At 37.8% G+C, this 549,314-nt stretch overlaps 4 protein-coding genes and 1 pseudogene across 10 annotated transcripts; 2 read left to right on the forward strand and 3 right to left on the reverse strand.

Annotated features, from left to right (window-relative positions):
• Nucleotides 1-3,327: 3,327 nt before the first annotated feature.
• Nucleotides 3,328-129,270, forward strand: FAR2 (fatty acyl-CoA reductase 2). Of its 3 annotated transcripts, XM_088798643.1 has the most exons (14): nucleotides 3,328-3,601; nucleotides 39,833-39,874; nucleotides 86,676-86,904; nucleotides 100,993-101,168; nucleotides 103,151-103,330; nucleotides 105,206-105,301; nucleotides 112,787-112,964; nucleotides 114,262-114,306; nucleotides 116,247-116,365; nucleotides 117,234-117,301; nucleotides 119,449-119,620; nucleotides 123,618-123,747; nucleotides 126,291-126,418; nucleotides 127,272-129,270. In XM_088798643.1, exons 3-14 carry the CDS (start codon nucleotides 86,716-86,718, stop codon nucleotides 127,432-127,434), a joined length of 1,644 nt encoding a protein of 547 aa, XP_088654769.1. In that variant the 5' UTR covers nucleotides 3,328-3,601; nucleotides 39,833-39,874; nucleotides 86,676-86,715; the 3' UTR covers nucleotides 127,435-129,270. The 3 variants fall into 3 exon arrangements, with proteins under 3 accessions (XP_088654769.1, XP_088654767.1, XP_019592758.2); XM_088798641.1 differs by lacking the exon at nucleotides 39,833-39,874 and having other exon boundaries at nucleotides 3,329-3,601; XM_019737199.3 differs by lacking the exons at nucleotides 39,833-39,874; nucleotides 105,206-105,301 and having other exon boundaries at nucleotides 3,338-3,601.
• On the forward strand, nucleotides 15,772-17,202 carry LOC109449639 (elongation factor 1-alpha 1 pseudogene; annotated as a pseudogene).
• Nucleotides 129,271-137,957: 8,687 nt separating the features above from the next.
• On the reverse strand, nucleotides 137,958-172,441 carry ERGIC2 (ERGIC and golgi 2). 4 transcript variants are annotated; one of them, XM_019737184.3, is made up of 15 exons: nucleotides 172,310-172,395; nucleotides 166,159-166,223; nucleotides 164,462-164,601; nucleotides 162,874-162,982; nucleotides 160,992-161,038; nucleotides 159,660-159,730; nucleotides 154,742-154,782; nucleotides 150,789-150,890; nucleotides 149,731-149,826; nucleotides 147,086-147,141; nucleotides 146,098-146,196; nucleotides 142,703-142,800; nucleotides 139,808-139,970; nucleotides 138,657-138,739; nucleotides 137,958-138,497 (listed from the first exon to the last, which is right to left on the reverse strand). In XM_019737184.3, exons 3-15 carry the CDS (start codon nucleotides 164,565-164,567, stop codon nucleotides 138,435-138,437), a joined length of 1,134 nt encoding a protein of 377 aa, XP_019592743.1. In that variant the 5' UTR covers nucleotides 164,568-164,601; nucleotides 166,159-166,223; nucleotides 172,310-172,395; the 3' UTR covers nucleotides 137,958-138,434. The 4 variants fall into 4 exon arrangements, with proteins under 4 accessions (XP_019592743.1, XP_019592735.1, XP_019592751.1 ...); XM_019737176.3 differs by lacking the exon at nucleotides 166,159-166,223 and having other exon boundaries at nucleotides 172,310-172,441; XM_019737192.3 differs by lacking the exons at nucleotides 166,159-166,223; nucleotides 172,310-172,395 and adding an exon at nucleotides 171,692-171,821.
• Nucleotides 172,442-174,149: 1,708 nt separating this feature from the next.
• OVCH1 (ovochymase 1) lies at nucleotides 174,150-246,369 on the reverse strand. Its single transcript, XM_088791067.1, is given in 34 exon segments — nucleotides 174,150-174,323; nucleotides 174,989-175,122; nucleotides 176,139-176,237; nucleotides 178,919-179,079; nucleotides 181,149-181,416; nucleotides 183,230-183,403; nucleotides 189,588-189,812; nucleotides 191,099-191,128; nucleotides 195,512-195,637; nucleotides 200,027-200,166; nucleotides 200,916-201,051; nucleotides 202,008-202,133; nucleotides 206,098-206,322; nucleotides 209,661-209,756; nucleotides 210,047-210,203; nucleotides 217,168-217,319; nucleotides 219,560-219,755; nucleotides 220,191-220,263; nucleotides 225,318-225,498; nucleotides 226,440-226,514; nucleotides 228,032-228,160; nucleotides 229,274-229,367; nucleotides 230,924-231,054; nucleotides 231,159-231,299; nucleotides 232,525-232,658; nucleotides 238,063-238,150; nucleotides 240,417-240,600; nucleotides 242,024-242,175; nucleotides 242,849-242,880; nucleotides 242,882-242,924; nucleotides 244,136-244,308; nucleotides 245,102-245,199; nucleotides 245,483-245,601; nucleotides 246,234-246,369. Coding segments are annotated over 34 exon segments (4,524 nt in total). The 5' UTR covers nucleotides 246,301-246,369; the 3' UTR covers nucleotides 174,150-174,158.
• An 8,200-nt stretch (nucleotides 246,370-254,569) lies between these two features.
• Nucleotides 254,570-484,764, reverse strand: TMTC1 (transmembrane O-mannosyltransferase targeting cadherins 1). 2 transcript variants are annotated; one of them, XM_074325860.2, is made up of 20 exons: nucleotides 484,278-484,764; nucleotides 466,959-467,136; nucleotides 458,324-458,397; nucleotides 455,707-455,883; nucleotides 451,974-452,180; nucleotides 377,543-377,624; nucleotides 375,534-375,637; nucleotides 360,851-361,040; nucleotides 339,851-339,972; nucleotides 323,462-323,629; nucleotides 315,691-315,804; nucleotides 300,531-300,674; nucleotides 282,947-283,055; nucleotides 269,057-269,159; nucleotides 266,790-266,925; nucleotides 265,881-266,025; nucleotides 264,531-264,668; nucleotides 262,929-263,051; nucleotides 260,383-260,460; nucleotides 254,570-255,609 (listed from the first exon to the last, which is right to left on the reverse strand). In XM_074325860.2, exons 1-20 carry the CDS (start codon nucleotides 484,577-484,579, stop codon nucleotides 255,469-255,471), a joined length of 2,835 nt encoding a protein of 944 aa, XP_074181961.2. In that variant the 5' UTR covers nucleotides 484,580-484,764; the 3' UTR covers nucleotides 254,570-255,468. The 2 variants fall into 2 exon arrangements, with proteins under 2 accessions (XP_074181961.2, XP_074181962.2); XM_074325861.2 differs by lacking the exon at nucleotides 300,531-300,674.
• Nucleotides 484,765-549,314: the final 64,550 nt, after the last annotated feature.

Consider the following 549,314-nt stretch of genomic DNA (forward strand, 5'->3'; position numbering starts at 1 on the left):
AGTCTTCACCATTGTTAAGGAAGATCGTGGGCTCAAAGGACTAGCTTTCTAGTTAGAACACTATATTTTTATGAGTCTACTATAGATCAAAATCAATCCTCTGTTTCCATGATACTATTGGTCAATAGAAACAGTATTTGTTTAAACAGATAGTATTGGGGAATAGCATCCTTTTGGAACACTGGGTTTATTCACAATCTCCAACTTTAGCACGTCATTAAAATGATCTGACATATTATTTTAGGTCTGGCACATTTTGTAAGTATTTTTGCATATTAAGTAAAAACTTCCAGGCCGATTTCCAAAGAAACATTTATTTTATGGGATTAAATAAAATGGTAAGTCATTGAGCAACAGTGAGGGAGGGAAGACTTTGAAAGTAGAGGTCAGTTATTGTAATAATCTATTTCTCAACATTGACTTTGAGCAACGATGACTTTGAGACAAAGCCCTGGAGACTGCCCTCTAATCAAACCTGTGTGGAACTGAATTCATATTAAGAGGAGTTATATGTACACCATGTGCAAAGATCCAGAACAATAGGACCTGTTTCACAGGATCAGAACCCTTTGCAGTTTTAACTGCATTTGTCCCTATTGGAGAATTTACTTTGTAAGATGATGAAATTTTTAGCATGTTCTCTGCCCTTCCTCTCAAAAGCGGATGAGAATTTTGAGCAAACTCTATTAAAATACACACTTGAAATGATCTTCAACCATATAGCTCTCTTTCAAGGAAAAATTTAAAAAGTAAATACATAGAATGCCACCCCAAACAAAGGGCCTGTATTAGTTTCCTAGGTCTGCTGTAATAAATGGCTGGATGCTTTAAACAATTCTCACAGTTCTGGAGGCTAGAAGGCTGAAAGGAAGACGTGGGCCATACTCACTGTGGAGGTTCTAGGGGAAGATCCTGCCTTCTCTCCCCCAGCTTAGGCATTCTTTATCTTTCTTTCTCCTTTTTTTTCTTTTTGTCTTTTTCCTGCCACATTACTCCAATCTCTGCCCTGTCTTCACATCACCTTGTCAAATGCATGTGCCTCAAATCCACCTCTGCCTTTCTCTTATAAAGGCACTTGCTGTTGAATTGAGGTCCCACCTGGATATTCCAAAATGATCTCCTCCCAAGATCTTTAATGTCATTACATTTGCAGAGACCCTTTTATCTGAATGAGGTAACATTCGTAGGTTCCAGAGATTTGCACTAGGACATATTTTTGGGAACCACCGTTCAACCATTGCCTTTTTTGTTGTTATTGTCTACTAGGGGTTGAAGTCTGCCACCCCAACTCCACCACCACCACCAAATTCATGTGTTGAAGTCCTAACACTAAGTATCTCAGAATGTGACCTCATTTGGAAATAAAGTTGTGGCTGACGTAATAAATTCAGATGACATTAGTAGAATCAGCCCTAATCCAATATGACTGGTGTCCTTATAAAAAGGGGAAATTTGGACTTGGACACAGACACTCACAAAGCAAGGACACCATGTGAAGATGCAGGCAAAGATTGGGGTTATGCTTCTACAAGCCAAGAAAAGCCAGAGATTGCCTGCAAACCCACCAGAAGGGAGGCATGAAACAGACTCTCCCTCACAGCCCTCAAAAGGAACGAACCCTGCTGACAATTCAATCTGACTTCTAGGCTTCAGAACTGTGAGAAAATAAATTTCTGTTTAAGCCACCCAGTCTATGTACTTGGATATGGCAGCCCTAGCAAACTAATACATAATCCATACATAAATGTCATTTTTAATGGTAATAATCTAATAAGATTTTATAATCTATAATAATGTTGCATTTTATTTCTTAACATTCCACTGAAAGTATGTGTTTTATTTTCTACTTTATTAATAATGCTGTAATAAACCTGTGACTTTGTCCATGTGGCATTTCTTGTTTTGTGGGCGATTTCCTTTGGATACATTCTAAGAAATGGGAATCCTTTACCAAAAAGTTCAGAACCGTTTTTTGTGTTTTTTTTTTAAATGAGCGACTAAATATTTTATGTCTTTAAAATATGTTGCTAAGTTGCTTTACAAACAGTTGTAACAATTGACCTTCTTTCTACCTGCTGTGTGATGAGTGATTTCAACACTTTCTCACTAACATTTGACAGTATCTTTTCAAGTACTGTCATACATGTTTTGAGAACACATTCAGATGTATTCTTGAGTTGGAGGAGGGGTAACAAAGAGTATATTTATTTGGTCCTAACTTTTCCAATCGCTGTTGCTTTCAGGAAGTCACCAGAGGAAATTAGCCACAGTGTCTTTAGGCTACACTTTCCTTAATACATTTAATTGAAGAGAGTCCAGTAGAAGAGAATTTAAAATGGGTGTCATTTTTTTTAATGCAAGAACTAGCTCATTTCATTAATTCTAACCTTCATGACTTTAATTTTATGTTTTTATCTGTATGTCGATTGTTGTAATGAGGGGAATGAAGACAGTTTATAGGGCAATATTTCTTTCTGGAGTTTTTTAACATAGCATACTTATTTGGGAATTTACCTTCCACCTTGTCCAAGGAATGAGGTTGGGCGTTGGCCGGTTTTCATCACATCCTTGCTAAGGTCTATGGTAGCTCCACTCATCAGACTGTCCATCCCTCTACAAGTTTTCTCTGATGATAGGTCCAGTTTTCCTTTTAAAATGTAACAATGACCAAACCAAATTCCCCCCAAAAGACGTCTTTTTTTTTCCCTCCCAATCTGGAGAATGGCTGCTAAGCAAAAAGCTAGCCCGCATCTGATCTTTTCCAATCTCCCATTCACCTGCCCACTCCTACCTGCACCCTACGCAGACAGTACCTGATTTTTGACCTCCAAACCTGGATATAATTAAACCGCGCCTCCAGCCCGTCCTGGATTTTTAAAAGGGCACTGCGCTGGGGGGTCATTGCGGGGCAACTCGGCAGAGTTTGGAGCAGATATAAGAACCTCCCTCCCACGGGGTGTGCAGAACCAACAAGCCGAATACACTCGGAGTTTTGGCTGCCTTTTCTGCCAGGATGGTTGGGGAAAGATGTGTCCTCCTAGCGTTCCGACCAGACTCTCTGACCCTTTGCGTGTGTGTCTGTCTGTCTCTATCTTCCTCCCTCCGTCCTCTCTCTTTCTCTTTCCAGTCGTGGGAGTTCTTTTCCAGACCAGAGAGGGGCGTCTTTCAAGTTCCCTCTCCCCTCACCCACCGATTAAAAGAATGGGGAAAAAATAAAACAGGAGTAACAGCGTGGATCTGCTCGATGCTGAATGAATGGAGACTTGGGGTGGGCCTGCGCGCGCGGTCTCCCTGCCCTAGACGCTGTCGCCCCGCGGCCTGTAGGGTCTCCGCCAGCCCCTCGCCGTCCTCCCGCCCCGGGTGGAGGCTGCCGCCGGCTCCGCGCCCGACGCCGAGGCCGCGGTGGCAGCGGGGAAGGTCGGGGGGAGGGTGGTTTCCTCCCGCCCCACACCCAGTCTCGGAGCCGGATATATAGAGTGTCACGTTCTGGAGCCGAAAGACGAGAGCAGTTTCCTAGTGGCTGGAGTACTTCCCGTAGCCTCGGGGAAGGACCGGGATTTAGAGCAGCACTAGTTGAACCCCACCCGAGCCGGAGAAGCAGGTATTCCAGGGTCCGCAGCCCAGGCGCTCACAGAGCCCACGCCTCGGAAGGCAGAGTGCGGGCTGGGGTGGCCGGGGAGGGAGGGCTTGGCAGGGGTGGCGGGAGGGGCGGGTCCCCTCTGGGCGCGAGGCAGGGTGGGCGTGAGGCCGGGCGGGAACAGAGAAGCGTTTTACGGGGATCTGCAGGTTGGAGGTGCCCCCGCCGCATCCCGCGGTCAGCCGGCGGTTTGGGCGAGTTGGGCGCCGGCAGAGCCCGCCAAGGTGGCGCGCGCAGAGGCGGGAACCGCTGCGTGTGGGCCCGGCCCGCAAGGGTTAACCTCGGGAACAGCGCCAGGGCAGTGGGGGACCCAGGGAGAGAGGTGCCCGCCCCGGTCTGGGCCAGGACTCCTTGTCCCCTGGGGCTATTCCTAGAGAGAGCGCGTGAACTCCGGGGCCACGTGTGGCGCGGTGCCTTGCTCGGTTGCCCTCCCTGCGCTTCCCGCTTCCCGCTTCCCGCTTCCCGCTTCCCGACCCCGGAATCGCGGCCTCGCATGGCGCTAGCCCCAGCCTGGGATGAGCGCGTCTGGACCCTTGCAATGGGACCTGGCCAGTACCCAGCCCCAGGCTAATGGCCAGGGACGGTAGGGCGGGGTCTGTTCCCGTTGAAAGTTTTCTATCACTTCCTGTGGACTGGGCATAGTGAGAGTAGGGGAGCAAGTACCAGAAGACTCCAATTGGAATAGATGGCTTGCGGGAAGGCGAGTTAGAATCCCCGCAGGTCAATTCCATTCCATTAAAAGAATTAATGACGAACAGAATCCTAGAAACCGTAAGGAGTCCCAACTGCCAGCCTCCTACTCTTTCACCTTTCCGGATGGGTAGAATTATGAACACTTATTCTAACGTGGATGAGTTACCTGCTGTGAGCAACCAAGGTTCTCGCTGGATCCGCAAGAGCTTTGGCAGCAGGTTGAATCATATAGTGCCCCATGGTGCCAGGAGCAAGAACAGAGTGGGCACAGCAGATTGACCGGTAAAAAAGTGAATTGTGCTTTTCTATTTGTGAGAGCCTGCATCAATTGAAGTTTGACACTGTGCAGATGGAAATTTGAGAATTACTCTGGTTTCTTTCTATATCCCCATTTCTGTGAGCTGGAGATTTGGCTGAGGAGCATATTTAGTCTAAAAGGGGACTAAATACAATTTTAACACAAACTTTCAAACTTCAGGAGCAGGCTTTTCAGCAAAATCCACATTTAGGGATATTTGTGTGTGACACTTCTAGATAACCAGAGGCCTTTACAAGCCTGTCTCAAGGGTTGCAACATTTCATCTGTAGTATTTCTCAAGATGCTGGTCTTTGGGGTACTCTTCCTTTTTCTGAGGCCATCTTCTGTGCCTACTTTATTAAATTCCTAACTTACTTCTAACATTGAGTTATAATTATCTATAAAATAGATATAAATTACCATGAGTTGGTAAATCTTACGGTGAGACATTTTCTCCTTTACGCAAAAGAGGGAATGCGGACATCTAATTACAGAAGTGGGAGAACCTCCCTTTAAGGGGGTGAAAATAAAATAGACCATTTTGGTGTATTACTTTGGGGTTTATAAAGAATGCGGTCATCTTGAACAACTCAATGTTTGCTTTCCTATCTTCTGAAGATGTATTCTTGAGTGTATTTCTTTCTGGCAACATCTGCGCAGCCTTAAGCCTTTGTTTTTCTATTCATTCACAACACAGTCTCCTGAAGGATCAGGCACAGTGGACATGAACAGCTGGTCCCTGCCAATCTAGTCTGACATTGTGGGTTCTGTGAGAATACTTACTACTCTTGAAGAGCCATTCTTCTCACATTATTGTGTTAACAGACCACTTTAAGAATCTGACAAAAAGCTATGAAATACGAGAAACAAACACACATTAACCCAGAATTCTGCCTACAATTTCAGGAGTTCACAGTCTCTTTGATATCCAACCACTCAAATGTTAGCCATCCAGAGGTCCCAGGCAGGCCCAGCTTCATGGAAGCACAAACTGTGCAGTCACTCAGGGCTCTATACTTAGAAGGGCCCCATGTTCACTTTAATGTTCTGCTGTCACTTTCAGCTGTTTTAATAACTTTCCAACAAGGAGCTCCCGATTTTCATTGTACACTAGACCCTGCAAATTCTATAGCCAGTTCTGACCCTGTTTAGAACTTATTGAATAACAGTGTTGTCTCATAGTCATTCTGCATTTCAGGTGAATTCACCTGGAGGTTAGCTACTGCGTACTTATGTCATTAAGCCCTCTATGTTCACTTTCCTCATTGATAAAATAAAGACAACAGACAATAACCTCCACTCTGTTTATCTTAAAAGGTTGCAGTGATATAGTAATTGAGGTAGGTAAAAAGAGGTAGTAATTGTGAAAATGTCTGCTTACCCTGAACAGTTCTATGCTAAAAAAGATGGTATTGCTACAGGCTGGACTTTTCTACTCCATTTTCCAGAAGTAGATTGAGGAAAGTTGTTTCAGTACAATAAAAGGGTTGCAAGTCCTTTATAACCCTTAGCTGTTATAGGGATAAAAAGTAGCTAAGGTATCCAATATTTTTAATATTCATTAAAAAATTATTATGTGGACAACATTGAAAGTGACAACTCAAAGTACAAAATAACTTGGAACCCAAAGATACTTCCTGAATTAAGTTGATATTTCAATCTAATAGATTCAAACTTTGAACAATGACAAACAGAGTCAATAATTGAAAAATTTTGAGGAGGCAATCCTGTTTGCTTCATTTATGTTTTAAAAAACCCATATTTTCGAAATCTTGAACAAGTTATTCTTTTATGTATTCTAGCAATATAAAGCACACCTAGTAGTCCCTGACCGAGTTGTCTTCAAGTTCTGTGACACTGAGGGAGGAACTGAGAAACGTCGGGCAAGTCCTCTGTCCCCACACTCCTCCCTTAATTACTTCTCTCTGACCTCGGAACTCATCTTTATACCAGCTTTCATTCCTAGCACGATGGCAACACGCTGAGCAGGGCTGAGGAAGAAAATAGAGCGTAAGAAAATGGATCAAACTCCCACATTAAGGTCTTATCAAATGGGGGCTAAAGGCGATAGATGGATATTCCTTCTTTCATGCAACTACCCTGTTCAGAGTCATGCTGTAGACTTCAGGAAACGATGTACCGGTCCTGCACTTGATAAACTCATGACATCATTGGCAAGACGGCACACATAAAGATAAGGCGTTAGTTAACAATAGCAGATAAGTTGTTGCAAGGTAATATAAGATTCAGCACAAAATGACTGGTACAGAAACTAAGTGCAATGAGTTCCCAAGAAGAGAATAAAATAAACCGAAACGGTTACTGAAGCTTTAGAGGAGAGTTCCATGAGCTAGCCCTTAAAGTTCTACTCCTGATAGAGATGAATGAATGAGTTTTCTGGGTGATCAGTGTGACAAAAATAAAAATCTGGATTTTCTGGGGCTAAAGTTTTATATAAAGAAAAGGCAGGAAATGAAACTAAGAAAACTTTCCTCTGGCTAGCTTCATTCATGTGAAAAATAATTATTAAGCCCATTTTGTGGCCAGACACAGTGCCAATTTTACAGCATTGAGTTTTGAATAAAGCAGATGTGCTCCCTATTCTTTTGGAACTTACAGATGTTAAAAAAAAAAAAGACAAAACATAACACAAGTTGTTGAAAGTAGTATGGAGAAGAACAGGGTGGTGTGAAGGAAAAAAACAGGACTGGCTCCGACTTGGTGCTCTAGGAAGGTCTCTGTGACAAAGAAAGATTTAAATTGATTTTGAAAGAGGCAGAGGGGTCAACTTGGCAAAAAAAGTACCGTGCAAAAAGTAGTCGGGCAAAGGAAATAGCAAATGGGCAGGCTGTAAGGAGATAGAAAGCCTGGAGAGGCTCAAGGGACAGAAAGAAGGCACATGTGCCTGGAGTTTGGTGAGGGATTTGCTGAGAGGTTGGATACGAGTGTGAGGAGGTGGGTAGGAACCTGGTTGTGCAACACTTCACAGTCCTTGATAAACATCTTGAATGTTATTTTAGTGGAAAGCCATTGAAGACTTTGAAGCCAGAGACTATCTGATATATATTTTAAGGAGATCTTTCTGACTCCAATGAGAAAATGGACTAGAAGGATAAAGGACCAAATGTAGGAAACCAGTTAGGAAAGAGTGCCGGTGACTACTGATGTGGAAGATGTAGAGAAGAGGATAGAAGAGATACATTTTGAAAGGAGAATTGATAGAACTTGGTGATCAAGTGGATGTGAGAGGTGGATGAGGTGGAAAGAAGTATGAGAATAAATTCCTTCAATAGATACTGCTGAATGTTTATAATCCCAAATAAAAGGCTTCCATGCATATGATTTAGAATTGCCATAAGAACTGAAAAACGAATGAATACTGCTAACCCTACTTAGTACCTTTGGAAAGTTGATAGGCTGTTGGGTAGAGCTGAGAGAGAGGAGGAAGGAGGCTTTTGCTTTTCATACTGTCATTTGAACTGTTGGAACTATTTTTAAACCATGCATGCATTTTATAATTTTTAAAGATTACCATCACCACAAATATGGCTCCTGTTTTTCTCGCTGGAGCAAATGGATAGAATATGGGCTCTAATTTCCTAAAATGCCAAAAACTAGGAAAGAAAGGCCTGATCCTCACCAAAATGATGGTTCTAAAACATAACTCCCTCCCCTGCACAAAACCTTTCCATTCTTCCCCCTCGACTATATCAGTGTTTCCCAAAATGTAGTATGTGGATCATTAGTTCCTTGGGATATTAATAATAGTTAAGAGAAGGACAAAAAAAAAAAGGGTTTCCTTATCATAGAAGCTTGGGAAACACTTGATTTAATCTAGTTAAGCAGTTTTATTGCAGGAATCCTCAGAGCATTTAATATACTAATGCACATTAAGAATCATCAAGAAAGAAGAGACATTTTATGCTGTATTTCCTAAACTTTTTTGACCTTGAAATGCTTTTTTGGCAGAACAGCTAACAGAGTCAGCATTCAGCATAACACACTTTGGGAAATGCTGCCCTATATTAATAGATTAAACCTTTTAACATCTACCGCTCTCTATTAACCATCATCTCCTCTCGTGTCTTTTTATGCTACTTGGAAGAAAGCAGGAGACCGGAATCAACTCTGTTAATAGGCTTTAGGCTGATGGTGGAAGTAATTCTGCTCTATGGATAAGAGATAAAGAGATATTCACAAGCAAGAGCTGCAGTCTGATTAAAAACATTTCTTTTTTTTAATTGCTACTTTTCTGGCAAGGTTACGCAGGATCTCTGTGAGGTACATCTCGTCAAGTCTAGATTTACACACGAGTAACCTGAAGCATAAACAGTGGGGAAGACTTCACAGACCGTCTTGTGTTCCATGATAGGTCTGGGCTTTATTTGATGTTTGTAATATATCTCCTGCAGAGTAAAACCATGTGAATACCTAGGGCGTGTATAGGAGCAGTGCTATTACAATAAATCTCTTTCCTGGTTCCCAATACATTTGCAGGGTGGTGGGGTGGAGACAGGAATGCAATCTGTGACCAAAGAGCAATGCAACCGAGCAGAACATAAGAAACAAGCTCACACATCTGTGGACTTGGCTGTGGCTGGCGCTTTACAGCCCAGGGATCAGCCAACTGTGGCCTCAGGGCCAATCTGGCCCCAACCTGTTTTTATATATCCTTTGAACTAAGAGTGATTGTTATATGTTTTAATGGTTGCAGGGGGGAAGAAAAAGAAAAACAATGTTCTGTGGCACATGAAAATTATATGAAATGTAAATTTCAGTGTCCATAAATAAAGATTATTTGGAAATCAGCCAATGTCATACATACATCTCATCATATTATCTATGGCTGCTTTAGTGCCTCATCCAATGAGTAGCTTTAGTGCCTCATCCAATGACGAGCAAAGCCTAATATATCAACTATCTGGCCCTTTACAGCAGATGTTTTGCTGACCCCTATTCTAGACTGGTAAACTCACCAGCTATAGATAATTTTAATAGATTTTTTTTTCATGTTTTACATATTAGGGGGTAGCCTTAGTTAGTTCAGGCTGCTATAACCAAGTACCATAGATTAGGTGGCTTATAAATGACAGGAATTTATTTCTAGCAGTTTTAAAGGTTGAGAAAGCCTGATTCATGGATGTCTTTTCATTGTAACCTCACAGGTTGGAAGGGGCAAGGGAGTTCTTTGCAGTCACCTCTATAAGGGCACCAATCCCATTCTGGCGGTTTCCACCCTCATGACCTAATTACCTCCCAGAGGCCCTACTTCCAAACACCATCACATTGAGCACTAGATTTCAACATCTGAATTGGGCAGGAGCGGGCACTCAAATAGTCTATAGCAGTGGAAGACCTACAGATAGGTAAACTGACTTCCTAGAAGCTCCTCACCGTTATTGGCACTGGCGTCATGACAATGCTATTTCTTGTCAATGGCTAGTGTAGCTAATGTTGCATGTTGATGTGAGGAGCGGAAGTGAGTCTTGAAGGTAATAGCTTTTGAGAGCTATTCAAACATTTGAACTCACATATGGAAGATGGGCACCCAGGTAAATATAACCAGAGCCCCAGGAGGTAGAGCAGTTCATTTACTCTAATAAATTAGAAATCTGCCACCTCTGAGCATGAGTAATCACCTCCAATTTTTATTTCAATAATGAGGCAAATCTACTTTTTATTAATGCACGCTTTTTGTGGAGAGTGATGGTTTAAGGGTGACAATCTTAATTTGGGGGTGACAGAAATACACATTTCCTTGTCCCCACCCCACACCTCTTGAATCAGGATTTTTCGTATGAAAATCCCCAGGTGCTTCATATATAACCAGCATAGCTCAGGTATACAAAATGGGAGCACAACTGGTCCATGGGACTTTAAACCAGAAGATGCTTGGTGCTTAGGTCTGTCACTGCTATCACGAAATCTTTCCAGATCGGGGTATTCTGGGGGAATCAAACAGTATGAAATATGGGGTTCCTTGCCAGCCGCATTCATCAGGAGGTTTCCATGCCTAAATAAGAGAACAACCTTTAAAAAAAGAATGGGTTTCAGGTGAGATCACTCAATAAGCATTTTTCCATTTTATGCAGTAGCAGTACCTGTATCAAAGCAAATACCATTGTGTAGGCAACAATGTGATTAAGCGACAATGACAAAATGACTATAATTACCAGACACTATGACTAGCATTTGTTTATTGTTTTATGCATGGTTTATTTTAAAAAGTCTTAATTTTTTATCCCTAATCTTTACAGTCCAGCAAAAACATTTTCAAACTGCAGTTGACAGTATGTGTGCCTTACGGCTTTTGGATATACTATTGTCCTGTTTTTAAGGCATTTTAACTTCCCAGGTTCCTCCAGAGATGGCCCCAAAATATTGAGACACACACTTAAGGGGAGGAAAAGAAAGCAACGCCTGTGAATCTGTGTACAGGAGGCAAAGCCTGTTAATCTGTGTACAGGAGGCAAAAATATGGCCTCTCCTATCTACTTATTTGTCCTTCCACCTCAGCTGAGGAGTTGTTGTGTCAGTAACGTTTGCTGGTGAATAACAGGATAATCACAGGAGGCAAGAATAATATTTCCTGAGCCAAGCAATGAGAAAAAGTCATTGTGAAAATGCTCCACGTTTTAGAAAAAATAGTGCTTTATTTATCATAGGTCAGTGAGAGGACACATTCCACAAAAGTCAGCACAAAACCCAGGTATTCTTAAGGAAAAAAAAGTTGGAAATTAGGAAAACCATTAAACTACGTGTCTGGTCCCAGCATATTTGAAACCACTTTAAGTACTTCACTGGCAGAGTTAGCTATGCCAATGTACAATAGTGTCAAGAAACCGGAGGAATCTTCCCAACTGTGTGTAACTATTCAATGTGTGTGCATGTATTGAAGGTTTTTGCTCATTACTTTCAAGAAAGGATATCTAATACTAAAAGATATGTGGGTAGTAGCAGCATAGTTTTATCTAGTGATAAAAGCATCTTAAAGATAGACAGTATTCATTTAATAAAAATAGAGCCATTTGCCTAAAACAAGAGAAATTGTCCACTTAATTCCACATGAAATATAAATGTAAATGAGTTACCCTGATAAATGCTAATGAAATCAACTTCACATCAGTCTGTTTTTTTGTTTGTTTCTATTACACAGTAACTGTTGTCTCATTCTGAATTGAATCTCATTTCTATTGTGCTTTGTTTATATAAGACCTCCATGATGAGTACATAACCTAAAAGCCAGACATTTGTTCTCTTACCAAAAGGCTTTGAGAGCGTGAAAAGCCACTTGCAAAACTGTTCTCAAGGGTGCAGGAATCTTTGATGGTTTGAAAGAGTTAATTTCTTTCATCCACATGAGCAGTCTCCTTCTTTCTCAGCATGTTGTACTTGTCAAAACTCTCTCCTTCCTAGAATTGCTTCTTCCTTCTTTTCCTCCTATTATTTTGGTCTAGTTCTTCCTGAAGCAGTGGTTATGCAATTGCTGTGGAGTGCATGCTGATCGCAGAATTGCCCTTTAGGTAAATTAGGTCTCAGTTTCTTTTAGGACACAGTGAAACTTGCTCAAATTAGACTTCCCTGAACCCCTAGATGTACTATATGTCAGCACATATCACACCATCTTATCTACTATACATAGTGGTGACTGCAAATAGCTTTGCCTTAATCAGGTATATTCATATTCTAAATTGTAGAACGACTGAGTACCTTATCTATATTTGATCTAGTTTCCTCATTTATAGAAAAGAAAAGCCACTCCCAAAGGTATAAAGTAACTGATCACACATCTATTTAATAGATGAGTGTAGACTAGTATCCAGATCTTATTACTGCAAAGCCCATGACCATTCCATTTGTTCATTCTTTTTTCATTCATTCAGTCATATGATTTATTGAGTGTCTGTCATTTGCCAGACAGGGTGGTTAGCTCCACAAATATAATGGTGAACAAGTTATATAGTACCTGCCCTTAAGCTTTAGTGCCCCCTAATCTTTGAGCAATGTTTAACCAGTCACAACTTAGAAGTTTGTGAATTTTTTTTTAAGATGCTTAGTGTAAAAATCTAAAATACTCCTAAGTTTTTATGTCCCCTTCTTCCCCTTCCTAACCAACCCCAGTCAATGATTTGGCTTCCCAAAGCCCTGAGCAGTTAACACTAATAAAGGTATGATGGGAAATGGAATTAAAATAAATATTAAAATGTCAGCAGGGAAGGGAATGAACATTCTTCACAGGGAAACAATGTTTTCCTTTATTCATCACTAATCTTGAGGATTAATTAGCCTGTGCTCCCATCCTCTCAGTTACTCACTCTTTCCCCAAACCTGGCTATGGAGTGAGTTCCATCCTTAGGTTTCCCCTTTCTTTTCTGGCCCTAAAGATAGACTTGCAATCTCTTTGTGTTTTAAGTAATTAACTGCTAATCACTGGAAAAAGAGATAGGGGAAGAGCAAAAATAACCAATGTGGGAAAGTTACAAAGTGTTCAGGATACCTTTGAGTCTTGCCGTAGGGTCAGTAGTTAATTGCTGACTTCTGAGATGACAAGTGGAAACCCTGTTGTCTTTAGCCATTCATCTTTATTTCTAGAAGAGAAATCAAAAAAACAATCCTCTGCCTTCAAAGACCTTACCTATACTCTTAAATCTGGATGAGTATGGGCATTTGTCTGTTGAGAGGATTTATTGCTTTCAGCAGATTCTCAGAGAGGTCATGGTGGAAACAAGATCAGAACCTTTGGGAACAATCAAGTGGACCATTTTACCTCTTTGAAACACTCCAGGCCCAGGCCACTGCCAGGGCAGGAAAGATCCCTTCTAAAGGTTCTTCACAGAGATCATAGAACTGTTTGGGCTGTTTTCATGTTCCATCTTCAGGATGTCACGTGACTTGGAGCACTACAGTGTTCCAAAACAGGGGCAGCTTAGTGAATGCTAGTTGGGGGTGGAGGTGGGGTCACTGGTGTATAAGAGCCTTTAACATCACCTGCTATCTGGCTGGGTACCCATAAGCAATTAGTTAGCCTTTTGGTTTTCCCAATGTATTAGTTTGCTTGGACTGCTGTAAAAAACCACCACAAACTGAGTGGTTTAAATAACAGAACTTTATTGTTTTACTAATCTGGAGACTAGAAATCCCAAATCAAGATGTCAGCAGGATTGGTTCCTTCTGAAGGCTGTGAGGGAAGGAGCTGTTCCAGGCCTCTCTTCTTGGCTTGTAGATGGTCATCTTCTCCCTGTGTCTTTAAATCTACATGTCTATGTCTGTGTCCAAATTCCCTTTTTTATAAGGACACTAGTCACATTGAATTAAGGGCACCCAACTCCAGCATGACCTCATCTTAACTAGTTACATCTACAACAACTTATTTCCAAATAAGGCCACATTCTAAGATACTGTGCTTTAGGACTTCAATATGAGTTGGGAGGAGGGAGGTGGCACAATTCAATCCCTAACACCCAGGAAACTAATACTTGACCTAATGCTTGACTCCTCCATACCACAATTCAATTTGGTGATGAAACTATGTCTGCAAAGGACTTTCGTGTTACTCAAATAAACAAACAAAAAACAACAACAACAAAAAAGAATGAAACAAACAAAAACACACAGAACTGAAAAAAACATAACAAATGTTATATACATTTTAGGTATGAATTAATAATGAACATAAGTAATGACTATTGCCTTCACCAAGTGTTTCTTCTCCACGTGACTTTTATGACTTTTATGAGGTATAATTTACATGTTGAAAAGTGAATGTATCATGAATGTAATAAGTTAAATACATTCAAGCATCTCTCAAATTCCAGCTTCTAGATTAAATAAATAAATAAATAAATAAATAAATAAATAAATAAACGTTATGGGTACTCCATAAGTCCAGTCCCCTCATGCTCCCATCCAGTCACTACCTATTGCCCCCGTAAGTAACCACTATCGTGACTTCTAAGTCATAGATTAGCTAGATTCAAACATAGATTCGCTTTGCCAGTTTTGGGGAGTTTATATAAAGGAAATCATATAATATGCATTCTTTTGTACCTGGCTTCTTTACTCAACATTATGTTTGTGAGATTGATCCAAATTATGTGAAGTGGTAGATTATTTATTCTCGTTGCTGTATGGTACTCCATACTGTGAATATGCAGCATTTAATTCCTTTTGATTTAAATTCATTCCAATTGATTTAATACAGCATTCAATCAATTGTTGATGAACATGTATAGTTTCCACTATGGGGTTCGTAAGGATAGTGCTATCAAGAACACCCTTATGAATGTGTTTTTGTTGAACATATGTATACATTTCTGTTGTGTAATACCTAGGCATGGAATCGCTTTATAGAGAGAGCATTAATGAAATCCGCCAAAGAGTTTCCAAAGTGGTTGTACAAATTATACTCCCAGGAGCAGTCATCAAGAGATCCCCTTGTCCCATATCCTTATCAGCACTTCTTGCTTCCGGTCCTTATTTTTGCCCCTTTGGTGGGAGAGCAGTTGTACGACATAGTGATTTTGTTTGCATTTCTTTGGCGACTGACAATATTGAGCACCTTTTCACATTTTGTATATTTGGTCATTTGTATAGCTTCTCTTGAGAAGTTCCCAAGCCTTTGTCCATTTGTCTATTGTCTTTTTTATGATTTGTGCATATACTTCATATGATATGATTTCTTTGGTGGATACATGTATTGTGCATATCTTCTCCCAAGCTGTGGCTTTGCTTTTTACTCTCTTAATGGTTTTCTTTTGATGAATATAATCGAGTCTGATTTATTAGTATTATTCTTCTGTGGTGAGTGCTTTTTGCCTATTCACAGATCAAGATGATGTTCTCTTCTAAATTGTTAATTGTTTTGTTTTTCATACTAAGATCTGTCCATCTGGAATTAATTTTTTTATATGTTGTGAGAAATAAAAATGCATTTTTCCATTTGGATATCCAATTGACTCAGCACGATTTATTATAATTCTACATATGAGCGGCCTGGACACCTCAGTTGGAACTCATGAATTTAAGCACAAAGTTATTTAAGACACATCGCACTGTAATGGCTTCTGGAGTCCGTTGTGACTATGAAAACTCGAGAACCATCAATGTTGAGATCAAAGTACTTATTTGACCTGCTTGTTGGAAATTTGAGACTAGCAAGTATTTTGTGACCATCACTGATGCCCCAGGACACAGAGACCTTATCAAAAACATGATTACAGGCATATCTCAGGCTGACTGTACTGCTCTGTATGGTGCTTCTGGTGTTGGTGAATTTGGAGCAGGTATCCCCAAGAATGGGCAGACCCATGAGCATGCCCTGGCTTACACACTGGATGTAAAATACGTTATTGTTGGTGTCAACAAAGTGGATTCCACTGACCCACCCTGAAGGCAGAAGAGAGATGAAGAAATTGTTAAGGGAAGTCAGACCCTACATTAAGGAAACTGGCTACAACTCTGCCACAGTTGCATTTGTGCCAATTTTGGTTGGAATGGTGACAGCATGCTAGAGTCAAGTGCTGACGTGCCTTGGTTCAAGGGATGGAAAGTCACCCATAAAGATGGCAATGCCAGTGCAACCACACTGTTTGAAGCTCTGGATTGCATCCTGCCACCAAGTCATCCAACTGACAAGCCCTTGCATCTGCGCCTCCAGGATGTCTACAAAATTGGTGGTATTAGTACTCTGACTGTGGGCCGAGTGGAGACTAGTGTTATTAAACCCAGCATGGTGGTCATTTTTGCTCCAGTCAATGTGACAACTGAAGTAAAGTCTGTTGAGATGCACTATGAAGCTGTGAGTAAAACTTTTCCTGGGGACAATGTGGGCTTCAATGTCAAGAACATGTCTGTCAAACATGTCCGTTAGGGCAATGTGGCCGCTGACAGCGAAAATGACCCACCAATGGATGTAGCTGGCTTCACTGCTCAGATGATTATCCTGAACTATCCAGGCCAAATCAGTGCCGGAAATGCTCCTGTGCTGGATGTCACACAACTTACATTGCTTACAAATTTACTAAGCTGAAGGAGAAGATTGATCTTCACTCTGGGAAAAAGCTGGAAGATGACCCAAAGATTTTGAAATGTAGTGATGCTGCCATCATTGATATGGTTCCTGGTAAGCCCATGTATGTTGAGAGCTTCTCTGACAATCCTCCTCTGGGCCATTTTGCTGTTCATGACATGAGACAGACATCAAAGCAGTGAACAGGAAGACAGCTGAGCTGGCCAAGTCACCAAGTCTGTGCACAAAGCTCCGAAGGCTAAAAGAATATTACCCCCATGCCTGCCATGCCCTGTCTTAAGCAATGGTGGAAAAATAGTCTCTGAACTGTTTGTGTCAATTGGCCATTTATATTTAATAGTAAAAGTCTGTTCATGATTACAATGCATCAAGAAACTTTCAGAAGGAAAAGAGAATGGACTCTTTGGGCTTTTTTTGTGGAGCAATTATTAAGTTAGTTTTTAAAATCAGTACTTTTTAATGGAAACAACTTGACCAGAAATCTGTCACAGAATTTTGAGACCCATTAAAACAAAGTTTAACGATAAAATAAAAAAGGAAAAATGACTAGATTATCTCTCAAGTTCCTTCCAGCTCTCATGTCCTATGATTCTGCAGCTCCTGCTGAGATAGACTTAATAAATACTATTTGGATTCTGGTAGTAGAGAAATAAAAAGAGAAATCAAATTTGATTTTGAGATTTCCAGCTGAGTGACTGGGTGAGCAGTGGTATCATTTTAAAAGATGTAGGCAAGTCAAGAAGAGATTGGTGTGTGTGGAGACTGGGAATGATGGAGCACAGGTTCGTGGACAGAATTTTTAAATTGGAAGAAACCATTTCTGTCATTTTAATTCAATGTGGTAGACAGGAGGTATATTTCAGTAGTTAATAACGACCATAGAAATGGGAGACTCATTGCCTGGGCACAGGCTTGACACTTTCCAGCAAATTACTTAAGGGCTGTGCATCTAGTTAAGTTTCTTCTGTAAAATTCAGACAGAATGCAGACTGAACCATGCACAGTTACCATTTGTAGGTCAAAATGGTTGAGTTGGCAATTTTACATGGTTCAACCTAGTAACAGACACTTTTTCTTTTCCCTTCCTTTTTTTTTTTTTTTCAGTGAGGGCGGCAACCTTGGTGTTAATAGCAACGCACTCTCACCAACTGAGCTAACTGACCAACCAGACACTTTTTAAGGGGTTGTACTGAGAAGTAAATGAGTTCATATGTGTCACATTCTAAGAACAGTGCTTGACATAAAATAAGGTTTCCCTTATTATTAAGGCTATTTTGACTGTTCATAATCTATTGCACCTAGTTTAATTTGCAAAGAACAATTAGGCATTGCACAGTATATCCATTTAGAGCTCCTTCCCACCCTCACATTCAGGCAGGCATGAGGTGAAGAGGCAATTATTTGGTAAGGGTACAGTTGTGCTGTACTTCCAGTGCTGGCTCCCATTGTCATTTTGCTTATTTCCAGTACTTTCATTGAGATAGGCAGCGGATTTTACTCAGGGAAATTTAACATCAAAGTTTCTGGAATGAAGCTAGCTGCTTCTATCATGTCTTTTCTCCTCAAACCCTCACCCTCCCTCTCCAGACCAGTTCTTGGCATCAGGGGGCCTAATTTTCACCTTCCTCAGAGTGTAACGTTGGTACTGGCCATCTACTATGAGACCTCTCGGCATTCCACACACCAGGCTGGCTGGTCTGAACTTCAGAGAGGGTGAAAGGAGCAGGGGACATCTAAGAGTGGTCCTGGGTGTAGGCCCAGAAAAGGGGAGAACAGAGGAGAGTGAAAGGAGCCCCAGCCAGCCCTAAGCCAAGAGCTGGGGAGTGGGACAGAGACACACGATATTGAGGAACCATGCTCTGACTGCAGAACTTCTGTCACAAATTAGTGTGTTTGTATAAGGATCCAGTTGTGCATGAACCAAGATGGAGAGAGATGTTAGAGAAGCAGCAAAAAGAAGGGAAAACTAAAAACGTGACTTTCCTGAGTAAAAACAGGACTAGTTGCAGTTCCTTGCAAAACTGTTTACTGGGTGTTGCCTAGTGACACCCATATGTTAACCGTGACTCACTTTGTTGGGCTGAATAGTTGGGTGTACATTCTTTTTGGTGTGTTTTGAAGAACCAAAGTTCTTACTACTACTGTTGGTGAATCAGCCAAACGTTGTCTCTTTGTATTGAGATTTTTGTGTCTTGTTTAAAGAGAGCCTTCCCTGTCTGCTTCACTTTTTAAGTAACTAGTTGGGGAACAGCTCCCTCAGTTAGACTATCATTTCAGACTCCAGTTTGCAACGGTTGATTTTCTTTTGTTGGTGGCAACGCAGTGACACAATTCGCACAAAGGAAGGAAATACTCTAATAGTGATATGCAGGGTACTAAATCATGGCTGATTAAAATCACCCTTACTATTTACTGAGTGTTTAACACGTGCAAGGTCCTATGCAGACACTTTAAAAATATATATCACACCAATCCTGAGGATTATACATTTTACAGATAAGAAAACCAAGGCCCATAAATTTCAAAATACGGTCATCAGGCAAGCATCAAAATAAAGATATAATCGTTATTGAAGCATCACTTCAGTTAAGAGAAGTTTTCCAACCAAACAACTTAGTTTGAAGATGCTTTTGATATTGACACACTCCCATTGTTTGGATATAGTAGACACGTTTGGATTAAGTAGCGTCATATTTTTCAGAAAATCAACAACAAGAAAATGATTCTATATTCATGTTTAATGGGCAATGTGACAGGAACAGAATCGTGGGTTTGTTTTTACTACCAAGAGACAGTGTGAAAAATAATTGTACCAATAGGTAAATACTTGAAGCCTATGAATGGAAATTGGCTGTTGAAGATAGTCTCCTTGCAAATTCAGTACCACTGAGCTCCTCAAGTTCTAATATTCTAATAAGCGGAGGTTAAGGGAAAAACAAAAGGAAAACATAGAACAGGGAGTTACGAGGTGTACAGTACATGTGTCCTAGATGTTGTTATGTAGGAAAAGCAGGAAGTAAATGAACTCCTGCTGAAAAGCCTCTTTTTCATTACCTGGAGAAGTTAGGAGACTTCAAATTCTTTTATGAAAAGTTAAGTCTTGGCTCTGTCACTGGGATGGGCCTTGGCCAAATCACTAGCTGTCTGTTCTTCAGTTTCCACATCTGTGGATAATAGCATCTACACTATTTACCTCCCATGACTGTTGTGAGAAAATACTGAAATGTGCACATGAAATGCTTTAAGGACTGTTAACAAAAAGTGTAAGCTATTACAAGAGTTGGTAATGTTAATAGTAAGTAGTATTAATAGCATACGAGACTAATAATTCCGTGTGTGTATAGGCTCTAACATCTATGTATGTATATAATTTTGTACACAAGTAATGATAATAATACTTTCCATTTAAATTATATTTTACACTCCTTGGAGGACATTTGTAGACATTGTTTTATACAAGCCTCAGAAAGACCTGTGAGATGGGCCAGGTGTTGTCCTGCCTTTCCATGTGGCTAACACAGATCTCTGCTTTTTCCCCCAAAGAAAACCTCTCCTTTTTTGCAACTTCTGTCAGTCATTGTTTCTGTAACCTTTCACCTCAAGATCATTCTATGATATTTGTCAACTATGTAACTCACATGTATCCATTCCTTGCCAACTTCTGAGTGTATCCTTAAGTTCAACATTCATCTGAACGAGCACACAGCACTCTGCCTTGACCTCACATATTCATCAGCTTTCAATGCAAGCACTACAGCGCCCTATTTTTAGAATCTACTTCCAAGGCCAATCCTTGGCGTCAGCACTGCTCCAGACTGCAACATCTGAAATCCCTAAATCTAATAGTTTACACTTGGACGGTGACATTCTTTGCTTTCAGATCTCTCATTTTCTTTCTCTCACCAAAACTACTGTTCAATTCAGCAAACCCTCCCGTCATTTGCCTCCTCGTCACCCAACCTACGTCCATTGCTTTAACTAAACTTTTGCCAGCATCCTCTACCCCCTAACTTTTCCATTTGTTTCTCCTAAATCCACTGTTCATACCCCCAAATTTGGGTCTTGCGGACAATCCATAGTCCCTCCTCCAACCACAGGCAGTCAGGTCTTGCTGGAGAACACCAGGTAAGTATTTGTATGAAATAGGGGTCGTACAAATCTATCTTTAACCTTAGCAGGACACTCTGCTATTTTCAGTCTCTTTGCTGGTTTCTGGTCTATTTTTCTTCCTATCTAGAGCAGTGGTTACAAATATTTACATGTTTCCCTGAGTACCTTCCTTTAATTGCAGCTCTTTAATAAAATATGATGTTGCCTCATACTCCTTGTTGAGAAATAACCAAAGATCTATCTCAGGTTCTGTTCCAACCGCAAATTTATCTACCTCCCACCCACTCTTACCTCTTTTCATCCTTTTTAGAGGACTAAAATGACCTTCCTGTGTTCAGGGCTGACCACTTTATCTTTTCTACTAATTTTATTCCCTTTGAAATTCTTCAGAACCTTGGTTCCATTTATTTTCAGTCTATCGTTCTTTTCTAATTCCTCTCACTCTGCATATGCTCAAACATCCCATGTCACCAACAAATGAACTTCGCTCCACTCCCATATTTTTATTATTATTAGTATTAGTATTAGTAGTAGTAGTAGTAGTAGTAGTAGTTTAAGGTATACAAAACAATGTAATAGACATTTATATCCCTCACACTGTGTGAACCCCCCTCCCCCCATCCACTATCCCTCTGACATTGCACACAGCCATTACATTTCCACTGTCTCTATTCCTTATGCTGTACTCCACTTCCTGTTACTATATACATATATACATTTATGTATATCTATGTATATACATAAATGTATATATTATGTATATATATATATTTATATATACATATATATTTATATATACATATATATTTATATTTAATAATAATGAATGTCAACTATAATTTTATATATGACATTCATTATTATTCAGCTTCAGCTTCAGGTGTACAGTGCAATGATCAGGCATCTACACCATCCCTGAAGTGGTCTCCCTTATAAGACAAGTGTCCATCAGATACCTGACAAAATCTTTACAACATTATTGATTATATTCCCCAAACTGTCTTTCGTATCCCCGTGGCAATTTTGTGTTTACCAATTGTGCTGTCTAATCCCCTCACCCTCTCCCTCACCCCCACACCCCTCCCATCTAGCACCCCTCAGTCTTTCTCTATATCTCTGAGACTGTCTGATTAGCCTGTTCTTTTATTCTATTCTTTAGATTCCACATACAGTGAGATCATATGGTATTTGTCTTTCTCTGTCTGACTTATTTCACTTAGCATAATGTTCTCTAGGTCCATCCATATCGTTGCAAATGGTAAGATTTCCTTCTTCTTTATGGCCAAGTGATACTCTATTGTATAAATGTACCACAGTTTCTTGATCATCTACCGATGGGCATTTCGGTTGTTTCCTTGTCTTGGCTATTGTGAATAGCGCTGCAATAAACATAGGGGTGCATAGATTTTTTCAAACTGGTGTTTTGGATTTCTTTGGATAGATACCTAGGAGTGGAATTGCTGGGTCATAAGGTAATTCCATTTCCAGTTTTTTGAGATACCTCCAGACTGATTCCATAGTGGCTGCACCAATCTGCAATGTCACCAGCAATGCACGAGAGATCACCTTTCTCCACATTCTCGTCAGCACTTGTTGTTTGTTGATTTATTGATGATAGCCATTCTGACTGGGGTGAGGTGGTATCTCATTGTGGTTTTTATTTGCATTTCTCTATTAATTACTGAGGTTGAGCATTTTTTGTCATCTGTCTGTTTGCCATCGGTATGTCCTCTTTAGAAAAATGTCTCTTCATGTCCTCTGCCCATTTTTTAATTGAGTTGTTTTGTTTTTTGGTGTCAAGTTGAATGAATTTTTTAATAAATTTTGGATATTAACCCCTTATCAGGTATATCATTAACAAATATCTTCTCCCATTCAGTAGGATGCCTTTTTGCTTTATTGATGGTTTCCTTTGCTGTGAAAAAACTTTTTAGCTTGACGTAATCCACGTTTGTTTTTTCTCTTACTTCCCTTGCCCGAGGGGATATATCAGTAAAAATATTACTATGGGTAATGTCTGCAAACTTTCTTCCTATATTTTCTTCTAGGAGTTTTATGTTTTCAGATCTTACATTTAAGTCTTTAATCCATTTTGAGTTTATTCTTGTATATGGTGTAAGGAGGTGGTCCAGCTTCATTTTTTTGCATGTGTCTGTCCAGGTTTCCCAGCACCGTTTATTGAATAGACTGTCTTTATCCCAATGCAAATTCTTGCTTCCATTGTTATAGATTAAATGACCATATAGGCATGGATTTATTTCTGGGCTCTCTATTCCATTCCATTGACCTATTTGTTTGTTTTTATGCCAGTACCATGCTGTTTTGATTACTGTAGCCTTGTAGTATAATTTGATGCCAGGTATCATGATATCTCCCACGTTGTTCTTTTATCTCAACATTGCCGAGGCTATCCAGGGTCTTTTATGCTTTCACATAAATTTTAGGATTGTATATTCTATTTTTGTGAAAAATGTCCTTGGTAGTTTGATAGGAATTGCACTGAATCTGTATATTGACTTAGGCAATATGGACATTTTAACTATATTAATTCTTCCTTTCCATGAGCATGGTATGTGTTTCCATCTATTTGTATCTTCTTTAATTTCTCTCTTCAGTGTTTATAATTTTCTGAGTACAGGTCTTTTACTTCTTTGGTTAAATTTATTCCTAAGTATTTTATAGTCTTTGAAGCAATTGTAAATGGAACTGTTTTCTTAATTTCTCTTTCTGACAGTTTATTATTGGTATATACAAATGCAACTGATTAATGAATATTAATTTTGTATCCTGCTGCTTTACTAAATTCATTTATCAGTTCTAATAGTTTTTTGGTGGAGTCTTTGGGGTTCTCTATATATAGTATCATGTCATCTGCATATAGTGACATTTATACTCCCTTCTTACTGATTTGGATGCCTTTTATTTCTTTTTCTTGTCTGATTACTATGGCTAGAACTTCCAGAACTATGTTAAATAGAAGTGGAGAAAGTGGGCAACCTTGCTTTGCTCCTGATCTTAAAGGGAATTGTTTTAGCTTTTCCCCATTGAGTATGATGTTAGCTGTGGGTTTATCATATGTGGCCTTTATTATGTTGAGATATGGTCCCTCTAGTCCTACTTTCTTAAGAATTTTTATCATAAATGGCTGCTGGATTTTGTCAAGTGTTTTTGCTGCATCTATTGATACGATCATATGATTTTTATTTTTCATTTTGTTAATGTGGTGTATCACATTATTTGATTTGTGAATGTTGAACCAACCTTGCATACCAGGAATGAATCCCACTTGATCATGGTGCGTAATCTTTTTCATGTATTGCTGAATTCTGTTTGCTAATATTTTGTTGAGGATTTTTGCATCTATGTTATTGGATCAGGATATTGGCCTGTAGTTTTCTTTTTTTGTAATGTCTTTGTCTAATATTGGGGTCAGGGTGATAGTGGCCTTGTAAAGAGTGTTTAGGAGACTTCCCTCCTTCTGGATTTTTTGAAATAGTTTGAGGAGAATAGGTGATGATTCTGTTTAGAACGTTTTGTAAAATTCACCTGTAAAGCCATCTGGTCCAGGGCTTTTGTTTCATGGGAGCTTGTTGATTACTGGTTCAATTTCACTGGTAGTAATTAGTCTATTCAGGTTTTCCATTTCTTCTTGAGTTAGCCTTGGAAGGTTGTATGCTTCTAGAAAATTATCCATTTCTTTCAGATTGTCTAATTTGTTGGCGTATAGTTGCTCATAGTAATTTCTTAAAATTTTTGTATTTCTGTGTGTCTTCTGTGACTTCTCTGCTTTCATTTCTGATTTTATTAATTTGGGTCCTCTCTTTTTTTGATGAGTCTGGCTAATGGTTTGTTGATTTTATCTTCTCGAAAAACCAGCTCTTGGCTTCATTGATCTTTTGTATTGTTTTTTGTGTTTGTTTGTTTCTATTTCATTTATTTCCGCTCTGATCTTTATTATCTCCTTCCTTGTACTCCCTTTGGGCTTATTTTGCTGTTCTTCTTTCATATCCCTTAAGTGTAAGGATAAACTGTTGATTTGTAATTTTTCTTGTTTCTTTAGGTAGGCCAGCACTGCTGTGAATTTCCCTCTTAGGACTGCTTTCGCTGCATCCCATAGATTTTGGGTCATCATGTTTCATTTTCGTTTGTCTTGAGATATCTTTTGATTTCTTCCTTGATCTCATTGATGACCCATTCATTATTTAGTAACATGTTATTCAGCCTCCATGTATTTGTGTGTCTTCCAGTTTTTTTCTTGTAATTGATTTCTAATTTCATAGCACTGTGGTCAGAGAAGACACTAGATATGATTTCAATTTTCTTAAATTTATTGAGACTTGTTTTGTGGCCTAACATGTGATATGTAATATCTTGGAAAATGTTCCATGTGTCCTTGAGAAGAATGTGTATCCTGCAGCTTTGGGGTGAAATGCTCTGAAGATATCGATTAAATCCAACTGGTCCAATGTGTCATTTAAGGCCACTGTCTCCATATTTGTTTTCTGTCCAGAGGATCTGACCCTGTCAGTCGTGTGTTGAAGTCTCCTACTATGATAGTGTTATTGGTGATCTCTGCCTTTATGTCAGTCAATATCTGTTTTATATATTTAGATGCTCCTATGTTGGGTGCATAAATGTTTACTAGGGTTATGTCCACTTGTTGGATCAATCCCTTTATTATTATGTAGTGCCTATCTTTGTCTTTCAATATATTCATTTTAAAGTCTATTTTGTTAGATACAAGTATTGCTACTCCAGATTTTTTCTCATTTCCATTTGCATGAAATATCTTACTCCAACCCTTCACTTTCAGCCTGTGTGTGTCTTTTGATCTGAGGTGAATCACTTGTATACAGCATATGCAAGGGTATTGTTTTCTTATCCACTCAGCCACTCTGTCTTTTGATTGGAGTATTTAATCCATTTAAATTTAAAATGATTATTGATAGGTACATAGTTATTGCCATTTTGTTGTTTGTATTTCTGGTCTTCATTAGTTAGATTGTTTTCATCTTTCGTCTGTTTACAGAAGCACTTTTAACATTTCCTGCATTGCTAGCTTGGTGGTAATGAGTTCCTTTACCTTATTCTTTTCTGGGAAGCTCTTTATCTCTCCTTCAATTTTAAATGATTGCCTTGCTGGATAAAGCAATCTAGGTTGTAGGCCTTTGTTTTTCATCTCTTTGAATACCTCCTGCCACTCTCTTCTAGCCTGCAAAGTTTCTGTAGAAAAGTCATTAGATAGTCTTATAGGAGTTCCCTTGTATGTAACCTGCTGTCTTTCTCTTGCTGGTTTTAGTACTCTCTCTTTCTCTTGAACCTTTTCCATTTTAACTATAATGAGTCTTGGCGTGGGCCTGTTTGGGTTCATCTTGGTTGGAACTCTCTGCACTTCCTGGAATTGTATGTCAATTTCCTTCACCAGGTTAGGGACGTTTTCGGTCATTATTAGTTCAAATATGTTCTCAATCCCTTGCTTCCTCTCTTCATCTCTGGTATTCCTATGATGTTCATGTTGTTGTGCTTGATGTTATCCCACAGGTCTCTTAAACCATTTTCATTGTTTTTTATTCTTTTTTCTTTTTGTTGTTCCACTTGGGTGATCTCTGCTAATTTGTCTTCTAAATTGCTGATTTGATCCTCTGCCTCATCTAATCTGCTGGTAATTCCTTCAAGTGTGTTCTTTATTTCAGCTATTGTATTCTTTAGTTCTAGTTGGTTGTTCTTTATGATTTCTCTATCCTTCTTTATGTCGTCACTAATCTCCTTAAACATCATCAGTGTTCTAAACTCTGTCTCTGATAGGCTGGTTACCTCTATTTCATTTGGTTCCAATTGTGGAGGTTTCTTCTGTTCTTTTATTTGGGATGTGTTTCTTTGTTTCCCCATTCTGGCTGACTCTCTGTGTTTGCTTTGATGTATTAGGTAGATCCCCTAGGGTTCTCAGTCTTTGCTGGGTGGTCGTATGTAGTATGTGTCCTTTGTATTTGACTTGCACCACATCCCTTTTCTCCTGTGTGTGTGCTCCAGAGGAGACCCTTGTGTTGTGTGTATTCTCCTGTTAAAGTTGAGCTTTAATTGCTTTTGGCTTGTCAGTAGGTGGGATTGACTCCTAGGCTGACTAGTTGTGAGAACTGGCTATACTCACAGTGGATGAGCTGCTGTGGGGGTTGACCCGTCAGATGAAGCTTGGCCCCTATGGGCTCTTGTGCCTGTAGAGAATTCCTTCTGGGTGTGTCACTTGTAGGTCATACCTGGTAATACTCTGATTTGATCTGGAGTTGACCTCTGGGTGTGTTGAATCTTGTGCCTCTTGGTCTGGGCCCTGGTGTAGAGTAATTTCAGAGCAAAACAAATCAACAAGCACAACAACAACAACAAAGGAAAATCCAAATACACTCACATGTAGAAACAACCGATAACGAACACTCAACACAGGCAAAACTATCAAAAATACAAAAAAAAAAGAAGAAGACTCAATACAGAAAAATGAAAAGAGGGAGGAAAAGTAGGGCAAGGAAAACAAAAGAGAGAGAAAAGGGAAAATGATAGAATACAAAAAAAAAAAAAAAAAAAAAAGGGATAAGGGGGGGAAAAAAAAGCAGCGCCAGTCTTGGCTTGAGCCCACCAAGCTATCTCCAGGTTGTCTTCTGCTGTACAAAGACTCCTCTGCATCTTGTGGAGGCAAAGCTGGTCACCTGGTGTCCAGAGTGACCCTGGCACTGCAGTTCTAGATGATTGGGGCTGTGGGGTGTGGTTGGTAGTTTTTACAAAGTCAGTGCAGTTTCTGCTCTCACCTGAACAAATGCACGCTGAGAGCGCCATAGTCAGCCACTGGAAGGGGCTTATTCCCTGTGCCCAGGTCTCCTGAGTCTTAGGGCACTTCTTCCATTGGGGTGTGTGTGGAGGGCACGAGATTTCTGAGCTGCTGGAAGCCCAGAACTGCCTCTGCCACCTGCTGCTGACCCCTGGGTGTGTCTCTGCAGCTGTAATTGCCCTGCCACAAGCAGCCCAGAAAAGGTGGGCGCTGGGGAGGGAGGAGTCTTCTGTCTCCCTGCCCGTCTTCTTCCCTAGGTCACAGCTGCAAACCAGGTCTTTCCAGATCCTGAGCGCTATGGCTCCTCTGTAACCTGACACTACTCCTCAGTTCAGGGACCAGCTTGAGACTCTGGAAGGGTGGGGATCGGATTGCTGTGGGAGAGTGGGGAGAGGGGCCCAGGTATGGCATTTGTTTTTTGTCTTTATGTCCGACTTAGGGCCCAGCTGGAGATCTCAGCTGACGTTACTGCCTCAGGCGCTGGATACACTGCTCTTTCAGCAGGAGAGATCAGCTGTGGGACGCAGCTGTGGCTCTTGTGATCTCTGGTCTGTATCCTGAGGCCCCTGCGACCCTACAGCCGCAGATGCGGGCTGTGTCTCTGCACTGCGCTCTTCCCTCTTCCCCTGCTCCCCTGGTTTGCCCACCTTCAAGTAATCCTCTTGGGAGCCCGTTAGCTGTTCTGTATGATGAGCAGAGAGTCCTTTGATGGGTTATAAATGTTCAATTTGTGGTAAGTTCCGGAGAACTCAAAAAGCCCACATCGCTGCCGCCATTCATATAACGTCACTCTGTGTCATCTGCCACTCCCTTATTTTTATATCCTTCTATTCTCCTGTTGGTACCCTGTGACACCACGTCACTTTTCCTTCTATGGTTGAACTTCTCCCAGTGGTAATTTACACTGGGTGTTCTAATTAAGTAATTTGTCCTAACTTGTCATATTAATACTACAAACCAAAAAACAGTTTATGAATTTTTCTAGCATTTAATTTGATACGGTATTAATTACTTTCTTCTTCTATTTTGACATTTTACCTTACTCAATAAGGATGTTTGCTTTCGATGAGTATGTGAACATAATGTGCTGCTTTGACCAACAACTAGAGATGGCATCAGAACACTATCTGTGAAGCTTCATGTTGGAAATGCAAACTTTAAGGATAGTAATAGCAGCTGTGAGGGGAAAAAAAAACACACATTTCTCATTATCAGCTACTGATGTGAAATTCTTGGAGAAATGTTGCATCAAAATAAATGTGCACATCCTCATAGATGAAATACAAGTAATTTCTGTATTCAGGATTCCAGAAAATACCAGAAGGTGAATTCTTGATTATGTATCAGTCAAGAGTGCACGCAGATGTCAACGGAAGCATTTTCTTTACAGTGAATCCTGGCTAGAAACCAGAGACCAATTGGGAGTTCCTGAACTTTGGGTTTTGCTCCTTAAAATAGGAGACAGTGCATTTGGATGAACCCTCACCTCTGTTGACAGAAATAATTGAGATTTATGATACTATGAGCTGACATGGGGGACTTTCTACTGTTTGCAGATGTCATGCTACCCTAATGGTATTACTGGGCTACTCATTTCTGGGGGTAGAGAGTGTGGTATGTCTGCTGATGGACTCAGCCCCTGAGGCATACCGATTTAGTGCATGTCTGGATTCTGCAAAAGCTCATTTCTGAAAAACAAGCTCAGAAAGAAATGAATAGAAAGTAATTCAAACTATAAATGATGATAACTTAGCATTCATCTTATTAAACTGCTAGAGTAAAAATTGAAAAAGAAAACAAAATATCAAAATTTAAAATCAAGGATAAAAACTGGTGACCTTAGTTTATGAAATCTTAAAGAATGGAAAATTTAAATATTGCACTCCTTTAGTTTTATACAATTAAGTACCTGTTACTTGAGTTTTCCAAAGCATTAAACATAGGACCTCATTTTTTGTAATCTTTGTTATCAAATTTTAATTTTAAGCTCCCTAGATTGGTCTTGCCGCATATGAAACTTTTGGGGAAATGCTTAGCAACTTTGTTTAAAGAGAAAAATTAATTTCTAATAGATAAAAGCCTTTCCACCCTCCTCCCCACCCCCCATGATTGCAAAAGGTAATCATTGCTATTGAAGCAAGGTGTACATTTGCTCTTCTTAGCCAATTTATCGACTGGGGAATGCGTCTAAATTCTGTGATACATTAGTAATTGTAATTCCAACTGAGTTCGGATAAGAACAGCAAAAGCAGGCAGGTACTTTGCCACTGGCAGAGACAACAGTTGAACGGTCTTATTTAGTCTGCATTATTTTCTTCATCCTAGAAAAGAAAAAGCTCTTGCAGAAAAACACATACCTACTTTTTATGTAAAGAAAATAACGTTTAAATGAAGCAGTTGAAAGACCATTTAGAGGAAAATAAAATAAAACAAGAACAGTAGCTAAAACTGTCACCTTTATCCTAAAAATATATGATCACTTATGACAAAGGTTGAGGAAATGATGCTATGAGTATAATATGTACAAAATATAGATGTGTTGCCCTTGTCCCAGTTCTTTAATCCAGTGAGTCATTGTGCAGGCTGTTTTGATTCTGCCTTAGCCACTCCGTGTTCACTTGGGCTCTTACTCACGGCAATGTCAGAGAAAATGGTTAAAAAAGGAAATTTTACATAAATCACCTGAACACTTTTTCAGAGAAAAAGTGAGAGCTTTGGTTGCAGAGAACCCAGAAACTGCAGGTTAAGTTAGTATTCTTGAGCAAACTGTCAGTGAATTTCATTTAGCCATACTGATTCCCTGTCCTACATCAATTTAGTTAAGCAAGACACACCTACATCCAGCATTTACCTCACAAGAAGCAATGGCCAACCTTCTTTAGAGCCAAAGAGCATTCTGAAGAACAGTCAATTTAAAATAACCTGGGTAAGAGCCAGAGGAGGTTTATGAATGATGCAATGACGAATGCAGCCAAATTGTAGATGATGTTTGAATGACCTCAGAGGACATCCAGACATTCAGAGATTGACACAAATCTCATCAGTCTTATTCCAATCTTCTCTGGCTGAGTTGGCTCTAGAGTAGCAATACAGGTGAAGACATGCTACATATATTCCAAATACTCTGCAGAACAAATGCCAGAGCTGGCTGTGGCTGTGGTCATGATTAGAGATTTTTAAGAGAGGCTCTTTTTTGCTTCTATTTGTGTTTTTACTAGAACACATTATTGTATAGATGTTTCTGTGGGAAAATATGGATAGAAGAATAATGCCACTGCGAACTATGTCGGTGAATCTGTTCATCGTCCCAGTGTCATTTCCTCAGAAAATAAAATGGGAATGTAACCAATTTTCCTGTGGCTTATATAAGAAGGGCTATCCTAGGGTTTTTCTCCTACAGTTGCATAAGTAACGAGTTACTTACAAATGATTCAAATGAGGATTGGGGTGAAAAAAGAATTGAAATTCCTATGACACAGTAGCTGAACTGGAATGAATTCATACATTTATAAATCTCAGATCTGGACAAACCTCAAGTGGGCATTTTGCTCATGGCTCTAGAAGGTATTGTTGTGCTCATTTTCTAAATATGTCCCATGATTTCCCCAAGATTACATGTAATCATCAACTTTACAATTAAATAGCAATTGTAACAGTTTAAACAGAGCATTTATAGTCTTCCAGTAGTGTTTTAAGGCCCCAAGGAAGACTTTCAAGGGAAAGAGCCTTGGTCTGTGGAATCTTTCCTTTTTCTTCAAACCACGTGTATGTTCCTAAGTTCACGTGTATTATTCAATGAGTCTGTCTGTCTGTCATCTATCTATCATCTATCTATACATCTATCGTCTATCTGTAAAAACCACTCATAAAATACAAAGAGCTGGAAATTTCTGGATTTCCTGAGAGAGTATTTGGTTCTCTCATTTATCAATCCTTCCTGTGAAGAAAACATCAGCTTGTGATGTGTCTTCTCCCTACTTTTTTCGTGCAGGAGAGGGAAGACAACTTTTTCAAGCATACGTGTTTTCACATAATCAAAGTCTATTGTATCTAGTTTTATTACCCTTAAACATTCATTAATCCCCATGTGCTTATCTATAAAATATATAATTACAGTTTTTTACTTCACTGAATGATCAGTGTTTATCTTGTCATTATGCTTAGCAGTTTTCAACTGTATGATGTAATAATTGGCAAACATAGAAGTAGACTTTTATATTAGTTTTCCTGAAATTCATGCACAAAATTACCCACTAATGATTGATTTTTTAATAGTTCACAACATTCAAATTTTATTTGAAAGATGTCTTTGGAATATAGTATATTTTCCTTTTTCTCCAGAAGTTAACGTGAAGAAACAGGATTTTCCCTCCAGGACATTCTCCAGTTAACATTTATCTTGGTGCTCATTAGCACTCTAAGTTACTTTGTTCTCATTCATTAAGCACAAACATGTTTCATTCGTATATTAAGTGGCTATTTTCATTCCAAATGAAAGTTTAAAGGAATCCTTCAGATTTCCAGAGTCTGTACCACATCATTATTTTTTTAGGAAACCTCAAAAAGAAACATACTAAACACACAATGTGATATATAGATGATGTTATCGTCACCCCAATAAACTTTAATTAAAAAACAAGAAATACACTAAAGACTGTCTTAACTGCAAATATCAACACAAATTTAGAACTTGGTAAAGGTGATGGTTGTGTATCATTGTGAATGTATTAAATGTCACTGAATTATACACATTAAAGTAGTTTGTTTTGTTATGTGAATGTCACCTCAATTAAAAAAAATTCAACACAAAGGTAGAAAATCTTTGAGAAGCTCATCTCCTTCTTCTATAAAAGAACCTTATATAACTCCAGCAACATAATTATCTATCCAGACCACAGAAATCAATTTGAATCTGCAGTTCTGAGAAAGATGTCAGACATTACTAAAGAAGTTGTAGGCAAGTTAAATTGTCACTGAATTCTTAAATATCACTCAGAGTCCAAAAACTGTACTTCTTCTGAATTATTTGTTCTCACTGTGATAAATTATATGGCCTGGTTCCCAAGATCCATTGTAGAGGTTGATATATCATCTTTCCTCTTCAAGGTCCCTAAGGAGAAAGTTTTTGTAACCTTTGTTGGCATTTTCTAGTATTTTACTCTGACCCTCAAAGTTTGGGAGGCTCAGTTAAATTTTTCCTTCAGGTTTAAAATCTATTTCTTCTCTTTTAAATTCTCAGTAGGAATAGATAACAGCTGATCTATTCCAGTGATACTACTTTAAAAACTTTAGTAATGCTGATGATCTTTATTCTCCAAATCTTATAAGCTTTTCCTCAAAGTTTTTTTAACAAATTTTAAGCCATCTTTATTATTCACTTCTTGTCTCTTTTCAAGATTTCCATTTCATACATTATTTCGTAGGATTCCAAAGTAGATGTAATTGTTACCCAGATGTAGAATAGAAAAATTAATGTCTTCTTCCAGCATGCTATTCTTTTCTTCTCTAGACTCATAATAATACCATCAAGTACTATTGGTGCAATGAATTAAAATGTGCGTTCACATCCATACTTCATTTGTTCTCTGTCAGTCCTGCGCTCTTTACTTGCAATAATAACACTAATATTGTGTTATTGTGTTAAACTCTGCATTAGGATTCAGTTTGAATTCTACATCTCTGGGAATAACTGATGGCTCTCCTCTCTCTGAAATTTAATTCTGTATGTGTTTGCTGTTAAAATCTATTCGATACACTTCATTCCAGCTCTTCCAACTTTTTTGAATTCTGACGTTATTGTCAAAACATCCATCTCGCTGGGAAGGCGTAGCTGAATAACCTGCAAGGTGTTATTCAAATAGAAACGGGTGTGTTACTCTCTGCTCAAGGCGCAAAAGCAGGAAGCAGGAGAGGACAGTCCCAGTGGTTTGCAGGCCTGAAGTTTAGGAGACTTGACAGGGAGGGTCTATGAGAGCCATGAGTACAGAAAGTGGAACTCAAGTACAACTACTCCAACTTCCTCATTACTTGGAGGGAAAATTCCGAGGCATGGCCTATTTACAACCTGCGTGGCTTAAATGACAGATAGTAATTTTCTCACTGTTCTGGAAACTGAAAGTCCAAGATCAAGGTGTTGGAAGGTATCATTTCTTTGAGGCTTTCCTTCTTGGCTTGCAGATGGCTGCCTTCTTGTTGTGTCCTCACATGGCCTTTCCTCTGTGTGTCCCTTTGTGTGTTTAAATTCCTCTTCTTAGGACACGAGTCAGTTTCGGTGAGGATCTACCTTAATACCTTCATTTGAACTTAATCACCTCTTTAAAGGCCCTAACTCCAAATGCATTCCTGTGTTGTGGTACTGGGGGTTAGGGTGTGAACCCATGAATTTTGAGGGGACATGATTCAGCCCACAACACATGGGTTTTATACCACTTCAGTGTTTCCCTGAGAAATTAAGGTCTATTTACATATAGTGGTAGCTGACTTAGTATGACTTCTTATTGGATACTTTTCTTTCCCTGTATCACAAACCCACTCCCCTTCAGATGTTTTTTGCACCGCCCCAAACTTCCACTCTAATCCTTTTCTCAGGGTCAGGGTCTACGGGAATGCAAACTAGGACACACACAAAGGAAGAGAGTGCTGTAGAGTGACACAGAGACCATCAATCTAGCATCAGACGACCTAAATTCAAGTTCTAGGTTCAAATTCTGGCACTGATGTTGTCAGCTCATTAACCTCTTTAAACATCACTGTCCCCTTAGGTAAAATGGACACGATAACGATGTCTTCTTTGTAGAGTTCCTTCAATTCTTAAATTAGAAAATGTGTATGATATCATAACCATTTTTAAATATTGTTACCACATAAAGACATAGTTTTCTGCCTTCAAAGAATTTAATTTGGATAATCAAATTTAAATCTATGAAATTTTTATAATGCATAAGGCAGCATATGATTTAGTTTCAAATGAATAATATATTCCACCATCATAGTCACTGCTGAAAATATCGAATAGCACCAGATTCTAACTCAGTCCAGAAAGATTTCCTGACCACTGGATCCCTTTACTACACTGGGATCTATCATTCATTTCATTATGGGAGAGAAACTTGGTATAAGAAACTGTTCCTGCCATCAGAGTTTGTGATCCTGCGTGGTTGGTGCGCAAGACATGGATACAAAGGAATTAAATAAAAAGCAGCTGGTGCAAAGAGCTAGAATTCTAGATGAATAAACTTCATACAACTTAGAACATTATGTAGGGTAAACACTAAGAATGGTTTTATAATTCAGCCCTCAAGGAGGCTGTCATTAGGCACTAGATTAATATAGCAATACGAAATAATTTTCATAAAATCAAGGCCAAAAAAGATTTATAAAATCACACTGTAGAATCATAAAAATTCAGCACTGAAAAGGACCTTAGGAACAATCTCATAGCCACTGGTTTTCAAAGTTAGATATCACCCCACCCTAGGGGTATTTGGAACTATATGAAGACTGTTTTTGGCTGTCCTGATGGAGAACATATGTGGGAAGAATCTAGAAATGCTAAACACACTGCATTGCAGGGAACATATCCACCCAATAGCTCAACAAAGAACTGTCCTCTCCCCATCCCACCTACCAAACTCCCAACCTTCCCACCCCTCATTACATAAGAAAAACTGTTGCTCAGGAAAGATAAGAGATTCTCCCACAATCTACTGGGTTTAGCATCAGTCTATACTATAGACAGTGCTATCCAACAGAAATAGCCTGTGAGCCACAAATACAAGCCATCATGTGCAATTTTAAATTTGGTAATAGACACATTACAATATTTTAAAACTGGTAAAATTAATTTAATAATATATTCTATTTATCCTAGTATATACAAAATAGCATTTTAGTATGTAAGCAATATATAATTATTGAGATATTTTACATTTTTTATGCTATTTTCAAACTCTGGTATTTATTTACACTTGACAACACATCTCAAACATTTCAAATGCTTAATAGCCCCATGTAGCTAGTGGTTCCTATGTTATAGTTCTAGGAGATTCAGTGTGCTTTTCTAAACAGCCTTTGCCTTTCTGGCAAGATGCATGTCATAAGCAACTGAATAAAAGACCTCAGTTGACTTCATCTGCGATTCCTGTCACTGTATCATAGAAAAAAATAAGATCGGTCTGCCTAATGTGTTTTTCAGAAAGCCAAAGCTATGTTGATTATTATTCTGTATCTTCTGATCTTTTAAGCATTTGAAAATTGATTTCTAGATGAGTCATTTGAGTGTTTGTTTCTTTTTCAGGTATGAAAGTAAATTAACCATTTTATAATTCAAGGCTTGATTTAAAAAAAAAAAAATGATTTTCTTGACATTTGCCTTAATTGCTTTCATTATTCAGGATATTACCTGAACACAAATTTCCATCCTTTTTGGCAGCATTTTATACATCTTATTTCTGCTATGGCGCTCTCTCTCTCTCTCTCTCTCTCTCTCTCTCTCTCTCTCTCTCTGTTTCTTTTTCTCTCTGTCTTTTATAGTAGTTTACCTGAGTTCCCTTGCTGAAACTTTCATTAATATTCCCACATTTTCTCCATCTAATAAAACTATTTATTTCTTACCCGTGTTTTTCAAGACCAATTTTACATGTTACTAAGTTCCTTTTGACAGTCCTTCATGCTGTTCTGAATATAACCATTTTGTCCATTCTTCCTCATTTCTCTAGAGGTTGGTTAATAAATAATAAACATTTTGCTTGGGGCATTGTTCAATTATCTTTCATAACTATTTCTACTTGACTTTCAATAAAAATACCCCTGAAGTCAAAAACATAAATATAATTTTTAATATTTGGATGTCAAGTACAGGACTTTTGAACTTTAAATAGTTAAATCAATCAAGACATGGATTTTAAAATGTATCAAGCCTGTGTATTAGTGGCTTATATTATGAAAAATAGGAAATCATATCAACTTTTCTGAATATTTTTAGGGGAATGATTTACCCATATTTTAGTGGGGATTTGATAACTTTATGGCCTGAAAGCAGAATAAAATAAGTGGTTATTTCTAGTCCACATGGGGTTTGTTTGTTTGCTTGTTTTACTGTTCACTTTTCTTCAAACAAAATAAAGAGTTGTATATTCCAGTCAATGGATCTATATATCTGATTTCATTTAGGCTTGTTGGCTATATTTTCTGTTAAGATCCAGATTGTAAATATTATAGGCTTTGCCAACACAATGGTCTCTGTCACAACTACTCCATCTGCCTGCCATTGTAACATGAACACAGCCATAAACAATATGTAAAGGTGTCAACCTGGCTGTGTTCCAATAAAACTTTATTTACAAAAACAGACCTCAGGTTATATGTGGTCCATTGGCTGTAGCTTGTTGGCCCTTGTTCTAGATATTCTAGAATCACTCCACTTTAACAGTATAGATTAGCCATCTGATTTCCCATCATGATTCTGGCATAATGTTGAGTTATACTGACATTTGAATACAAAGAAGACAGCTTCAGAGATCACTCATTCTTGTGTGACTATGAAACTGTATTTATTGTCTTTTGAATTTTTCTGCTGCATGTGTTATAAAAATCATTTATATCTCTTCTTTTGAAACAAAATGTATCCAGTGTTTACATTGTTGTTGTTTTATTTTAATAATTTCATGAAACCCCATACTTAGCTTTGAGTTCTTCATTTCTTGGCTTTTGAACCATCATTTTTATTTTTTTACTTTATTGTTTGAAGATTTTTTATTAAAATACAGCTAACGTACAATGTCACATTAGTTTCAGCTGTACTTCATAGTTATTCAACCGCACCCACCTAGCTCTATACAGTTTTATTACCATATTATTGATTTTATTCCCTATGCTAAAGAAGTGATCACCACGAAAAGTTCAGCAACCATCTGACACTGTACCATGCTATCACGATATTATTGATCTTTTCCCCCCTTTTTTAAAATTTTCAGCTAGTGCTGACGTTCAATATTATTTTATATTAGTTTCAAGTGTACAGCATAGTGGTTAGAAATTTATATAATTTAGGAAGAGATCCCCCTAACTAGTACCACGTGGCACTATACATAGTTTTTACCATATTATTGACTATATTCCCTATACTTTACATCCCATGACTATTTTGTAACTACCAATTTGTATTTCTTAATACCTTCACCTTTTACACCCTGCCCCCAACCCCATTCCCATCTATCACCCTGATAAATCTAATACCCATCTGGCACCATACATAGTTATTACAATATTATTGACTCTATTCCTTATGCTATACCCTACATACCCATAACTACTGTGTAATAATCAATTTGTACTTGTTAATCCCTTCTCCTTTTCACCCATCCCTAAACCCCTCCCATCTTAAAGAAATCCTGCTTTGGTGGTGATGAACTCCTTTAGCATTTTCTTGTCTGGGAAGCTCTTTATCTGTCCTTCAATACTAAATGACAGCCTTGCTGGGTAAAGTAATCTTGGTTTTAGGTCCCTGCTTTTCATCACTTTGAATATTTCCTGCCAATCCCTTCTGACCTGCAAAGTTTCTGTTTACAAATCAGCTGACAGTCTTATGGGGGCTCCCTTATAGGTAACTAACTGCTTTTCTCCTGATGCTTTTAAGATTATCTCTTTGTTTTTAACCTTTGGCATTTTAATTATGACGTGTCTTGGTGTTGGCCTCTTTGAGTTCATCTTGTTTGGGACTCTCTGTGCTTTGTGGGCTTGTATAGCTATTTCCTTCACCAGTTTAGGGAAATTTTCTGTCATTATTTCTTCAAATAGGTTTTCAATTTCTTGCTCTCTCTCTCTTCTTCTTCTATTACCCTTATAATGTGAATGTTGGTATTCTTGATGTTCTCCTGGAGGCCCCTTAAACTCTCCTCAGTTTTTTGGATTCTTTTGTCTTTTTGCTGTTCTAGTTGGGTGTTTTCTGCTATATTACTTTCTAAATTGCTGACTCAATCCTCTTCTTCAACTGATCTACTGTTGACCCCTATAATATATTCTTCATTTCCATTACTGTATTCTTTAATTTTGACTGGTTCCTTTTCGTGTTTTCTATCTATATTTTTATGTTTCCTATACCTTTGTTAAAGTTCTCCCTGAGATCATTGAGCATCCTTATAACCAGTGTTTGGAAGTCTGCATCTGATAGATTGCTTGTCTCCATTTTTTTTTTTTTTTTTTTTTTTGAGTTTTGTTCTGTTCTTTTATTTGGGACATGTTTCTTTGTCTTCCCATTTTGGCTGCCTCCCTGTGTTTGTTTCTATGTATTAAGTAGGGCTGCTATGTGGTCTTAGTAGAGTGGCCTTATGTAGTAGGTGTGCTGTGGGGTTCAGTGGCACAGTCTTTCTGGTCACCTGAGCCACATGCTCCAGGTGTGTGCCTTGTGTGGGTTGTGTGTGCCCTCCTCATGTAGTTGACCATTGGTTGATAATTGCATATCAATGGGAGGTACTGACCCTTGGGCTCACTGGTTGTGAGGACTGGCCTTGACTACAGTGGGAGAGCTGTTGTGGAGGGGCTGACCCTACAGAGCAGGATCTGCCTCAGCAGGACTCTGGTGCCTGCCTGATCCACCCCTTGAGTGTGTAGTACTTGGAGGTGGCTGGATAATGCTCCAGCTTGTTTTGAAGCTGGCCACTGGTGGCACCAGCCTCAGGACCACCTTGGAGGGGTGGTCCTGACCTGTAGAGGGGATCCACTATAGGTCAAGTTCAGCCACAGCCCATGCCCTACCTGGTGCCACTTGGCAGAAGCCTCAAAGAAATCCACAGATAGCTGCTGCCCATGCCATGCTTGGATGCAACGTGAGAGGCCAAGCCACAAACCATGGCCAGCTGCCACTAATGTTGGCTTAGGGCTGCTCAGCCAGAGGTACAGGGCATGCTCAAGCCAGATGCTGCTTGTCTGAGTTCCGCAAATCTTTAAGAGACCCTAGGAAAGTCTGCAGCATGAACAAAGGCAGATGGTTTGTATGAAAAAGCTACTGGAAGTGGTTTGGGTATGCCTGGAAATTTGGGTGGAGCTGGATCTCAAATCTCCAGGGTGTGGTGAACGAATGGCGGAAACAGAGACATGATGGGCACCTGTGTCCTGACGCTGGGAAGGAGGAGAACTCAGCAACTAAACAATGGCCTCAGACTGCTCCTCCATCCAGGAGAAAGCTGACTCTCCAGCCCCCATCCCAAGCCATACAGCTCAGTTCCCCACTGTATGTCTCTGTTGTTCCAGGTGCTGCCCCAGCACTGGAGCTCAGAGCGAGTGATTCCATTGGTGAGTAAGTCCACATGCGGTCCCTTTAAGAGGAGCGCCTGGGAGTGCAGCCACCCTCTGCCTCACTCAGTCACAATCTTCGCTGGTTTTCACAACCAGCAATTATGAAGATTTCACTCCTCTGCACTGAAACCCTGGGCTGGGGTGGGGCTGGTATCTTTCACTCCTTTGGAGGATGGAACTATCCCTTCCAACATTTAATGGTCACACACAGGTGTGGGACCAGCCTGTTCAGTGTCTCTGTCCCTCCTACCAGTCTCAAGGTGGCTTCTGCAAGTCTTTAGTGGTAGTGCTTCAGTTCAGGAAGATTTTAGGTGATTCTCAATGATGGTTGTTTTGTAGTTTAGCTGTAATTTTGATGTGGTTGTGAGAAAAGGAAAGCACAGCGTTTACCTACTGTGCCATCTTGGAATTCCCCCGAGCCTTCGTTTTTATATACTTCCCACTTAGAATTCATTTGTTGAGCTGTGAACACTCCTAAATTTTCTGATTTACACCACAGTGTTAAAATAGCCTTCCAGTTCAGCAGGAAGATTTATCATAAATGTTTCTACAGAAAAGTGTATGGGTGCATTTAAAACGCTACTGGCTAAAATGGACAATTGAAAGATACATGTGGCTGCAGTCATCACCATTGAAACAGTGAGGCCAATTTGAAGAGCTTTCAGTAGTAGAAGCTCAATGTGATCCTTTAGAAATACAGATGTGAGTAAACACACAAAAACAGATGCAAATAATAGCCAAAACTTTTCAATAACAGAAAGGCCTAGAATGGTTGCAGAAATGCTTTCTCTGGTTGTGGATATGCTGGGTAGTTACTATTGAAGTGTAAACTGGCCAAGTTACAATTGCTGTGGGAACTGTAACTGAAATTTGACCTTTGATATATTTACATGTTCAACACTAACATTGCATTAATAAGCTTTTGCATTTACCAGGTGTTTGTAAGTGTCTTTGTTTTAAGCTTTGAAGGAGAGTAAGTAACTTGAGAAGATTGTTCAGGAGGAATAAAGCAAAAAGCTTGATGCCATTCACAATCTCATCTACTCCTCACATCTTAGTTTACTTCTGCGGAATCAGTTTGTGACAATACATTTTTGAGGCTAGCTAATGAATTCTCATATAGAGACTACTCCTTTAAAGTAAACAGTGGGCTCTTATTTATCTGAAACTCAGTTGCCTGGCTATTTGTGTTTGTTGATTAGGACGTTGGCTAAGGCCTCCAAGCAGGTAAATTTCCTGTGGTTTGTCAAAAAGCAAGAGGAGAATAGCCATGGCCCAGTGAGTAGCCATGTGTGAAAATAACCGTCATTAATTTTCTCACTTTCTCTAGTGCATCAAATTCCAAAATGGGTGAATGAATGCACCACAGTACTTCTCACCATTGTCCCATTATTGCTCCTCACAAATTAAATCATTTAAACTCTCTTGTATGATTATGCAAATTTGAATATTCTGCATAAATATGAACTATCAGGCACATGAAGTTTTCAGAGTACCAAACCCAAAAGACCTAAAGGGACTAACTTGGAAAAAAAGGGGTTAACATTTTTTAAGAACTTCTTCTGTGCAGGACTATGATGGATGCTATACGTATGCAATCTCATTTAATCCTCACAAGGTTCTCCATGAAACAGATGAGGTTGGCCGAGTTTCCCCATAGTTAGTAACTGGTGGAGCCAGTATTTGGACCTAGTTCTGGATAATTCCAAAACCCCAATGTTCTTTAAAATCCAAGTATGTATTTACAGATTTCTAGTTCAGCAAATAATATGTGTTATATGTTTATCAAATAGTTCAAAGTTTCCATAAAATGTTGCATTTGTGCATGAAATACCCAAGTCAACTAATACATATAAATTTACTTAGAGTGAGGTCCAATAAATGAGCATCAGCTTTTATAACAATTAACAAAGCATAAGGATCTGGTCAACATGAAATTGAAAAATGAAAGTGGAAATTATAAGGCAAGGGAGAGTCAAAATGAAGTCCTTGGTTCCTTCAGTGCCACCCTTTTCCCATTATATACATATCCACAAGTTAGTGCCTATATTGCAGATATCAAGAGGTTTTTGGTTTTTTTGTTTTTTAATTTGATAACAAAGGAGCTAAGATTCTGATATTTCTAGTTATGCAACTTTCAACCTTAGCATTTACAGCAGGGGGTAAAAAGGGGACTGTACATTGCCTTTTAAAGTACATGCCTTTTAAGCAGTAGTGTTTTAATAGACAATACAATAGAGCCAGGTTATTCTGGTTGTAATACAAAAGCTTAGCACATCTATTTTCTCTTGCCTGTTCTATTTAAGTCAATTACTGCCCCCTGTAGGCATTCAAGTTTGCTTCCCTTAAAGTAGAACAGTTTCTTCAAATGGAGTTGTATTATTTCCTAGAGAAATAAAGGTGTGTTTCCATATGATAAATGGAAGCAAAAAGAGAAGGTGTAGTAAGTAGTCTGTTGGGGTTACCAAATTCCAAAGACTAGTCTTCCACTTCCAAGGTTCTGAAATGCAGTCTTGGCATCATGTTAGCATTGACTAGGTTCAATGGAATGGATTGCCAGTATATGAGCTCACAAGAAATTGATGTATAAACTAGAATCCCAGTTTATTAAGTTTCTGTTGGATGCAAATTTCTTCCTAGGTACTAAAGTTATTGTGTTTTCACTGCGAGGGACCCTCTTTCCAGTATGGTGACTGGGTGTTAGGGCCAATCCACAGAGTTGGGATGGATCCCCTTGCAAAATTTGGTTTGGGTTTCCAAATTGATGAAAACACACACACACACACACACACACACACACCCCAAGAGGGTATGAAAATTTTTTTCTTCCCATAATTGAGGCTCTGGGGAGAGCAGGACAAACCTCTTAAGCCGAACTGAAAATGGCTTGAAAGAGCTGTGAAAGGAGGAAAGAAGACTGGGTCTGAGTTTTTATGGTGGTTAGAGGATAGGGCTGGGGTGAGGGTTGTAACACACGATTTGAATTTACTGGTGGTGACCAAGCTCCTGGGTTTCTTATCAGCTTCCCCAGAGGTGGGGCAGAAAGGGCAGTGGGAAGAGTAAGGCTTTTCAGTGATCAAAAAATGGATTCAGACTCTTTATTGTACTGGGTCTTCAGACTTGTAATCCAAAGATTGTTTAGTTAATGTGGAATTATAGCAAAATGCAGTGAATGTATGGTGGAGTCTAAGTGGAACATCTATACTACAGCAGCGTTAGCCTCTTGAGAGTCTAGAACACCAGGATTTTACATTTCCACCTTTTGATAAGTGTTGTTGGGTTTGGGGGTTGGAGGAATACAAATTATTGTTCTTTACTTCTCCTTGTGAGAGTTTTCCCTCAAAACAGTCCTTAATGTTAGAGAATTCAATATGTTTGCTGACCCAGTCTTTCTTACTTTTTAACCTGGGAATCAAAGTGTCTTCTCTGGTGATTTCTTCAGATCAGTAAATCTCATCTTTTGCAGGTATACTTAAACTAATTTAATACATAGTATTCTAAGGAAATTGTACTTTCCACCATCTACAGCCACCTTCAAACATTTTTTTTGTAAACTGGCTGATCGTGAATCTTCCTTCTATTTCTTATGAAGTCTCATTTTGCATGTTATTCCAAAACACTGACCCTATTCTACCATATTATCATTTAAAAGGAAAATAATATGTATATTTTGATATACTGGGGACAGCAGAGAAAATTCCTGTAAACTATTTAACGCATGAAAAGTAAAGTAGCAAAGTGAAGATAAATTCGGAATGACTTTGACCAACTCTTCTATATCTCCCCTGAGGAGAGAACAAGAGAATATACTCAAAGAGAAATGGAAAAGATTCAGAATACAGTTGAAAAACATTTGCAAAAATAAGAAACATTTGGAAAGAAGACCCCCTTCTCTAGAGCTTTTTTTTAAAAAATTTTACAATCTGTTTATAAGAACAAATAGGTTCTGTGATGGAACAGTCTAGATCAGTGGTTCGTAAACCAGTGGTTCGTAAACTAGATCTACAAGAAAATTGGTAAAATCCCTTGGTGGAGAGAAAATTCACATGAAGCAACATTTGTACTTGACCTGTAATGTGTATTATATCATTTATTACTAACTTTATGCTGCATTTCAGATAGTAATCATTCCAAATGGAAAGAATTTGTTTCATAAGTTACTTAGTCCTTACTAAAGCAGTTTCTCATTGTTAGCTGGCTTTGTTCATTTAGAGTCTCCAATTTCCCTCTGAAACTTTGTGTTTTGTAACTTAACTACTACCCCATACTGAAATATAAAATGCATAGTCTTATATTTCTATGAATATGTTGATGATAAAAAAAGAACCCTTAGCCAGACTTACAAGGATCAGATATGCAAATAATCATGGCAGCCTTTGATTGAATGGTTGCCATGTACCAGGCACAGTACAAAGCACTACCTTATTTAATCCTCCAATAGCTTTATGATATGTGTATTAATCCCATTTCATTAATGAGTAAACTGAGGCTTAGAAAGTTAAATAATTTGCCTAAGTATGTATTAAGCACCTCCTACATGTCTGATACTATAGGGGAAGATACAGATGAAACAAAACAGTGGCTCAGTAAACATTTAAAACTAAAAGTTTTTTAAATTGCATTTTTAAATGTCTGTTTGAAATTATGAAATGCAGTTTCCAGCCTTATGGTTTAATTATACCCCAAACTAATGATATGGAGAGTTGACTTCTGAAATTGTATGAGTATTCGTTTACATAAAGATGTATTCCATCACAGGCTTTGTTGATGATGGTTAACAAACAAACAGATATACACCAAGATATTTGGACTCAAGACCAAACAAAATCTCAAACTTAATGCAAGACAATTTTTATGAACCAAAAACTCACGTCTCATGTTTGTACATGTATGAAGTGATTGATATAGCTTAATGGTGACATTAAATTTACTTCCAACAGATGTGATATTGATGCCTCTTGATTTATAGCTGTGAACAGCTGTGTACTTTCAAAATAACAATTTGTTTTTTAAAGAAAAAAGAATAGAAGGAAAAACAAAACTATACTTGGAGAGTTTCTTTTGATACTTACTATTTTGAAATATCTTTGTGTAAAGGCAATTTATATCTTTTCCCATTCTTTTTTACATTTAAATATTATAGCACCTTTCCTTTAAGGTTTATCACTAGTATCCATAGCTTTGTCATAGAGATCAAAGGCTTTGGAGCATAAATGCTTTGAAGTGATATTCCCCTTTTGTAGATTAAAAAACAAAAAACAAAAAACCTGCAGCATAAAAATGTTACGTCTCTGTGAAATAATGATGCAATCAACTCCCCACTTCCACTTCCACCTACAGTGTAGAAAAAGCAGAGTAATTTTTAAATCTAAAGATACTTTCTGCGTCGCTGTTATTATTTTCTTTCCTACTTCATCTCCTCCCCACCTTTCCTGATCTTTCGGAGGTATCTGAAGTTCACTAATTTCCTCCTTTTCCTTTCTCTTTGACCTTTGCATTCATCCATCAACTTGACAAACATTTATAATGAGTAGCAGGTGCTGGGCAGGTGCTAAAGATACAAAGATAAAATCATACTCCTGTTCTCAAGGTTCTTAAAGTCTAAAGAAAAAGATACATTTGGAAAGAATTGCAATGGACCTTGGTAAATACCACTGGATTTCTAGGCAGGGCGACTGACCCAGTCTGAGAAGTCCAGCCGGGCCAGTTCAGGAAGCCAAATGTAATGTGCATGACTAAAGGGTAGGCATATGTTAGGAGAAGTGGTAAAAGTTGAAAATGGAAAAGCATGCAGAGTCCAGCTCACCTGTTCCTTGTTGTATGCTACAACTGGGAATTCAAACTTTACCATAAAATGCACAAGGCATAAAAACAGAAGAAGCTTCAGCAGAAGAGTGACATGATAGTACACGCATTGTCGAAAGATCCCAACGGAAGCCATGTGGAGGCAGCATGGTTCAGAATGATAGAAAAGATGGCAGGCTATTAGGGGGCATTGAGAGGTCCCACGCAGCCTCATAAGAATGCAGCAGGGACAGATATTGGAAGAGGTTGAAGCAGAATCTCCAGGATTTATCGATTGATCTTAAGTGAAGAATGAGTGAGATGAAGATAATTCTCACATTCTGGCTTGAGTTACCAGGTGGAGGGTAGTGGCGGTAGTCAGGATTGGGAATCAATTCATTGTTTTAATATGCTGTGTTTGTGATGCCACTGAATCACCTGAATCAAACTGTGTCAAACCCAGTTAGTATGAATCTAGAGTTCAGGAGAAAACTGAGTTGTAGATAATAGAACAAGTTAAGAGCCATCCGGGTGGTGGTTGAAGCCATATGTATGAACGAGGTTGTTAGTAGCTACATTCAAATGAAAACAGTGAAGGGCCTAGGGTGGCACCCAAGGGGAGTATTGCCGTCCTAGTGGCCAAACTGGGGGACTTCTAGGCCATATGGTATTTTTGTGAGGATTAGAGAACACCTTTGCTGCCATCAGCCAGAAAGTGGTCATAATGAATTGACAAATTATTGAAGTCTACAAAGTGAATGATGCCCCAGAGTTGAGCAGAGTACAGCCTCCCCTAATCATGTCTAGTGGCCAGCGGTAAGAAATCAGCTGGGAAGGAGATCAAGAAGTAGCCAGAAATGAAGAAATCAATTGGTGTAAAAATGACGAGAACCGAGTTTCAGGGCAGAAAGAGTGGTCACCACCACCAAGTGTGACTCGGAAGTCAGATAAATGTGGTCTGAAACTTTTCAATGGATAGTTGGTTGACCTTAGCTCTGGATTAGAATGAAATAATGGTACTGGCCAACTTCAAAAGGTCTCACATAGAATGAGAATACAAAGCATCTGTCAATTCTCAGAAGCTTCAGTCTCTAGAAAATAGCAGCTATGTCACATAGCTGAATGCTCAAGGAGGCTGCAAACAGGGAGTTAGGGTTCCAGAGCTTATTACTTCTTATTTTCCCTTGTCTTTAAAAAAGTTAAAACAACAACAACAACAACTGTATTTTACTTTTCTGACTTGTGGCTACCAGATGCTCATTATAAAGTGCTTTGGAAAAAAATCAATTCTGATTCTTTGATGACAGTATCTCCCAGAAGTAGAGCATAATAAAGATGCAGTTTCTTAAATCATGCTTCCCTTACATTTATTCTCTAATACTTGTCATCACTGAGAAGCTTGTTTCATGAGAGTGCATCCTCACCCAATGACGATGGTCCTAGACAACCTGTTTCCCTGACTTTTCCCCCAAGAATTGGGTGACAATCACCAAAGGATCCAGCAATCCTCATCCATGGGCAGAATTGGATTAAATGCTTATCTTTCATTATGTTTTATGTCATGGGTCACAGTGACATATAGCTTACTTGAACTTTTTCAGATGGTTGCAATATTCCTACAAGGTTCAATACTCAACAGTTAAGACAATTAAGACATTATATTCCAAAAGTGACACTGAAGTTTACCTAACACAAATTCTTGCCTCATCAGAACTAATATTGACTGAGAAACTGTGCTGAATTCCCTAAACTATGGCTTTTATTCAACCTGGCAAAAGGACTCAGACCTGAGAGATGTACCCACAGCACTATGAAGCATGCAGCTTTTCCACAAAGCTCCTTTTTTGGCTGCCATAAATAAAATAATGGGTTGGTGCCTTTGACCCCTTTCAGGCAATCAAAAGTATTTATTGACCCCTAACTAAATGGAAGGCACAATGGGATTCAGCTCTCATTGTTTCCTCCTCTAATTGGGGAATTACCACATATACACATTTAAGGAAGGGAAAGAACAGTGAAAGTGCTAGATAAGAATAAAAGAAGATCATAACATGAAATGACATAAGACAATGATTATATGCTAAAAGGCTGATGTAAACTATAACTGCAGTGGGATGGGTGGAGGGAAGAGACATGTCTGAGTCCCAGAGGAGCCTGGGCTGGTATCATGGATGAAATAGGATACGATGTGGACCTTAGATAGGCCACTGGTTCTCAGCCTTCCCTACACACGGGCACCATCTTGAGAAGTTTCAAAGAAAGCCAAGTTAGATATCGTGGACAGGCATAAAAGAGAAGTGGGGGGAGGGGGTTCTGTGAGAAGGAAAATAAAAAGGTTTAAAGAAACAAAGCCTGTTTGGTTACAGTAAAAATTTAGTGTAGGAGGAGAAAACAAGAGAAGACAGAAAAGTTAGGTTGCATCGGATTTGTAAATAGCCTTGTGTGCCAGGCATTTTGGAAACGTTATTTGGCTCAGTATAATGGGGCATATTTAGCTACAACATCTGATTTTTACAGCTGGAGAACGACATTGGAATTCCTCTATATCTCATGACTCCTCGCTTCCCAATTCCACCCCTTGCTTGGAAGCCTAAGTTTGGCAGAAATTAAGCGTAGACGTAGGCTAGTATTCACCAGATCCTCATTTTCTCAGATACAGGATCCTGACTGTTGCTATGAGGAGATGGTGATTTGTACAGAAGTACAATTGCTGCATAGAAGCCCCCTGAGTAATAGACAGAAGGGGGCTCCACTGAGGCAGCAAAACTAGTGTCCCCAGCAGAGTAACCCGGTCTCCCTGGGTTCATCCTGATTACCTATAATGAGGGAACTCTGCACTGGCATCTCCTGAATTACACCGATGCTTTCATTATGGCTGCGATCTACTTTGGTTTGTTTTGGTGTCTCTGCGTCTTTCTTTTTCATTTCCTTGTTTGGAGAGCAGGCCTGGGTAAAGTTTCAATCATATCATGGCTAATATTGGGCTGACACAAGTTCAATGTATGGGTGGATGGATGGATAGATAGATAGATAATAGATGGAAAGGCAGACAGATAGATTATTCTGAAGAAGGCGACCTAACTAGAAGGAAATGGCATTTATAGCAGGCATTTCATAAGATTCTTTGCAGATAAAATTCTGTTAGATCTTAAAAGAAGATAAATTTTACACCACCACACGAATTCAGGAACTTGGACATAGCACATTAACCATAAGTCTCTGTTTATTCATATACTAACTTATTTCAAGTAAGTCGGTGTTTTAGCATTACACGTACTGCCTCTCAACTGACCAGAAGTTTAGCATTTCCTGACTGAACGAGAGCTTTGATCAGGGTCACAACCTGTATGTGAGAAGAAAAAAAAAATTCTGGAGCAACTAAAATTGTCTTCCTGCACTTCTCCTTTTGACCTGAAATTTAAAGACTGGACACTCTGGTGCCCTCCACAGAATGCCTCAGTTTCTGCCATCTATTTTCACATATCTACTCATCACTGAACAGCTGCAGACAGACAGGGAAGTCTTTTGCCCAAACTTCAGTGATGAGGGAACTTGAGCTGCACTGACTCAGTCCGTTGACATAGGAGAAATAGGCCTTATAGGAAGCCATGAGTCAAAGAATGTTTCCTCTGAGCGTGTGTGTGTGTGTGTGTGTGTGTGTGGCCTTTGTTGATAGGATGTGGCTTGTAGCTATGCAAGTATCATAATTGTTATCTAGTTTACTCTTTATTTACATTTCTACTATCAGAGTTTACTATAATAAAAGGTGTGTACTATGTCAGTTTCTTAAGGAGAAATGCAATCGTCTATTACTCAGGTATTAGGAAACATTTATTGAGAACTCTGGTCTCAAGCTAAATGCTAGAGAGAAGGAAGAAAAAAGCCTGTCTTAGCCAGACAAAATGATAAAATATGAGCCAATTAGAGAGTAAATGAATACTAGAGTGAGAGATTCTTATAACAGCTGCAGGACATGTTCTGAAAATGAAATGATCACATGCTCTGATGTGTTGATCTGAAACATGGGATTGGACTAATTAATGGGATTTAATTTCTGAGTAGTGGGAGAAAAAAAGAACAAAATATGGGAGCATGTTCCAATGAGCAAAACCATGGGAGAATGTTCCAATGGCCAAATGCAACCTTGGTGTGACAAAATAGAGTGTGGGGAAAGCAATCTGCTTTTGGTGGATTAGTCTGGAGATGATTAGGTACTCGGAATGCTCTCGAAGGGAGAAGAGGCTAGCCAGAACACAGGCTTGGAGGCTGCTGCAGAAATTCAGGCAGGAGGTCATTTGGACCTGCCCTGAGGTCAAAGCACTGCCCAAGAAAAAGAGGATCCAAGAGAAATTTCATGGAAGAGTTCAAAGATCATACATTGTTTCTAATTAAAGATAAACATTAGAGATCACGTAGTTTAATGAAACACAAAATTTTTCCTCTGGTGTCAGTGTTTTCAGCAAAGATTTTTGTCTTTAGAAATGCTTTTGACTTTACAAGTGTATTCCTTTTAAGGCTTCTCTCATTTTCTTTTTCCCATCTCTGAGGTAGATTAAGTCAATCGTCAGTGTATCTATTTTGAGGGTAGACTAGCTTGGGCTCCAAGTCATCTAGAATTTATGCAGTGCAGAAAGTGATGCCTTCCTTTAGGACAAAAACCTTTTATTAATAATAGTTTACGAAGGCCATGTTGAATCAGTAGTGAGAGTGGTGATTTCACCACCACAGACACTGGGAAGAAGTCAGTCCTGATGGTAGAAAACTGGAAATTAGTGTGGCTAGGCAGGCTGGGTAGAAGTGAATAATGTAGGCCTGCCTCCTTGCCACTAGTTTCTGATCCCCTGAAGTTCATGTTTAAGTTTTGACCCCAATACCTAAGAATGTGACTGTATTTGGAAACAGGGCCATTACTAGTTAAGAGGAGGTCACTAATTCAACATAACCGGTGTTTTTTGTGAAAAGGGAAAATTTGAACATAGAGATACACACACACAGGGAGAAAACTGTGTGAAGAGTGGAGCTATGCTGTCACAAGCCAAGGTACTACCAGAAGCAAGGAGAGAGGCCTGGAATAGATCTTTCCCTAACATCTTAAGGGGGAACACGGCCTTGCCACCACCTTGATTTTGGACTTCTGTCCTCCAGAACTGGGAGACAATCCATTTCCATTATTCCAAGTTTGCAATACTTGGTTACAACAGCCCTGGGACACTAATACAATGAGTAATAGACCAATGAGTGCAACAAGATAATATAAACTACATTATAACACAAATAAAATAAACTTAAGATCTTTCTCTCAACATCACTGTTGATTAAGACCATTATGAAAGAAAACCTTTTGATAGAATCAAAGATTTCAAAAAGATAAACAAATCCAGTGTTGTCCTGTATCTCTCTAACTCGCATCATTAATTAATAGACTTTCATGTCTGGGAAGAATAATCATGTCATCTGTCTCAGTTGTCCATTGGATATTTGAGTATCTTCAACCATGTCTCAGCAAAGTGGTTTTCCCACCTCTGCTTGGGTATATCTGCTAACTCCTGAGGCAACCTACTCTATCTTTAGTAGCTCTGATGATTAAAATATGATTTCTTATATTAAACTGAACTCTTATCTATCTATAGTTTTCACCCATTTATTGTAGTTCAGTTTCTTAAAGCTAGAAAGAACAAATTTAATTCCCTTTTACACATCAGTCCTTTCAATGTTTGACAGCTATCATGCCCTTCTAAGTTATTTGTTTTCTAAACTAGCCCTTGAGTTCTTTCAACTATTAGTCATATGACACAGTTTTTTAGTTTTTTAACCACTATGATTAGCTCCATGAAATATTTCAGTTTATTGTATCTATTTGAGAGTGGAACATGCAAATTTCGGTTATGGTCACAACAGTACAGATTAGCATAGAATTAAATATAATATTTTTCTAGATACTGGCCTTCAATAAATGCAACCTAAGATTACATTAGCTTTGGGGGGAATCAGTGTTCTGTAATATTGTAAAATGAACTAAAATCTCTTAATCATTTTTCCCACTAGATAAGCTACAAGATGAGAGGCTCTGGCTTGTCTATCAAGTACTATAAGTAGCCTGGCACAAAATAGGAGCTGATAAATCATTTAATGAATGGATGGATATATATATATATCTCCATCCGTTCATTAAATGATATGTATATATGTATATATGTGTGTGTATATATATATGTATATGTATATATGTATATGTGTGTGTGTATATATATATATATATATATATATATATATATATATATATATTCATCCATCCCTCCTGAACTTGCATAGTTTCTTTTTTTTAATTCCAAGGAGAGAATTTTATTTATTGTACTTCATTTTGTTAAATTCAACTAGCTCGTACCTTCAAGACTGTCAAATATCCTACCAGTCATCATATATTTTCCAGGCAGCAAATATCTTCCTTGTGTTTACAAATTGTTTTTTCCCCACACTCCAGTAACTTTAATGAAAATAGTAATTTTAAGACTTGGTTTATATCTCTTCTTCAACGAAGACTTGCTCTATATTCCAGACAAGTACTTAAACCCTCTGCTTTCTCCATCTGTAAAATGGTGTTAATATAATATGTATTGTGTGTGTGAATTTAGCAGATTATATATGCATGTATGGATGTATGCATATTTATAGATGACTACATCATCAGGATTTTGATACTGATAAAACAGCCATATTTAGTCCTTTGTTAGTAGTTATAATGTAGTGATTTATGAGATCAGTTGTGTGCCTATATGTATATAAACCCAAATTATAACTTTATGGAAAGAAAGAAATAATGTGAGCTGTAATCAATTTCCATTTTCCTGATGAACTATTCAATCTCCTAAAATAATTGAGCCGATCTCTTGTGCTAGATTCTCTATATATTAAATTAAGAAAAAATTTTCTTCTTGACTCACAGGGATATTAAAGGACTGATGAGATATGTTTATAAAGCACCATACAAATTACAGGAAAACTCATTTTGACAGTATCTTGATGGAGAGACGAATACTCTATATACTAAGAAAAACCAGTGTTTCAGATTCAATAGTTTTTCACAAGAAATATTTTGAATATCTTGAATTCTCTATTTGACATGCTTTGGCTCTGTTAGTTGCTTTATTGTAAAATTAATTTAATTATACTCATTTTTAATGAGGAAATGTTTTGTTAGTTTTCTCTTTTTAAATGAAACATGAACGAATCTTCAGTTTTCCATTTAAATGTCAATCAAATATTCTAAAACAAAACATAAAAACAGATGGTCCAAAAGGTTTTATTTAGTGGCATATAATGAAACCACATTAATCAACTAAGAGTACGTACAGCCCGTATAATGATAATGAACACTGTTTCATGGGGTTTCCATTTTGCCTTTGTCAGGAGAGCTACTAAGCTTAGTGGTGTAAGAAAGATGCTAGTATGATTTTTTTTTTAATCTCCTAATGGAAAATCCAAATTTTATGTTGGGATATGAAATTCTCTGTAAATTACTCAAAGGACATAGAAATGAAAAGTTACTCATACATAGTCATGTGGTAGCCCATTACTATAGCACATGCTTAAGTGGTTGTATATTTTCGAATACTATAGGACTCCCTGCCCAAAATTATTTAACATGGTGCCTGTGGCCATAGGCTATTTTCAGGCAAATCCAATTTCAAATATTCTGTTCCATTATTTTTATAAGAATATTCTTATTTTATGAACCAGAATAAAGGTCAGACATATTTTTTCACTTAATATATTGACATTTTTTTCATATTATTGATTTTTTAATAATGTCAATTTTTTTAATAACGTCATACTATTTAGCTCCATGGCTAAACTAATTTTGTTCCTCTCCTATTGTCAGATATTTGTTTTCAGGGTTTTCTCCCCCTATTATCAGCAATGCAATGATGAACAAGGATACAATTTTATTCAGGAAAATAGAAAACTATAGAGCATGGAACCAGCCTTCACATGTTCTGGGAAATACAGACAACATAAAAAGCTTAAATGATATTGGGGGAAGCTTAGAGGTATAAAAAATGAAAAAGTGAGCACCAGGAAGGGAGGGAGACTATCAAAGATATAATTTACCTGGAAAATTTCCCAGAAACATCCTTCTATGTATTTGCTCGGACGGTACCCCTGGCTCTAACAGAAATGTGGAGGACCTATCATCAGGACTTCATTTGTTCTCACTAGAAAATATACTTTAACTACAAATCTGTGGTTGACCTATTCTCTGTATTAGTGATATCTTGGTTAACCACATTTTAAATATGTAGTAGTTAGAAATTGCCGAAGTACATTATTGAGAATAAATACATGTACATGCTCATTGAGATGCTACCAATAAAACTATAGGAATCTGAACCTGAAACTATATAAGGCAATTCCTTAAAAATCTGCCTTTTCTTTGCAAAGGTAGTCAATAAAAACTTGTTTATAAAAAGGACAAAAAAAAAATCTGTCTTTTACTTCTCCTCTGCCGTAAAAGCAAAACAAATGTGTTCTTTTGAGAAAAAAAATATTGCTAAATCTAGTGCCCGTTTCCAATCTTTATTCTTGCTGACTTGCCTATCCGTTTGCCACTGATCACTATTATCTTTGGCAGTTCCACTGCATGATTGTGACCTCTTCTATCCCTGGGTTTTATTTCACTTCTCTAGTTGCTCCTTCTCTGACCATTTTTCATCTATTATATGTAGGTTTACTCAGGATGCTATCTTTATCTCCCTTCTCTTCAGTCTTCTTTCACCATCATTTGACAAAGTTATTCATTTATATTCTATTCCATATGCAGATAACCCAAACATTTGTGATCAGCCCTCATCTGTTTCCAGATCTCCAAGAAGGATGAATAAAAAAAAATGACACCTAGGAAATTGTAAAAAAAAAAAAAAAAAATAGAGAGAAAAATCTTAAAAGCAGCTATAAGGGGGGAGAGGTTACATTCAGAAAAACTACAGTAAGAATGATGACTGACTTCTCAGAAACAATGAAAATCAGAAAATATTGGAATGATATTAAAATGCTGAAAATAAAACCTGCCAATTTAGAATTCTATATCCAAAGTAGGTACTACTATTACCTACCTCATATGGCTTATATGAGAATTAAATGTGTTGCTATTATAAGCCACTTAGGACAGTATCTGGTCTATAAATCTAAAGAAGTGTTTGTTACATGAAATAAAAATTGTATGGCAGTTGGGATTGTAAATTGCTACAGTCTCTCTTGGAAAAATTGATGCCTAAATTAAATGGGATGGGGAGAGGTACTTGGTTAGTTATCAAGTGTTACCACGGTAGCCTTTCTAAATTTAAATTTATCCACTAATACGACCCAATTTAGAATGCTAGTGGTACTGTATTAGTTATTTTAGAGCTCTAGACAATAGGCTCCATCATTATACATAAGGCTCATCCATGGATTAGTAATACCAACTGTTTTAGAACAAAATCTTTTAGCAGAACCGCCTGGATACTGACACTTTGTTACAAGTGAAATCTAGGAAATTTGATCAATGTCAGAGGATGATGAAAATGTTTGTAATATTTATACTGTGATGACTATTTGTTAGGCACTTCCTTGATTCATATAAATTAACCCCTTTAATCCTCCCTACAATTTTGCGAGGGAAGTACTATTATTACCCTTATCCCAAGATTGCAGACAAAGAAAATGAAGCACATAGCAGTTATAAAACTTATCTAAAGTTACTAAAGTAAAATATGTCAGGGTTGTGAATGGAGCCTAAGCAACATGGTTTTTGAGATGGTGTTCTTAACCACTGTGCTTTCCTGCATCTATAAAATCTCTTTCCTTTCCTTTCTCCAAGCAGATACATAGAACTGGGTAAAGGAGAAGTAGAAGTATATTTGTGGAAGTCTAAATAGTTTGGGTTATTCTTCACCCTCAAAACTCTTTATATGTACTACCTAGCATAGTGCTTAATACATAGCAGGTCATCAGCAATTTTTGTTGTTGGGTAAATAAATGATTGAATGAATTACAAGATGATACTCAGTTCCTGATCACTAACAAGATAATCAAGTTATGTTTCTCAAACTCTGTGTGTGCCAAGGGCTCCAATGACAACATTTTAAGAGCAGAAGATATTGTCTGTATTTCATAATACACAGGTGATTGCAGCTGTCCACAGGTCCTTCCAATGTCAGCTTGAGGTGAGCTGGCCTCAAGCACATAGATATAATATCATGTTGCCCCGAAAATAAGACCGAGTCTTACATTAAGTTTTGCTCCAAAAGACGCCTTAGGGCTTATGTTCAGGGGATGTCCTCTTGAAAAATCATGCTAGGGCTTATTTTCCAGTCAGGTCTTATTTTCGGGCAAACACAGTAGTGTGACGAACCTTTCTTCCCTAGACAAAAGAGCTCCCCTGATGAAAGGTTGCTGATTGTGGAATTCTGTGGGAGCCGTTCCTATCGCTCTTTCGACCTGAGTTAGATTCTTCTGCCACATTTCCTGTTCAGCTCTTCTTATTCATACGTTCTTGTCCTAGAGAAACCTAAAACCAGAGAAATAAGATGAAAAGGTAAGAGAAAAACAAGCAATCAATGAAGTCCCAGATGTTGCTAAAGCTATTAGTGGGAATGACAAGGTAAATGAGTATTGAGGTGAGAGACTGGTCTTTTTAACTCATTTTCACTTTTCCTTGGTCTTCACCATAGCTCATCAGAACTCATTTATCCTAAGAAATCAATGACTAATTTCCTGTGAAGTGAAATCAATAAATCTGCAATGTTCTACGTTGCTTAAAAATGAGTGCTTAGTTCACCTTGTGCTGTGAAGTACAGGACAAATAATTGTTGCAACTTATTTAAATGTTTGAATGAAGAAAAATTGCTTTTCACTATGACTGCATGATATGAGATGCTGAACTTTTTGTGGAGGTGGGGTATTGGGTGATGAGGAGTGAGGTGGTTGTTGCCAGTCTCTGAAATTTAATTCTGCCTTGAGTTTGTGTGTAACCAAACGTCATTTTCACACATGTGGTACAGATTTATAGTCTAAGTGTTTTCATGTGGGATTCAAATATGATTACAATAAAAGAGAACTTGAGAGCTCCAGGGAAGAATACAATATTTCAATGGCATTTGATCATCTTATTGAATTTGCCTGGAATAATCAATTAAAAATGGAATTTAATTTTCATACTCAGAGGTTATTCATTCCAGCTCATGCCTGACAATAGGGGTGTGTGTGTGTGTTTTCATTAAATAACTCCAAAGTGCTCAGAAGGCTGATTGTTCTATTTTGTTGGGTATGGGAGTATTAGAATGGAATCTTCATCCCATAAATATTTCACCTCTTTTTATTTCAGCTGGCTTCTCCATGAGACACGTTCAAATCCTATACATACCAGAGTAGTGATTTATTAGACTCAAGCAGTAATTTTAAAAGATATCTATGGTATAGTTAAATTGCGAAGTGGAATTAGTGCAATAGCATGAAAGATGTATGATTCTATGGACTAACTGAAGGGTCACCAAGTGAGTACTTAATAGCCTCATGTCCTTTTTTGACGCTAAGGAATATGAAAATAACATTTATTAAGATGTAGTTAGTTAACTTTGCAAATAAAAATCTTTGGGGCAAGTTGCTTAGCCTCTTTAAGCCTCTTTTTTCTCATCCATCATTGTGTCGGCTTCACAGTATTGCTATAAATATTAAATGGATTAGTTTAATACATATGTAGCCCTTAGCAGAAGACCTAGGACAAAAAGCCTTAGCTATCATTGTTATTGTTATTATTGTTGATCAAAGTTTACAGTTACAGGACAGCTATCCAATAAGAGCAGGACAAATGCTGACATGAAAACTGTAGATAACAGCAGAAGTTAATGAAGGCAAACATATTGTTCCTAGAGTGGAGCTGCCAGGGGTTTGCTCATTATCACATTAGTAGTACATCTTCAGGCACCTTAAGACTGCACTTTGTTTTACTTATAAAAATGATGGTAGGTTCCCTTATTTCCAAACTGAATTGCAGCATGTGGAGGTGAAGGAGCGTGCTCTTTACCCGAGAGAATACTTAAACAAGGGCATCTTGTTGTTTCATGTGAAGAAAACAGGCCCTGGAGGTAGAGTTCCTGGGTTTAAATTCCTACTCTTCTTCTGTTATTGGACTTGCACAAGTTACTTTAGCTCCCTGAGTTGAGAGTCCTCGTTGTTACCTCCTGAAATTATTGTAAGGATTATGTGAGAAAATAATTGCGTGGTACTTGGGACATTTGTCTGCAACGTAGTAAGTGCTCAGTAAATATTAGCAACACTTTTCATTTCTTTTGTTGGTCGATAGTTGTACTGAGAAGTATTACAAGGTAAACTAAAGCATATGGAAAATGTTAAGGGTATATTTGAGCAAAAAATGATCAGAGTTGGGCAGTGCCAAACCGGAAGTGGTTAGAAGCCCTCCACAGGCAGGAGCTAAGGGAAAGACTGATAAAGAAGAGGCGGAAATAAAACAAGCAAATTATTTGATTGTCTATAGCTTAAGTAATTGCATTATTTGGGAAAGCCTAGTTGGTTGTTTGTGATTGTTTGTACTTAAGTTTCAATTTCTTAACTTTGAAGTATTCAAGCTTAGATTTTGGTTTGCTTATGTAGGGTACTAAGGCATTAAAGCAATCTTCTCTAATAGCCTCCTTGTTTAACAATTTTAACAGAAGTTAGGTATCATTCTGGTTTTACTATATAGTTTCTTCCATTAGTTAAGTTGACTCAGAGTAAAGGAATTGGGAAAAAGGGAAATTAGAAGTCTTGGTTCCAAAACCTATAGTCAAACCTCTGTACTTGCTTCATTTATTAATTCAGTAGCATAGAATCTGAAAATTGTCTTCAGATTTAAACTGTTGCTCTTTTCACTTCTAGTAGTGCAGGTTCACAAAGTACTGGGACAAGGTCTTTGTTTCTAATATAACTGTCAGAAGTTAATTAACAAAAGTTCATATGCAAATTTTGCTCTGGGAAAAGGTTTAAGCTCTAAATCTATTTTCCAAACTATTTTGGAAACACAAACATATTTATAATGGTGAGTTTCTTCCAAATGAAATTCTAATCCATCCCAAATCATTTTGATTTAGTATTGTGGGGCAGATATATTATCTTTTGTCCCTCTTTCCTGGGCGTTTGGATGTATATCTAATTTTCACACTTTATTCATTCCACTTTGAAATCATTTTAGTCCTAGTCCCATCCTGGTTTAGAGCCAGTGTGTGGAGCCTCTAAGTTCCTCTAAGCATATATTTTAAACAATGAGAACACTATTAAATCTGTCAGAGCAAAATGGTGCCATTTGGGAAGATGTGAAGAAAACTTGGTGGAGCACCATAAAAAAGTATAATGAGGTGGCTTATTTGAAAGAACATACAACATACTTAATATTTTTAAAATGTATTTTACTTAGAATTAAAAAAAAATAAGATTAGAAAATAAAATTCAAAGCAAATGTCATTTTCCCCCTTTATAAGGGGATTTATTTTCTACCTTGGTGAGGAATGAGAGATCACTTAAAGTATGGAGGTGCCTCAATTTCTGCAGGGCACCCCGTGTGCTGTAATTGTTATATTTCTGATGTTTGTCGACAGATTTGGCCCTTTGGTTGCTAAGAGCTAGGAAAACATTTAGTTTAAGGCATTTGATTTGGCAATATTAAAGAATTTACATAAAATTTTTGAGAATGGGTTTTAAATTAAAGAAAATAGAAACATTATAATGAAGATCTCGGAAATAAAACAGTGTCAGTATAAATGGATAATATACAAATAGTTTATCCATTATCCCTGAAACAGTGGTTTCTTATTATCTACTTAACTCCTGACAGTTAACATGCATTCTTCCTTCCATCTTTCTAGGGTTAATGAACAATTTTAAATTGTAATTTTAAATCATGGGTAAGAAATAGGTCCCTTTTCATTATATTTCTTTAAATTATGGGTAAAAAGTAGGCCCCTTTTCTTCTCTGTTGAGCAGCTACTCTATGTACTTTTAAAAGATTTGTATTAAAACATAGCTGACATACAATATTACATTAGTGTCAGGTGTGCACCATAGTTATTCAACATTTAAATACTGTGTTTTCCCGAAAATAAGAACTAGCCGGACAATCAGCTCTAATGCATATTTTGGAGCAAAAATTAATATAAAACCCAGTCTTATATTATATATGTTATGTAAGATCCAGTCTTATATTGCAGTAAAATAAGACCGGCTTTTATTTTAAGAGTTTTCAATTACAGTTGACATTCAATATTAACTTATATTAATTTCAGGTATACAGCATAGTGGTTTGGCATTTATATAATTTACGAAGTTATCCCCCTGACTAGTCTAGAACCCAGCTGGCACTATGCATAGTTATTACCATATTATTGACTATATTCCTTATGCTTTACTTTACATCTGCATGATTATCTATCTTATAACTACCAATTTGTACTTCTTAATTCCTTCACCTTTTTCACCCTGCCCCCAACCTTCTCCTACCTGACAACCACCAGCTTGTTTCCTGCATCTATAAGTCTGTTTCTGTTTTGTTGGTTCATTTATTTTATTTCTTACATTCCACATATAATGCGACCATGTAGTATTTGTCCTTCTCTGCCTGACTTATTTCACTTAGCATAATACGTTCCATTCCCAAGCCGCAGTGCCTCCGTCGGAGCCCAGGGTGAGTGCCTGGGAGGAAGAGACTATGCATGGGTCCTGTAAGAGGAATGCCTGGGTTTTCAGCTTCCTTCCATCTCACCCAGATGGACAGAATCCCCATTGATTTTCAAAGCCAGATGTTATGGGCGCTCCTCTTCCTGGCCCTGGTGCTTCAGGCTGGGGAACCCAGTGTGGGCGTGATACCCCTTGCCCTTCATAGGGGAACTCTGCCTCAGAAATATCCCTCCTGATTCTCGCCTGACACACGCAGGTGGGGGGCTGGCCTGCTTCTCATCTCCGCCCCTCCTACCAGTCTCCACCTGGCTTCTTCTTTATCTTTTCAGTTATAGGACTACTGTGCAGCTAGACTTCAGATGGTTCTCCAAGTTGAATGTTCTATAATTTGGTTGCAATTTTAATGTGGTTATGGGAGGAGCCATGCGTAGCGTTTTCCTACTCCGCCATCTTGACCAGAACCCAGATTCTCTATGTATTTATTATATTTGCCCCAAGGTTTTCTGCCTTACCGTTTTGCCAGTGTGTCTTTCATACAGGGATATTACAACTAATGGTTTCCAGGAAGTTTTATTCAGGAAGATTGCTTTATTAAGCAATCAATTTTTCACAAATGCTATGAAATAAGAAATTTTAGTATCAGTCAAGGAAGCATCTGAAAAAGCACCATCCTCTTGACTGCAGAAAAAATTTCTTTTCCTGAGAATTTTTAAGTGGTGTTTAGTTTCTCAGGGCAGTTAACATATGCCCTGTTCTAGACTTAGCATTAGGACAGAATAATAGCCACAAGCCACGTATATTTCATTGATATACTTTGCTAAGGCTTTCATTTTGATTTTTTTTTAAAATAAAGAGTAGTTTTTAAACTTTGTTATTGTTACTAACCTAATTTACCTTCTCAGCAAAACAGTCTAATAGAACTACATTTCAATCTTTCATATTGGTTGTTTTGTTTCCAAATGAAACAAAAACTAATCAGGATTTTGAATTTTAAAATATTCGGGTGATGTCATTTTTTTTTTGGTTTGTTTGTTTATTTTCTGAAAAATGGTACTGCCTTTCTTAAGATTACATTTACTTTCAAGGTTTAAATTTTAAACAAGCCATTATTTTTAATACTATTATTTTTAAATAGTCATAAAACTTTATTTGAGAAACTTGCTATAAAATTATTTTTGTATTGATTCATTTCATTTTTTCCCATCATACTTTGGTAGAAAACCATAATCTTCCTGAAGTGTGAATATCCTTGACTGGCATCTGCAGCATCTTAGGGTCTTTGAAAGAATGTCTTTATCTTGGGCATAAGAACAACACAGGGACTATTAAGGGATTTTTTTTTTCTTCTTCATTTGCAGAAACTCAGCAATATTCTTTCTGTAGTTACTCAGTTTTGACATTCTTTGCAGTTAGGTCAACAATGATTGCATCTAAAAGCATTTTTACCCATGGTAGACTATATTCTGAAGCCCATCTTCCCCACTGAGTATGGCATGCTGAGCTTCTGTTTGAGCTTTACCTGTTGCATCAGAATTGGTATATTTTCAAGTTGCAGTCTGTTTTTAATTTTTCTAATGAAGACACAAAATAAAATAAGGTGTGAAGTTCCTGAAAGGTAGCTGATACATTTTAATAGGTTCATATGAAAAACTCAGATGTGAGGCTTGGAAATCTGATTTTGAAATAATCTGCCCGGGTGGTCCAGACAGGCATCACTATTCTAGCAATCCCATCTTAAATTCATGATGTACCTGCTGACAGTTTCATCTCTCCATATAAAGAAAATACAGTGAAAACCAAAGGATTCCTGAGCAACAAAAAGAAATTAGTTAGTGAAGTAAAGATGTCAGAAACTTTTTGAAAAGACCATACCCATTTGTTCCGTTGATTCATTCATTCCAAAAAATCTTTATTGAGCGCCTACCAACTGACTTTCAGGCTTATACAACAGAGTGATTTCCTCCAAGAATACAGAAGGGAAAAAAAGCTGGAGTTAGAACCAGTCTTTAGGGAAAAGATCATAAGAGCATGGTGCCTCTGTGATATCCAAGTGGAGTGTCAAGTAAGCAATTATGCACCATGGCCTACAGCTCAAGGGTGAGGCCTAGCCAGGCGAGAGTAACTTGTGGGAGATATTCCAAAGCATAAAGGAAGGATAGTTTTGAGTAGAGTAGGCTGATAATGCAAGAAAAGGAAGGGATAATCAATCATATAGCTCTCAAAGAAGACTGGAGGAGGTGGAATGCAAACACAAGTACTGGGATGAGCCCTAAATACAAAGAGAGGCAGCTTTTCCCTCTATGGAAAAGGATGGGTGCAGATACAAGTAGATTCATTTGTATGCTTCGTTCATTCAACAAAGCCTATCATGTGCCACACATTGCTCAAATTGCTGGGGACTCAGAGATTTAAAAACCCTCCCCATCAAGGATCTCTTGGTCAAGTAGATGAGATTATACAGTTGTAGGAATAGAACAGAGTTCATGACAGCAATGGGAACACTGGGCATGGTTAGATGCACACCCTGAAACTTTGGGAACATAGAATTTCAAAAGTTCAAGAAGAGATGGGTATGATATTATGACCTATGACGCTGAAAAAGAGCATATTTCAGGGGCTGGGAATCTGAATCCAAGAATTTGGATTTTACAATTTATCCCTGGGAAGAGATAAATGCTGTTTTCAATATAAGGTCCTAGGATTGAATTAATTGTTTGCAATTCTAGGCTAAGATTTCTCCAAAGACCTTATATCGCCAACTTTCTCCTTGAAAACTGGAACAAAAGCTTCAGCATGTGCATGTCATCAAGCTTCCAACACTCTCCAGAGATCTGTACTGACCCTGAAGCAGCTTTAGGCTGGTTTCATTCTTTCCACCTTTGGGTAATGTCCAAATTGCAAACCTCTCCAGTCATCTGTCCTCCCCCATACTCTCATCTCCACATTCCTTGGGCTTTCTTCCCTTCTCATGGTTTTTTTCTTCCTATTGCGTCGTTCCCTCCTAATCTTTCTATATTAGTGGAAGCCCTCTACATCTCTTAGCGCCTTACTTTAACTGAAATTTGAATGTCCCACTAAGAGCTATCTCCAATAGTTTGTTCTTTCTTTCCCATGGTCAGGAGGGTGTACAGCATTCGCTTATGACCTAAACATTATAGCTCCAGACATCTTTCTTGTAGGCCACGCAACCTGATTATTATTCTACCTAGTATCACTGCCATCCTACAACATCTTGGTTATTCCTCCATATTTTTTCACAGCTTAGGCATCTACGTCACCATCTTTCTCTTCACTCAAAAATTTTCTACATCAATGTAGATGACCCAAAAAATACACCCATTCCCATCAATCCTCCATGATCTGTTCAATCCCATTGGTCTTCAGGACAGCTCCTCACTGACGACTATTCCAATGGCTACATCATGGACCGTGTCACCCAGAGCTGCTTCACGTCTGGAAGCCTGACTTTCAATAGCTCGCTCTCTGAAAACAACCTGTTATTTAAAAGTTGGAGTCTTCAGTATTGTCATCACTATACTTATTCTTTGACACCAACGAGTGCTCCAAATGACCCTCCTCCATTTTCTCCCAATCTGTCAGTCCTCCCCACCCCTCCCAGATCCATTTCCACCCTTAACTGGCCTAGACTATACAATTTTTAATCATTCTCCTACACCATTTTTTAAACACAAACTCAATTCTTTACCTTTTATACTTTACCTCCAGAATCCAAATCATGGAAAAACTCTAATGTCCAGCTTCTCTGCACTAACTCATGCACTGCCAAGTACAGCAGTGGAAAATTGTGCACATGTGCAGATCGATACCTCCTTCACGCCTTCACCATCCTCCTTAGCCCTCTAAACCCTCAATTTCCCATGCCGTTTTCAGCACCTGATTTCCCTTTCTATTTAAAAGAAAATAGGAGCCTTAAGATAGGAACTCTTTCAATTTATCTTCTCATATATAGATTGTATAATCTGTTAGCTTTCTTATTTCCCCCCTTACCAACCACATATCTGCATGCATTTTTTCTGTATTTACACCAAATTAGTATATATCTCTCCTGTGAAATGCTAATTCATAAACTCGGCTCAGGATGGCATTTGTATTTCTCTCTTCTCTTTTTGGAACTTCTCTCTATCAATGTTCTATTGTATCTAAACAGTAGGAAAGATGTTCTTAGAGAAGCTGGGTAAGATTGATAGACTAGAATGAAAATAAAGATCCTGAGTCAGGACGACAGAATAAGAAGTTATTGGAATTTTTTAAGTGCAAATTAGAAAATCTCACCATATTTGCTTGGTAGTACATGCTGAGAATGCAGTTTTAGCCGCTTTGTGTGTTGTGGAAATGTACCTTATGCCTCTCTCAGTATTTTTCCACAAGTCATTCACTTGAAAGTTGGCTATTATGGAGGCACTTCCTGAAGTGTGTGGTCAAAGAAAAAGTACACTGAGTCCAGTATGGTAAGAAAGTAAGTCTATAGTCAATATACATGTACTAATGTTTGGGCTTTTTTCTCTTAAGATAAACCTGGAAGCCATGCCAGAACATTTCACCACATGGTACCTTTTCCAAGTGTGCCCTGGCCCACGTACCAATCGGTCCCACCAGCATTGCTGGGCATCTACAACACACAAAGCATTGTGCTGCACCACACGCTGTGCCTGGCTCTAGGGAGGGAATGTGGTGGGTGATGGAAACAAATGAGACAAGGGTTGTATTTTTTTTTTTTCATTTCAGGAAATAAAGTGCTGCCTGTCAGTACCAGGCTGCTTTTCCAATAATTTCAGTAAATTCTAGGTTGGGTTAAAAAGATAGGAAATCTTTTGTGGAATCAATCAACTGATTGAGAGACATGGCTAGTAGAGCAGATGTACCTTTGTTACTAAAGCTTTAATGATCAGAAAGAATTGCCCTTAGCCTCTTGAAATACCCAATTATACCCTGAACCAAAGGCTTATAGTCTCCTGATCAGCTCTCATTCTGAATTCTTGCTCCCACTGGATTCTTCACACCTGGGCTAATTTGCTCTCCACCACCCGCCCCCGCCCCCATCATGGCTGCTCTTTCTATACCGCTTCCCTATGGCAGACACTGCTCCCTTTACCAAGAGTACCACTGTCATAAATGTATAGCAGATGCTTCCTCAAGGCGTGGGTATTACAGAGAGGTTCCAGCACAAAATGGGAATTTTGTATTGAATATTTCACTTTACTGTCCTCATCACGTACATCACAGAATTGTGTGTTCACATTCCTTCTTGCTCAATTTCCCACCATTTCATTCAGGTCTCTCTCCTCTGGAATCTCTTCTTCTCCTCCTCCTCCTCCTCCTCCTCCCCCTCCTCCTCCTCCTCCTCCCATCTCCCCCACCCCTTTCCCAGTCATGTAGAGGAGATGACAGGTGGTGGTTCTCAGGAGTAAACATGCCAATACTTTCCTTTCCTGAACAAAAAAGAAATCTCTTTAAGAGGATTTCTGCCTTTCTCCTAGCTCTGAATTGCAATTCTCTATGCGCAATATCATCATTTTACGTTTTATTAGCATTATCTTTTTCTCTTTGTAAGCTTTTATCAAGAAAGGACTATGTCTGTTAAAAGTGCTTCCAAGAACATCTTGGCCAACACCAATTTCAGATACAATTTTTGATGGGGTGGGGGTGGGGGGAAATGAATATAATTGAAAAGGGCAACTGACCTATGTAATTATTCACAGATAAAAGGTATACATTTTTTTTAATGCCAGGATTTTACTCTATATTTAAGGGCTAGTTTTGAAAATGTCATTCTGAATTTGTACTAAAGAAAAATTAAGCTATGTATATACTACATATATAAAGTGTGTGTATTTGTGAATACAGATATAATGTTTAGCGATGTAAGCATATGCTGAAATGCACTTCACTTCCTTTTTTCTTGCTTTAGTATTACTCTTACTTTTTACTTTATATTTGACAGAATTCTAAAAATACTTTCTCAAGAAAATAAAGGAAGAATTTCTGTGGATTTTAGATTTATTTTATCTAGATATGCCACAAGTTGTGGTTTCTATTTTTGTGTGTATATACTACTTAGTTTCTTTTCCTTCTCGTCAGGAGAAGGGAATTTTTTTGTTGTTGTTCCCCACTCCCTCCTCTTGTCTCTCTAGCTCAATTCCTTTCTTAATTTTTTTTTTTTTTTTTACATACTGAGGTGTTTTTTTGCAGACTTCACTGCACCCTGACAATGCTCATAATGTTTCCTTTGATGCTGTATTCTGAGCTACTTTTCAAAAAAAGAAAAATGTGTGAAGTGTAGAATCCTTCCTTTCTTCCCTGTGTCAACATTTGACATGAGAAGCAAACAGTCTCCCATTTCTGGTTGGTATTCCAGCAGCGGGACTGCTGTTGCTTGCTATCTTTCCTGCCTTTCATTCCGCAGAGGCACCTCAGCTGCTCCCAGGCGTGGTTGATTCCTGAGAGAATTGCTGATGGGTGTAGCCAAGTTCCCTAGGGTGTCTGAGTAATGAGGAACACCCCCTCCCTCTCTAGAATCTCTACAGAAAAATCACGCAGACAACACATTTGGTGACAGTGCTACATGGCAAATGTGGGGATCTTGGAGAGCTGAGTCGGAATGCTACGCATGGACCTTGCCTCTGGATATTTTTGTAGATCCATTTAAATGACAGAATGCCATGTTACCCAAAAGGATTCACACAAGTTTTGACACAAAACTCCAGAGTGTCTGTGGACTAGAGAGGAACGTGTGTGTACTTGTGAGTGTGAGGTCTTCACTCCATTTAGAACGCAGTAACCCAAAATGACAAATGAAATGTAGTAACTAAAACAAAAAGCTTCTTTTTTAAAAAATGTTATAAAAAACTTAATTATAAATTAAGTTAATCCACTCCCCTTCGTGACCTCTGAACACCAGTATACTGGTGAATTTACCCATTCTCTAAACGAGTGACTCTACACATGCTAAAATTCTGCATCCTGAAGAATTTTGCATGTTATTTTTAAATCCTCTTAAAGTCCATAGAGGCCCACAACCTGTAAGTAAAATGCCCTAAATAAGGCATTGGGATGTGGTGCACGTGGGCAGTACTGTGTCCCATGAATCAGTGACAACAGAGAACTGCGTCCCCACGAGCAACTCAAGTCTCACCACCCACTGGGCTCTGGACTTGTTCATACAGTCAGTTCACAGTTAAGAAATATGGAATTTTTCTTTATAGTGCATCTGAATTGTACGTTTTTGCTAAACTAGTGTATAGACTGATAGTATTATACTTTGAGTAACTGCCTTTTAAGGATAAAAGTACTCCAAAAATTAAAAATTAGGTTTAGCAGAGGACAGAAAAGCCTCTTTGGTCATTCTACATTTGGGTAATGTTTAATGGGATAAATTTGGAATTAGTGAGATCAGATTGAAAACCTTGCTGTGCCACTTGTGTGGCCCCATTCAAAAGTTAATCTCTATAAATTCCCTTATCTGTAAAATGACTGTAATAGTTGTGTGGAAATGAATGAAGATCAACCAAATGAGAACAGGCGAAGGCTATTTATTCAGACCTTGTTACAGCAAGGCAGTCAGCCCCCATCTCTTGCGTTTTGGCAGAAACTCAGAAAGAGGCAACGGAGCAGGAAAGCTTTATGGTGGAAAAGGGAAGACTTCTGGTATTCCCTGGTTAGTGATTATTGATTGGTATGAGGAAGCTGTAACTAAGCTAACTAGAAGCGGGGTATTTTGTGGGATTGGTTGGGGGTAGATATTTGGCTTTCTCTGATTGGTGCTAAGATGGAAAGGAATAAAAATTAGGGCAGCTGTCAGTTATTAATCAAGTCCTGGCTATTTGGGGCCAACTGTTACAGAAGTTATTGTTTACCTTCCTGGACTGTTACTAGAAGTATAATTTGACTTCCTGCAAATCTGATTTATAACTGGCTGGCTTCCTGGCCTGTTTATTGTAAAAAAAAAAAAAAAAAAAAAAAAAAAGGTGGTTGGGTTCCTGGACAGGTAACTGCAGGTTGTGGGTCAAAGTTCTATTTTTATATACAGTCTAGCCATTTTTCATTTGTATATTCAGTCTCTCATGAAAAGCGTTCATCACAGTGCTATGGTGTAGCAGGTGTGCAATAAACACACCTGGAAGTACAGTTTCTGCAAGTGTTTGGAACCACTGATATTCAGTACATTTTTCTTGATGTCAGTGTTGGAGTTTGGATCAGAACTGGGTGGATGTGGGAAAGCCAGATTATGTTGGTATAACTACCGTGTTTCCCCAAAAATAAGACGTCGCCGGACAATCAGCTCTAATGCGTCTTTTGGAGCAAAAATTGTCTTACATATTATATTTTGTTAGATTAAGACCTGGTCTTATATTAATTTTTGCTCCAAAAGACGCATTATAGCTGATTGTCTGGCTAGGTCTTATTTTCGGGGAAACACCATAGATCCTTTTCTGCTGGAATGGTATATCAGTTGTAAGCAAAACACCTGTGAATTCCCTAGGAGAGTCTAAAATTGCCCATCTCATTCATTTCACAACTACGAACTATTCAAGCCCAAAAGAAACTCCAGGGTCCTAATAGGTATCTAAATTCATCCTGAATTTAGGATTCTGGGGATACCAATGAGCTTAACACCACTTGCAGTTGTTAGAAGTCCTATAATAAGAACTCACACGATGAAAGAGAAAGCACCTTATCCTGAACAGGTAGATGTCTTGTTTATCACTGTATCCCTAGCACCTTGTACGATGCTTGGCACATATTTTAGGTATATATTAAGTATATACTTAATCAGCAGGTGAATGAATGAATGCATGGATAAATGAATGAATGGATTTTCCAACTTAGATAAAGTAGCTATTGTGAAGAAAGTAGATGTCACCTTGACTACTATTAGCTGTGTAATTAGATATTCCTGTATGTTCTATTTCTCACCAGCTCCTAAAATCTAACAGAGCTAAAAAATAACCAAATGCTTGAACACAGAAGCTATAATGATATGCAAAATCAGGAATAATGACTATTTTGGTCATTTCCTCTCCCCAAATGCTAAATTCTGAAAAGAAAGTGCCAATGTACACATTAAATGAACTTTTTAAGCCCTGCTCAATGAACAGAAAAGAAAGATGACTTGAAGTATCTTATCTTATTAGCATCCATGTGAACTGGTGCAGAATTTGAACTTTAAATGCTAAACTTATTCCAATGATTTCACAGCAATATGTTCCAAGCTAGTTGGTTCACATGGCGTCTCAGGGACTGTACATCTCATTGTGACAGGCAGAGCCTCTTGCATTTTGTATGGCAGAGTCCCTGGAGACCAGGATTTCAAAGACAAGAGACCTGGCTTAGCACTCAGCCATTACTAGTGTGCACTTCATCCTCCATACATCCATTTATCCATGTGTTTGTCCGTTTATTCATTCACTTAAATAACATTGATTGAGCACCTAGAGTTTACCAGGCACTAGGTATAAAAATTGAATCCACTGTCCCTGCCCTCAAAGAACTCAAGGGTATGATATAAAATAGATGCTGAACACAAATGCAGCTAGAGACAAGATTGGACAGAATTTATTCATTCAATCATAATATCTGGAGGATGTAATGATGGCAAAGTTTCTCTGGCCTTGAAGAACTGCAGCTCCTGTACAACAGAAAACTCATGTACACAAATATATAAGATAGAATGTAGGAAGTAAGAGAAAAAACTAAATGTCCTTCCAATGTTCTACCACCCATCGCTTCCCTTCCAGCCTCATTGACCCAACTATAAAATGTGCCAGGATCTGTTCAGCCTTTTTTTAAATTAAATCCTCCCAATAATATTGTTCCCATTTTATAAATGAGGAAACCATCTGGTGAAGGCTAAGTCACTTGCTTAAGATCATAGCTAGTAAATAGTAGAGCTAAAGTACAAACCGACATCTGCCTTGTCTAGGTGGAATCACACACACAGTTCAAACCCATTAACAGTTGTTAAAGGGTCAACTGTATTTACATTTATTCAGATGTTTCCTGAGAGACTGTTGATTTATTGGCACAAGTTATGATCGGTAACTTCCATTAGGAAATAAGGATTTCCAATTTACCGTATTATATGGATTTAGGTCTAATTAACTAACCTCTGCATTAACCTTTTAAAAATATAATTTCCTACATGGTTCAAGAATAATTAGTTGGTACATGGCCATGACTAAGTTCCTGGAATCTCAATACATGAAGTGATTAACATTGTGCTTTTTCTTTGGATGGATATAGTTTTTAAATACCGTGTCTAATTATTGACAGTAACAAATTCTGGTAACCCACAATGCTGCAAAAGAAGTATGTGTTTTTAAGTATAAACATTGTAGTCTTTTGGTGCAAACAACAATTTGTACTATGATTTTGTAGCAAGTTTTCAGTGTTATTCTATGAATCAATTGTCTTTTTTGGTGGACTGAGTTCATGAAGTTAAGTCAATCTCCTTTAATCAGGCCTTGTTGTTAAATATTCCAACTATTTTGTTTCCACGAAATTTCCTTGGTTGAATCAAAGGTTGAGATACAGTGTTACGGACTGGGAATCAGAAATCTTCAACTTTTTTTCTAAGCTTTACTTGAATGAATCTGAATAAATTCTTTAACCCATACGAGTGGAAGAAAAAATGACTGTAGCTTATAAAAATAAAAAAAATTAGGACACTTTGATATATAACCCTCTGTGGGGGCAGAGCCCCAAAAAGTAGTTTCCAGGCTCTCGGCCTCACATAGAAAGGTGTTGGCTCAGGTAGTAAATGGCCAACTGTGATTGCATGGCCATCAGCTGTGGCTAGTTGGCCGTCAGCTGTAACCAGTGAGCCATTGGCCACTAATATAACTGCTGTGGCTGTGCTAGCAAAGAGGGAGAGAGAGGAAGAGAGGAAGAATGGGGGCTAGCAAGAAGATGGCAGCTGGGCTGGCAAGCGTGGATGGCGGTTTGCGGACAGTGTGGATCCAGCCTCCAGTGAGAGTATAGTGCCGCCAGAGAGAATATAGTGGTATGACTCCCCTACCTATGGCTCCGTGGGTGTTCCTTTTTGGCCTCACCATATCCTGCGTTATGAGGGGAGTGGGACCAGAGACCCTGCAGGCCTCCCTGCATGACAAATGGCGCAGCGAGCAGGGTCTCCCACATGACACCCTCTTTTGCCAGAGTAATACTGTATATTTATTAATCATTGGTATGCTATTCTCCTGTGCATAAATTTGCACTATACTTTTAAAAATCCTTTATATAGCCATTTGTTTTAACTTTCAGTATTGGGAAGCAGGAACACAGAGAAAACTAATTTTTAAAAGCTTTAGTTATTTATTTGAAAAGATGTGTCTCCATTCCACTTCTGCCAATGCATGTGTTGTGATGGGTGACACCTGTGAGCACTAATGCTCGTAGTAAATAGGTAGAAAGTCTTTCAGTCAAAATAACCTTAGTGTAAGCTTGGAGACCACAGAAGCACAGGCTTAGGTTATGAGTGGAAGGAAACCACGCTCTGCTGTTTCCCAACTGTGTTATCCACATTCTACTATTATTGGAAATGAGAATTCTGAAGCAAGCAGATTATGTTTTGTATCAGTTTAAGAAATTAAAACAAACCGTAGGGACAACACAAGCTTATGTTAAAGATATACGCTAAGGTACAAAGTGTGACCTGGGATCAGAACACAATCAAATTCCCTGCGCCAGCATTTCTCTTACCACTTAGATCAGAATCAATTGGAGGTGCACCTGGGCCCTACCTCAGGCTTTCTAAATCAGAATCTCAGAGAATGAGGTATGATAAAGAACCCTTTTAACAAACGCTTCACATGCCCACTAGGGTTTGTGAACCACCCCCTGACTTCTTATTCATTGATTAAATGAACCAATCCCTCAGTCCTGACTCATTCATCCCTTGATTGAACACTATTATTGAGTGTGGGGACAGAGTCCCAGAGAGCAGTTTCCAGGCTCTCAGCCTCACATGGAAAGGTGCTGGCTCGGTTATTAGATAACCATCAACTGTAATCAGATGGCCATCCTCTGTGGCTGGGTGGCCATCAGCTGTTACTGGTTAGCCATTAGCCACTAATATAACTGCCGTGGCTATGCTAGGGGGTTGGTTGGTTGGTTGGCAGAAAAGCAGATGGCGGATTGTGGCTAGCAAGTGGGGTTAGCAAGAATGGATTGTGGATTGTGTGGATCCTACTTCCTGTGTCTCACCCAGCCACCAGCGAGACTGGGGTATAGAAAGACCCCATGTTGGGGTACTGGTGGATGTTTACTTTTGTGTCTTGACCAGCCGCCATTGAGAATATAGTGGTATGACTCCCCTATCTGTGGCTCCGTTGTTGTTCCTTTTTGGCCTCACCATATCCTGCGTTCTTGTGAGGGGAGGGGGACCAGAGACCCTGAATGACATTGAGCCACTTTTCATTGCATAATAGTGTGCTAGTTCAAATGTGAGGAATAATACAGTATAAAAGACATTAGCTGCGTCAGGTGTTTTACTACCTAATTAAGGTGACAAAACGTATCCGCAATATATATGTCGTGCGGGAGACCCTGCTCGCTGTGCCATTTGTCATGCGGGGTACCCTGCTCTCTGCACCATGTGTCAGGCAAGGCGTCCGGCGGGGTCTCAGCTCCCGCTCCCCACACAAGAACACAGGATATGGTGAGGCCAAAAGGGAACACCCACGGAGCTATAGGTAGGGAAGTCATACCACTATATTCTCGCTGGTGGCTGGGATGGAGACACAGGAAGCAGGAGCCACACTGTTCGCAACCCTCACTGCACCGCTTGCAAGCTCAGCCCCCCTCTTCTTGCTAGGCCCCGTTTTTTCTGCTAGCATACCCACGGCAGTTATATTAGTGGCCAATGGCTCACTGGTTACAGCTGACGGCCAACTAGCCACAGCTGATGGCCATCCAATCACAGTTCATGGCCATTTACTACCTGAGCCAGCACCTTTCCATGTGAGGCCAGGAGCCTGGAAACTGCACTCCTGGCTCTGTCCCCACAATATATTAATAAATAAGCATAGTATTTGGATTCAAGGTCAAGGTAGCATCAATAGTATCACATGTAACATCCCAAACAAGAGAGACGTCATTCTGTTCTGGTCAGAGGACAACTGGAGCAACAATCTCTCTTATCCATTACTTCACTTGATTACTAAAACCATTCTGTGAAATAGATACTATATTATTTAGCAGAAAGAAAATTGAGACTGAAAATTGTCAAGATTTGACATTCAGTTACGCGACCAGTAGGAAGCAGAGAAATGTTCATGACTAGATTTTATAATTCCTAGACTAGTGTTCTTCTCATTATCATACCCCACGTGATTTTTTTTCTTACTTAAGCAGTCTAGAGAGAGAAGCATTCAGATAAAATGAAATTACTTCAGCATTGGATACTTTGGTTGAAAAACAAACGAAAGGAATTATTCCAAATCAAATAAATGAATAAAACTTCCTTCCTGTCAATAAGTATTTTATGTTCCGCTACCAAGCCATCAAGCAAGGATTCTGTTCCAAAAAGAAAAACGTGGGAGAAATCCAGCATGTGGTGAATGTGTTAGGAGAAAATAGAATACCTGTGATGGTTTATTTTACGTGTGAACTTGGCTGGGCCACAGAAATAAATGTGTGAAGGGAGCCCCAGCATCCTTAAAGAGCTCTGTGATCACTCTTCTCTGTAGCCCAGAACTTAACAGTGGAAATTGCTATCACTGATTTGGCAAACATAAATGCAATGGGGATCCTGGGGTGACAGGGTCCGAGTGGTGACCCTCAATTGCCAAAGTCACAGTGGTCATGGTTGCTGTAACAAACAGCAATCAAAGCAACAACCAGAATACACTGACTTGTACAGACAGACCTATGGTATTGACTGGTTGATTGTGGGGTTCCCAGAAGTGGAATAGATGGTATGCCTACTAAATTCTCACTCGATCTGTGTAAGCAGAAAAGTTCTAGGTCAACTGAACAAAAGTCTACCTTGAATCATAAAACAGAGTCATGACCCCTTAATCAATTCCCAGACTTGAGCCAGTACCTCTTGAATGAAAGAAAGACTTTGTCTCCTTGAGAAAGGACCCTGGTATGTTGCTAAAAATGTATACTTTTCATCTTTCTCCCCACCTTCCCGAGAGGGCTATACAGCCTTTTGCCAGAGTAACTGTACACTGGGGGCGAGGAAATAATGAGAGATTTTTGGGACTACTGGACGATTGGTCTGAACTGACATGTATTCCAGGAAACCCCAAACATCACTGTGGTCCACCAGTCAGAATTGGGGCTTATGGAGATCAGGTGATCAATAAAGTTTTACCTCGGTTCCTTCTCAAGGTGGGCCCAGTGAGTCCTCAGACCCACTCTATGGTTCTTTCCCCAATCCCGGAATGCGTATTTGGAATAGACATGCTCAGCAGCTGGCAGAATTGGTTTCCTGACCTGTGGAGGGAGGGCTGTTATGGTGGAAAAGGCCAAGTGGAAGTCACAAGAACTGCCTCTACATTGAAAAGTAACAAACCAAAATAAATACATTATTCTTGGAGGAATTTCAGGGATCAGTGCCACCATCAAGGACTTGAAAGATTCAAGGGTGATGATTCCCACCACATCCCCATTCAACTGGCCTATTTAGCCTGTGCAGAAGATAAGTTTATTTTTTTAGAATGACAGTGGACTGTTGTAAGCTTAACCTTGGTGATGACGCCAATTACAGCTGTTACATCAGATGTCATTTCATTGTCTGAGAAAATTAACACATTCCCAGGTACCTGGTATGTGGCTGTTGGTCTGGCAAATGCTGGACAGCAGCTATGGAAAAAAGTGTGGAGGATCCTTAAAAAATTAAAAATAGAATTCCCATATGATCCAGCAGTCCTACTTCTGGGAACATATCCAAAGGAAACAATAGAACCAACTCAAAAAGATATCCGCACCCTATTGTTTATAGCAGCATTATTTATAATAGCCAAGACATGGAAACAACCTCAATGTCCATCTTGCCATTTGCAAAACCATGGGTAGACCTTCAGGGTAGTAAGCTAAGTGAAACAAGTCAGTAACAGAAAGACAAATGCTGTATGATCTCACTTATATGTGGATTCTAAAACAACAACAATAAAAACTGATAGGAAAAGAGATCAGATTTGTAGTTACTAGAGGTGGAGAGTGTGGGAAAGGGGAATTGGAGAAAGGTGGTCAAAAGGTACAAACTTCCAGTTACAAGATAAATAAGTACTAGTGATGTAATGTACAACATGATAACTATAGCTAACACTGCTGTAGAAAGTTGTTGAGAGAATACATCCTAAGAGTTCTCATTACAAGGAGATTTGTTTTCTTATTTTCTCCATTTCTTTTTATTGTATTTATATAAGATGATAGGTGTTAACTAAACTTATTGTGGTAATCATTTCATAAAATAGGTAATTTAAGCCTTTATGCTTAAATTGAAACTCATACATAAATTGAAACTTGGCTGTATACTTGAAACTCATACAGTGATGTATGTCAATTGTGTCTCAATAAACTGGAAAAAATAAAGTATAAAATATTGGTGATCTTATTTTATGAAAGAGAGAAACAGAGAGAGAGAGAGAGATCAGAAAGTGTTTGCTTTCACCTAGTAAGGCGAGCAATATACCTTCACTGTCCCACCTCAAGGGTATATCGATTAACTCTCTACCTCTGTGTCATAGTTTAGTTTGCAGAAACCTTGATCACCTTCCCCTTCCACAAGATATTACATTGGTTCATTACATTGATGATATTATGCTGATTGGACCTACTGATCAAGAGTAGCAACTACTCTAGACTTATTGGTAAGACTTTTGCATACTAGAGGGTGATAAATAAATCCAACAAAAAATTAGGGGCCTTTTATCTCATTGAAATGTTAGAGGTCCAATGGTTTGGGGCATGTCAAGATATCCCCTCTAATGTGAAGGCTAAATTGTTGCCTCTAAGGTTGTAGATTTTTCCTACAACCAAAATTGAAGGCATGATGCCTAATGAACCTCTGGATTTTAGAGGCAACATATTCCTCATTTGGGTGTTACTCTGGCCTACTTAGTGAGTAACACCAAAAGTTTCTAGTTTTGAGTGGGACCCAGAACAGGAGGAGAGTGCCACAGGTCCAACATGCTGTGTGTCACATGATCCAGCAGACCTAATAGTACTTGAAGTGGCAATGGGAGACAGGGATGCTCTTTGGGTTCTTCATCAGGTTTCTATTGGTGAATCACAACACAAGTTCTTAGAATTTTAAAGCAAAGCCCTGCCATTGTCTATGGATAAATAGTCTCCTTTTAAGAAACAGCTGTAAGCCAGCTACTGGGCCTTCATAGAGACTGAACACTTAACCTTGAAGCACCAACTTACCATGAAGCCTGAGCTGCCCATTGTAAAGTAGATGTTGTCGGACCCACCAAGCCATAAAGCGGTGCATGCACAGCAGCCCTCCATCAAGTGGAAGTTGTAAATATGTCTGATCAGTCCCAAGCGAGCCCTGAAGACTCATATAAGTTACAGGAAAAAGTGGCCCAAATGCCCATGGTCCCCACTCCTGCTGTATGACCATCTCTCTCCCCGGCTGCACCTGTGACTTCATGGGTAATTCACTACAATTCAGTTAACAGAAGAAGAGAAATCTCAAGCCTGGCTTACAGATGGTTCTGCACAATATGCAGGCTCCACCCAAAGTGCACAGCTACAGCACTATAGCCCTTTTCTGGAACATTCCTGAAGGATAATGGTGAAGGGAAATTTCCCCAGTGACCAGAACTTCAAGCAGTGCACCTGGTCAGATGTGGGTTATATATTGATTCATGGCTTGTGCCCAGTGGTTTAGATGGGTGGTCAGGGACTTCGAAGGAACATTACTGGAAAATTGATTACAAGGAAGTCTGAGGAAGATGTGTGTGGAGTGAGAAAAATACTTGAATCCTATATAAATGCTCACCAAACAATGACATCAACAGAGGAAGATTTCAATAATCAAGTAGATAGGATGACCTATTCCGTAAATACAAGTCAGCCTCCTTCCCCAGCCACCCCTGTCATCACCCAATGGACTCATGAACAAAGTGGCAATGGTGGCAGGGATGGAGGTTATTCATAGTCTCAGGAACAGGGACTTCTGATGCCCAAGGCCAGCTTGGCTGCAGCCACCACTGAGTGCCCAATCTGCCAGCAGCAGAGACAAACACAGAGTCCCCAACATGGAACCCTTCCTCAGGGTGACCAACCTGCTCCTTAGTGACAGACTGATTACCTTGGACTACTTCCATCAGGGAAGGGTCAGTGTTTTGCTCTTACTGGAGTAGTCACATATTCAGGATATGGATTTGCCTTCCCCACACACAATGCTTCTGCAAAACTGTCATGTGTGGGCTTCCAGAATGCCTCATCCACCATCATGGTATTCCACACAGCACTGCTTCTGACCAAGGAACTCACTTCATAGTAAATGAAGTGTGTGATGGGCCCATGCTCATGAATTCACTAGTCTTATCATGTTCCCTGCCATCCTGAAGCTGCTGACTTGATAGAATGGTGACATGGCCTTTTAAAGACTCATTTACATTGCCAGCTAGGTGGCAATACCCTACAGGGCTGAGACAAGGTTCTCCAGAAAGCTGTATATGCTCTGAATCAGCCTCCAACATGTGGTGCTGTTTCTCCTATAGCCATGATTCATGGATCCAGAAATGATGGGGTGGAAATGAGAGTGTTACTGCTAACTATTACCACTAGTGGCCCAAAAGCAAAATGTTTTGCTTCCTGCCCCTACAACATTGTGCTCTGCTGGGCTAGAGGTCTTAGTTCCAAAGGGAAGAATGCTTCCATCATGATACACAACACTGATTCCACTGAACTGGAAGTTCAGACTGTTGCCCAGCCACTTCGAACTTCTGATGCCTGTGAACCAACAGATACGGAAGAGAGATACATACTAGGCTGGCTGGGGTGATTGATCCTGACTACCAAGAGGAAATTGGACTGCCACTCCACAGGAAGAGTATGTCTGAAATACGGGAGCTCCCTTAGGGCATCTCTTAGCGTTTCCATGCCCTGTGATTATGGTCAGTGCGAAACTACAACCCCATTCAGGGAGGACTACTGATAGCTCAGACCCTTCAGGAATGAAGGTTTGGGTCATCTCATCAGGTAAAGAACCATGACCAACTCAAGTCCCTGTTGAGGGCAAAGGGAATACAGAATAAGTAGTGAAAGAAGGTAGCCATAAATACCAGCTGTGACCATGTGATCAGTTATAGAAATGAGGACTGTAATTGTCATGAGTGTTTCTTCCTTATTTTGTTATGAATACATTTGTGTGTGTGTAAAGCAAATATGTTTACTATCTAATCCTTTTATCGTGTAACATAAAATGCACTGATTTTATATCATAGTATTTACATATTGTTAACTTTACAACATAGTACCGTGTTTTCCCAAAAATAAGACCGGGTCTTATATTAATTTTTGCTCCAAAAAACGCATTAGGGCTTATATTCAGGGGATGTCATTCTAAAAAATCATGCTAGGGCTTATTTTCCGGTTAGGTCTTATTTTCAGGGAAAGACAGTATTTTAGTTATGGGATATCAAGAAGAAGAATAAACATCACTCAAAGACTTTGCATTCTCTCATGGAGAAAGGTTTGTAGGTTTTCAGTTGTATGCGGTATTGTTGTATCATGTCAGGCAGTACGGCTTTGTAATTGCCTTTATTTTGAGATTAAGTATGGTTTAAGGAGATGGGTATGAGTGCCAAATTGATGAGGGGTGGACTTATGATGGTTAATTTTATGTGTCACCTTGGCTGAGCCATGGTGCCCAGACATTTGGTTAAACATTATTCAAGATGTTTCTGTGAAGGTGTTATTTGGATTAGATAACATTGAAACCACTGGACTTTGAGTAAAGTAGATTACCCGCTGTATTATGAATGGGCCTCATCCAGTTAGTTGAAGGCCTTAATGGAGCAAATTCTGACCTCCCCCAAGAAAGAGTTCTGCCAACAGACCACCTCTGGACTCAAACTGCAACTCTTCCTTGAGTCTCCAGCCTACAGATTTTGGATTTACCAAGCTTCCAGTCTCATTAGCCAATTCCTTAAAATTCACTCCCCTCTTCTCTCTCTCTCTCTCTCTCTCTCTCTCTCTCTCTCTCTCTCTCTCTCTCTCTCTCTCTCTCCCCATCTCTCTCCCTCTCCTTCTCCCTACACACACACACACACACACACACACACACACACACTCACAGAGGGTGCCCCCAAAAATGTATACACATTTTAAGAAAGGAAAAAACAGTATTAAAACTATAATACTCAATGGTATATACCTATACCAAAGATGAATACAAGTAGTATGCATACATTTTTTTTGGTTCCCCCATATATATACAAATTTTGACAATTAAGTTTGCGAACTCATCCTAGAAAAAATGCATACCTCATTTCTGAATATCACTATGGTTACCTTCAAAGTATTCTCCTTGGGAAGCTATGCACTAACGCCAGCACCTAGTCCACACTTCAAAGCAATTTTGGAACTCTTTTTCTGGAATGGCCATCAGAACTTCTTGTTGTCATATTACCCTTGATGTCCTGAATTTCATCCAAATGTCTTCCTTTCACTATTTCCTTTATCTTTGGGTAAAGAAAGAAGTCCTTGGGGGCCAGCTCAGGTGATTAGGGAGGGTGTTCCAATATAGTTGTTTGTTTACTGGCTAAAAATTCTCTCACAGACAGTGCCGTGTGAGCTGGTGCATTGTCGTGATGCAAGGGCCATGAATTGTTGGTGAAAAGTTCAGGTCATCAAACTTTTTCATGCAGCCTTTTCAACACTTCCAAATAGTGAACTTGGTTAACTGCTTGTCCAGTTGGTACAAATTCATAATGAATAATCCCTTTGATATCAAGAAAGGTTAGCAACATCGTTGCAACAAGTTCGTGAACTTAATTGTCAGACCTCGTGTGTATGTGTGTATACACACACACACACATACAGACACACGGTGCCAAAAAAATGTATACAAATTTTAAGAAAGGATAAAACTGAAATTTCACTGATGGTAACCACTTTGAGCACCTCTTGTAATTGCAGAAGTCAAACATGACTTGTATTCATCTTTTGTTTTCAATATATCTTGAATATTAATATTTTAATACATTTTTTTTCTTAAAATGTGTATACATTTTTTGGCACCGTGCGTGTGTGTGTGTGTGTGTGTGTGTGTGTGTGTGTTTGTGTAGGTGTGTAGTATACGGCATGTCATGTCATCTGCAAAATAAAAATAGTCTTCAATTCTAAGGAAAGCATGAAAATGTGTGTACTGACTTACAATCCATTCAGTATGGTTCATTTTGTCATTGTGTTGATCAACTATTCTTTTATTTATAACCTGACCAATTTATAATTCACCAAGAGGAAATACGGAGCATCAAGATTTACATTTGATTGTAACATTCTTGATACCATTTCAGATTCTTCACATGTTGACTGATATTTGACTTATCTACAAATAACAATAATAATAGCATGCATTTTTAAACTCTTCATCATTTAGCAAGAATGTTTACACATTAATTATTCACACCTAACACAATGTGTAGCACACAGTAAGCACTCAATACACCTGTTTAATCAAGTATGATGAAATGATGAATTTAGGTTATATCTTTTTCCTTTTTCATTTTTGTGAAATTTGGAGGTTTTTGTTTTGTTTGGATTTGTTTTGAAGACTTAATAATAAGCTAAGCAGAAGCAAACTTGGAAGAAGACGTTGAGGTGATTGCTAAATTTTGTATTCTTAAAGCCAGGCTGAACTATTGCCCAGAGGTGGGGCTTTTCAAATTGTTTTTTTCTTGAATATGGAGCACTGCTAATCCAATTAGTGAGGCCTGAGCCCAACAGCTGCTGGCAAGACCCCTGGGGGTTTATATTCCTCCATCAAGAACTTAAAAGTTCTCTCAGAAAAACTTTATGTAAGAAGCCCACAGTGAAAGTTACCTAAGTTCATTGCTGAATTGTATAATTTGGGATATACTCAGAAAACTAAAGCAATAAAAATAAAGAACTTTTTCCCACTAAGTACTTGACAAAGAAATATGTTATATATATATATATACACAAGTTTTATGATAAAAGACCTTTCCAAACCTGTGAAAACCAAGAACCAATATCCTACCTCTATGCCACACAGAGGGGAAAATGAGGCAGATACATTTGCTTCATAAAAAGGTTTACTCCAGAATTGCAAAGGTTGATACGAATTATTGTCAAGAGTTGTTTTACTCACTTATCCCAAAATACACATACCTCTGTTCAAGTGTGTTTGTGTGTGTATTAGCATGCTCAAGTTACCATGACAATGTACGACAGACTAGGTGGCTTAAACAACAGACATTTATTTCTCACAGTTCTGGAGGCTGGAAGTCCATGATCAAGGTGCCAGCAAATTCAGTTTCTGGTGAGAGTGCTCTTGGCTTATAGAGAACTGCCTTCTCACTGTGTCCTCACATGACCTTTCCTTGGCGTCTGTTCAAGGAGAGACTGTTCCTCTTCTTATTAGGACACTAGTCCTATTATCTTAGGGCCTCACCCTTATGACCTCATTTAACCTGAATCACTTTCCAAAGGCCTTATTGCCAAGTACCATCACATTAGGGGTTAGAGCTTTGACATATCAATTTGGAGGGAACACAATTTAGTCTAAAACATGTGTAAAGTCAGCTGAGCCACACTTTTAAAAATAAGGAAGTTTGTTTTGCAAATTTCTTTATGTTTCTAGTACCCACAGCAAAAGAAGTGACTATAAACGTACCAGTTATCATTGCTTTCTAAGAAATTGTTTTTTAAACTATGTATTATTAAATTACCTTTTAAAGTGGAAAGAAATTACTGCCATGAAGGAAGACGTTTTACCTTTAATTCCGTGTCAGTGTTTTAAAACTACTGTCATTTATTTCATTTGCCTCTAATCTTCCACAGGGACTTGTAATGGACATTATGATGTTTTACAAGTTTGCATTCTCCTTTTTTTCATTGAATATTATTTTGTAAATACGTTATCTTAATTCATCATACTTATTGAAAGAATTCTAGTGTTTAATTTTAATGAAGCAGAACAACTTCCACTTACTGAATTTTATAAAACACCATTGATTTTTTTCAATTTACCTGCCCATATTACTGTGGACGTTGCCAAGCAAAACTCCATTGTCTACGTGAGATATCTCTTAACACACAACATACTTTGAATTTTCAAAAAAGGCAAAAGAATTACGTATAGATGAGATTGATTTGATTATCCATAGAATTATTGATATACAGCAACCAATAATAATTTTTCAGCTGATCTCATGCTGGTCCAATTGCCAGTCTTTCTTAAGTTTGCTCATAATAAGTTTAGATGAATAAAATTGAGAGGCTCAATCTAAACGAAAGGTGGGGTTAGTAGTCTAACTTATAGCACAGAGACGGAAAAAAAAATTGGTTAAATAAAAAGTGAAAAACTTTTCTCTGGAGAAATCTTCCTTTATCTCTACTTGGAATACTATCAAGATTTGCCACATGTATAATTTACTGGGGTAACTGTAATTAGTTATGAATGATTCAATATAGACAAAATATTGTATGGCCGTGGATCATATTTATACTTAGCTTCACAATCAGACATCTCATCTTTGAAGCTTCACTTTTTAATAGAATGTGCTGAATATTATAAAATGAGAAATTAAGAAGGTCCTAGAGCAATGGTTCTCTGAAGGGGACAAGTTTTCCCCCAGAGCACATTTAGCAACATCTAGAGACGTTGTGGATTGTAATATCTGGCAAGGGGAAAGAGGGACGTTATTACCACATTGTGAGTGGAGGCCACGGATGCTGCTAAACACTCTCTATTGCACTGAACAGTGCCCCCCACCACCACCACAAATTTATCTGTCCCAAAACGTTAATAATTCCAAGACCAAGACCTTGGTCAAGAGTAAGATTCCTGAGAGGCAAAGCACCTTGTTTCTTTTAAAAAAAATGTTTTTCTCTTAAGGACTACCAAGAAATTTGGATAAACTTGTCTACCTTAGATGTTTTCATCTTATTTTTTTTTCCCCTAGAGGAACTACCCAAACAATAAAATCCCCATATGCTGCAAACTGCAAAAAATGTATCACTTGGCACAACTATTGTGACTCAGTATTGTAACATCTGTTCTTTAGAAATGAGAATAGCCTCATTTTACTGTCAAGTGGAGAGTAAAAAACTCTCTATTTTCACTAACAACCATGGGAAAACTGGTGATCTTAAGGAGAAAAAATTCTCCAGAATAGAAAGGAAGAATCTAAGCTACATACAGCCTGTTCACTGCCACTCCCGGCATCTACCCAGTAAGTGGCACATTGTTTACATTCCATAAAAATACGCTGGATGACCCTCAGAGGTCTCTTACTTTTTCATTCAAGCATCAGATATCTTGCATTATACAGGATGATTCTGGTGATGGGCAAAGAGAGTTACGCTTCTTATGAGCATGAAGGAGAGGAAATTGTTCTTTGCTCTCTGCACTGGTAATTTGAGAAGATATGAAAGGCAAGCCATGACCTGGTCAGCTGTTCTGAACATATTCCTCCTTCTGGAGTTGCATATCCTCTATTACTGACTATAAAAATATTTTAATTTTAAAATAATTAATTATTTAATGAAGTATATCAGCAGTTAAAAAACTCTTGGACCTTGCAAAGCAATAACATACAGATGGGTTGCAGGGGTCTACAACCAAGCCTTATCTTGAAAGTAGAAACAAGAAACACACAAAATATTTCCAATGCAGCTGTGATCTGAGGATGAGGAATTCTCTTTGACGTTTTTCAGTATCGCGTGCCTTGATTAGAGTCATGGCACGACTCCTCTGCCACCTGGTCTTCATGATCGGGTGATGAGTGCCAGAAGACACTGGTTTATGTTTTCTTTCCTCCTCAGAGCACTCAATGTACTCCACCATAGTGTTTGTTGTGTTTGAGAAGCATTTGGACTGAGGACAGAGCAGGAAAATTCCGTTCTTTGGGAACATTATGTAACATGACAAAAATTAGCATTAATTGTTGTTTGCACAAAGTTCAGATGTGGTCTTCAAAATAATATTTCTCACATCAGCCCTCATAAAAGGGGCTTACATAGTAGTTCAAGGAATATAACTAATGTGCTTTGAAATCCAGGTGTCCTAAAGTGAGTAGTGTTGATGATTTATCCTTGATTCCTGTTATATTTACATTTTTAACAATCTGTAATTATCTTGCTTATTTATTTACTTATCTTTGTATCACTGGCTTCCTCTGCTAGAGGGATAGCAAGGATCTGTTTGCCTTATTTATCTGTTTACCTTTAGATTTAGCACAGAGCCTGGCAAGGCAGGTGCCCAAAATTATAGGTTGAGTCAATTCATGAATGAATGAATCTTCCAAAGGCAGAGTTCTGCCCAAGAACATAACCCCCAAATCCTCAGAATATCAATTATGACTACAGATTATACCATGTCCATTACGACTGTGGAAAGGCATTGTTCCTTAAGGAGTTACTGGCAGATTGATCGTGTCTGGAGTTCAAGAGGCAGGAGGGTGTTGACTCTTTGACTTGTTTTCCTTCTTATTTATAAACCCTGATATCAGGGTTGGTCCCAGGAGCTGTGTATGTGTAACATACACCCAAATCCTTCCCGGGCAGAGAGCCCAGGACTCGCTGTAGTCAGAACAGTCAGTGGACAGAAAGGAAAGTCGGCTCCTGCACCACCAGCACTGTTTCGTTCAGACCTCTCAGCGGCTGCTTCCAATCAACAGTCTTTAACCTGGGGCCTAAAGACAAAACGTTTCATGTTGCATTTCTACAGCCTGTCGTGCTTTTTGTCAGGGGCCATGGCATCGAAGCGCTGCAGCTGGCTTCCCACGAGTGCTTCACCTATTCTCCTTGGAATAGGGCCTCAGTGAACGGCGCACTATTGCACCTGGTGCTATTTCAGGACTTAACAGGCTTCTGGGTTGTGGCTTCTCCATTCAACCTTCTCCACCCTTTGTCATTTGCAATGTTTCAACCCCATCAGCATCCTATGAAGGAAAGGATGGCACCCGACCCATTTTCAGCTCAAGGAAGAGAAAAACATAATTAATAAGAAATGACTAGGTAGTCTAGGGCCAGTGAGGTCAAGTGAAACTAAAAGTTATTTGCTCCAGTACTGTCTCTAAATAAAACTGTAACTGAAATACTAAATACATCATTGTTGTGTGGGGTGACAGGCGGGGTCTCTGCTCCCGCTCCCCGCACAGGAACGCAGGATAGGGTGAGGCCAAAAAGGAACACCCACGGAGCCATAGATACGGGAGTCATGCCACTATATTATCGCTGGCGGCTGGGTTGGAGACACAGGAAGCAGGAGCCACACAATTCTCAACCCTCACTGCTCTGCTTGCAGGCTTAGCCACCATCTTCTTGCTAGCCCCCATTTTCTGCTAGCGTAGCCACAGCAGTTGTATTAGTGGCCAATGGCTCACTGGTTACAGCTGACGGCCAACTAGCCACAGCTGATGGCCATCCAATCACAGTTCATGGCCATTTACTACCTGAGCCAGCACCTTTCCATGTGAGGCCGAGAGCCTGGAAACTGCACTCTGGGGCTCTGTCCCCACAATCATAATTTCAAAAAAATGGAAAGCTATTCTAAGCTTTGGTTTCACAGGTTATAGGGCCACTCCTAGCCTTATTTACATTCTTGTAACCCTGAATTGCTTTCATTTCCCCAATAGAGGTGCTACACCACAACTCAGACCTTTGTTCTTCCTCTTTATTTAGCCTGAAACACCCTTACCACAGCCCTTCTCTGCCTTCAAGTTTCACCTCAGATGTCACCATCTGTACAGGCCTTCCCGAAATGTCCAGATCCTGCTGTGCACCTCTCCTCTGTGCCCCCTTTGTTTTAGCACTTCCCATATTGTATGTGTATATGTAGTGATCTCTTTATGTGTTTGTCACCTTCATTAGGAATCGCCAAGCTATTCCTTGTGAGCAGGAACCATGTTTTACTCATTTCTGGCCCACAGATCCTGGCATAAAATCTGGCGCGTATAGTGTGCTAAATAAATATTGATTGAAGTAAATCATTGCCAATAAACCATGATGCTAGGTATCACTCTCTCTGAATTTTTCCCACATTCAAAACTCTGCAAGCACCAGAAACACTGTAAATGATTGCATCTTAGAACTTCAAAGAATGTAATCTTTTGTTATTTCTCTTCCTTTTCAGGAATCTCTTTCTGGAGCCCTAAAAGACAACGGGAAGAATCATGTCCATGATTGCAGCTTTCTATAGTGGCAAGTCCATTCTCATTACTGGGGCCACAGGATTCTTGGGCAAAGTGTTGATGGAGAAGCTATTTCGTACCAGCCCTGACCTGAAAGTCATTTACATCCTTGTGAGGCCCAAGTCTGGCCAGACACTGCAGCAGAGAGTTTTCCAAATCCTAAATAGTAAGGTATGACTTATGGAAAGAACCTTAAGGCAAAGTGACTCACTATGTTGTTCCCTTATAGCCTCAACTATCCTGCAAACAACTGCAAACAAGACAGCAAACAACTGTTGGTGGAAATAAAGAGAGAAAAGAGTGCTTAGGCTCTGTCCAGGGCAGGTGAACACATCATCTATGTTCTGGAAATTACTGAGTAAGAATCAAAATGCTAAAACTCCCAGGGTGGCCTCTCCAGGCTTGACAAGTTCATCTGAACTCTTCCCTAATTTTCTTCTAAATTTAAGACAGTCTTCCCCCCACTTTTTGGATATTCTATATTATATTACATTACATTATATCACATCACATCACATCACATCATATCATATTATATTATGTTATGTTATATATGGGACAGATACGATTACTAAGTAGCCATGCAGTAACATTTTCAATTGTTTAAACTCCACAAGGTTTAACTGTTAAAACTTTATCTGTGGTAAATTGATATTTCTATTACCCCCATTGTATTTCTATTATACCATAAGTTCTTCTAAGGAAAAAACATTGAAGTGAAATATTCTATGTGTGAATGAGCATTTGTGTATCAAACTCTCTCATTCCTCCAAAATAGTATTATGCCTGTTCTCTCATGTTTTAATTTATAAATTTGAAAGCAGTATAGGCTTTGGTCTCAAACATACATTGGCTCAAATTCTGGCTTATCAATTTGTTATCACTTCACCTCTTCAGCCCCAGTGTGCAGTATTTAAAATAGAAACAATGATGATGACTTTCCAGGATTGCTTTAGAAATTAAAAGAAAAGGAAGAAACGCACGTATCTCGTTCATAGTTTTCTTTCGAATATACAGGGTCACTTAAGGTTGGTAAAAAGACAATTTAACTAAGGTATTTTTATTTACAAAGTCTCTTTTCCAGTGTGTAGGAATACCAACATCTAATGTGTATCTGATAGCCCAGCACATTATAGATGCCCAGGAACCCTCATGACCACATTCATCTGCTGGCATCAGGATGAGATTTGGGTACAAACCATCGTCAAGAGCATCAGAAAAGCCCTAGCTCATAGCCTGACTCAGCAGTGGACAGACCATCATAACTGACAGTTACTGGGCACTTACTACATGGCAGACAGTATTCAAAGGGTTTTTCATGCCTTACCTCTGATTTTCATAACAACCTTGGGAAGTAAGAGCTATTGATAACCTCATTTTATAGATGGCAAAACTGAGATCTAAAGTGTTAACTTACCAAAGGTCACCCAGCTAGTGAACAGGAGAGTCAAACTTCAGACCCCCAAGTCTGGCTCCAGGGCCAACATGCTTATTCCTACTCCTCTACTGCCTGCATCATAACTAATGGTTCTTAAGAATAAGACCCAGAGGCTGATGTGGCATAAAATTGAAATCTAGAAGAAACTCTCAGGCCCCTCTTCAGACAGCTGTGCTCAGTGCTATACCCCTAATGGACTTTGTGTTCCTCACCTAGTAGACATGGCTCTTTAGCTTTGTAGCCAGTTTGTAGATTTCTAACCAACCTTAATTAATATAGTGTTCTTAAAGGTAGATGAATAATATCAGGTATGCGAGGCTTGGATATTTTTCTTTAAAACATAGTAAGTAAAAGTGTTACCACTTTGCCTTTGATTCCCACTGTGTCTTCAGGAAATATAGTCAAGAGAATATCTGTTCTACCTACCAAAATTCATGTATGTGCTTCATTCCTTTCTTTTTCATGGTTTGGATAGCTACCACCTCTCACTTCCTGATCCCATGCTTACAGAGGGAGACAATTGAGTTGGAAATGCTTTGGAAAGAAGGATTTTTTTAATCCATTAGCCACATAAACTGGGACTCAAGAATCAGAAGGGAGGATTCGTTTCATCACATATGACTAAGTTTCTTAAGAATTTTCAGAGCATTTAAAGGAATATATCAATGAAAGGAAAGGGATATGAATTGATTACAGATTCTTGAGGACTTTCTCTCAAAGATAATTAAGGTAGCACTCTAAGTAAACAAGCAGAGACACATACAACTACTGTACAAATATATTTATTATAGTAGTATAGTAGCAAAAACTGGAACCAATTTAAATGTTCCACAGGGAAGGTTATATCATTACAGGCCTATCTCAAGAAACAAGAAAAATCCCCAAAAAACAACCTAACATTCCATATTAAAGAACTAGAAAAAGAATAACAAATGAAGCCCAAAGTCAGCAGAAGGAAGGAAATAATAAAAATTACAGCAGAGCTAAATGAAATGGAAAACAAAAAGACAATAGAAAAAATTAATGCAACAAAAAACTGGTTCTTTGAAAAGGCGAATAAAATTGGCAAACCCCTGGCTAAAATCACTAAGGAAAAAAAGAGAAAAGGTGAAAATAAGCAGAATCAGAAATGAAAGAAGAGAAGAAAATGGATACCACAGAAATACAGAGGATCATACAATAATACTATGAAGGACTATATGCCACCAAATTCAATAACCTAGAAGAAATGGACAAGTTCATGGAAATATGTAACCTTTGTAAACAGAATCATGAAGAACTAGAAAATCTAAATAGACCGATCAACAGTAATGAAATTGAAACAATCATCCAAAACCTCCCCAAAAGCAAAAGTCCAGTACCAAATGGCATCACTAGTGAATTCTACCAAACATTCAAAAATGATTTAATGCCATCCTTCTCAAATTCTCCCAGAAAACTGAAGAAGAGGCAATACATCCTAACTCATTTTGCGAGGGCAGCATTACCCAAATACCAAAACCTGGTAAGGATAACACAAGAAAAGAAAAATACAGACCAATATTTCTGATGAATACAGATGCAAAAATTCTAAGCAAAATATTAGCAGAAGACAACAATACATTGAAAAGATTATACATTATGAAAAAAATGGCTCAAGGATGGTTCAACATATGCAAATCAATCAGTGTGATAGATCACATAAACAAAATAAAGGATAAAAATCATATGATCATATTAATAGATGCAGAAAAAGCATTTGAAAAGATACAATTTATGATTAAAACACTTAATAAAATGGGTATAGAAGGAAAGTACCTCAACATAATAAAGGCCATATATGACAAACCCTCAGCTAATATCAGATTCAGTGATGAAAACTGAAAGCTTTTCCTCTAAGATCAGAAACAAGACAGGAATTACTCCCTCTCACAGCTGTTGTTCATCATAGTAGTGGAAGTCCTTGCCAGAGCAATCAGGCAAGAGAAAGAAATAAAAGGCATCCAAATTGGGAATGAAGAAGTCAAATTGTCACTTTTTGCAGATGACATAATTCTTTATATAAAAAAACCCTAAACTACTAGAAATAATAAGCAAATACAGTAAAGTTGCAGGATACAAAATCAATGTACAAAAATCCATGCATTCCTATATACTAACAATGAAATTTCAGAAATAGAAATGAAAAACAAACAAACAATTCTTTCTCTAATTGCAACAAAAAGAATAAAATACCTAGGCATAAACTTAACAAAGGATGTGAAGGACCTATACACTTAAAACTACAAGATATTATTAAAAGAAATTGAAGAAGACACAAAGAAATGGAAAGATATTCTATGTCTATGGATTGGGAGAATCAACATAGTTAAAATGACCATTTACCCCAAAGCAGTATAAAGATTTAATGCAATCCCCATCAAATTCCTAATGGCATTTTTTAAAAGAAATAGAGCAAAAAAAATCATCAGATTTGTATGGAATCACAAAAGACCCCTTATGGTCAAAACAATCCTGAGAAATAAAGAACAAGGCCAGAGGTATCACTCCCCCAGACTTCAAATTGTACTACAAAGCAACAATAATCAAAACAGCATGGTATTGGCAAGAAAAAAAGACACAGAGACCAATGGAACAGAAATGATAACACAGAAATAAACCCACATATATGTGGGCAAATAATTTTCGACAAAGGAGACAAAAACATACAATGGAGAAAAGAAAGCCTCTTCAATAAGTGGTGCTGGGAAAATTGGAAAGCCACATGCAAAAGAATGAGACTAGACTGCTGTATGAGTATATATGTACCACATGTACAAAAATTAACTCAAAATGGATCAAAAACCTAAATATAAGACCAGAAACAATAAATTACATAGAAGAAAACATAGTAATAACCTAATGGGCCTTGGTCTTAGAGAGGGTTTTTTTTGTGTTTTTTTTTTGTTTTTTTAATTTGACCTCAAAAGCAAGGAAAGTAAAAGCAAAAATAAATGAATGGGACTATAGCAATCTATAAAGCTTCTGCATAGCAAAAGAAACCGTTAACAAAACAAAAACACAGCCAACTGAATGGAAGAAGATATTTGCAAACAACACCTCTGATAAGGAGCTAATATCCAAAATATATAAAGAATTTATACACCTCAACAACAAAAGAAAAACAAAGACTCCAGTTAAAAAGTGGGCAGAGGACCTGAAAAGACACTTTCCTCAAGAAAATAAACAAATGGCCAACAGCTATTAGGGAAATGCAAATCAAAACCACAATGAGATACCACCTCACACCTTTTGGAATGACTATTATCAACAAGAAAAATAACAAGTGTTGGAGAGGTTGTGGGGAAAAACGAATCCTCATACACTGCTGGTGGGAATGTAAATTGGTACAGCCACTATGGAAAACAGTATGGAGGTTCCTCAAAAAATTAAAAATAGAATTACCATATGACCCAACGATCCCTCTTCTGGGTATCCACCAAAAAAAAAAAAAAATCCTAAAATATTTCTCTGTAAAGATATATGTATACCTATGTTCATTGTAGCATTATTCACAGTGGCCAAGACATGGGAACAACCAAAGTGTCCTTCAATGGATGATTGAATAAAGAAGATGTGGTACATGTATAATCATACAATGGAATATTGCACAACCATAAAAAAGATTAAATATTGCCGTTAGCAACAACTTGGATGGATCTTGAGATGATCATTCTAAGCAAAATAAGTCAGGCAGAAAAAGTCAACAACCATATGATTTTACTCATATGCGGGATATAAAATTGAAACCAACAACCAAACAAGACAAATAAGCCAACAAACAAAAACTCATAGACACAAAATAGTTTAGTGGTTACCAGAGGGTAAGAGGGGAGAAGCGGAGATAGAAGAGGGTAAAGATGGGACAACTATATGGTGATGAAGGAGATTTGACTTTGAATGGTGAACACACAATGCAATATACAAAAGATATATTATAGAATTGTACACTTGGAACCTGTATAATTTTATTAACCAATGTCACCCCAATAAATTTTTTTAAAAAAAAGAATGATTGTGAGGTCAGAATCTAAAAAATTGTTTATGGAGAGAGTACCAAAACTGGTTGGGCTTTTCCTATTAAGCTATAGTAATCAGATAAGAAAAGTGTTATAAAAATGTTGTGCTGGGTTTAGAATTCATCCTCTGAGAAGACCAGGCACAATTCATGATTTCCAACAAGGGCCTATCCTGTATGATGTCCCATAAAGTGGATTTATAAACAAAGGCAGAGCTTGGCAGGTTGAACTGGATATTTCAAGTCAACATTTCTGGGGAAATGTGAATTACTCAATAAGCCCTTAGTTGGCCCTGAGATCAATCAACCTTGAAATACCCTGGAGAGTTTTCTGTAATGAAACATGCAGGAACCCTGGACCCTCAATTCACAGAATTGATTTGGTTTAAGACAATAGAAGATAGTAACATTTTATGAAATAGTTTATTGAATCCTTTTGTAAGACTGTCACTGTTTGGTAGTTTCTAGAAGACGTTAGATAAATTAATCCTTAAGAGGAAAAATAATACATTTAAACAAATTAACTTGGAACCAAAAATAAAATAACTGAACCAAATAACACCTGCAAAGAAAAGGCCAACTATCTGATCTTGTTGAGTATTAAAAAACACACAACAGAAATATTAATTTCATTTTACATAAAAGTTCCTTGTTAATTTGTAGACTCCTTTATAAGAAAAAAAGAAAGAAAAGAAAAAGCATTGGTCTGTGCTACCCTGTGTCCCCAACATCTAAAAATGAATTTCCGATTAACATCAATGATTCTGTTAAATCTCTATATAAAGCAGAGGCAACTGGAAACAGAAGTTTGTATTTTAAATCCCCAAAGCCAGTTTTGTTCCATTACTATTTCTCATTTTTCCTAAGAAACTATCCCACAAAAAGCAAGAGGCTTCTATATACCTGGCACAATTAGTGAAAATATAATTTTGCCAAGAATTCAAATTTCCCATGATTAACAAACATACTGGGTTTTAGTTTGACAGTTACTCAAGTCAGATTAGTTGAAACATGTTCAACCTCTCCCCTATGGGCCATTTTGTTTCTTTCAAGAAAAAGGGAAAGGAAAGAAGAGGAGGGGAGGGGAGGGGAGGGGAGGGGAGGGGAGGGGAGGGGAGGGGAGGGGAGGGGAGGGGAGGGGAGGGGAGGGGAGAAAGAAGGAAGGAAAGAAGGAAGAAAAAAAGAAAAAGAAAAGGAAAATTGATTTAGTTCTGGGGATTTACTAAAAGTCACAGAAACAGAGACAATTTATTTTCTCAATCTCTTATTTTTCTTTGACAATACCATTCACTAGATAATTCAATCACTGGCATGATTTCACTTATCCAATTTCTTTCCTTCTTTTTAAATTGCTTCCAATCACATCGGTGTTTGTTTGTTTGTTTGTTTGTTTGTTTGTTTGTTAAAGCTTCAAATAGCCTTTACTGATTTCACTCAAAACTTCACCAAGCCACAGGATTCAACATGACTCTGGTACACATTCAGTTTTCAGTGTCTGGATCACACAGTATAATCAGAAACCTTGGGATGACCCAACACATACAAACACATACACATACACACCTAGCTGTCTGATTAGCAGCTTTTGAAAGTAGAGTATTGTAGCAGCAGAAAGGGTTTTTTTCTGGTGTTAGGAACCTACTGAGTGGCAGGCACATGCTAGGCATTTGACTTTCACTACCCTATTTAATCCTTACAAAACTGTGCTATGCCTTATTGCTACCTCACAATTGAGAAATGCATCCAAAAACGTTGATACCTAGCCAAGGAAGTGACAAAGCACAATTTCAATGCAGTTCTCTAATCCCCAAAGCCGGTGCTTTTCCCCACTGCCCTGCATTGCCTCACCTAGGATATTGCTGCTTCTAACCAAGGTGCTTATGCTCGCAGAACTCTGAAACTGGCCTTTGGTGTGGGAAGAAAGCATTGACAAGATGAAGAACTGAACATTCTGTCACCTCTAGCATTTATTACAGATCCTTATGTAAAATGAACTAAAATTTTGTTAAATGCAAAATTATTTTTAAGAATAGAATATCTGCGGAATCATTAGTGCTCTGAGCTCACAGAATGAGATAGTCACGTGATTAGCATTTTAGATAAATATGCAAACAGAGGCACTGAGGCCCCAAGAGATGAGTAACTTGCCCCAGTTACCCAGCTAGTAAATGGTAGAACGTGGATTCAAACTCTTACCTTTCTGACTCCAAAGAGCCTGCCTGAGAGCTTCCCAATTCACCAATGGTTTTCAGTCTGTGTGTATCCGACTCACTAGAGAGCTTGTACAAAGTACAGATGCGCAGCTTCAACTCAATACTACTGAGTCAGGATTTCCACAGTCAGGACATTTGGGTTTTATTTTTTGTTTTTGTAAACAACTTTCTATATGGCAGAGTTTGATAACCATGCTACTATACTATACTGCCTTATGGTCCTATAGAAATGGTCCTCACTAAGCAGTCAAAACGTCTAGGTTCATCCTTTATATTTTATTAACAAACTAGACAAATCCTAACATTTTGTAAATTTGTATGAATCTTTACATTGGGTATGATAGTTTTCTTTTCCCCTTTAATTTACATGCATTTATTTGTGTTGAATTGTCCTCAGATTACATCCTTTCTTAATAAGTCTTTCTTTTTTTGAGAGCTACCTTACACAACCCATTGATTTGCTTTCACTCAGCACTGTCAAATTCTGGTAAATGTGACAGGCTCTCTTTTGCTTTAGGACACCAGATATTTCACAAAGATTGCCCTTTAGTGTAAGGGACATTACCGTTTTGTTTTGTTTTTTTCTTTAACTTCAATAAAAATATTAAGCAAATTTTGGTGTGCTATTGGGACTAAATAACAGAGTTATATTTGAAGAGGAAAACTCAGTAAACTGCATGAAGATCAAAGGCTCTCCTGATTGTAACAGATACGATTACGTAACTTCAATGGTCCCCAGGAAATGGTGACCGAACCTCTTGTGGATACCTCCAAAGTGAGGTCATGTCATAGCAAGCTGATTGTAGTCCAAGGTCAGGACTCTACATTGTTTCAAAAACACAATGTAAATGTCACACCCCCAGCCCTTGCCCAATTCCTGCTAATAAAAATGCAGTCTTAGTGTCTGCCTACAGAAGTCATACCCAAGGAGTTTATTGAATCCAAAAAAAATTTTCTCTTTCTGGTTTTCTCATTCTGCTGAATTTTCTTACTTAGGATTTCTTGCCTCTGAGCTATAAGTAACTGTTGCCATAAACAGGATAGTCACTCATGTTGAAAAAAATTAAGAGAGAGAAATACTTGCCTGTGTAATGTCAAATCAGGGCTACACTCCCAAACTTCCCAAGGAAGATGTATAGTTTTGTTATGAGTTTGAAATGCTTAGATCACCTCCCAGCTGTTATCTTTCAGTAACCACAGAAATGTGTCCTGCTCCTGTCAAGAAAACCGTTTCATAAAATGGAAAAGCAGCAGCCCGTTTCCATAAAATGGAAAAACTCAGCGTGAGTTTTCATAAATGGCAAATAGTTATTCAACTCTTTACCTTCTCAGTGTTATGCCATGAAATAAAACATGTGAGAAGGCATAAGATAAACTCTCAGAATCCAAAATCATTTTGCTATGTTCTTTATGGGTGGGGCTTCAACGGCATTTTTGAAATTATAGTTTTTCTTCACTCATTTTTATTCCATCTATTTTTTCTTACTTATAATTAATGTCTCACATTAGCAAAAGAAACTTTCCGGAAAGCTGGTGTGTATTGAGCGGCTACATTTGCATCATTTCATTTGTCCTTAGGTCTTGTCACTATGACAAAGGACGAGGGCCTGCTCTGTGACATTCCAGTTCCCACTGGCAGCTAATACACAAGACCCAAGGGAACCCTCTGTGTATTCCTTTAGTAGCAGTTTTTGGCTGTCTTTCATCCTAATAATACAAAAGAGCTGGTAACCAAACAATTTCAGGAAACAAACTCCCATTTATGATTCTATTACTGTTCTTACAGTAATTAATTTCAACGTAATAAGCACAATTTGAGTCTTTTCAATGAACTGAGTGGTGTCACACATAAAGAGATGAACAAGAATAAAACTTTACAAACCAAAGGGGGAAATTTAAGGCCTGGCTTTCAAAATGGACATACATTTGCAGAGTCAGTGTTTCTCCAAGTATGGTAACTGAACTATTAGACCTATCTGTGGATTTTATTAAGAAATACAACTTCCTGGGTTACATACCAAAACTACCAAGTCAAGATCTCTGAGGGTGGAACTAGAAAATTATTTTTAACCAGTCCACAGATTATTCTGATGTCTACAGTTGGAAAACCACTGATATCCTTTATCTCCCTGGCAGGTATAAAGGGAAATGAATCATACAGATTTGATCATTAGCAACTATCTGTGTTAACCCTCCAACTAGAGACGTTCTCCTCTTCGGATCAGTTAAAATCAACTAGGGAACTTGATGTGAAATGCAAACTCCTGATTATGCCCCAGTAATTTCTTATTTTGTGAGTATGGGGTGGAGCCCAGAAATGTAGTGTGTGTGTGTGTGTGTGTGTGTGTGTGTGTGTGTGTGTGTGTGTACAGAAGGGACATAGCTGCCTCCTCTCTCTGGTAAGTAGCCCAAGGAGCTGGTCTAGATGTCACTGAGGTCAAGAACATAGGCTTAAGAATACAAACACCTCAGGATTAATTTATTTTATGCCCCTATTGGTGATGAAATCTTGTGCAAGAACCTAAATTCTGTGTGCCTCTGCTATCTAAACTTTAAAATAAAAATAACACCCAGCTCACAGGACTGGTAATTTGATTGATTGACTTTTAATAATATACACCCTCCCCCCATTTCTCCCACCCTCCAGCCCCCACCTATGGCAACGGCCAATCTGTTCTTTGTATCTATGAGGTTTTTTGTTTTGGGGTCTTTTTTTAGATTCCACATATAAGAAATCATAGCACCTCTTTCTCTGTCTGACTTATTTCACTGAGCATAATGTCCTTGAGGTCCATACATGTTGTCACAAATGCCAAGATTTCATTTGGTTTTTTTTTGGCTCCATAATATATATATCCCACAATTTCCTTATCCATTCATCTAATGGATGGATGCCTAGGTTGTTTCTATGTCACGGCTAGTATAAATAATGCTGCAGTGAACATGGGGGTGCATATATCTTTTTGAGTTTGCATTTTGTTTTCTTCAGATAAATACCCAAAAGCAGAATTGCTGAATCATATGGTAGTTCTATTTTTTTATTTTTGAGGAACCTCAATATTGTTTCCCATAGTTGCTGCACCAATTTACAATCTCACCAGCAGGCTCTAGGATCGGCTTTTTCCCATACCCTCGCCAACACATGTTAGTTCTTGTCTTTTTGATAATAGCTATTTTAACAGCTGTGAGGTATATGGTATCTGTGGTTTTGATTTGCATTTCCCTGATGATTAGTGAGGTTGAGTATCTTTTCATGTGCCCATTGGCCATTAATATGTATGTCATCTTTCAAAAATGTCTATTCAGATCTCCTATCCAATTTTTAATCAGATTTATTATTATTATTATTATTTTATTATTGAGTTGTATGAGTTCTTTATATATTTCGGATATTAGCCTCTTTTCAAATATGTGATTTGCAAACATTTTTTCCTATTCAGTATGTTGCCTTTTCATTTTGTTGATGGTTTCCTTTGCTAGTATGCAGAAGCTTTTTAGTATGATGTAGTCACACTTATTTATTTTTTCCTTTGTTGCTTTTGCTTTTGGTGTCAGATTCAAAAATCACTGCCAAGATCTCTGTCAAAGAGTTTACAACCTATGTTTCCTTCTAGTAGTTTTATGGTTTCCGATCTAACATTCAAGTCTTTAATCCATTTTGACTTAATTTTTGAGTATGATGTCAGATGGTGTTCCAGTTTCATTATTTACATGTGGCTGTCCAATTTTCCCAGCACAATTTACTGAACAGACTGTCCTTTCTCCATTGTATATTCCTGGCACCTTAGTTGTACATTAATTGACCATATATGCATGGATTTATTTCTAGGCTCTCTATTCTGTTCCATTGATTGATGTGTCTGGTATTTTATGCCAGTATGGGATTTTATGCCAATACCATACTGTTTAACTACTATAGTTCTGTAATATAGTTTAAAATCAGGGGCATGATGCCTCCAGCTTTGTTCTTCTTTCTCAAGATTGCTTTGGCTATTCAGGGTTGTTTTGTGGTTTCATACAAATTTTAGGATTATTTGTTCTAGTTCTTTGAAAATTACTGTTGTAATTTTGATAGGGTTTGGATTGGATCTGTAGATTGCATTAGGTAGTATGGACATTTTAACAATATTTATTCTTCCAATCCATGAGCATGGAATTTCTTTTCGTTTATTTGTGTCCTCTTCAATTTCTTTCATGGGGTCCAGGAATATACATTTTTAATATGCATACTAGTGTTTCCAATGCAGTTCACTTGGTGTATAACACCTTGAAAAGCACCGATCTACTAGATGGCAGTTGGCTGTAATCTCTAGCACTCTATTTAGGATGCAGCAATATTTAAAGAGTGTTATTTTATTAACAATTGTAGCAGTGTGGTGAGATTCAGACAAGGCAAGTCATATGACTAGGCATGGTTAATTATAAAATGAGACCCACATTTAACACTGTGGTTTGAACTGATGCAGCCAATTCATTGATTAGTTTTGACTGACCATAATCAACTACTATCTTGATCAGAAAATTCAATTGGATTATTTTAAATTGCACTATGTTTCAACAAATATACCCTCTTATTTGAAATCATAAATCAATATACAGGCTATCAATTGACATTATTTCCTGAATTAGTAATTATCTCCTAAAATAGCATTACTGTAAATTGGTATCTTGGTGCTGTTCAATATTGCGCTGGTTGCCTAAAAGTACAATATAGCAGAACAGTATCTTCTGTCTTTTAAAGTCACAAAAAATGCAGAGGAAAAAGAAAATCCATATACGGCAGCGTACATCATATGTGAAGAACCCCATTGCTAGAAGGGAGGACTCTGAAATCATCTTCTACTTCTAGCTCTCGAGTAGCCAAAAGTCAGCACAGGCCAAAGTCAGTCTCCACAGAACCTTACATAATGTTGTTGTTTTTTTAAGTGAAATCTATCATGCAGATTCTTTTAAGGGTCTTCTACAACTTTAGTTATTTAAAAGGGGACAAATTGCACAAATTTTAGATAAATTTATCAAAAAATATCCAACATATGTTTGTTGTGCAAGTAACATGAACTACAAGAAGAAGACATTTGACTGTGAGAGCACATATTGAGCATGCTATGATCCATCAAGATTAGAAGAGCTGTTTTTATGTTTCTGGAAGAGCTAGAATGACCTTTGTTGAAAACGCCCCTCAGACACTTTCACAACCTCATCAATCCCAGATGTCAAAAAAGCGTTGAGGATTGACCTAACTTCCAAATTACTTTTAGAATTGTAGTTAACACCCCACGGAAAAGGCTGGCCCTACAGTGCAGAAAAGTGGTAGCTCAGAGACAGAATGTATTACCTTGCCAAGAAAATATGTGAATTTAATTCCTTTCCCTAGCAACCTTCATCGAGTTCCCAGGATGGCCTCTGAACATGGTCTTGCTTGATACAAATGGGACATGATTTCTCTGATTACCTAAGATAACTTCTTATTACCCAATAAAAACCCTGGGGTAGGTAGGCCTCTAACGGAGAGTAGAAGCCCGCTACTACATAAGGATCAAGGAATAGATGAATACATTCTTTTGGGTTAAAAGGAAGAAGAGAACTGACTCTGCTACTATATTATGATTGAAACCCCAGATGAATTCTCTCTGCTCTTAACTTTTCTAAACATTTAAACTTACTCTCCTTTTCCTCACCGTTAGCATATCATACCAATATTAGAGTAAAATTCCATTTTATCAAAATAGGTTGGAACCACGATTATTTTATTAAAACTGTATTGCCTGAGAAAATGGAAAATGCTAATTTAATCTAAGAACTTCTATGTGGAAGCGAAAGTAGAGACTCTGGTCCAACTGAATAATTGTAATAAAAGCTAAAGTTGCCAGCGATCTTTCCTTTATCCATTATAAATTAGGATATTAAAAATGTCAATTAAAATTCCATAAAAAGTACATGAGCTACATGTAATTCTCTTACTAGACAATAACTTCCATTTACATTAGAATGAGATTATATAAAATTTGTATTTGTTGTACCCATTACAAATTTACTTAATTTGTTTCTAACTACATGTGTACTGCTAGGTCATTGTGTTAATCTGGGCCAGTTAAACAAATCGTTACAAATTTGTGCTGATGAGACATCCTTTGTAAAGGCTGGTAATTTTGCTGGTAATTTATAAAGGATGGTAATTTTACAGTGAAAACAGTATTTCTCAGCACAAAATGGAAACAATCACCACGTGTAAACATGAAGCCACCTTGTAGGGAAAAACTGGATAGGGCAGAATATGGTTAACTTACTATCACTCTTTCACTGTGCAGGAAAAGTTCAGAATACACTTTTTACTGGTTATTGGAACTGACTTTTTCAAATGTTTATCAAACTAAGAGGAGCAGGGATTATACTAAACTGACTTTGAACTACATGAAATAAAGCAAATGGCTCTTGAGTAGATAGACGCCTCCTTCGAGTGACACTGCCGCTACAACTTGTTTTTGAGATGTATAATAAAACAAATCAGTGAGAAGACAAACGATGTGATGGTGACGGTGATCTTTGTATATTGATTTATATTTATGTTTTAGCTGTTTGAAAAAGTCAAAGACGTTTGTCCAAACGTGCATGAGAAGATCAGAGCTATTTATGCGGATCTCAATCAGAATGACTTAGCCATCAGCAAGGAGGACATGCAGGAGCTTCTCTCCTGCACAAACATTGTCTTCCACTGTGCCGCCACTGTACGCTTTGATGACCATCTGAGGTACAGTCCCATTTCCCTCTCGTGGCTTGTAGATATACATGTGTGTGCAAATTTCTTAATGGTTTCTGTATTCTTTTTATTTTAAAGATATACTGTCAATGAAAAAAAAAAAAACAAATGAGTAAAACTTCTCCAACATCTCACCATCCAGAAATACTATTTAATACTGTGGCGAACATACATTCCAACTTTCCTTTCTGCATCCATCATAAATGTGCTTCCAATTTAAAAAACAAACAAAAAGACAAACAATAATAGGCATCCTATTAAGAATGATATTTTACAACCTACTCAATTTTATTTTTGGTATCTTCCATTGTCAGGCTATTTTATTATAATTTGTAATGACTGCATGACATTCCATTGTACATGTATATAATATATTCAAGCAGTTCAGTATTGGTGAGCATTTTGGGGATTTTTCTAATTTTTCACTCTTATAAACAACACTGCAATGAACATCTCTGTGCATACATTTTTTTTTCAAATACCTTTGGGTGCTTTCCATTGGGTAAATTCCCAGATGTGTAACTAAGATGTATCAGATGTACCCAAGTTATGACCAGTTTAAATTTTGTCACATAATGCTAAATAGCTTTCCAAAAAGATGCTATCAATTTATACTGTCTCTGTGCACATGAATCTCATTTCTGACACCCACAACAATACTGTATTATAATTCTTTAATTCTGTTTAACATTGTCAGTATGATAATGGAAATGGCATTGCATGTTTTGATTTTATTATTTTGATAATTAGCAAGGTTGAAGATGTTTACATATTGATTGGCATTTTATTTTTTTGTGAAATACCTATTCATGGTCTTTGACTTTTTTTCTCTTGAAATGTTTTTTTTATTATAAATGTTAAGATCTCTTGAAAGATTTAGCAATTCTTTGTTTTTTTATAAGGCTCCAAATATTTTAACAGTTTGTCATTTGTCCTCAACTCTGTTTTTATTATTTATGCAGTTATTCATAACTTCTTTTAGTATTTTTATTGTTCATTTTTATATTTAAATCTTTGACCCATTTAAAATTTATTTAGCTATAAAGAAGAATAGTCAGGAACATTCTATAAAAAGAGTGATGTAGGTGTAAATATAGAGTAACTTTTCTTTTATTTCTAACAGATGGTTATTTCTTAAACATTTATTAAATTACTTATTTTCACGCTTTATTTGAAAGGAAATTCTTGTAATATATTAAATTTCCATTTTTGAACTCTTTATTTTCATCCATTAACTAGGCTTTCTCTTTCAGTACCATAGGATTTTCATTACTGTAATTTTTATTTTATTAGGCAGGTATACACATATCATTCTCTTTTTATAGAATTTTCTTGACTATTCTCACCTGCTTATACTTCTTTCTTAAACTTAGAATAATTTTGCCAAGTTTTTAAAAGTGTTGGACATTTGATTAGATATGTATATTCCTTTAGAAAACTTAACATATTTAAAACATTAGTTCTTCATATGCAAGAACAATCTATGTCTTTTTATTTATTCAATTTTTTCTGTTATGATACTTAATGAAGTTTTATCAATTCTTAATATAGAACCTATTCATTTATTATTAATTTGATATATTTTTTAAATGCTCAGTTTTGAATGTGTGCCTTTCTTCCATTGTGTTCCCTAACTGTTGTTTCTGTACAGGAAAGCTAATGACTCACATAACTTTTATAAGTGGATGTCTTACTGAATTATCGTCCATCCCAGATTTTTCAGCTGCTTCCGTTTGTTTTCCAGATATACAATTATATAATCTGATACTGATTTTTGTGCCTGCCTTTACAATATTTATATCTGTTAATTTTATTTTTCTTTCTAATTACAAGACTGGAACTTCAGAGCAATGTTAAGTAGCAGTAGTGATGGTAGAAATCTTTCTTGGCCCTGACTTTAAAAGCAGTGCTCCTAACTCTTCACCATGAAGCATGGTACAAGCTACCTGCATTTCCTTCTTAATTTTCTCTAGACATGCCGTGCAACTGAACGTCACTGCCACCCAGCAGCTCTTGCTCATGGCCAGTCAGATGCCAAAGCTGGAAGCCTTCATACATATTTCTACTGCCTTTTCAAATTGTAACTTGAAGCACATCGATGAAGTCATCTATCCATGCCCTGTGGAGCCCAAAAAAATCATCGACTCCATGGAGTAAGTGGGGTTAAATGAGGGGGTGAAGGAATGAGCACATTGTTGTTCTCTTTGATTCTGTGTATTCATTCACTAATGAGGTAACAAAGTGGAACACTCTTGAAACAAAGGGCTTCGAATGGTGCTCACTTTAGCTACCCTGTCCCTGCAATTCCCTCCATCCCCAAGTGGGGTATACAGTGCTTGAGGACAGGAGAGGACAGGGATAGAAAAATCCCACAGAAACGTCCACGACTGCATGAGGTCCATGGGGATATTTTACATAGAAGTGGTTTCCCACTGAATGAACTCAGCATTATCACTAAAGGAAGTATAACATGTCGTGTAAAATGCTCAGAAGAAAGCTTTTGGAGTCAGACTGACAAGGGTTCAAGTTTACTTAGGCTCTGCAGTTTACTTGCTTTGTGACCTTGAACAAGTTCCTCGGCTTCTCTGAGTTTCAGTTCCTTCCCTTGTAAAATGAGACTAATAGTAGTGCCCATCTTATAGTTGTGATGATAAATTGAGTTATATAAAGCAATTATTACAGTGCTAAGGAGAGCTTAATAGCAGTTAATCAAAAGGTTAGTAAAGAAGAACTAACAGAGAAGAAGAAGACCTGTTTGGCTGAGATACACTCTCCTTTCTGTCCTATTGTGCAGGAAAAAAGCGTCTAGCATTTTTTTCTTCTCGCCAACTGACAGGAACCACTTTCATCTTAGGACATGGCCCAAGTCTCAGAATATATATGTTTCTGTTTTTCGGTTCTTTGTTCTTCTGTTCCATTTACCAAATGTACCTTGTTTACTTGTTTTTAATAAACTATGCATTAAAATTATTACAACAGCGGAAGGAGACTACTTCACAGTGAATTTGTTAGATTTGAATGTCATATAATCCGTATTTCCATTTAAGATATACTCTTCAAAATGAAACTTTCGCTACATCAAGAGTTCATTCCCTTCAGGGCAGACATTTTTATCTCATACAGCTTTGAGAATAGATATTTTTACCTGTCATTAAAAAATATCCAGGACAAAGAAGAATGAAAGTCATCTAAAGGACCTGGAGGTTATACTTAAAATTGCTAATAAAGCATGATTTGCTTAACTGGTAAAAGGAGACTTTCAGAGTCCAGAGTTTGTCAGGATAGATGGAGAAAAGAAAAGGACTCTGATGCCCAAAGTCAGAGAAGGAAAGTCAATATCTAAAGCCTCGGAGCATTTTCAGGATGGAATTGATTTGTTTGTCAGTTAGCTGCCCCTGAAACGTATTGTCTCTCAGTAAACATGGTGTTTTTGTGTTGATATACCCAGGAAAGGGACAGACTTCCTTTGATTCCAGAGCCTGCCGCTGAGATTCCTTACACTCACTCCACTACTGACCCCTCTGACACCTGACAGATCACAGCACGATTTGAGGGAGGACAGGAGTCTCTGAGAATTCACCAGAAAAAAGAGGTAGAAAATACAGATTCACTTCACCCATAGTGAGAGGTGTCTGAGGTACTCCATACCACTTCCTCCATCCCAAACTGTCCAGACCCTCCATACCCTGAGATTTCAAAGAAGAATGGACACATCTTCCAGAGGAGGAGTTGATTTATCTTTAAGTATTTAGCACTTTCCATACTCCCCATTATATAAAGGCAAGTAATTGCTACATGGTTTATGACCTAACTGTCATTGACACTTGTATAAAATTTGTGTCTGTCATTTATTGCTCTCCAAGGAGAATAGTTACTTTAAAAAATGTAAAGCCAAACAGAAGGAGGGATGACATTATACTTTGTCTCAACAGAATACATTTTGAATGCAATTAAGGAACTTAAGTGTTTTTTTTTAAAGCAGGGAGACGTCATAACCACCATTTATTAATTCAGAATTTTATATTCAGGACCACCTATAAATTCAGAATTAATTCAGAATTTTACATGGAGAGACCTCATCTCTCTCAGCCGTCCCCTTACGTTGGTGCTGCTGTCACACTGAGGTAATTACTCCTCTCTCTCCTGTGGTCTGCCTTTGATTATCATGGTTGTGTTCCTAAAGACAACTTCCACCTCTGCTTCGCACAGCAAAGCTCTCCCCTGGAATCCCTCAGGCGCAGGTGGGCCATAGTACCCGATGCTCATTCTAAAATCTGGTTTGCTTATCTCTAGTCTCCATTAGACAATGAGCTTCTCAAAGGAAGGGAACGTGTCTTGCTCCTTCTTGCTCTCTCGTGCCAGCACATAGTAGGGACTCAAATATTTGCTGATTGAATGAAAAGTCATTGATAGCACTAGGTGATCATTGTTCATACTGTTCTGGCTGGGCAGGGGAGGGAGTGTTGTTTGTTTTGACAAAAGCAAGGATAGATGACAGACTTCCATAGCAAGCTGATATTATGGGATATTAAGTCTTAACGCATAAAATAGCTTATGCTGATATATCATTCCTGTTTCATTGCCCATTTTTTCTTCTTGAACTTCAAATAAAACCTATGTGCTTGGTTTTGAATAACACTTTGAATAGAGTCCAGCAACCTATTACCAACAACACCATTGTTCAAAAGTGTTTCAATGACTCCTCTATTAGATGAGATTTTCTGAAGTTGTAGAATCACAAATCACATTAAAGTTCTTCTGAATAAATATTAATTCACCTAAATCCAGGTTTAGTTGCTTTGTTTTAAGATATATTTATTGTCTGACTTCTCTGTTGTAATTGGCCTAAGATTAAAATAAAATTATTTTCCAAGATTTTTAGGCTTCTATTTCCTTGGAAATTTTTATTAACAAAAACCCCACATGTTCTAGTAGCTATCCCTGTTCTTAGCATTCCAGTGGCCCTCATTTTTTAAAAGGAGCCAGAAATTAGACAACAAGATGATCTTAAAGCTGTATTCTGGGCTTTGTGACCTCATGAAAATCACCCATGTGGAGATGTTCATTAACTGGATGGGGGAATCATTTCACAATATATACGTATACCAAATCGTCACACTATTCACTTTAAATAGCTTACAATTTTATCTTAGTAAATATACCTGAAATAAAAAATATACCTGAAAGCAAATATACCTAAAAAAAGAAGAAGAAAATAAAAAAAGAATATCACCCATTTTACCAAGAAAAGTAAAATGAACTTTTCTTTTTCCAGAAAACAAGTTTAATTTGAATTCCAGTTCTGGGAAATGAAAGAGAATTTGCACTTTTTGCCAGGAACTTTCCCAATTGCAGAGGCCCAAGTGTTGTTAAGAAAGGGAAAGGGACTGTGAACTTAAACCAGACACCCACCATCCCTGCCCCATCCTTTCAGCCCACCTCATTTTCTGTCCATCCCACAGCCCAAGACTGCCAGGCCTCAGCTCACTTTCCTTCAGCCCATATTTAAAAACGTCCAGAATTATGATGGTCCGGAACCCAAGCAATAAAATTTGATTGTGTTAGTATAAAAACTGTAGCATAAACACATTTTAATAACTTAAATTAGGAGTTAATGCTTTTAATTGGTATGACAAGAGTGGCCATTAATCGATGTTAAGCAACTAATTTTCCTAGCTCTTATACCTGCAGTTGTCTTTTGCCCCCCCATCCCAACTATCACAGACATTTTACCATGTAATTGTGTCAGAATACTTACTCATCTCTGCCTTTAAATTTCTAGCTTGTACATAGTTGGTGATATTTACCTTTAGAAACTCATGTGCATAAATGGATCAGGGATTGCCAGTAAAATTCCGCATTTTCAGAATAACAGTTTAAGTGTATTTATTTTTTTAAATGCATCTAACTGACCAGGAAAGATAGGGTTTCAGGGCTGGTGCTTTCCATATTTTTCAGGCCAAGGTAACTTCTCTTAGGGAAGCCAGTGTAGAAGGAAAGGGGTTATGCATGTGTCTAAAAATCTGAAATAACAAGAGTTAGGAACTAGAAAAGTGTTACATAGTCGCTGCTTTAACATACTCAATCTAGTAAATATGCATTAAGAAGGGAAAGATGACTATGAATCACTATTGAGCAACTACTGTGAGCAAAGACACGTTCAGACATTTAATTCCTTAACATAGTATTGTAGGGCTGATATTATCACGGCTCTATAATATTAAAGTAACAAAAGCTTGGAGAGGCTAAGGAACTCTTTGGAAGTCTCTCAGCTAGTAAGTCACAGAAACACAATTTCCTCCATGGCCACATGATCTGGGCGCATGGTCACGGTTTTTCCAATTTACCACATACTTGACAGTACCAGAGATTAAAAGATGTTTCTTTAAGATATAGATTGTGCTCTCACGGAGGTCACAATCTAACATGAGTGGAGCAGGGTAGAATAATATGTGTAGTGTGGTGGAGGAAATGGGAAGTATTGTTAGATGGAATTGGAGGGAGTAGGAAGACTACAGCGACAGGCAATCATAGATTAATTTGGCATAAAGACAGGCGTGGGAGATCTGCTTGGACGAGCAGGCACTGTGGATAGGTGAAATAGGTGCACATGCTACGCAGAGCTAGTGAAGCAAGAATACCTGGGGCATGTTTGGGATACAGCTGTGAAGTCCATTTTGGCAGCACATATGCTGTGCAGAGGGAAGTTATTAGAGATCAAGCTGGGAAGATGGGCTGGAGCCATACTGTGGCGGTTGTGAGCACCATACAGAGGGTTGTACTTAAGTCTGCAGGCAGTACACATCCACTGAAGGAGGGTTTTGTGTAGGGGGGTTGGCGGGGGAAGCAGGGGCTGCTTTAGTCAGTTGTTTGCTTTATTTTGTTTCAATAAAGGAAAAACTTTGATAAAAGTGAGTTTTAGGGACATTACTATGGAGGGGGGATGTAGATTAACATGGGGAGTAGCCAGAGACAGAAGAGCCACTAGGAGGAAAAAACCAACAGGACATAGCCACTGCTTTGCATATGGGCCTTGCACATATCTAATCAGTTACCAGATTAGAATATGCGTATTGTCACAATACACTTTTCCAATACCAGGGATTTAATTCCTTTAAAGTTCAATTCTACTGAGACTTTCCTCCAAGGAGAGCAATGCCTTCTTGGGAGCTAATCCCAATTTATTCAAGTCTTAATAACTTATATTTGTGAAGTGGAGTTCTTCTAAATTAGTAATTCCCCCATTTGAATCACTAGGGCTTGTTAAAAATACAGATTATCAGGCTATCAACCTAAAAACTGAATTAGTAGTTCTGAAATGGTACCTTACACCCATCCAGGAATAAAACTCCAGAGAGGGCTCAGACATCTTATTTACGAACTGGCAAACTTGGAAACTAGTGTTTTAAAGTGCTTTTTCATTTAGCAGTTTTCATTTGAAGTGGGGTGCATTTGTATTCCAATAATCAGCCTCTTAGCCTCTTTCCCCATTCTCCTCACCTTCTGTTGTCTTTCAATTTCTAGATGCTTTAATTGAATAAAAAGTTCCTGATAGATTTGTACCTACTAAAATTCACACTTTTGAAGCTACCAAGTCAGAAGAAGACACAGCTAATCTGCCATGTGAAAAGGTGTTTCTTTTTTTCTCGCTCATCATTTGATTTGATTTCATTTTTTTATTAGTTTCAGGTGTACAAAACAACATAATGATTAGACATTTACACCCCTCACAAAGTGATAATACCCGCAAGTTTCCTACCCCTCTGACACCATCTATAGCTGCTACAGTACCATTGACTATATTCCCTATGCTGTACTTTACATCCCATGACTAGATATATTTTTTAAATTATAGTTGACAGTATTATTTTATATTAGTTTCAGGTGTACAGCATAGTGGTTAGGCATTTATATAATTTATGTCGTGATCCCCCTGATAAGTCTAGTACCCATCTGACACTATACGTAGTTTTTCTTGATCACGAGCAATCTGCTGTGGCCAGAGAGCCGCCGGTAGAGAATGAGACGCAGGCAAGATGAAAGCTGCCCGCAGCTGACAATGGCATCCTAATAACGGCCCTTTGGAAAATATGAAAGGAGGTCGAATGTGGGAAAGTAGTTTTCTTGGTGCTGAAAATGACATTGTTAACACTAAGACAGTTTACCCATTCTAGGGGAAAGCAAAAAGCTAACTTTAGCATTTGTGCTTTTACTTTCAAGATTGTATAGTCTCAAGGTGGCATCTAAGTAGTTGACAATTTAAAATTCTATGTACTTTTAATATTACCAGGCTTTAAATACAAATCAGAATAGGGATAGATTGTTTCTTAAACAAACGGAATAATTTTCATGTTGTCAGGCCATTGGAGGCCAGAATAAGTGCCCAATAAAAGTCTGGAGGAAAATACAGAGGTCAGTTCCCCACAAGCATTAGGCTCAGGTACACATTTCTTCTCCCTAATAAAAGTTTAAATTTACTCTGAAGCCAGTTAAGTTTACTCGGAAGCCAACCCTGCCAAATTGAAGTGGGTCAACATACACCCTTTCAGCTGCTCAACACGTTTCACCACAGCCACGGGATACTTGAACTTCCAATTTTGTTTCTTCCTTTCTTCCTTTCACACAGTCTCCCTGCAGCCTCACCTCTTGCTGACTTCACCCATTCCTTCCTGTCATTGTCCAGTTCAGCTTCTCAAAACCCGATACAGAATATAAATTGGCCAATCAAGACTGTCATATGGGAAAGTACCCACTGACTGAATAAAATAAAAATAGCTGGTTCCTGCGAGAGGAAAAGTGACTGGACACCGAGATAAAAAACAAAGAACCATAATCACTGCTCTCCTGGACTCATGGTAAAGTGGAGAAACAGACACATGAGCAAGTACCTATGGCATGATAATTGCAATAATCAAGGGATGGACGTGATCCAGATGAGAGAAGGAGAGAGCTAATGTTACCATGAGGCAGTGCATCCAGCACTTACTCTCCAGAAAGCTTTTCCTGATACACCAGTAGACTTGCCCTGCTTGTTGAATAAGAAAATTAGGAGGAAAATTCCTCGTTATTTCATTTGGTAAACACGTAAATTATGAAATTATTAATGATATTAGGAGGTTGATTCAATAAGTTTAAAACCAAAATGCGAGTAATATTTAGAGGAAATTGTAGGTGTGTGTGCCACCCCACACCCCCCCAGCACATGCATACACACTCTTTTATTTTCTGAATCCTTTAATAACTGTTTGCTTCTTTTGAATCAGTTTAAGTAGACGTTTAGAATTTGGGAACTAGGGGATCAAAACATCTTGAGTACACGCAAGGCCATTGGGTTAATTTGAGAAATGTACTTTGGTTTATATGGTATCTTTTTTCACGCTAACTTATTTACTGTTCTAAAAACAAACTGAGAACAAACCCCAGCAGCAAATCAAAGTTTGGTAAAGAAGAGCATGAACTGATTACAGATCCTAAAAAGGGCATCACTGTAACGAATGAGTGTGCATGCGTGTCAGACTCATCTCTGAGAACTCAGGAGGTGGCTGCACGTCACAGGCGATGGTCTCTTTGGCTGTATTAGAAAAGATATTTTAAAACCACCTATTACCTGTGTACATATATGTTCCCTGGTTGTTTTAGTGTGCCTTAGGTTTACTGGTTTATTTTGTTTTATCAAATAATTTTAAGTGCAGTTGTGAATATTCCTGTGTGTCCTCGTGGTAACCTGAACATTTAGATGTTCATAGAATTATAATAATTACAAAGATGTCATTATTGCCATTTTGCACAGGTAAAAATGGAGGCAACGAGAAGCCAATACACTAGAATACAAGTGGAGCTCTGAATAGTGGCGGCAAACCATCTACAGAATATTACAACTTCTTTTGCATATGTGTTCTTAGAAACCTATGAAACCAATATTTTTAAGACGCTAACTCTTCCAACCTGATAAAGCCTCTAAGTATCACGCTTTCCATGCTCACCAACGAGTCAGCGACAGCAACTGGTACCAGCCATGTGACATATAATCCTAGTGCATTACTAGGGTCTGATGTTCACTTAGATTTTTTTTCTCTACAGCCTTATTGAAATTAGGCTGTATGTCTTCTGACCAGGTTGTTGTAACCTGCATGTTTTTGCAAGTGAAAGAAAATGGTCTTATGTTAATTAATCTACTGTTGACCCACAAATAAGATGAGGTAAAGGTAATGTTATTCTAAAGACAGAGAGGTGCCTGCAGCATCCCACTCTCCTCCCAAATCTCAAGTGGCCATATACCACTACTTGGAGTAGCTTGTATTTTTCTAAGTACTTGGGATTGTTTTTAATTCTAGGAACTTCTCCATCTTTCCCTATTCAATTTAAATCAAAAGGCATTTGGCTATCTAGAAAACACACAGCACTAGTGGCAGCAAAGAGAAAACTCAAATTATAGACAGTGCTCAGGTTGCACGTTAAAATCAAAGGAGAGTTATTAAAATGGAGAGTGATTAAAATTGTGCTGCTGAATTAGTCGTGGCATGAGCACATCTTAAATGCTTAACAATTTGTCATGGGAGCAAAGTGGTCACAACTAAGATTTTTCTACCCTCAGAATAGTATGACTGAGCTCTGTCCTATAAGAAAGGAATACAGATATCAACTCTATTGATTATAAAGTCACTCTAACCCATATAGGTAGCCTAATTTTTTTCAAACTATATTATATCAAAACTGTAACCAACTAGATCTGCCAGATAAGAGAAACACTAAATATTTAATTGACAGTAATTGTATTTATTGCTCTCTTCAAAAGTACAGATAGACTTTGGGATTTTCAAAATGGTTCTGACATCTCTAATGAAAAGATGGTCTGTCAGTTGTTAATAATACATGTGTTCTTGTAAGTAGAGGTATTCAATAATAATTCTATTAAAACAGCTTCAGAGTATTATAATGACGCCGCTTGACACACTATTAATAGTTATGAGAGCACATCAGACTTCCCTAGAAATAATTACCAAGTTATTAGCATAGACTCAAAACAGACCTTCAAAACACATTTCATATGTGATTTGCTAAAGCAGATTGTAAGCTGTCAGATGTAGTTCTTTTGTTTGTTGATGGAGTTTTCAAAATTAAAAGCTGAAATTTGCAAGATTGGTGCATTAGGTTTTAACTGGACAACATGGAATGAGTGGCACTGCCACAGAAGCACCTTGGATGAGAGACTCTAAACTACAAGCACACAGCACCTAACATGCTCCTGGGCTCACGAATGTGTGCAATGAATGTGTACTTATGACCTTTTGGAGAGCAAGTAATTTAAGATAATTAGCGACTATATGTAATAAAGTAGTAGACTGAAAAGCTGTTACATTTATCTGGGTGGGAAGAAGTAGGATTCTACTGGTAAGATTCGGCTAACAATGGAGAGCGAAGAGCTCATCCAACATGTGTGATTTGGCCAGGTACACACTCATCCCTAGCATCCCGTCACTACTCTGAATTCCAGAACTCAAGCTAGAAAAAGTGGGAGTTTTGTCTGATTATCTGTATCTCACAGTTTTTCTTTGGTCTATTGTCTAACATACGCTGCTAGAATTCTATTTTACATTGACTACTTTCAGGTGGTTAGACGATGCTATCATTGATGAGATCACACCCAAACTGATCGGGGATCGGCCCAACACTTACACCTACACCAAGGCCTTGGGAGAGATGGTGGTGCAGCAGGAGAGCAGGAACCTAAACATTGCCATCGTAAGGCCCTCCATTGTTGGAGCAACCTGGCAGGAGCCTTTCCCAGTAAGCACATTCACATGAATTCTTTGCTTCCAAGTTGCGTCCTTCTAGTCCAATTACTTTCTGATGTCTTTTCTCACTCGCTGTCTCTCTCTTCTCAGGATGTATAGCTGAGTGCAGGAAATCAAACACGAACCCATTATATTAGGGCAAATTCCACGTTTGGTTCAGGATTTATCCATCATAAGTCTCCTCTGGGATTTACACCAGCTGTTCTAGAGTTGGGTGGAGATCTTAAACTAGCTTCTCATTAACTGTGGTCTTAAAACATACATGGGAGATAGTTTAATGTCTTGCCTTTCCCATTATAGTTTAAATATACCAAAATGCTCTTGATGGCAACTGCCAGGGTAAACAGGAATCATAAAGTTCACAGAAGGGTCTCAGTTTAGGAATACGTAATAATTTTTGTCTCTATATACTCCTTTATCCTTTTCAAAGTATTTGGAATTACACCATCTTCTTTGAAGCAATTCTGTGAAGTTTTAGGACCAGATAAATTCAAGCTCCATCACTTACTGAAAGTGCAGCCTTTTGACTTGCCGCATCTGTAAACCTGGGTTATTACCACCCACTTTGGAGAATCGACCAAATGAGACAATGTACGAGGAGTACGTAGCACAGTACCTGGTCCCTAGTAAAAGTTTCAACATATAATCCTTTCATCTTCTCCCTCCTCTCCCATGTTACACTCACATGTTCACGTTTACAGATTAAAAAAAATAAAAGACATAATAAAGTCAGCTGACTTGCTTAGGGTGTAGGAGAAAAACTCAAAAAGACATTTTCCTGTAACTGCTCCTAAACATAATCTTTCCTCTAACATACCTAAGCAAGCTAATACAAATATATAGAGAGATAGTATTGGTGCTATGACTCCTAAAATTCTCAAGAACTGGATAATTCCCGGAAATCATGTTTCAAATGTTCCCCTGAGGAGACAAAATCAGGCCCCAGGTGGAGAAAAATAATGGTTGATGAATTGTTAAGCAGATTATGATAGTAATACAAGGTCTAATTTAGCCCCTAAGATGTCATTAAACCAACTCGAAACCATCCATGACTCCTGCTGGCAGAATTTTAATTTTTGCACAAATAAAGTGCAGAAAATATCCAGTACTTTGCCATTGACCTTTGTTTGTGATCTGAAATACTGCATTAGACAGTTGTATTGACTGGTGTCTCAGTGCCCTTGTTTGAAATTTATTAATATTAGACTGCAGATGTTCCAGTTGTAAGGTACTACAATTTTCTGACGTGTAATCAATATAGATCTCCTCTTTCTCTTCTTTTTTTTTAGGGTTGGGTTGACAACCTAAATGGACCTAGTGGGCTCATTATTGCGGTATGTATGATAATGTGGAAATAACTCCTTGAAATGTAGTGGAGGGATAGTAAGAAAATGCTTAGTGTTGTCTCAGCTTCATTGATCCAAAACCATAAATGTTAGTTTACTAACTACAATTGAAGCAACTTTTCTTAATTTTGCTGATTGGAAAATAGAGGCAGGATGAAACTACTTTTATTTGTGGGTTTTATTATCAGAAAAACAGAGGTACTGTGATATCAATTACTATTTAGGAATTTTATTTTTGGAAAATCTTTGAGCATGGAGGAAAATGTCTGCACTTCCCTATAGTTACCACAAGATGGGGGTGTTTCCTACTTCTTGCTGCGAGTTGAGGGATGCAATAAAAATCATACTAAATTCTTGATTCTAAAACACATACAAGAGTTTATGTGTGTATGTATAGAGACTTTATATATACACATATATAAAACACATAAATAACTAGTTATTAACATATACCAGGGGTACCAAAAATGTATACATATTTTAAGATGACATCTCTTAAAATGGGTATACATATTTTTGGCAGCCTCTGTATATATGAAAGAGAACTACCAATTGGAATAAATTTTTCAAATATAGAAGTTGATATAGGAAATGCTTTTCAACAATAAACCTCTCACAGAGGAGGAGAAACGTCAATGATTCCTCTAGGTAAGAGGCCCTTTGCGCGCATCTCCCTGCAGTCAAGATCTATCCGGTCTGAGCTGTGGTGCTTCACAGGTCACACTAAAGCGTTTTAGGACCAGACCACAGCTCTACTCTTTAGGACAATGAAAAGGAATTCAATTTTCTAACTGAGCTGAACTCTTACTAGAAATCTTGTGCTTCAAACTCTGCCTCTGCTCTTATCAGAGCTAGGTCCGACATGAACTAAAATACAAATATAAGACAGTGAATTATGACTACTTGTCAAAGATAGTAAAAATGAACTTCTTTCTGATTTCTTTTTCTTTTTTCTAGCAGCTTCTCTTTTTGTTCTCTATCGGCCTTCAGCTCTTGCTTCTATAAGGCTTAGCTGAGGGTGAGCATTTGGTAATTTAGAACATAATTATTTTAACATGACACTAGAGTGTGTTTCATCACATTGTTTACAAAGCTGCACACTTATTCAAATTTTCTAAAATTTTCCAAAATTGTATAAAATTTTCTTATGTCCAAAGGAAAGGGAATCAGTTACAAGAAAACAGAAATCAGGAACATACAAAAGTGCTAAATGCTGCAAACCAATGTTGGAAGTATGGAGGGTATAAATAATCAATTGCTTCATAAAATCAATAAACAACTTTTTATTTATTAACTGACATTTATCTGTTGGCATGACTTATTTATTAATGTGAATAACTCCCGATTCTTGCATCTACGTAACATCAGTGATCTGTGAGGTGAAATAAGATACTGAACGAAAAGTAAATAATGGTGGCCTTTTCCCAAGTAATAACAAAGTTGTTAAATAGTAGAATTTTATTAATTTTTTAAAATAAATATTTCTTAAACTTTTAGTGTCTGCTGTTGTTGGCAAGTTAGTAAGCACTAGCAGAAAATAATATCATTTAAGAACTGGTAAAGTTAAATTTTTAAAAAAAAGTATTAATAGGAAATTTGGAAAACCTTAGTTCTTAAAGTGTCTTATGAATTTTTAAGATGTGAAAAAGTATTCTTGGTGTTTGTTAATTAACTAAATATATTAGCTTCTCACAAATTTGAGGAATTTCACTCCCTAAAGGAACCTAAGGACCACTAGCTGTTCATGGAAATGTTGGCATTTGAGGTGAACTTGGCTGGGAGATTGAATAGGCTGAGAGAAGTCAGCTTAGCACAATAGCCTAGTAAGCAGTGAATCAATCTTTGCAGTTATTACTGAAAGCATTAGTATTAGCCCCAGCTGTCACTGAAGACCTGGTTCAGTATTTTATGTTCTCCCTCCTGTGCAGGCTGGGAAAGGGTTTCTCCGAGCCATAAGAGGTACTCCAAAGGCTGTGGCAGATTTAATTCCAGTTGATACAGTCGCCAATCTCACCTTGGCTGTCGGATGGTACACTGCTGTTAACAGGTATGCTTAAACTGGCTTCCAAAAGATTTGATGCTGGGGGGTGGGGAATATTTTAGGCTTATTTTCAAAGTATATGCATTTTTATCATAGAAGACCACAAATATGAGAAGATATCCGTTTCACTATTTTACATAGTTCCAAATATGCTATCACATATGTATTGAGTTGTTTTATAAATAGTGCTTAATACTTCTTTGATCATAAAGTACAAACTCTTTTAATCATTTAACCATAAAATTGTTGATATCTAAAAAGCTTCTCTTTCTAGTCAGTAATCTAAAATACGCTTCTTTTTTTAAGGCAAAGGAGATAAAAGTGGATGAAATAAGAGCGTATTTTATATTTCATTGAACTGCTCAATTCCTGATAAATGCCAAAGATCACCATGTGTGGGAGTACTTCCTCGTTCAAAAAAAAAAAATAGGTTGTTTTTATATTTTATATTTGGCTCTGTTAGTAAATGGTAAACAGAATTATTTTTTTCTTATTTAAAGTAAGACATTTAGATGTTTTCCAAACCAGCAGGGCTTAACTGGACTTAGGAGAAAACACAGACTATATTTTTTGCCCAATAAACATGTCCATAAGTTAGAAATATGATCTGCTTTCTCATTGTCATGGTACTTCCATTTGTTCCACAAATATATTGATCTATATGAGATCCCTTTCATACATGCACACACTGTTCCTAGACTTCTTCCATTTTGCTTATTAACCCAAAGAAGGAACAAAAGATTGAAGTGTTGCTTCATTTGCCTTTCTGCTGGGAATTATTGAAACAACCTTGTCTAAATATTATTTTTCCTTATCTTTTTTTCATTCGTGCTCCACTTTGTTGCATTTATCTAAGTTTTATTTCTCTTTCTAGACCTAAATCAACGTTAATCTACCACTGTACATCTGGCAACTTCAACCCCTGTTACTGGGGCAAAATGGGTAAGTGCCTATAGGGACATAACTACATAACTACTAGCTTCTGCCACATGGCGGGGGGGGGGGGGGGGGGGTGTTACAAAGTGTCATGGAGCTTAGAGTGTAATGGGGGAAAAAGACAAAAAATAAGTAAAGAGTTAAAATAATTATAAACTGTAGCTGTGTAAGAGTTAACCAGAATGTGCTGTGTTGTACCAAAGAAGGGTCAGTTGGAACATCTGCATGATTGTAAGCAATAAGGGGTCCATTGCTATAGAGATTTTTAAAAATAAATAAAACCAACTAGAAGTCAGCAATTATAAGCAACGTTAGTGATAAAATGCTCCTGTTGAGGCAGCTGCTCCCCCACACACACACCCTCGGCCTCCTTGCTACATCACTGAGAATGTGAAATGGCCAAGTAGATTTAGAAGCGTCTAATAACATAAACTTTTGTTATTAAGTCAGTGATACTCTTTGTTAATTATGCAGTTAGCCATAAGAGTAACCTTGAAAGTAGCTTGTTGAAGTAATTAATCCTACATATAAATAGAAAATTAGCTAACCAATCTTGTACTCCTTTGTGAATTTAGGAGTTGATTTTCTTGTGAATATATGAAACTTCAGATCATCTAGCTATTTGGGGTGGGGGGGTACTAAATGGAGGAGGAAAAAAATCACATGTGCTTAATTTATTAGAATGTGATTTCCAATTCAGAACACTCAGCTGTGCTATTCTATTTGCAAAGCTATTACTTCCATGAAAAGTCAATGAAATTATCTACCATAAAAGATCTTTACATCATAGATCATATATTGTTATTTACATCATATATCAAAAATAATTCTGAAAACATTTGGAAGCAAAAATAAATGTCCTCTACCTCAGTAACAGAATTGATGTCACTCATAAAAAGGCATTAATAGAAGCAAACAAGATATCTTAAGCCCTTAAATAAAAAGATATTGCATGTAAATTTCATTTCTGAGATTCAAAGTAGCTCTCTTCCATGCCAAAAATTCTTACTTTCTGTTTGATGTAACTATAGAATCTCATAGTTGAAAATGATCTTAAGAATAATCTAGGGGGGGGTCACTTTATTTTACATATGAGACCCAGAGAGAGTAAATGGTCCATCTATTCAAATCGATATGGGGAGCTGGTGCCTGAAATGGAAGACAGGTCTCTTGCCTGTTGAATGTGCATTAACCACTCCATTAGATCCTTAAAAGTGAATATAAATCCCTCTGGGAGGAAAAGAGTCCAGATTCCTGGGTCAGATATGTCTTGAGAATCTTTTCTGTACAGAGTAAATATTTTTCATATAGATTTCCAAGTAGTATCTTTTAAGGAGGACAATAATCATATTACGATAATAATTGACATCATCATAATTGAATAATGAATTTAAGCATATTCAATGCAAATTCTACATAAATAAAATCAACGTTGAATTCAAATGAGTATCTTTTAAAAAGAATTATTGAATTTGCAAATGTACATTAAAAGTTTTTAACAAGGTGTTATCTAAGTAATAATATTTAAAAAGTTATTATGAAAAAAAATCCTCTGGAGACAAGAGTGGACAATTGAGTCTGACATATTCTCTAAGAAGCAGAAATCCCAAAGAAGTAAAAGACTATGGCACTAAAGTGAACAAGCACAAAGAAATGTGCCTTTATATTCTCTCTCTTACTTAAACCTTTAAAGGATTAAGGTTTAAGTAGCCCTTTATAAAGGTTTAAGTAAAATGTTAAAGAACTTTCCAGATGGTTCTGCAAGTAATGACCCAAACAAGGAAATAAGGCCTCTAGGCTCTATCTTGGCACTTCCAGACTAGGCCAATAACCTTGGAATTAAATGATGAATTTAAGTTTTTCTAAGCAATACTTCACAGTACTGACTAAAACTATTTCTCCAAGAAATTATTTTATAGTAAAGGTTTGAAGAAAAGGACCCAATTCCTAACTCATTCACATTTGATTTTGCAGGTGACCACTAGTCTGGGATAAAAATCTTAACATTGTTCTCAGAAATTTATTCTTGACTCTACACAGCAAATCCTGATTCTTTATTGTTTTGACCCATTACAAATGCCATCCACCACAATGGGCTTATAGGCTTTAGACTTAGCACTGGTTTTTTTTTTTTGTTGTTGTTGTTTTTCCAGGATTCCAAGTCTTGGCAGCCTTTGAAAAAATCCCATTTGAGAGAGCTTTTAGGAGGCCATATGCTGACTTCACAACCAACACCATCACAACCCAGTACTGGAATGCAGTCAGCCACCGGGCCCCTGCCATCATCTATGACTTCTATCTCCGGCTCACAGGAAGGAAACCCAGGTGAGAAGCTGGGTCAACAGCTTTAAGAGTGTCGCTGAATGGAACATTAGGGCCCCAAGTCCTTAGTCCTCCCTTCGGCTGGGGACCAAAGTTGACAACTGAATCTAACATATATATGTACATGGACAACCAAAGGAATAGCAGTGAAAAGCCCTAAGGTACCCCTACCTTAACAATCTTCCATCATAGTAATGGAAGTTAAGTGTTAAGGATCTTGCTTGCTGAATTCAGCAAGTAATCATCCACCCAAAAGGAAAAGCAACTGAGACTGGTGTGAGGTTTTCTAAATCATTAGATGATCTTAAGATATCTGATAATGATAACAGCCTCACTTACATACACATGGGAAGATGCATGAGGATCTCACTTTCATTCTCACCACCACTCAAGGAGGATATCTTCATCATCCCAATTATACAAATAAGGAAACAGAAGCCAAGGGTAGAATTTAAAGTAGCCTCTAAAGAAGTGACAGGCGAAAGATTTGGAGAAATCTGAACTAGATTACTGCCACCTAAAGATGAGTGAAGACATTAAAGGTAACAAGGTAGAGTAAAATGTATGCTGATGCTGAGGCAGCTCTGTCACCCTGTAGCTGTGTGACATAAGACATATCCTTTTCGCTCTGTCTCACTTGAATATTAGAGGTGTCTGAGGAGCCATCATTATTATAATTACCAAAGGCAATTTCTGCAATCCAAAGGACGAATATTCTTGCCTCTGTGCGAGCCCCTTTATAAAGGAGGAAGTCTTTCCCAGCACGTCTAATTTCCATCCTTATTAGTAGAGCAAATGACTAAAACTTAGGCAATGTAGATTTTATCCAAATTTGGCAGAGACCTTATTAAGAGCTCATAACTCAGTAACTGTCAGTTTCTCCTTGTGCAAAGTGAAAAGGGGACACTGTGGCAATAGGGAAGATATTTGTATGGGGCGTATTAAATAAAGATGGGTAAAAAAAGGAAAAAAGAAACATTGTAGGCAGAAATGCTAAAGACTTTAAAATATATCAGGGTGGAAGAAGACCTGGGTAAAGAGCGAAGTTCAGTAAGTAGAAAAAAACACAGGAGGAAGGGACTCAATAAAAATCTTGATGAATTTTGTTTGTGAGAAATTAAATTATAATATTTGTGGGAAATGGGTAAGTTTGTTTTTTGATAGGAGTTTTAAGAATAATCTTTACGGCAGAAAATGCTAGAATCCTTCTAGACCCTTTCTCTCCCTAGGTGTGTTTGTGTGTAATCTATGCATTTACAGCCATATATGAACATATATACAGTTTTGCTTTGACGTAAGGGTTTGTGTATACATCAATCCTATATATTTTCCAGTGCTTTTCACTAATGTTCCATGAAAATCTAAGTCATTCTGCCTAGTGTTGTCTTTGTTTCCCTATTACAAACGATGGGGCAACGAATACCAGTGCACACACATTTTTGTAGAGTCTGCCCTTGGCCTTGGGGAAGATGCTGAGGGCTGCTAGTGCTGCGTTGGAAGGTATGTGGATATTGGGCTACTGCCAGGTTGCCCTAGAGGAAGGCTCTGTCGATTTGCACTACCACATCAGCACACGAAGGCACAAATCTGGGGGGAGAGGGGATAATTTCCACTCTCATAAATACTTGGCAAAAATCAATCTTTTGAATTGCCAAACTGAAGACAAGAAATGGCATCTCTTTGTTACTTTGATTTGCATTCCCCTGACTGCTGAAGGGGCTGGGCTCTCATTTGTTCATTGGACATTCACATTTTTCTCCTCTGTGAGTTGCCTGTTTCTGTTTCTTATCTATTTTTCGACTGAGTTGGCCTTATTAATTTATGGACGTGTGTGTGTGTGTGTGTGTGTGTGTGTGTGTGTGTGTGTGTGTGTAAATACATATTTAATGTGTTTTCTCCAAGTCTGTTTCTTATCTTGTAGCTTTGAGTATGAAGCTTTTTATAATATAATGCAAGGAAAGCTAATATAATGCCGTTCTTAAGAGCATGGAATTTAGAGTCAGACTTAAAGATTTAAATCCTGACTTTACCAATTTAGCCATATGAGCCCTAAATTATTTAACCTCTCTAAATCATAGCTTCCTCACCTGTAAAAAAAAGATAGTAATCATACCTATTTTATAGAGTTTTACGTGAGAATGTGTAGAATATAGTAATCACTATTATTATTAAAGAAGTTTTATAACAATTGTCACTCCAATAAATTTAAAAAATAAATTAAAAAAAAAAAAAGAAGTTTTAGATTTTTATGTGATAAAACGAATCAATTCTTTCCTTTATGGCTTTTGCATTTTATGTATTAAGCAGACCTTCTCTACCTAAGAGTAATAAATGTATTCTTTCTTTCAGAAAAGAAATACTATTATGCTGATATAGTCCTACACATATAATGATATCATTATACAAAGATTATTTTTAAAAATTAAAATAAATCTATTGAAATCATATCAATTACATCAGAGTCATAGAATGGATAAAGATTGTCCATTTAGGCTGCTATAACAAAATATCATGGACTGGGTGGCTTATTAACAACAGAAACTGATTTCTCACTGTTACAGAGACTAGGAATGCTAAGATCCAAGGTACCGGTAGATTCAGCATCTGCTGAGAACCCGCTTCCTGGTTCCTAGACGGCCATCTTCTCTCTGTGCCCTCACAAGCTGAAAGAGCTTCTCGGGTATCTTTTTTTAAGGACACTAATCACCTCCCAAAATCTCCTCCTCCAAATATAATCCCTTTGAGGGGAATAGGTTTCAACATATGAAGTTTGAGGGGGACACACACATTCAGTCTATAGCAAAGATGTTCAATAATAATAGCCAAATGGGACCCTATTATGATGCTTGTATCAGAAAATATTGATGCTACCCTCTGCCTATGAATTTCCCATGATACCATGATTATTAGGTATGTGGGCATTAGGATTGACCAGAAGTAAGACCAAATTCCCAAACAGTGTCATTACTGGGTCAACTGCAGTAATCACTACTACCAAGATTGGCCTAACTGATTAAGATAAAAATCAAATGTTCTATAGGCCAAAGGTGACTTGTAGCTGCAAGACCTAGGTTTGAGCATTAGCTATATGACCATGCACCTATGAATCCTTTTGTAAGATGAAGATAAATAATGTAGGTCCTGACTAACTTACAGCCATGTTGTGAGGATCATATAAGATCGCATATGGAAGTTTGTTGTCAATTGTCGTTAAGGTGGGAAGTTCATATAGCAGAGCTGGTCCCAGTCCTCACCACAGTATTGTAAGATGTGGTCCATGTTAAGTAATGGGACACAGAGGGGTGAGATTACAAAAGCAGAGGCTTTTTGAGGTCGTTCAAAGCTGGGTTACAATTTTGGCTTTAACACCTATTATATCATTGTGACCGTTTTTGTCTTAAGCTCACTTTACCCATTCATAGAAATACAGCTTCATACCTACGTAAGAGGGATGCTATGAGAATTAGAGGAGATATTTTTTACACGTATTAGCACTGTGCCTACCAAAGTAGGTTATCAACAAATAAGTTCTTTTCCCCTTAAATCTGCATTACAATTGACAACTGCTTTCAGTTCACCAGATGCTAATACAGTCAACACTTCTGCCCAGAATTTAGATACTAAGACTTTGGATCAATCCATTTTTTAAAAAATCCAAGAACATACCATAAAGAAGACAAATAAGTTTTCTAATTGTGTACTTCAGAATTCAAAGAAAGAACAGTATGCTCTAAAATGTTTGCTACTCTTGAGAAACAGATGGTAGAAAAGAGGAAAAAAGGGAGTTTGGTGGTATTAAAAGGCCTGATAGAACAATCTCCCTTAGATTCATTCCCTTCCCTTCATTCAACATGAGTTTTAATGAAGAATTGGGGAAAAGAGGAGTGGGATATTTTTTCTATTTTTCTCAAAAACAATTTCTCATGGATTTCTACAGAGTAACAGGGAAGCAGCCACCTGAGCTGCGCTGATCTTTGCTTCTATGTGATCTTTACCTCAGGATGACAAAGCTCATGAACCGGCTTTTAAGAACCGTCTCCATGCTGGAGTATTTCCTTAACCGGAGTTGGGAATGGAGCACATACAATACAGAGATGCTGATGTCTGAGCTGAGTCCCGAGGACCAGAGAGTAAGTACAGCATGGACTTAACCAACAGCAAAATCTTACTCATTTGGAATTTAGAATTATTTTCCCCGGAAAGCCAATGAATAAAGTTTTAGTTATATACACAGAATTTTTTTCACTAAGAAAATCAGTCAGAGTTATCAACACAGCAAGAAACGAGTTTAATGTAAGTAAGAGATCTCGCTCTTGGACTTCAGTTAGATCCTCACTGCTTTTCTGCAGTCACATTCCATATACTTTCACAGCTGTTACTTTTTCAACAAGCTCTCCATACTTCTATCTTTCCCCTACTTGCCACAGCATATGACTTGGATGAAAAATAATAACTTTATTGCTCATAAACTCTCTCAACCACTGTTTTTGTCAAGTCAAAATTGTTCAGCATCTCTAAAGCTATAATTTCTTCCTTCTTATCTTTTTAAGCTGACCCCTATTCCTATGTATTCTATCTCATCTAAGACCTTCCTCCATCAGTATTGCCCTCTCTCCAGCACTGTCAGTCTTTCTCCCTATAATGATTTCCTTTAACAATTCAGACTTTTATTTCTCAAGACAGGTCTTTAATTGCTTAGCATCAGTGCCATTTATTTCTTTATATTAGCTTCTTGGCCGTCGCAAACAATAAGCCCTGAAATCTTTGCATATTCTGAAATTCACAAGCATAGAAATCTTTTGTACTTTGTACATGCTCCTAGCTTTCTTTTCCCTTCAGAGTCATGAGTTCCCTGAACATATCATTAGTTTTCCATTAAACCTGAAAGTTTTCACTCTCTTGATTGACATTTTCCACCAAAAATGTTTTTTAAAAGGTCAAACCATTTCTTGATTTAACTTCTACTTGACAGCATGTAGAGGAAATCAAGTCATACTGAGAAATAAATGTTAGATGGCTAGTTAAGGATTTTACTCTTATATACTAGCCTCATAGAGCATGATTCAAATCCGAGTCCTAGAATTACTTTATGTCAGGGAACCTAAGGATTACTTGCAAAGTTAAACACCATCAATATTATATTAATAAATCAAATGAGATTTAGAGAGATATTAACTAAAATCATCACTGAGTACCTGTAAAACTGACATGAATAGAGCTATTTCCAGAAATGTTTACATACCCTGCATAGATAAAATTCTTCTAAGTACCTGTTTGAAATACACGAATGATGCTCCAACCAGGTATTAAAAAAACTCAAGCTATTGTACATTATTTTTTAAAAGCTTCAAATTTTATGTGAGCTTTTCTTTTCTCCATGGAATTTACCCATCTACATAATTCAAAAGGTAATGAGCTTCGAATTTCCCTTTTGACATTTTACTATTTTTACCTAAAATAACTTAAAAATTCATGAAAAGAAATAAAAAAGAATCAAGGCTGCAGTTGATTTACTGTATGCAAAGGTAATAGTCCTGAATACTTGGATTTAATTGCCAAACTGGTGTGTCTCACACTCCAGTTTGATTTGCCATATGGAATCAGGTTTCTAAACTAGGGCTTCATTGACCTCTAACTTAGAAATGTGAAATAGTGTAAAAGTAAAAGCCTCTGTTTGTATAGATGAATAAATAAAATGTAGCGATAGTATGGAAAACAAACATATCCAAATAAAGTAATACAGAATTACTTTTGGAAAACAATTCAGCTTTTGGACAAGTCTATGAAGCACTCTGTAACTTGTTAATCTCATATACTCTCTGTTAATACTCAAAATTATCTCAAAGATTTCAGATATATTACAATAAATACATATAAGAAAAAATAGGAATAAAATATCAAACTAGGGAATATATGAATTAAAATACAAAGTCAGGGATAAGAATGAAATAATAGAATGTCCATATGTAGTCTACAAGATCCTGCTAGGTCACTGTAGTTAGACAGGGAATTTGTTCTTGAGCTTTTTAGTGGCAAAGTGAAAAGGAAAATATAGTTTCACGGTATCCTTTGTCCCAGAGGAGAAATTATACTAGTGTTCCAGGAGAAGTAAAATTTTCCTTACCACGTAATTCTAAAAGAAACCTGACATAATACATAATAGCTCTAAAGCAAATACAAAATATAAATTACTCATATGTCAAGCTATTCCTCAAGGCTTTGCTCCCCCAAATTTACCTGAATCTGCATAATGAATTGGCGACATTGTAGGAAACAATGGTAGGCAAAGGGGACACCACCAAAATTTATGAAAAACAAAAAGGAAAAGACACACAATGTGTTTTGGCCCCTAACATATTATTCCATCACTTTAAAAAATAATTAATCCACATCTAGTAGAAATGAAATTAGCTTTCCCCAGATTAATACCAGTTCCTTAAATTTCCCTCACACGACTTCCTAAAAGTCAAATGTTTGTGCTTGATCCATGTTTAAATATTGCTATGCAAATGGTAATCCATTTTGTCAGGGCCTTTGAAATAACAGCTCAAATGAGGTCCAACCTAAGTCTTTTAAACTGAATGTCACTCATTTGTGTAAAAGAAACTTCCTTAAGTGGATAGAGTGCTTGTCCACCAGTGCAGTCTGGCAATCCATTCTCTCTGCCTTTCAGGTATTCAACTTTGACGTGCGCCAGTTGAACTGGTTGGAATACATTGAAAATTATGTTTTAGGCGTTAAGAAGTATTTATTGAAAGAGGATATGGCTGGGGTTCCAAAAGCAAAGCAACACTTAAAAAGGTAAGCATAATCAGTCAGTTAATATTTACTGAGCACTTTTTATACCAGATATGAAATTAGACCAAGGGAGGGGAGGAATTAACATCTTTTGAGTATTTACATAACAGGTGCTTCCCTGTAACAGACTGTTTCATTTACATGTCACCACACTCCTCTGAGGAAGGTATTATGTCTGTTATCCCATTTTTGTCAAAGAGATAGTTAGGCTCAAAGAAGGTAACTTGTTCATGGTAACACACGGTGAACTATGAGAGCCAAATGTGAATGAAATGTTCTGATTCTCCTACCACAACCTATCACAATGTGATACAGAAAATGAATACCAAATAGGCAGGAGACCTGATAATACTATTTAACACGGGCAAATCACTGAACCACTCTTCACGTCCTTCACCTGCCTTAAAATCCCCTCAGGGGCAAAGAATTGTAGCAGGATGGAAGAATTCTGGTAGAAGCAAAGGATTTTTAATGCAGTGATGGTAAGGATAGAAAAGTAAATTGGAAACAGAGAGGAACCGTGAGTCGTAGGCTAAGAACTTTAGGACTTGCCCTCCAGGGAACAGGAACCAGTGAAGGTTTGTGATATGGTAACATGGTCAAAGTACATTTCAGGAAGGTTTTGTTAGTCATGTTTGCAAGGTAGTGAGAGGTATGAGAAAGAGAAACTAGTCGGGGACTATTGTGGAAATCTGATGACTGAGCAGGGATGTTGTGGAAATGAAAGATATAAAACCCAAAGTGCTTCCTTATAATTTGCTGGTCACAGGCAGAAAAAAGACATGTTTATGCTTCAGATACCACAGTTGGGTGTTTGGTACTGTTTTAACTTCGGTTATCTGTGTCTGCTCCCCAGGCTCCGAAATATTCACTACCTCTTTAACACGGCCCTCTTGCTCATCGCCTGGCGCCTTCTCATCGCAAGATCTCAGATGGCTCGGAACGTCTGGCTCTTCATTGTGAGCTTCTGTTATAAATTCCTCTCCTACTTTAGGGCATCCGGCACCCTCAAGGGTTAAGAACACTTGGCAATCTCCTTTTACCTGGAACCTCTCAGATACCTCTAAAACAGCAAACTGTGGTTCTCAAGATCAGGACGTTCACAAAGAACATGTCCAGCCTCATTACTCATCCAATGTGCTGTCATGTATTCATCCCTATTTCTTAACTATGCTATATTCTTTCTACTGCAACGAGAGAAGGCAAGTCATAGCCTAGCCTATAATTACACACATTTTAGGAAAAAAAGTATTTTCAGATCGTTTCTTAACACTATTCTATGTCCTTGAATATAAAACACCAGAGTACACCTTTCTTTCCATATTTAGCATTTTTCTCCTTGAACAGACTAATTTCAACTCAATAAACATGGAAGGACTCATAGTAGAAGCTGAAATATGCTAAAGCAAGGCAGTTCTATCCTTGGAACCATTCTGGGGCACCCAGTACAAAGGTTTAAAATCAAGATAACCCGAAGAACGGTCTCCACATCCTCACAAATGCTGTAAGAGAAACAATTATCCACTGAAAAGTCTCTGCTTCCTTTTTATGTTATACCGTGGCGTCCTGGTTGAGGGTTAGGGATATTTGAAAAGTGGACTTACACTTAACATTTTTCTTAACTATACCCACTTCTGAAGCCTAAAATTAACCCAGAGGTGGAAATAATTGTATATTGATTGAGGGCTCAAGCATATTTGCATTGAGACTCAATTTGTTGTGTTTTTAAGTAAAAATTAATCCTCGTAATTTCAATTTGACAACTACTATTTCTAAATCTTTTCAATCACCAATTTTTCTGATCACCTTCTCTCAAGAGTTCCCTTTTTGTTCATTAAAGTCACCAAACCCCTTATATTTAAGCTTAGTTTGCTCAGGCCTCAATTAGAGTGGCTAAAATGGAGAGAAAGGTCCTAGGCTAGAATCATATAAAAACCCAATCCCCTGATCTTTGCCATGGAGGAAAGCAAAATTTCAAATAAAATTTTAAATGCTAGCTTTAGGCTTTTTCTACCAAGTGGGGAAGGTTACTCTTGTGTGATCACCCAGATTTGCTAGTATCTCGATCACGCCAATGGCATAGCATTAACTGTCCGATATACAACAGAAGAGGATAGACTTCATTAAGTGACTCTGAATTTAGAGAATAAGTGTTGTTTTGTTTGTTTAAAATTATTTTATGTATAAGGCAAATGAATTAGTAAAAACTAATTTATTCTCAAATTTCTATAATAATGTAATTTATCCCAACTTTCCTATTTGAGAGATCAGTGCATGTTGGATTGCAGTATTTCATGTTAAAAACCTGGAATATTATTCAAATATAGTATCTGGGGCATAAGCAACTAAAAATAATCACAACTACTAGAAAATTACATGAGTATAAATGTCAACAACAGCAGTTATAGTTATGCTCACTTTCTGGAATAACTGGTAAAACTCAGAAAGGCACATTCAGGTAGCTGGAATGTACAAGGCCTTGATGGTGGCCTTCTAGTATTTCTTGAGATTTTTCTGAACCCATAAAGGGCATTTTGGGGGAACTCTTCTGGACAATGTCTTTCCCAACCTCATCTAAGTTCTGGGAACTACTTTCCAGGACAGACAACTCAGCTCTGAAACAAAACACCTGGTGATCTTTAGTTATACAATATTTTTGAGTCATTTTAAGATACAAACTATAGATACAGTAAAAATGAAATGAAGATATAATTCAATGATTGGATAAAACATAATAGTTCTAAAAGTTTACTATCTTTTGATTATTGTTTCACTAATTCAATAAATTCCACTGAGCAAGTATTTGACTTTTGGTTAAATGAGAATTTGAATTAAAAATGTTTTTCTCTCTTCTAGTGTTGTGTCTTTAACTGCTGATGACTGCAGATCTCCTCCCTCTCCCTCAGAAAAAAAATGATATCATCTTCCAAAGAACTTATCAGACTAATATAAATTAACATATAGGTATATCATGCTTCACTTTTTCTGACACCATTCATAGGGTTACATTTATATGCTGAAGCATGTACTGTCTGTGGCATTAGAGAAATGACAGGAATAAAGTCCTCTTGTGGAGGATTAAGCAGTATAAAAGTAGGTAGGTATCTGTATGAAAGAAAATCCCTAGTTATTTTAATCAAGACCAATTAACAATTATTTGAGTGCCAAATATATACAATGTAATGAGAAAAAGCCTTCTACTTTTGGGGGCAAGGGGATGGTAAGTACAAAGAAAAGATATCTATGTTTAAAAAGAATTTTTGGTAATCCCTATATTCTACACCCACTAGATACCTGATTCAGTAATGAATATCATCACAAAGTTGAAGACAGTCACCACCTGAGGCAATTAATACTAGAGAAAGTTGAGGGAGATGGGCACACAACTCAGAAAATCATTCCTCACAATTTCAAAGTACCCTACCCTAACATTATCTCCAGTTAACACTTTATTTAAATAACTAATTTAGAATCTCAAGGTAAATAGACTGATCGGAGGGAGTACTAATAACCAAATAGTGTGTTATCTGACAATGAACTTAATAATTAAAGTAGGTCAGCCTAAAGATTCCAAAAACATCAATAATTTTCAAAGCTCAAAGGAATTACAAGCAAATGTCCACATGGCTGTTTTTCTAGAACTGCAAGCCTAATCATTATGTTTTGGGAACCTAAGTACCTATAATAAAAAGTAACAGTTGTCCCATATGCCCACAAAAAGGTAGGGAAAAATACTCACTGCCTAGGTTACTTTTTTAAAAATATATTTTTTAAAAATTAACAAAATAAAACTAGCAGTTGCTATTTTTAAGAAGTAGCTAATTTGACAGGTGATAATGCCCTGTAAAGTATAGATACAGTTAATGGGAAAGGGTGCGTAACTGAAATTGAGTTGCAATAGCTAGAAACAGTTATTCTAATACACAAACATTTTAGGTGTGCACTTAATTTATTTGAAATACTTATTCCTACCTATAATTGTAGAGAAATTAAAAGTAAGTGTAGTAGCAGGGAGATCCAAGATGGTGGAGCAGATAAACACGGTGCCTGCTTCCTTTCATGAACAAATTAAAATTACTACTAAATTACAGAGCAATCAACCTGGAGAACCATCTAAAGTCTGGCTGAACAGAAGTTTTATAATTAAGGATATAAAGCACCACGTCGAAAGTGGTAGGAGGATTGAGGACGCGGAACTGGCTAACCCCAAACCTCAGTGTGATGGTTGAGAACCTGGAGGGATATCTTGGCTGCGGGGGTTTCCCCACGAGGAGTTAGGGACCCCAGCCCCACACCGGCCTCCCCAACCCAGAATACTGGTGTGGGGAACAGGAGCCCCGACAACAACTGGCTGTGAAAAACAGTGGGGATTCCAACCATCCGGGTGGGAAGGAAAGTGGCAGTAAAACTAGGCATTCTCTTAAAGGGCCATGCACAGACTCTCACTCCCAGGCACTCACCTTGGGCTCCAACGGAGGGACAGTAACTCGGGGGGTGTCAAAGACACAGGGAGCAGACTCAGTTGTGTAGCTTCAAGACAAGGGCTGAAAGACAGTTGGCATTTTCCTGCTTAGGAGTACTTCTCCTGTGCAGCTAGCAGGCACCATTTTTCCTGTGTTGAACCCTCCCCCTACACTTACAACCAAATCTGAATCTGATTCGTCTAATGAGCTCTGAAGCTCTGCCCTGATGACTCACTGGGGATTTACCCCACCCAATGATGGAAGCACTTTTTCCAAGAGCAGCCAGCCCTGCTTGCATTGCACTCTTTCTTAGAAAACTATCAGAGTCCGGCAGATCCCAGGTGGGCGGTGACCGGACTCAGCGTGCTCTGAGGCTTTTGCTGAGTAGCTAGTACTGGCACCAAACCAGAATTTACTTTAAACTGGTGACCACAACTCTTCCCACTCCAGTGATTCCCAGACACGCAGCCTCACCCAACTTGTATACCACACAAGGTTTTATCAGTGGCTGAACCGTAAGGGAGCTGGCAGGTGGCAGCAGGCCTCGGGGTGTCCTGGCATTTTGTGGAGCTATGGCAGGCCTGGTACTGGCTTCTCCCACACACCTCCAGGGTTAGCACAGGCAGTGAAAAACCACAAATTGCTCTATAGCTTTTACCAGGTAGTCCCTGGCACGCACAGTCAGTGGGTGACCTGGGCCTACACCGGAGCCCCTCCCAAGAGGTCCCAGAACAAACAAACTTGAACGTTGGCTTCAGACCGCAGCAGAGCACCAGCCAATTAGCCCCACATGCAGCACACACAAAGGGCAGTCCCAACAGGCACCAGAGCTTGCTGGAACAAATCCCACTCAGTAGAATAACGCCCTGCAAAGCAGCCTTTAAGTGTGGATGTGGCAAAAACCCACAGCCAATCAGCCTGAGGGTCAATCCCACCCACTGAAATGCCAATAGAAACCAAGTCTCAACTACAACAGGAGGGCACACACAACCCATACAAGGGACACGCCTGGAGCACCCATCATAGGTTACCAGGAAGATTGTCACTGGGTCCCACAGGGCACCTCCTACATAAAGCCACCTGGCCAAGACTGAGGGATATAGCAGATCTACCCAATACATAGAAACAAACACAGAGAGTTAGTCAAAATGACAAAACAAAGAACTATATCTCAAATGAAAGAACAGGAGAAAACTAAAAAAAAAAAAAAATCCTAAACAAAATGGAGGCAAGCAACCTACCAGATAGAGTTCAAAACAATGGTTATAAGGATGCTCAAGGAACTTAGTGAGAACTTCAGGAAAAAGATAAAGCTTAAAAAAAGGACATAGGAACCATAAAAAATAACCAGCCATAAGTGAAGAATGTAGTAACTGAAATGAAGAACGCACTAGAAGGAATCACCAGCAGACTAGATGAAGCACAGAATCAAATCCATGATTTGGAAGATGAGGTAGCAGTAAATATTGAATCAGAACAGCAAAAAGAAAAACATAATTTTAAGAAATGAGGATAGTTTAAGAGACCTCTGGAACAACATCAAGCATAACAACATTCGCATCATAGGGATACCAGAAGGAGAAGAGAGAAAGCAAAAGATTAAGAACCTATTTGAAGAAATAATGACTGAAAACTTTCCTAACCTGGTGAAGGAAATAGACATACAAGTCCAGGAAGCAGAGTCCCAAACAAGATGAACCCAATCAGCCCCACACCAAGTCACATTATAATGAAAATGGCAAAGGTTAAAGACAAAGAGAGAATCCTAAAAGCAGCAAGAGAAAGGCAACTAGTAACTTATATGGGAGCTCCCATAAGACTGTCAGCTGATTTCTCAATAGAAATTTTGCATGCCAGAAGGGATTGGCCCAAAATATTAAATGTGATGAAAAGCAAGGACCTACAACCAAGATTACTCTACCCAGAAATCTATCATTTAGAATTGAAGGACAAATAAGCTCTTCCAAGACAAGAAAAAGCTAAAGGAGTTCATCATCACCAATCCAGTATTATAAGGAATGCTTGAGGGACTTCTTTAAGATGGAAAAATAAAAGTAAAAATTATGAATAACAAACTAGCAATAGCCATATATCTATCAACAATTACTTTCAATGTAAATAGGTTAAATGCTCTGCTCAAAATACATAGCATGGCTGAATGGATAAGAAAACAAGACGCTTACATATAATGCCTACAAGAGACTCACTTCAGAGTGAAAGACAAACACAAATGGAGTGTAAAGGGATGGAAAAAGATATTTCATGGGGAAAAAAAACAAAACGCTGAGGTAGCAATACTTATACCAGATAAACAAAAGATATAACAAGAAAAAAAGGACCCAGTAATCCCACTTCAGAGTATGTATCTGAAGAAACCCAAAATGCTACTTGGAGGGGATGTGTGCATCCATATGTTAATTACAACATTGTTTACTATGGTCAAGATGTGAAGCAGGCTGGGTCTCTGTCAATGGAAGACTAGTTAAAGGGGAGGTGGTACATACATATTGCTCATCCAGGGAAGGGAATGGGTTCTTGCCATCTGCAGTGGCATGGATGGACCCGAAGGGTACTGTGCTGAGTGGAGTGTCAGACAGAGAAAGACAGGTGCGATGAGATTTTGCTTATATGTGGACTCTGAAGAACAAAATAAACAAAATAAACTCACAGAGAACATTTTGATGGTTGCCAGATGGGAGGGGGTTTGGGAATGAGTGAAAAAGAGGAAGGGATTAAGAAGTACAAATTAGTTGTTACACAGTAATCATGGGCATATAGGGTATAAGGAATATAGTCAATACTGCAATAACTAGGTATATAGTGCCAAGATGGGTACTAGATTTAGATAGATGGGAGGTGGTTGGGGGCAGGGTGTGAAAGATGAAGGGAGTAAGAAGTACAAACTGATATTTACAAAACAGTCATGGGGATGTAAAGCACAGGGAATGGGGTCAATAATATGGTAATAACTATGTATAGTGCCAGGTGAGTACTATTCAGGGGGATCAATTCTTAAATTATACAGATGTCTAACTACTATGCTGTACACCTGAAATTAATATAAAATAATATTGAACGGCAAATGTAGTTGAAAACTTAAAGGTGGGGTAAAGGTGAAGGGAAATAAGAGGTCCAAATCTCCAAGTATAAAACAAATAAGTCATGGGGATGTAATGTGCAGCATAGGGAATACAGTCAATATTGCGATAATGTGGTACAGTGTCAGATGGTTGCTGGATTTATTGTGATCACTTTGTTACGTATATAAATGTTGAATAACTATGGTGTATACCTGAAATTAATATAATATTGTACATTAGCTATATTTTAATAAAAATCTTTTCAAAAAAGTGTAGTACAAGAATTCACCAAATTGATTAGCCTAACTGCTTAAAAACAGCATAGAATTCATACTTATTACAGTTGTACGAGTTGTTGCTGAAGGTCTGCTTTAATATGCAGCTTTCATTAGTGAATAATTTCCCCATACCTTCTCATTCTAAGCTTTACTTTAAAGTTACACAAAATAGCACAAATGAGTTATCTTTGGAATTGTTAATCTAATCATTTTCAGTAAACATTCATTTGCAAAAATTGACACTTTTATTTCTTCATTTCCAGTTTGGATGCCTTTTCTTTCTTTCTCTTGCCTGACTGCCCTGGCCAGGACTTCCAGTACTGTACTGAATAACAGAGGTGAGAATGAACATCCTTGTCTTGTTCTTGATCTTAAGAGGAAAAGCTTTCAGTTTTCCACCGAGTATTTTAGCTAAGGGACGATAAACATTCAATATAATTTGGAGTTGCTAAAAAAAAATTATTTAAATGTTTTGCTAATTACTTGTTTTCCCGAAAATTAGACTGGGTCTTATTAATTTTTGCTCCAAAAGATGCATCAGGGCGTGTTTTCAGGGGATGTCTCATTTTTGTCACGTACAACAATCTACATTTATTCAAATACAATCATGTCATCTTCTTCTGGAACATCGTCATAATGTACTAAATGTGTCCATCTGGCAATGATCTTAACTGGGGCTTATTTTCAGGGTAGGTCTTATTTTGGGGGAAACAGGGTATAACCTTCAACTGTTTACAGGTTTATAGACTTGAACCAACTGCTCAATCTTCACCACTCACTCATTTTTAATATGAAAAATATAAAATAAACCCAATCTCATAGTTATTTAGCTCCATCTGGAACAAAAGCAAATGTAACCGAGTGATATTTAAAGATAGCTATAACTTTCCTATAAAGAAGGAAAGCTTAAGTAGAAGGAACTGAGGCTTATTTGGGGGTACATGATTGTAAAAGGACAAAGAATGTGTTCTATAATGTGTCATTTTATTTAGAGTCCATGTGTTCAGGATTGAGAGTGTTTTTTGTTCTCTGTTCTCTTAAAACAAAACCAAAAAAAACCTGCAAGTCACCAAAAAAAATCCAAGCCAGTTGTTCATTTCCTACTCTTAATGCAAAGTAATTGCATTACTAAAGAAATACTTCAAAAGGGGTAAAAAAACTACATTAAGGAAATACTTGGATATTAAATCCAGGCATTGTTCTGTAAAGTAGTGCACAACTGGTAATCGCTATTTGGACACTGCTGACAAAGGGTGACTCCCTTTGGCTGGCTGAAAGTTGGCTAGAGCTCGAAACAGAAGGGGAAGCACTTAAGTACAGGGGGCATGGAGAGATATTTAAAGGTCTTAAGGCTCAGGTTTAAGTCATTTTAAAAAAATCAAAACTATGCATCTTGAACTCAAGCTCAAGATTCAAAATTTTAAATTTTGAAGTAGAAGAGTTGCATATAAATTCACTTTCTTGGTAACTGAATTACAAACCCAAGATAGAAAAAAGACAAAATGTATAACACAGACATCCTTACACCGTTAAAAATTAGGTCTTAGTCATTCCTTTATAAAATCCAAAGTTTGTATTAAAGATTGTAAATTTTGTGTGCATTCATAAATTATTTATTATAAAAAGTCAGTGCCTTCTATCATAAAATGTATAAGTGTGATATTAATCATCTAAGTTGAAAATCATCTAAGTTAGAATTTTGTAATTATCACTAATATGGAGTTAAGCTTTTCCCAAGAGGTAGTCTGAAGTGTATAAATACTGCAGCAGGGAATTCACCTAAATATGTCATCTTTTCTTAAAGGACAATGTATGCAAACAGTTTTAAAAAACTCATTTCACATAATTTGAGATCTCAACTTTTAAAATATTTAGGCTGAAATATGCGTGCAGATATTATGAATACCCTAATAAAACGAGAAGGACTGCATAATAAAGTTAGACATCCTACTGGAGGCACCCCAGGCACAAGCTGAAGTGCATCATAGGTAGGTCAGGGCAGTGTTCTCTGCAATGGAAAAGCAACAATTGACGAGATCAAAACTCTTAACAAATCTCAATATGCTTCATTGTCTATCATCCAAAGGGTGGGTCGGAATTTTAATGCTTTGATTGAGAAAATCCGACTGTGCGACTCAAGGAGTTTCAGCTGGAAACCTTTCTATTTAAAATGAAAATCAATGGCAAAGCAGGATTTTGCTTTGAAGAAATTCCTTTCATAGTTTTAATGGGACAGATTAAGTCCATTAAAATTTTTAATGTGGTATTTAATAAACACGGAAACAATTAAAATCATATGTAAGTAATTTTTTAAATTATTTTTAAAGATACGTTACTGTTATAATCCTGAGAAAATAATTCTAAATTATTTCTTCCCATTAAAAAAAACCAAACATACAAAAAACCTGAAATTTGATTGAACTGCCTAACATGCAGATTCAAAGAACCAATATTCAATCTAAAATATTTAAAATTCTAATTCTCTTCAGTTAAAATTCCTTTTGAGAGATGTTCCATTAGTTCCTAGCCTATCTTCATTGAAAATAATATCTGAAGAAATCAAAACCATAGAGAAGGCTCATTCATTATTTAGAATTTTCTGGATTCAAAAAAATCTTTCAAGGTATGTTATGTCCCCTGTATAATCAGTTAATTTCACGGCTCTTAATGATAAACTGTGTATTTTAAACATTGATGCTTCTGTTATTTTCTGCAAAATACCATTCGACATAAGATTTACTGCCAAGTAGTTTTATTCGTATTTTTCCTCTCCATTCCATTACTGTCTCACCTGCTTTCCAGAAAACTTTTTTTTTCCTTTAAAAAAATATCCAGTTGAAAAACTGTAACTTGTGACAGCCTATTCTCTAAAAGCCATGATTTTATATCTAGTCTTTTATTCTTAGTCTTTCTTGCTTACCTGAAATTTTTGTTTCCCCATTTCCCTAAATGATTTAAAGCATGGGAATTGGTTGATGATTCTTCTACTATAATTAAGTATTAGAAAAGGAAAACTGATGTTGGCACACATATTCCAAATATAGTTTTTAATGGCACCTGAGTGATAGCTCCCTCTCATTATTTTTAATCTTTTATAGCTGAAAATTTTGTATCAACCCTTAAATAGTAAGAAAGTCAGAACAACACACTCTAATACAGAATCAATCATATTCAGGACATCTGAATGCAGATACTACTTTCATCCAGTTTTACAGGTTAACGGACATTGTTTAATATGATAATCTCTCAGATATGACATTATCTTGTTTTAATTACATAGCTGCCTCACACTTCTATTAAAGTTACCCTGTTGCCCAATCACCACATGTATAAAATATTCTACTTTTCTTTTTAATATTTTACAAACTTGTAATTTTCATCATCAGTAGTGGATCTTTTTATTACTCAGCCCCCGCTCCCAAAGCATACCAATATTATAATGATCGTATTAGGAAATTTAGCATCTTTAAAAAAAAATGTGCTTTCCTCTTCCTGTGTTAAGTGCCCACTCTACAGTTTGTGAATACCTCTGTAATATATTATAGCACCTATGTACCTGCCTCTGTAAGAATTCACCTTAGTCTTCCAAGACACTTCCTTGAACAGTTACAACAGTCCATACCCAGAGTTTAAAGAAAAGCAGTTATCTTCATAAGACCAAATTATTGGATAAATGGTCTTGTCATTATGGCTTAACATTAATATGGCTATAGCATGGGAATCCATCTGTTTTCCTTTATTAACAATGTGACCTGATCACAATTTTTTAAAGTCTAGACTAGTTTTCCATATGTTTTCCGTATTTTATTCTGACATCATATATGTTAAAAACAAAAAAAACGCAAACATTTGCACTTATCAATGCCTTTCTCTTTAGCTGTGGTTTGACTTCTTTCCTTCAGTCTCTTCAATGTCTGATTTCGATGTTGCCCATTGCTGTGAAACATCAGAACGGATCATCTTCAAAGCAATACTCCAGTTGGGCTTATTCACTGATTAGCTGCATAATTTCTTCTAGGACATTTGTAACAAACACAACATATATAGGATTTCAGTTTGGGGGTTTTGTTCTTTTTTTTTCTAAGTATGATTCCTGCTCTCATTCATATTTTCTTTTCTTTGAATATATTGCACAATACTTTATTAAAAAAGGTTTTATGTCTCAGGCAAAAAGTTTTTGTCCTTCACTCCGGAGGTGCTAATGCGTATTGTTTTCTAAAAGAGGTAAGTGGTTGTCTGTGTGGCCATCCTCAAAGGGGATCTAGGGAGAAAAAGACCAAAGCATTAGTTTTATTCCTTACACTATTTCCTCTAAACACAATGCTTTACTTTGGGCAATTTCTTTCTGGATACCAAAATATATATTTAAACAATGACACTAGGACTTAGAGAACAGTACCACTCATACTATGCCACTTACAGAACTGATGGGTTTGTAGGATCCAATTCTGAAACGACAGTAAATTATTTCAACTATAAATTTTCCAATTCCATGTAACATGCCTACAATAAAAAAAATTTAATTAAATTATGCTTTTAATGAAATTATTTCCTAATTGGCTATATAAGAATATAAAACTAAACTAATTACAATAGAATAGATTAAGGAAGGAAAGAAAGCAATTTGCTTTACTCACTTCCACAGTTAAAAAAAAAAAAAAAGACAGTTTAATTTTCAAACAAACGGATTTCTTTTCAAAATCATGGTCACACAATTCATGACCTTGACATAGCAATCTTTTCAAGAGTCCTGAATACATCTCACACCATTTAAAAAAATAAATAATACCAGCATGGCAAATTTAAATCCATTTAAATGAAGCAGTGACAAAGACTTTCATTTAAAAAAGTCATTCAAAAAAAAGTCATTCATCTAAAAAATATAATTCAAAATACATGAACTACCGAGGTCCATGTAATAATGAATAGGGGTTGGGGATAAAGAATGAACTATTTCCTTTATCTATTGTACTTAACTCTCAAATTTTCATGATTACAGTTCTGCAAGTTATTTATGAGAGAACCCCATAATCTCAGGGCAAAACAGGCCAAAACCATAAATACACTTACTGAAAAATATAGTTTTGCATACCACATAGTTCAAAGTAGCATGATTTTACATATTGTAGAGTTAAAAATACATTCAAGAAAAAAGAAAACCTACATTCAAATGTCTACTATTTCTAGGCATGTTCTCATCTAACCCTATAACACATTTGCAAGTTAAATATTAGTCCCATTTTTATAGATGAGAAAATTTCAGAAAAGGTGGATGACCTGTATACAAGATTATTATTCCATAAATGACAGAACTTGGATTCACTTCTAGGATCTTTCTAGCTCACAAAGTAATCTCCCTTAAATAGCTGAATGCAGTGAACTTAGTTATGCTTAATGTTTAATCAACATAATTTTGGAGGTTTGGAATTAAGTCTAAAGAAAAAGTTCTTTATATATCAAAACATGAAAATGTTTATATTTCTTACTCTTTTTTAAGTAAAAACATCTTAATTTCAGTGTCAGCAACACTTTGAGAAGTTATACAAAAAATAAAAAGAAATGAATCTTAACCTGTTGTTGAAAAGATTCCTCCAACGATACCACAGAGTCTTACAAAAAACTGCCAGAATGGCATGTGCTCCTCAGTAACTGTCACCATAAGAGAACTGAGATCATATTTCATAAATATCCCAGAGACTCCATGGCTGCCTGCAGCATGGTTAATGACACGTTCCTATAGGAAGGCAAAAGGAAAGGGAGAGACAGAAAGAGAAAAATAGTGTTCTTGTCATCTGGTTAGTTACATACAGTCAATATGAAGCCCTACAGCCCTACCCTATGAGAGGGACATGCAAATCTCTTTATGAATTGTGCTACTATATCAAGCTCTTATGAGACAATCAGATTATTCTGCATTCTTTGTGTGATTTAGCTTTTAAAGCAATCAAGAGAACAGAATTGTTTTTTCCTATTTTCTCAAAAAGATCACTTTACCTACAGTTTTCTATTGAACTCAAGAGCTTACAAATGCATGGCACATTCTTCATTGATCAAATCAATAAAAACTAAGTTCACATTTTGACATACTTTTTATGATATTTCTTTGCTAAGAAATTACAAAATAATCTTATTTACTTCCTGTCATTTCAAATAACCAGATTTAAAACAATTTCACTTTCTGTTTTTCATTTTAAACTAGATGAGCTACAATACAGGAAGAAAACATAATGCATTAACTTGAAAGATCAAATTGGCAGTTACAAAATAGTCAAGGGGATGTAAAGTACAGCATAGGGAATATAGCCTGTAATATTGTAGTAACTATGTGTGGTGCCAGATGGGTGCTAGAATAATCGGGGAATCACTTCATAAATTATATAAATGTCTAACCACTATGCTGTACACCTGAATCTAATATAAAATAATATTGAATGTCAACTGTTAACCGGAAAATGAAAAAAAAAAAAAGATCAATATGTGAACTACTGGTTCAGTTTTTAAAGAATTTTTTTTTCTTGTAAGGAATGTAACTAAAATTATTAACCCACACAGTGTGCACACTGAGAAAACATTCTATTTCATTCAATCCTGTTTACATTTCAAAATTCAAGTTTCCAAACTTTCTAATAAACTTCTGTTATAGCTCCAAACAACTATGTTACCACAGTGCTTTGTTAGGACTTTCATGTCAGGTCCTACCTATTTTTACTAAGCTATAGCAAACTTCAAACTTTAGGAATACAAATTACAAGGAAAATCAAAACAATTTTACGTGGGGCATTACAAAACCCGTCTCTATTAGCACAACAGAGCCTTATAAACCCATTATTCAAGTTTCCAATAAAGTGACTTCATCATAAAGCTCTGGTATGTTCAATCATGCCAAAATTATAAATATACTGTCACAACCTACGTGGGTGAAAGCTGTTTCAGGGATCAGGGTGTTTACATCACAAAAGACAAATAATGATTCCCTTTGGGTTCCAGGACCAATGAAGGTAGCCCTTCCCATCCCTGCCCCCTTCATCCTCCACTTTACCAACTCATTACTCCATTTTTATTTTAAGTAAAACACAACTATTTAGCCACCCCATAAGCACAAACACACCCCAAAATGGTCAAATGCTCTGGGATTCTATTTAATTATTATTTTTATTTAAAATGTATCCTGGAGATAATTTCATCAATAAACTAATATCTTTCTCTCTTTCAAAGTTGCATGTTCCTCCATTGTGTGGATGTACCACTTGGGTTGTTTCTAGTCTTCTACTATTACAAATAACAATACAATGAGTAACCTCATACACACAACATTTTTGTATTTTTTCACTGAATCTTTGGATGCAACTTCTAGAAGTGGCATTTCTGGGTCAAAGGGTAAATGCTTATGTCATTTGGCAGATATTGCCAAACTCCCTTCCATAGAGACTACCATTTTGCAATTCCATAGGAATTTGCCTGTGTTCCCCAAAACCTGGCCACTGTGTAGACTCTGAGGTTCAGGTGGTGCCTATCTTACTGAGAAATGGTATCTCCCCACCCCTACAGAAATGCAAAACAGCACAATATATACTTGTATACACTTTACCTAGCCTCTCTCTCTTTCTGTATGTGAAAATACATCACACATACACACCCACAGTTACACATACTTGATTTTTCCCCTTAATCATCTGAAAAGTTATAAACACATGACACTTCACCCCTAATACCTTCAGTATTTAATTTCCTACGAACAAGGAAAATTCTACAATTTCCTAAGTAAGACATAGTCATTATAAGTCATAAGACTATCAAAAGAAAACTCCATATGGAGAAAAGCAAAATTTTAAAAGCACTTAAATTTTGCCTTAGAATTCTTCTGGATACTAGTATTTGAATATTCACCATTCCTAAACAATAATAAGAAAACACGACCTTAGAGTAGATGAGAAATCTGTTAAACTGTTCAATTCCCAAACTCTGATCCTCGATTTGTTTATGAGGCCACAAAACTTTTGTCCCCTCAGTCAGATGAATACAAAGCAAAATAGGAAGGCAAACCCTCAAAATCTGTTCTGTGAGTCAATATACATGCATGCCCCAGGGTAGGTACATTAATTAAAAAATAAATAGCAACACAGAAATCAGAAAAATCTGCTGGCAGGTAAGAACTGCTTATACCAATACATGAGAAAACATATTACAAAATTAAGATATTAAGAATAATACCATCATAATTTAATAATTCTGATTTAATTAAATATAAAACCTTCGAGATTTAAAAAAATTTACTTCTTTTCCTGCCCTGGAACATACTAATACCTGTTTCTGATATTTTATTGGCTTAAAATAAAATGTTAATGCATTTGAAAACTTGTACAAATTTTAAATGGGGAAGGGAACCAACTGAAACTACAAATTTATTTTGTAGCAGGATTACAAAATGCTAAAAACAATCATTTTATCAGTTAGATTCAAACTTACCCTTTCTGTCACAGAAAACTGATGGGTGTCTGCTGAAATTTTATATGTATGTAGTTTTGTTGGCACAACTGTAATAAAATACTGAAACATCTGGTTGTCTAAAATAAAAACAAAATGTGTTTGTTTTTTTAATCCACTAGCAATAAAACTACTGCCAAATAGATACTCCTTCTATTAAATACACTTATGAAGTATATTCATACTTGGTAAAACAAGTTCTCAGTAAGCATAAAATAGTAACACACACACACACACACATATACATAAACGCCTCTTTTATAAGATGTTAAAAAAGGTTAACTAGTGACTCAGATACTTTTATAATCACTATCATCTTTTTATCAGATATGGAAAAGTAGCATTTCTTTATAATACAAAAACGAATATGACTAAAATTATACTACATATTAACTACCACAAGACACATTTTCAGAGCCTACTAATATCTTAAGATATGTAAATAAACCAAAATTGAATTAGCCAACTTTGAATAAATATAAGGCAGTCATAACACAGCAGAAAGATTATCGAAAAAACTAATTAATGATGGCTAGGATTACTGTGTAATCAAAAGGATCATATTTATATAGTCAGGAATTTCTAAATTTAATACAAGTCATAAATACCAGTATATTACCAATTATTACTTAATTTTAAACAATTAACAGTTCACATAATACAAAATGCTAATTATCTAAGTCTATATTCTAAAAAATTTAGAATGAGATATATCTATCTATAGTTACAACTAGATAAGTATTAGGGCCCTCATTATGTTTCGCCTGAAAACAGATGTACTTCACACCATATGGTAATAATTATCTTTGAAAGCTGTGTACATGAATCAATGCATCAATTTTAAATGTATGGTTCGATACATTTTCACAAATGTATTCATCCACATGATCACCACGATAATCAAAACATAGAGCATTTTCATCACCTCAAAAGGTTCCTTTGTACCCCTCTGCAGTCAATCCCCTCTATCTCTTGCCCTGGGCCAACCACTAATCTACCTTCTATTGTCATAAATTAGAATTTCATACATATGGAAGCATACAGTGTATCTAGCTTTTATTGCTCAGCATGAATGACTTTTTATTTCTGTCAATCCGATATCTCTGTCTCTTGTCTCTGTAATTCAGACAAGGGGAGGGAAGAGTAAAACTGTAGATAAGAGGAAGAGAGGTATGAGTAAGAGTTTCTTCTAACACTAACATTAAATGAGTTTCTAATACAATAAAGCAAAGCCTGTTTCAACTTCACCACTTCTTATTGTTCCTACTATTTGTACCACTTATAAATTTCAAACAGTTTTTGCCAAGTGCTTCCATTATTAATTTCAACTTAATATCCTAAATATTATCACAGACAATATTAGGGTGAAAGGGAATAAACTTTGTCCACAACCAACAGATGGCCCATCAGTTGTGGATGGCCTTCAGTTGTATGTTGTTTGTTCTCTGATGTAAGGGGAACTGTTCTATTTGTGCTTAGTTTTGAGATGCTTTACAAATAAACTCTATAATGTCACTGCGAGGTGAAAGTGCTAGGAGAAAAAAGGTGTTCAGGTATTGTTTACGAAAAAAAGATGAAACAGAGTCGTAAGGCAACAATAATGCTGTACACATGGGTAGGATAATCAGACTTGGGGGCAAAATGAAGGATGAAGGGACTCTCATCACACATGAGGAGAGACGTGCCAATGCAATGAATAATAACCACCAAGGGTCAAAGAAACATGACAGGAAAAACTGGAAGCCATTTAAGCTGTGGCCAGAGAATTACTGAAAACCTATTTGTCTAATGTTAATTCAAGAAAGGGCTATAAATTTGTTAAATAATCTAATTAGCAGGCAGGGGGTGGGGGTGGGGAATGGAGTTGAAATTTTGTTGCAAGCCACAAATTGCTCCAAAGGCTGTAGGTCAGTCAAATCTGCAAGTATTAAAGATGCAACTGCTAGTCCCCTCAAACTTCTGGAGAACATCAAGGAGGTGGTAGTTACCAAACACACCAGGTTTATGGGTTTTTTTTTTCCCTTTGTTTTTGGAAAAGAGGTCCAATAAAAATAGAAAGGAGATGAGTACATCTGTTTTAAAGCTTTGAATGACCTACTGACACTCATCTGGTGGCATTTTATAATATAATTCTAAAGGACCTTTAGTCTTTTTGCATTTAGGAATAAGTAGATTTAAAAAGAGCCTTAATCTGTTTATATTTGGATCCACTTCTATACAGAAATTTATAGTTCATTTTAGCATCTTGAAACTAAGTATTAACCAACATGCTTTCAAGTGAACATCTCTTAAGTAATATTTAATGCATTTTGGTATAGAATGAACACATACTTAGATTAAAGATGAAATTATAATGAACAGAGCTTACAATTCTCAGAATGTTTCTATTTACACATTTCCAAATTCAGTACACTCAAATGTCCTTAAGTGAAAACATTCCCATGCAAACACAAAATACTCATGAATATAAGTCAGTATTCTATATAAAGCATCTTTAATGTACCTGATTACAGCAGTATGCTAAAAGAGTAGAATACTGACATGAATATTAATAAATCTATTTGAACTAATAAAAAATGAAATCCTTAATTGCAGTTTTGCAATGGCTAGAATTCCTAGGAGCACAAGAAGATGTCCTTAAAATGTCGTATAGGTAGGACATATGATAGAATATGACTATTTAACAAGAAGAAAAGCAACCAAAAACCATCAGGAAACTCAAGAATAACTTATTTGCTACAAAAGTAAAATAATCATTATCATCATCATCATCATCAACATCATTCATCCATATTTGGATAAACTCAAATTTTAAATGGAATAGAAGGTTAAAACAAACAGCAATAAAAGGTATCTGTGCTATATTGTACTACTTGTATCTGTGTGAATAACCAAACCATTCTAGAGTAACTCTAGGTTTCTGATGTTTGTACAATTCTCCAGAGAGGTTTCTAAAATGGCATATTAGAACTTTAAACCTATATACAAAGAAAATTCTTCTTAGAGTGTTGAAATTTTCTTTTGTTCTTAGTCTTTCTTTGGTGAATATGGGAAAGCAGTTATGCCCTATTAACTCATTAACCTTTCATATATTCAGAGACCTTTTAAATTCTATTCCTTCTCTAGCCTACATTTAACTCTAATTTCTTATTCTGTTCTATGGCTCATTTTTTAATATTTAAATTTTATCCATTCCTAGGACAAAGTCTTTCCACACACATTTTCACTTAAAGATTATCAACCACTTAAACCACTTAAAGATGTATCTGTTTATCTGTTACAAGGGGTTAGGAAGAGGATTATTAAAATTTTTAATATTACAGATATAAGAACAATTGCCTACATGCAAATTCCAATAGTAACTATTAAGTACTTACGATCTACAGCAATTTTTTCAGTTCCATCTAAAGGATTAATGATTCCTGGAACAACCTCTCCAAAAGACAAATGATCTATTCTGTGAGAAAAGTTGTATGCTAAGAGGCAAAAAATAAAACCAATTAAGTAGAAAAATTATATTACTAAAAACACGTATTACAGATTGGTTCACATTCTTACCCTCTCTCAAATTAAAACATCTAAAATCTGCAGGTATAATAATATAGTATTTAAAATGACAATAATTTTGAGAAAAATGCATATAAATATGTGGAAATTAAATGTATAAGGGTAAGTCACCTTCAATAAAACACTATATCTCAAATTTCATGATTACATACAAATTAACATCTAAGAAATAACATTACATCTAATCCTGATAACCCAAAAAATAAGTCTGTCCTTGTCCAAATCATCACATAGTAATAGGATTGTGTTATCAGAATAACTAGGATGATGCCCATGAAGCCAAATAATGAATCTGATCAGATATGTTTTTAACACACTGCTCAATGTGACCAAACTGACTTTTTATGGCATTTATTATCTGTTTTTGTTCTCTAAAGCAAACTTTAAAAATTAAGTTTTATAACAATCATTACAAGAAACTAACTTGCATACTTTATATGAACATGCATATATGTCCATATTTAGATTTACATATTGAAATAAACTTCAAATATATTTCCTTCCGTATCTATAAAAATCAGCAGAAATGTGTACCAAGCGATATAAAGCACACCAAGGATCTCCTCCCTAACTTGGGCAACTTCTGAGCCATGACTAACTAGAAATACAGGCTCCTTAAAGACAAGAGAAAATGCATTAAGGTCAATAAATTTAATCACTTATTTTCTCTTTTGGATATCTGTTTTTAAAACAGCCTACTTTCAAAATCCCACCTTGCACCTGCACTAAAAATTAAAACCACATACACATTTTTTTTCAAGGACATTTTCATGGAAAACAATTTCAGAAACGGCTTACAGTCATGGTTAACAAGTGCTGCCAAATGTGCATGACCTCGGGGATGGGGAATTGCCCTGAAAGGAGGAAAAAAAAATTAAAGTAATAATATTTAAATATATAACTAATTAAAATAAGAAAAAGGATCTTAAGGTATATAATTTTCTTAATATAATAAAAATAATACAAGAGCATACTTGGCCTATGATTTAAGTATGTATGTCTATTCATCGTAGCAATATAGTCAACTGGGGGTTGGCAAACTTTTTCTGTCAAGAGCCAGACAGTAAGTATTTTAGGCTTTGTGGCCCAACACGCAAAACTGAAGATAGTATATAGTTAGGTACATAACAGGAAAGAAAACAAATTTTCACAAACTTCAAATAAGCATGACTATGTTCCAGTAAAACTTTCATTTTTGGATACTGAAATTTGAATTTCATGTATTTTTCATGTGCTATGATATATCATTCCATGTAATTTTCCGCAAAGGAAAGGTTGTTTGAAGGGCACTTGGGGGAGGCATTTTTGCTTGTCACAAATACCCGGGAGGAGTGGCTGTTGGCATTTAGTGGATAGCAGCCAGGGAAGCACGGCATCCTACAACGCAATGACAGTTTCACACAGAAAAATATCATCCCACATCTTGCATGACTTCCAAACACTCTTAAGTGGCATCTGTGTAGGTGAAAAACCTATGTAGAAATGATCTGAGTCTAGAACTTAACTCCATTTGGCCATACAAAGTACTTTGGTATAGCTGCAATATACACTGAAGTTCCCAGGAAACAGAGGGAATGTTATATTTTGTGTTGTTCACAGTATTACAAAGAGTTGTTCACTATTTCAGAATACCACTTCCTCAACAGAAATATCATTCAGGAGATCTGAGTGGCCAATACATCTGTTTCAGTCTGCATTTACAACTGTTGGATACCTAATGAGTCTACATGTAAGTGGCAAGCATCTGACTTCTTCATTACCTTATCTCATGTACTCATGCTCAAGGATTTGCATATTGAAATGGATATTATGAGGTTATAAATCAAGTTCTTTTAATTTCGACAGTTGAGAATGATGTTGTGCCTGAGAGGTAATGTGAGATCTTCAAAAAGATCAATAGTGAACTTGACAAACCTAGTAACAAAAAATGAGGAGTGGGTTTATAGGCTATCTGAGCGATAAGGACAAGATACAAACCAAATGCTTTTCCATCTGGCCTCTCTGATTGCTGGTATGAGTTCTCACATGAAGAGAGAAGTGAAACTGGGAACAAAGGCCATACTATGGAGGCTCATACAGTATATGTCAAAGTTTCCCTCCTTCCGTTGGTTTTGGAGTAGAATATTGTTTTGTATCCAAAGGTGCAATAACATCTTCTAAATTTCTTTGAGCTTTGAGCCAACTATTATTTGCTTGTATGATACCAAGATATTCTAAAGATCCCAGGTTAAGGATGGGGAAAATGGGTGCTGGCAACAGTAACAAAACAACAAATAATGAATGTTAAGAAGAGTGGGGCAATGAAGACAAATAAATGTTTGATCTGATCACTGTAGACACTGAAGTAATTTTGCATAAAAGTCTAATTCCCTCTCTCTCTCTACACACCTATACATACACACACACACAATCTCCAGCCATTGTCTTTCATGCTCTGTACCTTTCCCTCAGCCTAGATGTGCCTTTCTCCTTTATATATAAAATTCCTAATCATTCACTAGTTTCAACACAATTGAGGTTTTCCGCAATAAAGCCTCTGCTGACTTGCAGAGTAGGTCAAGTACCTTGTTATATAGTTTCTTATCAGCCATACATCTCCTTTATAGCTTCAATACTACTATAATTAAATAATCATTAGTGTAATTCACTGTTTAAAGTTCAGATTCTCTCATGGAATGTAAGACCATAAGGACCAAAAACACTTTCTTTTTTCATTTCACCCTTTTAGTATCTAGCATGGTACTCTGCGCATAGCAGTACTCAAAAAAATGTCTTTTACAATAAAGAATTGTTCAGCTCTGCAACTCAAGATGGATGAAAGGAAAGAAGAGAGTCAAGGAGAGGGGGAAGGTGGATCAGAGAATCTATTCATTCACACAGAAATTTACCAAGTGTTTACTGTATAACAGTTTCTGCATTGGGTACGGTTTGTGAAGGTAGGTGGTCTAACATTTTTTCTTAACGTTTACCTAATTTAACTTTATCCCAGATACTACGAATATCTAACTACATCAAAATACTTGTCTGAAATTAGCTAGGGATTACATTTTGATGATGACTGCCAAATGGAAAAACGAAACAAAAACCTAATACCATCCGACAAAATGCGTAAATTAATGAAATGTCTAGGTAAGAGCTGTATGGCTACTAAAACTTGGCAAGTAGAATTTAATTCATATCTACCTATAGCTCATTTACTTTAATATACAAAATATGGCATGACTGTTTAACTTTTGTTTTGAAGTAGTTTTTAAAGTTAGTAGTCTTGTCTATTCTGAGATTAAAGCCCCGAACATGAGTCTCAAGACATCAAAAATACAGATACACAACACTTTAAGCAGTCCTTTAGTAGTTAGTAATATATTATCTGATCAGCAAAGAATTTACTTTTAACCAAGCTCCCAACTTGTCTAAAGTATTTTCAGTAGGTGAAAAGAACATACTTGCCCACAGTTATGTGAAAATTTCCTGCTACTTTATTGACATAGAGATGACCATGAATTCTGCAAGCATCTGGAGGCTGTGATGAATCGTCTTCCCTATTACAATAAGATATGTTAGAATTGTTTACCGCACATTCAATGTAGTCACCATTTCATGGTGAAAACATTTAGTAGAGGGAAACAAAAGCCCTACAAATCAATTTTTAGGTAAGGTTATAAATGTCATATGTAGAAGCACAGTTTTTTGAAGTCTATACATTTATAAAAAAGCAAACATCTACAAAATGAAAAAAGTTACATAATTATGTATTATATTTACACGAATCTAAAATTCCATGATTCTTCAAATCTAACTAGAGGACTAAGTCCAATAATAGAAAAAAGATTAAAAATAAAGCATTAGTCCAACAAAGACATGCTTTCCTTATCTGTTTTTTGGAACTTTAGAGGGCAAGGGAGGATGGGAATAAGAATGAGGAAAGGGAAGGGCATGCCATCTAAGTTCAAATAGCAATGACATTTTCTTCCTAAGCAAATGTAAAACCTCTCTAAAGTTTTAAATTTAAATGATCGTTTTTCATGATTACAGCATTTCCAAATATCAGCGATTCTAATCTATAAAAAGAGAAAAACAAATAAAAACACAAAATTCCTAATCAAAATTTATACATAATTATAAGTCCAATTAATTTGTTCTTAAAACCTAATACAATTTTATATACAAAATGGTGTAGATCAATGCATACAATCAGCCCTCGTCATCTGTGGACTCCCAACCACAGATAGAAAACAGTACAAGGAGTTACTGAAAATAATCTGCGTTTAAGTAGACCTGCATAGTTCAAATCCACGTTGTTCAATGATCAGCTGTAATATTTATTTGTGCTAATCTTGATCAATATCACAGGTTATAAATTTAAGAGTAAGAAGACATCTTTATCATAAAGAATGATTACATTTTCTCTAAGAAATATGAGATTCGAGAACTAAATCAGTAACAAAATTAAGTCAAAGTAAATTCATACTAAATAGTTGGGCATATAAAATATAAATCTCACCTTGGTGGAAGTGCTGTTGATGAACTTTTAAAAGCACTTTTAAATATCACATCTTGAAGTGAATGTTCTTCTTGCAGTCTACTCTGAATCAGCTGCAGCATCCTAAATATAACACAAACAAACAATAGTTTAAACACAGTAAAGTATACAATGAAAGCCAATTCTCTTTTTAAAATAACAATGGTTAGCTGACTTAGCTAAGCCATACATTTATTATAAAAGGAATTTTTTTCTAAAATAAAGTACCAAGTTTTCTTTGGTCATTTTCCTTGAAAGCAGGAAAAGTGAGGTAGGGTGCCATAGGTCTCACAACTGGGCTCCATAATAAGCCTGTCTGATTCCATCAATAACGGATGTGCACCCTCAGTCACCGTAAGCAGCTTTTGCTCATCTGAATGTCTAAATTCATCTTTCATGCACACATGCAACATTTACAAAATTCTTACTTTTTGTCAGGCATTGAATAAAGTGTTATAGACACACAAAAAATAAGACATATAAGGGGTCACATAATAGATCTCATAGACTTAAAGTGGGGGACTACTGGGGTACAAACCCACAGTACAAGTACCCAGTTCTCATGACAAACCAACCACAGTGCCATTTAATATTACCTGGTGTTTACTTTTCCAAAAAAAACCTGAACTTCATTCTATGACAAGACTATTCTAAATAAAATATTCTACTCTACCTATAATTTTTAAAAAGAATATCATCATTTAAGACATTGCATTATAAAGAACAAAGTAGACATTTGAGAACCCATGTTTAAATACTTTTTAAAAATATCTAGACACAAAGATGAGTTGCTCAAATATTTTTTTAACAAAATTCTTATGTTCACAATAACTTACGAAATTAGTTATTCCAAACAACAAAGCCAAGAATAAAAGCTTTTCCTCTAGCACTTCTATCATTGGGCCATATTATCTCTTACCATTTTTAGCAATAACTTTGTACCTTTAGATATAATCCTATTTTACCTCCTTTAATTCTGTCTCTTTAACTAATAATCAAAATCATCTTTATTAAAGTTCAAACTCAGACAGTACAAAAATTATACACAGAGAGGAAGGAGGAATGAACAGACTAAACAGAGGACTTTTAGGACAGCAAAACTATTCTATAGGTACTATAATGGATACTATAGTACTACATGTACTTAAATGTACATGTCATTATACATCATTAGTCAAAACTCATTGACTGTTTAGAGCCAACCCTAATGTAAACGATGCACTTTGGGTGATAATGACATGTCAATGTAGGTTCAAAGACTGTATGAAATGTACCACTCCACTGTCAGATGTTGATACCAGTAGGGGCTGTGCATGTGTGGGGAAGAGGGTATTTGGGAACTCTACTTTTCGTTCAATTTTGCTGTGAACCAAAAACTACTCTAAAAAATAAAGTCTTTAAATAGATATTTAAATAACTTGGAAAAGACTATAAACAAATACAGGCACTTACAAAAGGAAGCAAATGTAAATCTGATTAACACTTCACATCCCACAATAATGATACAAACATTTTCTAGAAGTGCAAGTGAGATAAAACGTATGTACCATCCACTAAAAACACCGGTAAAACAGGTCTATTTAAAATAACAAGTCATTTTTTAGACTCTAAATTTAGTTTAAAATAAATCTAGAAATAAAAAGCAGAAACCAGAAAGGCTTGAGATTTACTACTACTGGCGAGAGATTAATTAGGATGTCAAATATTTTAAGAAAGCAAAACATCAATTGAGAGAAAACTTAAATCTCTTTAAACAAATTCTAAAGGTAAAGAGCATGGCAAGTACATTATTCTGGAATGTTAGGCCTTGGATATGTCTAGTCCATTCAAGAATATGTGTTTAGAAGGACAACCCATTCTCTAGAGCGTCAAGACGCCAGGTACCTACCATGTTCAGATTTACACATCTAAAGACTTAAAATTTTTGTATATAATGCTAGCAGAACTCGAAAACTTCATATTTTTGTATGTCTTATATTTCCAGAGTTCAACCTTTGCTGCTAGGCAGTGGGAAAAAGAGGTTGATGACATCAAACTGTACGTAGGGGAGTGAGAGTGAGTGAATGAGTGTGTGTGTGTGTGTGTGTGTGTGTGTGTGTTTAACTTCTACCTCAAAATACCAATAAATATCCAAGCTTATATTCTATATATGAAGGTACATAGAGAACTCTACTATGATGGAAAAAGTCTAACATTTTAATAGTAAAAACACAATCTCTCTCCCACTTATTACTAGCCTTGAACACAGAATAAAATTCCAGATGAAAGGTGACTTCTCACTTTAATATGTGTAGATTAAAGTAACTCATTTCGCCTCCAGATGGCTTTCTACTAAAAACACTAAAAACCCAGACATCTAACACTCAGTTCTTTCGTGTGATTACATTAGATTTCAACTTTAATTTCAACATCTTCCCAAATGGTAAAACTGGAATTTAAAAATATACTTTGAAACATACTTTTGGACTAGAAAGAAAATTGTTTTAAAAGATGGGTAAAAAATATTTTTTTGTAATAATCTTAAATTAGGTCAAGCCTTTCTAAACATAAGGCACAGCCTAGAACCAAAAAAAAAAATCTATGGTAGCGGGGGGTGGGGGAATCACATGAAACACAGGACGAATTTCTTTAATATACAAAGGATTCTTTACAGTTATTAAGAAAATATCAATAACCACACAAAACAGATAAATAGTATGAACAAGCAATTTCATAAAAAATGTACAAATGGAAAAAAAAACCATAAAGACATTCAACTGATTCATAAAGAAATACTAATTAAAACATTTTTCACCCAACAAATTGGCAAAAAAAAAAAAAAAAAAATCTTGTTATACCCACTGGTGGAGAGGTTGTATAGAAACAAGTACTCTCATATAGTTTTGAAGCATAAATGAAACTATTTTGGTAATATATTTAGCATTATCTACCAAAATTGTTTCCAGTTTATTGAGATATAATTGACATATAACACTGTATCAGTTTAAAGGTGCACAACATATGATTTGACAAATGTATCTATTGCAAAATGATTACCACAATAAGTTTAGTAAACAATCATCACTTCTCATAGTTAAAATTTGTTTCCTTGTGATGAAGAACTTATCAAAAAGTGAATTAAATATCCTCTGGAAGAGAAATTCTATTTCTAGAAACTACACACACACACACACACACACACACACACACACACACACAAAGTATATAAGAAATCAGGTTCAAGAATTTTCATTAAGCCTTACTTTTAATATTAGAATCTTACAAGTAATCTAAATACCCATCAATAACAATCCAATAAACTATAGTTTATACATAAAATGGCCAATACTATATGTACTGAAATGGGAAGATGAACAAAATATCACATTAGATGAAAAAAAGCCAACTATAGAACAAATGTATGGAATGATTCTTTTTGTATTAGGAAAAAATGACAAACAAATATACAAAAGTACAGAAAATTATATATGAACTGAAAACTCCTAGAAGGCTACACAAGAAATTTAACTGGTTATTATTACCACTAGTCAGAAGTACTAGGTTTATGGAACGATGAGAGGGCATTTACTTTTACTTTTACTTTTACTTTATAGCCTTTCTGTATCCTTACTTTATAGCCTTCAAAATTCAAACTGAATTTTAAACAATGATCATATGTTGGTTTTTAAAATTTTTAAATAGTTAATAAAATTTTAAATGAAAACTAAGTGTGTTCATGATTCAAAGTATACTAGAGATAATATTATACATGACTTTCCTAAGATCTGATAACATTTTTGAAAGTATAAGGATTATACTATATACTATATTCTGCTAATATTTCATCCAAAAAATGCCTCAAGAAATATGCTAATCTATGAATAATTCACAATAGACAAAATAGACAAAATGTGATCTAGATTTCTATGGACCACAATACTCTGTTTACTTATTACCTCTGCCACTCTTTTTGCCGTGGTGAAAGATCAAATATTACCTGAAATAAAGAAAAACATAATCACTAGCATTATCAACTTGTCTTGGCTTTTGTCTCATAATTTTTTTTTTAATTATCTTTGAACAAGAAACAAATTTATAGTGTTATTAAAAACAAGTATTCATGATTTACATTTAATTATCCATAAGTCAACCTAAAAAATTTTAAATATACATTTTTACTCGAAAATAATATAAAAAACTTTACTAATCACAAATATTTTCCTATTACAGTCATCTACACTTAAGGGAATGGATACAAGTTGGTAATCTATTATATGTACAAAATGGTATGTTAGGACTTAAAAAAAATCATTTAAATAACGCCAGCATGACATTTACAAGTATTTTTTTTTAAAAAAATGATCCCCAGCTTAAGTATAACGTTCAAGCTTCCAAGTCTATATTCCAGCCAAGATAATACCATGGTGAAATCCACAATTTTTAAAAACAAGCTGAACAATGGCACTGTAATTCTTAAATGTATTAATCAATAAAGAATAATTCAAAAAATTTTATCTGGGCACTATCTTCAATTCAAAATGAGACTTGGCTAAAGAATCAGAGGGAAATATGCAAGTTTCTCATGGTTTGCGGCAATGCTCACAATTTAATTTTGCAACAAAAAGTCCACTTTTGATGTTCATAAAGGCAATTCATAACAAAGCACATTAATTCTACTTTTTAATTCATTAATATTAATTATAATTCTATAATCAGGCCCTAAGCTACTACTCTGTCTTGATAAATCCTTGCTCTTTCATCAAAATGGAAGGATTCCTCCTTCTATCAAACAGTTCTAACTCTGTGCCTTTGGTAATGTAATTATACCAATATGGAAACTTTCTCTCCTGTAATTTTGACCCTCATGTCTATGTAAATTCTATAAACAATATGCTTCAGGTTAAATTGACCCCATCTTTTTTATTACAATGAAATTACTCTGTTACTCCTCTGCTTTACTTGTCTATAGCATGCTTCCCAAACTTTTTCACACCACAGCACACAAGGAAAATGCTAATATCTGTAAACTGCACCATGGCACACAGATGAGACTGAATGTAACAGCTCACGTTACCTTCTGAATAAAATGATTGGCAGTAGGTACTAGTATGTGATTTTTCCTTTGACTTCCTCAAATTGCTTAGAATGCTTAGCACAAGGGCGTAAAAGAACTACTGAGTAGTCTACTTTGTGTTAGGCACTACGCTAAATTCATTGTCTCACTTAACTTTCATAACAACCTTATGAGTTTGTTGTTATTATTTTCCTTTTGCATATAAGGAAGACGCTCAAAAAGTTAAAGAACTTTTTTCAAAATCATGGATGGTACGGGTCAGTATACAAACCCAGCTCTGCCAGATTCCTCACTTTCCTATATTCTTAAAAATAATTCTTTTACTTAAATAAATAAATAAATAGCAATGTAATATAATAGCATATAGCAAAATAGTGACTATCACAAAATATTGTAAGATCATGGTTTGGAAACAAAGTTATTAGGGTTGTTTTAATATTCAGAGTGCATATTAAAGCAATAAGAGTGAGAATGTGAAAACAAGTAAAATTATCTTTTAATTAATTTTATACTACTAATAATATATTTATTATATTAAATATACTTACTTAATACTTTATATTACTTAAATATTTTTATATAAATAAGGACAAGGGAACGAACACTTATCAGAAACATTGTTAAACATTTTAAAAATTATTGATAAAAAGTATAAAATTAAGTATTTTTAAGTTCCTAACTTTCTAGCTAAGACATGACTTTTAATTACATAACAGTTAAATTTAAATAAAACTTTCCTATTCCACAAATGATTGATAGAGATGGCAGAAACCGTTTACAATGGAATAATCAACGATCTTGTCAATTACATAATTCTAACATATTCATTAATGCCTAATCCCTTCAAGACAGCATGCTTTACATTTTGTGAACGTTAAAGAAGAAAGAAGAAAGTTAATGCTTCTCAGGAACTTAAAAATCTAGCTAGAGACACAAGCCATCCAGAAAAAATATACATAAACAAAATCGGGGACTTAACACACGTAAAGAAAAGAGTGGAAAGACAGACACTCAGAATATGAAGAGAATGCTAGAGAAAGAGCATAAATAAATTTTAAAGATAAGTTCAAGACAATTAAATCTCCACATAACCAAATTCTCACAATGTCTCAAGAAATATAAAAATTAGGACACAATCTATAACATCATTTTAAATCATTCTAAATTAGCATCCACTTGCTGGAAATTTTTAAGAACTTATACGAGACAAGGGAGACTAAACTTAGAAAAGAACCCAACACATAATTTATTTCATGGAACAAAAAAGTCCACGTAGGCAGTAAGTAAAATCCCCAATTCAGAGGAACAGAGCAAACAGGTGATAAAAGATAGGGAGACGTGTGACAATGAGGCAGTCTCCATCCCAGGGACACTTTTAGGAGCTCAGCCAAGTGCCACAGACCACATGGTGAGGGCATTCCACAGCAATGTTATTTCCTAGCTTATATATGGCCCACACAGTACTCTAAATTAAGCAACAATATTGCCACAGCTGGCTGCTAATGAAGAGTCATACCAGTTAAAGAGTTACGCTAGCTAAATTTATCCTCTCAAAACAAATAAAGAAAAGGAAATTTGGGGTACCCCAGTGAACCACTCAGCCATCCTGGACCCATTTGTGACTTCCTCCTTCCTTTTCAAAACCATGGGATGCTCTGATTTGACTTAGAAACATCGTATATCTTAACTATATAGCCTTTTCTGATCTAGGTCTGAAAAAAAAAAGAATGGAGATAGGAACTGACATAATACTCTATTTTAACTCCCAATCATTTAATAGGCCACTCATTTCCCCATTCTAAAGATAAATAAGAAAATCAATCAATCAATCAATGGATACATTAAAAGATTCATTAATTTAAGGAACTGGTCAATATGCGGTACTATGGCTAATTTTCCTCTACGATACCATTTCTAAAGAGAAGAACAAAAATGTTAAGTTTTTCTAATTATTTCCCAATGAGATTTAGCATTATGAAGACAGAAAAAAAAAGGGAATCATCTGTGATATATATTGGAGGTGGAAAATATAATTACTGAATTTTTAAAACATAATGAAGGCACTGAAAAGAAGATTGAGCCTGCTGGATCAAGCCAATCTACCAGCATTCAGAGGCAAAGTTCAAAATACGTATCTAATGTAAGAACTGCGAAAGATATTGAGAACCACTCCCCAAAATTCAACATCATGTGATAATTTCAAAAAGCAGAGGTAAAAGCATTGCTTTGAACATCATTACAGCCAACAATCTAAAAAGATTTGAAAAATTAAGATCACCAAAGACCAAAAAAACTAAAGTGGATATACAGGATAAATGTTTGAATTTGAAAAGTAAAAGAAAAAAAAGCATTCAAGTAGATAAAGTAAATATGTTAACTACGAAGGAAAAAAATAATTGCGCCAGAAGACAATGAAGGAATGTCTACAAAGATTTGAGTGGAAAACACCATAAAGCAAGAATTCTATTCTCAGCCAAGCTTAATGTATAAAGAACAGAATGACATAGGCAATCATGCTACAGTTCATAAACATAAGCCACATATTCTTGCCGGTAAGACTCAAAAAGACAAAAATAAAGAACCTAGGAATGTTAGAGAACGGAAACAATAACACACAGAGGTAAAGTTGAATAAGTATTCTTAAAATAGTATGAAATGTAATACAAATGTTAAAGTGTCTAATAATAATCGTCTAGATCTAAATTTCCCCATAACAGTTTAATACGCAGTAACATGGTACCTGACTTTGTAAGGTACCTAACCTCATAAAAAATTACATTGAGAAATCAATTTTTTGAGTGGGAATACAGGAGTTAGAAGTAGAGAAGAGAGGCAATAACAAAGTTACTCTTTCTTTAGAAATTTCTATCTAAAAAGTATGTATCAAAAGGGATGTAGTATTTTGTTAATGTAAGCTAAAAATAATTTTGTATCAAAACTGACTTAAGAGTTTCCTTTTTTACCTCCACACATTCAGTTACTTCTAATTCTCCTCCATCATCTTTAGTCTTCATTTTGCAATTTTGCTTACAGAAGGGTTTGCAACGGTCACTGGCAAACAAAAGAACTCAAGAATGCATGGTAAACGTAAGTACCACAATGCCAACAGAGCAGCCAGCAACTCCAAGCAGCTGGGAGTTCCATGCTTTATTCTTTATAACTTCTTTTGGGCTAGTTCTCTGGTCATGACTTGTTATCATCAGCCCTTGTAATGTCATATCTGCCCCTGTAATGTGATGCCGTTTTCTGATAAATCAATTATATTAAATGCAATTTGTGCTATGAAAACAATAAGAGAATCAGTATTTCACTATTTTTGGGAAATGGAAGGTATAAGAGAGAGAAGGAAGCAGATGTATATGAAATTTCTCCCCTTAGATACTGCTTCATTCTTCAGTATAAGAGAAATTCAACTCAAACATTTTTAAAGACTTAAATATGGTAAAAATAGAATACAAACAGAACACAAAATTTCCAAATCATTAGAGGAAAGAAAAAATTTGAATCACTATAGCAACTAAAGGAGGAAAAAAGAAACTATTAGAAAGCATTAGCAAAAAGTATAAAGTAAGAACAAGGTTATAAAACAGACAGCAAGCCTTATTCAAAGTGCTAACAATGGTTATCTTAAGGATTTGTATTAGATACAAACTTTTACAAAGAATGTAGATTACTATTCAATTAAGAAAATATATTTTAAAAGCTAGCTGAGACAAAACTGAAAGCTAGTATCAAAACTATCTTCAAGGGGACCATTTTTCAAACCATTATTATTAAAAAAACATATAAATAAAACTTACTGGTTCATAAACTAGACCATCTGCAGATGCAACCATTGTTTCTGCTAAATCCAATACATCTGCTCCCACATCTACATAAAAAAATTGGAAGTTTAAAAAAAAAGATTAAAAAATATTAGAAGTTTTACATTCTATGCTGAGTCAAACTATAGCTGATATAAACTAACAAATTATGATGACTAACAGAAAACTCACTTTTTTATATTACTTACTTGTTCAAAAGTTTAAAAAGTAGCATTATATTTTGGTAGCAATTATTACAAAAATTAATAATGCTTTTTCTACTTCTTGCTCAGTAAAAAGATGACTCAGAATCTCATGGTAAAAAGCATAAACTCTAGTGAACTGAAGAGCTTTACAAAAATTGTCAAGAACCTAATCACAAGTACTAACTGTCTGCTAACCAAAATATTAATTACAACAATTATTTTTAGAGATTAAAAGAAATCTTAAGGCAAAGCTACTGACAACGTTTTAAAAATTAACACATGGAAAAAGCTTATTCCAAAAAGACTATAAGTTTAATGGTATTGAAACATCTAAAACAAGGTAAAATATGGCATATTCAGTGTTAACACTAGCTCATAATTTAGATACAAAGTATTCCTTTTCTCTTAAAACCATTGACATAAGGAAAAGGAAATGGAAAAGGAAAAGAGATGTAACGTTGTTCTGAGACTAAATCTCCCAGAAATTAATTTCCATAATTGAATACTACTACTTCACACTTTACAAAATATTGTCTGAACTACTGAATTCTTGGTCTCTACTTTTCAGGCAGTAATTTAAAATATAACTTTCATGCAAAGGCATCCTTATTTTTGAGAACAATACTAATTCAAACACTATCTGGCATATTACATTTTTTTCACTTCTACCAAAATAGTCAAGTGAAGCTAGTGAAGAAAATAGAAAAGGGTAACATCACTATTAACTTAAAAGACTTGGATCTGCATTTTAATATGCAAGAGTAAGAGTAGAGGGTGGTAAACTGAGAGAATGAAACAGGATAAATTTGTGGAAAATGGGTATAAAAACTAGTACTCCAGACAAGAAAGAAATAAAGGGCATACCTAACCTAAAACGCTGATTCACAAAAATTCTTTCAATTTCTTTTACTTTAATTATACTAATGTGAAAGTTAAATCTCTTTATGGAGAAGAAATTTAAAGAATATAACAAGCTGGGGAGAAAAACAACTTCTATTATTAAATAACACTGCAATACCATCAAAAATGAAAAATAAAGTTGAAGCACAACTTTTTTACTTTTCACTAGCAATTGTTTAAACTATAACTACATATGGATTCATCAAGTTAAAGGTGTACTCACACTGACACTTCATGGCAACAGTGATATCTATATTGATTCTCAATTTGCTAAAAGACAAAAAGGAAACATTAGTACCTACCCATTAATCAACAAAAATGAGAAATATAATTCAATCGATCTATGAAAAGCTTGGATTTCAAGAAGAATAAAATATGTCAATTAGATCGTGGAAAGCATTTCTTACGACCAAAACAAAGGCATATTAAAATTCTATTTTGCAATCATTCCAAAGCCTTTTTGATTTCATAGGATTTTAATACAGTATGCTTTAATTTAATAATGGCAACTCTACAATTAATAACGCTAAGCAACTCAGCAAAAAATTCTTAAACTTTGTTTACATAAACCTTATAAAGAATATTCCTTTAAAACTTCCAAAATCAAGAGTTAGGAATTGCAAGTCTATTGCCTCTATTTATCAAATAAATACCATACAGCAAACATTATGCCTGATTCCCTATGAATACTATCTTCTTTATTTTTTACCATGGACCTATATAGGCGACTGCTTCACAGTTTTGTAGATAAGCCAGTGGTGATCAGGGCAGTATAAATGCCTGGCTTAAGATGGCATAACCATTGAAATGGCATACTGGAAACTAGACCTGTGTGACTCAGAATAATGCAACCGAATTGCCAGAAAAAAAAACCCTCTGGTGTTTAAAGTTTTGAAGGCCTTTTGAAAAGGCTCATCCAATGCTTTATTTTCTAGTGATGAGTTCAAATAGAATTAACTTTGAAATATTAGAATTAATTAAGCACCATGAGTAACAATGAGTAAAATCAGTGTTGTCCTGTGCTTCCTATCAAAACTTTTTTTACTCTAATAATTTGCATCTGATTTCAATAGGAATTGTAGATTTTTAGAGCTTTGCGGAGTTTTAGAGTTAGTTGTCTAGAGTTCAAGCTGTGCTCCAAATAACTGGAGTTTAGGCCCAGGAACCAGAGGATAAGACCAAGTAGACAGGCATCCATCCCCACTACGCCTACATGGTGAACTACATAAGACTGCATTTGGAAAAAATAAAAAGTACTTCATTGGTGCTAAAAGCAAACAAAATAAGAAAAACAATATATTCCTTGAAAATTAATGTCATCAGGAATTCTCAAGTTATAATGGAGAAACTGAAGCCCCGAAGAAGTCAGTTGTGTGACTTACTGAAAGTTACACAGCAATTTATAAATATTGACTTACTTCTTATTAACAACATGAAGGAATATAATTATTATCCCCATTTAACAGAAAAGGAAACTGAAGCACATACAGATATAGATTTAGTAACTTCCCTAGTGTCACACAGCTAGTAAATGGCAGAGCTGGAACTGGAATGGAGAAATAAATGTCTCCCCTATCTAGTACAATCTTAACATTATAAACCTGTTATTTTCAATCAATTAAAAAATCCAAATAATAAAAATAAAGTATAATTTGTGTCCTAATTAAAGTACGTCTTCAAAGTTTTAAGTGATGTTATTTACATTGCAATTTAATTTAGATACAATCTATAAAAATCAAGCTATAAGCATATATAATGTATCTTTAGACAATTTATTTTCCAACTCACACAGTAAGCTATTTCAAAATCTAAAGAGTGAACAGTTTCAAAACATGAACCAATTTCCACCATTTCAACATCTAAGAAAAAACATATTATGTTTTCCTAACCTTTTTAAACTAGGGTATATTAAGTCAGAGAATCTCCCTTTTAGAATTTAACCAGTATTCAAAAGATTCTAAAATGTTTCACCCCAGGCATGCAATTGATAAGAACTTATCAGAACTATTTCTTCAAAACTAAATATAAAAGGTTAGACTTTTTTATAAAAGGTATATTATCTTTATAACAATATCTAAAGGTATTTCAAGAAGAAAAACAGTTACCTAGAAAAATCCTTATCTACTTCATATTCATACTTCATCCATGTATCTTGATACACTGAAAATTCCATTATGGTTAATAAAGCCATAGTGGTAAAGGCTATTAGAGAAACTAAGAAATGAAACAGAAAAGAAAAACATAATTAAAACAATTTTTAAAAGGTGAGCAATAGGAAACTATTTTACATGCGATTAAAATTATCAGAGTGCCTTAATATGATTGCCACGTAAATGAATACTATAAAAGGTTTTCCTTAAAATGTTCATTATAGACTTTTCCCCCCTAAAACAGCTCAAAACAGGAGATAAACACAAAAATGAACACAAACATTTATACTATTGACAAAGCACTTTATTTTTCAATGTTAATGACATCTTTCATTAAAAAGATTTGCCAAAATTTTAGACGCCTCAAAACTTTTACTTTCATATATATAATAATGTCACATATAATAATCAAAGTAAGCATAAGTTTTACAATACAAATTTGAAAGTAGTCCCCTCATAATTTAAAATGCATCCAGGCCTGCAACCCCCTCCCCCCAAAAAAGCTTCTTTTCTTAGATACTGGGAAGTAAGAAGCCACAACAGTCTGTGCCAGAAACTCAAATAACATCTCCAAATTGCTAATAAAACTCTCATCTCTCATCTACTTTGAATCCCCTAAACATATCATTTCATTTATAAAAGCAAGTCAAAGATCTGACAAAAATGACTATCATGTACTATGTAAAACACACTTATAATGGCTTCTGCACAAGAACTTGCACTATTTTTGTTAACAAAATTTAAGCACAAGAGATCAGAAATAGGAAGCAACTTCGTACATATTTTACCAAATGAAATGTCAATCTTATGTGAAACATTTTATTAGCTCTTAATGGGGAGAGATATAATAGTAAATATTGTTATAGTTGCATAATATTCTTATATATTTCATTATTAATTATTCTATTTAACAAATACTTCTATCTCTACCAAGTACTGCTCTAAACACTATAAATATTAACTTACTTAATCACTACAGCATCCCTACTAGGTAAATACTGATATCATCCCCATTTCATGGAAGAAGAAACTAAAGCAGAGACAGATTGATTTACTTCCTCAAAGTCAAGTAGTTAGGAAGTGGAAGAGGTGGGACTTAAATCCAGACAGTCCGCTTCCAAAGCCTCCAGTAATGTGAAACTTAATTTTTACTGTAATGTCTAAATTGATTTATTCTTAACCAAATAGGACTGAAGCAGTTTCACATCATTAAATAACTTCTTCCAAGTTTCATTCTATTTATATATAATGATCTTATTAATATAATTATACATAACAGCACCAAAACAGTAAAATTGGATTTTTTTTTCAGGAATGTTTTAATAAACACTGCTAAATGCACAGACTGCACTGAATTAGATGCCAAAGAGAATATATATAATAAAATTAGGACAAACAGTGTAAAATAAGGACAGACCGGTTACAAATTCACTGCACAATTCATTGATGAGTTCTTCCTCATGGCTACATTTCTGCATGCTGTTGATTGGAGCATTCAGAAGATGAACTTAGTGAAGGAGTTTTCATTTGAATTGATACTCACCTGTACCCCCACTGGCTGAAGTCTCTACATAGCTGTCAGGAACTTTTGGAAAGGCATCCAACTCTTTAACCAAACTTAAGGTTTTTTTCCGATTCAGTCGCCTCATCTTCAGGAAAACCTTATTTTTTCATATAGTCATGCTACAAAATAAACAATAAATAAATGAATCCTCTAAAAAGAGAATAGCTTTTTCTTTTATTTTTAGATAACTGACACATATCCTTGAAACAACATATTCATTCTTCTTTAAGAAAAAAAAGAGCTTAACACTTATTCACACCTCTCCTTTCTCCACTCCCACCCTGACAAAAAGTACTAATGAAAGGCAATTTACACAAATAAATATTAATACATTAAATAGCAAAAAAAAAGTGAAAAGAAAGTCAATCACATTCATAATATTTAAATATACAAATTAAAATAAGAAATAATTTTTCTCCTATTAAATTTACAAATATATAAAAATAATACATTCCCACTAATAAATGACAATGAAGTATATAACCATGCTCATACATTGCTAATAAGAATATAAATATTCACCATTCCACTTTTGACTAAGTAAATTCCTATTTTAGGAATGTATCTTAAGGCAATAATCAGGGTTGTGCACAAAAATCCGATTAAAGGGATATTTTTCATATTGCTATTTTAAAATAGTAAAGATAGAAAAGACTTCTGGTATCCAATATACAAATACATTGAATTAAAAGCTCTAATCTATGTAAACACTGAAAATCTTACAAAGGAAAACACTGAATGACCTAAGAAAATACTACTACTAAAATACATTAAGAGATGACTAGAAGGCCATATGGGTCCAGAGGAAAAGATATTCAAAGGAACAAATTGAAAGCCTACACACAAAAGTGTTCAAAGTAGACCATGGGGAGATTTTAATTGTCTTCTTTGCAAAAGGCTAGACTTAACAAATTATTTTTACAGTAAAATCATATTTAAAAATTGCTTGCTATTCTTTTTGATCAGCATGCCAACTACATCTAAAATGCATTACAAGCCATAAAAATAACTGAATTTTCAAATATTTATATAATTTTTATGACTCATTTCTATAAATGCGATAGGTGATATTATAAAGCATTACCAGAAATCAGTTGTATTAATAAAATCAATACCTAATAGCAGAATAAATCAAATGGTTGCAGAAGCCATGAAAAGACAAAGAATGTTTCTAGAAAAAAAGCTGAAAGACTCCTCTAAAATCCAATGGTAGGATTAAATTAATACAGAAAGAAGAGGCCGAAAAAGGGCATTCCTAGAGGAAAAAGGAGAGTCGGAGAAGTAAAACTGGCAGCCATCATGCACAGGCCAATAGAAAGCAGACCCAACCAGGGGCACACCGATTGGTCCATGAGGGAGCAACTGCCCTCAAGTGAAGTTGGATGCAGTAACAGGTGGGTTTCACTTGCCATTATAAACATCCAACTAACCCCCTTTGCTGACTCCATGCTCACAAAGTGACGTTCAGATTATAATTTTGCTTCTCATGTATATGGTTTTCCTAAGGAAAGAAAAGAACATGTAGACAAAACATAGGCCATTTTCTAATCCCCAGGACAGTTATGAAATTGGCATTCTCATTGGTAAATTAAGCTTCTGAGCGTTTGTTAGGCCTTAGCCATGCTCCTGCTCCTTAAATGTGTTCAGTTGAGAGAATAATCATTTATTTTCTGTACCTGCTTAGTCGTAACTGCACCAAGATTGATCCTTCTTCAATCTTTCAATTTCTATCCATTCTTTCCTATTGGAGTTAAATATTAAATATGTTCAATCCTCTTATATTTAAAACAGAACTCTCCACTAAAGGTCAAGTCCAACTCCAACTATAGATCTCCGGCTGAGTACCTATAGGCAAACTTCAAAGAATAAGTTGTCCCCATGCAATCACTGGGACTGCTTCCTCACTTCTTAACCACATTTCTCTCAGCGAGGTCATTAACAACTTCCTCAGTCCTAAATCCAATGGACACTTTCAGTCCTTATCTCATTTTGCCTCTGAAAAAAGTTTATCACTTCTTTTTCTTCTTGAAACAGTCTCTTGAAACAGGCTATTCCTGCTGTATAGTATAGTATACTCCTGCTTTTCGTCCTCCCTCTAAGACCTTTTCGGCTTACTTGGCAGATTCTTCCTCTCAGATTCTGCAGTAAGCCTTCCTCCCAACTTCCACATTTGCCCAAAGTGATCTCCCATCCCTTCCATTTCCATCTACATGTTGATTTCTCCCAAATCTTTATCCCCAGTCCAAAGTTCTCTGCAGACACGTGTTATCTTCTTGCCTTCTATTACATTACAATTCGGACTCAACAAGTCCAAAAATGAATACTCCACCCTACTGAAATTATTTCTCCTGAGTCCCTATCTTAGTTAATGATGACACCATGTACCCAAAGGCACAAGCCAGAAACACCGGGTACATTCTTAGACTTAAGCTCTTCCTAAATTTCTCTCAAATCTGTCTTCTCTCTTCCAGGCCCACTGAGAAGTTCCTTACAAGGACCCTGGTCCCAACTGCTACCATCTATGTCTGCACTGCTTTCACAACCTCCAATCTTTAGTCTTTCAATTCACTCTCTAGACTACAACCAGTAATCTTTCTAATACATCAAACTGATCACATACATTTTCTTTTAAAATCTTTGTATAGGTTCCCATTACATTTGAAGAGTTTGGACTCTATCCTAACACGGTTTACAAAAGCCTCAAAACCAGGTCCTGCTTCTCTTCAAACCCAATCCCTCAAAGTCTATAAACTCCAGCCACCCTAAACAACTTTCTAGTCCTTAAACATGCTGTTCTCTCTGCCAGAAATATCCTTTCTCCCCCTGCCCCACCTCTATATTTGGCTAACTCCTACTTACTCTTCAAGTCTCAGTCTGCACATCTCTCTCAATTAAACAATAAAATAAAATAAAATAACTTCTATGACCTCAAAGATACTAGTTATAGTGTGTGCTCCTAGAACACTGTTTCCGATTGCTTGCTTCATTCTCTGTTTTCTCCACTGTAACGTCACAGCAGGAAGCATGTCTAACTTGATCTCTGTATCTCCAGTGGCTGGCATGGCAGGCATTTGGTAAATATTTGTTGAAGGGGAAAAAAGAAGGAAGGTGAGAAATTTCCCCAAAGAAGGAAAGAAGGGAATTTCCGCAGAAGCACCCATGGTTGCACAGCTTTCCAATCAAAACAACCTGTTACACTTAGATAAGTAAATACATAAAAATATGAGAACCACAAAGAAGATTCTTCTATTTTGTTCACCACAGTATCTCTAGCACCTAGAACAGTGGTTGGCACATAGTAGGTATAGCATTGTTGAGCAAATGAATAAAACTGTGAATTTTACTTCCTAAATTTTCTATATTTTTATAAGCTTCATAAATGCTTTTTAAAAAATTATGTAAGTATAAGGATATAGCAAGCAGCTAGTTAGTTTTCCAAACCCTCTAACAATCCATACAGCCAGTTCAGCACTCCTCCCTTACGTCTAGCTAGTCTATCCCACTTGGCTACCCCTTTGCTGTAGCTTCTTCCATTCCTATTTTCCATGATTACTGTTCTAGGATGGAGTACCTTGCCACTCTGCTGCTACTCCTGTCCTGTCCCTGTTAGTTCAACAGTAACCTACACCGAAAAAAACTCATTCTATGTCCAATATTTACCACTCTATTCCATAAAGCCAGCATTCTGATAGGAACAAGTTACCCAACAACTCCTAGCTTTTCTAAAAGAAATCCTCTTACTGGTTTTCTCTATGAAACTTGACTTTCTACTGACGGTAATCAGTAATTCCCTTTAAATCCTTACTTCATCTCTGAGACCCACAAGGTAACAAAGTAGCATAGTTTTATCATATGATTTCTCAGCCATCTCTCCCCCATTCAAGGCTATCTAATCACCATCATCACCATCATCACCACCATCACCACATGTACTCCATAGAATTATAGCCTAACTTTCATATTATGTGGTAGGTATTATTTAAAAGTAGATAACAGGTTTGTGGTTTGTTTTGTTTTTAGATATCCTTCCTTAATAAAATTAAAAACTGCAATTCTATGTCAGTCCTTAAATCCTGCCCTGTTCCTCTTTTTTTCTATACATGTTTTGTACTGGTGCACAAAAATCTAAAATTTAGAAGCCACTGCACTAGATTCTTTTGCCCACTGGTTGGTGCTGCTCTTCATACTTTAACAAGCTCCAATACCGTACCTGTTTCCTCCAATTTCTAGCCTAAACTGCCACGTATAGTAAAAAAATCAAACAAACGAAAAAACTCCAGAAAGTCATTGATAATAGGTGAGAGTAAGACAATGCACTGAAAAACTGCATTAAGAAATAAGAAATCATCTTTCTTGCTAGAACACAGACGTGCACTATCAAGACTCAATCTACGTAATGTTATACAGCCCATATTTCATCACTGTGTGATGAAATACAATCCGAATACAATGAGATTATTAGATGTTGTGCCAAAATTAAAATATAGAATTCATGACATGTTTTACAATCTGTCCGCTCAATTAAATTTAATTACTTCTCCAAACAGAAATGAAGACACAATTTATCTCCTGCTACCCACATTTTATGAGCTAACTTCTATTTTTAAAATACATTTGGCAATATGAGAAATATTTAATTGGTTAATACATATGGCCATGTGTGGGTTGAACTGTGTCCCCCAAAAGGATACATTGAAGTTCTAACCCCTGATACCTGTGAATGGGCCTTATTTGGAAATACTTGGGTCTTTGAAGATGTAACTTAACTATTGATGAGATCATACTGGATTAGAGTGGCCCAAAAATTCAATGACTGGTGTCCTTATTAAGAAAGCCATGTGAAGACACACTGACACACAGGGAAGAATGTTATGTGAAGACAGAGGCAGAGATTAGAGTGATGCACCCACAAGCCAAGGAGTGCCCAAGACTGCTCAGATGCTAGAAGAGGCAAAGAAGAATTCTTTCCCAGAGCCATCAGAGGGGGCATGGCCCTACCTAAACCTTGATTTCAGTCTGCAAGCCTCCAGAACTGAGAGAGAATAAATTTCTATTTTCTAAGCCACCAGTTTACTGTCATTTGTTACGTTAGCCCTATAAAATTAATACAAGCCTTTAATAAGAATGAGAAAAGGATACAGAAAAAATGTTATCCCGGATATCACTGAACTTAAACAAAAAGCAAAACTACAACTTATCTGTAATTTTAAATTACTTAATTGTATTAGAATATTTTATAATAAAAATGTTTTTATGAAAGGTACCTAAGTTTCAGTTTACAAACACTAGCTATCCAAAAAAATTACTTATTCTTTTTATTTTACAACTTAGACTTTTCACAAGTTAAATGTTATATATTTTAAATTGTTTGCCATAATATAATTCAAATAAATGTAATAACCTTCTGAGTGATTAAAAAGGTATACTTGAAAGTCGAGTAAGACAATATAAATGTAAATTTTGTGATCAGAAAAATTTGGGTTACTATCTAGGCACTTATTAGCTGTGGAACAACGTCCGAAAGATCCCCAACCTCTCAGAATCCCCTATTATTGTTTTGTTTCAAAAGATGGAGAGGATCATAATGGCTACCTCACAGCTTTTATTCAAGATAGAAGTGAATCATTTGATAAATGCCTGTTTCTAATTCTCAAGAGAACTGTAAAGATTTGTAGGATATTTGAGAATTACGTTAAAGTCTTTGAAGAAAGTGGGAGAGTACGTGAGATTAGTTAGTAATATCATGAAAAGACTGAAGATAGTATAAAACGATAAAATAAAAGTTAAGAGCACAGACTATTGAGTGACGACATTACAATTTGGAAATGCCTAGTGGCAATGTGAAGCAAGGGCAAGTATAATCCTCCTCAAAGAATGGGTTGACTATAATAACTACTCAATGAACATGTACAAAATTGAAGACGCATAAGGAACATGTAGGAAAAGGTCAGGGAGACATGAAATATATTTATAATAAATGAATGCCCCCAAAAGCAAGGAGAATGAGTTAACAAGGCACCTAGAGCAGTAGAACTGACCTAGAATGCAATAAGACAGTATGGAGTAGTAGAAAGGAGAAATTTGTACCTTACAGAGGATGACAATTTAAGAAAGCAAACAAATGGAAGATGGAGTTTAAAGCCATATTAACCATATAAAATAGTGTTTAATTAATTTAGGGGCCAGAAAAAAAAAAAAGTTTTTAAAAAGCGTCTTTTTCAGTCTGTATTTTGACTAAGTACCAAGGCAACATCTTGTGAGTAACCACAGAAGTTAGAAAACAAACATTAAAAAATAACAAGAGTTAGCACAGTGCTAACTGCATGCCAGGCATCGCTCTAAGCGCATTGCATGTTTTAACTCATTTAATCCTCACCAATCACCTTATGAGTTAGGCATTATTATTATTCTCACTTTGAAAATAAGGAAACTAAGGCACAAAGTGGTGAATTTGCTCATCATGGAATTTACGAGACAGAATCAGAATATTGAAAAACTGTTAAATAGGATTAATAGTAGGAATAGACTGCCTAAAAGTAACTTCTATTAAAAATAAGTTTCACTATTTCTTCCAATTAACTCACTAAACCCCAAAGTAAATAAATTTGTTTTTTTTCTAATTCTTTTTGGCTGTTCTTGTTCCAGACTGGGTCTAATTTCCTTTGCAATCTTTCAAGCTTGATATATTTTTCTGATTAGTACCCTCAAACCATCACAATACTCAGTTGTGCAGCAAAGTTTATTCTCAAAAAGAAAAATTCCTCCGCGCCCTGCCAAAAAAGTGGAATTTTTCTCATGTTTTCCCTTCAAGAGAACTGGAATAATTGCATCACTTTAAACATATCAATAAATTAAGTAAACAAGCACAGTCCTGAATTATTCAGGGAACAAGCCTGACTCGTTTCTTTATAATGGCTGGATACTAGAGTTCAATGTATCAGGCTAGGCAATTACTTAGGAAAGAGGAAATACTTAAGTACAACCTCAAACAAATAAATCAATTGTTTTAAACTGTATCTTTAATTGCTTCTGAAAGCCACCAGTCTTGCAACATTTTGACAGATACGTATGTAACTTTGCGTTAACTCTCGAGGGCACCAAATTCTGAATGTAAAAGTTACTTAAACGTGTTTTCTCCCACCGATGACCTTTCAACTCAATATACTACATCTACCCAAGGCTACTGTCTACCACGAGTTGACAAGTTACCTTCCAAGGATGTCTTAACCCTCGAAGGTTTAAGAAAAGTAGTGACACTCGGACCTGTCTCTCCGGTACCATCTCGCCCTGTCCTGCCCCTCTCCCATTTTCCCAAGCGGCGTCTGCAACTCTCCTTCCAGACCAGGCCGAGACCTCAGTCTTTCTTAAAAAGAGAAAGCAACTTGCTGCCAAGAATTTGGTATTTGTCTGAATGGTGGTGGGGAGCCAGACACCCAGGAGGATCGGAACACGATCGGACGGTCTTCACAACACCGGACCCTCCACGCCTGCGGACGGGAGGAGCCGCCGGGGCACCGGGCACTGCGAGAAGCAACGGGTCAGGGTCAGCAGCTACAGGGGGAAGCACCTCAACTCCAAGCTGCGAGACAGCGCCGGGAAACCAGACAGGACAGAGGGGAGCGCCCAGAGCAGCGCTGCCCAGGGTCCTGCCAGCAACGCCCCCGGGGGAGGTGGAGCGGCTCCCCCGCCCGGCCCGCTCTCCCCAGAAAAGCGATAAGCAGGGAGCCAACCCCATGGCAGGTTCTCAGCCCCCTCGACCACATTCACGCCCTGAACAGCCCTGGAACCACCGAGGCAACAGCACCCGACGCGCTCTCCGCATTTTACCTTCTGCTTCGGTCCCAGCCGACCGCCATGTTTCACAGAAGCCCGGCTCGCCGAGGGTCCCGTTTACCCGGAAACATCGCGAGAACAGAGAGAGGGCGAGAGACTACCACCGCGGAAAACGTCAGAATTAAGGTCGTTCTCGCGATAGGCCCTGTGCTGACGAAGTGCTTTGTGAATCAAGAGGCGTGGTCAAGAGGAGAGGGGCGGGACTAAAGCGAAGGTTGAAACTTATTTTAGGGGAAATAACCACATGGCCGGGAAGGAATCAGCTCCTCCGGGAAGGGATACATTACCTGCTGACTAACGCCGACCACCGAACGAATCTCAGCTCCTCACCCCGTGCTGCATTACTGATGAGAGACTGGAGCGCTGGGATTCTCATTTGCAGCCCAAATGCGTATCACTCCTCCAAACTCTGCGCCACGTTGTGTGCCTTCTCTGATTTGCCTCCTTATTTTCTCCCGTTGAGAATATTTAAACTTCCTTTTCCAGCCATAGGTAAAGCTCTCCATTATTAATTCAATGTTTTTCTTGTCTTCCAGATAGTAAACTCCATAAGAAAGCACATCTGTCATACTGCCAATACTTACTATGCCCTCAAATATTTATTGAGGACTAAAACTTCATTTTTTCCTAACACTTCATAGTTGAAGAGGTAATAGAGGGGCCTTTGGAAAGTTTAAGTGGGAACTACTTGAGAGTAAGCACATCTGTTACCAGATTTTCCAATCAAACACTGAGTTTTAATTTTCTGATTAACCAAAAAAAAATCTCAGAATGACGACTAATGCTTATACAGGAGCAGCTTGTTTTTTGTTTTTGTTTTCCAGTAAGCACTGTTTCCTGTGCTTTAGTTGCCTTATCTCATTTAATTCTTACAGCCTTGTAAGGTAATACCATTTTTTACATGTTTAGAAACAAGGAAATTGAGTCAAGAGGGAGTTAAGTGATTTTCCAACAGTCAGATAGCTGGGAGAGGCAGGAAATCTTGGCCACAACACTAAACTGCCCTTTAAAGGAGCACATCACATCGTTTTATTTAGCAAATTAATGTTTATTGAAAATGAAATTTCACTAAATTGAAACTATCCTAGATTATAAGGGCAGGTAAAGAGTTTCCACTGATGCAATTTTATTTCCACACTTTCATGTCAGGGTTAGTCCCAAAACTTTAAATCAATTTTAAGGTGATTTCTCTCTCTCTCCCTCACATTTTTAATAAGAGGCATAGTGTAGTGGTTAACGTCACAGACTTAGTTACTTGCTCCCTAATGACTGGTTACAGTTTAGAGAGAGGGTATTGGACAACTGAGAAGTAAATTAACTGTTTTGTAAGCAATTGAAATATCCTAAAATTTTATCTAAAACATTAAAATTCAAGTGAGAAGCCTGATAAATAATGTCTTACATGTCCATTGCTCATTGAAATTGTGAAATGTACAGGGATCTTTCGAATCTAACTGGGCTCTATTCAGTGTGAGTAAAATTTAGAATTGTTTGGACTGAATAACATTTTCCCTTCATATCTTCCAATGTTTACCAAACTAGAAAAAAATAGTAAAGGTATATAGTAAAGGTAATTTGACATACACATGATATAGTAGGCATGACCTTAAAGATATTTGAGAATGTAAGTTCCCAGGAGGCATGAAGCAACATTAACTTTCTGTGACTGATGTTTAATACTGAACGTATATAACACACCAAATCCAAGCTCCCCAATACAAGAGTTGAGCGAAGTGACACTGAGTTTTTTTCAGCACAGACGAGAGACTTATTTTTCATGTATACTGTTATGCATTTCCTTTCCCATTTATAACACAATTCCACCCTGCTGCTGTCTCAGTGATCATGCTTCTCCTCCAGTGACAGATGTGATCCAGTCCCTGTAAGCAGAAATTCTGGTGAAGACCGTTGGTGCGTTGGGATGGCAGTTACTGCTTCCCCAGCTCACGATACCGACGAGCTTGTACTGCTCAGACTGGGTGCACTGCAGTGGTCCTCCAGAATCCCCCTGCAACCAGCAAAAAGAGAAGTTCTCCGGGTTGTTATGATTCATGGTGGAAGCTAACTCCAAGTGCACAGAATGATCAGACAATGCCTGAGTCACTCTCATCTCTGATTTCTGCTCACAACAACATAGAGAAACAACAACCCAGGTAGTTGGCTCATGTCACAGATACCTGAATCGGATTAAAATCTATATTTTCAAGGAGAGGCTAAAAGATACATTGAGCATAAATTCATTGAATGCTGACAATACACTGTGCCATGCAGAAAGTTTCAAGCATCTGCTACATAGAATGACTGTATAATGGTTTTAAGTTACATGAAAACATCTTTATATTTTCAGTGCTACTAAAAGTAGGTACTGTGAGCTATCGAATTCAGCTAAGAAGTCAAACCATAAGAAATCATTTTGTGTAGGTCAAAAACAGTTGAATATCATCAATTTCATAGTTTAACCAAGCAAATGAATGAGGAATTCTTTCTGAGGCTAAGTCTATTTCAAGTACCACATTAACAATCTCTGTACCTCAGCTTAGCAATGTACTTATTCTTTACACTTTTCATTTTAAAACTACCATACATTTATCCCTGTTATGGTCAGCAAACACCCATTCATGAGACACACTGAAAAGAAAACTCCTATACTCATCAATGCTATCCTTGAAGTACCATGCATGAGGAAGATCCTGCAGCCCCTCCACATATATTGGTGTTTTCAATATCCAGTCCCCAGTAGCTTCGACAAGATGCACTACTGATCAGTGGTACCTTTGTCTGCTGCACAGTTTTAGAAAATTCATCTTCTAGTAGAAAAAGGAATAAACACACACATAACCTAAGCAAATGCTTTTGAGGGATAAAAATAGCCTTATATTATAGACAGACTCCTAGGATTCCATCCCACTCATTCTCCCCTTTCAGCACTGTAATGATGCTATTAGGTGATTTGTCAAAAATGGATTACTCCACAGTGGCTTGTACAACAAAAAACAAAACATTTTACACGGGGTCTTTTGTCTTTACCACAGTGCTAAGTAGAAAACTAATTTCACTTTATAGAAGGAAAAAGACAACATTTACACCCAAATCAGTTGTTGATAAAGCAAACTATATGATTAATTTTCTATATGTTAAGTTTATACTTTACACCATTGTGTGCTCTCATTCTTTGAACTTGGCTTTTGCTGAACAGACATTTTTATGTGCTGACACTGTGTGTAAGCTGACAATTGAAATTGCATTCTGCATCCTGACTTACTCTTTAGTTTCTTGGACATTTGTAACTTGTTAATTCAGTTGTAAGAATACAGTGAAAGTGAGACCACAGACATGGGTTTGATCTTTATATGGACTAGTTATTTTCACATAATTTTTCCACCCATTTACCATTTGTACTAGCCTATCATTTCAAAGGAAAAAAAAGTCATGTCTTTGAGAATATGCTCATATCTTCAAGTATGGATTTTCACAGTAGTGCCATCTATACTGTTGTGATAACAAATGTGTGTGCAAGCGTATGTGTTCACAGTGCAGTTGGGGAGTAATTACATATAAATGGGACACACAAATATTTATTAGGCAATAAAATCACTAGACATTCTCCAACGCAACGTTTTTTACAAGTATTATTGAACTAACATCAATAAATATGATGGCCTAAAACCCAAGCAGTCACTTTTAGATCCACTATGAAAAAGACTTTTTCTACTAGTATTCCTATTAAAACTACAGAAAAATCGAAAATGAGTAGACAGTCTCCTCGGACTTCACATGTACGTGTCTGGATTCTAACCCTGGAAGAGGCAGTGAATATACTCACGATGTGGTTCAGTGAGTCCCCATCCAGCAGTCATACATTTGGAAAGTAAGTTTATTTTATCGTCTTTCCCTGGCAAACAGATTGGAGATACAAACTCTCCTAATTAAAAGGATGAGAAAGAAAAAGGCAAATACCACTTAGTTCATAGGATTGTTATTAACATTGTTCACTTTTCAGGGATGACTCTAGAAATACCTACTTTGACCTGACAGTACCCCTTTTTAACCTTGTAATTTAATAAATAAGTCTTCCAAAAGATGACATCTATTAATTATTCAGAAGGGATCATCCAAATTTACATGTTACCACCTTGCTCCAGGTATTTCCATATAGAAACACATGCCCTACAGTGATATGTGGGCCCCTGGTTTCTGTTCCACAACCATTTTTAAAAATGCATCCGCTTTTTGTCCATGTGCCTCCAAGACCTCACCTCGTTGTGTTTGAGATGACAGTGGAGAAAAATATAATTAGTCTTCAACTCTATCACATGAAGAGTGGGGAAAACCATATTTATAGCAATTTGAGCATTTTAAGTATTTTTATATATAATTCATTTTCACAAGTGTATTGCAAACTATATTGATACATTATACATTGAAATATTCACATTCTTTATTACTAAAGTTTCTGTGTGTGTGTATATATACACACACATATAAATACACACACATATATATAGTGATTTTATATGTGTCTGTGTATATACGCTACACACACACACATACACTGAATGCAGTGCTCCTCTGAGTGTCTTCCCACGCGATTTCACTTCACTCTTATCCAGACTTTTACAAACTTAAATGATTTGCCATATCTGCTACCTAGACCACCTTTTAAATGATTTTTTTTTACTGCTATCTCTTAATAAAATCATACAAAACTCTTTGTAACTTGTCTATTCTTTTCCTACTCATCTCTCTATACATGTACCAACTGGTTCCATGTTTTATGTTATGCTACCTTTACAGATCATCATTGCTCTATCATACCATTTCCTGCCAATTTCCTTGAGATTAAAAAAAAAAAATTCCCTCACCAACTTTTTTTTTTTTTTTTTTTGAGAAGGGGAACAGGACTTTACTGGGGAACAGTGTGTACTTCCAGGACTTTTTTTTCCTAAGTCAAGTTGTTGTCCCTTCAATCTTAGTTGTGGAGGGTGCAGCTCAGCTCCAGGTCCAGTTGCCATTACTAGTTGCAGGGGGCACAGCCCACCATCCCTTGCGGGAGTCGAACCGGCAACCTTGTGGTTGAGAGGACGTGCTCCAACCAACTGAGCCATCCGGGAGGCAGCTCAGCTCAAGATGCCATGTTCACTCTTAGTTGCAGGGGGCAGAGCCCACCATCCCTTGTGGGACTCGAGGAATTGAACCTGCAATCTTGTGGTTGAGAGCCCACTGGCCCATGTGGGAATTGAACCGGCAGCCTTCGGAGTTAGGAGCATGGAGCTCCAACCGCCTGAGCCACCAGGCCGGCCCCCACCAACATATTTTTTTAATTGGTCATTTTGTTCTGATTTTCTTCATTTATTGCATTATGTGTATATCATTCACATTATTACATATAGATCTACCACATCATTCTTTATAATAGCACACAGTATTCAGATGATGAATGTACCACAATTTATTAAATATAGAAGGGCAACAGTACAGATCCTTATGGTGATAGAAATGTTCTGTATATTTACTGCATCAATGTCAATATCCCACAAGATGTTACCAGGGTTGAAAACTGGGCAAAAAGTACATTGGCATCTCTGTAGTATTTCTTTCAACTGCATGTGAATTTACAATGATCTCAACATATAATGTCTAACTAAAATAAATTTGAAAAGCAGGATAAGGAGGAAAAAAAAATGTCAGGTCTCCACTCCTGGAACTGTGATTAATTGGTTCAAAATGTATCCTGGCCTACAGTTTTGTTTTGTTTTAAAGCAACTCAAGGGATTCTAATGCGCAGCCACAGTTAAGATGCACTGTTTTAGATGTTCTCACTGACTCAGTTAGAAAAGCACAAAAAGCAAGAGTGGATGGAACCATAATTGGGGGTTTGCAGGTAGATGCATTAACAAGACATAAAAAGGGAGGTGAAGCTATTGGCAGAGGAACAGTTGAAGAATGCAGAAACACAGGAGAGAGTTGGAATAAAGGCATGGTGTGAAAGTGGGGATGATCCACAGGCCTTAGTTATATTCCCCCCAATATAGTTTGCCACTGAATGTTCATTTGTGCTACCGGTATGCAGATAGGTGGGTTGTTGTTATTCCCATTCTACAGATGATAAAGCTGAGGCTCAGAACAGTTACACAACCTACCCAAGACTGCATGGCTACTACGTGACAGAGCCAGACTACAATTCCTCATTACACATTCACAATAGCTTTGGTTTCAATGGACATGAAAAAAAGAACAAGATTTACTAAGTCATGAAGGTCCAGGAAATCAAACACCTGATGGATCAAACTCCTAAGTATTTGGGTTTACCTCACAGGATACAAAAGTCTCAGAAGAATAAATAAGAAAAAATTAAAAACGTGTTTCTTTGACACCTTTTCTCTATTTCCATTAATTACAAACACATAAAAGTAAAATGTTTATGCAGGCACTTCAGCTTTAAGAGGAAATAGAATATAAGAAAGTTTTAAATAATTATTTAACTTCAAAAGCACATACAGCACTTCTAAGCACAATATATATAAACTATATAAACTAAGCTATATGGCAACTTAAACTATATGGCAAATGTTCAAAATATGGAAAAGAGTGATGCAGACTGACCTAGTTCAACAGGCTTTTCCAGATGCAACAAGGCTAGATCATCCTTAGGAGGAAATTGTGTGAAGCCAGGGTGAGTGTATACAGCTTTCACTGGTGTCAAATCACCATTTCCTGTGTTCGAGAGGTAACTTCTTCCTATTACCACATTGTCTGTGACAGTACTTGTCAAAAGGGGGTGGGAAAGAGATACCACTTTTAATGCCATAATTTTTCAAAATTACTGAAAATACATTCTCTAATATTTCTAGACTACATTAAAATCTTTATTATCTTGAATTCTTAGAGAAAGTGTTTCTCATTAATCAAATCCTCAAGAAAAATGTTAAAGTATCTACTTCCTTGCCTTCATAACATCAAATAGAATGATTTAGTATTTCTTTGAAAATTAAGGTTCATGATGCCTCAAGGTAATGATTCTACATATTATTACACTCATAATATTATACATATTATATATTTATATAATGGTCACTGAAAACTCTTCTGAAAGTTATCATTACTCTACTCCTTAATACACTGTTTCTCAAAGAAATGTCTAGGGACTACATGCATTAAATCTGGCATGTGCATTAAAAATGCAGAATCTCAGACATAACTCATCAAATCAAAATTCAGAATTAAGATTCTAAGATTCCATTTATAGCAAACTCCCTAGGTAATTTTCAGCACATGAAAGTCTGAAAACTGCCTTAATAAGGATGCCTTCTTGTGATTTAAGAGTAGGAGTTGGGTATGGTAAAAAAAAAAAAAAAAAGAGTGTTTGATTAGTTGAAGGTTCCTGCTCACCAATTTATTTAAGCAGATACTTTTATTATAAAGCCAATTTTAGAGACACTGAAAACATTGTATCTACTCACTTAGCTACGGAATATTGTGTGATTGTGTCAACTGTCTCACTACTTCTGGGAGACCAGTATTTAAAACATCAAGCTAACATTTCGGAGGAAAGTGTTTTCAGGTATCTCTATATTACTTTGAGACAAAGATTCAGATAAATCAAAGAAAAAATGTTCCTTTTAAAGGACATTCTTTAAAAATTAAAAATAGAACCACCATATGATCCAGCAATCCCACTTCTGGGTATATATCTGCATAAAATAAAAACATTAATTTGAAAAGATATCTGCACCCCTGTGTTTACTGTAGCATTATTCCAAATAGCCAAGATATGGAAATAAACTGAGTGCCCATTAATAGATGAATGGATAAAGAAAAGAAGATATATACACACATACACACACGTGTGTGTAATGGAATATTAATCAGCCATAAGAAAAAGAAAATCTTGCCATTTGTGACAACATGGATGGAGCTTGAGGGCACTATGCTAAGTGAAATAAATCAGAGAAAGATAAATGCCATGTAATCTCATATGTGGAATCTAGGTAAAAAGTGCACATAAACATAGTATATTTAAAAAACAAACAAACAAGTTTATAGATACAAAGAACAGTTGGTGGCTGCCAGAGGCAAGGGTTAGGGGGTAGGAGATATGGGTAAACTGGGTTTTTTCAGTTAAAAAAAATTTTTTTAAAGGCCATTCTTTAAAATTCTTTAAACTGAAATCTCAAAGAATTTTAAAGAATGTCCTTTTTAACTTGGTGATCAGACAAGATAGAATCAGAGACCAAGGAAAGGACTCCACATTTCAGCAACCCATGTGCTCTAAATATGGTGTCAAAGAGACTCACGAGAAAATGTTAGGAAGATATCATTTCCATTTTATAGAGGAGGAAAGAGAAGGGAATATTGTTAGTTACTTGTAAACTAAATTATACCTAGAATCAGGAAGTGGCTTTTAAAATTAAAAGCTATTAGTAGTAAGTATTTTTTTTTTAAATTTATTGGGGTGACAATTGTTAGTAAAATTACATAGATTTCAGGTGTACAATTCTGTATTACATCATCTATAAATCCCATTGTGTGTTCACCACCCAGAGTCAGTTCTTCCATCACCATATATTTGATCCCCCTTACCCTCATCTCCCACCCCCCACCCCCCTTACCCTCTGGTAACCACTAAACTATTGTCTGTGTCTATAAGTATATTTTTGAAGTCCAGAAAGTTTCATCCACCTAATACAATACGTCCATTCATTTGCAAGATGGTGACTGTATCAGTGGGAGCTTGACACTTAGTGTTTCTTGTGACATGGGGAAAACAGAAGGAGTACACCCCCTGGGGGCCTTCACACAGCTCCAGCACCACCTGCACCACACAGACACACACCTAAAGTTACAGTGTGCTGCTGTCAAGACCCATCGTTTCGCAATCAGAGCACCTCCACAGTAATGCTGTCCTTGGTGCTGCAGACTGACCAGCCAGGGCCACGACATTGCAGGTGCAGCATGGCCACCAACCACCCTGGGCTCCCCTAGCTCAGCTGGCAACACATTTGTATTTCTCTCAGACTCTTCCGTTATGAATGGGTCAACAACTGGAATTCCACATTTCTCTTGGGTTGGCCATCTTTCGGTATTGTTTTCTACTTTTCTTCCTTAGAAAAGTAACAGTAAGACATTAGATAAAAAATACTTATAGAAGTCGATTAAAATCTCAGAATGGAGGTGTTTATTTCTTTTGTAGTTTCAAAACTAGGATTCTTAATAAGAGATGAGACTCATCTTTTCTTCCACTACTTTTAAAATGAGCAAAGGCCAATAAAGTTAACTGATGCATTCATGTACACATCATTTGACAAATCAGAACATAAATTGATTTTTTAAAAAATAAACAAAAATATTGCACTTAGTTATGAAATTATTGGACATTGTTCTTTCTGTGGCATTATTTATGTTATCCCTGTATAACATACCTAAACATATCAAAATATTTTGTACTACACATATTCAAAATACAATGTATATATAAAGGAAAAGCATAAGGAAAATTTCTCATCATGTGTTCATTCCATTCTCAGAGTTTTTTAAAAAAAATCCACCAGAAAATTAAAAAACAGAGACTTATTTAAGTATTTCCTCAAATATGAAGAAAATTAAGTTTTCTCCATGGCCATACAATTTGAGAATTATAAAATATGCTCATTTGTTATAAATTCTTTGCTTGAAATTTCTTTTTTACACCCGAAATCTATTTAAAACTAAGAGTTTCTAATACAGTGGATTTGTTTGTTTATCCAATACTTATCAAACTCATTTCTACTTTCTCTTCAGATATATATAAAACATAGATTCCCTCCTTTTAAATACATGTTCCAAAAAATATGCAAACTCCTCAAAATTAAGTCTACCCTAGTCTTAGAAAAAAACCATAAAAGGTATTTATTCAAACATGCTTCTGGTGCACTAACGTTTACTACCTTACTGTATGTTTTCCTGCATTTGTAGTTCACATTTTATGTGGTAATATGTGGTAAGTCTTACAACTTTGGGCTGTTTGTACACATGTATAACAGCAGTATTTTATTAGTATTCAACTTACTTCCAAAAGAAAAGTACTTAAAAAATGAAATGAGGCAGCCTAAATATTTTTACTGTGAAAATGGTCAGTTTAGAGATGCAGAGAGGAAAGATAAAAGCAACAAGACAGAAAGGTCAATTAGGTGAGCATCCTTAAACAATTAAAAATCACACCTATTGGATGATGTGGTTCACTAGTTTATGGCTCAAATCAAGGTCAAGGACTTTCACAGAGCCCATTCATTCCCCATCATAAAAAAAGACAAAGTGACATCAAGGAAAAAAAAAAAAAAACAAAGAAAGAAATAAGAAACAACTTTGCATTGCAAATTTATTATTAGAATTCTTCCCAGAATTACACTCCAATCAAGAGAATCTTCTAATAATACATTCATGAGGCTTTTAAATCTTAAGCACAACTAATGAAATTCTGGCTTAAAAATAGGTTGCATAAGTAGAAACACCATAAAATTTCTTCTCTTTTATTTGGGGAAGTTAGTACATGTTCAGCTAAAATATTCTCTTCGGGGGCCTTTATAGGGTTGGGGGTGGTTATTTAATAAAAGAGACGTGGTGACAGACATGGAAACACACAGAACTCTACGTTTGTTTCACTTTGAATGTTCCCACCTGATCTTTTTAAATAGCAACTGATTTGTATGTATCATTATTTCTTAAATAAAAATAACACACACACATTAACTATTACCTCAGGTGATGCATTTGAAGTACCAAAGTCTCGTGAACTAAGGAAAGGTTTGAAATGAAGTTGTTCTGTTTTTAGTATTAGAGCAGGGTGACTACCAGTGACCCTTAAATCAGTGTCCCCAGGTTCTACTTCAAGACCTATGTGGTACCTGCTTTAATAAACATTTTAAAACAATTACTTACCATTGATAGGCAATTTGGTGCCAATATTGCTTTTCTGTGATTGCTTCTGAATCATATCTTCTAAAATAAGTTTAAAACCTCTTTCTCCCACAGACTCATCAGTCTTAAAATGCACAGTCAGATAAGCACCACTGGATATCAAGACAAATTCTTTCTTGGAGCCACATAAGTGAGCTGCAATGTAAAACATAAAAATAATTAAAATACTTCTCTTGTTCAATAACATAGGGAAAAGGAGATAAAGAGGGGACATTAAATCCTAAATAGTTGATATTGACAAATGAGTGGTTATCAATATGTAAGATCAAGATTTGTAGGATGGAATTCATGATTTGATGGCAATAATGGAAGAGGATAGATTTTGAAAGATCAAAGGAAATGGCTGGGTTAGCAATTAATATAAAAATGATATACAATTGTATGCCAAATCTGTGATTGTAAGGATGAGAAAAGAGGCATTTTACTGAAGAGAAGTGGACAGAGAAACAGACAGTGTCATGGACCAAATGTTTGTATCCCCCCCACAAATTCCTATGTTGAAATCCTAACCCCCAATGTGATTGGATTAGGAGGTTAGGCCTCTGGGAAGTAATTAGGTCATGAGAGTAGTGCCCTCATGAATGGGATTAGCACCCTTATAAAGAGACCCCAAAGAGGTATCTTGCCCCTTTTTTGCCATGTGAGGACATAACGAAAAGACAGCTATCTGTGAACCAGGAAGTTAGTTCTCACTTAACACCAAATCTTGGACCTCGCAACCTCCAGAACTAAGAAATACATGTTTGTTGTTTAAGCCACCCAGACTATGGTATTTTTGTTATAGCAGCCCAAACTAAGACATGTGGGTTGCCCAAATATAGAAGTTTCCTAATTCAGAAACACAAAAGTTGACACAAAAGTCCTGACAGGACAGGCCATTTGCTGTAATTTATCTGTACATGCTATAATTTAAATTCTCCTAAATTAAAGCAATGATACACTATTGATTTGTCTTAAAGATAATATTATCTCAGAAATCTAAGAAAGATAGAGACTAAGGGAACAGTTATTTTCTACATCATTTTTATCCTCAATGAAACTGTTTCTGTTCTGGAAGTGATGGGGAACTTTTGGGATATACCCTGTCAAGTAAAGGGATTCTGGGTAGAAACAACAAACTCCGAGAAGTTTTAAAATAATAGAAATCGGAAAATGTTACTCTGTCTAAAATGGAGATTTGGGGTTAGGGGGATGGGTAGGAGACAGAAAACAAAGCGTTGTAGGGGATTTCCAAGGTCATACATATATCAATGAAGTAATGTAGTTTAGTGCTTACAGGCAGGTTCTAGCCCCAAACTGCTAGTTTGAACCAGCTCTGCAGTTTATTAACTATGTGGCCCTGGGCCACATAACCCCTCTCTGTGCTTCAAATTTCTCATGTGCATAATGGAGATAAAAATAATAATACTCACATGGGATTAGATGAATCGGTATTTATAAAGTATGGTGTTTGTTAAATAAAAATAAACCTCAGCAAAATTTTACAGCTAATTATTAGGCAAATGGTTTCTGAACACTTGGAGAAGGACTCAGTGGTCACGTGAAGCCAGCATGGGATCCTTAACAAGCCACATTAAATTAACCTAATTTAATTTTTTGAAAGAGATAATTAGACAGTAGTGGCTAGGGGAAATGAGATCAACTTCATGAAACTTGGTTTCAGTGAAGCACTTCATAAAGTATCTTATGATGTCCCTGTGAACAGATATAAAATGTAAGTGGATAATTATGCAGCTAGGAAGTTTCACAGCTGATTAAATAACCATACAATGTTAACCTGGAGGGAAGGTCTTAATGATATGGAAATGGTTCTATCCTTGGTTCTGCCAAGTACAGTATTTCAATTAAAGACTTAGACAGAAATACAGATAACATGTTTACAAGATCTGTACGATTACGGTGGGGGATGGCTAGATGAGAACTAAGGGACTGGTTTAAATATAGAATTGAGAGATGACTTAGTTTAACCTGTCTTCTAATGCTGAGTTCATTCGAAAATAACCCTGGACATATGATTACTAGCCTTGAAAATATGACAGGGCCCTTATCAGCATTTTCTCTCTCTTTGAACAGTTCTAATTGCTAGACTATTCTTTCTCATGTTGAATGAAAAAGCATCAAAGTAATGATTGCCACATGGCCAAAAGTGTAAGTGTTAGAATCAGAGTGCTTGGGTTGCATCCTGCTTTTTCTATGTATAATGTTACTGGGGACAAGTTACTCAGTCTTTTTGTGACTTGCTTTCTTTATATTTAAGACGAGGCTAATGTAACTTTCTTCTGTAGGATTGTTAAGAAGATTTAGAAAGCTGTAAGTTCTTACGACTATGCCTGAATGAGAAATACTAAATAACTAGTATTAGACGCTATTAGGCAGAACAAGTTCCATACATGGCCTAAGAGCCTCTATGAGAATTCCATAATTATTTGAAAAGAGCAATTATGATCCTTCTGTCGTCGCTCTTCTCCAAGGTAAATATGCCCAGGTGTCCACGCCCTTCAGCATTCTGGTCATTATGCTCTATGGATGGGTTCCAGTTTGTCAGTGACCTTTAAAATTGTTGCTTGACCAAGGATGATATTTAATAACCAATAAGGCAGGGCAACAGCCAACCAGATTGGACACTGACTGTGATGATTTGGGAGACTGAGCCGGTGCATGCCAGCTAAGTGCAAATGCTAAATTTGACTATACAATGGAACTACCGTTCCCTTTATTTTTTATTTCTTTACTAACACTGCTCTGAAAAATTGCAATCATTCGACACCTCTAAAATTTTTATGTCAAACATCCCACTTTCTGCATCACCACCTCCTATCTATTCAACACTATTAATATTTCCCTGCTGTAATTGTTTGATCTCACCATGTTGGACCTTCTAGCCATTGAGCCCATTAACTTCCTAAATCCATCAACTTCTACGTGAGAGATTCTCCTGTAAAGGGAAGAAGAAAACATGGGGCACTAACTAAATTTCTTGTTTGACTTTGTTTTAAATGATGTTTGAAACTGATGAGAATGATAGAAGCGATTGATGGTGAGGAAAAAAGGATAACTAAAGGAAACTGGTGAGAAGCTAGTAACTCTCAAATTTATACTTCTAGCCCAAACTTTTCAAGAATTCTACCTCTAGCTACCTATTTCCAACTCCATCTGGATGTAGCATAGCATTAAAAACTTAACATGGCCAATCAGTTCTCTCCCACATGGTCTATTTCTCTCTCTAGCATTTCCCATCTCTCTAAATGCCACCTCCCCCATAAGCATGCCATCTCACACCACAAACCTCAGAGTCATCCTTGATTTGCATATTTAATTCCATATTCAATCTATCAAGAAACCCCATGAGTTTTATCTCCAGATCTGCCAGCTTCACATGCACACTACTGTTGCTATCCACCCGTAAGGCAGGATAGTATATTGTCTAAAACTACAAAAAAACTTCCTGAGGGATGAAACGTTCTCTATCAGTGCTGTCCAGTATGATAGTCATGGCATGTAGCAACTGAGCACCTGAAATATGGTTAATGCCACATTTTATTTCATTTTAATTTAAATTTAAATAGCAACGTGATTGGACTGTGCAGGTCTAGAATACCACAACAGCTTCATAATTATCAATATAATTCATCCTGTCACCCTAAAATCCACTCCCAACACAGCAGCCAGAGCAACCCTCCTATTACTCCTTTGGTAAAAATCTCTAATGACCTCCTCTTAGATTGGAATAAAATTCAAACTCATTACCACACCCTGAGCTGCACAATTGGGCAAAGCCTCCATCTTCCACAACCTCAACTCATTCCAGTCTGTCCTCGTTCAATCTCCAGCCACTGTGACCTCTGACAGTTTATCAAGTTACCAAGATCTCCCCACATCCGAGGCCATTTTTTTCCATCATATATTTACTAAATGTCAGGCAGTGCTCTAAACACTGCTAAAAGAGAATAAGACCTGCTCTCATGAAATTTTTCACTCTGGTGGAGTGAGAAAGATTGTAAACAAATATATATCTGCCAGGTCATGATAAATGCCAAGAAGAAAAGATGGAGGGGGGCTGTTTAGATGATGTGATAGAGGAGGCGTCTGATATCTGTTGTTAAGTAGTAGTATTTTTTTTTCTTCTTTATTGTCTGTCTTCCCAAGAGAAGGTGGCAGTGGTCATCTGGCTTGTTCACCATTGTGTCTCCAATGTGCCTAACATATTAGGGAATTCTCAGCAATGGATGCATTTAGCCTGTACATTGAACATGGTGTTTACTATTTACTGACATCTTCCTTTCACAGAGTAAATGGAGGAAGGATGAGTTTTGCTAATTTCTTTTCATTAAAATAGTATGAAAGCATTGCAATGGAAACTATGTGGTGGCTATCTATCACTCCATTTACATTGACATCAATGATTAAACACTAGCTAATCATAGGTGAATTCTACTTAGATGAACAAAAAGATTTAGGAAGAAAAGATAACTAAGGTGATGTAGACAGTATGGTTCTATACAGGGGCTAGCCCTTCTAGCTAGTTGAGGGAGTAGCAGTGGGGCTCTAAGTTCCATAGTTTAAAAGAATAAATCCTTATAGAAATTACATGTTTCATTGAAATAAAATTGTATGAGTATATAAAATTGCATAAACTACTAAACAAATGGTGGTTTCCTCACTTTTACATGGAATCATATAAGCTAATTGTAGAAATACCAGTCTCATCCGTAATCATTTGACACCTCTAAATTTCTGATTAATCAGAACTTTTAAAGAATAATGTCACCAGATTGAAGAGTACTAAAGAGAGAGAAACAGAAAAGCAGTCCCTGACATCCAGAAACCAGTCTGAGGCTTGCAGCTAGACCATGTTGTTCTCCTGTTGGACATAAACAATCTCACAGAACACCAACATCAGACAGGACTCTCTGAGTCTGTAACAAGATGAGACAAAAACAAGGTCATGCACAACTACCAAAATACCCAACATTTCTCTCTCTCTCTCTCTCTCTCTCTCTCTCTCTCTCTCTCTCTCTCTCTCTCTCTCTCCCCCCCTCTCCCTCCCCCTTCTCTCTCTCTCTCTCTCTCTCTCTCTCTCGCTCTCGCTCTCGCTCTCGCTCTCGCTCTCTCGCTCGCTCTCGCTCTCGCTCTCGCTCTCGCTCTCCCTCTCTCTCTCTCAATTAAAATGCGGAATTGCTACTTCTTTACCAATTTCAGTTTTATCCTTACTCCAGTCAGGCCTCCAAGTGATTGAAATATCCAATCATAAAATTGCCCCACTTCCTGAGAGCAACCAACCTAGACCAAAGTCTGCCTTAGACCCTCTCCAAAATTACCCAACCAAAGCTGAAATCCTATAGGTTCTTCCAAACACCCTGAGACTCCATGGCTTCTCATGATGTGTGTTCCCCCTCTTCGCAGTGAGTAATAAATTCAACTTGTTCAACTACAAATGTGTTCCAGGGGTCTTTGGCTGAAGGACTTTGATGAGAATTAGAGTTGCAGGGTGTGATGCTATAGATGCCTCAAATTAATCTTAAGAAGAACTAATAACTTGGAATTTTGCATCTTCCCCTCCCCCATATTCTAATTGCTTTAGAATCCCTGATAGGAACCAAATTTACCAATAATAAAAAGTTAGATAACTGTGGAATTTCAAAGCAAATTGCTGAACTTATTGGTGTTATAAATCTGAGAATATCACAGAAGAGGTCAAGGTCTCTGGAAAAAGACAGTATCAAAAATTCTCCTCTTACCCTTTGCAACAGGTAGATTGTAGTGGGAGGAGACTGGAGAAGGTGATGCAATATTGGCTTGCAAAATCTTTGGAAAAGTTTCCCTCCATGAGTCAGTCTGAGAATAGGATATTGCCTGACATCAAGCATGATAGATATCATGTGGTCAATAAATCTCTACAGATTATTCAATCTAATTGGCCTTTTCCTCTTTAATTTACCCTGGGTCTAAAATGGCTACCTTTACTGTGAGGATGAAACCTGAGTAAACAAATTTTCAAATGCAGTTTAGGGAATAAAACCTTGTAAACCATATGATCTCTTGACAAAAAAAAAAATTAGAGTGCTCCCTGATGGTAAAAGGAGATAGGAAACACTGGACTAAGATCAAGAAGAGCTAGGATTAAAGGTCAAGATCCAGTGAATGTGGTCTCATGCTCATACCATTATGCTCCAGGATTCTGATGAAGGATTAGATGAAATATCACTGACAACAAATTACATTGTTCTCAAAGTACTCATAGGTCATGTTTTCCACACATATGGAGTTTATAAATACTTAGCACCACTTAAAGTAGTCCATTTAAGAAAGAGCAATTTACCAAGTAATCTTGACTGCTGATCTGGTCCATCATAAATATTGAAGTAATCCCATTCACAGTTCCAAGAGTCTTCTGTTACCAAGTCTTTAATCACTGTCTTAATTTTATTTCCTGACATGGAATAAAAAGTCCAAGTACAGTTCAGCATGTTTGGGTAAATATCGGGATAATTGGGAGATGTGATTTCAATAGAACTAACTGGAATTAAATCCAATACAGGACATCCTTGAGGCAAAAAGAAAAAAAAAATATTTAACACAATAATCAAAAAGCTAAGTTACTTCTTGAGTCTAGCTTTATTGTCTGTAAGTAGATAAGTAGGTCATTAAAACTTAAACTATAGTGTGCATTTATTAATTTTTGTCACTTTTTCTTTGCATCCATAGTTCCTTACGTATAACGAGACACAGTTTAAATGACTTTTGTTTTACAAAACTACTCCCCGCAAAAGAAAACAGACTGAAGATTTTTGACTTTCAATTCACAAACTGTGAACCAATAAATCACCAGCTTCTACATTTCAATGTTTTGTTGTTTACGTGTCATCCATAATCTTACCTAAGGTTCCCAACCATAAGAAATAGATTTTATCATCTTTAATCTAGAGATGAGTGAAACCACGCTTGATATTCAACAGATGTGCCCTAAGACTTTTAGGACTTCTCTAAATTTGCAAATATCACAGTAATATTTCATTTCCCCCACAAATACAGTAAAAAATTGACTTTGATATCACGGAATGTGAGTCATGAACAAGGCAAGCAGGCTGAGAAGTGTATGTGGGAACTTGGTTAGACAAAGTCCGTGAGTAAATTATGTGCTCCTAAAATTCAGCCTCACAGCACATAAAATTCAAATTATAAACATTTATTAGGTAGGGAAATTGGATCACTCTCAGACAGTTAAAGGTAGGATATTAAGGTTTACAAGGGCCAAGGAGCTACTATACTAGAAAACAGCATTGAGGAATTCAGTCACATTTGGGGCCTGTCCAAATGATCTAGATATTATACAACCTGAAATTAATGCCACCCCAAAATTTATTTCATCAATAATCTTAGCTCTTTCATTTCATTATGCAATGGTCCAGCAGAGAGAGGGGGGTGGGAGAGAGGGAAACAGGGAGGGAGGGAGAGAGAGAGAATCCAAAAGACATGAAATATATGGAAATAATATCAATAAATAGACTTAAAATAGCCAGGGGGAATTCCACAAACAAAGCAATTGTGTTTCTTCTCAATTAATTGGATAAGGTGCTATTTCCTTACTTACTCTCCCCTTCCCTTATCTGTCACAAGTCTCCATTACCCCCAAAGTGTAACACTAAGAAAATTAATACAAATCCATATTTCACTATAAAGCATTAGAATCAGGTCATGAACACTGGAAAGTATTTGACAGAAGTCAGAGTACACTTCTTACTAAACGGTGTTTAGCAACAAAGATATTTCCATAATATCACATAACCAAAGCCAAGCCAGCTGGACTCCTTACCTCCTTTATGGTCTTACCTTTAACATTAACTTTTCCTCTCATGGAATCTAGGATAAGAGAATATTCAGGGTCAATACATTCAAATAAATACTTTATATTTTTATCCTTCTGATTATAAAAGTGATATAAGCACATGGTGGAAAATTTTGAAAATACAGAGTTCACAGAAGAAAATAAAAAGTCTCCCAGAGTTCTGTAGTTACATCCTATAAGTAACCAATCCTCATGTTTTAGCGTAAATTCTGCCAGGCCTTTTTCTATGCCATACATACATTTTATTAAAAACTGTATGCAACTTTATAGTATTATAACCATTTTTATCCCCCTTAATTTACTGCGATTGCTGTTCCATATTACTAAATATTCCACATAAATTTTAATGGCTGTATATTTTTAATTTACATTTCCGTTAACATATTTTAATTTGTAATTTCAAGACTATGAATGATGAGTCATATCTTTTAAAAGCCTCACACATAGGGTATAAATCTATTAATTTCTGGTGTCATTAGAAAAATGTCTGCACTAAAGATTTTCTGTGTTGATCTGAAAAACAGTATTGCATATGTATAATAACAGTCTCCTGAGTTAACTCTCACTCATAATTTAGGTCTCAGGCAGGGGGATTATCATAAATAAGACATACATACATTTCTTACCCATTCACTGGATGAAAAGCTATGTCCTTACTCTTTCTTATTGCTTTTATTTTATTTTATTTATTTATTTATGTATTTATTTATTTATTAGTTTCAGGTACGTAAAACAACATAGTGATTAGACATTTATAGACCTCACAAAGTGAAAACCCAATAAGTCTATTACCCATCTGACACTGTACATAGTTATTACAATATTATTGACTATGTTCCCTATGCTCTACTTTATATCCCCATGACTATTTTTTTTATGGTTGACATTCAATGCTACCTCTTTACTCTTTACTCCCTAATCTGCTCTGGCTGAAATGTCATCTCCTTCATTTAAACAGTTATTGAGCACCAACTATTTACTAGGCATGGTTCACATTTTCGGAGATAACAGTAGTGGGACATGCTTGGTGTGACAAGGAACAGCAAGAAGGTTGGCATGGCTGGTGTGTAGTGAGTATTGGGGGAAATGGTAGAAGTTAAGAATGTAGCCAAGAGATTATATACGGTGGTTCCCCAAAAATAAGACTTAACCCAACAACCAGATCTAATGCATCTTTTGGAGCAAAAATTAATATAAGACCCGGTATTATATTATATTATATTATATTATATTATATTATATTATATTATATTATATTTACTATATTTACTATATATGTTATGGTTATGGTTATGGTTATGGTTATGGTTATGTTATGTTATGTTATGTTATGTTATGTTATGTTATGTTATGTTATATAGACCTGGTCTTATAGTAAAATAAGACCAGGTCTTATAGTAAAATAAGACCAGGTCTTATATTAATTTTGGCTTCAAAATACACATCATAGGTGATTGTCTGGCTAGGTCTTATTTTTGGGAAAACACAGCAGCATCTTGTAGGTCACTGTAAGGACTTTTACTATGAGTTGGGAAAACATTGGAAGATTATAAGCAGAAGAGTAACATGATCTGAATTATTTATTTTTAAATGATCACTCTAGCTGTTATAAGGAAAATAGGCTAAAGGAAGATTCGTATCAGAATGTTATGCTGAATTTGTTGAGCAGTAGTTCAATTCCAGGTCTATTTTACTGAAAGGCCCACATATTAACTATATTCAATGTGAGAAGAAAAGTCAAGGATAACCAAAATTAATGGCTTGAGCAATTAATTAGTAAAATGTAGTTGCCATCTACTGAAATAGGAAAGATTGGTGTAGGAAGAATTTGGAGGCAGGGGTAGCTATGAAATCAAGAATTGAATTTTGGTTAACTTTGAGATGCTGACTATACGTCCAAGTGGGGAGGGAGGCAATTGCATATACAATATTGGAGTTCAGTAAAAAATAGTTGGGACTGAAGGTAAATATTTGGCAGTTATCTGTGCATATGATAATCTCAGGATTGCACACTCACTCACTTAAAAGTGAGTATAGGTAAGAAAGAAAAGAGTCAACCTTCTGGGTCCTGGGACACCTCAACCTTCAGTAGTAGAGAAAATGAGGATCAACCTGTCAAGAGACTCTGAAGGAGATCAGGGAGGTGAGAGGAGAGCCAAGGGAAAGTCATGTCCTGGAGGCCAAGACAAGTGAGATTCCAGAAGGAAAGAGAGCTCATCTTCGCCAAATTCTGTTGTTAGGAATGGGAAGTGACTACTGGATCTAGACTTACGAAAATCATTGGTAGCTTTGGTAAGAACAATGTTTGTAGAATGGTAAGAAAGAAAGCCCTATGGGAAGGGATTCAAGACAAAATGAGAGGGCAAAAGGGGAGACAGTGACTAGAAATAAGTTTCATGGAGTTTTACTATAACAGAGCTGAGAAATTATTTTCCTAGAATTCCATCCCTATCTTTTTCCAAACTTGGCAAGATCCCTCTGATATACGAGTTATGATCAAACAATACGATGTATGTTTAAATTAAAAAAAAAATGTTATAGTAAAAGACAAATTGCCATTAATCCCCCTCAAAATACACCCCCTCACTTTGAACACACTTATCCCATTGTTCTTGCCATTTTCTGATGCAGTTCTGGAAGTCTTCTTTTGTGAGTGTCTTTAGTTGCGCTGTCATGGCTGCCTCAATGTCCTGAATCATTTTGACTTTGGGGAAGAGCCAGGAATTATACAGTGCCACAGCCAGTGAATAAGGTGGATGAGGATACATCATAATGTTTTTATTTGACAGAAATTGCTGTATACTAGAAGTAATGTGTGACAGAGCATTATCAAGATGGAGGATGATTTAAGGCCCATTTTAAAATACACCTTCTCTCAACTGTAGCTCACACCTGACTGACTGCACTGAACAAGTTGAAACTTGTCACACACTGTTACTATGTTCCATGCACCACTTACCATATTAAAGATCCCTGCCTTTCTGTTGTTGGCATTTGGCAGCAGCATTCACCACATTTTGTGATCACAACAGAAAGGCTCTAGTCACACATTGCTTCTGGTATGGCAATTTCTGTCAAATAAAAACCTTACAGTGTGTCCTCATCCATCTTATTCCCTGTGAGACTTCAGACTCTTTCCCAAAGTCAAAATGACCATGAAAATAAACATTTTGAATCGATTTAGGACATTAAGGCAGCCACAACAGCGCAACTAAAGACACTCACAAAAGAGGACTTCAGAACCGCTCCAGAAAGTGGCAAGAATGATGGGATAAGTGTGTTCAAAGCAAGGGGGGTATTTTGAGAGGGATTAATGGCAATGTGTCTTTTACTGTAATAATGTTTTTTATTTAAACATTCACCATATATTTTGATCACACCTCGATCATATATTTTCATTGTACTCCATATTTTTCTTCCAAACTTAAAACAGCTGTTTTTTCACTCTATATTTTTCTATATGATTATTTGATGGATGACTAACTCCCCTACTAGACGGTAAATTCTACTAGAGCAGGGACTGTCTTGTTCATTGCTGAATCCTTAGTGCCTTAAACACTGCCTGGCATAAGTTTAAAAACATTTGTTGATAGTCAATAATTAAAGATTTAAATGTGATATTTGATTTTGCTTTGTTTAGAATTCTGTTGTGAGTCCCTTAAGTTATACTTTGACAATATAATTTGAACCTGATCCAAGTCTTAGTTATCTCCTACCAACACTTCTCACATTACCAAACTAAACTATTGTAAGTAGAAATGCCTCGCCAAATTGTATTTCAATTAACATTTTTAATGAGTATGAGTTGATTAATCTTAAGGACTGAAACAATTCTAATAATTGTTCAGAATTAAATGTAGCGGCAAATGTTTTCTCCATCACACCCAATTTCTATAATTTGCAATAGTTCTGTTTTCACAATGCTATCAGTACCTTTGCCCAAACCACAGGAATGTTAGGTAAAGCATATTTTTTAACAATTTTGTTGCAACTAATGTATACGAACTATCCACCAAACAATTAAAAAAGAACTAATTACTCTTGATATTAGCACATTAAGAAAAATAATTTCAAAAAACTACTTGAAACTTTTATGTTAGGGATAAAATATTCCTACTGTATTGTTATAATATTCCAAGTATCTAGAAAAATAAGCAAAATTCTTAGGTGCTGTAAGAAAAACTGAAAAATCTGATCAATCTTATTCTTTATAGACGTTTAGCTTGAGGCCTCTACAGGTTAAGGAAGTTATAACTTTAAATATTATCTTTGTCTTCTCCCCTAAAGATGACAAATTAAATAAATAGTTCCAATCTATTTGTTTGGTGGCATATTCCTCATAACAAGCACAATAAAACAAATACATAAAAAAATATGAAAAAACACAACAGACTTACCAGAAATATGAAAAGAATACCTCAAAGAAAATTCTTGCATAGCCAAACTGACATTGTATGTGAAAATCAACATCATAATAGGACCATGAGATTTTAATGAAGGTGAATCCCCTTCACATAATTTTCCTAGCCAAAAGAGTAAAAAAAGTTTACTAGTCATCAAGGCAAAGGTTATTGAGCAAAGTAAGAGAAAAAAAGAATCCTATTTTAAAATTTACAAATTTAAACTGTATCTATTCCCAACAATATCAAAATGGGGAAATAAGCAGAATAAAATCCAATTAGTTCCAGATTCCTGAGTCTAAGCACTTCGAAGGAAGGGGTTCTAAACCAACTAGGACACAATACCCAGTTCTTAAAATGTCTTCAATAACCTTGGTACATCTTTTTAAAACTATATATTATAAGAGTAGGTGACACGGTCTAGTTAGTTCCTCAGGGAACTAAAAAATTATCCTTGCCACCAGACTTAAGTAAAAATAACCATACACAGGAAGTGTATTTGAGACTTAGCTACACACAACACTTGTTTATTCACAGTATAGCCAAATGAATAAGAGGCACGTAGCAGTAATTGGCACGAAAATCAAAACCAATAGCTGGTCTAAATGAAATTTCTTAGGCTATAGTTCTTAGAGATCTCCTGAGATTCAGAATCCTAGGATTAGTTAGGAATGGTGCAACCTCCCATTACCCCAGAATTTCTAAAGCATCCTTCAGAAGATGATGGACTCTGAGCCCCTGCAGCAATGGTTCTCTTGTGAGGGAGACTGCTCACAGCCAGAATGCTCACATGACGTTCTCCCCATGAGGCTAATTCAACTCCAGAACAAAACATTTTCCCTTCCTCTTTTGCTTCTGATAGTTTTTTAAAGATTAGAATGCTCATTCACTGGAGAAAATTTAGAGAATTTCAAAAATAATTACTCATAATCTGGCACTCTAGAAATATCCACTTAAACATATTGGTGTGTTTTCCTTTAGACCTTTATTTCAGTCATATGCAGCACTTTAAAAATTTTTAATTTCACTGTGTAGTTTTTCTTCCTAATCTTCTCATTCATTAGTACATATAGGATTTTCCAGTTTTATAAAAGAGTTATGTGAAAACATTTTATTTTAGAACTCTTATTTCTTGCACTTCCTTTTTAAATTTTTTATGTTAGGGATCCTCTTAATTCTAAAAGAATAAACTTGTGCTTTATACTTGCTGAGTCAAGTGGTAGTACATTAGAAAGGTCATAGTCAAGGGTTAATTATCATAACGTTGATGATTCAGATCTGCTTCCTATGACAAACCGTTTCAATTTTGATCATACACAGTATTTTCTGAAACAAATATTCTAAGAAAGGTAGTTTGCTGTAACACAGTTTCAAGGTTTCAAGAAGACAATCCTAGGAATTATTAAGCTTTTTACTATTACAGGAAAACTGCCTTTTTAGTAAACAGATGGCTAGAGGATCAACTTCATTGTGACAAGATATAAAATGAGAAAAGATTTAATTTAGAGTAGAGTAACTGATAGTAAACATTCACTAACCTTTCTTATCTGTTAACAGAGGCTAATGGTTAATCCAGTGCTTTAGTCTCTCAAAAATCACTTGGGTCAATAGTTTGTCATTTTCTTGGGAAATGAACAAAAAGTCAAAAGCTTTAGGGACTCCGATTTTAACTTGAAATTTAATTAACGCCGAGTCAAAGATATTGGGACCTATGAATTTATTTTTACAGAGTTGAACTTTTCAAATACTGAATTATGAACATTCCCTATGTTAATTACCTTAACCCCTTCTCAGAGTTGTTGAAAATCCCATTTGATATTAGCTTTTTAAATTTTGTTTTGGTTAGAGCAGAAAAGTTTTTAATTATACAGGAATTTATTGATAATTTCCTGTTTTCTTTCATTGCTTTTATGAGAAGGTCCTGCTCTAACCATAGCTAAAATAACTATTTTTTCTACTTTTAATGGCTTAAGAAAAATGTATAACTCTTTAATCAGCTGTTTAATGATATGATGAAGAACATGATTTATTTTTCTCTCTGATTTGTAATCCCAAATTTATCATATATACATGCCTTATATTTCTGATTTCCCTTCTGGCCTATTTATTTCCATTCCTATGTGTCCTTTCTTGTACTAGTACTACTCTATTTTAATTATCATCGCTTTAAAGTATGTTTTAATATCTGATAATTTGTTTCATCAACTGATCAGTTTTTCCCCAAAACATTTTCACCTAGTGTTATTTATCTTAAGGATAAACGTTAGAGTTATTATCAACTTCTTCCTTACTCCCCACCCCAAAAAAAAAATTCCCATTGAAATTTTGTTGGGAAATATACTATATTTGTAAATTAATTTGAGATGACTGTTAATTATGTCTTCCAGTATTAGAACATGATAGCTTTCTCTATTAAGATCCGTGTGTGTGTGTGTGTGTGTGTGTGTGTGTGTGTAAAGTTTTACATTTGATGACAAATGTCACATTTCATTTTAAGGTTATTCCTAGCTTTATGGTTTTTGTTGCTAATTATAATTGGAATATTTTTTCCATTATATATTTTAACTAATTTTTACAGGTATGGTTTTAAAAATATAACTGCTGTATAATGAATTTATATCTATTTTTCCTAATTTGACTTAGTTATGTGATATATAATACATTTTTTAATGTTAAAAGAAAACTGTCCTTGTATTCTAGGAATAAATCATAGTACCTGGTTATGTTGAATATTCATTGAATAACCTATTGACCTCAAGCATTGAGTTAGCCCCTGGAATTTATAAACTTTACTTGCAAAAATTGAAATAGAGTCAAAAAAGCTTTTGGGGGAGGAGATAGAAGTAGTACATACATCTTAAGAACTAATTCTAAGTAGAAAACAATAGGTATGTAGTTCATTAACATTATAAATTATAACTGATATAGTTAATGTACCATTTCCCGTTTCTGTATTTCTGTGTGTATTTCTGTGTGTATTCTGACACCCCATCAATGGAGAGACATTAGAGAAACAACAGTCTATTTTAAGAATAGGAATGGAAATGTATATTTCTAATTCAAACACCGCGTAAGTTGGGTGTGTTTTTTTTACAATAATTAACATGCATTGTCACTAAAGTCTGAAAACCAGCTTACGAAGCAGTACCAGTAACTGGTATTCTGTAAGGCAGGACAGGAAGAAGCAAAGATAATTTCCATGGATACCAGGCTCAGATTCTGCATTCTCCCCAAAAGAAGCCATGACCCTTTTGATGCTAAATTGGCTCAGGAACCAGGACAGCTCCGTGTTTATTAACTTTCCCTTAAGTAGAAACACGAAGATTGTCAGTGTGTCTACTTCTGGGATGGCAATGTAAGACCAAAGAATAAAAGACAGTGGTTTAACGATTGGCTGTTTCATCAGTTCTGTCAGGAGCTTACTGACATGTGGGGTTTTTCGTTTGTTTTGTTTTTAGGAAGTCAAAGGCCAGTGAAAGGCCCTGCATCCTCTCCCTCTGGGCAGTCACCTGTTTCAGTGGGCATCTGCTTCTTTGACTCAGTAAACTGGGAATTAGTGCACACGTGTGAGTGTGTGGTGGTGCTGCCTGCTCTCATAAATCACATGAGAAGCCGCAAGTAGATATTATTATCCTTATATCACAAATGAGGAAACTGAATCGTAGAAAGCTTTGGGAAAAATTTGAAGTCACTGAACTACTGTGTGGCAGAACCGAGATTGGAACCTGGGATCATCAAATTCCAGGACTCTGGACTGCTATATCCCATCACACCTGGTACTATTGGTCCACCAGCCCAAACCCCACTTCCATTTCCCTTCTCCCGAGTCATCTATCAGTCAGCTATGGCCATGTGACAAATCTGGCCAAAGAGACTTATATCTGCCACAAAATTCTGGGAAATGCGTTTGCTTTCTCAATGGCAATAATCCTTCACCATACTCCTTCTTCCTTTTGCCTCCAGTGTAAGGGTGAGAACTGAAATAGCCAGTATGGAAACATTAGAAAATTGCAGTAACTTCAATTTTGACACAGTTGAACTGTTGCATTAGTGGTGTATCTGCATACCTCTAGATTTCTCTCTCTCTCTCTTTTTTTTTTCCAGAATAATACATTTAAATTACTGTAATCAGGCTTCTGGTTACCATCTAATTGATAAACCCATTTAATGTCTTTCCTATAAATATTACTTTGTCTAATACTATAGCCTCAATTTTCTTGTGTTATGTTTGTCTAAAACTGCTTTATTTTTCGTATCTCTGGGCAATTTTAGTCTAGGTATGACCCAAGTAAGCAGCATATAGTTGGATTTTGTTTTCAACTTAATTTGAGAGAGAATTAGGTTAATTTCAAGAATAAATCTAAAAACAATCGTAATAGTAAGGCTATTTCAACATCATCTAAGAGGCTAATTTACAACACCTGTAAGTCACACACAGAATATAAAACAATCAAAGAAGATTTCATTAAAAAAATCAATAGCATAGTTCTCCATAGGACATTTATTAGTTACCTATTAATTTTTTGCCCCATCCAAATCCTTCAAAAACCTGCAGGTGACCCTGACAGGCCAAAAGTGTCGGCTTCATCTGGAAGTTGATAATATCCAGGCGAATTATGTGATTCAAAGGGGCTAGTAATCTCCAGTGGCAGCTATGGAACAGACGGAAGAACGTCAGAAATGATTTCTAAACAGCATATACCATTATTTACTCTGTTTAGAAGTTAATGTATCACTGTTATTGATTCTTAGAGGGCCTTAGTTTTTATATCTGCTTCTTTGTGTTTGGCTGAAAGATTTCTACTTTAAATTATAATAATTAAAAATATTCTCTAATATTTAATTTGTCAAAAGGTTTAAGTAAATTTACCCATCTTGGTGAATGGTTGGTCAATCATGCGAAGTACTCTAAATTCTGATCGGCCATCTGTAAGAGTTAAGGATCTTCTCTTGCCTGATTTGCCCCAAACTTCCCCAAACCGTATAAATTTACTTAAGGTTGACATTACATAAATCTTAATTTTTCATTTCTCCTTTTAAATTTAGTCTATTGTTTAATTCAAAGAAAGCTCTCTTTCCATTATGGCAATTTAAGAACCATTTATTGAGTACCTACTTATTGCCAAAATATTCTACGTGCATTATTTCAATCTCCAAAACTCTGATGGAAATGTGACTTTCCACTTTGCCTGATAAATTATCTCTTTTGTGGAAAAAGTACCATTTGTAAATGGGGATAATCTTATCTTTTGTATATTGAAGGCCTCAGACCAGGGATTATCTCAGTCTATCATTTAAGGAGAAGAGGCAAAAACAATGCTTTAGGCAAATGTCAAGTGTTACTGTGTGTCAAGTAATCATTCATATACTTCTTTCATCATAATAAACATTCCTTTCTCACCTCATAGTGGCTTTCTGAAAATATCTTGGTATCTGTATGATTCCTACTGGTTTGGTTAGAATAACATCCTTACAAGTGGCCACCTGCTCTTGGTTTGACCTCTGAAGAAGTCTGGTTATTTTACTGTCCTTTGGACCTAGAAGTAAAGAAAGAAAAGGGAATGAGAATAAAACTAATTTTTAAGAGGCCTGCTATATGCTTGTCAAATCAAAGCAGTCAATCTTCACTACTTGTTATAGGAAAAAAGTTAACAGAGGGTGGTTAGGGTCACTGAAAAGTCTGTATCTGAAACATTCAAAGATATAGAAAACCAACAACTCTAAGAATTATCTTTGGCATAGCCCAGGGTCTACGGAAGATAAGGTTGGATGGCTGTAGATAATGCTGATGCCAGGAACAATTCCATCAGAAAGCAACATTCTTAATAAGTTCTTCAGGAAAAAACTTTTATATGATATGCATGCTTTACTTTATTAGTCACTTAACTTTTTCCGAAATATGTTTTTGCAGTGCTTTTTGGTGCCAAGGAGAGAAACAAGCTTTCAGTTACCTATGCTCATCAAGAGTCGAAAAGATTTACTAATTATATATTCTAAAACACAATCTGATAACTCCGAATTGCATACAGTTTACATTTATAATCCTGGCATCTAATACTTGTGCCTTGTTTTCAAAACTCATTCTAACCTTTTAGTATTATAATAGCACAATAAAGAAAATAGATATAACAAAGTCTCCAGAACTAATCAGCCAGCTAAGATAGAGAACCCAGATCTTCTCATCCAAGAGAATTACAGCTGCAGAAAAAGCTCTCCGTGGTGTAAAATCCCAATCACACTCAAAACTGTTATTTTGCAACCAACGTATCTTAGCCATGTCCAAAAATCACCATTCTAAATGATTTACAAATCAATCAAGTTATCCACCGAGCAGTTTCTCTTTTGGACCTAGCCAATCACACAGATCACCTGAAACAAACTCATTCTACACAGAAACACAATTTATTACAAAACAATGTATAAGTTTTGAATGTTCCTAAAAGGAAAATCATTAACTTTTAACTTTATAAGTTTATAAAATGACCAAACATACCTTGGACTCTAAAGACAATATAACTTACGCCAAAAGCACCTTGCACAAGGGAACGAAATGTTACCCTCACCAGTGGTCCAGAGCTGATGAAAATCATTGGGTAAAGCCGTCTTCCACATAATTCACCTAGGTTATAAAAAATCAAATCTAGTAGAAAACAGGAACTCAAATTTTTGAGCAGTTTCTCTATTTTAGAGATAGCAGTTACTTATTTATTTTTATTGAAACATATTTGACATATACCATGGTGTAAATTTACGGTATATAACATTGATTTGATACATTAAATATTGTAACATTATTGCAATTGTAGCAATAGTTAGCACCTCTACCATATCACATATTTCTTTTTTGTGGTGGCAATAACTCAGATTTAGTCCCTTACCAAGTTTGATGATAATACAATATTATTGTCTATATTCACTATACTGTGGGTTGCTCAATTTCAAGGACTTACCTGTCTATTAGTTGCAAGTTTGTACCCATGAGATAGGAATTTATTCCACTCCCCAATGAGGAAACAGAGTTCCAGAACTCAAGTGATTTACCCAAAATTAGACTGGTAGGCTGAGGAGTCAGGATCTGAAGCCAGGTCCATGAATCCAATACCCATCCCAGTCTAGTATGGGTATTGCTTCTTGAAGGACAGTAGGTAGTAAACTATTTTATCTTTAAAACGATGCTGATACGTCATTTTTCTCCTAGAAAATTAACTTACTTACTAAAAATATCTCACCATGAAGATCCATGATGGAAAACTTTTTCTATCTGAAAATGTATTCTTTCCTCAGTGTCAGTCTTTTTTTCTTTTCTTTTTTTTTTTTTTTTTTGGATTGCTTTACTTTGAGAAACTTAAGTCAAAGATGCAAGAAAAAAAATTACAACCATAATTGTAAACAATTTAGAGGGCTAAGAAGGTATGGAAAGAACCTGTGAATTTCTTAGAATCAAACTCATCTAGTATTAAGAATAATTGAGTATCATTCTGTAACATTTATTTAAACATCACCTACTCAAAAAGACATTTGCTGCTTATACTACATACCACTATATGGTACCTACATCCTAGATACTATTTCTCTCCTTCCCAATTCATTTCCCCCCTGGCTTGTCGACCAATTCAGTTTTGTTCGCTCCTGGATTCCCACGACCAAGAAGAGTCAGTCTCTGGCCTGTCATAGGCGCTCCACAAATACTTGTGGGAGGACGAAAGGGAGATCATACCCAAGCAGGGAAAAAAAATTAGCTGGCATAATGTATTTGGGTAAATAATGTTGAAATACTACTTGAAGAATAATCAAGTATTTATTTGTAACAAGCAGAGATGAATGCAGCTCTTAAATGAATTGCTGGCTCCCACAGAGCAAAAGATAGCTTTTTACAGTATAGGATGTTATCTGACTTGAGTAAGAGGTAATGTTTCCATTAGAGTCTTGCAGTTCTGCTAGTTATCATCTGAAGAGATGGAACAATTCTACAAGGTTCAAGATGACAACTTCAAATCAAAGAAATTCCAGGTTGGAAAATTACAGTGGATTCCCAATTAGTCCACAACAAAGTCAAGCGTGGTTTGCAATAGGTTATAATGACAAAGGAAAGTTTTCTCAGAAAATGTTTCTATATGAGAATCTAGTGTACAATAGAATGCTATAAATTAGAAATAAAAGAACTTATTTTTTAAAGAAGCAGGTGTAGCATCACTTTACAATGTAGGACAAAACATTTAGCAGGATTAAAGAAGTAATTTTTAATTAAATTTTTTTCCTGAATTCAGAATGAATGAATTTTTAAATATAAAAGCAATGAGATAAATCAAAGGTCAGAGATATGTATGGATAAATTTAAACAAATTTTAAAATGTTACATCAACATATAATAAAATTTAAAGCTAAATTACAACCTATGAATGAGCACTTGCAACTTATGACAAAGGAAAATATCTTTATATATATAAGATTTTATAAACCAATAAAAAGAATACTAAAAAAAAATGGATGGTAATGACAAGAAATAAACAAACACAAATAGCTAACCAATATGTGAAAAAAAATATTTATCCCCATTAATGATTTTAAAAAAGTAAAAATGCCTATTAAAATTGATATATTAGGTGATGGGCATGGTGAAAGAGGCCCCCATGTGTTCCTAATGGCAACGAAAACTCCTTTAGCCTTTCTGAAGAGTAATTTGGCAGCATACATTCATGCAAAAAAATGTTGAGTCTCTAGGCATTATCCTAATTTGGGGAGATTTCAGAGGGAGAAAAACAGCAAGATCCCTGTTTTCATGAAGCTTTCATTTCAGTCGGGTAAATGAAGAAGATGATTTCAAATAGAGACCAAAGCTACAAATGAAATAATGAGTGTAATATGATAGAAAATGATTGTGGGATGGAATAAATGATGCTACTTTAGACTGACAAGGCCTCTTTGAGAAAGTGACCATTCATTCATTCATTCATTCATTCATTCATTCAAGGCATTCTATGTGTCAGGTGCTAGTCTTAGCACTGGGAATTCTGGAGTGAGGAAACAAAAGTTTCACCCCTCAGGAAACTCACATTCAAAAGGGAAGACACAGACGAATCACAAACATAAAAAACAAAATCAAACCATGTTAAAAGACAGTAAGTACTAAGGGCACGATGAAGTACACAGGTAGGAGATGATGCAATTTACATCAATTAAGGTAGGACTCATTAAACTGGTGACATTCTAGTCAAGACTTGTGGGAGGTGGGGGACAAGGATGAGAAGGAGCTCTTTGAAGAGCTGGGAGTAGACGGACAAGGGTCTTCAGGTGAGAATGAAAGTTCCTGGAGCATGGGGAGCTGGGCGAGAGAGACAAGAAAGGTCATGCTAGGGTTTGGATTTTACCCGGCTACAAGGAGAAGACCAAGGAGGGTGGATGGCGAAGGTGATCCTGATTATAGGGGAAAATGTGCAAAGTGGACAGGCAGTTACCCTGTTTCCCTGAAAACAAGACCTAGCCGGACAATCAGCTCTAATGCGTCTTTTGGAACAAAAATTAAGACCCAGTATTATATTATATAATATCATATGACCAGGTTTTACATTATAGTAAAATAAGACCGGGTCTTATATTAGTTATTGCTCCAAAAGATGCATTAGAACTGATTGTCCAGCTAGGTCTTATTTTTGGGGAAACACAATAATAGTATTTTCAGAACTCTAAATGAGATAGTATTTTCAAAGAAAGATTCTTTACACAAATGTTGGTGCCTTTTAAATCAATGATTAATCTCTCATCTTAATGTAATCCTAAAAAAACAATCTCACCTCTGAAGCAATTTTCCTGGCCTCTATGGAGGCCTGGATCAAGCATGTGCTATGTATGTGTACCATACACACAATAATATACACATGTACCATACACAAAATAATATGCACCATACATGTATACATACACATATATGTACATATATGTACACAAAATATGTGCCATATATGTATACATACATATATGTACCATACACACAATAATATACACAAACTTATTTTCCTTCCAGGCTTCCCCATCAACCAAATTATTTCCAACACCTTCTTACTTCCCTCTTTATTGAGAGACAAAAAGCCTGTATTACACCTATACAAACAAGAGGTGCAAGGTTTGTTTTGTTGAACAAAAACAGATTTGCCTGTACAAGAAATGAAATGATAGCTGGCATACTGTTAGCAAATCTTTTTAATTCTGTTATTTTTAAAAGACTTTAATGTATTTTGCTTTATTTTAAAATTCAGCATCTCTAGCCCCTCCCCGATTTGTAACCATCTTAACTCCTTTATCATATACACATTTCTGGCATTGTGCCACGGTTTTAGTATGTTTGAAGAAGTTGGGCAGTCTGGTTTTTTTGTTGTTTTTGTTTTTGTCTCCTGAATACACATACACACAAACACACACACTTGACCTTTAGTATACCTGTTTTGCAAATTAAAATTTTGAAAACATTAGGTTTGTCTATAAAAAATAGTCATGCTTATTACACGAACCAACATTTTGGTGCTATTATTATCAAGCCTCTACAAAAATGGCTCCCAGAACAAAGTTTAAATGCCAGTAAGGATTACCTGACATCCTTCTTTCACTGTGACTTTCTTCATAAATAGTCAGAAATGAATCTCGACACATATGAGACCCCGGGAGTGACAGGTACTCAACCGTAAATTTTGCCATACTGCTTGGTGAAACTCTGAGCACCCAAGAACATTCCAGTTTTCCTCTGTAATCCAGTGGATATCTTGGAGTTGAAAAGAAGCCTCTGGGCTCCTCTAGCTCCCTTTCAGAGGGACAGCCTGCAATTCAGAATACACAGACCCAGGAACCAACATAAACAAAGCAAAGTAAAATAAAGCTCTATCACAAACTTGAAAAGTGTAGGGTTACAAGAAGAAAATTAAAACTTTATTACTATTCAGTTTCAAGTTCTTGGGTAAAAAAGATCATCCCATTTAATACATCATATTTTCTTGAAATAAGATTGTAACATAGAATTTCAATCATAATTATTTAAAATTACTTTTAACAGAATGTCTAAAATTTCCTAGAAAATGCACAGTGGATTGCATTCTCTACTCCCAGCATGTTTTCATTTCTTTCCTCCTTTGAGATACAACTAAAGATCTGTTCCTAAAATCTTCACTCATTTCACTGAGCATTTATCCTGCTGGGACAAATGATTATATTCATGGAGTTTGTGACTGAGGTCAAGAGAAGAATTTGCTGAATGCACTTAAATGCCTCTCACTTCTTAGACTTGCTCTTAAGTCAAAGGGCACCTTTGGACCTGCTGGGATACCTGCAGAGCTTCACATGCCAGTAGCTCCCTGGTCCACTGACCCCACAATCAGCTTCTCCTTTTTCAAGTTATATCCTTGACTCTTCCTACTTCCCCTGTGTTTATCCCCTTGACAAAAACTTTCTGAGCAACTACTTACTGAAATACTCTGCATTCAAATTAACACATTTTAATGTATAAATTTTAGTTAATTAATGTATTTATTATTATATATGCTCTGCCATAGAGAAATTAATAATCTAATCAAGGAGACACAAACATACATATATTTTATGAACACTAGAGATGAAGAATGGAAGAAGGGAAGTGAAATGCTACACGAATTCAGGATTCTACTCCATTGCCTAGTCCTCTGTTATTTCTTTGCAAATCCTCCTTTTCATTTATACAGCTACTGTGATCTAATTTCAATATTCATTAGGTCTACTTTAATTTAATGTAACCTAACTGATTTCTCAGTCCCTAGTCTGCACCCAACATGCCCTCTAATCTGGGAATAGTGTATGAAACAAAATTAAATTACTTCCTTGCTCAAAGCAACTCAAGTAATGCACCTTGCAAGGTCTTTCAGAGTCTGGCCCCAACATGTCTTTCCAATCTTTTTTTCCTCTCCACATGAATCCCCTATGACAAATCTGCCTGAAAAAGGAGCCAAATCATATCAAGCCATGGATTTCCAACCAGTCACTGCTTTTTATAAATGGGGCAACAATCTCAAAAAACAACAAAGAAAACATAGCTAAGATTTGTTAATTCCCTTTGTGTAAAAAGCGAGTAGTGGGAGTCGGTGGGTGTTAAACATGACATAGACCTAACATTTCATTTCATAGAATAGCCGTAGAACTACAACAAAGCAATGACCTTTCACACATACAACTTTCAAAGTTCTCTGGCATGTATAACTATTCCTGAACATACACAAATGAGATGCATCTTCTCTACATTTTAACAATGTTCATTTTGTAATAGCCTGAATGGGACAGTTCAAAGAATACATTAGATAGTCACTATCACCACCATTTATTGACCCTTCTCACTGGTCATGTCATCCCTGTTCCAAGTGCTTTACATGCATTAACTTACTTAGGCACTCATTGAAATTATTAATTTAACTCAAACCATTGAAATTATTAGGTTTTACCATCTCAGACCTAACTTTGCTGTCCATCTCAATCCCAATTCCAGATTTCCTTTTAACTTAAATATGACTCTTTGATTCTTGTTTTGACTCTGACTCTTGTGTTGTCAGACCATACCACCCACAACTGGTTTCTGACTTACTTCTCGTTTCTAGATGTTAGCAGACCTTCTCTCCAACATTATTCCTCCCTTAAATCTTGCTGATTTCAGTAGCCATATAGATGATGATTCCAGCATTGAAACTTCTCAATTTCTCAACTTTCCCTCACATAACCTCAACCACTCAACCCAATGGTCAGCCCCTAACGACCTGGTCATTAGCAGACACCCCAAGCCTTCCATAAGTTCAGGTTCAAGCACCACTGCCTTCAACCACAACCCTCTGTCTTCCGAGCTTCCTCTGACACTACTTCCACCTTTTGAGTCTGGTAATTCATCTATCTTATCACCTTTCCCTTGTCTGTAACTCATCTCTCATTCTTGTTTACTCTTTTCCTAGTTTAAATTCCAATAATCCATCATTTTAATCCCTTCCTCACACACACTCTCAATTCCTTTATACTCTCTCATACTTGGGAAAAACCACTCTGATTGAATCTATTCTCCACCTGCTCTGCATCTATGTGGTATCCCTCAGAGGAAAACACACAGTTAAGCTAACTGGTCGGTCTCCATCTAAATTTATGATCATTAATCTCAGAGGCTCTTGTGCTGCCCAGTAATCCTACTATATATTTTTTTAGTCCATGCCCTTTGTGATTTTTTAGAGAACTATTTCATATTTGTCTCTTAAAACTCATAAACCCTCTTCCACAACCTCATTTCATCTACTGAGAAAAAGGAAGCAATTAAAAGAGAACTGCTAGAAGCTCCCACCCCACTCCCAGCTACACACCTGCATCAGTGCCTAATATTCTGCCCTTCATCCAGCAATTATGGATGAATTGTGCTTTGCTCCTACCCACAACTAAACCCTCCATCTGGGCACTAGATCTCATCCCTTTCTTCTACTGAAGTCACTCTTAACAGTTCCCCACCCCTTCACTCTTACATCGTTTTAGATTTTCCTCCAACTCATCCTAGTTGTCTACGGGGTTGAGTGTATGTAGGAGGAGAGATGGGTGAAAAGGGAGAGACCCTGACCATTTGGAAACCAAGAATGATGATATCATAGAAATTTCATGTCCCTGTAAGTCTATTACAAACTTCAAGTTCTCCATCTGCTGTTTAATTTTAACTAAAAATCAAAATCCTATTAGGAAACATACGAACAATTGCAGGAGAATTAAGAGAGACACTAACTCTGATGCTGATCTTAGTTAGCTCACATCCAGTCTTTACCTAGAAAGATGCCTGAAAGTATAAGGACCTTTGTTCATGTAGGAATAAATAGCTCAAAGGTCAGAATAATTCTATGCACTTCTCCACAATTCAGGCGATTGTTCACAACCACAAGACACTTTTCTTTTTTTTTCTTTCTTTCTTTTTTTTTTTTTCATCTATAACCACTGTATCTATGGGACAGAAAAGATCCCCAATCATAGTAACAACTCTCCTCTCTTTTACCTTAAACTACCAACCAGAATAAAAACAGAATTTATGGTGTTATGAAGAAAATAAGAAAACCCAGACATGCACTGCTTTTTGCTAAATTCTTACTATTTGTATTAATGGGATAACATGAGTATCTATTACCTGGCCCAGAGGCACTGTCTGTTGAAGGTGTGGGTAGTGACAATTGTTTCCTTGCTAAGGTTTTCCTTTCATTATTTATCTGAAGTGAAGCAGCATCTGTGTCTGGAGAGAACATGTTAAAAATAGAGATGAAAGCCTGAGGACAAAATGCAGTCTGTTCCAAAGAAGCCTTTGTTAAACGAGAATGCAAATCTAGGATTTAAACAGCCTCAGAAAAAGTCAGTTTCACCATAAGTCTGTCCAAGGAAGAACTTATTCTTAAGAGAATTTTAATGTCCATTTTAATGTGTTTAAAAATTAAAATAAACAAACTACTACTTTATGATCTTTTTCATAATGTTCTAAAGAAAGAGGCATTGTTTCCATAGTATCTGTAAAGTATTTACCTTTGATTTTGGATTGGATCCAGTCCAAGAAGACACTCACTCTGGCAAATACACCCGGCTTCTTTGGCTGGGCACAGCCAGCTCCCCAGCTGACGATGCCATAGAGGACAAAGGGATCTTTCTCATGTCTACACACTAATGGCCCACCAGAGTCTCCCTGAAACACCATGGAAATGTGTTCTAACAATTTGCTTTAATCAGGGCCCCTGTTTTCAATTTTGGAACAGAAATAACCAATACCTTATTCATAAGACATTTCTTTAATTCTAAAAGGTTATTCTATGTCAATTTGTATAACTTAGAATACTTAGACTCAAATAGATAAAACTACAAATGAATGAGGAGAATTTACAACTGATACCACAGAACTACAAAAGGTTATAAGAGGCTATTATGAACAATTATACACCAAAAATTGAGTAACCTAGATGAAATATAGTTGTGCACCCTGACGTGATGACATTTCAGTCAATGACGAACCACATATACGATGGTGGCCCCATAAGATTACCAAGCAATTGAAAAATTCTTATCACATAATGACTGTAGCCATCCTAATATTGTAGCATTATCTTTGTGTTTCTGGTGATTCTGGTGTGAACAAATCCATTGTGCTGCCAGTCCTATAAAAGTATAGCACATAAAATTACAGTAGTAGGCCATACCATCTAGGTTTGTATAAGTACAGTCTAAGATGTTTGCAAAAAGGCAAAATCACTTAATGATGCCTCAGAATGTAGCCTTGTCATTAAGCAGAGCATGTGACCTTAGAAGCATATAACTTACCAAGACTGAATCATGAGGCAACAGAAAATCAGAACAGACCAATATAAGTCAGGAGATTGAATCAATAATCAAAAACATCCCAACAAAGAAAAGCCCAGAACCAGATCACTTCACTGATGAATCTACTAAACATTTAAAGAATTAACTCCAATCCTTCTCAAATGCTTTCAAAAAAATTGAAACTCATTTTATAAGGCCATCATTACCCCGATATCACAGACAGATAAAAACACCAAAAGAAAACCACAAGAAAAGAAAATCACAGGCCAGTATTTCTGATGAACATAGATGCAAAAATCCTCAACGAAATGCCAATGGTCCCTGACTTAGGATGGTTTCACTTATGATTTTTCAACTTTATGATGGCTCAAAAGTAATATTCATTTAGTAGAAACTGTTCTTTGAACTTGGATCTTTTCCTGGGCTAGCAATATGAATACGATACTCTCTCTAGTGAGGCTGGGGAGTAGCAGTGAGATAATTTGCCCAACTGTAGGCTGAAGTAAGTGTCCTGAGCACACTTATGGTAATGTAGGCTAAGCTATGGTATTTAGTACGTTAAGTGTATTAAATGCATTTTTGACTTGATTATATTTTCAGCTTACCATGGTTTATCAGGATGTAATTCCATTATAAGTCAAGGAGTATCTTATTAGCAAACTGAATTCAACAGCACATTAAAAGAATCATACACCATGATTAAGTGAGATTTATTCCAGTGATGCCAGAATGGTTCAACATATGCAAACTAATGTGATATATTACATTCATAAAATGAAAGTTAAAAATCAGATTATCACTAATACAGACAAAGGTTTGACAAAATGCAACATCCTTTCTTAATAGAAACTCTCAACAAATTAGAAATAGACAGACCATACCTCAACAAAATAAAAGGCATATATAACAAACCCACAGCTAACATCGTACTTAACAGTGAAAGGTTGAAAGATTCTTGTCTAAGATCAGGAACAAGACAAGGGTGCCCACTTTCACCATTGCTATTCAATATAGTGCTGGGAGTCCTGGTGAAAGCAATCAGATGAGAAAAAAAAAAATGACATCCAAATCAGAAAGGTCTTTATTTGCAGATGACATGATCTTATATATAGAAAATCCCAAAAACTCCACTGAAAAAAAAAAACACAAAACTTCAGAACTAATAAAAAAATACAGTAAAGTATCAGGATACAAAATGAACATATGAAAATCAGTTGGTCTCTATACACTAACAACAAAACATATAAAAAAAAGAAATAAAGAAAATGATCCTATGTACAACAGCATCAAAAATAATAAAATACTTAGGAATAAATTTAACAAAGGATGAAAGATCTCTACTGAAAACTATAAGACTTTGATGAAACAAATTGAAAAAGAGACGTAATAGGAAAGATATCCCACGTTCAAAGATCAGAAGAATTTGTATTGGTAAAGCATCCACATTTCTCAAAGCCATCTATAGACTCAATACAGTTTATATCAAAATTCCAGTGGTATTTTTCACAGAAATAGAAAAAACAATCATAAAATTCATATGGAACTACATGAGACCCCAAATAGCCAAAATAATCCTGAGAAAGAACAAAGATAACATCATCACATTTTCTGATTTCAAAATATATTATAAATCCATAGTAATCAACACAGTATGACACTGGCATAAAAATAAACACACAGATCAATGGGACAGAATCATGGGCCCAGGAAAAAACCTTCATAAATATTAGTCAACTAATATTTGGCAAGGGAGCAGAGTACTCAATGGGGAAAGGAATAGTCTCTTTAATAAATGGTGCTGGGAAAACTGGATAACAACATGCAGAAAAAGTATATTGGACCCCAATTTTATACCACTCACAAATATTAACTTGAAATGGATTAAAGACTTAAACATAAGACCTCAAACTGTATAACTCCTAGAAGAAAACACAGGGGGAAAAGCTCCTTGACATTGGTCTTGGCCAACAAGTTCTTTTTTTTTTTTTTAAATGTGCAACCAAAAGCACAAGCAACAAAAGCAAGAATCAGTAAGGGGGACTACAACAAACTAAAATGCTCTGCCCATCAAACTGAAAAAACAATCAACAAAATGAAAAGGCAACCTACGAAATGGGAGAAAATATTTAAAACCATATACCTGTTAAAGGATTAATATCCAAAATATATAAAGAACTCATACAAATCAATAATAAAAAAATGCAATTTACAAATGGGCAGAGAATCTGAATACAGATTTTTCCAGAGAATACACACAGTTGGTCAACAGGTACATGAAAAGGTTCTCAAGTCATTAATCATGAGGGAAATGAAAATCAAAACCACAATGAGCTATTATCTCATACCTATTAGAATGGCTACCATCTAAAGGACAAGAGATAAAAAAGTGTATCAAAGATGTGGAGAACAGGAAACCTTTGTGCACTGTTGGTGGGAATGTAACTTGGTGCAGCCATTATACAAAACAGTATGAACGTTCCTCAAAAACTTAAAAGTAGAACTACCATGTGATTCAGCAACCTGACTTCTAGGTATGAATCCAAAGGAAGTGAGAATAGCATATCAAAGAAATATCTGCACTCCAGTGTTCATTGAAGCATTATTCACACAGTCAATATATGGAAATAATCTATTTTTCTGCCAGAGGATGAATGGATAAAGATGTGGTATATATACAACAAAACATTACTCAGCCATAAGAAAGAAGGGAATTCTGCTGTTTGAGACAACATGGATGGTCTTTGAGGACACGATGCTAAGTGAAAAGTCAGACAGCAAAAGACAAATATTGTATGATATCACTTATATGTGAGATCTGAAAGCTGAACTCACAGAAACAGAGTGTAGAATGATTGTTACCAGGGGTTGGGGGTGGGGAAATAGGGAGATGTTGGTCAAACCTCTAGTCAAAAAAATTAACAAGTTCTGGGAATCTAATATATAACATGGTGACTATAGTTAAAAATGTTATATTATACACTTGAATATTTTAAAAGATAAGCTCTTAAATATTCTCAGCACAAGAAATGGTAATTATGTGAGGTGATGGAGGTGTTATGTAACTTTACTGTGGTGAGCATTTCACAATATCTAAGTGTATTAAATCATTAATTGTGCATCTTGAACTTACACAATGTTACATATGTCAATTATATCTCAATAAAGCTAAAAAAAAACAACCCTTAAGCATTAAAACACAGGATTTGCATTCTTTAAGAAAGACTTTCTGATTTTTAATCAGCCCGCCTTTTTGATACAAATGTATTTAGGACTAAACTAAATTTTTAATATGTCTTCTTATAAAATAAACTGAGCTGATGACACAGTTGATATGCCTATTTAGATTATATGAAGAATGTCACAGAATAAATCCTAAATTGGGGATAAGAAGATAGATTCCCTAGTCTGTAATGTAAAACAATTAGCATTTATTCTGGGTCTATTTTTTTCCCACATAAAATAAGATTATACTTAAGACCCCCTTCCAGTTTGAAAATGGTCTTATGAGGCAAGTCAGATTTGTTTTCTTTTAAATCTCTCATTCATTCAGTATTAACACAAACCCAATCTAGAATATTTTTAGGTAATTACAAACATCCCATGATACAGAAAACGCCTGTCTAATTTATCTTTTATTGCTAGGCCTTTTATCATAAGGTCTACCATATGGTACTCAATAAACAAATGGTATTTCTTAATTATTTAAAAAATTATTCAGTGTCTATTGTGAGCTAGGCATTCTGAGAAAGACAGACGAAAAACAAATTAGAAGGTGATAATAGCTGTAAAGGAAATATTCAGTGAAATGTAGATTATATGGGTAGATATGTGTATGTGTACTCACAGGTACATGTATGTGTATGCAGTTTCAATAACATTTGAGCTGACACGTGAAGGATGAGAAGGAGCCATATTTTTCAAAAACCTGGAGGAACAGCATTTTATGCAGCATTGATATCTGGGCTAAGTCTCCAAGTTGGGCAAATATGTGGCAGGTTGGGAGGTCAGAAGACAATCCATATGGCTGAAACACAGTAAGCAAGAGGAGAGAACCACGCAATCGACTGGAAAAGTCAGCAGGAACGGGACCTATATCACTCTGTTATGACAGAGATCACTTTGTAGGTCAAAGAACTTGACATTTTTAAAAAATCTAAATTCTTTGTGAGCAAAGAACCATAAGATTCTACATCGCATATCTGAAACTCCCATGTCTCTGCATTCTGACATTCTTATTTTCACTTTCCTGGATGAATGAGAAATGACATTAGCAGGTCCATTACCTCTGAGCATACACAGGAGGGTAGAAATCAATTACCAGATAGAAATATTAGAGTCCATTTTATTAAAGCAAGTTTCTGAAGTCACCCTTTTGGTAATTTGTAAAAGAAAGCTAGCCACGTTTCTTCGTCAGAGTCTCAACTCCCTATTTTTCTACTGTCATGATGGCTGTAAATTTGGTTGCTCTGCCGTCAAAGTGACTGTTGGATGGAGCTGAAGTAAGCCAATGGAGATCACAATATTTGTGTCACTGCTAACATGAAACTAATTCCCCTCCCTACTTCTTTATTCTCTTGATACAGATTAAGGTCTTCCCTTAATGTTAGATGCTGTCAAATATGACAGTGACAGCAGAGCCATTTGTGAGTTCCTTGACTCAAAGCAGAGAGAAAAACCATCCCTCAAAAGGGGGAGAATGAATACATTAATTCAGAGTACTTTTCCATTTGATTTTTATAACATTTATGTCTTCTAGCAGTTGTAAAAGTGCCCATCTTATATTCTTTACATCTTTCAATCTACAGCCTGGCTCTGTGCCTGAGAGCTTCCTTCCATCCCTCCACCCAACCCAGGAAGCAGGCCAGAAGTAGGACGTGCTCCCTCTGAACTATGACCTCGGGGAAATAGTGTATAAACATCCCAGCTCCTTCACGCCTCACAGGGTATAAATATTCTCAGTGTGTTTTGCGTCACTGCCAGAGTTTTGCTGCAGGATTAAGCTCAGTCCCTCCCTGTGTAGCTGGCTTAATGGTACATCCTAGATTGGCAGCCTTCCCTTCCCTATACTTCCTCTTCATTTTCCCACTGGTGATATTTGTACTTCCTAAACAGGCCATTGCAATTAAGTCCTTGTCATTGGCTCTAGTTCTAGGGAATGCAAACTAAGACATGCAACATATAACAGAATTTGAGTAGTGCTTGGGGTTTCAATGCAATATATTTATATTCAGTGTTAAGAAGTGACCTCCTTCCTTCTCTCCCTGTGTTTTCACATGGAAGGACTTATACCAGGTGAATGCCCAGTTTTCTCCCCATAGAGGTGACATCCGTTGGTTCATGTTTCTTGATTGAGTGGGGTGGGGGAACTATCAAGAAGCAGTGAAAAGTAGAGATTCACCCTTCCTTCCCTCTACTCTAGGCCTGTATGAAATGCCAAATCTGGAGAAGTATGTCTGCCCTGAAGACCACAACTTTCCTTTAGGTGGGCTGCTCAAATCCAGACTAGGTATTGAAGGTGGGCTGCAGAGTGTTAGCAACCCTTTTTGGTTGTATATCTAAAGTCACATTCCTCAGATGGCTTAGTGAATATTAAAACTGGAGTTTGCAATCCATTCGTCCATATTCTATCTTTTTCTTAGGTGATTCTGAACTTGTTAGTAATATGCTTGCCCAACGCGAATACATCTATACAGCTCTGTGCCTCTATAAGATAAGATCACTGAAATTAAACTATTGCTTCGTGGTTTGTTTTCCACTGCATATAAAAATAAATTTTCCAAAAGTTCTCATTTTCCTCATGATTATTTTCATCTGTGGTGGAAAAGTAGGTGTGAACACACTGGAGATTAGCAACAGTTTAAAACAATAAAACTCAATAAAAGTCATAAATAGGATATACAATAAAAGTCATACACAGGACACACTAACTTAAAATCCTTATTTCTTCTTCCTCTTTTCCCAAAGCCTTTAATATATCTGAACACATCTTCCCATCTGCAGGCCAGTTTAGTGGTGCTTTCATCTCCTACTTCCATGTTTCCTCTATGTACCCACCTGCTCTTTCGGTTGTCGGCGGCTGCCACCCATTGCCTGCCATCTCAGCAATTCTGGATAAAATAACTCACTCTTCATGCTGTCCTACTGGCCTTTGGATGAGGGGATGTGGCCTGATGCTATGAGGCTCAGGCTAAGATGGCTGTCTGTGGTTTTGAGGGTGGTCTCCCCATCTGTGGAGACTCTGTAGCAGTGACGACTTTCTACCCTCCTCAGCAAAATCATAAATGTCTCACCTGATGGAAATTGTCTCACCTGATGGAAAATCATAATTGTCTTACCTGATGGAAATTCCCTCCAGTCACTGCAAAGCCAGCACAAATCATCTTCTCTGTGATCCCTCCTGGGTGAGCAGAGTAGTAAGTGTGTTCACAGATCTCTCTTTCTAACACAGGCACTTGAATTTGCTGCAAGCGACGTGCCAGGCCACCGCCTAATTAAGAAACAGATTCAGAAAGAGAGTTTAATAATGAAGCAAGAAGTTATGTTAACAATAGATATTTAAGTACAGACTTGCTCTGCACCAACATTTATAGTATTTATAAATCCCTTCGCTCCAACCTAACAAATTCCCAACATTGTAAGGTGGGCTACCAGTGACCGCACATGAAAAAACCAGCGCTGTGAACATTTGATCTCAGAGCACTTATGGGACAAAACTAGGACTCCAGACTTGATCTGACTCTAAATCTTATACTCTTTTTAATGTATTAATCTAATACATAAGTTATTTAATGTATTTAAACACTTCTTTTCAGGGACCATCCCCATCAGTGTTGCTTACCATGATGTCTCAAAATCAAGTCTGAGGTTAAAAGAAAGGATTCATCTTTCCTAAGACTGCAACCACCTCTTAGTTGTCTGGTGGTTATGGAGTTGGGGGAGGTTGAAGGTGTTAGGGAATGGGCACATTTAGTCAAGGGCTTTGCAGCCACTCAGTCAATAATTAGTTACTGAATGTTTCCTCTATGCTACGAACACTTCCAGCCCTGGGGACAGACTGGTCAATTAGACAGAGATCTGCCTCCAAGAGGTTCATCCATTCTAACGGGTGAGATGTAGAAAATGATGGTATAAAATAATGTCAAGAATGTTTATGTACAATGAGATGATGAAGTGTGTAGCGCAGAAAGTGATGGAAGGACAGTCCCGCTGCAGCAAAGTGGCCTGAGAAGGGGAGTGACCTTCGCGTTGAGAATGGAATGATGAGGAGGCAGCTGTGAGACTAGAATGAGAGGGTCCCAAGTAGAAGAAAACAAAGTGCAGAGCTTCAGAAAGCAGAACAAGTTTGGTGTTTCAGAGAAAGAAAGAAGGCCATGGTGCCTGAAAGGGACGAGAGGAGGAAATGAAGTCGGAGAGTTAAGTGGATGCGAACTCACATATAGGTTGGTGCAAAAGTAATTGCGGTTTCAACGGTTGAAAATAATTGCAAAACCGCAATTACTTTTCACCAACCTAATAGATACGAAGCCAGGCTCGGAGTTCCAGTTGTCTTCTAGGTATAAGAAAAAGCCATTCAAGGGTTATCAGCTGAGACACGGCTGATTTTAAATCCTAGCTCTGATATTTATTAGTCATGGGATATTAATAAGTTACTTTAAGCTTGGGGCCATAACCTCTTCATTTGCAAAACCGGGAGGATAAAATATCCTCAAATGGTGGTTACGAAATGCAATTTGGCTGCAGGTGGTACAGTAAGTTGTAAGCATGAGCACTCTGTGCAGAGATAAATCCCCTCTCCTTCAAGCTCACGGATTCCAAATAAGTGGCATAGAAACAGAAGGAAAATGTAAAAGAAAATGATCTTGAAAAGAAGTAAAACACAAACATCAACCCATTCAGCTCTTTCAATATTTCACTATGGCAAACACACAATGTGATATATCGATGATGTATTATAGAATTGTACACCTGAAAGCTCTATAACTTTACTAACAATTGTCACCCGATAAACTTTAATGAAAAAAAAAAAGAAAGAAAGCATATTTTTAAAACTCCTGAAAAAATATATATATGTGTGTGTTTCGCGATGGCTTTAAAGGCTCTATAACTGAGCCAAAGAGTTAGCATATCACAGCCAGCAGGGGTGCCAGCACACCCCTACCCCCCCAACTCCTGGTCTGTACTGTAGTACAATCCAGGAACTAATAAAGGTTTGTACATTTTTAAATGGTTGAAAAAAATCCAAAGAATAATATTTTGTGACACATGAATATTACATGAAATTTAAATTTCATGAAGGAAGTTGTACTGGAACACACCTACATCCATTCTGTTACACGTTGTCTATGGTTGCTTTGTGCTACAATGGCAGAATTGAGAAGTTGTGACAGAGACCATATGGCCTGCAAAGCCTAAAATCTTATTACCCGGCCCTTTACCAATCTAACCTACTTATAATTGGTCACACTAAAAGAAAAATATAAAACAGCCCATTCGCTAATTTGATCACCTATTACAACTAAACTAAACATGGTTTCTATTCGGTTGGTGCAAAAGTAATTGCAGTTTTTGCAATTATTTTTAACCTTTTAAACCGCAATTACTTTTGCACCAATCTAATATCTTTTGGCAGGAAGAAAGGCTAAAATAAACAATACCGCTATCCTTTCCATGACAAAATTTTTAAATGAACAACCCGCAGTAGTGTTTTTGCCAAGGTAGAATGTTTACCTTCACTAATGCTTCCCCATCCAGTCACAACACAGATCTCAGAGGAAAACAGAGGGTCCGTGCCGTGTGGGAGACACACTGGCCTCACCGCAGAGTTGAACTCCAGAGGAGAGCTCAGCTGCATTAGGGCGATGTCAGAGTCGTAGCTCAGGCTATCAAAGTCTTCATGCACCACGATACGCTTTGTCCTTCTCACCTGTACCAGTGGCAAGCAAGAGAATTACAAGATTAAGTCAATGAGTCAAACTACTTCCTTGCATAATAGTCCAAAAACAAAGCTTCAATCGCTGCATTTCCATATGTCAGCAATGAAGATGACTGTGTATTAAATTCCAAAGGGTCATCCGTGTCCATAATTTCCAGTCCACTTTCTGAGGCCTGGCAGCCCTGGAGAAACCAGCCTATCTGTACCTGTGCACATGGACCTGAATTTGTAGTTCCTCATTATCTTCACCTAATTCTCCGATGAAAAATGTAATCTCCAATTGTGCCTTTAAATAGTGGTATAAATTATAAATGCAAAGGGGCACTAGCAGTTGAAGATCTAATTACATAGTTTAGCTAAAGGAATTCTCTGGCATGTGACAACACTTAACGTAGAGGTACAATGACCTTTAAAGACATTTCTCACCTGCTCGCTTGATTCTTTTAGGGTTCTGTCATGATCCCCAGCAACCACAGTCCAGAAGAGTGGATTATTTTTCCTAAGTAAAGAACAAAAGTTGGACATGCAGTGACATCGTTCACCATTTGGCTAACCCCCTCTGGCCCTACCAACATGCACTGCTCAGTCAGCCAAATGCCACCCAGTCCCTTGTGTGGCACCTTTGTGTGATCTCCCACCAGAGAAGGCATACTGTGCTTCCTGATCTACCTGAGTTCTTACATGTGTATCTTGCCCCCGTCTTTTGGCCATAAAATGACTTTGGAGCCCTTTCCAAATATCACCAAAGTCTATTTGTATGATGAGAAGGAAAAAAGAAAAAAGTACGGCTTATTTTAATCTCACAGTGATATTAAGAAATACCTGAAACAAAAAGTACATTCAAAATGAGGTAGCTTCTGGTCTGTTTTACTGTTAAAAGCATCCAAGCATTATCTTACAGGAATGTATCTCAAATTGGCTTTGATCAAATCATGATAATTGATGACATTGAGGTTAAAAAGAGATTAGCAATTCGAAATTAGGCAAAACTCACGTATGGTGTTAGAAATCAGGACACTGATCACTTTTTTCGGGGTTGATGATTGAAAGAGGCATGAAAGGGGGCTGTTGGGTGTTTGCAATATTTTGTTTCTTAATCTGGGTGCTCATTTTGTGAAAAATTCTTCTAACTATAAGTTTAAAATTTGCACACTTTTGATATACTTCAAAAAGATGTAAAAATAGCTTGAATCAATATTCATTAATTGGCCACATCAAGGTCTCCAGTTGAAAATAATATCTGAGGAAACAGTCCCTTAATTGCTGCAAATATTCTCTCACTTCAATGTAGAGAGTCTTTCATTTTTCAAAAGTGTTTCTTCAGGAAGAATAAAGGTAATGAAATTATTTTTCAATACACATTTTTCAAAGGAGAAGTTTCTTAATACATGTAGGCATCTTCTTTCAAGTCATAACCATGCTCATTTCAATTCCTTGCATGATGAGTCTGATTTATTCATGTGTTTCAATATGCCTTTATTAAGGGAGCTAACTCAGGTAAAGTGCTTGGCAAGTACCTTGCAGATGGTAATGACTCCATAATGGTCGGCATTATCATTGTTATTCTCTGCCATGCACTCTAATGGAAGGATTAAACTTTATTTTCAAAGTCACCCTCTAAATTATTACTTGATAGTAAAGACATTTACGTCTTACAGTCACTCTACTTCTTTATATAGAGGCTAGTGTGCACAAAACAATTAAATGGTAAAAATCATGGCAGAGTTGATAACGTAGAATAATTTCTAGCGATATTTTATGTGTATAGCCATCAAATGTCCTTTAAATTGGTAGAGAACAATGTATAAAAAGCTTACGGCAGAGCAACATACATTTTATGAAGAAACATAGTCTGAGATTTTTCCAATAGTGGGATAATAACTCAAGATATCACTTGATTAATTTTCCCATCCTTTATTCACACTTGTCCACAATCAAATCTCATTTGTTATGTTTTCAGGGTCTTACCCCCAACCCAACAGTGGAACATGTGTCACTGCTATGGGCAAAGAAATAGTCACTACTGAATTACAGAAAAAAAGTGGCTGAAATAGAAAAAAACCTGCTGACCAATGTGTAATTGCAAAGTGAGTTTGGTCCCCTAAAGTATGTTTAAAACTTCTTATGAGCACAAAGACCAATGTGGAGTTAGCAAGAGGAGAACACCAGGTTTTCCCAAAGTGTGGAACAACTTTACCAGGGGACTTAATAGAAATACAAATTCTCTTTAAGAATATTCTTAAAGAATCAGAAACTCTCCAGGTGATCCTGCTGTATGCTCAAGTATAAGCACTAATACGAAGGGTAACCAGTGTGAGGGAAGCTATGTGGGAGGTGGTACACCGTTGCTGCCAGTTGGCCTTATTGTCTTTGAAGCCCTACCCAACCATGTCAGCCAGCCTGGCCCCTGATGACCTTCAGCAAAAATGATGTCTATTTCAGCTCTCAGATTTTGTATAGCTCCCTAACTGGCTCATTCCACATAGCAAATTTCCCTTTTCAATTCATCTGGATATTCACAAGTTCTCTTCAATGGAGGGTAGAGTCCCGGATGTTTAAAGGGTTGATGAAGATAAGGTGGGGAGAAACAAGTCCCTGAAGGAATCAGCTGAAGAGTTCTCACAAAGGCAGGAATGGGTGGAACATACCACTTTTGTTATACCAGCATATCAAACACTTCTGGGGTTAAGATCTATACACTTCAAGGAACAGCTTCAAAAAGACATTTCTCTGGTCAAATAAGCTAGGCAACTATGATGAGTTAAAGAAAGAATGAAGCACACAAACATTTTTCATATCAGTATAAATATAAGGCACAATGTTATGTGCAAAAAGTTATGAAATAATAGATGTGATACATACAAATACTATTAAATATATGCATGTGCATAAATATTAATGGAAAATCAGATCATTAAAACAATCTTAATATTAATTATTTAACATAGAAGAAGGACGGATTAGTGAAATGGATAGGGTAGTTTAGATTTGATACCTGGTAACTTTCTTTACTTGATAACTTTCTTTAACTGTCTTTTTTCACAATAATAATTTTTTAAGAAAGAAATCAAGAACAGTCACTAACAGAATGGCATACAAATTATTTTTGTGGTTAACCGGAATAGTTCACAAACATTTACAGTGATTGTGTTTATTAATCTCAACTGACTCACCAAGTTGAATATTCACCTTGGGAATAATAGTTTTGCTATGGTCTACATCTTGCTGTAAGGTGTCATGATCCATCATATACATTCAAGAAAAGACTATACTATTTGACAAGTGAGTCTGTCAAAGTTTCTTCTGTCCCTCTGGCATCAAGGCTAATATTTGTCTTTTCTAATACATCAATTTTCACTAATTAAACACTACTATTAAGGCTTCTTTTCCATAATACATAAAAATGCACTTTGATAAAATTCTTATAAAATAGGCTTCTCCAAGGGGAGGGTGGAGGCCTAGAATGTAGTACTGGATTGAGTTGGAAACATCTATGTGAACGCATGTTTAGCTCATCAATTAGTATGTATTCCTATATTTTCTAGTTCTGCCAGTTGAGAGAGCCTAGAAGTTTACTAGACTAAAATCCTAGTTGCAACTAGTATACCCAGTGTCCAGATCTTGATTTCTCATACTATTCTCCAACAAAATAAATCAGGGTTCATTGGGGAAATGGCTGATTCTGGGACTGAGGAGGGAATATATTAGTATAAGTTGAGCCTGGAATGTCTTGTAGTGTCACACAAATGATGGGGGGAATGTCAAACAGACAAGAAACAGCCCTGAAAAAGCTCACAATGGTGAAACCTAAAATAATTTGAGCAACAATACATAGCATTATATAATAAATATTCCTAAGTCCATACTGACATAAAGAAATAATTTAATAAATAAGCAAATTGAGGAGAAAAGACAAATCTCCCATACAGGAGAATTTCAAAGAATTGACATAGATACTCCCCACTCAAGAAGGCAGAGCTTCACATTCAACACCTTGACTGTGGGCTCCCCTTAGTGACTTACTTCCAAAGAGTTAAGAATGGAAAAAGGGAAAATGTAACTTTCCAGTGGAGAAACCTAGCAAATGCTACCTTGGCCAGTAATCAAGGTTAACATCATCAGTGATAAGTTATGTTGATAACATGTATCTTTGATATGATGTGATAAGAATGGAATGTTGCCTCTGTGGTCTTCCTCCTCCAAATCCATAATCCCAGTATAACCATGAGGAAAATATCAGACCAAATCAAATTGAGGGTCACTCTACAAAATACCAGATGAGTATTCCTCAAAACTGTCAAGGTTATCAAAAACAAGGAAAGTCTGTGAAACTTAAAGCTAAAAGGAGCTTAAGGAGGCAAGACAACGGAATGTAATATGGTATCCTGAAAGGCTGTGGGAACAGTGTCTACAAAGACCTTGAGCCAGGAACAAGCTCAGCATGTCTGGGGAACAGGACTGGCCCACTGTGAGCAGGCAGTGGAGCGGTCAAGATTGGTCAGAGATGGGGAGTGGTTCTTGACCTTGACTGTACATTGGAATCATCTGGGGAATATTTAAAACTACAGTGTCCAGAACCTACCCACAAGTGATGGACTTAACTACTTAGGAGTGAAAATGAATTAATTATAGTTATATACATCCCATGGCTTAATCTACAGAACATGTTGTGAGGATGAAAGCAAATCAGAAGAATTTAAACTATAATTATTTTATGTTAATCTCAAAACCAAGACAACCCAAAACAATATACTGGTTTTAAGGATTTATAGATATTAAAACCAAATTTTTTTTAGAAAGCAAAGGAATTATGAATGCAAAATTCAGCATAGTGTTTACTTCTTGGGAGGGGCACAAAGGGGTCTTGAAAAGTAAGTAAAAAGATCCTTCCTAAACTGGTGGTAGGAGCACAAATGTATAGTCACTGTTCTTTAAATTGCATATATGTTATATACATTCTTTCATATTGTGACATCATCCACAATTGAAAAAATGACAACCCACAATTGGAACAGGTAACCAAAATGTTTTAGTTCCCTAGGTCCAGTGGTCAAGGTGGTGGATTAACTATTGTGCTCTCTACTGTTGTGAACTATATTTTAAGAGGAACAACAATAAACCAGTCCAGAGGAAGGTACATTGCATGGGGAGGCATCTTGAATTACTGACAAACAATAGAACAATGAACCTTTATCTTAAAGATGAAATTAAGAGGCAATGTCAGAGGGATCTTCAAGAATAGGAAGTACTGTTACGTGAAAGAAGAAACAGACTTACTTCTTTTATGGAACGACAGTTAATTTTGACCAATAACTTTCTGCTACAGATAAGCATACTTGGGCCCAATATAATCATCAGATTCCCACAAAGGGGAGGACTAATTTCAGGACTTGAATAACTTTCCTTACTGACACTTTTAAATAGAAGCTAAATGGCTATGTAGATGAAACACTGAAAGGAATGAATGTGGATGGTTTTTGAAGTTATACAATGATATTATGTCCTAGTTATGGTCTATAAACACATTAGTAAAATACCATCAGTTTCACTCACGCTTGCACACAATGGGCTGCAGTCACAATCCAGTTTGCGTTGATGATGGCACCTCCACACTGGTGATGGCCTAGAAACCTCAAACCCACTTGCCATGGCCAACAGTGGGGGCAGGCTTCTTCCCCTCCTGCAATTCTTCTGGAAAGCCACTGGTGACTAAACGGAGGGATGCCACAGACACCTACAGTAAAGATGAAACTAATGACTTATTCAACTGAAATAATTCAGAACACACTTCTCCCCTAATGGCTTGCCATAGTGGACAATCGTAACTCCCAAACATCAGATGAGCTTTATAAAGATAAAACTTCCCAAGACCCACCTCTGGGGAATCTGATTTTAAAAGCTTGCTCGGGTGACCCTGCTAAGCAATTATATTGGAATTTATATTATATGGAACTTATATTCTTATAGGAAAATTTTGTTAGTAGAGCATAAAAGGTTGTTCATTATATGTCCTTGTTTCATTTCTTTCTCACTGCATGAATCTATTCACAAATCCTCAAACATGCCGAATTCGCTCAGACATTCAAATGCTATTCTCTTGTCTGGAATACTGCTGGGACTCAGCTCAGGTCTATCTTCTCCATGGAGCCTCCTCTGGCTCCCAAAAGGCAGGTTTTTTTTGCCTCTTCAAGCTCCCTGTACAATTTTCTATAATATTAGAGCCCATCAACCAGAGCGTATTTAGTAAATGCACACAGAACAATGAAAGATCATGATATTTAACAAAATACTGCAGAGTATAAATAAAAGTTGCCAGTTTGTGTTAAAAGACAAAAACAAAACACTTTTCCCCCTCCCCCCAAAAATGCATGATCATATTAAATACAGAGTCTAGGAAGATATTTTAAACATTACATTTGCCCAGGAATAGATGAGGATAAAGGATTGCCCTCTGTTCCCCCTTTCTTTGTATCATAAAGCTTATTTCTTTTCTCTCTACTTGTTGGTTTATATGCAAACCCAAACAGGATTCTGAAAGTTTCACGGTCCTAATCATAAAACTAATTCTTCTTCACTGTGGAGTTATATCAGTGTAAAATGAGACTTTCAAAACAGACACCTAGTTAAAGAAGAAAGGAGATTAAATAGATAGTAAACACATGGCCATCAACTCACCATAGGGAACAGCTTTTGAAGAAGATACAGGATTGGTTTTGGGAGGTGATGTTGATCCAATTTTGTTTAAAGAGTCTATGAATAAAAATTTTCATTAAAGATAATTTAGAGTAGCTTACACTAGCTGTCCCTACTTGCTTAACCTGGTCAATTAGAAAACCACTCTAAGGTTGATCTCACTAATTCGACCTTTCAAATGCTAAATGCCAGATCCCATGGATATGATCTGTTGTATATCTCTTAATATCCCTGTTGTATCTGACTCCTTCAAGCATTGCTTTCTTCCTTGGCTCCATGAAATTATTCTCTTAGTTTTCTTGATGTATCTAAGGATAACTTGTCTCAATCTGTCTTTTTTTCAGGATCCTATTCTTCAGCCTGAAAGATATTCCACAAGGTATTGTTTATAAACCTATTTTTATTCATTTGCATATATATATGACTTCCAAAATTTTCTCCTCAATCTAAATCTCTTTCTTTCCTGAATTCTAAGATCTAGCACTGCTAGATATCTCCATCTAGATCTCCCACAAGTTGATAAAAAAAAAGCCACATGTCTCAGGTGAAACCAGTTGATTTTAACAGTCAACATGGTGTCATTATGTTTCTCTGTGTCATTTAGTAGCTCCACCATCCATCTAGCCACACAAGCTAGAATTCTGAAAATCATGCTAGAACATTTCTCCTTCATATACCCCTCCCCCCAACATATCTAATGAAGCAATGTATCTAGAATAAATTCTTAAATACAATGACCTCCTCACCACTCTCCTTGCATGTAAGTTCACCCCTATCCTCCCTATCCATCTTCCACATTCCCACCAAGGATGGAATTCTGGCTCTCTAATTCTCTGCCAGCTCTGCATCTTCGGGAAACGTACCTCTCTAAACCTCTGTTCCTCACCTGTGAAAAGTGGAGTTGTGTACAAATCACTTAGGTTTTTAAGGAGGATTAAATGTGATAATACATGTCAAGTTCTTAGTCTATACCTGGTACAGAGCAAGTAATCAATAAATGCTAGCTAGGCATCCTGTCACTCTGATATTTAAAGTGTAATGCCCGACATTCGTTTTCATCTAACTCTTGCCTTTTCCATCATCCCCCCAAAAGTCAAACGATGTTGAATTATATGTAGTTTTTGTACATCATCCATTCTCTTTTCACATTGGGGTCTTGGTAGATGATGTTCTCTTTGACTGAGTAAAGCCGACTTTATCTTCTAGAATGCCTAGAAAACTATTCATCTTTCAAAACCTTCAAACATCCCAAAACAGAGGCTGTCAATCTCATTTCTGAATCACATTCTCTAATCTGGATTATCTACTTTTAACATAAGGTGCTCAGAATATTTTTTGATCATCTAGATGTAGTTTCTTGGCTTCATCTGAGGTGCTTGTGAAAGCGCAGATTCCTGGGCCCCATTCCATATCTACAGAATCTAAATCTTTCGGTGTAGGCCCAGGAACTTGAATTTTTATTTTGCCACTGAGGTGATTCAAGCACCCTACATTTAGGTAAACATGGCTAAATTATCTTCTCCAGAACTGTTTTCATATGCAAAAATCACTATTGCACAAGTGTTTATGCTGACCTGAGGGCAGAAAGGTAAATCTAGCCTTGAAGCCTCGCAAGTTATTTTCACCATCAGTTTTAAAATGAATCACCATCATGTTATCAGGACTGAATATTGGAGCAGGATTAAAGATTCCACAAAGTTTAGCTGCAAAAGTTTTAGGAAAGTTTGATTTATGGTTATAAAAATGTTTAAAAATAAGAAAACAGAGGTAAAACATCATCCGATTAATTATTTTCCAGCAACTTTGTTTTTCTTTACCTTTGGTTTGTAGTCACACCCTTTTACTTCATATGGGAAGGAAACACTATTTTCAAGATAATAATTTATAAGTTTTCACAGGAAAAAAAACAATGTATAGGGTAAAGACATCTGATTTTTAGTATGAAAAGAAACCTCAATGGCTTGTTAATTTGGAGACAACGAGAAGAGGCAAGTTACAGAAAATATCCCAAAGTTGGTATTCCTTCCAAACAGAATGTGGTTACACCATATGTGAATAGGGACCCCTGAAATCTGCTTGGCCTAACCCCCTCTCTATACAGGTCCAGTTCTGCTGGATCCGGGGACTGTGCTTCCACTCACCTGCCCTAAACATCCAAATAAACATTCTGAACCTACCTACATTTCTGGTCTCCAACTCACACTAACCCCTAGCTAAGGGACAGATAGTACTAGGTGTTAAAAGTGGCTATATGGCTAGAAGGGAAAATTTTTTATACTTAGTAAATTGATAGGTCCAAATTTGAAAGGATATTTGAAGATTCAGTTCAAAATATTAATTTTTAAGACTCAATTAGAAATTATAGCTTTTGATTACCCTTTTTGCTCATTACTTTTCTTGGGCATAAAAATAAAAAGATCAGCAATGGATTAACACAGAAAAGGGATTAATACGGAAAAGAAGGAAGTTTAAAAATGTACTTTAAATAACTGCCAAAAATGTACTTATTGTTACCATTTTCCTTTTTCCCTGGGATTTCCTTTTCATCTTCTAAATATTCTGAAAAATTCTTCAAATTTTGCATGTTTCTACTAAAAACTTTACTGGAAGGGTAAAATCAGGGTAAGTGGAAGAGTGAATCCTCTGTTGGCTGATGGGTTTTAAAGCTAAAGTTTTATGGCATCGTGAATTTCCAACATAAGAAATTCATATTCCCACTTTACCTCTGGGAACCCAAGGAACCCAGCCAATGCCGCAACTACTCCAGTTAGTCTCACGCTTTTCAGATTAAGTTTAAAGAACAGAATGTGACCCACCTAATTCATGTGCCTCTTCGGAGTCACCATAAATCACAACAGCATCATTAACACAGTTTTGGTTAAATTCCGTAGTGAAGTCCTCAAATGCCAGCTGTACAATTATAAACATGAAACCGGAGGAGTGGTGAAGGAAGAGATAAACTTTAAAAGTTTCCCTCTACAAATTAAAAGGTTCTCAGTAACTCCCTCATATTCCATTGGCAGAAGTGTAAATAATTGCAGCCTCTTTGGGGGCCATTTGGCAACTGACTATGAGGTTTAAAGGCATAAACCCTTTGACCCAGAAGCAAGTCGACTTCTGGTCATTCTATTCATCCACGTGTGTCCAAAAGCAGTGGTACCAGCATTGCTGGTATGGGCAGACTGGAAACTAACCAACTGTCTGTTAATCGGAAATTGGTTTAAGAAATTATGGGACATCACACAATATAGTTTTATGTAGCTGTTAAAAAGAGTTCTGTACGAGTGATTTTATATATTCTGTTGTTGCTTGATTTTCCCCTGTATTTTCTCTTTTACATTTTCTGTATATTTTCTTTAAATTTTATTAATGACATTCGCAGTGCTGTGCAACCATCACACTATTTGAAGCCTGTCCATCACTCTAAGGAGAAACTCAGTGCCCAATAAGCAATAATTCTTTTTCTTAATTATTTAAAAAATTGTTTCCATTACAGTTGACATTCAATATTATATTAGGTCAGATGTACAGCACAGTGTACGGACATTTATATAACTTACAAAGTGATCCCCCCATAAGTCTTGCACCCACCTGACACTGTATCATTATTACAGTATCATTGACTCTATTCCCTATGCTGTACTTTACATCCCCGTGATTATTTCCTAACTGCCAATTTGTACTTAATCCCTTCACCTTTGTCCCCCAATTCCCAATTCCCCCCCCCCAATCTGGCAACCATCAGCTTGTTCTCTGTATCTATGAGTTTGCAGTAAGTCTTTATTCCCCTCTCCCCGAACCATTGGTAACCTCTGATCTGCTTTCTCTGTGAATTTGCATATTCTAGATAGTTCATACAGGTGGAATCATACAATATTTGTCCCTTTGTATTGGCTTATTTTACTTCATGTTTTCGGGATCTATCCGTGTTGCAGTGTGCATCAGAATTTCGTTCTTTTTTGTGGTTGAATAATATTTTTTATATGCATGCATTTTATTTATCCATTCATCTGCTGATGGTTTCCACATTTTGTCTATTGTGGATAATATTGCAATAAACATTGGCAAACAACTAAAAAAAAAAGAAGAGTTCTGTGCACTCATCTGGGAAAATCTTTGACATATTTTTAAGTAGGAAATGCATTGCTATACAATATAAATGCATACTCGTACATTTTTGTAAATGCTCAGAATATCTCTCGAGGGATGATCTAGAAAGTTATCAGTGTTGGTCACCAGGAAGTAGGATGGGAGTTGGATGAGAACGAAGCACACTTTTCATTGTGTTCTCTTTTAAATTGCTGAACCTTTTCAAAACCACATTCATAGATCCCCTTTAAGGTTAAAAAAAGAAGGCAAATAGAATTCCCAGTCACATGGCAATTTCACAGTCCAGGTGAAGTAAGTTCTGCTTAACTAACACAGCTAAGTTCTCAATGAAGTAAAGAGCTTCCTTTGTTGCTTACCTTTATAATGTGTTTCTCTGGAGCATGAATGAACCAACGACACCTTACATTCCTGGGATACAAGTCAGGGTAACTGGCAGAGTGAATCGTCCCTTCTTCCACTAACACAGCCACACTCCCACAACCTGAACCTATGGAAGTGTTGGGGAAATCCCAAGTGAATGGCCAAAGGCATTCTCCCTTCTTCACTCCCAAATCAAAGAAAAACAGCATGGAATTAATGTATCTGAACTACCTGCTTCTGAGTTCTTCTGTACAGCAGTAAAGGTAAGGTCAAAGCCGCTGCCACTATTTTCTGTGTCAGAAACAAATGTAACTGTCGCCTCATTGGTGTTTGTCAGCAATGGCGAGGACAATGTATCTCCACAGAATTTACCTTAAAAGAAAAAGAAATTGGAATAATATTACTAAAAAATTATGGAAGTAAACATATATATGTTTGTTTTTCTAATATTATCTTCCATGAATTCTGTTCTAAACACCCCAAACTATTTAGTGGCCCCTTTAATCATTCCCCACTTTCTGCTTCCATGATTTTATATTCCATTCACTTTCTCATACCTAATCTCCCGTATCCAAATTCTACTCATCCTTCAAGGCCTAACTCAATGTCCAGTTCTCCCATAAGCCTTCCCAGATACCCAACAGAAATTAGAGCTACCTTTTCTGAATTGCCACGGCACATTTTCTATCCTACATCATTTCCTACTTTGTGGTACATCTTTCGTTACCTCAGCAAACTGCAAAATTCATTAAAGCACAGACTGCTTTTACTCTATATGTGTCCAGGACCTGATATGATTTCTGGTACACAGTTGATTTTTAACAAATGATTGGTTGAAGAAATGATCATTGGGTAAATAGCAGGCCTGAAGCATGAAATCACTTAGTCAATAAATAATATAACCCTTAGCATAATATTTTGTCTATGACATCTGGTCGAACATTTGTGAAGAGAGATTTGTCCTAACCACTGACCTGTAGAGACCTAGAGACCAAGGTCTATACCAGCTCTAGAGATATTCTATCATGCTTAACACATAATATTTCAAATAAATACATATATCAGTATGCGTATATGGCTCATGAGGTAGTCAATAAAAGAAATTTAATGACATGAAATAATTGTGTCATGAGAAGAAAAAATATAATACAAAGTATAGTAAAGTTCAATACAGTTAGTACGAATAAATAAGTATACTACATCAAAACGTTAACAGTGACTATAGGTGGTAGCGTTATGATTGGTTTACATTTTCTTGCATTCGTTCATCTGTCTTTACCAAATTTGGCTAACAGGTACCTGCTTTTGTGGAAAAAATAAAAAATAAAATAAACATTGCTTTGAAAAGAAATTTTCTGACAACTGCGACATCAATTTTGTTCAATACTGTTAATTAAACTTGAGAAAGGAATAGAGAAAACTCAGTCAATATGCTGGTCATTGGTTCCACTCTTACTGTACACAACCCCTCCCCTTCAAGAAGGGCACAGTATATAAGATTAAATAATTGTCCTGTGTGCAGAAACCTAATTTCAGGTCCTCCTTGGTCTCTTGGGAACTATGGAATGCCCAATGAAAATAAATGTAACATACTTACTAACAAGCACTCCATTGCTTGGTTGCAAAGATACATAGTCATGATCACATCCAACTTGATTTTCTATGTCTAAGCTTGTAAATTTCACCAGGATAATTTTATCTTCTGGTACCATTATTTTCCAAATACATAAGCTAGGCAGGGGAAGGTGGACAATGTATAATAAATGGCAGAGTCAAATGTGACATGTAAGATCTATTATCTAGGCTTTAGCTCATAACTCACCAATAATATAATATTCTACAGGATAGAAGATAAAAAGCAGTGGAAATCCCGTATGTGAGAGTAAGTTGTTTATGCTTGGATTTCTGACATCTAATCAATAGAAATTAATTAGAGAATGGCCAGAAACCACCTTTACATTTTCATTTAGTTATAAAATGCTAGAATTATGATCTACATTGAAAAAAAAACGAAGATTCATCTCTCTGTTCTAAGTCTAATTGAAAATTCATAATGTTCATCCAGAAGTTGAATTATGAATTATGAATTACGGACTGATCATGCAGCGTATGTGAACCCTAACCAGCCACATCCTCCAAGGTAGTCCTAACTCACAGTCCCTGCGGTTGCAATGTCATCCCTCCTGCTCCCAGGAAGGTCAGCGGGGTGACCTTTCACTAACATCTTTAGACGCGTGTCTAAACATTTTGAAAGTAGTCTTACATAATTTCATGCGTAATCCTTTACACCTTTATTTTCCTACATGAACCCATATTATTATTCAAGTAAAGAAACCCCAGTGGGCCATAAATCGTAAGCGTCTTCCGTGTCTCACATTCCTCTAAGTGCAGAGCAATCTCCTCTGGAATCTAACTGTCAGAATGAACTTCTTTCTAAAACTCTGTCATAATCATCAACCACCTTAGTCCTGTGAACTGCCCTCTGCCCTCTCAGCAATAGATGTTCAGGGCTGTAGCCATTATCCAACTCTTTTATGCCCAGTTTCCAAAAACCAAGCGCAATGTTTCGTCTTACTACTATACATCTCCTCCTTAAGCAGAAACTGTCTAACATATCCTTGCTTTATTCTTTTTCTGTTCAAGTCCATCATCCTGAACATAGATGTAAAAAATAGGCTAAAATATTATTAAAATCACTTTTAAGCACTTCAATTTAAAAAGCAATAAGACACCTAAAATATTATAAAGCTCAGTTTTTCAAGCACTCCAACTAAAAAAGCACCCTGCATCTATCATCCTTCCCAAGATTCATTACGCCCCTCCGAAGCAGACAGGAGAGAAATTGCTCCCCTTCTCCAAATGGGAAAACTGGCATTGATATTAAAGGACTCATCACATCTCATATAATAGGAAATACAGTGTAGGCTTTATGATTTCAAAGGCCAGTACTTTCTCCTGTTCTCATCAAATTATTTTCTGCCTCAAAATCTCTAACTCAGAGATGGAAAACAGATTGCAAATTATATGCCAACTTTGATGTATTGTTATTGATTGCCATATTAAAAAGGATTCTGAGGTCTAGTCAAGCTAAGTGACAGAGAGGAGGCAAAATTAATTATTGATTTATTCATTCAAATTTCTACTGAGTATTAATTATATCCAGGTACTCTTCCAGGCTCTGAGAAATACAGTGTTTCCCATGGGCATGAAATGAAGAGACCTCCTGAGTGCCCTGTGTCTGCCATCTCTGACAGTCTAGCTACCACCTGCCAGAATAAAGATGGACTTGGAGGGACTCTATGACTCCCTGCTCCTCTTCACATTATCTTTCTCCCTTACCATTAGCGAACTGACTCTACTAGGAATTTATAAAGCCCTTACCCCATTCAGGGCTGCTTTAGTGTGCTGGAGAAGTCACTAAGGCTGCAGATTGGCTCCATGTCTTATTACATTTCTAAAGCACATGTTTTTGCACATTCGAACATTCTAAAATCAGAAGGCTCTGACATTGTAATTTTACAATTATGTTAGACTTGACTTGAAAGAGTTTTTCCAGAATGGACTTGTATTAGCTTCAACCAGTCACCTGGGGGACACCCTCAACTGCATACTATATTTTTCTGCTTGAGGTAATTTGGACTATACTGGTGAAAAGGATTTAGACTGTAGACCTACATGAGTGTTAGCATGTCATTCAAATTCTCCGGTAAGATTTTTCTACTCCCTACGTCCAGTGCCAAAGTTGAGGTATGTAACTTCCCATGTGGGTGGGTTTCTGCCTCGATTAGCCTAACACAGAAGGCCTGCAGTGTCCCAGCTTTATATGGAGATCTCCCAAGCTTGCGCATTTTGTTTTCTTTATTGGTGGTACATAAAATGATACATTTTACCAGAAGTTTGTTCTAGAGTTGTTGAAATAGAGTACAAATTCATCCGAATACTAAAGAGGTTGTGATGTTGCTGAAAGTTGTCTTATTCTCTCGTTGACATCTTACTTTAGTCCCTACAAGCTATTTAACGTCTTAAAAATTTACTCTCAACTTTATCCCCTAAACTTGAAGCAATTAAAACTGTACAGTTACTAAGACGACATCAAGTTTAAATTTCTTCAACTTTCCTACAGATTACCTTAACATTTTTTGTTTTCCCAGAAAATAAATTATTTCTTTCCAAAGCTAAACATTCTCATTTGGTATGCATGCTCTCATGAAAATTTCTTCATCATACATATGTATTTCTGTTGATTTATCACTCTTATTTTCTCTTTGCCCATAAGGACAGCTAAACCTACTCTTCCAAAAAAACAAAAAACACAAACAAACCAACAACAAAAGAAATCCCTGCTTTTTTTGACCCTATTGTCCTGTTACCCAAAAGCTACCATTCCATTTTCCTCTTTATCTTCACTGCTTAACTGTTTTCCTCATTTCAAACAATGGCAGCTCCATCCTTCCCATAAGTCAAAAACCCTCAAGTCAATCATAAGGCCCTCTCTCTCTTAAAATTCAAACTTTCAACTCATTAGCAAATCCTGTGGCTTCTCACCACCAACCTGGTCAAAGCCAGCATCGCCCTTACCTGGATTATTGTAGCAGCTGGTCTCTCAGTTCTTGGTCTTATCTGTCTACATTCTAGTTTCAATACAACAGCCAAAGTGATCCTTTAAAATGTATCAGGTCATGTTCCTCCTCTGCTCAAAATCCTCCAATGGCTGCCACCACTGATTACAACCACTCCTCCCCTCTGGCATTTAGCTCATGCTCTCTGATCTTGCTGTTCCCCAAATATACCAAGAGTTTTCCTGCCTCGTACATGCCATTCCTTCTGCCAAGAATGTTCCTTCCCAAGAGGCTCATATAATTCCCTCTTTTCATCTAATTCAAGTCTCTGTTCAAATATCTTTGCAGTGCAGTCTTCCCTGACCACCCTCTATTTTTCTGCACAGCATTTACTACCTTCTACTATTATATGCAACATTATTTGTATTATCCCTACTCTCTCCACCTTCCAACTTGCCCCCCAAAGGAAAATATTTTTGTCTGTTTCATTCATGCTGCATTACTTGCACCTTAAATAGTGCCTGACACATCTTAGGCCTTAAGTAAAAAAAATATTATTATTATATTAACTAGTGAAGGAGAGATACCAAGTCTTAAACAATCACTTATCCCATTATGAATATAGCTTCCGAGCCTACAAATCTGCTGAATCAGCTCCCAAACTCTGAATTGCCACATCCACTGTATTTTATCTGAACTCATTTTGACTTTTGCAATAACCACCTTTGTTTTGAAAGTCATTCTTGCAGATTTCTTTAATTCTTCATTGTTGACGCTGAATCACAGGTTCTCTGTGTTTGAGAGTAAATGGACTGTCATCTGCATCTCTCTTACCTAATATATATAAATGCTTTCTCTCATCTCACCCATAGCCACCCATACCTCAAATACCCACTTATAAGGAAATTCATTATGTTCTGAGGCAGAAATCTCTCAAATTAGAAACTGTACTGGATTGAAATCTGCCTACTCCTAACATCCACCTTTTGCTCCTGTTCTCGGCTCTGTAATTAATCAGAACAAGTCCCATTCTGCTTTTGTAATAGCCTTTCACATAAATGAAGACAGTTCCTTCCTCTCAAGTTTTCTTTGAACCAAAAAATAGTCCTAGTTCCTTCCACCATATCTCCCAAGACACTGTTTTGAATTTCTTTCCATTTTAGTCATTGTCCTTCAGATAATTTCCAGCTTATCAATGTCCCTTTCTAAAGATTGTAACTGGAGACCTCCTCCCTACTCATCCCACCCAGGACTCTAATAAAACAGGACTGTTACTCTTGGTTCTGGATGATTCTTCTTTTAAAAGTTTAAGCAAAGATGGCAAAGGCTTTACTGGTATTATATTATTACTATGTTGACTCATAGAAAGTCAACTTAGACTTCTGAGCCTTTTAAATATGGGTTGCAATTAAGCCACATCATTTCTATCCTATACTTGTAAAACATACTTACATTCATTTTCCATTTATTTTGTAAATTATAATCTTGCCACCATTTTAGCTTCCCATGGCCTATGGCATAAAGTCTAAGCTTCTTCTCGTGGAATTCAAGGTCCTCTACAATTAAGGCCTTACCACCCTTTTTATCTTCATTGCCTACTACCATCCCAGTTTCTATTTACATTCACATTGCTCTCCCGCTGCACTGGGACACACATTGTCCAAACAATCTAATATTCTTCACCTCCCTAACATTTCTTAAACACAATTCTCTATGCCTGGAATGACAGGTAGAAATCGCTGAGATATTAGAGCTACAAAAGACTTCATGAGCTATAAAATCATAACTATCTTTCAATGCCTAGTTTCAACACCATCCCCTTCATTCAGCATTTTGATCCCCCACCTCTCCCAACCACAGTATACACTACACGCACAGCTCACAAATCGCTGCAATGAGAATTAGCTTTCCATTTTCTATAGTACCAACACATGTGGGCAATGTGGATTATAAAGCTTATTTCATCTTGTTTTCTAGTATAGTTATTTTTGTCCAGCTCTCTTCTCCTACCAGATTATAAACTCACAGAACTGTCATCTACCTTTGAATACCTTTCAATGCTCAGTACAATTTTAAAAAGCAATGTAAAATACTTAAGGAAATGAGATACTTGCAAAACTAATTTCTAAAGCTTAAAAAATATCTTTAGCCATATGGAGGACAGGGTATGTCGAAAAAATATTTAAAGATACTGAAGCTTATAGATGAGGTAGTTTCCATCTTCTAGGCAACAGTTAACAAAACATTACCATTATTACAGAAATAAGTAAAAGGATTAACCACTAAATTCCCATAATAATCTCACTACCATATGCTGTTAATATTAGACATTTGAATACATCAATTCATGTAAGCACCAGTCTTAGTCACTTGTGCTGATAATTTGTATTAACGGATATCAGAAACACCAAATTAGCAAATATTTGCCAACCATAAAATATCAGATGAAATATATAGACTTCATGTAAACCAGATAAATAAATTGAGATACTAGATGAAATTGCCAAAACATAGCCTCTTAAATGGCATGATTTTTTGGGAAAAACCCAGGAATCACTCCTATCTGGGGTACATACCAATTATGAGAATAGTTGCCCTCTTTTGAATGGGGGTAACGAATCTTCCCATTTTCCCCAAATAACACTGTTCCCTGAGGTCTACAAGCTTAAAAAACATAGGGAAAAAGTTGATTATTTACTTCAGCTATGGACGATATTTCAAGACCTATAGTACAAAGTCAGTGTGAAGATGTACAATTTACATTATGTAACTCATGTTTATGGAAATGAACATATTTTTAGGGGCTATGATCTAGACATTGTAAATGCAGACTTCATTAGGAAAATTTCTAAATCATGTTTTATTTTTTAAAATATAATAGTTTTATTAATTAACCATCTGATATACTTCTTCAATACGTTTTTCCTACTTTTTTATTGAAGGATAATTGACATGTAACATATTAGTTTTAGACATACACCATAATGATTCAATATTCATATATACTGCAAAATGATCAAAATAAATCTAGTTAACATCCACTGCTACACAGTTACATATTTTGCTGTGTGATGAAGACTTTTAAGATCTACTCTCTTAGCAACTTTGAAATACGCAGTACAGTATTATTAACTATAGTTGCCATGCTGTACATTAGAACCTCATGACTTATTTTATAACTGGAAGTCTGTACCTTTACCATTTTGCCCACCCTTATCCCCCATCTCTGTCAACCACCAACCTGTTCTCTGTATCTATGAGCTTTTTCTTTAATTCCACATACCAGTGAGCGCATATGGTACTTATCTTTCTCTGTCTGACTTACTTTATTCAGCATAATGCCCTCAAGGTCCAGCCAAGTTGTTGCAAATGGCAGGATTTCATTCTGTTTTATGGCTGAATAGTATTCATAATGTTCTTTTCTTTGAGTTCTTCAGATTTAACATTTATCGTTTTCTCAAAACGTTAGTCATACTGAAGCTACTACAGCATATGGAATTAATATGTTGTTTTCCCATTGCTAATTAGAATGTCTAGGGGTTAGAATAAAATACTTTTGTATAAAGATACCAAAGTACACAAATTTTAGCAATGATATGGCAAGTTCCTATCATTTACTCAGAAATTTCAGATACCAGTTTTACATTTAAATTGCTGGAAGCTAGAAGAAACAGGCAACTAAGGGATCAGAAACTTAGAAAGTTGATCTTAAGGAAGTGTTATTTTTTAAAAAAATGACTAGTCACATTCTGATATTCATTTGACTGTGGAATTAATGGTTATTGCCTGATTTCATTGCCATTTAGAAATATTATCATCAACCTTTGTTTAGGGCGTGTTAACCTTTTTAACCTTCTCTTCCAGGTGAGAAAAGTTGACTAAAATTGCCACCAATTTCTCCTTGCAGTAATGGCAATGATAGAACGTTTACTCTTAAGACCAATGAAAATGAGCTGAGAGCCTGCTCTATCTAGTCTGAGGGAGTGCTGGCGTTCAGCTGGACCAACAGCAGCCATGCTGGGCAAACCACCAGCTAGGTGGCTGACCTTGGACTATAATGAGGGAGGGATGGAGGGACGGAGAGAACACTACATTCTGCTGCTGGGGTCTGGACTGTCCTTTAATACATTTGGTTCTTATACTAAACTACTCATTCTGTGAATTGTATTTCCTCATGTCTCTTTATCCTGCAGAGGCTGCCCCTTGTGCCATTTTCTTTTGAAAATGCTGCCCCTTTGCATGGCAAATCTTCTGGTCCCTCAGGGCTAAGCCCCTCAGACTCCTCAGCGATCTGATGGCTCTCCAGGCTTCCCTGCACTTCACCTCTTATCACAACTCTCCATTCACTTCCTTGCCTTCCCCAATAGTTGGAAAGTTGGGTTGGCTTCTCCAGACCCATATTTATTTTCCTAATCTAGATTTTAGCGCCACAGAACAAAAATATGTCTCCAAACATTTTATAATTTCACCACTGTTGCCAAGTAAAATGAACAAGGGTGAATGGGAGAAGTGGAAGAGGAGTGTTTTATTTTTAGTATTCTTAAGTACTTTAGAGAGAAAAAAAAACGCCAACTGGATAAATGAAGAAAGAATCCTCTGAGGAGTCTATTCTCAAAGGCTATTTTTAAATCTCATAAAAAAGTTTAAAAAGAACTCATGAAAATCTGCATGAATATAAACCATACACTTGAAGATCCAGTTGCTGTTCAAGTCAGTAAGTTCAAGTTCACTTGCTAGATATCAATGTTCATGAATTCAGAGACAGATGTTTATATACATTGGATTAGGAATTGAAAACCAGCTATATTCTTGCTTTGTTTAATTCTGATTGTATCTGCAACATATCAGAATGACTACCCTTGAAATAAGAATGGTCAATTTTGAGTTGCAATAAAATGAGGAAGAAAAAATTCACACATATTACACCCACCTGTGATCATGTGCTCAGTGATAAAATCCATCAACTCAAACACCTTAGAGAAAATGCCAATTGATGCTCTTCTGTTTCTCAAAGGATCCCAACCTCCAGCACAACCAGCTCCCCAGGAAGTTATCCCAGCAAGAATCCAGATCCCATTGTCTCTTCTACAAACAAGTGGACCCCCAGAATCCCCCTTTGTAGTAGAGAGAGAGAGAAAATTTGAAAATATTCACAAGTTAAAAATATTTTATCAGGTGCACAAATATCACCACTCATCTCAAAGAGAGAAGTAGAGGCATGTAAGACCAAAGGTCATTGTCCATCAATATTTTTTGTCCACCTTTTTGTTTCTTCACCACTGATTTCAAGATACTCTTTTTTCACCCAGATGTAACATCCTTCCACCTATTGCCTGCATTCTTGTCAAGCTAGCATTTAAATCTTCCTCCTACTATTTTTGGGAACAAAGATATACATTCCAAAATCAATGAAAAGAAGAGGTGGAATTTACAGATATATGCTTCCTCTATAGCTCATCACCTGGAATAAGGCTATAACACGAGTGACTAGGGCTCCCAAGGTCACGCAATGGCTCAAGATCTTGAAAACAGAATGCCTGGGAAGCCTAAGTTTGTTCCAAGGACTAGATGTAAAGGACCACCGGCTCTCAGACTACAGGATAAGGAACACAGAATTTCAGGATCCTATCTTTAATAATTCTCCAGAATAATATGCTTCTTTGAGAATGTGTCAATTTTGTGTCAGATTAAGCCCTCCTCAAAAGGAACAGAATTGTTTGAGGGTTTCCTCCAAAACAGGATTGCCTATAAAGAATGCAGACAGGACAAAGCACCCTTAGTCTACCAGTGTTCCAATTTAGAAAGTGGCATGATTGTAACTTTCTAGCTCCCCTGTCCTAAACTCCTCCTGGTCTTTGTTCTGTCATCCGCTAGAAGAAAAATTAAACATTTTTCCAACAGATAATTTCAGGGAGCTCACCACAGCGGTTTCAAGCTGCTTGCTGGCAAAAAATCAAAACTCCTTACTCTTCCACTTGGAAAAAAAAAATGCTTTCCAAGTAAATCATCTTCATCCAAAACAAAATGCATATCTTTTACAAATCAGTCTTCCCTTTTCTCGCATTTTAGCTTGTAAAGATTGGTGTTCTTTGTAATGTTGTGTAGGCCTTGGGAGGTCGCTGTCATTCACAATATCTTTTACCCAAAGTAACTATAGGTATGCTACCTTTGGTCAGACTTTGTGCAAGCATTGCATTCTGCACTAACGGCTTGAAAAAAACAATCACAATGTTTCACAAAAGGTGGAATGAAAACTAATTCACAGTGAACCTAATTATTATGCCAAAGTGCTCATCCTGCTTGATTCTTTAGGTTGGAAATGTTGAAACCACCTTCTCTACCCTCCCTCACCTCCCCAAAAAGAATTGTGGGGGTAAGAATGGGCATGGGACAAGAAATAACTCTCTCAGCCCAGGTCAAGTAAATTTTTTCATTTTTCAATGGAAAGATGAGGGAAAAGGGACTTTTGAAACAGATACCCTCCAAAACAGCTCATAGGGAAAGGTAGAATAACTGGGCTGGGTTTCTGCTTTTTACCTGGCAAGCATCTTTTTCCCCATCAGGAAAGCTGGCACACAACATGGTCCTTCCGGGGGGAAGAAGGTTCATACCCCAGAGCACAGTATTACATGTTCTGCCATCCATGACAGGAAGTTCCACTTCTTGCAGGACATTTGAATATTCGGATGCTATGGAGAAGGGACTGGTAAATTATTCAATTGTCCTCACTGAAACAATAAGAAACCTACAAGTTTTAACCTATTTTAAATAGATGTTTAACCAAAACGCAGAAATTCCTTTTGTGTGTGTGTATGTGTGTGTGTGTGTGTGTGTGTCATGAATTATATTCTTTCTTAAAATCACATATGTGATAAAGAATGTTTTTTAAAAATTCTGCAGATATTTAAGGTAACATATGCAATTGTAGCTTCTTTCAATTTATGCTTGAATATTTTCCCAAGAAGGAAAACTTTAGTCAATAATGCAATATTTTGTAAAATTCTTTATTTTAAAAAAAACCACACAACACCAATATTAAAAACAAGGAAGCTGAACTATTGTTATTATTTCCTAATTGTCACTTTACTTATTCTTCTTCATCTATTTATAGTTACATAGCTATCCTTTATCTTACATATTTAACCAAATGGCAGCAGGAGGAGTTTTATGTAGAACCATTAAGAAGAGACTTTTTTATGGTGAAGACAACTAGAAATCTTCACTCGGTCAAAACTTAGGGAGAAAACCAAAACAAAACAAGACAGGATAAATGCATTATGATGGCCAACAAAATTGTAGCTTCCACTGGGCCCACAAAAGGGCCTGGAAACAATATTATTACATTCTTTTGATTCCTCTTACACTCTGAAATCTTGCCCCATCCACTGGCCAAATTTGTCATCTCTTTGGGGAAGACAGATTGGCTGAATATCAGTTCCTGAAAAAACAACAATAAGAAAAAATAATAAAGTTCACAGATGAGTGATGCTGAATATATTTTGATAGTGATATCTGGTTGACTTCATAGCTGCAACACTTTCTTCCTAAATATAATATTGATATATATTTTTAGTTTTCCTCTCATAAAACAGTATTTCATATGCATATCTATAGAAATTTAGAAAAATGCAGGAATAGTAAAATAAGGAAAAACATAATCCATTGTATCAGACACCACAATATCCCCCCCCCCCCCAACTACTAACATTTTAGTGTGTGCTAACGTTCATTAAAACTTTATGGGAATACGTTGAAGCTGAGATTTAAAGTTCATCTCTTCAGAGAGCATTTACTTTTGCTTCTACCAGAGGCTCTGGTTACTCACCTGGAACAACTTTCAAGTCTTCGCTTGGAGTTTTTGGTCACAGATAATGTAAATTCCAGCATCAAACCTGAATGAAGGCTTGCTCATGACTACAAATTCTTCTGAGAACCCTCCATCCAGGCCGAAGTTCAAGCAAGCCAGTTGCCTTATTCTCTTCCTCCATGTGGCGTATTTCCCTCTTTCCCCCTATCTTCCAAAGCATGACCTTTCAGGAAGTCCTAGGTTACCCCGGAGGCTCCAATCAGACGTGACCATCTCCCATCCCTGCTCCTATGTAGCCTCTTACACAGCCATTTAAAGCTCTAGGTCCTAAAAGATCAATTAGATGCCTCAAGGGCAATCACTTATTTCAGTGCCTGGCTAACTCCTCTAGATTTGCTCTAGTCGTTGTTTTTGGCCACTGGAACATTTCTATTTCTAATGTTTTTAAAAAACACATTTTTAATATTTTATCCAGATTGTTTAGATTACCTGTGCTGAGACAGTGTCACATTTCTAGTCTGCATTAATGACAAAAAGGAGAAGTCTCTGAGAATTTTTTCCAATGTCCCCAACTCCTTGGCTGAGTATAGGTAGATGGTCTGTATTATAACCCAGCCAGGACACTGGAGTATTTAAAATGCTGAGTAAGTTAAGCAGACATAATTTGTGGCTGGGACTTACAGCCTGTACAGTGATTTTTATACATTAAGTAAAATTATCTTAAAAAGAAACAAAACTTAGCTATTCTTATATTATTATATACACAGAAATTAACTAGAACAGAATTAATAAACATAGTTTCCTCCATTACATTTTTTTGTATTCTAACTCTCCTTACTTACCAAACTTGACTTTGTGTTTTAGATACAGCAGTGCAATATCAGAACTCATATATCCAAGTCTGCTGTATTCAGGATGAATAATAATTTTTGAGACAGGAATATTTTGTTCTTGCTTATCCTTCTGAAAGAGGTTGTACTCCCCAGCAATCACAGTCAGACTCTTAATTTGCTTCCTAAAACCAAAGAAAAATGTTTCAATAAGTAGTTGTTCCCCCAGGAAGACTGTCTTGGTTCCATGTAATTAAATGAAAAGTGATTAATGTACTCGTAAGTATTTCTAAATCTTAAAAAGGACTTAATCACTTTATTAGTGATTATTACCAATTGTCATACTTCCCTATAAGTTATAAGGATCTGTAAAAAGTCATGGTTTTCAGTCACAGAGTGTTTACATTCAGTGAACTCCCTGCCACCCACCACCACCAATTCTCTTTCTGGGTAATATACTTAAGTGTGGCACCCTTTTCTTCTTTTATGCATAAACCAGACTATACATGCTCTATAATTTTTTTTAACGAGATATGAAAGTTGTTCCTAATCCTTCTTTTCTTCTTATTAGTACCCTCTTTGAATCTAACTGAGTATCTGTTATTTCCACAGAATTTTTTCCCCTTCTAATGACTGAAACTCAGATTATTACTACTCTGGAACATCCATATAACATTTGATGTTGATATTTAATTAGAATAGATAATTATCCTTTTCCCCTTATCCCAACTACACAAACTATAGATGAGGTTGTCTGGGATCTGTGGGTTCTCTGGTTAGGAAACGGAGAAGCATGGGAAATCTTGGAACAGACCCTGGAAGTTTCTGGGGATCAGGAAGGTCGGTGGGTGACTATACCAGGTAGCAAAATTAAAAAAGGGATTGAGATTTAACCTTGGAAGGTAAGTAGAGTATCAAATCTCCCAGTTCGATCACCATGAATCAAAGTTTGACAAGTATGGGAAACCCACAACTTACTCATGGAGGTTCATCAGGCAGTGTGCTGCTGTGACCACCAGGTCATCCTGAATCAAGCTTCCTCCACAGAAATGGCGCCCCGCTAGTGTTAGGGAGACCTGCTCAAGGAGAAAGTTATGAACACAACTAACACACATCTCCCCATGAATGTTGTGTCCTTCAGAAATATGTAAAATCAACTCTTCTAATATGATATAACATTCTTAGGATGCTGATATTAATTGGTTAGTAAGATATTACCTATGAAAGAAAACTTTTTGGCATAGAGGTCGATGGGGGTCAAGAGAAAAACTATGTGTTAGCCTGCAGCTTTTATATTTGAAACAAAGGAAATAAGTTATCATTCTCTCATTAAGAAATTAATGCCTTTGTTATACTGACCTGCCACGGATGTCCACCAACGGTTGAATTTCTCCAACTAATAATTCTAGAGAAGAACTTGGATTCCAAGACAGTTTCCATGCTTTTCGAATCAGCGGCTCGAATTCCACACTTCAGTCCTATGTGGGAGAGCATTTGTGTGCACGCACTCACACAGAGCCCCTCATTTAAAGGGTCACTTTATCAAGATTTCACATTCATATTTTCCTGGCCTGGCACAGGTGTTCTGATGTCACTCAGTCGCAGACTATCCCCTTGCTGTTCTCAAGATATTCCTGGGCCAACGCCCCAGTCACCCCGAGTTGACCAGAACTTGCCTCATGACTCCCCTGCCCCTTTTCAGCCTGCGCTGCCTGCCATAACAAGAAAAGACCTGGGGGCAGGATGCACCAGCTCTCCCTGTGGTGACTGATTGGGGGCCTTACTCTGGGAGGGTGAGCGTTACCTAGTTTAGGTTCTATTAAAGATACGGAGAACAACAAATGCCACCCCGGAAGACAGACATTTGGCTAGAAGTAACTTTGGTTATTTTTCCTTGGAGGAGGCTGCTTAGCACAGGGTTCGCAGATGTGCCTAAAAACTTGAACTCCGGAATTCGAGAATTTCAAAAGGAAACTCTGGCCCAGGCGCTTCTTCGGGACCACCTGGGCCTGCACTGCCCCCTCCCCTTTCTTCTTCTGGCCTGGGGAGCATGCAGTCTCTCTCCCAGCTTTCACCCTCCTGCAGCCTGGGTGCCCAGGCCCGGGCTCACCTGGGCAGGTGGGAAGGCCCAGGGCGAGCAGCAGCAGCAGCACACCTGCCCTGGCCATCGCCCACATGGCGTCCACGCGTGGCGACTTTGTCCGTCCTCCTCTGTCGCACGTGGAGAAAACCGAGCGAGGCAGGCAGTCCACGCGCCGCAGGCCCCCTCCCTGCCTCAGGCTCCGACCGCCGGCCTGCAGCGCTTTTATTGCCGCGGGCTGCGCGATGGACCGCACCTGCCACGCTGCGCCTCGCGGCTTGTCTTTTTCAGGATCTTCCCGAGACGCTACCGCCCTCTGGCCGCCCGGAGTTTCACAGGGCCGCCGCCATCAGCCCTACAGACAGGTGTGAGGTGTTCCCGCGACTGGTGGGACGCTCCCACGGGATGAGAGGCAGATGCGGGAGCAAGGTGATCAGTGACCTAGATGGCTCAGCGCAGGTGAATTCTGTCTCACACCAGAGTGTGCCCCAAGCCTCAAAGCCCTCGGGTCAAGAAAGCTGGTCGCCCATACAAGACAACACAGGGAGGCTTCTCCGCTTGACTTCTGCAAGGAGGGAGACTCCCGAAAGCTTAATGAAGACTTAATGGTATTGGCCCTGCTTCTAGGGAGCTTGTTGAAGACACTCAAGAGCCTTCAGAGTAGATATGAAAGATTGGGTTCATGCTGGCATTCCTTTACCGGATGACAGTGTTCGCAGCTTCAGCAGAATGGGCCAAAAGCTGTGCAAGCTATCATTTAACATTATTTAAATGAATTCGTTGCTAAGATAATCATGCCAACATTTTTTCCAGAAATATTATTTTGTAATAATTTAGCTTGAAGTTGGAAGAGGAATAAAGGCAGAATTTGCAATGGATTTATATTTTATCAAAAAATGAGGGCAAGACTAAGTGGACAGTCTACATACCAGGTCTGACAATTAAGTTCGCAACTTAATTGTTGCAATGCTGTTGTTAACCTTTTTTTTTTTGTTTGTTTGATATCAGAGGGATTATTCGTTACGAATTTGGACCAACTGGACAGTTAACCAAGTTTACTATTTGGAAGGGCTGAAAAGCCTGTGTGAAAAAGTTAGACGACCTGAACTTTTCGCCAACAATTCATGGCTCTTGCATCACGACAATGCACTAGCTCACACGGCACTGTCTGTGAGGGAGTTTTTAGCCAGTAAACAAATAACTGTATTGGAACACCCTCCCTACTCACCTGATCTGGCCCCCAATGACTTCTTTCTTTACCCAAAGATAAAGGAAATATTGAAAGGAAGACATTTTGATGACATTCAGGACATCAAGGGTAATACAATGACAGCTCTGATGGCCAGTCCAGAAAAAGAGCTCCAAAATTGCTTTGAAGAGTGGACTTGGCACTGGTATCAGTCCATAGCTTCCCAAGGGGAGTACTTCGAAAGTGACCATAGTGATATTCAGCAATGAGGCATGTAGCACTTTTTCTAGGATGAGTTCACCAACTTAATTGTCAGACTTCACATATCAAATAACCTAGACACCAATCCCCCAGGCCCAGCTGTCTCACTCTTGTATAAAATAGAAAAAAAAGCTCCTTTAGGTAGGAGCATAAACAAACCATGGGAGGTAGGCAGGTGGTAGACAGACAGATAGGAAAAGAGCAGACAGTCAAGGTGGAGGGAATGCAGGTACAGGATCAGACAGGTGACAATCAGCTGGAGACAATGACCACTATAACTGCAGAAAAGAGCAGAAGGTGAATAGGCACCTTTTGGTGAAAAGCTTACAGCATGTGATTGGCACCCAGACGTGGAACACACTTGTCAAACTTTCTTGTCTCATGAACCTAAAAAGAGTTTCTGTGATTTTTGTGTGCAAGTCTTATTACACTGAAATCTCTAGAGCTACACTGTCCAATATGGTGGACACTAGCCATATGTGGTTATGTAAATTAAAATTAACATTAAATTTTAAAATTCAGTTTCTCAGTCACACTAGCTACATTTCAAGGGTTCAGTAGTCACCTGTGACCAGTGGCTACCATACTGAATAGTGCAGGTATAGAATAACACCACCATCGGAGATAGTTCTATTGGACAGCACCGTTCTTGGGAGTAAGATTTTATTTCAAATGTTTATTTCAAATAAAGATAGCTTGGATGACAGTTTCACTGAGTAGATGACTCCTGGGTTTCAAGCTTGGGTGTTCAGGGGACACTGGAAGGGGACTTGGTAAACAGCTCTTCTGTGAAAATAAAGCAGTGCACATCCAGGCTTGAGCACTGTACAGGCAATCTCTAGATATGGTGGCTGCTGGACCAATGGCCCTCACTACTCTTATCCTTGAGTTTTGCTTTCACTGTAGTGATCTCACAAAGATTAGCATAGCCATCCCTGGCCCCAGGGGCACATTACTCTTCAATTAAAGATCAGACTCTCCAAATGAACTCAAACTTCTCTTTCTTCTTAGCAAAAGGTTGTCAGATTCAAACTACTACAAAGCTTTTACAAAATAAAATGGGAGAAGGAAAGGAAAAATGAACATGTGCTGTGCAAGCACAGTTGGACCCCCAATGTTGAAGTTCATGGCTAACCTACTCATGAGGCTCACAGAGCTGTCCCTTTGCACTCTGCTGCATGTGGTGCCCACAGCTTTGTAGGATGTTCACTGGTTTGTTTTATACCTGGAAGTTTCCGGGGGTTGGGCACTGTCTTGTTTCCTGTTACAGCACAATTCCATTTGCTTCCTGAGTTCAAAACTCACAGCCTCAAGTGAGACCTCCTCCTTTTATGTAGAGGACCCATCTCTTGCAGACATAACAAAACAATGCCTTTTCATTAAATAGGAAAAGAGCCATTCAATGTAAATTGCATAGTAACTAATAGCCAGGTTGCTAGATTTAGTTTTAAATTTGCTAGTAAGATGACGGTTTAAGTATAAGTTAAGATTATGGAGATGATAAAGTATCCGAAAAGAAGTATTCTCTTATTTATAAAAGCAAGTACCTTTAGAAGAGGAAGGGCATCAGGAAAGGGCTGACTACCCTGCCCTGGACTACCCTAGATTAGACTTGTGATATACGGGGAACCTGTCTTTATCATGTCTTCATTAGGACAGGATAATAATGATCTGGTTTTAGAGGCCTTCCAAGACTCGTGATGGAAGCTCCAACTCTAGGATAGTTGTACAATTAGGAGAGTTAGGTGACTAACCCATGAGCAATGAGCAAATTATGGGCAAATAATGTTTTTTCCATCCTAGTTAAACTACTGGTCTAAACTATCAAACTTACTCCAAATTCCAACAAGGCCTAAGATTCAGCACTAAGGGGATAACTGGTGGCTTTAGAAAGAGCGGTTTCATTTGAATATTTGTTGCAGGGAGGGATATCATTGTGATGAAAAGGGAATATGAATGATGGAAGTGAAAAGACTGGTGAAGGCAATTCATTCAAACAGTTTGGCTATGAAGGACAGAAATAGACGTGGTAGCAGCTAGTGATGAAAAAAAATAGAGGAAGTGTATTTCTTTCAAATGATTTTGATGGTGGTTACCTGTATATGTTTTAAAACAGAAGAGAATTGACAAGAGCCAGCAAAAGAAACAAGTTAAAGATGAAAAAGAGGTTAAGGAATGGCATGAGGAACTTCATTCTACAAGAACTTCATTGCAGGAATAAGAGACAGGCAAAAATTGGACGCAGGTGAGTTTGTCGAGTGCAGGATATTGAGTGAGTACCTGTTTTCTACCTTCTATTTACTTTGTGAAGAAGAGGTGAAGGCATCCACTCAGCACAATGGGGGGAGGAATTCTGGAGTAAGTACTGAAATAGTTATTTTGGGGTATGGGAAAAAGAACAGACTTGTAGCACACAGAACAAGGCAATGCAATGAATGAATGAATAAATGAGGGGAGGAAGGAAGATGGTCTTTTTTATTCTTAAATCTGACACCTACTAGTGACAGGGATTTCAATGGGTACTAATCACGAAGCACTTGAAAGATTGAAACAAGACACAATTACTTTCATCATATTTTATATAAAATAGACATTTACATAAATTTTATTTTGGAGAGACTTAGGCAAAGTATACATACTCAGACTTACATGGGAGAAATACTTTATGGGAGATATATTTCTGACTGGCACAGCAAAAGCAACAAAAATGTACATTTATATACAACTGATCAAAGTAGGAAATAAAAGCATTATGAACAAAGAACATGATGTGAGCCATTTCCCCTGACACAGGGAGGGATTGGTGTGTGAGTTACAGCAAGTCAAATGATTTCCACATTAGAAAAGCAAGCCATGGCTTCTACAGATAGTTTAATTCCTTAGGAGGAAATTTTTTAAAAATATTTTTTCCCCCAGAAACAGAATAAAATCACTCATTTTTATATGCACAGTCTGTAAAATAAGAGTAGTTACCTCTGCCATGTTAAAGCACTCAGGCAGTTCGGTATGTGTGTTGTTGTGGATTATCTTAAGCATTTCTAAAAAACAAAGGGGAACATTTATCGGTTATGTCTTCAGATGCAGAGGGCTTTCAGTCTGGATTCAGGAGAACCATACAGCATGATATTTCCATAAAACTAACCAATCCTTTAACGAGCGATAAATATGACTGAGACATTTGGTAACTTGCCCAGGGTGAGGCAGCTCCTCAATGGCAGAAGAAAGACTGAGAACCCAGATCTCCTGATACCCAAACTGGTACACCCCCCCTATGGACCAGCAACATGACCTTCCAAACGTGACACACATACACAACACGTGCACCACTGAGAATGAGAAGGAACTCCTGTATTTCTGGGTATGGACATCTCTTTCCAGTTTGGGGTAAATGGTGAGCTAAACTCACAAACTAATAATGACTGTATATAGTGAAGGGTGCTAATTTTATGAGTTCCATACCCTAAAGTTTTTAACTGAAAGGATCCTTGGTGATAAAAGTAGAACATTTTTACATGAGCCAATTGATAGATATGAATATCATCAATTCTGTTGTGCCATTTTATTTTACTGATAATAAACCATGCTTTTGATTGCAGTTACTTTATTTCTTCTCAAGTTACATGGCTACTAAACACAAAAAAAATAATGAGGAAGTGCTATTTTTGGAAGAATTGTTCAACATATTTTTCTTTTACACCCAAAACTTCAAGACGACTCATAAAAAGTTGTAATATTTCCCTATGTATTTTTGGTGTTGTAAGCTTTTATCTTAATTGCAACCTAAACATAAAATCTGAAAGGTATTTTAAAATGTCAACAGATGCTATTTAGATTAGTTTTATTATTATTGGGAAATATCAACATACAATTTAATCAAAGTAAATGTGATGTGGAAATGATGGAAAAATTAAAAACAAACCCTCTATAACTTTATTGGCTTTGAATGTTGTTACTAATGTCCTATAAATTTATTAATCTAAGGTGCAAATCCATCACAAATCAGAGCAAAAAATTTTTTTAAACTGATTCTAAAGAGGACAATTAAGAAATAACTAACAAAAGCTGATGTGCACATAACCCAAAGAAAGAGAGACACGGGTCGAAGCATAAACTCTATGTCATGGACACCTTCTCTGAGTCATAGAAAAATATGAGTTTTATATACTGGCACCTTGTCTGGGTTGATGTAAATGGCAAGGCTATTCCTCTCCATCTTGAGAACAAAGAATTCTGTAAATATAAGGTCAGCTCATAATCCAATTGCCACAAGTGCAAAACTACCCCACCCAACCCACCTGTTTGTCAATCTTGGAACGATAGCCTCAACCAACCAACTGTGCCATAAATCATTCTTTAGAATTCTGTGACTCGTTTTCATCTAGATTTAAAAGTAAAAAAATGTAAAAGATTATAAACATCTCTTGTAAAAGTCATAAACTCCCATTAAAATTGTTGGCCTGCAGTGGATCTTCAGCCTAGCTGCACATTGAAATAGGGATTCACGTAAATAAAACTTCTTTTCCTCCAGGGTATTTGAATCTTTGGTTTAGTTCACCTGTGTTACATCACAGAACCAAGTTGTATGAATGCCATTAACAAATTGAAAACATCTGAATCGTTTTTAAAATCCTGACTAATTCTTAAGGTTGAAATAAGCTTGTAAAGCCATTCTCGTGGCCCCTATGTCCAAGGACATATTAAAGGCCTGCCACTCACGGGGATTTTGAAGGCAAAAAGAACTGGTTCTAGGGAGGACGGAAGGATGGGTTAGACAGATTGGCAGTAGGCGGGGGCAGATATGTGCACGTGGAACTCTAATGTAACTGAGAAAAAGTAGCACACGTTGCTCAGGGGAAAAGTCACCAATGAAACTCTGCTCACTGGATCAAGTATCCAGCCAGACGGAAGCAACTCCTGTCTTGTCTACAGCCACCTTCCTTCCTACTGGGGACCTGCTACATATTTAAGGACCCAGAGCAATATGACATGGCACGACAAGAATTTCAAGCAGAGTATTCAACCAAACATAAAGTGCATCTCAGTGCAAGACCCCGATGGACTGTATAGAATGCACGTCCATGAAGCTAGCTCTGTGATTCCATCTCACAGGCTATCAACTCACAGGCCAGTCATGCTTGCTTTCTTACGGGCAACCTGGTGCGTCTCTAGGACTAGCCAGGGCACTCAGTTTTTATTTCGTTAAGCATGAAAACCACATATTATTTCCTGTTACAAAGATCGAATAAAAACAGTACAAAATACACTTAATATCTCTGAAAAATACTATGTGATTTATTTTCTTATAGGCACCATTTCATCTATGAAAATTATTTCATTGGCCACATCTCAGGGAAGGTATTAACTCAGGACAGAAATATCTGATGCAACAGTGTTATCTTCTAATGTTCAAAGACATACCAGGGTATGCAGACAGAATAAGCGAGAGAGAGAGAGAGAGAGAGAGAGAGAGAGAGAGAGAGAGAGAGAGAGAGAGGAAGTGGGGGGAGGAGAAGAGCACCCAAAAGAAGGCAGAAAAAGTCTCCTAAACACCATGTGACCCTTTCCTTTTGGAGACTTTTAAGCTGTAATTGCCATTCAATTATTCCAACAAATGTACTGTCATCCCTTTAAAAGAAGCACTTCAAGTAAGGCATAATTGCTTTCACAATTTGGGGCTCAGTCTTTTGCACCAACTTTCTAAGTGTGTGTTTTAGTTACAGATCATTCTAAAAAGTGGTGATTAAAGTCCTACATACTGGTTTTAGCTAGAGCTTCATATTATTTTGGGAGTAGAATGTAATACAGTATATTATTCAAATGTACTGTGGTAGGTTTCTTGGCCTTAGGATTATAGAAGTATATTTTTTGGGGAAGAAAAGTATTTTAAATAAAGTTTTAGATAAATGTATGATATACAGCATTAAAAGGCTATTAGAAACAGAAGATCATAGTGGTACTATAAACCCTGGATTATTGATGCACACACACAGATGTATTGCAATGCAAATTCTGTAATCCATTGCATTTAAAATATTCCTCATATCATCTCTTTCTAAAGTTTGTTCTTCTTTTATCTAGATTTACTTTGAGAAAAATAAAAACAAGTCGAGGCAGTGTTTCCTGATATTGGTTTGAAAAGAAACAGAAGGTTTTCCTATCGCGCCCTGGCGAAGCATGGAAAGACGTGTGCTTTCAGACGACGTTTCTCCCTGGAACCTGCCTCAGCACCATGAGCAGCACCGCCCAGAGTGGGCTTTCCTTTTTTAAAATGATTATAATGATGACCAAATGAAAATCAGGTGCTCCAATTTCAAACTCTACACCAAAATACAATACCACCCAATCACTGAAGGCTAATCCCCAATTTCTTTAACTTAGGCAGGTGAATAATCAATACAACTTTTTAAAGGAGCTGTTAAAATGAAACGACTTTGTAATTTAGATATATAATTTTTATATGATCGGGTTTGAAAGCTGCTATTCAAACCACTATGTACAAAGAAAAAAACTGTGTGTGTATATATACATATATATTAAATATTTCATAAGTTATAAAATAAATAACACTAAAAAGCAAATGTCAAATTGTAAGCTGAACTTTGCCTTCCTTATTATTAAATATAAATATATATATTTTTAAATTATGAATTTAGACTTTGTTCCTAGATTTTTTGAGCATTCTCCATGAAATCTCCAAAATGACATATACAGAACCAAGAGTTCTGGGTTTCCCATCAGTCATATTCTAAGCACAAAATTCTCATTAAGCCTAGGAAGACAGATCAATAAAGCTTTCCATTTAGAGTCTATGAACATTTCTGTAACATGTTGTAAAGATTCCTTCATGGTTAAATATATTTTTCAAAAAAATAATAAATCTCATGATGTCTAAATGTTAAGATAATAAAGTAGAACATTTCTCTCAGTTAATATCTTTAATAATTCTCATGTAGAATATACTATGTTTTTCACCACCAAAATAACAATATATGTAGAAGCGGAAACATTTATGATTTTGAAAGCACTTCTGAAAACTTAGAGCAGAACCACTACTCTAGTAATACTTGTAATAAAATTTAAATAATTTTAAATTTTCCATCAAGAATTAGAGGTACCAAAATCCTTGGTTTCCCCCTAGGGATAAGAATATCCACCCACAAGTCCAGAAGCTTCCTTTTTGATATGTGATGCAATGGGAAAAGCTTACATCACAGTGGGATTTAATTTATTACTCAATAGGGCTCGAGCAATATATTTAGGGGAATATTAGATCAAGCTCACTTAACAATAGCCCTTTTCGCCACACATTCTGGAAGGTTCTACAAAAACTATTACATACTCTTTTCTGGTTCTAGAGCATTCAATGAGCCACTTCTTGGTAAAATTTCTCAAATGGCTTATCTCAGACGATTTATCATCTTTGAAATATCTCATCTCATTAAGAAGCAATGCTCTCTCTGCCTTCATAGCATTTCCAACTTCTGTACTTCTGGGACATAAAAGTCTAAACTAGATCTCTGGGTTGCAAAAGCAGAGAAATATATGAAGGGAAATCTGGAGTTAAAGCCAAAAGAAATCTGTAAAATGTGTAGTATTTCTTTTTTTTTCCTTCCCGCTTAAACCTCCTTGCTCTTGCTTGCTCTTTTGTCTTTTTTCATGGAAATGCAAGTCCCTCATGCACAGAGTTACCAGCATGTGTCCCCGAATGTGCACCCCTGAACTGGGAAAGCGTCACTGATTGTGAAAGCAACGGCTGCATCACTTCTTCCTCTTGTAGAGGCACCAGCACCATCCTCGAGTTTAGCTCAACAGCTGCTACGTTTGATCCTTTTCTCGAACTTCTTGTAATCGTTTTTCTAGGCGATCCAACTTGGCGAGATTTTCCTGCAGCAGTTTGCTGTCTGGTACCAGCTGTAAGGCTCTCTCATAATAAGCTCTTGCAGACACATAGTTTCCCTATGGAGAAAAAGGAACAGAATAATTATATTCTGATCCATCAGAACACACTGTTGGAGAATGGGGCGACTAGGAAACAGACTATCTCATCCAGTTTAACATTAATATCCTCATAAGGAAACCCTGCCTGCATGTGTAATTCTATCCTTATCTGTTTTCTACTTTTGGAGAACCCATTAAAGGACCAGACCAGCTGGAGAGTGTAAAGGGTAAGAGTTATACTATAAGGTGAAATGGCAGAAAGCAGATTTTCAATTCTACTAAAGCAGGGTGTGAGGCTATCATTTCATAGTGTTTTCACAGGGTTAGCACTATTCCTTTGTAATCAAATAGAGCCATGGTAGGGGAGAGGGACAAAGAGAGAGAAAGAGAAAGAGAGAGAGAGAGAGAGAGAGAGAGAGAGAGAGAGAGAGAGAGAGAGAGAGAGAGAGAGAGGTGTAGGGAAATGTTTTTGAAACTCTAAGAGTAATGATTAAAAAGTAAATAGTTTAGGAATCCACAATACCTCCTTAGTGGTAGGAGTTATTTTCATCTTCATCTTGAAATAGAAAAGTAATATTTGCCTAATACAGACCATTAATGCAAATGTAAGTTTTTATAAAATGAAAAGAATAAGAATATGGAGTCAAATTTATCCATTCCTCAAGGTATCTGACAATATGTACCTGCTGGATACTTTTAAAGCGCAAGGCAGCACTCCTGGCCTGCTAAAAACACCTGTCTCTATCCTCTGTTGTCCCCCATCTGTTTTTTTCAATACCTCCCTAACTGGCAACCACAAACACCTGGTCCCAGACGGTCTCTGGCAAATTAGTCACAATTATTAACTTTTTCTGGCCCCTTTCTGATACTGAAAGTCTTATGTTCCTTATGTGGTCTACCCTCTTTCAGATCTGTATACTGCCAAGTCTCCGAAATAAGATTGTCAGAGATCTCCATCCCAAAAATAGGTGACTTCACTCTACTTTATTCTTAGTTGCAGTTCCAAGTGCATGAAAACTGGTTACTTTCTAAATTTCCATCACAATTTCTAACAGAATCTTTTGGAATAACAGTACTATGTAGCAATAGCAACTAATAGAAACTATTTTCCAAATGAGTTATAATAATATGTGTCAAGAGCTTAGACACTACCTGACACATAGTGAAACTCAGTCTGATACTATCATTATCGTTAGTATTAAGTGACTATCCAGGCTCTGTGTAAACGCTGTCTGTTTCTTATAGCATTCACCTGTCATATCAGCATTTCACTTGTCCTATAGGTGCAAAGGAGAGTGGAAATGACAGAACAGGAAATTGTTCATTGGGAATCCAGGCTCTGGCATGTGCACAAATTAAGATGTTTCTCATTATTAACCCTGGCTCTGATAAGAGGCTACACATACTTCTGAACAAGTGAGAACCTGGATTTGCTACATTCAATTCTTATTAGTTTCAACTCAAGCATTTATCTTCCAAGTGTCTTCTGATGTTTATTAAGCTGAGCACACACAGGCAGACAACTGAATACTGTGGCTCTTAAAGTGCTCTCAAAATATGTTTCCACTGCAGTTGATTTTGAAATTGTTCTTCCAAGAGGTTTCTCTCAATTTAGGCTTCAGCCTGGTGCTTAGCATCTCTCTAATCACCAGCTTTCTGTCTCCTTTCATACAAAGTTTAACTAGCGAGTTATTTTCTCTCTCTCAAATTGTCCTTTCTTTGATTAAACCGGAAGCTTTATTTTAAGAAACAAGTTATATCATTTAATTCAATGTACGCTATTTGTAGATGCTAGGTAGGGAATTTGAATTATCCAATTTCTAGAAATGTTCTGTCAAGTGTGACAGCCACTGGTTATATGTGGCTATTCAAGTTTAAATTAATTATGATGAATTAAGGATTCAGTCGCTCAGTTGCACCTACCACATTTCAAATACTCAGCAGTCACATGTGGCTAGCTAGTGTGTAGTGCCTTGGACAGTACAGACATAGAACATTTCCAGCATCACAGAAAGTTCTATTGGACAGTGCCATTCTAGAAAATGCACCAATGTCATAAGGCAGTATTAAAAATAGCACTTTGTGATATGGCCCAGTTGATGCAACTCTTTGATTCTAAAGAATGTATTGCTGTGTTTTTGGTCCATCCATTTTATCCTATATACAACTCTATAAAAAATACCATCTTTTATTACCAAACAGTATGAGTAAGAGACAACTCCCTTCTACCATCTCTCTGTGTCACCTCCTTGCGAAGCCTTAATCCAACTCTCACCCTTACCATAGCCCTCAGTCCTTCCGAAGCTTCACCCAGCCTCAGGTAAGGAGTGAGGCTCAGGAATAGGGTAACACTGCCTGATGCACACACTACCTGGCAATGAAAAAGACACAGAAAGTAGATGACTTGTCTTGAAGGCCTCATAATGATAATCTTGTACCCTAATGGTGACATCAGAATGACCACATCCACAGGGAACGTCGTCAATAATATTGTGATAACTTTGTATAGTGACAGATAGTTACCAGACATGACGATCACATTGTAAGGTACATAAATGTCACATCAGTATATCGTACACTTGAAACTAATATAATGCTGTATGCCAACTATACCTAAATAAAATAAAATAAATAAATAAAAAAGGAACACATCCAAGCCATATGCCTCGTCTATATATGTATATTGGTTACATCATACGATTCATTGATATTAGACCATTCTAAAACTACAAACGTGACAATTTTATATTGTTTAACTTAATATGTGATGTCAACAAAGATAAAAAAACAATATACACTGATTGTTTTTATCAGTGTGTTTGTTACGCTTTAAAATAAAACACTCAATAGATCCTTCTTTACCTTCCAGCCATCGTGTCAAGGGGAAGTACCACTGAATTTAAAGTAATGTGCTCACTTGTTAATCTCAAATAGTACAATAAATGCACTATTTCTCTGTAGTTACAGACTTTTTGGACACTCTTGAGTATATTTAGTTTACTTTTCCTAATTAACAATTGCACTCATGGCTTTAAATGCAGGTTCACTCCATCTAAAAACATATTGAGTATATTGTTTGAAAATATAACCATTTAATATACTATTAAATTATTTCAAATTATAATGTTACTATTTTAAGAGTAAACTCCTTCTTTGACACCCTAGAATATCTTTAGGATCAGAGCTCTGGTTATTCGGTTCTGACAGATGTCATACTTGGATTCACCATCTATGGTCCTTTATTAGATTAAGGGCAATGGTTTCAAAGTAACTCTCCCATTGTCCCCTCCCTTCTCTACAGTCAAGGATCACCTTTTTGTTTTTTTGTGTTTATGAAAGTGACCAGTTTCCTCTTAATAGTAAACCCTATTAGGCCTCTGTTTAAATTCTAATCACCATGTTGCATTTTATCAGGGTAAAGACTGATATGGGTCTGAAAATAAGTTCACTAAAGAAGAGTGTTCCTTTAAAAACATGTCATACCATGGCATTTCTCTGCTCAAAGGCCTCCAAGGACCCCAACTCATTTGGCATAAAAGTCAAAGGCCCCACAGTCCCCTTCAAGACCCTCATGATCGAGCTGGCCCTGTGACATCTCTAACCCCAACTTCTACCATTTTTCTCTCACTTGCCTCCACCCTAGTCTCCAAACACAGCAAGCGCACTTGCACCTCAGGACTTTTGCACGTACTCATTCCCTATTTTGCCACACGGCTTCCTCTCTTCAGATCTCTGCTCAAATATCACTCATTAACTGAGGCTTTCCCTAACCACCTTAATTTAAAATTTTAGCCCTTACTCCGACACTCCTATTTTCTTTCTCCCATTTTTTTTCTCCATAGCTCTTATTACCATCTGATGTATTTTACGTGTGTATATATGCATGTATGTATGTGCTTGTTTGTTTGTTTGTTTGTTTATTGCCTGTCTCCCCCTACGAGAATGTTAGCTCTATGAGGACAGGAATTTTGGGCTTATTTATTCACTGCTATATTCCCAGTGCCTAGAGGAGTACCTGGCACATAGGATAGCCTCTATAAACGCTTGTCAAATGAATGGGTGAAGGAATGAATGACAATGAATCTCTGACTTCATTAGTTGTAGATAATAGTCCCCCCAAGGGTCATTTTCAATAATTCACCTAAAGTTAGCTTTTTCTTTTGAAAAAACAAAACAAACCAGACACAAACAAGCAAACGTGTTTTTCAGTAAAAGGTTAGGGAACAAAAGATACATTAGGTGTAAGAAATAGTAAAGTAATATTTAAAGTAACACTTTCTCTTGACAGCAAGTTAAACTGCAGGAAATAAGCTACACTAAACTCCAACAAGGCTTTAGTTCACATAAGCAGATTTTATCTGCTCTGTGATGATATTTCTCTTGAGTACACATGATTTTCTTTATGACAAATACAATCATGGAATCTAATTTATATAGATTTATTTGTTTGTTTATTTATTCTTGTTCATTTTTTTCTTTTTTTTCACCCTGTCCCTCAACCCCCTCCTACTACCCCCCAAAAATCTAGCACCCATTTGACACCATACATAGTTATTACAATATTTATATGGATTTATTTTTAAATGGCTTCATGATATTAAATGTCTAGATAATACAAAGTGAACATAAATGGTGCTAATTTTGCTTTTAAACAACTATGTGTTTCGTATTCAAATAATTCAAAGAGGAACATAATAATAGATTCTCAATCTTTTAAGAGAGAAGAAAAATAGAAAAGACAAAACACAAAGGGAAAAACCCAGTTCGACTGGAAGTGAATTATTCTCCTACCTTGATGTGTTCGATTCCACCCATATTCATCCAGGCCTGCGCTTGATCTGGATTTAGTTCCACGGCTGCTTTATAACTCTAAATACATAAGAAATATCTTCAGGTCAGGAAACAAGAACCCGTCTTTAACACTACATAATTGTAGAAACCACTTTCTTCATTATGCGAAAATTTAAATGGTTCAGAAAATGAATGCCACTTCTAGTCCACTATTATTTTATAAAGTTGATCATCGTAAGGTGGAGGAAACTGAAATGTGTAATTTTCTTGCAGAGCTAACGTTTGGACTCAAAGAGACTGTAGATGCCTGCAGGGAATCCGGGTAATTTCTATTATAGTGCATCATTTCCCACGGCCCTTGATCTGCAAGAAAATGGTGCTTTTTGGCCTTTTTCACTATAAATGGAGTTTGTAAGAAAAATTTTTTATAATCACAGAATCTTACAGTAGTTTCCTGAATAGCTTAAGTCCACTGCAGTAGCCCCTTTCACAATGTCACTGAGTTGGTTATTCAGCCTATGCTTAAAGTTGTGCAGTGACAGGGTGCTCATTACTTGTTTAAAGACACCTATTTGATTAGGGGATGGTTTTAATCATTAGAAAGCTTTTCTTTTTCTTCTGCCATAGGAAAGATTTTCAGTGTTTGAAGAAAATTACCTAACCCTCAAATACTTTTTTTTCCTGAATAACATGCATTCCATTAAAAATAATATCTGTGAGGTATATTGTTCATATTTTGCATGCTGTTTTGCATCAAAGGCAAGCTCACCACTGAGTCTTGGTTTTAAGAGCGGTCACCTTAAATAAAACTAAAGGCTCCCGGTCTTGCCTTTACAAAGCATTCAACTACAAAACTAAGTATAAGTATGTGTGTGTCTAGTTTAATGCTCCTTGCTATCTTCACTAGCAAGAATTCCACGGAACAGATCTATAAAGTAATGAGAATCTGTTCATTCCTCCTCTTATTTCAGTTTTAGAAGAAAGAGCATGTTAAAAAAAAAAAAAAAACTGTATGATTTTAAAAAGCTGCTAAAATAAAGCTGAGGAGTGTGTCTTCATTTTTATCAGCAGAGACGAGATGCAGTGTAGGTGGGATGTAGAGTCAATTCCTCATTCCGTTTCTTATCCTCTGTGTGACCTTGAGCAAGTTACACAACCTTTGAGTCTCACTTTATTCAACTGTAAATGGAGACAATGACCATGTCTTTCTTATATGAGTGTTATTTCGATCACATTACTTAATACACGGGAATAAAATAAAGGTGCTAACACGTTTTAGCTGCTCTTACTAGTCAGTGGCCCTACATCTACTCTTCACCAATCTGGCTACTCTATGATGATTATTTGATCCACTGGCCAAGCAACTAGAACATACTTTTGTTTTCTGTACAATGTGTAAGATACAGATAGATATAGATCCCATATAAATATTCATATTTAAATGATTACTTAATCATTAAACTGTCATGTTAGTTATAAATTACTTAAGAATAATAGCATTGAAAATGTGCACAACGCAGAGAAAAATGCACAATTTTTGCCTCAAATATGCCACCACTACTGTTTTAAGGGTTCACATCAGATTAGGTTTTCTGAATACCTTTACATGGGTTTTCTTATAATATTTTAAAGGCCACTCACTATTTATTTTCAAAAACAATTACATCATTTGAAATTTGACTTTCCCATGATATATTTAGTGTAATTTTTTTTTACTTCATTAAGTCTAACTTGTGGCTTTACCAGGCACAAAGAAAATGTATGGTATTTCTGTAGTATTTCTATCTACGTTTGTAAATGTCTTTTTTATTTCAAATCGTGTATCAATTGTATTCCAAAGCAGTAGATATTGGACACCTAAAAGATGCAACATACTATGTTTTAGAACATAGAATTGCCCTCTCTACAAGAAAAAGTCCAATCTAACTGGAGAGCTAAACTACATGCACACATGTGTGGGGGGTGGGTAAGAGTACGTTATAATATGTAATACTTTCAAATGACTGTTAGAGACAGTGTTTGAAGAGTTCAGAGGAAACAAAGTCACCGGGGAAAAGGACGGTACAGAGGGCTTCCTGAGAGAGGAAGACACAGGCTACGTGTTGGTAGATGAGCGGGAATCTGCAGAGGGTTTGGGGTGGGGGTGGAGAGGGTGTAACAAAGGGAGGGTGTAGAAACGCCCAAAGCTATTCAGGCACTAGAGCAGCTGGTATAGAAGCTTACTGAAGACACAGAGAGAAAGAAAGCAAGAGAGGGAGAGAAGAGAAAGTAGTTTGCAGCAGGCAAAATATGGAATGCTTCAAAGATCAAGTTAAAGGTGATAATTCAGAAAATGATGCGGAAATACTGCAGAACTCCGAACAGTCAAAAACCAGAGGCTGAATTATAAAAAATAAAAATATAACATCATGTCAATTAATTAGAAAATTCACAAACATGCTAATGAGTTTAGATTTTACAGTATATGCTTCATTAAAGATTGAGGGAATGTTAATTTTAATCTATTGATTTAATAACATACGGATTTAATTTTATTGTGTTTGTACCTCAAAAGCTTTGTCCAGAAGGTTCTGCTCCCTTAATTGGTTGCCTTTTGTGAAAAAAAGCTCAGATATGACTTTTGGGTCCTTTGGCTTCAGCTGGAGAGCCTTGTCTATCGCATCAAGTGCCTGCACAGGTTGGAAATTAAAACAATAAATACAGACTAAAAAAAAAAAAACTAATTTAAATGATAAAATTTATACTTTTTGTTCTTATGTATTAGCTGGTGTGGTGAGTGACAATCAAAACACATTCTTCATTCTCTCTGATGTTTTCATTGAGAAATAATGTAGCTTTAACAAAATAATTTCCCTTTACTCCAGGTTTCCCATTTATATTGACACTGAAATCTCCCTGATCACTTTAAAGGAAAGTTTTATAACCCAGTGGAAAGAAAACAAAATCTAGGGCTGACTGTCTTGCCCTGAGCACATCTTAGTCTGGCCCCTCCAACAGCCTCCTCTTAGGTCCCGGTGCCCACTCTGCCTGCAGCACCCACTGCCCCACCCGTGCAGCCCAAGATCCCGTCAAAGCACAAATCTGATAATATTGCCCTTCTCCTTAAAACCCCAAAGCTTCTCCCAGGATAAGGAGAGACTCTGTCCTGGTCCCAAGTCTTGGGGGTTAGTCCCCAGCAACCTTTGCGGCTGCATCCCATAGTGCAGCCTGCTCCATCACGCCCATCCTTCAGAAAGGCCACTCACTGTTGCCACAGGGCCTTTGCACGTGCTGTCTCTTGCCTGGCACTCTCTTCACTGTCCCTGTTTGCCTAATAACTCCTATTCATCACTCTGTCCTCACTGTCACGTCACTCTGTAGGCCACTCAAGTCTCACGATTATATCCTTGTTGGAGAGAATGTTCCTCTTCAGGATATCACTGAGCACAGATATAATCTACATTGGTTTCGTGATGACTTGTTTAATCTCTGTCTCCTCTTCTCCTGTCAGCTCTGTGGACAAGGGCAATGACTTTTTGGGGGTGTCTTGTACCATTTTATTCCTGGTGCCTATCACAGTGTCTGGCATATAGCCAGCCTCTAACCAATACAGAGGGTGCCCAAAATATATATACACATTTTAAGAAAGGAAATAACTGTATTAGAATTGCAATACTCAGTATATACCAATAACAAAAGATGAATACAAGTCATGTGTATATGTTTTTTTGGCACCCCCAGTATTTTGTTGAGCCAGTTCATGAATTTACTGGTTATGTGACTTTTCAAATGGGGAGAAGCAATAACAGTTGCCACACAGGTCACTGACCTGCCTTACAGGCTTGTTATGGGGATTCTATAAACAATATATTTGGAGGAACACGAAAAATGATAACACATACAAATGTCAGTCTTTATAGAGTTATCTGAAAACAAACTGAGATAATACCACATAAAATCTTCAAACCAAGGATGAGCCAAGAAAATATTATTTCAAGGGGACCACTAGGAGTTAAGGGGGTATCTTATCTTAAGGTACCCATAAGATAACATATGCAAACTGACGATATTTAAGACTGCCAGCCTTGTAACTGGGCAGACTGGAGAGCCACTTAGGCACAGCCCATTTTCTGCCCACGAATCTAAACTCCATACAGTGTCCTCTCTACCTTGTCATGGAGCTCTTGCTTGCTGTAGATGGCTGACAACAGGCGATAGCATTCAAGGCATCCAGTCTCCTCTGACACAATGTGACTGGTCATCTTTTCAGCTTCTTTTGTCTGACCCATCATGGCCAAAACCTGAGCCTGCAAAACCACACAGACTTAGCTCAGAAGACACTTTGTTATTTCTCTGTCAAATAAAGCATCCCTGAGGAGAGGCATTCAGGAAACACCCCAGATGAAAGTGCTCAGCATCTATTTGTGACTCACAGAGAGGGCTGAATTACCACAGCTTATATGCTTTCATTTTTTTTTTTTTCCTTTTGTTTCTTGCTTTCTTTATTTAGGTACGTGCATGCATTTCTGCATGAATGGCAGGAGCATCAAAGATATCCAATGAAATGACTGCCTTTTCTAAAAAATTTACTAAATATGTCAAAAGAGAAATGGTTTCCCATGAAACCATTTATTTGCAATAAATCAAACTTATTACAAACAGCATTTGAACAGAATACTGTTTGTAATAAGTTTTATTTATTGCAACTCTAAGGAAAAAGAAGAGTAATAACCCAGCAATTAAAATAAAAAAATATTATTATTAATTGTCTTGCATTTGATAACTATACTGTGGTTATGTTACAGAATGTCCTTGTTTGTAGGAACTATCGCTGAAGTATTTGGAAATAAGAGGTATGAGACCTATAATTCTCACATGGCTCAGGAAAAAGCAACATGTATTAAAATGTATATGCGCACCCATTGATGCCTAAACATGCACATAACAGGGGTGCCAAAAAAATGAACTCAACACTTTGGTCACTGTTGCTCAGACAGTAGTTCACTGTAATGAAGTGTCTGGATGCTGATGGTAACCACTTTGTGCACCTCTTGTAATTGCACAAGTCAAACGTGACTTGTATTCATCTTTTGTTACCAGTATATTGAATACTACAATTTTAATACAGTTTTCCTTTCTTTAAATGTGTATACATTTTTTTGGCACCCTCTTTATATACATATATGTACATACACACAAACATACATACATGACGGGGTGATAAACAAATGCATCAAAATGCTAAAAACTGATCCATATGGATGAAAAGGTATATATGGGAGTTATTTAAAAAATCTCGCAAATTTTTGTGAGCTTGAAATTATTTCAAAACAAACTCTTAAAAGTATTTTTAGCACCCATGTCTTTTGTGAAGAGCTCTAACATTGGTTATATGAATATTCGTAAATGGATATATTATCTCATTCCAGTTCCCGTTCTGAGGCTTCCCGCCTACGGCTCCCTGTACTGCATGTTGTGCGTTTGTTTCCAGCTTCATTTTCTTTAGTCCACCTACTCACCAGTGCCAGGCGGAGTTCCCTTTGAGAAGGCTGAAGTGCCGCCGCTTCCCGGTAAATCTGCAGAGCCTCATCATAGCGGCCAGTGTTGTAATACAGTGCTCCCAAGGGTGATAATATCTCAGCTTTGCGTGTCACCTGCAGGGCACTGAGTGTTGAGAAACACGAGTTAAAACTTTTCTTCTAAGAAGTACATTTCCAAAGGTTAAGACGTAGAGGAAGGGATGCCTGTGTCCAGGTTTGATACTTTGCTGCAATGTGGTCTTTGTTTTTATATCAAGAAGAATGTTGACAAAAAAAAAAAAAAAAGATCATGGTGTCACCCTCTGACCATAAGAATTCTCTAGTGACCAACCAATATGGAAACTGAGCCCTAAGGATCTTTTCCGTGAATGGCGATAGACTCGTTTTGATGTATGTACAGTATTTCATCTATATCCGTTTTGGAAACTGCTATTTGTGGTTTGGGTTGTAGTCCATAACTTCAGAAAACAGTGGACTAGTTCAAGTGGGAATAAATTCCAACCTTGGTTTAGCACCATGTTCTAACCTCCAGGCAAAAAACGTCATTAATGGGGACACCATTTAGAGTGTTACATTGTTATCTTTGGAGATGAGAATCTGTACTGCCTGTATTGGCAACATTTACTAGTGTTCTGAGAGTATGTCTGTTCCAAGTAACTAAAAATTGGATGATATAGTCAATAATAGCATAATAACTGAGCAGTGATAGATGTTACTAGACATCATGGTGATCACATTGTAAGGTATATCAATGTAGAATCACTATGTTGCACACCTGAAACTAATATAATATTGTACGTCAACTATATTTAAAAAAAAAAAATTTTAAATGATGGGGGATTGCAGAGGGCTCTGGGCAACTTACAAAGTAAAGAAAAACAACTTTACCGTTTATACCATTCTTCAGCCGCACTATTGTCTCCCAGAGATCTGTAGAGTCTCCCCAGGTTCACCATGGCTACGTGATGACTTGGGCTAAGTTTGATGGCCTGTTGGTAATGGGCCACTGCCTTTTCTGGAGAGCCTGTAACCAGTGGTGGGTTGGGAAGAGCAGAACACGCCTTACTCATAAAATACACACGGTCTTTCCTTTCTCTTCTGACGTATATCCTTCGTCTTACAGAGTCATGCCATCAATTATTCAGTTTATAAGTTACCTTGCATTTTGGCTTCTTCTTGTCACTGCCTAACTTTGCACCATTTCTCTGTTCATTCCCATTTCCAAAAACATTAATGAAAACAAGCAATAGCAACTAAAGCCTATTTCTTTTAATATATATATATATATATATATATATATATATATATATATATATACATATTATTTCAGTAAAAGTGTTTTCTGGCTGTTGCACTAGCTGATATGATATTTTGAGATTATCAGTGAGTTTTACTTACACAAAATATTGTTGCTTCTCATTATACAAAAAATAAAAAACAGAATAGGATATGATACAAAGAAAAGTAATTTCTGAGGGTCTGTCTTAGTTACTATACTGCAACGTAGTAAGTGAGGCACTGCTTTAAATAAGTATGTGTCAGCTGTATCTTGAAAATCTTTTTGAGCCATACACATTTATTTAAATGGAATTTACTTAATGGGACTTTAATAATAATAATTAATAATAATAATAATAATACCACCTTGCATTTATGCAATGCATTGTATATTTAGAAACACTTTAATGAAGTGATATTACATGATTCTTGCAGGTATTTTTTATTTTAAATTTCAAGCTGCCTCTTGGAATTTAAGAAATATTTTAAAACAAACAAAATTATCACTTTACAGATAGAGACACTAAAATGCAAAGACATGAAGAGATGTGACAAAAATTCTAGGGCAGGTAAGGGTCAAGGCCTAAACAGGAATCAAGTCTCTTTAGTCTGATAAGGTTCCCCAAAGAAGTTGCCTGGTGAAATTCTAGCTAAGTGACTAAACTTCAGAAGAGTCTGAACTCCTATATGGAATGGAATGTTTTTCCCTACACAGACCTCTTTGCGAGTGCACCTTCTTTGAATGCAAGTTTGACTAGGAGGGGCCAAAAACGACTAGGTACGTACAGATCTGGGAATAGGTTAGGGGTGATGGGGAGAATTTCACCAGTATGAACACACGAATGCAAAGGAAGTGGTGGGCAGATATATATCGTGGTCAGCGAGGTTTATGAGGGGTGGGGATCAGGGTGTTACTTTTTTGTTGTTGAAGTAGAAGGAAGAGGATTAGACCAGGCCACAGGAGGTCTCTTCTGGTTTTTACATCTGTGATACCGAATTTATCATTACATTGCTAATGAACCAGCAGGTGGCACTGCAAAACAATTTTACATGCCAAAATAAGCGATGTTTCTTAAATGAATCAGAATATAAATGTATGTTCTATAAAACAGAAGAACTTCCAATTTCCCGGAAAATAAGGACCCTTGCAAGTATTTCATATTGACAGAATAATTGAAATTAAATTTTACTGCAGAGCAGGTAGTGTAATAGTCAACGAGAACAAAGTGGTGCTTTTTGCATTAAATTCAAATATCTTTTTATTCTTTGTAAGTGTTCATAACATGCCAACGGCACATGGGGCACAAGTCATAAAGAAGACGGAATCCCCACTAGGTAAAGTTTTGCATTAAATAAGATGGAGTAAATGTAATTTACATAGCATTGTTGTATAAGAATACTGTAACAATTATAATACAGTTTCTGTAATGTATATCATGTAAGGAACAATAAAACAATTCTGAAGCCTTTTTTTTTTTATCAGTTGTAGAAAGTACTTGCCATCTGCCAGTTAACTAGAGGCAGGTTGTGCATCCTTGCAGAGGAACATTTCATTACCATAGATTTATAAGCTTGAATAAATGATACTCAGAGAAGACTGCTACTCATTAAATCATCAATGCAACTTCCTGCCACCTGGGGAGTTTTCCTAAGAGATATCCTTATAAGAACTGGGTAGATTTTACTGAACTGAGCCTCAAGATTTAAAGAAATGACAGCCCCATGGTCTAATGTGACTGTCAACAGTGTGAGGGTCCTGCCAAGCCCGGTGAATTCTGAGGAATTATTTGGGTGGTTGCCATGCTGCTTGAGAGTGAAAGAGAGAGAGGAAGTATTATCTAATCTCAACAGAACAGGTTCTCTTCCATTTCACTTACCAGTATCAACTAAGAAAACTCCATAGTTGTTATGTAAGTCTGAGCTGTCTGGACAATTCTTTATTCCAGCCTGGTATATTTCCTCAGCTTCCTTAAATCTCTCCTTTAAAAGAAAATAAAGAAAAGTAAATGAGAAAGTTTTAAAAATTAACAGTAAACTGAATGGTACAAATGGGAAAAGCAGAAAATAATTTACTGAGCATCTACTATGAAATAGGCACTGACATCAAACTCTACATACTCCGTCTGAATGAAAGTCAGTGCTAACTGCACACATGCCTACAATTCATCAGTGTTTATTTCCTTCAGGGCAAACAGTTGATGTTTACTAAGAAGTTATGTCTGGAAGGATTTGTCCTCTAGTTGGGGAAACAAGCTCAAAATGGTTGTCTGAATGATGCTTTCCACCCAGTAATTCTCTGGATGAAAATGGGTGATGCATCTATATAGGAATATCTTCCCAGGTGATGGTCTGCCTGGGAGACAGGGTGGCCTGGGATACTTGTACAGCTGCATGTGCAGAACCAGCATTCTCTTTTACCTACACTGCATGGTTTAGTTGGGGAGCTTTTGGGGACAAGGAAGGGAGGCTGATGCAGATTACGGGAGGGCTTTGCCTTATTCTTTCCTACTTGAAATATTTGTATAGCCCTCCAAACTTTTTGCCACTTCCCATATCCAACCTGAGCTTTCCATCTCTGATGTGTTCCCTGCAACAGGAATATATGTCTCCTCAAAGGCACACCTCCAGCTCCTAGCTCTGTGGGAAGGCCCAGATCAACCGCCACATCTTCAATGGATCATTTTCTAATTGCCCTGGTCTTCTACTCCTCTAAATATTCACATGAACACACCTTTAATAGTTCTGAATTCGCTTTTAGGTACGTTTTTCATAACCATCTGAGACTGTTGAGTCCCATATACTTTACAATATGGAGAGTAACACCTAATTAATGAATCAAAGCTACCCAGGTTCTAACAATTACTCACAAGTAAACAATTTCACAGTTTTTCCTAGGACTGCTGTGAAGGTCAGGTGAATGGAAATTATCTTGCATAAAACACATTACAACTTTTCCTTTAATATGCTCGGAGCATGGACATTGCCCATAATTTTATCACAAGTTACTTGTACTAAGCATTCAACCAGACAAATGAAAGGGGAATTCACAGCATCGGTTTTCTCAGACCTGACACCTTAGCTTGTGAATAAAAATGTTCTGAGTGCTGAGCAATAAGCCAAGAAGCCTACATCTGATCTCACCCAGAAAAGCAAAGTAGATTTTACCCTCTGTAGAATGACCAATGCCATCTCTTTCAATCCACACATTAAATACCACTTTGGGGATAAAATGTGGTTTGAATTTGACAAATTTCACTTATTTGAACAATAAATCCATAGTCCAGCAAGCATGGAGATCCATGTTTCTAAAAATATGCATTTTCTAATGGCCAAATTCAACAAATGGTCAAACTCAAAAAAAGATAAAGATGAATGAATATCTCCAAATATCTCCTTTCAATCTACTGAAGAAAAACTTTATGAAGATACCATCTATTGAAGGACTAGTAAATTTGTGAGTGTGCGAGTGTGTTGTCAAATGGGGACAGGCAGAACACAAATTATATCAAACTTCTTTTTTTTTTGATAAAAGCTCTAGCACATTGTAGGTGTTCAAGAGACTAAGATCTCTCAACTTCAAATCATTCAGTGCAGTCCAGCGTTGGAGAAATGCTTCAAGCTTACAGTCAGCTGGGGAGGAACGTTCCCAGGCCATACAAGCTAGCGAGAGAGCACAGGCTTTTTGAGTCACTCAGATCTGGATGAATCCTGGCTTTCCTACCTAATGATAAAGCAGGATCTTGTGACATGCCTGTGCCAAAACAGTCAAATTGAAATACAAGTCACTGCTCTTTGTTATCAAGTATTATTTAAACAGTGTCCTCCTCAAGTACTCAAAGAGGACCACTGGGTACTTATGAGCAGCATATGAAAGAGGTGAGTACAGATGCTCTGAGCTCAGGTGAGTTGTTACTGCAGCCACATCAGACATCAGGACCCTGTCCAAGGGGCATTTGAGCCAACAGTTTCAAGTTCCTCTCCCAGCAAACCTCTTTAAGTAGCTCTAAGTGAGAAATAAGTAACTAATCTGGATGTTTTATTCTTTTAATTTTCCTTAATCAACCTTCTGATACAGAGATCAATAAACAATATCTCAGCAGCAACCAGAGAAAGGATACCCTGGCTAATCCAAAACTGGGTAATCGTTCCTGAAAAATCTTGAGTTTCCAGTGTTACCATCTGACCAGTGTTGTGTTAGACACTATCTTTATTTTTATAGGATCAAGTTTGCTACTTTACATGACACTTTTAACACACACTAACATAGTCATGGTAAGATAAAATAAAATAAACAATTATTAAAAATACAATGATGAGATTTTCAGCACTGGAAATAAAAGAATATTAGAGCTGGAAAGAACATTAATAGAACCTAATTAACCACCATTTTTAACAAATGAAGAAACTTGAGTACCAATTGATTAAGAAACTTGCCCAAGATCTCATAGATACAAGGGGACAAAGACAAACCTACCATGTTTATTTCCCTGAAAATAAGACCTAGCTGGACAATCAGCTCTAATGCATCTTTTGAAGCAAAAATTAATATAAGACCTGGTATGTTATGTTATGTTATGTTATGTTATGTTATGTTATGTTATGTTATGTTATGTTATGTTATGTTATACTATACTATACTATACTATACTATACTATACTATATTATATTATATTATATTATATTATATTATATTATATTATATTATATTATATTAGCCGGTCTTATATTATAGTAAAATAAGACTGGGTCTTATATTAATGTTTGCTCCAAAAGACACATTAGAGCTGATTGTCCGGCTAGGTCTCATTTTTGGGGAAACACGGTAGGTTTTCGGTGGACATACAGGGAACTGGTAAACCCTGAATAAAAGCAATATTTCTGGAAATAAACAAGGGTGTATCTGGCACCAAAGGAAACAATTGGGATATCCACCCATCCATCTATCCATCCTCTCAACACATATTTTGTGAGCATTATCCATAAGCCAAGTGCATAGTTGAGACAGACGAGCGAATGAGACAGACACATCCCGCCCTCAGAGACAACTGAGTAAGATTCAGACAAGAAGGAGATACTGCAATGTATGGTGACAGTGTCACGGGAGGAGAAGCATCAGGGACTTGGGAGGCAACCAGAAGTGACATCCAGACTTATGGTTGGAAAGATATTCTACACCTGTCAAATGTCCAAGGATGCTGATGACCACTAACTCCAGTAGCTGTGTAACATACAGATGTGCTTGGAAAAGATCCGTGGGTACTTGAGATCTTAAAAACATCTTCATAACTAAACTGCAGAAGAGGTAAAAGGTGTTTTTCCTGAAAAGGAGTAAACTTGATGTCTTTACATTCTAACTTCCTGAAGTCACATACAACAGTAACAACACTTCAAATGCAACTACTGTTTTATCGGATGTAATGTTACTTTTCTATATTCTTGCTGACTCCAAAATAGACAAAGAGATCACCTTTTCATCTAAAACTTCTCTTACTTTTGGCTTTACAAGCGGGGTTTCCATTAGAAATTCAATTTCCAAAGTCCGAAGACGTAATGGGATTTACTTGCATATCAGTAGCAGGTAATCACTCCTCTATACCCCTGGGAACCCCCAAGGGCTGTCTCAAGATTCTGGCTCTATGAAAAATGTCTTCAATATCTGCCTTCCTCTTCCTTTCGCTTGACTGTAAATTTCATGGAATGACTAACTTCATTTATTAAAAAGTGAAAGGGAACGGCCACTGCAGAAGAAAAATACCTTCCAGGTTTATTTAAAATAAATCCCACGTTCTCTGGAAGGGCAGTGCATTTATCTTGAAAAGTAGCAGGAGTTAATCCCAGAAGCTCAACTTCACACACACACTTTCATTTACCTCTCCTGGATAGATGTCTTGACCTAAGTGTGACCATTCCTAGTCTCTACTGATTTGTGAGATCTAGGGAAAATGAACATAGCTATTTATAGAACCACTTCAATTAAAAATGCTTGGGACCCAGAGAACGGTTCTGACAAAAACTACTTTCTGCTGCACATCAGAGTCTTCAACCAAGCGCTGCCTCAGCATGAAATCAGCCTTCGAGGGCAGTGGTTAAAAACGGGCGGCATGCAACCTCGGGCTTCTCTCCAAGGCTCAAAAGCATTTTCAGTGGGGCTGAAATAAAAATAGGCCTTCAGGGAAAGATAAAATATAGTCAACATCTCTACTTTTTACAAGCTGTAATTACCCAACATGGTATGTTTTTTACCTCAAAAAAGGAAAGTAAAAAGTAGATCTTCTGAAAAAGGGACCCTGACTGTAATTTACTCTCTTGGACCAAACTGATATGTTTGGAAAAATTTCTTATAGTTGAAGTTGCAGCAACCAGGAGGACAAACGGACATGGGCTTGATGTAGCAACCCCAAACTTCTAGGTTTTAGGACTCTTGTACTCTAAAATTCACTGAGAGAGCTTTGTTTATGTGGGCTATATGTCCTTAGCCATAATAGAAACGAAGCTGAGAAATTTTTAAAGTATTTCAATGATAATAAACTCAAACATTATCATTAAAATGATAACATATCATTAAAATGATAATACACTCAAACATAACACATTTATATAAAAAATATATTCCTAAAGCAAAAAAAAAGTTAGTCAGAAGAGTGGCATTATTTTAAATTTTTGTAAATCTCTTTCATAGAAGACAGTTGGATTCTCATATCTACTCTTGGGCTCAATCTGTTTTTATATGTTTTTTAGTTGGAGTATATGAAGAAAACTAAATGTAGACGTTTAGTTGGAAAAGAAGAGAATATTTTTACAGCTTTTTCATAATTGTGCACACATCATATAGCCTATAAAGAACTACTGTATGCTCATGAGAAAACGGGAATGAAAAAGGCAAATTGCTTGTTGGTACTATTATGAAAATTGCATAGACCTCAGGGATCCCCAGTCAACACTTTGTGAACAGCCAGCTTAATAAGTGGCCTGTCACAAAGGGTACTTACTGCATGGAAGGTATAGGATACAATAGTCCAAAGTGGTGAAGGACCTGTAGAGATGTGGGTTGGAAAGCTGTCCTCATGCCCTGACACTAAGGTCATGCATCTGAAACTGTTTTCTAGAAATACTTTCACTCTAGTCAATGATGTGAGCACACAGAGTCGTAAGGTACCTCCCCATCCACCAAATTACTTTATTTTATTTATTTAAATCCAGATCGCTTGAGAACAAGTCCCAGTGTACTTACTAGCAAACACTGGTTACTCAACAATATATGGAGAAAAAGCAGTAGGAAGTATTGGTTACAGATTTGCTATACCCTCATCAGATGTTGCTGAAATCTTGGACAGAGATCTGAATTCTTGAAGAGACTAGAGATCTAGTAACTACAAAATTAAACGTGGGAAAGATTACACTAAACATCTGCCATCTTTCAGAAAATACGTAACTTTATTATGACTAACAAATGACTTTATTTACTATTCCAAACCTAGGAAGTTTAGGACCAATGGATGTGTTTAAACTCATGTCAATGACTTCTCTCAGAAACTCTTCAAAACACAGCAGTTCAAAACATAAAGCTGAAATCAACAAACGAACGATATAAACAAACAAACAAAAACTCATAGATGCAGACACTTTGGTGGTTACCAGAGGGTAAGGGGGAAGTGGGGATGGTAGAAGAGGGCAAAGGGGGTCAAATATATGGTGATGAAAGGAGAACTGGCTCTGGATGGGGAACCTACATTTAAAACACACACACACACACACACACACACACACACACACACACACACCACGCATAAAGCAGAGATATCTGCTTTCTTGGCTTCTTCTTGGCATTTATTTATTTATTTATTTATTACTTAATTTTACAAAACAGTTTTTCCACCCATCAGTCATTATGTACTCAACATGGATGTTTATGAGAAATGTGCTCTCAATATTTGATGTCTAATTCTCTTTCACATTCAACTGAAATGAATTAATTAACTTGGCATTCCTTTTCACGAAGGAAATGTTAGATATTTCTGATCCTGAATTTTCTTATCACACAGCAGACTATGATCAACACCACCCTGTGACAATTTCAGTAAGAGAGACACATTTTAAAGAGGAAATGCCAAGAATCATAAAAGAAGCGAAAGAGAAAGAATGACAAGAATGAGTAACCACAGGGGTATAGCATTGTCAGGAGACTGGGAACAGGGAGAAAACCCGCACTTGCCTAGAATTGCAGCTTCCTTCTCACGCCATTTCATCTTCATTCTCGGCATTTCTAATCCCATGACTTTCTTTCTATTAGAGGAAGGCACCTCCAGTGTCTCCACCTCAGAGCCCTCAGGTTGTCTATGCCCTCTGGCCAGAAAGCTTATCCAATTAATTTTTACCGAGTTAGTATCTATAAGTTCTTCAAGCATCAGATTAAATGTCACTCGTTGGCCACTGCTGCCACTGCCCATACACCCCTTCTGACATTAGGTCAGGTCCCCTTAACATTCTCACTGGTACTTTCCCTTTGCACATTTGTCACAATTGTGTTAGATATCGGGGAGGGAGGCCAAGAATGTAATTCTTTGTTTAGGGGTAGCCTTCCCTTCCAGACTCTAAGTTCCACGAGGGTAAGTCCCATACCTTGCTACTTCAACAATCTCTAATGCTTGGTGGTACCTAGATGTTCTATAAATGTGTGCTGAATAACTAAATCAATGAATTCCTAAGGTAGGGTCCAGTTCAAGCTGTGTTGGCCACATATGCAGTGCTATACATGGCTGAATCTACCCAAAAGGTGGCATGTGTAGGACAGAAACTGACCCTGAACCTCATACTTTTAATCTATACTTCTAAATTATATTTAATTGTTCCAATTTTCTTTTCATTCTTGTATCAGGTGAAGTCATATCCCAAAATACATGAAAGGAAAATATTTTATTTTAAGTGTTATCAAACTAATTAAATGAGTTTTTCAATAGACTATAAACTTGGGGCTAGCCATAATTTGCAGTGGGTCAGAGTCATAAACAATGTTAATTTTACTTCCATTACGGCTAATGTAATGCAAGCTCTATAATCTAGGGAAAGAGTAAGCTGGTTAAAAATGATGGTGGGCTTGTAAATGTTTACGATTCTATCTGTGAAGTTGGAGTACGGCCAGTTCTGAATGCTAATGGAGAACCAGAAGAGAGGAGCAAGCCACAGACCACCCTGACTTTGAATCTAAGAGTTTATTTTCTGTGCTCAGTTTTCTTCTTTGCTGCAATAGACACAGAGGGACGTCAGCTCTCATCTGGATACTTTCATGTCTCTAACTTCTATGACAATTCACCCTCCTGGGTTTCCTCTATCACTTCTTTACTCCCTTCTGGCCCCTTGCACACACAGCCTCATTTACAGTGGCCCATTACCATAGTCCAATCATGGGAACCCAGCATCATACAGTGAAAGAGCCGTGGGGAAGGTGTTGAGAGACCAGGCCCTAGTCTGGGTCCTGACACTGGTTATTTGTGTGACCTTCAGCAGCACTTAATTCTGTACACGTCATATTTTTATCTATAAAATGAAAAGCCTAAAAAAGAAAATCTTTAAAGATTTTTACCCTCTATACTATTCTTCATTTTCCCCTCAGAAAAATTACCTACTCAGACTATGTTTTCATTTATAAAATCCAAAATATATCTTTCCAGCCCTGATCTCTCTCACTGTCATCTGTCTATGTGGTTTTTTTTTTCATTTAACTGTTCCACTAACATTTAAGATGCAAAGGTTGTACACGGCTGGTGACAGAGCATATTGGTACCACTCTTTTGGAAAGCAATTTAGTAATGTACCCCAAGAGCAATTTAGTCAAGTAGGTCCATGAAACATGCTGATGCTCTTTGATATGGGAATTCTACTTCTAGGAATCCATCATTAGGAAATGATTCAAAACATTGTTTTTTAAAAAGCCATAAGAAAAGAAAAGTTCACACACACACACACACACACACACACACACCCCAAATGACCAACAGTTGAGATATTATTATGTAAGTTATAATGCATCATTTTGATAAATTGGTACGTAGCCATTAAAATGGTTTTTATGAAGGCCATTTAGTACCATGAAAATATGTACAATATTATGCATAATTTAATGGTAAGTGAAAAGAACAGGATACAAACTATATGTGAATCTAAGTATGAAAACAAATAAGTCAATTTTAAAACCTGCGGATATTTAAAAAAAAGATAATATTTGTTACTTCCAGATATTATATTATCGTGAAAGCTATATTTTATTTTTTCTGATTTTTCCTCACTTTCCATTATATTTATATAATTTATGCAATTGGGGAAAAAATGTTGAAGCTGATCTCAGTTCCTCCTTTCCTAATATCCTGCCTCTGCCTGGCTTCCCCATAGCTATTAGTGGTTAGAATAGCTATCTCAATCCTTCAAGTGCTCTGACCTGGAGTTCTTCATTTTCTATTTTTCTTTACCTTTCAGTCTTCACATGCAGACAGTCTCTAAGTACAAAGGGAATCTTTTCCGACAACACAGTTCATCCATTCTCGCACTTCCTCCCTGAAACAAATCTCTCAACTACTCACACCAGAATGCAGTAAAAGCCTCCTCCAAAATACCCTATATATTTCCACAGGATTTTCTTCTTCCTCACATGTTTTAAAACCCATTCCTCAGATACTTAACCTTTGCTTTCTATTATCTATCAATTTCAAATTTGGGCTCCACTCTGGGCCTTAATATGTTCCACTATAATGTTGTCAAACTTATTAACCTATTTATCCAATGTCCCCTTCTCAGATTCTCTATTGTGTTCAGACTTACTTGTTACCCTCAGGTTCCAACAGTAATGAACACAAGATAAGTCCCAGATAAATCCTAGAAAAGATTATTAAACTCATGGTTTCATTGGGAGTGAGGATGGGAAATGGTATCTGCAGACAGCAGTATGCTGTCAGTAAGAGCAAAGCACGCCAAATGAACCTGTTTTCTTTTTTTGATAGAATCACAAACTTAGATCAGGGGAAGGCTTTCAGAAAGTGTCTGACAAGTCTCTGACAACATCCTTGTAGACAAATCTGACAGAGGTGAGCCAGACGATAATGTATTTTCATAAATTAACCAAAAGTTGAATAACTGCACCTAGAGCCTCTTGGGTAAACTAGAGGTCAATCTGGACAGAAGATTCTACAGACACAATGTGGGATCTTGGCAACACTTTTTGCTATGGATCTTGGCAACATTTTTAAATCAAAAATGTAAATAAGTAACTAGAAGTTATTCTTATTCGATTTGCCAATTGAAATAGCTGGAAAGAGTAATTAATACAATGAATGGTAGAAGAAAGGATTTAAAAAATCCTAGAACACCTGAAATTTCAGGCTGATATAAAGAAGTTGAATTTAAATACACATAACAATGAATCCGTTTATACAGTTCATAAAAACTTGCCTGCAAAATGGGTGAGAACTGGAGTAATGGACCGTTAAATTTTTCAGGGATTTCATTTGACTGGCTCTCCACCCTGAGCCAGAGCATCATGTGGATGCTAAACAACTTACATTATTCCTTTTAGGATATCATATCGTTGAGACACAGGATCTCAAGACAAGAAAGTAAGTATTTCTATTTCCACCCTGAATTTATGAATTACAGATTAGAAAGCCAGTTCAATTTGGGAGCCATATTGTCACAGAGAACATGGAAACTTCAGAGGCCATGCAAAGCAACATGACCAGAAGGAAAGTATTTGGAAATCAGGGTAAAAGAGGAACAAGTTATGACAAATGGGGTTAGCTTAGAAAAGAGATGATTAGAGAAGTGTCAAGACAGCTGTGCTTATAACCTGTGACCAACAAGCTCTCTGTTGGGCTGGGCCCACAAGGAGCAAATTACAGGACTGGAGGTTTCAGCGCAGTGTAGTAAAGACTTTCCCACTATGACATGGCCCACCGCCACAGTAAGCATGCACTGGGCATATGCACAGGTGGCACTGGAAGGTGACCTGTGAGGGAAGAGTTTCTCAAGAGTGTCACAGCTTGACTAAGGTTTGTAAACATTACTTTCGTATATTAATACCTCAGGTGCCTGAAACTGTGGAATGCTGTTAAATAAGGTTGTGTCACCAAGAAATGAGTTCCTTTGATGCCAAAGAATGTGAAGCTAGGTGCATTTTTTTTCCAGTAGTTTCTCTGTGCCTTGCCCGTGTATCTGAAGCATTGTCTTTATTACTAAAGAATTCAAAACACGAAGAAGACAAGATGTTGAAAGAGAGGGCAGGCAGGCCTGCGTTGTGCCCAATGGCTGCTCTGCCTCTTTGATGTTAAAATCACTTGCCCAAAGGAGCAGAAGAGAGAACCTTTCCATCCTTCAATTACATTCTTAGATCTCATAGCATTTTACATTCAACGCTACAGTAGGAGAGACTGGCAAAAACTGCGACCTTTGTAGGTAAGAAAAGATCATGGTGGCAGTCACAATTTTCTTAAAAAAAATTCCTGACTTCAACTAGGAGACATGCAGTAATAACTTTATATCAACTTGCCATTGTGGTTCACAGAAAATTAAATTTATCACGTACTTGATTTTAAATAAGGCATTTCACACTTTTTAGACACAACTGAGGAACAAGTATATATGTTGCCCTTTTTAGTCTTTACGTTCTATAACATTTATTAATAATAAGATACTGCAGAATGGAGTTAAAAAATTTCAAGGTCACTAAACATCTCAATCATTTTTAAAATAGTAATTGTTCATGAACTTAGAGTTCATTAATTTAAGAAAGGAATACAATCAAAACATTTGAATATTTATCAAAGCAAATCTCTTTTCACAATATTAACATATTAATACTTTATTTGTATAGAAACAATAGCACTAATTAGAGTGGAGCCTTAAGTGATTCGTTTAAATATTCATTAGCACTTAGTTGATGTTAAATGGGACGGTTTTAGACACCTTAAAATGACAGAGGCATAAGATACAGTGAAGAAAATATAGAATATTTATCAATGTTCAAATTTGGAAACTGAGGCCCAGAGAGGTAAAGTACTCTTCATCCAAGTCTGTGCCGTTGGTTACTATGAAGTGAGATCTAGAACCTGGTGTCCATTTCTCTGTCAAATGCTCATAATAGCACAGCACGGGGTAAGTGAGTCCCAAGGTAACTGAAGGTAAGACATCCTGTGTGAAGATCTACAGTACACAGTGAACTATCCTAAACCCCAGAGGCGGAATGGGTATACAAAGAAGATGCTGCTTTTCTTAAAGAAACTTGCAGTCTTGCGAGAAAAATAAACCTGATAAAATGTTTAAATTATAGTTCAAGATATTAATTCAAGAAATAAAAATATATATGATTAGCTTGAGAGTTGATGCATGTTCCCAAAAATGGTATAGCAGCTCCAAGGAAATACAACTCGCCATGAGATGGGGAGGTGGAAGAATGGTGGGGAAGGAAGTGGAAAGTGCACTGGATCTGAAAAATAGGCAGGATTTAGAGGGTGAGAAAGAAAAGATGGCATTACAGAAACTGTGTGAATATCTGTAAAGAGCTCCCCCAAAACAACATATGTGTGAGTATTACTGGTAAGTGAATTGTCATTTACTTTAAGGGGCAATTTTCATCTAGAAGAGCAATTTAATGTTTATTATCTGCCCTGCTGAGTTGTGAAAAAAGATATGAATGGGAACTATTAATGCAATTAATGCAACTATTAATGCTTTATTTATTTACTTGTTATACCTCATTGTTCCACAAAGAAACTGAGGCAGCTTCCAAAAATGTGGAACATAAATTGAATAAAATCAATTACTGAGGAAAGTAATAAACTCAGGAGTCACAGCAGCACACACAGAAAAGACTCTAGACTGGTTGTTAGGCGAGAAGGGGTGGAAATGGAGTTAACCTTACTAGCATTTGCAAGATTTTTCCTGCATTATATTAAGAATAAAACAAAAAGCTTGTAGTTCAGAAGCTTAACCTTTCCTAACCCTGAGACATGAGAGAAATTCCTCCCTCGAGTCCTCATGAAGGAGCCACTGAATGATGTAGGGGTGCTGGTCTCAACCCCATCCCAGACCCTACTGTGACACAGCGATCATTTCAAATCGCTGTCCCTCATGTGGTCCCTCGGTGGAGGGCAAGAGCATTGGGCTCAGGCACAATTTCATCACAACACAGTGTGGCCCACAGGCCCAGCCCTCCTTGTAATATAAGAGTAAATTTAGAATCAGTGATGGATTGGAGGGACGACATGTTCTTCAGTTCGTATTGATTCACTTAGTCACTCAAAATTTACTGATTGCATACAACGTGAGAGGCATGGGAATATGGCCATGACTAGAACAGACAGCCATTCTCACGGAGTTAAGAATTCTAGTAGTGGCAGAAGGATCACGGACAAACCAATACATGTTAAATGGTGATAAATGTTATGGGGAAAAGTAAGGCCGGGCTAGGTGAGAGAGAACGTGGTGGGCAGTGTGTGGTTGCTATTTAGAAAGCGTCATCACAGACAAGCCCTCTAAGATGGTAATATTTGGGCTGAAATCAGCATGACACAAGGAAGGAAACTCTAAGATACCAGGGAGAAAAGCGGTGCATGCCAAGGGAAGACAGTGCCAAGGCCCTGAGAGCGGCAGGCTTGGCAGTCTGAGCAGCTGTAAGACAACCAGCCAGGCAGACGCAGGGCGAGGGTCTTAGGAGCCAGAATGAGGTGAGCAAAGGAAAGAGTGAGGGAGTCAATATCTTTGGAAAACTTCTACTGTGTCTGCTTCAGCACAAGCCAAAGGCAGCTGCAGACTGCCAGTGTACACCCTAGTACATGACCATCATCATTTTAGCTTAAATATTGTGCTAAAACCGGCATTAAAATTACCCACTATTGACATGGGTTTTTTGCTAAAGCCCACCTACACTAAATGGAGACTATGAGAGAGACAACTAAGCTTATCATTTCTGACACTTAAATATCCATAGACTGTCCTAATTTTGTTTCCTGCTGAAACCTCCAAAGTTTTTCAAATGCAAATTGCACCCCTATGTATCTGACATGCAATATCTAAATCACTACATTCAAGCCAACTGAATATTGCAGGGTATCTTTCAAAGGTTGAGTTTGATTTTAAGACAATCTGGCAGTTGTGGGTTAGCAGAATTATTGAGGGCACTTACGCGTGTCAACAAAACAATATCATCAACTTAAAGAAGACAACTTACATTTGTTTCCCCATAGCTGGGGGCATGTATCCAGGTCAGTGAAAAGCAGTATCAAATCATTTAGACACAAAGAAATAAGGGAATCAAAATACTCCTCTATTTTATGTCCTGAGAAATGTTATCTCTTAGGAGCCCGTCCTATAAGCCTCTGTGATCTTCTAATAGGTATTAAGACATAGGATCTATAAGATGATTGGTAATCGGTTCCACACTGAGTTTAGAGATCTTAGTACATTGATAATTCCCCAGAAAAACTATGATAAATAGTAAGAAAACCAGCAAATACCATGTATTGTTCTTGACAGATTTTTGTCCCAAAGTGATAGAGACTATATCAATGGCCTATAATCGACCATCTTTGTCTCAAGAGCACCTACACTACACAGAGAATCCTGGAGTGAGAATACTAGGCTCATAATTTCTGTCAAGAAAAAAACTGACATAGAAATTAGTTGTCCATAAACCATCCGTACCAAAAATCTAATATGTAATATTAATTCATACATTCAACAGTAAATTTTTTTTAAATATGTAAAATTAAATGGAAATAATCACCTGCTCAGCCAATAATGAAGCTAAGCTTGAATATGCATCTGCAAACTCTGGACCATATTTAATGGAATCCTTCAGTAAGGTGATGGCCTCTTCTTTTTTCTCCTGGGATCTACAGATTATAAGGGTGGAAAAAGAATACGTTTTAATACAACTTTGTTTAAATCCTCTGATTAGACTTTAAGATCTTACTTCTTTTAGTGAAGATTAACCAATTCACTCTAGATTTTATTGTAAATAAATTGACAATACTGCCCCAAGTTGTTAACAGTTTTTGTCTGAATTCTCAGTGGAAAGAGATGTTAAGATGTAAAGGATGCTGCAAGATATTCACTGATTTTTCTACCTTCTATTTCCTGCTATGCACTTTTTGAGAGTTTTATATAATATTTTACAAGTTTGTTAACCAGCAAGTTAGACCCTCAGAGGAGCAATTTGGGGGCACTACCCAGTGGCAAGGGAGACAGTTTGCAACGAAGTGAAAGATGGTTTGAGCCCCTGCAGTATTAGTTGTACCACTGCAGGCTGGCCTCCTTTTGGTGGCTGAGCTACCCACCAGGGACAAGCCAGCCAAATGGCCCCTGTTAGTCTTTGTTTATATAAGGCAGAGAGATACATTGTATACATAATTTACGAAATTAGAAAATACTGTGACTACTGTCTGGCAAAGAATGATCAGCTATTTTATCCTATTTTTATTGAGAATTGAGGCTGGGTCCGTGTCCTTCATTACAGTCTTCTCCCAGTGATTACACTTCTAGTTTCAAAAAGGACTCAAGGTCCAAAAGTTATTGCCATTATTTTGGGTGATGGTTCTCTTTCCTGTTCGTGCCACGGAGAAACACTGGGCCACCATCCTGGTATCAGTTATCTTTGAAGCCAAAAATGTACACTGGCAACCACACTACGAGGACAATTCCACAAACACTGATCACCTACTAAGTGTTAGACATTGTAACTGGCAAAAGAAGAGGAATGAAGAATAGAACCCCGGAAACAATAAAAAGCACACCGCTGAAGGGTACCCCCATCTTTACCAGTTACCAATGCGGAATTGTGTGCTTATATTTATACGCTTTAGGATCAGCAACCATTTATTCAGCAATGAATAGCTACCATATGCTCTGGTAAATTTTCGCATAACATTATTAGTTTCATTCTCACAACGATCCATGCAGCAGGTACTATTGTGCTATTACACTCATTTTTTTTTTTTAATTTAGTAAATTTTTTTTAATTAAATTTATTAGGGTGACAATTGTTAGTAAAATTACATAGATTTCAGGTGTACAATTCTGTATTACATCATCTATAAATCCCATTGTGTGTTCATCACCCAGAGTCAGTTCTCCTTCCATCACCATATATTCGATCCCCCTTACCCTCATCTCCCACCCCCCACCCCCCACCCCCCTTACCCTCTGGCAACCACTAAACTATTGTCTGTGTCTATGAGTTTCTGTTTCTCATTTGTCAGACAGAAAAAGCAGAGAACCATGTGATTTCACTGATATGTGGTATATAAACCAAAAACAACAAAAGAACAAGACATACACTCATTTCTTGAATGAGAAAATTTGGATTTGGAAAAGTCAAGTGACTCGTCGTATTCCCATCATCCGTCTTCTGAGTCAAGATCCAGTGCTCTGCCATCTCATCACATCTCTTTATTCTAACTGCTTAGAAATCCATCTCTTTCTTCTGACCTTGCTGCTCAAAGTGTGATTCATGGACCAGTATCATCAACATCACCTAGGAGCTTGTTAAAAATGCAGAGGCTCAGACCCCAGCCAGACCCAATGAATCAGACCCTGCATTTAAAAAAAGACGCTCAGGTAATTTGTATACACACTGAGATTTCAGCATAACTGCTCCATGAATTATCAAAGGCAGCTGAGAGCAGCTTGTGCCATAAATACCCTATGGCTTTACGTCTCTGTAGGATAAAGATCTATAGAAGGAAAACTAATATTGACTCCACATGTTTGAGGTCCAAGGGCTAGAAGCAGCATATCATAAGGTGACTTTACCTAGGAAGATAGTCTTTTATCACAGACCTTGGGGAAAAAATTTTAAAAAAGTTATGTTTCCAGCATAGACCTTGCATTTAACTATACCATTTAGCAAACATTTATCACTGTCTATTATGTGTTAGCTATTTCCCAAGGGAGCTGGCTGTCTAGGCAATCCTCTCATTATTGGGCCTAGCTAATTCCTACTGAACCCCTTCGATGTACATTCCTGCCCTTGGTATCAAGGTGTAAGACCTGTGTCCTTAAGTAAATTGTCCTTGGGATGTTTCTTTAAAGTTTCATGGTTATAAGAAATTTGCATTACTGCTTTCTTGCTGATTTTAGTGCTCTTAATGCTGCTTTCGTGTTGATTTATTCAGTCAACAAATATTTAAAGAGTGCCTGTTAGACTCTATGGAAGCCCTCTATGTTTACATACTCTTGGGTTTCTATTCTAAAATATAACTTGACATATTTCTTCCATTGGCATATGTTTTTAAGTAAAAACTTATTTTTTAATCCTGGTAATTTGACCATTGATTTCATGGTTAGCAGAACTCTTTCTCCAAGGATTTCGTAAATCTTTTTAACAGTAATTTGGAAATCCTCCCAAAAATCCAAAGGAAGATACTGACTTAGGAAATAAAAGCTGAAAATTAAGTCCCTCAGGACATAATTTAGCTTGGATATTCTTCAAAATCAGCAGAAAAAACCCACAACAATTTGATAGTAAAATTTAATGATTTTCATTTGTCATGGTTCCCATCAAGATAGAATGGCAATTTAAACCTTTTATATATGAACTCGGTGAGACTACTTACCAATTAATACAGTCTAGGAATCTAAATACTTGAGGTCACCCATTGACATTGATGTGACACAATGGAAAAGTTAGCATCAATGTTATTCATAGGGAACTTGGATTCTTTGTGAAAAACTGTGTTTCTATTAATCTCTTGAGGGACTGACACATGCTCATAAAAATATCGTGTCTTGTAATTTCATTTAGTATATAAGTTTCACAAGATGCAAATACCAGCAGACAGGACATTCCCTGTTGGCTCAGCACACTTGGATGACTCTGCTTTTCCAGGGAGGCTTTCAGAGTCAGTTATTAGACTCCGACAGGGTTCAGGCAGGTGCCACCTTAACAGATATTTTAAAATGCTTTTCACAAAAGCCAAAGAAATTGATGAGTGTCAATTTTATTGTTGTTTTGTTTCTGAAAGGTAGAGGAATAGTCGGAAAGATATATTTCTTCTGTCATCTCTTTTTTGCTCACCCTCGGTGGAAGTTTATGAAACTGGGGTGACTTGGACACAATAACTAATAGCAGATAATTCATCTAAATGGAACCTTCCCTGGTCATATAGTAACGCAATTACCAGGTGAGAACTGACCTTCATTTCATCCTGTTTTTGAATTCAATAGCATCCCTTTTCATTTCTACATCACGGCCCATGTTTCTCTGATAATTATCCCAGATGAAACAAACAAACAGACAAATAAACAAACAAAAAACCAGGAGCAATATTCCTACACTGCTATTGGGTTATTTCAGTCCAGAGAGCACCTTACTCAGTTTTGCTTGCTAACAGCTGAGTTCATACCCTTAGTTTACAATCAGTTTCTAGTTCCCTCTCTCTTCTCCTTTTACTACATACAGACACTTGAAAGATACATTTTTTTTAGAGCATTGCTTTCAATACATTCTTCTATATAAAAATTTTCATTAATGCCCTACTACCTACAGATAGACTCTTAGTTTAAAACCCTCTATGATGTGGCTGACCAAGGTTTAAACATACCCAGGGACATACTGGTCCAGACAGACTGGACCTTCGGCATCTATTTTACAGAACCTAAGAGACCATCTACTTCACTGCTTCTCTAACCTCACTATACCTTAAAATCACTTGGGGTGCTTTTCAAAGGACCTTAGTGTTCTCAGGTTGGCCATCTTAATAGGAAGTTCTCCATAGGAATATGACAGTCATCCAGATTTGAGAATTAGGGGTGTAATCCAATATGCTTGGTTGACAGTAGTGGAAACTGAGACTCGGGGGGCCTCAGTGATTTGCCCTGGTGCCAAGCAAAAAGGAAGGTCTTCTCCTGGTCTTGTACCTCTCAGCCTGGCACTCTGGCCATGCTACTTCACAGATGGCTTTCCCCTCCTCCTCACCTAACTTCTGCCCCTCTGTGAAGCCTTCCTGGACTGACCCAGCTCAGAGCATGATCCCCTCACCAGAGCTTGTAAACATGTAACAAAATCAGAAACCACCTATATGATATTTTTCACATATTTTGGGTTTCTTTTTGTATCTCCATAACCAAAAAGGTGGTAGGGGAATCCGCTTTACAAGCCCTGTTCTGCCCTCCCCAGAGGAGCTGCTTGTTGCTCTTCCACTCAAAATTCTCAGGAGTAACTGGGCCCCAGCATACTTTGCTTCTCCGAGGCCCTGGCACAGCACATGAGGGGCTCCCGCCATGGTCTCCTGCAGGAGGGTGCCAGCCTGTCCATCAGTGCCAAGGAGGCACGTTTCTAAAGCTTCATATTTCCTAATAGTTGTTTGCTGAACATTTATTCTCTGCTAAGAACAGAGTTTTCCTTTGCATCATTTATTTTAATTCTTGTTAAGCAGTATGAATTAGGCATAATTATCTCTAATTTAAAGATTTAGAAAACAAACAATACTAGCAACCACCACCCCAACAACAATAAGAGAACCTGAGATTTGGAGAGCCCAAGTGATTTGCCCACTGCACACAGCTGCTATTCCACCAGGATTCTAATGTACAGCCTGGCCCCTCCACAGGCCATGCCCACTCCTGCATCCACCCTACTAAGTGTTATATGCACTCCATCTGTGACCAGTACTAGGTTTTAAGTTCTTCCATAGGTAGAACCCTTGTCTTATTTATCTGACTTACTTCTTTTATCCCAGTGATCTGTACATAGTAGAAATCCAATAATTTTAGTACAGTGATCTGCACATAGTAGAAACTCAATAATTGCTAAATTAATTTTAAAAAACCCATGGTTTTATTATTTTCTTTATTCCTAGATCTTTGTAAATCTCTCGAAATAAGCTTTTAAATGTTCTAATAAAATTTGGAAGAGGACAATAACATAATTATTATCTACTTTACATCTGTTTCAATACCTCTGTCAATATTACAGAAGCATCCCTAAGGAAGCAAGCACCCAAGCCTTAGACTCAAAAGAAAATTACAAGTATAGTTTCCATTGACTGCGCACTTCTTACATACCAGGCGCAGCTGTACAGCTTCTTGACCATAAAAAACCACAGACTCAAAACCTAGAAGGACTGGATTCAGGCTCTACTTCTACCATTTACTAGTTGTGTTTCCTTAGATGAATTATCTGTCCTCTTCATGTCTCAGACTCACAGTAGGTACCATATATGGTTTGGCTTTTATCAGCTCATTTAATGTTTCTAAAATCACCCATGAAAATCTATCTCCTCCTTCTTTTTTAAATTAATTTTTAAAATAAAGGAGAACGTGGTGGTTTCGAAATTCCCTCAAAAGTAATATATTTTCACATGTTAAGCTAGTCACAAAAATTTTAGATGGGCATCAGAGTGATTTTTCTTGTACCTGACATCACAATAGTTTATCATCACTAAATACACAGATACATAGCATCGTAGTAAATATAAAATAACACCACTAACAAACAGAGGTATTACCCCAGAAGCCTCACTGTAAAGCAAACACCAAGCTGAGGAGGCCTAAATGGCAGACCGATAATTCAGAATCCACACAGCTAATGCTGGAGCCCCACAAAGGAGTGGGTCTGCATTTTGTAGGGGTGGTTGCTGAAGGTGAATATTCAGGCAAGAAAGAATCAGGAGCAACTCTGAGCCTCTTTTTCAGCCAACCCAGGAGAGCTTCTTGAAAAGAAAGATGTGCGCAGTTATTTCTGTGTGTAACAGGTATAACGAGAGGCAGATGATTTCAAATAGATATTAGGACATTCCTTAATAATAGGAATTACCTATGTATTCTAACATTACAGATCACCCTTGGGCCAGCATTAGACAGTATTAAAATTTCCAAACACATTCACTTTGGCTCTATAATAAACTATTTAGGGAATTCAGAAGCCCTTTATCAATGTAAACTCCGTCTACAAAGGGCTACTCTGTTAGCCATTGAGATGAACTGATAGGTCAGTTAGAAAGGGGGAAATAATAAAATAACATTTGCCTCTGATTTGATCAAAGATGTGATTCAGGTAACCAAATCCACAGGTTGTTTCTCTGCATTACATAGAAAAATCTTAAATTAAGTAGCCCATAACTGGTGAACAAATTGATAAAAAATCAACTTTAATACATACGCTATCTGATGACCCATGGGCACACTTTCAGTTTGGAGTCACACAAAGGAATACAGAGTCCCTTGGGAAACTCATGCCCCACTAAGGACACTGAGGATTGTCAGAGCTTCTGTTAGGGAGTTCAACTATCACTGATGGAACTATTAGGAATTCCTGGGTAGGTGAGAGAAGCAGGTAAGAGTAAAACAGCTCCACGGTTAGGTAATATTTTTTTTGCCTCTCGGCATCCTGTATTTCTTTATCTGCCAAACAAGTCACTAGTGGATGACTGATAATCAATCCTCCATGACTTAAAATATTCTGTTTTCACTTTTCCCTTAGATCAATAGTCTCAAATGTTAGTACTTAAGAATCATTAAGTGGTAAAATGCAGGGCCCCAGACCTCCTAAGATTCAGTAGGTCTGGGGTAGGGCCCAGGAATCATTATTCTTAATAAGCCCCTCAGGCAATTCTATTGAGGGTGGTCCTCTGTCAATGCGTTAAGAAACTCTGCCCTGATATCTACGTGGGATTTGTCTGATCAATGGATCCTTGATGTGAGGCTAAATGTTAACAGGAGGAGGAAAGCTACAAAAAAGAGAAAGAAGATTTCTTGGGACAATCTGAACAAAGAGAAAGGTCACAGTGGCCAGCCGATGGGCCTGGCTGATCAATACCTTTGGATTCCAGGTCATGTGGGAGGCTGGAGTGGGGGTGCATGGAAGGTGACACGGGGGATTCCTGCAAGTGGAAGGGGCCGTTTTCACAGAAGCTCTGTTGTGAGGGTCCGCTGTTGTGCATCCAAGTCTTAGCTCCTGTGTTATCCATACAGGCATCATAACATCAATTAAAATTTCCTAACATTCAATAAGCAAAATTCCACTCTCTTTAGTTTCCCCCAGGAACTTCCAAAAGGCTAAAATTCCTGGGAAGGGGTTCCTGGAACCAATACCATTCTCATCATTCATTTCAAGAGAAACATCAAGCAGAAATTAGATCTTGTTCACAACGTGCAAATCTTGCCATTAAACATTTGTAGTTTCAAAGGGAATTTCCCCTGTGGTTATATAGCAGTGAGACTGCTTTTCTCGTGTGTTAAGTAAAAACATTTGCATTATCTCACTTTCCTGGCTCTGTCTCAACGCAGATATTTAGCAAAAGCAAATAAAGCTTCACCACATTTTCTTTTAGTAATTAAGGGCCTGTTAAGTGTCAATTTAGAAATCTTTTTGGACTCCTGTCTAAAATCTTATGACACATTCATTTAAACTGAAAGCAGATGCTTTCTTTGAAAAAGTATTGACATTTTGGGAGAATTTAGGAAATGCCAGGAACAGAAATAAATGGATTTGGCAACCCACTTGGCAGCAATGAAATTTCCCATTAAACTACAGTGTGAACTTGGAGTGTTGGGTAGCTCTCTTCATTTCTATTTCTTTGTTGGGGTGCTTTGTTGTTGTTGGACCCCAAAAGAATGTCTCTCACAAAGGAAAAAGAATATGACTTTTTTATGCATTGTGTGTGTGTGTGGGGGGGGGGTGGCTGAAAGACTTCACCAGCTCACATGAAAAACTGAATCGTGACAGACAAATTGTAAGCGAGATGATCTTTTCAGGGCATACTTTTTTCTGTGTGTCTACCATCTTTCCTATACAGCCAAAGAAAAACATTGGATCCTCCTCTATGTAGCTTCTTTTACGTTCAAGTTTACTGAGTACATTTCTGCTCAATGCAATAGAAATATATAATAGTATCTGGTTAACTGGCGATCACCTTAGTTCTTGTGCTTGACTCTTTACAGAAGCCAAGCAGGAAAACTATCTGGAGGACCCATTCACATTATGTGGTGGTGAAGAATGAATCTTTGCTTCAACCCCCAAACCACACTCACTACAGTTCGCATTAAGAGAGTAGGTCACCTGCCCTCCCTCCACAGTGGGTTTGCAACATCAGATTCAGGTCACTGCGGCAAAAATGGGAGGCAGCTGGGGTGCCCACGTGGTGTGGTGTGAGTGGTCAAGCTTTGGTTGTCTTGAACACCTCTCTCCCCAGCTGAAAACTGAGGAAGTGAATAATGGAAAGTTCTGAGACTGTCTAATCACAGAGCAGCAGGGATGGAGACACAGTTCACATAAAGACCTCATACAGGGGCTGGCACAGAGTAGGCCCTGAGGAAATGTTCTTTCTGAGTCTCCTCTGCCTTCACTCCTTTGAATGGCTCTTGATGTCTGTATCATCAGCTCAGTGAGATCACTGTCCTGAACCCTGCCAACAGGATGCTTGCCCCACAATGGCCTTGCTCCTGCACGTAAGGAACCAGTTCTGTACCACAAGTGTATGAAGGTGGGCTGGAGGACAATGTCCCTAGCCAGCATCACTTCAAAGCACATGCAAACATTTATGCTAAGCCCTTCTCTGATTTGATGGAAAAGCATGGAAACAGTGGTCCCATGTTGGGACCTGGAGGAGAAGGCAGCTGAGATTAGCCTGATTTAGCCAGGATTGATTTAACCCATAGATAAAGGACCACTTTGGTGATGCAGTTGAATGCATGTCCCTGGTTTCAGGCTCAGGCTGAGTGCTGTCTAAATCCTGGCCCTGCCTGCAGCAGCTGTAGGCTTGGGTTCGATGCTGCAGCTCCATGAGCCTCAGTGGCTGGATCTGTGAAATGTGTGCATAATCTCTACCTGTCCGGGTAACTGCAAGGGTGGAATAAGCACACCCGGGCAGTGTGCTTAGTAGCGTCTGGCACAGGGGATGGATGATGAAGTAAATGTCAGCTCCACCAGCTCCTACCTCTCTCCACTACATTCCCACCTGCAATTTCTACCACAAGCCTCACTGACTGATTTCTCAGCAAAGGCAGGATGCTGTTCAACTCAAGTATTGCCTTTGAAGAGAAAAGGGACTTTGAAGTTCCTTTCTGGTCTTCCACTTCCACTTCAGTTAAGTGATGAGAAACTTAGAGTCTGAGTTAACACCACAGATTCTTGCAGCTCCAGAGCTTTATAGGGTCACCCGGTCCCATTCCTTATTTCGAACAGGAGCAAACAGAGTCTTAAGGAGGTTGAGTATTGCCTGAAGCTGTTTCTCTGCAGGGGTAGGAAATGTATTATCTACTTCTGATTCATTATTAATTTGATACTAAGAAGTTGAGCTTCAGATTGGAAGTGAGAAATTATGTCCCTGGGCTGGTAATAATTAATAATTGCTAACACTTATTTCATCTTTCTTGAGGGTGAGGTCGTTTGTCAAGTACTTACATGCACTCTCGTATTTAGTACTCATGAAGGATGTAGTTACGAGTACTATCTTTACTTTACAAATGAGTAACTGGAGGCACTGCGAGATCAAATCATTTCCCGCAGGTCACACACTACTACATGGCAGAGCTAATATGTAAACTTACTAAGCTCCAGAGTTCCTGGTCCTGAGGAGAGCACCGGGAGGTTAGTGCGGCAGCGTAATGGAGCCCACAGCGCGGCTCTAGATGACCCCATTCACAGCTTCCTCCTGGTGACCCTCCCTTGCGGGTTTCCCTGTCTGTATGGGGGAGTGATGGTGCTTCAGTCTGCAAACCCTGAGTGGGCAGGTTCAGGAGACATGAGCATGAGCTTTGTCATTTGTTATTCAAGTGTCAGTTACTATTGTTTTTTTCACTGGGAAGAGAGATGGCAGGAAGGTTAAGTGCAGAGAGCTCTGCAATGCTGTCCAGCAGCCGTGAAAGCACCACGCTGGGACTGCTGGAGGGAGAGGAGCAGGGGAGGGAGGCTGCCAGTACTGGTAAGGAATCACCAAGAAGGAAAAGAGACTTAAAGGCAGGTGTGGGCCAGAGGAAACACAGGGAATATGCATTTACCCTTTCTGTCCTTCTCTGCTTGCCTTACATCGAGCATTTTCAGATTTTTCCAATGATCTAAATACTGATGCTCTCTAACAACTTATATTGCAAATGTAGCCTCTGTGTCAGGGCAAAGCTGATCTCCTATAAGATTTAAGATAAAAAGTTGAGGTGTCTGGCCCCCTAAAGTCAGATAATATGTGCAAGAAAAAATTTCCAATGATTACCCTCATTTTTCTTATTCTTTTAATTCAATGGTACCTTCTTTCAGCTACAGCTCTGGTCAAGAGTTGCTCCTAGTCATTCCCAGCACAGGAGCGTAAAGGGACTAGATTGCAAATGAAGTCAGGAAAGATTGAGGGTTAAGGGGGTGGAGAAATGCTTTTCGGAACGCAGGAGACTCCTCCTGAAAACTCCTGTACTTGACAAAGCAGTCCAGCCTGTTTAATTATCATCTGTCAGAAATATTTATGCAAGGAAAGAAAATGATGACATTCCAATTACTTCAAGGGAATGTAAACACAACCAGAGGTCCCTTAAAGCTTACTCTCCCCCACAGAGCTTCCTGTGCAGAGATGTCTGCCCGCCTTAGCAATGTTTGTTGCAGCCATCCAGGCAAAAGAAAGATTGAGAAAAGGGACCTACCATGCAAACCACACTATAGATTTAAAAAACTCACCCCTGACCAATTCATTAGTAACCACAGCATGAATGTGGAGTTTTGGAGGGGAAGGGATACTTACAAAAATATTTTCAGTCAGCAATCTGCTTATATACAAATAACTCCCAAATCTTGAGGAAGTAGGTAAACATTCTCATCTTTTCCCAGATAATTCAGTTTTGTAAGACACTGAGTATAAGATTATAAAAATACAAATAAAACATATTTCAAATGAACTGGAAGAGTGCTCACTTTAAAACATTCATAATATTTTTCTCAAATGCAGTGTGCAGGTTTGTGTTTCTCAGACATTGACAAGGATTCAGTTTGGCCGAGCGTCTGGGTGTATACAGTGTGGGAGAGTACTAGAAAGGGTAGAAGAGGAAAGTGGCAGGATTATGGAAAGTCCTTAATGCTATGATATTTGGACTATATGTGTGCTGGTAATGGATAATCAATTAATTTCTCAGGTGCTCCTAAATTTAGAGGGAGGGTGGAAGAAGAGTAGATGTTGGAAACAGAAGAGAAAAATGTGTGATAGCAATAAAATAAAGAGCTTCCAAAGCAGTGAGGGTGGTCAACAGTGTCATGTTCTTCTCCAGAGACATCAAGAGGAATGAGAGCTGAGAGATTCATAGCTGATGTTCAAGACAGCAGCTCCAATGGAACGCTCAATGAACATCAAGGATAAAGCACGGAATGCTAACCATTTTTCTTGCCAATTTGATCAGAGAAAGGAAGGAGTCAGGGGAGTAATTTGAAAGAGTAGCTGAACTGAGAAAGATTCCTTAGGGGATCAGAAGTCTATGGAATGGGAAGAACCTGACAACTGAAGAAAGAGCCTATGATATGGATGGGAGAAGAGGAAAGAAATAGAATCAAGAACACGTGTAGATTTTACAGTAATGAATACTGAGAGCTAAAATAAAAAAGATTGACAACACCAAATGTAAGGATGTGAAGCAAAGGGATCTGTCACATTGTGGACAGAGTAGAAAGTGGTACAATTAGTTTGAAGAACTGTTTGGCAGTTTCTTAAAACATTAAAGATTCAGATACCCACAATTCTACTCTTAAATATTTACCCCCCCAAAAAATGAACATATAAAGACTGAGACGTGAATATTCACAACATGAGTATTCATAATAACTCAAACCTGTAAACAAACCAAATATCCACCCATAGGAAAATGGATAAATAAATTACAGCATATTTGCACAATGGAATACTATTCAGCACAAAAAAATAAATAAAATGTAACATGCAACAACACGGATAAGACTCAAAAATTATACTAAGCCAAAATAGCCAGACACCAAAAAAAAGTACATAGAAATTGATCATGTGTAAATAAAGTTCTAAAACAGGCTAAAATAAGCTGCAATGGTGAAAAAAAATATATCAGAACAATGACTGCCTCAGGAGAGGGAGAAATTTACTGAACAGAAGCACAAGGGGTCTTTCTAGGGTGATGGAAATATTCTCTATGTTATTTTGGGGGTAATTACAAGAGTATGCAAAATTGTCAAAACTCATTGCACCGAACACTTAAGGTATGTTAATTATGCCTCAGTTTTAAAAAACACATAAACACTATATGTGTGTCTGTAATGGATAAACAATTTCTCAATTTAGAGGGAGGCTGGAAGAGTAGAGTGTTCATGCAGGTGTGAGTACTAGTCTTATGAATGAGGCAAGACAATTATTCCTCCCATGAAAGAGTAAAAGAAGAGAGAGTCTGTGAACATGCAGGAAATTTTGAGGTAGGCACAAGGGACCCTGCAAAAATTCACCTTGAATAACTAGAACAGTCTCAGTAAACGTAAGGGATGATGTCATCTTCTGGGTATGTATATGAGCACCGAGGAGGAGGGGAACAAAGGATTCATGTGTTAGGAAAACAGGAAATATTTGGAAGATGTTGTAATAAAATAAAGGATGAATCTCTAATAGTTCTAACCCCCGATCCCGTTATTTCCTACAATGCTGTCTTCAGAGTTTTGTAAGGGTCCTAGTCAACTTAGATTTGTGCTCTTCACCTCCACTGCTTGATAGGATGAAGTTCTATGGCATATATTCCCAACAGAGGTGAAAATTGCTTCTTGGAGGACAGGTGGTGCAGTGAAAAATCATCTTAGATATTACAATGATTTGCGGTATCTCAATGCTCAACCCTACCTAAGAAATCTTATTCTTGAGTATTTAATTAGGGCGGGGAGGGGTGATTAGGAAAAAAATAAAAGGCATCTGGGATGGCAGGGGTGGTGTGATAATGAAAAAGGTTGAGAAATACAGGTCTAGGGAAAGCAAAATGCAGGCAGTGGAGGTACCTTTGGTTGGGGGGTCTGCTCAGGCAAGTAAATAACAGTCAAGTGTGAAGAAATCTAAGTTGATGTCACATACATCACTGACATAGATCAGATAAATTAGAGATAGAATTATAAATTATGAACATGACAGAGAGAACAGAGGTTCTAACAACAGTAAAGAGCAGGGCCAGCAGGAATGAGAAGAAACTCGCCATGAAAGGCATGTCAACATGAAGGTCTTAAAAGAAGACAACTGAGCACAGAGAAGATCTAGGAGGTGGCAGGTCATAATCTTGATCCTGTCAATAGGTCAGTAGGAGTGACAGAGGGGGGAATGGGAAAGGTGGGCAGAGGTTAAGAGGTTAAGATCAAATGAGGAACATTTCAGAATTCAGGTACTAAAGGATGAAAAGGTCTGCATAATTAAAAACCCCATGGCGGGTGACTGGGTGGCTCAGTTGGTTAGAGCGCGAGCTCTGAACAACAGGGTTCCCGGTTCGATTCCCACATGGGCAAGTGAGCTGTGCCCTCCACAACTAGACTGAAGGCAATGAGCTGCAGTTGAGCCTCCGGAGGGCCAGCTCAGTTGGTTAGAGTGTGAGCTCTCAACAACAAGGCTGCCTGTTCAATTCCTGCATGGGATGGTGGGCTGTGTTCCTTGCAACTAAAGATTGAAAACGACAACTGGACTTGGAGCTGAGCTGCACCCTCTACTACTAGATTGAAGGACAATGACTTGGAGCTGATGGGCCCTGGAGAAACACACTGTTGCCCAATAAAATTAATATATATATATATATATATATATATTTTTTTTTTTTTTTTAAATAAAAGCCCATGGCATGGCCATGTTGATGAATGCCCAAGGCAGAGGAGAACTGGAGGATCCTGGAGTGAAGATGGCAGAGGAATTGGGTGATTGATGTAATTCCTGAATTCACCTAAGATGGCAGCACAGGTTGGCAGAAAGGGTAAGTCATTGCTCTGCTCGAGTCGCTGAGGATGATGTGAAAATGTGCAAAAGACTAAGATACCAGTGAGGAGGATGGAGTTGGTGTTAATGAGATGCTGGAAGCGGCTTCTAAAAATTCGGAGGAGACCTGGAGAGAGATGGGCATGAGTTTGATAAAGGTAAGGGGGAGAAACTGTAATAGGGTTGAGACTCAGGTAAGTAAATTTGGAGGTAACCTGGAGTAATAGGTCACCATAGTGGTGCGGAGTGGGATTTCACTCCAAGGGGAGGATGCAGAACTTGCCCACTCAAAGTTGACATCCTAATGTGGTGGGAGGAAACTCAAAACATTTTTCTTTATCCGGTGGGCTGGCATTCTGGAACCTCTGGGGCTTCAGTTAAAAAGTAGAGAAGGGGAAACCTGTCGTGAGTGTATAAACTTCCTTTTTATGAAATAAAAGGGGGTGTGGCTAGTGCCAAAGCTATAAGAAAATTTATCGCTAACATTTAAATTTGTTTCAAAGATAATGGTTACCCTTCTTTCTGTGTTCTTTTATTCTCTAGATATTCAATTTTGTATAAGACAATCAAATGTATGCTCTTACCAAATTCATCTTCTATATAGTTCAATTATTGGACATTCTATCTTCTTCTGAGCTTTAATTACAAGATTTATTGTAACACTCATATAACATCTCTATCCTATCATGAGTGGAAGATAGTTTTGGCAATTAGGGAAGTATATGATTCTTTAAGAAGTTCTTTTCATATTTTGTTTTAGTAACAAACACCAGCAACTATTTTAGCCAAGCAGTCACAGAAATATTTTCTGATGCCCTGAATATAAATATTCTATTATATTCTTTTGAGCCATTAGGACTCATGCTCTTTTCATCCATGAAAAGTTTATGCTAATCTTGCTTATTTTCTTTTACATTTTAGGTTACAGCAAGGCCAACAATAATTAATATGAATTAAGAATGCTGGCATAGAAAGCTGTTCCTTATCAATCTGTCACACTGTAAATGTGCTGTACAGAATCATAATTGATTAGCTTTGAAATCCAGTGAAATGGTCTTGAAAGAGGCCAAATATATTTGGGTAACACTCAGTGAAGTCTACTGCTATGAACAAGTCTAAAGCTGTCTGTCATATAATTCCAAGAATGCAAATGAAATTTGTCCTCAGTGCTGTAAGATTTCTGAGACGGTCTGACAGAATCACATCTCATTTAGAGCTTCTGGACTGGACAAAGACTCACATTTCTCTCAAAGTCAAGGTCATTAATAAAGGTCTGTGCTATATAATAGCAGCGACTAACCACATGTGGTTATTGAGCCCTTGAAATATGACTAGTCTGAGATGTCCTGTAAGTGGAAAACATACACTGGATTTCAAAGATTAATTATAAAAAAGAATGCACACTATCTCATTAATATTTCTACATGTTTATTTTAAAGCTAATTTTTTAATATTAATTATGTGTTAAAAGGATAATATTTTGGATATAGTGGTGTTAAATAAAATATTTTATTAAAGTTAATTTCACCTTTTTAATGTTTTGACAGATTGCCACCTGAAAATTTTAAATTACAGATGCTGGCTCTCATATTTCCACAGGACAGCACTGCCCTAGGCTGTACCCCAGTTTTGAGGTGAGCCACAAGAGGGCAGTCGAGTGTGGTGATGAAGGGCCTGGGTACTAGGTTAGATCTAGGTTCAATTCCGTCTTCTATTTCCTCACTAAGGAACCTTGGCACATTATTTCTCCAGTCTAAACTGTTCATCTCTAAAGAGATAATTTGGGTTCTTAGAATGAGCATTAAGTTCTAGATTATTGAAAAAGGCACAATTTAAAAAAGTTTGCTGCCTAATGAGAAACAAATAGGGTATACATCTTAAAGAGTAAAATGGATCAAAGAAAACCAAATTAAAAATATTATCTTCTTTTAGCCTTTGACTCATTGCTACTTAGTAGAAGAAATAAACTCAGAGTAAAATAAAAGCACCCTATTGAACTGTAAGTGTAATAGTTATCTACAATAATTCGATTTCATTCTCCCTACAACTTTTGATTTGTTCTTATTTTTAAAGGGAGCTCACTCATACTAAAAAGGCTTTTCGTCCCAGTGTTTAATTCTTCTTCATTCTTACTGTTTTTCATCATTCTCAATTTTTATCAAGTTTTAACAATAAATTATCTAATTTGAAAAATTGAGTTTATTTAGCTTTTGCTGATTTATACTTTTAGTTTTTCCATTTTAATTGTACTTTCCTTGCTTTTATTTACTTGTGTGTAGTAGTTGTTTGATTTTGTGTTCCAGTGTATGAATAAAGCCATTCCTAAACTTAAAACTCCAACCAGGATGGCATCTTATACAATATTAGATCTTTCTGTGATTAACTCACCTCAACGCTCTGTTCAAATGGAATTAGATAAAATCATGCATTAACACACACATTAGGACAAAGGACTTATATGTATACGTAAAATTCAAGGGCAAACAGGAAGAAGGTGCATCATGTGTTACCGAGGCCGTTGAAACAATCCTATTAGTGCTAATACTATTAGCCTTACAGGTTCCAAAAGTGTTCTCTAGTAGGGTAGATTCAGTGTGTGAATTGTCAGCATCTTAACAAGTACAGATAAGTATATCACAACTGATTGTAACCATTTTCACCTTTTAATTTCCATTTCTAATGTTCAACCTTTTTTTTTTTTTAAGTTTAGAAGTTAAATTCCATAACTACCAACATTTTCACCTCTATTATTGCCACTGCTATCATTACCAGCACCATTACCAATGTGCTTAGAATTTACATTAATGAAAAAGTACGATGCAAAAGTACCCCCTTTGTTTTAGGCTTCTGTGACACTAATAGCACTATTAACCTTTTATAGGGCAGTGAGGGAAAAGCCAACACCAGTGATTATGCCGGGGAGGTCTTCCTAAGAGCAAGAGTTACTCTAATCATTATTCCTCTCTTTGTTTCTTGTGGTTATGTCATTTGGTTACACCTTTAAGAGCAGACAGCTTTTCCTAGACCAGCGTGTTCCACAAAGTAGATTCATGAAATAGTTGGGAAATAACCTACCAAAAAAGATTGATTAGGGAAATGCTGTATTTTATTCCCTTCTTGAGGATGTGCAGGGCATTTAGCATGCAATAAAGGAACTATTAATATCTTCTCAGCATTGCCTGCTTATTTGAACCATGTAAATCATTCCCCCATTCCTACAATCTATGAACATCTCCCAGGACTAACACTTACATAAAGACACTCTGGAAAATACTTATTTTGACTTATAAGGGATAGAATTAATTCAGATGAATATTACACCCCTCCAAAGCTTGAAATCCCTAATTATTCCACTTTTGGAAGAGGAGACAACAGCACAACCAAGTAAGGGAAGGATTTCTGGGAATCACAGGCTGCCTGATCAAAGGTACATGTTCTACTCACTTAAGGAGATTCCCAAGATTGAAAAGAGCGCGGTTGTGCTGTGGGTTTAGCTGGAGAGCCTTCTGATAGTACATCTTTGCCTCTGCTGTGTCTCTCATCAGCGTTGCAAGGTTGTTCAGGGCACTTGCATGGCGCGGATACAGCCTGAAAAATGAGAAATACTAAGCCATTGGTTGTTCTAAAACTTCTAAGCTGGGCACAGTTTGCTTGTTCTTCACCGCCCTCCCCCAGGCATGCCACGACCAAAATGACACATTGAATCTTCCTTTATTGTAATGAGATGTGTATGCCAAATCTTTTTTATCCAGTTATATTGAGATATAATTGACATAAGTCATCTGTCACTGTGTAAGTTTACGGTATGCAGCATAAGGATTTGACTTCTACATATTGTGAAATGATTGCCACAAGAAGTTTAGTTAATATCTATCATCTCATATAGATTTTAAAAAAGAAAAAAAATGTTTTTTTCCCTTGTGATAGGAGTTCTTCTGTTTCCCCGAAAATAAGACCTAGACAGACCATCAGCTCTACTGCGTCTTTTGGAGCAAAAATTAATATAAGACCTGGTATTATATTATATTGTATTACATTATACCCAGTATTATATTGTATTGTATTGTATTGTATTATATTATATTATATTATATTATATTATATTATATTATATTATATTATACCTGGTATTATATTATATTTATTATATTATATTGTAATATAGTATACCTGGTCTTCTATTATAGTAAAATAAGACCAGGTCTTATATTAATTTTTGCTCCAAAAGTCGCATTAGAACTGATTGTTCATTTAGGTCTTATTTTCAGGAAAACATGGTACTTTCTTAACGTTCATGTATACTGTACAGCAGTGTTAACTATAGTCATCACATTGTACATTACATCCCCAGTATTCATTTATCTTACAACTGGGAGCTTGTATCTTTTGACCACTTTTATCCAATTCCCAAACTTTGGTAACCATCAATCTGATCTTGTTTTCCATGAGTTTGGGATTTTTTTAGATTCCACATGTAGGGGAGATCATACAGTACAGTAAATCCTCACACAGTGTTGCCAATAGATTCTGTGACTTTAAGTGAAATGACAATTTTACCATAAGCTAACTGCTATAAACAAGAGCTAAAAGACATCGAGGACCTGCTGTATGTCTTTCTCTGTCTGACTTATTTCACTTAGCATAATGCCCTCAAGGTCCACCCAAGTTGTTGTAAATGGCGGGATTTCCTTCTTTCTTATGGCTGAATAATATATCATTTTGTGTTTGTGTGTGTGTGTGTGTGTGTGTGTGTGTGTGTATAAAATGTATACATATATACATACATATATATACACATTCATATACACTGGGGGTGCCAAAAAATGTACACATTTTAAGAGATGTTATCTATCTATTATTTTTTGAAGTTGAATTGAATTGCAGTAGCAATGTGTAATATGACAATGTCCATTCAAAAGATCGCATTAATCAAATGAATGCTAGTGTCATTCACTGTATTACAATTTTAATAGTTTTTTTCTTTCTTAAAATGTGTATACATTTTTTTGGCACCCTCAGTATATTTATACCACAGCTTCTTTACACGTCTTCTGTTTCCATGTCTTGGCTTTGTAAATAACGCTGCTATGAAAATTGGGTTGCAGATACCACTCTGACATAGTGTTTTCATTTCCTTTGGATATATTCCAAGAATTGAAAATGCTGGATCATATGACAGCTTTATTTTTATTTTATTTTTTTTGAGGAACCTCCATACTGTTTTCCATAGTGGCTGTACCAATTTACATTCCAACAGTGCACAAGGGTTCACTTTTATATCCACATCCTCACCAGCACTTGCTGCTTCTTGTTGTTCTATTTTAATATTAGTCATTCTAATAGGTGCGAGATGATATCTCATTGTGTTTTTAATTTTCTCTGATGATTAATGATGTTGAACATCTTTTCACGTACCTGTTGACAATCTATATGTCTTCTTTGAAAAAATGTCTATTCAGATCTTCTGCCCATTTTTTAATTGGATTTTTTTTGTTGAGTTCTATGAGTTCTTATATATTTTGGATATTAACCCTTTATCAGATATATGATTTGCAAATATTTTTTCCCATTCCGTAGGTTTCCTTTCCATTTTGTCAATGGTTTCCTTTGCTTTTCCATTTGATGTAGTCCCACTTGTTTACTTTTCCTATTATTGCCTTTGCTTTTGGTGTCAAATCCAAGACATCATTGCCAAGACTGATGTCAAGGAGCTGACAGCCTATGTTTTCTTCTAGGAGTTTTATGGTTTCAGGTCTTATATTGAAATTTTTAATCCATTTGGAGTTAATGTTTTGTGCCTGGTATAAGATAATGGTCCAGTTTCATTCTTTTGCATGTGGCCATCCAGTTTTCCCAGTACCATTTATTGAACAGATTGTCTTTTCTTCATTCTTGGCTCCTTTGTAGTAAATTAATTTATCATATACATGTGGGTTTATTTCTGGGCTCTCTATGCTGTTCAGTTGACCAATATGTCCTCTTTAATAACAATACCATACTGCTTTGACTACTATAACTTGGTAATATAGTTTTAAATCAGGGTGCACGATGTCTCCAGCTTTGCTCTTCTTTCTTATGTCAAATCTTTGGTCAATTATTTTTGCAGCTATACACATATAAATAAAGCCAGGATGCACATAGGCCACTTAATGGTAAAAGTAAATAACTCCCAAATAGTACAAAAATAAATAGTATGTGAATCTACCAGAGTTAAATAAATTTTAGTCCTTTGGAGCCTATAATTACTTTCAACTTCCTTTGACAGAAAATCCTCATGGCCTCAGGTGCTGAGTTTCTGTCCTGGTGGGACTGCTGACCAGCTGCCTCTACAGTCCTCACTACTTACACCAGATGCTGGGAGTACCTTGGATGAGGCATCTTCATAAACACATTTGGACTGAAGCATCAGTTAGACCACCATTATTGAGAAAAGGTGACACATAATATCTCCCCATAAAAATAAACTTTATCCCACAAGTGGCTGTCCATCTTGACTTTCTTTCTCCATTTTATCTGATCGCCCCCTCCGACTGTAATTTGGTACTACTGGGCCTGATACAGTTCTCAGAATGAAAAGTCTGACAGACACTTAAAAATCAAAAATTAAATAATGTACAATCAATGAAAATAACATTCCTAACGTTCAAAAGCAAATATGGAGGTTTGCTATATATCAGTAAACCAAATTTGTGCTGATTAAGAAAGGAAATGAATCAATTTACTTCCTTAAGGCGGAACTGTGAAGGCCAATCAGCACAGCTACACAGTTTAGCTGTTTCTGCTCCATTTCGAGCGGACATATTTCACAGTCTAAGAGGCTCTCTCCATCTCTGTCACCCAGAGTACTCTGTCTGAATAAGCCTGTGAAGCTGGCTTTTAATATAGAAAAGCCAAGCTAATGCCCAAGTAATAAAAATAGGATCTGTACTTGTCAAGTCTCTTGACAAACAGATGCCATGTTTGCCCGCTCCTACCCTGTTCTACACCTTCTAAGAAAATCAATTTAAGTTTGGGACAGCAGGGGTTGCTATTAAAAGGCCAAAAAGACAAGTTGCGTAACTTTTTTTTTTTTTTTAAATATTTGTGTCACCAGAGCTTCCTAAGTTTATTTGCCCCTGAAAACCTCCCTCCCCTACTTCCTTACCGAACAGTTATGAACATCCCTCACAACTGGTATTTTTAAGACATTCTGGCCAATGCTCCTCTTGACTGACAAGGAATAGCATCAATTCAGGTGCATGTTATATTCTCCCACAGCTTAAAAATCCTAAATTTTCACAATGGCTTTGGAGGCTGTAGGGAAAGATATATTATGAGAGGAAGTTGTAGAAAAGAAAACACACCAGCCCAGACACTCTTGTTTGCTTCTCTCTCATCCTTAATTAGCAAAGACAATTAGAGGGTCCCTGGTACTACCCCTTAAAACCCAATCTCACAGTTCCTGAGGGATAGCAAGTTCTGGGTGCTCTGAGATGCCACTGCAGGATATCAAAGCTATGATGACAGACCAAAAGAAAAAAACAAACAAACAAATATTCTTCTACCTGTACATTCACTCCATGCCTGGAAAACTTGTGTCTAAGAATTAGTTGGGAAGTGGTTACGGAGAGCACATCACAGCTAGGGCTCAAATTCTTCTAAAAAAAAAAAAAATTGTTTTTCTTTGATGTTGAACAAAGCTCTCTCTGATTTCCAAATGATTTAAGGGGTGTCCAGTGAACATGGTGAGAGCAATTCTCATTGTTTCCCAGAATACAAATAGTAATAAAAAGCATCCTGAGACACCTGCTTCTCAGAAGAGGCAATTTCTTAAAACTTGATCTTTTCCTTATTTCTTTAGGCTTTGGAGTCCTCAAAATAAATGTCTGAGGTGAAAGCACAAACCATGGAAAAGGGAAGTCTAAATTCAATACGAGCTTCCACAATGGGCTGGCTCCCCATGTGTAAAAGCTCTTGTCCGCACTGGCAAGCAGCTGGCCCTCTCTGGCTGGCGCTCAGCCCATCTTTTCGGACTTTATATTCACTCACGATCCCACTGCCATTTAAATGAATGGCATGTACTTTCAAAGTTCACTGACTATAAGGGGCTTCCCCTCTCTCTCTCTTTTAAATCAGAAACAGAATATAAATCCACACTGAAGTCCCCAAAACAAAAATAAGTACTGAGAAGGAAAAGAAAGAGAAACACACATAAGCACTATGAGGGAAAGGCCTTTCGTATGTATGCCTTGTGCTCCAAGGCTACAGAACCATGAAGCTTAGGAGAAGGCTTCTTGGCCAGCTACAGTCAGAAAAGAGGCTCTGTGTTAATTAAACAGAGTCCCAACCCTTCCAAGAAGGAGATTACTGGCATTTACAATGATTTGCTGAATCTATTACCATGCACAACCCTCCACCTGGAAACTGAATAGATGTTGTTTATTCCTAGTAATAGTAAGGGTCTGCTAGCAACGTCCTCTCTCACTGGTTATCTGATTAGGTTCACCTAATCGCAAGTGAGCACTGCATTATTTATGAAACTAAGTTGACTTTCATTAAAAGGATCCTTTAACAACCAGGTCAGAAAAAAAACAACACTTTTTTAAAAGTTTTTTTATTTTGATTTTTCTATACGTTTTCTTAAAACAGATCCTTTGATGTACTGAAGACCTACACAAGGACAAAATTTATTTTGTGTGTTTACTTTTTAAATAAACTTGTGTTTGAATTGGCTTGGCTCTAAGTCAATCCTGAGGTCTCCAGGAGAGGAATTTTCTTTTGGAAAGATGAATAATTTAAGAGATGTCTATGTTGCCACATGAATTGTCAGAATAAATAAAGGCCATCTTGACTTTGAATTCTACAGGTATGTTTTACAAAAGCTCTTTTCCCCATCTCAAAAAACTTCAACAAAAGCTTCACTGAGCTGGAGCAGAGTGGTGATTGTCGGGCCTACTTTTTTAAGACCAATGTGAACAGTCATTGGATTTTCTTTCTCACAGTTTTATTCAACATTTGCATTGTCTACGAGTGCTCCTCAGACATTATTATTTTGGTGAATTAAACTCTTAAAATTTATTACAGAGAAAATGTGTTATATTGTCAAATAGCTCTGGGGTATAAGGAAGTCTATTTTTTTTCTCCTTAAAAAAGAAATCTAGGTACACAGATATAGTTCTCTGAGCAGAAGAGAATTTTTCTGATGTATTCGGTAATTTACATTCTTGATAAACATATCTATTTGAGCATGTAAGGGGTTCTTACATTTTATCTATCAGCTCTTCCTTAAGCAGAATTAATACAGTAGGTAGTTAAGAACATTATTATCCCTCTCCATTCCCAGTTATCTTCTCTGGGAAGAATCAACATCAATAACATATCAACAGGAAGTAGTCAGTGGGAGAAACAGTAGCCTAAGTGAAAAACAGAAGACAGGAGCGAAAGAAAATGGGTCCCAAAGGACCTGGGATGTATTCATGATACCTTGACATTTTAGAGAGCTTTTTCATACCTTATCTCACTTAGCCTCCCTAAGTTTAAAAGTAGAATTATTGTACTATTTTACAATTGAGGAAAGCGAGGCTGGGAGAAATTAATAATAGATTATTTAAAATCAAACAAGTTTTTCAGAAGTACTTGTGTTTTTAAGGCAGATGGTTCCTGTCAATCTATTTATTTTCCCAAACAACACCAGTCATTCCATCTTCGGAAAATAAATACAAATTAGAGCTTCCAGTTGGAGTAATTTCTCCTTTTTTCCTTTAACCAATCCATTCAACTATGATCTTATAGAAACTGGTCCTCAGTGACCAAAGTGAAATAAACTCAGGAAGCATGGTCACTGAGATTCTTATTCACTGAAAAAAAATTGTCTCCTGTCAGATAAAATAATTATGGTATCTCTGGAAAGCACAGTATTACGGAAAGTAATCTAGAATCAACAACACTCAGTAAGTGTAAAAGATGTATATATATATATATATATATATATATATATATATATATATATGCTCTCTTATACATGGTTCTTAAGCTTTAACTACAATTAAAGATCTAAAGACATAAGATATACATATACGACTAAAGTTTGGTTTTATATTTTCTTTCAGTCATTTACTTTAAATTTTGTACAATCTGTCCAAACTTAAGGACGCTGATATTTTTTCATTTGAGTACTTTGAAAGGCATTTCATTGTTTTAAGTAACATTGTATCACATGTTCCAGTTTGCAATTTCCTTTCAGAATATACACACCCTGATTTATTTGTCTGATTCTCATTCCACACATTAATTTATTTGAGGTTAATGTTAAGGTCACATGTTTATTTTCTATTTCCTGTTGAGGAAAAAACACTCCAAAAGAAAAGCATGACTGGGTAAAAAACAAACTATAAAACCTGCATCTCGCTGGACTAAAAAATACCCAACATAAACTTCACTTCAGGAGTCAACAGCATATTTTCAAACATAATTAGTCTCTGGCATTCTTAAGTGCCTGGTTCCTTTGTGTTATAAAATTTGAATCATCACATCACTAAATTACACCCAGGTGACATTGATTACTGGTCTGCTTCTTTAATTATTTAAAATCGCCATTAACACCCAGCAAATGTCTTGGCAATTCCTTTTTGCAATGTACTCCTTCCCATCCATTACAGACAGCCTTGGGAAAAAAACTCAAACACAATTTAGGGAAATGTGACACACTCTCCGAAGAGGGACCAACTAAATAATTTGACCTCTCACAATGGATGACCTCCAGCAGTAATCCAGAAGGACTCCACCCAACTGATTTGATTTTCTAAGACAATTTAAAGTAAAACCAGGGCTTTCTGATGCCCTCAGGAAATGGCTGAATTTTCCTGATTCCTGAGAATTTACCTCTAGAGTTTGGGGAATGTATTGAATTAAACACTTCTCTGATCTTCTAATTATAGAAAATGATGAACATAATTTAACCTTTCCCAGAGGCTTCGGTGATCGTGACGAACTTTAGTTTTTGTGGCAGATGAATGGGAATTGCTTTGGTGGAGTGGAAAAATAACTATGTGGAGCCAGAAGTCATGGGTGACTTTCTAGCTCTGTGATTTTGAATGTATGTCTGTGCTTTAGTTTGCCTTCTCTATAACAATATGATTATTAACATATTGACCTCTGAGAACAAGTTGGCTTGGATGTAAACAAATGAGATCATACCATCCTACCTGTTACACTGCATACCTTTAATGTTTTGGGGCCAGCTGCAGGACGTCTGGGTGGTTTTACTAAGCTCCCTCCATAGCCATAATGAAGCCATGACAGGCTGAATCTGCCAGCTCGCCTTCTCTCATATGGGTTGCTATCCTCCAAAAAAAATAATTTTCTTCACTGCGGTTCATGGCCTTTGACTGCCCTTATCAGTCAAAACAACATCCATTATTTCTTCATGGCTAACCCAGTGAACATTGAAGTCTTCCTGTATCCGTCTGTTTCTCCCATACTGTGGGTTCTCAGATGTGAAGGACACATGACCCTCTCCATTTTAACAATGTAGGAATGTTCTTTGTCAAGCACTCACTCCAAAGCCTGTCAATCCTTCATCATCTGAAGCAAATGATCCCCACAGGCTCCAGAGCAATTTCCTCCAAGCTTTTTTGATATGCTCAACACCAAATGGAATTCCAGACACGAACAATTTTAAAAGCCACATCCAAGGTTATAAGGAGATTCAAAGTCCTGTGTGACAGATCGATGAGCTTGTGGAAAACTTATGGTAAAAACAGTTCGTAGCATGAAGGACACTCTGGTTGTTGGATCAACTTAGATAAAACAGTCGTGGGCAGGAAAAATGTGTCCATTTCCTAATCAATAACTACCAACCAAGGAGATCATGACAAGTGGGGAAGGAAGGAAGTGCATTTCCCCGGTAGGCACCTCGGGCATCACCCCAGACATGATGGGCAGCAGCTAGGGATGTCAAACATCTTGCAATGCATCAAACAGTCCTGCATAATGAAGAATTGTTACACCTAAACTGTCGACCACTCTCCCAGTGAGAAACACTGCTTGTCCTTATGGAGTTGTCCTCTGAATCTAAGGGGGCCTGTGTTGTAGATTTTATGCTTATATTAATTCAGTCTTTCTTTCAACAAACATTTATTGAGCACCTACAATGTGCCAGGCCCTCTGCTAAGGGCCCACAGCAGACGGTGATCAATGCAGTGGAGAAAAATGAAGCAAAGAAGGGGAATAGGGTATGTTGGGGGTGGCTGGACTTTTAAGTAGGGTGATCAGGTAGGCCTCAGGGACAAGATGCCATTATGTGAGGAGTCCTGAAGGAAGGGAGGGAGGCAGCCATTTAGAGAAGAAAAGCATTCTGGGAAGAGAGAATGACAAATGTGGAGTCTCCGAAATAGGAATGTGACGTGACTGGTGTATGCCTGAGGTCTACATGGCTGGAGTTGAGTGAAGAAGAACAGTAGTAGGAGGGGAGGCTGGGAAGCAAGGGGGGCAGGCTGTACAGGGAGTAAAGACTGCTACAGGGGCTTTGAGTTTCACCATGAACGAGATGGGAGCCAGCGGCGTGTTCTGAGCACAGATTGCTAGGAGTGGAATATCTCTGTGCTGCTGTGTTGAGCACAGATTGAAGGGGAGCAGGGAGAGGTGAAAACGGGGAGACCAGAGACCGGAACATACTGCAATAATCTAGGTGAGAGATGATGGGTACTGGAGGTGGAGAGAAGGGGTTCGATTTTGGATACATTAACATTTACTGAGTTTATCATTGCCAGACATTTAGACACTGCTTTAAGCCTTTTGTGTGAATTATCTTGTAATATTCCACCCCAAAGAAGTAAGTAATGCCACTATTTTCATTTTAACAGAAAACCTAAATGATATTTACTTATATAAGAAATCATAAACTAAGCTGATGCAGTGGATGCTGTACAGCTTAAACCACCCAGATAAGTCTAAGACACTTGGTCCCCCAGCTGCTGAGAGCTCAAAGCCCAGTTCTCTGGGCATTGCTCTCAGCCTCAAAGAATTGCCTCACTCAAGGGTACCCTCTCTGCCCCGGGGGCAGTGTGTAGTTGCTAAGAGGGTATAAAGGTTCCGTCTCGTGCCTCCATTCAGGACAACTCTGAGGGCCCATCCAGAGCTCCCTATAGAATCAGCTGAAGTCTCCTAGGAAATGTTCTGCATCTCAGTGTGTCCCTCTGCACACCTTCCTTCCCTGGCTTCCTTCCCTGGTGTTCCGGAGAGCACTTTTGAATAAATTTCCTGCACGCAAATCTCTGCCTCCGATTCTGTTTCCTGGGGAACCACAGCGAGGTTGTGAAGTGAAACAATGGTATAAAGCGGAAAAAAAGACAGAAAGTGAAATATTTTTAAATATAAATTATGAAACTTTTATTTGGAAATTTAGTCTATAAGTATTTCCACAATGTCACTAAAATTCTTTTTTCTAAATGAAATAATGTTTAGTTTCTTAAATTTAATGAAGAAAACTGTGAGATAATTAACAAAACTAATATATAGTGAAAATATAATTTCATCAACAAGAGAAACAAAAATAATTTCAAGTGTCTGCTTGTAATACTGGAAAGCACATTTGGACTTTTACAAACGAAAGTACCACACCAGTGGAAGGACCCATCTCCACTTGTAAAAGCGGCTAACGAATAGTATTGGAATTTTAATTATTTCCAGAAATACATAGCAGCTGGTATCCAAGGACACCCGAACTCATGAGAGTTATTTTAAATGCTTATTCAAAATTGACTGTGTAAAGGACTTTCTAAGTAAACCCTGATTTAAAAAAAAAAAAGTTCAAACTCCACCAGTTTTATAGATAGCATTTTTCAAAGGAATTATAATAAAGTAATCTTACTGATATACTCAGGACATCAATGAACAGTGGGTTAATTAGACATGGTTAGATTTCTTTAGAATCTAATAATATGGGATTTCTTCCATTTTTATTACTTCCCTTTTCCCCACATGTACTTATTGTAGTCTAATGGAATCTCCTTGCAGCATTCCAGTTATCCACATAGGAGGGAACATAAAGAATGATATCAAGGGATGCTACAATCATAACAAGTCTCTATTTTATGAATTAAAAAATTCCAATCAGAAAGCTTTTCTCATGTGTTAGTCAATTAAATAACAAGTGGAGAATTTTTTGCACAGGGGCATTAAAAGCACATTCTTTCCCTTGTAGTTATGCCCATAGAAAAGAGCCTAGTCAGGGACTTCAATTCCTTTTGAATAGTTTTCTCTCCCTTCATATCTTCCATTTAAAATATCAATAACAGATATATTAGGAGTGGGCAAGGCCTCTCTAAGGCTCCCATGGCTGCCCAAACACACTTGAGTACCCACAGGGCAAAGTATTCCATCTCCTGCACAATAGGATTATGGGAAGGGATAAATCTTAGATGATTTACTGTGTATTTCATGTTGAAACCACACTTGTGAAAAGAAAATAGTCGTCGGGGTGACTGAGAATCACAGCCCTTTTACAGGATGGAATCCTGCACCTGGTATCCGAGAACCTGGGACACATCAGCAAATCTGGGTGTGGGGAGGGATTATTATAGAAGGGTGGGAGGAAGAGGGCACCTAAGTGAACAAATGTTCAGGGAACATGGGACAATTTGCTTCTTACAGTGGAGAGACCTTCCTGACCTACCTGGACAAAGGCAAACTCTATTCTCATTCCCAAGTGCAGGGTTCTTGATGACTAGCCCATTAAGCCATCCAGTAATTGAGTCTTGCAAGGAATTTAAATATAAGATTAAAAATAGATTCCGTGACTTTATTATCTATTGTGAAAACTGTATTACAAACAGACTCTAATTTTGTTGTCAGATTTTCAGATGTTCTCTATTCTCTGTAAAACATATTGGTAGATACCCAGAACTTAACAAACTTTCTCTGTAAGCCTGGGTGGGCTCTTTTGCTCCCTTGGGTTGAGTTGCATGACTGACTGCTAAGAGTCTATTGTGTTTTTTTAACAAATTTACTCCAGTTGCAGTTTAATATAGTGAAATATCTTTCAAACTGATCAAATATAAATGCAAAAATGTGCGTTGTTATTTCTATGAAAATCAAGCAAATACTTTGGAAATACTTTAAAAAGGGAAGTTGCTCAAAAATTGCTGTTGAATTAGATGTGAGTGAGGTCTGGAAAAAACTGGAGGAGAAAAATCTCAAATAATCTTTAAAATTTTATTCTTTTTAAAGTATCAAAACTGATCATTATACAAATGAATTATGGGATGTGGTTTTGCAGATTCTAATCTGAAGTCTCTAACTCAAAGGAAAGGATTTGGTTTGGTATTAGAAGATTGGTGAACGGATGTACCTGTGACATTTTAAGGTATAATCAAACATTCAAGAGTGTGCATAATTTGTTTTATAACTCTCCATTTGTAACTGACTTTTTATGCTAATCAACAAACCATGGGTCAATCAAGTACACATTCAATGTCTTCTGCACTTCATCCAGGCAGGACAACTGTCCTTTTGGATTTATGGGATGAGGCATTTCGTGGGAGAGCTTGTGCAGGAAGGACTGAGATATTGGGAAGGCTCTAGACTTTCTACTCCCACCACGTGAGGTGGAATGGTAGAAACCTTCCTCAGGGTAACTGTGTGGTCAGGAAGCTTTGGAGGCATCTGGCAGATCTACCAGTGGTCTTCTGATTCTCTAGTGTATAGAATCTCAAGCTTTATAGAACCCAGAATAAACACAAGAGGTGTAAACATGAGAGCTGCCTTTCACAGCAAAGCAAACACTTGTGTTTGTTGACAAAGATAATATCCCTTTTAACCCTGTTGTCCCTAATCACTCTCTTTCTTCTTTATGCAAATAAAGGAAACATAAGATACACTAAAGTTGAAATAAGGGTGGAGCAATTGGGAGGGGGAGGAATGCCTGTCTCAGCAACTTCCACAAAGAAATAGCAATATCAAAATAAGGGCAATCTTTCAGTCACCTAGGAAAAATAATCATCAAAATGATGAACAGTCCTGGTATTTTCCTTTTCTCTCTAACACAGGGTGACAATTTATTTAAATAAAAACAACACCCACATCTATTGAAAATTCACCACGGAAGTATCCACACAAAAATGATGATACTTTAAATCAGAAGTATTTTGAGCCTGGTCTGAGAGGGTGAACTATTTCACTAATTGCTGTGCAGTATATTTATAGCTTTAATTGTTTTTCCCCATTTCTCAAGGGATATGTTTCTTCCAGAAGCACAGTGGCTGAACCAAACATTTATTTTTGTTTCAAGGGAAAGAAGCAGAAGTACCCAACCAGCTACTATATATAATTCAGTAAAATCAGCTGCCAGAGAATTTTGCTTAATTTATACCTTTGCCCCAAGCTGTACCTTAGGGTCTGCCATAATTTTCTTTCTGAACTGGAGAAAAAATAGTCTGTTAGAATAAAACAAATTTAAGAAGATACTGATACACTTCCTTCCAACCAATGTTTCATGCAAACTTACTGCTCTTTTACTCCTTTCAAGAATGCCACCTAAAATCGTTGAAACATTAATGGTTAAAGCCAAATCACACTTTATGTGTATCCTTGAAGGAATATGCCCTTTAAAAAATGATACTTCCTCATTGCAAAAGTAATACATGTTCATTGTGAAACATCTGAAGCACAAAAGAAAATATAAAGAAAAAACCATTCAACCATAATCTCACCAACCAGAGATAAGCATTATAAACGTTTGGGTAAGCTGTCTTCCAGTAAAAAGAATATACTTGTTTAAAATCTTAAAACTATCTTTTATTTCTTAATAAATATTTTAATTCCTCAATAAAAAAACTTTGTTACAAGTATTCTTCCAGGACTTACATTTCTTATAATGTTTGGAAAAGTATTTGATAGCAAACTTGATATGACAGTTGAAAGTTTTTGCCATCCTGAATATTAAGTAACAGGTTCTAAAGTCTAAAAGGTTTTGACTGATGACAATACAGTCATGTAGTACATTGTTCGAAAGGACAATTTTTCAAATCAGGTCAGTTGCTTTAAGAATGACAATTTCAGGGCCGTCCTGGTGGCTCAGGTGGTTAGAGCTCTATGCTCCTAACTTCAAAGGCTGCTGGTTTGATTCCCACATGGGCCATGGGCTCTCAACCACAAGGTTGCTGTTGCTGGTTCAACTCCTTGAGTCCCACAAGGGATGGTGGGATCCGCCCCCTGCAACTAAGATTGAACAGGGCACCTTGAGCTGAGCTGCCTCCCAGATGGCTCAGTTGGTTGGAGCATGGGCTCTCAACCACAAGGTTGCCAGTTCAATTCCTCGTGTCCCTCAAGGGATGGTGGGCAGCACCCCCTGCAAATAAGATTGAACATGGCACCTTGAGCTGAGCTGCCGCTGAGCTCCCGGATGGCTCAGTTGGTTGGAGTGCGTCCTCTCAACCACAAGGTTGCCGGTTCGACTCCCACAAGGGATGGTGGGCTGCGCCCCCTGCAACTAGAAAACGGCAACTGGACCCGGAGCTGAGCTGTGCCCGCCACAACTAAGACTGAAAGGACAACAACTTGGAAAAAAGGCCGGGAAGTACACACTGTTCCCAATAAAGTCCTGTTCCCCTTCCTCAATAAAATCTTAAGAAAAAAAAAAAAAAAGAATGACAATTTCAAACTAAGCTTTGAAACAATCCTAGTTGGCGGTTCAGTGAAATACATGATTTGTTTGGTTTATATATTTTTAAGCAGGTCCGTAAGTGGAACAGTACCAGAAAGTTCAAACAAATGTAGGCGAATCATTGGGCGCATGAAAAGCTCTTCAGAAACTTGTGAGCCTCATAGTATTCAACAAAAGAGAGGATTCACCTTGCTTTATTTTGCCCACATGTGGAGATTCCAAGGATGTGTTTAGTGATCATGTCTTCATGTGTTCCAGGTTAAATATGTTTGTTACCTGGGACCTCTTAGTAAAAAACATCTGAACGTTAGAGTTACAATTTAAATGAGTACCTAAGAGCAATAAAGACTGCCACTAGTAATGCAGAACTTAAATTTTTAGTTCCTCTTGAAGTCATATCTAAAGCCATGTGTGGTATACTCTCTTCTAGTGGATGCGTACAAGGAGAGTGTCAGGGCAGCTTATAGGTAAAAATATTTGTGATACACACCCCCTCTTTAGCATATTCTCAACATGGCAATCAGTATCTTCTCATTTTCTTTCTATTTAATATAACCATCAGGACATTTCATTTCTACACCCAAATGTCTTCATATGAATCCTTTCAGACAGTGGAAAGGCTAGAGTGGGAACAATTCACTGGAGCAAATATTCTGAGAACTTACGAGTATATTTTTAACAACCAACTCCTATTTGCCGGCATATATGTATTCAACTGAGCATCACTTCATTGCATAAAGTGTAGCAGGGAAATTTTACAGGAAAACACCAAGAGTTATAAGTAAAGTAGGGCAACCACACTTATAACAGACTTGAACACTGAGCCATAAGACTCAGAGTCCAAAATCAATATCACCTCCAAAGAGAGGTTCATTATTAAGAGAAACAAACAACGCCCCCCAACCCCTAATACTGGGACCTGACAAGCAGGACAGTGACACCCTTATGATGTATGGTGCTTACTTGAGGGCCGTTCTGTAGTGGTAGATCGCTTCCCTGTTCCGACCTTGATCCTTCAGGAAATTGGCGTAGTTGTAGTGAACCTTGGCATTATGGGGCAGAGTTTGAACTCCAGACCTAAAATTAATAATAATAAAAATTAATAATAAGACAATGAGCCACCAAGAGTATTGAATGTTATCAGTCTCTTTCACGTTTCACTCAGTTTCGTGACCCTGCCTTTGAAATGTCCATTGCATCCATCTAAGCTGAGTCTTTGAAAATTTGTTAAGTTACATGAGTTGCTAAACATTCTTTGAAAAACAATGAAGGTTGTGTACAATTAAACAAACATGTTAACTGCACGTGAAGCAGAGGTGGCAGGTCGTGGTGATAGATGATTCTTTGGAGGACAACCCTGCATGCTCAGGTTAATTCAATTTTTCCTTCATTCCCTTACAGCCTGCCTTAAAAAAAAAAAAAAATGAAATAGTCTACAAAAATTAAGCATTACTGGAGGGATGATTGTAGACTGGTTTCCCTACTATGTTTTATTAGAAATTAACATTTTCCATGGATTAAGTCTGGGCTAATTGTTTTTAAAAAATATATGTGGGTATAATTATTCTATGGGTTGCAGATAGGACATGAGGTTTTGCTCAGAAAGGTTAAAAACCTTGCTAATATGGTCACTTTTATCCTGCTTCGGGTGCTATAACAAAATACCTGGGGAACCCCTACAGGGTAACACCAAAGCTCAGAAGATGATACAAAGAGTGAGTCGGGACAGGAGGGCATCAGTTTGTCATTTGTATCTGCCTCACAAGCTTAACCTGCTCAATATAATACAGCTGAGAAGTGGCACATTTGGGCTTCCGAACCAAGGAGTTTGGCTCTAGAGTTCCTGTTCGCTCACCTGCCAAGATGTAATGGCAGGGGGAATGATGAAAGTAGATGGGTTTAAGGGTTACTTAGAAAGAAAATTCCTGGAACTTATACGGATTGAATGCAGGAGGGCAGCTGATAACAGAGAGGAAAGAGAAAGAATGATAATTCTGGACAATTACACTTCAATGCACCATGTCTTCCATCTAACATGTTTTTGTTTATTTTTTAATTGAAAGGTAAGATTAATAGGGGAACTTCATACAAAGTGTTAAAACCTGTTGGGGGAATTCGTTAGGGCATTGTAACTTTTGAGGAACTTTTATTGAAATAATAGCCTCTAGGACCAGCAAATATTGCCCCACTTAAAGTCCACTGGCTGGACACTTGAGGAACTCTCCAGAGGAGAGAATTTACAGGGAGTGCAGGAAGCTAGAGACCAACCCAAGGACAACAGATCATCCAGAAGCAGCAGATTCCAAACTTACGTACAGCTGCTTGGGTGATTTCCAAGGTACGGCAGGTAGCTAGGATCCTTCCTTCCTTCCTTCCTTCCTTCCTTCCTTCCTTCCTTCCTTCCTTCCTTCCTTCCTTCCTTCCTCCCTCCCTCCCTCCCTCCCTCCCTCCCTCCCTTTCTCTCTCTCCATCTCTCTCTCTCATAGGGTGTGGCTGAAAACAGATTGACCATAAATTTCTAGCAGGAGCAGTTAGAGCCCTGCCTGACCTTCTTCCCTCCCCTGCACAGCCAGGTGACTTTTTCAACTATTCATTGTTCCCTATCCCAGCAGACGGCAGGGGGTTTGCTTTCTAGAAAAGCCGAATGAGACAGATCCTGCTCTCAGGAACAAATACAGTTGAAGTCAGGGGGAAGAACTGTTACCTCAAAGATAGATTAAGTGAAAATCGTGTATTCTAAACATGGGGAGCCCCCCAGTTTTTTGCCTGTGTAAAGCTCTCTGAATAATGGGAGCCAGGATTAGACTCCCCCAGGGAGGAGACTGGAAGAATCCTCTCCTCTCAGTGGAAACTGACCCAAGACAAAGAGTTATGAATGCTGACATTTGGGTGCTCAGTGAAATCATCAGTTTCCTTCAGTCACGCTGTGATGAGACCCACCGGCTGACACACAGAGCTAGGATTTTGATGTAATATTTAAAATGGCCATTGCCCAAAGTGAATTTAGTCACAGGGGCAGTATCTGGGTCAATGGGATAATAATGACTTTAAAACAATCTAACTTCTATCCAGGGAAATTTCTGATTTTTTTCTATCTAGAAATAAATAGTGAATGATAACAGGTAGGTTTTTAAAGACAACTTTGATTTCAGCATGGATATAACTGGCATATTTATTGGACTTGGTCCTTCCCTCTCTATTACCGTGTTTCCCCGAAAATAAGACATAGCCAGCCAATCAAATCTAATGTGTCTTTTGGAGCAAAAATTAATATAAGACCCAGTCTAATTTTACTATAATATAAGACTGGGTCTTTAATATAATATAATATAATATAATATAATATAATATAATATAATATAATATAATATAATACCAGGTTTTATATTAATTTTTGCTCCAAAAGACGCATTTGAGCTGATTGTCCGGCTAGGTCTTATTTTCGGGGAAATACAGTAGCATAGCTGCTCTAAGTTATATTTCACTGAGGAAAAGACAATTAGGCCTGTGGAAACACGGCCTTGCTGAGATCAGGGCATTGTCCTGTGATGGCAAGAGGAAGTAATGATATTCATAATAGGCAAGCAGAAGTGGGTGGAGTAACCTAAGTCCTAAGAACACACTGCTTCTCCCATTGTTGTTTATGTTCTCTCTGGTTTTTTTCTGCTGTGTTTTTCCAGGCTCCCATTTTACAATGAACAGTTTGTTTAAAAAAAAAAAAAAAAAAAAAAAAGGCAAAGAAACAGCCGGCCAAAGGCAAAAGTTTCCATGTAGCTGCAACTGGCCAGGTTGCTCTTCCCCTAGGGCCAGGCCATTCTCCTTAGTTTGCTCTCTTGGTGCTATGATTTAGTACTCCCAACTGTTTTAATGGAAACATGCAGCCCTACACATATTTACTCCACAAGGAAATGTAGTAGTCATAAATTATATGGCTGGATCCCAAACCCTATTAATAATTACAATGATTATGAAAAAAAGCTCCCTTTCAACTCAAGATGAAGTTAATTCATGCACTTTGTATTTTTCCTTCACACCCTGCATTTGCAGGAGACTGAAAAGTAACAGAAGTCACACAAAAAAGCCACTTCTGTAGGGTATATCTCCAAGTTTGTAGAACATCAATTTGTTTTGTTGGCATTAGTGGACAACAGGTCAGGAGCACCACCCCCAAATTCCTGATTAGAAAACAAACATTAAAAAAAAAAAAAAAAGTGCAGTGTTCAGCCAGAGGTTAACAGGAAAAGAAAAGTAAGAAGAACGTGTGGTTCTGTTTTGACCGGCTTTAACCCGAGGTTCCACAATGCCACACTTAGAATTTGCTCATTCTGAATCAAGCACTGGGCTAAGCGCCCATTTCCATGGAGTATTTCATTTCATCCCTTCAACAATCTATCAGAGGGGTAATCTTAATGTACCTCCCATATTATAGATAAGAATATTGAAGCTTACAGAGATGAAGACCTCTCTCTAAGGTTACAGATCTAGTAAGTAGTTGAGCAGAGATTGCAACCAAGGCTAGTACATGGTCAGAATCATTGCTAACGTTGACTGAGAACTGATGCTAAACCACAACGGTACCACAGGACACAAGGAACATTAGAATTTTACTTCCACGACGTTTATATCATTGGAAGCAGATTCCAGCCCTGTGGGCCACAGATGCACCAATGTGTTTACCAATTGTTTCTGGCCTCCTTCCCAAGACAACAGTAGAAGGTACGTAGTAGTTGCGAAAGAGATTGAATGGCCCACAAAGCCTAAAATGTCTACTATCTGGCCCTTTACAAAAGAATTTGCCACTCCCTGGTTTATATTTTCTCCCTGGTTTATATTCTCTCCCCTGGAAGGTCTGCTGATATCTCTGGCTCAGCAATTCAGAGAGGAGGAAAGAGAAATGTGTTTTCTACAGAGGGGAAAGATGATGTAGGCTATAAATTTTTAATCCATGGTCCATGGATCACTTAAACAATTCATGGATGGGGTTCACAGAGACCCTTAACTGAATGCAAAAGAAAATATGCTGTCTCTTTGTTTCCAGGTATTTGAAAGTTTGGGGGTATGGAGTGTGGTGACTTTATCAGATTTTGGTGATACAGTATTATTTGTTACTAGGCCTATCTGGAGCTATGCATTTGGCCTCTTCTCAGGTTAGGATATCAGTGTAGTTTCTTTATTTAAGAATTAAAGAAAACACACCATGCAGCTATGATTATGAAAATATCTCTTTCTCCCTCTCCCTCTCCCTCTCCCTCTCCCTCTTCCTCCCCCCCCCCCCCTTCATGGGCTTAGCTTAAGTTAGAAAATGTAAAGTAAAAAATAAGTACAACAAAGTTTATGTATCCTTTGGCTTTTACACCAGATTTGGGTTCAAATCCTGATTCCTCCTCTTAACAGGTATTTCAGCTTGGACAAATGCTCTGATGAGACATAAGTTCTGGGTTCTTGTGCTTTGGCGTGTAAGATTTTTGCCAATAGAAGCGTAAAGCTGTGAGGGTACCCTCCATCTGTATCTCCTAAAACTACATCACACAGTGGAATCTTTTGTGTTAAGTCCTCAGCTTAGTTGGGAAGGATGGAACTTGACTAACATTTGGATTTTCTCTAACACAAAGGTCTATGTTAAGATCTTCTGTAAGACTGTTCATGGTATTGACAAGCAAAACCAGCCCACATAACTAGAAAGGCCTCAGAGAGACCACATGTGCTGGGGATAACCAAGGGGATTATTGTTTGGAACAGAGGGGAGAACCGAAACAGGGCCTCTGCCAAGGACTTCAGCTTATGAGTATGTAGAACTTGCACCTTTTCCTGACTCAATTTGGCCAACTCTTGGTTTGGGCCATCAAAGCTAATTTAGGTTTCCTCCTCATTCCATCTTCAGCTCTGGCCTACAAGAGAACAGCCCTGATGGTCTGGGTTGGCCTTAGTCACCTGCCTGCATTTATACCGTGTCCTGCATCTACGCCAGTTTACCACTTGCTACATTATATTAAAATGTGTTCATGTGTCTGACTGCCATGCAGACTCCCAGCTCCTCCAAAGACAATCAGTGTCTCTATCTTGTCCCCTCCTTCCCTCTTATCCTCCCTCCTTCATATCCTAGAACACAGTGCATAGCAGTAATTTGAAAACCTTATCGTGTTCACCATATGCCAGACACCGTCCTACGCATCTTTCACGTAGTCTTCTCTTTTTATACTACATCCAGGAGCTAAAGACTAGTATTATTCCAAATTTGTAAATGAAGAAACTCAGGCATGGGCTGGTTAAGTAGCTCGTCCAAGACCACACAGCTATGACGTGGGGGAACTCGGTGTACAGCCGAGAAGTCTAACCCCAGACCCCACACTCAATCACTAACCCCATCTTGCCTCATACATTCTTGGTAAATCTTTACTCCACTGATTTGAACGTTACTCAGCACAGATGAATACCTATAAACATCCAGTCTTGAAGGTAAAAGAATATTCTTAAAGTGTCAGATTCTTAAAAGTTTCCTCAGGAAACAGATAAATTAAAATTGGCAAAGTTTTCTAGAAAAACTATCAATAGCTTTGATTGGCACATTCTACAAAATTCTACTTGATCACCAAAGGCCTCTCAAGGCACAATGTCTCTTTAAACACACATGTGGAATGGCAGTGTTTTTGTAATAAACTGTTGACTTACTACATACTTCCATCTAAAAGAACAGAAGCTTCTGGATGTAAGGTCAATGAGCTTTTTGTTTTTCTTTTCTTAAATGGCTGGCGTCCGTTGTGGAGGGTTTGAACACTAACTTGTTATCCTTGAAATAAACTGCTGCCTGCCAAAATCCATTCCCCAAGTTGCTCTGATGAAGCAGTAAAAATCATTAGATGATACAACCACTGCTAGTACCTTTATTCAAGGAAAGGGTTTAACACAGGGCAGAACCATTTTAAAGTTTCTCATTCAAGCATTGACTATTGGAAGCAAAAGCAAAAAATAAAAAAATAAAAAAAATAAAACAAACAACAACAGAGTCTAGAAGTTATATTACTGAACTTCAATGCTCTGTATTTGTAGAATGACCTCAGTCCTGGGGAGTAGGAGGGAATGAGTCCGTGGTGCTGTGTGAGAACTGCACTGAAGGTGGAGGGATGTGACAGAGATGGCAAAGAATCTGAAGCCAAAAATTGAAAACAGAAAAATTCATAAAAACATCCACACAGAAAACCTTACGTAGCAGCGGGTCCCTAGAGTACCTATTGAAATAATGATGATGACAATGATAATGATGACGATGACATAGTAATAATAAATCAACTAATGAGACATGCATGCCAGAATATTTTTTTCCTATTAAAAAAAGGTAAATGGCCAAGTCACAGAATCAAATACATTATTTGAAAATAGCAGAAAAATGCAGTGAACATTTGCTTTATTTGTGCGTTTGTTCACTTGTTTATTGATTCATTCACTCATTTGTGGCAGCCCAGAGTCTCTGCCCCTCTTACAATACTTGGATTGCCTGCGGGGAATGCCCTCTTGCCTCCCTGTGTGACGTCTCAGTGGAACCTGCCCTAACTTGACCATGGAAGTCAGAGGAGCTTCTTCGACCAGATCAGTCATCTCAGTGTCCCGGTGGGGACCAGGGGCAGGCACTTGACCTAAGTTCAAGCTCAACCAGAGGACTTTATTTCCCAGGACTTTGATGTAAAAATAGAAGGAAAAAAACAAACAAACCACAAATAGTGTAAGTTTATCCATTTGTTCCTGTGAGAGTGCTCAAGCAAGAGCTCAAGACAGACTATCCAGATTCCTGCTTCCTGTCCGCTGCGTGCCAGGTTCTCCACCTGTCCTTCAATTCTGTGCACTTTCTTATATTCTTACAATAGTTTCCCTTTTTTTTCCCCAAGGGATCCTAATTCTGTTTAGTTGTTCGCCTCCGAAGAATAAATGTTGGGTACCCGCTGAGCAGGGAACCAAGTAAAAGCAGTGTTGATTGAATCGGGCAATTGCATCCTAAGTGAGAACAAAAGCTGAAAGGGGGCAGGGACTGGAGAATGGGAAAACACTACAGAATGCCAGGTGCGGTACTGCCAGGGGAGCCCAGGTGAAGGTCGCCAGGGCTGTGGCATTAGTGACACAGACTAAGCCCCAGAAACACAGTACGCTGAGCGGCAGTCCCAAAGAATGTTTATACTTTATGACAAGTTCAGGTCTCTAGGTTGACATTGTTATATTCAGAAACAGCTTCTAGCCCACAGGAAAACCAACCAGGATGTGAAAAAGTCTTCCACTGCCTCATTCACAATTAATGTGTAAAATAAAGCTACGAGAGCACAGATCACAACTTCCTGTCCTGAAATATTCCAAAGAAAATGTATCGCGTTTCTCTTCCTTCTTGCTGTGTGCTCCTCTTTACCATTCACTTGTCTGAACAATGAAATTAGGCGACCTTACGTTTATAGCTGACTTGACAGCTCAGCTCATCATTTTCCATCTCAATTCAGACCCCAAAACCTTCCCACGAGCCTTATTTTCATAAATTCATTGAGCACGAGCTCCCGTAAGACTTTATATAATACCATTTTAAAAATCAAAGTTAAAACTGAAAATAAAATTACATCTTCCATTTAAAATTTCACTTTTTTTTTTTTTCTGGATTAATAAATAGTGCCCGACCCACGTTACCTCATGTGTTTGGAAACCAATATGCAAGTCAAAAAAACAAATGGCAAGAGATTCCCTTTCATGCGTCTCGTCATACCTGAACAGGGACTCTCTCGACAGCCAAATTTCATTCTGTTTTACGGTTTTCCACGAGAAAAGCAATAGCAGCAGCACAGTGGACACGGTCAGGGTGGTGGCCCCACATCGATGCAGACAAGCGCAGAGCTTGCTCAGTCCGTGCACAAACAGGATGCAGTAGCCCATGCTGGAAAACAGGGTGGGAGAAGCAGGATTACTGTGAGGGTGCTATGGAGACCCCCTGAGCGTTCTGCCCCATGGAACTCATTTTCGAATAACGCTTGCCCCTGACAGAGCAACAAATACAAACTCACTATCTTATACAACATCCACATGTTAGTTCTTTAGCAGCTACACCAGCGCACTGGCTGGTCCTTTGGTGTCCATGTGGAGAGTAACAGGCTCATCCTATAGGCTCAAACTGCCCTGGATTTCAGCGGCCCAGGCACTGTGAGAAGTCCCTCACGGACACTCTTGGGTCCTGAATGGGCCCTCTGACGCTTGCTTCATCATTACTGGCACTGTATCACACTACTGGCACCCTACGTCCAAATTTGGACTCTGTGCTACAGCAGGTCCCATCACAGCTTTGTGGGAAGCTCCTTATTGGGTCCTGGGAAGGATACTGGTCACTAAGGGCCATTGGTCTCTGTCCCTAGGGATGTGCCATCTCATATGTCCCTGTGCTGGCTAGTCAAAGTCCTTAACCTGAACGAAAATCTACCCCCAGGCCAACTCCTGGGCCATGCAGCTTGGAGTTTATCACAGACAAGCTGTATTGACACAATTCTCTTGCTGACGCTGGCTTGGCTTCCCAAACAGACACCAAAAAAAACCCTCATGTAATCAGATTGCAACCTTGGCACATTGATATCATGTCTCTAAAAGCCTTTGGCTTGGTGGACGGAATGCGGTCCTTCACTTTATCTGCACACCCATGGGGGTGCTTCTTGTCTGCCAACTGGCCTCAGAAAAACACAAACATTTAGTTGTACCTATTACTGTAGTGAGCATTTTAGTCAAGACCTGTGTGGGGGCAGAGCCCCAAAAAGCAGTTTCCAGGCTCTCGGCCTCACATAGAAAGGTGTTGGCTCAGGTAGTAAATGGCCAACTGTGATTGCATGGCCATCAGCTGTGGCTAGTTGGCCGTCAGCTGTAACCAGTGAGCCATTGGCCACTAATATAACTGCTGTGGCTGTGCTAGCAGAGAGAGAGGAGAGAGGAAGAATGGGGGCTAGCAAGAAGATGGCGGCTGGGCTGGCAAGCGTGGATGGCGGTTTGCGGACAGTGTGGATCCAGCCTCCAGTGAGAGTATAGTGCCGCCAGAGAGAATATAGTGGTATGACTCCCCTACCTATGGCTCCGTGGGTGTTCCTTTTTGGGCTCACCATATCCTGCGTTCTTGTATGGGGAGCGGGAGCAGAGACCTCGCAGGTCTCCCTGCACGACAAATGGCGCAGCGAGCACGGTCTCCCGCACGACAAATGGCGCAGCGAGCAGGGTATGGTGCCAGCCAAAGCTCTCCAAAGGACGGTGGAGCAGTTTGTGCGTGTGAACACCCAGTCTGAGGAAGACCAGGGGGAGCAGCTGCCGGAGAGCTGGACCCCCGTGGAGGGGTGGGAGGACGTGGACGGTTCTCCCACCAGCACAGGAAAAGCTATGCAGCTGCTGCAGAGATGGAGCCCCGTGGAGAGGTGGAAAGATGTGGACGGTTCCCCAACCAGTGCAGGCCAGAGAAAGCAAAGGACGTCGCAGCCCTGTGGGCCGGGGAAGTTCCTGCTCAGGCAGCCCGGATGCAGGACTTATAGTCCCAGGAGGTAACGCTTGCTGAGTCCTCCGTGGGAGATAAGGGTGAGGTCAAGGTCGTCCTTCACCCCAGGACAGCCCTGGAGGAATGACTATGGACTATGGGGAATTGCCTTCCATCCCTAATTTAATGGACCGCTTGACTGTTTGTTTGGGAACTGTTGTTAGTGGAACTGGGGGATATTTGCTTTTGTCTCTTGACTGGCCACCATTGAGAATATGTAAGCACCTTGATTGTGAGTCGCTGTTGTTCCAGCAGGGTACCCTGAGAGGCACAGAGAGAGTGGCAGTGCCCTGAGAGCCCTGGCTGAGTCCAGGAAGTCTGGCTGAGCCCTGAAGATACCCTGGCTGTGCCCAGGAAGTCGGGCTGTTCCCAGAGAGAGTGGCAGTGCCCTGAGAGCCCTGGCTGTGTCCAGGAAGTCTGGCTGTGCCCACAGAGAGTGGCAGTGCCCTGAAAGCCCTGGCTGTGTCCAGGAAGTGTGGCTGTGCCCACAGAGAGTGGCAGTGCCCTGAGAAATCCTAGCTGTGCCCGGGGAAACTAGTGGTACCCTAAGAAGTCCAGGAAGTCTGGCTGTGCCCAGGAGTACTGGTGGTGCCCTGAGAAACCCTGGCTGTGTCCGGGAAGACAGGTGGTACCCTAAGAAGTCCAGGAAGTCTGGCAGTGCCCAGGAGTACTGGTGGTGCCCTGAGAAACCCTGGCTGTGTCCGGGAAGACAGGTGGTACCCTAAGAAGTCCAGGAAGTCTGGCAGTGCCCAGGAGTACTAGTGGTGCCCTGAGAAACCCTGGCTGTGTCCGGGAAGACAGGTGGTACCCTAAGAAGTCCAGGAAGTCTGGCCGTGCCCAGAAGCACTGGTGGTGCCCTGAGAAACCCTGGCTGTGCCCAGAGAGCCTAGTTGTGTCCAGGATATTGCATTCACCCCCAGGCTCCTTGCACAGGTCCCCTCGCGGAAGACGCTTGTCATGTAGATTGTGAGGCGAGAGCCTGTAGGGGTGGAGTGTGGGGGCAGAGCCCCAAAAAGCAGTTTCCAGGCTCTCGGCCTCACATAGAAAGGTGTTGGCTCAGGTAGTAAATGGCCAACTGTGATTGCATGGCCATCAGCTGTGGCTAGTTGGCCGTCAGCTGTAACCAGTGAGCCATTGGCCACTAATATAACTGCTGTGGCTGTGCTAGCAGAGAGAGAGGAGAGAGGAAGAATGGGGGCTAGCAAGAAGATGGCGGCTGGGCTGGCAAGCGTGGATGGCGGTTTGCGGACAGTGTGGATCCAGCCTCCAGTGAGAGTATAGTGCCGCCAGAGAGAATACAGTGGTATGACTCCCCTACCTATGGCTCCGTGGGTGTTCCTTTTTGGGCTCACCATATCCTGCGTTCTTGTATGGGGAGCGGGAGCAGAGACCTCGCAGGTCTCCCTGCACGACAACCTGCTTCATTCCAAAGATGACAGCTACAAATTATTCCAGAATATTTTAAGACTAAAGCAAGCTTGTGTAAAGAAATCCTGTATTAGTCAATATTGCTATAAGAAGCCCCCAATTAATATAGCCCACTTACTTATTCAATTATTTATTCATTCTCTCGCTATTATGTACTGGCAATATGCCAGGTACTAAAAATAGAATAATGAATAAAACAGAAGCCATCCTTCAAAGAACTCCAGTCTAGTGAAGCAGGTTGATTTTACAAAAGAAACACCTGAGTATTCTCATGTCTAAACATTCCTCCTTTAAAAGAAACATCTCTACACGTTCCTTCTGTTCTCATTTCTAAATGTCTGTGCTTTGGTATCAAGGGTAGAAAAACGAGAGAGAAACATTTGAGGTTTCTGACTTGGAGACCCTGAGAATCAAGTTAAAGTTCTAACTGCCTACTTCAAGTTCCATGAGTTGGTTGGTCTTAAAACTCTCAAAGTTTTAGGGCTTCCTGTTTGGCCAAAGGGAAGCCCCACCCTACTCATCACTGAGGAATGGTGGTTTGAGTCAAGGAGGGCTTGGCCCCAATTCCATCACTGAATTTGGTTGCCACAAGCACCTTGCAAAGCCTTGCACCTGCCAGAAGAGAGAGTCACTAGTGAAAACAAAACAAAACAAAACGAAACAAAAAGACCTTTCTCTACTTCTACAGCTCCCTATGTTTGGCCTTAAAAGCATCAAGATTTTCTAAAAATCTCCCATATTGCACAATCGACCATGCTGATGGCATTACTGGCCACCATGGCGACTCAAGTCCGTGAAAAAAAATCAAGCAGGGAAGCAAAAGAGGAAGTCCAGGGTGGGGAGGAAGTTGAGGTTTAATATGGGTGGTCAGAGAAAGCCTCACTGAAAAGGTGACGTATGAACAAAGCTCTGAAATGCACGGGTGGGGGTGCACCAGGCAGACCCCCCACATCTCCAGTGGCAGATGTCTTTTCACCCCTGCCTTCATAAAGCAGCACCACGGATTGCTAAAGTCTACTGAGCACATCTTATGAGCCAAGCACGTTTTATATGAGCTCAGTTCACCCTTATATCCCTGTGGGTCACTGTTGTTAGTGTTTAACCTGTGAAGACACTAAAGAAGAGAAAGGTGAACTGAGTTGCTGAATTAGGTCATTAAGCTTGTATACAACAGAGCAAAAATGTAAAGCCAGGAATCTCAGATTCCAGAGCCCAGGCTCCATATGCTATCCTGTTGTTGGGGTTTTGACTTGACTGGCTCATTCCTGTGTTCTTCACACCTTATCACACAGCGTCACCTACTTCCTTCCCAACCACGCCATTCATGAAATCTCAGTTTTGTTTTCTGCCTCCTTGTAGGAAACAGAGCTGCCATCTGGCACAGCAGTGGGGAAGGAAAACACTAAGATCCCACAAGCTCCTCAGCAATGGCTGCAAAGTGGCAGAAGACGATAAGGAACAAAAAAGCTATGTGATATGCTGACTGTTTCCTATGTGCCAGGCACTGTGCTAAGTGCTTTAGATGGGACTGTGCACAATATTTGTAGGGCCTGGGACAAAGGCAGTCCTGGCATGAAATATATTATCTAATTTGAAAACAATCCTCAGTATGTTCCATTCATAGATAAGGAAACTAAAGCTTGTAGGATTTAAATAACTTGCCAGTAATAGAGTCAGATCAGAAGACCCAGGGCCTCACACTGCTATCATCAGAGTTGGCATACTTGTTCTACAAGGGGCCAGGGAATACACACATCAGGTTTTTCGGGCCGTAAGGCCTCCTATTCAATTCTAATTTTGTAGCAGGAAAACAGCCATCAATACTGCGTAAAAGAAGGGCATGGCTGTATTCCAATAAAATGTTTATAAAAACAGGTGGTGGGCCAGATTCCACTCATGGGCCACAGCTATAACCAAAATGAAGGGGAATACTATTCATTGCCACTCAGTACAAGTATCACTATAAGTAACATGATAATTTTTCGCAAAAGTCCTTGTATCAACATATGGTTTAAAGAAATGTTAAACTATAAAAAATAATCTCCACTTAGGTTTGCAAATTTCTTAGAGAGGATCACATTCTTAAAAACTTGAACACAATACCACAGAGGCTAAGATTCTTCTCTATTATGGCATTTCATCTGTAAATATCTCAGCAACAGGAGCGAGAATCGTTCTCTCTCCATTGCTAAGGACAGGGTAAGTCCTCATTTTGAAAGTGGAAAATCAAGCAAATGAGAAACTACATGCTTTTCTGGCCTCCAGGGAGATGAAACCAGACTACATTTAGCTCTGGTTTATCTAGTTAAGGAAAATCTGGGCTTTGACAAGACACTTCCACACAGAGCAAAAAGGAGTCTGTGCAAATCACTGACAGTTGGCAAAATCATAACCTTGCAAGCTAGGAGCCAAACTCTGGCTCCTGGCTGGTTCAGCTCAATACCGAGACACATTTTCAAAGCAAAACTGAGAAGCACCACTGCTGTCTCAGAGAACGAAGTCAATCACTGATGCACAGAGATGCTCTCTCATTCACAAGCAGATGCCATCTCCAAATTTGAACATGATTTGACAAGCTGCAGTGCAGACAATAACTAAAGACACTTGCATGTCTCCCCTCTACTTTTATGATGCACGTCCAAAGGGAAATGAACAGGAAATGCAAATAAACAATGTTTGTCCTTTCACATTAGAATAAAAAATATCTGCAACCTGCTGTTTGAGAACTTTGTGAGCAGTTAATCATTGCGTAAATAGTATACAAGTACTTTCTCGTCCAGAAGCTCTTAAGGGATTAACAGAACAACACTTCCCATTCCCATTGCCATCAACCTGAAAAGATGACCGTTTCCTTCTTCTGGGCCCAACATTGTATGGTGATTGCTAAGGCTTCCCTTTTTGTTTCATTGTATTCAGCAAAGGGAATCCTTTTGCTATTAAGTGGAACTGAAATTCTACCTTTTAACTTAAGCTCTAACAACTGATTTGAGAGTTTATCTATAACATTAATGATATAAGATAGACACAACCTTCCCATTTTATGACTTTAAAGAATTCCTGATTTTAGATTGTTTAAAAGAACCATATCCCTAGTTAACTTCATTCTGATCAGCTGAATCCCCACGTGGCAAATTATCTGATAGTAAGATCTTACTCCAGTCTTATGGATGTTGACCCAAAATGATGAAACAGCAAAACCCTGTCACTGAGCCCAGGACAGGTGTTTGGTGCTGGAGATTGAAGCACCAGGACATGCTCAGGGACTTCTCAGATCAGATTTAACCTGCCAGTTGCCAGCTTCTGGAAACTAAGACTCATTAGGGTCCCCATTCCTGCCTTGTTCTTGTTTTATCTCAAATATCCGAAGTGTGGGAAAATTTCTCAGAAGACTGAATGTATTTGGATGTGAGAGTGTATTCATAGTCCAAGAAAGTGACCCCCAAGGCATCTCTTGTGCATTTTCCTAGCACCCCATCCTAAGGGTGTACGGTCGGTAGGAAAGTTTCTTTACATTTACTTCTCCATGAAATCGATTTCTTCTGTTCTTTTCTCAGCATATCTAAGGAACTACTGGGAGAACAATGCCATTGCTTTCACCTTCTGAGATCTACCTAATTCTCTTTTCCCTCTTTGAAGAGGAGATGCTTCCTCAACTTCCCAGTTCACCTACCAGCTTGAAAATGGATGAGACCGCGACTGGTACAGAATGCAGGGCTCTGGACTCAGGAAAATACCCGTTTGCATCTCAGTTCTGATACTATTGCTTGATCTTGGACAAATTATTCAAGTTCTCTACTTCTTCATGTTCTTATCTTGCAAAAGGAAGCAATAATTTTACACTGTGCACAATATCTGATACACATTAAATAAAAATGATATTATATGATTATGCCATACTATTATTTTTAGGGAATTATTGGCTGCTAACTAGAGTATGAAGAAGGAAATGTGTAAAGTGTGTTTTCCAAGTAGAAAGAGATGTCGATACCAGCATCTTGTAAGTGTACTAACTCCTAAGGTGCCTAGGACACACTTAGCTGCAGTGAAACAAAAGTGTCCTAGTACAGACTTTAAGTTTGGGGGTCACAGTGAGGGAAAGGAATTCATTGGGGAAGAAAGAATCTGGAACTGGATCTTCTATGCCACTCACTAGTTCCATGGCCACAGAAGATTTTCTCAGCCTCGGGAAGCCTTATTTGTTTATATTACCAAGGCTTAACATTGCCTGCCTTAAAGGCAACTTAAAATACAGCGCCCTTAAATGATTGTTGTTTGGAATAAGTGAAATAACGTATGTGGATGTGTTCTGTGAACTGATTACAAGGTATCAGTGCTTTCATGGGCAGTGTTTGTGTGTTCATACGTATATTTAGTATGCTAGTCTCTAATACTTCAATAAAAAGCACTGTAAACATCAATAAAATGTGATTAGGTCTGTAAATACACCTCAAAAATCTAAAATCTGCTTTATCAAAGTCCAGACTGACCCAAACTATCCAATTTATAAGGCAATTATAAATCTTTTGAGAGTATTCACCAAAAACGTCCTTCAAACTGCAAACTTCCTTGTATAATATTGTTTGCTTCAGAAAGGTTTGATTTACACATCAGTTTTACAGAACTAAATATGGCAGGAAGTAAGATACATTTGTAGGATGTGAAATATACGTAGCCATGCATTTATGTTAGTGTGAATTCACAGACCTCGAACACAAAAAGCACTAAGTAAATCTTCCTTTATCCCCATTTCAAATTTTTCACCATCTTTGTGAAAGGGAAGAAAATGTAAAGTGTAATCTTTTAAGTGACATAATGCACAAGGAAGCTTTTGTATCCGACTTTGATAAGAGATAAAGCATTAACTGTTTGAAGTTCAGGCCGGTTGGTGGATTCATTTTTGCACCCTGAGCACCTAGCATAGGACAGGGGCTGCCTCCGAGGTGGGGGTGAACACTGCAGTTGAAGGTATCAGAAGCTCACATTGAAATAAAGTGAACTTAAAAAATGAATCAATCCAAGTTGGGCCTGAAGATCCTAAGACCCACAATTCCTTATCACCCAGAGAACTGTCCATTCTCAGGGCAGGGAGGTGCCCCCTTGGAGTCCTTCACCCCAGGCCTGGCTTCCTTCCCTCGCTACCTGGTGCAAGGAGTCACAGCCACATTTTCCATCTGGGCCTAAAAGGCCTTTTGGCCAAAGGCAAACACCTCTCACGAACTCGAAAGCTCCTTCTAAAAAGGCAGAAAGACTACTTTCTCTACCCACCTATAGAATATTCATCTCTAGGCCTGAATTCTGTCATTTCTCCTTCCATAAAGCACCGCATTCTAGAGGCCGCTTCTTCACTTCTGAAGCAAATGCCTAATGGACAATCCATTAGTTGTTGCCATCCCCTCGTCCAGTCCCTGTATTAACACAGACCTGAGCACACAGGCCCATGCTGTGTTATCTGTGTCCAGTGTTCTTTAATTCTCGACAATCCTCTTTTATGGAGCATCTATTGTGTCAGGTACTATGAGAAAACAGACATACAAAACGGTGGTCCCAACGGATACTAGAGCAAGACAATCCAGGGTTCTAAAAGAGTATACAGGATATTTTCAGGTGACTAAAATTTGTATAAGTTACAGGTTTGAGAGAGAGTTCCCTGTGCAGAATACAACAGAAAAAGAAATATATTCACTAATAACAGCAAGGGGTCTTGAGGGGTGGGAGGCTGAAATGACAACACTTCAATCCACCTACACCGTCCAGGCAAAGCCACAGCCAACGGCAGGACTCTGGGTGTGTGGTGTCTCCACTTCAGTCTGTCTCCTCCACGCACAGAGGCGTATTTCATAGCCTCCTTCAGTACTGTGTTTTAGAACGCTAACCTGCTAAGCTAGGCTTGTTCTCTTTTGCGCACCTGAGGATAGAAAATAAATGAAGAGCTTTGTAGAACCAAAGAAGGAGGAAGAAAGAGGCTGGGGAAGAAGGAGAAGACCACAGTTCTTTTGCTTTCTTTTCCTTTGACTTCAAATGACCCGATCTCCTCATTTGCACAGGGCAGATTGAAATAATGACTGGCAAGGACCTAGCACAGCTTACGATATGTTTCACAAGTATTATTCCATTTAGTCTCATCTGAATCCAAATTATGCTCTCCAAATTTTACTTTCAAACCCTGGTTTCTAAGACCTTTGTTGTTCACCACTTAGGACTTCACAGACATACACACTCGTCCTTTCTAACAGGGCCACAAGCCATGACTGCAGTCCAGTAAATGACGGCTCAAACTTATCCTCACCTCACACCCTGGGCCCAGCGGTACTTACTGAGCACATCAGATTGGCCAACTGGTCTTCAGCCCACGAGCACCTCAACCTCCTTTCCTCTCACTTCATTCTCACCACTGCTCTGTTGTGTGTTTTCTTTGTCTGTGATTGATAATCTCTAGTTTTATAACACATTCCGTTGAGTCCCACAGCAAAGTCCTCCTGCTTTCATTCCTGCTCATGACCTTCACACGGCACTCACCCCATTATGTCTTGGTGACCGACCCCCAGTCGGGTGCAGCCCCAGGACCATCGCTGCCTGGGCACTGCCCCGGAGAGGACCCCTCACTGGATGAGGTCGAGCTCCCAGATCACACACCTCCACCTGAGTCCAGGTCTTGAAGGGCTGGATGCAACAGTCCACGCTCCCACAGCAAGAGCAAAGAGGTAAACACACTGAAGCCCAATATTCCCATCCTTACTCTACGGTATTCTGAAAAATAACTTGAATCTACTTTTGAAAGCCCAATGTAGGTGATTCACCAGAAGAAAGCCTCTGACTCTAACACTGGAGGTCTGTCCTTCCGACAAGTGGAGACATGGGGAAGGGTGGGAAAGCTTGACAGACTCAGTTTTCTTTTAAAACAGAATCTGCGACATAGAAGACACCATATTTAAAAACATTGGAATACTTCTCTAAGGTAAAAAAAACTTTAATTTTGAGAAATATTTTCAAATCATCCCTTTCTCTAAGGTAAAAAAACTTTACTTTTCTTCTTACCCAAATTTTGCATTCCTCTCCAACAGCATCATGGATCTTTACTTCCCTCTTTTTCTTCTGATCATGTGACCTCACTTTATTGTCCCCTAGTGTAACAATGCACAGCATTTCTCCTTTCCTTTTGTCATTGTCATTATGACAAAAGAACATTGTGTTCTTTTAAGATGACCACAATAGAAATGCATATAAATGAATTCAGAGCTAAAAGTAAATAATAATTATGTGTACTTAGGTAATTTGACTGACTCTCTCTCTCTCTCTTTCTCTCTCTCTCTTTCTCTCTCTCTCTCTTTCTCTCTCTCTCTCTCTCTCTCTCACACACACACATGTACACACATTCACACACATTCTCAGAGCGCTGGTGCACTTGACCTCGTAACCATGAAAACTGCCAATTAATCTATCTCCTAGCTTTTTAGTTGAGTGGCTCTGTGACAAGCCCCAGTTGCTTTTCCCCTCCCTCTAATGGGAATTTCAAACAAAGGATCAAACTAAGAAGCAAACAAACTGAGTAGCTGGCTCTGCCTGGTTCCTGGGCTTTCTATTATTTCTGTGACTTGGCGCACTCAAAACCACTTGTGTCCTCCTAGGGGCTCCCTTGCCGCAGTCCTATTAGCCATGGCCTTAGAGAGACTAAATGCTGAACTCAGTACCAGTCTGCCTTGTGGGCGTCCTTACCCATGCTTTGAGCCGCTCTTTAGATATTAGGCTTCAGTTCAGTTCCTGAGTATCTCCCCATGGAGGTTTGTCCTTTGGTGTGGACAAACTTCTGACCTGTTCTCCTGGACTGCAGCCTCTCTTAATCAGCTGCCTGTACTATCACGCCCTGAAAGAGGGAGACCTGGCTTTCCTCTTGTCACCCCACCTCAGTGGCCGGGGCCCCACCTCCTGCTGACACACATCCCTTGTTGATGCTGGCCCCCATGAATTTCTAAGCCTCACTTGTGCCTGCTGCTCCTGCGGACACCCTAGGTATTATGTCACAGTACAGATCCCACATCAATGCCTCTCGTCCACTTTCAGGCCCTTCAGGGAGCCTGTCCTCGTGGCAGTAGTCCTTCCTTCCCTGCCTTTCCCCAGGGAACTGTCTGCCTTTCCCCACTGAGCCCATCCTGCAGACACTGAGCAGACATCGGTTGTCCCATTCCAATGTGTGACAAAATCTTTAAGATCTTAGGGGGGAAAAGACCCATGCTTTCATCAAGGTTATTCTGAATCACAAAACAGTTGAACTTGGGAGTGGAAAGGGACCTTAGAAATTATGTAGCAGTGTGTACTGGAGTTTTAGATTTCCCAAAGCAGTAAAATTTCCAAAAAAGGACAGTTGGGGGGGGGAGAGAAACTGACAGAGGGTTGTGTGTCCCGATAGTTCAGGGAACTATCGAGCAAAGTCAACCCTCTGGTTTTACAGACAGGAAATGATTTCCCCAAGACTGCCAGCCAGTGGGGGACAGATTGGGCTATGCTGTTCCGGGTTCAGTCTTTTTCTTACTGGATTTGCTAAAGAAAATTATTGTTGATATATAAAAAAAAATTCTCTGATTTTAATATTTGGTAAAACTTTTGATTCAATCTTAAATAATCGTCACTCTCCTCTAGCAACTCTGAAGAAGCATATGCACAGATGGTTAATAGGAAGGTATCCCCAATATCAGAAAACAGAGGTAGTGTTACTTCCGAGGTAATATTTCTCATTTTGCATCCTGAGAATACTGCCGCATTGGTTCAGTAGCAACCTGTGTAAGATTAAAAATTTCATTTCAAATTGATAGGTATGATTTAAAGATATTTCTCAAAATTAAAAATGAATAAGAGGCATCTTTTCCCCAGTTTTCCATGTCTGACCTGTTCATAGGATTAGGGACTATGCAATTCAAATGGCATTTCTTTCTAAGGGTAGGGCAACTTTTTATTTTTCTTTCATCCCTCAAATACATGTTATCTAACTTCTCCCTCTGTGGTCCCAATTATTCTGGATCAGTTCTAGCCGAAATATTGTCTCTGCCTATTCTTTTCTCCTCTCCATTCATTCATGCTTTCTTAAAGTAGCCTAGGAATTTGTTCTTTGGCACTTAACTAAATATATCACCCTTAATCTGGCATGTGAATGAATATCTAAACACATTCTGTGAATTTATTTGAGCGGTCTCAACAACTATTTCTGCTTCATTGATTCTTAAGAAATTTTAGTTCTTTGAAACATTGTCGTGTGTTTTTTATAAAATACAAAAAAGGTAGCCATAAAATTATATGCTTCTCTTAAAATAAGAATAAGAGATCAAAATTTCTGTGAAAGAATGATTTAAGCCCCAAACTCTCCTGCCTGTTCAAAAAGGACATCGACAAAATCGGCATTTATCACCAGAAAAAATGACTATTACAATTTCTTTGTAAATTGGTGGTAAAACTCTGACCCTACAGCCATGCAGTGCTAAATAGAAGCCTCGTTCTGTTCCTTTTATCCACAGATTTCAAAGCACAAGTGAGAGGAGGGTGATATTTTCAGTCTTCATTAGGCATAAAGGTGCAGGATGAAAGAGCACTGTTGGTCTGACTCGCTCTGCACTTCTCTTATAAAATGGCCAAATCAGCCCCCTGGGACTGACGGGGTTCACCCCGGCTGCAGTGAGCGTGCCATGACCTCTGTGGTGTTCATGAATGAGATTCTACAGCCAGAAGTTGGCTCCATAATAACTTGAAACATTGGATGAGTAGGAAGGTAGCCTTCCTTAGGGGTATTACATATAAAACTCTTACACTTCCCCATTGTTTGCTCAAGTTTGTGAGACAACACGGAACTTCTGCATAAAGATCATAACCTGCATTTCCAGGAATGCCGTTGAGTACACTGTATGCATGTTTTCCTCAAAGCACTAGGTACTGATGCTGTAGAAAACGGCTGTTTCTTGTCAAGGTCAATAATGGACAGTGAGTCATGCAGAGAAGGTTCTTATGTATATAAAAGGCTGGGACAGGTTCTTCACGGTCATCAAAGCCAGTGTGTAGGTTTATTCAATGCAAGGCATAATCCAGTGCTCTGACACCTTCCAAGGGAAACCTACAACATCTGCAAAATTCTCTGTAGCCCTCAGGAAGATTTCGGCAGCTCTTTGCCTGTCTACCACTCTCCACTGAGATGGGTGGCTGGTCACTGCTGGGTAAAATCGTTTCTGGAAAATGTCCCCATTTTCATAGAAAACTCTCAATATTTATGAACTGTGTCTGGTGAAGTCATTAGAAACTCCCTACATCTACAGCATAGAAGTTTCCCCACATTGGTTTGAATTTCTGACTCACCCTGGGCCACCTCAGTTGCAATTTTAGATAACAATGGAATCTAGTGCAGTAAGTAAAACAGCTCCCCTATGAAGTTAGTTATAATGACTGTCAAGAAATATTAGGATTCACTAGAGGTACAATGTCTCACTCAGAAATTCCTAGGTGTCTTCCAACCCCAGCCTACCAAACTCTGTGTTAATTCTCAGGTTTGTGCTCAGAGTTGTGCAACTGCTCTGGCGATCTGACCTCTTCATCAGCCCTCAGGATCATCTCTAAGGGGCAGGAGAGCACCTCCACCTCCCTTCACACGGCTTTGGCATCTGCAGAGACTACAACTCTGGAGGGGGAAGTGGCCTGGTTGGGCACAGGGATGATATTGATATATTAATCCAGGAGAGGCTGGCACGAAAGAGAAATCCTTGGAAAAGGATGACAGCACCAACGCCGCAATGCATAGATGCAGGGACTTGAAGGGAAAAGGACAGTCATCTTTGATGAAGACCAGCTTACTGAAATTGATTTTGGATGACTCTGCACCAAGTATGTCAAATGCAGCAAAATTCAAATTGCTTCTGAGAGGCAGCCAATTGCTCTTGGTAATATTGATGTTTTCTTCATATTCAGATCTTTTACTTTAATCCCAAGCAGCTTATCCCAAGAAAACAAGGGCAGGAACAAAGCATTGTCTATTTTAGAGAAAATGAAGTCAGAAAAAGATCTATTAAAGGTATAGCGGCATGGGAAGAGCCAGAGCTGGCATGATTGTGTGGGTGTTTGGAGGACACGACTCCCTGGATGAGAGGAATCCCTTACTAAGATACCCCACAAACAGTTGATGACAATATTATGGACTCCTGTGTTTACCTAAGGGTCTCTCCCAGAAAAACAAAAAAATTAACCCCTTGTTTAAACAAAGTATTCTCTTGTATCTGGATTAGAAAAGCATGTTGCACATGAAATTCTTTGTCACCCAGAACCCCAGACTCATGAGGATTTAGACTGCAGGACTCTGGGAAGTATCAAGTCCTGATTACCGGATGGAACTGAGCTTAAAGTACTTTACTAAGTTCGCGTTTTCTCCGCCTTCTTTTTCAATTGAGAAGAAGACTAAGATGTTACTATCAGAGAAGCAATCAATTCTAGTAGGTAAGTGATTTGTTAGTAGACAGGGATCTGCATTCCATCTCTGCCACTTACCAACGACGTAAACTGGGACAGGGTACTCAACTTCTCAGAGCCCAGGCTTTATTTTTGTAAAATAGGGATAATGATATCAGCTACCTCAGGAAGCTGATATCAATAATAAGAATACTTGATATTTATTGAGCATGTACAATGCAAAACACTTTCTAATTTTTTTATTAATGATCATCTTATTTAATGTTCGCAATATCTCACTGAGTTTGGTGCTAGTACATTCATTTAATACAGATGAGGAAACTGAGGCTTAGGGACATCACGCTCATATTTAAGCCAGAATTCCAACACAAAGGTGGCCTGCAAAGGTGCTCTATCAATATCTGTTGATGAAATGAAGACTGAATTTGGAATTAACAGTATTGCAAAGAAAACCTAACTGAAGACACTTTCAACTGGTTTAAGCAAAAACAAATCTAGAACAGACTTTGATGTCCCCTGTAGCCCTTCGTATTCCTTATTATTGACAAGGCTTCATAGGCCTGGTATCTTAAGGCAACACAGAATACAAAGAATGTGTGTTGTACTTTTGTCCTTATCAAACAGTATTTACCAAGAAATAATCTCCTTCCCAAATTGTGGTGAAGACACATACAGAAAATTCAGGGCTGCTCTCCCTTAACTAAGTCAAAACAGGATGTTGTATTGTCTTAAGAAAGTTGTTAGGTACTTGGTTTGGGGGGAATTAAAAGGTTAAGAATTCATTTCTAATTATATGTATTTTTAAAAGTTCTAACTCAATGTCAATTCATAAAACTAAATTTTATGAATTGATATTTAAATGAATGTTTAAATTAAAAATTAACTTAAAATTTTAACTCAATCACCATAAATAAAAAACAATGATTTCCTTATAATATTTTGGTTTATGATGCTGCCTTTACAAAAGTTCAGTCTTATATACCACTCATAAAATTACTTAATCTTAGCAAGTTTACTAAAATCCTTATTAAAAATGAGAAAACATGGGTGCAAAATGTTTCATGTCTTGCTCAAAATCATACAATGAATAAATGGCAGAACCATTTCAGGGACATATGCAGGCACTTGAAAGGAAATGTGGTCTTGGAATGAGGATATTTGAATAAGAGACCAGACAAGCTTTAGCCCAGTTCCAATCTTCAGCATTAGGTGCCATTATGTAATCACACACATCTGAGTGTCCTTTATAGTTTTAAACCAATTTTCCTTTTCCTCAAGGGCAAATTTTCTTAAGATTGTTCCTAACTAAGAAAGAGATGAAGAGAGAAAGGAAGAAGATAAAAGTTAATTACAATCATGCTACTTAACATAATTGATAATTTAAGCAAATCCACAAATATTTCTAGAGAATTACTATAACTATGTTTAATAAAACTTAGCTATTTGGAAAAGAATGCTGTGGCAAACGATTGCTGCTAAAATCCTGAATATAGTCCAGTCAGTGTTTCCCATGGAACTGTCAATCTTTGGACTGGAGCTAAGCCACTGTAAACTAGAATGAATGAGTGCCAACGTGAGCTCATCCAACCTTCTCTGTGGCTGTTTTCAAAGCTGAGGTAATAAGCACCTTAGCTGCACAAGGATCTAATCGTTATACACTAAAGGACCGTCTCTGGAACTGTCAGTTTGGTGACAGAGGGCAGGTCTCATAAAGAGGAAATCATGAGCAGAAATTACCTCGGCATGTAAAGGACTCTCTCGGCCACCACAAAGCCCACCCTGAAGAAGAGATTGCTGGCTGGGATGAACGGGAAAATCAGGAACAACAAGCCCACTAACACTTCCTTGTGCTCCAGTCTCTGAAACACACAATAGTGAAGGACAAATTAATTTGGGTTTAATTCCACTTCAGTCAGCATTTAACCATCTCTTTACTTGTCAAGTTCTCACTGAAGGAATGAATAAATTAGACCAATGAAAACCTTTTGATCAGGGTGCTGAATTCATCAGAGAAAGCCTTCAGGCTAAAACCTCTGGCATGTCAAAATATTCACACATTTGCCACCCAGAAACATCTGATATTTGCATGGATCAGTGACCATGACTCTTTGTTCTGGGCTAGCCCTACAGCAACCTGGCTTCCTGGTCTGGCCCCTTTCAGCATCCCTGTCACCCCAGGTGACCCATTTTCAGGGAGCAAAGCAACTGACAGACTCAGGCTCACTAAGGCATCATGGAGAATCACTGTCCTCTCAGAAATGGAATGCGTAAACACATACACACACCACTACCACCACCATCAGCAGGAGTAGCAGATCTTCGCATAAGGAAATGAAATGCAAATGGTAAAATTTAGGGCATCAATAAGGGAAATCATTTGAGCTGAGGAGTTTTTAGCACCTTTCAAATTTAGCCAGTAAGCAAGTATTTACTCCGTGAAATTTTGGGGGATCAAAATTAATTACAATAATAACTCATTAAATTAACAAAGCACCTTTCTGTAATATTGTACATATTAATTTGTAAAGATATTTCTGTCATTTAGAGTTCACAGAAAAAAAATCTGTTTACCACTACTAATATGTTGTAATGGACACTGTAAAAAGTAGTTCATCTTTCCATGAGTGTACATAATATGAACAAACTTGAAGAGAGGCATATTTAAAACAAACCCTAATGTACTGGAGGGTATTTTTTTTTCCTTTTCAAAAAGTTTAAGAAAACAAAGTAGAACTTTCCATATTACACTTTTAAATGTTTCTTATGAACATTTTAAAGTCTACTACTTTTAATTGTAAAAGACTAAATAAAACAATTTCAAAAATATAAATAAGACTCCTTATACAAACTACTAATACTTTAAGTATACAAAGTAAACATCTTGAGATACCTGTCACTTGGATTTTAATAAAATATTTGTGTGTGTTTTTTGACGACAACATATATAGCAATAAAATTTCTGAGAGCAAGTCGATATGAACAAATGTGATTTGGACAATTTCCCTTAAATAGTTACAGGTCTGTAAGTAATGATTTCATTTTTTTATGTAAAGGAACCATATACTTTAGAATAAAAGATGAAAGAAAAGTTTTCATAACAAGCTTCAACTGCAATGAATGCAATAATGTTACATTTTCTATGAATAAATCAATAAATGAATAACTATACCAGGCAAGAGAAAAAAAATGGTGTGAGAAAGGGAACAGGGTAGAGAAAGCTTTCTGGTAGAGGTGACAATCTGGGTTTGAAAAATGAGCGAATGCTTACAGGGCAAATTTGGCGGTGATTGTGGGGGGAGGTGGTCACAGCGAGGCAAATTCCGGAATGTACAAAGCAGGGAATAAAACTATACATGTTGGTGGGTAACAAATCATGAAGGTCTTACATACTCTGTGTGGAGTTGACCTTCACCTAGAGGCAACAGGGAGCTACTAAAGGGCCCCACACATATAGAAGAAAGAAAAGCAAGTTAGCATCCAAGAGTTAATGTCTAGATTCAAGTTGTGGCCCTGCCACCAACACATCATTAGTCACCTTGAGTGGACACATAATCAGCCTTTCCATGCCTTAGCTACAAAGTGAGACAAGTGAGACTTGGGGCTCAGTGAGGCTGGATCATCAAAGATTTTGTGATCAATGGAAGTCCCATTGTTGTAGTTGTGGGCTTAGAGGCCATCACTCCTTACTGCTCCCAGAGGGGCTGGTCTTGGTGTGTTTTTCTTTGTTTTCAAAATGTTCAATTGAAGGCAGTGGCACTGCGCCCAAAGTCAAGGAAGTTTTGTTATTTTATTTTGAGAAAGACAGTATTCATGAAAAAGTTACTTATTCTCAGATTAAGTTGATCACATCCTTTGTCTTCCCTCCTCCCCATTCAGTCAAGAGAGATAGAAAATATCCAAAAATATATTGCTTTAAGCTGTGAGTTGATCAGCCAAGCAGAAAGTTAGGAAAAAATATGTCACGGACGTGACTGAATTTCCTAGAATGAGAAAGATTGGGAGGGAATCCAAGTTTGTATCCTGTGGATCACAGATGTGACAAAATTGCCTAAATAATTTGCAGCTTATTTCAGCCTAATAGAGTCAAATGAAATGCCAGCAAAGTATGAGTGAGGGGAAAAAGAAAATGTGTGGCATTTTCCAAAGTACACAAAGTGCATTTATTTCTAGGAAAAGAAGCAAATGGAAATTTACTTATTCCAAATTACACTGGGGGTGTGTGTGAAAAGACATGAGAATTAAAAGAGTTAATAACATGGCCATTAATAATACGTGCTATTTGATTAGCTGTGCAACTTCAGACAATTAATTTACTTTTCTAAGCTTTAATTTGATGATCAGCTAAACAAAATAAAGGGTATTGATACCTATTGTACCTGTAGGAAAAATGTGTGAGAGATTCATTGTAATAGGTGTTAGGTTTGATTATCTTTCTGGCTTCGAAGGATACAAAGCAGCAGCCCCCTAGGATGAGAGGAGGTAAAAATCTCTTAACACCCCTCTTAGGGTGCCCAGAGAGTCGCTCAGCTGCTCAGCTGTGACAGGCACAGCTACGTATCTGACCAAGCAAATGGTTTTCTCACAACCAACCATCACCTCTGAGGAAATCCAGCTCCAGAATTCAAGTCTAGCCTCGTAGCTTGTGGTTTATCCCCTCCCTTTCGTACTCCCAGTTCACCTTTCAAAGCACTGGTCACAGATGAGGACACACGCACTCAGAGACATCATGTGCACTGTGCCTGCCAGCAGCGTGTGGGTGAGTGTGCATGAGGCGAGGACTCCTCTCTGCCCCACTCAACACAGACCAATGACATCCACTGCAGCCTGCTGCCTTCCAGAAAGCCAGAGAATAGGCTTCATCACAGTAATTATTATCATTACTGTTATTGTATTTTCTCTCACCTCTAAACAGGTTTCAGGTAAATAGTACAGTGCATTGCCGGGGTGAGCAGGTGGTTATAGTTCTACGTGCAGCCCAGCTTTATTTCAACCTCAGAGATTCATCTGGCAGCCCTAGGCCCTTGCTGTCTGCATCTCATTCATCGATCTTCAGGGAAGCTGATGACAGTAAAGCTCTTCAGCCCTGGGAGTAAGGTACTTGCCAGGCTGACAACTGGATGGCTACATACTTATTAGGCTCTCTTTTTCGCATCTGTTTATGGGTCTACTTCCTCCATTAGACTCTAGATTCCTCGATGGGAATCGCCACTGAGCTGGGTAGTGAGCTAGGCTCACTCTCTGGTTAACTGACTCCCAAACGGCAACCCTACAATTTGGGCAAGTTTAAATAAATTCTAGTTTACTCTTCACAGCCCTTCTGTGGAGCTATTATCCTTGTTGTAAACTCTCATACATCTTAGACCTTTGGGTCCTTCACAAACAGCTGAAATTACAATCAGCAAAAATGCCAGAGGATTATTGCATTATTTCCCTAAGAAATATTCCTCCAGGCAACACAGGTCTTCAGGTTCCTTCCTGCAAATGTTGGCAATCTGGGCTCTCGCTGTGCCGCTTTTGTGCATTTTAAGAAATCTTTTTGCGCCCCAACATTCCTGTTGCTGGCCATAGGAAATGCATCAGTGAGTCTCCACTTGAGCAAATAGGAGGCTGAGGTTTATTTAAAATGGCATGAACTGTGACTCTGCAAAACCCTTAGATACTCTCAGGGGTAATAATAAAGACTCCATCAAATGGATGGAGAACTGGTCTCAAACCACAAACTCAGAGGCCAAGGAGGATGGTTTCAATACCAGAATAAGAAGGGACAAACTAGAGGACGAAGGACAGAAAGAGCTTGGCTTGTTTGGGACAATAGGATTGTCTGAGCTCTGCCTAAATGTACCTTGAACTTACTCCCTCTGGGCTGCTCGGTTGTCCACCTGATCTTCACTATTGTCTGTGTTTTCTTTTGAATTTTACAGCCCCTCCCTCCTCTACCTGTCGGGTGTTGCTCAGTTTGCCTCTCTACAGGCTCAACTCCTCTCTGGGGCTCTGTTCCATCGCGACAGTTCTCACCTGGTGCTGGTGATAGTCCCCTCCTTTGGCCCATCAGGCCATGGCGTAGGTGTCACTTTGCATGTTGACTCCTCTAACCCCGCCCACATCACTGTACACGGTCTCTTTATAAACTCTTCAATCATCCGATTGGCTGTGCCACGTGCTTCCTGTCAGGATACTGACGGGTAAGTCAGCTCAGAGTAAATGAGTATGAGGATGGAAGCAGAGATGTGAACTCCAAAGAAGGGGCACAACTCTGGCTCCGGGGAGCCGACAGGAGCCAGACGTGGTCCCATCCTTACATTGTTGTATGTCCATTCTGTTTCAGCCCTTGGGTGAACCACCCTTTCTAAGGCCATTGCAGTTATAGAAAAGTTTTAATGTTGTATCAAAATAGTAAAGCCAAATAAAATCTGAGAGAGTTTTTCATCTGGTAAATGAGACTGAGATCAATCAAACGCTGGAGAAGAGGAAGTTTTGAAATTTTACTGCTGTTGGGATATCAAATGCAATAGACTGACTACTTGTGACTCACACAAGATCTCGAATCTAAACCCCATCGCAGCAGTGCAGGAGGCAAGAGGAATTTTGGGGAAGTCTTAAGGGTAGAGAGAAGAAGAAAAATTGAAAGCTGATTCTCAGAGCCTCTGTTACAGCTGCCAAATTCCTTGGTGATTATATATTCAACTGGGGCCCTGCGTTAGTCCCACTGGACTCAATGCCAGACTGCAAGAGGTTTAAGGACAGTCCTCCCGTGACATGAACACCATTCACATCTCAAATGGAAGCATGGAAAGGTACCCTTGCCATTTCTCTCTCCCTCATCTGAAACCAACTGGACAAACTGAGCTGGGACAGAACATGGCTTAGGTTCAAGGTCACAATAGCATAGCTGCCAACCCACACTTTACTTGGCTCAAGCCGGTGATATCATTTCCTCACTTTCATGTGCTCTAAAATTTACTTATAAATGCATGGGGAGAAAAATTTTAAAAAAGGGAAATGAATGAAGAAATTATACCCCCTCAGAGACAAAAGTAGATTTGTACACTCCATGTCTTCTCTGAGCCAATCTAAACACAGCTCTTTCTCATGCCAAACTTTCTTCACCAAGAAGCGCTGCCAGATGCACTAATGAACAGATAGCCGAAGGCAGATTAAAATCAGAGCATTCATAAACTGACATTTTCAATTGCTGGACTTTGGTTCTGGACTTCATTTTTTTGTTATTTGTTTGGTTTGTTTTCAACCAACAGTCTGAATCCTCTTGCCAGCACAAGTTCCTGAGATTGGAACTTCTTATCTCACAAGAGCACACAATTGTGTGTCAGGGTTAAATCAGGTGGAAGAGTGAAACTCTCAGATTGCTTTACTCTCATTGAGAATAAACTAATTCCTAACTTTATTTGGAAATGTGTGTTACATTATGCATATGTGTGTTTTAAATGTTTAAAGAAAAATAAAAGCAGAAATCTTTTAAAAGTCTTTTTAGAAGTGACATGATTGGAAAATATCCATCTAATACAAAAATGCCATTCACTTAATCAAGCACTAGTAAGGAGTTACAAAAATTAAGTAAATCAGAAGAATCTTGCTCCAGAAACACTTTTCTGATTAGAAATAAAAAGATTACAGGACTTTATGGAGATAGGAGAGAAGTCCGAGAAATTAATTTTCTTGATCTCTATGTTTCTAAACAAAAATGGAAAAAGCCCAGAAAGCTACCACGTTTCCCGGAAAATAAGACCTAACTGGAAAATAAGCCCTAGCATTTTTCAGGATGACATCCCCTGAATATAAGCCCTAATGCGTCTTTTTGGAGCAAAACTTAACATAAGATCCGGTCTTATTTTCAGAGAAACACGGTATGTATTCATAAAAGAGTGAGGAAGACTACAGATGGAAGGAAAGGACAAGACAAGATCTCTTTCTAAAATCGTGTTCAACTTATAAATTATTTTACGTCTACTATGGGAGGGCGACCTGCAGAGGGGGCAATAAAAGTGGCAAATGGTAGAGGATGTAGAAAAAACGAGTATTTCCTACACTTATACCATATGCCACACTTTGACTTAAATTGTCTCACTGGAATGTCATGATAATACTATAATGTAGGTAATTATCCCCAGTTTTATAGATAAGGAAATTGAGGCTCAGAGGACTTAAGATACTTATCTAAGTTGATCCAATTAGTGAGAAACAAGGGTTTCAAACTGGTTCATTCCAAGCCTGTCCTTTTCCCACAGCCCATGTGGCTTTGGAATACAAAGCTAATGTCAAGTGTGTGGGGGAGGGGGATAGAGAGTGCGGGGGTGTGGGGTGGATTTCAGCCCTTCGCTGTTTTCTGGTCTTGTCCTAGAAACACAGACAGCAGATAAGACCCAGTAATTAAGTGTTGCCAAGCAAAGCATTGCTGCGATAATCTAGAAAATCTCACCTCCGAGACCTGTGACACAGGGCACCATTGTTTCACTTTGCCAGATAAATGCAGGTACATGTATGCTACAGTCTACAGGGATCGGCAGGATGTACGGCACACCATATATGTTTCTTGTCAAGTATTCTCTTCGCATGAGTGGTTTCAGATGGTCCACCTACTTATTCTGACCATCAGCCTCTGAAAGAAAGGACATACCCATGTCCACGAGAGACAATAGTGTAAAATACAGTCATTTATTTGACTGATCTTAGTAATTGAATTGTAAGTCAAAATTATGTTTGAGAAGCCTTGAGAGGCAGATAATGGTTATTCTTGATATATGAAATTAAATACTACAGTGAAACTGCCCTTCTCAGTATAGAAAATAAGAGAACATTCATATTCTAGTGACTGCATAGGCACAAAGAATAAGCTAAGTGGACAGCTAAATGAGACAGAGGCCTTCTAAATTTCAGTCTACACATGCGCTGTAACTTGTTAGTGCTCTAAGCTTCCATTTCTAATACCAACTGTTTATGTATAAATCTTTCAGGAGTGTGAAACTATGAAAACCAATCTTGAGACGTATCTCATGAATTCACTCAGGAGGGTGGATCTGTAAAATCAGAACAGTGGTGTTTGTTGCTCTAAGAGATATGTGTTCATATGTGTTGACATCAAAGCTAGCTGGGTGGACTCAGGAGAAAGGAAGAGCTGGGGGAAGGTCCCAGGAAACCCATTAGACACCCCTAGATTCAGGGGTGGCCTTGTCCAGAGGAGGGTAAGTGGTGCACTATACAGGGTGCCTGTGAGAACCAAAGAGAGAACGTATCAGCAGCAGCTCAATCTTGTGCCTAGAGCCCTGTCCAAAGCAGAAGGTGGGAGAGAGAGAGAGAGAGAGAGAGAGCACTGCTTACTTAGGGCCCAAGTCTTATATCACATTCACCTTATCCAGCTCAGGATGACAAAATGGAGGTGACCCAAGTAATGCCACAGAATTCTAGGTCAAGAGCTATAACTTAATAAGGTGACTTAGTGCAGGAAGGAGGCAGAAACGATTAAACAATTTTTTCCCTGTGTAAGAATTCAATTAGAAACTAGGATAGATTTAGCCATGCAAGTAAAGTTGAGTGAATTGAGCTTTGATGAAGAGGAAAGAGGCAGAGGAAAATTAGATGCATTTTCATACATAGTTTTGTCCCTATGGAAATACAGTAGTACCTCAGTTTTCAAACGTCTCCGTTGATGAACATTTTGGTTTATGAACGTCATAAACCTGGAAGCAAATGCTTCGGTTTTCGAACATGCCTCGGAAGTTGAACATGTCACGTGGCTTCTGCTGAGTGCAAGATCCTGAGGCCTAGCTGTCAGCTGTTTTAAATATTTCAGAACTCAAACGGTCTTCTGGAATGGATTACATTAGAAAACCGAGGTACCACTGTATACATGCCTGGCAGAAGTCAATTGCTCAAATATATGTGTTAAGGAGATGCTCCTCTGTCAAAACCTTCCAAAGCAGGACACTATAGAGTTATTTTTGTAAGAGACAAGATATTTTACTTTTTCACAGTGAGTCACACTCACTAAAAGTATGATTCACTTGGGATTCTCACATAGAAGACAGTCTTTTCCCCCTGTAATCTAAAATGAATAAAGAAAAGGGGCCATAAAAATCCCACAGTTCCACACAGTAAAGGTCCAAATATTTTAGAGCAGCCTTTCCTTAAAGACTATAATTCACCACACTTTATCAAACAAATTGAAGAGAAATGTTTAGCTGACTTCAATATTATGATCTATAAGTATGACAGCAAAAAGAAATTTAGTAAGCTTCTCTCTTAACAGCTAAAAAAAGTGAGATTTACTTGTACACTTGAGTTTCTGGAGGCACTACTAATAGTGGATTGGATTCCTGTTATCTGTCAATATACCCATCCAAAATCAAAGTATCTTCCATAATCAAAATATGTTGCATCTCATTGGATACGACCCACTTTCATGCTTCTGAACATAGGGTTTTAAAAGTCAGATGGATCATTTTGTTTCATTAGACGTTGTTAAAAGCTCTTTTTACAAATAACTGACTTGATTAAATAATGCTTTTCCCCTCACCTTTAACTGTGTATCCAAACAGCCTACCTAACAGGGCAAATTGAATGAACTAATGAATGTAGCAAAGGATAGAAACAAAGGCCCTGCGTTTTAAAATAGTATCAAATACTAGTAATTTTCTGAGTTAAGGTATTTAAAAACTTATTGTCATTGTTTCATTAGGACTGTTTTCCACTAAATAGTAACAACTTGAATAAAATGTATGTAAGAGAGAAGCTGCTAAACATGATCTGTATGAGGTTTGACATAAAGATAAAAGTAAGAATTTGACCACATAATTCCTCATTGGGAGTCATTTTACCCTTGGGAAATACTTACAAGGTTAAAAAAAAAAAGTTTTAGAGAGAAAAACAAAGGGCAAAAGTGTTTCTCTAATGAGCCTTGGCATTGAATTATCCCCAAATGAAGACATTGTCACAGCGAGCACCTAAATTTAATTGGCAGAAAACTAGAGATCACTGGCCAGAATCACCCAAATCAAAAGGGACTGGGCTTACCTTGAAATGGAAAGAATTTTCAAGGCAATGCTAGGGAGGCTGACATTAATAAATGTTCTTCCCAATTAATCACTTTTTAATACCAAATGCCAGAGTCCTGGGTCACAAACTGACTGGCCAATTTGGCCATTTAAAGTTGCAAGGTCCTTTTGTACAAACGGGTGGCCTCTGGAAATTAGAGCCAGATGGATTACAAAAAATGAAAGCAAGTTTTAGATTAAATTCTGCCAAAAGTTCAACCATTTATTAGCAAACAGTCACACACTGGCTAATCACGGAAGCTCAAGGAAGTTCGTTCTCTGTCCTCCAGCTTTCCTACAGGGACTGTCCATGAAAGGAACTCTATTCTGAGGCAAGAACAGCTCACTTTCTACTATGGTAACACAAAGTACTCTGTCAAGTGCCTTCTTTTGAAATCAACAGCTAAGCAGGTGAAGATACAATTTTTAACTTTCTCCAGTCACACGGAAAACTGCATGTGGACAGATATATGCAGTATCACTTTGGTTTTAACTTTGGAAACTGTCACTTCATATACCTATGATATTCTAGGTGACATTCACTCCCTCAAACTGCAGCATTTTACGGATGGCCATATAGTGTCCTCATACCATCGTGAGTCTCAGCACTCACAGTCATTATATCAAACACCCACCTGCACATTTCTAATTACAGCCTTAATACAAAGGAAAACATGATTCTATGAGTCTGTTTCAAGGTTGTACCTTGCTCTTGCCATTGACTGGTTGGAAATGCTAACTCTAAAATAAATGATTTAAAAGGAATGTGTTTTCAGAGGGTATTGCTGAAGGGATAATAATATGAAAATTATTTTGCTCATGTTGTGGTGGTGGCTATTGCTTCTGAAGGTACAAATAAGGCAGCAAGAATGGACTTCAAAGTTCTTATCCACCATCCTCATATATCTATGTCAACACTTTCGAAAGCATGTATCAAAAACACTGATTCTGAAAGAAGCCCGTGAAAAGGGTTCCAAATTCAAATAAATTTGAGAAATGCCATTTACTATGCACCCCATTTGGAAACTCACAGGCTGCTTAGAGCACAGTAATGGCTTTGTGAAATTCTCCAGTGCAAAAAAAAAAAAAAAAAAAGAGAAAGAAAGAAAGAAAGAAAGAAAGAAAGAAAGAAAGAAAGAAAGAAAGAAAGAAAAAGTTTAACTTTTTAAAACCTAGTGCTTCTAAAATGCAGACTCTTTATTTAGAGTAACCTTACTTCATGACCTGTGTAATGCTAGAACATGTTTTGAGAAGAGCTGGTATAAATTGCTCAGGCAGAATGAATTTAAAGTTTCTACCTTAGGAGTTTCAATAACCCCCAAAAATCATCTTGCTGTCTAGAAATAGGAAATTGTCCCTGCATCTCAGCTACAGCCTTCCTGCTACAGTTGAAACACATTTTCTGTTGTTCACCCGTGATAGATGTAGAATAGCTGGTCACAATTTTCCATGTGTTAAAAAAGAAAAAAAATCACTATGCATTTAGAGAACTTCATTAAGCCACCCATTGGCATCATCTTGGCTCCGGGCAGGGTAAGTCCTGAAATCAGGAAGGTTTCTTGGCAGGTCAGAGGCATGTTTAGATCATATCTGTGTGCAGAAGGCTAATACTCCCAGAGGTAGGGCGTGGGAAGAATGGAATGGAAGTGGAGAAAACCAAGCTCTTCAAGGCAGCTACTGGGTTTTATTTATGCTTATTTTCCATAGTCAGTATATTGTTTGGAACCAGTGAGTGGGCAATAAATTAAATAGCTAATAATTTATCTTACTGTTTTCCATTAGGCTTTTCCTCTCCAAGTGCACCATTCTGCACCTGCATATACCCTACAAAGTTATTCTGCTGGTCTCTAAATATTTTGCCAGCTTTTAAGACCAGATTCTATTTCCATCACACAACTACATATGTGGCTGCTAACTGTGACTGTTCATGCTAATCAGGCCCCTCCTGCCTGTGAGAGACACAGAAAGTACAGGAGCCCCAAGGGTATCTGGGCCACTCCCCGCAAGTCACTCGCCTTGTCAGAGTGCTCTTGAAAACTTCACCATTCTTAGCAACGGTTCTCTTGGTATGACATGGTCACAGATTATTTATTCATTCAACAAATACATATTGTTGCCATCTCTTCATAGTCTCTTTGGGCATTTTGCTTATAGGCAAGCACTTAAATAATTTAGCAATCGATCACTTCTATCTCCTTTGTATTTTCCAGGCAGTAGTATTCTAGGTTCTTTGGAAGATGTCAGTTAGCAAAACACACACACACACAAACCCACACCCTCTGCTCTGTGTGAGAGAGAGAGGGAGCCTAGCAAGGGGTATCTGCCATCTAAAGTGGGTAAGAAGTGGATTGCAGTGCTAAACATGATGATCTGGATAGATTTCATTGAGAAGGTGGTAAATAAGCAAAAACTCGCAGGAGATGAAAGAGTCAGCCACAACACTCATTTCATAGTAGGCAATGATTTCAGGAAACAACAAGAAGCCAATTCTTATATTTCAGGTGAAAAAGAAGTTTGAAGACCTTGTCGTCAACATTTTGATGTGTAATAATGTAGATATCGCAACATTAAAGTTCATAGTACAAACTTGTTTTCTTTCTAATACCCCATTGCTGCCTCTTTAGGCACAGCATATGTAAAAATAAGGAATTTCAGGGGTTTTATGGGAGGGGGTTGATTCTCTCCAGGTTGTATTTATCACAATTGCCATCCTTTTATAAGCTCATTGAGTATTGTCTTAGGTTGGTGCAAAAGTAATTGCAGTTTAAAAGATTAAAAATAATTGCAAACACCGCAATTACTTTTGCACCAACCTAATACAACAAACCACTTAAAAAATCTGGCAATCAATCACTTCAGTCTCCTTTATATTTCCCAATACAAAAAGTAATTTCCAACCGGCTTACTCTTTATAGGGACTTGTTTTAGCTGCTTTTATCTTTGGGAGTCCTAATTACATATTTCCTTTGTTCTTTTTTTTTTAGATGGAAAAAGGTGTGCTCCTTTAAACAGAAATTTTATGTTCTAAATGGAAATAGTAAAGACAGAATGGCCCCAGGGGTTACAAAATTGTCTTTTGACTTATTTAGGACTTTAAAAAAAAATCAGAAGTATTGTAAGGCTAAGTGGTAATGAGCTGCCTTTATGAGAATATGAATCATTAAGTTAAAAGAAATAAAAAGTTAAAAATTAAGATTATCACTCAAAAGGTAGCAATTACTGTGAGTAAAAGCAAGTAATAATATAGACTATTAAATCTTGCTGAGAATCATAAAGGACACAATCAAGAAAAAGAAATACGGTCTGAAAACTCCCTTTTTCCATTATGCAACTAATTTTTCCATGAATAAATTCAGTGAGTCTTCCAACTAAGGTATAAACATCAGAGGGGTAGGTAAATCATTGTATTAAAGAATGTGACTTGTGAAAATGTAATTGCAAAGAATAAAACAAACATTTAATGATGAGAAAAACTCCTGCCTGGCCTAGATCAAAAGCCAAGCAGCATGCCCCAGGTACAAGTGAACTTCACACTCCACAGAAGACGAGGCAGAAGGCTTTGTACAAGGTTCAGATGCCGCCCAAGGAGAATGGCTTCACAGGTGACATATTAATAATGGACAAAAAGGGATGCCTTGGGAAGACTGCTTACCGGCCTCTGACTTTCAGGTAGCCACTGAATAAAAAGTTGCATTTCTGGTGTCTATTTTGCTCAAATACTAACCATGGAGTGGGATGGAGAAATCCAGAAATGACAGCAAGTTTTAGGTACAAAAACAACAAAAGAAAGTGGTTCCTTTCTTATATCCTGCCTAGTGTTGCGAAACTTTCAAATCCCTTTAAAGATGTCTATAATATTTTTATAGTTTGGAGTTTTAGGTGATAATTTCCATGTTCGTTTGTAAATAAGTCAGTGCCACTATTTTCTTTCTCTTGATAAACATTCATTTTTTTAACTAACAGAGTTTTATGTTAGGATTCTGCCCTTCTGTTACATTTGAATGTACCTACTTCCATTATTCCAAAATATGCTACAACATTAAAAACTTGAAAATATGTTACTACCATTACCTCTTAGGTCAAGAATTTAACATCTGTTACTTAGGATGGGGAATAAAAGGAGGGTTGGGCTGGGGGTCAGGATTAATCTTCAGGAGCATTACAAACATTTTTGATCATGTAAAGCATGATTAAATATTAAAATATATGGAATCAAAAAAGGCAGTCAACTGAATTATGTTTTTTCAAGTCTAGTTTTTCCTACACAATGAAAACAGGGATGCTTATTGTGCTCCAGGCTTTAAGCTGTGCCCATGTCATGACGATGGTGACGATGACGATGACAACAAAGACTCTAGACAGCTGACAGGTCTCAGTGCTTCCCACACTCTGGCTACTGTGCCGAGTGTCCTATGGGGCTCGCCCTGGTCAGCCTCCCAGCGACCCTACGCTGTGAGCAGGAGCAAGGCTGAAGGAGGTGAGCTCACAGCGGGTCAGAGGCAGAGCCTGGCCTCAGACTCAGCTCAGGCTGGTCACCCCACTCCTCAGCCTCCCCTCCTCCCAGCCCCAGGACTCTTGATCTGGGGGCGCTCCTCCACGTGCACAACTGAGCTGCCTCTACTTGAGGTTTGTGCTTGTTTATTTAACGAGGACAACCAAGTGAAATTAGGGGGACAGACCTAAGCCATAATTTGTATTCATACAGCAAAACAATGATATAAACGTATGTGGGAAAAGGCAATCACAACGAATCCTTTAATATGTTCCATTTTACACGGCGGTGCAAATCCAACGTCTGTTTTCCAACACTGCCTCTGATGAAGTGGTAAGCTCATTTCAAAATTATCAGCAGAAAAACTCTCAGCTTTAACGCATGTCTGAAGGGCCAAAGTTGACTACAGCTACTAACTGAAAAACTGTGATCCAAGCAGCAGGACATTATTACGACTGGGAAAGAGGTGGCAGGTGGAGAAGCCAGCAGAGTGCAGTGATAAGAGTCTTGGTCTGTGGTCTGGCCAGCTCTGAAACAGAGAGACATCACAGACAACGGCACTCGTGGTCATGCACAGGTGAATGTCAGGATATCATTAGGACCGCTTCCATCAGTAACTGCAGTGGTCCCAAAGGAGGATAAACTGGGTGGGTTGTAAATGGGCTTGAAAAATTGGATCTATAATTAATACGAGGTTGGTGTAAAAGTAATTGCGATTTAAAAGGTTAAAAATAATTGCAAAAACCGCAATTACTTTTGCACCAACCTAATAGTATGAGGAGGATTTTCATGGATTGAAGTTAGAAAAAGGATGGACTACATGGAGTGAGCAGAGAATGAGACCTGAAAAGAGAAATATAGGTCAGAAAGAAAAAAACAAAACAAAACAAAACAAAACAAAAAAAAACACCTTGGCACAGAGCCATTTACCATTGAAGACAATCTTTATTCCTCAAGTTCAATTTTATTTTACCACTTGGTGTATTAAAACAACATGCTTATTTTACCAGGTTTTATAATGGCTATTCTGGAATTTAAAAGAGTTATTCCACAGTAATCAGGATGCCACCATAATAACTTAACCTAATATTTGGCTAAACAAAATGCACAATAATTTCCAGAAATCTGAAAGCATGTTCAGTTCAACTGTGTGGGTCTGTGGTAGTTCGGTGTTCTATACTAGGGGTCAGCTAATTTATGCTACAACGGCAAAGCTGAAGAGTTGTGAGAGACTATATGACCATCAAAGCTCTCCAAAAAAGAAGAAGAGAGAGAAGAGGAAGAAGGAGGAGAGGCAGAGGCAGAGACAGAAGCTTTCCTATGTATTTGTCTAACCCACTGTACTATATTTACCCGCATAAGCTATTCCAAGTCCTTTTTGGAATGAGGTAAGAAAGCCTATGACCAAATAATCACTTTCCAATAGTGGCTCTTATTTTAATCTTACCTCCTTGTTGAGATGTGTGGGGGTTTTAATGCAAGACATCTACAGCTGACCATCTCTGTCCACCAAATAGCTGTCCTTCTATTCAGTACGTTGATGGGGTTATGGTTTGGACTAGCTGGAGGTAAATCAAGGCAAGGCTGGGACAAGCATGAAAGCAGAATCCCGGATGAAGGCATCGCCCCTGTGAGGAGACGCATTGGTTCTACCCCATCCGGCCTCTCTACTTCCACCAGGTTTGTCACTGGTGGTCACCTGCAGTTCTCAGGCTACAGAGCTGTCCCCATGCAGACCTGAGAATTTGATTCGCTTTTCCAGGGCCCAGCATGTGGCCTATGATTTGTGTTGGTTTCAAGGGTATGATGTGGAAGATTGTGAATAGATAGATAGATTGGGACAAAATTGTGACTTCCCCTAAAAATAAATAAAGAAATAAAGAAATAAGAAGTAAAACAGCGACCCTGAAAGACCCATATTTGGGGAAGGGCACCTCCCCTGACATTCATTCTCAAAAGACATCTCATTGTTGAGTTCAGTATTAGGAAAGTTATTAACTGCCCTCCTTTCCCCTCAAGTTTTACTTTCACACGTATGCCACAAGATTATAAAAGCTATAAAAATGCCTTTTTGCATTCACGGTGTGAACGTCATAGAGAATCAATAACAAATAAATTACTCTTCTATATAATTTAGTGGTTTTTCCCTATGTGATGCAGGAAAATCACATTGGAAGACATGGGAGAAAGGTCATTATAAAGAGTAGGACTGATTGTATTAACTCCTCTAAACAATCCTAATTAGACTGGCTACTTCCCTGTCTGACACACAGTCTCTGTAAGAGTCATAAAGAAAAATCTGAGAGCACCTTCAGCTGATGGTTCTCCAGGTGTAAAAACATTCCCTATTCCTAGAGGAGAATGGAGTAATCAGACTTCATGGCTTCAATACTATTTATCTCTACTGTACATACATTCCAACAGAGTGATTATCCTCATCATAAAGAGTGAGAAAAAATTAATTCACTTTAAAATTCATGGTTAAAAAGAATTCGATCCAATAACAAATTTCTAGATTGTTCTCTACATTATACGTTGCTGTGTTTCCCCGAAAATAAGACCTAGCCAGACAATCAGCTCTAATGCGTCTTTTGGACGCATTAGATAAGACCCGGTCTTTCATTAATTTTTTGCTCCAAAAGACACGCTAGAGCTGATTGTCCGGCTAGGTCTTATTTTCGGGGAAACACAGTATATACACTCAGATATATTCTCAGTGAATAAAGGGTATGACCAGAAGGAGGAGATGAAGTGGAGGCATACAAAAATAAGACAAAAAAATAAGACAAATTCTACATTTAAATACTCAAGGATGCCAAGTGAGCTCTTCTATGATAAATAATAAACTACTCCTTGAGGTCTTAAATTTCTTTTGCCATGAAAACAGGACAAACCAGAATTAATCTGAATTAATCCTGCAGCAATTTCTAGAGAAAGAAAACTCTTAGATGCTGTGTCCTAGTTCTCCCACTCAGTCGTGGACGAGAGCTTGACAAAAGTCAAACATCTACTCTTTGAGTTGCTTATGTCCAGGGATACTCCAACTGGACACGTAATACAAGTGGCCTGGAAGAGGCTGCAGTGTGTAATGGGATCGAACTTAACTTACTTCTGTAAAGAATGAATTTGTTTTTGTTTTCAGTAAGTGTAAACAAATATAAGAACAAATGTTCAAAGTAGGCCTGTGGTATGGAGGGTAGGATTGAGTGGGGTCGCGGGCTGGGAAATAACACACCTGCTGTTTTATTTATGACGTATTAATTTGTAGCTTTGTAAAGTCACTTATTGAAATAATAATTAAAGAGTCACATAAGACTAAACAATTGTAGCAGGGCAGATGAGGAGCCCCTCCTCCAGAGCTCTGGTTGATAACACGGAAGGATGACAGAAGAAGATTTTCGTAAATTGGAGAAGAAACAAAGACTGCGAGTATATATGACCATATCATGCCTCCCAAAACATATAGTTAATATTAGCAAAAGAAAGATTCATATGTCTATAGATCCTTATCGACTCTAAGCTGCCCCTATCCTTCAATCCCCACCTCCTACCCTCCACCAACACATAGAGAAGCATCTAAGTTCTTTAAAGACCCTGAATTCTTTCTCCAGGCTCTTTCCCTTCCATGGCCTGGTCTTACCAATAAGAAAACCATACAAAACCACCTGAGTGTCAACATAACCAGAGGCCGAGTAGAAGAATCCTAGCAGGAGAGGGAAAGTAGGCAGAGGTTTAAAAGATCAAGGCTTAATCCTCTCTCTCTCTCTCTCTCTCTCTCTCTCTCTCTCTCTCTCTCTCTCTCTCTCCATTATCTCTTTGACGTCATTTCTTTTGGCTCTACCCTTGGTCCACTCTGCTCCAGCCATGGCAGCTTCCCTGCCATTCTGTGAACACTCCAGTGCTTTCCTGATTCAGGGCTTTGAGACTTGCTTTCCTTCTACTTGAAGTGCTCTTCCCCCAATAGCCTCATGGCTCACTCCTTCACTGCCTTCATGTCTCTGTTCTAATGTCATTTCATTTGTGAGACCAGACATCTTCAAAACCCTTATTAACACTTGGCATATAACAACATATTTTAAGTGTAAGCTCCACGCATACAAGACCTTCATTTTGTCACTGCTCTAATCCCAGCGAGGAGTAAATGCTCCATCAGTATCAGGAGAATTAAAGAGGAAGAAGTAGCGAGGCTAAAGAGAATATACTCTCCCCTGGATACAAACCAGGGTGGCTTTTATATGATTGAAAATCAATCAAAGGTGAAAATAAAAGAAATATTTCCATGATTCCCTGGACTCGATGTATACGCTTGTTTATTCAATAGTTGTTGTTTTTTTTTTCTGGGTAATGTAGTGTATGGCCTCACTATCTCAACATTTAAGAACATAGCCAGGGATTATAAAACAATTTCAATCCAATACTTCTCGAAGCAGTAACATATCATTTGGAAATATCCTAGATGGACAGAATTGTGTTTATTTTGCTGACATTATTACAAACCTTTCATCCATTTTCCTTTTTAGCTGAGAAGATGTCTATAAAGCAGGCACTCTATTTTCATAAAAGTTTAATCCTACTTTTTATTATCCTGGAGTCAGAGCCCTTAAGATCACGCCCTTCGTAACTATCATCACATAGAAAAAACAGGATTATCCCCATTTTGAGAGGTTACTAACTGGTAGGAGTACCTATCTGACTTTTAATACCTGATTCCTACCGTGTTTCCCCAAAAATAAGACCTAGCCAGACCATCAGCTCTAATGCATCTTTTGGAGCAAAAATTAATATAAGACCTGGTCTTATTTTAATATAATAGGAGACCGGGTATAATATAATATAATATAATATAATATAATATAATATAATATAATATAATATAATATAATATAATATAATATAATATAATATAATAGCAGGTATAATATAATATAATATAATATAATATAATATAATATAATATAATAATAGTGGGTATAATATAATATAATATATATATATAATACCGGATCTTATATAAGACCGGGTCTTATCTAAATTTTTGCTCCAAAAGATGCACTAGAGCAGATGGTCTGGGTAGGTCTTATTTTCGAAGAAATACGGTATCTCCCATCTAGTGTAGAAACAGATCAAGAACAGACAAGCCAAGCAATAAAAAAATGAGCTAGACACCAAACCGCTGTTTCCAAACTCTGAAAGAAGAAAATGTAGAAAGTGCAATGGCCTCCAAGTATTGCCAAAGGCTTTAGTTAATGTTTGCAAAGAATTCTCAGGATGAAAGCCACCACAGAAGAGCTAAATCTTACTATCACCATAGCTGGAATGCTTTGCTCATTTTTTTTTTTTTTTTTCATTCTAGTGGCTGTGATATCACTTTGTGATTTTAATTTCAATTTCTCTAAGGATTAATGATGCTGAGTATCTTTTTCATGTGTTATTAATCTTTGTATATTTTCTTTTGTAAAGAGTCTATTTGAGTACTTTGACCATTTCTAAAGAGTTATTTGTCTTATTATTGACTTTTAAGAGATTTTTATCCCACATACAAGCTCTTTTAGATATATATTTTGCAAATATTTTCTCCCAATTTGTGGCTGGCCTCTGATTTAATTAACATTATCTTTTGATGAGCAAAATTTTCAATTCTGATGATGTCTAATTTATCAACTTTTTTGTAGTTTGCACTTTATGTGTTACCTTTACTTAACACAAATTCACAAAAAGTTTCTCTTAGAATTTTTGGTGTTACTTAATTCTTTTGTTTAGGACTATGATCCACTTAGAATTAATTTCTAAGTGTACAGTTTGAGATAAGGGTTAACATTCACATATTTTCCTTACAGATATTCCACTATTTCAGTAGCTTCTTTTAGAGACTATCCTTTCCCCATTGAATTAGCTCAGTAACTTTGTCAAAAGTCAATTGATCATATAAAGGTGAGTTCAGATCCAGAATCTCGATTATATTCCATTTTCTATCAACTATTTTCCCCCTGAGTTTGGGTCACACTCTCCTGTTTCTTTATGTCCAGTAATCTGATTAAAAACTTAGTACTGTATGTCATACATTCTGATGACTCTTTATCCTATTTTGTTCTTTGGAAATTTGCTGGTTTTCCCATTTCATTATCTGATAAACTTGCCTGAACGCAAACTGAAAAACCTGTTTCTCTGTAGAGAGCTGAAATTTTTTCTCCTTTTTTTTTTTCCCTTTTACTTGGATCTCTGGGAAAATCTCTCTTGTGCCCGCATAGCTGTGTGATCAGCCAACAATTTCAACAGAGGTTATACACACAAGTCAAGCCAGTGGAACTTCTACACTCTGCCACCCAAACTGTGCATGGAATCAAGACTTCATGTAAATTTGCAGCAAATAAGCAAGTCTCCCCAAGTGTTCAGGTTTGCCTGTGCTCCCCAAGGAGTACCATGTGCACACACGCTGTTTAGCAATCAGCCACGAATGTGTGGAGATCATTTTATCTCAGCCCTTCTAGTGCTTTCTGCTTCCAAAATCTCCCCCTTAAATTTCTGGCTGCTTTGATATCCTCCCAAACTAAACCAGCCACCTCTAGCTAGTAAACCTGGGGGTTCTTAACACCAGACAGGTGGGGGTGTGGGGATGGGGATGGGACTACCCTCAGGCAGGAAGCAGCTCACACACGGCAGTAGCTGTTTTTTATAAGAAAACATTTTCAGGTTCTTTGATCATTTGTGAAATGGTTGCTTGCAATGGTTTTTCCAGTTTCATACCTTTTTTTTTTTGAAGTGAGACTCACCCAACTAACTGAGGCAGGCGGTCATAGTGGAAATAGGATCTTAACCATATTTTAAGCACTTATGAATACATTATCATTATCTCATTTATCATTACATGAAATCAAACAAATTACTTCAAGAATTAGCCAACCACAGCAGGAAAAAAATTTCTCGGTTACAAACATTAAATTTCAGATCCAATTTCTACAGGGTTTTGGTAGAAACAGTAAAAGAAAATCATATAATTAAGGTGACCATGATCTGTTAATCCCACTAAGGTCTTTAAATTATACATTACCTACTAGGAAAATACGAAATACATCAAGTTCTTTTAGACAAAAGTGTAGATTCAATTTAGACCCAGACCCCCTGATGGGAAACAAAAAGCAATATTGAGTACAGAGTATCTCTCTTCAAAAGCAGAGTTCACTTTAATTTTAAGAAAATTACCTTGAAGGCTGCTAAACAATGAAGGCTCAGTAAGGTCATCACAACTGCCAGGAGGATGGTGGCTAAGTTCCGCGTGTCCCATATGGTCTCTACCAGGGGAATACTGCCGACCTGCCAGTCATAGCACAGGGTGACAGGTGCAAGCAGAAGCCACACGTTGAAGGCCAAGAGGTAGGAATAGGTAAGGAATCTACGAAGAGAAGAAGAATCGCTGAAACATAACTCAAGGTCCATGACATTTCGCAAGCATTCATTTGCTCTGTTTGTATTCAATAGCATTTTTATACTGCCAACATTGTCTTACAGAAAAAGACAAGGTAATATGGAACATCAGTCATTCTTTTACGCATTAAATTGATCATTTTGGAATATATCTAATAGGTTCTAGTCATTGTGGTATATGCTGGCCTTTCAACAAGAACTAGTTTTCATGACACATACTTAAAAATTATCCTACAAATAAATGCATTATAATCCGAGATAAATGCTATGAAGGAAAAGTGTGATGAAAGTATACTCATGTAATAGAAATACTGCATTGTAGGGTATGATTTCCTGGGTAAAATATATCTGAATTGTTCCTTTTTAATATTGCTCTGAATCCTGTAGTAGATATGAAAGTATTTATTCATTTTTATAACAGACTGATTAACATTTTATAGCAGATTTATCCATATTGAATTATTTCCAAAAAATCAAAATATCTGGGGTAGGGAGATAAAGTCTCTTATTCATAACTGAAGGGACTAGCCTTCAAGAGAAGGCAATTATAGCTAGTTGTCCTTGCTAACAGGAATAGCCTGCTGGTCCTAAGGAAGGAAAATGATGAAAATAAGGAAAATAGTATCCTGTTTCCTGGCTGTGTCTAGGCACTAAGGTAAAATGGAAAGCATTCTAACTGACCCTCTTCCTTTCGGAGTAGAAAAATTGAATTTATTAAAATTTGTTCAGTCAACACAAATTCATGACCCTGGAGAATTTCAGAACTCTCAGCACATGACAAACTCCATCCAAACCTCTGCACAAGGAGATGACCAAACTCTAGCATGGCTGGTTCCCAGAAGCATAAGGCCATATCCTAGGATGACACCATTCCCCTCCCCCCACCCCCACCCCCCTGCATTCTTCCACCCCCACCATTAAAATGCCTGGAGAAAGCTCATCCTTGCCTGGAGAATTTACCGTTTGTTCTAGCTAATACCTGATGACAGGCCCCTGACCTCCCTTTCTTAGAGTGTTTACTTCATAGGGCTTACAATTGTGAATATGTATCTCTTACAACTCAGAAATGTCTTTCAAAAGGACCTGAGAGCCACTGCATTAAAATGTACTCACACAGGGGCTGTCTTCCAGTCTCTGCGGGAGGATAGATCCTAACTTCAAATACTGTCAACCGGCAGCCTTAGCCAGCCTAAGCACATTTACACTGACCAACCCTTTGTCATTTTTCACTTCTCTGACTCTGTTGAGCCCAAGCTTAACCCCCTCTCTCATTCTCCTTTAAAAATGCCCAATCACCTCTGCTCAAATCAGAAGGGTGCTCAGCTCTTTCCCCTACTGTCAGCAGTTCCTGAATAAAATCAATTTTCACTGCTTTCACAATGTCCAGCTGTGTTTATCTTGGACATCCTATATGGGGTTAAACAGAATAATTAGATACACTCCTGGTCCTCAAGGAATGTACAAACCAACGGGGAAAAGAAGATGTACAGAATTACAGAGGCAGAATGAGATGAGCACCATAAGAGTGCAGAATGGGATTTTAAAAAATCCTCACCCATTGGTCAGATTCTTTGGGAGGGATCCTTGGATTGGCAAAGAGGTTACATGAGAGAATTTGTAAGTTACCTTCCAGTGTGATGAGTCAAACCACCTTGAATTCCTCTCAGCAGGTAGTTACTGGTTTGGAACATCCTTCCCAGACCTTTCCAACTGATCTCCTTCCCTTTCCTCCTAACCCTCCAAAGTTGGCAGAGAAAACCATGAACAGTGATCAGGTGAGGCTGTGATGGGGATTATTCATTATTCACCGGAACGGAGAAATGGGTTGAAGGAGTGGAGATATTTCAATGGTGTTTCTCAACCCTCTGCTCTCTGTTGTTATTTGTAATAAGATGTTAATGTACCGGTAGTATAGTACTGTGTTTCCCCGAAAACAAGACCGGGTCTTATGCTAATTTTTGCTCCAAAAGACACATTAGGGCTTATGCTCAGGGGATGTCATCCTGAAAAATCATGGTAGGGCTTATTTTCCAGGGAGGTCTTACTTTCGGGGAAATACAGTACATACTGAAATTTTGATAAAATCCAAGCTTTGTTATTTAACAAAACTGAAAACAAAACAATTGCCATATCTCTTTTAGGCTTGGGCCAGAGGACTGCCTCAGGAGAGCGCTACCTCATTGGGTCACTTTGGGTTTCTTTTTCTCACAGAGCTTCTAAGCTGAAGCTACCGACTTTTTTCTTTTCTTCTTTTCTTTCTTACATTTCTTGTTTAAGCTCAGAAGGATTCTCTGTGACAGCTTTAAAGAAGAATGCTGAACCATCAAACTTAGCATTCTTCTGAATATCATGCAGCTTTGTCTCTCAATTACACTCCAGGTCTTAAAAACTACTTTAAGAAAGAGGGTCTCGACTTCTTGATATAATAGTTATAAGCAATGATTACATATGGCTGCAAAAGTTATTAGGTGAAAAGCTGTAGGAGTACTTTATAATCAATGAACCAGGCTAAATCAGGTGCCTAGAACTTACTAATCAATTTTAACATTACAGAAAGGGAAACTAACAGTCAGATATCCTCCTGATGGATAGACACACTACCACCTATGAAGGAGTCTTGTCAAAAAAATAAATAAATAAACTTGAATCTGCTCAAGCTCGTTATTACCAGTCTGCATCAAACAGAAAACACTGGAACATGCTAAATGACACCACAGGGATGCAATGTGCAAAATCCAGGATGTTGCAAATCCCAAAGAACAAATGATGGCAGTTTCTTCAACAAGTAATGGGGGGGCGGGCGGGGAACAGAGGCAGGGAGGGTGGCAGAAAGAAAAAGGTACCTATGCATTAAAAGAGACTTAGAGACATAGCAAACAACGGGCAGATTTTGTTTAGATGCTAATTCAGACAAACAGCTATTAAAAATAACTACTTATGAGACAGAGAAATGGAAACACTGATTGAATATATCATACTAGAGAATCAATGTTAACTTTTAAAGTGTGGTAATAGTATTGTGGTTATATTTTTAATGGTCTTTGTCTTTTAGAAATATATTCTATAATATATGCAAATGAAATGAGATGATGTCTGGGAGTTGCTTCACAATGATGGACTGGAAGCAAAGGGGAAGAAGTGTGTGAGGATATGAATGAAACAAGATTGGCCATGAGTTGTGGAAACTGGATAATAAGCATGGAGAGGGTCTTTATGCCATTTTCTCTACTTTTGTACATATTTGATATTGCGTATAATAAAAATTTGTTTTAGTGGAAAATATTGGAAAAGGCAACAGCATTGCAATAAGAACAGTTTCTTATGTCTTGCTGCCTCTTAACCATGGAACAACAGCGAACTCTATGCAGAAATTTTTATTTTAATGTTAAGTTTACATTTTATTCTTGCCAGGCAAGTTGTTCTCAGTTTCTCATATTTTCTAGACTTGCTATACCATACTGACAAAAAGCAAATGTAAAAAATCATATTTTTTAAAAGTTACAATCTCAATGTAATTATTGAGGTATTTCTTTTTAAATGCTCATTGTGACTTTTAATACAGACTGTAACCCAAATAGGTTAAAAAAGTAAAGTAAACCACAGACTGACAGCAACTTCCCTTCCTAGAACACTAGGAAGGTCGAGACTATTAACTTACCCCAAGACTATTAATTTACCCCTTTTATGAGTTATCCACAGAAACCCAGAGATATCACCTACCTTCTAGTGCATATGAATTCAGGTTAATGTTGCTTAGAAACTACTTGAAATACTGAAACAGCATTGGAAAAGTTTTGCAATTTAAACATAAAGAAGCCACTTGGAATCACGCCAAAAGCTAATTACATTTTAGAGGGCTAGACGAGCTAGCTGTAATCAGCAAGTAAAGTGTTTCTTTTTAACTCATTGACTATGAATTACATTTCAAACTCATCATCTTGTTTATTTCTGCTAAAATTTCAGAAATGAAATATGTTGAATATCTCTGCCCTGCTGGGTTCTCTTTTTTTTTTTAAAGCAGCAGCAAAACCAAAATGAATTATTTACTAATTTTCTGCCATGAATTCTGCTAACAGGAGGAAAGCTTTTAGAATTATCTTGTCAACAAAATGGAATATACAGGAAGCCAGGAATTCAGCTTAAACAATTTAGTCATGTATTTTCATTGATACACCAGGAAATACATGAAAGGGAAAGGAAAGAAGAGGCTGTGGGGGAATTGGCACGCATCAAATAGCACCTAATGAAAGCAGGTGGCTCTTTAAATCTTCATTCTTATCAAAAAAGGAAGGAAGGAAGGAAGGAAGGAAGGAAGGAAGGAAGGAAGGAAGGAAGGAAGGAAGGAAAAGAAAAATTAGAGTGCTTTAAGTGCAAAAATATACATAGATTTTTGTCCTTTGCCTTTGAAAAAAATCTTTTTGGCTAAGAAATAAGGTAAGCCTAAAATATTTCCTTGTCCTAGAAAGATGTCTATGATAGTCACATATGGAAAAATCACATACTGCAAGCAGAACAACACAGCACTTGCTTGTTTTATATAAAGCTGTTACTGTTCAAAGGATCCTTCTTTTTCATTCACCAAAAGATGCTTCATTATTTCATATATAGGACATTGGGTTGACTATACCCACATTGCGTCCTGTAGGGAAGGGCACGGGCTAAACTGTCAATAACCAGCCTTGATGTAAACCCCCTTCGCCACCACAGTGGAGCACCCCACCCGGCCCTGACTCTTCCTCTCCCCACTAGTTTCAGTGATCTGTCCTGCCCCTGCCTAGGCTGTCCCCTATTTTCAGCTCCTGAATTACCACTGATGCTTCAAAAGGGTCTCCACCGTCTCACTTGGCTGAGCAGTAATGAAAAGCCCTTTCCAGGCATAACCTGCTTATATCACCATTAACATCTTCTCCTGCCTTTCACCTTCCCCAGGACCAGCCAAAGAAAGCTACTTCCTACACTACCCTTCTCCACACACAGGAGAGCCTCGCTGGAATTCAGTAAATGTTGAATAATTGCTCTTTGCAGTTTTCCAGGTGCTAAAGGGTAATAAGATCTAGTCCCCTATCTTCCAAAAGGGCATTTTCATAGCATTAGTGATGAGAATACATACACTTATTATATGGTTGGGTAACAGTGAAATATAAACATCAAATTTCAATGGCGTTCTAAGAAATGATAGATTAAGGAAAAATGAAGGATTAAGGGATGACGTCCTAGAATCTATGCAGAATTTAAATAGGTGGAAAGATGGGAGATGGAGTGTTCAGGCAGGGCTACCAAATAAAACTGGCTTCAAATTGTAAATGAACATGATTTTCTCTGAGGACAGTGAATAATAGGGGTCATATGAGAGTACAGGATTTAAAATGTGTCATGTAACTTTTTTTTACATGACTCCTACTAAAATGTCTAAAATGAAAAATATGACGTCAAATGTTGGTGAGGATGTGAAGAAAGTGGAACTTTGAAACACTACTGTAAATTGATTAAACCACTTTGGAGAACTGTAGGCAGTTTCATGAAGGCATAAGAAGTGCATACTTCATGATCTAGCAATCCTAATCAAAGCAGCTCCATTAAAGGCAGGGTTATTTCTAAAACTTCCCATAAGACTCTGAAGACAGGAAAGCAAGAGCAAAACCAGGCTTCTTAGGAACCAAAACAAGAAAAGAAGGCAGCACCCTCTCTTTGGGCCACAGGCGTTCTTCACAGCTGCCCTGCTTCTGTTAGAATTTGCTCCATCTCCTCTCTGCTCATGGACTTCTCATTCAGGATTTTCAGAACTGAGGCTGAAAGATGGCCATCAGGGCGGCTCCAGCCTCTCCCTTTCTCTTGCCTTCACACACCTGTCACTGCCAAATGCCTCACTCTCAGGTTTCAAATTCCTGAGAGCAAGCACCTCATTGGCTCAGCTCATCCTTCGGCATCAAGTCCCACAGGTCACTGAACTCTAACTGCTCCTGACTCTTCAGCTCCCAGCATGGGTGTCACTTCCTCTGACAATGTCCCTGTCACAGCCCCCTCCCTAGACCAGGCAGGTGTCCTCCTATGAGCTCCCCCAGTCCATGGCTTACACACTGCCCTGTAACTGCTTCTTAATGGGCCTGTCTTCCCGCCGAAACAGAGGCTCCGTGGGGACAGGGCTGTGCCTTGCGTATAATTATTTCCCCAGCACTCAGCTCTTTACATGGGTGGGTTCTGTGCTTTTTAAGAGATGAACCTGATATTAAAGTCATGACTACAAATCTGGAAATATTTGAATTTTATACTTTTATTACGGCTTGAGGCAACCATATTATTTTCCTGCAGTCCCGTGAAAGACAGCTGCTAGGTTTCCAGTTGTCCAGGCACGTAGCAGAAGGGTGCAGACTGAAGACTGTTTTTGTGGAGCCCCTCTCAGCACCCAGTGCTGTGCCAGCTTGTGGCACACCATTACGTAGTGAGGAACGTATGAGTAAGGGCACTGCCCCTCATACGTCACAGAAGCATCATTATAAAGCGAGGCCAGGCAAATTTTTTTCTTATTTTGCATTAAACTTCAATGAATATAGTTTAAATGAGAACTCTTGTTGCCATGAACTATAAAGTGAATCTGAAATCTCTCTGACCTTTTTAATGCACCATTAATACAGTTAACTTTTTTAACTGAGACAGCATCGTCAGAGCAGAAAAAATGAATTTCAACATCTAAGACTATCAGCAACAACTTCTTATCCATGTATCTTTACCAAAGCAAATAAACTCTTCTGCAAAACTAATGACTTGGTTCGTTTCTTATCTAAGGACTGTATCTCTCTGTAAAGTATTTAACATCTTTATTTCAAACCAGTATACTCTGTCTCATGGAGCACAGGTTTAGCGTCCATTGAAAAACCATGTACGGACTGTTTACTATGCATCAGGCACAGGTTTCCAGATTTCCATGCAAGAATCCTGCAGCTATCCTAACGAACTACATCCAGTAACGTGAAAAACTCTTTAAACATGTGCAGCATTTTCTAGCTTACAAAATATTTGCATATAAGGATAATCTGATCCCAGCACAATCTCTATGAAGTGGATATTGCCCTCATTTTTGCAGTAAGGGAAATAGCCTAAGGAGTCTGTCACCTGTTCAATGTTCCCCACCACAAGCCCATAGCAGAGCCTGCACACAGCACACGGTTTTCTGGCTCCACATATGATTTCTCCACTGCCACTTCGTTATTAACGTAGAGAACTGAAAGGAAATCTGATGGATCAAATATTGATATTCCGTGGAGAAGAACCTGCCCGAAACCCCGACTGCTTATTCCTTGAACAGCCCAGATGAACCTGAGCTTTTATTTTAAAAAACCAAACAACAACAACAACAAAACAACTTTAGCTTTTAGTTAAGGCAGGGCTGACATAAATTTAACACCAGTGTGTAATCTCCTATACAGCACAATAAACAGAGGATTGCATTGATTAAAATGTTTGTTAGAGTACCACATAGCAAGAAATAGAATCCTGAAAGAAAAACATGGGCTTGGTATTTTATTCACTATGAAAAGCAATTTTTGCTTTTCTGTTCTAATGTTAGCAAAAAATTAAAGATTTCTTTCATTGTTATCTGCTTCTCAGGGATTTACAATTGTAATAAAAACACAATATGTAGACTTAAAGAATTACACAGTTTTCTTCAAGCAGTAAAGTGTCAACAAGTGATCCAGACCAGCATTTTCTAAGAACTGGCCCTTAGGCCAGAGATATAATTTGCTACCTCTACAAGCTCCCTCTTCTGACTCCCTTCTCTTTCCTCTTCCTTGTATTTCTCCCCTTCATTCCCAGGGTCCAAGACAAATTAGATAAATTACTATTACATAGTGTCATTTCAGTTGGGAAAACTACACTCATCGACCTTGATAATCCCTTTCATCATTTTCTGCTTTTCTATGAACAGAATAGAAAATACATGATGGGGACAACAGCCCCTTTGTAGAGAGCTCTTTAGCCACAGAGGACACAGTTTATACTTGAAGATTACTAAAAGGGTAACATACGCTGCCCTCCAGACACACTTAGGTTGCTGGTCAAATTAAGATTCTCTTACCCAACCTTGCGCCCTATTCAATCAGAATGTCTACAACATGAACCAGGAAATCTTTATTTTTTTACACGCTTCCTGGGTGACTCTATTCACTCAGTTTGGTAATCACTGCTTCAAAAATCAGAGTAACTTCAGTTTCATTTCAAAAAACACATGTACGGAGGGCCTCCTAACACAAGGTCCCGCTTGTTGCTAAAGCAAGAACAGAGCAGCTCATTTTGCCCAGATCTCTTTAAACACACAGTGCATTTAAAAAAAATAATACTAATTTAAATTTAAGTCAATTTGTTCAGAGTTTATTATGAGATAGGCCGATATTTGCGGCTTTAAGAGCTATAAATATTAGGAAGACAAAGTGCCCCCTGGCTGTAACAACCTAAGGCTTTTGTGGTTTGAAACTATCAACTGAAAATGGAAATTAAAAAAAAAAGCTTCTTTAATGTAGAGTATAACATAAGGAATATAGTCAATAATATTGAAATAACTATGTATGGTGTCAGGTGGGTACTAGATTTATTGGGGTGATAGATGGGAGGGATTAAGAGTCACAAAATAGTCATGGGGATGTAAAGTAAAGCACAGGGACTACAGTCAATAATATGGTAATAACTATGCATAGCGCCAGGTGGGTACCAGACTAGTCAGGGGGATCAATTTTTAAATTACATAAATGTCTAACCACTATGCTGTGAAACTGAAATTAATATAAAATAATATTGAATGTCAACTGTATCTGAAAAATTGACAACGGGAAAAAGGTGAAGGAAAATAAGAGGTCCAAATTTACAGGTATAAAACAGCTAAATCATGGGGATGTAATGTGCAGCATAGGGAATGTAGCAGTTGATTACATTGTGATAGTGTGACACAGGATCAGATGGTTGCGGGACATCATGGAGATCACTTCTTTAGGTATATAAATGTTGAATAACTATGGTGTATACCTGAAACTAATATAATGTTGTTTGTTAGCTATATTATAATAAAAATCTTTAAAAAAAAGAACTGTAAAAAAAAGAAGCTTCTTTAAAGACGGATGTTGAGTTCCATCTTAACATCATTTCATATTTTGATGTTTTCCTATAAAGTAATACAAGCCTTTGCCTATATTATTGAGTATGAGAAACAGATCTACTCACTTAAGCAAATACATTCTACCTGCTTATCCAAGACCGCATCTCAGGAAAAAAACATGATGCTAATAGAACTCTATATTCTTTAACCGTAAATCCTATTTTATCTATTTCCTGGATTTGAAGACAACCATTTTCAATATTATAACAGCGACACTTCTTCCAGCACATATATACTGCTTTCCATTCTGCCCCCTTCAAATCTGGTAAGAAAGAAAACCAATTACTACACAGGCTAGAGAGTGGAAACATGGTGGAAACAGGTTATCTCTTCTGCAGGCTTCTGCCCTATGCACAAGCCATACTTAACAGGGGCTTTTGTTTTTATTTTTAATTCAAGATTGGCAAGATTGAATTTTGAAGTATCACATTTCTAAAGAGACATATAAACAGATGAGTAAATCCTGGGCTAAATGACAATTCTCTGACAGGACAAGTTGCACATAAATCTATTCTATCACTTCTCAAATGAAATTCCACCGAAACCAAAGAAGCACAGTCTTTGGGCATCAGAATCCAGAATTGGGTTTGGTTTAGACTATTGGGCCTGGGGAACTTCTTATTAAGGAAAGTTGTGCACTTAAAATACAGTATCTCCTCTGTTCTTTAACTTTCAGTTATGCTCTTCTTTTCAAGTCAAAAGTGAAACATTTATAATTCAAAGTCATGTCATTCAATTGATCCACACAATCCTAATTACAGGTTGAAAAGGTTATTGATTGATCATATGGAATTACTGACAGCTAATACAACCTAAATGTTTGGATTAAAATAAAAGGTAAAAGATTAAGGGTACCGTTACAAGCATATCCTGAATAATGCTCACCCCCCAAAATCTGTATTGATCTTCTTTGTGATTTGACATACCCAATGGTCAAGAATTAAAAAGTCAAATTCTAAATGGCACCCAAACTACTAAGACGAACTGTATCAAAATACAATTTAAAAAATATTGAAAACATAATCTTCATAAAAATACACAGTGAAAACTAAAGTTTTATATAACTTGTTAATAAGGGAACCAGAAACTTGACAAAGCCAGTTAAACTGCAAGAAAGTCTGAATTAGGCAAAGGTTTCTTAGCTATAACACCAAAAGCATAAGCAACAGCAATTAAAAAGTAGATAAATTGGAATTTACCGAAATGGAAAACCTTTGTGCTTCAAAGGACACCACTGAGAAAGTGAAACAACCCATAGCAAGGTAGAAAATGTTTATAAATCATGTATCTAATAAGGGACTTATAACTGGAATATATGAGGTTTTCTACTCAATAATAAAATGACAAATAACCCAATTAAAACCTGGACAATGGAGCTAAATAGACATTTCTCCAAAGAAAATATAGAAATGACCAATATGCACATGAAAAGATGCTCAACATCATTAGCCATCAGGGAAAAGCAAATGAAAATCACAATGATACCATTTCACATCCACTCACATGGCCATGATTGAAAAAAAAAAAAAAAAGATTGTCAAAAAGACAATCTTTTGTGGAGAAACGGAACGCTCAGTACTGCTGGTAGAAATGTAAAATGGTGCAGCTGCTTTGGTGAACAGTCTGGCAGCTCCTCAAAAAGTTACATACAGAATTGGCAATTCCAGTCCTAAGTAACCATGCAAAAGAAATGAAAACATACACTCAAACAAAACTTTGTACATGAATGTTCATAGCAGCATTATTGATAATAGCCAAAAAGTGAAATAACCCAAATGTTCATCAACAAATGAATGGAAAAATAAAAAGTGGTATAAGCATACAACAGCATACTCCTGGGGAATAAAAAAGAATGAAGTACTGACATATACTACAACATGAATGAATCTTGAGCACATGAAAGATGGCAGTCACAAAAGACTACATATTATATGATTCCATTTGTATGACATATCCAGAATAGGTAACTTTATAGAGACAAAAAGTTGATCACTAGTTGCCTAGGGCTGGGGGATGGGGGACGGGGGTAAAATGGGGAGTGATTGCTAATGAATATAAAGTTTCTTTTGGTTGTGATGAAAATGTCCTATAATTGACTGTGGTGATGGTTGCACAACTCCATGAGTATACTAAAAACCGTAAAATTGTACACACTAAGTAGGTGAACTGTATGGCATGCAAATGATATCTCAATAAACCTGTTATTAAATACATATGCATTGAATATACATAACAAAAATAAATATACACATATATAAAAATATACATTGAATATGGAAAAACAGGGTTTTTCGTAGTTATTAAAAACAGAATGAGATTGGTAAATTAGATATAAATTTGCTCAATGTCTTGCAAGGCAACAAAGCTATAACATTTTAGGTTTTATCTTCTACTAGAGAAAAAAGAAATAGTGACACTTACCTGATTTCTATATGTTAAATTCTAAGTTGTAAAATATAGTAAATGTAAATTGTAAGTCAACCACAGTTGCATTCCTCTAGGCTTGTTAGATAACATCCGACATTACAGAGACTGTCACACAATCAGTCATCTTTTGCCTTAGTCCCTTATCTCAGACAATTTTTCTCAACAAAGGTTTCTCAGGAGCATACCACAATGATTTTGTGCCTCAGTTTTGTTAAGCAGAAAAAAGTGGGTATTTCATCCTAGCTAAACACATGGAGGTAGATAATCTAAAAGAGAAGGAATTTCAGAACTAAAGTCACAAGAAATCACATGAAGCAAAGGAAAACTTGACCAAGATACTCTTAAAAGCTCTTTGGACTTTTTAAACTACATGTAATTAAAATTAAAAACTACAGCAATTATTAAAGGGAGAGGATGCTAATCTGAAAATTCTCACCTAATAATACAGTAATTTATTACACACACTTTAACAGAAGATACAGTACTTGCAAGAGAGAAGCAAAGATTCTCTAAATGTTGTTCAGAGTTTATAAATCCAGCAAAAGAGATAAAGCATTAATGAGACAGGGTGACAGCTGAATGACACATCTATGATTAGTAAAGACAGACTCACAGATCCAGCCAAATCACAGCTAAATTGCACAGCTGAAGAGAAAGAAAGAAAAACCAACAGAACTAGGAAACAAACCAAGCTAATCCAATTTAAGAACCATCATCGTACCAGGGGTCAAACAATTATGCACACAGAATAGAAACTTTACTTGGGAAAGGAATTAAAGACAATTTTCTGGATGCTCAAAAGAGTCAATTATGATGCAGGTATCTTAGAGGAATGTGAAAAGCCATTTACAACAACTGTCACTGAAATGTCTCTGCATATCGGTGTATTTTAAGTATGAAATACAGGAATAAAGAGATTTTTTTCTTAAAGAAACGAGAGAAAGAATATAAAGGTGTCATGGAATATTCTATTCTATCACTTTATACTGATGGAACAGCCTGAGCATAGTCACTTAGATGGATTTAGAGACAGAAAGTCCTGGACTTTATTTGTGTCAGACCCCTCTGAAAAAGTACATAGATGTCTTGGAAGTGAAAGGCAGAACCTGGCAAATGACTGGTCCTAATTTTGCCTGAGGTTCCATCAGAGAATTTTCTTCCGCCACCAGCAGGGATAAAAATGCAACCTAACCCCCTTGGTAACTAAGAAGATACAGATAGGAGGGCAGTGAGTCCTGACACCAGGGACTTTGGGGCAGGTACTTGTTTACTGATGACACAAGATATGAATGAAATAATTGGTAGGGGATTTGAGAGTAGTCTCTTCTTGTTCTTGCCCACCTGTCTCTTTTGGCTGTGCATCTTGGATTTTGGAGACTGGCAGCTCAGGGAACAGGCTGCACCTAACTATAAAGATAAGAATGAATGCTCAAATTTAGGAGACAAGAAGGCTTGGAGGGAAACCAACTCAAAACTAAAGGAAATGCAGCCATTAAGCAAGAACAGGATCTGGCAAAGTTGGTTTTGCTCTTAAAAGCAGAAAGTAGCTATTTAAAGAGCTACAGAAACTAAACAATTTATCAATGAGCTAAAAATGTCCAGACAACGAGCCCTGGAGATTTTGAAAGCCAATGAGAGATACCTAAAAAGGACAAACAGATTGCAACATTAACAAAAAGCTGACATGTCAAGCTTAATTAAAGATTTAATTAAACAACATTTTGAAAAATATAGCCTATAAACAACAATTTATAAGGCTCTAGACTGCCTCAAAGGGATAAAAGCCAACACTAGAGGTTGGATACTATATGATGTCTGAAGCCATATTCAAGATTTTTAAAATACATATATATGTTGTAAGTAATGAAAACAATTGTGACATAATATCTATTATAAAAATGGGTTAATCAAATGGGAAGGTCTCCTTTTTGGGTGGAATATAGTCTTTAAAGAAAAGAAGAAAAGGCTAGGAACTAAAGAAAAATATACAACGCAAAGAGAAGTAGAAATGTATCAAGTAAAACATAACATAAATAAATGAAACAAAGCAAAGATCACTGCCTGGCATAAAAACAAAATCCAACAATTTGTTGCTCCTGAGATTGAGAGATACAAGTAAACCAAAATGTACATGGGCTGTAAGTCAAGGTTTAGTTTAAGATTTATAGGTCTTTGTAAACTTAAAAAAGTGAAGGTTACTGTTATGAAAATGATATTAGATGTTAAGTATATAAAATTATGAAAATTTAAGAACAGTGAATGTTAATGTTTAAACATTATAGCAACAATATATTGTGAAGAAAAGATATAAAATTGTCAAATATAATTATATTTGAAAGCCTTAGCAGTACAGCACAATAGATTCAATAGGTAAGGAATTAAAAACCTTCTCAATGAGCCCATCCACTGATCAACATTACTTCTTGATTCACTATCTCTAAATCTCTTAAGGGCAAATGGTAAGATATAATTAGCTGTATCTTAGTAAAAATTGTTGTTCATTTTTGTTTGTGACTTTAAACCTCCCCACTGATTTTAATCATACTAACAGATATGATGTCCAATTAACCTCTATACACCTCTCTGTGCATTGTTCTGTGACATGTGCCATATGGGCCACTCAATAGATATTTATTACTGATGATAAGTGCTCAGTAAAATAAACAAATATATACCCATATGAGAACAATAGCAATAATACTGACCAAACAGCACCATTAGTTGAAAAGAATTCCAAATGTATGAATAATAGTAGTTTCCTTTCTCTCCTTACTCTGAATAGAACATAACCCTCCTTTCTTTAAAATACAAAGTCAAACTATCATTTAGGATTACTTAAAACAATCTAATAAATACCAGATAAAGTTTAAACAACGTATTTCTACTGACCTTGTAAGAATGTAAGGCGAAAATGAAGCTGGATTATCCTGCTCTGAAAAGAGGGGCATAGAGCCTCCCATTATCCATAGACGGAAGTACAAAACAACAATCACCTTCGGGGAAAAGAAGATTTGGTAAGAAAATCATCGCTTGTTGGGGGAAAGCCCCACCGTTCTGGAGGATACTTCAGATGCTTTATAAGTATTTGGTTTCGCAAACACGTTTTCTAGTGAGCATTTCTATACAATTCTAATACAGTGGTACCTCAGTTTTCAAACGTTTCCATTGATGAAAATTTTGGTTTATGAATGCCGTAAACCCAGAAGTAAACGCTTCGGTTTTCGAACACGACTCAGAAGTCGAACATGTCACACGGCTTCCGCTGAGTGCTAGATCCTGAGGCCTACCTGTCGGCTGTTTTTGAACGTTTCATAACTCGTGGATTACATTCAAAAACCGAGGTACCACTGTATTCAAGATGAGTAGGAAAGATGGAAATAGCTGGGAGGGAGAAGAGTAAACAGTGAAAGTGATGAGGGAGCAGCAAGCAAATTCTTAAAAACACAACTGTCATCCATTGTGCTAAAGGCTTTCCAGCTCACCTGAGGCCTCACAATCCTAGAAGTAAATGAGAAAACTGAGGCTGAGAGGTAATTTGCCCAGAATCCCACACTTAGTAAATTGCAAGAGCCAGGAGTTGAATCCACGTCATTGGTCTCCAACACCCAATTTCTTAACCATTCCACTCACACAGCCCCATGAAAGTTAATTTAAAATACAATAGATAATACTGCTGTGTCTTGATTGAATACCTTCAGAAATGTTCCAACCCTTGAATGCCCTAAAAGCAGAACACTCATGAACGATCATTTCAACAACCCCAGAGAACATTCTTTTTGTGCCACCTGATGGAATTTTATCACTAACTGATACTATCATGTTGCAAAGATACTGGGGAATTCTTTAGAGAAATGTCTTGCCCCTTCTGCTGAAATTGTCAAGACTCCCTACCTGATTCAGTTTTTTCATACTCATCTTCTATAAATATGTTTTAGTGTTGAGGGACAAAATCATATTAATTGATTGTGAACATTACAATTCAAAGATATTTTTGTAAGTTTCCTATCAAAACTTATTATGGATTTTGACAGGGAATTTATTAGAAACAGAAACAGCATAAGAGATTGGTCTCCTAATGTCCTTGAATAGAAACATCCAACAACATAAAAGGATGATTGATATGATAGGAGCCAAAGATGGCCACCAAGAATCCCTACCCTTTTTGTACGTACATTCTGCTTTTCCTATCAAGAAATGAAGTCAATTGCCCTACTCCTTAGATCTGGGTTGGTGTTCTGGCTTGCATCAACCAACAGAATGTAGTAGAAGCTACAGTGTGTCAGTTCTGTGCTTAATCCTTCAGAAGTCCTGCAACTTTTGGGTTGTTCTTTTAGAACCTGCTGCCATTTTGTAAAGAGGTCGTGGCTTTCCTGCTAGAGACAGCAGCCACAAGGAGATGCCCTAGAGGAGGAGATATCACAGACAGACCACCTAGCCCAGCTGAGCATTGCATGCACCTGCTTGAGTAACCCCCTGAAAATCATAATGAGCAGAAGAACCATAGGGCTGGATGCTGCCCAAACTAAAGCATTTAGGGCAGATAGATGGCAGTGGTTGTTTTAAGGCCCTACATTTTAGAGTGGACTGTTATGCAGCAATAGATAACAGAAAGAGTCAGGTTTGTGCTGCTGAGACAACTCCACATCAGGCATTTCGAAAGAAACTGGTAAAATATTATAGTTCACACTGTCTGTGTCACTGAGTTCACATATCACTAGAATGCTTTCACACGTACCTTCTAAGGCTTTGTCACATTTACGGTATGTTAACTCTTTGATCCTAAGATCAAGCTGTTGGAATCTATTGCCGATTCTTTTAAACAATCTGGATCATGACTCTGAGCCAAGTTAAAATGAAACATCCCTTATCAGATATTTCAAAAACATGTATGTACTTACATAACTTATGACCAAAATGGCCCTTTTGAAGAATGGCCTCATGGTAAGCAGGAAATTTCTATTACTGCTTGCGGTCAGACACCTGAAATAGGAAAAAAAAATCTTAAGTGTCAGAGTCCACCACACATTAACTTCTCCTTTCAGTGTGAATATGCTGCAGCTCTGAAAAAGGCTGGAAAAGACCAAAGCTAGGAGTGTGGCTTCAGGAGCCAGACCTCCTGGGCTTCAATCCCTCACCTCTACTGATTACTGTCTGAAAGACTTTGGGGCAACTTTCTTAACATCTTTGTGCATCTGTTTTTCTCACATTAATAATTAAGTTCTAAGGAATAAATGAGATAATCCATGGAAAGGACTAGCACTATTAGCTACAAATATTACTGTCCCATCGAATCCCAAATAATCCGGGCATTCTGGCAACTACATGGTTACACTGGTCACAGGGATGACCTTAAACAAAACAGTTTATTTAGCTACTTAATTTGAGAGGCACAGTGTGTCCCACCTACAAAACATCTCACCAATGTCTCACCCATAAAACCAGAGGACACCAAGGCTGTGTGAGGTTAAATAATTTATCCAAGGTAACAAAGTTAGTAGGCACCAGTGATGGGATCAGAGCTCACGCATAAGCAGTGGACACTTTTCTCACCTGCCTGTGGCCTTTGGAACCAAACTAGGTTTATACGAATGCCAACTTTTAGTGGGGCAGGAACTTATGTGGACCCAGTATGTGGCATAGAACACTCAGTTGTACAAAGTGGGAGCTCCATATACCCACATATAAGACATGTGATTGGCTGGCTTTAAAAAAAAAACGACAATGAAAGGGAAGCAAGAAGGGGCTATTAATGAACAACCCCCAAGCAAAAACCTAAACAAAGCACTTTCACCTACATGCGAACTTTTCTATTTTAAAATACAGAATGGAGGGGAAAAAGTCAAATTGAATCATATAATCCAGCAAGCATGTCCCACCTCATCTTTATTTCCCCTACCCTTTTTTCTTTTTTCTTTTACCCTTTTTAATCCAATTTCTCCTCAAAGGATTTCTCCCCAGAATCTCTTAAAATTTGCATTTGAATGGGCTCTCCTTACACAATGGGAATATTCTCTAGAACAGAGATCCTTTAGAAAGACTTGAGTGGGTAAGTATCACAAAGAAATGTCCACCTTGACAATTGCTTACAAAATATACGTGGTTCTCCTGTTTTGTTAACAGTTACAGATCTCCAAACGGCACTGTAGGGAGGTGAGAGTGTCACTCCGGGGCGGGTCTTTTCCTTCTCGCTTCCCTTTTCCTCTTCCTGGTTCATAAACAGCTGAAGATCTGACCTTGTCAGTATTTAATGAGTGCAGAAAAGGGGTGAGTCCCAAAAGACACTACAGAGAGCCAGCGTTTAGCAAGCTCTGGACTGGCTCCATCCCCAAGCACTACTTTTACATTCTTTTTTTTTTTTTCTCCCTTAGCTCTCAAAAGAGAGCTTGGCAAGGAGGAAGGCCAGGGAGACTGTCAACTCGCACAATACAGGTGCATCGTTCATGTTCCAAGATCGGCTTAAGGCAGTCCAGCCCATCCTGAAGCGGCACACACAATTTTACATATGTTTCCATCTGTGTATTTCTCTGAGGCAAAGTCCTTGGCTGTGATCTTCAGTGCTAACTGGGTCTGTGAATCCAAAAGGCTTAACCTAAGCATGTTCTCTCAGCTCTGCCTTGACTTTGACTATCCTTTTTAGAATAACTTAACAAAGACCAACCCTGGGTATTTCTGCTATTCCTTGATGTAAGACAAATAGCTGCAAAAAGGGGATGACCATGAGGGAAGGGAAGGTGCTGGAGTCAAAATATACATCTGAATAAAAACGTGCTTCTTGGGTTGGTCTGCTTTTGGAAGCTTAATTTTTTCAGGTTACTTCTGTTGCCGGTTTATTTTAACACAGTAGAAAAATTAGAAGTGGTTTCCTTTCTGTGAAACCACCATAGGGTTTATGATTTTTTTCAATGTTAAACTTTGGTAAGTTCTTGTTTTCATTTCACTGCAAGCTCACGCTAATGGTTAGTTCAGTGAGTTATATGTATAAAGTGTCACTTTATAGAAATTCTTCCTCCATGAGAAATTCCATTTCCTTAAGAAGGTAAGCTCCTGGAGGTGCCGAATAATTTACCCTTAAATGTAGCGTCCGAAAGCAAAGAAAGCCTAGAATGACATAGAGAGCAGTGGCTGAAAAAAATGACCCCTTTTCAAGACTTGTATTTTCAGGTGTTTACCAATAGTAAATCAGAATATAAGCCAAAATGTCATGGCCCCCTTTTTTTGGTAAACACGAGGTCAGAACTCCCTAAACTCACACAGAGAGCCTCCCAAGGGCTGAATTCTCTGTATCCCTTCCTCTTCCCTCACTCACAACAAAATTGGACAATGCAATCTTCTGTTAACATCCACCCTTTCAGCAGATCATGTTTAAAACGTCAGCGCTAAATGTAACTTCTTCCTGAAGTTCACCCTCCATAGCTACTCAGGCCTCAAATCCCATTGAGAAGTGTCAGTTGAGACCAGGACAACAAGTCACCCTGAATCATCCACCCATAATCCCGAGGGCTCAATAAATGCTTATTATTTTAAGTCACTGAACTTTGTTAACACAGAATTATTGTGTCCATAGATAATTGATATAGTAAGACGATCAGTAAATGCATAGGGGACCCAAATAGAATTAAAAAAATATTTACCTTTCTCCAATCAACTCCTTTTCTTTTTCTATGTTTTCCTTACCCTCCAGTGTTAGACCAGGGTCCAAAATAAGAATGCCACTTGGATGGTACTGTTTCCCTTACCTTAAATTCTGGTGGTTTAAATGAAGATGTATATTTCCCTGCCCTTTTTAGAATCTATTAATCTATCAACACCTGATCATTTTTGCCTTAAGACTAGCTCCAGTTGCAAACAATTCAGAGACAATGAGTTGTTACTATTTAACATATACCAATAAATTATAAAAAGCTATATACGAAATTCCTTCTAGAACACCAGTCATACTAATTTCTCCTGCTTTTTCAAGGTAATTAAAGGAGATTAATAGAGTCATATTCTGTGGCAAAAAAAAGAAAAAACTCAAATTTGGAGCTTTTTAGAATAAGAATTCAGAAATTTACTTCTCTTTGAAACACAAGAAAAAAGATGTTTCAGTTGACCAAAGTAGCAAAGATATAGCTCACATCAGAAAAGATTATAAGCTTAACCAAAACAACAAAAGAAATCTGAGTGGGGTTGGGTTCTCTCTTTAATGCACTCTCCTTGAACCCATAAAGTGCTTCATCTAAATCTTAATAACCAATGGCATGCTACAAAGGAGCAGAACAACCTTTGATGTCCCCTTTGATATTCAAAAGCAGATTCTGAAGGGAAGGAACTAACTATTCTAAGAAGACAATGATGCATTTCTCAGTTCTATCCACTCAGAAACCAAAATTGACTTTCAATACCCTATTCTGTGGCTGTGGTAAAATTTTCTCCCAGAAATATTAAACTCTTAACACACACAAAGGAATATTTACTTAGATTATCACACATAGAAAGGTAAAGACAGAAGACATTGGGGAATGTAATTTCAGTTCTCTTAACCATTCTGAAAATCAAAGTTGGAACTGGAAGGGCTCAAAACAGCTAGGTAGTTTTACAGGTGAAGGAAAAAAAAAAAAATGAAGCACAGAAATGTTAACTGACCTGCAAAAGGTCCGTGTCAAAGGTCAATGAGTTTAGATTTCATTAACTGAGTCACAGGGTTTAATTTATATTCCATCTACAATGAATTTAGTCATAGGCCCCAAGTTTTATGCCTTCCACATGTAGCAAAAATTCAGTTTTGGTAATATCACCCTTTCTGTCATTAACAGTCCCAGGTAAGTTTCAATTTATTAATAATAGTGAATACTTAACACATTTATACGTGCCAGTCCCTGTGCTAAGCACACAACCTTTTTAATTTCATTTAATCCTCATGCCTCCCTGTGAGTCCACACTTGTCCCCATTCTGTGAATGAGGCTGAAGGAAGTACTTATTCAGGACCTGGCAAGTGGCAGAGGTAAGACCCGGATCCCAAGCCAAAGCATCCACTACTCTGTACAGCATCAAAGTAAAATGGAGCTAGTTTACTCAGCATACTTTCAACATCGATTATTAATTAAATGGCATTTCTGCACGTAAACAACACCACGACTTCTACGTAATTAGAAATAATATCGCTCATCTTCACTACCTTCATCAGTCCGTAGAGATCTAGAATAACAACTATAATAAAAGTTTTCGATACAAATGAATGAACTGGGGCAGTGCACAATTCTTAAAGAGTCTGTTAAGATGCATCCTTTTAAAGGTTAATGTATATACTGGTTGTGATGTAGGTGATGTTGGATCTGCCAGCAGTTTCTGAGTGTGGGCTGGGATCACGTCTCGTGAAGCCGAAGAATGGAAACACAGACCAGCAGAGGAAAAAAGTTTTAAAAACAGGATAGTTTATTAGAGGCAGGAGAAGAGGTTGCAACTCCCGAGTGGGAGCGGGTGCCGAATGGGGGGTGCCCATGACTGAGGCAAAAGCTCTTACTTGTATACCTTCCCTTGTCTGCTTGGGGAAGGGGAGCTGTTTGGAGAAGGGAACTTGTTTGAAGAAGGGAACTGGCGCCTTCTAATGAAATCCGTCTACCAGGTTTGTTCTGCTTGCTCATCTTAAAGGAGTTAGCAAAGTAACCCACTCTTATCTATCAGATCAGCTCCATTTGTCAGGCCAAAATGATTAACCTCAGGCCTTGTTACATTATGTCCTGGAGCAAAAGAGTGATTTTAAAACCTGAAGTTTTAGGATATGGCCATCTTTTCTTTATTCCACCAGGGAACCCCCTGTTTACCTAGGGACATGCTAACTCCCCTGTATCAGTTGCTGCCGGTTAAAAGCAAGCTCCAAAAGCAAGCTCCGCGTACAGTGGGCTCATTCAAAACCTTTAAGTGAGAAAAGATGGCTAGGAGAGTGTGACCAGAGCTCAGCGGATGTCACTGCACTGTGAGACAACCAACTAGCCAGCCCCACAGAGAGGAGCAGAAACAGAGAGTAGGAGATAAGGGTGCCCAAGATAGTGACATGAAGATGACACCTGAGGAAGATGAGACGTGAATTAGCTATGAAGGAAGTGAAAAAAGTTCATTCTAGCTGCAGGATCTAATGCTGGCAGAATTAAGCAGGGAGGCTGGAGAGGCAGGCAGAGGCCACTCCACCAAGAGCCCTCACATCCCATTGTGGAGTTTGGACATTATTCTGATGGTAATGGGCAGCCACTAAAGGGTTTTATGCAAAGACAACCCAATCCGATCTTCCGCACAGTGGCATGTGCAATGTATGACACTGGTACAGTGCCTACCCTGAGGTCCGTGACAAAGGGCAAAGGGCCCAGCAGCCCCAGGGGAGAAATAGCGGGCAGCAGTTATTCTGGAAGTTTCTGTGATAATCAGTTTTAGAAGTAGATGAGAGATTTTAGTCTACATGGATGAAGAGACCTTATCATAAGGATAAATAAATGCATGTGTTGTTACATTTATTTAGCAGTATGATTTAGGTGTGGAGCTTTTCTTACTGTCCCTTAATTTTGTGTTAGTTAGTCATCCATTTGGTGTATGCATAAAAACATTTTACTAACCAGAGTATTAATTTACCAAAATAAGATGCATATTATGTGTTTGTCTGGCATTTTCTTGTCAAAGGCCTTTTCAGTCCAGTCAGAGAGCACTGACCCCATAGTATAGATCCAGACCTATCAGTGAATCCCAAACCAGGACTGAGCCTTCTGCTGGCCGGTCCCAGGCCTTGGGCTGCATGGTGTGGCCTCCTCTCCAACCACACCATAAGGCAGCATTTGCTGTGAGTTTTCCCTACTTACCAGCCCAAACTGACTGCACACCAGAGACTCTAAGGAACCCTGCCAATTGAATCACTACTACTTGCAATATACATTTGTACAGGTACGCAAGTAAACTTTTACACTAAGAAAAAGATTTAAATCAGCCAATAATAATATAATCGTATTTTCTGAACCTCTTATTGGGATACATTGGGATATATAATTGTAATTAATTGTAAATTTAATTACAATTAAGCCACTGAAAAAGAATCTTTAATATTGGGACTGTCCTGGTAAACTGGAAAACACACTTTGTTAAAACAACATCAACAACAACAATAACAATAAAAAAATAATAATAATAGCTACCGTTTAGTAAATGCCTACTGTGTGCTAGGCACAGTTCTTCTGTGTATAATCCTTTGCACATTCCTATAAGATGTGCACTAGTCACATCTTCATTTTACAAATGGGGAAACTGAGGCTTTCATGGTCACGTAACTTGTCCCAAGGTCCCAAAAATAGTAAGTGAGGGAAGTCAGAATATAAATCCAGACTGTGCCTTAACCACCAATGCTCAGCTACCTCTCACATCATTACAAACTAATCTTTGTCCTTATCTTCCTAAGAGAGTGCCTGTTTTCAAGTACTACTCTCAGAAGTACAAACATATCACTAAAAAGGATGTTTAAAAGGATGATAATTCGGGATACCACGATATAGCTCATCAATTTAGGAAATTAACAAAAAGGCCGCTACAACTTTATCACTATGAAAAATGACAAGCTAATCTAACAGCAATATTCAATTTAACAAGCAAAACATTGGACACTGAGTTAAGTCCTAGAAGCAATATATAAAAGGGATAAAGGCATACATGTAATTTAAATATCAGCTAACGATTATTGAGTGTGAAGGGGTTCAAAACAGGCCTCCCCAAGATGTGCCACCCTGGCATGTGGAGTACTTGCAGCCCAAGGCAGCTGAGACCCTGAGGATTCAAAAGAAACTTTCACCTTTCCATTAAAGAATGTAAATTTTGAGCCTTGTCCATAATAAGATTTTATCACCAGAAATAACTTTTTAAGACCTATCTATAGTGCAGGGCAAACTTCTAATTACTGAACTTCTGCAGCTCTTATCGTCCTTCCAATGACCTTCCTCCCCTCTGAAGCCCCAGGTGCCTTACCTCACCCTTGGCTCAGAATGTCATCTATACCTCATTGTCCCTTTCTGTCTGTGAACTTCTCATGTATGTGGGGCTCCTATACATATGTATGTAACCAAATTTGCTTCCTTTCTCTTGTTAATCTGTCTCACGTCGATTTGATTATTAGATCAGTTGGAAGAACCTAGGAGGATAGATGAAAATTTGTTCCTCTTCAACGAGTACAAACTGGGGCCCAGAAATCATTCTAAGCACATGTATTAATTCTTTAAACACACACAAGAACAGCAACAACAAAAAACAACTATAAAGCAGGTGTTATTTCTATTGGCATTTTAGGGGAAACTGAGGCACAGTGACGTGAACAAAGCTGCCTGGGATCATAAAGCCCGTCATCAGCAGAACTGGGGCTTGAACCTACGCCCCTGGTTCCTGAGCCGACACTCAGCACTACACAAAGACTTTCTGGCTTTCTGCACAGCCACAAGGAGGGGAGCACATGATAAAGGATGGAGGGACTTCAGAGAAGGAAGCAATCAACGTGGGCTGGAAAGGGAAGGGAAGCTGCAGGGAACACGGGAGACCTGACCTGGACCAGGAGGACAGAGAAGGTAGGAGAGAAGGAGAAGACGAGAGGGGCTCAGGCAGCTGCACAGGGATTAGAGTGAGCACTGCCCACCTCGGGCAAGGAGGGCGCCAGACAAACCCCACCGGGAGCCCCCATCCCTGCACTCTCCTCACAGAGTTTCAGTCAAGTGTCTGAAATCTAAATAAAGGAAGTTAAACTGGAGCTTCAAAACCCTGAAAGTTTGAACAGCGTAGACTATCCCTAAATACGATTGATGTTGATTCCATCTCCTGTTTGCTCAGCCACATATGAGCAAAGTGACTTCCCCGGGGCAGCTCCCTCTGTACTAAGCCTGCCCAGTCCTCACCTGGTATCACCTTGTCACAGGACTCTTCAGGTACTGTGGGGGAGGGGAAAATGCCCCTTTCTCCCCCCTTGAGTTCTCATGACTGGACTAATAATAAACTTGACACGAGACCAGATTAACAGGAGAAAAACCAATTTAATATGTGCACACGGGAGATCATAAATGATGCTCAGGGAAATGATTGAAGCAGGCAGCTTTTTATACTGTTTAGACAAAGAAATAATAAATTTGTGAGGATTTGACAGAGCAAAAGGAACAGGTTTGGGTGCTCATCAGTGAGACATCTAAGTAAAATTTGGGCTTGAGCACTAAATTAGTAAAGCAGTAACAAGGTTTGTTTATATAAGCTTTTCAGCCTTGAATTCCTTAACTCTGGCTATACGGAGGTCTCCTTCAGCTCCGCCACCCCACCCCTCAACCCTTGGAACAAGGAGACATTTATTTCCTGCACTCAAGGACATGAAGGAGGGTCAATGTACCCTTCTTGCAGCAGCTGCTTTTCAAGTAGCTTTAATTCGAAATAACCAATATACTATAGTGGGATATATGGGGGCTGCTTGCCCTGAGCCTCAGCAGTACCTGGAAGCAGGGCTACCTCTCCCCAGCATCCCAACTATGACCTGCTCCCTAGGATTTTCAAACCTTATGGTCAGAACCCAGGACACAGATGAGATCACCACTGCTAGTAGGAGACATCACCTTCTACTACAAGTCAGCACCCTTTCTCCTCCACGTGCTGCATCCATGCGGAATGTAGGCCAGGCTGGCCCTGCTGGATCTCTCTCTATCCCACGTTTATGCTTGGCACTGGGTAACTTAGGCTGGGCAGATCCGGGCAGCTTCGATTTAGGGCCTGGAGAGGAGGAAGTCTCACGTAAACGTTTGCAAAGCCACTTCCTCCACACCAGCTTTCAACCTCGGGCGCTGCATAGCCCGCTCCCTGTGTCCTCATGTGCGTGCTCTGAAGCTGCTCATAACAACAGACCATGAATCGAGAAGCTCTCAAACACACATGGTTTTTGTGCAGAGTTCACGCAGAGGCCAAGGAGGACATTTGGCAGCCTGGGCTTCCTGCGGACCACGGCTTCTCCCGAAACAGATCACCTCCCTGTAGCGCTGGATGTGCTATGGTCAAAAGCCTGCAACAGAGTAGTTGGCCCAAGAAAACAACACCATTCACAGGGATGTAAGCACTGTCAATGCTGGAGAAGAGAAACCTTTTTTTGGTCCAAACAAATGCATCCAGAGAGCAGCCCATTTCCTGGGCACCCAGTCCCTAATAGCCTTTATGTGTAAAAGGTAGAGTGGGGAGCACCGACTGTCAAAGCTGCAAGGACCAGAAAGTGGGGATGGGTCATTCCTGCACAATCTTGGCAAACACCTTTAAAATTCACGTTTCCTACAAGAATGTTACTATGAGGGGACTCCACTTTTATTCACTTGAACTCCATTTTTTACATGAAGGACAAATATGCTCTTTTTTTAAAAACGGTGAGATTTTAAGGCTTCGAGTCTAGGCAATTTAGTTTTATTCTAAATTCCAATGTTCAGGCACACTGAGAGCTCCTGGGGAGAAAGCTATGACTAATATTTCAGAGGAGAAACAAGAATTACAGTGAGTGGGTCTTAGCACCGGGTATACGAACATAAAAACAATAATTATTCAGGTAATTGGCAGGGTTTTAATATTTGTGTAAAATATCTATCAGTATTGCAAAAGTCAGGAATCCATACTAGTTAAGTCTATATACTTTTATTCAAATGCATACACTACATGGTTATATAATTTTTGGCTATATAATTTTTAAAACTTCTTCCTAATTTCCTTCTAGACCTGAGTCTCCTTTTGAAATATAATATAAAAAAGTCTAAGTAGGGAGGTTGCCAAAGGAAGTCCCAATATTCTAGTCCCAGTCATATTCATATATGGCGGTGGGGGGAGGGGGGAAGGTGCCAAAAAATATGTATACACGACTTGTATTCATATTTTGTTATCTGTATATATTGAGTATTACAATTTTAATACAGTCTTTCCTTTCTTAAAATGTATATACATTTTTTTTGGCACCCTCTGTATATTCACGTATTTAATTGTATTTATTTATATTTTGCTTATATCTTTCAAAGTGACATTCAGAAAATATTACCATAAGTTGCTAAGTTTTAATTATCTCTGTGTACAATGCCTTGGTTGCCAGAGGGATCGCTAAGGGTCCCTCGTGCTAAATTCTTAACAGATGGTACCCTTGATGTTACAGGGACAGCCAGGTATGGTGAAACAACCACAGGCCACGGAAATGCACAGAATCCTGGCTTATTCCGGTTCAAACTGGGACACTGGGCATGCCCTTTAGTCTCCCTGGGTCACAGGTGCCTCAGCTATAAATTGGGCATCAGGATTTCTATCGTATAAGGTTGATGAAAGGATTTCAATGAGATAAGGTAAGTAAATGACTCAAACACAGTGGCCAGCCCATCAAGGAACCCAAAGAAGCCATTATTGGAACAGCGACAAGAACTCCACTGAAAACACCAGAACCCTATGGCTTATATCCTTCGTGGCATGTACATGTGTACACACACACACACACACACACACACACACACACACGAGTAAAGGAATGCAGGTAAGATAAGGATAGAAAAAAGACTTCATTTCTTTCAAGTTTTATCAAGCTCCCTCCTTCATGGAAGGAGAAGAAAGAGAGGACAAAATATTTCCTTAGAAGACAAAGATTTAATTTGGCTTTCAACATTCTTGTTCACTGGACTCCTTGAATTCAGCTAGAATACTGCAGTCAGATCTCAGATGTGTTGTGCAGGTTGTGCCTGCGCAAGGGAGCTGGCTGAGGAGGTGGAATTGTGGTGACCTGTAAGGGATGAACTCTAACCCACGCTCTGTTCAACAACCCCTGACCTTGAGGCTGGCTGCGTCTGCCCTGAGGAATGGGGGCTTTTTCCTAATTCATCCAAAAGAGCAAAAGGTGCCCTGACTCAAATATCACGCACCCACGATGCCCACACTTGTTCCTACTTCATATGATAAATATCCACCATTGGTCAGCAGCAGCCCTGATCCATTAATACCAGTCATGCATCACATAATATTTAGATCAACAAGGGACAACATATACAATGGTGATCCCATGAGAGTCCAATGAAACTGAAAAATTCCTATTGTCTAGTGACGTCATCGTCATCCTCATGTTATTATGCAACGCATTACTCACGTGTTCGTGGGCATGCTGGTGTAAACAAACCTACTGCACTGCCAGTCGTATAAACGTGTAACATACAAATATGTACTGTACATAACACTCGATAAACATAAACGACGACGTTACTGGTTTATGTATTTGCTAGCCTATACGAGTACTTTTTATTGTTGTTTTACAGTGTACTCTTTCTTTACAGTAAAAAAAAGTTGGCTGTAAAACAGTATGCCATGTTACACCGGCAGCAGCCTCATACATCTCGTGTTTACCGCGTCTCTTGGTTGTATCATTTTCTCTTGTGCTTGATTTAATTTCGTGTTGTTTTGTACAGTAACATGCTTGTAGCCAAGGAGCGATGGGCACTACCACACAGCCGAGGTGTGCAGCAGGCTAGACTGCCTTGGTTGGTGGAAGTGCACTCTGCAATGTTTGCCGAATGATGAGCTCACCTAACAACGCACTTGGCAGAACGGATCCCTGTGGTTACGGTACACAGATGTATCTAATCCCCACCGAACAGCTTCACTGTCCTAATAACTTTCACAGCAACTTGTTTCGTCTAACATTTCCATTTTCTTTGCAGCCAATTTCATTTTCTCACTGACTTATTATCACGGTGTTGCTTTATTCCCAGTCACCAAACCATGTGCACAGCAACTTCATGTTTAAATGAGGAATAGCATTTGTTTCTGTCTTAACTGAGTCTTTCCTGGGAGGTTCAGAATCGTGTTTTGCATAGTAGGCATTGAATTCATCGAACTGATTTTTAAAAAACCCTAATCATGGATGTCTTAACACTACCTTTACAAACCCCACTGGCACGAGGGCCCAATTTGAGACTCTGATTTTAACAAACGCATTTTCCTGTCCTAAACTGAACTCAAGCACTATTATTAATAAAAGTCTTCTGAAAATTTTCCAGTGTAAAGTTTCCAGATCCAAGCAATGTTCATGTATGACACTGAATTGTCATCAAGGGAGACCAGCCAGTCCCGTCTGCTAGCACTGAGGGGCTTGCTGGGACTTGGGACTTTCGCTGTTAACCCTGGGAAAGTCCTAGGAAAAGTAGAAGGATGTGGCCACCCTGCTGGGCTGCTGAGTACCCTCCAGCAGGTTCATGAGGCACCGTAGAATAAGCTCCTATCAACCAAACCTTACATTCTATAAAATTCAAAGACAAAATTAGTTTCCTTTTCTTGCCCTGGACACACACACACACACACACACACACACACACACACACACACACACACACACCCCACGCCCCTCTTGACCTATGACTTGCTATTCCTTATACATAAGAATTTAATCAAAAACAGGGTTTCTCTGGTGGAAGATATCTAGTAATTGGCTGAGCATGTTAATTCAGAAAACATGAGAATTAGATTTTTCTCCCCCACACTGTCCAGCTGTCAGACAAATCTTTTCTATTTGGATAGGCCAGTACAAGGTATTCTTTATAGCATAATTTTATTAAAGTAACAGAAAAGAAAGGAAAGCAGGACGAAACCAGGGTTTAACCATTACAGTATTTAACCACTAATATTGCACAGCGTATCCTATGTGCTGCTACTGACCAAGGATGAACACTGAACGTCAACAGGCATAAAACTGGCAAATAAAGTGAAAGAATCAAGCATTTGTCCTGTGTTGCCTATGTAAACTGTACCCCCCGGGTAACCAAATATTTCATGAAGGAATGTTTCCCTTGATAGATGTTCTATCTAATAAACGAAGAGAGAATGATAGAGTTAGAATAGCACAATTTTTCAATCCCTACTGAAATAATGAATCTAGGCATATGGCAACTCACTTCACAAAAAGAAAAATAACCAGAATTATTTACTTTCTCCTGGAAGTACAAAACACCATCTGTGAACTATTCTTGCCTAAAACAGAAAACCTGAATGCAATCAAACCTCTAGATCTAGCTATCAATTTACAGGAAATACAGTGGATCGAAGAACACATCAATTGACATAGATATGCAGTCACCAAAATAAAGACTGTGGGAAGCATCACAGGACAAAAAACAAACAAACAAACAAAAAAACCCCAAGGCAATAGTGAGAACGGCAAAAATTCTCAGCACGAACACTGCATTCCAACTAAGAGACCTGACCAAATATTAACACGGCTTCTAGCAGCCTACAGCCTAGTTCCTGGAATGATTCAGACCCCTTTTGAGTTCTTGCCTAGAAAAGCTCAGGGCTGTCAAAAGGATTTACTGTTTTGTTCTAGTCAATACCTGAAGACAGGCCCCTGTTTCCCTTTCTTGGAGCATTTACCAGAAAGGGTTTGTAACTGTGAATCCTTCCTCAGTCCTTTTGAGATGTATATGTATCTCTTAGAGCCCAGGAGTGTCTTTTTCAAACATCTGAAAGCCATTCCTTTGAAATGTAATTATCAGAAATGATAGGGCCTCTGTCTCCCAGTCTCTGTGGGAGAATAAAATCCTCCCTTCAGTAATTACCAGCTTGGAGACACAACCAGCCTAATCACATTTAAACTGACCAACCCTTTGTCATTTTCCACTTGAGTCTCCACGTTCTCTCCCTCCCTCCCTCACTTTCCCTTCAAAACACCCAATCACCTTTGTACACATTGCAATGGATTCCCCTACCATCAGCAGTTACTGAATAAAATCTGTTTTTACTGCTTTAACTAATGTCTGGCTGTATTTATTTTTGACAAGAGCCAAAAAAAAAAAAAAAAAAAAAAAAAGCTGTACAAGAAGAGAGAAGAACCCATGGAGTAATAGGGGCTTTAAAGGTATATCAACAAACTGCAACATCCAGATATTATTTGCATTCTGTTTAGAACAAACTAGTGAGAAAACATGAAAACAGGGGAAATGTAATGACTAATTTAGGTACTTGTAGTGTTCTTTTAGATATGGCAGTGCTATTATAGTTGTGTTTAAAAGAATAGTCTTTTTATTGTAGCATCCTACTGACATATGTACACCTGAAATGATATGGTGTCTGGGACTTGCAGCCAAATAATTTGAGGGTGGAGAAGGGGCTGAGAACTGCTGAAGCTGAAAAATGGATACATGAGGGTTCATTATGCTGTTTTATCTAACTTTGTATATATTTGGAATTTTCCATTATATATATGTATGTATATATATATATATATATATATATATATATATATATATATAAACACACACACATATATATATATTTTTTTAATTAGGATGGTTATTTGACAGAGCACTAGTATCTATATTAAATGAAAAACTCTCCAAACTCAATAGAACAAAAAAAAAATTAAAGAAAACAAGCAATCTAATTAGAAAATGAGCAAAGGATATGAAATGACATTACACGATAGGATATATATAGATGGCCAATAAACACGAAGAAATGTTCAATGTCATTAGCCATTAGGGAAACGAAAAGAAGACCGCAATGAGATAACACTGATTTCACCATAAATCTATTGGAAAAGCTGAAATAAAACATAGTGACACTACCAAATGCTGGGGAGGGTCCAGAGAAAGTGGATCTCTCTTCCATGCCTGGAGGGACTATAAAATGGTACAGCCAGTCTGGAAAACAGTTTGGCAGTTTCTTAAAAATCTAAACATACTTACCTTATGACCCAGCAATTGCACTCTTGGATATTTATCACCAAAAAATGAAAATTTATGTCCACACAAAAGTTGTATATGAATGCTCATATCAGCTTTATTTGTAATAGCCCAACACTGAAAAAAAACAATTGCACTGTAATTAAAAAGAACAAGTGTGATACACACACCAACCTGGATGGATCTCAAATATTATGTTGGGGGGGGGGGGGGAAAGGCCAGGCTCAAAAGGCCACATATTGTATGATTCGATTCACATAATGTTCCCAAAGTGGCAAAATTATAGAGATGGAAAACAGATTAGTGGTTGCCAAGATTTAGTGTTGGTGGCAGGGTAAATGGTAGGTATAACTACAAAGAGACAGTATACGGACATGCTTGTTTTGACAGAAGAAGTCAGTGTCTTGATTGTGATGGTGCTTAAATGGATCTAGAGGTATGATAAAATGGCTTAGAGCTACATACATACCAATGTCAATTTTCTGGGATTGATATTGCACTATAGCCATATGTACAATGTAATCTTTCAGGGTAACTGGGTGTAGGGTGAAGGGGACCTTCTGTACTATCTTTGCATCTTCCTGTGAATTTCTATGCATTCTTAAATAAAAAGTTTTTTAAAAAATCAACCTAATCTAATTCTAAAGCCCATGTCTTTCTCCCTGTACCACGCCACCCCATAATTGAAGAAAATTAAGTTCAAAGCATGAACAGGTGTTAAAAACTCATATATCCAGCATCTGCAATTACCTTATTTTGAAAAGAAGTTTAGTATAGGCTGAGTTTGTTTACTGCTGTCAACAAGTGAATTATCAGAACTCCTGGCTTTCTTCCTTTAATATACCAAGTTTGGGATTCAGTTGCCCAAGGGGGTTTAAACTGCAGAGGGCTGACAACTGAAGTCAGTGGATGCTGACTTTTAAGAAGAAAAGTTAAATTGTTACTTCATTGTTCCCACAAAGAAGCATCCAGAAACTTAATATAAGTTCCCCCAAAATAGAAGAGAGAAGTGTAAAATTGGGATAAACACTGTTATACTAAACCAGAGAGAAGTAGTTTAAAGAAAACCCTCAAACATATGAACTTAAATTATACTCATCAAAACTCCAAATAAACTTAAACAGCTAAAAATCTCTCTCTCTCTCTCTCTCTCTCTCTCTCTCTCTCTATATATATATATATATATATATATATATATATATATATATATATATATATATATATGAGTATATATAACCTGTAGTCAATTGCATGTAACATAAATAAATACTAAATCATGATGTCTCTTGCCAGGTTGTTTCTGAAAACTCCTGCTAACTGTAACTGTACAATTTTCTCTTTTGGACAATTCAAAAGTTCATGGAAAGCAGAAAGTCCAACAAAAGAAAGAAAATAAAAAGAACGTAACATACCTGAAAGAAGCAAAGCTTGCAACAGCCCCCTCCTTATCATTAAAGTGTTGACATATTCTCACTGATAGGATAGCTTATAGGTAAATTGAAAATAATTTATGTCTTATCACTTTGAAAAGGAAAAACAATTTGGTGGAACCAAGTGTTTAAAAAATAAACACCAGTCGATTTTCCATTTGTATTCTTCTTCTGGATAAAACCCTAGAATTCCAGAGAAGTTTTACTGATATTGATTAATTAAAAAGAAAAAGACTAAAAAGAAAATTTGAACCTCAAATATTTATGAACTCCTAACAGATTGAGCAAAACTAATAGTAAGTAATTTCAGACAAATTTTTCTCACATGAGAGGAAAATATATATAGGCTATCTAATTTGACTATACACATCACATCCAAAGATGACAAGTATAACAACAAAAAGATGGCTTTCTCTTTCTTTTTAATCCTAAATTAGTCTTAAATTGCTTTAAACAAATTTACATCTGACTCATTTCCTAATGTTAAGAAATACCAGAACTAGGGTCATTGGGAAATGTTCCTCATGTTTATTTATTTTTTTGACCCTCTTTCTCACTCTTCTGAAGATACACTGATCAGACCTTGGTGTGAATGGTGTATAAGATCTCTGGTTCTAGAGTCAGATAGACCTGAAGCCAAAGATTGACTCTGTTATTTCCTAGCTGTGAGCTGTAACTTGTAGTGAGGATTAAAGGAGAGAATACAGTGAAAGCACATAGCACAAGGCCTGGGAGACACACACACACACACACACACACACACACACACTAAGAGTGCTTAGCACAAGGCATTGGATAGATATTCACACACACACAGAGTTGGTTATCATCATTATTTTCTAGCACTATTATTGCAAAAGATTGGTTATAGGGAACGTACAAATTTCTCCAACTCAACAGTTATGTAGAAAACGTGTTAACAAGTCCCTTGTTATTCAGATATGCCATGCTATTTTTAATAAAACTCCAAGAACTTTTTTCCTTTCTGTTACAAACAGTGCTTTCTATCACCAATCTAAGAAACTATTTTTTAAAGAGTAATTGGGCATAGGATGATAAGATCATAATCTTCCCAATACACATTTTTAGTTTTACAACTAAAATGCATTCACAGGCATTGTAAATTAAACTTAGTTTAACTCGAAGATATTCTTAACTAGATATCAAGTATATCATTTAGCAGCAGCGAGGGAAATCAACTAGTACCATACTGTCGGTACAAAGTTCAGAAAACAAATTCCCAGTAACAGTGCAAAACAGCCCACAGTCCAGAATTTTAAAACACCCTATTTATTTTTTATGTATTTTTCATGTGTTTCTCTGTTCAAATGCAATGGTATAGCATTCATTGTTTCCAAGTTTATTTCAAAAAGAAGAAAAACAACTTTCCAGGAAGGCATATAATTACAAATAAACTAATATTGAATGTAATACATGAAGATTTTTGTGCTTAAAGGTTCATTTTTGCTTTGTTACTTTAATATTCATTTCTTTTTTAAAAAATAAGGAGAATAAAGAAACAAACTAATTTTATAAACTTATGGTTCTAAAAAAATTTACGATTTTTAAAGAGCAAATCCCTCTTTTAAGAAGGATTATTTCCTACTGAAAATATAACTGTTAACCAGAAAAGACGAAGAGGACTGGTACGTAATACAGCAAGTAATATTATTGAGAAGCTTAGTAAATGAGTACAATTATTTACTGAAAATTGTTTCTAAGTGTTATGCTATGTATTCTGACAAAACTGACAGGCAGCCACAACACCAAAGTTAAATCAAGCAAATTTAAACTTTCTAAATGGGTTTCCTCCATTATAAGCAAAGTAGGCTACAGTACCTAAGAAGGTAAACATTCTATTCATTGGCCTCGTGTTTATTATGATCTAAAACTGTTGACTATTATGTAGTAGGGTTGTTTAAAAAAAACAAAACGTGAGCCTGGGATGTTCATTTTCCTTGGCTTTAAAAGCTCCATTATCATCCATTCACCACTCAACCAATAATGAATTTTTATTAACCTCAATCCAGCATCTGCTCAAGTCACTAAACTAAAACTTCTACTAAGGTCTCTAAACAATCTAACACCCTAACCCACATTTAGTCTGTATCTTACTGGACATCTTGACTACATGTCATGTTGTTTATCAAAGCTTATTTCTTGAAAATCACTACTCTCTTAGATTCTTTGAAAACCTTCATCTCTAGTTCCCTTTTAATATTTTTCCTCCTTTATGAAACTCTTCTGTGGCTTTTTTCTTCCACCCACCCCAATATGACATTATTTTCATTAACGTATTTTATTTTCATATTAAACATTATCACTAAATTATCTCATTCACTTTCAGGAATTTAATTTTGATTCCTCCTGTTCATCACCCAGAAAATCCATTCCCATTATGACGATCTCATCTCTATATAAATTAATTGAAGTTTTTGTTGTTGTTGTTTTTCCTTATTGCTCATGAAACAAAGGGATATATTTTCACCAAATTTGGAGAGTTTATGTGGTATGATCAGAATTTAAATATGGATTAGAGCATATTTAAATAAATATTAGTCTATTTTGTATAAATAAATAAATGGGGGAAAAGGGAAAGCTCTTCCTAACAGTTGAAAACCAACAAATAAATGTACAGGTATGATAGAATTAGAAATTCACCATTTAGCAACTATGACAATAATAAGTGAATCAAGCGAGAAAACATTTGTGGATTCTAAAACTGGGGAGTGGTAGCATATTTATAGTCTCAGAATTTATCCCCACAATATACTTATTAAGTACGAAAGGGGAAAAGGTAGCTTCACAGTGGTAAATCTGGTAGATACTACTTTAATTAAATAATCAGCATTAACATCACCAGTAATGGAGACAAATTGACACCATATGCCTTTTGATATAATGCACTGAGAAGGACACGTCATTTCTGTTGTATTCCTGCCAAAAATACATAACCTGACTCTGATCACAAAATATTAGACAAACCCAAACTAAGGAACATTTTACAGAATAACTGCTCTTACACTTATAAAAAGTGTTAATGTCATGAAGAGAAAGAAAGACTGGTGAACTATTCTAAAGAAACACGGCAAGTGAATGCAACCCACGATCTAGGGATAAAAGACATTTGGACAATTGATAACACTTGAATTAGGTCTATAGCCAGAGAATAGTATTGCTTTAATATTAATTTACTGATTTTGATAATCGTACTGTGGTATGGAAAAGAATGACCTTATGTTTTAGTCAGCTAGGGCTGCTCTAACAAAATACCACTGACTGGGTGACTTAAACAATAGAAATTTATTTTCTCACAGTTCTTGAGGCTTGAAGTCCATGATCAAAGTGCCAAAAGGGTTGGTGTCTGGAGAGGCCTCTATTTCTGACTTGCGGGCAGCGGCCTTCTCACTGGGTGCTCCCATGACCTTTCCTGTGTGCACTTGGTTCCTGTGTGTCTCTCGTGTTTCTTCCTGTTCTTATAAGAACAGTCCTAGCAGATTAAGGTCTCATACTTATGACCTCATTTCATCTTAATTATTTCCTTAACGGACTTATCTGCAAATATTATCACATTGGGGGAGGTAGGACTTCAATGTATGAATTGGGGGGTAGGGAGGAGTGGGACACAGTTCAGTTCATAACGCCTTGCTTTCAGGAAAGATAAACTGAAACATCTGGGGGTGGGGGGAAGGCATCAGATCTTCAACTAACTTTCCACTGGCTCAGAAGAACAAACAAACAAACAATAACAAAAAACCAGATAGATAGGTAGGTAGGTAGGTAGGTAGATAGATATAAAGTGATAAAGCAAATGTGGTAAAATATTAACATTTGTTTGAGAAATGTGGATGAAGTGTATATGGAGTGTACTGTTTTTGAATATTTGAAGTTTGTCAAAATAAAACATTTTAAAATCTGAGTTATAAAGCATACAAACAATGCACTTTGGGATTTTTTTCAGAGAAACTGGAATATAAGGAGAAAACTGCCAACTAAGAACATATGCCAGGAACAAAGAAGATAAACTGTCAACTATGAGCCCCTAGTCAAACATTACCAGATAGGGTACCCCAAATTACAGGTGCTTATTTGAGATGATGTTGCTTGTCACTTGGACAACTCTCCGCGATGTGCTTCATAGTGTGTAACAATGGGGACTGGATTATTTAATGATGGTTAGTTTTTTCTAATGAAGTCAAGGTTGACCGGCACATTTATAAAGGTGTCACATTGCTTCCCTCCTCTCTGCATAAACATCTCAAAGACTAAGTCATGACCTATACCTTATTTATCAAAATACATAAGAACTGGAAGTTCCATATCACACTCTTGAAACTCCCTCTGCCTTTCTGATTTTACCAAGAAACTTGAATCTTAGGTAACCAAAAAAATGGGTTGCTGGACATTTGCTCCCTGCTAGGAAAGAGTCTGGCAACATGCCAGGCCCTAACGCTGGCTGTGCCACTATGGGGGCAGTTAGGTGAGGTACAGGTGCTTCATCAGACCAGCCAGGTCTCAGATATGCATGTTCCTGCCCAGGCAGTGTGGTCCCTTAGCGTCAGGAAGCTCCAAGTCTGGGCCTTTGCAGAGTCTAATACCCCAGTTAAGGGATATAGCAGCTACCTGTCGGTGTTTTGTATGTATTATCTCTTTTATTACTTATTCATAACAGCCCTTTGAGGTTAGGAGCACCCCCACTTCATAGATGAGAACACTAACACTCAATAATTTGACTAAACTGCTAAGTTAAAAAAACAGGAAAACAATAGTTATATTTTATGACAGAGTCTGCCTTTCCCTCCAGTATCCATTCTTCCCATTTTCTTAGTAACAGACACACAGTTTTTAGCTGAACTCATTGCTGACCAGCTAAAAGATAACGTTTCCCATCCTCCCTATGACTATATGTGGCCTGTGACTAATGAGATATAAGCAAAAATGTCAGGTGAGCCTACTAAGAAATCTTAAAGACTGGAGAACCCTATTTGTGTCCTGTCTCCTTGAACTTGGATATAATGGCCAGAGTGCTACCAACTATTTTAGACTGTAAAGGTGAGGGCCAAAACCTAGCGGTGGAAGAACCTAGGGGTTGAAAAAATTTCACAAAACAAAGAGAATTAGACAAGTCTATACAGCCATCATACCAACCTTAGGCTGTCTACCTCTAGAATTCATTTAAATAGCGAAAAATAAGCTACCATCTTGCTTAATCCACTACTTTTTGTTTCATTTCTTTTAATATAGTAGCTGAACTTTTACCTTTCTTTCTAGTAAAATATATACAATATGGCTGGTTCTGAATTCTGAACTTTATCTCGACTCTCTCAATTTTATAGCTTTTATAAGGCACATAGATGAGAAGACTGAGGCACAGAGATTTTTAATACTTCCCCGAACATTCAAAACTTTACATTTAAAATGCAAGTCTGGATTTTTTTAAATTAATACTAATTACCGTCAGAACTGTTATGATGAATGAGTGAGCAAATGTGCCCTCTTCTGTGTTCCTATGATTTGTCTCCTCCTGTCCTTTGTGGAAGATCCCTGTTCTCCTGAATCCACTCATTCACCCATGTCTTGCTTAATTGTCACAGTAAGGGGGATTATCCTGCTTGGATTCACATCTCTATTGCATGGTAACAACTGAGTGTTCTTGAAAATGATGTTGATTATATGGGACAGACGGCTGCATGTTTAACCAAATCGTCCACCTGAACCACACCGCATGCCTCAGCAGTCATATCCATATTACATCACTGTCGTCCCTGTTTGGTAAGCCAATCGAGGATGGAATGAATGGATATCTTTTGAATCCACTCCTTCCCATAGACAATTGGCCAAAGTGACTTTCATCACAATGCAAACTGACTCATCTCACAGCCTCTTAGAGAAAAAAATTTTTTGGCAATAGGTGGTAAAGGGCTTTGTGTGAAATCCTAGTGAAGAGAGTAATGGACTCAGAGGAATGGCTGCAATCAGTGCATTCTTTATTTTAAACATATTGCTTTTCTTATGAGATGAGATAAAAGGAAAATGTGTTCGCATCTCAAAGCAGGCTAAACCAAGCACTAGGCAATATATGAGATAGGAATCGCAATTTATTTATAATCTCAATTACTAAGGCATATTGCTTTTGCATCTTATATATGAGGTGTGACAATAAAGTAATGAGATCAGTTTTTTTTATTTGGTTCATAAAATGGCACTGATGAAAATTCCAAAATAAGACTGGGGGATTGCAAAATGGATGTAATAAGTTTAGAGCCAAGATCATTCATTTTAAAATATATAACACTCATTTATATATGTAATCTCTGATCTATATAGTAAAATTCTAGTCATAGAAAACCAATAAAACCCAGCTAAGCCATCAAAATAAACAAATAAACAAAAACAAACAAACATTAACACTCTAGTCAGAATACTTCATCTTCACAGCTCATTTATACACACATTAATTTGGTGATAAACAGAATTAAACATTTAGGAGAATGTGGGTTTTCCTATTTGAGTTTTTCAAGAAAGTCTTTCAAATGTGAATATACATTTTATTTTACTACGTTTTGGGAAAATCTTTATGCTGCCCCTTGAGACCTGGATTAAATAACTGGCTTAAGATAAAAACTTTGTTTTGGGTTCTTTACCATGACTATCCAACTGACAAAACCTAAAGACAAACTGAGGAAATATTCTCAATCATTCAGGTATTGGCATTCACACAGGAAATGTCTCAGAAGGTTTCATAAGACATTATGATTATGTGTTAAGTTATATATTAACAACTCATGAGCCCAAAAGTACAAAAAAACAATTAACCTACTCCCCTGAAATGGGTCTATAACGAAGAAGGGAGAGGCAGGAAAAGTGCAAGAGTGAGCGGGCCACAGAGATGAAACTGTGTTACGTAGTAGAAAGAAAAGACATGAAATCTGGGATTATTCAGACTCAATGCCACACGGTTCAGATGGATACTAGTGACCATAGAAGACCTGATGTAATGTCCAGAAGACAGCAGATCACTAAAGAAAAGAGCATAACACAAAGACCTTAATAAATCAAAGAAAGAAGCTATGAATATATGAGAATGTGCTACGTTTTGCAGAGATTAGACAAGTGTAATGGGTAATAACTCAAAAGTACTCTCAGTTCATGAGTACATTTTGATCTAAATGAATGACCTCAGTGTACACGGTCATTACCCTCGACAGAGAATATTCAAATTGTTACCAATGGTCTTAATGTGCTCTTTTTTATCTTCAGTGATATCATTACAGTATGATTTGGCTTTCCAAACGACACATTTTTTTCTTTTTCTTTCTCATAAGCTCTTCCTTCTCCTCTCTTTCCCATAATCATGCATCCACATTATTCTCATATCTTTCCCTCACCATCCTCTGGGTTTCATTTTTCTCCCTAATTCCTCTTATCACCGTTTCCTCTCCCTATTGTGTGTTCTATACCAGTCTTGGAGACCAATGGCAGGAGTTGAGAGCCAAAGTGCACCTCAATTACCTTAAACAATACAGTCAACTGCATTTGTCATTAATCAAAATGAGATACCACTTCACACCAACTAGGCTGCCCATAAGCAAAAGACAGACAGTAAGAGATATTAGCGAAGTTGTGGACTAACTGGAACCTGAAAGCATTACTGGTGGAAAATGGAAACTGGCATAGTCAGTGTGGAAAACGGTTGTGCAAAAATGAAAACATGAACTTACTACAAAACCCAGCAATTTCTCTCCTAGGTGTTTATCCACTCCTCTAAAAAAATTAAAACCAGATAGCCATACAAACATTTGCATGCAAATGTATATAGCAGGATTATTCATAATCGCCCTAAATGAAACCATCCAAAAGTCTAATAACTGGTAAATGGATAAACAAAATAGAATGAATACTACAGTATATGGCAATAACATTAAATGAAATAACGATATATGCTATTACATGGGTAAACCTGAAAAACATTATGCTAAGTTAAAGAAGTCCAATATAAAAGATTACTTATGTTATTATTACATTTAAATGAAATGTCTAGAAAGGGTAAATCTACAAAGAGAGAAAGTGGGTGAGTGGTTCCCTGGGGCTGGGATTGGGGGCTAGAACTGATTGCAAATAAGTGTGAGGGGTCTTTTTGGGGTGGTGAGAATGTTCTAAAATTGAATTGTAATGTTTACACAACTCTATAAATTTATTTAAAAGCATTGTAATGTATGCTTAAAATGGGTAAATTTTACAATATGTAAATTATACCTCGAGAAAGCCTTGAAAATACTCTGAGTATACCATTTATATATAGTAGTGGTAAATATTAGTATGACAAGTATCTATTCAGTGGATTCCATTGTAAAACTAGACATATATATTCAGGAAAGAAAAATCTGACAGCCTGGATTGAAAAAGGTATAAAATTGCCCAGGCAGATTCACAGCATGTTAGATGTTATACTTCAGCTTTCTTAGTATTTACAGAACAGACGGAAATATCCCCTTCATGTAAATATTCTAGCTTAAAAATTCATCAAATTCAAGCCTTTAGGCTATTGATTGCATCCTTTTTAATATTATAGTCATGTGCCACAAAATATTTCAGTCAATGACAGACTGCATGCATATATGATAGTGGTCCCATAAGACTGTAATGGAGCTGAAAAACTCTCACTGTCTAGTGTCATCACAGCTGTCCTGATGTCGTAGCAAAAGGCATTACCCACCTGTTGGTGGTGACACTGGTGTAAACAAACCTGCTGTGATGCCAGTCAAATAAAAGTATAGCACATACAATTACATAAGGTACATAATACTTGATAATAATACTATATGACTGTTACTGGTTTATGTATTTACTATACTATACTTTTTATCATTATTCTAGAGTCTACTCTTTCTACTTAAAAAAGAACTTTGCTGTAAAATACTATGCCTTGTTACGCCACAGCCTCATACATCTTATGTTTACCCCATCCCTTGATTGCACCATTTTCTCTCATGCTTGATTTAATCTCGTGTTGTTTTGCAGCACAGCACCGTAACATGCAGCACAGGCTTGTAGCCTAGGAGCAACAGGCTGTAGCACCGTAACATGCAGCACAGGCTTGTAGCCTAGGAGCAACAGGCTGTGCTGGGTAGCCTAGTGTGTAGTGGGCTACGCCACCTCGGTTTGTGTAAGTAAATTCTGTGATCGCCTAATGACGCATTTCTCAGAACGTATCTCCATTGTTAAGCAGTACATAACTGTAGTAATAAATGTATCAAACAACCGTATTAAAATAGTGTATTAAAATAGCTTATTTTACAAAACTGCTTTCATTTATAAAGCAAGTATTGCTTGCAGCTGACCTAACTTTGGCATTTTTCAGAAAAATGTTTGTATTCTCTCCATGTTGCCACTGTTTATATACATCTCTATACCTTTGTAGTAATCAATCTTTTCACATTGTACTGTAATGTTCCACCCCATACCTGACTCACTGTACATGTGTGAGCTTCCTATAGGCAGAAGCGATATCCCCAATGACTTGTATCATAACTAACATGTAAGACTCAATTGGATTTTGGTTGAACCCTACATGTGTCAGTTTACTGTGGCTGCCATAACAAATTGCCACAAGTTTGCTGGCTCAATCACAGAAATTTATTCTCTCACACCTCTGGAGACCAAGGCCTGAAATCAATGGGGAGAATCCTGCCTTGCATCTTCCGGCTTCTGGGGACTATGGACATTCCTTATCTTCCTCGGCTGGTGACCACATCACTCCAAGCTCTGTCACTCCAATCTCATCATCACCTTTTCCTCTTCTGTCTCTTATAAGGACACTTGTCATTGGATTTGGGGCCTACCTGGGTAATCCAGGATGATGTCATCTCCAGGTCCTTAACTCAGTTATATCTGCAAAGATGACTTTTGCAAATAAAGTCATATTCACAGGTGCTAGACATTTGAATGAGATCATATCTTTTGCAGAGCCACCAAACTCACAATATACTACATAAGATTAATTCAAAAATATTTTAAAGAGCTTGACAATAACCACATTAAAATAAAGCAGGTTTGCCACCTACTTGATTTACTTTTGTCCAGGAAAATGGTTTCTTTTATTTACCTGTGTCTTCAAACTAAATTCTGGTGGTAGATTTCGTGATGGGCTTGACTATAGCCTCATGGGAAAAGAGGAAGCAACCTTTTCCATGACTGAATAAACACAGTTCCCTGAAGCGTGAGCCAGCTAGCTGCATGTTATTCCCCCACGCTTTTACATTTTTCCAAATTTTTTCCTTTTGATGGATAGCAGTTATTTTCCATGCTTCCTGTAACTTTCCAATTGTGTTTTTCCAAAGGAGGTATATTTGAATACATCTTGAATTGGAATAAAGTATTTTAACTAACTTTGAAACAATAGAAAAAGACATTTTGCTCTTTACCTAGATATTTTATCACAGCCTTCGGTATCAGAAGCACTATTACCTCAGTCTGTTCCGTGTGTATTAGTTTGTGTTTGGGGAAAGGATGTGACCAGTCTCAAACAACTAGATCTGAATCACAGCAGTTCACGAGTACAGAGTTCTACTGCTTTCATTGGGAAGAAGGGAGAGAACAAAAGAATAATGTGTTATTAAATGTTTTTAAAATGAGAATACATGGAAGTGGCCAACAGACTTTTCAGCCTCACTTCTGGATGTGACTGGAATACAAAAACAGTCAACCTTGACTACTTCAACTTTGAACTAGGAAATCATACCAATACCGAAATCCATTTCTATACTTTTTCATCTAAACTTCAAAAGGTAAACTAAGAAACTCCAAATAAAATTAAAAGAAATCTTTTGGTCTGCAAAGACTTGAAGCAACCCCAGCAGCCCAAGGCTCTCCCCTTCTCCCCCAATTATTCCACACCATGTCACTACTTGCAAATGATCTTGGATCTTCCTACTATACACATTTTCCTATGATACACATATAAATGAAAAGGCAGTGAATATTAAATTTCTTTTAGACCTTCTGCCTCATTTTTTTTCAAAGGTGAGCATGTGGCCTCTTCAGAATTTGCATGATCCAAATATTGTAACATACATTAAGATGGAAGATTTAAATAAACCTAAGAATTAACAACCATTGGCGTTAAAGCCTACAATTTTGGCTTCTCTGTTTTCTTTTCTTATTAAAAAAGGTGAGCACTTCAGGTTTACCAGTGTTTTATCAACCTATAGCTTTAATTTTTACAGCTTTACAAATACATATGCTAATATTTTTCTAGGATTACTAACATGCCTGCTTAGATAAAGTTTTGCTGAGGTAGGGTAGGATAATAAAAAGAAAAGCAGCAAAATTTAATACATGGATAAGGTATTTTGTGCAAATGAACATTATCTATTTGTAAATATTTATTTTTTTCATTTTCTTATTTCTAATTTGCATTAAAACAAACTTAAAGAACTTAACAACTTATTAAACTGACATAGAAGAAATATTATTCTTATTTAAAGAAAAATGAAATGAGAGGATACAAAAGGGTTTTTGACAACCATGAATACATACAGAGTATACTTAAAGTTTTCATCTTAGTTCACTGTAAAAACTAGAGCTGTAAGTTACACTAGAGCAGGAGACTTTACTAGTTTTTTTCTTTCTTTCTTTTTTTAATAACCAATTTATTCCCTGAACTTCACACAGTGCCTGGTAGATTCTCAAGAGCACAGTCAGGTAGCCCCAAGTCTGAGTACAGGTTCCACTTCCTGCAATGTCCTATTAATAATTGGGTTCCACTTCGTCCCACAGTCACTTAGCATTTGACACAGCACCTGCCTAGTGTCCACCATGGCACACTCTCACAGCTAGAGTGTCTGAGGATGAGGATGATGATGATGATGGGGGACTGTAAAGCCTTCTCTAATATTTAAGGGGTACAATGTCTAAAGTGACCACCTTTACAAACAATCTAGCATGTGTCCCACCACATCTCCTCGATGTACCTGTTTGTTCTCCTGTTTCTAAGTTAGAACTTGAGAGAACACCAGAAAGAGGCCTTTGTTCTGCAGGGGCTCCAGAGTCTCACTTGATTAATCATCCACTTCAAAAAAAAAAAAAGTCATACTTCCACTCTTGCCAGAAACACAGACTTCTGATATTAACTGTCAGTGTATCATCAAACCTAAGTCAATAGCTCATAGTCTTGCCAGAGTATGGAACAGATCTCTGCTCTCCTGAAAATCTGAATATTTCTGTTACCCATACTTGTAGCCCAGCTCCTCTCTGTAAAGTCAAGAGAGAAATGGGGAGGGAGAGGGTTAAAAATCTCATCCCTGGAACCAACCCTACACTCTCCAACTGTGAACAATTAGGCTTGTCAGCACTCCCTCCAGGAAACTCCTGCTGCTTTATTAGGATGAATGGGAAACAGAATTTTGACTTTTTGATAGGTGGGGTTATAAATCTGCTATCAAGACTGGGAGGGGATCCGCTGGGTTTTTGTGCACAGGTTGAATCTTTAATTACGGACCCCACAAGATGTTCAAATTAGGAATGCCCTATTGTGTTTAAAACAGAAGGGAGGGGAGATGAAACTAGGTTTGTGACTAAGGAAACTCTTTGTTTTAATGGAATTATACAGAAGGGCAGGTAACAGCTGTGCAGAGCAAGGTCCCTGCATAGCCATTGTGCGATAGCTAGAAAGTATTTGCTCACATACAATTCTGTCTTTTTCATCGTTAGTCATGATTTTATGACTTTCTCTGAATTTCCAATTTAATTTTTAACTAATCTTTGACATAAAAATGAGTAATCCATGTCTGAGGAAACAAGAAAAGGTGAAAGCAAGTTAATTTGAGTTTTCAAAGGAGAAAGACGTGCCAAGAACCCAGCCAGATACAACAACAGATTAATAAATAAACTTTTGCTATTTCTACTTCCATGAGAGAGACTCTTCCTATTTTTCTAAGATGAAGTATAATTTTTCTAGTATGATAATTGCCTATGCACCATTTTTTTGGCATCTAAGCCTTGGGCATCTGATGACAGTAATATCCAGAACACAGGCATGCACAATCCACTAAACAATTTGCGTTTGTTATCGATTTGTGTCTAGAACCAATTAATTCAAAACCGAGCAGTGGACACTAAACATTGACTATCTCACAGCTGCTGTGGGTCAGAAACCTGGGTATGGCACAGCGGGTGCCTGTGGCTGCAGGGCTCTCGTGAGGCTGCAGGCAGGCTGCCGGTAGGGGCTGCAGTCTACCTGATGGGTTGGATGGGGAGGATGCCCCGACCTCGCTCCTGTGGGTGTTGGCCAAATTCAGTTCCTCCTGGGCTGCTGGACTTGGGCCCCACATCCTCACAGGCTATTCCCTGGAGGCTTCCCTCATTCCCTGCCACCAGCGCCACTCTGTAAGGTGGATGGCATCCCTCAGAGCAAGCGAACCAGAGAGTGAGAGAGAACACCCAAGATGGAAGGTACGGCTTTTGTAAACTAATCTCAGAAGTGATATCCCATCACCTCTTTTCCACAAAAATGAGTCACTAAATCCAGCCCACACCTAGGAGAAGGGATTACACAAGTTCATGAATACTAAGAAGGAAGGACCATTGGGTAGTTGTTTGCGTGTGTCTCCCACACCCTACTGTAAACACTCATTTAAGAGTTATTTTCCTCCAATGCTTAAAGATTGGTTCATTGAAATCAACACCAACAAAAATCATACCAAGCTGCTAAGATCTGTGGCCCTTTTTAAATAAACAAACAAAGAAACTGAACAAATAGTCAGTGCTCTGGAATGTATGAGGATGAATACGTGGGAGGAGCAAAACAAAATAAGGAAAACCGCCTTTTGAAAGCATGAAAGAGTCATATGAGGTGCTCAGAAGAACAGTGTTTTAGTTTAAGGTTTCTACCTAGAAAACCGTCTTTCACCAGGGAAGAATGTTTGCTTCCTTGATTAAGCCCAAAATAAAGCCTGAGGTTTATCATTATCAAGAGAGGGTTACTACTATTGTTTTTTAAAGCAACTTATTTCACTGCCAAGTTCCATGATTGGTTTAAAGATTCTTATAGCAGTTTAGCGTTAGCAGCATCGAATTTAGGGTCAGAAACCTGGGTATGGTTTAGACTGCAAAATAGGGTAAACTCTTCTCTTTATTGATTTAAAATAATTTTATGGAGAACCTGGTTGGTTTTTTTAAAGGTGTCGCTAACGTGCATTAGATTTTGCTCAATTTCTAAGCTGTGTTCTTTGCTCTCAAAAACCACAATGAGGCGATGAGAGCTACAAAATTACAGGAACTTATTCTGACAAGGACTAGAAATGATCCAGTCCAGCCCCTTCCTGCCATTGTTGTCTTAAGCTCCTGGCTGTCAATCTTAAAGGTTACCTTTAGTAGAGCTTCTCTTTAAACTTTCATGGTTTAGTCACTCATAAATTTGCACATATTCTCTGAAACCCTTTTATACTTCCTGCCACTAACACCTCTTGGGAAACATTAAATTTGAGGTTGCAATTACTTTTTCCCAAGACTTATGACTTTACTTCGGTTGAGTTAATAATGTAATTTGTATCTGATATCAACTAAAAATGATAATTTTATAGATTTTACTGATCTATAAAAACCAATTTTATATTTGTTAATTCATTCTTGCTTTTCATAATAGAATACCAGGACACTTTGATGAGAAAATATTGATATGTTTTATTAAAATATAATAGAAAGTTATACCAAGTTCAGTTTTGCGGCATCAGAAGCCAAAGTAGCTCAATTTCAAACCCGGCACCTAGAAAGTCCAATAAATAAATGAATAAGGCAATTAATGATAGAAAGTCATAATGAAAAGGAATGACTCTCAGGCACATGGGTACATGAAATCTTTTCACAAGGAAATAGCCTACCTGGGTAATTTCAACATCCCCAGCTCTTCGAGATGGTACAACTTTGCTAGTTGGGGGTAAGGTACAGTAATAATTACTATGATGACTGACAGAATCAAAACTCAAAGAGCTTTCAAACAGACAAGAACAAGAGGCCAAATCTAATACAATGAAATTTAATTGGATGATTTTTTTTTTTTTTTAGTATCTGAATTTAAGACTATAACTTCATAGGTGGAGGGCAGAAGTGGAGAAAAATGAAGTTTAACAGGAATATAAGATCTTGGGTTGGGGTGTTGCTAACAGTACATTTACTATGATCCAAGAGTGATCTGTCTGCCATGCCAGACTTGACACTAGGCCATGGTGGCATGAGGATTATTTTGAGCTGAAGACAAGTGAGAAGAAGCAGATGCAAGGAAAGCTCCCTGACCTCCCATAATTTGCCTAAAAGCAGGACATAAATTTTCAAAGGTGTCCTTCGTCCCCTCTCTACCAGGAAGGACAAAGGTTTAATCACCGGAGACAGCTTTAGACCCAATCACCCTGGAGAAGCACCAGTGGAATCCAAATAACAAACTTTACTCACTGGCTTTTATCTATCATTAGTTTCCTCTCATATATTGCCTTCTCATGGTTTGCCACCCGTGAAAGCCTAAAACTGCTTTTCTTTGTACTATAAATTTACTGTTCTTTGTTGAAGATGCTATATAAACGAGAGTTCTAAGCAACCACCTGACCTACTCATTTTCCCCTGGGTATCTCCCATGAACACATGACATGTACATATTAATAAACTTCCTTTGTTTTTTTCTTGTTAGTCTGTCTTTTATTACAAGGGTCTCAACCAAGAACTCAGAAGAGTAAAGGAAAATTATTTTTACTACCCTATAGCTGCATAAACAGACCCCTAATCCACAAGGAGGGAAGAACAATTTCTACTCCTTTTGGAGTAGAATTCAACTCTGGGCATCTCACTTTCATAGAGACTGATTAATTACAGCCTATCTAAGGAAGAGCAGCCAGAATAATTAGAAATCTTAAAACTGTGGCATATATAGAGAAAAGCTAAAGAATGTGAAGGTGTTTATTCTGGAAGAGAAAAGACTTAGGAGGAGAAAATGCTGCCTGCGAATTCCTGCAGGACTATTGGTGGAAGAAGCGTCAGAAGAGTTTTCCTCACCCAGACAGAGGAATGTGCAACCTCAGGAAGCACTGAACACATGGTTGCTTGGCACTCAGAGCAGAGGCCAAACACAGGTAAGCAGTACCCTGCTGGAGAGATTGCTGTGAGAGGGGTCAACTCCATTATTACCAAGGTGTCTTCAAATCCCAAAAGTCTACAGCTGGTCCACTGGTCAAGATCAGGGAACTCTTCTCTAGTCATTGGTTGCTAGGTCTAGCCTGCTCTAGAGAAACCTCAGGACGTGCAGGGTGATCTCAAAGATTAATGGGCTTTCCATCTTACATGACTGATGCATCTAATTCCCAATATTTGTCTTCTTTGGGCCAGGGCAAAAGCACCTTATTAGCTATAAAAAGCTACATATAGGAAAGCTGTAATACTGATTGTAATGTATCTCATCTTCCATCTTCACTGGTTTCCCTGGGGCCTAGGGTCTGTTTCCCACAATTCTCCCTGTGCTTCCAAGAAAGAATATCAATCTACTAGGGATGTTGAGCTCAAAGAGGGGTACAGAATTTTATAACACCCCACATTACGTCAGTATATGGTGCCCAAACAATAACGCTACCAGCACTCAGAGAAAGAAGCAATGAGGTACACAGCAGAGCTTTATAGAGATGGTGAAATCTGACCTGGGCCCTGCAGAAAGAGAAAGGTTTAGATGGAGAGCGAGGTGTGCATTTCCCAAGACCTCGAGCAGACAGGAACATTAAAGGAAGAGACAAGAGCAAAAGTAATACAATCCCCTTCTCTACTCCCTGTATATTGAGACATAAAGAAATTGTGTTTTCCTTCTGCCCAACCACTGCATACTCACTTGATCTCTGCTCTAAAGTAATGAAAAGTATATGTTGGCTCCTGAATGAGTCACAATGCTAATGAGGTGGCACCATTAGCATCAGGGTTTAGTCTGAAGTAATTACTTCTGTCTACACGTTGGCTTCCTCATTGAAATGTGATGATGTGAAGAGGAGATTCTGGAAATACTTAAATGGAGTTTGGAGCAGATGCTTTCATCTGGAACATCAGCTCCAAGAATGTCAAACCACTTGGGAACAGACATCCATAACAATAATGTTTTTTACACTGTATGGCTAGTCAAAGACATTCCCTGTGGCTATTTTCGGTAAACTTTAGTTTCCATGCTGAGATTTCTCTTTCTACGCCATGTTGTTGATGACGACGCATGTGTATGCATCCAAAAAACAGCTGTCATGAGGAGGAAACAGTGGAGAAAGAGGATTGAAAAAAGCCAATGAAAAACGATATTTCACTGTATGTGGAAAATATGGGAGTTAGAGTGATACAAGAAGAAGTCAACAGTATTCAGATCCTAATGAAGAGAAATAGTTCAGCCTGCAGGCCTTGGGTCCTATGGGAACAAACAGACCTGGGAGCAAACAATTACTAGGCAGATTAACTCCCCACAGAATCCGTTACTCTTTACTTTGTGGATATTGAGAGGTGGCTTGGGAATATGTTAGGGATTGTCTTGGTTTTAGAACCACACTGCAGGACCCTCTTCATCTGCAGGCCACCCAACCCCTGTGTACATGTCTGTGGTAATGCTTCTGCCCCAGCAAATACTACTGTGGTCCTCATGAAGTGCCTGACAGATATTCTGCATTTCCTTCTAGAAAAGAACTTTCTTAGCTACTATGTACAATTTCTTTCAGAATCTTGCCTTGTACTATCTTCATCCCCCTTCTCCCCATTCCCAGTGACACACACACACACGTACACACACATACACACACGTACACACACACACACACACACACACACACACATACACATACATCATCTCTTCCTTCTCTACTGTCTAGCTCCCGGCATCCTGTGCTCAGAGGGCTACTATTCTTCCCAGCACTTCCCTTTCTCTTTCTTGAAAACCTCTTCCCCAACACAAATCACCAAGAGCCACTCACTAGCCCATCTTCACACAAGCCCTGATTTTAAGAGAGGTGATGGAAGGAAGACAACACTGCAACTCAGAAAACTGCGGACTCTTACGTTATCCCTACGTTGGCCTCTGTACCAAATGGCCTTTCCACCGGTCTTGCTGAACCAATTCTTCATCTGGCCCTGAAGTGTTCTCTCTGTAACTGTCCTGTGCCTCACATCCTCCATGAGTCTCATTTCCACGGACAAACCTTCCTTGTTTGCTGCATACTCCCCTCCCTATTTTTCACCCCACTTAAAACCTGAATGGTTTCAGATCAGGTCCTCTCTCCTCCTCTGCCGTACTATGATCTCCCTGAGGTTGGGGATCATGATGTATTTTCTGTTTCTAGCTCCACAGCACACAAAACCAAGTCAAGCACTCACATGCCTGGTGATTACTTATTCACGACAGGTATGAAATGAATTCCTGTTAAGATATGGGCACTCTGAGGACACACAAAGATGTCTTCATTCAACAAACATTGCTCCAGATTCTTTATCTGTCAGACAGTGCCCAGCACTGTGGCATATATCAGAGAGGAAAACAGATATAGATCCTGACCTCCTGACCCCAGTTTCCTGAGGAAAACATCACACAAATACATAACCATAAAATGGGATAGCAGTTAAAATGTATTGTATAATGACTATATAATGAGGTGACCTCATTTACTCTGAGGAGACCTGGCTTTTGCTTTCCTATCATGCTTACACTTAAGGATTTCATAAATGAGAGGATGAATTAATACAGTTAAGGAGTGAGAAATTAAAATGAAGACAGCTATCAAAAACTTAGTGCACTTTATTTACTAAATAAATGATTATGAAAGGCACAGAGAAAATCCAGTTATGATAAGCAGTGAAAGTCATAGGAACAAAGACTTTGATTGGAAGATACTTCAGAGATCACCAAAAACCACCAAAAGTTGTTCCTAACCGCTGAGTCCCTCTAAAAATCTGAAAACAAACCAATGTTGCAGACAGTTGCAGTGGGACCCTCTAAAGCCCTGAATAAGGAACCTGAATAAGGAGAAATGTAAATGTATTTTACCCATAATGCCCACTTCAGGACAGCACCACATTGCACATTTCCAAACAGAGCTCTAGTGTACTCAGACTGGTAGGTCCTTTGGAAAACTTGGGTTTGCGAATACATTCTGAAGACAAGATATTTTCCATGTTAGAAACTCACACAATACAAGCCCGAACATAAATCTAGAATCCATGTAAAAGAGCTTTAATGCAATACCTAGCATGTGAAAAAAGAAAATAATGTAGGCATGAGAATGAAAAGGAAAAAAGGAGAAAATATTCCTACATTAGACACAGAGAAGAAAGAAAAGAATCAAAAATGTCCATGTTCTCCTTTTTAAAATACAAGTACATTCAAAGGAAAAACTGTGAATGAAAAATGTCACCGATTTTCAAAAGAAAGATAGAAAACTGCAAGAGAAATCAGAGAAAATCCCCACTTCCCTGAGCCTGCCCACCCTTTCTCTGCCCTTCTTTCCTTTGAAGGAATTAATTGCCATTTCGTAACAGAGCCAATTACAACTGGCTAACTCTTTGCCAGATACACATCTGCCTTCCAAAATATGTTTAAAAATTTCACAATGCCTTTATATTTACATGTTGTAAAAAATATCTTTACTAATGTGTCTTCTTCTTCTTTACTGAGTGGAGACAAAGCACACTAGAACCCTAAAGGGCTCCCTCACTGTAGAATGAGTCTCCTTGTCATTACAGAGAAGGGACAATCTACAGCAGGAGGGCAAAACACCTTGAACCACTGCTAAGAGAGGAGCTGACAAAGGGATTTGATCAGCCAAAGACAGGCTGTTGCCACACTGCTGCACCTCATTACACTCATTGGCGTGATATGTCTCTCTAGCTCTACTCAAACAAACAGCAGTTAGAGTCTTTTTCTGTGTTCTCATTTGTTTCCCTCGGTTCTACTGAACAGTGTCCTTTAATCAAGCCGCTGCCGCTGCTAACTGGCTTCCCATCTGAGCTCCTCCAAACGCAGCTGCACCACCTTACTGGGCTTCTACAGAAAATCATTAGGTCTGTTAGGACACAGCAGATCCCTTGTAAGTCACTGTGGCAGCTCTGCTCCCCACTGCATGTCAATTAATCTGCGGCTGCTCTTTCCCTGTAGCCATCGGAACCACACTCCTATTTCAGGGATGTCTCAGGAACCACATGGCTGAGAAACCAAATGATGCTGATGGCCAATGTGTGCCATCAACCTGGACTTCACGTGCCCTTGGCAGAACCTACCTGAATCCTTCAAAGACCATTTTTAGAGAAGAAAACATAAAAGTTAAAAATTATACACGGTAAGAAGAGAAAGCATGTACACAGGGACTAGTTTTACCCAATGATTTGGAAAGGGAGGACATAAGAATTATTAAAATAAAATGGGTTTCTATGGGTTCCAAATATGCATGAGCACTGTGATTTCCTTCCCTCCTAAACATATTGATACATTATCCTCTATGTTCTAATCCCAAAAGTTAAGGACACTGAACTAGGATATTGGTGTCACTGGTTTAATGCACGCTGTAAACCGCAAATGGCACCATATTTCTAATATTGCTATAATGAAGTGAGGAGGATTGAATAGTTGCAGCAGCCAAGGGAGATATTCAATGATCCAGGGCCTGGAAGCAGAACTTTAAAGAGCTGCTGGAGTTGTGCATGCGCTCGGCCAAATGCTCTCAGAGGCACTTTACAAAGCAGCCCTGTTTCAGCTGGCTTGTGTCTGGGAGGCTTTTTCATGAGAGGTCACTACTCTCCAACAGAACAGGGATTTCCTCTCACACAAATCCTACATGGAAGAGAATCCTCCAATTCACCAGCCTGCTCACTTCAACCATTCATCTTACAGCAGGTGGACCACCGCCAACACTCTGTGGGGTATGCGTGCCACTTTTACATAAATACACATCACTACCGTGTTTCCCCAAAAATAAGACCTAGCCAGACCATCAGCTCTAATGCATCTTTTGGAGCAAAAATTAATATAAGACCTGGTCTTATATTACATTAAAATAAGACTGGATATAATATAATATAACATAATATAATATAACATAATACCAGGTCTTATATTAATTTTTGCTCCAAAAGACATATTAGAATAAGGTTCAGTTAGGTCTTATTTTCAGGGAAACACGGTATATGTGGTATATGTGTTGTTTTAATAAGAATTATTCTTTTCTCAACCTATTGCCTCCTTTTTGTTAAAAGTAGCAATTATCAAACAATTTTCTTGTATAAGGACTCCATTCATTCAAAAAATTACTGAAGAAATCAAAAAAGTTTCATGAGTACTATGTCTAAAAAAGAGAAAGATTTTATTTAATTCATTAGAAATAACAATAGACTCATTGCCTATTAATATAATTTATTTAAAATTGTATATTTTCTAACCCCCCCAAAAAATTAGTGAAAATAATTTTTAAAAACATTTTTGCAAATCTCTTTAAATATCTGCCTCAATAGAAGAGAATAGAAACTAAATTCCCATATCTCCTTCTACATTTAACCTGCTGCTATGTGTTGTTTTGGTGAAAGTATGGGAAGAAAATCTGCGCTTGCTAAGATGTAGTGGGAAAAAGCGGGAGTGTTTTAATATTTTTTCAGATAATTATGGATATCCTTCTTTGATAATACATCACTCAACAACTGATAGTTTCTTAAAGCTTAGTTGCAATGTGGAATCCACAGGCCTATCTTAAACTTTGAATAAATCTTTTACCTATTGTTATGGTTATTTTTATGTGTCAACTTGGTGAGGCCACAATTTCCAGTTACTTGGTCCAACTTCAGTCTAATTGTTGCTATAAAGGTATTTTTTTAGGTGTGATTAATACTTAACGCAGTAGATGTTGAGTAAAGCAGATTATCCTCCATAAGGTGGGTTGGCCTCATCCAATCAGTTAAAGGCCTTAAATATATGTATCTCCTAATGTTCAGTTCTCTGGAGTAGGGTTTCCAAGCGGGAATTCCCCCCCGTTCTCAGGAATTTTTTCCACTTTCCCGTTCCCGAATCCCTAGAAAAGTAGGTCGGGAAATCAGGAAAATAGCCTCCTTGGACCCAGGTGATTGGTAGTATTGGCCGTCACTTTGTGGAAACGATTCATTGTGGAGAACAGAAAACAATTTATATCTCAGGATTCGGGAAAGGGAAAGTGGAAAAAATGCCTGAGAACGGGCGGGAATTCCCGCCTGGAAACCCTATTCTGGAGAAACTTGACTAATCCATCAATGCATGGTTTTGTAACATCATACATTGGTCATATGAAAAATATTAGGTCACTACATTACACAAAATTTCAAAATGTCCACACATTTCATTACACAATATTTTGAAAACCATATTTGCTAATATTATCACCAATCTCACCAAAAGTCTTTTGGTGTTGGGAAGTCATCAAGCTCACAATAGTAGTTAAGAGACTTCCAGAATTCTAATATCTGCTTGAGAACTTGAATTTTAGCTCTAGTAATAAATACTGTCAGTTGTTTCCCTTGAAGTATCGGGCTCATTGGTCATTCTGGAGAAAACACCTATTAAAAACACAAGTCTGAATAAATCTTCATCAATAAATCTACTAATGGTGATGTTTCATTAAAAAAAAATGTGGCTAGTATGACTTGCCAGTCAAATAATCATACTAGTATTTCTCAAGACGTTCTTTGGTGTGCAAGACTTCTGGTAGAAGTGCTTTGTGCATATTGCCAATTTCATCACATAGCATATTTAAAAGAGATATACTCAACTATTGGGGTTTAATACAAAAATATTTTTTTTACTACTTCAACAAGGACATTCTTAAGTAAACATGGAATTTTTTTAGAACTGCAGGTGTGTGGCAGGATATACACTGACTATTAATATGGTTTGGTGCCACTGCCTTTGCATTGTCAGCGCAAATTCAACACAGTAAAAAGGGTAAATAATGTGTTTGTATTATTATAAGAATAGTTTTGTAAAAGGGTCTGGAGCCTCCCATGATCTGTGGAGCGCAGTCTAAGAACTGACCTGCTCTCTCCCAAGCTCATATACCATCCAGGGCCAGAAGAGAAAATGCGAGCTGGCAGATGCTGGGCATATGTTCCTGATTCATACTGCCCAGGGAAAAAGGATGGGCCTGAGAACCATGATCTTTAAACTGGGATACATGTACCTGGGTACACAAAGACTTCAGAAGGAGTGCAATGCAGATGCCACTTCTAGTTCCGTTTCCACCTTCCCTTTCATATTAGTCCTGACTCCCTCTTTGTAAAGAAATATTTCGTATCCCTATCTTGTTTACAATAGTGCACTGTTTGAATGGTATATTTTCTCAGGGCACACAACTAAAATATAATTAGAAATGTTGGTATCTGTGTTGTAAAAAACAAACAAACAGGAAGACTGGAGAAAAAGCATTTTGCAAGTGAAAGGGGGGGTTTCCAATCAAATGCTTTCTATAAAATTGAGTCTAATGGAGTCATCCACTGAAAGATCATTTAAAATGATACTTGATGGAAGATCAGTAAGTGATTTTTTGGCCTATAATCCGAAAGAAGTTCAAAGAATTAAGAAACTTTATTATACTAAGACTACTTTCATTTTCATGGATGCATTTATATAAAAAGTTTTCTCATTCTCAGCATATAAATGAAAAATTGGGATAGCTATGATGCTGAACCCAGATTCATTCCAGCAAAAAATAATATTCATCATTTAAACATGAATTAATTGTAAAAAAATTAAAAAGATAACTCTATCTCATTAAGAGATGCATTTCCAATAACGCTTTACTTTTCATGTTTAATAACTATGAACAGCATAATAAAGCATTTATTATATAGCATTTATTATGGGTTAGAAACTATTCTAAGCACTCAATATGTATTAACTCACTTAACCCTCATAAGATTCATATTAGATTAATAGTATTCTTAACCCCCATTTTACAGATAAGGCAACTGAAGCTACAGAACACGAGAATTACAACTAGGATTGGAATTCAGGCATTCAGGCTCCAGAGTCTGTGCTGCTTCAATACATATTTAAAATAGTAATACTATTTTGATAAATGGCACATTAATAATAATTATATTCATAACTAATCCAGAAGAAAGTTTAATACTTAGAGCCTAAGGACATGGGAAATTTAAAACTCATATTAATTTATTTGCAGTTTTCATTGAAAAGAAATGATAAAGTGATTAATAAAAACATAAAACTGTATTACATAGAATGAGATTCTATAATATAAGCCAAATGAAATGGAACTAGAAGTTCAAAGTGGAAAAGAATAATGTACAACTCCGAGTGATAAGAGAGAAGCTTAAAGATATATTTTTAAAATGGGTGATAGTAGGTAACAAATCATTTTTTTCATTTATATTCCATTGGACGTGTATAAAACAGGGATATGACAATTTTGTTTTAAACTGTTAACATATATAATATATGGGAGATCACGGTCTTTGTAACTACTGCAAACTTACGATGCAATTTTTAGCTGCCAACCTAAATATAGAGGCATCCCCAGGTTTTTTTCAAAAATCAATTGAGAGGGCATGTTAACCAAAATGTTTAAAGAGAACTGTCCTAGACCAGGGAAAAGTTTCAAAAACTATCTCCTTGGCCTAACGAATTTTCTGAGGATGGCTTGAGATCTACCAGGTCTGAAACAAGTAGGGCCTGTGGAACTCGCCTAGAATAATGAGTTAGTGGCCAGCCCTGTCACGGTTTGTTTACCAATGGTCAGTCCATTGAAAATATATATTTTCTCCATATTTACTAACAGGAATAGCTTTATTTATGTCCAAGTTTAACACGCCTGTGTTCTTGCATAAAAATTAAGTAAATTTACAATTTCTAAGTGTTTAAAGAGTCAACAATTATGTTATTTACTTTACATGCTTCATATTAGATATGAAATAGTAATATCCTTCAATGCTCACTTCCAACTTGATAGCAGCATAATCATCCAGTAATTGTTATGGGATTCTTCAAGTTTTGTCATATTGGGATTTATAATTCCTTCCACAAATGGAAGGCTGTACACTTCATTATAAACTAATGGCCCAATAATTACTCATCAGTTAGGCAACTTGTATGTTGAACTTGCAAGTGATTTATGATTAAGCAAAGACAGGCACTTAACACACAAAAATACTCTATAATACAATGCAGATCACTGCAATAAATTAAAGCACTCAAAATAAACACGGCTTTCTTAGTTATTATGCATGCTGTAAGTAAAAATGTCAAAACAACAAGTACAGGAAGGTTCTGGTTGTAATAATGGTGGAGTATAGTGTATTGAACCTAACTTCCCACAAAAAATACTTTGTATGAAATATCAAAAATACATAGCTCCCTGAAGGCACTAGAGAGAAATCAAAAGTAGGCAGAAAGCGAAGGGGATATTCTGAAAAAGGGAAGAGTACTATTTTTTTATGTTTTATGTTTTTCCCATTGTTTTATGGCTATTCATCTGAGGGGAGGGCAAAGTCAGCTCCACTCTGCAGGGCAGCTAAGACTCTGATAGAAACTCTTAGTCTTACTAGCCTGAGAATCTGAATAATAGAATCTAGGGCAACCATGGTAGCTACAAAGTGAGGGAGAATCCCATAAAGAAGAGACCCACAAAAAACGGTCCCAAATTCTCCATATAACCTCTCCCCAAGTCTCTGGCTGATTGCCAGTATCCATGTGAAAAGCAGACCTCCAAATAGCCCCATTATGGCTTTAAGATCTGAACAGAGATTTCAGTTGCTATCCTAGCAGAATAGACAGTGTGGAAGTTTGACTTCAGCCAAGTTAACTAAAATGAAAAAAAAAAAAAAATCAACACTCCTCAGAGGAATATAAAATAATTCAGAATCTCTATAACATAAGACTAACAATGTCCAAGATACATTCCAAAATCACTGGACATGTGAAGAACAGGAAAATGTGACCCAAACTCAAGACAAAAGGTCATCTTTGAACACCTAGGTGTTTTTTGGAGACAAGAATTTTGAAGCAATTATTGCAACTATGCTAGGAAAATATGTTCATAATGAATGAACAAACAGGAAATCTCAGCATAAAACAGAAATTACATTAAAAAGTACTAAATGGAAATTCTACAACTAAAAATACATCTAAAATAAAAATTCACTGGATGAACTTAACAGCATATTGGAGAGTGTGGGTAAACTTGAAGATAAATCAAAAGAAATTATCTAATCCAAAGAAGCAAGAACAATATTTGTGAAATGAACAATATCTCAGTGATAACATGGAAAAATCAAACATTCTAACATACATATAATTGAAATACCGGAGGAAGAAGAGAAAGAATAGAAATAATACGTATATTTCTATTCTTTCTCTTCTTCCTCTGGAATATTACATAGATATATATATCTTAAGATAGATAGATATATATATCTTAAAGAAATAATGACCAAAATATTCCCAAATTTTGTAAAAAGACATAAATCTAAGATTAAAGGAATTCTCAGCAAACTCAGTATAGTATGATGCAAAGAAAACTACACCTGGAAGAAAATAACACATTAAATACAGGGCAACGACAATACAGGTCTGATTATCTGTTATTGAAAACAAAGGACACCATAAGGCAGTGGACTATGACCATTAAAATGCTGAAACAGAACAAAAAAGGGGCAATCATTTAAAAGCAACTGAGTCTAAGAAACAGAGTATGACAAAATGATTTCATGAATATTTAAATCTGTCCCACAACCCATGACATGATAACAGTGGTCAATTCTATAGAAATAAATGGGTAGAATAAGAACAGGTAGACTCATTTTTCACTGAATGCACTGTTGTACCTTTCATATCAACTTCTGAATACCCTTTAGCTATTCAAAAAAGCTAAATATTTTTAAAGCCTAAAGAGTGAAAGAAACATATCTTTTATCTGTTATAAAACTCATTTCATTATTAATTTGCTATTTCATTCCTAATGCTAAAGTTATTAAACTATACATTAATAAATTAAGAAGAAATGAAAATGAGCAGCCAACAGAGAAGTAACTGGTCAGTAAATATAATAACATCAGAAAAAACCTAGATTCAGCATAGGGAGAGAAGAGCTTCCATCTGTTATAAAAAACTACATTCCTCATGAATTTGTTTTTTCCTTTCTAATTAAATGGCCCCAAAATTAAACTAGTAAATCTTAATAAATCTAGATGTAATTAAAAAAACTCACCCCACAGATAAATAGAGTCAGCAAAACTAAGGGCAAAAATAATATGAGTAAAAACCAAAGCAAAGCTTCATGATAGTGAGAGGTGGTCTGGAATTTGGGAGAAAACTAAATTTTCATTTAATCTTTACAGGAACTTCCATTTATAGAGTGTATGACAGACTCAGAAACTTTTCTCAAACATACATAAACACAATGTATTTAAAAAAAGGAAAATTAAAAATTAAAAGTGGAATTGCATAATATGTGAATTGACGTATATCCCAATAAAGCTATTTAAAAAGCACCCAAACAAGCTCTCCTTTAACAGTTGGAAACTTTGCAATTCATTTTTTTCTACTCATAGTCTCATTCTACTTTTCCCTACAGAATTCTAGCTTGATACTGTATACTTTATTGATCAAGCTGTCATTCTTATCTTAAACAAAAATATGTATGTAATCTAAAATTAATTTTTAAAAGACAATGTTTCCTGTGGGTCAGTTACCTTATTCCAAAAATAAAAAAGTTTCACTGGCAAAGAGATATTTACTCTGTGTGGCCTAGACATCTTTACATCACCACCGTCATTTAACAACCTGTAGGAAGGTGAATATGGAAACAAGGAATGTGTTAAATGGCAACAGGACAGACGTGACCCTGAAGTTCCTGTGACCCACTAGAGCATGTGGTGCAGATTCGTTTCCTGACTGCAAGTGGGATTTCCAAGATGATATTGTTAAGACATGAAACTGAGGTTCAAAAGCCACTAAGTTGTCATATAAAGCAGCACAGGGCTCGGTCCACATTATATCTGTACTTAGGGATAGATAGAGGTGAATTTTTTGTTCTGTAGTGTTGCAATTGGAGCTTCCCATGGAAAAACAAAATTGCTAGATACAATAGTTTTAAAATCCAGTTTGCAAATACATTGAGGAGCTGAGTAAGAACTTCTCAGAGACCAAATTTCTGATGAAAGTGGGACACCAAAGAGGTAAGAGGACTACAAAAGCATTTGCTAAGCAAGGCAGCAGTAGAACTTTCTAGAGAATTTAAAAAAAGGGTCTAGTGACCACCCAAGATGGGGGGGGGGGGGTCAGTATGAGACCCTCCCGTTGCATAAAGCTAGGTTCTAAAGGGTTATTTATGCCCTCACTGTAAGTCACTGTAAGGAAATTTAACAGACTTAGACTTTGGCATTGTGTAAGGGGAAATAAATCTCCCTTGAGAATTTATAATCGCAAATAGCTAGCAAAAGGTTTTGTAGCTTTAATTCATACCACTACTTCTTGAAAAAAAAAAAAAAAACTTTGAGTTGAAACTTAAAGTTCTCCTTGCTTTTACATTGTCCCTCAAGCAAATGAAGCAAATGCAGATTATGCCACCCAGGCATCCAAGTATTCACACAGAAAAGTTCCAAGCAGTACGAGCTCAGAGTTCATCATCAAAAAATATACAAGTAAACAAAGCGCCATGAGAGAGCCCACAGTGGGAAAAAAAAGATGCCAAAATTAGATGCACAAAGACTTCATAAATAGGAATTACCTGAAACACAATATAAACTCCAGTACTTTATCAAATCTAAAAAGCCATCAATTTTAAAATGCACCATTATTTTATTTAACACAAAGAAGAAGAAAAAAAAAACAATACTGACAATTACAAACATAAGGCTGCGTTCAGAGATGCCGCCATGTGGGAGAAAAAATGTTTATCTTAGGAAGAATGATATGCAGTTAGTATGTTAAAATGACTGAAAAATAAGAAATCCTCTTGTCTAGGATTGATTACCTGAAGGCTGGCTTTCTGCAAAGCTCCATGGATTCCTTCTACAGCTGAGAGCTTTTCGGAAGCAATCCTAGAGTACTGACGCAACAAATCAAGCCAATGGTCTGCTAGTGAGCTGCAACCACAAGACTAGGACATCAGGATTCTGGTCATGCTAAGGGAGTTGCTGGTTCCCCCCCACAATCCAGAAGAGTGAGGTGGAAGAACAGAGGTGGGGGCCAAGGTTTTATTACATCATAGTGCTATAACAAAGGTTTGAGCTCCATTCGTTTATTATGTTAGAAAAGGAATGCTATTACCCCAATCTTGCAGCTTAAACATTCTATAGCTGTAGATCCATACTCTTCCTCCAGGTGCCTTACAACCTTCCATTTTGGATCCCTGAGCATATCTCGTAATACAATGGTCAAGAAGGGGGGCTGAGCACATCTATATGGAATCCTGTTTCTGTGAGCTTCCCCCAATAAATATGGCGCCAGATGGCCTAATGTGTGTGCTCCTGGGTATTTTACATTTTCTTGCTCTCTTATGTCTAAAGAATCTGTAAATATGAATAAGAAAGAAAAGAATATCAAAGAGTAAGGAGATTTGAATAAAAACCAAAGAGAACTTCTAGAAATAAAAAACATAAACGAACACTGTATCGTATACTTAAAACTTGCAAAGACGATAGATCTTATATTAAGTGTTCTTAGCATACACACACATACACACACACACAGAAATTATAATAAAGGGGACAGGAGGAAACTTTGGTAGGTGATGGATGATATGTTTGTAGCCTTCACGATGGTGATGATATCATGGGTACATACGTACTTATCCCAAACCCATCAAGTTGTATATATTAAATACATACCACTTTGTATATGTCAATTATACCTTAATTTAAAAAAAATTAAGTATACATGAAATGTAAAACTCCATGGATGGGTTTACCAAACACAGCAAGTCAAAATGAGAAAAGAATCGGTGAAGTAGAAGTAAACCTAATTAAATTATCCAGAATACAATACAAAGAGATAAAAAGAATATGAAAGCAGTGTTTAAATAGACATGGGGGAGTGAGAAAGCTTAATGAACTTCAATAGGCTATGGAGAAGAAAAGAAATAATGAAGTAGAGGCAATTTTAAAACAGATAATGGCTACAAATCTTCCAGATTTGGTGAAAAGCCCAATCCACAGGTTCAGGACTCTAACATACTCCAAGCAGGGTAAATAAAAAGAAATCCACATCTCAACTACCAAGATGAAAATACTGATGGCCAAAGAAAAAAATTTTAAAAGTAGACAAAATGAAAACAGATTATATTACAAAAAAGAAATAGACTGACTTGTGACCTGTTGATAGAAGTTAGAACATTATTTTCAATATGGTGATTAAAAAAATAACAGTCAGTCCAGAAATATAGATGTATAGATAAATATAGATTAAAAATATCTTTGAAACATTTAAAGTGAAATGATAGTTTAAACATACGAAACTAAAGGGGTATGACACCATCATACACTTACTTCAGAAAATCCTAAGAAATATTTCCGGGTGGAAAAGTGATTATAGACAGTTTATTCAATAAGAAATGAACTGACATTGAATACTGGATGTGTGTGTGTGTGTGTGTGTGTGTGTGTGTGTGTGAGTGTAGACAGAAATTTATAAAAACAAGATGAGGGGCCGGTCCAGTGGCTCAGGCGGTTGGCGCTCCATGCTCCTAACGCCGAACGAAGGCTGCCGGTTCGATTCCCACATGGGCCAGTGGGCTCTCAACCACAAGGTTGCCAGTTCCTCTCCTCCCACAAGGGATGGTGGGCTCCGTCCCTACAACTAAGATTGAACACAGCACCTTGAGCTGAGCTGCCGCTGAGCTCCCAGTTGGCTCAGTTGGTTGGAGCATGTCCTCTCAACCTTGACAAGGTTGCCGGTTTGACTCCCACAAGGGATGGTCCCCTGCAACTAACAACGGCAACTGGACCTGGAGCTGAACTGTGCCCTCCACAACTATGATTGAAAGGACAAGTTGACTTGCAAAAAATCCTGGAAGTACACACTATTCCCCAATAAAATCTTAAAAAAAAAAAAAAATGAAAAGAAAATACATGACAATAATAGAATACATGTCATGAGAAGGCAGTCACCTTCTCTATGTACTTTTTGCATATTGAATAACTTTTAAATTTGTTTATAAGAGTCATACCTGAGCTATAAGGACAAAAAGTTTAGAGAGAAAAATATATCAAACAAACACTAACCCCCCAAAAGCTAGTGTAGCTATAACAATGTAGACATAATATAGTTTTTTTAAAAAATCATTACTACATGACAATAAAAGAGTCATATCATTAAGAAGATCTTACATTTCTAAACTTGTTTATTCCCAATAATATAGATTTAAAATATATAGAGCAAAATTGGTAAAATACCAAGGAGAATCAAACAAATTCACATTAACGGGAGAAATTCTAACACACTTCTTTAAGTAATTGATAAGTCAAAAAGACCAAAAGAAAAATTAATTATAACATAAAAGACTTGAATAACACGGTAAGAAATTTGATCCCATAAACTAGTGCTTCTCAAAATTTTGATCTCAGGACTCCTTTACATTCTGAAAAATTACTGACAATCCTAAAAAGCTTCTGTTTATATGGGTTGATATTTCTGTTGATATTTCCTGTATAAGAAATTAAAACTGAGAAATTAAGAATATATTAATTATTTTAAAATTACAATAAGCCCATTACATGTTATCCCAAATAACATAATTTTTATGAGAAGCAACTCTATTTTCTAAAACTAAAAAGAAATTAGTGATAAAGGGGCTTTGTTTTTTAATTTTTGCAAATCTCTTTAACACCTGGCTTACTACGTAACTGTTGTATTCTCCTATCTGCTCCTGCATTCATTTTGTTGCAATATCACATGTCATGCAGCCTCTGGAAAATCTCCACTGTACTGTACGCAGGAGCAAATGAGAGAGAAGAAAGCAAATAATGTCTTATAATAATTCTAAAAATAGTTTTGACCTGTGAGCCCCTTGAAAGGGTGTTGGGGAACACCCCCAGGGTCCCTAGATGATACTTTGACAACTGGTAGAATATAATATGTAGTAATTTGTACCCACAAATGAAGACAGTACATAAAGCTTTTATAAATGCTGATTGCATATTGGGCCATGAAGTAAATCTAAAGAAATGTTAAAGAATTTACATGTTACAGACCATGCTCTATGACCACAATTAAGCTGATATTCAATAACACAGTCTCTTAAAGATCAGGAAATGCATCAGACACGTAAAGAATGTTCACAATAGCAGTATTTGCAGTAGAAAAAAAAAATGGAAACCCAAATTTCTTTCCGTTGTATTCTAGATAAATAATGGTAGAGCCATTACACAGTTTATACAGTATTCACAGAGTATTATACAGCTGTCAAAAAGAATGTAATACAGCTATTAGCAACAAGAAAGATAAATCTCAGGAACATAATGTTGAGTGAAAGAAGTAAGTGGCCAAATAATATACATTGTATGATTCAATTAACACTAATTTATCGTTTAGGGACACAAACATACGTGGTAAAATGATTTTAAAAAATTGGGAAAAATAGACACAAAGTTCAGGATAATGTTACCTCTGAGGAGGTCGGGAGATAATGGGTTGAGGAAAAAATACCCAATTCACAGAAATTACTGTATTATTAATTCTCTAAACTTTATGTAAATTTTAATAAAATTCTTTATCTCATAAGCATTTAACTTTTAAAGTAAAACAAAGAAAAAGACTATATAAAAGTGAGGCAACAAACATAAGCTAACGTGACATATAGTTCACATTTTTTTCTCACAAAGACAGACTAAAATTCATTATAAAACTCAGCTATATCTGTGCCAAATTCTTAGTATAGTAATTTCTCATTTTGAATTATTAGATCATCATATAATAAAGGCAGAATTGAAAGACTACCAGTGAATGATAGTGTTTATAAAACACAGAACCCAGATAAATGACAAAAGTACTATAAAATATATTATTCATGCCTGGTTCATAATTAATTATATGCCCTAAAGAGAAAAGATGTTCTAGTAATAAAGTTTTTGTCATTTTAGGAGACATATTTATTTGATGTGCTATTTCATGATAGTCTATCATTTGCTAGAGCATTCAATCTTCCATAAATAGCATTTCAAAGTCATCACTGGAGCTGACTTTGAGGGGGAAAATGATATTTAAGACCTCCAACTGTTAAAACCCAATCTTCAAATTCAAGACTTTATTTTTTTTCCCTTCTGCCAATGATAGTTCAAAGGAGAGCACGTGAATCTGAAAAACAGGCTGCCTACTGGAAGAATTCCATTTCTGGCCTCTGAGCTTTTTTAAGACCTAAGCCTTTATATACAGACCCACCTACGCTCAGAATTCCACAGCCTGACTGAGTTGGTTGCCAAGTATTTGGCCTGAGCAGAATTAAAAAAAACATACACCGTGTTCTAGTTCGTCTAATGCTGCTCTGGGAAACAACAGTTCCATCCCAGAGGACACCACCCAACCCCACATACAAGCCTGGGAGAGCTGCAGCCTACACGTAGGTGACTGGGCCAGAGATGCAGAGGTAAGGCAGGGGGAGGGGATGCAGAGGTAAGGCCTGAAGAGGAGAAGCAGCAGCTGGGCACATTAAAACATCCCAGATTTGCGCCCTCATTTCTGACTGTTCAACATCTCAAACCAGCTCACTAGCTGTATTTGATATCTTCCTATAAGATACAAGCAAATTACATGAAAACTGCTCTTTATAGACATCAGGGACATTTAAACACAGTGTTTATGTTCTTAGTAATAGAGAATCCATGCCATCTCCCAACCTGAATATAATTCCAGAGAAGCTCTCCTTAGATTTTTAATAAAGCCCTCTTCCACCTACATCTCAATCTGTGAGTTTAAGAGGAAATAGGCCTATGGCCAACAACCACATAAACAGAGGTACAGACCTCTGTGTTCCCCCAGGAGGGCAGCCAGCCCTAGCCTCTCTTCAATTGTATTTGGAATCCTACTTTCTTCTCTCCACACTCATCAAAAGCTTTGTAACAGTATCTGACCACTACTGCACCTCTTATCCTTTAACAAACCAAAAATTCCATCCATGGTTAAGAGCTGGCCATACCAACACGATATTATCAAACCACGATAGAAATGATCTCTGGGTATCAGCAGCACATAATAAAAACATTTCTGAAAACACACCGGAAAAAAAATAAAAAATCAGAAAGCAAGGTAAGGCAATACTGTCAATATAGAGATTATTCTGCAGTTATGAGGATTTGGTTATATCAAGAAATTAAATGGACACATAAAAAATTATCCTTTTCAAATACCTACATGATTGATACATGTTTCCCCGAAAATAAGACCTGGCCGGACAATCAGCTCTAATACATCTTTTGGAGCAAAAATTAATACAAGACCCGGTCTTATTTTACTATAATATAAGACCGCTTCTCATAGAATAGAATAGAACAGAACAGAACAGAACAGAACAGAATAGATACAATATAATAAATATAATACAAAATATAATATAATATAATATAATATAATATAATATAATATAATATAATATATAACATAACATAATATAATATAATACCAGGTCTCATAATTAATTTTTGCTCCAAAAGACGCATTAGAGCTGATTGTCCAGCTAGGTCTTATTCTCGGGGAAACACGGTAAGTAGATGTACTTAAGAGATCACGAATCGTGTAAACATGGTAACAGGACAGCAAACAGCCCTCTCCACGACATCCAGAAGTCACTGCTGAGTACTGCAAGGGGATAACACTGCTGCTCTGGCCTGATTAGGCTGAGAGCATCATCAGATGCAATTGAATCACCCAAAATGTCAAAATATGGCAAAGAAACCATACATATAATGTTGCAGGAGCTCTGCATCTGGAAAAATTTGATGTGTGATTTATGGAGCGTGTGCTTTAGCACTGCATGATTAAAGCAAAAGGAAGGAAAAGAAAAAGGCTCTGTATTGTGGTCCCAGATTGACTTTCTGAAACATGAAGTCTGTTATTTTGCATGTTGTATATACAGCTGTGGAAATAGGAGCTCCAAATCAAGGTAGATAGCTTGGGAACCTAGGGGACTAAAATACTTACATTTGTTTTGAATGTTTAGTAATAAGAGGGTTTATCCCTTTCCATTTGCAGGTGCTCATGGTAGCAGTGTTATTCTCCAGTTATTGCAAAAGGAAAGAGAATTTGAAAATTGTAAGTTTTAAGCAAAACACTCATTCCACTCAAAACTTATACCATACAGTGTTAAGCATCTTCTGCGTGTCTAATAGTAGGAAACCTTTTAAAAGAAAAAAGGCGCTTTAAGATGCTTGAGGCTTCATCACAGGAATATTACACTTTGGGGCTGAGGCTACACGGAGCAACATAAATGACACAATGTGGTACCTTGAATATCAGACTCCATTTTTGAGATCCAGCTCCTAATTAGCTGTGACAGAGAATGAGACTTCATGAGGCAAAAGGGAGCAGTGCCAGATGCTGGGAGACTTCTCAGATTTGGAAGGAGACAGCTGATAACGGAGCAGCCCCTGTCCATCCAGAAACTCAAACATTGTCATTTGAACTCAGCCCCTGGGGATAAGGAGGATGCTGCTCTCTAGAGCCTCTGAGACAGTCCTGAGCAGGAGAACTGCACCAATGACAGCTGAAAGGAGCCTCCCACATCTGAAATCAGGGGGTACAAGGTTTCCCACGCTTGGCTGGGCCTTGGAAATCACCTGACCTGTTCATTTCACACATCAGGAAAAGGGACAGCAAAGAGACTAATTGACTGAGCTCCCAGAGTCTTGGCCTCCACTTTTCTAACTCCAGGTCCTCGATCCCTCACTACATAAAGCAGGGCATCAGTATTTGGTAGGAATGCAGACTGTCAGGCCCCATCTCAAGCCAACTGAACCAGGATCTATTTTTAAACAAGAACCCCAGAAGATTCCCACCCACATTAAAGTTTGAAAAGTACAGTTCTACCCACACTGCTTAACTCTTCCAAGCCAGCAAAGCAGATCTAGAGACAAACTTCCTGGGTTCCAATCTCTACTCCTTCACTTACTAGCTGTGTGCCCCTACATAAATTCTTTAAACTCTCTTTCTCTGCTTTCATCTGTAAAATTCATCACAATTACCTATCTCATAAGGTTCTTATGAAGGCACTCCATAATTTTTCGTTATTACTCTATGTTAAAACGTCTGCTTACTCTACTGTCTGTCGGATGGACTGGGAGCCCCTCAGTGGCAGGGAATTTCATCTGTGTATTCCCAATCTCTCCTTTGTCCTCTAGCCCCCAGGCCGACCCATATGGTCTATCAGTGAGCTGCCCTATCCTCTAGTTCACAGGGGGAGCCCTGGATTAAGAGGAAAGGGAGATCAGAGTATTTATTGCCCAGACTCCCTCCCAGCTGGGTCATCTCAGGCAGGCTGGTGCCTCCACCAAAGTCTCCTATCAAGGTGACCTTTCCTGCAGGGGTCTCTCTCTTCTTAGGCTCTGGGTGTTAACAGCCCCTCTGCTTTTACTGCCCTCCCCTGTGCAAACAATCCTTTTGTAAATAATCCTCATCCTATTATCCTAATTTGATTGTGACATCTCTTTGCTGGTGTGACTCTGACCAATACACCATACTCCATTCACCCCAAAAATATTCCTGCACATCAATGAGGCCAAACGTGATGCCAATTGTGGAAGAGACAGAGGTAAAATAAAAATGAAAAGTGCCTGAGTTAGAGGAATTGAGATTCTGGACCTGACACTGTATCTGGCACAGAGCAGATATCCTTCAAAATGGATAAATATAATTTCCTGTTCTCATTAAAACTTTTCCTCAATCCTGTATCAAAAGTGTTTGCCATGGGGTACCCCAAGCACCTGCTGGCTACCTACAGCCGACATGTCAACAAGGATTGAGAGAGGGTGGGGAACAGCCACACAAGTGAATTGGAGCCTCATGGAAGGACACAGATAAGACAAGCGCTTTATGGATTGAATCCAAATCTACTTATTTTTATTTAATAAAAATCAAAGACTGGAAATACTTTACCTGAGAGAGTCGGATTTTAAAAATAAACACGGGAAGGTGAGTTTTGCAGCTTTTCTGTCAGATCAAACCATGGCATGCAGCAAAATTCACATCATCTGCCAAAGAATGGTCCCCCACACAAATATCTTGGCTGCTGCTTTTTTAAAAAACATAATTTGTGGAAAACAGGCACATTTCTTAGGAGGCGGATGGATTAAGCTAAATGTCGTATTAGCAATATGTGTCATTTAAAACTCTGAGCTTGAGGCTTTGCAAAATCATCTGCTTGAAAGTTCATCAAATTAATACCCACGCTTTAGAGACTGGGAGATGTCATCAATTTTCTCCCACTTCTTCCTTTCCAAAAAGGTGAGACTCTACCTTTAGAATCACCTCTGAGAAGGATCACCAGGGGATGACAGCTTTAGAGGATGGTGGGTATTAGCACTAAGATGACACAATTATCTCCTGATGTTAACAAAGGCTTTCATCTGCTCTGCCTTCAGCTATCACCAGTTTGAATAAAGGCTGGGAAATCTATAATAATGGTTCTTAGGTTCCAAAATCTGAAAGGTCAACTTGGTCCTGATTCATTTGGAATATACGAAGGGGAAGGGTCACAGTGAGAAATTCCACTTAGTATCTGTTCGAAAAAGGGGGAAGGTTCTTACTTTATTGGTATTTTTGTTAGAATCTGTTAATATGAAGCATGAGTTTTTAAGTCCCCTGCTTTATGCAGGGGATTTATGCAATAACTACAGTACTTCTTCTTGCAAGGACCATCTCTATTAACACTGAAGGAAACAGTAGTGGATTTTAAATATTCTTGAGGAATGTCATGAATTACAATTTAGAGGTGGGAGTAACTACTAAGTAGTAAAGTCACATTAATGAAAATCCATTTTCTGACATTTTCTGACAAGGAACTCCAGTTCTTATTAAAAGAGAATTTAATTCATCAAAGAAATGGGCTTAATAATAGCCTAAAAATCTAGTGAATTTCTTAAAGACATAAAAGCAAAGCAGTGGAGAGTAAAGTTTATGTTCTTGGAACAAAAGTAGTAAGAAAAAGAAAGAAAAGACTGTTTAGAAACTCCTCCTTTTAAAGCAAGCACTATAAGAAAATATAAAAAAAGTCTCTGAATCTAACATTAATTTTATTTTCTCCTCTCATTTACTTGAAAGAAGATAACCAAATAATATCATATAAAAATGTTCATGCTTTGAATCCATTAAAACACAAAAACCAAAAAAAATCAAATTAAATGTTGCTATATAGCTATACAACTGTACACATCTTTCCAATTACTTTAGTTAATGCTTTTTCTTATGCATTTAAAGATTTTTGGCACAGTTGACCCAATTCTTCTAAACTGAATATCAATTCCCATGTGGTTCCAGTATATTCCTTCCATTATTATACAGTTTTTCTTGGCTACTATTTTCTTTTGCTCATTCTTTTTTCCCTACTACAACATTCAAGCAACTTTATTCTAATTCCCTATAAGCTATGCCATGTATTATGATTATTCCATTTGATCGTAATATCTTTTCCTGGAATTAGTCAACTGACGACTATGTGTATGATATGGTATTAAACACTGCTGGGACTTAAAAAAAAAAAAGACTCACACCACAAGGGTGTTAAAATCTTTTTGAAAAGGGAACACATAATAAACATTACAAATACAAGGTAGTACGTGATCATTGCAGAATCAGTAAAGCAATACCAGGGCAATGGTCCTTGGGATAAGAGACAACCAGACTGGGCTGCATGCTCAGGAAAGAGTATCAAAGGCAAGAAGAAATTATTGAGTGAGTAGAAAAGAAGGTACAAAGGTGAATGACAAAGGGAAATAATGGCAACCAGAAACACAGAGTGTATTCCAGTGAAAGTGAGGAAAGCCATTTGCCGGGAGTCAAAGCTTCCAGTAGAAAGGCATTGGGAGATGAAGATAAACAGATGGGCTTGAAGCCAATGAGTCAATGAATGTCCAGAAAAAGGCACTGTGGGAGGGTCAGAGATTGCCTAAAAGGCCAGATAAATCCAGTCCTCTACACCCAGTTCTCCTACCTACCACCGTGGGTTTCCACATCCATGAAATGTTGATAATAATAGTACCCATCTCAAAGAGATTCCCTAAGCAATAAATAATAAAACTCTACCACAGTGCTCAGCACATACAAGGGATCAAATTTTTGTGTTTTAATTTTCTTCCTATTATTAGCCACACTAAGGAGTCTGGACATTATGTCACCATTAAAGAGGTCTTGGTGTAGACTGATGTGATGACTCACTCATCTGGCAGAAAACCGCCCTTCGTCCTGACCAGAGGAAGAAGGTCATTCTTCCCACATGCCCTTTATGCAGCTTTCTCAGTGCAGTTTAAAGTCAATCCAATAACACGAATCTGAACTGAGTTCTTACCCAGACACGCCATTCCATTATACCCAAGGGCCTCCAGAACCAAACTCCTAGCTCTGTACTCAGCTGAAGTTTCCCAATAATGCTCCAGTACCTGCTCTTACAGATGCTAAGCTTCACAGTACAGTGGACATGGACATGGGTAGGGAAAGACCTGAATTCAAATGCTGACTACATGTGTCCCTCTTGACAAGCTATGTTCTCTAAGCTCAATTTTCTCACATGTAAACCATGGCAATAATAAAACTAATCCGGGTACGTTTGGATGAGATTTAAATGAGATAAAGAAAACACAATTGGCACATCATTTAAAATAGAAGGCTAGGCACTGACTATTATCTAATTAACCCTAAAAACAACTCTGTGAGGCACATGATTGTTATTCACATTTTACAGATAAAACTGAGGCTTAAAGAATTAACTACTTTGCAAAGTCCCAAACATCACGGGTGGCAGAGCTGCATCAGAACCAGGCAGTCTGACTCCAGCACTAACTACCGCACTCTCTCCTTCCCATCCCCTCAGAACCCCAAGAGGGTAATTATGTGGACTAGTGTCAGTTTCACCAGGCCCAGGGCCACACTGACCTCACTGAATCACGTGTGAGAATGTCTCTGGTTGACGTAAAAGCACTAACCAAAGAGAAATCCTTAATATCCTTCAGGAAGTTGTTAACTTATTATCACAATTTTTTATTCCTAATGATAAAAACTAACAGCCATTTTGATGACATAGACAGGTCTTCAGAGTTAGGTTAAGGTCCCGGATGTTACCACACTCATGTCTCTTTTCATTACAGAATTAACACATTTTGATAAAAACTTCCATCTTCTAAACACATTCAACCGTCTCCCTCTCCCAGCTCTAACCTGACAAAATTTGCAATCAGGTTGGCTTTATGCTTTAATGTGGGCTTGAATTTTTTATGAGCTACTTCTCTGTTACTCCTTATCAGTCTTCCTGTCAGTTTCTGTACCTTCAATAATTTTTCTCAATATATCATGTTCTTTTCTTCACCTGTTTCAATATTGCTCTTCTCACTCTTGTTTTGCTTGGGAGGCTTCCCATTTCTTTGTTTTGACAACCCGAGGCCTTTTTTTTGCCTTTCAGTGCAGTTTCCATAGAACATTAACGTATGTGAAGCTGCTTACTTATTTTTCTTTGAAGACATATACTCAACAGTTTACTGGGGAAAATAACTTGCTTCTGATACTATTTCTGGAGGCTTTGTATGTTTTTGTAATGCAATGATCCTGTTCTCTTTCACTCCACCCAGGAATTTAATGTGCCCTAAAATATATGTTGGTACATCTGCTTTCTCACTGAGCAGACAAAAGGTATCTATTTAAACGATGATTCATTCTTGCCAAATCCAATATTGCCCTTGTATTCTTACATTTTCACATTAAACTTCAGGAAAGTTCAAGTGTGATATCCACAGGGATGATTTACTTCTTCTGAGCATACTGTTGAGTTTGCCTGCCTCTAATAAGGCCACATGCCTTTTCTAACTTAAAGAATAGCTGACATGCTCTGAATTTTTCAAGTGGGTTCTAGGAGATGCAAGACTTTTTTATATGGATGACCCTCTGACCCCTTCCCAGAATATCAGTATTTCTTGCATTTCCTCCCATTTGGCATGTTCTTCCTTTGTTCTGTCACAGATTAGTACCTGTGCCTATAAACCAGGAGATCGTAAGTTATCTTAACAATTCTACAAACCAAACAGGGAATGAATATATAGAGAGAAATATCTGAGCAAAAGATTTTAAGCATATACAGTATTTCCCATGCTTTTCATATTGAACTGCCACTAGCAGTATTTCACAAAGCTCATTTTTTTTCAATAATACAACTTAATTTTACATTAACTGCAATAATTAGTTATTTGGAGTTTTTATTTTCTTCTTTTGCTTTTTACAACAAATGCCATTATGGTAGATATATTTAGGAGGGATAAATCCTTCTGCCTCAAGATTTCTATTGTCACTTTCAACTACCATGTTTCCCCAAAAATAAGACCAAGTCAGACCATCAGCTCTAATGCGTCTTTTGGAGCAAAAATTAATATAAGACCCAGTCTTATTTTAATATAAGACCGGGTATAATATAATATAATATAATATAATATAATATAATATAATATAAGGTACAATATAATATAATACTGGGTCTTATATAATATAATATATAATAAATATAATATAATATAATATAATATAATATAATATAATATAATACCGGGTCTTATATTAATTTTTGCTACAAAAGACGCATTATAGCTGATTGTCTGGCTAGGTCTCATTTTTGGGGAAACATGTATTATGATTAAGGGGATTACCTGGAATCTCCAGGGCTATTTCAACTCTGTGTAAACATAGTGAGAACATAATTTGGTAGATCTGTTTATATGAACTCTGCTTCTCGACAATATTTCACTTCTGTCATAAGAATTAGCCTATTCCAGGCTAATTAAAAATATCTACTAGGTAAACAACCTATCGTATCCCCACTGAGTTTTCATGAAATCCTAGACCCAAGATGAGACTGGATTAGGTGAGCAGAAGTAACGATGATGACAGAAGAAACACCAACACCCCCTCAGAGGGCTGGACCCTCATGAAAGTATATAACCCTCACTGTTCTGAAAGGAGGAGCCGTTCTTAGACTGACAACCTGATCACGTTTTTTTGTTTGTTTGTTTGTTTTTTAACAGGATTTTATTGGGGAACAGTGTCTACTTCCAGGATTTATTTCCAAGTCGTTTGTTGTCCTTTCAATCTTAGTTGTGGAGGGTGCCGTTCAGCTTCAAGTTGTTGTCCTTTCAGTCTTAGTTGTGGGGGGCGCAGCTCAGATCCAGGTCCCGTTGCCATTGCTAGTTGCAGGGGACGCAGTCCACCATCCCTTGTGGGAGTCAAACTGGCAACCTTGTGGTTGAGAGGATGCACTCCAACCAACTGAGCCATCCAGGAGCTCAGTGGCAACTCAGCTCAAGGTGCCGTGTTCAATTTTAGTTGCAGGGGGCAGAGCTCACTATCCCTTGCGGGACTCGAGGAATTGAACTGGCAATCTTGTGGTTGCGAGCCCACTGGCCCATGTGGACATTGAACTGGCAGCCTTCGGAGTTAGGAGCATGGAGTTCTAACCGCCTGAGCCACTGGGCTGGCCCCTGATCACGTTTTGAAGTGATGAGATTTCCCACAAAAACAAGCTTTCTCATTGTAGAATATATAGTGAGTTGGTTTTAAGAGCAAAGACTCAAGAGTCAAGCTGTAGGGGTGTGATTTCCAGGTTCTCCACTTATTAGCTGCTTATTTGGGGCAAGTTACTTATCCTCCCTGGGCCTCCATGATTGCATCTGTATAATGTGAATAATAATGGCATCTAACTATAGAGTTGTTTGAAGATTAAGTTAATATATGTAAAGTTCTTAAAACAGTGTTTTAAATACTCAATGAATGTTAGCTATTATTATTAATTATACGTAATATACTCTAGAGGACTAGTTATTAGAATTCAGTATTATATCCAATAAGAGAACTGTTACTTCATCATTTAGCAGGTGTTTGATCAACATTTGTGAAATACACCATCATTGAAGTGATGACATTTCATAAACACTCCATCACAAAAGTTAATGAGTATAGAAGAAAGTTGACTGCACTTGTTATTCAGGTGCAAATCCTCAGAAGGTAAGGTAAGCGTTGCTAAGAGTCACTGCTGGCTCAGATGGACCAGGGAATCAGGAGGGTTTTGGGTCAAGGGAGCCAGAAGAGCCATATCCACCTATGCTAGGCTGAGCATCAACTGTACAGCAGATGTTCTTCAAGGTGACAAGAAACACGAGAAAAAAAGACAAATCTCTGAGTCAGTCTCATGCAATTTAGGACTTTCTCAGATTAGATCTCTTTGGGTTATTCCAAATCCAAAGATGCTCCACAGGTGTCTTATAGATATAGGTTAAGGAGATCAAGATAAAGTGAAACCTAGAGATCACTCTGGGTACATTTTCTTCCCAGCCACATAGGTCTTTCAGTCCATTTTCTGTGTGGAAATTGACTGTATCATGAGCTTAACCAGAGGTTGAATCATAATTAGACAAGAAAAATATAGTAACAAAAAGTAACCTATATATAGAAAACAAAGCAAACAACAAAGGGAATGACACAATGTTAACGTAGACTTCAGCTATACCAACACTGTTTTACTCCTTAGGAAAAGCAAAAACCCATGAAGGACTGGAAATAAATATGACCAAACATATAATATGGGTGTTTGTTATATTATTTTTCATACTCACCAGAATACTTTAAATTTCTCAGACCAGGAAAAAAAAGAAAAAAAGAAAAGCAGCCTTTTCATTACTTAAATTGTCTCTCCTAAAAAAATTATCATCTATGTAGAAAATCCAAAGGAATAAAAAACAAACAAACAAACAAACAACAACAACAAAAACCCTTTGGGAACAAATAAGCAATTAGAGCAAGGTTGCAGGATACCAGGTTAATATACAAAAGTCAATTGCTTTCCTATGTCAGCAATGAACAAGTGGAATTTTATACTAAAAACACATCCCCCAAAATGAAATACTTTGGTATAAATCTAACAAAATATGTACAAGATCTATATGAGGAAAACTCTGATGAAGGAAATCAAAGAACAACTAAATAAATGGAGAGATACTCCATATTCATGTACAGGAAGACTATATATATTATCAAGATGTCAGTTCTTCCCAACTTAACCTATAGATTCAATGCAATCCCAACCTAAACCCCAGCAAGCTATTTTTTGGATACTGATTCTAAAGTTTATATGGCGAGGCAAAAGATCCAGAACAGCCAACACAATATTGAATAAGAATAGTTAGAGGACTAATACTACCCACATTCAAGACTTACTACTGTTCTTTGACAAAAAAACAAAGGTAATACGATGAAGCAAAGATAGTCTTTTCAACACATGGTGTTGGACCATATGAAAAAACAATCTAGACACAGATCGTAAACCCTTCATGAAAATTAACTCACAGTGGATCATAGACTTAAATGTAAAATAAAAAACTAAAAAATTCCTAGAAGATAACATAAATAAACACCTAGATGACCTTGGGAATGGCTATGACTTTTTAGACAAAACACCAAAGGCATGATCCATAAAAGAAATAATTGATAAGCTTGATTTCACTAAAATTAAAAACTTCTGCCTTGTGAAAAATAATATCAACAGAAAGAGAAGACAAGTTACAGACTGGGAAAAAATATTTGCAAAAACAAGTCTGACAGAGGATTGTTACCAAAAAATACAAAGAACTCTCAAAACGCAACAATAAGGAAAAAAAAGAAAAAAGAAAAAAAAACGATCCAATTAAAAAATGGGCCAAAGACCTTAAGAGATAGCTGACCAAATAAAATATATAGATAACAATTAAGCATATGAAAAGATACTTCACATCATTTGTTACCAGGGAAATGAAAATTAACACAACAATGAGGTACCACTACACACCTACTGGAATGGCCAAAATCCAAAACACTGATAACATCAAATGCTGAGATGATGTGGAGCAACAGAAACTGTCATTCATTGCTGATGGCAATGCAAAATGATTCAGCCATTTTGGAAGAGAGTTTGGTGATTTCTTACAAAACGAAATATATTCCTACCATATGATCCAGCAACTGAACTTCTTGGCATTTATCCAAAGGAATTAAAGAACCTATGTCCACAAGAAAACCTGGACATAGATATTTATAGCTGCTTTATTCGCAATTTCCAAAACCTAGAAGCAGTAGGTGAATGGATAAATAAACTGTAGGTGAATGGATAAATGAACTGTACTACATCCAGACAATGGAATATTATTCAGTTCTAAAAAATGAGCTATCAAGACAAGAAAAAAAAAGGAGGAAACTTACATGCATAAAGACCAACAATTGTCAGGAGTTGGGGAGAGGGAGAGGGATGGGATGAATAGGCAGAGCACAGAGGACTTTTAGGGCAGTGAAAACACCCTGTATGATATTACAGTGATGGGCACATGTCATTATACATTTTGTCTAAACCCACAGAACGTACAACACCAACAACGACCTGATGTAAACTATAAACTGTGAGAGCTATGATGTATCCATGTAGGCTCATCCTTGGTAACAAATGTACCATTCTGGTGATGGATGTTCATAATAAGGGAAGCTATGCATGTGTTGGGATAAAGCTATGCATATGGGAAATCTCTGTACCTTCCTCTCAACTTTGCTGTGAACCTAAAACTTCTCTAAAAAATAGTTTTTTTTAAAAAAGCACAACTAATGACTTACTAGTGTACCACCATGACCACAACAAAACATTGCTTGGGCACGCCTGCAGTGAATGTTTTCCCCAGCTATGCAATGACTTTAAAAAGTCACAATCAAAAGTCCACAAAGCATTATTATCTCAATACACACACACACACACACACACACACACACACACACACACAATTCATCTTTCAGAAATATCACATAAAAGAGTTTCACTTTGCCGCCACACAACCATCCAACGTAAAATTCAGCAGACACAATAATCGGGGGCCTAGGAATGCATCTATCACTGACCAGCTAGCTCACTGTCACTTCCGAGAACTTCTGAAAAATGGTATCTAATGACTGCTTACAAATGAAATGTGCCACATCCCACCCAGTATTTCACTTTAAGGTAAAGAATATCCTTCTACAAAGTACTGAGCTGGGTTCTCTAAACAGAGAACTCCCCTTATCCTCAGTGCGATGCTGACATGGCCAGGAGCCACGCAGAGCATCAGCACTCAACATGTAATATGGGGGAAATGAAAAGAGGAACAGAATAATGCTCCCAGCATACTTCTGCTTTCACCACAATAGTCCTTTCTAGAAGTTTCTGGTAATTCTTTCCAGGAAACATTGTAAAGGGCTTGACCCCCTACACCCTGGGGCACCCGATATAGTAGTCAAATGGAGGTAGTGGATTCAAATCCTGTATCTTCCACTTTCCAGCAGTGTAATGCTTTGCACATTATGCAACTGCCTTTCACATATGTAAATGTGGTGGGAAGACTTACTTCCCAAAAACATGGTGACAACATTAAGTGAGACACCATGTTTGTCTCCTGGCTTGTAACAGTCACTTCATATTGGTTCACTTCTATCTCCCAATGGGAAAGAGCAAATGAATTATTAAACCCAAACTCTACAGACATTGGAAAGTACCATCACAGATGTATTAGACAGACAGCTTATCTCTCCCATGCTCCCTGCAGAAAGACTGGACATTTCAGACTAGTACAAATAATAAGTGCAATTGGGTGCTTGTGTTGTACTGGGCCCCGTGCTAAACTCCTTACATACTTCATGCTATTTATAACAATTATTACTAATAATTAGTTCTATTGTATAGATGTGGTAATCCCTTAATCCAAGTTTATACTGGTACTAAGTAAGAAATCTGTACTTAAATCCACTTTGTGTGAGTCCAGGATCCATGCACCTAACCACGGAGCATGCCATTGTCCATCATTATTAAAGGTAAACAAGGGGAAAAAATCTAAAATTTCATTTGGGGAAAACTGCGTCAATAGAGGCCTTCAAGTCAACATCTTATTTCCCTTCTGTGAAAATGAAACTGTTTCTTATATTCAAGCTCTAAAGCTAAGAGTCTGATACACAGGCTTGGTCAGAATTTACCTTGGCCAAAGTGAATTCTTGGCAGTTAATAGCTGCGGTCTGATGTTGGACAGCACTAGCTACATCACTTTTAAAAACTCAATCAACATTAGGTTGCAGAGCTCCCAATCAATCATGCCAGAAAAAGGTATTTATTTTACATCTGCTCGTTTTCTTTGCCAAGTAGAAAAGCAGTTATGTGCACCAATATGAAATACAACAGTTGCTTGGACACAACACACATAAGAATACACACTTTATGTTTTAGCATCTGAATGCATAATAGGAAGGGATGATCACTTCCATGAAGTTTCCATTAATTTATGTTCTTTGGGAGAAAATCATAAATTGAAAAGGCTTAAATCCATTAGCAGGCATGGATAATAGCATAGCTTCTCCCTATCCTGGGCAAATGTACTTTGAAGGCTCCCGTTAACTTTTATAAAACATGAGAATTCTTCCCAAAGTGACAAAACTGTGTAAAGAAAAATTTGTATAAAATTTTTCTTAAAAATCAAAGAAAATCCTGAGCATTCACAAATAGGCAGGATTAATTATGGTGGGGAAAACATCTCAGAACTACTGCTTTTTCATTCTCAAAAATATAATACTATCAAATGGTTTGAATTTTTTAATCTTCACACTTAAATAATATGCCCCATCTGGGTTTATGATCGGACTGTTCGTACACATGAATCTAAAAGATACGCATGCCACCGCACTTGCTGTCCTTCAACTACAGGAATCAGGGTCCCTTGTCATCTCTCCCAAGTGTTTCCATGACCGGGCTCCTGACAAGCTTCCCAGCCTCATCTCCTGCTACTCATACCCTGAGCTGCTGGCAGACACACACACACACACACACACACACACACACACACACACACGCACACGCACGCACGCCTCTGTGTCCTCCTTCATGCCTGGAAAGACGGCCCTGCCTTGCGTCAGCTCATTGTCCCATCTGTTAAGACTCAGCTCGATCCGAACTTCCCTGCCTGGCTGAGATATCCTATCCTGTGTATCCCATAGTTCAGTGTACGTACACCTGTCATTGTACTTGCCACCCTCAGTGACATTATCTTCTTATTTGTATGACTTCCCCACTGGGATGTAAGCTAATCCACACTGGGCCAATCAGAGTCTCCTTTGTGGGAATCTGGAGTCAGGACATAGTACATCTCTTAAAGAGATTTGAAATGAGAGGCTATATGAAGCTAGGATTGAGGTAGCCCTGAACTGACCAAATTAAGAAAAGTCAGTCTTTATTTATTTGTTTATTTATTTATTTATTTTTCATACTGAAAGCATCATTTCACGAACAGTTAAACAAATGATATATATTTCATAAAAATTTTTTTAACATATTCATTACTATTTTCCCTCTGTAACACAAATTAAACAAGGATCTTAAAAATTGATAGCAATGAATTCAATTTTTCCTTATGAAAAATCAGTCTCTAAAAAGAAGAAAAAAGGAAAACAAAATGGATTTTTTTAAAAAGCAAGAGACCATGAAGCCCTAAAGAGACAAAAAATATAAATGTTTTGACTTTGCCAGTTCCTGTGTCCAAAAAACAGGCTCAATACCCACGGTGGGGTGCTGTTAGAGTCTAGTGTATCTTTCTAATAAACACCCCAATTTGCTTAAATAACTTCTTAAAAAGTTTTACTCTCTGCAAGAAATGATCCCCAAGGCATAGGTATATAGTAAGTGTTTAATAAATGTTTATTAATCAAAAGAATCAATAAACTATGAAGAGTCAACAGGAGTCAGTTTACAAATGTACCACATTCATTATATCTATGATTGGTTGAAGGTAAAATATGTATAAGGCAAAATGTAATCTCTTCTTTAAATATTGACATTTCCAATCAATGCATTTGACTTACGTTCCAAAGACTTAGCTAGTCAAGAATCCAGAATTAAAAAGGAAAAGAAAAAAATAACACAATGCACATTAGTCTGCTTAGTCACTGTGCGAGCCTCTCATTTTTGTATCTCATTTTAGGCTCAATCTTCAACTCCTGCACAACTTCCAACTGCACACATGCCAATGGAGGAGAGTAATTCAAAGAGACGGGGAAAAGTGACAGTGCAGTTTCATAAGATTTTGACCCAAATAGACCTTAAAACAAGTATCAAATGACATGAGAGTACCCCATCCTGTCTCCCTTCCATCATTTCATAGATACGGAAAATAGAAATCCAGGGAAGTAAACTAACTGGCCCAAGGACCACAGCAAATCAGAATCCAAATTGAACCCAGTTTTCCCACCAACCACGCCATGGCTCCCCACACTACCCCGCGCCACCTCTTGTTTCTTTACATCTGCACAACCCGAAAAACAGCTCCCCTCTTAAATAAACAAACAAACAAACAACACTACACTGCTCAGATATTTTATACACAGCAATGAGGGGCACTGATGAGAGTTTTAATATTCAAGACATCATGTTCTCTTGGTCATCAACTATTATCACACTTGTATTTTCTGCTTAAAAATATCTGGAGATTGCCACCCAATCTTGACTTATTGGAAAAGATTTCTCTCTCCATATAGCTGTAAATTAGGTGCTGTAAAGAAGAGAAAAACAAACTGCAATGAGGATATATGCAGTCCCTCACCCGCTTTGCATGGAAACCAAAAGTACAGTTTTATAATTAAATAGACAACTCTTTTTAATCAAAACTTTTTTTTAATCATAAAAGCAGTATGGAACATAAATCCTTTCATAAAGTCACATTCTTTTCACAGTCACAAAGAAAAATTACTTAAGGGAGCAAAATGCAAAGTGAAAAAAAAAAGTCTATGATAAAGACTAAACAGTCAGGAACTAAAAGCTCTACCACTCAAAAGCTGAAATGTATTGGTTATTCATTAGGTACTGAGGGCATGTCTAGCTCTTAACGTAAGATACAAACATTATTCCTTCCCTCTGTCCAACTATGGCTGGTTTGGGGGGGGTTGGTTGTTTTTCCCAAATTATGATATATTAATTCCCTCCATCCACTAAAAAATCCATACCTCTGCTCCCTTTAAAGACTTTACCAATATTCTTGGAGGTTAAGTCATTAAGAGCAAATCTTTAATGCCAGGCTTCTCATGGAGACTGCTGCTTAGGGTGATTTCAAAATCAATATGCATTTTCTAGATTATATGTAAAGTAATAAAGATCATGGTTTGGATAATGTGAATAGCATTCAATATTAATAAATGTATAACATGAAACACATCTTCCTATATGGTGATAAGGTTATCTAGCTACAAAACTAGTAAGTTAAGTTTCTATTTGATTTTCAACCTAATAATTTATTTGTTCAATAGTAATTCTAAATATAGCAACAATTTTTAATTTAAAAAAGTCAACTGTTATTCTCAAAAACTAAGCATATTGTTTGACACAACTTATAATGAGGATGGCATTCATCACTTAAGAATAAGAGTTAACACTGGCGTCCTATTATCCTCTAAACCTCGCTGAAATTTCCATCATTGCTACCAGAATGTTTTTCTTTTACAATCATTTCCTTGTAAAATATTGTAAACTTGTGAAAAGAGAGAAAACAACTAAATATCATAAGTCAAATCAAGACTAAACCACTATCATAAATACAGCAAAGAAACGGCAAATGGTATGAAAAGATTTCTAAACCATAATTGTTCCACATTGACTTTGGCATAAAATAAGCATGACGGTGGGGGAAGCTAAATCCTAGCACTCCCATTTATAAAACACCACAATTAAAAGCTATATTAAGCTGCTTTCATGTAGTAACTCATTTATTCCTCAGAATAGCTCATGGCATAGGTGTTAGTTTTACTGCCGTCTATACATGAAGAAACTGAGTCACAGAGAATTGAAGTAATTTGCCAAAGGTCATATATACCTGATAAGCAGTCGAGCAGAATCAGAAGCCAGGTAGTCAGGTATGAGTCCATGATCTTTACTGCTATGTAAACATCTACCTCCTAGGTCTTTGTAAGGATTAAAATTGTAAGCTGTACGTAAAACCTGTCACATGATTCCTGGATTCCTGTCCAGTGGTAAGTGCCCACTCCACGGGAGCTACACAAGTACCCAAAATGTTGATTACTGATGCATAATCATGGTGCTTGCTTCTGAATTATAAGAGAATTGTCAAATCATTTGTATTTCCACAGGTCTTTTTTCCTTATGCTGGACAAAAGGTCCCTCTAAACTCTCCTTGAAATAAAAAATAATTTTTTCAAGCATGTGTATTTTTAAGATTCAAGCTACAAAACACAGGACAAGATCAAAACATGTGGCAGACAATTTTCAGAGCAGCAAACTGGAAATCCCACCAAATTGTCTGAAACTGCCATGACCTATTTATTGCCTGCTGTAGAATAATATTCTCATGAAAGAATTATTTATATATACCCTGAGTGTTTACAATGTTAAGATGAACTGATACTGCTTTTATTCACAATCTCTCCACAACCTTTCAGCATGCTATATTAAAAAAGAGAAAGAGAAAAAAATATTAATCTGGATGACAGTAGCATAAACAAAAAGAACAAATAAATCAGCAGCAAACTCCCTACAACACCCGAAGAGCCCTAATTACGTTCATCAAAAGAAGGAAGAAATGCTTGGTGGTCTTGAGATCACGCAGCCTCTTAACCACAAAGGACAGAGGTTGAATATTCCAGATGGTGACTGTTGAGCTGATGAAAAAGTATGGACCTGGATCCTCTTCTAAGGAACCTACTCTAGCAGTGACAAAATTGCATGCCAACCAGAAATGCCTATATTCTGATAGTTTTCTCTTTCAACATATGTCCCTGTGCATCCGGTTGGAAAGCAGATAGATGCCTAAGCTTGACGGCTCTACACTGAGAAAGGAAAGAACTTATCATCCACTGAATGAAATTCACAGGGGATCGAAGATTGCCAAGAACTGGTACCCAATCAAGATTAAGCAGAATGAACCAAGGGTTGTCAGCAGTTAGGAGCTCTACCAACTGCTATCCATAAATTAAAAGAAATTTTGCCTCCTTAGCATGTGATTTATTTGGAAGAAGCTTTTAGTGCTAAATTCTGAAAGAAGCCAAGGAACACTTTATTGAAATGATCCATTTTAGTGCTGAGTTCAGTTCAAGAACCAAGCAGATTTGAATTAGCTTTCAGATGAACTCATCAAGGTAACTCTTGCTTTACCACATACTCTGGTCAGTGAAGGCCAAAATACTTGTATATATAAGCCTTCCTAAGTCCCCTGACTTTAATTACCTCACACTTTCACTTTACTGCCAAACTGGTTTGGGAGGAATAACACTACTCTCAACTAATGGTTGGAAAATAGTAAGAGAAAAAAAACCCTCTTATTCTTTATCCACAAAAGGGAATACTTTTCTGGTAACCTCTGTATTTGACAGGAGCTACTATGAATGAATCTGGGAGCCTCGCTTGGGTACATCAACCCACCAAAGAACATTCAAGGCACATTAATGACACTATTCCAATAAACACAGTTCGTAATTAAGAAGCCTGATAACTCCGACACAGTTTAGACTTGAAAATAACCTTTTAAGTTAATTTAAGGTGGTTGGTGTTCTTAACATGGATTCATCACTGAGGTTTACACTTGCATTAAATTTTAAGTAGGGGAGGGGATTTATTAATATGCATGCACTCACAAACTTCACTTTTAATGTTGGATACATTTTCTGTATAGACTTATGTTAACTCTACACGTTTTCCCTTTGGTCACTTCATTCTTTTTTATTTTTATTTTATTTAATTAATTAACTTATTTGTTTATTAGTTTCAGGGTGCACAAAATGGTCACTTCACTCTTGAAAGCAGCAGCTAAGTGAGATTAAAAATGGTTCATCTGAGATTAGTTAATGGGAATGGTGTATAAAATGGTGGTGGGGGGGTGGGGGGGTAGACACAAGAGAACCTACGTCTTCATCAGTAATACAGGCTTTCCTCATAGATTTTTTTTTTCTGTCACCTGAAAATCTCACTTCACTATTTCACTTTCTCTCAATGCAGCAATGAGGTTGTTAGTAATGATCTGAAACACATTTGCCCTACTCATAGGATCACGTGTGGAACAAAGTTCAAAATCCCACCTCAGGAGTTTAATCTGCACAGTATTTCTTATCTGGGGGAAAAGGAGTGTAACGCAAAGTCTACAGAACTTAAGTACGAAAGCGACATTTAAAAGATCAGTTACCCATTCCATCAGTGAAGCTCATAATATTTAAATGCCTCCCTAAGTCCCCTGACTTTAATTACCTCACAAATTCCTTTAGTGCCAAACTATTCTCTAATCCTAAACCTTAGTTTCTTGGTTGGCATGCCTATGTACAAGGTATTTACAAGAAAAACTTTTAAGGCCTCGTGGAAAACCTAACCATTCTCTCACCCACAAAGATAGAAAATGAGTGCCTTTTGATAGAAAAGGCGCTCATGATAGAAAACTACCATGAGCCTCATCCAGCTAAGTTCCATGAGGGCAGGGCTTTGTTTACTTCACTGCCAAAAATGGCGCCTGGGACACAGTAGGTGCTCAGTAAATATTGTTGAATGAATGATCCATGACAGACCCTGCAGAGTAGCAGAAAAAAAGAGGAAATGAAGAAGAATTTGAAGCAAGAACTGTCGTCTTCAATGCCTTTTGTGATCACTGTTATTTGCATATTAAATCAATCAAATATATATATATATATATGTGTGTATATATATATATAAAATGACTATAATATATAGGCATATCTATATACATACATATATATGTATATATATATATATATATATATATATATATATATATATACACATATGAGTTCTGAAGATAAGATTTCATGTAGAATTTGCTGAGCTTTCTAATGTGGAAAGGAAAATGTTTCCATGTGTGAATGAATTTGATATAATGAAGAGGGCAAAGGGAAGGAATGCTTATATACAAAATATTTCTCATTTCACATGAAGTGAGTAAAAGGTAGTAGCAACTGAAATTTCATCTAATTCCAGAATGCATACCCTAAGTCCGAGGTTTTCCATAGCACTTCTGACCTATCAGACAATCACTAAGTCATCCCAAAAAAACAGGTAACTAAATAAATGACTAGCAGTAGGATTTTTCCCTGGGTTGGGATTTCCCCCATGTTTAGTATTATAATTTCTGAAAACATTTTACCTGATGGTACTTAGCCAATTCCTTTGTCAGCCTAATGCCATGCATGCAAAGCAAATACATACTAGCTAAACGGTCTTGAAGTTCGACCAAAAGAAAAAAAGAAAAAAATTCCACACAGACTCATTCCCTTGCTGATAGGTCCACCATTTTCATGATGCATCCTGGTGTTCAGAAACTGGAATAATAATATCCATAACACTGAACTACTGCTAATGATGCAGCTGGCTGCCATGCACTGAATGGCCACTGCATACCAGGCACCTAATATATGCTTATTAATGTCCTATAGCTTTCAGTCCTCACAACCAATCTGAGAATAAGGGGCTACTATTACATCCCCCTTTTGGAGATGAGAAAACTGGGGCTCCCAGAGACAAAATAACTTGTCCAGGATCAAGTAAGCAAAGGAGCCATGATTTAAATGCTGTCTGCAGAGGTCTTAAGAACTAAGATAACATTGTCTCTTTGGACTTTGATTTGCTTTACCTGATCACCTTCTAACAAAATTATAGACATTGTTTTCAAAACTAATTTTAATACAATACAATATATGACACGTTTCTTTTCCAAAAAGGGAAAATATATGCTGACTTTTCTCTCCAAGAAGGAATAATGGTCCTTCCTGCCCACAAAGAGGTTCACTTAGTGAGACTTTGACCCAGTTCTATCTGCACTGTGTACTGCTCTCTAGGAATCACTCCTTTTAAAGTAGCCTGGTGCCCAGGGTTAAAAAAGGACAAAACATAACCCACAAAAGCATGTCATCTAATTAAATGTATTAGCACCAAAACCTGATATCAAAGCCAACAGGTGCCTCAATTGTGGACTCAAGGATGGCAGCAAGAAGCGTTCAACCCCTGAGAGTTCAACAGGGAGGCCAGCTCCACAGAGAATGGTACAAGTACTGCCTCGTCCCCAAAGCTAAGTCCTTGCCCAGGACTCTGGACTGTAGGGCAAAGCACAAGTTTAGGGGTCAAACAGCTTGAGTTCCAATCCTCACCTTCCCACTTACTAGCTACATAGATGTGGAGAAGCGTTTTTAACCTCTAAGATCTTCCATTTCCTCCTGGTAATGGGAACTATAATATCTACTCTAAACGGATACTGTGATGGTTGCATAGGATAAAGCATGGGAAGTGCTAGCCCACTTCCTGATACATAGCAGATAGGTAACAGATATAAAATCATCTTCCCCCTCCTGAAAGACCTTCTTCATTGGTCTGCGGGACCTGACTCATACTGGCTTGCGAGAGATGACTACTGAGTTTTCAGGAATTTTGCAAGCTAGTTATTAAATACAGCCATTATTAAAAAAATAAATTATATAAGCTTAAAATTAATCATGTCAGAAACAAGGTAATAAATACTCAAAGCTCATCATTTCCTAATGAGTTTACATCATTTAACTGCTATCTATGCTCTTGAGGTTATTTACATCTATTGCCTATTAGGTAGTGGAAATAGTGCATAATGGTGGGCTACGGCACTTCTCTCCCAACTCCACATTCAGTAGTGACATCACATTTGTAGCTTGACATCAGCCACAGTAGGAGTATTTACACCCAAACTGGCAAACACTACAACCCAGGATTTCCTTTCCTGGGAAGCCAGTTTACCACATTTACCACCACACCACTGGTATTCATATTTGCACATAGCCCTTTCTGCTTCAGCATCTTTCATCTCTACTCTCCACAAGTTATCTATGTACATACACAAGTCCATCAAATTTAAAATAAAAATGAAAACAAAAACCTAACACCCTCCAGTTAGCATCGTTTCCCCCCATTCCTTCACTATCCAATTTACTGAAAATGTTCCCACACTGTCTTACCATCCTATCATTAATTTATTCATTTCACAAATATTTGAACAACTGCTATGAGCCAGACGCTACGAAAGGAATCGGGGATACAAATGGGAGCAAAACCTGACATGGCCCCTGCCCCTGTGGAATTCAGTCACACTACTGTCTGACTTCTGTCACAGCTTAAACGTCGATAATGCTCTAGCAACACCTTTTTTTCCCCTCCTCCTCTGCCTCCTTAAAAACAATTTACAATTTCTCCAAATGTTTTGTCTTCTTTTCTTCCATGACCCTCCACAAAAAAGTCAAGATTCCCTCAGTGTTTTGACTGTTTCTTTCTTCCTTAGGAATTTCATGCATTACTATGTTTTTGTCCTCCTCCCAACCCTCAGAAAACCTGTCTCCCCTCACCTTTCCATCTCAGTAATTGATGCCGCCATCCACTCAGCTGTTTAAGCCAGAAACCCCAAAATACTTGTTTCCTTCCTTTCCCTCAGCTCCCACCCCAAACATGAGCAAGCCCTGTTGGATCTGTAGCCAAAAGATATCCCAAATATACCACATCTCTTCATCCCAGTCTCTAGCACTCTCGGCCAAGACCCTTTCTTTTTTCTCAGTCTGAATAAAACCCTCCTAGCCCGTCTCTCTGCTATACTTTTGCCCCCCAACATCATGCACCACAAAGAAGCCAGAATAAACATTTTAATGTAATCATTTCTCTCCAAAATCAGAGAAAGAGAAATAGAGACAGAGAGACAGAGCGAGAGAGAGAGACAGAGAGAGAGAGAGAGAGAGAGAGAGAGAGAGAGATCCAAAATTTCCCTATTCCACTTGAATAAGATAGAAACGTGCTTCCACGGCAAACAGAGCCCTTCATTATCTGGGCCCTACCCACCCCCTTACCTTACCCCTTCCATCCCCACTTGCTCGTTACCCCAAGTTGGAACCCTCTGCCCAGATCTTCAACAATAGTTGCAGGGCTAGCTTATCCTCTCATTCAGGAGGATTCAGGAGGCCTTCCCTGACCAGCCAATGCAAATTGCCCTGGCCAGGTCCCTCTATCACTCTCTATCACACTGTCTACTCATTGTCGGTTATGCAGTATTTGTCTTCCTGTACTAGCAACGAAGCTATGCAAGAGCAAAGACCTCGTGTTTCTTACTCACCAGAATCTCTCTAGTACCTAGAACAGTGCCTGGCACACGGTCAACACTCAACTGATAAATATCAGTTGATGAATGAATGAAAGGATGAATGAAGCAAGACTAAAAGAAAAGAACAAAAGTTAAAGGTAGGAATAATGGAAAACACAGACCTTGAAAAGAGAGAATTTTCTGGAACTGCATAGAAAAATAAGACAGCAATCTGAAGTGGTAAAGTGCTAAGAGTATGAATCAAATTTCCATCTTTATTAAATTCTGACTTGCCCACGGCGTGAGCTGTTTTAGAGGCAACCTAATTTAGTGAAAACCTGTTCTGATAAATTTATGTTAATGTTCATGGCTAGGTCAAAATATCAAAAAAAGAAAGAAAACTCCATGCTTTAAAGAAGATTTTTCTTGCATCCTCAAAAACACTGCTGAGAGGCAGCGTCCCCTGGGCCTCCTCCAATACTTGTGCTGTAATAAATTCCTATCACACACACAGAGCAGAGAGAGAGCAGAGGGAGGTAGGCCACTCTCTTCCCCAAGAAAACCAAGGGCACAGGTCATCATCCAATGCAAGGTTCTTCCACCAGGAAGCAAGAAAATGTTTGCTCTTCTTGACTGAGGCTTCACAGACCCATAAGTCACCCATACTGCTTCCAAATAACAGCAGATAGCAGGGCCTTTTCTAGCTACTCCTTTCTTATCTAATCTAATACAGAGAAGGAAAGGAAGGAGAGGAGAGAGGGAAACAGAGACAGGGGAGATCACAAAGCACAGACTCAGTGCTTTACTTCCCATCATTCCACACAGGTGATGCTGGATGGCGATAACACTCAACACTCATGGTCAAGAAGCCCAGTACCCAGCCCAGTACCTCATCATGGACCACACAGCTCGAGGCGACACCGGAAATCCACTGCTCTTGGGTTCTGGAGGCAATGAGGAATGGCAGCCGCTCCAAGATCCCTTGTGGGGAAACCGCTGTTGCTTCCCGTTCTCCCGCAGAGGGTGCGCTGGCAGTGAGGAGGGCTGGGGGCTCCCAGGCTGCTGCATGCTGTGCTGATGCGTGACCCCATTGCTCCTACACAAAGCCCAACAGAATGACAAGGCTTGCAACGAGAAATAGCAGTGCCCTGGCCACCCCCAACGTCCTGTTCCTAGAAATAACCATTCTTAAGCCTGTTAGCTCTTTTGTTTCTGGTATGAACCGCAGTATTTAAAAAATAACATAACTATAATATTATTTCATTTTTTTCCATTTATAACTTATATTGATTTCCTAATATAGTAAACTAGGACTCAGTACCTCTTATTTGGTCATCAACACACACACCTTCTTATTCACCCCTCATTCTCCAAATATACATGTCTCTCATAATATGGGATTGAAGTGGTATGCAGGATTTACATAATTATGATCTTGTAAAATGCTGTTCATAGCTGATCCATCCAATGTGCTCTGATTACATGTTTCTTTCATGAATACTCAGAGATAGAATTCACAGCCACTGGATAGGCAAAACTTAAAATGTCTGCTACTACCATGTGAAGATGAGAATGTGGAGCCAAGGGACTTGGAGGCACCGCTACAATCATTTCAAGAGCCATGTGTCAGCATGTGACCCAGTGAACACGCACCAATCTGTGGTCCCAGCAACCCCCTTCCTATGGTTATGCCCCAGAGAAACCCTCATGTATTTCCACAAGAAAATCCATGGCAGCACAGTTTATAGTAACGCAAACTGTGAAACCAACCTAAATTCAAAATCCAGAAAAGTGAATAAATTGTGATGACTAACTACTATACAACAGTTAAAATGAGTGAACTATAGCTACCTGTATCCACAATGATGGCTCTCAAAAGCTCAATGTTAAATGAAAAGAAAAGCAAGTGATACCATGTATATAACGTTTGAAAATATGTTAAATAACACTCTTTGGTATTCACAGGTAGCTACATATGAAGAAACAGCATAAAAATAATCATAGAAATGAAGGTGCCTAATTCAGGGTTGTGGTTACTTCTAGAGAGAGTGGTCAGGACGTGGGGTCGGGGAATGTTATTCTCTGCATGTTGGAAATTAATTCCTAATTTTAAAAAATGAAAGAAAAGAAAAAAGAAATTTAACTTTTAGGTGCTCATCTTTCACTAAAAATGTTTCTTCCTAAAGGTGATGCCAAATAAAAGCCACTCCATTTGTGAGGCCCAACCTGAAAACTTAGGAATAAACAAACTGCTCTTTATGTGGGAAAGTGCTTCCAACATTTGTTTCTGTTCTTTCCTGCTGCCTGAATAATACAAGGAAAGACCTCAAGAACAACCTAATGCCAAGATGTTTATTCTAAATGAGCAGATAAAGCAGGGGGTAGATCCCTAAGAGCATGTGTAAAACTGTGTGTGTACATTATTCTAGGAAAAAGGGATGCCATGGTGTGAGATTCCCAAAGGGGTCATGACTTCCCATACACTCAGAACTTCTGAGCTGGCTTCACGGTACAAATTGAGCCACGTCCCTGAGCAGCAGATATTCTGGGAGGTCTCCAGGTTCCTGTCCTGTGTTCCTTCCATAGAGGCAGGGGCGCTCAGAGGTAATCCTATGACACTGAAGTCACAGAGACTCGGCTCCTAATCCCGGCTCCACTCTGGGTTGGGTGACTCTGGAGAGGTTACTTTCTGTGTCTCTGTTTTCTCCTCTTTGAAATGAGGGTAATAGTTGTTGTGAGCATTAAGTGACTTCATACATGTAAATGGCCTGGCATACACAGTGCCTGGTACAGGGCCAGAACTCAAGAGACATGAACCATCCTGGGCCAGGTCTCTCTGTTACATGCCCTGGGCTTCTTCTTACCATGTTCACAGCTTAATCAGTGACTCATGTAATGACTTATACAATGTCTGTCTCCCCCAGTACTGTACACGCTCTTGGAGGGAAGGGATCTTATCTCTCGTTCTTGGCCAGGTACAGAATGAGTATGTGTTGAATGGGAGGATGGAAGGATAAAGGAGAGAATGAGTGTCTTATACAGAGCTGCTGATTGTGAGAACTAATAGTTACTAACAACAAATTACAGATTATGAGCTGTGCAACGTCTAAGCTACATATCAGCAGTATTATTCCTTCCTTAGAACTTTTAGCAGTGTAGTATAATGAAGGTCCAGAAAGATCATTAAAGAAATAAAAGAGACTGTTATCCTCCTTGAAAAAATCCTGGCTCAACAGTAACCGGAAAAAGGAGAAAGGACTATAGGCAATGGTGGCCTGGAGAGTCCCAAGACCAGAGGACACATAACTTTAATGATGAGGTTAAAATGGCCGGCACTGGACAAAAGGGGTGGACCTGCAGTCAGTTGTCCCATCCTTCTGCTGTCAATGAGGCAAAACAGAAAAAAGCTAGTAGGCAGACAAAGAGGATGCATGAAGAAAGTGGGAAGCAAGAGGGTTGATAGACTGTTCTTTAAAACAAAGGTGAGCAATTACTCCCATTGGTTGAGAGGACGTAGAGGAAAGACCTTCTCATATAAGCCAAGGGGAAGTCCTCTGGCTCACGACTTTCTTGGCATGAGCTTGGGTCAAAATGACAATTGGATTCCTTCCTTTCACATGCCTCTGAGATTTACAGAGAGCCAACAGAGCACAAAACTCTATTTAAATGATCTCTAAGGACACCCAGGCAGGAAGGTGATCAGAATTTAATGATTAATCTCAGCTTGTTGCCACTCAATGACCCTGCTCTTATCTTTATGTCAAGAAGTATAAAGAGGTAGGGAATAGAATAAAAAGGCAGGATTATTTTTTTAAAGATAAAATCTTTCCTCAGACAAGGAAAATAAATCAAACACATTTTTAAAAGTTCAAAAGTAAGGGCCTTGTAATTACTGAATAATGGGATCTGCCTGTCAAATTGTTAGAAATTACAGATTCAATAGAAGAAGAAAATGATGGCATAGTATAGTGGTTGAACTTTTAATATACCTTGGTCATTCTTATCATCTATAGTCCACAGGATAAAATGAATGAGCCTTAAATTTTCTAAATGAAAATGGGCTACTCAATAAGCTTGTTCTTTAATTTGAATATGACATGTGAGTATCTCTGTCTGGGAGACTGGCCCACTGTGGAATTCCAAAACAAGACCCCCCAAACTCTTAGATAACAGTATCACCTCTAGAGCAAGTAGCAGACTCCAATTTAGCAGTGCTCTTTGATGAATAATACTCATTTGAATGCAGAGATTCAAGGCAAGCTTTTAACAAACTGTTACCATTCGCAACCACTTCTCTGTGTGAATCAAGATTTCTCAGTAGTTTGCAACTAGAAAATATTGCGAATATAAATTTGTAAACAGCATGGATACTTTCCAGTTCCAAATCTGGGGCTCACAAAAACTTTAATCCCCACTGATTTTCACAGAAGTGTGAAGAGTTTGAACATATATAATAGCGTTATCTTAATAAAAGAAATCTTGTTTATGAGATCACGTTCTAAGGTGAAGTTACACTTAACAAAATGTAATCCTTTTATCTAATGAAAGTTTGAAAACTATTGACTTAAATAATTCTTCTCTGCACATAAACTGCTTGATATCAAAATATTCAAATGACTTACGATTTCTCCGGCTTGTGGGATAGGGAAAAGAAGTCATAAACCAAGCATACTCCAAACACTGTGACTCCTGTCTCTTTCACCAGCATTGCGCATGTCCCCAGAAACAAACTGAGTAGCAAAAAGAAGGGAGAGGCCGTGCGAGGGAAACACTCCCCAACACAACACTGGTCCACACTCCTGAAAAACAAGGTCGAGAGACTTTTAATCTAAGAAGAAAGGTGGGTCACTAAGAAATACCACCCTTTAACAATAAGATGTAACGTCAATTCCATTATATTCTAAGTGAGTAGCTGAGCAAAGATTTCTGCAAGAATAGAATTATTAATATTTAAAATTGCAGACATTTTTCTAAGTAAATGGAAAAAAGTAAATGTCTAATATTAAAAAAAGAAGTAAATGTCTAATACTGAATTTGATACTTAAATTAAGGTATATATAAACTATAGCAAAATATGGCACATAACATATGAACACTAAAAGCCATTTACAATGCTACTACAGAGAGATAGTTGGTGACATGGAAAGATGTTTAAGTGAATGTATTTTAAGTAACACAGGTTCCTAAGCCATATGCATGAACTCTGGAGCCAGGTTTCCTGGGTTCAAATCATAGCTCTGCAGTTAACTAGCAGGGTAACATGGGGCAGGTTATTTTGCCTCTCTGTGCCTCAGTTCCCTTATCTGTGAAATGTGAACACAGTGGTGGAGGGAGGATTCAATAAGTGACTTATTACATGTCAAGTGTTTATCATCATTATTATTGTTTTAGTGAAGGTGTATGATATGCTTTTGTACACAAAACAAATAAATCAGTGGAGATAGTTGTATGTACACACCAAACACCATCATCGTTTCTCACAGTAATGAAAATACAAATGTTTTACCTTTTTTCTTTTCTTCTGGCTTATCTGGGTTTTTAAATTTATTTTCCATGAGGACGTATTAGGTAGTTTTTGTTTGTTTATTTGTTTTCTCAGTATAATTTCCAGAAGGGCTTTCCAAGAACCCTCCAACATCATACTTCTTTTTACCTTACAAAATAGAACCAGCTCCACACCAAGAAACATCACTGTTCCTTCAGCAGGTGCTACACCCATGTGTTCCTACTCCTCTGAAATAAAGGCCCACAGGTCTGTACTCGTGACATCTTACCCTACTGTTCTATGTCAGAACAATCATACAAAATTATATGCCAAATTTGAAGGAGATATGCGTTCTTCTCCAAAGCTGGTTTATAGCTTAAATTGCTAAAAGTGAGAATGGCACGCACAACAGAAACCTGTAATACTCACTATCACATAGGTATGGATACGCTGCGGGTCTAATCACATTCCCAAATGTATCAACCACACAGAGAAAGCCAGAGCGAACTAGTTCAAACTACATGCAATTACTAGTCTTGTTCTAACACCAAAGTAAACAGAACACAGTTGTTGAATCTGGGTTGATGTTTTTAAGATTTTTCACAACACCATTTTACAAGACTAGCAATGCAGTGGGAGGTCACAAAGCCAGCACTGGAAGACTGGTACTACACCAAGGAGAGGCTCTATTCTTTAAACCAAAATTTCATAAGACTTAATTAATTTTATTCTTGATCCAAGGCCTAAAATTGGTTTATAACAGGGTTTCTCAATTTAGGTATTATTGGCATTTTGGGGAAGATGATCCTTTGTTGTAAGGGCTGTGCTATACATTGTAGGATCCTTGACCTATCCAGTTGTGATCAGCAAAGATGTCTCAAGAAATTGTTAGACATTCCCTGGGCAGTGGTGGGGAGAAGGGGACAAATTTGCCCCATATTGAGAACCACCCGTTTAGAACAGTGTTCTTCAAAGTCACCGGGCTTTGTAAGATTACAGGTCAATGAACTGATCCAAAGATCAAGGTTCACAAATCCTTAACCACAAAGGAGGGCAACATGGTTCACTGGCCCCCTTTTTCTGGGTCATGTTCTGAGTCATCTTCCCCCATTTACATTCTTTTTTCAACCTGCTCCTTTCCCAAGTGGATATGTCACAGCTCAGGTAAGAGGCTGGTCACACTGAGGGGAGAGGACCAATATAATGGGAAACTGTTTCATTGCTTTCTAGTCTCCGAAAGCAAGGAGCTTCTGTATTTTGATGAAAGGATGTGTAAATTGGAAAACCACTATTTAGAAACACTACTTTCATTTCAGCCTTATTGTTTTAAGCTCTGAGCTACTTTAATGAGGCTAAAAAGGAAGAAAAAAATTAAGATCAAAATGAAAAGGAAAAATTAAACAAACCATAGGCAAGTAAAAGGACTATACCCAACATATTTTGGCTCAGAGCTAAGGTTCCAAATTCCATTCGCAGTAAGAAATTAAAAGTAATAGGAATAAAGAAGCAAGAGCTTGCCTTCCTGGTACTGGGAGGGCAGTTCCTATAAAACGCTATGACAAGGTTCAGAATGCAGAAGAGAGAGTAGCCTAGCACTTGGTAAGGACAACGTTTCCTGTCCCAGATCCCCAGGAAGTACAGTGAGCGTTTCTCTGAGTACACACACACACACACACACACACACACAGAGCAGAAATTCCCAGGGGACTGCATGACTGTAAACACACAGACGGGCATTCATAGTTAATACATACCTATTGTAGGAGAGAAAGGCCAACAGAAAGAGCAGGCACGCTAATACATCAGCTCTGCCAACAATTCCGGCCACCTAGGATGTTTGAAAAAAATGAAAATAAAAACCTCAGAAAATTACTTTCAAAAAACCATTACAAAAATGTATTTGATTTTACATAAATGTAAAGTATAATAAAATAGAAAAGTCTGATATATGACTAACCACCTCTGGTTATCAAATATATTTAATAATAAATTTATAAAAGGAGAAAAAGAAGAAATAAGGGGCAATATTTTCATGCTTAATTTCATTTTAAACTTCCTTCTAGAAGGTGAATTCACAGAATCAAAGTTTATTCATTTATTAGTTTATTGAAAAATATTTTTTGAGCAATGACTGAGTGTACAGGATATTTGCAGGGTTTCAAAGCATTTTTCCACCAATTACTTATTAGCTGGAAAAATAAAAAGAATAATTATACCATGGAGAAAACGTATTACACTGCCTTATACTTTGACTGGGAAACCAAATTTAACCTCACCAATAAAAGGCAAATGGACATGGCATGCCTCTGCACATGATACCCTGAGAAAGACACAACATCACTGGAATAGTATTCCAGCCAAGGATACGTAAGCTGAATATAATCATGTGAAAATACAGGACAAACCCAAGATCAGAACATTATATTAAAATATATAAATAAAAGATGTTTTATAAATAATAAAGTATAAAATATAATAATTCTGTATGATTTTATAACATTAAAATTGTATTATGTTTTAATACCTTCTAATTTATATTATATCATGATGTACTAATTATATCACAACTCATAATCTATCATAATATTGCACATGTTACATATTACACGTATATTATACTTGTATTATACTATGTATGTATATATTATGTATTTATATTTTATATATATTTTATATTTACACATTTCTGTTATGTATTTACATATTTACATATTTTATTTATATATTATAAAATTTAATATACTATGCATGGAAATCACTTATGGTATAAATAATATAATATGTAATATGTATATATTATTTTATAATTATATAATATAACATATACTATATAACATCAATTGAAATATTATAAACATCATATTAATAACATTTTACATACATTCTAATATGAAATTTAAATTATATTTAAAGCTACATGTTATATTATAGAAAGACAGGCAGACTGATAACTGTTCCAAACTCAAAGATATTAAAGAGAAACGATGACTAATGACCTTAGTTTTAGAATATAAAACTAAATTATTAAGCTGTAAGGGGCATGAATCATGCAACCTGCTCTCAAGTGCTTCAGAAAACAAATAATATTTTTATATATTGAGGGAGAATGAGAGGAAGAATGATAAAACAAATGTGGCAAAATTGTAAAAATTGGTGAATCGGGATAAAGAGAATATGGTCACTATACTTTTTAAGTTTGATGTATTTTTAAGTGCGTTATTCAGAAAGGGGCCAAAACGGAAGTGGCGTGTGGGACAAAGGGCTATTTATAAATCTTTGTATTATTTTGCTACTTAAAATGTGTGTGCATTTCTCTTAATTTTTTTAATCCAAGAAATAAAACCATAAAGGAATAAAATGGGATACGGCTCAAAGAATGCTTCAAAGAGAAGGTCACATATGAGCTGGTTCTTAAAGATGAGAAGGAATTCACAAGGGAAATGAACAAGGTGAACATTTCAGGCACAAAATATAGCATCACCCAAATCAAACAGGACCTGAAGTCCACAGTGTATTAGAGAATCAATCAATGATTAATAGCAGAAAATAGTTTTCTGGGAAATACACCTATAAATATCCTCACATAATGAGCACACTTTGCAGTCATAAAGGAGAGACAATGGTGAAGGCATTAAGAAATACAAATTGGTAATTACAAAATAGCCACGAAAATGTAAAGTATAAGGAATATAATCAATGACAGGGTAATAACTATGTATAGTGCCAGGTGGTACTAGTCAGGGGGATTACTGCCTAAATTATATAAATGTCTAATCACTGTGCTATATACCTGAAATTAGTATAAAATAATACTGACTGTCAACTCAAAGTGAAAAGTTTTAAAAAGTAGGGAGAGATCAGTAATACTGTGATAGAGTGGCACAGTGTCAGATGGTTACTGGGCTTGTCATGGTGATCACCTCTGTAGCATAAGGAATACGTGTATAATCAATAACGTGGCAATAACACTGTATAGTGCCAGGTGGGAACGGTTGAATAACTATGCTATACACCTGAAACTAACATAACATTGTTTGTTAGCTATATTGTAATAAAAATCTTAAAAAAATAAAATAAAAGAGAGACAATGACACACGCTTAGAGCTAGACCATCCCAGGCTTGAAGATAGGCTCCTCTTGCCATGTGACTGAGACTCGTTTTGTTATCTTCAATTTCTGAGATTCGATTTTGTTATCTTTCAAATGAGTATAACACCCCCTACCAGATGTTACTGTTGTGATTAATGAGATGATACATATAAAGTGCCTACTCAGAGCTGGTGCCCTTCTTTCTTCCTTTTCCCTGCAGAGAAAGCGGGTCAGACTCTCAGCACTGAGACAGGTTGTTGTGTGTGGCTTATGGAAGCCATCTTTTTATTTTAAGGATTACATATATATGATGTTTCCACTTAACTTTATTAGCTAATCTAGTATATCTATTAGTTAAGACAGAAATACAAAGTAATTCAATTACATACCTGCATATAGATAGCAAGTCACTTACTGAGAAAAATTCTAGTCCAATCTGCACCAAGAGGAGCATGGACATGGCCAAATAATTTCATTAGCAGCACAGAATTAAAAGCTATTATTTCACGTGGCTGCTTGGACCACATACAGTTCATTGGTCAGTTAGTCTATGAGGAGCCTGAGTGCCAAGTCAGCATGATTCCAGGGAGGTGGGCACAGTGACAATGCGGATCTCACTTGGGTGTCAAGGCCCAGCTCAGACTCGCCACCTGGAAACAATTGTGCATGGTTCACCTGTGAAGCCCAAATCGGCTCAGTCTACAACACTGTCTCTATGAGCACTGAGCTCAACATCAACTGCAAGGCTTCCTGAGGGTTAAACCCGGAGACCAGCCAGCCAGCCCCCAAGTCTTGGGATAAGGCCAGGCATCTGGGCCCAGAGGGACACCCATCATAGCGCACCTGATGCGGCCAACTCGGACAAAGCAAAACTTGCAAGCTGCTTTGGGGTGCAGCAAGCTGGAATGAGGCAATCACAAGCTAGGTGAGCATAACTAATGCATTGAAGGTGGCTGAAGCCCTGCGTCTCGTAGTGCAGCCAGTTAGTGCCGCTGGGAAACAGCAGCAGCAGCGGACTGTGCCAGCTGGATGTGCCCATATGTAAAGAATGAAGTGTCCCTTCAGCAGAAGTTCAGAGGGGGTGTTAAAATGTTAGTGCTAACACTGATAGACTCTGCTGTCAATTTCAAACCACCAAGCCTTCATTGAAGGGGTATCTACTCTATAGCCCTGTTGAGTTGGGGTCTCTTGGTCACGGGGGTTAGATGTCTGAAAACAAGGTGCTTGTCAGCAACTACTCTGTGTCTAGACCAGCCATTTGCTGTGATTCCATTAGTCAATAGCATCATGTTTAGTATTTGCATCTTTTATTCCAGTCAACAGACATTTCCTAGGTGCCTCCTATTTGCCAGGTACTGTGCCAGCTGGAGGGATATAACCTGCCTGAAGGAGTTTAACACCTGGTAAGGAGTCAAAAGAACATATCAGTATGATACAGGGACCCTGCATGTGGCATAAAGAGGAGAAATCGTTGCCATGGGATAACTAAAGGGATTAATTTTGACTGTAGGATCTGGGAAGACTTCATGGAAAGGCTGGCCTTAATACCCTGAAACTTAAAGGACAGCAAGTAGGACTTCAGGAAGCTCAAGACAGGGAATTGTGAATCCTGGAGGCCCAGAGGGAAGGCAGAAGCACTGCAGGCAGAGGAAAGAGAGGTCTGAAAACATGGGGTGTCTGGAAAGAAAGGCATAAAACGATGACAGCATGGAATAAATGAAAAGGGGGCAGGACTGGGCAATGGGAAGCAAAGAGAGAATGTTATATTGGAGCCCCTTGGGTTGATTCTGTGGCAATGTCAGCTGAACTGTAGGATACTGGGAAATACAAAAGGAGTTGCTCAGAAATACGTGCAGATGGACAGACAGCATGTATTTCTGCCTCACGCTGCAGGTTTCCATTTCAAGGGGGTGGTTGGTTGTAACCTGAGAACTGTATCCTTTAAATATTCAAACAGTGGAAAAACATCAGTGAATTAGGTAAAATTTAAATAATGTAATATTCAGATCTCTGAGCAAGCTTAAAAGAATCACATGTGGAAATTGCCAATTAAGGACTTAGTTTGCTCCCAAACTTGTTACTTTTTGGAATACCACTCATGGGATTTATATAAAGTCTAATACATGTATGTGTGTGTGTGTGTGTGTGTGTGTGTGTGTGTGTGTGTGTGTGTGTGTATATATATATATATATATATTTGCATTAATCATTTTATCTGCAAGAATGAGTTTCATTAGTGTCAGACAGAGCCAGGAACACACATTTAACACATGACAACAGCTGTAGGCCGGACTGACTGATTAAATCATAACCATTCTCTCCTATGTGCTCTTCTCCCAGTTCTGGAAACGTTGACCTTAACCTTCAACTCTATGTGTCAGCATTTCCTGCTCTTGCTTTTGACTTAAGTGCATTCCTTCAAACCCATAATGTCTGTATGATGATGTTTTAATTCTCATAGGAAAACTACAATAATGTTCCCCATTTTCTCAATTTCTCTACTGATCTTTCTCATGATTCAGATTCAGAAAAACATAAATTTCCCAAGAAATATATACACTGTCAGGAAACCCTTCTAAGAATCACAAGCCCTTCAATGAAGAAAGGTCTGGTTCTTATTCTTTGCTGTTTTCCTGCACTGAGGACTACATTACAGTCTCTCAAATACTTGTTGGAAAAATTGAGTAAATAAATGAATTTGTTCTTGTCTACTTAAATTGGAAATAATTTTACCTCCATTGGGAGTCTTATTTTATTACAACATATCACTTTGTCTTCTAAGTATTTATGTGCATGTGCTTTGACTTTTCTAAGAGAGTGAACAAATTGTAGGGACCCTGCTATCCACCCACATGTCCCCTGAACACCCAGCAGAATGCCCGCACCAAACAAGTATTCACTGACTATTTGTTGATTATATAATTAATAAAGCAACTCCTTACTCATATCAACATGTTTAAACTAAACCCTTCCCCCCCTAAAATTCAAATCTCCCATTCTTCTTGAGATAATGTATGGTCTCATTTTTATTTTTGTTTAATAAAGGGGAGATATCTCCTCACTAACTCCCCTTCCTGCCCACTATGGTCCATTTTTGTTTTCTTAAATAATTTGTCACTATGTCTTCTATAAAGCACGTCTCTTTTTTCTATAATATTTCTCTGTCCTCCTCCTTAGACACTTGAATATCTATAATTAAATAATAGTCTCTAGATTTCACTACCTAGTGTAGATTATTGTGTTGGTCAAATTTCTCTGCCTCCTTCTTTCACCTCCCTCTTCTCTTGTGAATGCAAATATTTTCTCTAACACTTTTCCCTAAATAAATGCCCACCCCTTAGACTCCTTTGCCCCTATAATTGTGTTACCATGGATTTTTTTTCAATTAGTACAAAAGCTCATTGAAACCCTTCCTTAAAGGTCATTTTGCTAACAGGATTTTCCTTTTTTATTTAGAATTCAACCTAACTTTATCAGCTCTTGGTCACAACGCCAAAGATTACCCGCGTTTTATGTTCTCCTGTTCTGCAAGCATAGAATTATGACTGTTTTGACCTATGCATTTGTTCTTCCCTACAAAAATTTCCCCAATACATTCTAAGCACAGATTTTCAACTATACTTTAAAAATTATTTGTCTATGGACTTAGATTTAAAAATTGCCTTTCAGCCAGCATCATATATTCTACATGGCCAGGAGTAGTAAACGTACGTATCTCTCTCATCTCTTAACATTCATATCTAAAATTTTTCATTGTTATTTTAAATACTTGAAAGACTATAATTTCCCATTCATTGTATATAATGACATTTTAAAATAAGGCTATAATGTTATTGTTTTAAATGTACCAAATGGAATCTGAAATGTACCATAACAATTTGAAGCTCATCATTTTCTATTTATACAACACGAACAGGCTCTTCTTTATATGATAGACATTTACACCCTTCCCCTTCAACTCATATTTCCATTTCACTTCCCCCTCAATATTTTTGCTTAATGTGTTATATACAGAGGGTGCCAAAAAATTGTATACACATTTTAAGAAAGGAAAAAACTATTAAAATTGTAATACTCGATATATACTGATAACAAAAGATGAATACAAGCCATGTTTGACTTCTGCAATTACAACAGGTGCTCATAGTGGTTACCATCAGTGTCCAGACACTTTTGATTATGGCGAACTACTGCTTAAGCAACGTTGACCAAAGTGTCCACTTGTATACATTTTTTTGGCACCCTGTTAGTTATGCTCAAAAATATTTTATTATCTCCCTCTGTAATAAAATGCATACACAATTAAATTTATTCTAAAAATTTCCTGTGACCATAAGCTTCTAAGTATTAAATTTTTAATTTTGCATTATTATACTAATTAGTATTGATATGCAATTGTTCAATGCATCAGAAATAAATTAGGAAAAAAGGATGATTATTAAATATAAAACCATCGCTAAGCAAAAGATTTAACAGCTTTGTTTTCAATAAATGCAGTGGTCTATATGGCTCAATATTACCGTTTGTCAGAATAAGAGAGCATGTAGCATCAGTTCCAGTCCTAGCTTTCATCTTCATAGATTGTTCACAGAAATAAGAACAGAACTAGCCATGTTAGAGCAGTGACTTAATTCTTTGAACACCAAAGTCATGTGCAAAATCATAGGGCTCTATCATCCTACATATCATTTAATGATCTGCCAACTGACAATTCAATCATGCCCTCCTTTAATTTGGTTGAAAGCAAATAATTTAAGCACACCTATCACTGGCGTTACCTGTCATTAGAGTCATTCCTGTTCACAGTTTCTCAGAAGTAGAGCAAAAAGGTTTTAGCAAAACTTCCCAAAGGACTGTTACTTATACCTCATAGTCTTCCATTTAGAGGCAACTTGTTCAGCCTGAGATACTCAGAAAGGGCTGGGAAAATCACCTTTAATAATGTAATTTTTTAATAAAGTGATTCTTTTTCTTAATCATTCACTCTAAATCCATTTTTATCAAAACTTAGGCTTACAAATTTAGAAGTTTGTTTGTGGAAAATGTCCATATTACAGCCTTACTGGCAGAACCAGTCCTCATTATCAAAACAACTGACCAAATCAGACTTCTTGTGACAGTTCAAATGGACATATCATTACGCATCCGCGTGACAATCATCTCACTTCTGAATTCAGAACTGCAGCGCAGAGCACCGTGGCCTACTCCCAATGCCGTGCTCTATTCTCCACAGAAATACATATAAGACAGAAAGAGATGAAACCCTACTTTGGGGTTATGATGCCTAAATTGAAGGAGGCTTTGCTGACACCAATATATCAAATTATTTTTTTGTAAGGTGCCTGGGAGATTTGTACTCCTAGGGCATAGTAAGTTTCTGATGTATAAGAGACCTCCCTCCCTCCCTCCCTCCCTCCCTCCCTCCCTCCCTCCCTCCCTCCCTCCCTCCCTCCCTCCCTCCCTTTTAATGAGAGGAGGGCACTTGAAAGGGGATGAGGGAGGATTACCCTAGGTGTGTTCTCAGGCAGATCAACTTCAGGAAAGTGTCCAGGGACAAGCTGAGGCTATGGAAACAATCCTTTTAAAACTGTGATACCGCTTGGAAAGTCTTCATCTACTTTAACAGTACACATAAAATAAGCCAACTGCGGTTACTGAGATGTGAAACAAGGTAACCTGATAATGCCATCTCAGGTTATGATTAAGTCAGTATTTTAAAGAGGGCCAGATAGCTAAACTAACTATACTTTCTTAATAAATTTCTTATCCACAAAATAACTACACTTAATACCAGGTAACTTGGAAAACTATTTGTTACTCTCTTAAGTCTGTCTTTCTAACATGAAGAATTTCAGTCTAACTTTTTATAGTCTTCCTCCTAGCACTTAATCATAAATATTATAAATATTTATATTATAAATGTCATAAATATAAAGCAGAGCGAGAAAAGGTAATAATTAAATATAGAGCAGGAACAATGACCCAGAATGATAAGTATCTCAAAATGCCCCTTGCTGTTTAAAAAACATTAGGACTTAAATTTTCTGCAAATAAAGAACTGTGGTCATTTATTACTATCTGTAATAATAACAATGGTTATATAGAAAAGCAGTTAAATCCTGGAGGTGTAATAAAGGCCATTTGAACATTCAAAAAGAGAAGTTGTCAAGTAGAATGATTTACATAAAAGATAACCACGTTAGTAGAGCTTTGAATTAACATGGTTTTGAAAGGGGGGAAAAAAGATCAGTTTAGTTTTTTTTTTGGTTTATTATTTCATTGAATTCCAATGACACTCACCGCCTCAGTGTGAACAGGATGCACAGCAAAAAGCAACGCCGTAACAAAAGCAAGTCCACGATTCTTGAAGACAGTTTTGTCACAGGTGTACATCAGCACTAGAGTCACGAGGCAGTGCAAAATCACATTTACTGCATGAAAGTAGAAGGGGTTCATGCCAGTCAGAAATATGTTTAGCCTGTAAAAAAGCACAAAAAGAAAAATAACTAGCTACGTGCAGAACATAAGCATAAGAAAAGCAGAGGAACGTCATCATTTGTAAAAAGCAAACTATTTAAGTAATTATTTTGAAATGACTTCCAACATCAAATTACGCTACATACTGGAGTATCGTTTTATCCTACCTCAGAATTTTCCTGTCTGCAGAAATCATTGCAAATGCAATACAATACTGTTTCAGAAAACATTGTGGTCTCACTGAGAAGGCGGCAGATAGGTGCTGAACCTGTTTTCCTCTCTCCCTGGTTAATGCCAACACCCCATAATGCTCTTGCTCTACTGCTACCTCTTCCCAAGCAGCAGAGTGTCCAAAGGCTGTGGATCAGTCACAGACACTGGAGATGAGAAAGAAGCCATGACACTGTGACTGTGGTCACAGTTGGGACAAACCAGGCATGAACGTGTTCTCTCACCCCTGGTGCCACCAGGACACAAATTTCCAGATTATGTACCACAAATCATCATTAATTACCACCCCCAAGGGAGCTTCAGGGGAACGATGTGCTATTACCAGCTGCAGCTGAAATTAAAAGGATGAGCATAAGCATAGTATTTCATAATTTGTATTAAATGTTTCCTAACAAATTCCCATAGATCTCAGAATCAGAATTCTAAGATCATGACAAAGAAACCATGAGGAGAAATTTATTGTTCAACATCAAAAAAGAACACTTTCCTGAGACAGAAATGCAGAACATAGAGACTTCTGAAGGTTGCCTTAAATTTAATAATAGGACATAATGTGCCCAATTAAGGCTGTGGGGTTATTAAAAAAAAAACAAAAAACTACAGTTGTATACGGTATGGTTCTTTGGGGGGCGGAGCATATACGCCCTAGGTGGTATTATCTACAGTTGTCCATACTCCAGCCAATTTCTTCAAAACAGCAACCCCACGTCTTTATGTTCATGCCCTTGACCTCCTTCTTACAGAAACATGTCCTCTTTGCCAAAACAATTGAGAATGTAAAAGTCAACTTTAGTGATGACATATGCATATTCTAAATACTTGACTTGATTCATGCACAGCTTTAATTTACAGAATTTTACACACCACAAGTTTTATTTGGACACATGACTCTAAATGGCATAGTTACTAATCAACTCCATTTTCATTCCCACTGAAGTAATCACGGTTCTAACTAAGTTGAGAAAACTGAATTGTTGTGTGGGATCCAATGATAGGGTTCTGACGCCAGCTTTGTGGGCAGACCCATGAGTCTGTGCACACCTCAGCATCCTTACGACAGGAACCTGGTGTGAAGTAACTCCCCCAAAGGGAAAGAGGAACCTGGTGTGAAATAACTTGTCCAAAGGAAAAGAGGAACTGGCAATGAACTAGGCGACTGGCAGATCCAACTAAAGAAGGGAGGACAGCATCCCACTCCAGTATGAGGACCCATGTATGGTAAGAGAGCTGCTGGAAATTAGAATGGGGATGGTGGCGCTGTGAGAAGGGCAGGGCCAAGTGCCCATCTCGGAGAATTTGGGTGCAATTCCCTAAGAGCCCATCACCCTGAGGTTGGTTTTACACTGTTTTCCACCTCATCAGGCTGAGCTTTCCAGACCAACTAACCATTCATTTAAAACTCATTCAGACCCCTCACGATGAGAGAAAATAGATAATCGCACATCTGGTTGGTGGGTGTCCAAATTGGAAGGTATGAAGGTTGTCACCATGTATCAAAAGCTTTACAAAGTGGATATCCACTGACCAAAAACCCCATTTCTAGAAATTTTCCATAAGGAAATAACTAGGAAAATGTTCAAATATGAGAACATACATGTGATATTGTGATATAATACGAAATATATATGTTTTGGTCTTCATCCTGACTCCTGGTCTGAGATTCTAAAATCTTTATAATTTCCTAAGTAATAAAGGTGCTAGGAGTATGTGTTGTTCTAATATTTGGTCTTTGGCCCTGGTTCTTGACACAGAGTTCCTAAATTACTTGAAATTTCCTGGGTGATAGAAGTGTCTTTTGTTCTAATGAGGTGACTCTTGGTGGGTTCCTGGATAGCTTCAAGATGGGGACTGGTCACCAAAAAGACCAAGCCATGATTAGAAGCTTGGAAATTTCAGCCCTACCTCCTATCATCCAGGATGGGATGAGTGGTTGGAGATTCAGTTAATAATCGATCATGGCTACATGATGAAGCCTCCATAAAAATCCCTGCCCTACGGGGTCCAGAGAGCTTCCAGGTTGGCCAACATATTCATGTGACAGGAGGATGGTGCACCCCTACTTCATAGGGACAGAAGCACCTGTGCTCGGGCCCCTCTTCTTTGAAAACTAGCCCTGGGTTAGAAAAACTAAAACAAGCTGTGTCTCTGGAAGAGACTTCTGCTAGGGACTGCATTAGGGTCCACCCTCAAGGGAACTTCAACTCCACCTCAGTCAGAACTCTACCTCAAGGTACTGGCAAAGGTCTGATGTTTTAACAAGTTATGTACGGATCACGAGAATCTTCACGAGGGATTTAAACCCCGCCGTACGCAACATGTTAAGTGAATTTAATTAGATCTCCAAATATAAAAATAAATTGCTGAATGGAGAACCACTGCGGTGTAAGGTAACAGTATGAAAGCCCTTTACCAGGTACCTAACATGCGTGAATCTAAGCTTTGAGAAATCACCTAGCATCCGGTTTGGACAGTTCCCCAAATGTCTAAAAAGATGCAGAGTGAACTCTACAAAGTATAGATAAGGGAGTTTGAGACAAATGATAACAAAATTTTAGAACTTATCCTATTTGTGAGCACTGGTAAAAAAATCTCTGATTCTGGGAGTTAATATGGGTTCACAAAAGGGAGGTTTAACTCATTGACCTCACATTTTAATAGAAAAGGGGGTGTGATAGACATATCACATCTTTAGTTTAACAAAGGCATTTATCAAAATATCTCAGGATCTCCTTGCATACAAGATAGAATAAGATAGATTGGTAGTAAACACAAAGAGCAGTGAATAATAAATCAATGTCTCCTTGGATAGAGACTTCCAGTGTGTGTCACAGGATTTTGATATTATCTTTGGTCTGTCCAATATTTGTGTCAAAGTCTTAAATGAATCTATAGTGTATGCTAATCAAGTTTGCAGAGGCCTGTATCTGGAAAGGAGAGTTACTTACCAGGAGACTGGTTGAGAGTCAGTTTAAATGCCTGAAATTGTTAGGTATCATAATGTAGAATATGGGCAAGAGTAAAGACACCCATTTGGACATAAAAGATAACAAAGTACTTGCAATCAGATTAAAACGGTACACATCAAAACTTGTCCAACGGCCGTTATTTTTCCCAAACTCAAAGAGTAATTATGTCCTGGCTTTCTAAACAGACCAACCACCAACAGACAGACAAACAGGGAACTGCGTAAGTCAAAATATTTTTCATTTCAATTCACTCCAATAGATATTTATCGAGTACCTAATACTACATGTCAGATACGATGTAGGACCCAGAGATACAAAGAGAGGACATGTCATCTGCTACTAAAGAGTTAACAACATAGTAGGAGAAAGAGACGCACTAAACAGAGAATTAGTAGTTGGTGAAGTAATTCTAGCAATGGGAGAACCTACAGATGCAGAGATAGAGAAGAAGGAGTTATTCTACCTTAGGGTGGAGGAGGGAAGGTGCGGTGCCTTCATGGTGCCAATTAAATGCTGAAGCACCTTCACAGGAGAGCCCCAGGACACTAAAGGGGTTGGGGACCTCAAAGTAATGTCTCAGGAATGTAGGTTTGAGGATATTGAGACGCTCAGCCTAGAGAAAGATGACAGATAGAAATGATACCAAGTTCTCCAGGGGAAAGAATCTTACGGCTATATCCCCACTGTCTAGCATAATGCGTGGTTCATGGCTGTCACACAATAAATGGATGAATGGATGAACATATTGAATGAAAGTATGGACGTATTGAATGAATATATAGATGTATTGAATAAATGAATGGATGAATGAATGAATGGATGAATGAATGAAGCAATGCACTTATTCTAACTACTCCCAAGGTGGAAACTAAAATCCGAACACACTGCCCAAGGGCTAAGTTTAGCCTGCAAATTGTTTTGTTTCACCTATATACCTTCTTTTTCCTTTTTAATTTGCCAACATTTTTAAAACAGGTGATTTCATATAAAATTTTCCAGCTTCTCTTGAAATATTAGAAGAACTGGCAACTCTGGGCCTCCATGGCGGCATGGAAATACTTGGGTGCCCATTTGGATTGTGCAAGTACTCACAATATGCCACAGTGCTTGCCAACTACTAGGAGGGAGACTTAAGCTCAAAGAAAGAAGTAAATATTTAAAACTAGGTATTTGGATAAGCAGAAATGACCATGCAGAAGTGTGATAACAGCCCACCTCAAATACCATCAAAACAACAACAATAACAAAAAAAAACAGTCTCTCAGATTCCACATCACCCTCAGTGTTCCTCCATTATAGCATTTAATCAATTTTCTTAAATGGTTTTACTATATTCTTCAAATATTATAAGGATTTTTCATACTTGCATTCAATTAATTTAGAAAAGAAATTAATTTATTTTCACCATTGTATCCATCTCACTTAGCACCCAGTCAATTCTAAATGGAAGTTTATTGAATGAAATAAAACTTACAATAACACAGAGGTTGGAAAAAATCATCCTTCAACTCTAAGAATCTCTAATTTTATTTGACTTAGCCTTCAATTCTCATTTAAAGCTACATGAAGCAATAGGAAATAAAACAATTTTTTCTGAAATAAAAATCTTGATATTCATGTCTGACTTGTTGAAAGCCTTCCAGAACTTGGCAAATATGAACACAAAAAGCCCCTTCTCTGTCTGAACTTCTCTGCCTCCTTGTAAAGCTGCCTGGAAAGGTGGGACCATAATGAGCTCACAGCAATTAGAGGGCACCAATCCCCAGGAAAGGTCACAGGGTCACACAGTTTGGCACCAGAAAGTCCCAGGAGGAGGGTTGGGCAAGGGAGAAGAAAGAGCCGTTGGCTGCCCCTCTTGTCTCCTCACACTCAAGGGCCACAACTCTTGATAAAGCCTATTCCTCTCATTTAACTTTCTTCTTTGAAAACTAGCCCTGGGTTAGAAAAACCAAAACAAGCTGTATCTCTGGAAGAGACTTCTACTAGGGACTGCATTAGGGTCCAGAAACTTCAACTCCACCTCAGTCATCAGACCTCTACCTCAAGGAACTGGCAAAGGTCTGGAAAAGGCACGAGAGGTCATGACTCTCCGTTGTGGTGACTCAAGTCTGTTTTTTGGCCCTGAACCTGAAATTTTCCTGGTATATAGCTCCAGCAACATTTAAGAGGGCTGACCATCTACTTCATTCCTAGTGACAATGTGATTAACTGGCTACCACCAATGATAACTGCGGGTCAAAACATTCTGATCACCACTGCATCCCTGCTGCTTTCATGGTGAATGCACTCACCTTGTCTTTGACAGCCAAGCTATGCGACTTGGCCTCTGGTACTCTAGGAACCCATCACCCCCAATGAAATCAGAAAGCCCACCTCACACTTGGCCTACAGAAAAGAGCCAACACAGAGATTCTCAAAGTTGCAGGTGCTCCGTCACCAATGTATTTCTCAGTGAAGGCAAAAACATCTGGCCCTCTCAGGGAATGTAGTAGAGTGGTGGGTGGGAGGTATATGCAGGCAGCATGTGATAACATTCCTATCCCAACATTCCTATCTCAATGGGCTTTTAGATTCCTTTCCCTACCATATGTAGGGAGATTTTGGCATCTCAACCTTATTAAACATAGGTTCCCATTGAATCCCAATGGTATCCAGGATTCTGAATCACCTGGCGTGCTAGCTACAAATTGCTGATTCTCTGATATTCTTAGTCAGTAGATCTGAAATGGGACCTAGAGATCTGTCCCAAGCAACTCAGTGATTCAAGACAGGTGATACGCAGAACAATGAGAAACATGGGTCTCTGCATACGGTTGCCACGCTTACCAGAAAAATCAAGACTTCTCAGCAATGACACAACATACATTCTTTTCCAATAAGAACTAAAAATCAGGGAAAAGAAAATAATTGAATGTACCCCTTATCATCTGTTTCCAGTTTATTAAATAATGGGTTCTCTGATACCACCCTGGTTAGTTTCCCTTGCCCAACACTAAACACATGGTATATCCTCCTGCCTTCCTCTATCACCACTGGGTTTTCTTCTTCCCATCTCTTGCCATCATCACAGCTCTCCAATATTTGCAAGTGGTTTCCATAATCGTCTTAGATCATTCAACCAATAAATAACATCTGGTTCTTCTCATTTTTCCTCTAAGGTGATGCCCTTTGGCCTTTAATCATTTTGAATGCTCTTCTGCATTCCCTTCATACCAGGAACAAATGAGCAAATCATCATCACTTAATGTATCTAAAGAACCAAAGGATGTGATTCGCAGGCACCAATGCAAACAACAGTGCAGAGAAGAGACTGGTCCTCTGAGGCAAAAGCAAAATTCATGGTTCTAGTTTGAGCTCAAGACATCACATCCTCACCTGGCTGTGAGGAAGCTATAGGGAGGGAACAGAGGAAGGAGAGCTAGCTGGTCAGGAGGAGAATATGCTCCATGCAATGGGCAGTTATTGTCACTACTAGTAAGTACTCAGAGTAACTACTGCACCAAAGACAGGATGAAGAAATGGAGGACAGGAAAATCAGTAACCATATCTAGAAGGCAGCGCATCCCAGCAGCAAATATTCAAAAAGAGAATGAGCAAATAATAAAAATTAACAGATCAACAATACAGTTAGTTAATCAATATAGTTAAACAATATAGTTATTAGATTAATAGTATAGTTAGTTATATAAGTGAGTGGTCAATTTTTAGCATTTTTTTTTTCTTTTAAAGGTATGTATTTAGTGGAGTTCCTGGATGCAATGTGATTCTGACATTGACTACCTGAAGTTTATGCAAATTTCACAGCTGGAGGACAGAGTCCTGAGCAAGACTCCCCTCACTTCCGCCATCAGCTGCAAGTTCAACGGTTCCCAGGCCACCTGCATGTTTGACAAAGGTGGCCACAAATTTAGGGCTCCCACAACTCCCTCCGATTCAGTAATTTTCAAGGACAACTCACAGAATTAAAGAAAGACTTATGATTATAGTTTTATTACAAAAAACTACATATCAAAAGCAGTCAAAAGAAAAGGCTCATGGGGCGAATTGTGGGAGGGTCTTCAACAGGAACCTTCCATGTCTTCAGGACACATCACCTTCTGGGCACATCGATGTATAATTACCAACCAGGGACACTCAACCAAGCTTCAGGATTGAGTTTTTATTTGGGTTTCATTATGTAGGCTGATTGATTCAATCACTGGCCATGTGAGAGAACTGGGTCTCCAGCACCCCTTTCCCTTCCAGAAGATTGGAAGGGAGGGTTGCTATCACATGGCTCAAAGTCCCCACTCTCTAATCATATGATTTGTCTTTCCATCATGGCCAGTCCCCCTTCTGAAACTATCTGCAGACCCACTATGAGTCACCTCTTCAGCAGAAACTCAGGTGTGGTCCGAGGGGCCCACCGTAAACAACAAAGACACTGCTATCAATCAGGACATTTTGAGGTTTAGAAGCTCCCTCCCAGGAACCTGGGGCAAAGACCAGACAAAGCCTCTACTATACAACACTCAGCAGAGGAAGTCAGTCAACATAGTCCCTTTGAGAAAATATTTTCAGGTCCTTATACTCCATTTAATCCAACCAGAAATGATATTTCATGTCTACTGGGGAAAAAAATGACCATCCTTACAAACAATAGGACACTGGAATGGACGAACTTTAATCCATTGAGTCAACTGTGGAAAAAACCCCGCGTAATTTTGGGGTTTGCCTCAGAAGGTACGGCTGCCGTGTCCAGCCTTAAAGCTTAGAGCAAGCAGCCACCAGCCATCACACTTCAATATGCCCCACGAGAGGAGTTTGAGCCAAAAGTGCTAAAAATCCCCATTCTCTATAGCCACAGTCCCAGCAAGTCACAACAGAGAGCCACGACTGCCCCTTTCAGAATCAAAGCTGCCTCTTCACCTCCCATTAAGCAGAACCCACTGCAACCACCTGTATATGTCCAGGAAATTCCTTTTCTGCCTCCACTTTTCTCTTTGACAGAGGAAGAAAAAAAAGTAAATAAGCCAAGGAATAAGCCAAGCAGACTTTTTCCTCTACACGGTAAAGGTGTAGCCCTACCTAAATATTTACCTGAAAAAGTCGAGTATTCACAAAACTGATTGATTCGTTCATTCTTTCAACAGTAATTTATTGAGTCTCTACTCTGCACGCCAGGCACTGTTCTAGGAGCTAAAGCTATACCTCGTGGAGCTCACATGGTAGTGAGAAGAGATAAAAACTAACAATAAACATATGATGGCAGGTAGCAGTGACGGTTACTGAAGCAAAGAGGGTAAGAGAGTAGGAATGAAACATGGAGGAGTGACTGCTATTTTAGATCGGGTAGCCAGGCAAGGGCTCTGTGATGAAACTAAAGGTGGTGAGAGAGCAAGCAGTGCACAGATCTGTGGAAGAGCATCCCAGGAAGAAGAAACAAGTGCAAAGGCCTGGTAGCAGCACATGGGGCCTGTACAGGAAGAGGAACGCTGTTCATGGAATGCTGACGTAGAGAGAATGAGGTGGAGATTGGCAAACTAAAGGTCAGAGAAGTGGCCAGGGGTCAGATCAAACAGGGCTTGGTAGAACAGAAACCATGTCTTATCATTTGGAAAAGGAACACTGCCATTGTTTTGGCATAATCAAGCATTCCTCACAGTCCTTTTGAAGTGGAATAACCACATATTCAAAGTTAGGAAAAATATGAATGTAGCTCCAAAGGTAGGTAGAGAAGACATTTGTTGATTTAAAAAAAAAAAAAAAAAGACTATTTCAGAAGATGATCTCTAAGCCTTCATTCAGAGACTTACCTTTAAAAACCCTCATGATCCAAAACATATTCCTCTCATTTTACATCCCTCCTACACTACCAGACTATAGTCTAAAGCCTATCTTCCATCTAAAGCATACTCAACAGGCAGCAATCAACTTCCTCCTCCTGGGGTTTTTATAATAACCTTAGTTCAGCATGAAATTTTCAGGAGCCATTTTTAAATATTTTCTCTAGAAAATCTTTCTTGTCTCCAATCATATTTTTCCTTGGCTATTTTATTTATCATTGAACATCTTAGACAATCTAGTCAAATATCCTAAACAATCTTCACTTGTTTCCTATCGCAGACTTAGAAAATAAACTTATCAGTCTTGTAGCAATAGATTATCTCAAAATGAATTCAAAGACAGGTCAAGTCAAAAGGAACAGAACCAGAAAGATGATGCCACCATTTCTCTTTGGTTTTGGGAAGAGCGACTAGAGCTGATTTTCATAGTTGGCATATCATTTGTGACTAAAAGATACAAACTGCTGCAAAAATCTCTCAAGATCCAAACATCAAAAGGCTGCAAATCCTCACAGCTGCACATATTAAGATATTCTATTTTTTAACTCTGACATTTTAAACCACCCACTTCCACTCCTATGGTTTATATTCCCATCAGAAGCCTTCCATAAAATAAAACTTTATAGCAAACTAGTAGAATACTATAATCTAACAGCCTAACCACAGAGAAAATGAATTGAAGGTCCTTCAATGTGCCTTAGTTTCCCCATCTTTAACATGGAAAAACCAATGGTTCTTTCTTATTGAAGGAAACTTTGAATTGCTTCCTGATATGGAATGGCACAGCTAACAATCCAATAGGAGCTTGTTCTCAAGACGAAGGGCATAGCGAGGAAATAAAATAAAAATGCTAAGCACCTTTCAAATCAATCAAGGCCATTCATTGTTCAAGATGGGGGTTATGGGCATCCTGGGTTTGGATTCTCTGTCAATTCAGTGTCTACAGAGTGACTTAATGTGTTTCTCCTGATTCCAAAATTAAAAACAGGTCATGGCCAGTGAAGGATAAAGAAGCAAAATAAAAAAAGATTACTGCTGCAGATTAAGTTTTCACAGATGTTTTGATTCCACTACAATGGTCCAAAAATATTCCTGTGTGTCCTTGGAAATGATCATATGAAAAGACTGAATATAAAATTTGACTAGAAACAGAAATTCATTAGAATTCTCAATTCACTTCCAGGAGCACAAAATTCCATTTGTATCCGTTAAGGTTTGACCAGATAAGCGGAACCACCAAGAATGATATAGCAAAGGGGATTTACTATACAGATTTGACCTTTCACAACTGTGGGAGCTGGTTATATAGCCTCTGTAAGGCTGCTGCTTCTGTGTCCATAACAGAAGTCGAAAGCGAGCAGGGCAGGCAATTGGGAAGGGAGGAAAGATGGACTAGAAGCAGGGGAAAGGAAAGATGACCTGGAACCCGAAAGATGAACTACAATATACCTTTGCTTCTCATAACCTCTAAGATTCCAACTTTAATGATATGAGTGACTTGCACAAACAGGCTGGCACTCTTCCCCACAAAGCTGCACACATACACCTGCACCCTGATTCCAAGTAGTGAAAGGAGATCTGGAGAGTTCTTGAGGAGCTGCAGACCTAGCTGCGATGGCAGGTTAGCCAGTGTCTGTGACAACAACGTACGAGGCTGCAACAGCACCAAAACCTACAGCAACCTTCTGAGTTCTAGCAATACGGCCACTTCACTTTCACTTTCCAAATCTCAAAGAAATATCCCGTGTCCAACTCTAACCCAGTACAATACAGGAAAGGAATTTCCAAGAAACACAGTTCCAGTTTAACTAAATTGACATAGTACAAAGCCACCACATCTTGGTAAGCTACCTTCATTTTCCATTGCACCTTGCCTCCCAAATTGGAAAAGTAGACAAGCTAATCTATTTCTTCATTGCAACTTCATTTAGCCCATTTCTTGTTTGAGAAGAAGTGTGAATAATATCTTTCTATACAAGTAACACCTTTATAGTAACAACCACTATGCATTTCTACTTATCTATCTATTTATTTAGGGAATTTCTAGCTCTCAGTATGAGTGACATTCATTCAATGAATCAAATATACAAGTAATAAACTATTTTTAATAAAAAATAGGTTTGAATTTTACACTGGGAAAGACCCTGTGAAGAGGATGAAAAGACAAGATATAAAGTAGAAGAAAATGTTTGCCAACCACATATCTAACTAAGGATTTGTACCTATATTATGTATAGAAAACTCAAAGCTCAACATTAACAAAATAAAAATCCACTTAGAAAATGAACAAAAGATATGAAGAGACATTTTAACAAAGAGGATATACAGAGGCCAAATAAATACATGAAAAGATATTCAACACAATCATTAGGAAAATGCAAATTAAAATCACAGTGAGATGACACTACATACCTATTAGAATGACTAAAATAAATAATAGTGACAGTACCAAATGCTGGTAAGGAAGTAGTGAAACTGGATTACTCATACACTGCTGACAGGAAGGTCTGGAAAAGAGTTTGTCAGTTTCTGAAAAAACTAAACATGCAACCACGTATGTCCCAGCAATTACACTTTTGGGCATTTATCCCCAGAAAAATAAAAACTTATGTTCACATAAAAATTTATAAATGAATGTTTATAGTGCCTATATTTATAATAGCCAAAAACTAGAAACTACCCAGCTGTCCTTCAACAGGTTAATGACTAGCAAATGGTGGTACATCCATACAATGGAATATTACTCAGCAATAAAAAGGAATAAACTATTGATATATGCAACAATCTCAATAAACTCCAGAAAATTATGCTGAGAGCAAAAAAAAAAAAAAAACAAAACTCATAGATCATAGATTATGATTCCAAATACAACATTTTGAAATAATAAAATTATAGAGGTGGAGAACAGATTAGTGGTTGTTACGGATTACAAGTCTATAGCTATGATAGGGAAGCACAAAGGATCTTTGTGATGAAAGTGTTCTATATCTTGACTGTGGCAGTAGTCTCAGGAATCTACACAGATGATAAAACTGCGTAGAACTAAATATACACTTAACAAAAATAAAAATATAAGGAGCATATGTAAAACTGCTGAAATCTGAATAAAAGCTATCGGTTGTATCAACATCAATTTCCTGGTTATGAAATTGTACTATGGTTACACAAGATGTCATCACTGGTGGAAATGAATGAAGGATATAAGGGATCTCTATATTATTACTTACAACTGCATGGGAATATATAATAGTCTTAAAATTAAAAGTGTGTTGTTTTTAAATGAGTTTGCAAAGCCAGACAAAGACACTACAAGAAAAGAAAAGTACAGGCCAACACCTCTGATGAGCATAGATGTAAAAATCCTCAACAAAATACCAGCACACCAAATTCAACAGCACATTAAAATGATCATATGCCATGAACAAGTGGGTTTTATCGCTGGGATGTGAAGCTGGTTTAGCAAACACAAATCAAGTAATGTGATACATCACATTTAACAAAATGAAGGATAAAAATCACGTAATTATCATAAATAGATGCAGAAAAAACATTTGATGAAATTCAACACCCTTTCATGGTAAAAGACTCCAACAAACTAGGTTTCAAGAGAATTTACCTCGACATAATAAAGAACACTTATGAAAAGCTTATAGCTAACATCATACTCAATAGTAAAAACCTGAAAGCTTTTCCTCTAAGTTCAGGAACAAGGCAAGAATGCCCACTTGAGTCAATTCTATTCATCTTATTATTGGAAGTCCCAGCCTGAGCAATTAGGCAAGAAAAAGAAAAAGAAAAAAGGCATCTCAATCAGAAAGGAAGAAGTAAAATTATCTCCATTTACAGATGGCATAATCTTATATGTAGAAAACTCTAAAGAGTCCACCAAAAAACTATTAAAACTGATACATGAATTTAGTAAAGCTGCAAGATACAAAATCAACATTAAAAAACCAGCTGCATTTCTATATACTAATAACAAACTATCCAAAACTAAGAAAACAATTCCATTTACTATGACATCAAAAAATAATAAAATACTTAGGAATAAGCTTAGCCAAAGAGGTGAAAAATTGTACACTTAAAACCACAAATCATTGAGAGAGAAAGAAAGAAAGAAAGAAAGAAAGAAAGAAAGAAAGAAAGAAAGAAAGAAAGAAAGAAAGATAGATAGAAAGAAAGAGAGAGAGAGAGAGAGAAAGAAAGAAAGAAATAGAAAGACATCCCATGTTCACTGATGGAAAAAAATAATATTGTTAAAATGTCCATACTACCCAAAGCCATCTACAGATTAAATGCAATCCCTATCAAAATCCCAAGTGCATTTTTTATAGAAATAGAAAAAAATAATAAATTTCATATTGAACCACAAAAGACCCTGAATATACAAAGAACAAAGTTCGAGACATCACAATTCCTGATTTCAAAATATATTCCAAAGCAATGGTAATTAAAACAGTATGACACTGGTATAAAAATAGACATATAGGCCAATGGAAAAGAAAAGAGAGCCCAGAAATCAACCCATGTATATAGATGCTCAAATGATCTTTGACAAGGGTACCAGGAATACACAAAGAAGAAAGGACAGTCTCTTCAATAAATGGGATTGGGAAAAACTTACTCTCCACACACAAAAGAAAGAAACTGGACCCATATCTTATACATACCATACATAAAATTCAATTCAAAATGTATTAGAAATTTAAATGTAAAGCCTGAAACTGTAAAATTCCTATGAGGAAAAAAAATAGGGAACAAAACATGATATTAGGCTTGGCAATAGTTTCTTAGATAAAGCACAAGCAATAAAAGCAAAATTTAACAAGTGAGCGTACATCAATCTAAAAAGCCTCTGCATAGCAAAGAAAACAATCAACAGAGTGAAAAGGCAACCTATGGAATAGGAGAAAATATTCCAAGCCACATATCTGATATGTTATTGATACCTAAAATATATAAGGAACTTCTACAACTCAAAGCAAAAAAGAAAGAAAGAAAAAAAAAACCAAATAACCAATGATTTAAAAACGGGTGAGGGACTTGAATGGATATTTCTCCAAAGAAGACATATAAATGGCAACTATCACTAATCATCAAAACCCAATCATGCAAATAAATCATATACTAATCATGCAAATCAAAATCACAATGAGATATCACCTTATACTTGTTAGGACAGCTTTTATGAAAAAAGCAAAAGACAGCAAGTGTTGGCAAGGATATGGAGAAACTGGAAACCTTGTACTCTACTGGTAGGTAGGCAAAATGGTGCAGTCCCTACGGAAAATAAGATAGAGGTTCCTTAAAACACTAAAAGTATAATTATGATATGATCCACCAATCCTACTTCTGAGAATATATCCAAAAGAACTGAAATCAGGATCTTGAAGAGATATGTGCATTCCCCTGTTCATTGCAGCATTATTCACAGTAACCAAGATAAGGAAACAACCAAACGTCCATTGTCGGATGAATGGATACAGAAAGGTGGTATAATACATACAATGAAATATTATTCAGACTTAAAAAAAGAAGGAAATCCTGACATATGTGGCAACATAGATGAACCTGGAGGACAATATGTTAAGTGAAACATGCCAGTCCCAGAAGTCCCCTCATGTGATGCATCTAAAATAGTCAAGCTCATAGAAGCAGATCCTAATACTGTGGTTGCCAAGAGCGGGGTTGGGTGGCGGGGAGGAGTTGCTCTTCAACAGGTAAATAGTTTCAATTACTCAAGAGGCGTTAAGTGCTAGACATCTACTGTACAACACTGTGCCTATAGTTAACCATACTGGGTTGTGCACTTAAAATTTTGTTAAGATGGTAGATCTCATATTGTGATAAGTTCTTACCACAATATAAATAAATAAATAAAGGTTTTGAATTCTCAAAGATTTTTGCTCAAACAGTCCTAACTTCAGTTAAAATCGTTTGCATATATTTACAAGACAGCTTTGTGTTTTCACCAACTATGTAATATAAAAAATCATAAAGACATAATTAAGCTATACAAAGTGCCTAGGCCAATGCTTGGTTCACACTGAATAGTTAATAAGTGGGATTTCCTGCCCTTCCTTGCAACAATCTTTGGGGTTGTGTGGGTCTAGCACCCTCGACGTCGCCCCTTACACATGTCCAGCTTTGCTCCACAGCACCAGGGTGCAGTTTCACCTCCGGTGACTGTACAGAAAGCTTCCAGGTCTTATGAAAATCGACTCCTGTGAGTACAGAACGATTAGCTCATTTCTGATTCTGAAGAAGCACCCATCCCTCTCCAATTAGTGCTCTGCTGCACACTAGATGTGCAACTCAATCTTCTCAAAATAATTTTTTTAATTATACCTTACATAGCCAGTGAGATACACTATACCAAAAACAATGCAACTTAGACACCAAGCTGCTTTTTATAATCAGTGATTACCACAAGAGTTGCCCCCTGCCCCTAACTCTCCTTCTCCTGTGCCCTGTTCTGCCAAATGCCTGCTAATTTTCCTTTTCATTAATGGCCTTGCCGCATTGTCTACTCCTTCCCTCCACACCCCTCTCTTCTGCAATCTCCTGCATGAATTTAAAAAAAAAAAAAAAAAGAAGTGAAAACAGCTCTCACCCTCCACCAGGTGGGCAGAAGTCTTTGACCTTGACCTTTGAAAATGGAAAACGCTCAGAACAGGGACCCAGATGGTCTCCAGGGCTGTCCTAAGTCCAGCACACCTCATGCTATGGGATTCCACACCTTAAATTAACCAATAACCCTCACTGTAGTAAAAGAAAAAGCAGGTCAATTAGAAGTTAAATATTTATATTTGTACCATCTAAGGAAATTTTAAGAAATATTTGGAAAACTGAAAGTATGAGCAACTCACTCAATAGCTGCAGTTATCTGTCAGCTGAAAATCAAAACCACTTTCCAAGAGGACAAATGTTTATAAAATATTCTCTTCTGAGTCAAATGTGCAGTTTCCTCACCCACCCTCCTTAAGACATTAAACTTTCAATGGAAGAATTAAGTCAGAAGCCCAGGAATTGTTGCCAATTGCTGTGGTTTCCTTTTCGAAGTCATCAGAGCCACCTGTCAGGAGACCTTGGCCTCCTAGCCAGTGCAGGCTTTGTGAGCCGCCTACCCTGTCTCCAATGATAATTACCATAAAGACGGGTTTCATATTACATCCATTAGAAAAGGTTTAAAACGCTGATGATCCTGAACCCACGTTATTTCAACTGTTTTGTCCGAGATATTATAAGCTTCAATATTGAGCCAAATTAGAAGGGGTTGACTCAAGCTCCTGACAAATGAGAAAGCACTTCCCCCAAGTCAGCCCTTCTCCCTTTCCATTTAAAGCTCGCCTTCTTTTAAATTCAACAAAATTCTCCACCCTACAAAAACCTGGCGTTCTCTTGGGTCCCTTTACTCTTTATCCACCCCAGAAACGCTGAATCATGACTCCGAGGTTGTAAAAGAAAAACTATTTCGACTGGGACGCCAGGATCCCCAGAGGGTCCCACGCTTCTGCATTCCCTTGTCTGTCACCTTTTTCTCCCAGAGCAGCCGATGTTGCAGGTCGGGAGAGATCCTCTGTGGACTCTCCTGCTCTTCCCCAAAACCCAAGCAGCCCTGGCAGCTCATGGCTCCCGCCTCGTCTCCTCGGAACGCGACCCCTAAAGAACTGATCCACTCCCCATCTTCAAAGCCGCACAACCACCTCTGAGAAAGTCCCAACTTGGAAGCATCACTACCACAGCCACCCGTCTGGAACGCCTCTGACCACCGATCTCCCTTGACCAAGGTCCGGCAGGGGTGGGGTGTGCGGGGGCAGCTCTTCCAACACCCCCTCCCAGCCCTGGTGCGAGAGACGAGCCCGCCGAGAGTGCAGACTCTTGAGAAACTCGATCCCAACTCCCCAGCCCGCACCTCCAGAACCGCGCCTGCAGTCCAGAGAAGAGGGGCCGAGGTCCACGGAGCACTGGCGTGGACAGCCTGGAGAGGAGGGAAACGTGGAGGGGAAGGGGCAGCAAGAAAAGAAACGCCGCTCAAGCCAGTCCCGCAACTTCTCTCAGCCCTGCTCGGAGGGTACGGAGAAACAGCGGCGGCTGCGAGCGCGAGAGGAGGGACTCACTTGAAGGTGAGGACGCAGAGCGGCCGGTAGGACTTGTGGCTGGTGTTCTCGGCCATGCCCTTGCCCCAGAAGTCGTTGGTGAAGATGCCCCAACGGAGCGGGGCGCCGGGCCGCACGTCGGGGTTGTTCACGATCGCCCACACGTCGTCGTGCACGAACTCGCCCTGCAGGGAGCGGCCGTAGCACAGGCAGCTCGCACTGGCCAGCAGCGCCGCAGCCCCGGCCGGCGCGAGTCCGCAGCCCCGCCGCCGGGAGGGCGCACGGTCCCCGCTGCCGCCTCGGGCAGAGCTTGTCACCACCATCGTGCCGCCACCGCCACAGCTGCCCTGGCCTCTCCCGGGTGTCTGGCATCCTCCCCAGCCGGGGCCCCGGCGGCGCACAGCAGCTGCCCGAAGGTGGGCTCGGGCATGGTGCGGCGGCCGCTGGACCTGCCGCTGGCGCCCCGCGCTCTGCCGCCTCCTGCGCCGCGGAGTTGGCCCAGCTGCAAATAAACAGCAGTCCCCCCGCCTCCCCCGGCCATCGCCACCTCCTCCGCCCCACTGCGCATGCCCCGCTCCCGCTGGCCTCCACCCCCCCCAAACCCCCCTCCCGCTTTCCCAATCCCGGGACTAGGGCAGCTCGCGCCACACACACCCCAGCAGCCCCCTCTCGCTCCTCTCTAGCTGCGGGTCTCTGCCCGCAGGAGCTGCGTCCCCCAGCGACAAGAGTTCGAGCGCAGGTGGAGCAGGGGTCACGGCACGGGATTGTCGGGAGATGTGGGGACGGGCACCTGAGGTCCCGCCTGCTGTCTGGCGATGCTCACCTCCCTTTCCCATCCACTACCCTGCGGAACGGGACTGGGGTGGACCTTATCTGGCGGGCACCTCGGGGCCGTGGTCAGGGCGGGCTTAGCAAAGGCGCGGCCTGAAACCCCTGCACCCCACCCTCTGAGAAAAAAGTGACTGCTGCCTCCCGGGAAGTTCCTGGCTTTTCAGCACCCCGGACAACAGCAGCGGCGGTGCCGGGGTACAAGCTCGCCCTCCCGCCCGGCACCCGCGTTTGCGTCTGGTCGCCCTCACCGCATTCCCTTCTCCGGGCTTTCTGTCCCCCACCCGGCGCTGTGCCCTGCGGTTGCAGCCTCAGGTGGAGACCGGGGAGAAATGGAGCTTTCTAAGCCCATTTCCGAAAACCACGAGAAAGGGTCTCCCTGGCTGAGGGCTTCCTGCACGCCCTGCCCGGTTCGTTCAGAGGCATCACGGGCTGTTTTCCTTTTCCTCCCACTGCGCTGCTCGCACTGATAAAAAGTGCCAGGTTCGATTTTTGGTTTGGGTCTGGACGCTGATTTGGCTTCCGAAACACTTCTCCTCGTTTTATTTTTTACTGAAACTCGAGATAATACGGGAGATGCAGAGCAAACTACTTTTTCTTCCCATCTGAGCGGATCACTTGGGTCTGATAATTATTTCCTGAGCTGTGGGCGTGTTTGTACGGTTCCTGTTAAGTCAATACGATCGAAAAAAAAAAAAAAAAAAAAAAAACTGCGTTAAGGCCACTGACTTTGGCTCCCAATCTTCCTATTTTTCCGAAAGGTTTTCTTTAAAAATAGATATATATACTAATTATAATATGTAAATAGGTATCCCAGAGCGATGATTACTGGAATTTCTCCAGGTTTGAAAACTCTGTTAACTCTTTGAGGCCCCTTGTAAATTCCCATTGCTGTGTGTTACTAAAGTTACTTGGAACTTGACATATCCAGATACAAAAACTTAAAATGTGAAATTTGTCATTTTATTCCCATCCCTCCAAAATCCTTAAAAAGTTCCTCAATCTAAAATATAGATAGATAGATAGATAGATAGATAGATAGATAGATAGATAGATAGATGATAGATAGATGATAGTAAAATAAAATACGGACATTGTTCTTACTTATACTGATCATTTGTGTGGCTCTTTACTACACCAATTTATTTTTTTAAATTTAAAGATATACCTGAACAGTTGAAAACTCAATGAATTAAGACAAACATATGCCAAGTTCTGCGTGTGTGTGTGTGACTTGAAAATTAGTGACTGAGAGAAATGTTTTCATCCTTGAATCAACACCTTTTGTCCCTTGGTGGATTTAATATCTAAAGTCCACACACACCTGAAGCTACCATCTCCCCACAGAACACACTACAGACTTTCCTTTTTGCTTGCCCATTAATTTAATAAATATATATGAAAGTTATACTCTGTGCTACAATATGCTAAGTATTGGACTGGACTGGATGACCAAAGCTACTCAAAGTGCGTGTGTGTGTGTGTGTGTGTGTATGTGTGTGTTTAATACAATAAAAATCTAAGTTTTCAGCTAAGATAGTGAAATTGTCCTTGCTAAAATGAGAGCAGGCATAATAGGCCAATGTATCAATCCTTACCTACAATTAATAAGGGCTTTCTAAAGACAATGTCTTAATCCCAAAGAATGACTCTAATAATAGATTTTTATAGAGAGCAAAACTTTTCTCCCTCAACTCACCCTTAATTCACCGGTGTAGGAGGCACAGCCCTGCCCACCACCTTCTTATCTGAGTTGTTTTCTTTCTTAAGGAGAAAACAGTATCAGAGTTCTCTACAACAATGGAAAGAAGTGAATAAGGACCAGAGCTGAGACTCCGAAAGAAAATAGAAAAGGGAAGACATAAGGGAAACCTCTAAGTGGGATTCCAGGTTTCTGAGTACAGAGTTCATTAAGCTTTCCTCTACGTTCAGTGCCATCTCAATTCTAGTTAGTTCAAATGATGAATTTGGGATTAATTTACTTGAAAACAGTGAGATACTTCAAGTCATTTTAAGGACAAACTAATAAGTAAGTGCTTTTTAAAATTAAACAGTTCCTTTGTAGCCCCATCTTTTCCTGATTCTGTACTGGTCTGCATCACAGGAAAACACTATAAAAGTATTAATGTCAGGTTTACATTGATATGCCAGCCCATTATTTCTTCTGCTTCTCTCTTGAGGTGTAAAGCACTCATCTTGGCTAATAAAGGGACCAAAAGGAAATTAGATTTAATTCGTGTTACTTAGTCTCTGATCATTTTAAAGGATTTATAATTAGAGCAATATTACCTTCTAAGACACCTTTTGTCCACTCAGAGCAACTCTAAACATAAATTATGATGAAGTACCTCTCCAAGGCTCATACAGATTAAGTCATTCATCCAAATTAAAATGGACCAGATTCCTAAAAGAAATGAGGACACAACTAAAAATAAATCAAGGGCAAGTAGGTATTTTAATAAAACAAATTTCAAATGACTGCCCACTGTGCTTTGTCAGCCTGATACACCTGTTCAGGTATACCCTATGTAAAGGAACAAGTGCATTGTTATAAAGGCAGAAATTCAGGAAAAGAGCTGATAATGTAACTTACGTTTTTAAAAAAAAAAAAAAATGTTTTTTGTTATCTGGTTATTTAACTATGATCTATTCGTGAATAAAACACAGAAAACTAGAAAAAAGAAGAAAATGAAAATACACCTACCCCACTGCCCCGTGGGCCTAGGCTAGGACAGGCAACCTGCACCCTAAGAAGCTGGCCCAGCACCTGTCTGGGCAATATGAGACAGTCTAAGGTGCCATGTGGTCTAAAGAATGGCTATGCGCAGACCAGGGCCCAGTCTGGTGGCAGCAATGGCAGCAGCAGAAGCAGCAACCCTAGAAAAGGGGAAGGGGTTCATAGGGAGGTAAACTGGCTTCCCCTTCCCTCTCTGGAGCCCATCTTTATAGCATCTGCACAGAATTAAATAAAGAATATCAAAACTGATTGTGATCTTGCAATCTCTGGCTCGCAGGCAATAAACTTTGTCAGCAAATTACTACAAGATAAAAGCATACACATGTACATTGCAATAAAGCATATCAAGTACTTACTAGACTTCTTCAAAGAGTTTAGAATCTCTGGTTTTGAAAACTGCTACAATGTTGCAAAGCAAATGTCTGCAGTCTTAGAAACAGAAATTAAATTTTAAGATTAGTGTCTACCACAGAAAAACAATATTTTCATATAAATGAAATTTTAATTATGTACTTTTTTATTTTAATTATATATAAATCAAAAAGCCACTTTTAGTTTCTTGTACAACCTCCATAATTTACAGAAAATGTCAGAGGAAACACTAAAATGCTGTTTTATAAATTTACAATTAAAATTAAATTCAGATTTACATCAAAGTGATTTGCATGACGTGGTAATCTTTTTAGAAAATTTATTCCATCAGAATCATCAGCTCTAGAAGTACTATAATTGATATTTTGAAATAATTTATCAGGAATTCATCCCAATATTATCATAGTAACAATTGAACAGAAAGATGCTTCTCAAAATTAAAGCGTATCAAAAAAAAAAGTACTGATTCATAGCATTTGCTGAATTTCATTGTGTAAATATTCTTACCATGGTCATTTTCAGGCTAGCACTGTGATGCCACTTAACAGAGAGATGGGAAGACATGCATAGTAGCCTATCCTTCTACAGTATTTTCACCATACAGATACAGTAGATATAAATTAGACCAAGAGCATATCAATAGTAAAATATAGTAAATAATTAGAAAATGATGAGTTTTGAGCAATCATCTTTGGTTTTCATCTAATTTACATAACTATAAGTTTATATAACTTAATTGCTTTTCAATGGCTATGCTTACCAATGAGCTTACAAAATTTCTAAAAATTAACCATCAGTTTTTGTGAACTAGTTATGAGTTGACTCTAGCACACAATCTGATGAAATAAGATTGGCCATTATTGATATGACAAGTTTGAATTTGAGTGATGAGTCTGGGCAGGGGAGGAGTGGGGGGTCATTACACTAGAGTAGTGAAGAATTAGCCTTATCTAAAGAGAGGTCTGGCCTCTGCCCTTGGCTACTAGGAGATAATCGCTAAGTCCCTGGAATGTCCTGCCTGACAGGAGGGTCTTTGTTTGCTGGGGGCTTTGGCCACTGGACAGTCTAACAATGTGGTTTATCATGGGAGCTCTGGGCCACACAGTGTCAGTTCTGGCCTCTGGGGGAACTGGAGACCAAAGATATTAGCCTGACCTCTGGGAGGAGCTAATAACTAAAGGTCAGCCATGCAGGCAGTACATGATGAGCCCCAATAAAACCTCAGGACACTCAAGTCTCAGGTTAGCTTCCCTGCTTGGCAATGCTCTGTGCATTTGCCACACATTATTGCAAGGAAAGTGACGCATCCTGACGTGATGGAGAGAACACAACGGGAGCTCTGTGCTTAGGACTTCTTCTGGACTCTACCCTGTACACTTCTTTCCTTGGCTGTTTTTCATCTGTATCCTTTCACTGAAACAATCTGTAACCATGAGTATAATAGCAGCTTTCGGTGAGTTCTGTGAATCCTTCTAGCAAATTATGTAAAATGAGGATGGTCTTGGTAACCTTCTAAGTTTGCAATTGGTGTCAGAAGTGAGGGCATTCTTGTGAAGACTGTGATCAAACTCTCCTTAACACTACTTTTCTACTTTTAGAGTTTACTATAATACAAAATTTAAAAAACAAACAAACTGGATAGCTACCCACCCCAAGAAGAATGGAGGAAACAGTAGACACCCACAAAGCTATAATGTTAAATCCTCTTCATTTTCCCCATTTAAAATCTTTGGCAAAGACTACAAAAGTAAAACAAAACAAAAAAGAGAAGGAAGGAAGGAAGGAAGGAAGGAAGGGAGAGAGGGAGGGAGGGAGGGAGGGAGGGAGGGAGGGAGGGGAGGGGAGGGGAGGGGAGGGGAGGGGAGGGGAGGGGAGGGAAGGGAGGGAGGGAGGGAGGGAGGGAGGGAAGGAGGGAGAAGGGAGGGGAGGGGAGGGGAGGGGAGGGGAGGGGAGGGGAGGGAAGGGAGGGAGGGAGGGAGGGAGGGAGGGAAGGAGGGAGAAGGGAGGGAAGGAAGGAGGAAACAGGGAGGGTCAGGAGAAAGATAGAAAGAAGAGAGGGAGAGGGAGGGAGGGGGGAGGGAGGGAGAAAGAGATGGAGGGAAGGAGAAAGGAAACCATAAAAACCTAGAGCCTCTGCATGAGGGCTGCTGAAAAGTTACCTTCAGAAACTCACTTGTGATTGTCAGCTTGTAGATGATGAGGCTCAAAACTAATGACTGTTTTAGAAAAGAAAGAACAAATAATGAGAAAACTCTAAAAGTTTGGTTGGTCTATATAAAATATTTATTACAGTCATTAATATTAAGTGTTTGCTATTCTATGTCATACAGTAACATTTTGTTTTTAATGTGTTTAATTTAACATGTCACATTTGTTTTTGTTTTATGGGATTATAAAAATGATTTTCTTTAAGGAATTAATTCATTGTTGCCTTAGAGCTGCGCTCTTCCTAGGATTTCGCAAGGGAGTTCCTCAGCAAACAGAGGCCCTATGGCGATATATCAGAAAAGCTCCTTTGAGGGGAAGTCTCAGCAAACTGAGACCTGATGGAATTATATCGGTCCCTCCCCTTCAATGGATTCCTTGGAGATGTGCCTGTGTGTGTGTGTGTGAGTGTGTGTGTGTGCGTGTGTGTGTGTGTGCGTGTGTGTGTGTGTGTGTGTGTGTGTGTGTGTGTGTGAAGGCAAAGTTCAGGCTGGAACACAATGGGAACTTTCAGAAAGATGGCCAGCAGGCTGCTAACACACAGATCTTGAGATTAACAATCATTACCTCTTTAGAAATTTACCAATAAAAACTGCATGTTGGCCTGATTCGGGGTTCAGTCCCTGAGACTGTCCCCTTGGCCCGTGCTTGCACTCTATTACTGGCTACTGTCTTTTCTTAACCCTGCGCCGCCCTTCTCCCTCCCCACAACCCACATCATGCTGGACGTGACAATTCATCAGCCTTGCAGATGGTCCTAAGGCCCATTCCACCCCCACACCCCTCTTTAGAGGGTCCAGCTACAGAATTTTGGGGGCCATATGTAAAATGAAAATTGCAAATGAAGGGGCTCCTTGTTCAAAAATGATTAAGAACTTCAAGAGAGTGACAGCAGAGCCTTAAACTACAAGTGGGGTCCTTGCAAGCGCTGTACCCTTCTAAAAACAGGGCCCTGTGTGACTGCACAGGTCACACATCCATGAAACAAGACCTGCTTCTGAGAGACAATCCTGTTCTTCCAAACTAGTTTGAGTACTCTTGGCAAACAATGGCCTGGGGACAGCCAAAATTAGTGGGCTTGGGGTGCAAGAGACCTAATAAAATATTTGCCTTAAGCCAATGACATCATTTGCACCCTATGTTATTAAAGAAGGTGGGGAACCTACCATGCCAGTTTTTCTTTGCCAAGAAGTAAAGATTATATCTGGAGATAGATCATTTCCCTTGAGAAACAACAATCTCCCACCTTTTCTCACTGTGCTGCTAAGTTATTTCTTGGCCTATATTTCCATATGTGAGAAATACAAGTGAATCTTTTCAGGCCCCACTGTAGCTTACAAAAAAGAAAAAGAAAAAAAGAAGAAAAAATGTCTTTTGGATTTTATTTTCAGCCATGTTTCTGTGAATGAGACACCCAGGGTTTTTCGTTGTCGTGGTGTTGTTTATAAATCATTTTAAGTCTTCTTTGCCCATCTTGGTAAGTGCTGGATATTGTGGCCTTTCCAGTTAGACAGAAGACAAAATAGAAGCAGATTCTTGCTTCACAGTCTGTTTCACGTGCTCTATCTCTTTTATTTCCCATTTGTTCAGTGATTTCATTCTTTCCGTCTTAGATAGTGTGAGCGATTAGAATAGCATTTTTTTCTGTGACAACCTTTTTTAAGAGAATGAGCATTATACCTACCTCCTAAGAAAGAATGTCCTGGGAATGCTGTCATTGCTGACCTATTTGTATTTATGGACATGCCCTAATGTTTTCTTTTGGTTTTTTTTTCCCTTCATTCTTGGTCCTAAATTCAGATAACAGTAAGGGAGAGGTGTTATCAGGAGTGTCAGTGATAGCAAACACACAAAACATGACATAAACTCTGTTCCTCTGTATGCCTATATAATACTTGACTAATCAGCTGTGACACTCTTGCACATTAACTCCAGATGCAATCTTAGAATCCTTCTCAACACAGCCCGGAGGCTGCCACTCTCTGTAGATAGGCTGGCATGTGAGTCAAAACCTCTCTACTATCTCTGAGCCAGTGGAATATGGCTGCCAGGAGGCAGGGTACTAAAATAATAATGCTTTCAGGCCCCACTGTTTAGCATTTTAAAATTTCTCTCTCTCTCTCTCTCTCTCTCTCTCTCTCTCTCTCTCCATATATATATATATATATATATATATATATATATATATATATGTATGTATATATTTTAGCATAGATGTTAGCGATTCTATTTGAATAAATGTATTTCGGATAAAATTTTAAACAGGTCTAAGATCACATCTTTTGCATTTTGGGGTATTTTTCAGTAGGTTTCCTTAAGAATTTTCACTATACTGCAATTACATTACAAGGTATATGAAAATTATGACAAAAGGATTAAATTGCTCTATCAGAATATTTCTACAAATAAGATACTTAGAAAATGTGAAAAATCTATTAGAAATGCTATGAGAACCATTCATAAAGAAAGTCAATAATTAGGCACAAATAAGTACCCTGACGGCTAATACAGTTTTAGCCATAATTCATCATCACTAAATCTAATCCTGAGTTTTTTTTAACACCCACCCCCAATTGAAAATTACTTGTTTATGAATGAAGGAAGATTCTGTTTAATCTTAGAAGTAGCAGAATTTTGATATTCCAACTACTCATGCTTATTCCTGAGCTACTCTATTTTGCTTCGAATGGTTTGTTGCTGAGCTGGGCAGAGATAACTGGGCCTTTCTCTGCCAGATCACTGCTAAACTGCATTCCAGTTTCTTAAAGGGTGATTGTGAAGATTAAATGAGCAAAGTCAAGAGCTTTGAAGAGTGCCTCACACATGTAAGTCACTCAGTGAAAGCTAGCAACGATAAAAGATGATGATGACGATGATTTTTGTTTCTTTGCTCTTAGCAATTTTCTTGCTGATTCTATTTCTCTCCATTATAGAAAAATGGAAAATCTGCTATCAAGCAACTATTAGATATCTGTTTCCCAATTCCTGGTTGATTGATTGATTAATTGATCATTCATTCATTCCTTCATAATGAGAAGGTGGCTATCATCCAAACCTGGATGCAATCTGAACAACTATAGTCCATTTTGCCTATCGTAACCTCACTGCAATTGAGGCATCAAGATTATAAACCTTCTCAATTCCTGGTGCCAGACAATGCCTCCATTGCCAGCCAGTCACCCAGCTGCTCTGCTGGTTCTAATTTGACTGCCAATATCAAATTGCTCCTCAAAGAAACTTTAATAATTTTTCTTTCTAAAACCTTAACTTGTAACATGACATAAGTTTTTGTGTTTTTTTTTACAATTACTTCGTAGGAAGGTTTTCACATTTCCCCATGGTTACAACAGAAATTACTAACAAAGTTATTTGGCTATTTTATCACTGTTTATCCCTTTCCTCAATATCTGCTTGAAAATTTTTTTACGTTTCCTGGTGAAGTTGAGTTTTATGATGAAAATGAACTAGCAAAAATATAGGAAGGTAATGAAAAGACATTTTTCTAAGGATTCCTTTTCCTAGGATTTTCAAGGCAATCTTAGATTTTTTCCTTTGATGTTGCAGGTGTGGGGCGTGAGGTCCTGAGCCCTGTTTGTTGTAACTCTACCAAGATAGTGAGCTGATCGTACTAACCCTGGCAAAAATAGGAATGTCATGGGCATAAAAAAAGTGAGAGGGACTTTCTCTCCCTATAATGGGGAATTAGATGATTCTGATCAACTCTGTCTGTCTTTCTGAGGATACACAGAAAACCAAATTAAACCTCAAGGTTTGCCTTATAACATCAGATTATGAACAGTAGCGAGGTACCAAGGCAGGAGATGATGAAGGGTGAGTGCAGGGCGTGCAGAGCAGGGACACCCTCCAGGGACCAGGAAGGACAAACACTTGGAATCCAAGGTCCACCAAGGATGGGTACCTTCTAAAACATCCTGTGCATAGCAAGGGGACCCTGAAGAAGGCACCCTAGAAATAAAGAAGAACGGGAAGGCAGCCACCTCTTCTGACTCCAGCCCAGTTTCTAGGGACCTTGATCCTCTCAGTAAAGCTGACTTACTAACAGAAACTGGAAGAGTTTATCACCAGAAGACCAATGCTAAAGGAAATGTTAATAGGTGGTTTTCCAACAGAATGAAAAGAATTTCAGATGAAAGTATACAGATAGAAGAAGAAAATTTTTAAAAATGCAATTTAAATGGTAAATATGGTAATATGCGATTAAATCTAGTTGAAAATTATCTGCTCTCAAATCCATACAAACAGAAAGTAGATTACCGGTTGCCAAGGGCTGGAGAGAGAGGTAATGGGGAGTGATTGCTAATGAGTACAGGATTTCTTTTTAAAGTCATTTAAATGTTCTAAAATTAGATTGTGGTGATGGTTGCACAATGCTGAGAGTACACTAAAATCTGCTGAATTGTGTACTTTAAAGGAGTGACTTTTATGGAATGTAAATTACCTCTCAATGAAGCATCTTTTCAAAAAGCGGAGAAAACTATATCAATGGCATGTAAATTAAGAGGGGCTACATGGATTTGAAGTGTACTAGATCACTGAATAATCTGGGAAGAAGACAAAACTAGGAATTGGTCATTAGGCTTGACAATTATATTTTATGCACATTCTATACGTGTGTCAGGTCATAACGTGCACACACACACATTTTTTAAAAAGAACAAAAGGCAACTACGTCAAAGGAGTTAATACTAACAAATGCCCAAGAGACCCAATAAAACAGTGACGTGGTTTCCAAGTAGACAAAGAGTGGAAAGATAAAACTTGTCTCTTGTGTTTTCTTCCTAAAATGGTATATGTAAGGCAGCAGTGGAATAAAGAACATGAATAAACTTAGTGAACACAATAGATATAAATCACCTCAGATAATGGAAATATAAAGTTTTAAATAACACAAATGAAAAAGTAGGAAGGCTACAGCTTTACAAACATTTTTCTGCTTTATAAATAGTTTACAATTGTAAACCATGTTCGCTGAGCTTTAATTACCAAAAGCAGGAGCAGCACTGTTCTGTCTGCCCCCAGAGTTTAGCAGATTACCCACATACAGCAGCAAATGAGATATTTGTCAATTGATGGAATGAATAAATATTTCAATACATTCAGAAATGGAAAGAAGTCAGGATTCCTAAAAGCTAGATGTTAAGGATTTCCTAAAGGCAGGAGGGAAATTCATTTTTTTCTTTTTCTATGACAATGTATATTATAAGTATCTTCAAAGCTTAAAAAAATAGAAAGTAACACATTTATCGAATTTTATAAACTTTTGAGTGAACTTGTATAAATTCACACTCTGGAGGTATGCAACAGTTATCACTAGATATAGGACTCTGTCCATTGTTACTTCTACTGAGCATTGTTAATCCAGACTTCTGATTTAGAACCATTTTCTACCTGTTTTCCTTTTGGTAGGAATCTCCGAAGGTCAGCCTTCTTCCTCCAGACAGCTTTGTCTAAAACTACTGCAAATCTTTTATAACCTCTAGAGACAAAAAGTTCACAACTTCTCACTCTACAGTTTCTCTTCCCTAAGGTTTTCTTTTATCTTACATTATTCAATAGCTACAATTTAAGGTCATTTCTCTTTATTCTTCAAGTGTGAATAGAGAACAACTTTTAACATACATTTTTGTTTTCCTAACTACTGTTAAATAGTTCTCTTTTTATGTAGCAATGTTGCTTGGATGTCAAAATGAGCTTGGTCCTTTTAAAATTCAATTCATCAAGCTGTCCACCAGCTTCAACTTGAGGACTTTGAACTCAGCCGAAACTTTACAGCACCTAAATTATATCTCAGAAGAAACTAGCTCAGAAAATGTCAGTTCTGTCCCACAGGGCTTGGCAGAATTGGAGTTCAGTCCTGGGGTCAGTGATGGAAACATCACCAGGAAGAGTCTGCAGCAGAGAGAGGATCGGTGGAATTGGGATAGAGAATGGATCAGCGGCCACAGTCATAAGAGGAAATGCCAGCGGTGATTCAAATACAGGAGCCAGAAAATCAGAGTCTTGGAATGAAACAGAGCTTTGGAGGATAAGCGGAATTTGTGCAGACAGACAAGATCAGAGGGTCCCCAGTACCCGCCACCAGGACAAGCCTTACCACCTAAGAGCTGTGATGGGACCAGCCTTCACCAACCTGCCAGCTCTGTGTAGCAACTCTGATTCTGGGGAGTCTCAGAGATGCCCAGCAGTTTCTGATAAGCCGTAAGACACAGCTCAGAGATGGATGGGGAAATTGTCCAAACAGGAAAGTCTGTACCAGAAATAAGGGGCATAAAAGTGAGATTTCATTCCACTGAGGAATTTGGAATCACATTGTTGGTATTTTTTTTAAAAAATTAAGCAGAAATACCCACTTGAGAAGTGACTAGGAAAGCAACACCAGCATGATATAATAAATGGAAAATTAGCTTTGACTGGTGCGAAGAAAAACATCACATGAGTTCATTTAGAAAAGAGCAATACGGTCATGTGTTTAGTTTTTTAAGTATTTTCTATATTTTGACATGGTTTTATTTATTATAGTATGAAGTATGAATTAATGTTATTTAAAATAACATTTCATGTAAATTATATTGATATCACATATTCTTAGAATGAAGAATTTAAAAGGGTCACATCCAGAGATGATATTTAAAATTCCCTGTTTAATGACTTCTGAGGGAGGTCTGGGCACGGCCAGCCAGAACAGACTCCAGCCTTGGTTCTTAAGCTGGCTTCTGGAAGCCCTCTTCTAAGCTATGCATCAACTCTTTATTGTTAGGAAGTTAGAGGAGGTCCCAAGGGAGGGGCCAGGCTATGGCAACTGAGGGACCCTTTTTACCAATACCTTAGAGAATTATTTCCACATTTTAACAACCTGCTGTGGTTACAGCTCACATGCTAACTCTAACCAGAGATCTAAAAGCTCAGTGGTGAAACGTGGAGTCCTGTAGCCAGAACTGCTGGAGGTTAAACCCCTGATTCACCATTGACCGGCTATGTGACCCTGGGCACTGATAGGAGGCTTGCAGGAGTCAATTCCTGTAAAGGACTTAGAAGAGTGTCCAGCATATAATAAATGCTTAATATCCAATATTACCTATTGGTAGCGGTTATCAGGAATAGGGTACACAGCATAAAAAAATGATGGTCGTTGATTGGCAATGCATTCCACAGGGCAGTGGCAGTAACAAGTGCTATAGGTTTACCAATTCTACTCTAGTCCAAACCTAACACTCAATCTTACATGTAGGTATTCTGACCATACTACTGTCACCAGTATCATCAGTACATCAGCGATAAAAAAGAAAAAGAAAAAAAAAAAAGGCCGGGTTAGGGGACTCTTACAAATCCCTTTAGCTAAGTCCCAGTCTAAAATCACTGATGTGAAAACACCAGTCGCTATTTTTCAACACTGGCTGTAATGACTGACAATTGTAAGGTCTTGTCAGGCCAGCGTCCCTCAAAAACTGAACTTTGTTTTGGATCACTATATAAAAACCTTAAAAATTCTATTTTTTCCTCTGTTCTGTCGTTGTGTTCCTGAGGGTTGAAACTTCTACTACTGCCAACAATTGTCAGGTCTGATCAGAGATGGCTGAATTCTGATTGGGGGCTGAGACAAGAGGTGTAAAAGCAACACCTGTGAGTTATTTTGCTATCTCTAATGGGATCATGTCATACCATATTATCACCTCGAAGGCCAAATGTCTTCATCTGATATGTAACCTAAGTTATTATGCATAGCCTATAAAATTGTATGATTTCACTAAAGATAATTTGAAATGTAAGTGGCCACTTCGATGAACTTTTTGTATGATTAAAACTATTCATCTTAGAGATAGCTTAGAGCAAAAGGTAAGACAATTGCTACTATTCAATGCTTTGCTTCTTTTTAGTGGTAAGAAGCTTCTAACCAAAATTCTGACTCCTAAATAGTTTCATTAAAGGATTTTTTTTTTGTCCAAAGCTAATAAAAAATGTAAAAAAAAAGCTTAAGACCTTTGGTTCCACTAAAATCTTGCAATTTTCTACTCCCTCCCCTAACCCCTCTTCTTTGACTATTGCTGCTCCTCCCCCACAGCCAACTATTTCTATTCCTCAAGATCCTAGAGCCAGTATCCTTTTCCCTTTCCCCCAAAGTCGCCTATCATGACATATCCTTCTGCCCTGCTTCCATCACCAAAGTACAAATTCTTCTAAAAATAAGTCCACCAAAACAAGATGAGGAGAAGATAGATTTTAAGCAAAAGGATTTCCCCCAGGTCCCCAGAGAAAAGATGAAAATTTACCAAAAATTTAAAACATTACTAGGAGCTAGGAATCCCAGCCTGAACTAAAGCAACTTGAATACAGTAGGTTCTTTACATGCTAAAGTCTGGCTCTAAAATGTTGAGGGGAAGGTTCAGAAAATGATCTAGCTAGTCCTGATTCCTTTGAATAGAATATGGGTCAAGAGAACACATAACATGTGGGACAGGCCTATTTACTAGGGCCATCCTTGTGGCATTTCCAGTAAAGACTGAGATGATAGTAATCCAAATGATAAGCAAAGAAAGGGTAAACCCAAGGGAGATTTTGAAAATCATCTTTTCAATTCCTTCTAACAACATTCTGCGTAGATCCACAGGTAGTTGTTTCTGCTGCATTACCCTTATTTTTGTGCATGGACTTAACCTAAAAATAAAGGATGTGGCTTATAAGCAAGGACTAGAATAGGAAATAACTTCCCTAATACACCCACCAGATTTGGCCAACCATTTGTGATGTTCTTAGAAAAAAGTCAAATGAGGTAATGGCTTTGCAAATTAAGTAAGGTAGCACCTGGCTTTAATTTTTTTTCTCTTAAACTTATAAGAATTATCATTAATGATTAAGGGCAATTCACAATTTTCTTATAGCTCTGAGTACTACACTGTTGATAATAAACCCCACTACTGTGTTCACGCATCTCTCTCAAAATCAATCAAAGACCCCAATTGTAGGCATCTCTAACTGCCTACAGACACCCCAGTCATCCATATTATTACCCTTACCCTCCAATCATATAAAACTTATGATCAAAACAGATGGTGAATGTTTAAAAAAAAATTATTACAGTAAAAGACACATTGCCATTAACCCCCCTCAAAACACTCCCTCTTGCTTCGAACACATTTATCCCATCATTCTTGCCACTTTCTGAAGCAGTTCTGGAAGTCCTCTTTCGTGGGTGTCTTTAGCTGCACTGTCATGGCTGCCTTGATGTCCTGAATCATTTTGACTTTGGGGAAAAGCCAGAAGTCGCACGGTGCCAGATCTGGTAAATAAGGTGGATGAGGACACGCTGTAAGGTTTTTTGTTTGTTTGTTTGTTTTCAAATGGTGTTTTTTTGTTGTTGTTTTTTTTTTTTATAACTATTTTGTAACTACCAATTTGTATTTCTTTCTTTTTTTTTTTTTTTTTTAAGATTTTATTGGGGAAGGGGAACAGGACTTTATTGGGGAACAGTGTGTACTTCCAGGCCTTTTTTCCAAGTCAAGTTGTTGTTCTTTCAGTCTTAGTTGTGGAGGGCGCAGCTCAGCTCCAGGTCCAGTTGCTGTTTTCTAGTTGCAGGGGGCGCAGCCCACCATCCCTTGTGGGAGTCGAACCGGCAACCTTGTGGTTGAGAGGATGTGCTCCAACCAACTGAGCCATCCGGAGCTCAGCGGCAGCTCAGCTCAGGGTGCCGTGTTCAATCTTAGTTGCAGGGGGCAGAGCCCACTATCTCTTGCGGGACTCGAGGAATTGAACTGGCAACCTTGTGGTTGAGAGCCCACTGGCCCATGTGGACATCGAACCGGCAGCCTTCGAAGTTAGGAGCATGGAGCTCTAACTGCCTGAGCCACCGGGCCGGCCCTATAAGGTTTTTATTTGACAGAAATTGCTGTATACCAGAAGCGATGTGTGACACAGTGTTGTCATGACACTTTAAAACACACCTTCTTTCAACTGTAGCTCACACGTGACTGACTGCACCGAACAGTTGAAACTTGTCACACACTGTTACTAAGGTTTGATGCGCGGTTTCTCTTCCCATATTGAAGATCCCTGCTGTTCCGTGTTGGATGGCACTCAGTAGCTGCATTCACCATATTTTGTGATCACAATGGAAAGGCTCTGTGTCACACATCGCTTCTGGTATGGAATAGCTGTCAAATAAAAACCTTACGGTGTGTTCTCATCCACCTTATTCACCAGATCTGGCACCGTGTGACTTCTGGCTCTTCCCCAAAGTTAAAATGATTCAGGACATCAAGGCAGCCATGGCAGCACAACTAAAGACACTCACAAAAGAGGACTTCCAGAACTGCTTCAGAAAGTGGCAAGAATGATGGGATAAGTGTGTTCGAAGTGAGGGAGACTCTTTTGAGGGGGATTAATGACAATGTGTTTTTTACTGTAATAATTTTTTTAAATTTAAACATTCACCTTATTTTGTGATCATACCTCGTAAATATTGGACCCTTACCCAAAATAACAAAATACTACAAAAATAATTAAGTACTGTCCCTGGAGCTAGGAACAACACAAAAGTAGGAATTACTATCAGGTGTATCTTTTCTGCACTTGATATTCTTGGAGAGTTTTTCAACTTTACCTTAAACTCTGCCCAACTCTAGGAACAGACAACTGGCATAGAAAGCAACTCTGTATTCCTAATAGTGTCTATTCCCCTGCAGAGCATGACTTCTTATATGAACATCAAGCCTTTCCTTGTTTATCCCACACAAACCTAAATTATGCCTATGGGATTATTTTTGGAGATTTTCATGTATTCCAGATACCTCCACTTTCTATGGGCCATATCTCAGTGAAGCATGTGTCCAGTCACTTAAAAAATGAAGAATGAACTGCACTCTGCAGATTTACTCACTTTTTTAGGCACACCATTCTATAGTGGAGGGTGATCATTGGAAAATCCGTCAGAAATATATTATTGAAAAGATATAAAAGATGCGTCTACAGTGAAACAGAAAGCATTGGACAATCGAATCACTTTCAGTTTGCTCCGACTAGTTAACCAAGGCAGTGTCTGTGCCATTGCTACCAACTTGTGACACACAGGTCACGTAGACCAGCCCATCTCTAAACTAAAGGACATGGTGTCTGTGTCTCCAAGGTAAGACCCAAATGGATACTGGGAGAATTGTTCTTGGATTGGGTTCACTAGTTTGGGATTATGTCTTCAAAGCATTCTATAAAGGGTAAGCATCTCTGTGCCCTTTTTCATCATGTGGATTGTAATTGCCTGGTATGGACTTCCAGAGTTTTAAGTGCTGCCATACAACCACTGTCATTTGATAAAAGAAGCAACAAGGCCAGATTCTGTTCTATCTCCCAACTCTCATTTTGAGATGACAGAATCATCTAGAGATCATGACAGTAGTGTAGATCTGCAGCAAGATTGCTTTTGTGGCCCACCTCTGGACTAGTCAGAGGAAGGCTAATAAGGGGACTCTGAGAACTGTAAGACCATCCCTATTAGTTATGTAAATACAATCTCAGGATGTCTTGCGGCTCACATCACACTATCTTCTTTACTCAGAACCTCATCTTGCCCACATTAATACTTGCCTTAAGAAATCACCCCAAATGAAGATTCAGCCTGTTTCTGCTATAATACCCTGAGAGCCTCGCAGCCAAACCGATCAGCAAATTAAGCTAGTAAGTTAGTAGATAAAAAGAAATAATAAAGATAAGAGCTGAAGTCAATGAAATAAATTGAGATAACTTGAATTGATTGAATGGAATTTATAATTGAAAATATTCCCACAAAGAAGCCTCGGGGATCAGAGGATTTTACTAGTGAACTCTATTGAATACTTGTGGAAGACATAATAACAACACTGTATAAAATCTTTGATAAAATAGAAGAGGCAGGAACACTTCTTAACTCTTCTCCAGAATTATGCTATTACCAAAACCAGACATTACATGAAAAGAAAACTAAGACCAAAATCCCAAATGAACACAGATGCAAAAATTCCAAATGAAAAAATTTTAAAATCAATTATATATATGTGTATGTATATATATATATATATATATATATATATATATATATACACATATATATATGATATCATAATCATGTAATATTTATTCCGGAATGCAAAGTGGACATAACATTAGAAATAAATCAACGTAATTCACTATATACCATAGAAAATATGATCATCTCAAAGATGCAGAAAAAGTATTAGAAGAATTTAACACCCATTCAAGATAAGAAATTCTCAGTAAACTAGGAATAGAAGACAACTTCCTCAACATGATAAAGTGTGCCTATATAAAAACTACGGTTAGCATTATATTTAATTATTAATGGTCATTTCCTTCCAACGATTGGGTACAATTCATGGATCCTGTCTCTGATGACTTCAATTTAACATGTCTTATCCAGTGCAATAAGTCAACAAGAGAAGTGACATAAATATGCATTGGAATGGAAGAAATACAAGTATCTTTAATAGCAGATTACATTGTTTTGCACATGAAAAATCCTTAGTAATTTAGAAAAAGCTATTAGAAATGAAAAGCAAAGTTAGCAAGATCACATTATAAAGTGCCAAATTTTTAAAACATTATTTCTAAATATGAGCAACAAAAATAATAGAAAAGTAAGTTAAGAAGAAAAATATATTTCAGTGACATCAAAAACCATGAAATACTTAGAGAAAAATTTAACACTGATGTTCCAGATCAGTAAACACACACACACACACACACACACACACACACTCACACATACACATACACACACAACCCAGAAAATATTGCTAAGAGAAATTAAAGACTTAAATAAATGGAAATATGTATCATGTTCATGCATTGGTAGATTCAATAGACTAAGATGGTAATTCTTCACAACTTGATCAATAGGTTCAACACAATTCCAATCAAACTATCAGAAAACATTTTTTTTTTTTTTTTGGCAAGGAAATAGGATTTGACATACCGTTGTTAAAATTTACGTGAGCATATCAAGGACTTATAAAAATCAAACAATTTGAAAAAGATGACCAAATTTGTAGGAATTCTATTAATACTACTTGAATTCAAAACATCATAAAGCAACAGTTATTAAGATGCAGTGTCATATTGGCCTATAGATAAATATCTAGACCAAGGGAACAAACTGAAGAGTCCAGAAATAGATCCCTACATATATGGTCAACTTATCTTTGACAAAAATACTAAAGTAATTTAATAGGAAAAGATAACCTTTCTACAAATGGTGCTGGAAGAACTTGATATGCACAGGAAAGAAAAATGAACCTCAATCCTTACTTTACATTATATACAAAAATCAGTTTCAAATAGATTATAGACCTAAACATAAAGCTAAAATTTAAAAGTATAGAAGAAAACAAAATAGAAAATTTTTGTGACATTGGGTTATGAAAAAAAAAAATTTTAGAACACAAAAAAACATGAATCATAACAGAATAAATTAGACTTCAACAAAATTAAAAACTCTTGTATTTTAGAAGACACCATTAATAAACAAACAAACAAAAAATAAAAGACCAGTTACAAACTAAAGAAAATACTTTCAATACATATATTGACCAAGTACTCCTTTATAAAATGAAGAAGTTATGAGACTATCAACCCAATTGAAAATAGGAAAAAATATTTTAACACATTTCACAAAAGAAGGTTTATGAATGGCCAGTAAGCACATGGAAAAGTACTTAAAATTACTGAATGATTAGAAAATGCATATTAAAACCACAATGAGAAACTACAATACATTTACTAGAAAGGCTAAAATTAAAAAGTATTTTATCAAGTGTGGCAAGAATATAGAGCACATGATACATTGCTGATGGAAATGTAAAATGGTACAAACACTTTGGAAAATAGTTTCTCAATTTCTTATTAAATATATGACCAAGCAATTCCACTCCTAGGTATTTACCCAATTGAAATGAATATATATATTCACACAAAGATTTGCACATAAATATTCATAACAACTTTGTAATAGACCCAAACTGGAAGCAATTCAAATGTCTATCAGTAAGTTAAAGGGTAAACAAACGGTGGTATATTCCTATAATTCAATACGATTCAGCAATAAAAAGGAATGAAATAGTGATAAATGCAACAATGTGGATAAATGTCAAACATATTGTTCTGATTAAAAGAAAGTACATACTTTTTTATTCAATTTACACAAAATTTTAGAAATGACAACCCTAGTCGATAGTGATTGAAAGTAAATCATGGTTGCCAAGGTGAGGGGGTGGGAAGTAGGGATTAACTGGAAAGGTAGCATAAGGAAATTTTTAGGGTAATGATAAAGTTTTATATACTGATTATAGTGGTAGTTATATAGATGTGTACATTTGTCTCTGAGCTATATTTTTATAAAGGGTACATTTTATAGTATATAATATCTCAATAAAGTTAGTGTTAGAGACAGTTAATTATTTGAACCATATGAAAAATTACAGTTATTCAGCCAATTTTGACTTATAAAAATGTCAGTTTTACAGATGGTTCAATCTAATTTCTGAATGAGTGAAGACATTATCTAGAATTAATTCAAATTGAATTTTAAGGAACATTTTACCATACGTAGTATTTGAGTCATAATGGGGAGACTTAAAAATGACAAATATATGAACTCCTCCTTTATGAATCACTGCTAGAAGGCCACTATTTTTGAAAGGTAATGGAACTTGTATGAAAAAAATCACTGACTGCTATTTTTATTGTTAAATTTAAGATCGCTATTCCTAACAACTTTGATCCACTCTGATCAAGAGTGACATAGCCCCACCTACCATAGATTTAACTCAACAAACATAATACCCACAAAAAGACGTTGGAAAATGGTTTAAAAAATAATTTTTAAAAACATATTTATATATTCGTATATTTTTCAAAAATACAATTTTTATTTTCTTCATAGTTGAAAACTAGAAATACTAATTTCTTAGGATGAAGACAAACTTCAGAAAACCTCTTAACTAGAGTTATAATAAAGCATTCAAAAATCAAATTCAAGATACCTGCCTTGATACTACTAAATGAAACAATGTCATTTACCTAATTTAGAAATCTCACTTTTAAAAGAAAGACATTTTCAGACACAGTTATAACAATTTGAAATATCAGCATGAAATTCTTGTTTCTCATATTGTTTTGGCCTATATGTGTTCATGTTTTCCTTCAGAATGGTTAAGAAATTTATGGTGGTCGAGAAGTTTTTCTGAGAAAAAAATATCAAGGCACATTATTTTAAAAATAGAATAAAGAACAAAGAGCAGCAAATTGACTGTGACAACCTGGAAAAGCGGTGAAAACATAGCCAGCATTCGCTCTTTTTCAATTCCTTCCTAATATTTTTCTTGCTGACATCTAAGTGGCTAAATCAATTGTCAAGCAGTGTTTAGTTTCTAAAGGGCAAGTCAGGGTATTTGATACATACTGATAGAAAACATACTTCAGAAGCGTGTCAGGTGAAATTTGTCACTTGGTAGGATTGCCAGATAAAATCAAGTATGGCCATTTAAATTTGTATTTCTGAAATTTTTTTTACTGTATGTCCCATGCAATATTTGTTGATTATATTACAAATTATTTGTTAGTTTCTCAAAACCAAAATTAATTGGGTGTCCTGTATTTTTATTTGTTTCATCTGTCAACGCTGTTTCTTGCTCTTGTAATGATTAATACAATTCAGTGAAATAGTAGTTCATAATGCATTGGGGGTTTTGTTAAATAAACTTAATAAATACCTAAATAAAAAGGGCATTAAACAAACTTGCAGGGTTCTTATCTTTCAGTTAAATTGTTGATCTTTTTGGATAACACATGTTACTCAGTTATATGAATAAAATCTAAGTAATTAATTAATAAAACTTATTTGTCGATCAAGAAATATACAACACCCCATTACTTCAGTAAAGAATGTATATATTTCCAGAGAGGAAAGAATGGCTTCTCTGAGAAACGTTGACAGGAAATAGATTTTAATTTCCTTTGGAAAATTCCCCATGTATTTGGCTGTGACACTATCCTATGTGTGTGTGTGTGCACAAAACACACACACACACACACACACACACTTTCTGTTTATTTCTGTTGCAATAGAGTTCCAGATTATTTTATGTGAAAGAAGAAATTGGAAGGTAACATCCAGGCATGAAAATTTGGTGTTTACTTGGACTATGTCATTAACATTTCCAATTTGTTGAGTGGCTTCCATGATTCTCATAGGTCTTCACCCCATAAAAACTGATGGATGGGCTGACAAAGCCTTCCAGGCTTGGGTTGGTATAATGTGAGCTCAGAGCCTGGAAACAATAAAACAGCAATTTTCTGAGAGATGTACCTGCAGGAAAAGCCAGGAACATAAAAGCTTTTTCAGTTTCTCACCCTAAGCCTCTTCTTGGCTCTCGGTCCTGAGAAGGGTTTGGGGGGACTGTATCCTGTCAGGTTAATGGAGGCTGACATCCAATGTAATCTCAGCGGCAGTGCTGTAATGGCTCCAAGGGAAAGGCCACTGGAGCAGGACTCAGAAGAGCTGGGCTCCGGGCTGGCCAGAGTGGAGGCTTCTGTCGTGAACAACAGAAGCCAAGGCTGCAGGGGTTAGGAAATGTCAGGTCTTTTCTCTTGAAAGCTTGGACAGAGGCATCTAGTCATGATTTGACAAGCAATGGTTCTGGCTTCAGTAGCGGCTGTGAACCAAGAGAAGCCCCTCTCCAGCTCAGTCCATCAGAGCTGGGCCAGACTGTCTAAAGCTCATCCTGGGCGTTCTCCATACACTGCATTCTCAGAGGCCTGTGCCTTGAAACTGGGTCTTTTTATGTTAGAAGATGGGAAGGAATGCGTGTCCTGGACTCAGTGCCCTAAAGAGAGATTCAGAGTAAGGTGGTCTGGACTAAAGTAACATGAGCGGCTACCCAAGGGGTCTTGGTTCCCCAAGTCAGTTTTGTAACAGTAATCAATTAGCCTTCACTCTGAAGAAGCCCAGATTCTGGGTCCCCCATCCAAATCCACAGTCCATTGGAGACTTTCTGATCTAAAATGCATTGAATTATGACTATTCCATCTACTGCTGCTATTTCTTATTTGGTACTCATGTAATAGTTTACTTCCTGGTTCACCCGGCAATCCATAACATATTTCAAATGTTAAATAACTTAAAATAACATCTTTAGATGGCCTATAAAATAATGTTGGAGAAGTCTCTTTTAATGGACTTTTTGGCTCTCACAAGGAAACAGCCTATATTTTCAGAGTTTAAAACCCTAATGTGAGGTTAACTTACACGATGTTGTATTATGACAGAGAAATTGGCTGTGTCTTATTGCCCTGCAGGGGATAGGACCATCATTAGAGATGGAAAAAAGGTTATTAGTCAGGAAGATTGAACTCCCTTTACTTCTAGCCAAAATGAAGAGCCTGTGTTATGCACATACTCTAGATGGCAAAGGGGAGGGGATGAGAGGGAGGGGTGCAGCCAGGCCCTGAGGAGAGAACTGGGTTCTGAGACTGGAGGAAACAGTTCATTGAAACCAGGCCTTTTAAAATCACAGGTTTTCATTCGTGGCCATATACATTCTTCAATCCCACACGGTGCCTCAGGAGGTCACAAGACAGTGAAGGGTACACATGGATGCCAGGGAAATGAACTCAAAGTCTGCACCCTTGAAAGCCCCAGCAGATCCCATGATCAAGGCAAGGGGTGGCAGAAGCAGCAGATACCACAGGAAGACTATTACTAGAACACATACACACCTGACCGTGTTTCCCCGAAAATAAGACCTAACTGGAAAATAAGCCCTAGCATGATTTTTCAGGATGACATCCCCTAAACATAAGCCCTACTGCATCTTTTGGAGCAAAACTTAACATAAGACACCGCCTTATTTTCAGGGAAACATGGTAGGATGGAGATATGGGCCAGAGATGAAGACAGCATTTCCTGATCCGAAATACAACACCAGCTGACGCTGGAACAACACCTCTGGCCTGGACCCAGTTATTGCCCTCAAAGGAATAAAGTGCTGGATACTGTCAACTTTGCCTCATTAAAAACGATGATGGGAAACCCAGTTGAAGCCATCTTTCCCAGCTAGAGCTAGAAGTCAGAGGACAGGCTCGCCACTGGGCAGAAGCAAAATGGACATCAGAGGCTCTGGCTGGGTGTCAGAAACTGTGAGAAGCACATGAACACTGGCCAGCTGTCATGAGGTCTTTCCAGAGAGAAGCTCAGATCATCCTGTCCTGGCCTCCTGTCACTTGTCCAACCTTCTTCTTAGCATCATCTCCAGGCCTCTGCTGGCAGCGGTGCTTTCCAGACTGATTGGTCCCATTAAAGGAGTCAGATGGTACTTTTCTGTTTAAAGGATGAGTGGGCATGTCCATAAGATGCATCTCATTTTACTAACATCACTAATTTCTTTGCTTTCTCCCATCCAATCAATCATTCCACCACATCTGTGAATTTCATTAATGAGCCATTGACTCCCTCTTCCAGATCATTAGTGAAGATGTCAAGTTCTGACTGGACCTAATACTAATTCCCACGGCTAAATGTTGTCTTCCCTGAGAGCTCCCAGGGGAGGCATGTATCATTCTCATACAAGGGTCTTCATTATCCCAAACCAATTTTAACTTATTTTGCAAGAAACATTTAACATGTTATAAAAATTAATGTTTTCCCAAGGAACTCCTAATTTTCATAGCATCAGAACAGATGGCCACATGCTACAGCCATGAAATTCCAGCCCCCACTAAACAGATAATGTAGGATCATTTATCCATTTACTTCTGTCTCTGGAAGAACAGAAGGATCACATCCTTCTGCTGTATCATCCTCTATGCTTTTTGTGCCTTTCCAGCATCACACTTTTCTATTGATTTGCCTTTTCTATTTGACAGAAGCTTCTGATTTCAGCCCATCTTCTTGGTTACACTTAGGGTATTTTATGCAAATCAGAATGCTTCTGGGTGGCTTGTAGCTTACAGAGGTGGCTAAAATTTAAGTTTAGAGAAGACAGTATTCTCAATTGTTTGAGAACAAGTATTGTTTCCTGGGTTTTTCTGACTTTTCTTTATTTTCTTCCAGTGTAAATTGGGTTTTAGTATGTGAACTGAATCAAAGAATATGATCTAGTGACTGAGGTTAATTTGCTTTTTTTTTTATCCCTAGGTGCCTACTGTGTTTCCCCAAAAATAAGACCTAACCGGAAAATAAGCCCTAGCACAATTTTTCAGGATGATGTCCCCTGAACATAAGCCCTAATGCGTCTCTTGGAGCAAAAATTAATATAAGCCATGGTCTTATTTTCAGGGAAAAACAGTAGTTCAGGGAAAAACAAGTTCCAACACCAACTTTTTTTCTTTTATCCTTGAAATTTCCTTCTGAAATTCAGGAAAAGAAGGACATTTTTCTTCTTTCTATTAAAATACTTTTTTTAATGAAAGAATATAAAATTACATTTCTACTGTCACTGAAACTTGCCAAAACTGCTTATGGAGGCATACTGAAAGCTATAACATAAAATATTTGTTTATTGGAGTGGCAAAATTGAAGATACATTTTTATTTTATTATAATTTTGTTTAGTATGATTGGTACAATATAATCTGTAGTATACTCTTCTACAGTCAGATAATAAGTACTCTTTTCAAAGCTATGAACAGGAGCAATATTTAAAACCCTTGAGGAAATAGTTTTTTTCTGGTTGGAGTCCAAGCTGAAAATGGATCTCCCATTAGCCAAGTGATGTGGCATTTCCTAAGCAACAACAGCATTAAACATTTTCCAGGCAACAGGATCTATGATATTACTGTTTAATCACTTTATGCCAAAGAGCAGGTAGGTTGTATCATGTAACTCAAAAACTATTCTGGAAGGTATGATGCCACTCTTCTTTGGATGCACTTCCAAGTTTTAGTGAAGATTATTTGATTTTGTACAGTAATATAGTATAGCATAGCATTGTAGAACAAATACATAGCATAATATTAGAGCATTGACTTTGGAAACAGCATAGGTTCAATTCCTGGTCCTGCCGTATTGGCTGTATAATCTTGGGAATATTATTTAATCTCTTTAAGCCCCAGTTTTACTATATGAAAATGTGATAATGATATCTACCAATTATGAGGGTTGAGTGAGTGTATGTATTAGGAATAGATAGATAGATAGATAGATTAGATAGATAGATAGATAGATAGATAGATAGATAGATAGATAGATAGACATATAGATATATAGATATAGAGAGATTTAGTTTAAGGAATTGTCTCACTTGATTATGGAGGCTTGGAGAGTCCCAAATCTGATAGGGCAGGCCCACAGTTTGGAGACTCAGGGAAGAATTGCAGTTCAAATCCAAAGGCAGTCTTGGAGAAGTCAATCTTTGTTCTGTTAAGGCCGCCAATGGATTGGATGAGGCTCATCTACATTATGGAGGGTAATTTGCTTTACTCAAAGTCTGCAGATTTAAATGGTAGTTTCATCCAAAAAACAACACCATAGAAATATCCAGAAGACTGTTTGAACAAATATCTGTGCACTGTGGCCCAGCCAAGTTGACATATTAGAATGAACCATCACAGTGAGGTAAGGTTTGTGAAGAGGGAGAAACATACAGTAGTAAGCATTCAATCAAAGCTTAATATTTTATGTATCCCAGTGACCTAGGGGATGAGGATGAAGTTAATTTTAAGAGAAGTTCTTTGTTGCAAGATTCTGATAAGGATCTACTAGTATACGGCTAAGGCAAGTTGGAGAGATTCACTGTTTAAGACCAGAGTTGTTTTGTGACTCTGAAAATTGACTATTCTATTACATACAAGAGAGAAGACTCTGTAACGATGTGGAACCACTAACTCTCACCCACTAAGGTACAACAAAAGAGAAGATCTTCAGGATGATTCATGAATGATAAATAGTTGCACTCTCCTAGCTCTGGGGTAATGCAAGGCCAACACTGTAGTAAAAAATAAGTGCATACTCTTCATTTTGTATTTTTCTCTTCCAAACTGTACACAAAGTGCAGAGCCAGATGTTCTAAAAGATATGCCACCAAAATAGTACAAGTAGAGAATAGAGAGTACTAAAATAAAAATGTAAGTGTACTGATTAATGCTGTGGGGGAAAAACTTTAAGACATTAAAGTTTTCTAGAAGTAAATTCAACAGAAATTCCATTCTGACTTGATACTAATAATGACCTTGCCTAGGTCTGATATGTTTCAGACTTAGAGGAGCTCAGCAAAGATATCTGCATCCTACATATGCCACCCTGACCGCTGTGGAAAATAAAACCCCATCTATAAAAGTGCAAACAGTGGTCAATAGTACACAGGCAGTGGAAGTCAGAGAGACAGCAGGAGTTCTAAATGCAGTATTAATTTTTTAAAAATTTAAATGAGTTTTAAGGGAAAATGCTTTGAAATAGAGACAAAAATTAACAACTGGATGGATGTTTCCTTTTAGAAACGCTTTCCTCTTTATGTTGGAAAATGTTTTAAGCCAAGTTTTCTCTCCTGTGATATAGAGAAAATAATATGACCTGTTTTGCTTTCCAGAGGAGTTGTGACTGTCACAGACGGCAAGATATGTGAAAGCACTTTGAAAAATGAAAGGGTATAAGTGGAGTTATTATTTTTAGTATTGAAAAAAGAGAGGAGAGACAGTGTAGGAAAATGGGGAGAGGATAAGAGCTTTAGAATCAGCTAGTCTGGAAGTTGGATATCAATTCTGCTTCCCTCTGCTTGTGTGACTGAGAAATTCTCTTAACCTCTTTCAGCAAAAATGTCAGGTTTTATTTGTATATTGAAAATTCCAGGTGTGTGCATACTTATGAGTATGTATGTGAACCTGTATGCATGAATATGTAAAAAGAAGGAAGAGGTGAAATTGCAGCACTAATGGTACATTGAATGGAAGCATACTATTTAACACAGAAGGTGCTAAAACACAGGAGCTTTTCAGGGCCAAGAATAAAATATTTTTGTGGAAGGGAGTTAAAATGAGTCCTGGAAAGTGGGACCAAGAATAAAGGAGAAAAGTTAGCATGGGCTGAATTTAGACTAGAAGAGAAACTGGAAAGAGGTTTTAGGGAGCCAGCTCAAATCCACAGCATCTCAGTAGGAGGAAGATCTCAGGGCAGTGAAACCCCATTAAACAGAAGCATGGTAGTCTCTTTTAAAACAAATAACAGAATTAGGAAAACAAAATAAAACAGAGGTAAAGATCTAATGACTCTTGGGACTCTGGAATTGAAGAGAAGACATGCCTGAGTCTAAACAACCCAGAGGTGTACTTCTTGGGTGCCTGTTAATAAACTATTGTCTCTTGGCTCCAAACCCACCTGTGTACAGTCAGCCTTGTGATATTGGGTGTAGGACTCTGTAACCCACATCTCTGTTTTGCCAACTGATTCTATGCTAGGCTGTTGGTCAATGGGGGCACTAGAAGGAAACTGGAAAGTTAAAAAAAAAAAAAAAAAAAGTATTGTTCCTCTGTTTGCTGCCTGTGAACTTCTCACCTATTTTCCTGTTCCTAGGAGTATCACTGTCCAAATGCCTCTTTGCCTTAGTGGTGGCAGTTTCTTCTTGTAATTCCTGTAACACTTGCAGACTCAGATTCATGATATCCCTTTGGAGACCTGCACCAGCCAGTCAGAACCCACTCTCCTTACAGATCTGGGTCCCAGACCCCTTCTCTGAGCTCAGAGATACTGAGCCCAGCTAAGTAGTGTAGAGTGCACACTTCTCAAAGGATGCTTACTCTTACCACTTCTCTTCAACATCATACTTGAGGTGTTGGCTATTGCAATAAGGCAAAAAAAGAAAAAAGAAAAATACAAAAGAAAAATGATCAGGAAGGGAGAAGTAAAACTTTCTCTCTCTTTGTATATAACATGATTATTTCTATATAAATTCCTAAGATTCTATCAAACAACTAGAACTAATAAATGAACTTGTCAAAGTCACAGGTTCAAGGTTAGTATACTAAAATCTGTTGTATTTTTATATACTATAGCAAACAACATGAAAATAAAATTTTAAAATTTCCATATCCATTAGCATCACAAAACGCAAAACCCTGAGAAAATATGATTCTGTCATCCAGGATTTAGTATATACTTTTGATCAGGTAACAATAGATGGTGTTGTCTCTCCTATAGCTAGAATACAGGGACTGTCTAGGAATCAGTGGGTTGAAGTGGGAATGGCTCCTCTCATTATTTCATCAAATAACCCACTTGCACAGTTTTTACATCCATACCTACAACTTTAAGTTCTACTCTTTGGAGGTCTGGGTGTCTAAGAGAGAAATCCTTAGAACAATAGTTATATGGAACCGGAGTTTGAGGCTGCTATTGGGTCATTTTGAGTTCCTCATACCACTAAACCAACAGGCGAAGAAAGGGGTTGCTCTGCTGGGTGGCTGTTCCTAATTACCAAGAGGAAATTACATTGATGTCAGAAAATGTGAACAGGGAGGACTGTTTCTGAAACCCAGGGTATTCTCTGTGATGACTCTTATCACATCATTTCCAATAATAAGAGTGAACTGAAAACTACATCAACCAATAAAGGAAAAGAGTTGCTGAAGATTCAGACTTTTAGGTAAAGAACCTTGACCAGGTGTAACCCTGGCTGATGGAAAAGGAAACTTGGAATGTGTAATGGAAGAAGGAAGTTATAAATACCAGGCACAGCCTGGTGATGAGTTACACAAATAAGTACTGTAGCAGCTTCACATAGTTTTCTTGGTTTGCTGTTGTTGTTGTTGTGTGTGTATGTATATATTAACTATTTTATTCTTCTCTGTCATTCTTTTCTTATTATTTAACATGTTTTATTGAAGGCTAAATCTATGATTTAATATTTAGGAAACAATATATAGATGGGATTGGGATTGAAAGTGAGGTACAATTATACTCCAGAGGTAACTAGAAGTTATCTACAGGGTAGATTTTACCCACCCTATGTGTGCAGGAAAAAACAAACAAACAAACAAAAAACATTCACTATCTATTTATATTTATCTTTATATTAGCCTTTCAAATTTCTATACTTAAGTATATTATGTATTACTAAAATAATACACATATAATTTATAAATAGATAAACACACACAATCAGGGGTGCATGCTAAAAAAAGCATGATAGGGCTACATGATCAAAAGAAGTTTTGAGATCACGAAGTAAGAGCATAGTGGTTTAGAGATCAGGAATACAGCTTTGTTCCCTATGTGTGGGCTACTTAGTTTTGCAAATATGTACATTCTATTCCAAAGTCACGAGCCCTCTTCACTCACCCATTCAGTACCATCTTACCCATGGCACTAAGTCAGAAATTGAAGGTACCTTAGTAGAACACATCTTTCCTGCTTAAACAATGAGTCCACATCATTGGCATGGAATCTGAAGACCAGTGCTTACAACATCCTCAACAAATGGGTCTGTTAAGGTCAGCAACATAGTTGGTAAGCTCCTAGAGAGAAGTGATCTAGTCTTTGATAGTTAACTCGTACTCTCACATTCTGTTTATCAGAAATATCTACAAATGACACTTCAGAGCTCCACAAGTATAGTGATGACAGATATTCACAAAGTCCTGAAGGATTACACACTCGTGTTCTGCCTTCTCAATCAATCAAACCAGAAGACAGCAACTTATTTATATCACTCAGTTTTGCATATTTTTGGAACAGGGCACCACGCTCTTAGAAAAAAAAAATTTTTTTTTCATTAACTTGAGTACTTCCTCTAGCCAGTCCTGACAAATTTTTCTGTATTTCTTTTGTTCCATCATCTATCCAATTTCTCCATCCATGCCCTCACTCACTGCACGTTTATTTACTGAACACCTATTAAGTGAACAGGCAAAGCTTACAGATAAAGGGAATGTCAAATTCCTTACTTGCATTATCTGTAAAACAAGGGAATTGAACTAGAGTGACCTCTAAAATTCTCAGACAAAGTTAGAGATCTGCGTCAAGTATTCATCCTAGGTATTCTAAGTTGCCTTCAGATTGATCAGGTTAGCTATACTCCAAAATTAAAACACACACACAAACACACACACACACACACACACACAAAATCAACAACAACAACAAAAAACAACTAAATTTCCCTACCTCTCAACCCATTTCGTTCTTCTTGCCCAAGTCTTCTTTTTAAAATGTTACTGGATACAGATCCTGAAATATTCTAATGATCATTACCTATTAACAACCAGGACCCCAAGACAATGAGAAGCTGCTTTGTCTCCATCGGTGATCAGCAGCTGCTTGGCGCTGCAACTCTGATGATGACGGGCCCCCTTTATTTCTATAGACAAAATTTTCCTCTCTTAAAAGTAATTGATATTGTTGACAGTCTACAACTTGTAAAGGCACTGCTCAGTAGGAAAGCTGTTAGGGAAAAAGCATTTCTAGATCATTTGGATAATAGAGACAAGAAATTTTCAGATAAACCGAAAACTGTTTCAGATGACCCTAAATGATAGAAGAGCTTTTCTTGTTGATGAGAAGACACACATTCACTGAAATGGCTGCCAGCACACAAACACATCCTCACAGAGTTATATGCCCTAACATTTATCTTACTAATTAGACAGCAATCTCACATCCAAGAAGCCACTCAGAAGTGGGACACATCCCAAGTCTTTTAAATAAATCTCACTTGCAAAAACTCCTTCTGTTTCATAGTTCTGAAATAAAGAATGCTACTCTGTCTTTGTCATAGATCCATTATTTTAATTCGTTTTCAGTCTCCCAGTCCATCAGTTCAATATTCTTCCTGATCCCCAAGCCAGGTATAAAACCTCTTATATATACTCATCTAATATTAACATTAATACTGATGACTACTCACTTAAATGTAATCATGCATTAACTAGTACTTCATTAAGTCTTTACTCGTTGAAATGTTTCAATTGCCTATGTGACGTTCTTTTGTACGTGACTATCTGTAGAAAGATAAGGAGTTTCTTCACCTGATCCAAGAATCAGGGAAGAAAGATTGAGGAGAAAAGGCCAGGAATTATAGGGCAAAGCTATTGCAACTGCTGTACTTACAGCGGAGTAGCTTTCACAGTGATTTTCTTTTTTAAAAAGGAGGGTTGCTTTCGTTCACATTTGAAAAGAAAAAGAGAGTATGGGTGGGATACGATTAATGGGTATTTATGGTTTATAGTTAAAATGGATTATACCATGCTGACACCCTTCATCACCTCTAAACCTGCAGTGAGAGAACATTCTTTTAAATATGATGGAAAATAAACAGTTATGTGAGCATTGCCATCTGGGTAGGCTTTGGTGATAACTTTCAAAATCCTCTTAGCATCCTCTAAAAGATACTTTAAATGCATTTAGATGGTTCTGACTAAGTGCTGTGGGAGTTTAAAGGATTTCAGCAGTTTTTCCTCTCTCAGTCAGCAAGAATTTTCTTCTAAAAACCTCCAGTTCCTTTAGTACTTTGCAAACACTGGTGAATGAAAACCCATCAGCACTACCCACAAGCAAGCTGCTTTCAGCCAACTTCCTCAGCTAGCACTGAGCTATTTTCTCACTAGGAGCACAGGCTTGCAGGGTCACACATGGCCCTGAGGGAGGTTCCCGAAGGTAAACAGGAAAACTGGAACAGAGTGGTTCTGGCAGCAGTCACTGACTGCAGCGGTTATGGAGATTGGTTATGGAGATGTCACCTAACCAGGAAAGCAGCCTTCATAGAAAGTTTTGGCAATTGACATTTCTAAAAGCAACAGTACATCTAGTTCAGTTCACAAAACAAACCACTGAAATCCACTGGGGAATGCCCTGAATTAAAATATTAACGAACTTCTGAAGAATAGGTCCTTTCATACACAGTTGGTAGAAGAGTTGTAAACTAAAACAAACATTTTAATAAAATCAAAAATCTAATTGTGCATATCATTTGACTAAATAATTACTCTTCTGGGAATTTAGCCTAAGAGCATAATCAGAACAGCATGCAGGTATATATGTATAGAACTGTTTATTGTAGTATTGTCACTGGAAGCAACCCGAATGCTCGTATGAGGTACTTTATTAATTTTTGGTACATGTTTACAAGGAATTATTTAACCATTAAAATTAATGAGATACTCACATGGAACAAGATGTTCATGATACATTTTCAGGTGATAAAAGTATATTTGTAATTATATGTCTAGCTTGTGTCCATTTTTGAGTGAATAGATAAACAATTGATTGAGCTCTGCTTGGATTCCCACTCCTGGTACCAAATTTTGCATGAGTCACAGTTCAACAAGAGAAGTAGAATCAGTAGGACATATCTATATCTATATCTATCTATCTATCTATCTGTCTATCTATCTATCATCTGTCTACAAAGGGATTTGTTGCAGGGGATTGGTTCATGCAATTCTGGGGGCTGCTTAAGCAGTCGTGATAATGCTGTGTGCCTGTGTCTGGAGGTGCTGGAGCTTGAAGGTCCACAGGACGGTCATGAACGGAAGCTCACAAGCAGGCTGGAGTCCCACAAGGATGACCTGAAACCTGTGTCTGTTCTCGTTGCCCCTGTCCTTGGTGACAAGGGTATCCTGCAGAAGTGGGGGCCTTTTGTCATGGAACTGAACGCACACATCTTCATAAAAGCTGTAGGAAGATTCAGGGGGAGGTAGAGCCTCTGTAGGCCCAGCAGCTGCCTCACTTGAATGAGGAGAGTCGTAGATCAGCAATAATGTGTGTGAACTACAAAATAGCTACTTCCTTCCTTCTGCCTGCTAACCATCTTGTAAGAATTCTCTTATGACCTTCCCTATCCAGAAATACACAAGAACAATTCTTGGATACGTAGTTCAGACTAGCCAAATGGACACATTGCAAAGCCATCTCAGAGGCCAAGTTGGAATGTAGCTCGGAGTGGGAACCCAAGGGCTGCCTACTCCCTGAACCCCTGATTCAGGCACACATCTACTCCCTGACTGGGTAGGGAAGACTTGCCCACATAGTTTAAATGATTTTCTCTCTGCCCGTGGCAGGATTGGGCATTCAGAAGTTAAAAACATCTATGATACTTGATAAATAGTGATTGCCCCAAGTGTTTTACATATATTTCTTCATTTAATTCTCACATCAAATTCATGTTAAAAATGAAGAAACTGAAACACAAAGGGACTAAGTAACTGGCCAGAAAGCAGCTGTTAAGGAGCAGAGTCAGGATTTCAACCTTAGTACTCTGGTTCTAAATCCCATGTGCTTAATCACTGCATTACAGTTATTTCTCCTAGATAGCTATGTAGCAGCAAATTGGGGTCTGTCATCACAACCTTGAAACATAGCAAAATCTTTAAAAATCAAATAAAGTATGCCATATTCTATTTACTAAAGGTAGAAAAACCATGAATATATTTTAAACAATTCATCCTGAACAAATTTGTATTAAAGTATAGTTTCCAAAATAGCCAAATCTTAATTCTCATACAAATATAAAATGAACAACTGTTAAATATTTTATTTAATTCATTGATTAATGAGGAAATCAGTATGATACTAAAACTGAGTCAAATAAGAAACTGACTTAGAGATAGTTATGTTCTCTACTGGATAAAATTTGCATCACTATGAACAGAAATATTTGCATTATCATCAGTTTCCTTCATGAATAAAATTTTATCACTACAGATCTGTGAATAGCCTTGTCAAAGACAGTCAAAAGTCCAAACTCCATAAAATCAGATAATCCCTGGAAATTCTGTTAGGCATCCCCATATTTACTTCATAGACACCTTGGTGATCTCTCTTACCCATTTCCAAATCTTGGACAACTTTTCCTGACAAATGAAATAAAACTTGTTTACTAAATTAAAATGAGCCATTCCTAAAACATTCTAGTTACTCCAAATTGTATTTTAAGTGTCAAATTTCCCAAGGCTCCTTTCTATTCTAAAATTCTATGACTCTAAGAAAACATATATTCCCCAAGTTAGATATTGTAAGAATAATATGACAGTAATTTTATTTTCCTGTTTCAGGTGGTATTATCATTTTGGGGGTAGTGGGAGAGTATTTTAACAGATTTTTATCAGGGGATATTACTAGAAACAGGTGAGGAAAAGAAATAAAGGAAGAAATGAGAAAACAAGAATAAGAAAGATAGATGGGTCCGGAGGTAAAAACAGATATATGGATAATATAAAAAATGGCACGTAGTAGATTGTGTTCTAAGAAGACACTGAAGAAGATTATATTTATTTCCACACCAAGAGTCTCAAAACCATCAATTCAGTGTTGCTGAGTCCTAAATATCTGAGCTAACCAAGTTCAGCTCCTTGTCTGGGATCAGTGGGAAAGTAAACATTCTAAGATTCCAATTAGGCCACGGGAGAGGAATGCTTAGTTTTGTGGGATTACAAAAAAGCAAAAAAGAAAACATTATGTTTTTCAAAAAAAAGTTCCAGAAGGAAAAATCCTCCACCAGGTTCCTTTTGAAATGACATCCCTGCCAGGTTGGCAGAGCTGAATAGTTAAATGTGTTGGAAGGAGCCTCTCTACCAGTGCAGCCGAATGTGCGCTTCTGTGTTTTGTGATGACGCTAGTTTCACAGGGGGCTGTGTCAACAAAGGAGACCAGAAGACCTGATTCTCCCTTCCAGCCCCAGTGAACAGGAAGAGCCCATTTAGAAGTACTTATCTGAGTACAATCTGTGGTACCCTAACCATATTATCGCAGCCTTAGAATCACCCAAGGAATACTTCACTACTGAGAGTGTGGGATGATTCTTTTAAAAAGATTTTGAACTCCAGGTAAGATGATCATTAAATAAACTATTAATCATTTTGGGTGCTGTAATCTCTCTAATTATATGGTGAGTAGAAATTGAAAATGGTTTAGCTCATAAATCCATTTAACCTAATTTGTAGCATCAAGCATCAGAATGCATTTCCACATTACCATGTGACAGTATATAGGTGTTAGGCTGCTGGCTGAGCACTGGGCCAATCACCAGAAGAGGAGCCACATTCTCAAGGTGCTTAAATTTTAGTTGAGCATATGCAACAAGCATGTACAACAAAAGTCCTTCAATTCAGCGAGTTGGAGACCAGGGCTCCAGTTTGGGATTTGGTACTGATGAATTGTGTGAGTCCAAACAAATCATTTCTCCAAATGGTGCATAGAGTTTTAAATCTGTAAGTAAGGAGATTAGACAAGATAATTCTTGAGATCTCCTCCAGATCCCAAATTATTTAATTCTGTTTTATGTGTATGAATTACAGTGTTGGGGATGTTGAGGACTAATCAAGAAAGTCTCAGTTGTCAATTTAGTGGCAGCAGATTTAGTAGTGGTGACAAACAAGTGACTAACATTGATGATGCTCTTACTATGGACCAAGCACTGAGCTTAGCACATTAAAGCATCTCTTATTTAAGCCTTAAAGCAATTCTATGAAGCAGATGACGTTGGTACGCTTTCAGATAAAGAAACTGGGGCATGGAAGGTTACATGCAGACAGAGTGGTGAGTCATATATCTAGCAGGAGCTTTAAGTGGAACTTGTTGGCAAAAGTTTGGAAGGCAATTACTGAATGTCTAGAAAGTCACATTCAGCAGGTATAGGGCATACATAACCCCTACACAGATTACAAAAACAATTATTTCAGTCCATCTCCACTACCGTCCATCTACCGAGATCCTGTTTTAAGCCATCATTATCTCCTGCCAGGGCTCCTGAACCAGCCTCCAACACACAACTCTGTGAGATCTTTTGCCACACCCACCCCAAGGCAATTTCACACTGTAGTGTGAAAACTACAGAGTGGTTTTTCCAAAAGACAAGTCTGATGTTAAATACTGGCCACATGAATACATGAAAAGTAAAATGGAGTCCATCTGTGTCTGAGAACTGATTGTTGGTGAAAAGACGAAGGGAGAGAGAGAGAATAAATTATGGAGGCAGAGGCAGGAAATGGCATGATAAAAACTGCTTGTGAAAAAGTAGTTCCAGAAGTTGTGTGTATGTGTGTCGAGCACACTAGTAGTGGAAGAACACTACTTCCACTGGCTGCCTTCCAGGGTGGAGCTGATGAGAGCGGCCAGGATTGAGCTTGACAAAGGGACTCAATCCAGAAACATTCTTAGGGAAACAATCCAAGGATTTGGGGAAGGGCTGAATGAAAGCAAAAGGGAAATAGAAAGATTAACCATGATTTCATGAGTTTTAGAGATCAACAACGGCCGGAGAACAAATAGGTCTTAGTGAATTATTTCTTTAGCCCATTAACTACCAGGAATTGCAAAGGAAATCTACGTGTGGCAAGCCCCAACTTTATCAAGTTCTTTCACATTTATGATGTTTCTAATATAATCCAAACTTTTACGTAGTAATCCTTTCTAGTGAACAAAAGAAGTCTTGTGGATAAAATTTCTAGAGCTCATTGATGAAAAGCTTTAAAGAATCTATTTATCATATGTTTAATTATTTTAGTAACCTTGGGTTATATCCATCATTTTACATTTATATTATACAGGCCCTAAGGGTATAAAGCTTTGCTTTTATTTAATCTTCATAATATATTTAACTATGGCAATATGAATAATCACTTCACCTTAACTTTAAACTGCTGAAATACATACAAATTTTTAGAGAAATACCTCTAATCTATGGAGCATATTCTTTTAATTCCCTGCTTACTGGACCCAGAAAAGAAATGTGTAATGTTTTGCTCACTATGGCTCTCTGTTTTAGGCCAGGAGACAGATCAGAAAAACAAATCTCGTATCTGACTAGGGAAATCTACATTTTCCAATATGGATTACTTTGGTCCAGTGAGTTTTGCTTCAATTCTTTTTCTACTGTGTCTATTTTCACAAGATGATTAATGACTGAACTTTCCTTGTCTTCCCCACAGTTGCTTTGAGAATTTCCAGTATTGGTTTACTCATTTACTATGAGAGCAAAACAAAGGTGAAATCTTCAATGTAAGTGTTGCTATTAAATATGTACAGATATTCATCATTAACCATTTTAATCATGTTTTGATAATACATAGAACAGGTCTATATGACACACATATTTTTTACCTATACTTTTGAGAAAAAAAATATATTGCTTGTGAAAAGTATCAGATTACCTTACAAATTGAACCCTCTCTCTAGATTAAAGACACCAGAATGGAAGAAAATGATCTTCTTTCTGATATGTAGTCTCAGTTCTCAGAAGGGACACTCTAAAAATAAAAATAATTTTCACAGAGAACAAAAATATTAACTAGCACTTCACTCTTAAAGTAGTCATTTATACAGTGAATATTGACAGCAAATGCTTCAAATGTCCAGTCTGAGAAACACCAGACATTTCCCTTCTGAATTCTCTTACAATTCACTGGAATTTTCTGACTCTTAAAGCATAGTTGCTTGTGGAAAGTCCTGACTTACCAGAGTTAACATTATATGCAAAAACCCACTCTATACCGAACTACAGACCCATGAAACAAGACTACACTGTCACCCTGAAATAAGAAATCCATTTTATTTTCTGGCTTTTGGGACATCAGAAAATGGTAGTTTAATCTAGATTCTTTACAAACTTAAACAGGCTTTGGGGAGAGGAGTCAAGAGCAGTCATTGGCATTCAATAAGCCTAAATTCTAATCCTCAGTAACTTGTTGGATCAGCTGGGCCCATTTTCTCTCTCCAATACTACAATCAAATACACAGAACTTTTCTAATTTCCTTTAGTCAGGTAGGTCTTCTCTCACTTCCAAGCACACAGACATGTTTTTCAGTGTATTTACCTGGAATGCTCTCACTGTCCCCTTTCTTTCAGCTAAGCTAATACCATTGTTCTTTGAGTCTCTGCTTCAAGTCCACGTCTTCAGCAAGTCTTTCTCTGCCCACCAGATTATTGATAAATATTACCATAGCTCCCTGGAACATGTATGTTCCCAGTATGATAATAAGCACCATACTGTACTGTAACTAATTTCTTTAGTGTCTTCATTCCCTTTGAAATTGTAAACACTGCAAGGACAGGGACTGCCTAACCCTAGGGCCTGGGTGACAGAGGGTGCTTGATAAACATCTTTTGAGTGAATGGATGAATGAAAGGTTATCTGTGTAATCAAAACCTCGTTACTCATCACTTGGAGAGTTCATGTGGGCTATTCCAAGAACTAAAAGAGATAACGTACATAGAGTATAACTCCAAAAATTACCAGCTTCATACATGGGAGCTGTCTTTATCAGAGTAGTCTACACACTTGGGGCCATGGTGTGAAAGATTATAGCAAGTCTAAGAACCTGTTGGAGCCAAACAGAGGCCACCTCAGAATGCCCTAGCTCAGAGTCTTAGTTGCACATTTTTCCCGGAAATGCCAACCTCGGTTGCCATGGTAACCAATGAAAACAAATCACTTTTAAGAACATCACTTTTAGGAACACTTTCTAATGTTTTTACTATAGAATACTACTTTTTAGTTAAAAAATATGAAGAAACACAGACCTAAGCCTAAGGTCATAGGATTATTAGTCTTGTAGAGATGCCATTTTCTTGTCACATCCCCCAACAGAAGGGAAATGGCTAAAAGACAGGGATTATATCCTTCTTGTACTGTCAGAACACCTAGTCCAGAACTCTCTTTTAGTAAAGACACAATACATCTCTGTTAAGTAAAATTATCAAAATAATTTTGGCTTCCCAAAATAAACCTTCACATTTTACCTGAAATTCAGGATGGTATTTCTACCTTTCTACTGATCTAGATGCTCTGTCATCTCCTAGAAGTCAACATGCCAAAAATGAAGTTTGTTATTCCCATTAACTCAAACTAGGCTGGTTCACTTCCTTACCATCCAATATATTCCAGTGGTAATGCTATTATAGAAGCCTTGAAGTTATTTTTCAATTACTCGTTGGTGAAGTAATAGAGCTTCTATATATAATCTATCACATATATAGATTCTATATATAATCTAGCTTCTGTATATAGTTTCTATGTACTGTCTCAGGGCCAGAGCTCAGGGCTTGATTTCTAACTTCGCAGATAATCCATGACGGATTTCCTCACCACTGCAACTATTAATCTTCCTAAATTCATTTTTGTGTCCCTCTCTTGCTCAAGAACTTATATGGTTCTCCATTCACTAATATATTCAGAACAGACTCTTCTGCCTCTTTCTTGGGGTTCCCATAGTCTGCCTCCAATAATTTCCTATCTTTATTCACTATTTCCTCACTGCCTCAGTAAGGTTCATTTGTACTTTGATTGCTTTCCACAACCCCTCAAATAAATACATAAGCTGTGCTCACTTCTGTAATACCTACTTCCCTCCTCTTCACTTAATTAAATCTCACTTAAATCATTCTTGGAGGCCCAATTAAAGTCCTATGTCTTCCATGATCTCTCTAAATCCCACTGTTCTTCCTTTCTCTGAACTTGCATTGCAGTTACAGCTATTGACCCATAATTTATCAATTAAATATTCTCTGGATGTTTTATATACTTCCATTCCACATACACTTATTTTTTTATTAAATTTATTGGGATGACATTGGTTAACAAAAGTATGTAGGTTTCAAATGTACAATTCTATAATATATCAACTGTGTATTGCATTGTGTGTTCACCACCCAAAGTCAAATCTTCTTCCGTCACCATATATTTGACCTAGTTTACCCTTTTGTACCTCTCCCCTTCCCCCTTTTCCCTCTGGTAATCACCAGATTGTTGTCTGTGTCTATGAGTTTTACTTTGTGTATTTGTCTTGTTCATTTGTTGCTTTTAGTTTTATATGCCACATATGAGTGAAGTCATATGGTTCTCGATTTTTCCTGTTGACTAATTTTGCTTAGCATGATAATCTCAGAATCCATCCATGTTGTCACAAATGGCAATATTTCATCTTTTCTTATGGCTGAGCAATATTCCTTCGTATATATATGTACTACATCTTCATCCAATTATATATCAAAGGACACTTTGGTTGTTTCCACATCTTGGCCACTGTGAATAATGCTGAAATGAACATAGGGGTACATGTACCTTTACAGATAAATGTTTTCAAAATTTGGAGGTAGATACCCAGAAGAGAGATTGCTGGGTCATATGGTAATTCTATTCTTAATTTTTTGAGGAAACTCCATACTGTTTTCCATAGTGGCTGCACTAATTTACACTCCCATCAGAAGCATCTGAGGGTTCCTTTTCCCTCACAACCTCTCCAACACTTGTTATCATTTGTCTTGTAGATAACAGCCATTTTAACAGGTGTAAGGTGGTATCTCATCCACATACACTTACAAATCTACATTCACATGTGTCACTAAGCTGAGCACTAGATGAATGCAGATGAATAAGACCAAAAAGACAAAGATCCCATTCTTAAGAAATACTAACACAGACAGATTCTGTATTATCTATCTAGAATAACATCCTCTTTCTTCTGGGAAATACCTCTTTACTCATTGAATGAATTAAATGGAGGCACCATTTTCTTATTGAATCTGCTTTCTCATAGTCACTGCTGATTGTCCCTGGGGTAGGTAACAGATCCATGTTGGGACAATCACAATAAACAAGCTTAAATCTCTAGCCAATCTCCTTAATTGGAACCAGGTAGAAACCTTTCTCAAGTTTGATCAACTGGAGTCCTTCTTGGAATTTTTGAATCTGACCATAGAGGACAAGTTTCAGTCCATCCTGCCCCTGATGTTGTGTGATATAAATCCATGTGCCACAAGCCATTAGCAGCCATGTTTCCCAATGATGGCGAATTCAGGCTGATTGAAGGCTGCTATTTCATGGGTGTATCCCCAGGACCAATTACAGTTCTTAGTACATAGTATTCAATAAATGTTGAATGAATGATGCCTGATATCTATTTAATGTCCATACATGCAGAATATTACATCAGGCATTGTGATAAGGAAAGAGAAGAAACAAGATAGAGATTAACATACAGGAACATATTTGGTAATCATATAGAGACTGTTCTCTCCATTTTCTGATGAAGAAACAGAGGCTCAAATGGTGAAGTAACTTGCCTTAGTTTAACACAGGTGTCAAGAGGCAGAGCATGGAGGACAGACTCGCTCAGGTCTGTCTGCCTCCTAAGTATATGCTTTCTTCACTACAGTATGGCCCCATCTTCTCAAAGCTTACAAATTTGTTGGGAAGATGAAGCATATAAACATTAATTAATTGGGTAGGCCCTCAGGATGTTTACTGATCAAACAGATGCCATTTAAGTTTAGGGTAACTTGGATGGAAAGTCAGCATGTCTCAGGACCTACCACAATTTCAGTCTGTAAGTTGATCAGATTTGGAGTTAGATGATTGTTTTTGCCAGTGCTAATTAATAAGACCTCCTCCCCCTAAATAGTTGTAAACAGAAAAAAACATGTCACTATAATACAAAAAGAAAGTAATGTATATATCCCCAAATTTATTCAGTGTTTGGCTGTTTGTGTCACGGCCAGAAAAGTGATAATGAAGAGGTGTCCATTATACCTGGGACTTTTGGCTAAACTGTCACCACATTTTTCTCCGGAACACATTGTATTGTTTTTATCTCATGTGGTTAATTCTTATTTCATTGCCAACCTTTGTAAATAGCATGTGTGTATGTCTAATTTTGTCTCATTTACAAATTCAGCTCAATTTACATTCAAATGATTTTCAGGCTTTCCCTTTTCTGCTGTGGTTTAAGCCACAACATGTAGGAAAAGAGGGTGAGTAGTGGCTTGAAGAGAATCAGTGTGAGAAGAGAAGCAATTGCTTTAATACTAATGTCAGAAGAAAAAGGAGAATGTGCTCAAGGCATTCTGTTCTCCAGGTTTCTTTCTATTCTCCTGTCTTCCAGGAAGGAAGGGGGGAAATGAAAGAGGAGCTGGTCCACTTCTCGGTGTGGTATTTGTGTCAATCAGCGTTCTTTTGTTGCAAGCAACAGAACCAACTCTGACTATCATGCAGGAAATATATTGGTAGGAGAGTGGGTGGCTCTTGAGATAACCAGAATGGGTAAAGTGGGAGCCTTCTGAAGAGACAGGAGCCAAGACAACCCCAGAAGTCTAGCACAGCAATGACTGTACATCAATTTTTTTTTTTAATCTAATGACTCTGCTCGGACCTGTTGTTCCCATAGGCATCTCCCAGAGACCAGAGCTTATCATGCCATTCCTGCTCTACCTTTTCCTCTGTGCATAGATCTGAAAAATTCTGAGGACCCTCTATCTCTCTCATAATCCTATGACTGTCCTGGGATTATGATTCTGTGGAATAAGGGTAAGAATCTCTAAATTTGTTCTGTCTCCTGCAAGCTATAGAATCTACTAATCTTATCAGTTGTAGGTGTCCAGTATAAATAGTAAGTTTTAGTTTTTTATTCCATTCTCCTGCTACATGAAACCTGCATATGACAGCCTGGGACAGATCAATGTAGCTGTGTATCAAGGACAGATCTACTCAGTCCAACGAAGATGATAGTTTTGAATTGGTATTCAGGATGTGTAGTGATTGTGCCCTAATAGACTGAAGACAGGTATCAAAAGCTTCTCGCTGCAGATATCAGAGACACTGTACCAAACACAGTCATGTTCTCTTGGTGCACAAATCCTTTGATCTCTCTGTAACATTTGGCATTGATGACAATTTTCTCTTTGAAACCCTTTTCTCTGTTGGTCCTAGTGTATCTTTCTCTTACCTATTTGATTGGGTCTTTTCCACTTATTCATGCACTTAGAATGTTGTACATAACAGAGAAAAATAATTTCTAATTATGGTTTGAATATGGTTCTCAGTAGTAATGGTGAGTATGTCAGTGGGAAGGCAGATATTGGTGTAGGACATTGGGGTTGGCTCATGTTCAGAGGTCTTGGCAAGTAATGCTGGCATCTTATAGATCACTGGGTACTGGGTCATCTTTCACCAGAAGGACGATCAGCAGAAAGTCTCCAATACTCCCTGAAAGATCACAGAAAGACACAGAGGCAGGAGAAGATTCTGGCTCTAGGAAAATTCCTGGAACAGGAAATAGAACCAAGGCAGGAAACCAAGTATCTTTTGGTTCATGGGGGACACTGGGTCTTGAAGATGAGGTGGGAGCCCAGAACAGGTAAGAGTGACTTGCCATCTAGCTCTAGGGTGTGAGGTGGGAACTGCTTAGGTGCCTTCTCCCTCAGAACCCTCAGGTGAAAGAAAGGTGATCAGAAGAGAGATGGAGGAATTTGGATAAAGATAACAGAAGGATTCTATAAAATAAGGAGCTGACAGAAAGCTGCAAAGGACAGAGACTGATATAAGACTCATGAACCCAAGTGCAGGCAATTTTGGTTCAAAGTGTTAATTGTCTAATTATATAATGTAATATGGCTTAACAAGAGCCCTTGTGACACAGACTTTCGAGTTTTAATTCATGGTAAGCTCAACATAAATCACTGTTATGCTTTGACTTTTCAAAAGTGTTAATTCAACTATAAATCACATTAATGAAAGTAGAATATTGTAAAGATAATGTAAATATCTTAAAGATAAGGTGATAATTCTGCTCTATTCTATATGAATTGAATCACATTCAGTATTTCATTCAGTTCTGATTGGAAGGAACAAAAAACTGGATATTCAAAGAGGGCTAACAAGGAAAGCGAGAGGTCTTAAAACAACACTATATGAGAAACAGTTGAAGAAGTTGGGGTGTTTTAATCAAAAGAGAGTAGATACAAAATAATAATAACTGCCTTCAAATATCTGAGGTTTTATCATACGATAGAAGAATTAAATTTCTTTTGTGTTGCTTAATCTGTAAGTAAGACATGTGTGAAATTTTCAGGGAGGCAGCTTTCACCAAAATACCAGAAAGAAGCATAAATATCTAAACATAGAATGAGTTGTTCAGGAGAACAGCAATTTATGTCACTCGTGCTGTTCCGCATAAATATTTGGCATTTCATGGGCATATTAGGACTCTTCTGGTTGTGACAGAAAACCAATTCAGGCTAGCTCAAGCAAAAAAGTTCTAAACATAATTGTTTTAGCAAACATTTCTTGAGCTCCTATCATGTATCAGGCACTGTTGTAAATATTGAGGACATACTACTTATAAAAACACACAAATAAAATGATCTCATAAAGTATACATTCTAGTGGGGAGCACAGAGTAAAAGATATAGGCATATATAGATATACAATTTAATATCCAGTATGACCCAAATTAAAGGGCACGTGGAGCCAAAATCACATTTGAACTCGAAGCTTTGAATCTCACTCGGCTGCAGTGTCGGCCTGGAGGAAAGGTCACTGTTTTGTAATTTTTAGCAAAGCACCAAATGTGTCTTTTAAGACAAAAGAATAAAATATAGAGCATGTTAGACTGTGACAGTGCTGTGAAGAAAGCTAAAGCATGAGGGAATATGATGGCATCTGCGTAAGACCTGAGGGATGTGAAATCAGAAAGGTAAGAGGCAGGGAAATACAGGGTGCTGTGGCCCACAGCAAGGACGGTGACTTTTACCCCGAGTGAAAATGGGAGACAATGGAGGAGGGATGTGATCTGAGCTACATTTTGAGAATATGTCCTGGCTGCTGGGCTGAGCACAGAGTGAAGAGAGGCAGTGGCAGAAGCAGGAAGTGCAGGTAAGGGGCTGCGATAGTAACTCAGGGAGGTGATTGTGGACTGGACTACGATAGCAGCACAGGATGACAAGCAGTTAGACTCTGGATATATTTTGAAAATAAAGCTAACGGAATGCACTGATGGATTAAATGTGGAACCAATGTATTGAGAAAGACCAGAAATAAGACAAACATCAGGCATAGCATAGTTCAGGCGCTGAAACAGTAAAGGCAGAGCGTCTTCTCTCTGAGTTTCTCAGGTGGCTCATTACACACAGTAGACATGATGCTCACGTAAAGCCCTACACTCATTGCCACCAACTTAAAGAGAACGTCTTCTCCTGTGGCTCTGCCAGAGAATCTTACGTCTGAGTTCTGTGTTTAATCCCGGGTCAACAACTATGGCCAAGTAGGAGGGTGGATGAGGACACTCGGTGTCAGTCCCAATCAAACTTCAAGTGACATGATGCCAAAGTGTCCCGACTAAGTCAAGAGCCAAGCCAATGGTGAGAGTAGGTAATGGAAAAGTCTGAGTGCGATAGGCAGGAAAGTGGCAAATAAGTTATGCCCAGGATGGAATGAAAATGAGTAAATTTACAATTCCCTCTGAAGTTGTTTTTTACAAACAGAAGATTTTCGGTGAGAAAATGTTTTTATGAGCTCTCTATTAGTTTCTTATTGCTTCTGTAACAAATTACCCAAAACTTAATGGCTTAAAATAACACAAATGTGTTATCTTATAGTTCTAGAGATAAGAAGTCTGGCAGAGTCTCTCTGGGTTAAAATCAAGGAGTTGGCAAGGCTGTATTCCTTCCAGAGGCTTTAGGGGAGAATTCACTACCTGGTCTTTTCTAGCTTCTAGAAGTTGCTTACATTCTTTGGCACATTCCTTCTAGAGTTCTTTCCTTCCTCCATCTTCAAAACCAACGGAGTAGTATTTTAAAATCTCTCTCTGTCTCTCTTATTTCTCCCACTCAGATAATCCAGTATAATCTCCCCATCTTAATCTTAACCTAATCAAATCCAGAAGATCGTCTTTGCAATGTAAGGTAACATACGCATAGGTTCTGGGAATTAGGACATGGGCCCCTTTGTGGGACATTATTACAGACTGTTGTGCACTGAGCCCCACTTTGAAGACTCTTGCCACATTTATAACTTCTTTCTTGGGTTTGTAAATGTACTTACAGGTGCTTTCTATCATAATAAATGTAGTTACACTCACCCAGGAATGGGCCTCCTGACTCAATGGTTGTCCACCCAAAGGACCTCTTCTAGAATTCTTCCCAGTGGAGACATTGTATCCAAAAGGAGAGATGTCAACCTAATCTGATCCTGTCCTTTGGGGTGCTTGATTTGCCAACATATAAAGGCGATGGTCTATTAGTAGAGTGTGAAGATGTAGAGATACAGGACGTGAAGGCAGTAAACAGAAACCATGACTTGGAGACATGAGTAGAGAGTCAGATATGAGTAGTCCAGAAAAAAGGCAAAGCAAGAGAAGGGAGGGCGGGCCGGCCCAGTGGCTCAGGCGGTTAGAGCTCCGTGCTCCTAACTCCAAAGGCTGCCGGTTCAATTCCCACATGGGCCAGTGGGCTCTCAACCACAAGGTTGCCAGCTCAATTCCTCAAGTCCCGCAAGGGATGGTGGGCTGCGCCCCCTGCAACTAGCAACGGCAACTGGACCTGGAGCTGAGCTGCGCCCTCCACAACTAAGACTGAAAGAACAACAACTTGAAGCTGAACAGAACCCTCCACAGCTAAGATTGAAAGGACAACAACTTGACTTGGAGAAAAAGTCCTGGAAGTGCACACTGTTCCCCAATAAAGTCCTGTTCCCCTTCCCCAATTTAAAAAAAAAAAAAAAAAGAGAAGGGAGGGCAAGAGACCCAAGAACTCATCAGAGATACAATGGATTCGACGCCTTGGGTGGGCTCCTTTCCACCCCAACTCCATCCCAAAGTGGCTGTTGGACCATTAGATCTATCATCACAAATAAACAATTATAAATGAGGTTCTGGTTCCTAGTTATGCAGCAGTTTGGATTTCTTCCTTTTTATTTCCATTAATTCCCACAATAAACCCCCATGACTGATAGCCTGACCATGTCTCTCTTCCCAGCAATATGGAAGAATCTGATACAAGAGTAAGGCATGAAATCTGCACAGTGAAGGCATTAAATGAGAGACGCCTGCATCAGACCACAAACAATACAGTTGACTCCCTTAAAAGTTTACTATTACTTTCTAAAAACAACTCCCTCTCTGGTGGCCTGACTCTGTGACCTAAAGAGCATTCCTACATGACCACATAGTAGCACCAAACCTGTTTATGACACTTGGTTTTTTAGGGTGAAAACTCTACCACACTGTGAACAAAATTAGAACAGAGGGAAAGCAAATGAAATAAAAGAAGGCAGGGGTGTTGTATATGAAGTGAATAAAAGAAAGGAGCTTTAGGACCAAATTAACTTATACTGTGTATGTGCATGTGTGTCCTTATGTAGATTTTTTAAAAAGATAGCATCTAAAGCCTCTTGCGATTCACAGAGGCCACGGAAGTAAAATGATGGGTCTGGAATGAGGCCAGCAGAATTTGTAATCCCTCCCTCTTAAGCCAAAACAATACTGACAGGCACGAAATTGCTATTTATGAGGTTGTAAGTCCTAAAAGCATATATTGTATATACAAAGAAAAATACCACCCACAAAGCTAACTCTTTTCCATGTTTGAATTTAGGCTGAGAAGCTCTGGGGTAAGAAAGTCAATCATTTTGGTTTTCAAGTTGTATTAACATTTGACCAGAGTTCAATAACCACCCATTTTATACAGAGGATTTTTTGTTAAATTTTTTTGAGTCATGGACCCTTTTGAATATTTTATGAAAACTACTGACCCTCTCTTCTGAACAATACACACACCATTTTCAATAAAATTTCAAGAAGCCTATCATATCCCTGAACCACCCTGGACCCAAATTAACAAAACACAACAAAAATTCTAGGACTTGAAAGGGTAAGGTGTATGCCGTGGGTTATTCAACAGGCTGCTAATTCCATAGATACCACTTTCTTTGACCCCTTAATTTTTTTTCATTTCCTAAACCTGCTGATACACACTTATGGATGTTTGTGTAATTTGTGCATTTTAGAGAGGTTTTCTGAAAGGATGGCTCTGGAAGTGCCTGGCTATAAGTGCTGTACAGAATGCTTCTTGAGAGGAGAGACAGACAAATGCTAGACGGGAATTGAATTTGCAGTGCCTTCCACATTTTTCTCTTTGCCATCCTAGCGTGGAAGCTGCCTCAGTCTACTTCTTCTTCTTTGTTTCATCTTAACAAAAACACTGAAGTTTAGATATTTGAGATTATTGATTTCAAAACGTCTCAAACTTTTGTGCGTCAGAATCTCATGGAAAGCTTGCTGAAATGCAGATTATAAAGTTCTATACCCTTAACTTGTGATTCACAAAGTATGGGGCGTGGCCCAAGAATTTGCATTTAACAAGCTCTCGGGTGGGCCCAATGCTACAAGTCCTAGGAATACATTAGAGAGGCACTGCTTTCATCTCTGAGAAGTGCTCAGGTTTCAAATGCCTTTCTTCACTGAAGATAGACAGGTCCACCAAGCCTTTTGTGCCGACCTCAAGAAACCTTTAGTAGCGGTGAACGAGATCAGGTTGGCAAATACATCAAGTTCATTCCTAGCTCAGGAACTTGTACTTTTAGCTCCTTTAGCCAAAAGATGCTCTGCCCTTATCATCACCTGACTTTCGGCCTCACTTCGTTCAGATCTTGGCTCACATTCTCTCCACGCCACCTTTCCTGACCAGCCTGTATAAAAAATGAATCCCATCACTCTCTCTCTTCTTATATCACATTAATTTTATTCCAAGCCTTCACCTCAACCTGAAACATGTGCTTATTGGTTCACTGTCTGTGGCCGTAGCTCCAGGAAGACCCCATGTTATGTTCATCACTGCAACGCCCGCTCCTAGAACTGGGTCTGGAACACGATGGGCTCTCAGGAAGTATTATTTTATTTTCACCCCCAGGAAATATTTTTTGAATTAATGAATAAAAGTGGCTTTTATAGTGTAAATTTTATTCTGCTTTATCTGTTTATAGCCTTCTTTGAAATTATAACTTTTTCTATAATATTTGTATTTTCCAGACTTCTATTTCAAAAGTTATAATTGTAACAATAAAGTCGGGCAACAATGTTTAGGCACAAGAATAGTGAAAAGGTATCGTAATTTATTTAAAATAAGTTAATTTAAAATAAATTAATTTAAAGTAATTTATCTTTAATGCAAATGCTGCTCATTGGTCAATGTGACTACAGTAGTCAAACAGGGAAGGCCAAAAATGAGAGCGGTTATCTCTCTAGAGAACTAAGGGAGATTGGTATTCCAGTTGATTGCTTTCATTCATTTTTCCATAAATATATACTTATGGACGACTTGCTTCAAGCCAAGTACTATTTGAGGCTAGGGATACAGAAGGTAATAAAATGGAAACAAAACAAAACAAAACACTGCCCTCAGAGAGCTTTCACAGCACAGGAAGATGGGTGGAGAAAAATATACAATATAAATAAGTTATATCATATATTTGAAGGTAATAGTGGCTTCGGGAGGAAAGCAGGGAAGGAAAGATAGGGAATGTTTGTGTGCACACATGCAATTTTAAATAGGATAGTCAGGAAAGACATCACTGAGAAGGTTACAATTGAGAGAAGACTTGACTGAGGGAAGGGAAAGAGCTACATAGATATTGTGGAGAAGAGTGTTATGGGCCAGAGTAGGATATACAAAGTCCCTGAGGAAGAACCATACCTTACTTATTGAGATCGTAGAGGCCAGATGGCTGGGGCAGACTGAGAAAGTGGGGGACAAGCAGGAGATGAGGTTGGAGAAGATGGGGGTCCAAATCCTGTAGCACCCTGTAGGCACTACCAAGATATATAGCCACTGATGGGTTCTGGAGTTAAAACTCAGTTGTGATCTGCCTAAAACTGGGACTTTTCACAGCGTCACATGACTGCTGTGTTGAGAAGAGCACTTGTCACATACCCAGGCTCTGGATTCCTCAAATCGAAACTCTGAATCCAGAAATGTTTTTTAAATACCTCCTTGTTTCAAATATCTCTCTAATAAGTTCTGCTACAATAAACTCTGTATTTAAAACTATTTATTGACCATCTACTAAAAGCCAGGCATTGTGGGTAACTGTTTCTTGTTTTGTTTTGTTTTTTAAATGTAGAAGGAAAAAGAAGTAAAAACCACCACCTATCAAGTGGCTTTTTGGTGCCTGCCAGGTGGGGTGCCAGGCACTTTACCTCTGCTATCTCTGTGCTAGCTCTGTGCCCTCCTACAGATTTAGGTTGACTGATAATATGAACACTGTGCATCCATCACAGCAAGGACTCTATAGAAGGAACCCTGAGCGTACAGGTGAAGCACCACTAGCTTCCTGAAACAGAACAGGTCACTTCTGACGGGGGCTCCATCAAGTTTTCACAGACTGGTCAACGCGGAGCAGGAGCTCTGCATGGTGTGTCCGGGTACCAACAGGGAGTTACTAGTGGTCAGGAAAGAGTACAGAGGCAAATGTGGGGTCACCGGGAATTTAGAAGGAGGAGGGGACAACAGGAAGCCAGGGGATTTGCCTGGATCCAGATCCTGACAGGGTCTTACGTCCTTAAGATGGCCATGAGGAGCCACTGAGATGTCTAAGGACAGCAAGGCAAAACCACAGATGCCTGCAAGGGTTGGGGATAGGGGTGTGCGAGAGTGGACGAGTCTCCTGGTTGGGGAAAGCAGGAGAAAAAAAGGATGGAGATGCTGTCTATGGGGAACTCTAGTCTGAAATGAATTTGTGTTGGGACAAAGCATTTCAGGCTAACTTCTAAGCATAAGCTAACTTTTAAGTTTCATCTGTGCCAAGTGGGAATTTTTACATTGGCATGAAGTCTGTGATTAGGGGAAAATTCCTCAGGGCAGACAATTACATCAGCATATTTTTCTAATCTATATTTTAAATAGTACAAGTGTTCCCAGAGGTCTGGTGACAGACACAACTTCTATAAATATATTAAAGTCAAACAATCTGCACACAACGGCCAGCCTGCTGAAGACTCCCACCCCCTTCCAGATTTATCCAATTTTTAAAGGCAATTACATTTGGAAATTTTAAACTTGCAGCTAATGAGTCTAAGGAAAAACAGTTTACTTCAATAACATTGCAAAAGAGCATTTCCCCTACCCCTTGTTCCTTCAGCATTAGAGTCTGGGAGACCACTTCACAGCACCCAGGATGTACAGGAAAACGCAAAGCAGGGGAAGGTGCAGCTGGAGAGGGTGCCTGCAGGACAACGGACGGAGCCCTGTGGGGTCTGCAGTCAGAGAGCCCCAGGTACAAATGCCAGTCCAATTCTGTTCCTTTCAAAAGGTGTGCGTATACAAACACACCACACACACACACACACACCACATACCACACACACACATCACATACATACACACAGCACACACCCACATACCACATGTGTACACACACCACACATACACCACATACATGCATACCACATACACACACTACACACACCATGTACACATACACATACCACATACACACACCACACACACACACACACACCACACACACACACTACACACACACCACACACACCCTACATACACACGCACACACACATCACATAGACACATCCCACATACACATACCACATACACACAGACACACAGGAACACACACCCTACATATACATACACACACAGCCCGCATACACACACCACATATACACACACACCTTATACACATACATATACCACATACACACACACACCTACACACATATATTTATTTCTATATCTATCTATATGTGTGTGTGTATTAAAAACCGTGAGCTCATACTAATATCTGTAATTTTAATCCAGTCTTACTTTTTTTAAATTTTAACTTCTTTCTCTAGCAGTGAAAAACTTGACTCTTATTATTCACAATATACTTACCTATTCAGTCTTCTTTTATATATTAGTAGTTTCTGAATTGTTAACCCATGTTCCTTTGAGAAACCAATTTACCAACTCAAGTACAGTGTATGTGTACAGTTCCAGTTCTTTTTGTTTTTAGCTTTAGGGTGAACAGTCAAAATATTGTTTTCCAAAGTTGCTTAGGTTAGTATTTTTTCCCCATCCCCTTTGGTTATGTTACTCATTTGTAGTCCAGTTAAATTTAATTTTTTACTGTTTGTATTCCATTTAGAGTTCCCCATATCCTTGATTTTTAATTACTGAGGCATTCTTTGAGTATGTGAAACATTGTCATGGTTCCAAAATTCAGAGCTATGTGGAAAGTTGTCATCAGAAAGGTGTCTCTCCCCATAGTAATTCCTACAGCTCTGTTCCCATTCCCCCAATCTTTCCACTCCATTCTTTCTTGTTCCCTGTAAGTAATCTCATTAGCTTTCAGTTTATCCACCTTGTGTGCTTGCTATGTAAGTGAACTCTGTGTGTGTGTGTGTGTGTGTGTGTGTGTGTGTGTGTATAACTTTCTTATATCCTTTTCTTTCTTACATAAGGACAGCATACTAGATTACTCTTTGTACCTTTGTACTTTGGTCAATGGATTTTTGAGAAGTTACCAGGGTAATTCAATAGGAAAGAAATGGTGTTTTCAACAAATGGTGCTAGAACAACTAGATATTCATTTGGAAAATAAAAATGACCCCTGCCTTTTACCATACCATACTATTACCTCTTCTCATACACAAAAATCAACTTATACTGTATCATGTATCTAAATATAAAAATGAAAACTATAAAACTTCTAGAAGAAAGGATATGAGAAAATACTTATAACCTCAGAGTAGACAAAAAATTCCTAGGTAGGTCATAAAATTTTTGTTATTTCAAGCTGCTAAGGTTGAGGCAATTTGTTACAGCAGCAATAAAAAACTAGGGCAGAGGACTTAGCAAACAAACAAGTAAAAAAATCACCCAAAAAATCCTGAAGAAGCTACTGGTCTTGTTCATGTTTTATTTGTGTTGGGATTTGAGGGAAACTAATAAATAACAATCCTTTCCTCACTGGAGTTCAGAATCAATTGTAAGTTAGACATAGGAGTCAGGCAGATGGGAGCTATAAAGAGATGAAAATATGGCTGGAACATATTGCCTGTAAAGTAGATATTGGAGAACGTGGCTTGAATCTTCTAGTCAAGTGAACTTGCTAATACTCCCTGCTTTTTCGAACTTTGGAACAGCCCATCCAATGAACTTGTCTGTTCTTAAGTGCAGAGAAGAGTCTTGTGCTGGAAGAAGAGGAAGTCAGAAGAGATGAAAGTGAAGTGAGAGAGACTAGCAGCATGAGAAAGGTTAAACTTGCTGGCTCTGAGATGTAGGGACCACATGTATGGCCCAGAGACAAGTCTGCAGAAACTGGAGGTGGCCCCAGCTCTGCAACCCTGAGGACAAGTAAACTGGTCAACGGAAAACTCAGTAAAACTTCCAGTGAGAGGTCACTGCTTAGACATTTATGTGGCTGAAATACAGTGCAATAAAATCAAACACAACTTGGGAAAGGGTTTTATTTTTAAGACTCATTTAAGTGAAGGTTGTTAGTGATTATAAAGAAAATAATGAAAAAAAATACTACATTGTGTGAAAATAGAAGTGGCTTCAGGGTGGAAACTACTGGGTGATCTTTCCAACTTTGCTACTTGCTCTGGCTGTGAGACCATGAGGAAGTCTGCTCTCTGAGCCCACATCTTAAAATAGGACTTTAATGCCTAAGCACAGAATTTTTGCAATGACCTAATGCACTAACACATGTGAAAATGCTTGGAAAAATGGAGAATGCTACTTAAAGTGATCATTTTCACTAGTATTATTAAAGATAATATCCTACCATTATTAAGCTTTTAGACCCATCTCAGCTCTTCACTAATTCTTGGGTATCATTTATCACATCTAGAGAGCAGCTTTCTAAAGAAGAGATACTTTCTCTTTTTCCTGGTCACTGGCCACAGCATGTCTACAGAGAACTATATTTCAAATGCACAACTGATGTGAATAGAGCCTAAGAAAATGAATGCATCTCAAGAAGGAAAATACTGCCATATCCAAGGCCAAAATGAAATGCAACAAAAAATCAGAATAGCTCTCTTAACATCTACCTGTGAATTTGGTGCAAACGCATTAATAAGCTTGTAAGGTTCATTTGCCAGTCTTGTTTTTCAAGCTCCTGAGAACATTGTGAGATATGCATAGGGCTTAGACATTACTACTTTGCCAATTTTGAGGTGCAAAGTTGAGACACAGAGAGGTTGAGCTTGGTATAGTTAAATCTGTTTCAGCAGTGGTCCGGAAGAGAGAGTCTGCTCATTATCATCAAGGGCCATTAAGGTATTGAAGAAGTACACTAAAGCTTAGAACTAGAATGTCTAATTACATATCTCAATTAGAGAAAATACAGAGATGAAATTCGCTTCTTCTTCAACGAGCTGACCTTGAGTCTAGGAAGTTGGAGGGAAAAGATACAAAAGAGTACAAAAATGCAAGATGAGTAGGTGCTGGAGCCCCAGAGTCAAGCAGCTAAGAGAGCACCATCCAGCTCAAGAACAACAACAAAAAAATCTCATAGTAGAGACTACAGTGCCTTCCATTCCCCCTGGTAATGATGGGCCCTTTCTAGAACACTCTTTGTGAGTCTTGACTTCACAAATAAGGAGCTTGAAAACATTATTATAGTGTTGAGAATTAAAATTATGACAGAAAGATTAAAAGGAGTGCTGAGACTCTGTCTAAGATAGAGAGCATTGAAAGATTATGGGAAATTAATATTCCTCATGTGAGTAAAGAGCTCTTATCCTACGAATAGTGTCTGGGATTTTCATGGGAAAATCCTGAAAGGGAATGGCTTAAAATGTTTCTTAATAAACTTCAATTAGGTATGTAATAAAGAAGGATGTAAATCTGATATGGTAAACAAAAAACATTTATCAAGTGTCTAGAAGGTGACAGAGCCTTGGACCCCTTTCTTCAAGGTACTCACCAACTGTCCAGGGAAGTGGTAAGTACAGTGTGGTTAGTGCTGGGGGTGGACTGAACATTCTGCTATGGAAATAAAAGGGGAACACATCTACCCCAGGAAAGATGTTACCTTAGCCAGATTTTGAAGGGTGCATGAGATGGCATGGTATGTTTGTAGAAATGGAAAAAAAAAAAAAAAAAAAAAAAAAAAAAAAAAAGCTCAAAAGTGCAGGTTTGTAGAAAACAAGATAGGGTAAAGTTAAAGTGGTATAATGTATTAAGTTCTGATTTCTATGATCTGTGCTATTTGCTTTTGCACATTATCTTGGATAATCCTACAACAATCCTCATGAGGTAGTTTTGATAGTCAAGGTTAATATACAAAGCCTGAACTCTCAGTGGTTTAGCACAATAAAAGTCTACCTTTCATCTTAGAAGAGCCCATGTCAGCCAGGCAGCCTACTTCTATCTAGTTGCCATGACCTCTGGAACATGTGGCCTCTAAGGCCACCAGAACAGAGGGAAAGAAATATAGGAGGTACTCTGGTTCCTAACTGTTTACAGTTACTGCTGCTCACAGACTATGGCAACTTCCCTCCTCAAAGTGAGCAAGGGATACAGTGTCCCAGCAAGGCAGATGATGCAGTCTTGGGCATGACATCCGGTCATCTGTGCCACATTCTGTTGGTTAGAGCATTGTGTGTGGGATGGCAATTGCTCAAAGCGGGCAAGGGATTTTTCACGATGGTAAACATTTAAAATGCTTGGAACAATAATCCTACAAGGTAGTCTCTGTGGTTATCCATATTTACAGGTGAGGAAATGGGGAGGAAGGAGTAAAGCAACTTGCCCAGGTCATAGAGCTGCCAAGTGGTGGGTCCTGGATTCGAGCCAGAACAACCTGAGTCCAGAGCCTTTAAATACCATACAACTCAGCCTCAGGAGCTGATCTCAGTTCAGAACTCAAGATTTTTGACTCCTCAGTCCCAGATTTATTTCAGAATCATAAAGTTGTATAACTTAGAGACAACCAAGCTAATCCACTCCTAGGATTCATTCATCCCCAAACATTTATTGAGCTCCTGCTTTGTTTCAGGTACTGTACATATCATTTTATACTCATCCTTTTTAATCTTCTCAATCACCTTATTAGGGCACTGTTCAGAGACATTGTTGTCCCTAATTTATTAAGTTATAAAAACCCACTATTTCAGCATTTCTCACAGTGCTGGTATAAAGAGAAACCTTGACGAATTCTAGCTGAATGAATTGATTTGAACGTGATTCCAACAACATTGGTCAAATTAAGCATGGGACCAGCACAGGTCCTCAGCCTGAGGCCTCTCTTCCTTCAGTACTTTCTTCTTTAACTCTAATACTTGTATTTAAGCACAGCCTATGAAGAAGCTGCAAAATTCATTCAAATAGAACCAAAAAAAAAAAAAAAAGATGGTTCAGTAACCCCCTATTCAAAAAATTTGTATTCCTCCACCCATCAAATTATAGAGGGACAGGTGCTCAGCTTTTATAGATTTTTAGTTCAACCAAATTAGTTTCTCTTCTCTCTGCTTGCCAAACATAAGGCCGATTTTCTTTACCCCAATGAAAACTTACTGTTACAAGCATCACCCAGCTCCCTAAGGACACCCTGAAAACATTGTGATCCTGGCAATTCCTGTCCCCTGTACGCGCTTTCCATATTGATCTTGTGAAGCACCTCATTAGCATCACTTCCTTGAGCATCTGTATCACCTTCCCGGCCATGGATAAGGCGCTCCGTGAATCACTGAGGCACAAAGCTTTGAAGGGCAGGGATGAGGGAGGTCAATTCTATTGTATCATTACTAGTGCCTGATTCCTAGTAGGAATGTAATATATGTTCACAACTTCCTATTCATCATCCAATCATTCTACATGGGATAGGATCAAAATGACAAATACAGGTGAGTGTTCCCAGCTTTTCTCTCTGCCAAATAAAATAGGCTCTGTTTTACCACTGCTCACTTCCTTCCTCTCAGCTTCCCCTTGAGCAGAATTCACTTTTTGGTCCTATGTTTATTGAGCCAGAATTGAGACACGGGCTGAGGGATAAATGCCCCATTAACGTAATGCGAAACAGTAGTGAAAGAGAAGGTAGAACTTTCTTTCCCAGGGGCCCTTGAGTGTGGGGAGCTGACTCTTGGAGAATGTGAAGGGATGTGATGGTGATGAAGTCCTCGGAATAGAGGTGGGAAGGGCAAGTGAGGGATGACTAGAAAGGGCCACAGGGGATGAAGGAAAGAAGGCAGTGACAGGCCCTGGGAAACGGCAGATGTTAAATCATGTGAGGGGAAGGAAATTCAGCAAGAGTGACTTTTGAGTTACCTTGTTCAACAAAAACGAATGAAGGTTTGAGTTCTTGTTGGACTTTCCTTCTTTAAATGTGGTACCCCTACTGAATAATCTATGTGGATCATGGTTGTAATGCAGTGACTTATGCAACAAGCATTTATTAAACCTGCCTGGTGACCACAAACAGTATTATGCAGGGCAGGGGATACAAATAAACAAGTGACAGCAGTAGAGACACTTACAGTTTAGCTAAGAATTGAAATAATAATATTTGTACATTTGTTTAAAGCTTACAAAATTGTTCATATTTTTAAATGATTGAGCACTGGTTATATGTAGATTATCTCCAATTTAGAGATAAGGAATCTGAGCTCAGAGCAGACTTGACAGTGGCTGTCATCTAGTAAGTAGCAGAGTTAGAAACAGACCCCACATCCGAGCGCACCAAAGCTTGTCCCCTTTCAGCTTTCTCATACTCTCTCGGGTGTGGAGAAAGCATGGAACACTAGACAGAGACCCTAATGCCAGAGTCTAATTTCCGATGTAGAAGCTAGGTTTTTAAGATTACGAGAAAGGAACATGCTCAGGTTCCTTTGAGATAGGGGCTGTGATTTAGGGGCATGTTAGCTGCACAGTTATCACCTCCTTCTTGGCTCTACAGTCACTCTTGGTCCCACTCACCCCAGCCCTTGGCTAGAGAGCAGGCCGCATGGAGGAAGGACAACATCACTACAAGCTTTGGGATAAAATATACTCTGCATTCCTGGGCACTCTGGGAACTCCTCCTTCATAAAAAAGAGAATCTGATTGAGTCAGTTTGTCTCTATTCCATGTGGAGCGCTCTGTGGGGCAGAGTTTGGCAAAGCCTAGCAGAGATTCCTGGCCTTCCTCATGTCCAGCCTGCCCCATGGGTGACTCTGTTTTAGGCAACCGTCCCTGGTCAATCAGTGGTGACCAGGGTAGCAGGGTTGGTTTCTCTCCTTAAACTTGGCTCAAGCTGTAGTAACTTAGTGCACGAAGAACTCCTGGAGCTATTTGCTTCAGAAGAGAGCTTGGAGTGTGCCATGCAGATGGCCTGGTGGACCTTTCTCTAGGGGCCACACCAATGAGGTTCAGAGAAGGAAAGACTGTGACTCACAGGCTCGGGGGCACCCAGGAGCCCTGCCACAGTGCTCTACTTTATGAAAACATAAATGTATTATCCTTAGTGCTTACCTAAGCACGATAGAAACTCGCTGTGTCATGTTCTCTTATAATTTTTGCTTTCTAAGCAGCATTATTTTAAGTCTATTGCCATTTCTCTGTCTCTCTGTTTTGTGATTTACAATGTGTTGAGGCAGAGTCTATCTAATAAGGAAGATAGTTATGTTACTTAATATTAAATGATTATAGTTGCAACTGAAAAGCAGCACATATACATGTATCACCATTAAGGAGTAACAAATGTCCCTCAAAAAAAGGGTTCAGGAACTCCCCCCATTTTCCTCACCAGTGCATTATTTTATTTCCTATATTTTAGGGTTATATGAGAAAACATGACAAAATCTGGTCTGTATACCTCAAAGTTTGACTGCTTTCAAAATAAAAAAAAATTAAATTAATACAGTACAAACAAATGAACAGTCATTAGTACATTCAGGGTAATTTAATATAATTCGATTCAATTAAATGTCATTGCAGTAAAGAAGGATTAAAGGCTCGACAGCTGTACTCTAAGTATAGCAATTAATGTAGTTGAAATTCAGGAATCTAAAAACTACCCCATTCCATTTCACTAAATCAAAGATCTAAAGAGCAGTTGTTGAATCATTATTGGATTAACAAAGGATTATTGATATTATATCACTGAAACCATAGGTCTTAATCCTTATAACAAAGTCAAGCATTACAGTGTTTACAAAGCAGAACAAGATCCTGGGAGTGGGAGATCCCTTCAGTTGCACTTTCCTGCTGTCACACTGACACTTACCCACAGCAGTTTATGGGATGTGTTCATAATACATCTGGCCAAGGATGTCAGTTATTAGGGGCCAGAGTCAGAGGCAGAAAGAGAGTGGACTACCACCTAACCGTAATTTGAGGGATTCTGGAAAGAGCCTTTTGACCATAATAATATCCTCCACCCTCTGTCAAGATACCTGAAATCCAGCCATCGGGGTCATGGTTTTTTGGATCTTAAGCGTTTTGCAGACTTTCTGACATTTCCACTGCTAAAGAAACTGGTTAGTTCTTTCTTTAAGGCATAAGACTTGCAATTCTGACAGTTGTCACTAGATAGATGATTATTTAGCTAAGCATAGTAATGCAATGATTTCAGTGTGGATAGCCCAGAGGCGTGATGCGGTTAACACTCCAGGTTGTTAAGACTTTCCCATAATCATATTACACTGAAAAAAAGACATAACCAGCTAAATGCAAAAGCTATTTCATTTAGCAAGATTGAAATGAATAACGTGATACCTCTTCACATTAAAAATTTTTATCAACTGCAATTTGACTTACTCTTGGCTTCCAAAATTAAGGTGAAATTTTTCTTATGATTGTACAGCTCTGAAACTATATTTCTGAATCAAATTTTATGTAATTGCTTTTGTCTGAGGGAGAGTTTTTTTTCTGGCTGCACTGAGGCTCAGAGCCCAGTGTTTTGTGGCATCTTCTCTTCCTTTTCACGGGCTTCAGGGCAACATTTCAGTGTGTTCTCTCATTCTCTGCTCCTTTGACTTCTCTCACCACGATTAATTGAAGAAGATCACCAAGCAGTCATGATAAGCGTGTATCAAATTTGGTCCTATGAAAGCATTTGCCCATTCATTCTTAATATTCCATTTAGCCATGCTCACTCAATTCCTGCTACACCATTCTGCTCCCAAGCTCCCTAGAAAACAGTTGACGGAGATGAACACAAGGCAATCACAATATCTGCTTCAAACCTCAGGCCAAATTCATTTTTCATACCTTTCTTTGAAAGATTGAAAATGGATTTTGAAGAGAATATGATGGCAGTCTTCTTCTTTTTTTTTTTTTTTTTTTTTCTTTTATAAACACAGTTGTAAAATTTCTGGGAGAGATGTGGTGCCAGCTTAATTCGGAATCGTGCCTCAACACCTCTTGGAAACCACACAGAGAAAAACAGAACTTTTTTTTTTAAAGTCACGAAATGTGTTTATAGTGAAGCCAGGAGACAGAGAAAACCTGCTAACTGTATTTACATTTAAAAAACTGCCAAGAACATCTGAGGCCAGCAAAACTCTGTGGGAAGCCAGCGAGGAAGCACCAGGGAAGCAAGGGAAGCACAGAGGGGTTAGTGGCGGTGCAGAGCAGCAATCTCCACAGAGAGTTAGGCCCTCAGGAGAGGAATGGTCCACCCTACAAGGGAACTGCTGCAAGGAAGGGTTAGATCCAAGAGGTTAGAAGTTCTGGGAAAGGGTGAGAAGAAAGGTATGGAAGGTACCCAGGGAATCCAGAGTTGGCATATGTCAGAAAGCATCAACCGAATATACATTTGAAAAGGCAGGTTCTCTGTTTTGGTTGCAGTAACTGGTGCAGGAATGAGGGGAGTGTAGGGCTGGCTGGAGAAGCCATCTTGAACCAGGGTAAGTTCAGGGAGGCACAGAAGATGTGGCTTCACAATAGTGTCATATTTAAAGGAAACATTCTTCACTATACGAACAGAGGAAAGAGAGCTCTTGAGTTGTTAAGCCAGGAAAGCTACCCTAGTCCTTCCTACTCCTTGACTATCTTTCCACCTCTAACCTCTTGCAAAAGCTGGTTCAGGACAACACAACAATAAGAAATCTCTCTCTTTAAAAAAAAAAAAAAGAAATGTGTAGTAGTCATCCAAAAACACGCTAAGAAAATATATGCAAAAGAACAGCAAGACATTTCTACAAAGAAAGTTTTCAGGAAAAGATGCTATAGAGCAGACAAAAATTATAACTAAATAATCTTTAGTTAATGTGAAAAAATTAAATGAATCCCAAATATGAAAGTCAAGATAGATAAACTCAGAGAAGAGACGAACACAACAGAAGATAATAGTAGAACTCGGGGGGTAGGGAGGGAAGCAAGACAAAAAGTTACAAAAATGAAAAAAAATAATAAATATAAATAAATAAACAAGAGATTTGTCAACAGTGAGACCACAGTAAAGGATATAGAGGATAGAAATGGTAAAAACAAACAAAATAAAAGAGAAATAAAGAGACAGGATTAGCAACAAATCACACTGTAGAAGTGAAGCAAAGTATAGCCTTTGTATGCTTAGTTGGAATTTCAAAGGAGACACCCAAAAGAAAGCAACGATTGAATATTTTAACCAATAATTATAGAAAATTTGGGGCACAGAACCATCAACACTGAGTCACACTTTGGTGAAGTCGCTGTCTTTAAAGATACGGAAAAAACATCTTCTTTGGAGTCCTTTAAAGATGTAGAAAGAATCCTTGCTGTTTGGGAAGCCAAGCAATAAGATAAACACACTTTTAAGGAAGATAAAAGCAGGCTGACATCAGTCTTCTGTGCAGAAATATTCAGTCCCAAAAGAAACCTAGCGCACTCAAAGCAAGAAAGTGAGTCAAGAACGTCATATTCAGCCAAGCCTAACTTTAAATACAAAGGGGGAATTTTATTTTATTTTGATGTTGTCTTTAGAGAATTGGATTAATCAGAGTTATTTTTATGGTCTCATCAAAGTCAACACATTATTTTATTTTATGTAGTTTGTATGTATGTATGCATGTATATATGCGTGTGTATGGGATATGAATGTATTAGGCATGTATGTTTCTGTGTAGGTAGGTAGGTATTATTTATGTAATAAAATAATAAACTCAATGACCCTAACTATAAGAACTAAAACATTATATTAACTCATGCCTCCTTATGGACTGCCCCACCAGGCCATACCTCTGCCTCCGTATACCAGGGGTAAGAACTATCCTAAATCGTGTGTGTGTGTTCCTAAAACTATATATAGTTTTATTTGTTTTTAACTTTGTGCAAAAGGTATTTTGCTGTATTTGATCCTCTAAGACTTCCAATCTAATACCCCATAAATTAAAAGAAGTATGATAATTTTATGTACCATTGTATTAGTCAGACAGAAGCCATGCCCGTTATTTGACTAATGGGATTTGATATAAAGCACTGGTACCAGGTACAAAGTTGTTTTCCACTGAAAGGTAACATGGAGGTAGGAACTGCAGGAAGAACTTACCATCCCCTATGGCTGAGAAAACAAAGGAAACCAGGGGACAAACAGAAAAAGAAACATATGGCGCTAAAAATGAGACCTCTGAGAAGGAAGCACTGCTCAGTGGATTCAGGCATCTCTGAGCCTAGAGGAGGGTGCTCCCAGGGGCTCTGACCCGGGCCTCTGAGGAGGGCGTGGCTTTCTCTGCTGAGGGCTGTTACCCAATTGGTTCTGCAAGTGGTGGAAAAACTATAAACTCGACTCAGCCTCTGCTACAAGAATGAATAGCCACTGTTGCTGTGAAGAAAGTTTGCTGGGGGTGGGGGGGTCACAAAGACAGGAAACAGGAAGCCAAGAGGAGGAGTAAGTCCCTTCTTCCTCCTCCAGCACTGAAGTCTCCCCTAGTGCCCCCTATTGACAAAGCTTTTAATGGGTCTAGCTGACAAAGCACAAGTGTGATTTGCAGTCTCTCAAGGCTTATGTCACAAAGCAGATTATAGAAGCATGAATTTGGAGCTAAGGGGCAAAATCCTAATAGCTGGCATAGCCATGAAAAAAAAAAAGTCTCCCAAGGAAGCTTTCTGAGATGTTATAAAAAAAATTACACATTAAAATAGATGAAATATGGCACATTGCTAATTGGTTCACATTGTTGGGTTTAGCTGTAGATCATTTATTTTGATGGCTATATAATATTCCATTGTGGAAAAATGCCACAATTTATCCATTCTTGTGTTAAAATGCTTTTGGATTATCTCCAGGTTTTGCTATTGCAAATACTATTATGAATATTTTTGTGCACATCCTCTGATATACTTGTCAAGGTTTTCTCTTGGATATGAAATGTGGCATGGAATTGCTTGCTTATAATAGAGTTTGTAAATGTTTGATTTTAAAATACATTACCAAACTGTTTTTCACAGTAGTTCTACCAATTTACACTGTGACCTGGGATTGATAAATCCTATTGTTAGACATTCTCTCCAGGACTTGGTATTATCGGATAGCTTTGAACAGGTTAGAACTCAGGGAATATTATTCATATGCATATGTGACACAGTGGAAAAATTACTCTTCTCATGGAAACTACAAGAAGACACACTCCCAGCCAATGAAGAGATGAGGAAATTTTGGCAAAAGACTGGTGGCGGAAACTCGTTTCATATATCTGATTGTCTGCATGACATCTTCCCTTGGATGTCTAATAGACATCTCAAACTTAATATGTTCAAAATTGAACTCCTGCTACCCCAGCAAATCTGTTCCTCTGGCTGTCTTCCCTATCTTAGCTAATGCCAATTTTGCATTTGCTATTACCAAGAGCAACAAAACCTTGGAATCACCTTGAATCTTCTTTTTTTCCCTCACATTCCTTATTAAAATTACCAGCAAATCCTTTTGGATCTGCCTTCAGAATGAGTCACACATCCGATCACTCCTCACGATCTCTACAACCCTACCACACTGGTCCAAGCCACCATCACTTTCCACCAAATGGTGATAGTCTCCTAACCATCCTCGCTGATTCTGTCTTTGTCTTCCTTCAGTCTTTTTCTCCATTCAGCAGCTTCAGTGATCCTTGAAGTATGTAAGCCAGATCATGTTACTCCTCTGAACAAAATCCTCTGGTGGATACCCACCTACCTGAGAGTAAATGTGAAAATCTTATAATTTCAAAGTATATCTATACAATCTCCTACAGGGTTCTGTGTGAGCTGGTCCCCCATTAACTTTCAA

The sequence above is a fragment of the Rhinolophus sinicus genome, chromosome 1, assembly GCF_057876585.1.
Source record: "Rhinolophus sinicus isolate RSI-liver-muscle chromosome 1, RSI-T2T, whole genome shotgun sequence".
Lineage (NCBI taxonomy): Eukaryota > Metazoa > Chordata > Mammalia > Chiroptera > Rhinolophidae > Rhinolophus > Rhinolophus sinicus.

Coding starts and splice junctions, on each gene's coding strand:
- TMTC1 (XM_074325860.2), bottom strand. CDS start 484,579: ATGGTGGTGACAAGCTCTGCCCGAGGCGGCAGCGGGGACCGTGCGCCC. Junction 458,398..466,958: donor ATCCTGTTCACACTGAGGCG/GTGAGTGTCATT, acceptor CAAACATCCTAG/GTGGCCGGAATTGTTGGCAG. Junction 315,805..323,461: donor TCGAGAGAGTCCCTGTTCAG/GTATGACGAGAC, acceptor TATTAATTTTAG/GTCTGGAGTTCAAACTCTGC.
- FAR2 (XM_088798643.1), top strand. CDS start 86,716: ATGTCCATGATTGCAGCTTTCTATAGTGGCAAGTCCATTCTCATTACT. Junction 105,302..112,786: donor GGTGCTGCTGTCACACTGAG/GTAATTACTCCT, acceptor GACTACTTTCAG/GTGGTTAGACGATGCTATCA. Junction 116,366..117,233: donor TGGTACACTGCTGTTAACAG/GTATGCTTAAAC, acceptor TTCTCTTTCTAG/ACCTAAATCAACGTTAATCT.
- ERGIC2 (XM_019737176.3), bottom strand. CDS start 164,567: ATGAGGCGACTGAATCGGAAAAAAACCTTAAGTTTGGTTAAAGAGTTG. Junction 147,142..149,730: donor TTTCACATAACTGTGGGCAA/GTATGTTCTTTT, acceptor TCCTCCTTTCAG/GGCAATTCCCCATCCCCGAG. Junction 142,801..146,097: donor TGAAAAAATTGCTGTAGATC/GTAAGTACTTAA, acceptor TTTTTATTTTAG/ACAACCAGATGTTTCAGTAT.